This window comes from Lepidochelys kempii, chromosome 8, assembly GCF_965140265.1.
Source record: "Lepidochelys kempii isolate rLepKem1 chromosome 8, rLepKem1.hap2, whole genome shotgun sequence".
In the NCBI taxonomy this organism is placed as follows: Eukaryota; Metazoa; Chordata; order Testudines; family Cheloniidae; genus Lepidochelys; species Lepidochelys kempii.
The window spans coordinates 18275629-18766381 of record NC_133263.1 but is presented as its reverse complement, the minus strand read 5'-3'; the positions used below and the strand labels follow the sequence as shown (position 1 = coordinate 18766381).

General features: G+C 42.6%; 4 protein-coding genes and 1 long non-coding RNA gene across 17 annotated transcripts in view; 2 read left to right on the top strand and 3 right to left on the bottom strand.

Annotated features, from left to right (window-relative positions):
* Nucleotides 1-73030: 73030 nt before the first annotated feature.
* PPP2R2B (protein phosphatase 2 regulatory subunit Bbeta) lies at nt 73031-322565 on the top strand. Of its 4 annotated transcripts, XM_073355745.1 has the most exons (10): nt 73031-73137; nt 73260-73337; nt 257428-257525; nt 260137-260302; nt 263967-264079; nt 295150-295327; nt 303653-303817; nt 318463-318632; nt 319613-319704; nt 321088-322565. In XM_073355745.1, exons 1-10 carry the CDS (start codon nt 73128-73130, stop codon nt 321365-321367), a joined length of 1350 nt encoding a protein of 449 aa, XP_073211846.1. In that variant the 5' UTR covers nt 73031-73127; the 3' UTR covers nt 321368-322565. The 4 variants fall into 4 exon arrangements, with proteins under 4 accessions (XP_073211846.1, XP_073211847.1, XP_073211848.1 ...); XM_073355746.1 differs by lacking the exons at nt 73031-73137; nt 73260-73337 and adding an exon at nt 88383-88626; XM_073355747.1 differs by lacking the exons at nt 73031-73137; nt 73260-73337 and adding an exon at nt 160881-161797.
* A 52594-nt stretch (nt 322566-375159) lies between these two features.
* GPR151 (G protein-coupled receptor 151) lies at nt 375160-377717 on the top strand. Its single transcript, XM_073358157.1, has one exon. It carries the CDS (start codon nt 375451-375453, stop codon nt 376657-376659), a length of 1209 nt encoding a protein of 402 aa, XP_073214258.1. The 5' UTR covers nt 375160-375450; the 3' UTR covers nt 376660-377717.
* Nucleotides 377718-380537: 2820 nt separating this feature from the next.
* Nucleotides 380538-436675, bottom strand: TCERG1 (transcription elongation regulator 1). 10 transcript variants are annotated; one of them, XM_073355741.1, is made up of 23 exons: nt 436527-436615; nt 434886-434977; nt 434079-434304; nt 430405-430557; nt 429803-430094; nt 427435-427677; nt 422247-422309; nt 420884-421120; nt 418319-418434; nt 410195-410283; nt 405077-405237; nt 403255-403321; nt 401643-401778; nt 400299-400388; nt 398769-398887; nt 396424-396574; nt 391525-391689; nt 389868-390050; nt 388563-388742; nt 383376-383459; nt 382990-383090; nt 381929-382018; nt 380538-381733 (listed from the first exon to the last, which is right to left on the bottom strand). In XM_073355741.1, exons 3-23 carry the CDS (start codon nt 434301-434303, stop codon nt 381532-381534), a joined length of 3147 nt encoding a protein of 1048 aa, XP_073211842.1. In that variant the 5' UTR covers nt 434304; nt 434886-434977; nt 436527-436615; the 3' UTR covers nt 380538-381531. The 10 variants fall into 10 exon arrangements, with proteins under 10 accessions (XP_073211842.1, XP_073211835.1, XP_073211837.1 ...); XM_073355734.1 differs by lacking the exon at nt 434886-434977 and having other exon boundaries at nt 436527-436675; XM_073355736.1 differs by lacking the exon at nt 434886-434977 and having other exon boundaries at nt 420920-421120; nt 436527-436675.
* A 39781-nt stretch (nt 436676-476456) lies between these two features.
* Nucleotides 476457-486117, bottom strand: LOC140916497 (uncharacterized). Its single transcript, XR_012160529.1, has 3 exons — nt 486024-486117; nt 481199-481309; nt 476457-476538 (listed from the first exon to the last, which is right to left on the bottom strand). It is a non-coding gene; the product is annotated as an uncharacterized lncRNA (long non-coding RNA).
* Nucleotides 486118-488983: 2866 nt separating this feature from the next.
* The window catches only part of POU4F3 (POU class 4 homeobox 3), a 2974-nt gene continuing 1204 nt past the window's right edge, over nt 488984-490753 (bottom strand). Inside the window, exon 2 of the mRNA XM_073355733.1 lies at nt 488984-490753. This exon is cut by the window's right edge and continues 379 nt beyond it. Coding sequence (XP_073211834.1) covers nt 490239-490753 — 515 coding nt within the window. The 3' untranslated portion in view covers nt 488984-490238.

Below are 490753 nucleotides of genomic sequence, written 5' to 3'. Positions count from 1 at the left end.
TATGCAGTGCTTTCATCTCCAAGGGCTCCAATGATGAGTAGAATTCGGGTAGCAAATATAGTTCTGTACTCTCCTTTGATCATCCCAACCCCATTGCAAATGCTTCGTTGAAATCTACAGAGCTGTAGGGCTTCCCATAATGACTGCTGTGTGGAATCTGACGTGTACGTGCCAGCCAGGTAATAGCCTTGGAACTCCCGGAAATCCACAATTCCTAGAAGATAAACATTGTGTGTTTGGAAGAGGGACTTTTTTTTAAAGCCATCTTTCTTATTTAATTTTTTAAAAGAAGATAGAAAGTCCACATATGTCAGCTGGAAGCCTAAAAACGAAATCACAACAGGGTTAATATGCTGACATGCCACTCGAAGCAAAGATCATTTTGACTCTAAACCAGGGAATGACTCCTATCTTCAATGGCATTAAACACAATCTCTGCTCTTAGTTACAATGGTATAAATCCAGAGTAACTCCACTGACTTCAGCTGATTTATAACAGTGTAACTGAGAACAAAATTTGACTCTAGCCGAAAACAATGTAAGTGAACGGATTCCCCCATGTGTTCTGTATGATCTTCTTTGAAACTGTAGCTATCAGGAATAGTGAGATCTTTGATAGTGACAACAGTTCAGGGCAGATTGCTCTTGGCCCCCATGTTTATGCACAAGCGGAAGGAAGATGCCTTCTTTCCCACTTACATGCCCAATGCAAGGGCCAGCATTAACTGCAGTCCCTGTGTTCATAGAATCATAGAATATCAGGGTTGGAAGGGACCAACATGCAATGGCTGTCCCATCCTAGCATCATGTAATTCGACAACTCACAATCATGTTCAAACACGATTAAATCTTGTAATGCAGACAAGTACTGAGAAGCCTTGTTCATTCCTAATGTAAGCCAGCTGACAATACATACACATACACATACACACACACACACTACCTTCTTCTTTTCTCTTGCAAATCCACAGGGCTTTCCGAAAGCAGCTGACAGCTGTCAAAGAGCCTTTGGGAGCATTAAGCTGCACACAGCACTTAGCACCTATGGCCCACTTGCTTACAGACAACCTCAAGGAAACAAAAGTATACAAGGTTACAAGGTTTTCCCACCAGTCTACACTTTATCCTTAAAAGCACTATAGCCAGGTTTAGTCTTACCGTTTCCTCCGTGCTGCTATTGCTAAAGTCATGACTGCATTCCCACCCCGGTTACATGGGGAGTTTGTTTCTACAGAATACATTGCAGTCTCTTCAGTTTAACCAAGTGTTTTCAGTAATAAATGTGCCCTTAAAACATTACCATGCTCCATCTTTTCTCTTGCCCTATTATGCTAGCATATTGCAGAGTTCTCAGATGAACACTCTGAAACACTAGTGTCAGAAGAAACCTGCAGTGTTAGATACCTTGATTCACCTTTGATTTGTTTCACAAAGGGCTGGTTTGTAACCATATTGCTCACACTGATGAGTAGTTACTCAGATGAGTAATCCAGATGAGGTCAATCAGCTGGCTGGGTTTTCAAAAACTCCTATGGGAGTTAGGCACCAAACTCCCATGTTAAGGGTAGCACCTATCTCCCATCAATGCTTTTAAAAAACCCACTCAAATGGGCTACTCCAGTGAGTAGCACCTCATCAGTGTCAGTAAGGAGGGGAGAGTCACATTTTGGCCTCTAATGTTGTTTAACACATTTCTCTATATGATATATGTACAACCCAATCCTACTATCAGGTCTGTGCATATGTCTGAGGGCAGAGTTGGGCTCAAAAGATTTTAACATTTCCAGATACGAATCTGCTTTTCTAGGCTGATTTTTTGTTTCCTCCTTTGCTATACGTTTTTATTGTATCAGCAAAGAAGCAGTGCACTCTACAAAATTAACGCTATGAATCACAGAGTTGCCAGAAGCAGGAATGGCTATACCAGAAAGATACAACTGGAATCACTTTAGGATGCCAAAAACCAGGGCAGGAATAAGTTCAGTAACTCTTTGTCTGCAAGGCTGCAAGTTGGTAGGAGATGGACATTTGTTAGTTTGCTTAAGACAGCAGAACTCCTAGAGCCACCACTTATCAGGAGGTCTATCCAAGTACATTTTGCATTTGAAATATAATTAAATGTAACATGCACATACACAAACTTTGACTGAAATACATATGAAACATTTCTGTGTCCCAAGGAATATCTTTCCTGACAGATCATGTGCATCTGAGTTTTACCCAACGGAGGGTTGTCTTGTTGACTTGCCAGAAGTCCACCATCCATCACCCACAATTACAGAAGTTTGTCTAAAACAGCAGATCACAGATCTCTCATATTCAACACAGGATGTGACTTGCTGAGAGTAAAGGTCCTTAGTGGAAATTCTATTAAGACTTTGGTGTTCTAATTCTGGTCCCTCTTGTTTTCTACAGGTCTCTGCTGGTTTCTATTTTAAATGAAGGAGAAGTATGACCAGTAGTGCTGTTCCCAAACTTAGTTGGCTAACTACAGCCAGTTGGCCATTTTCAATTAGAATTTTCATTAGGAAACTAATTTCATTAGGAAACTACTGCAGCTGGATTGAACAGACCATGATGAAGCACTGCATTGTCTTGTAGCCTCCCCTTGGACCACAACTCTATGTCAAAAGATGAGGATGGCTGTACTGAAGAGAGCAATAGGAGGGACTGGCCTGATGATTGCACTTCGGATGCCAGTGTAACACACAAATTCTAGTTCACACTTGCTTACTCAACTCACCATCTTGAAGCTGCAAATGGGAATTGACTGTTCGACCACTGCAAAACTGTACAGAATCTAAACCCATAAAGGCCAGTCCAGAATGATGCTTTGGGAAGTTTAGATACCAGCCATTCCTATAAATAACCAAACTGTGATTCAATACAGTAAAAGAGGGAACTTTTCTTTTAGAAAATCCTGAACAGTGAAGACAATGTACTGCAAGATGACGTTCTCCCCCTCCCACCCCCTCATCCTCCCCTCAACAGTCATTTTGATGTTCAAAACAATATAATTTAGACAGTAGTTTACTGTTTTGGATAGCTGAGAAGCAAAGACTCGCTTAATACACAACAATTTTACTCTGTTTAGTTCATGTTTAATATCAAGACGGTATGGACAATAACATTAACATTTCACCTGATGATTTTATTTTGAAAATGGAGATGTTTTATGTTTGACTTAAGTTGTAAAAACAGAGATGTTACAGCCTTACAGTTAAACAGGAATCCTTTGGGATGAAAGGTGCTAAGTGTTTTACAACCTGTACGAATTTTAATTCGGCCCCCTCTAAGGACAGAACTACAGTATTCATTCTGCATCAGCAAAAACGACAGCAGCATTTTATAAAGGGTAGTGAAAAATATCTTCTCTATTTGAAAAGGCAGATGAATTTCGGTAGGTAGGTAAAATGGTGATAATGGACCCAATTTCCCTTTTCTAGTAAAAATGCCATGGGATTTGGCCCAAAATATTGATCTGGAACAAACGGTTTTGTTTTTGTTTTTTTTACAAAATCTAAGATTGTTCTTAAAAATTGTGAAGAAAAGAATTTGAAAGAAAAATAAAACAAACATTCTCCTGCAAGGCTTGCAATGGAAAATAGTACACTATTGCGCTAGTGCAGAGGTCAGCTACCTACGGCACGCGGGCCAAACACGGCACGGGAGCCGATGTTTAATGGCACGCTGCTGCCTGCCGGGTCCCAGCCTCTGGCCCCGCTCAGCCCGCTGCCGAACCCAGGCCAGCAGGACCCCAGCAGGCAGCAGTGTGCCATTAAAAATCCTGCCCGCCCCGGCCTGCTCTTCTCCGCGCCCCACCCCCCAGAGGCAGGGTGAAGAAGCTTGGTCCTGGCAGCTGCTGCTGCAGGGTGAGCAAGCTCTCCCCTCCCCCTGCCATGCTGGGTTCCTGCCCCTCCTCCTCTCCTTCCCTGCCACCGATCAGCTGATGGCCCTTGCAGGGGAGGGAGAGAAGCTGAGCTGCAGTGCACTCACTTGCTGCTCCGGGGAGGAGGTGGAGAAGAGGCGGGAACGGGGTCTTGGGGAAGGGGGGTGGAATCAGGGCATATCCCCTCCAGCCCCCTGCCGTGAGCTGCTCTGGGCAGAGAGCTGGGAGCAACCCCACGACCCTAGCCCACACCCCAGCCCTCTTCCCTGACCCCTACACCGCCCCACACACACCACAGCCCTGTGCCCTGACCCCTGCACCCCCTCACACACACCCAGCCCTGTGTCCTGACCCCTGCACCCACCACAATTCCAGCCTCCTGCCCCCTGCACCCCCCTACAACCTCAGTCATGACTCCAGTACCCCCCCACACATGCCCCCAGCTCTCTGCCCTGACTCCTGCATCCTCCTCACACACCCCCAGCCCCCCCACACCCCATGGCCTGACTCTTGCACCCCCTACATTCCCACGCCCACCCTGAGCACCAAACGGGAGCTCCTGCACCCCTCGCACCAAATGGGAGCTGCCCAGGTAAGCACTCCACACCCGAACCTCCTGCCCCAACCCTGAGCCCCCCTCCCTCATTCTAGCTCCTGGCCAGACCCTATACCCCAACCTGCTCCTTCACCCCCAGCCCTGTGCTCAGTGCACTCCCACCCTTAGCTCAGTGCAGAAAAGAGGAAGAGAATGGGCTAGAACTAGGGAGAAGGCAGGTACCCACTCTATGTGGGCAGGGCCAGGATCCCAGACCAGCAGTGGGCTGAGCTCGGCCGGCAGCCAGGACCCTGGCTGGCAGGAGCCGGCGGACGGAACCCCAAACCGGCAGTGGGCTGAGTGGCAGCAGGCTGAGCTGGCCCCGTTCAGCCCGCTGCTGGTCTGGGGTTCTGGCTGTCGGCCCCTTGCCAGCCAAGGTCCCGGCCGCAGGCCCTGCTCAGCCTGCTGCCGGCCTAGGTGAATGGAACCCCAGGCTGGCAGCGGGCTGAGCGGGCCAACGGCATAAGATCAGCAGTTTAATTTAATTTTAAATGAAGCTTCTTAAACATTCTGAAAATCTTGTTTACTTTACATACGACAATAGTTTAGTTATATAATATATAGACTTGTAGAGAGAGACCTTCTCAAAATGTTACAATGCATTACTGGCACACAAAACCTTAAATTAAAGTGAATAAATGAACACTCGGCACACCACTTCTGAAAGGCTGCCGACCCCTGTGCTAGTGTATGAGAACCAGAATGTGCAACTGATTAGAAAATTGCTTTGAATAAAGGTGAAACTGGCTAGCGTATTTTCATTGAGAGAACTGCAAAGGCAAACTTTTAAAGTAAACTGGATGCTTAAAATTCTCTCACATTTGCAATATTAGCAGTGGCCAGGGCTGCTCTGCCTCATTGGAAAGATGAACTGATCCTAATACCAGGATTCAGCACTGACCCTACTCAGAGACTCCCTAGTCTTCAGCTTTCAGACTCTGAACACAGTACCATCTGTAGCCCGGTGGCTGTTAAGCTGTGCTGCCATAATGTCACTTTGTGATCTTGCAGGATAAGGCATGAAAGAATTTATTTTCTAAATGGATTTATTCTGGAACACAGCAGAATTTGAAGAGAAGAGGACAGATTCACCCCAGATGGCAGCCCCCAATCCTGGAGGGTGAGATTTACCTCAGGAAAGACCAGGTAGTCCATACACCACTGCCTTCTGCAAGGTTTCTAACAACAAAAGCTTTAAGTTACAACCATGGTTCCACAGGAGCTGAGCAGAATGGTTACATCTGTTGGGTACCCTTAGCTGGGTCTCTCCAACCAGCCTCACTTACTCTCTAGACTGATTATAGACCCCATGGTGAAGCAGGAGTTGTGGGCAGTTTATACCACTGTATATCTCTGGTGGGTGCACTTTTCACCACCAGCGATCTGTAGGCTAGGTTACAACAACAAAATCTAGGAGTGAGTAGAGCTCATGGTGCTTTTAGGTGGCTTTTATTTAACCCAGAGTGTTGCTGTAATGACTGAGAGGAAGGACAGTCTGCTGGTTAGGGGACATGCATGTGACTTAGAGAACTTGGCTCAAGTCCTTGCTCCTCCAGAGACTTCCTGTGTGACCTTGGGCAAGTTACTTAGCAACTCTGCCTCAGTTCCCCATCTGTAAAATGGGGATAAACAGAACTGCCCTGTCACACAGCAATGTTGTGTGGATAAATACATTACAGACTGTAAGGTGCTCAGATACAATGACAATGTGGGCCATACAAATAACTAGGTTAGCTAACATATAGTAAGATTTAATTACATTTAACCTCCACTCTCCCTGAATTTTAAGTTATACTTGCTTTTAAAAAAGTATCCCAGACTCTGAAACCAGAGATTCTGCAGAATATCAACCTAGAATTATAAAAGATTCAGGCATAGAATCACACAAGAAAATGCAAAACCTCTCCAAATCTGCAGCTGTAGGCACACACTTCCCTTCCTCACACTGTAGATATAGTCCCAAAGCCTCTGGGGAACTGAGATTTGCAAAGATAAGTACATACATCGTACACATATCCTTCACTGACATTCTAGTATACCTTTTCCCCAGGACTTGTCAGCCACAGAAGATCTGTGTCCCTGTAACGCCTGCACAGGTCTCTTGCACGTAGCCAGGTTTGTCTCTTTGCTGTGTGGATATAGTAACAGCTGCCTTGCCAGTACTGCCACCCATTTTCAACTGGGCACGTGCCACCAAATATGGACCCTAAAAATCACAGCATACACGTGTGGGGCTGGTTTCATCCCTGGCATAGCTCCACTGGCCTAATGGAAGGATCATAATGGCGAAGGATGTTTAAGACTGTTCTTATACAATCCGTTCAGTATAAGGATCTTTTAGAGCTTTTAATACTTACAAAATACGAGGAAGATCACATCAGACAAGGCCTCAAGCCACAAAATCTGGTTTCAAACATCCCATAGGTTCTGGGTATCCGATCTCTGGTTTTGTAACTATAACTGGGACCATTTCCAAAATTTGGATTTGGTCAGGAGTTCAGATATCTAAACACCTCTGAAGTTATGGGGTTTTGGTTTGAGTCCCAGCTCTAGGCTATGTTTATGGACTTACTCATTGGCCAACAGAAATATTTTAAATTATAATCAGATGACTTAAACAAGTTTCTCAAAAGTGGCAAATTTCACTTTTCTTTCCAGCGCACAGTGAATAAAAATCAAAAACATGGGGATTTTCCTATTTGTTTAAAACTATAAAGTTTCTTTTAAAATGGATTAGAGCTGAGACCTAGTTTGCAGAGCTCCTGCACACAGCAAGGTCAGAAGGTCTAATCTGAAGGTCTGATCTAAACCTCCTGAAGGCTGGGATGGCATGAGTTATATATTGTGTCAGTCTAATAACTTTAATGGAGTTCCTCACCCCACTTACACTGGTGTGAATCTAGAGCACCACCATTGCGTTTAGAGGTGCTGCGGATGGTGATGACATAATACATGAATAAAGAGACAAGAATGTGCACAAATAGGTCCTGTGTATAGTCACAGTTTTCCTCTTCTCTCCTATGGATGTTAAAGAGGCTCACCTTTTCCACAGGGGATAGGACTATTCTCCTTACTGCAAAACACAGTGTCACCACACAGCCCTGTGTATGGATTGCAGGCCATACCCTGCTCGCATGGTGGACACTTAAATTCACACAGAAGCCCAAATCTTCCAGAGATGCAATCTGTGAAAAGGGAACAAGCGAAGGACAATAGAGATGAACAGCTGCCAAAGTAAAAATTTAATTACAATTGTGGAAAAAATACCATGTTCCTAAAGTAAAGGTAAAACTTTTGGGGTCTGCACATACAAGCAGGCACACACCCACACTCATTAACCATTAGCAGAAATTAAGAGTGTGCCTTCTGGGACCTTGGCTGGTGATTACAGCTTCTAATGCAAACCAACACAAGCAAGATGTCCGGTAAGGTTGGAAAAGAAAGCCATCCCCATGACAAATTACCATGAAAATATTAGTTCCCACTCAGAGCTTTCCAAAATATCTGCCTTTAAGTGAAAAGGTAGCCCAGTGTACAAAAGTCTTGACCCAGGGCTTTGTCACAGCAACGACAAGGCTGCTTCTTGTTAGTGCTTGAAAAAAAAACAACAGATATAACTAGAGAGAGAGACAAATGCTCATAGAAAAAAAAAGGTTTAAGAGCATGGCACAGGGCTAGCAGTTTCAAATGCACAGCAGAAGGGGAAAGAAGTGATTAACACTTCTCAGTATTAGTTTATTCTGTACTAAAGCAGCGAAGGCATTCAAAACCTTGCTTTCTGGATCTTCCTCTGGTGTTTTGTACTAGCTCATTTTATTTTATGCTTTTGGGAGTAGGCAGCCTGATTGCTCATCTAGACAAGCAGCATCCTTCTACGTCTTTCACTTTTGTTAACAAAGATGAAGTAAGCCTTCAATTTTTCTGCTAGGCCTGACTCATCCTCTCTAAAATTCTGCAGCTATTTTACATTTGTCTTCTGTTTTCACATCAATTTCTTTTAAAAGAACAACAAACAAAAAAACCACTCCAACCTCCTCCCCACCTAGGATGGGGGGGGGGGAAGGGGGAGTTAAGCTCTAAAACACTTGACATACCTGACTTGATAAAGGATTTCACGCTACTGTTCCTGCTGTTATACAGTTCCATCCCACTTTGTAGAATGTAGTGCTCCCCCATTGCCACGATCCCAGTGCAGGTCTGGAGCATTGAGCAGGTATCTGTAGCTTTCTTTAAGGTGTTATATATACTTGCCGTTGATACGTAAGGGGAGTACAAAGCTCTCCCCTTGTGCATTGTAAAGAGGTTGACATCTGCAAAAATTAAAAAAAAAAAAAAAAGAAATAAAATGGATGATGGCATAAAATGAAATTCAGAAAATATGAATATGCAGGATAGGATGGGCCATGGCAGGAAAGATAAATTGCAAACCTAACCAAAAGTTTCCAGTTAGACTTGGCCCAAGTCATATTGTTAAAATCTCCACCAGGGGCCACAACGGAGTAGATGAATCTTAGCAAGTGAGTTCCTTAGCTCTGGATTTTCAGAGGTATTGTTTTAATTCAAGTCAATAGGAGATGCAAGTGTTCCATATTTCTGAAAAATCAGGTTCTTAAAGGGCTAAGTTGCTAGAGAAAGACTAAGTAAAATGATGACCCTAATTCACCATTTCACTTCTCCAGTTTAACACCAGATCACTCCACTGTGAATCAAATTGGCCTCCTCACTATGTGCACAATCTAGCCCTTAATATGAAATAAACTTGCAGGGCCCAGTATGTTTGTCCAATTTTACCACAGTGTAACTCCCCTGAGGTTTACTCCTACAGGTTTACTTCATACAGTCTTACAAATCCGGGTCAGCTTGTGCATGGAGTGAGGAGGCCAGTCTGAATGATTTCCAATGAGATATTCTGGCGCTCAACTGCAGTACAGTGAAATGGTGAATCAGGTTGATCTTTTTAGTTACAATGAACTCAGTGAAATTACACTGGCATAGAATCAGATCAACACACTGAGGAATCAGGTCCTATAGGTTTACTTCATACAATCTTAAATTTAAAGGCCAGACTGTGCAGAGAAAAGAGAGATAAGCAAGCACTCCACCTCCATGTCCTCCTCAAGGTCCGGACACAATTTCAATTTTTCCTGGAACTCCCCCTTGGGCAGAAGAGCTCTTCTCCCATTCTTACACTGACAACTGAACCCTAAATTAGGGCTCTAAGCCACAGATACGATAAATTTACCTCCCTCTCTTTTGCATATCCACTTTCTCAGAGAGGAACAATCTGCCGGGGAAAGGTATTGCTTGAAGGCAACCACACAGTCTTCTTTAGTGAGCGTATGCCTCCTGTTACGTTTCATGACCCTGCCAGGAGATGGAGAAAAAACAAGTTGCAAAACCAAATGAGGTCAACTACAACATCTCCAGATTTGAAGGTGTGCGTGGCATTTTTATTTAAGGAAATTGTAGCTAATAGCCATGGCACTGGTTTAGTACCCAGGGTGCTCTCTATTGAGGATCTGTATTCAGCCTCAGCCCTGACTAGGATGGGCTCAATGGCTTTCTCTTGCAGGTTCTCTCTAACTGCCATTGTCCTATTTAAAACAGAATCTGTCAAAATTTAGTCTCACCATGCTCTTTCAGACTGAGCAGATGTGCCATCGACCCACACATATCTGAAGTCTTCTTTTTTATAGGTCAAACCTATCCAGCTGTTGTCCCCTTTAAACTGTATCCAAACCTAGAATGAAAAAAACAATCCATTCAAACGTGTTATTAGGCCTCTTATCCATTTTGCTCTTCATTCAGCAACACGTAGGATGTTTTGTCCAGTTACCACATGGGACAGAGTGACTCAAACCATTTGGTTCTTGCTCATTTTTATTAAGTGTCTAGCTTTTTCCTTTTGTGTGGGTGAGCCCACTGAGCTCTCCCAGCACTACAGGTCCCATACTCCCCAGCCACCTTAGCTACAAAGCACTGGGGACATGACACCCTCCTAAGCTTGTCAATACAGTTGCTTGTGAGATCATTGCAGCTGGCATAACTCAGAGCCACCCATTAGAGCCACGTAGGGCCGTTTTTTCCTCAGATGCACTGAGTGTGGCTCAGACTATTGAGTCAGAAAGCACAATCATTCAGCAGGCAGCAGCTTATGATGGAAATACAGCACACAGTGCGTTCCCTATTGTATCTTCTGTCTAAAGCAAAAGAAAAAATCCTCCCGCAGTTACAAAATCCCCCAATTTGAAATCCGTCAAATGAGAAACTAGATAGGGTACCTTTTCGGCACTGTTTGTAATTTTAGCAAGATCTGTCTCCTTAAAGCCCTGACATGCACTTCTGGCCTCAGTCCAAGTTTTAGTTTTAGTATCTTCCACATAGTAACATGCCTTTAGAAAATAATGCCATCGAGGCCTCTGGGGGCACTGCCTGGAAACTGAACACCACAAATTGTTATGGTACCCGACTTTGCAAATAAAAGAGCAATGGGACTCAATAAATACAAGGATATGAATTTCCAAACTGTTGCTTTCTGTACCTTTGCTAGGACAGCACCGTGGATCCTGAGAGTGTAAACTGCAAGTAACGCTGGCAGTGCCTACACAATGTCCAGTAACACCACTGCAAGGAAAACCATTGGTGCATGGATGGCAAGTGGCTTGACAATCTGAGCCATAGTAACCTGGCTGGCAGCCTCAAAGGAAGTTTCAGAGTTAAATGACAGAGTGCAGGGAATATTCAATCCCTCATTCATTTTAAAATTTATTTCATTTTAAAAATACAATACAGGCTCATATCCAGTGACCAGGGCACCTACCCTATACATACATACCCATACATCAATAAAGGACTGCCCCAAAATACACCCACCTCAGCCCATTCTCACAATAACCTTAACAAAGGGAAAAGATAAGCTTTGCAAAGAGTAATTTTAGCTTTTGTGTTAAATGTGGCACTAATGTCTATTTACACCACATCTGTGTTTCTTTATTCACTGGGTCATATTTATTTTTACCGTTCAGTCTATGTTTCTATAGACATATAATATGAGGCCTGGTTCCCATTTATACAGGTGGAAGCCAGGAGTAACTCCTGTGAAGTCATGGAATTACTCCATGTTTACACCAGTGTATCAAAGAAAAACTAATCCTTCTTTCTCCATTTCCTGTGTTTCTAAGACCATGCTTCCGTCTTAGTTCTGAGGTCAGATTCTCAGCTGTTGATCTACCTCCTATGTATCACTGGAGCAGCACACCAGGGATGGAGGACTGCTCTGACAGCAGTGGGCTGGGGAATACTGAGGTGGAACACAGCCAGCATGACTTTATGCACCCACTCTTGACCCTCGGCACAGTGAGTGACCCAGAAATGTGGCAGAGTATGCTGCACTGAGGGTCATGGGCCTGGCCTTCTGGCACAATTTAAAAAGCTCTGAAATTGATCTAACTTGCGCAGGAAGTCAAAAAGGACCCCGGATGCCCCAGCACTGCAGGGCAAAAATATTGCAAGAGCCACGTGTAACCTCCTCCCTTCACATGGCTGGCAAAGTTCAAGAGTACCTGAAGATCTGACTCATGAAGTAAGAATGTGTCTTTAAAAAGTAAATCAGCTCTCCCGTTCTGGAGGAGAGTAGCTGTCACTCTGAAGGGCATTTTATATACAGGGCATTTTTGATGGACAACAACAGTAATGGGAGACCAAACACAAGAGATATCCTTTTAAAGAGAACACACACAGTTTAATTTGTATTTTAATTTATTGTTGTAAGGTAGTCTGATATAATAAAGTAAGAGGTACTAACGAAGTCTGGGTTATAACTAGAAATATATACACTAAATACTTACCAGTTTTAAGATATAATGCGTCAGCTTTATTAGAGCTTCTAAATACCTCTGTTCCACTAACTAAATGATACTGTTTCTGTGAACGGACTACTCCAGTACAGTGTGTTTTCTCATACAGGCATGCATTTTCAGCAGATTCAAGAGAAGAGTATACTTTTGGCAACAAATTTTGTCTTTGTGTTATGATGTGGCCTGCATAAAACTGAAACATGTCTTCAGCTAAAAGAGAAGGAAAAATATCTCAGAATGAAACGACAGACACTTATCCTCATCCAAACAACAGGAAGGACTTTCAAATATAGACACCCTACAGCTGTTTCCCAACACTCCCAGTTGTCTCCAGAAAATTATAAAGGATAGCTACCTATTACTGCCTTCATTTTCATAGACAATATCTGACTGCCTTCCCAAGGTGTTGTGAGGATAAATCCATAAGGATTACTTATGGATTTATTCTCACAACACCCTTGAAAGACAGTTATACCTCCCTATCTCAACTCTGTAGAAGGGGAACTGAGGCACAGAGCAAGTGACCTGACCAAGGGCATACAGGAAATCTGTTGCAGAGCCAAGAATTGAATTCATATCTCCCAAGATCCAGCCCAGTACTTCATAGAATACTTCATCCTCTAGCATAGAGCCCAGAAATCCATGCAATAATCCACTTGATATAGCAATCCTAGTAATCCACTCAAGGAAAAAGCAAAAGGTACTGTAGCGGGGTGGTCACCCACTCCTGCCCTGAAGGGCTTGATATCAGCCCTGGGAGAGGGCTGAAGCTGAGAGAGGGCTGCTGCTAGGAAAAGCAGCAAGCCTTGGTTGACTGGGGAAACAGCCACAGCTGCGGCCATGCCCCAAACAGGGCCCAGCTGGACTTTATAAGAGGGCAATGGGCCAGGAGGCCACAGTCTCACTCTAGATGTTGAGAGGGATGGGCCTGACTGTTAGGAGCTGAGCAGGGTACCTGAAGTGGAGCAGGGCTGGGGGAAGGCCAGAGGAGCTGGGGAGCTCCGGCCTGGGAAACACCCAGGCTGCAGGCCTTGTAGAAGGCCTAGGAAAAGGGTACTTGGGTTGCAGAGGACAGCCCAAGGGTAGGCAGAAGCAGCAGGTCCAGACCCTCCTTGTCGATGATGAGTGGCAATTATACTGCAGTCCTCCCCATGGAGTGGGGGCTAGATGGTGACTGGCAGTAGCCAAAGACTGAGGTGGGGATAGAGGGTGGGGGTTCTCCGGGGGCGGGGAGACCCAGATCTGTGAGGGTACTGCCAGGGGCAGTACCCTGTCGTGAAAGGGGCACCGGGGTCCTGGAGGTACTCTGGGCCCAGCGGCAAGCGGGACACTGGCCTGCAGGGGATGCTCCAGAGGCTGAAAACGCTAATTCCCTGGACAACCAGCAGGAGGTGCCGCAGGGGTGAGTCCCACCCTGCTATAGATACATGCACAGAAATGCAATGTCCAATTGCATGACTAAATTAGCATGGTTTGGGCAACTGCATGCACAAATCTGGTGACTGTGTATACACATGGGTGTTTAGACTCCTCACTGTGCACACAACTGGACTAATTATATATGAAAAATGGAAGTGTGCAATTGTGAATGTGTTGGGCCTGATTTTGATCTTACTTAGACCAGGGCAAATGGACAGTGACTGTGCTAAATTTAATGGAATTACACTAGAATGTGAAGACAATCAGGCCTGTTGTTGTTCATGGACTCAGCATCACCCTTTTCAAATAAATAGTCTATTACGCATTCAAGTGTTCCACACTGCTAATTAAGATTCTCTAAGTGAAGTATCCTTCACAGAATCACAGCTGTATGAGAGAAAGGATAAGAACATTTTCCAAAAATCTATGCAAACAAATGAAAAAAAAATAAAATCTGTGTTTACATGTGGAATAAGTTCATTAAAAATACTGAATCATTTGTAATAAAAACTACGAGTAGAAGAAGCAAAAGAAGAAATGAAAGAACAGAGAAATGCAAGGACTGAACAGAAAAGTTATCCTGTAACTTACCTTCATTTCTTTTACACACAAAATGATATTTTAAAAGGCAACTAGCTGCTTCTAAAGCTACTTTATTATGCTGAAGAAATACACAGTTTGCAGTTGCATTCCTATGTACGTTTAACCTGAAGTAAAAGCAAAATTCTAATTACACTTAATATATGTAAAATCCTCCAACATTACTGCAGTAACTTGGCTGCATAGCTGGATCAGAACAAACCCCACAAAGGTTAAGACTTCAAGAGCAAAGAGTAAGGCTTCCCATGTAGTAGATAAACAAAATTTGTACAACTGATGCTGTACGGTACAGCATCACAATGCAAAAAAGTTTATATATAGACACATAGTACTACACTGTTTGCCAGAAAAAGAGAAACAGAAAATACCACACATGCAATGTGACAAAGTTAAATTTCAGAGTTTGGGAAGGGGATGGGAAGAACATATCACCCCCCTGCACCCAACAGAAACAGAAGAGGAAAGTTAATGGGGCAAAGGGCACTGGCAATATTAACTTTCCTGGGAAGCCCCTATCTCTTAGGAAATCCATTTTGTCTTTTTCTAGATCTAGTACTAAAAGATATGGTGTTAGAAGGTCTTACCTAACAAGTTCTCAATGCCCAGTGTGCTCAAGACAGTGTAGACTTTAATGCACACTAAGCTGGGTGAGATGAAGTCCAGCATGTATTAAAGTCCACACCAGGCTTCTAGAACATGTTAGAATATGTTGGTTTATACCTTCTGACACCACACCTTTAAATCCTATTCTAGACAAAGGGGAATATTGCTAAAGGTATTTGGGCACTTAACTCCCATGGAAATCAAAAGTTAGACACCTAAATACCTTTACAATCTTTCCCAAAGTTTTAAAGCAGTGTCCCAGGTGCAGGGGACAGGTACCAAATGGACAGCCCTGCTCTCATGGGAACCAGTGCAGACCCAGAGGCACGAGGCCTCTGAACAGCTGATTCTGTCTCCTCCTTGGATTTTCGAGAGTTATGCTCCAAACCCTGGATTCTTCCACAAGCCAAATGTCATGGCTCCTAACTCTCACACTCAGCTAAAATTTGGGCCCATGATCACCTGCACCACTATCTTCATGCAGAGTACATCGAAGGAAGATGAAAGCACATAGCTATAGTTTATAAAAGCCATTACACTACACTGCAGACAAAATAGCATCAGGAACTTATTTAAATGCATATAACGTGTCCACACTATAATACTTTTAATTGTACGTACACAGGATGTGATCACTGAAGTATTTAAATTCCTAAAATAAGTGTTTATTAATCCAAATGTTCAAAAGAAAAACAACAAATACATTAACGTTTGGAGGGAATTGTCTATTTTTTTAAGGCCATGACATAAAAACTATTTAATTTAGCATGATATAAACAACTGAATGAGTCAATCATTCAAACCTGTTAATGACTACAAGTAACAGAGCAAGAAAGCGAATAACCTATGAACTCTACTCATTTTCATTCATAAAAAAATCAATTTAGGAAAGGCTACCAGTTCAGAGCTGTGTTTACTCTTGATCCATCTGCCCATTGCCACTCAGATGTTGATGTTTCCCATTTCATTCCTATCCATGCTGGCTGTTTTATCATCTTTTGTAGCCAGCCCTGTAAAGTAACAATACATACTGCACTAGAAACTGACAAATAAAATGTTGTGTATTTTACCAGCAGTTTATATCCTTCCCATAATTTAATATTGTCCGAATCACAGATAGTAAGTTGTTAACCCTGTCACCATATCACTTTCTGTTATGTACAGTTTTGGGTGCCACACCAAGAAGGATGTGGACAAATGGAGAAAGCAACAAAAACTATAAAAGGTTTATAAAACCTGACCTATGACGAAACGTTTAAGAAACTGGGCATGTTTAGTCTTGCAAAAAGAAGACTGAGGCACAATCTGTTAACAGTCTTCAAGTATGTTAAGGATTGTTATAAAGAGGATGGTGATCAGTCATTCTCCATTTTCACTGAGGTAGGACAAGAAATAATGGGCTTAATCTGCAACAACACAGATTTAGGTTAGATATTAGGAAAAATCTTTAACTATAAATGTAGTTAAACTCTGGAATAGGCTTCCCAAGGAAGTTGTGGAAACCTATCACTGGAGATTTTTAAGAACGAATTAAGACAAACATCTGTCAGGGATGGTGTATGTATACTTGGCCCTGTCTCAGTGGAGCTGGACCAAATGACCTCTCAAGGATTAAATTTTATGATTAAATTCCAGTTAGACCCCATTGTATTAACCACAAACACGTAAACAAAGTCAGGGAGAAGGAGACAAACCATTCATAGTCTTTATAACATCAAACCTTTTCAGCCAACAATTCCAGCTGCAACAGACTTGTTCTTTTAAAATGGCTGCAAAACAGCCTGGCTTCCATCCAACTCAGAGTTCTATTCCTTTCTATAAAGTAACAATGTCCATTCCAGTACCACCAGCCAAGCCCAAGAGGACATTTCAAGCTGTACTTGCCTGACATCATTGGAAAAAAAAGAGAAAAATACGTATAACAGCTTTCCTTTTCCAATTAAAAAGTTGTTTCCTGTGAAATTTAGCTTCTCATGCCCCCCTCACCACATAATTGTTTCTGTTCTACCAGCTTTTTTATATTTTGCAGCAGGAGCACTTTTAGAATGAAGAGGGGGACTGACAAATGTTGTACTTCTTCGGGGAACACTTTCAGTTAGTTTCCTCCATATGGCAGCTATTTCCATTTTTATGCACAAAAATATCCATTTGCTTGTGCAAATTGAGTAGGTGCACATGCAAATGCCACTTTAGTGAGTATGCAAATAGATTTGGCAACACACTTGGCCTTATTGGAGGCCTGCTGAAAATGTGGTATTCTCTGCTGCCCAAAGGCAAAATTCACTCCTGTGCAGAGCCAGCTCTAAGTCACTGCACCAGATAAGTCTCACTTATGCCTGAGTTTGAGAATAGGGGTGGGACTTTCATGGTGCAATCGCCTTGGGCTAGCCCTCTGCTCAGGGGGTGAATTTCACCCCAGAAGATGGCAACAATATTGTACACTTTATAAAGCAAAACAAAAAATCAACAAGGCCCCAGAACTTCACATCACACTACCGCTCCACTCTCTATACTCAGAGGTGCAGGCAAGGTACCTGGGAGATATATAGATATTTATATATATGAATTGAAATGAGCAACATTCTTATGAGCAGACAAGGTATGTGAATGTGAATCTCAGCACCTTAACTGTCCAACAAAAAAATATAGTGTCGCAGACACAGGGAAGAGCAAAGGAGGGAGCCTAGGAATTCACATATCCATGTCAGGTTTACCAGTCTTAAGAGCATCCCTTTGGTTTTGCATATTCAATTTTTAATGTTTTCCCCCAAGACATTAATGACACATTCTTGCAGTACATATGTAGCGCAGTATAAACATTTTATTCTGCAGACAGCACAAGTGGGAAGTGCCATCTCCCTTCTGTGTTTTGCAAATCTCTCTGCAGGAGAAAATGATATTCAGCACTGTGTAATCTCAGTAAAGTGAACAGGCTTGTAGAGGGAGTAAATCATACAAATTTAATTCTCTGTTATACTAATGTCAATCTGGACTAATTACAGTGACTTTAAAGTAGTTACTAGACATTTAGACTGGAGAAGGCAAGAACAGAATTTGGCCTTTTGTGTACTGATGGACCTTTGCTGTAGAATTAGAAAAAGCTACAGAACAGGGTAACATTATTTAGCTGCATGTGAGAATCATATGCCATAAAAATGAAAAATCAGTGCACATTTGTTGGATTCCACCAGAGTGTTCTGGGGGGAGGGTGTTTTTGTTATTTTTAAATACTTTTTCCTTGGCTGAAGGAATTCTCAACTTTCAATTCCCAATTTCAGACAGATCTGACTTTTTTAAAAAGGCTTTACCTAAATTACAGACACCTACATCCTCTGGCTCAGCACAAACTGTAGTGTCCTCACACTTTCCGGATATGCTAGTGCATGGCTTGTCCCAGTAGCAGTCTGGGCATTTCTTTTCACAAGATGGTCCGTAGTATCCAAAATCACAAGCTTAGAAAGAAATTAAAATCCTGAAAAACCTCCATAATGGTTACATGGACAGTAATTGCTGGAAACCATGCTGAATAATTGTTTCTCAGGTCTAACCTATGTGAAATGCTTAGAATTTCTAGCTAGGGGTCACGAATTTAAGACAAAATAGGATTTCAGAAATCTAAATTCACTTATTACAGAGCAGAATATCCACATAAGCTTTATAGTGAAAACCTCTATTGGAAGCTGTAATATTTTATTAGGGACAAAGTTTATTGATACTCTGTATCCATTCTAACATCTCCCAAAAAGGTACCTCTAAATAATGGACACTACCTGATTTTAAGTATGTTGCGCTTTGTGCAAATCCACTGATAACTAATTTAGAGTCATGTATTAGGAAAGAACTGTCTTGCCATAACACGTAGCCAATGCATCTGGACCTCTGCATTACACAGATTTGTCTGGCCAATGTGTGGTTAGTGTATTTAGCTGATGCTGCTGGAGTTGGCAAGATCATCACTGCATCCCAGATGCTTATGAACAAATCAAGATCTGGAAGGGGGGAAAAAAGGTTTTCATTGATTTAGCAAAACAATGCTATAGTACAAGACATTAACTCCTCATTAGTGATTAACATACGTTATATATACACATTAATCATCTTGCGGTACTCCACTAGTAATGACATTAGCCGTTTCATTAATAACTTAGAAGGTGACTGGAGTAAATGTAGAAATATACAAAGTAATACATTCGCGTATATACACACACACGCATATATTCAGCATAGTTTCCAGCAGTAAGTGTCCATGTAACCACTATGAAAGTTTTTCAGAGTTGGTGTTAAATTTCTTTTTTAGCTTGTGATTTTGAACACCAACCCTGAAAAACTTTCATAGTGGTTACATGGACACTTACTGCTGGAAACTATGCTGAATATATGCGTGTGTTTGTGTGTGTGTGTATACGCAAATGTATTACTTTGTATATTTCTACATTTACTCCAGTCACCTTCTAAGTTATTAATGAAACGGCTAATGTCATTACTAGTGGAGTACCGCAAGATGATTAATTCAACAGAAATGATGCAAAATTGATCTGAACAGTAATGAAAAAAAATCTTTTACTACAAATAGTCTGCTGACAATAAAACAAGGTACTTCTCTGCACTTCTTCATAGCCAGCATATATAAGTCAATGGCAGTTACTTGTCTGAAGCTCCACACAGTATTTTGAACATTTTTTCCATGTAACGTCAGGTGTCTCAAAATATCAGAGGACAATCTGTATGTATTCACCCATATTCACGCATATTCACATGTAACACGTCATCTCTCCCTCTGAGCCTATACTTTTAAAACTGTGTCCGGAAACTTTTGATGGCCTTTGACACCAAAACGAAAGTTCACTACTGGACAGTCTTGAATGAGTTTGAGTGAGAATTCTTTGAAATACTTTGTTGTAATGGGTGCTTTTTTCATTGCCCAATGCTGCTACAAAAGCCCTTTGGGAAATAAAATGCCTTCAATCTCATAGGGAAAACTAATCTTGATTATTCAAAATTTTACACCAGTAAGGGTGAAATTCACCCGGGTGCAGGTAGCCAGCCCAAGACGTAGGCACCATTTAACACCTACTGAAATCCTCCATGCTGGCCACCTGCAATGAGGTGAATATCCCACAGTAAGTGAATATAAATCAGATTCCAAACCTGGTTCTGCTGGCTTCTTGCACACCCATTCCTTGGCTCTCCTACAGCCTGCTGCAATGATATGTTCGCCAACTGACATTTCAACACATCTCAGCCAACTGCTTCTCTTTCTGAAACGTAGCCTGTTGTGGAAAATAAAAACAACTCAGGGGGACTGTTACTTTTGTGGCTAACGAGCATCTAACTTAAAAATGTCAGTAAATGGAACCACCCCGGGTGGGACAATGCCAATGATAGAAGGTATAGAAAAGGTGGAAACATGACTAAAAGCTAATGTGGTGATTTGTCTGCAAGTGCCTGCCAGGGATTAACGAAAAGCATGGCAATAAGAGGGGAATTCTTATTCGCAGCCAATGGAGTCACTACAATTTAAACCAGAACTGGATTTCAGAAAATTAAGTCTACTTTACTACAGAGCATGACATCCATGTAAGCGTCAATATGCTGAAAATCCAGTAAACTGAGAGGGTTGTGTTTTTTTAATTAAAAACTATAAAGAGGAAGAAACATTTTATAACGTAAGACAATGGAATAGCAACAAAGAAAGGTTAAAGAATTAACATCAATGGGTGTAATCAGAGAAATACTAGATAAAGACCTGAGTCAGCGTCTGCCCTTCATCAGTGTAAATCTGGAATTACTTCATTCAAGTTAGTTTATGCTGAAGTGAGAGAGAACTGAATTTGGTTTCCTAAGGGGACTGTAAAATATTCTACAAATACTATATTCTATACATAGTGTACAGGTATATTCTCTCTATATTTTATATATAAATAGTCTATAAAATAGCCCATGAATATTTTCCCACACAGAGTAGAATGACTAGATGGATCTTACCTGAATATCTGGACATTAACAACATGTCTAAGCTAATAAAATTGATTTTTTTTTGGATCTCATTATTGTTTTGATGTGGTTTCAGATCACAACCACACTATGATAGATGCACATAGATTGCTTGATATACAGACCATTCCAATACACTAGATGCATTATCTCCATGTGCCCAGGCCCAGGTGCCATCTTTGTCTATATCTTGCAACCCTGTCCATGTGGGTCCATTCAGAGATGATTTAATCCAACTCTGTATACAAAAGTTTTCAGAAACAAAAAGGAAAAAGTGTCTGTGGTTTTACTGTTTTTATCAAAATGAAACAGGACAATTATTAAAAGAGAAGAAAAACATATTATCTGAGTCCAAATCTGCTGATGTCTCATGCCAGAAAAAGTCCACTGAGATCAAGCCAATTCCTTGGATGCTTGATACAGCAAACACTTCTGATCCAAAAACCTTCCTGTGGTGCCTAGGGCTCCACATAAACGTCAATGGAACTTCCAGATGTTCAGCACGTGCCATAACACCTGAGCGGTGTCACCCTTCCCAAAGTTCTGCCAGCCTAGGCCAAAAACCCATTAAGAGAAGAAAAGCGGTGACATTAATAACTGTACCAGTTCTTCCTGGCTTTCAAACCAAACCAGTTCAGCGCCTCTGTATCGACTGCAGGTGGAATTGGCATCCTTCCACGGTTTCGTTTTAGCATGTGAGATATAGTAACAGTACCTGTTCCAGTAGCGCCACCCAGCCTCATCTGGACATTGCAGACTGACTGTGGCTTTAAAAAAAAAAAAAAAAGCCACAGCATTGATCTCTGTTATGTCAAAAACAACATGACCGTCTTTTACCCTTAAAATAGTCACATTCTTTGTGTTCATAAAACTGCTAACAATTCATTCTGACGGTAAATTCCTCTCTGCAAAGAAGGCTGGCATAAGGCCTATGCACAATTCTCCTACTTATCCCATATTACAGTGATGTGAGTTAGGTGATGTATAGGCCTTGCACTGGCGTTTTGCATGGTGAGGAGGATGTGTGTGTGTGTATGTGTGAGAATAATTCATCCTCCGCATGACTCCCTTTGAATTTAACAGAGGCTGCACAATGAGATCCCTGGGAACCACTTTGAAAATTTAGAAGTTAAGGCATGAGGGAAAATACATATGTTCCTCAGCCTCCTGAGATTGCATGATTTTTTTTAAAAAATTGGATGTGATACAGTAAATTTTCCTGGATCCTCATCAATAGGTCTATCAAGATACTTCTCTTTCAGCTCCCTGAAGAGGCTTTAATTAAGCTGTTTGCAGTGCATGGACAGAAAGTAGACCAGAGAGCCACATGAACAATTGGCAAAGAGTTTTGTGGCACCTTGTAGACTAACAGATGTATTGGAGCATAAGTTTTTGTAGGTGAATACCCACTTCGTCAGATGCATGCAGTGGAACATGAACAATTGGGTTACCTACATTTCTGTGCACAATTGTATTTATGTGCACAAACTGGATGAACAGACACATCTGTACAATTTAGCACCTACAATAAGGCCCTGATCCTGGAAAGTTTCTCATGTTCTTGTGTTTGCAGGATGAGTGCTCGAGTGTGCGATTTGTTACTGCATCGGCAAATTAGTCACCTTGTGTCCAGTGATGCAATCTGTAATCTCTATAATACACAGGAGAGACCCCATAGCAATTTCAAATGGAAGTTTGCCCTGATGTAGTTAGCCAAAATTTCCCTTCTTATTACTCTTAAACAGTGTGCCCTGTGCCAAATGTCAGCTCAGCTGCTTCCCGTCACTCCAAAAGTGGCAGCATCGCCATGAAGTTATACATATTCTGCAGCATTTATAAAACGCTAAGACTCCATGGTACTCCTCTCGGGTCAGTTGTACACTGATGTAATCCCAGTGGCTTCAATGCAGTTACCTGTATTTGAGAGGAGAATCAGGTCCTATCTTTCTGCCTGCAGCACCAAATACCATTGTATTTGGACTCCACCATATTGGTTAGTACTTTTCTCTTTGGAATGAAGAGGTGTTAAAGGGATGCAAATTATGATTGACTTGCTTCCTAAAGGAAAATCAGGCAGTTCCTCCCACAGCTCTGACCTACAAGTTTAAATAACCCTTATTATGTAGCCTATGCAGGTGCATTAATCTATAGTTATTTCTGTTTTTAATGTCCACACAGACATTTTGCTATAAGCAGTGCATTTTTAAGAAGTGCTGACCCAAAGTGAAAGCATTCTTCCATATGGTTCCTCTATATGATTTTCTTAGGCCTACAGCAATTACATATACACCAGTCAGCACATTAATCTTAGTCGTCACTCTGAACACTGTCTTTTTATGTTATATCCCTTTTTCTGTTCCTTTGTTTTTAAGAACATAAGCTTCTCAAGGCTGGGACTGTCTTTCTCTGCACACACACACTTCTGCAAGCTAAATAATAATAAATCTTCAGCCTTGTGAGTTTTTGGGTGAAGGCAGGAGCATGTATCACACACATATGCATTTATATGATCATTAAAAAAAAAGGCCCAGGAAATAAAGGAAAATCTTTCTAATTGTAAGAGTAGTTACACTCTGGAATAGACTTCCAAGGGAGGCTGTAGAAGCTCAATCACTGGAGATTGTTAGCATCGGTTGGACAAACACCTGTCAGAGATAATCTAGGTTTATTTGGTCCGGCCTCAGTGCAGGGGGGTGGACTTCGAGGTCCCTTCCAGCCCTACATTTCTATGAGTCTCTGATTAGCCACAATCAGAGTCGCGTAAGGGCTACTCAAACTTCCGCTAGGTAGCGAGAGTCCTTAAGGGACTGTCTGCCAGTTGGAGTTCCAGGCACACATCCTCCTCCTCCCTTGCACTGGGGACTGTAAGGGAGGGTGGCACAGAAGTTGGTTGTGTCAGCTGTACACCCGTTGAGGACTCCCCTCCCCGCCATGATGGGGGAAACGGGGCCATATTCTATACCCATAGCACCATTCTAGAAGGACAAAAGAAATGATGTAGGGAGAGAATCTGGGCCAACAAGTAAAACCACCCACTGGTACACTTGGCCTCATGTTGAACCCTTCTTGGTAGGTTTCAGAGTAACAGCCGTGTTAGTCTGTATTCGCAAAAAGAAAAGTACTTGTGGCACCTTAGAGACTAACCAATTTATTTGAGCATAAGCTTTCGTGAGCTGTAGCTCACGAAAGCTTATGCTGAAATAAACTGGTTAGTCTCTACGGTGCCACAAGTACTCCTTCTTGGTAGTTTCAGAGAAGCCACGAACTGAACTGGCATGAAGACTAGTGCTCTGCCTTACTGTTGCACAACAGAGAGGGAGGTTTGCACTGCTGCTCCACCTTTTCTGTGGCTTATCAGAAGATTTAAGGATCCAATATAATCAGTCCAGCATCTTTCCTAAACCAGACAGATTTCAAACTAGTATTGGTCTGCAGGAGCTCAAGAGCATGGAGAGGACACAAGCACCAAAGAGAAAGACAGTTTGCACTCTAGGGCTTTCATGGGCCACAGTCCTAGGCACCAGTCCACAAAAGAGGGACTGAGCACCCCATCTATCTAGTTTCAATGACTGACATGTGTAAAATGAAAGAGATGGGGCATCATTTCTTGTCAACATCCCTCCTAACCCTAGCCAGCTCATTTTTATGTGGATTAAAACCCAGGCAAAGTATAGAAAACTGGGTGTTCTGAAGTGTCCCCCTTTTAGTACTTACTTGCCACACAGCTTGCTACAGTGAATGGCAACAGACACGTGGTTTTCTCATCACAGAATCCAGTCAAACTGTTACAAGGCAGGATGCTAGTGCAGCGGGGGCAGGCTTTCCTGCAGCCAGATCCATACTGCCCAGAAACACAGCCTAGATAAGGGAAACACATAGCAAATTTCCAAGACTAACAGACAGATTACATCCAACTGTTTCCTTTCTTGTTCATTTTTTTTCCAATCTCCACTACCAAAATTGAGAACCAGATGAGAGAGTAGAATTGGGCTGGAGAAACAGCTATCAGCATTTGGGTTCAAATCAGATGTTATCTTGGAATAAATGCTTTAAAACGTAACAGATATGTGACTCAGCACAAGCTCATGTCATCCCTACAGTCTCCATCATCTGAGGCAAGAAAAGTAGTCAGCTATACAACATCTAAGAAAAAAACACTCTAACAAGAGACTTATACAAAGGCCAAAAGTATAGTTGTAACTTTTATAAATTAAAATTTCCGAATATGGTGTAGGCTCCTGTTACAAGTGGAATCTAGATTTCCAAGCTAATAAGCTATGTTGAAACCAAGAGTGCACAGAACCTATGAATCATAGGACTGGAGAAGATAAGGCAAATTATTAGTTCAAATATGGATTTAGGAGCCTAATCCAAGTTTGAGAACCACAATTCTTAAACAGTGCCTAATAAATGAACCAAAGAACCATAAATAGCAGGACGAGGAACAGATCATTTGAGTCATCAGGTAGGATTTTCTGCATTTCCAGAGACTGCCACCTATACCACTTCCATGAAATGTATTAACTAACCCATTCTTGAATAACTGCAGCGATGCTGCCTGGACTCTCTCCATTATCTAATAGCTTGTACTACCAAGAACCCCTGCCCTATGACAATCTCCTACTTAACAAGAGTCTGAATCTTTACTTTTGCTGACTCTTTATTCATACGATAAAAACAAAGGTAAAAACAAAAAAAGTTTATTTTTTAAATCTTATCTATATATTTTTTTTAAGTAATTACTAAAGAGAAAAGATGGATCCTTACTTGTTTTCAAGTAAACTATACATCTCTGGGGAGCTGACACCATTTCACTTCCTGAGACAAGAAAAAATTTGGATCCCCAACTACTTATTCCTGTACAATGAGCTTTCATCGTGCAATAGATTTTTGCTTCAGTTAGGGTACTGTACTGAGCCATTGTCACCAAAGAAAGCAGTATTCTTCCAGGATACTCAAGGAAAATATCAAGGTCTGCAAGCGAAAAGAAGGTTGTAAGGTTGACAGGAACACACAGCATGAATCACAGAGATGCTAAAGTCAGACTAGCTTGGCCCGCAGCTCCCTTATCCATGGCAATTACACTAGCTGAAGGACTAAAGTTTCTAGAGCAACTACGCCATGCTTCACAAAAGCATCCCTATTCAGGACAGCACTTATTCACTTGCAGGACTAAAGTACACAAGTGTTGTCCTGCACAGTGATGGAGTTAGGTACATGCTTAAGTGCTTTCCTGAATTGGGGCCTTAATGACTACTCATTAAGTATTTTAATAAGTACAAGCAGAAAGAGTGCAGGCTGCAATGAAGGATCCATTCAGCCCTGGTTTTTTCCTGGTTAATGCACCAATTTCTGATGCACACCATGTTGTACAGAATTATTTTAGACCCTTACTTTTTATGAACTGTTTTGTTGTCTGAACCCAGAAAGCTTCATCTGCAGGGAAAATTTGTTTCATTTAGACTAAAATATTTTTTGGGGGGATTGAACTTCTCTAGCAGCACAAATTTAAGTAGTAGTATTTTATACAGTCCATCTGGAGACACAGAAGGAATTTCACACAATAGCTTCATTTTATTCAATAGTTACCACGTATAAAGTCAAACAAACCACCACATGATTTATCAAAAGATACCATGGCATGTAATACAGTAATTCAATTTTGCTATTTGAGGTTTGTCAATAAGACACATCTCATGATCATCTTTTTGTATATCATGAATTAGTTTTGAAAGTATCTTGTTGATACATTTTTTCTAAATTGTTCTTCCACAGCAATTCCTAATTTAAATTACATTGTGGAGATTAGGGGCAGATTCTCAGCTGCTGTGAAATCAGCACAGTTCCATTTAAATCAATGAGATAAACCCATTTATACCACCTGAATACTTGGCACACAGAGTTAGCTAGCTCTGGAATCTGCATTCCCCAGGCACAGTACATATGCAGCAACATGCAATCAGATACATTGTGAAAAGCATCTTATAAGATCCTACATAATTAGCTGTAGACGCGACTACTGGTTCTTTAGATCACCACCTGCTTGTTTTTCACACCCCCAGAGCAGGTGTGTGGAGCAACTAGTAGCCATAAGTTCTCCTCCTTTCTTCATCTGAGCACACCCACTTTGACCCCTTTTAATGTCTGAAAGCCTGTTTACAAAAATAAGGAAGCATAGGTGATTACTAAAGCAATCATTAGCCCTGCTGCACAATCAGAAACACACAATATGCTCCCCAGTAAATTGTTCTTTTATTATGAAACAAGAAGTTATCAGAATATAAATACCCTCTCTCCTCTTTGTTATATTGGCTCTTTTCAAAACTACTGAAAAATGTAACTACTCCCAAAAAAAAATCCCAATAAACCCATTAATACCCATTTGCTACATACAACAGAAATAATGGCAACAATATGATCTTAAGTAGGTCAAGCATTCAACTGAGTCAATCTATCCAAAAGGAAAAGAAACACTCATGCTGAAATCACATCTCTCCACATTCAAATACAAAATGTTATTCTATCATTTCAATAATTCCTATGTTGATTTCAGGTGCTTTCAAGAGTGTGATTAAAATTTTTTGTATCTATGGAGTGCAAATGCATTTTCTGCTATTTTTGTATTTAATTCCAGAAGGTTTCTTATTGAAACTGCCAAATGCACACATGCAAATTCAGTGATTCGAAGGCCAGAGGAACCATTATGATCATCTTGTCTGACCTCCTGTAACACACAGGACATAGAACATCCACAAAATAATTCCTACAATATATCTTTTAGAAAACTTGATTTAAAAAATGCCGGTACCTAATACTTTGCATTAGTAGATTTAAAGTTCATTAATCTTTGACAAATAGAACAGAAACGTGAGAATAAGATGAGAGTTTCTTCACAATAATTAAAGAATTAAAGGAATTTAAGAAGAGTTAATCCTCAGAACACCTACAGAATCTAAAATGCATGGTTTGGGAAGCAAATCAAAGACCTGAGGATGTACACATGATATTTAAAACTTTGTCCACCTAAAGTGACTTGAAGACTTATCTCTAATGGATCTGGAAGACAGAAAATGCAGATAGGAAAGCTACACAACAAAGCCATCAAGAATACATTTGCAGCTTTAATATTTCTGCTAGTTTTGGGACTAATCTTAATTTCTGTCCCTTTTTCATGCTCCCACAGTAAAGGAACTGTTGGATGGTGGGGCCAACATCCTTCGAGATAAAGAGGCCTAAATTTCATGGGCAGTCTATCAGTGATCACTCGGAAGCCTGACTGTTTAGCAATATAAGACCGTGTCTCCAATGTGGATCTGCCCCAATGGCCAGCAATCAGTGTAACTGAGCACACACCTCCCCCTGGCATAGATCCGCAAAGCTGCTGTTTGCACTTGTGGAGGATATCCCTGCTTGAAATCAAGGTAAGCTGCAATAGTGTAAATCATGACTTCATAGCTCTTTACCAATGTTACGCTAGGAATCTGCAGTGAAGCAGCTACGCTACAGGCTGGGCACCGATGGCAACAGTTAGGACAAATCTCCAGCATAGAGAAGGATTAAGGGTGAGATTCACAAAGGGACTCAAGAGTCCATCCACCACTTTATTTGTACTGCTTCATAAAGTGGTTCCAACCAGGTGTTATATACCCCTTTGTTCGTGAAGATTATTTTTACACTAATCATTATAAAAGCAAATCTCGATGTCTTCCATTTTCCTGCTTAACAGAAATTTTTATGCCTGCCAAATCTACTAGACAACTGTCAGCTCTAGCATCTGCAGCTAATGCTAATGTACAGAGAACATGACAGCTACTATGGTTAAAATTAAAACAAGTCTCAAATACTTTGCTCCAGCAGGCTATAGCCGTGATTCCCGGGGGGAGTTAGCTGGGGAAGCACCTCAGACTATGGAAGATCAGTTGAGTACATGAAACAGCCAAGCATATAAAGTCAACCCATTCCCCAGCTCCTTGACTGCTAGGTTTTCATAATTAAGGTGGTAACTCCTTACCAGTTGACTGCAAGATTAGCACCATGTCCGCTAGTCCATTGCCAGGCACCAGACTGCTGCTTTGACAAACCAATCCAGGTGCCACCCTCCAGCATGGAAGCCACCCACATCTGAAACAGTAACAATTTTCTGCTGTTGCTAAAACTCCCACAAGGCTCTTCTCATCCAACTGTCTCTCAAATCCTGCCAGGAAGTCAGTGAAAAGCCCCATTTGATAAACAAAGGGGAAGAAGAGTTGGCTCTGCTGCCTTAGAACTACATTGAAATAAAGCATTCCCCAAAGAGAGGAGACCAACAGAGTAACCAGAGAGAAATTTAACTTTCAAGATTGAAAAGACAATACAAAATTAATTTAAGACCTTCAAACTACAGATTTTCTTTGGAATGAAAATAACTCCTTCCCTTTTCAAAAATACCTTTTCTTCTGCACTATCTATTTGGAGAAGACTAGCATGCTTATACAATGCACACTGGGCCAGAGCCTGCTCCCACAGCATAGTCTCTTTCTTTTCTAGGTAATAACAGTTTCCATTCCAATACCACCACGTGGGGTCTTGAGGGCACTTTAAACTGGTGAGTCCTGCAAACAAAGAAGTTTAAGGGCAAAGGGAATGTAGAAAGATGTATCAACCCGGGTAACATATCATCCAGGACAACAGACCACGAGCAGTGACACAGCTAGATGGGCCATTAGCTGAAAAAATGTGCGGTGAGGTTCCACAGGGGTATGTGCAGGTTTCTGAAGACAGGCGTACACACTTTTAAACGGGTGAATAGCAAAGCTTTGTCCATACAGTGCCTGAGGCCCTGATCCTTGACTGGAAATCCTAGGCACTACTATAAAATAAGCACCACCACAGAGTCTGCAAAAGATATTAAAAATACTTTACACCTCCATAAAGAAATTTGCTAACTATTTGAAACTGTATGGGTCACATTTTCAGTGAGTCTCTTTCCCTGTGTCTGCAAACTGCTTAAGTGCATTCATTCTGCACATGGAAATTAGCAGGCGGGCATGCAAGTTTTTCAGGTGCCCTTAAGGAGGTCCACCGAAAATATGGTTCCAAAAATTGAGACCATGTTTATTTTTAGAAACAAAATATCTCCTCTGCCTACCTGCCAAGACCCGTCTGCAGGGTTCTGCTTCCACTATAAAAGCAGAAGACATCAAAGCCATGACATGAAAAACAGTCTCCTGAACAGTTTGCCATAGACTTCAACAGAAGCAAGACAAGACCCACATTTGTTCTGAGTTTCAATGCTGTGGAAACGTTTGTTAGGTTTCTTTTTATAAAGAAAAAAAGTTCAAATTAAATAAAACCTCTGTACTTCAGCTTTTAATTTGCACAAGTTATAGCCTCAGAGAAGGGCTCTACCTTTCCAGAGACAAAATTTGTTATATAATGTAACTGCTGGTACACAAAGGGGAGGAGATGAGAATCAGCACAAGTAATACTGAATAATAATGAGAAAACAAATACACACATGTACACCTATACACACACACGTATGTGCATACACACAATCATTCAAAACAGCCAAATATCCCAAGTCTCCATCAAGGGCAAGCAACAGAAAAGGAACAAACTGTTGGGGTAAAGAAAATCCTGCAACAGGTATTGGCAATCTTTGGCCCGCAGCCCGCCAGGGTAAGACCCCTGGCGGGCTGGGCCGGTTTGTTTACCTACCGCGTCTGCAGGTTCCGCCGATCGCAGGTCCCACTGGCAGTGGCTCCAGACCAACAGGGGCTGCAGGAAGCAGCAGCCAGCACATCCCTCTGTTTAAGCATAACACCTCGGCTCGTGCTGCTTCCTGCTGCCCCCACTGGCCTGGAGCAGCGAACCGCAGCCAGTGGGATCTGCAATCGGCTGAACCTGCGGACGCAGCAGGTAAACAAACCGGCCCAGCCCACCAGGGGGCCTACACTGGCGGGCCATGGGCCAAAGGTTGCCGATCCCTGTCCTACAACCTAATGACTGAGAATTACTGTAAAGAAAAACAAGTTACCTTAGTTAAGACTTGATCCAACTCCCACTGGAATCAATGGGAATTTTCCATTTGACTTGGTAAGAGTTGGATCAGGCCCTTATTAAGGGACTGATTCTGTAGCTGATGTATGCCCTGAAGTTACAATGAGCCAAATCTGGGCTACAGAGAAAAGATGGTACAGTGGTTGGAGTGCCAGCCTGGGAGCTGGGAAACAGGTATGATTCTTTGCTCTACCTGTAACTTCAGTTCCCTAGGTATAAAACAGAGCATATAGCACATCTGCTAGGTGAGCTCTGAGCACGCTCACTGGATGAGGCCCTGCAGGCAAGTTAGGCAGAGGAATGTCTATCTTCCTCCAGTTCGTGCACTGTTCTGATGGAAAGGCATCTGGATGCCTAGTGGGGCTGCCATGCATAGAGGCAGAAACATAGGCACCTAGGAAACTTTTACTGCAAAAATGTAGACGTGGAGCTGAGCAGAGGTTTTGTGAACGCCCAATTGGGCCTGATTCTGGGATTTAGGTGCCTAAAGTGACTGTTAGGTGCTTAAATCCTTTTGTGAAGCTAGCCCAACTCAGTATATTCAAAGAATAATTCATTTTGGTTACATCTGCAGGTCACACTAAAACATTTAAGATCCAGGATGTCCTGGGACAGGTAATATAATTTTATGTATGCACTATACATATTAGACAGAAAAGGTGAATTAAAAAAAAACCCCAATTAATTAACGTTACTGTACCTGATTCACAAATTTCACCTTTAAATTTGTCCACACACATTAACTTTTCTGGGCATTTGCCAGTTACTGAATTGCATCTGAAGTTTCCAGGACACTGCAGACAAACTCCTGCACAGTTTTCTCCATAGTATCCCAAAGAACATTCTGTATGAAGAACAACCAACATACCGGACTTAAATGTAGAGGAGAAGTGATATAGCTAAGAAGCTATCTAAAATATTACTAATGAAAGACCTGATCCTGATTTCAACGAGACTGTTACTTCCTAAGGAATTCCAGGACCAGGCCCTTAAGCAGAAGTGTTATTTACTGAGATGCAATCAGGGTGGATAAAAATCAATGATTTAAAAACAAAAAAATCTGATTTTTTTTATAAACTGCTTTTTGAGGAAAAAACCTATCTAAAGATAGTTTTAATTAAGATCCATGATGAGATCTCTTTGACCTATAATGTAATAGGGATTATAAAGTCTATAGTAGGGGACAATATATTCATGTAATGTTTAAGAAAAGTTTTGTAAATGAGTTTCAATAGTTCATGGATTAGGGACCCAGGGGCTTCTGTATAGGTTATTTAGGTTAATCTTTCTATCTATCCAATGGGACTCAGTGCTCTATCTAGAAGATACCATCAGAGATGGTTAGTCTGCAGTTCTCAAACTGTTGATTTGTGTCTTCAGAGATAACGGGCTTGTTAACAGCAAAAATGTTTTAAAATAAATAAATATATAGAGGTGAGAAATAACAGACTTCAACCCTATTGTCCCTCTGCAAATTTGTGTACACAGAGTCAGTCAATCCCTTACCTCTCTCTAAAAATGCAAAGTTTCAAAAAGTTCAATGAATAGAAGATTGTTGCGGGTGGAATACATCTGGACAAGGAGAACAAGTCTGGAGATAAATGTGAGAAGGGAGGGACAGGCAGTAGAAACAAAAGTGTAACTGTTTGAGCTGTATATTCCAGAAGTCTTGAGGTCTTTCTGAGTGTAGCCTTTATTGATATGAGATCTACCATACCATTCTCTCAATAGAAGGGAAAACCTGTAATTGCAGCAGGCCATAAAATAGACCCAGTCTGGGAATATTCTAATGAAGTTCTTCTACGTGTGGGTAAGACAGGCATGCGTGCAAAATTCAAACAGTGTAACAAAGAAATGCAAGGCCTGGTTATCCGAATGAAACAATATCATGAGAAGCGTTCCTTCTCAGAAGGAAGCTGCGTTGAAGTTGATGAAAGGAACGTGTCTGAACATGCAGGATCCTCAGGTTGGTAAACTTTATTTCATACTTCTTTCTTAAGGAATGCCTGTCTTCCTTCTGGACTATTCTTGAATTCTCATGTTTGAGCAAAAAATATAGTTGTTACTCTATGATACTATCATTTTAGATGCAGTTGTGATAAAAAATAAATAGCTGAAATAGGCAGATCTTCCTTTTACAATTTCACCTTTAAAGTAGTACTGAGTGTCAATGAATGCAATGAGTAATACTAAATGAGCAGTATGGTAATAATAATTAAATAACTGCATTGACTTATTTTGTTTAGGAGAATCCACCCTTAACATACAGGATTCTGAAGACTAGACAATGATGGTGATCTTGAAGGTAGATATAGTTTCAGAGTTATCTGCCAATGATAGTGTTTCAGTCACTCATGTATGTCACATAGCCACATTATATCACCTGTAGCAAAAAAAAAAAAAAAAAATCTCCATCATCCAGAAACAACTATAGATAAGTTTGTGATAAGAACCAGCAGATTACAAAAAGAGGTAATGATGAAAAATTGTCCTGTTTATGCAACAAACTCTCCTTTCCGTATGATTGAGAACCCACACTTCATTAACATGGTTCAGTCATTAAGACCAGGATACAGTCTAAGAGAGATGTCGCAGGCAAATTGCTGGATAAAGTGTATGAAAGAGAAACTGAGCAGTGTGCAAAAAGTTTAGAGCAGAGGTGGGCAAACTACGGCACGCGGGCCACAACCGGCCTGTCCTGGGTTCTTGAGCTCCTGGCCGGGGAGGCTAGCTCCCGGCCCCTCCCCTGCTGTCCCCCCTCGCCCACAGCCTCAGCTCGCCACCCGCGCTCTGGCCCGCCGCTCCTGCCGGGCAGCGCAGCAGCATGGCTGGCTCCAGCCGGGTGGCAGGGCTGCGAGCTCCTGCTGCTATGAGAAGCATGGTAAGAGGGCGGGGAGCAGGGAGGTTGGATAAGGAGCAGGGATTCCCTGCTTCCTGTCTCCTGACCCCCTCCCGGCCCCCGGGGGTGTTGGATAGAAGCGGGGGGTCCTGGGAGGGGGAGGTCAGGGGACAAGGAGCGGGGGGAAGGGGGTTGGATGGGTCAGGGGTTCTGAAGGGGGGCAGTCAGGGGGTGGGAAGTGGGAAGGGGTGGATGGGGATGGGGCCAGGCTGTTTGGGGAGGCACAGCCCTCCCTACCCAGCCCTCCATACAGTTTTGCAATCCTGATGTGGCCCTTGGGCCAAAAAGTTTGCCCACCCCTGGTCTAGAGGGTAAAATTGTTAACCTGAGTCTTGATGGGTGGAGCAATGTCCACAATGATCCTGTTATATGTGCCTGTGTGACAACAGAAGAAGGGAATGTCTTCCTTACAGAAACAATTGATACATCAGGAAAGCCACACACAGCAGAATACTGACAAGAAGTAGTAGTAAAAGCTATAACAAATTGTGAAAAAAATGCAAATGTCTAGTCCGCAGCTTGGTTACAGACAATGCTGTAAATGTATCCAAGATGAGAAGACATTATTTAGAAGAGAGTCCCAAACTAACAACATACAGTTCCAGTGCTCATTTGATGCACCTTCTAGCCAAAGACTTCAGTGTTCCAGAAATAAAGGCTAATGTTGAAATTGCAAAATACTTCTGTAACCACCACCTTGCAACAGCTGCTCTGAAAAAAGTGGGAGGAACCAAGCTAAATCTCCCACAAGATGTGCGATGGAACTCAATAGTGGACTGTTTTGAGCACTGTCTGAAGAACTGGCCTAATCTGATGATAGTTTGTGAACAAAATCGTGAAAAAATAGATGGCCCTGTCACAGCCAAAGTTCTCACCACTGGGCTTAAGAGAAATGTCGAACACATGCTGAGACCCTGAAGCCTATTTCTGTAGCCTTGAACAAAATGCAGGAAATACCTGTTTTATTGCTGATGCTGTTGAAATTTGGAAGGAACTGAGTGAGATCTTAAAAAGAGAAATTATGCAATGACAGAGTTAAGTTACAAGCATTAAAAAAAAAAAAAAAAAAAAAAAAACAAATAGGACAAGCACTATCTCCAGCTAATTTTCTTGCAAATATTCTCAATAACTTGGTATCAGGGTCAAACCTTAACTGCTGAAGAAGAGGAGTTGGCTATGACATGGACATCCAGCAACCATACCTCCATAATGCCAGCTATAATAAACTCCAGAGCTAAGGGTGAGCCACTCAAGAAGTATATGTTTGATGTTTTAAAGAGAGTCACACCAGTGAACTTGTGGAAGTCACTTAAGCACTTGGATTCAGAGATTGCTGAAGTGATAATCTCACTTTTAACAGCAGTAGCTTCTTCTGCCAGTGTAGAAACAATATTTTCTTCCTTTGGACTAATTCATTCCAAAATTGAGATCATTTGGGACCTGAAAAAGCAGGAAAGCTTGTTTTTCTTTTCCAGATTATGAACAAACAGGAAGATGAAGGTGAAGATGACTGAGTTAGCTGCAGAAGCCAATATTTTAAGTTTCTCATGTTGACCTGGATGACATAGTAGATTTAATTTTTTTTAAAATTTCATTTAACTATTTTAGATAAACAATTTTAACAAAAACCTGATTTTTAAAAACTTGAACGTTTAAATAAATTCAAAAATTCATATGCTTGTTTTGTTAAAATATTCTATGTTTGCTGTTGAAGAAAAAAATCCAGAATACATAATGTTGTTGTTTTAGTTAAATAAAACAATTTAAATGTCTGTCTGGTGATGCTTTCCTCCTAATACAGCATGGCAAGAAAATCTTCCAAATATTAATGATTAACCCCTGTTGAATTTGAGATATTTATGAAGTCACTGGGAGGTGAACTATGCTTTAATTACCTTTGTTAAATGAAATAATCAATCATTCATTTTCTGATATAGCTGTAAAACTAATCTGAAAAGTTTTCAAAATAGACCACTTTAAAAATGTATAGTGTGCACCTTCTAAAAATGAAACCTACATCTATCGCTGAGTTGTGAATATATATTAAGGTTAAAACAACCAACAAGAATGCACTTTTATGTAGAAATCCGTCATTAAATAGAGTCTTCCTGACCAGTGATTTAAATCATGATTTAAATCAATCTGATTTAAATCAAATCCACCCTGGATAATACTGCCCTCTGCTCATTTACAATATCACCTGAAAGTGAGAACAAGCATTCGCATGACACTGTTGTAGCCAGCGTTGCAAGATATTTAGGTGCCAGATGCACTAAAGATTCATATGTCCCTTAATGGTTCAAACCACTGTTCCAGAAGACATGTATCCATGCTGATTACAGGTTCTGCTCAATAACCATCCAAGGCACTATGAACTGACGCATGTTCATTTTCATCATCTGAGTCAGATCCCACCAGCAGACAGGTTGATTTTCACTTTTGGTGGTTTGGGTTCTGTAGTTTCCACAATGGAGTGTTGCTCTTTTAAGACTTCAGAAAGCATGCTCCACACCTCGTCCCTCTCAGATTTAGGAAGGCCCTTCAGATTCTAAAACCTTGGGTCAAGTGATGTAGCTATCTTTAGAAATATCGCATTGGTACCTTCTTTGTGTTTTGTCAATTCTGCAGTGAAAGTGTTCTTCAAACAAGCAACATATGCGGGGTCATCATCCGAGACTGCTATAACATGAAATATATGGCAGAATGCAGGCAAAACAGAGTAGGAGACATACAATTCTTCACCAAGGAGTTCAGTCACAAGTTTAATTAATGCATTATTTTTTTTTAACGAGCATCAGCAGCATGGAAGTATGTCCTCTAGAATGGTAGCCAACGCATGAAGGGGCACATGAATGTTTAGCATAACTGGCACGTAAATACCTTGCAATGCCGGTTACAAAAGTGCCACGTGAACACCTGTTCTCACTTTCAGGTGACACTGTAAATAAGAAGCGAGCAGCATGATCTCCCATAAATATAAACAAATGTATCTGTCTTAGCGATTGTCTGAACAAGAAGTAAGACTGAGTGGACTTGAAGGCTCTAAAGTTTTACATTGTTTTGGTTTTGAGTGAAGTTATGTAACAAAAAAAATATACATTTGTAAGTTGCACTTACATGCTAAAGAGATTGTACTTCAGTACTTGTATGAGGTGAACTGAAAAATACTATTTCTTTTGTTTGCTATATTTACAGTGCAAATATTTGTAATAAAAATAATATAAAGTGAGCACTGTACACTTTGTATACTGTTGTAATTTAAAATATATATATTTCAAATGTAGAAAAGCATCCAAAATATTTAATATATTTCAATTGATATTCTATTATTTAACAGTGCAGTTAATAGGGCGATTAATCACGATTAATTTTTTTTAGTTAATCGCATGAGTTAACTGCGATTAAATTGACAGCCCTAGTTAAAACACATTTCAGGTTGCTCTAACATTAGCCAAGAGACCAGTCAAGCACAGAGCAGCCCCAGAATTCAGGGAGCTTACCGTTACCTTTGCACCCCTTTCAGCACCATAATCTGCAGTCAACACTCTTCTACCAGAGGAAGAAATCAGTACCAAAGACTTTGAAGTAAGTTTTCAGTTTCTGCAAATAATTTCTGCAAATTTGAATGTTTTTTCATCTCCTTGGGTTTTCAGAATTTTCCATAAAATTTTTTTAAGTACAAAAAGTCATTTTCGAAATTGGAAAACTTTCAAAAATTATTTCTGTTTTGAAAAAAGCCTGCTACATGAGTAATTGATCATGCTAAACTGGCAATGCAAAAAAAATAAATCAAAAGAACAAGAAACAGTCTAATTTTTAATGTTAAAAAGCTTTTGTTAAAAATGACTAGTTTAAAAAAAGGCACAAGTATTTTTGCCACAAAGAAAAAAATTCAGTTTTCCAAAACTGGGCAAATTTTGATGAAACATTTCAACTTGCTTTAACCACCATAGACTGGTGAGGCAATTATAGGTGAAAAGTTAATGCAATTTACCACATGGCAATCATTCTTCTGTACCTGCAGCAAATTTGTACTTGGAGTGTGACACATACCACGTTTTACATATGAAATAGCACTCGAGGGAGCACTAAAAGGAGCAAAGTGGATTTCATCAATTCCTGCCACTCTTCTGAAGTACTGTGAGACTTTTACTACTCCTGTGCAGTTCCTGTCATGTAAGCAGTCTATCTTAGCACTATGGAGGGAGTTGTACATCTTCTGTGATGAAAATGGTCTTGACAGGTACCGACTAAGAAACACATCAAAAATGTGTGGAGCTATAAAATACAAAAGAAAAAACAAATCCATGCAATGAAATGAACTATGTTTTTGGAAGCCATACAAGGTAAATTTTCAAAACTCCATTTAGTTTTGGATGTGTAGAATTACTGAAACCTGTAGTTTGTGTGTATACACATGTGTTACTAAAATTTGCATAGAAAAGCATGCACAGGACTATATGGACAAACTATACAGCAAAATTAGATGCCAGACTGAGGTGAACGTGCATATTTTATTGTGCAAATTGATCTTCACCTCAACTAAATTATGAATTTGGAAATTCAATATATCAAAAACGTAGAGAGTTTTGCTTCTCAGGAGAACCATTTTCAAGAGGACATGAGATTTCAAAGAATTTTTGAAAAATTAAATCCATTTTATATAAGTGGAATGAAATGAGAAAACTACAGATGGAGGTTTTCAAAATTTACCACAAGCATTTTATACAACCTTGTCAGTTTGTTTCAAGTTATGTCATTCTTCTCCTTCCATCAGCTGAGATAGGACTGCCATCACTAATACACAACATCATCACGGATTGCCTGCAACCAGCAGGTCTCCCCCTACACATCATCTCAAGACTACGTTCTTGGCATAAAGATAGCTGCACTTAACAGGATGTCAACGAAACAATGCACAGAAATAAAGATCTTAGACTGCTCTTGATATGTACATTCAGCTGCCACTGAAACCAGTGGGAGTTTCATTCACTGATCCAGAGCAGTATATTGCTCTAAGGTAACATGTCACAAAAGGTATGTGATCTGGAGTGTGAACCCTAGTGCAAGGAGAAGAATAAGGATTCTATTCCACCTAAAGAGGGAGCTCCATAAGGATACCTTAGATCATCACAGAATTATGCTTAGGGAAGAAAACTGGGGAGGGGAAGAACTGAGTTTTAATGATGAAAATATCCTTAAAAATCCCTGTGGAAAACCATAGCTGTGCTGCTGCTATCATAGTAGCAGTCCAGATTGCCAAACATCTGGGTGCAGCCTCAACTACTTCAAGGAGCTATGCCCATTTACACCAGATGAGGATCCAGACAAGGACTGTTGTTCTCCATGGACTTAGGCTACCCTGTTTCACAAGCCTTTTGCTCTCATTTCCCTACCCCACTCCATTGGTTTGTCTCTACTACTTCTCCCTGTCTGGCTAGCGTTGATACAAGAACCTTCTCCTCAGAAGTTCCTGCCATCTAGAACCTTGATGTATCTCTCCACCATATTGACTTTCAAATATTTCCTCGATAACTTAGTATTACTCTTGTAGCTAAATGCTTTTATTTTTTCCCAGCCTGCAGTCTTTAAACCCCATTTTCCATAATTTATACTATCTACTAATAATCTCTATGGTCACTTTAAACACTGAATAACTCCGGGCAGGTTTGCAGGACAGAGGCTTTATATAATTAATTTGTATTATATTCTATTCTCATACTTCAAGGCCCCCCCCTCCACCCCCGAAAGTTGAGGAAAAAAAATTAGAAAGTTTGGAAAAAGTTTCCTTAAACTCCCTCATTGCAACTTACATTCAGCTTTCTTACAAAGCCATCTGTACTTATTTTCACAGTTAAACTTTAAAATACTTCTGGGTGCTGGCTGGATACCTGCACATCTTCCAGATGGATGTCCATTCATGGATAACCTGAAATACAAAATACATGACCACTGAATGTTAAACTGGAAGTACTTGTATCCCTTTGTTCAAAATCTTCATAAATGATCTGGAGGATGGTGTGGATTGCACTCTCAGCAAATTTGCGGATGATACTAAACTGGGAGGAGTGATAGATACGGTGGCAGGTAGGGATAGGAAACAGAGGGACCTAGACAAATTGGAGGACTGGGCCAAAAGAAATCTGATGAGGTTCAACAAGGATAAGTGCAGGGTCCTGCAGTTAGGACGGAAGAATCCAATGCACCGCTACAGACTAGGGACCGAATGGCTAGGCAGCAGTTCTGAGGAAAAGGACCTAAGGGTGACAGTAGACGAGAAGCTGGATATGAGTCAACAGTGTGCCCTTGTTGCCAAGAAGGCCAATGGCATTTTGGGATGTATAAGTAGGGGCATAGCCAGCAGATCGAGGGACGTGATCGTTCCCCTCTATTCAACATTGGTGAGGCCTCATCTGGAGTACTGTGTCCAGTTTTGGGCCCCACACTACAAGAAGGATGTGGAAAAATTGGAGAGAGTCCAGCGAAGGGCAACAAAAATGATGAGGGGTCTGGAACACATGACTTATGAGAAGAGGCTGAGGGAAGTGGGATTGTTTAGTCTGCAGAAGAGAAGAATGAGGGGGGATTTGACAGCTGCTTTCAACTACCTGAGAGGTGGTTCCAAAGAGGATGGTTCTAGACTATTTTCAGTGGTAGAAGATGACAGAACAAGGAGTAATGGTCTCAAGTTGCAGTGGGGGAGGTTTAGGTTGGATATTAGGAAAAACTTTTTCATTAGGAGGGTGGTGAAACACTGGAATGCGTTACCTAGGGAGGTGGTAGAATCTCCTTCCTTAGAAGTTTTTAAGGTCAGGCTTGACAAAGCCCCGGCTGGGATGATTTAATTGGGGATTGGACTAGATGACCTCCTGAGGTCCCTTCCAACCCTGATATTCTATGATTCAAGGTTTATCTTTTTTAAAGCTTTAGCTGTGATACGACAGCCATTTAAACACATAGCATATATAACAATATTGCTCAACTTCCAAGTATTTTATAAATGTTAATTAATCCTCAAAACATCCTTGTGAGTCTTTCCATTGACTCAGGATCAGGTTCTAGGAGTGAAATTAACCCCTGTGCAGAGGGTGAACACAAGACATATATTACATAAGTACGACATGACATAAGTGGGACCTACATGATCCATGAGCAGGGCTTAAATTCAGCTGGAGCCATCGGGAGCAGAGCTCTGGTAAATATTTTCAAACCTACAGGAGCCCTGGCACCTCTCATGAGGCAGAAGCCCCGAGCTCCTCCCATCCCACCGTGGGGCTGAAGCCCCGATCCTTGGCACTCCACCCCCTACTCGTGGCGCTAAAGCCCCATGCCCCAGTGCCACTCTCCCAGGGGCTAAAGAACACTTTGCACTTATCTCAGATTCCTCTACAGAGGTAGGTAAGTATTATATTATCCAGTTTACATGGGGAAATTGAGGCAAAGAGAGATTCAGTAACTCGTGCCAATTCATAGTCAGTAAAGGCACCACAAATAGAGTCCAAATCATCTGATTCCCAGCCCCAAGCTTAATCCAATAGATCATACTGGCTGTTCAGGATGCAAAAAGAACATTTGAAAGAAATAAACCAGTTTCTACAACTCTGGGAAGAAGATCTGTGTTCCTTCCAAAACCCATCAGATTCCTACTCAAGCAAAAAGCCAGATGAGATCAGTCTGGTCTCTAAAGCATTAGGGTCAACAGGGCACTACATATTTATATTAACAGAATGAGCCACACATCTTTTTAAGCTTCCTCTATTTCTGCTTTCAGTGACATCCCCCATTCTTGCTCGTTGACAGACGTTTCAAGGGACCAAGTTGACAAATTTGGACTTAAGTAAATTGCATGCTCTGGCTATCACAGCATGCTTTGGTTCCATCCATGGCATATATTCTATTTCTGAGTCACAGAGAGTTCACAAACTCAGCGGTGTCTCATGCTAGTTTCTAGATCTGTTACAGCTTTTCAATACATTGATAACATGATTCCAGATTGATGCATTTTAGCACTGGTCGAAAATGAGGAAAAATTTGTTAAAAAAAAATCAGACTCTTTCATATTCATTTGAAAAATTTTCCCTAGCTCTTGTACATTTTTTCCAGGATGTACGACTGTTGCAACTTCAGCATCACTTGATACTGTACCTTCCTCAGTACAGCAATTGTGCTGAAATGTCTCAAAGTGACAAATTCTGTTTTGCTTTGAACTGATGTTATGGGCCAGATTCTCAGCTGGTGTAAGTCAGCATAGCTCTACTAACTTCAGTGGAGCTACATCAATTTACACCAGCTAAGATTCTGGTGCTTACAATGCCTGTTAGGGTCACACACTAACTTTACCAATCGAGTTCTTTAGCAGCTGACTTTTCATTTGACCAAATCCATATAGACTCTTGCTGCCTGCTATTCAATCCAGTCCAAAAGGTTTCTGATGGAATCACCGAGAACAACCAATTCTGTTAGTGACACAAGAAAATATGAACGAGTTATTTACAGGTGCTTTCCAACCCAATGACTGAATTACTAGATTTGATATTTTTAAGACCACATTTCATAAATACTATAGCATGTCAAACAATGGAAAATACTTGTGTGTAACATTTTTCTTTTTCATTGACATTTCCCCACCAATTCTAAGAAATACCATTTCTTCTGGGCTCTCAATCCATAGCAGATCTGCACTTCTGTATCTTCTACACTTCTCCCTTGCTTGAAGCCAGCTGGCAGGGGCCTCTGTGCTGAAGTAGTAACATTTGCCACTCCAATACGACCAACCAGAAAAACGAGGGCACCACAAACTTTTCATAGCTAATCAAATACAAAGGAGTAACAGTACCCAAGGGTCCAGATTACTGACATAACAAAAAAGGAGAATTAGTTAAGCATTGACAAAATGCAGGGGAAAGGGAAATAACTGCTAGGAGTGAACACATGCAATATTGCTTATGCCAAGAACAAGGGCAATCACTCACTTTTAAATTTTTGTACTGCATTAGGTAAACCCGCCACACATAAAGCACTTATGTTTAGGTACCTCTCTCACAGGCTGTAGGTGCACTCTGAACACTGCACAAATGGAAATCATCACAAGTTCCCGTGTAGGGATTGCACAGATCATCGTTGTGACACAAACCGCACACAGACGAACAATCCCTTCCAAAGTAACCCGTGGAGCAATCTAAGAACAAGATAGAAAACAGCACTGTCATTCATTTCAGGGACACATAGGCTGCCATGATACAAATTTATAGCGAGACTGTGGCTAGCTCTTACAGTCAGATAAGGAGTAAGGGGCATGGGTAGCCTATGTAAGGGCTCCCCAAACTGACTGACCCAGAGAACACAAGGGCTACTACCTGCTTGCTCCCTTTAGGAAGCTAGTTGTGGAAAGGAGGCAGGGGTGAGGAGCCTAAAGGGCTGGAGCTCTGCCTCCCTAGGGCCAGCCAGGAGCGCAGGTATGCTTCACCCCTCAAAGAATGCCTTATGGTGCTCACCGCAAGGCAGTGTAGCCATTGGGGCTTCAGCCAAATGCCACAATTTTGCCTTATACCAACAACCACCAACAATAAGACACAAAACAATATTGTTATGAGCTGGGCGAAACCTTTTTATGCATTTAGCCCTGGTCTACACTAGGACTTTAGGTCGAATTCAGCAGCGTTAAATCGATGTAAACCTGCACCCGTCCACACGATGAAGCCCTTTATTTCGACTCAAAGGGCTCTTAAAATCAATTTCTGTACTCCACCCCTGACAAGTGGATTAGCGTTTAAATCGGCCTTGCCGGGTCAAATTTGGGGTACTGTGGACACAATTCGATGGTATTGGCCTCCGGGAGCTATCCCAGAGTGCTCCATTGTGACCGCTCTGGACAGCACTCTCAACTCAGATGCACTGGCCAGGTAGACAGGAAAAGAACTGCGAACCTTTGAATCTCATTTCCTGTTTGGGCAGCGTGGCAAGCTGCAGTTGACCATGCAGAGCTCATCAGTAGAGGTGACCATGATGGAATCCCAGAATCGCAAAAAAGCTCCAGCATGGACTGAACGGGAGGTACGGGATCTGATCGCTGTATGGGGAGAGGAATCCGTGCTATCAGAACTCCATTCCAGTTTTCGAAATGCCAAAACCTTTGTCAAAATCTCCCGCATGAAGGACAGAGGCCATAACAGGGATCTGAAGCAGTGCCACGTGAAACTTAAGGAGCTGAGGCAAGCCTACCAGAAAACCAGAGGGGCGAATGGCCGCTCCGGGTCAGAGCCCCAAACATGCCGCTTCTATGATGAGCTGCATGCCATCTTAGGGGGTTCAGCCACCACTACCCCAGCCGTGTTGTTTGACTCCTTCAATGGAGATGGAGGCAACACAGAAGCAGGTTTTGGGGACGAAGAAGAAGAAGATGAGGTTGTAGATAGCTCACAGCAAGCAAGCGGAGAAACCGGTTTTCCCGACAGCCAGGAACTGTTTCTCACCCTGGACCTGGAGCCAGTACCCCCTGAACCCACCCAAGGATGCCTCGTGGACCCGGCAGGCGGAGAAGGGACCTCCGGTGAGTGTACCTTTTAAAATACTATACATAGTTTAAAAGCAAGCATGTGAAAGGATTAATTTGCCCTGGCATTCGTGGCTTTCCTGGATGTACTCCCAAAGCCTTTGCAAAAGGTTTCTGGGGAGGGCAGCCTTATTGCGTCCTTCATGGTAGGACACTTTACCACTCCAGGCCAGTAACACGTACTGTGCTTGTTTCCCGAGCCCAGAATCGGCGTTCCACCACATGAACCTGCCCCATTAGCACCATGATGCATGCACTGGCAGGGCCCATACTTTCAGAGAAATCTGTGTCCATGTCCTGATCACTCACGTGACCGCGCTGACGTCGCCTCCTCGCCCGGTATCGCTCTGCCAGGTTCTGGTGCTGCATATACTGCTGGATAATGCGTGTGGTGTTTAATGTGCTCCTAATTGCCAAAGTGAGCTAAGCGGCCTCCATGCTTGCCTTGGTATGGCGTCCGCACAGAAAAAAGGCACGGAACGATTGTCTGCCGTTGCTCTGACGGAGGGAGGGGCGACTGACGACATGGCTTACAGGGTTGGCTTCAGGGAGCTAAAATCAACAAAGGGGGTGGCTTTACATCAAGGAGTATTTCAGGCAAGACTTCACGGAGGGTTCCAATAAGAAATGGTGCACCTAAGTTATTGTTCCTATTGGAACAAGGAGGTTAGTCTGGCCTCTGATTGATACATGGCTAGATTTACCTCGCTGCACCTTCTCTGTGAGTGACTGCAGTGTGACCTAGAGGGATGAGTCCCCTAGACAGGGGAGGGGGGGAAGCAAATGAGTACAAAACAAATCTGGTCTATTTCTTGTTTTGATCCACTCCATCTATCTTTTACATCTTTGGCTGGCAGCAGACGGTGCAGAAGGACTGCATGCCATCCACATCTCATGGCTGCTCGGCAGAAGATGGTGCAATACGACTGCTAGCCATCCTCATCTCTTGCCTGCCCGGCAGAAGATGGTACAGTACGACTGCTAGCAATCCGTATCGTCTGCCTGCTCACCATAAGACGGTTCAATAGGACTGACTGCAGGACTAAAGAGAATGACCTGGTCAAGTCACTCCAAATTTAGTCTCTGTGCCCATGTCTGCCCAGGCACTCCTGGCCAGGAGCACCTCGGACATGACGACGACGGCTACCAGTCGTATTGCACCGTCTGCTGCCAGAAGGTAATGGGTTGCTGTTACTGTGTAGCAATGCAGTACCGCGTCTGCCAGCACCCAGGAGACATACGGTGACGGTTACCTGAGCGGGCTCCATGCTTGCCGTGGTATGGCGTCTGCACAGGTAACTCAGGAAAAAAAGGCGCGAAACAATTGTCTGCCCTTGCTTTCATGGAGGGAGGGAGGGTACAGGGGCCTGACGATATGTACCCAGAACCACCCGTGACAATGTTTTAGCCCCATCAGGCATTGGGATCTCAACCCAGAATTCCACTGGGCAGCGGAGACTGCGGGAACTGTGGGATAGCTACCCACAGTGCAACGCTCCGGAAGTCGACTCTAGCCTCGGTACTGTGGAAGCACTCCGCCGAGTTAATGCACTTAATGTACTTAGAGCATTTTCTGTGGGGACACACACACTCGAATATATAAAACCGATTTCTAAAAGAACGACTTCTATAAATTCAACCTAATTCCGTAGTGTAGACATACCCTTAGTTAAAACCTCACTCAAACAGATGTGTGAACACTCCCTTCGCTTAAGATAGCTGTATAAACAATTAAGGAGCCATACCTAAAACAAGGCCTAATAGAATCTGCCCAGAAACAAGCACCAAGCGGGTAGGTTCCACTGCGTATTGTGACCAGGTTTGTTGGATTTCAGGGGGGGGGAAAGAGTTAGAGAGCACACAGAAAGTGACAAGGGAGAGAGAGAGCCAGAGGCAAAAGCAAGAGAAAGCCAAGCGCTAGCCCCTGAGCACAGTCAGACCCTGGAAAAAGCTTGAAAGCGAACTTTTGGGACTGGAGCTGTAAGCTAGAAACTGCTACTCTTGTTCTTGGTTGCCCCTTCATTCAGAGCAGCAGCACTTTGTAAGTTCTTGGTAAATAAACAAGATTGCATCAAAGAAAATACCAGACTCCACCAACTTCTACTTCCAAATGGAACATCCCCAGGGCCATGAAATGTGACTAGCTGCTCAGGTCGAAAAGGGGCAACAATTTATTCAAATTATTTTAAAAATATGACTTTAAATTCCACAGTGCATAATCAATTCTGAGCAGATCATACTTGCCCCTGACAGAAACTTTGGTAACACGTGTGCAGCTTGTCAGGCCAATGGTCTCACTGAACTGGCCCAAAGGAAACTCACAAAAGTTTGGATGGTCATTCCCACAAAGTCTTCAGCTATATCATCATACAACACTGGAGAATGTGACATACTTTCAGGGGGAAAATACAAGATATTGGGAAGCAGCTATAACCACGGCACTGCTGTTATCCTAACAATCAATACGGAGATCACAGTGGCACCAGAAGCAGCTTCTCTCTGCCCTTCTACATGATGCAGGAGGAACAGAGAGTGAAAGCCTGACTCTAGTAAAGTCAATGGGAGTTGTTCAATTAACACCAATGAATCAGAATTTCACTCAGAGCATGTAAGTGGTCATGTGATGCAGTGGATTTGATCTATGGATTGTTCTAATAAGTCAACTTACCTGATTTTACATAGGCATAGGAATTGCTCTCCTCACTCTTCAACAATACGGTCCCCCTGGCAAGGGCATATGCATTATTCCATGTAGAAATTCCTGTGCATTTCTTCCTAAGCTCCAGGCAAGCTTCTTTAGCAGAATTCAAATCTGCATGTACTTGTGATGGAAGACTTGGTGGCGAGAGAAGTACCTTTCCTTTGTGTTCTTGATACCGCTCAGTATCTTGCAAGGGGGGAAAGAAGATGGGAAGAACAATAAAATGCAGGTCGCCAGCTGAAGTGGAATGTATGCAGATACCCACACCTGCCCTGGAGCCAATGGTCCAAAATGCTCAGAGATGTGCTCCGGCGAAAAACCCCTGCTTCATTTTTCCCCCCTAGCAGCAGCTGGCATGTGTACTACTCCTGAGTTAACATAAAAAGTGTCTTGCCGTTCCATCTAAACAAGGAAACATGATGAAGAGTGACAGACAGCAATGAACCCAGGTTCTGATCAGATCGATACTGCTGTGCTCTCTATAGGTTTACCATGCATACTGCCTTTGTTGAGCTCCCCAGCTCAAACTTATGCAACAGTGTGATTGGGCATCTGCCCCGCATTGGCCCTGACAGGGTTAAAACACAGTCTGGAAGGCTGCAAGGAAACACCAATTAGAGCTGTGGCTGCAGCCAATTAGGGTGGTGGCAGGACCAACCAATCAGGGCCCAGCTGGCCCATAGAAAAGGAAGCTGTAGGCCAGAGTAAGGAGTCTGCTGCAGGAAGCCTAAGGGAGGGGACTGGTGTCCTAGAGGCCTGTAGGATTAACACTCTGAACAGGGCTACTAGGGATTGCAGGCCCGAGGCCCTGAGAAGCGGGTGAAGGAGCCGAAGGGGCTGGGGCTGTGGGGAAGTAGCTGAGGGAATTGAGACAGACTGGTGGAGAAAGAAAGGAGGGGCAGCAGAAAGCTGTTGTTTACAGGGTCTCTGGGCTGGGACACATAGTAGTGGGCAGGTCTGGGTCCGCCACCCCCTGCCCAACACAGACACGCTGCTGAAGCAGCAGCCAGGTTGTGGACTGCCAAGCCGCTGCGAGGAGCTGCTAGACTGATGCAGAAGGAGTCCCCTGGAAAGGGGGAACCCGGACTGTGAGATGGCCAGAGGGCTGTGCCACGAAGGAGAGGCAGTGGGTCTTCAGGTGGAGACTAGGACAGGAGAGCCACCACCAACGGAGAGCACACCTGCTGACCAGAACTAATGCCCGAAACAGCCAGCCAGCAGGCAGGGGCAGTGAGTTGTATTGGCCCGTGGTGCCAAGGCTCCAGGAATATTCAGGGCCCGGCTCCACCAATGTTTGGAGCCAGGTGTCTCCCCTGTGCGCCTCCCCGGAGTGTCCCCCAGCCCCCGCGCGCCTCCCCTGAGCCCTGGAGCATCCCTGCCTCAAGCGGGCGGCTGCCCTGCTACTCCATGCTGCACTCCCTCGCCACTACCAGTGGCCGCTGCTGCCTACATCACAAGCAGCGCAGGTGGCAGGCTGAGGCAGCTGCTGCACCTGCTGGGGGAGGAGGTGCACACATGATTTGCAGCCATCCCCTTCCCTGGCACCCACCAGGAGGCGACACCGAGGGGGCTTCCAGGAAACTGAGTCTGGACCTCACCTGAGCAGCTGCTAGGACTCGGGTGGGTGAGTGTCCGAGTGTGTGATCCACGCAGCCACCACTCCTGCCCCATGCTGGGCAAGGGACAGCCCCATGAGGCTATGGAGAGAGGTAGCAGGGGAGGAGGCCACATGTGATGGCAGCCCCATCCCCTGGCACCCACCACAGGGGAGGTAAGGGGGCTTCCTGGACCTGAGAGGGGCCTGGCCCCTAGGAGCACGTGCAGTGACGGTGCCGGGTGAGTGTGCTGCCAGGGAGGAGAGGGGCTCCCCTCCCCCGGAGCTTCCTGTTGCCAGTGGAGATAGGGCTAGGGGGACTGAGGCGTTATCTTCTCTGGCTCCAGCCGCAGGGCAGCCTGCCTGCACCCCAAACTCGTCAACCCCACCCCTGCCCCACCCTAGAGCCTGCACCCTGAGCCAGAGCTCACCCCCCCTGCACCCCAACCCTCTGCTCCACCCTGAGCCCCCTCCTGCACTGTGAACCCTTCACCCGCAGCCCTCACCCCCCTGCCATAGCTGAGTCCCTCATCCGCCCCAACCAGAGCCCTCATCCGCCCCAACCCTCTGCCCTAGCCCTGAGCCTGCACCCCTAGCCAGAGCCCTCATTCCCCCCCCGCCAAACACACACACACACACCCCATTGTGCAATATAGGGAAACTGTTAAACACTTACTGTTTCCAGTCCATTTTTACATTATTTTAAAAAACATATATAGGCTTATGGGGGTGGGGGGCTGAGCGGAACTTGGACCCGTTCTGGGCACCACCAAAAATTATACAAAACTGCTGCCCCTGCTAGCAGGAGGTGCCAGTGTGATGAGACCCTGACAAACAGCATTACTTGAGGTTTCCCCCACTTGTTGAAATTCACCCCTGTGCTAATGCAAGACCCATGCACCACTTAAGTCCTCAAAATAGGGACTTAAGTAGCACATTAGGCCAGGTACTGGTCCTCTAGGAGTGAATTTTTTTCAATCTGAGCATTACCAGGGCCTGGTTTTACATGACACAATGTACAGTAATGCGCATTGTAGTGCAGGAATGAACAGTGAGGTGGCATGTAACAAAGCTTGTCTATTTGACTGGCAGGATTAAAAGAAGGCAATTGTGAAGTTGTCCAATTTAATTTTCCAGATAATTTAAGACAAAGCAAACTTCTCTTAACCTCCAAATATGGAAATAATTCTCCATTTTTGAGACCCTGTAGAAACAGGGAATGCTGTTGGATCATTTGAGTTGGACTATATTGTAAGTGGCTGTGTGAAAATGTCAGGTTTGCTCTAAAATGTGGGTCACACTGGCCTCCTTTATAAAATGCTCTGAGATCTACTGATGAAAAGGTACTATGTAAAAGCTAGATATTATTGTTGTATGCTCTGTCATGTCAGCAGTTTATAAAGCGATGACACAACAGAATTGTGAATCCTGCTGGCGTGCACTGAAGATTCCCTAGTGTGCTAATATAGTACAGTTTGAAACGGGACTTACATTAACGTATACTAGAGAACTTTGGTCCAGTAAGTGCATGACATGCTAGTGCATACTAAAATTTACACTTCTCTGGTGCAGACAAGTCCTAGACTCAACAGCAATGTGTATTTCCTGTTTAATACATTAAGAATATCAAATTAATTCCACTTGAAAAACTTGTCTGTTTTTAAAATCTTGATCACAGGAGGACTAGGGCACAGGTGCCGACTTTCAAAGGTGCCGGGAGGTGGGGGGGTGCTTAACCCCCAGCTCTGCTCCAGGCCCTGCCCCCACTCCACTCCTTCCCCCAAGGCCTCGGACCCACCTCTTCTCCTACCCACCTCTTCCCACCCAGTTCCGCCCTGAGCACACCATGTCCTTGCTCCTCCTCTCTCCCTCCAACCTCTTTCATGCCGCAAAACAGCTGTTCGCAGGAGGCCTTGGGGAGAGGGGGAGGTTCTGATGGGGGGAAAGGGCTGCTGGTGGGTGTTCGACACCCACCCTTTTTTCCCCATGGATGCTCCAGCCCCAGAGCACCCATGGAGTCGGTGCCTATGGACTAGGGCTAAGGACCAGTCTACACTTAAAAGCTAAAAGCCCAAGTGCAGATGCAGTTATACTGATATGAAAGGTGCCTTTTACTGAGGGCTTATCTTCACATACAGTGCTACAGTTGGATTGGTGCAGCTCCGCCGCCGTAGCGCTTTAGTGAAGACGCTATTACGCCAGCGAGAGAGCTTCTCCCATCGACATAGTTAATCCACCTCCCCAAAAGGTGGTATCAGCTCTCATCTCAACATAGTGCTGTCTACATGGGGGGTGGGGAGGTTAGGTCGGTATAACTACCTTGCTCAGGAGTGCAGATTTTTTTCCACAGTAGAGCAATGTAGTTTACTGATATAGGTCGATAGTTGTAGACCTGGCCTGACAGTGCCTACTTCAGATCCTGAGCTTGACTATGCTACACGAGTACAACTGCATCCTCACTAATGTGGGTATAGGGCGCTATACTGATTTAGGGCTTGTCTACACTTCAAATACTACAGCAGAACAGCAGCTGTGCCGTTCTAGCGCTTCAGTGTAGACGCTACCTATGCAAACAGGCGGGATCCTCCCACCAGCATAGGTAATTCCCCTCCCCAAGAGGGGGGAGCTAGGTTGATGTTCTGTCAACCCAGTGCTGTCTACACAGAAATTTAAATCAGTTTAACAATGTGGATTTTTCACATTCCTGACTGACCGTTAAAGCAACCTAATTTTCTAGTGTAGATCAGGCCTTAGTTAAAGCAGCAAAACCTCCTAGCATATGCAAACCCTGAGCACTAAGTACCTACTCTTACAAACCTTTGCTCATGAGAGCAGTTCCACTGACTTCAAAGGGACTACCTGTAAAAGCAAGGACTTCTCCCATGAGTAAGAGTTTGCAGGACTGAGGCCTCAAAGGGTACATCTGAAAAGGGAATCCTGATTTAGACACCAATGGTTTAAACAAGCAGTGTAAATTCTCACCTGCACTTTGTTTGCAGATCCAATGGGCCTTGGCACTACAGTCCAGAGCAATCAAGATGCCATTGGAAATCTTCACACAATATGCAGTGTTTGGCTGGGCTGGGCGTGACATCCAAAGCCTTTCCATTCAATTTTAACAGAATACAAAAAGGTCATTGTTAAAGAAAACATCTAGAGAAATTTACATTACAATGACTGTCTGTTTTTTTTTAAATAAATCTGCACTACAGTTGGTGGGTAAAGGCGGGGTGGAGGTTGAGGGACTATAAAAAAATTTCAGCAAAATTTCCCTTTTAAACTTTGATATTTGGCAAGTTTTGACCAGCTCTATTTGATGTAGGTTTTGGTTCCATTCTTTACATCTGGGCACTCTATTTTGTGTTCTGCTGTATAGCATTTGAGTCTTAAAATCAGCTTCTCCCCCTTAAACAGTAGATCTCATTGTATCCTGCTTCGTATCTGGAGAGAGATGGGGACCAATTTTGCAGAAATGTGCCTTAGAAATAAAATATGATCCACTGCAATATTGCTGTAAGGTAGAATCTTATGACTTAAATCTGTGCTGTGCTTCTGAAGAGTGCCAGACCAGGCAGATAAGGTCTACGGTGTTCTTAACTCACCTTTGCACCCTCCCAACCCTGGGCTGGTCCAGAGGATGAAGCACACACACCCCCTCCCCCCAGCATAATCTGACAGCCATAGGATCCTACTTAAGAAACAGCAGCCTCCTGCTTGTCTCACCCCTCTCGCCTCCACCACATCCCCTACACTAGGGCTTGTGAAGGGGTCCTTCAAAAGCAGTCTAATGGCTATTTTGTCAATTCCTGTACTAGATGAATCACCCCCTGGCCAGATCCAGGGATGATAGACTTTTTTTACACTACTTTAGCCTGTTCACCTGGTATAAAGAAACTGGAATGGGATTGATGATCTGAACCCATTTCTTTATATTCCTCTTTTTCTATTAAATTAGACTCCTTGCATTCCTATTCCCAGAAACTATGCAAAACAACTTTAGTCTATGCATTTGGACTAACGGATGCAAGTCCATATTTTCCATCGTGAACAGAATAATAAGACATATCCAAATGAATTTTTTTTTTTTGCACTTTACCTCACTGGAGTTATCTAATTATATAATCTGATTTTAATTTTCTGCTCGTGATTTTTAAATCTTCTAAATTTGAATATTATGAAAAACAATTTTAAAAAATGAGTGCACTCAACATGTTACAAAAACCATCTAGCAAACATAGTGGTGTTTCCAATTTATAAGATGAGCTGTAATGGCACTTTGGTAATAAATACTAATATCACTGTCTCGACAGTCATTTCTATGATGTTATACACTCAAATGAGCTTATACAATAATATGAATACTGCTCAAATCAGCTTCTTACCAGGGTGCTGTTATGTCTGCCAGTGTCCCTTCTGACCAGGCAAAATTATTCTGATTTTCCAAATTATTTAATCCAATCCAGAAATCGTTCAGAGGCAACCCTAAAATCCATTTCTGCGGAAATGATCAATTCTTTATAAACACATTTGTGTATAGTAATAATTAGCACTTGTATAACAGCTTTTCATTCAGGCATTTCAAACGCTAATTCTCATATCCACCCTGAGAAAAAGGTATTATCCCTATTTTACGGATGTGGAAACTGAGGCACAGAGAATTTAAGTGACTTGCTTGAGGTCACACAATGCATCAGTGGTTGAGTTGTAAAGAAAAACACGAAGTTCTGACTCTAAATACCTTTAGCCACTAGAAAGCACAGACTTACACACAGATTTGGCCAAATTCCACTCCTAGTTATACACCGGACAACCCAATTAACGTCAACAGGGTTGCTCAGTAGCACAGAGCAGACTCTGGCCCACCGACATACAATATGCATTAGACTCACTTAACACCAGAACTGAAAACAGTGCAGCTGGTAGTAAACATCATAAACCAGCAAACTATTCAATAGCTGTGTGCAATCTATACCTAGCCATATCAGATTTTTAAAGAGTTCTTGAACATCCAAATAAAAAAGGCATTTAATTTGCATGAAGAGGCAGAGATACGTACCTGGACAACAAAAGAGCGCGCAAGAGAGACTGCATAAACAGGCTTCCTTTTGTATCAAGTTCACAAGACAACATACTCCTTGTTTTATTAATTTCTTGTCCTTGTAAGGATCCGTGTTTTAAAAGAAGCATGTCCAAGAGTTACTGGAGAGCTTACAAACTCTACATCATTCCCTAGAAAGGTACTTGCAATTGAATCTATACTAGGGCATGAAGAACTTGTCAGTGTCTTTTAAATCACTAATTAACACGCCTGCATGAGGGAAAACAATGGCTCATTTATTTTGCCTTTTTTTTTTTTTAATCACGTAGTGTGACATTCTTTTCTCACTCATATTGCTTATGTCTAGGAATCAGGTTATACAGTATGCAAAGGAACCTGATTCTTCTCTGTCACTTTCACCTGTGAGAATCTGCACTTAACTCAATTAGGTCAATGGAGTTGCACTATTTTTGAAGCAGTGTAAGTGAAAGAGAATCGTTGTCAGATTTGGTCATGACAAGATTTGATAAACAATGCAATCTGAAAGTATGAAGATCATGGGAGATACTGCAAGATTATACAGTATACCTGTGGGACTCATTTCATTGAAGCAACCACAGTGCTTGCTTTAGAGACTCTGTGGTGTTATCAGAAACTTCCCTTATCTGATTTTAGAGGAAATATTCCCTCAGCTCCTTGGCGATATTTAATTTTTTCTCTCTTCTGCAGCAAACATGGCATTCCTTTGAATTTAATTCTCCTCCCCTGTGTATTCTAGCTCTGTGACTCAAAGTCAGACACAAATTTAGAGTGAGTCAGCAGGCCTGACAAAGGACTTCTGAGAGCAACGCGCCTGGCGTCACAAATTCCTAGGCAGGTTCAATCATTATGGAGGTGGGTGGAGGGAGACAGTGATAAGTGTCATGCCCTCACCAACTTGTGCTAGCCAAGCATGACTAGGTTTCAGTGGTAATGTTTCACGTGATGAACTATGGTTGTGCTGAAGATGGTGCAGTAGATTGAGAGGGGCTGTTGGTAGCAATGATTTTCTAGTGCTTCTTTAAACAGCATTTGTATTATTCGCTGGCCCTCAGCAAAATGCCCATCAACCTTACACACAACCGTAGTGTTAACTGACCTGTTGTCTGAATGCAATTAATAAGCACACGTTGATTCAATTTTTTATAAGGGCCTATGTGCCCTTCTGAAGACCATTCTCCTGCGTACAACTTTGAAGGGAAGGAGCATTGCCTAGAAGTTAGAGATCATATATGGAAGCCAGGAGTTCTGTATTCTATTCCTGAAGATCTCAGACTCTCTGCCATGCGACAGTCTGCCAAAAGTTTCAACACCACCACCCACAGTTAGGTACTTAACTCCGTATTTAGGCACCTAGATCAGTGACTTATCTTCCTGTGTACAGTGGGTGTTCAGCACTTTTGAAAATCAGGCCGTTTATTCAGATGCCTAACTTTAGGTTCATGCAATTACACTCTTTGGCATGGATCTCTCTGTACCTCATTTGGGAGTCTTCATTAATGGTTGTAAAATGCTTTGAGATCTTTACAGAGAAGGTGTCAAAGCAGCTAAGGGATTATGATTATTTTGAAAATGCAGTAAGTAATATGAAAATTTGCATCAAGTTTGTCTTGTATAGTGTTTATAGGCATAAAAACCTTGTGAAATATGGAATATTGTTTATTGTTATAATATTTAAAAAACTAAACAAATTATGGTGGCCAAGTCCAAGCACTCAAAAGTTAGGAAATGTCGGAAGTTCAGGATGCCTGTGGCTGCTCTACGACTTTTGGCACGCTAGCTTGAGCAGAGCTAGCACGTCTGTCTCCCAGCTGTCGTGCAGACACACCCCAAAGGTCTGAACTCAGCTCCCAACAGAGTTTACATGGGAAAACAACAGCTGACCAAAGCTACAGTAGTTCTCTCATGCCACAGTTCAGAACGTGTCACAGTATAGTTAGGAAAAGCACAAAACTGGAACAGCAGGGGCTGTAACTGGCAGAAATGTGTAAAGAAAAGCTTGTATATAGCTTATAAGAGCACCTGGCAACACATGCAAATGTAACTCTGAGGTTGGGGGGAAAAAGATAAAATTAATCAACAGTGTAGAAGACTAGAAATAAAAGTAGCATGAGTGGTCTTTGCAGTCACGCTTTTAAATGATACACATGGCACAAGCTTTACCTTTTCTGACGCATTAGTGATTTTTAATAGTTCTGTATCTCGATATCGTTTGCAGTATCTCAGTGCTTCAATCCAAGTCCCTGTGCGACTCCTCTCCATGCAATAACAATTCCCCTGCCAATAGTGCCAGCAGGGTGCTTGAGGACAATTCAATCTCAGCTTGACTTTAGGGAATTAAAAAACAAACCGTTATCTTGCTATATGCAAAACTTATCTAGACAGAAATGTGTTTATTTCAGACACAATGTTCAGCTGAACAAAGATTTTTCTGCTATACTTCCTATCAGAAGCTTTTTGAAAAAAAAAAGCTATATTTAGGGAAAACACAAAGATGCAGTTTAGTTCTTGGTAAATTATTAATATCCAAACTGCTCATGGGTTTTTCCTAATTAGTTGTAAAGTGCCTCTTCTCTACTATATATCTGGGACCACTGCAGATTTAAGGCCTGTTAATGAGGCTTTGTAACCTACACCTTCCTAAAAGTCTGACAGTTTAATGATTTATAAATGTACGAACACTGTGACTTGCAATACCACTGTTAAAACCAAATGCCACCAAACCATGTACAAACACCCCTAAATGATCTAGACTTCCTCCATCCCACTCGTTTTTATATTTATAGCTCAACTACTAATTTTGGCTGCAGTTTTATTTTCCACTATTTAAAATGCTTATTCCAAACCCACAGCAGGCACCATACCTCTCTGATGTGCCACCAATGGCAGGAACGCATGAACATTTCTATGTCCTCATTTTAAAGGGAAATTCTGAAGGTTTTTTCCCTTAAAATTAATAGCCTGTCACTGGCATTTTTCCTGTCTGAAAGCTCATAGCGTTCTTGTTGAAACCAATAATTGCTGAGGGGCTCAATTTAAACACAAAACTTAATGACGCAGCAGACTTACTGAGCACTTGACAAATCAAAGAGCATGTGTGAATACACACACTCATACATGTTGTACATTCCACTTACATAGCACACAGCAAGTTAGAATGTAGAAAATAAATTAAAGAATAAATAAAGCACTGTGGGCTGAATCCTTAGAGCAAATGTTATCAAATATGACAATTATCAAGCTGTGTTTAAAACCTAACTCTGACAGTGTCCCTATAATTACTACATGATTTTCTTATTCTTTTGTTGAACAAGGGAAAAACACTCACTAAAAGAAACCTCTGTCGTGATCATGCAACCATGGCATTTGTTCATTGGTTTGATAAGGCTGGAGAACTAAACATACTCTTTACATTTTTAAATTTTGTCTTAGTTGCAAATATGGAACAACTTGTACACACAGAAATAACTTCTCAAATCTACCTTTCCAAATTTTATAATTTATACTTCACAATGTCCCTGAAAAACCATACAAAATTAATTTAACAGATGCTGATTTAGACTACCTTGTAATAAACAGAAAAAATATAGTTCTTCCTATCCTTCAGGCAGATGTCTCAGTAAAACATGAGTCTTTTCCCTCCTGCAAACAGCTTCTAGGCAATCTGAATGATCAATTTTGTCTCTTTGACTGTTCACCCTGTACTGTAAATCTGAGAACTGATAGTATTAAACTAGCAATCTTATTTGCAAATATGAGTCATTTTACTGTTGCCATTTTTTTTCCTGATTAGTGAATTCAGCTGTGGTGAAATATGGACAAACATCCTTGAAGAAGACTCCTTCTCCATCCTCTCTCTTCCTCACGTCACATCTCCACTATGCCTATACTCTGACTTTCAGGACTACTCCAAGGGGTAAGAGTCTAGTTCAGTGATACTCGGACCTCTGTGGGCACATGGAGGAGTAGTATGCAGGTGAGTTTGCACTCCCATTGCCCAGTGTGTGCCCCTTCTGTAGACAAACGTAAGATTTCAGGGTGCCATTTGTGAACAGGATGCCTTTCATGAGTATTGGTTGGGTATCAGCATTTTGCTGAACTCCAAATACATACACAATGAGAAACTTGAGCCTTTGTTTCCTAAAAGATATCCAGCCTCAGTGATTAAAAAAAAAACCCAAACTTATTATTTAACATAAAATTCAAATGATTAAATTGAAGTAATTTGTTTTCAAAAGATTGTAAGTGCATTTTTGCTTTGACCTGAAATTTCTTAAAAAGCCTGATGGTTAGGATTCAGCAAATCATAGGGGATAATGACAATTTGAGATGTACCCACTTTTTGATTGTTTAGAAAGTCCCTCTTTGGAAAACAAGCCTATTAAAATGTAATTATGGTCAGATCAGATTGCTCCTAAAGTGCTAAGTTCAGAATGTGGTTGTGGCTCTAAGAGCCACTAGAGCTGATCAGAACATTTTTTGTCAAACTGTTTCATAGAGGTCAAAACAAATGTTGAAAGGTATCAATTTCAACTAAGTTTTCAATGGGAAGGTTTCTTTCTGAGGTTCAGGGTGTTCTCCACACACACACACACACACACACGAAAAAAAACAACCTGATCTTTTTCAATTCCAAGATAGGCGTTTTAACACAAGTCCATTTTGTGAAAACATTGTAAAGATTTTGTTTTCAGTCTAATGCAGAATGAAAATACATGTTGAAATGTTGAAAGTTGTTAAGAAACATTCTCCAGCCATCTTTAGTCATAACTAAAAGTCATTATCAGAGATGTCCAACAGGGACTTGATTGAAACCACCAGTTCTTTTTCCATAGGCACTGTACCAATCATCAAATGGAAAACAGGTAGCCCCTACCAAGCTGGGATGGCTGTAACTGTGAAGAGCTCTAGATCAGGGGTTCTCAAACTTTTTTACTAGTGACCCCTTTCACATAGCAAGCCTCTGAATGCGATCCCCCCTTATAACTTAAAAACACATTTTTATATATTTAACACCATTATAAATGCTAGAGGCAAAGCAGGGTTTGGGATGGAGGCTGACACCTCGTGACTCCCCCCCCCCCGTTAAATAGCCTTGTGATCCCTTGAGGGGTCCTGACCCCCAGTTTGAGAACCCCTGCTTTATATCCTATTACAAATCTCCAAGCCAAGCAGACCTAAATAAGGGCCTGGGCCATGAACAAGTGGGGACGGGAGTGCACGGGGCCTTCATCACCCTCATGGCAACTGCAAAAATCGGGGCATAATCCCCCTCATGCTAAATGCTAGGTCTGGAGACTTATGGATTTAGACACTCTAATCCCCTACCTTGCTCTCCTAGTTCGTTTGAAAATCCTAGTTTCATCAAAGGGGACAGAAAGGAAGGCTGGCCTCATGGAGGAGAAAACATGTGCTGTATTCTTTCAGAGGCAGTTGTCCTAGAGGCACTCCCCAGAGACATTTGCCCACAACAGACTCCACCTAGGATCTCTTTGTAGGTGCACCTACATACATGGGCAGTAAAGCTACTAGTTTTACTGCCAGTCTGATCTCATAACGTTAGTTCAACTGAATGGTTAGCAGACAAAATCACTGCTCTTTTTCTGCTAGTAAATATGTCATTGGAATAGATTAGGAGAAACAGCTCGGGTTTGGTTTTGTTCTCAACTGACATATGGTATTTTTCTAGTTTTAATTGTAAAATCACACTTAAAACATCATTCCTGTGGCTAACTCAGTGCTGCATAAGGAAAGAAATGGACCGGATCTGATTGTATATTGCTCCAACATAAAAGCTGTCTGCACTTAGCTTGATGGAAGTCCTACACTACAGTCGATAAAGCAAGATTTTTAAAGCACCTGTCCCTTAAAGTCAAGGGGAAGGATGGTCCTGTGGTTAAGGCACCAGCCTAGGACTCAACAGAGCCATTCTCTATTCCTCCATAAATGTTGTTTGTAACCTTGTATAAACTCATTTAGTCTCTGTTTCAATTCCCCATCTGTAAAATGGGTTTAATACTTCCTTTGTCTATTTAGACTGTAAACTGTTAGAGGCCAGGACTGTGTCTTACAATATGTTTGTACAGTACTTAGAATAATGGACCCCTAATATCAGCTAGGAGACTGTAGGAGCTACTGAAATACAAATAGTATCTTGGATGTTATGTCTGGTCTGTGATGCTTTAATTGATGCTTGGGGATGATAATACTTCCCTACCTCAAAGGGGGTTTAATTCATTAATAAAACTTGATAATGCGATTGTTCAATGCTCATCTCTCCCTGAAGTCAAAGGTAATTGAGGACACTCAGCACCTTCATAGGATTGGGCCCCTAGTAAATGTCATAGGAAGGGTATAACAGAAGAGCTTAGTTACTATTAGTGGAAATTAGGGAGCTATTGTCCCTCAAATACACATGCATAACATTTTCATTAATGACTCCTTTGGAGAAAACAGTCCCCTAAGTCTTCATCAAAATCCCTACTTGCAAAATAGTGTTGGTTTAAATCTGTTTTATAACAGACCTTGATCCATTCCTCCAAATTTCATGGCAACAAAAGTTTAAAGCCAAATTACTGCTATATGAACTACAAAAATATTATGTGCAAATGTCTGAATTCATCTTAAATATTTTGAATGCTCCTTGTAAGCAGAACTATTAATGTAAAACAGGAAAATCAATAGGAAAATTCTTTTCTCAGAAAACATGTACAGGGTTTCATGCTGCAACCCTTTTTCAATGTGATTTAAATGAAACTGGTTCCATTTTGGCATCAAGTTCTGTTATGATGGTATCAGAGGAGAAATCTACCTGCATGGTGTAGATGATGGTGTTTGTTTTATTTATAATTTTGAAATACGCATATATCTGGGAGAACATACAATGTACACACTAGCCAGACTATCACGGTATGCAGACTGGGAGTACAGTTTTGTTTTAAGAGAACAGAGACTCAGAATTACAATCCGCAGGAGTAACAGTACCTATAACCAACACTCTTCAGTTGCGTTCAGTTAAGTTAGGCAATACAGTCAACAGTCTCCATCCCAAAATCAGAGCCACTAATAGTTTAAAGTTCTCATTACCACAGTGACATAAGAACTAAACTAGAAACTTAGTCCTCAATTCAAGAACTTACCATACATACTATTCTTAAATACTTATACTGCAGTAGTCCTCAGAGGTCCAAATAAGGATCAAGGCCCCTTTACAGTAGGTATAGTTCAGACACATAGAAAGGTAGTCCATTTTTCAATAATGAAGAAAGCCAAATTTTGTTTACTTTTTAAGTTCCTTATGCAAAAATACAGCTGGCAACTCACCCCAATATTTTATTTGTACAATTCCTAGGTGGAGAGGAAGTCAAATAAAGGTTCTGAAGGTGCACATAAAAGTAAATGGGGTGTGGTATTATAAAAATAAGGCAAATAAATACATAAGAGGTGGTGGGTTGGGTACATTCCTTGTGTGAGGAATGAATGTTCATAACTAGAGATGCTATGGCTTAGTGATGGGAAGATGATTCCTCTGTCACCCCTGAAAAAATCATTTAGGTCCTGGAGCAGCTTATAGGTTCACAATCTTAGTATCTTTGAACATAATTTGCAAAATAGATACAGATTCTCTGAGACAGATACAGACTCTGTCTTTACAACTGTTACGAATTAATTTTTTTGTTGGCTAAAATCATCACAGTTTTTTCGTGCATTTTATAAAGTGAGTTTTTAAACACTTCCTCTTCTCCCCCTTCAAATCTTCTATCATATCAAATGTTTCTCTTCCTCTCCCCTAGACAAATATAAACTCTCTTGGATATTTATAGCTTGCTTAACATTATAGCTATTTACTATGGGGTGGGTATTCTTGGCTTGATGATGTTTGTTCCATTATTTTAGTAGTACTATTTATTATATTATGATACCGATTGTATTAAAATATGCTTATTTATTGTATACACTCTTAATGAAGCATTGTTACTTGGAAGATTTATTACTACTTTGCTTGTTATTTATGGCAGTGATTCCTGACTGCCATTTATTAGTTTTATTGGTGCATGTATTGTGATTTATCACGACTCCCATCTACTGCCAGCATCAGTTATTTTAAAATTTTAAGTACTTATAGTGCGCTCGCTGCCCTTCACTCTTTACCTGCAGCCCATGGCACACTCAGCTGGACCTGGAGCTGTGAGAGCAGCAGCATTCGCACCAGCCCTCCAGCCATGCCGCACGCGCCCACGCGCGAGCCCCGGCGTCCAACGTCGCACCTCCAGACAACTCGCAGACTGAGTCTGCGTGAATGCTCGGGGCGGCTCCTAAGACCGGAGAAGAGATAGCTGCGCATGCGCGCTATTCACGCCTTTAGTTTTTTTCCGTTCCGTCAGGGCGCCTATTCTCCCCAGGCAGCCATCTTGAGTTAGGAGCGCACCTCTCCCCCCCCACCCCGTACGGTTTCCTCAGAGTGCATGGCCGGGGTAATCAGCCTTGGGGCCACGTGGCAAAGTGGCGTATGCACGTGCCACATTGTAAGGTGCGCGCGCACGCGCCGTATTGGCGCCTGCAGCAAAATTTGCACAGAGCCCTATAAATCTATTAACCTGAATACTGGTCTGTGTGGTACAGTGTAAGCAAACTGCTAAGAGGCAGCCCCTCTCCGACCATACATAGCTAGATAGATTTCTTTATATAGCTCTGGCCCTGTACAGTCAAAGAAAGGATTAATAAATAGCAAAGTCACTTGCCCTGTAGTTCTTTACTTTCTAAAGGAATTCAGGCACTGTTTGTAATGGAAGGCATAGTGTTAATCTGTTTAGATGTTCCCTTCCCTCCGGTGCGTTATTTAGATAGACAAAGCACTCAAAGTGTGCTAGGCATTCTCCAAGTCCAGAGAAAGACATCTGCACAATGGGCATTGTAAATAGAGCTGTTGGAAAAATTTTCCATTGAAACTGGTTTGTGACAGAAAATTGAGTTTGTGACAAAAAGATTTTGCAAAAACTGTTTTCCACAGGAAATGTTGACAATTAATGGAAAAAAAACACATACATTAAAATGAAAAATATTCCATTTGGCCATGTCGCCACTGCCTTTTGGGAGCTGTAGTTTCGCTGCCTCAGGTCACCATTCTCCTTGATGGACCGGGATCCCTGGTCATACTACATCTGTAAATGTAGTCCAGCCTGGGAATCCAGCCTGTTGAGGAGAATGGGGACATGCGACACACAAACTACAACTTGCTTGAGCAACGTGCTGTCATTTCCAAATCAAAATTTTTCAGTTTTCAGTGGAAGGTTTCCAGTTGAACATTTTCAGGTTTTAATTTTTCACCCAAAAGTTGAAATTGTCCTTGGAAAAAAATTCTGACCAGCTCTAGTTATGAGAGTTAAGAAATGTTTGTAAAGTGATTTGAGGGCTCCAGATAATTAGTCAGTTTCATACTCAGTTTCATACCATGATTCATCACTGATCATGAGAGTTACACTACCACTTTCAACACCCTTAAGAGAAAGAAGGATAAGACAACTCTAAGATATGCAGAGAGCAACTGCCAGCGGAGATAAATTTAACTGCTTCTTTTTTGGCAAGAAAAGGGCATCCTCTTTGCTCATCTAGTAAAACCTCTTCCCCTGTTTTGAATCCGAGAAGCAATAATGTGCAGCACACCAAGGATGAAATTGGCTAATATTTTTGGTGAACATTTACCCTCACAAAATACATGTGTAATTGTGTGCCTCTGCATGCTCAGTTACTGCAAATGCACATGCAAATAGGTTAACTATGCAATACACAGGTCTAGTTCATGTGATCATGTCTACATTTAGTCATTGGCCCCAGTGGGAATAAGAGTCTCCAGCTTACCAAAAATTGATAGTTACTCCTTTAATTCAAGTGGAAGAGGCTTTCCTATGGAAACTCATACTAATAACCATGGTATCTGTACCTATGCAGTCAGAGATTAATTACCATTGTATATACAAATGTCCAGAACTGGCTATTTCCATTATCACTTACCTAGTTTGCACTTGCAATCATGACAATTGAACATTCAGATTAGGCACACAATTATGCACACATAGTAGCACAACTAAAAAAGTTCAAACTCCAGAAGTGGGGGTCCACTAGTTGGTTAAATCTGCGTTAGTGCCTGCGTCCTAGTTGGCAAAGAGATGCGCAAGCATTAAGATTGTTCAAGACTAAAACCCTGGCACATGTACGGTATAGAACAATCAACTGAAAATCCTCCAAGCCAGTGCTGAAATCTGCCTAATGCTGTAAGAAATGCATACATGCACAAAAGTCCTTATCGTACCACAAAAACTTGTCATCCTTGTACTATCCTCTATTGGATAAACTGAGACACCCAGCAGGGAGGAATTTGTGAGATTCTGAAGAGAAAGCAGAAATTCCTTTTTGGTTCTTACAAGAAAAGTTGCTCCCTAATAAGATGTTGATCTAATCTCACAACTGTGTTGTGAAATTTATTACAGATTTCAGAGTAATTAACTAGCATTTTATTAGCGCTGCATCTAGTTTGCCTGATAAACATTCACAAACATAAAGAACTCTGTAAAACCTGAATATTTGTGAATGAACATGAGCTCAATATTTTGCAAAAAGAAAAGGAGTACTTGTGGCACCTTAGAGACTAACCAATTTATTTGAGCATGAGCTTTCGTGAGCTACAGCTCACTTCATCGGATGCATGCCGTGGAAACTGCAGCAGATATTATATACACACAGAGAATATGAAAAAATACCTCCTCCCACCCCACTGTCCAGTTGGTAATAGCTTATCTAAAGTGATCATCAGGTGGGTCATTTCCAGCACAAATCCAGGTTTTCTCACCCTCCACCCCCCCACACAAATTCACTCTCCTGCTGGTGATAGCCCATCCAAAGTGACAACTCTTTACACAATGTGCATGATAATAAAGTTGGGCCATTTCCTGCACAAATCCAGGTTCTCTCACCCCCTCACCCCCTCCCAAAAACCACACACACAAACTCACTATCCTGCTGGTAATAGCTCATCCAAAGTGACCATTCTCCCTACAATGCGCATAATTAAGGTGGGCCATTTCCAGCACAAATCCAGGTTTTCTCACATCCCCCCCACCCCCATACACACACAAACTCACTCTCCTGCTGGTAATAGCTCATCCAAACTGACCACTCTCCAAGTTTAATTTATTCTTTTACGTAGAGACTGGCCAGTTTGACCAATGTATATGGCAGAGGGGCATAGGCCCACCATCACAGGGCCTAATAACATCAGCCACACTATCAGAGGCTCGTATACCTGCACATCCACCAATGTGATATATGCCATCATGTGCCAGCAATGCCCCTCTGCCATATACATTGGTCAAACTGGACAGTCTCTACGTAAAAGAATAAATGGACACAAATCAGATGTCAAGAATTATAACATTCATAAACCAGTCGGAGAACACTTCAATCTCTCTGGTCACGCAATCACAGACATGAAGGTCGCTATCTTAAAACAAAAAAACTTCAAATCCAGACTCCAGCGAGAAACTGCTGAATTGGAATTCATTTGCAAATTGGATACTATTAATTTAGGCTTAAATAGAGACTGGGAGTGGCTAAGTCATTATGCAAGGTAGCCTATTTCCTCTTGTTTTTTCCTACCCCCCCCCCCCCCAGATGTTCTGGTTTAACTTGGATTTAAACTTGGAGAGTGGTCAGTTTGGATGAGCTATTACCAGCAGGAGAGTGAGTTTGTGTGTGTATGGGGGTGGGGGGGATGTGAGAAAACCTGGATTTGTGCTGGAAATGGCCCACCTTAATTATGCACATTGTAGGGAGAATGGTCACTTTGGATGAGCTATTACCAGCAGGATAGTGAGTTTGTGTGTGTGGTTTTTGGGAGGGGGTGAGGGGGTGAGAGAACCTGGATTTGTGCAGGAAATGGCCCAACTTTATTATCATGCACATTGTGTAAAGAGTTGTCACTTTGGATGGGCTATCACCAGCAGGAGAGTGAATTTGTGTCGGGGGGTGGAGGGTGAGAAAACCTGGATTTGTGCTGGAAATGGCCCACCTGATGATCACTTTAGATAAGCTATTACCAACTGGACAGTGGGGTGGGAGGAGGTATTTTTTCATATTCTCTGTGTATATATAAAGTCTGCTACAGTTTCCACGGCATGTATCCGATGAAGTGAGCTGTAGCTCACGAAAGCTCATGCTCAAATAAATTGGTTAGTCTCTAAGGTGCCACAAGTACTCCTTTTCTTTTTGCGAATACAGACTAACACGGCTGTTACTCTGAAACCTCTCAATATTTTGATAACACTTTAACTCATTAGACTACTGTTTCAAACTTTCTCTATATATTTGCCTATGTTAGATTTTCTCTTCAGCTATTGTACAACTAGAAGGAGCAATACTGAACATTAAGTGTGATCCAAGTTGAAAAGCAACCTGTGCTACTATGCTATTCTACATCCAGGCTGCTATGAGCTCCTTATGGCCTTTTTCCCGTGATGAACCCTGTTTACATTTATGTTGAGCAGTCAGCATTAAGGTAGATAGGTAAACACCATAATTTTGAGTGAAGACAGTTCTACAGGGTCGGGGAGTCAGTACTATAAAGGTGGCACAAACCCTTCTGTAAGTCACTTCACATTTCTATGTGGACAGTATTTCAGAGAAATAATAAGGCTTACTTTTTATATAAAAATCCATTTGTCAACATCTCTCTGTTTTTCATGCCTAGAATCACTGGATTTTCATCCCCTTTGTCCATGCAGGTAAAGAGGGTGTTTTGGCTCATTGTATTCTATTCTAGCTTTCACCTCACCCTGATGCCTCCTTCGTCTGGAACTGTATCCCACTTTTCTTGCACAAAACAGCCTCTGTTTCATTCTTTAAAATGGCTTGGGCTAGATACCCAAGTTGCTTCTTTACTACCTTATAGGACATGTGACTTTTTGTATCTGCATATATATTGAGGGAAGAACAACTGTAATGAGATAACATTTAATTAGGGAAAAACGATGGAGATGAAAGTTAAGGAAAAATCAAATCTAAGATCATGTAAGAAACAAAAACTAATCCAAATTTTGTTTTTCTACAGTGGCATGAACATTTTTATGGCACTATTCAGTTTTAATTGGGGTATTGCAGTCTGTCACTATTTTTAATCCAATTGCCAAGATTTTCTACCAGTGCATCCCCCAATATACAAGATTTAATTAAACTGAAAATGTTAAAATTCTGAAGATGTGTACAGCTTTCCTCTTAGAAGTTGTGATCTGCATACATTCATCTTGAAGATATTTTGAGGATTGAGGTTGCAAAACATGTTGAATCTATTTGAGCCATGTGATGGAACTGTTACCTTGGCAATAATTTTTTCCCAACAAAATAGATCATTGTTTAAAAGAGCAAAATATTGGCTTTTGACATTGCGGTTCATCATCCTGTGTCTTCCACTTTTGGCTTATTTTGAAGGTCACCATAAATTGGTTCTCATTCAAATTTCGTCAAATTAAAGTGTTAGTTGGATGTTTTCTATAATATTTGTTACAACAATCTAGACTTAAGATGAAGAGCTTTATCTCTTAAAAACTACAACCTGGAAAAATTATACATTTCAGTTGTTTAAAAAGAGGATTTTCATTTACAACCTTTTCATACTGGAATGTTTCAAGGAGATAAAGACTTTTTTGTGACATTTGTAGGCAACTTGAATCTTCAGTATAAGTCAAGAGAAAAACTGAGTCCCTGTTTAAACTAAAACAGATGCCTTCAACTAAATAACACCTTATATGTCTAGACAATTATTTTCACTGGCCTGAATGACCTTCTTCCAGTAATTACAACAGAGAAGTAATGAGGCAAGTACCTCATCTACTTTCTGTTCCATCTCACCCCCTCTTCCAGTATACACAACCATAATCTTCTTTGCTAAGATATTTAATTAGGGTCAAATCCTGAAGTTGTTACTAATTTTTATTCAATCTTTACTAAGGCAAAAAATTCTGTTGTGAATTAATCCATTTAGGGATGAATTTTGCCCACTGGGAGTAATGGCTGATGAAGGAGTGACTAAAGAAGACAGGGTTTGGCCAAGTAATATTAAATGTATTAATTTTGGAGGATATAAAGTGCTGTACCAGGGTAAGAAGCTCTTCCAAACACAAGAATGACCTATTCCCTCACAGAAATGCAGCCAACTCCGGTATGAAATGTGGTAGCTTAACTACGACACCGGAGCACGACATAACACAGATCAAATTCTGCCCTCAGCATAAATGCATACCTCTCGCTGAAGCCAATGTGCATAGCACCTAAGTAATGCAGGGCAGAATTGGGCATGATATCCCTTTGAAACTGAAGAGGGTGCACAGGATTTAGGACATCAAAATGTAATTACCTGAGCTAAAATTTGGCCAAGAAATTACAGTTAACTTCTGCAAAAAAGCACCATGGGATCTCTCTCACAAATAGTCAGAGGCTGAATTTCGAATGGAAACCTACTGAAAAGGAAAAGGATAATCAAAATATTTTCATGTTAGTTACTTGCATTTGTTTGTTAACATATAAATTGGAAATATATTCCTAAGGAGTGTATAAAAGCAGCTGTGCTTGCAGGAGGTCTGTGAGCTGCATGCCAGTCCAGCCTGTTTTCATTTTTACCATAACAATTAGAATGTCATATGGCATCACTTTTCAGGGATGTTGATAAGGTTTGACAGGTCCACATTTTAACTAAAAACTCACTTTCTTTTTTTTTAAAAACTGACTTGATACTGGAAAAAAAATCACCAGTGTTTCCTAAACAAGGGCTGCAGATGGTGAAGGAATCCCAGCTCCCCAGCTGGGCAAGTTGTGAACAAGAAAATCTGTTTTTTTGTACATTCATAACATGTCACACTATCAATCTCCTCTCCTAAGTCCATTCCTGTGAGCAAGCAGGGGATTGAATAGACAAAAATGCTACTTTCAGAAGCCCTTTAGAAGTGGTTCGTCACCCATCGAAGGAGCAGGAATTTTGAGTCTTTTAGAAGGAACTGGTCAATTTCTTCAGTATGAATGGAAAATATTAAATAAAAAACACATAATTTTCTAGAGAAGGGCATAAATGTTGAGCCATGACATTGTCCATGACATTGTCCCTTTGTCTGTGTGATACATTAACATCATCCCATGAAACATTCAAATGTATGCAGTGATATTAGGACAGACCCTCTGTAGGCTTCAAACTACTTTTTAAAAAGTGGGCAAATTTAGAACTAATATAGCTCAGAATGTTGGCCAGCTATGAGTTATATCAAAATTAAGATTCTTTCTGACTAGGATAATCTCAAATATGATATCATCTCAGAATCTGGCCATTTAACTTTACATGTTCATAATTTTAGAACTACTCCACCATTTTTGTTCAAACTTGGCTTGTTCTGTAGATCTCATTGATACTTAAAATCAAGAAAGTTCTGAAAACTATATATGCTATATTATACCATACTGTATATAAGTATTTTAGGTGTTTAAAAATCCAGTTTATTTTATATTAATTTATAAATTATTGATCATGATATAAAGAAAAAACATGCTTAAGGCTTAAACACAGTGGGGCAGATTTAAGGGTAGACTTTACTTCTTCATTCCCTAATATTTGGATGCTCTATTTTTCAGTCTTAATGATGCATTAATGTTAATGCTTTGCATAGAATTGTAATAAATGGGATCTTGTTAGATAATTGATTACTGAGACATTAGGTGGGCAAGTCCAGTTTGCAAAAAGAAAAGGAATACTTGTGGCACCGTAGAGACTAACCAATTTATTTGAGCATAAGCTTTCGTGAGCTACAGCTCACTTCACTGAATGCATCCGATGAAGTGAGCTGTAGGTCACAAAAGCTTATGTTCAAATAAATTGGTTAGTCTCTAAGGTGCCACAAGTACTCCTTTTCTTTTTGCAAATACAGACTAACATGGCTGCTACTCTGAAACAAGTCCAGTTTGGTTTATTTAAGTCAGGCTGCCCAGACTAAAGACATGACAGTATGTTACATGTGGGCTGAGGTCTTTTATAGATCTTCTGCTTCCCCCCCCACCCCTGTTTATTTTATATTTACAGGACAGCTACGGCATAACTTATTCTTGTTTAACTAGTATTAAATGTCTACTTTGTGGTTAATTGTTTGGACAGTTACATTTAATACACTTCAAATTTTCAGTGTACAAAAGGTTACAAAAAATTTGTCTAAAGGAGACAATAACACTTCTTAATGAATTACTTACTTTTCCCTCTGCAGTTGGAACATTTTATACTTTTGTGAGATGGACTTAAAAACATAAAGAATGGCCATGATGGGTCACATCAATTGTCCATCTAGCCCAGTAATCTGTCTCTAACAGTGGCCAGTGCCAGAGGCTTCAGAGGGAATGAACAGAACAGCGCAATTTTGAGTGATCCACGTCCTGTGATCCAGTCCCAGCTTCTGGCATTTGGAGGTTTAGGGACACCCAGAGCATGGGGTTACGTCCCTGACCTTCTTGGCTAATACCCATTGATGGACCTATCCTCCATGAACACATCTAATTCTTTTTTTGAAACCAGTTATACTTTTGGCCTGTGCGTTGTGTGAAGAAGTACTTTCTTATATTTGTTTTAAACCTGCTGCCTATTAATTTCATTGGGTGACTCCTAGTTCTTGTGTCCTATGAAGGGGTAAATAACACTTCCTTATTCACTTTCTCCACACCATTCATGATTTTAGAGTCCTCTTTCATATTCCCCCGGACCTTAGTCATCTCTGTTCTAAGATGAACAGGCCCAGTTATTTTAATTTCTCCTCATATGGAATCTGTCTCATGTGTCTTATAATTTTAGTTGCCCTTCTCTGCACATTTTCCAATTTTTTGTAGTTTTGATTACAACCTTGTAACTTGCCATTTGAGTAGTCAGAGCAGATTACAAGTATATATGTTTAAGCATCTGCAAAAATAAGTGTGCAAAAATAGATTCTGACTTTCCGATATATTTTTACTTCACAAGAAATATAAAATTTGCTTGCTAATATTTTAATTTTTCTAAGCCTAACTTTGCTAAGCTTTATGGAAGTTTTAATTAACAGTTTATGCTAAAAGCTCTAGGCCTATTTGTTAACAGAATAAACACAAACCACAGTGTGATACAGAAAGACAGAGAGAAAAATAGGCATATGGATGTATAGCATGTGGATGAATGAAAGAAAACTAGTAGATCACATCTGAACTCCTTATTTCTCTGTGGAGGGATCTGAAACACAAGTTCTAAACTAAATTCTACGATTTGATTCTTTCTAGTTTGGATACAAAAGTAAAAAAGGTTATTTTCTGGGTTTGATTCAGATACAGCAGAAATCTCACAAAGACAGCTCTCTTCATAGGTGTCATAAATATAAAGGGAAGGGTAAACCCCTTTGAAATCCCTCCTGGCCAGGGGAAAGCTCCTCTCACCTGTAAAGGGTTAAGAAGCTAAAGGTAACCTCGCTGGCACCTGACCAAAATGACCAATGAGGAGACAAGATACTTTCAAAAGCTGGGAGGAAGGAGAGAAACAAAGGGTCTGTGTGTCTGTCTATATTCTGTCTTGGCCGGGGATAGACCAGGAATGGAGTCTTAGAATTTTTAGTAAGTAATCTAGCTAGGTACGTGTTAGGTTATGATTTCTTTAAATGGCTGAGAAAAGAACTGTGCTGAATAGAATAACTATTTCTGTCTGCGTATCTTTTTTGTAACTTAAGGTTTTGCCTAGAGGGGTTCTCTATGTTTTGAATCTAATTACCCTGTAAGGTATCCACCATCCTGATTACAGGGGGGATTTCTTTATTTCTATTTACTTCTATTTTTATTAAAAGTCTTCTTGTAAGAAAACTGAATGCTTTTTTATTGTTCTCAGATCCAAGGGTTTGGGTCGGTGGTCACCTATGCAAATTGGTGAGGCTTTTTATCCAACGTTTCCCAGGAAAGGGGGGGTGCAAGTGTTGGGAGGATTGTTCATTGTTCTTAAGATCCAAGGGTCTGGGTCTGTAGTCACCTAGGCAAATTGGTGAGGCTTTTTACCAAACCTTGTCCAGGAAGTGGGGTGCAAAGTTTTGGGAAGTATTTTTGGGGGAAAGACGTGTCCAAACAGCTCTTCCCCAGTAACCAGTATTAGTTTGGTGGTGGTAGCGGCCAATCCAAGGACAAAGGGTGGAATATTTTGTACCTTGGGGAAGTTTTGACCTAAGCTGGTAAAGATAAGCTTAGGAGGTTTTTCATGCAGGTCCCCACATCTGTACCCTAGAGTTCAGAGTGGGGGAGGAACCTTGACAATAGGATTTCAGCTTAAGAGTCAGCTAGTCTATATCATTAACCTATATTTATATCTTTATATATGTATATCGTTATCCTTTTCTAAAAAGGGAAGGAAGGGAGTGTGATTCTCATGGTTAAAGAAAGAGCTTTGGGAGTCAGGACCTCTGAGTTCTGAACTTTTTCTCTGATTTGCTGAGGGCAAAACACTTAACCTCTCTCTGTGTCACAGTGTACCCATATGTAAAATTGATATAATAATATTTCCCTTCCTCACAGGCTTGTTGTGAAGCCTCCTTAATTTGATATTTTAAAATGCTTTGATAGCCTCAGATAAAAAGTGGTATATTAGTATAAAATAAATCAAGTTGACTTTGGAGCTAAGGATTTTGTGTGCCAGAGTGAATGATATATTGCAATGGGGAACTTTTTGCTGTGCCCTCAAGGAGATGAGGAGCAGCAGCAGATGAAACATATTACCATGCTGGGATCAGTGTAGATTGCTACTGTTTACATGGAGATGCTTACAATATGAATGCCTGCTGTACCCTTTTATAACAACTATAATGTACTTCAGGCTTCCAGGCTAACATTAATCTAACAATTTTGTAATGATCTGAAACTAAAATGGTTTCATTCTGCAGAGATAACTGCAAATAAAGCAACTGACAACTATGCAGGCCACAAACTAGAAAAAATGGTGTTGTTTTGTTGTTTCTCTCTCTCTCTCTCTTTTTCAGTCTCTCTTTCACAAAGATGGAAATGATTGGGAGCATTAGTATTCTGACGAAGAGAGGCTGTGACAAAGAGCGTGACTGCAGGGCCTCCTGACTCCTCTATGATGCTGCCAATGATGTAGAGGGGACTGGCTCCAATTGCACCGTTTTCGAAATAGCCCTAAGATGGTACAGAGAGAACAGACAGAGAGGCAATTCACAAACACAGACATAATGTTTTTAGTTTCCCGGCATTAGGTTATCATTTTGCACGGAAGAATGATACCAGGTGAACACATATTTGTCCTCATGCAGTGGTTGTAGATATTGGTGAATGTTTGTTCATTTAAAGAAAGACCATATATGGACATGTGTGGTTACATCTTCTTTCTGCATGTGTTTCACTGTCAGGATTTGGAAACCTCATGCAGGATGTGCTGTGGTGCTTTAGTCAAGTAAAAGGAACTATTGACATAGGAGTCACAGAAGGTAGGTTTATTTTTCCTTTTGTTGCTTTGATCAAAGAGAACTTGTTTTTCATGTACAGCTTGCTTGATCAATGTTGGGTTTATTTGATCACATGTTGTTGAGTAAAATTGCAAGAGAGGAACTGAGCTGTGCTTCCTTTCTCTTCTGTTTTCTTCAGATAGTTATTCATTTTAAAAGGTAAGTCACCAAAATTAGTTAGCAATCAAACATTCATATTATGTAATTATTGCTTAAATGGATTGATAATTTAACAACCATTTGTAAAATTCATTTATAATAACTCTTCGTTCTTATTCACAATAGCATCTCAGGGAATTATGATGCAACCTCCCCCCAAAAAATGTAATATTGGAATCAGTTTGCTTTGATTTCTGGATGATATCATACTAATGTACTATTTACCCCCATATCTGGGGATAACATAAATTAGAGTGCCTACATTTTTACAGATATGCATTAGTGCAGGAGGGATTTCAAAAGCACCTCGGGGATTTAGGAGCACAAGTCACATTGACTTTCACACCCAATAGTGTTCAGTGGGAATTGTTCTGCTTAGGCACTTTTGAAATTCTCCCCCGACAAGCACAACCAGTGTCTCATTTCATATTTGGTCAAATACTGGACACATGGAAATGATATTCTGCCATAGCTGAATAGAACACAGGAACAAATAAATACAATTTTACTGATCTTAAAGTTGTGTGTGTTAAATTTATCCTGTTCTCTCCTTTGTTTATTCCATTCTTTTCTTTTAACTCTCATTTTCTCTCCATTGCCCACTTTCATTTTCTGTTTTATCTCCCATTTTGTTTTTATTGCCTCTTTTCTATCCATAATTTTGTTTCCTTCTTGACTTCACACATTTCCTTTTACATTCAATTTGTCCTTTGTGGAGGACTGAGATCGCCATCCCATCCCATTTCCTCATATTGCTCCCAAGTCACTAACACCCTTTCCCGCATTTTTATTACCTGATTCTCAAAAACATTTTTGTTTGCCTAGAAATTCTAGTGCACTTTTTTCTGGCATAGGCAGGCTAGGTATCAGACGATGAGACCCCCATCACTCTATCTTCAGAGGGCTTTTATGGAAGGAGATTCAAGTTTCTGATCTGGGTTACTGCATTGATCTTTAATGTTTAGAGACCTGGGTTTCCTTTATGTTTAAATTATCAGCGAACATGAGTTCACCCTTGTGATCATATCACAAAACCACTACATGACTGATGATTTAGACTGGAGTTTAGAATAACACATGTGGATGTTGCAGATCAGGACTTAGTTACACTGGCAGAAATGTGTGGTCTGTCTGAAACCAGTATTACTGCATACAGCTTTAGACAGTGAGGCTGGCATGAGTGGATTTCCTCCAGTGGAATCACTTTAGGCACTAAAATGATGCATGGAAAAGAATTTTCTGAAAGGGGTGCCACTGCTTTTCTATGGGCACCAAGGTACCAAATGCAGGAAATGAATTATTCTGTTGTCGTGTTTTTATTTATTTATTTATTTATTTATTTATTTATTTATTTATTTCTGGAAAGTGAGCGTTTCTTTAAAAGCAGAGAAACCTGGTTCTAGGTGTAAAGACAACTGATTCAGCCCGTGTCTTGGGTAGCCTCTGCTAACAGAGTTCCTACTTCCTACCCTGGTCCCCAGGAAAAGTGTCTTTACCTATGGTACCATTGCATATTCTTCCTTGAGTGATTGCCCCCATTGTTGAGCTGGCTTGGGAACACAGGGGTATAATCTGAGAGCAGAGTGGTGCATGAAACACAACAAATATTTAAAAACCTATGAAATGACTGCAAAAAAATTAAAATCAATTACAGTCAAGGTCACTGAATTCACGTGCTGCAATGTGGTTGCAAACCTCTTTGCATATGGTTTAAGCCTTTCTCATACAACCTAGATATGGAAAAATTATTTTACTTTGTCATATCTATCTGCCTGCCAGTTCAAGATAAATAAGAATGCTGGCTTTTTTTTCAGCTTGTGAGCCAATGAATGCTTTAAGACATTGGTTTTCAACCTTTGGGTGTTGACACCTCCCTCACACACACACAGCAAATAGGTCCAGGGTGTAGGAGAGGGCTCCTGAAACTTGTTTTCTATTGTAATATGGGGCCACAGCATGGAAAAGGTTGAGAGCCACTAGTTTAGAATATGTATGCAGTGTAATCAACAATGAAACAAGTGATCATACAAATCTCCAAAAATTGGTCAAGAAGTAAAGGTGGCCTTAAACAAAAGATCAAGCATGACTGGGTAGGAAGCCGTGCGAGGTAATTAAGAGGTAGAGTTAATTATTATTGGTGGTGGTTGGTGCTGTTTCATTTTGGATATATATTTACAATTATTCCACAGCATCCAGTACTTCAGTGAGGTAATACAAATTTATATCACAAAAGTGTTTAAATGCTTCCGTTTCAGCAGAGCTCCATCCTTTTAGTTTTAAAAACTTTATTCTATCATGTGCTGCAGTCTTTGGGGTATATTCTAATCTCTCACCCTCCTAGCTCTTGTTAATGTCAATCTTTTGTGTCTTATTTTCATGAAATATAATCTCATTGACTCTTGTGATGTATGCAGTTATGTGCCATTAACTGAAAGGAGATCTTGCCATTCTGTTTACTGAGTACCACACCTTTAAATGTAGAGGATTCTAACTACTGCAGGGCACGTGGGTTTCAGATCATACACAGAATGTTGTGGAGAGACCGTCTATGTGCGTGCTCTCTCTCTCACTCATTTAATAATTGTTCTTTCTTTTGTCTGTTGTTTTCCTTAACCTGAAATAAAAGTAACCTAGCGTGTAATACATGTTTTGATGGACTCAATAATATAATGGATCCTTTTCATCTCTAGCTAACATAACCTTCCAAGTAAATGAGATATTTTATACTTTAGAGGGGTCTGAAGTTATTTTTTTTCTAGTTGTAGAGACAAGCACATCAACAAGGGTAATATAAAGGTACCAGACAATTACATTTGATGTACCACATTGTATCAAACCAAATTTCATTCCGGAAAATATAAAACAAATTTTCAGGAGTCCTGCTTCAAATTGGTTTAATGGGGATTAGCAACTTGGTGGAGAATCCAGATATATGCAAAATAAAGAGGCAGGATTTCCCCCATTTCTCTTGAGGCATCAGGATCCACAGCATAGAGTCATCATGACTTAAAAGTATCAGCAAGATTAGAGGAACTTCTCCAGATTTGACTGTGGGTGATGCCACTGGGAAGAGCTATATGTGGTAGATGCTGTTGTCTTTAAAAGGCAGCATAATGAGATTTGGGGCTGCAGTGCAACTCCTATGATCTATGTATAACAGAATAGTGGGTCATAGGCTCTTAGTATGTAAATAATGTCTTATTTAATTATTCAAGTTTAAAACATACAGATAATAAGGAGTTTTCCAATGGAAAATTATATATAAATAGCAATATTTAAATTAAAATGACCACAGTACATTCAATTGATCTTTCTAGTGCCTGTAAGGAATACTTTATCATTGGGATGCTATTGGATTCAAGAAATCTGCCATTCCCATTGAGTTTGGGACTTTTATTACATGTGCTTGCATAGTCTGTGTTTGCCAGGTCATCCAAATGTGTAACTGATAGCTCAGAATCAAACATTTAAAATGGTGAGTAACTGTCTGCAGGTTCATTGCTTGGCTCTGAGCCTGGCCTGTTGTCTTATCATGTTGATTTCCTTTTTGTGTTACTTGCTGGTTAAGCACAATGCACCTCCAGATTTTTGCATGTGAACTGACATGTTATTTGTTAATGGAACATAAAAAACTGAGCACAAACAATTAAATAGATTCAAACCACCATAGGGTTACTGATATTTTTGTGTCCGAGGTTTAAAAGGTAGGATTGATCTCTTTCTTGGGAAACTTTTGAATCTATTTTATATTTTTAGTGAAAAGGACTTTTTTTTTCCAGTCATATACAGTGGAGACTATTTTAATCCATAAATTTGTTGTAAAAGGAGAAAGATTTTTGTAAATGTCAGTGCCATAGACAGAACTGCTGGGTTCCTTCTGCTTCAGCTCTGACTCTGATTTCCTGTGTGACCTTAGGCAGGCCACTTCACATTCCTTTGTAGACAATATTTCAGAGAAATAGTGAGGCTACCTTCTGCCCTCTTTTGAAGCTGTGATGGGAATCTTGGCCACAGAACTGATACATTTTCAGTGCACAAAAGTGGGGAGAGTAGGGGCTGGATGTGGAAGCTTATTTCTGTGCAAACTCTAGTGTACAGAGGCAAGTGGAAGCAAATTTGTCGTTTGTTACATGAGCATAGGGTCTGCTGTTGCATTACCCTTTCCATCTTCCCTCCCTATTGCATGTCAGCATCCACACAAGTTACTTCATCTACTCAACTGCCAATGTGGAACAATTGCTCTGCAGTGGCAGTGAGATGGGAGGTAAAAAGGGAAGATTCTGGGCATCTGTCCAGAACTTAGCCTGGCTACTTTGGTTTGAAATTGGGTTCTGGACTCTTATTTAATCCTTATAAATCCACTGTTATCAACCAGACTGATATACTGGTTTTGTTGGGGTTGTCTTGCCCAGAGGACGAACAGTAATTTTCATAATTTTGCAGCCCTTTCACTGGAGTAGCTAAGAGTTTTTGACACCACGAGGAAGTTAAAACCAAAACCTGATCATTGTTCTAACTAGTTAAGTGTTGAGCACCATTGACTTAATCAGCCCCCCTTTCAATTTACAGTTTGAGCAAGTTTGATTTAATATTATTAATTTTTAATACAAATGTCCTTGGTTTTATTTATTTTTTATTTCATTACCACTCCTCTTCCTACAAACCTTTTTCAAGATACAGTTTAAACTAATTTTCCCCCAGATAATGGCATAAATAATTTCTTAGACAGGACTTCCTTAACCCATTCCATTGATCAAGTAGAGTAGGTAATTTCAAAGCTGGCAAAGCTAAACAAAGTATTGATACTCTACTTCAATTTTGTCAGGAAAACTGAAGGTAATTTTCTGAGTTTAACTGTGAGGGGAGTGAATGTGAGAATGAATACCATCATCAGTACCATCCTTCTTTTCTGGATTTCCAACACCCTGTGTGAAATAGAATGCAGAACCCATTTCTTTGCATAGTTATGGTCTGCTTACTGCAAATTTGTTCTTTTATCAAAATTTACTCTGAGTGTGCACAGGAAGTCCAATATGTGGACATGACCATAGGACCCTTACTTCTTGGCTGAATCCAGAGATAATACTCAGCAAAATTCAGAACTCTAATATTCCTCCTTGCCTACAAGTCTGTATGTCCCACATGAGTGGGAGTTCTGCATACATAGGGATAAGAGAATATTACAGCTGAGATTTAAAATATAGCTCAGAATGCAGACAACTTTGACTTAATCTTCTGAGTAGGCGGTAAAGAGCATGAAACACAACATGTTTGGCACATTTATACCACCTGGTAGCTTTTATATTACCAGTAGTTCTAGTATTGACTTATAGCTTCAGAGGAGGACGTTTAATTTCCCACTTGCAGAGTACCACTTGCATAGTTACTAGAATTTGTGGCTGGAGGGGTTAAACAGCAAAATGAAACACATAAATTAAGTAGTGGGTAGATGCCTACTCCAGCCAGTTAACCATGCTTTAACATGTGCTTCCGGAAACCAATAACCACCCCTTTCCCCCCGCCCCTTGATATAAGCCATTGCTAAGGTTAATAGTGAGAAGAAAGACCATGTTTGGAAAAAGTGCCATTTATAGCTGTATGTGATTCTTCTTACACTTACACCAGTGTAACTCCACGGGCTTCAGTAGATGTACACCAGTGTAAGGGCATGGCTACACTTGCAGATGTAGAGCGCTTTGAGTTAAACCCGCCTTCGGAGAGCGCAGTAGGGAAAGCGCTACAGTCTGTCCACCCTGACAGGAACAACTGCACTGGCATGGCCACATTTGCGGCACTTGCAGCGGCATTGGGAGCGGTGCATTATGGGCAGCTATCCCACAAAGCACCTCTTCCCATTCTGGTGCTGTGGCTTGTGGGAAGAGGGTGACGGGGTGCGGGGCATTCTGGGTCTTGTCCTAACGCCCCGTGATGCATCAGTTCGCATCCCAGCAATCCCTGTGCTTCCATCCACATTTGACACCATCTGTCAACGTTTTTTGTACTGCGTGCTCTGTCTTCCCTTTCGGTCTGCAGGAATGGAGCCCGAACTGCTGAGGAGTATGCTGATGAGTCTCGCCAGCACATCACGTTTGGCAGTCGAGTTATTCCTTATGATCCAAAGTGACAGTGAGGGCTCCAACGATGATATCGACTCTAGTAACACATATGACATGAGTTTGCTTGTGGCATTCACGGACATGCTCACCACCGTGGAACGCTGCTTTTGGGCTCGGGAAACAAGTATTGAGTGGTGGGATCACATTGTCATGCAAGTCTGGGATGACGAGCAATGACTTCAGAACTTTTGGATGAGAAAAGCCACTTTCATGGGACTGTGTGAGGAGCTCGCCCCCACCCTGCGGCGCAAGGACACAAGATTGAGAGCTGCCCTGATGGTGGAGAAGCGGGTTGCTATTGCAATCTGGAAGCTGGCAACTCCAGACAGCTACCGATCAGTTGCTAACCAATTTGGAGTGGGGAAGTCAACCGTTGGAATCGTGTTGATGCAAGTTTTCAGGGCCATTAATAGCATCCTGCTCAGAAGAACCGTGACTCCGGGTAACGTGCATGACACTGTGGATGGCTTTGCACAAATGGGTTTCCCTAACTGCGAAGGGGCGATAGATGGCACACATATTCCAATTCTGGCACCAACCCACCTATCCTCTGAGTACGTTAATCAGAAGGGGTATTTCTGTATGGTTCTCCAGGCGCTTGTGGATCACTGTGGGCATTTCATTGACATTAACGCAGGCTGGCCTGGAAAGGTGCATGATGCACGCATCTTTCAGAACACTGGCCTGTTCAGGAAGCTGCAAGCCGGGACTTTTTTCCCAGACCAGAAGATCACCGTAGGGAAAGTCGAAATGCCCATTGTGATCCTTGCAGACCCTGCTTACCCTTTAATGCCCTGGCTCATGAAACCCTACATAGGGAGCCTTGACAGCAGCAAGGAGCGGTTCAACAGGCTGAGCTGGTGCAGAATGACTGTGGAGCGTGCTTTTGGCCATTTAAAGGGCCGCAGGTACTCTCTGCATGGGAAGCTGGACCTGGCCGATGACAGCATCCCCGCGGTTATATCCATATGCTGTACCCTGCATAGCATTTGTGAAGGGAAGGGTGAACGATTCACTCAGGCATGGAACTCAGAGGTTCAACACCTGGAGGCTGAATTTGAACAGCCAGAGAGCAGGGCTATTAAAGGGGCCCAGCGCGGAGCTGCAAGGATTAGGGAATGCCTTGAGGGAGCAATCTGAGGCTGAAAGCCACCAGTAATGTCTGGTGCCCTGCACAGGAGTGAAGTACAGTGGTTCTAATGTTAGTAGGAATCTGTGTTTGCTACACTGACTTGCAGTGCCTGTTTCTTTCCTGAGCTAAGGTGTCTTTTACTTTATGCAATAATAAAGAATGTTTTCAAAGCCAGAAAATTCATTTATTGAAAAGAAACACAACTGCTTGGGAAACAGAAAGGGCAAGGGGGTGGGGTGGGGAACGGTACAATCACAGATTCGTGTATGTCCTGTTATCATACTCAGCCTTCCTGTCTGGAGTGCTGTGCAATGAGTGCTGCACTTCAGGATGGCTATACTGCATGGTGATGGGGGTTGAGTGTGGTGGGTAAGGGTCGTAGTTTTCAGGGCTGGGTGGTGAAGCTACAGGTGTTGGAGGCAGCTGGTGGCAGTAAGAACCCCGATGTTGGGGAACGTGGGTTGGAGGTGACATGGGAACACAAGGGAAAGAGTTTTGGGACAAGGGCTGCAGGGGGGGTCGGGCACGGTAGTGCTCCGCCTGCATGGCTACAAGCGCCTGGATCGAGTCTGCTTGGCGCTCCATTATGCTTATCAGCCGATCCGTGCTTTGCTGCCAGACCACCATGCTTTTGTGCCGGTGCTCCTCATTCTGCTGGCAGATCCTCCTTTCACTGTCCCATCACTCCTGCATTTTCGATTTTCATTACTTGAATGCTGCATTACTTCATGCAACATGTCTTCCTTGCTTCTATGTGGCCTCTTTCTGATTCTTTGGAGTCTTTCGGCTGGTGATAACACGGATGGCTGAGATCTCAAGGTTGCATCTGTAAAGGCAAAATGCAATACTTAACAGAGGCAGCATTGTTCACACCAGACAGAGCATGATTCCCCTGTACTTATGGGTAAGCACAGTCTACACAATAGCATAATTTGCCCATCCCAAAGCGAGCACACATAACCCACGGGAGCCCCAAAATGGTGAGCAAGCACAGGGTCAAGCATGATTGATTGTTTCAGGGCTGTACTGTCCTCTGGGTTTCTGTACCTTGGGGAGAGCCAACAGCGGCAGGCGGCCCCTGTACTGAACACTGTCCCCACATTTTCCACAGGAGTTCGTCCTGGAAGATATCTCGCTACTGAGGGTGACCCGGGAAGCAAGGGAGGGTCTTCTACTGCAATGCGGATTCCGCCCTGGCCCATATGCAGCTTGCCTGTGTGCAGCAATGGTCCCCCCGTCCCTCACGGCACAGTGGTACGGACAAGTTAGCCTTACTGGGACAAGGAACACAGTGACTTTCCTGAGAAACCTGTGCAAGCACATTGCCCAAGTTCCACCTTTGAAGAGATCACTGAGGCCGATTACCACAATGTGAGAGAGCACATCATCGCCCTATTCTGCATCTAGGCATGCATGCAGCCCTAACCCTCCTCACCCGAAGAGCCTCCTTCTCAAAATAAAAGCCGCTTACTGGGAACCTTCTCTGGTGTTTGTCCTTCCCCAAGCACTGGCCACTGTGACTGGCTACCTTCCTCCTGGCTTGAGAACAGCTCCTGGCTGCATGCATCTAGGGATTCCAGGGTGTCTTCCTCCATCTCAGCACCCTCACTCCCGCTTTGCTGCTCCTCCTCCTCCTCCTGCGTTGTTGAACTGGGCTCTGAAGTGTTCATGGTGGTTCTTGGTGTGGAGGTGGGGTCAGCCCCAAGTATTGTGTCCAGCTCTTTGTAGAAACAGCAGGTCGCAGAGGCAGCACCGAAGCAGCCGTTTGCCTTGCGGGCTTTGCGGTCGGCATTCTGCTGCTCCTTCACTTTAATCCTGCACTGCAGTGCGTCCCAGTCATGGCCCCTTTCCATCATGTCCCTTGATATCTGCCCGAAGGTATCGTAATTCCTATGGCTGGAGTGCAGCTGGGACTGGACAGCTTCCTCCCCGCAAACACTGACGAGGTCCAGCACCTCGCCATTGCTCCATACTGGGGATCGCCTGACGCATGGAGGTATGGTCACCTGAAAAGATTCGCTGAGAGCATTCCAGGCATGGCTGAGCAAACAGGAAGGGGATTTTCAAAATTCCCAGAGAATTTAAAGGGCGGGTCTGACGGTTGGTCACCTGAGGCATGGAACAGTAAGGCAGGGCAGTAGAGGCAGTAGAGTTCAAAGTGATGACCAGAGTGGCTAGAACAGGCATTGTGGGACACTTCTGGAGGCCGATCAGAGCACACTAACAGACCAGGGCGTCCACACTGGCACCGCGGCGCTCCAGTGGGGGCGCACAAAACATTATTCCACTTGACGAGGTGGAGTACCAGGACAGACCAACCGCGGAGTCAGTGTGGTCTACATGACTTGCCAGTGTGGATGGGTAGTGAGCTAGTGTGCCCGGGGCTCCTTTAGTGCGCTGTAACTCGCAGGTGTAGCCAAGCCCTAAGTGAGAGCAGAATCAACCCTCCTGCATGTAAGTTAAGGCTTCTTGGAGAACTGGATCTAAGACTTCTAACCACAACCATTTATTCTAGCATTGATTCTGCAATATTTCTTAGACTAAGGTTCATTGGGGTGTGTGTGTGTGTATGACAGAGAGAGAGAGAGAAAGAGAAAGAATCTCCCTACTTACAGCTGTAAACACTATGTTCAGTACTATTTTTAGGCCTAGGCCCTAAAGCTGTACACAGACTGATAAGTCAAAGGGACTTCTTAGCTGTGGGAGATGGAGAGAAACAGTTCTAAAGCACCACAGTTTCACAGACGGCCCTAATAGGTGCACCTGCACAACTGCCCACACCCACTGGCATTTGGCAAAACCCACATTGGCATCTGCAAACAGGGAGTTAAATGTACAATTGCTTGTTTTACATGGAGAGATTTTTTTTGCAGGCTTAATTAGGTCCAGACTCTGCAAACACTTTGTAATGGAAAGTATACTGTTAGAGTCAATGGGACTATTTGTAAAAGGACTACACACCTGTAGTTCAAGTTCAGGCTTTTTGTACTTACTTTCCAGGCCCTTCATAGCTTTACTTCTCTGACTCAGTCAACCTTATCTCCTGTTGTGCTGTATGTACCGCCTTTTGCTCTGCCAGTTATGCCAACCTTGCTTGCCTGTTTATCTGCTTCTCTCCAAAATATTTCTGCCCTTTCTTTCAGATTGCTCCCATGCAGGGAACACACTTCCTGCGATAAGCTGCTAAACCATCACCCTCAGTCCAATCTCTTTTTAATTTTCACTTCTTCCATGAAAGAAATTAGCGAACTAAGAAATAAATATTCCTCAGATATAATTAATTAAAAAAATAAAAAGCCTTCCTTACTCCATCGTGCCATGATTAGTACTCCCCGAATAACCTGTAATCCTTCTGATGTGACCTCTACACTTCAACCCCATCCCCACCCGACTGTCTTGTTATTCCTTCACTATGTCATATCTAATATTCATTTGTAAACTAGTCAGGGCAGGGATCATGGTTTTTATCTGTTTTAGGAGGAGCCCAGTTTACACAGTTGGACATAGGTAATAAGTATATTTGCTAGTACAGCCATTGGGCCCCTTGTTAAAAAAAAAAGAGAATTTTTAAAACAGGATGCATTAAAATGATGCCCGCTGTGTTTAGGTTTTGAAGATTATATGGAATGTTTCACTTACCTATCGCTTTTAAGCAAGGTCTCTGTTAACTTGCTATCCAAAAAATAACATATAGTTTCCTAGGAGGTTGGATGGACACAGGGATTAATAATTGGATATAAAACCTTTCACCTTAAGGTTGTTCAAATCTTGACCTCCAGCACCTATTGAAATTAATGGAAAAACTCCCATTGACTTGACTGGTCCATTGTACGTAGTGAGCAAAGCTGGTGGCCGGTTGAAATAATTAGTGCAGGTATCAGTGGACAAAGTTCCATATCTTATTAATCATGGGCATAATCACCAACCTAGATGTCAGTGGGTGCGCCTATTCTGCAGTAAAAAACATGCAGCACTGAATCTCAGATTCTCTGTCAATTGATTCAGGCTTTTGGGGTTCGGGCTGCGGGACTAAAAATTGTAGTGTACACATATACGGACTCTGGCTGGAGCCTGGGCTCTGAGACACATCTACCTTGTGGGGTTTCAGAACATGGGCTCCAGCCTAAACCTGAAAGTCTACTCTGCAATTTTTAGCCCTGTATACTGAGCCCCATGAGCCTGAGTCAGTTGACCCAAGCCAGCTATGGCCTTGCCAAGACAAACTCAGGCAGGTTTGTGAGTGAATGTGAGGCAGCCTGCATTGGTCCTGTCCATACAATGCATTATGTGCAAGATCTCATCTGTGGGTTGACTTCAATTTCCAGTATTGCCTATCTGGCATTTTACATGAGAATTTAGATTCGTTTACAGAAATAACAGATGACTTATTATATGTGCATAAAGTTCATTATACAAGATTTCTTAGAGATGTTTGCATATTAGAGCCACGGAAACCTACACTGTTATAGTATCATACTGTATCAGACAAAGAGTATACTAATATACTGTATATTATATGTAGCATGCAGCCACTTATTTTAGTATTGTGATCTTGATCTTGTGAACTAAGTAAGATGATAGCTGCTTTGGGATGCAGTGCTGGTGAATCAATAAGTGGCACTCTTCCTTCTGAGTCAGTACTGAAACCAATGTCCATTGGTGTTAGATGGTGCTATGTTGCTGGAAGTGCCATCTTTCAGGTGACACATAAAACAAAGGTTTCAGAGTAACAGCCGTGTTAGTCTGTATTCGCAAAAAGAAAAGGAGTACTTGTGGCACCTTAGAGACTAACCAATTTATTAGAGCATAAGCTTTCGTGAGCTACAGCTCACTTCCTCAGATGCATATCGTGGAAACTGCAGCAGGCTTTATATATACACAGAGAATATGAAACAATACCTCCTCCCACCCCACTGTCCTGCTGGTAATAGCTTATCTAAAGTGATCATAATGGCCCACCTGATGATCACTTTAGATAAGCTATTACCAGCAGGACAGTGGGGTGGGAGGAGGTATTGTTTCATATTCTCTGTGTATATATAAAGCCTGCTGCAGTTTCCACGATATGCATCTGAGGAAGTGAGCTGTAGCTCACGAAAGCTTATGCTCTAATAAATTGGTTAGTCTCTAAGGTGCCACAAGTACTCCTTTTCTTTTTACATAAAACAAAGCCCTTCAGGCTACTTGGGCCAGATTCTCTTGCCTTCACCATCCCTTTTGCAACATCATGCGGACTCACACATATACACAGTGTGGGAGTATGCCACAAGTCGGTGGGGTTACAGTCAAAATAGGACACAATAGTGCTCTGACTCTTCACAGCTGTTGGACAGGTTTTTAAGGACCATTGCCAACTGACATAGTTTAGCTGAGGCCCTAGGCTGCTCTAATTTACACAGAGGACTGGGCTGGCATAAAAGTGGCCCCAAATCCAGGGAGCACAAATGACTCATTGGCAATTCACAACTACCTCCATACTTTGCTGTGCTCCATTAGGGAGGGTGGGCTCAAGAGAGAGCCTAGGCTTTAGTGATCACATGGAATTATTTATAAGAATGTAGCTAACTTTTCCCTGTCATTTCAATTGGATATGGCATTCATCACTTCCTGAAATAAACTGTTGTGTGGTGTTGTTGTTTGCTGTTAAAACAGCTGTTTTGTTTCACCCCAGCAGTGCTGCATTTTCAGAGTGGTGAGTGAAATGATCTTATTTTGCAGTTCATATAGGAATGTATAAAGTGCTCTGGGATGAAAAGTGCTCTATAAATGCAATATATTATTTGTATTCTTGAATCTTGTTTCTTGTGACATATTTGCTATAGAAAAATGGTTCTAAAATTGTGGCCTACGATGCACTTTCACATGATTCTGTCACAATGAAGTAGCATTTGTTAGTCTTCGCATTACTTGTAGACCAGTCCTGGAATTTTTTTGAGTTCTCAGAGATATTTTTTAACAAACTAAAATGGAAAGAAAAACATGTTTCTCCATGCACCTGCACAACTTCTTCATGTCTCTTGGTTGTCTTTGTATAAACACAACCATGATTAAATTTGCTGATGACAAGAAAACTGGAGATCCCTCCACACAGGTGGACAGGACCAAACTGCAAAGTGACCTGGAATGATCAGAGACAAGGAGGTCTGCAGGCAACAGAGGCAGATTTGGTCCTAATAAATGCATAGTCCTATACCCTGGGAGACGAAATAAATAGCAACAGTACAAAATAGGCAGGGTGGCAGGACATAAGAAGCTAACAGCATATGAACACAAATCTTTTTTCAGCTTGTCCCCTCAACACAGTTCTTACATTACTTTTTCATGTAACCAAGCAAGCTACTACAGTGAAGATGTGGACAGGGAATGCACATATCTGTGTGAATATCTCTGTCTTAAGAAGTGGTACACAAAGTGAACAAGTGTGAGAAGTACTGATCTAGGTACATTGGCTTGAATGCTGGAGGCCTCCAGGATCAGCTGGATGCTTAAGCATTTGAATTATAGCACTGATTGAAGAGCGTCAAGGGCACAGTAAAAGGTACTTTCATAATGTGGTTTAATTTTCATAATGTGGTTTCTAATAGCCCTTTTAATATCCCTTGGTTACTCCCATGTCCTAAATTGCTGTAAAATATTAACCAAATGCCTGACTGCTCTGAAAGCACCTAACAGTACTCTCATGTGTGGGGAAGACAGTGTGCTTAGTTTTAGATTGCTCTCACTCTTACTGAAGCATTTGTGACAGGTTTCAGAGTAACAGCCGTGTTAGTCTGTATTCGCAAAAAGAAAAGGAGGACTTGTGGCACCTTAGAGACTAACCAATTTATTAGAGCATAAGCTTTCGTGAGCTACAGCTCACTTCTTCAGATGCATATCGTTTTGTGACATTACATTCGCACTGAAAATTGCTTGGTGCTGAAATCACTGTTTTGTGTTTGTGTTTTGCAGAATGATAAAATAGAAGCTAAAATTAGTTAGTGTGATCCTCAAGTCACCAGTTATCACCAAACCTAGTTACATTCCCTTTCCCACCTCCCCCTCATATCCTTTTGGGCTGGTTGTCTGCTGTATGTACAGTTTGCAAAGCACTTTGGAATCCTTTGGAATGAAAGGCTACATATAAATGTAGGATGTTTTTATGCTGCAGCTACTCTTAAAAACTAAATGCCTTTTTTTATTCTACTATGGTTTAACCCCCACTCCCAGTTCTTTAATTAAACAAGGGCAAATACCATTTCAGTACATCCTCTTTTATTATTCTTGAAATCCACGTCTTCCCTGGGTGATTTCTTTTAACAGCAGCCTATCTCTCGGGTGACAAAGTTGTAAAGCCTTGGTTACATTAAGATCTTTACCCCGAATGAGATATGGTCACAGAGTCTCCCTGCTCCGAGACGCTGCTGGTTTTCTTTCTAAGACAAACAGACCCAAAGGAGAGTAGGATGTTGCAGGCACTGTCGTTCAGGGTGTGTGTTTACAGGCAGGACTGACTTAGTCAGCAAATCCTGCTCTGATGAGCTTCAGCCAATGAAGAGCCTATCCCCGTTTGCTTGGGGGCTTCAGAGTTCGAACAGCATGCATGCAGAAATGTGAGGCGGCTCTCTTCCTGCTGCTGATGGCAAAATGGGGTCCGGTGACAGCGATTACTTGGGTTTCCCAGCTCTGCAGACCCAGGAGGGGTCCTATAACGCACCTCCCACGCGGTCTGCCTTGAAAGCAGAAGGACTCCTCATGGATTGAGGAGGCTTGGTTTATTTTAATTTTTTTTATTTATTTTTTTGGAAGATGAAATGCTTTTCTCGTTACCTGCCTTACATCTTCAGACCTCCGAACACCATCCTCTCCTGCAGCTGCCACACAGAAGGTACAGCCCAGTGGACGGCTGGTGGGAGGAGGAGGGAAACGTGGGTAGGTGGAAAGAAAGTGGGCTGGGAACATGACTGCCCCCAAAGCTCTGCTGACATTGCCTTTTGCAGCTAATACATGACAGAGATTGCTGTCGAAAGCCTGTGTGTGCCAGACTTAGAGATCAGTTCAGCCTTCTGGAAAGCAAGGAAAAACTGTTATTAGCTAGCCATTTATCGAGATGAAGACTGAAAAGCAGTAAAATGCTTGGGAGGTGTTTTGAACACTTAGCAGGTTATTTCTGTAAATATGCATGATTTTGCTATTAAGTTTACACTAATCATGCAAACTAGTAGTCAGAACCGATTTTAAGAAAGACTCTCTCACTAGATACTGGTCTGGAAATTTTACAGGCTTCTCATTGTCTGTTTAACTCAGCTGTGCATTCCCAAGAAGGCAATTAAGAAAATAGATTTTAGGATTTTATTCGTTTGTGTATTTTTCACTGTTTCATTCCTTCACTTGAGCCTGTTTTCAGGTCTCAGCAGAAAAGCTCTGCAGCACTTGCTATTAAATCTTTAATGTTTGAACAAGGTTTGAACTTAATGCCCTGGATTTTAGTGGGACTGCTGCAAACTTTCCCCTTCCATAGGGAGTCATCTCTCCTGGTGATTTATAATCTTATGTGTGTGTGTGTGTGCCATGTGTGAACTACCAGGGCAATTTTGTGAATTACCTACAATAATTCCTAACACATGTGCAGGATTCAGAATTAACACTGATATTAATTCGCTGTTTGGAACTGAAATATTTTTCACACGTCCTATAAAAATTAAAGATTTGGAGGAAAAAATCTAAAGATGTTTGTCAGTGAATGTCTAATCAGCTAGAGTATTGCCCTGTAACTAGTGGCAAGTTGGTGAGAGAGAGAGAAGAGACTAAGGGCCAAATCATGCTCTTAGGCCATGTCTACACTACGAAAGTACTCCCGATTTTACAGAAGTCGATTTTTGGGAACAGATTGTATAAAGTTGAGTGCATGCGTCCACACTAAGCCCATTAGTTTGGCGGTGTGCGTCCACAGTACCATGGCAAGCATCGACATTCTGAGCGGTGCACTGTGGGTAGCTATCCCGCAGTCCCCACTGCCCATTGGAATTCTGGGCTGAGCTCCAAATGCCTGATGGGGCCAAAAATTTGTCACGGGTGGTTATGGGTAAATGTCGTCAGTCAACCCACCCTCCCTCCCTCTGTGAAAGCAACGGCAGACAATCATTTTGCGCCCTTTTCTCTGGATTGCCCGAGCAGACACCATAGCACGGCAAGCATGGAGCCCGTTCAGCTCACCGCAGCAGTTATTACCATTGTAAACACCTCGTGCATTATCGTGCAGTTTATGCAGAACCAGCATCTGAAAAACCAGGCGAGGAGGTGATGGCAGCGCGGTGATGAGGACATGAACACAGATTTCTCTCAAACTGCGGTCTGGCAATTTGGAGATCATGGTGTTACTGGGGCAGGCTCATGCTATAGAATGCCGATTCTTGGCCCGGGAAACAAGCACAGACTGGTGGGACCGCATAGTGTTGCAGGTTTGGGACGATTCCCCATGGCTCCAAAACTTTTGCATGCGTAAGGGCACTTTCATGGAACTTTGTGACTTGCTTTCCCCTGCCCTGAAGCGCAAGAATACCAAGATGAGAGCAGCCCTCACAGTTCACAAGTGAGTGGCAATAGCCCTGTGGAAGCTTGCAACCCCAGACAGCTACCAGTCACTTGGTAATCAGTTTGGTGTGAGCAAATCTACTGTGGGGGTTGCTGTGATGCAAGTAGCCAATGCAATCATTGAGCTGCTGCTATCAAGGTTAGTGACTCTGGGAAATGTGCAGGTCATCCTAGATGGCTTTGCTGCAATGGGATTCCCTAACTGTGGTGGGGCTATGGACGGAACGCATATCCCTATCTTGGGACCAGACCACCAGGACAGCCAGTACATAAACCGCAAAGGGTACTTTTCAATGGTGCTGCAAGCACTGGTGAATCATAAGGGACGTTTCACGAACATCAACGTGGCATGGCCGGGACAGGTTCATGACACTCACGTCTTCAGGAACTCTGGTCTGTTTAAATGGCTGCAGGAAGGATTTACTTCCCAGACCAGAAAATAACTGGTGGGGATGTTGAAATGCCTATAGTTATCCTTGGGGACCCAGCCTACCCCTTAATGCCCTGGCTCATGAAGCCGTACACAGGCACCCTGGACAGTAGTAAGTAGCTGTTCAACTATAGGCTGAGCAAGTGCAGAATGGTGGTAGAGTGTGCATTTGGATGTTTAAAGGGTCGCTGGCATAGTTTACTGACTCGCTCAGACCTCACCGAAACCAGTATTCCCATTGTTATTGCTCTTGCTGCGTGCTCCACAATCTCTGTGAGAGTAAGGGGGAGACATTTATGGTGGGGTGAGAGGTTGAGGCAAATCGCCTGGCTGCTGAATACATGCAGCCAGACACCAGGGTGGTTAGAAGAGCACAGCAGGAAGCACTGCGCATCAGAGAAACTTTGAAAACCAGTTTCATGACTGGCCAGGGTACTGTGTGACACTTCTGTTTTGTTTCTCCTTGATGAAAACCTGCCCATTTGGGTGCCTCTAAATTTCCTGTAACCCCTCGCCCTCCCCCTTCGATCACAGCTTGCTTGCAAAGGAAATAAAGTCAGTATCATTTAAAAAACATGTATTCTTTATTAATTGATTATAAAAATAGGGAGATAACTCACAAGGTAGCCCGAGTGGGGTGTGGAAGGAGGGTAGGAGGGAAGGAAAAGGCCACTTCAAAACTTGTTGAATGACAGCCTTCTGTTGCTTGGGCTGTCTACTGGATTGGAGTGGTTGGGTGCCTGGAGCCTCCCCTCCAGCCCCCGCGTTCTTGGGCGTCTGGGTGAGGAGGCTATGGAACTTGGGGAGGAGGGAGGGTGGTTAAACAGGGGCTGCAGTGGCAGTCTGTTATCCTGCTGCCATTCATGAACCTCCACCAGACGCCGGAGCATGTCTGTTTGATCCCACAGTCGCCCCAGCGTTTCCTCATGCCTCCTCTGATCTTCCTGCCACCACCTCTCCTCACGTTCATCGGCCGCTTTCCTGTACTCTGCTATTGTGTCCCTCCACACATTCTGCTGAGCTCTGTCAGTGCCGGACGACTGCATGAGCTCAGAGAACATTTCATCGCGGGTGCATTTTTTTCACCGCCTTATGTGAGATCGCCTTTGGGACGGAGGAAGGAGGCTTGAAACATTTCCAGCTGCTGTAGAAAAAAAAGGGAGTGAAGTCTTTTAAAAGGTACATTTTACAGAACAATGGCTATACGCTTTCACGGTGAACAACACTATTCACATTACATAGCACATGTGATTTTGGTACAAGGTCACATTTTGCATCTTATATTGAGTGCCTGCGGCTTTGGTGTTAAAGATCACACACGAAGTGCCGGGGTTGACTGCCAGCAAAATGCTGGCATACGCTGCCAGGCTTTGTCATGCAATGATACTGGGTTACTTGCTACTAGCAAGGCATGGTAAAGTGGAAATCTATCAACTTCATGAAAAAATTCATACAGATACAGACAGACATCATCTTCCTTTCCAAATGCAAACAGATGGACATCATACCAAAAGGACTGAAGGTAAAAAATCCATTACAATCTACATACCACACAGACTATGCTGACAGCTTGTGCCACACACTCTCAAAGAAACTGCGGAACCCCCTGATCAACATCCTCTACAGCAAACCAGGAACGATTAAGAATGAGCTCTCAAAACTGGATACTCTCATAAAAAACCAGCCTTCCACACAAACTTCCTCGTGGCTGGACTTTACAAAAACTAGACAAGCCATTTCCAAACACACTTTGCTTCTCTACAAAAGAAAAAGGACACTAAACTATCTAAACTACTACATGCCACAAGGGACCACAACAGTGATTGCCTTAACCCACCCAGCAATATTGTTAATCTATCCAGCTGTACTCTTAGCCCAGCAGAAGAATCTGTCCTATCTTGGGGCCTCTCCTTCTGCCCCTCCACCCCCACGAACATGATACAGTTCTGTGGTGACCTAGAATCCTATTTTCAACGTCTCCGACTCAAGGAATATTTCCAACACACTTCTGAAGAACATACTAACCCACAGAGACCTTCCTACCAACACTACAAAAAGAAGGATTCTAGGTGGACTCCTCCTGAAGGTCGAAACAACAGACTGGACTTCTACATAGAGTGCTTCCGCTGACGTGCATGGGCTGAAATTGTGGAAAAGCAGCATCACTTGCCCCATAACCTCAGCCGTGCAGAACACAATGCCATCCACAGCCTCAGAAACAACTCTGACATCATAATCCAAAAGGCTGACAAAGGAGGTGCTGTCATCATCATGAATAGGTCAGAATATGAACAAGAGGCTGCTAGCCAACTCTCCAACACCACTTTCTACAAGCCATTACCGTCTGATTCCACTGAGGGTTACCAAAAGAAACTACACCATTTGCTCAAGAAACTCCCTGAAAAAGCACAAGAACAAATCCGCACAGACACACCCCTGGAACCCCGACCAGGGGTATTCTATCTGCTACCCAAGATCCATAAACCTGGAAATCCTGGGTGCCCCAACATCTCAGGCATTGGCACCCTAACAGCAGGATTGTCTGGCTATGTAGACTCCCTCCTCAGGCCCAACGCTACCAGCACTCCTAGCTATCTTCGAGACACCACTGACTTCCTGAAGAAACTACAATCCATCGGTGATCTTCCTGAAAACACCATCCTAGCCACTATGGATGTAGAAGCCCTCTACACCAACATTCCACACAAAGATGGACTACAAGCCGTCAGGAACAGTATCCCCGATAATGTCACAGCAAACCTGGTGGCTGAACTTTGTGACTTTGTCCTCACCCATAACTATTTCACATTTTGGGACAATGTATACCTTCAAATCAGCAGCACTGCTATGAGTACCCGCATGGCCCCACAGTATGCCAACATTTTTATGGCTGACTTAGAACAACGCTTCCTCAGCTCTCATCCCCTAATGCCCCTACTCTATTTGCGCTACATTGATGACATCTTCATCATCTGGACCAATGGAAAAGAAGCCCTTGAGGAATTCCACCATGATTTCAACAATTTCCATCCCACCATCAACCTCAGCCTGGACCAGTCCACACAAGAGATCCAATTCCTGGACACTACAGTGCTAATAAGCGATGGTCACATAAACACCACCCTATACCGGAAACCTACTGACTGCTATACTTACCTACATTCCTCCAGCTTCCATCCAGACCACACCACACGATCCATTGTCTACAGCCAAGCTCTACAATACAACCGCATTTGCTCCAACCCCTGAGACAGAGACAAACACCTAAAAGATCTCTATCAAGCGTTCTTACAACTACAACACCCACGTGCTGAAGTGAAGAAACAGATTGACAGAGCCAGAAGAGCACCCAGAAGTTACCTACTACAGGACAGGCCCAACAAAGAAAATAACAGAACGCCACGAGCCATCACCTTCAGCCCCCAACTAAAACCTCTCCAATGCATCATCAAGGATCTACAACTTATCCTGAAGGATGACCCATCACTCTCACAGATCGTGGGAGACAGGCCAGTCCTTGTTTACAGACCGCCCCCCAATCTGAAGCAAATACTCACCAGCAACCACACACCACACAACAGAACCACCAACCCAGGAACCTATCCTCACAACAAAGCCCGTTGCCAACTGTGTCCACATATCTATTCAGGGGACACCATCATAGGGCCTAATCACATCAGCCACACTATCAGAGGCTCGTTTACCTGCACATCTACCAATGTGATATATGCCATCAGGTGCCAGCAATGCCCCTCTGCCATGTACATTGGTCAAACTGGACAGTCTCTACGTAAAAGAATAAATGGACACAAAGCAGACGTCAAGAATTATAACATTCAAAAACCAGTTGGAGAACACTTCAATCTCTTTGGTCACTCGATTACAGACCTAAAAGTGGCAATTCTTCAACAAAAAAACTTCAGAAACAGACTCCAACGAGAAACTGCTGAATTGGAATTAATTTGCAAACTGGATACAATTAACTTAGACTTGAATAAAGACTGGGAGTGGATGGGTCATTACACAAAGTAAAACTATTTCCCCCCCCTCCCCCCCCCTGCTGTTCCTCAGACATTCTTGTCAACTGCTGGAAATGGCCCACCTTGATCATCACTACAAAAAGTCCACCTCCCCCCCTTCTGCTGGTAATAGCTCACCTTACCTGATCACTCTCGTTACAGTCTGTATAGTAACACCCATTGTTTCATGTTCTCTGTGTATATAAATCTCCCCACTGTATTTTCCACTGAATGCATCCAATGAAGTGAGCTGTAGCTCACGAAAGCTTATGCTCAAATAAATTTGTTAGTCTCTAAGGTGCCACAAGTACTCCTTTTTATTTTTGTCCTACCATGGAGGATGGAATAAGGCTGCTCTCCCCAGAAACCTTCTGCAAAGGCTTTTAGAGTACCTCCAGGAGAGCTTCATGGAGACGTCTCTGGAGGATTTCCGCTCCATCCCCAGACACATTAACAGACTTTTCCAATAGCTGTACTGGCCATGAATGCATCCCAAGTCCTCAGGGCTACTTAATCATTAAAAAACGCTTGCTTTTATAACATGTATTATATTTTAAAAGGTACACTCACCAGAGGTCCCTTCTCTGGCTTGGTTGGGTTGGGAGGGTATTTCAGTCAGGGTGATAAAAAGATCCTAGATATCGGGGAGAACGGTGTGCTGTGTGCTCTCCTCAAGCTCCTCCTCCTGCTCCTTCTCCTCATCTTCCCCATCTGCAAAATCCTCAGGCATGGTGGAGAGTACCCCATCATTGGAGTCCATGGACAGGGGTGGGGTAGTGGTGGCCGCCCCCCCTAGAATTGCATGCAGCTCAGTGTAGAAGCGGCATGTCTGGAGCTCTGCCCTGGAGCATCCGTTTGATTCTTTGGTTTTCTGGTATGCTTGTCTGAGCTCCGTAAGTTTCATGTGGCACTGTGTTGCGTCCCTGTTGTAGCAACTGTCCCTCATGGCTTTGGAGATTTTCTGTTTTGGCATTTCGTCTTTTGGAACATAGTTCTGATAGCATGGATTCCTCTCCCCATACAGCAATCAGATCCAGTACCTCCCGTTTGGTCCATGCTGGAGCTCTTTTTCAATTCTGGGACTGCATGGTCACCTTGGCTGATGAGCTCACCTGGCCAAACAGGAAATGAGATTCAAAAGTTCCTGGGGCTTTTCCTGTATACCTGGCCAGTGCATCTGAGTTCAGAGTGCTGTCCAGAGCAGGTGACCATGGATGGAGAAGGGTTATGAGTGGCATCCAAATAAACATCTGAGTTAGTTCTTCAGTGAAGACATAGCTTGAGGGTGTACAAATTATTCATGTGTGTGCCATACTATTGGAAAATGTCTGCTTGAGTCTCCTGGTGTTATTCTTTCACTGAAGAAAACCATTGAGGGAAAATGACATCAAACTAGATCTGAGAATTCAGGAGCTTTGGTCAATCTTGTTTTGGAAGGATTCCCCTTGAGCACCAAGGTCAAGTTACAGCAGGGAAGTTTAATTTTTTGGATCTTACTTAATTACTGTGGGCAAAGGGGAAACCAGAGTGTGCACACCACAGGTAAACGCAAAAATGGAGTTTTAACTTGATATATTAAGCAATGTGGGCAAGAACTCCTGGGAAATTATGGAATGAAAGCAGAGCCATTGGAAGATTTCTTAATAAGACAAAACAACCTTCTTGGTGCCCATTCATCTATCTCAGTTTCCCTATCCATAAAATAGGAATAATGATCCGTTACCTTCCTTTGTAAAGTGCTGTGAGATATGCAAATGAAAAGAGCTAATTAGCATTATTAGTAGTTAGAGAATAACAGGGATCTAAATTGTAATATAAAATAATACTATAGACAAGGTGGGACCATGGCATCAGCCTTTCAGTCAGACCTGGGAGGAGCTGGCATAGATACTGAAACACACAAGCTTCCTTCTCAGATATTCAGCTGCCAAATGCTGCACAGAGGTCTTTCTCAGTGATCTGCTGGAGTACTCAATGCTAACGCCAATGTTACAGAATGCTTTATAGGCAGGATTTGGACACTCATCTAACCATAATAGCAAAACATCCAATGATGTAAATGTATCTGGTTCTCCAGCTCTTCCATGCTATGGACCACTTCATAAGAGAGAGATTCCCCACCACTGATCACTTAGTTCCTCATCCAATCTCCCATTCACTCATTGTCTGGTGTTCTAAACACTTTGTTCTGCACAGCACAGGGAAGGGATTTGTGGACCACTGGTGGTTCACAGGCAACAGTTAGTATAATTCCTTTGTATTTTAGTTTGCATGGCTGAGAGCAAATGGGGAAGTATGAGCAATTCTCCCACCAAAATATCTTTCAAGACTGACTAAAACACCTGCACATATGAACAGACTATTAAACTCTGCTCTCATCAAGGCTTTATCTTCTATTCTTACAAGAATCCCCACTGAAGCCAATGTATATACAGTTCCAAATAATTTAAAAGTTTGCTTTCTTTCATTATAATAGTTAGATAGAAGTATATGATACCAAAATAGGATGGGGGCCTATCAGTGTGGCCTAGTGGACAGAGCACTGCACTGTATCGGGGCTCAGTAGAGGTAGGTTCTGTTCTTGGCTCCACCACTGGCCTGCTGGGTGACCACAGACAAAACATTTCCCCTCGCTATGCCTCAGTTTCCCCATCTGTAAAATGGAAATAAGGAAACTGACTTCCTTTGGAAAGGACTTTGAGATCTACAAGGTATTATTATTTTATTTATTTGCATATTTTGTTTTTGCAAAGGGTTTACAACATGTTGAGAGAACTAAACTACTAGAGAACTTTCCATTAAAATGTGCCATTCCCAGTGCATGACAAGCCTTCATCCTCCCCTGCTAACCGGAGCTCAACATATTTCCGCTATAGCCTAGCATCAGATAGCTATTCTTTATTCCACTTCCTTCAATGATTCTGTGTTCCTTGTGTACCCAAATGTCACATGGGCATGATGATGAGATTTAGATGAGCAAAGAATGCAGAAAAGCGCAGAAAGAGGAACTTTTACACTGGGGAAAACTTGAAACTCAAGAATGGTGGTAACGAAAGAGATGAGTTAGCTAGTCGTTTCCTGTATTGCTTTTGAATGGTTTTCAGATAGTTGTTTGAGTAAGAGTTTATTTCCTCATGGCACAGTTTCTCCTTCTGTTTCATCCTGCTGTAAAGTCACAATCCTGCATTTGGGACATCTCTGTCATTGGCCATGGACAGTAATGGAATGTCATCAGTGCAGCATTTCGGTGGAGAGGTGAGATTATCGTATATGAATATTCACTGATTGATCAAATTGGAAGAGAAGATGGGTCCGAAGAAAAAGAACAAATGGAATATCTTAGATGGTAAATGTTGCAAGAAAAAAATGACACATCAGTGACCAATGGATGGAAGTGTTTGAAAGTTCCTCTTTAAGTGTTTCTTTTATAAGATTCTTTGAGGCGCTGAGTGCCTCTTTGACAACTCACTCAGTATCAGGCCAACAATTGGAATATTCAATATAGTGTCTCCTTTATAGATTAGTACTGTGTATAAAGTTTTGATCAGCAGATTCAGAGTCAGGACTCTTGGTTTCTATTCCTTATCTGCCAGCCAAGTGCTGTGATATTTACTCATCCACAAAAATTAGTTATAATTATAAATCCAACCTAACCTGCATGATATGAGAACTGTAATTAGAAAAGTGTGCAATAAATAACAATAAATGTTAAATTGAGTGAGGTTTGTAAAACACTTTGAGAGCCTCCAAAGGTCTTCCAGAACTGCAAGATGTTATTTCAGTGAGCAAATCTCCATCTCTAAAGCGATTTTACATCAAACACATTTGCTTTAATTTTTGTCACAAGAGTAAAGATTTGTACAAACATGAAAATTTATTTTTTATATTCTGGCAAGAGGAAGTGAATTCACCACTTAAACATGATAGGAAGACTAAAAACACCTTTAAAACATATATGTAGCACTGCCATTAAATGTAAGAAGAGATGTTCATTGCTGTCCAGAAATATCAGTCCCCCTTCACGTTCAGGCATGCTGTCCAAAACTTTGCACTTTTCAGTTTTTAAGAAGGCAGTTAACTAGTTAATCCTTAAGACCATAGCTCAGTAAAGCACTTATGTGTGTGCTTAACTTCATATGCGTAAGTCCATCCCTATTCAACAAAGCACATACTTAAGTCCCACTTATTTTAATGTTAAGCACATATTTACCGCAAGTGCTTGCTAAAATACTAGTGTTAGCTATTCTTATCCCTGTTTTGATCCTCGGTTAGACCTGTATAAAAAAACTGTTTGCAAATATTCATTCCAATGCAAAACAGCTGGTAGAGTCAACTACATTCATGTCCTGTTTTAGTCATTGAATTGTCCTAGAGTATTCACTATTAGTTATTTGCCATTCATTCTTTGTTGCGGGAGGGTTAGATGATACTGCGGGGATGGTACGTTGTTATAATAAATGTATTTTAAAATAGCATCAAGCTTGTCCAGAGCTCCTTTATTATTTTTATTAATTTTTGCACATATGTACAAATTGAATTAAATACAATTTTACCATAAACGAAACATATCTTTTGGTGTTCTAAAACAACTGGGTATGATTTTAACATTAGTAGTAACAGTGCTTGGCACTTCTATAGCGCTTTCTACACAAGGGTGCCAAAGGCATTACAAACCTAATAAATTAAGCTCAGTCACAAACCTTTGAATTGGAAAAAATTTTTATCCTTTTCTCCAGATGGGGAAACAAACACAGGGCCTGTCTAGCTGGACAGTGATGAGTGGCAAGCCAGGTGTAAAGCTGCAGTGCATTAGTGTGCTGTACACTAACTAAGAGAGAACATCAAAGTATGCTAGGGAAGTTGACACTGTGGCAGGAGATGGTTAGTTTGTAGCACGCTAGTACACTATAGCTTTGCACCCTGCATTGCTGAGCGCTAACTGTTCATCTAGACAAGGCCACAAAGAGACAAAGTGACTTCAAAGTCACATTGCAGGTATAGGCAGACTCAGGAACAGAACCCAGATTTCCAAACTCCCAGTTATATTCTACAACCACTAGACGTGCTTCTCCTCCATAATTTAGCTGAACAAAAAAAGTTTTGCTCAGTTTTTTTTCTGTGCCCAACTTTCTGATCCCAGTTTTAAAATGGAGGTACCTCAACAGGATATTTAAAGCCAGCAGTTGGAAAGTGGAATCGGCGCATCGTAGTTATGTTATATGCCTGAGATAATTTCAGCATCCAAATGTGGATTTTGATATGCTTGTATGGTACTCATATTTGAAAAATGGGCCCATGGCCTGAATAATATACTTAAGTAATGCTGGGGTACTCTCAAAAAGTTTGAAAATTGGTTTGAGTTCAGTTTGAATTTTGGTTGAATTTCTGTTTGTTTTGTTTTATCCCAACAAGTTTGGCCATTCTTATATATAATGCTGGGATCTTTGGCGTGTCTGTATGCCACATTGGGGGTGGATGTGAATATGCAAGCTATATAAGTACATTCAGTTTCATTTTATTCACAGGCATTTCCAGCTTATTTGTTCAATCTAGCCTGGAATATACTTGAACTGAGATGCTAAAAGTGAAAGATCATATACACTATCTGAATTGCTGCCCGGGCTTAGATATAATATTCTATTCTCTGCTGTACTGGAGCATCATGTAACATTATTTACAGAGGATATAGCAAAACCAATACATTGTAGTAGCCTCTTTGATTGTTAAAAGAACACGCTTAAGACTGATCATTTTAAAAGTTTAATTTAAAGAATCATTGCTACACTCAAGCAAAGTTTTAAAAGATGTATGTTTTTTCATTAAGCTGTCATCTATTTTTCTGTATTTTCTTTCTTATCACTGCTGATTACGATTAGAACTGATTGAATTTTTAGTTACAAGTAAGTTGTCTGATGAATGTACGCTTTTTTACTCTTTTGTAAACTGATTTTGAACAGTCTTGATATCTGTAGATGTGTTTGTTACTCACTCAATAGTTTGGACAAATAATTCTTAGTTATGGTTAAGGCTGTGAGTTTGTCATGGATGTCACAGAAGTCACGGAGTAAAGTGCAGCGTGAGCTATAATCACCAAGAGGGCAATCCCAGACTGAATCTGGAAATTAACTGGGAGTTGTCAGCTTTGAGGGTGATGTCTTTGTGCTTTTGTGTACATGTGAGAAGGCTCTTAGCATGTGCTTGATTCATGGTTGCTTGGACTTATAAGGCTACAGAAACAGCATCAACATTTAGCAATGGCAGATATTACAGATGGGCCTGACCCAAAAATCCTGAGCTCTAGGAATGGCTGGATCCAGATCTGAACTTTGCAGGCGATCCCTCTCTCTAATGAGTCAAATGAAAATCATGGATCCAAATACTTCAGAATGCTTGGAACATTTAGGGGCTATGCTGAACTCTGCACCTCAGGCCATCTCTAGTGGATATGTAGTTCAGGTAAAACACACAAAGCCAATGGAGACAGCAGAACTCCCACTAGAATAGGATGTATCTATAATTTTCCAGAGACCCCACCAGACTCCTGACCAGGAATTCATCAAAACAAAGGAAACATTGCCTGCCTTGGAGAATCCGTCCAGATTTCACATGAAGCTCAGTTCACGCTAGAACATGACCTTGGGATTTTAGTTAGTGCTATGAATATGCTCATGCAGAGTGGACATGATCCATAAAGTTCATTGCTTTTGTGCCTCACCAACAAATCTGAGTGTCTCTTGCTTTAAAGAACACCCCAGTAACCTGGCTTGATCTTGCAAACTCTTACTCACCTGAATGGATGGCCTTAACTCACACAAAGCATTTAAACAGAGTGACTGCATAGGGTAGCCTCCTAGTAAGCTACCTAGGTAGCACATAAGTAAGAATTTGCAGGAACAGGCCTATAATCTGTAGCCATTTGAACAAAATTATGAAGATGGGGGAGAAACAACCCAGTGTATTGTGGGTAAATTGCTGAATGCCCAGAAAAGCTGGCTGACAGCTCATCTGGCAGCAACAAACGTGTCCACTCACAGAAAGGCTTCCACATCTGGTGTACCCAAAGTCAAGACAATCATCTAGAAATATAATAAGCATATAATAGGCTTTTCTCTCTGCGACACAAACAGCAAGAAGAAGTGGCCAGTGGTAATGCAGCCTGTGGAACCTTGCCATACTTAATGTTAGCTGCTCTCACATGCAGATGTTAAGGGAGAAACAAATGTTTCAAACGTGACTCATGTATGAGAGAACAATAAGTGCCGTTGGGGTGCAAAGGAAAGTCCTGAATCACAGCTGCAGAAAGGAAAACAAAGCATTTACTATACAATTACCATAGTGTATTATCTGAGGCTAAATCTCATCAGATGACATCTCTGGCTTCTATATTATGCCATTATCATGGCTGCATCTGCTAGCTTCAGTGCTGTATGTTTGTCAACACTTTTATCAGAAATCCCTGCTCTTCTGGGGGCTGGGGTTTGTAAATATTGTAACTGGAGAGAAACTTGATGTGCAAAGGTCTGGATTCATTCAAGTTGCTCAGATACCATGCTGATGGGCACAACATTAGAACACAAATAGAACAGGGGGAAATGTGGATATATATTTTTCTATTCTGTAACAGTGAAATGAAAGGCAGCATTGGGGTAGTTCTTTTTCCATACTAGGACCATTCAGGAACCCTGCTCCCATCTAGCTGGGATCTAGCCAGGATCTCTGTCCCACTGAGCAATATAGCAAAGGAACCAACTAAGAACCCCTGGTCTACTGGTTGCAGAATGTAATTGTCATCAGAATTCATAGATTCTAATCCCAACTCTGGCACTAACTTGTTGTATGACTTTGGGAATGTCACTGAAACTCTCTAGGATAAATTCATCCCTGGAGTAACTCTATTGAATTCAATGGAGTTACTTCAGGGATGAATTTCTGTGTGCCTCAGGTAGTGAACAAGTGTGTTATGAGGTTTAATTTAATCCTTGAACAAATCATTGAGATGCCCATATGAAAGGAGCTATACAGCTGCAAATTATTAGTATTCTTTGTTGTTCATCTCCTGTCAAAATTTAAAGGAGAGTGTTCGGGATAATTATTGCATTTCAGTATTAAAAGGAAACCAGCAACCTGTAAAAGTGGAATTGTGAGTTGATAAAGATTATAATGAAAGATTATTGGAGCTACATAATCATATGATAATTATGTAGTATGGGCCAATATTGTGCTTGGCAGTGGACATGACACATAACAAGATCCTGGTGTTATTCCACTGATTCCAGCAGAGTTACAACATCATAGAAATGGAGTAACACAGTGGTGAATCAGGGCCATGATCTTTGCCTCAGATTTTAATGTGTAAACAGACAACACTAACCAGCTGTATTGGTAGAATCAGAGAAAGGTTTTATCTCAGCTCGGCCAAGTAATGACTCAAGTAGGGATGGGTACATGAAGAACATGCTACAAATATTTAAGGGTCTAATCACCAAGAAGGGAGATAAATTATTTAAATTAGTGGAAGAATCTCCCAAGGGAGGTGTGGAACCTTATCACTTGACACATTTACAGCTAGACTGTAAAAAGCACTAGAAAATGTGTAATAAAGGGCAGTCCAGAATTGGCAGAATGGACCAGCTGACATAATAGTAGAGCTGATAGAAAAATTTCCATTGGAACAGTTTTGTGACAGAAAATGGCTTTTTGAATAAATTGAAATGTTTTCATTTATATCAGTTTTTTCCCAGGGAAAATAATAATTTCCCAATCAACTCTACTCAGCAGGGCTTTGTCATTTTAATCTGTATGTTAATGTTCATTTGAAAGGATACTAAAGTAAAAGAAACACTCCCTTTGGAGGTACATGCTGGGCTACACCAATGTAAATCTGCTGTAATGTCACTAAAATGAATGGAGTTACTCCAGTCTTACAGTGTGGTTACTGAGATTGTACTCTGACCCCGGGACTCCTTTAAATATATGCACAGAATTCCTCATTAACACTATTGGTAAATATGCATGCACATCAAGAACATGTACATTGGCCAAACTGGACAGTCTCTACACAAAAGAATAAATGGACACAAATCTAACATCAGGAATTATCACATTCAAAAACCAGTAGGAGAACACGTACAATCTCCCTGGACACTCAATAATAGACTTAAAAGTGGCAATTCTTCAACAAAAAAAACCTTCAAAAACAGACTCCGAGAAACTTCAGAACTGGAATTAATTTGCAAACTGGACACCATCAAATTAGGCCTGAATAAATACTGGGAGTGGATGGGTCACTACAGAAACCAATTTCCCCATGCTGATACTCACACGTTCTTGTCAACTGTTTGAAATGGGTCACCTTGTATACATTGGCCTCATTAGCACTACAAAAGTGATTTTTCACCCCTTCTTGTCAACGGTTGAGAATAGCCCACTTCCACCTTAATTGAATTGGCTCTTTAGCACTGACCCCACACTTGGTAAGGCAACTCCCATCTTTTCATATACTGTGTATTTATACCTCCCTTCTGTATGTTCCACTCCAAGCATCTGATGAAGTGGGTTTTTTACCCACAAAAGCTTATGCCCAAATACATTTGTTAGTCTCTAAGGTGCCACAAGGACTCCCCATTGTTTTTATCAAGAACATAGTAGCTTACCTCCCTTTTCTTTATCCTAACTCTTTATTTACTTTGTTTATTATGATGAATCTGGTATTTTTGGTATATTTGTTGTAGTTGGAAAAATAATAACATATTTATATAAAAAACCCATAATAGTTGGCAGACAATCCTGTTAACTCATTTTGAGAAACTTTACTGAGAAACCCTAGCGTGGCTTCTTTGTTTGTTTTTCCACTGCTGCTGGTATCAAGCATTAGTTGCTCTAGTAATACTTACAACTTGAACGTCTTCCATCTTAACTTGCCAGCCGGACCTCAGCTGATAGTCATTTGTCTTTCTAAACAATCACTCCGGTGAATTGCTTTGATTGTGGAGCAGCCATTATTTAAATATTTATGGCCATATCACTGCAGAACTGAACAGAAAAAACTAAAAGACAGATTAATAAATTGATAAAAATCAATTCGGTAAATGTATCTGTTAGAAAATAAACATTTATTTTAAGCCACTTGAACAATCACAGGCATTGGTATGCTAGGACTTCTCCACATGAATGAAAGCCTTGAATACAAACAGGGAGGAGATTTTGTGTGCCCCATTTGAGGACCAGAGTGTACAAAACAGTAGCTTAGTGCCACAGCCTTTCATTCCTCTGATGCCTCATCAGTGGCAACAGGGAGAGAGAACACTTGTACCCACATCATCATCTTCTCTTCTAAGCGTAGGCAGGCTTGGAGTTATGCCATGGCTGCACGTGATGGAGTTTAAGAGAGAGCTTTGGTATTGCTCACAAAGGGAGGTCAGAATAAATAAAATAGATACAACCCGTAGTGTTGGCAGCTGAGTCCAATCAATGTGTGTGCCTGCTGCTCGTAGTTACCAATACTGGATCCGTTAGGAGCTCTGTGTTAGATGTAGCAAACCTTTATTTCTGCCTGCAGTTTAGATTTATACTGCAATGAATTAAAACAGAACTGTGTCTGTGTTCACACTTGAGAATTAAATGTCTGTGTCCAGATTATACACAGTACAATTAGATAGGGGGACAGGTTCTGATCTCTACTGCATTGGGGTAAATTGGGAGTAGCTCCACTTTGATTTACCCTGAGCCGGGTAATGGAGATCAGAATCAGGCCCATTAACTTTACTTGCAGTGGGAGTTGACCAAAAGCATAATACTGTTCATACACCAGGTGCCTTGCAGATCTTTTAGGCTCAAAATTCTGAAATACTTATACCTTACACACTTGTATTCATGCACTGGGGGTTGTGTGTATAATTCAAGCTTGTGCAAAAGTGTGTGCACACCTCTTGCAAATGTGGGACTTACCATAGGACAGTCCCCACCTACCCTGAGTATCCATCCATTTCAGTGCTTTGATAATAGTTGTTCTGAAGGAGGTCATACAAATCATATGTTTCAGTACATAGAAAGCATGGATTAATTTCACACTATTGCTCTCTTAATGAAGTTAATTACTTTAGCCCTTAGTTCACTTTTGTTTTATTGATGATGAATGTTCCTGTTGTCTTTTGCTCAGTTTATAAAATGCCCTATGATAAGTTAAGTAAAGGTACTGTGAAGTAAATAGTGCACCCAATGGGATGGATTTTTTAGTACAGAACTAAATATAATTTTAAATATAAAGATATACTAACTAATAAACCCCTTCCTGAGGTAGAGTAATTATGTCTTAATAACCCAGGTGGTAGATACACTCAGAAACTAAAAATTCACTCAAAGACCAAAAATTAACATACCTTACAAAGTAAGGGCCAGATTTGTTATTGGACTTGTTATTCCCATAAATGAACAGTTATTTGCACTGAGAGTCTATTGGCTCAGTAGGACTTCTCTTGTGAGTACAAGTCACCAGTTGTTTTTACCCGCAAAAGCTTATGCCCAAATAAATCTGTTAGTCTTTAAGGTGGCATTGGACTCCTCATTTTTGTGGATACAGACTAATACATCTACCCCCCTGATAACTCACCAGTTGGATTGCAGGAGTTCAAAATATTTGTGGCTTCCCTGTCCCTCTTGTACCTTTACTATTCCTGTGTCTTGCTGAACTTCTAAAATCACGTGTAACCCTTGCACTGGCATTTTCAGAAGCACCAGCTAAAAAGCTAGAGTGTGTACAACGCTGGGGATGCTTAAGCACTTCCTTTTTGAGGTGATTTAAAGCTTAGCTCAAAGGTGCCTTTAAGCTAGAAGTTTTAGCTTTTAGGGGTCTTTAAGATGAAAGCTTAGTGAGAGGCACCTTAAAACTAAGTTTTTCACCTTAAGGGCACCTCTAGGCTAAGCTTTTAGCTTTTGAAATGTTTTGAAGTGATGCATGTAAAAAATAAAAAAAGGACACTTCCCCCTATGTTCCATTCAGAACATTTCTGTATGGCTAAATCAAGCTCAGGCATGGCTTGTATTGTAGATCTCACTGGGATTTTAGGACTAAATAAGCCAGATATGAAGAAAACCAGCTGAGTAATTTTTAATGTTTAATTTATAATTTTTTGGCAGAATTTGTCACTTTATCAGGTAAATGCAAAGCACCCGAGTGACAGGGTACTTGAGCCTTGAGAAATGAAGGTTTACTTCAGTTCAGCTTCCCCAACACATTGCACAGCTACTTGGAGGGCAGACTATGAGAATGGCTGCACGGAATGCTTTGGGGAACACAGGGATCCACAGCCAAGATCACTGGACTGGATTCAACCCTAAGCTTCAGGAGTTTTCTGTTCATGCTTTTTTAGTTAAGTTAACTTAAGTTCATTGTTATAAACCATGAGCCCGGTTCTTGTTTACACCACTCTGCCAGTGTAAAAGGGTCTTAAATTTGGCATAAATATAACAACCTCCTACCCTAACACTTTGCTGACTGTAACTGTGTTCATTTTTCTGCTCAGTCATTCTAAAGGTTTACAGCCTGAATCTGATCTTGCAGACAGCAGTAGGAATCATGAGAAACTCCACTGTGTAGTCAGTGAAGTTACACTGGTGTAAAACCCATGTAAATGAAATCAGTATGTTATGCACAATATGTGTATGGTATGTAAGGTTGTATAAATAGGCAAGTATTATATATTGTTTGATTTGAAAAATAATGTATAATTCTATAAAGAGGGACCATTATTTCAAGGGACATGGAGTAAAGCACAGAGTTTAGGTTGAGCTCTCAATATTAATTATATTTCCTAACTTCCCTGCTTTATATCTCAACTCAATGTCACATTAATTCCATTTTTCCCTGGAACATATAAGAAACCTTCTGATCTAAATTCTCCCATTTATCAGAATTCGCACCAAATACAGGTACCTAACTTGGGGATCTGTTCTTCCCATAACATTAATGGAAGTTAATTGTGTGAAGAAACAGCCCTTTAGGTTGTTGCTAGGTGAAAAGTAGTGAATTTCTCATTCAAAATATTAGGGATGAGGTGAGATTGAAACAACGTATATAAAACCCCTAGCCCCCTCACATTGAATTTAGAGCCCATTTCTTTAAAAAATATTTTTATTATTATTCAGAGGTTGAACCATTTAACAAGCTTCAGCTCATCCAGTGGTGTTACCAGATATTCTTTGTGAATGACAGAGAAACAACACAAAACATAAAATGGAACACGCTAATATAAAGCAACAGGCACATGTCTAGACTGTTTTAATATAAAAAAGTATAAAGATCATCCAAACTGATGTTGATGTAGAGAAGGTATGATGAGCAGGTATACTGTGCATGAACTGGCAACATGCCCTGTTCTTTGACTGCCAGATTCAATTATTGGTATTTAGGCATATCGGTAGTGCAGATGGTTCAGTTTTCCCCATTAAGGATGATTGGTGCACCTGCATTTTTGTTGCGATAACTCAGATGCTAGAAATGTCTCTCCTTGGCTACACTCTCCCACTTTCGCTTTGTATTTATTTTTATTCCATTTATCTGTGTAAACCAGCATTTCTCATCTTCATATCCTCTTAGAGGGATTAATTTTGTTCTCTGTGGTTCCCACACAAGAAAGAAAGAAAAAAATAGAAAAAGTTCTCAATGTAATTAAACTTCCTTCACTATAATTGATGAAGTTTTACAATACCAAAGAATAGAATTTAAAACCCCTAGTAATGTAGGATACACAGTAAAAGAAAATAAATCAATTTCAGATATTGGTCTGGGGGAATACTTTCATCCCAGTGCATAGGTATTGGATATGAATGGGATATAGTCTGCTGTGGATCTAAAATCCTGTGTGTCAGGAAGAAAAAAATATTACATCACACTCAGATAGTACTTGCTATGTAAGGATCTCAAAGAGCTTCTCAGACAAATAATTAATCTTCACAATATCCATCTCTGGTAGGTAAGGAATAAATATAATTTACTTCATCCACCATTTGGTGTAATCCAGGCCTGGTCTACAGTAAAAAGTTAGGTCAACCCTACTACACCACTCAGGAGTGTGAAAAATCCACACCTTTTAGCAATGTAGTTAAGCTGACCTAAGCCCTGGTGTAGACAGAGCTAGGTTGATGTAAGAATTCTTCTGTTGACCTAGCTACCACCTCTCGAGGAGGTGAATTACCTATACCAATGGGAGAATCCTTTCCATTAGCATAGGTCGTGTCTACAGTGAAGCACTATAGTGGCACAGCTGTAGCGTTTCAAGTGTAGACAAGCTCTAATAAAGCGGGAAGTGAAGTGAAAAATATTGTCTCTAGTGGAAACTGCATGGCAAATTTAGATTGGTAGTAAGTAAGTATCCAAATTGGAATTTGGCCAGGAACATGCGAAAACATGCCTTTTTTCAGAAGTGTCACAGAATCAATCTTATGTGGCCACAGGTGGTGTTAACCTCAGTTTTACATCTGATCCAGAAAACAGAACCCCCCAAGAGTGCAGTTGCTGGGATTTTGGTTTATTACAGGCTCTAATGGATGAGTAGCTCCTGTTGAATCATCAGTACCGTTTTTTAGCAGCCATTGGGTATAAATCATGTCACTTGCTTTTGACCCAGAGAATATGATCAGTAAAGCACCATGTATCAGAGCGTAGCATATTATACCAGCAGAAGAGGAGCAATTTCAGGTGTCTTGCTTCTCAAACTGGTCTGGGAAGTGGTGTCACAAGGGTTTCAAATGACTCATCCTGTCTGGAGGTGTTTGTCTGAGTAGTCAGCCAGCCAAATATGTGATGAATTTGTTCTTTAAGAATTGGTGAACACTCTCTACTTCCAGTGACTTTAACAGGAGTTGGGGACACTCAGCATGTTGAGGGAAGTGCTCAGCATCTCACAAGACTGGACTCTCAGTGCATAGGGGGCAAGTTTTCAAAAGCCACCTGTATGATATGGGAGCTGTGTGATGTGCAACATTCATTGGGACTTGGGTGCCTATGTCAATTAGGTGCTTTTGACTGTATCGTTAAGAAGACAGCATGGAGTCTATCTCCTTATTAGTATGCTAGATTTTTCCCTTTAAGGAACAGAGAGTAAGAGATGAGAGAAAGAACTCACTGTGTGGTTCTCCTGCTTTATTATTTTAACATGTTACTTGTTCAAGCTATTGGTGTTTTTCACCAGGGTAGAGGCTGTACATTTGAAATCCAAGTTTTCTCCTCCGAGAGTGCAAAACTTTCCCATATAGCATGGTGTAATGCAGACTGTTATTCCGGAGCTGAACTGGGTAATAAAGAGCCCCCTCACCCAATCAGTACACACCATTTTCTTCCTGTATCACAGCGAGCAGTGGAGATTCCTCACACGTTACAGGGCACAGCCAGCCCAGACAACTGCAAGTTTACTGCCAAATTAATATGCCATAGAGGATGAAATATAGTAAATTATAGCAGGAGAAGGGGATCAGAGAATAGGCAGAGGGAAAAATAGTAGCCCATAATGAAGAGCAGGGTGAAAGCCCAAGAACCACCCTCAGGCTTTTTAATATTCAAAGTCAATGTATTTGGCAAGCTGGAGTCTCGTTGGCACATACCCTCAGCTGCACCCACGCATTCTAAGAACTTTGTCCACAGCAGTCCTATCTGAAGCCTATATAAACAAAGGCAGTACTGTAGTAGTACTATTTTAGGGTAATTTAACAAGGCCTGGTCTGTACAGTTTTTCTGTGGGTATAACTATTTTAGGTGTGGGATTTTTACCAAGCTAGTTACTCTGGTACAGCGTCTAGTGTGCATGAAGTTATACCTGTAGAAAGGTGCCTTGTGCCAGTGTAACTTATCCCTCTTCCTTCTGGGAATGAGCTATGCTGATATAAGTACTTTTATACTGATACATGTGGGGTTATACTGCTTTAACTATACAGGCATAATTACTAATTACTGCACTGATCTTCTGAGCGAAATCTGCCCTCATTTATACCCTGCAGCCCCTTGTGAGCGAGGGCACATTTTGGTCCTATATTCTCATAGCTATAGCAGATGCCATTTAAAAATAATCAGCATTTACCAACAGTTGTGTCTGAGCAATCAGAGTTATTTCATTTCTTCAGATCCTGCTTTCAGCTCCTCTTGGGCAAATGAATAGCAACTCTACTGACATCCATGGAGCTACAGTGGATTTAAATCAGTGTAGATCAGAATTTGCACAGGGCATAAGTAACTGTGTTCCATGGGTTACCATCCTGGTGAACTGTTTACAACTTTTGGGCCCAATTCTATGCTGTTGTAAACTGGCACAACTCTATTTGGCTTCAGTTTGGCTCATTGTGACCCACTGTCTAGGAAACAAGGGCAGCAGCTGAGCTGATGGCTAGTTATGGAGTTCACTAAGCCGTTACTTCTGGGGAAATGTTCCTGACTATGGGGTTGATTTGCTGAAGTGCAAGGGGAGAGTTGTTGGTTCTTTACTAACTTTTAATTAAAATATAATTGAAGGGGTTGCTCTAGATTATAACTGTTTGGCTAAGCAGTTCTGAGTGTTATATGCTACTTACATAAACTGCTCATTAAGGGTATTGTATGCACTTTTTCTAAGTCTTCATTTCCAGGCCTCACATTTGCACATTTCTTTCCTTTTTACTTTTGTTAAATAGATACCATTTGTTTGCGAGAGACAAGCTCATTTTTGTCTGGGCTGAATTTCTCTCTTACTCTCTCATATCTAGTGCCTTCAGCCCTGAGAATCATTGGTCACAATTATAACATGACAGGATCAGGGATGAGTGAGCTGGGAAGAAACAATCTACACAGGATGCTGTTCTTGGATGACACACTCATTTTCCCCACTTAGAGTCTATGTGGCCTGATTAAGGATTCCAGAAGAGAGCATGACTCTTCTGTGAAATCATTAAAGCGCTGATGTTTTATGAAGTCCTCTCATTCTATTGCAGTACAGGGAAACACACATGGGGATATTATTGGCTGTGTAAATTAAGAACCAGTGGCATATCATGCTACAAAAATAAAGCGGAAGAAGAGCCAGTCTTGAAGTTCAGATCAGCCTAGTTTTTCAGCTGTTGCTAAGAGAAGGGCTATGAATGTTCACAGAATGGGAAAACCCTCCTTTTAAAAATAAAGATTTGGATTGAGAATCAGCTCCAGAAAGCATCCTGATTTGAATGCCCGAAACTGCTGCAATTTTAGTTGCCGTATTATCAGAGACAGTTTCCATCTTGATTTACTTACATGATTGATAGCTGGAAGAAGAATATGACGTCAATGGAGCTGGTCCAATTCAAACTAGCTGAAATCTGGGGCCAGATTTTCATAGGTATTTAGGTACAGTCCATAATGTTCCAGACATAGGAAATGCTTAAAATATGAAACATCTGCACTGTCATTCAAATCTTATTATATTTTTTAAGACAAGGTCGTTGATTTGGTGTATAAATTTTAGTGCTAGAGAAAAGGGTCTGGAGATGTCATCTGATTACACACACAGCAAATTCAGCAGGGACAATGGGATGGTAAATTTTTCTCACACTGCCCTGCCAATGTGTCTCATTCCCATCTCTAACAACAAGAGGTTCATGTTCCACGTCCATCAATCCTTAATCTTTCTGCTGAGACTGTCAATACCATGCAGATTGGGGTGATGTGGACATCTGATCACTAGGAAATGAATGGAGACCACCAGCTCTTTTCACATAGGCAATTGAACAACCTTCAGATAGTAATGAAGGTCTTTGGTTCTATGCTCACCTGGGGAAGCTTGGAGCCAGGTAACTAAAGGTGAAAATGACCATGTCCAATTACCAATCCTTGAGCCATCTAGTCCCCTCCATCATCATCATCATCAATCATTTTATTCTTTTGGTTTTATACAACCATGTATTTGTGTTTCAAAGGGATAGTTCAGGAAGGTACGCAACAGAGTAAGCGTTGAAACATTCATATACACACAACAAACCTAAGATTATACAGATGAATAAAGTAAATAGGTAGACAGGATATACGTCAAGTTATATCCTTAATCATTGCTAGTTATCAGAGCTCTATGTGTTTGATCAATAAATACAGGAGGTGAAATCTTGACTCCATTAGACCCAGTGGGAGTTTTGCCACTGACTTCAATAAGGCTGGGATTTCACCTTTGGCATGAAGTCCTTGTGGATTTTACTTCACACTGCCATGTAAGACAGCTAGGTTCAGTTCCAAGGCCTAGTCACCTATTCCTAGGTCACTTGCTTAGGCCCTGAGAACCTTGCCTTGAAATGTAAGTGATATCTGTAAAGGAACAAAGCAGTAGCCTTACTGGGCTCAGAGGGGAGCTCTCCTTTGCTAAGAAAGTTTGCAGTGATGCAAAATCTTGAACAGGAAAAGAGAAGCTCTGGGGTCAGAAGGAAGTTATCCCTCTTCTAAGGACCGACAAAAGATGGCTGTATTGTCTCTTCTGACTCTCTAAAAATGATCAGTCCTTTATTATAGCTCCAGTCTGACCACTAATGCAGCACACGCCTTGGCATTTCTAAACTAGGAGAGTCTCTTTCAAAATTCTGTCTATGGTAGAATTATGTACTGACCTCGTTTACTTGTTCCTGCAGAAAACCAATATGGAGGCTGGTAAACAGAAGGAAATGGTTCATACTTTTTACTTTCAAGGTTGTTTGCCGTATTGTTGGAGCTGTGTTAGTCCAGGAAATTAGAGAGACAAGGGGTGTGTGTGTGTGTAAGGTAATATCTTTATTGGTCGCTGAATACCTTGCCCGAACCTGTAGAAGAGATTTGTGAAGCTCGAAAGCTTGTCTCTTTCACCAACAGAAACTGGTCAGGTCCAATAAAGGATATTTACTCATCCACCTTGTCTCTCTATTTCAAGGAACATTTATCTTGGCATTTCCTTGGCTGCATTTTCTAGGTCACCCACAAGGTGGTGGTGTCCAATTATGTTCAGTGACCATGCTAATTAAATAGTCTCTAAGGTATACCTGCACTACTACAAGTGGTCTAATTGTTCTTTGCTAATGGTAATAATTACAATGAGCCTTTCTCAAAATCATGATACATTTAAGGATTTTTGTGTTCTATGCGGGATGGGTCAATTTCTGCCTTGCTGTGTTTCTACTGATGCATTTGGAAATCTAGAGCAGTAGATTTCTAGCAATCTGGAGTGTTTTAGGAATAATTTGCTGTGTTTCAAATCAGTTAACCACACTTGCATGCATTTTCATCTTTAAAACATTAGCCTTTGGAGCAAATGATGAGCATTTCTTCCTCACTTGACATTGGCATCAATAACTTGGCTGGCCTGGCTGTGGTGATAAATGTCTCAACTGTCGCAAGAACTTGTGCAGTGTTGAATTCTGTTTAATGGCTGCATACTGTTAAAATGCCTGGTGCCTCTGAGGGAGCTGAAAGTGTAGAGAGAGGATTATCAAGCATACAATATGTGGCAGCTCATTTAATAATGCAAACAAATTAGGCTACCTTAAGCATGTGAGCTGGCCTGGAAAGGCTGCTGTAGTAAGCAACCCATCCTGCTGTGAAAATGTTTTCAGAAAATGCTCAGAACAGAAACATTACGATGACTTGTCAATATTGCTCTTTCAGGGAAAATAACAGCATTCATACATTTTGTATAAGGGAGACAGATCAAACAGATGATCAAAGTCATTTTATTGTGTATAAGCTCTCCTCCTGTGTTGTTCTAGCATCAGAAGCTCAGACACTCAAGAACAGGCTTGTTTGCCCACAGTTGTGACTGGGGCATATGCCGTACCAAGAAGACCTCTCTACAGGCCCTCTCCAGCTCTCATTAAAATAAGTGGGAATCTTTCCAACTACTTTAATGGAAGTTGGATTGAGTCCTTAATAAGGTTCCCAGGTGAAATGTCTGGCCTGATGATTAAGTTCCCAGGATTTCAAACAACTTTTATTGTGATTCTCCATTCTTTCCCCTTCTTCTCACTTCTGACTACAATCACCTTTTAGTAACAGACTGGTGGCCACCTACCTGCTCACCTCTCCACACTGCACACCGTGTCTGAGAAGACAGAGATCAGAGCCTCTTGTCCATAAGCCTGTGTCTTTATCACTTGAACGGAATGTTAATCTACTTCAGCAGCTGGCAGTATAGCGCTTAGGAGACACAGGGGAGCAGTTCTGATTCTAGCCAGCAGATGGCAGTGCTACACATACACACTAGCCACGCCATTAAAATACTTTACATATGCACAGCACCTGCGGATCTTAGGGCCTATTTGCAAACACTAATTACTTCATTTAGCTTCACAACATCCTTGTGATATATTATCACCTCCATTTTACAGACTGAGATATTGGGGCACAGAGAAGTATAATTGCTTGCCAAAAATCAAGCAATGCATTAGTGACTGTGAGGAAAAGATGCCTTATCTTCTAGTGCCACTAGAGGGCATTCCCTAACTGTAGTGGGACAATTGGAAGGTACATTTGATACTTGGATTTGCCTGGGTTGAAAATGAGCCAAAGAACTCCATCTGCACCCGTCTCTCCCAGTGGGGAATAGGTGAGCTAGAAAAGTTTCAGAGTGTGAATTTGGAGTGTGGATTTGGTTTGAAATTCTGAGTGCCCATCAAACTGCTTAACTCTGGGTATTTCTGTCTAAGCTCCCAGCTGAAAAAAGGATGAAAGCAACTTTGCTGATGCTATTTATTGGTCACTGTCAGAAGACAGGAAACTGGGCTATATGGACCATTGGTCTGACCCAGTATGCCATTCTTATGTTCTTATTCATAAGCAGACAGGAAATTAATGGAGTGAAAGCCAGATCTCTTGCTGAACTTTCTGCATGACTGTGCAACTATAACAAATAAGCCATTGTTGTGAACCTGAAAATCTCTGAGTGTCTCTTTGAGCTCAAGTGACCTCTCCTACCCCCACAGGGATAGCTCACAACAGCCACTGGCTGGAGTAACACCAGTGCAGGTATAGATAGCTTACAATACGCAGAGCTTTACCATGATGAAGTGGGAGTACTATCTAGAAAGGCATCCATCTGTAATGGCAAGGGTAAACGATCAGGGATAGTGAAAGACATGGGATTGAGTCTCCCTGAAAGAATGAAATGTCTGAGATGAGCTAAGAGAAGCTCATCTCTGGAGTATGGGAAAATTTTACCAAGGCAATTTATTTCACCTAAAGAAGACTTCACCAGCTGGTGCACATAATGGGAAAATTAGAACACTGAAGCAGATAGGGTGCTGAGGCAGAACTTGTTCACTCAAAGGTAGTGAACATGTGGAAGAATAAGTTGCCAGAAAAGGCATTGACGCTAACAGTAGAAACATGTTAATAGGCAGCTCGCTGGATTTCTGATGCTGGGGTATCCAAGTAATCAAAGTGTAACAGACGTGGGAGATGAAATGGCTTTTTTTCTGCTTCCTAAACTACATTATGTTCTTCTGATGCAGTCAGTTGTATCAAGGCAGCTTCTGTTCCCTAACATTTCATGGATTATTTCTTTTTTTAAAAATCATGGAGTCTGGTTCACCACTGTTTTATTTCTGGTTTATGCCAGTGTAGTTCCACTGAAATCTAAGAAGTTAACTTGGAAGTAAAAACTGGAGTCATGCAGTAGTAAAACAGACCCATTGTATGAATTTTGTGCTCATGAAAATGATGGACTAGTGACCAGATAGTGCATGTAGGCATGGTCCAGACTTAGGCCCTGAAGTTCACTTACACATGTGAGTAACTGTTACTCACTTATGTAGATGTTTGCCTAACTCCCCACATCTCTGACATGGCTGAGTCCTGACTAATAATACCCCAGTTGAGGCATAATAAGGAGTTGGATGGAAGGGGCCCAGGGCCCTCCTTGGCCCTTGATTGGAGCTGGGTGTCCTAATGGCAGAGCTCCTTCCCTGCTGGCATGACAGAGGGGTGATTGGGCTAAATTTGAGTGGCGTTGCGACCTTGTGCGACAGGTCACAATGCCACTCAAAGTTGAGGTGGCCAGGCAGGTAACCTGAGCCTCCTCCAGCAAAATTCGGGTTGCACTCCTTACCCCGTTTGTGGACCTCCACACACCTCTGCCCATTCACTTCAGTCCTGACCTGTAGCATGCTCTGCTGAACCAGTCATGGGTTCCCCTGCAGCTCTTGTCGATGCCCCTGAATCCTGATTGGCAGCACCCTCTCCTCTTCCAATCCTGAGCACAGGCTGCCACCCACAAAGTGATTTATTACGTAAGCAGTTACCCACCAGGGTCAAGAAGCAGCCTCTCGAATTCCTGTAACTTATGACTAGAGCTGCTGCTGGTGGTGGTGGTGAAACCAGAAATTTTAGTCCACATTTTCCCCCCTATTTTTTGTCAAAAATATTTTGTCCTAACCATTACTAGAACTGGCTGCAAAACAGAGTGCACCACCCCTTGTTTTTGTTGAAAAATGTTCACAGTAAAGTTTTGTTTCCCATCCACCTGTAGTTAGGGCCATAAATTCAGAGTTGCTCCACGGTCTCCAGATGCTACCCAGTGCTGAGATTTCCTGTGATTTTGTATGTGGATCCGGTGCTGATGACAAGAACGAGCTACCTGAACGCAGTGTTTCTAAGGCACAAGAGCTATTTCTTTTGATTTTAAATGAGTTCAGATGTAGAAGCCCAGTGTTCTTGCCTTACCTATATTTAGTTGCTACTTAAACCAGGCAAAAGTTACCCTCCTTTTCCACCCTCACCACCATAAAAAGGGCCCAAGTTAGATTACAAGGCTGCACAATAAATGTGGCACTGGAACAAGAGAGAGTAGCAACTGGCTGGGACTCGTGGTGGCCCACAGAACAGCCTGGTTTCCTCTTTCTTTGGCTTAAATGAAATTGAGGTATTTTAAGTAGATTTTGGGGATACCAGTGGGGGAGCATCCTGACTTACATCTCCCAGGACTTTGGTCACTCTTACCTACTTGATTTATTTGTAAGTGTGGAGCAAGGAAAATTATTCCCAATTGTTCAATGCCTCCCTTCCCCTTCCCCCCACCCCCTGACCAATTCTACCCAGCAGGATTTAAGGGAGGTACTTGTATCCTGTGATGGGCAGAATTGGGCCTCTGAATCTAAAATTCTAGAGCCAGGGAATGCATTTCGTGCCGTTTCTCTCTCAGACCAAATGAGCAAGTACCTGAGTCTTTTGACTTAAGCAAGTTCTTAAATTTAAGCACATGCTTAGCTGCTGTGCTGAATTGGAATGGTTTGCTGGATCTAGGCCTATATTTTCCTGTGGTTGGCTATACCAACTGGTAAATGTACAACAATGCACTCTACAGCAGCCTGTGGCTTCAGGCCTTTATGCGCGTTCCCTACTGAACCCATGTAGATTTTCACAAATAAATCACTGTGGCAATAAAGATTGAAGTAGTAGCCATAAGTGTAAATGCATTTGCTTTAGAAGACACTCACACAAAAGCTTGATAAGGCTTCATCTTTCACTTCCCCTCCTTATCTGATCTGTCCTTAAGTCTCCCCAGTTCAAGTAAGTACTACAAAATAAAAGCACTAAATTTTATTTAAAAGTTTTAATTTTGAGGATGACACAGGCCAGGTGTCATTACCATGCTGAAAAGTGTGTGCTTACTATGAAACTCTAATTCATACCACTTACTATTTGATAACCATCTAACAAATTGCTTTCCATGCTGCACTTTGAATGATTTTCTAATTTGAATTAAAAAAAAACTGCCATAGGCTAATCTTGCTATGTTTGGGGAGTAAATGCTTCATCAGCGTTGTAAAAGCCATATGGCAGGTTTATTCACAATGCGCAGTTCCATTCAAATGCAAGTTCATGGCATTTGGGAATACATTTTCTGGTATACAGCTTAACATTCTTTTTTTCCCCCTTCTTTTTTCTAGCATGTGATTTGACAGTGGTCAGCTGGTTGTATTTGTACATCGCCTATTGTTTGTATAGTGCATATTCAGAAATATTATTTATCACTTACATTAGTGATTCCCTACTGACTCCTGCATGCTGTTTCTTTCATCTTTGACGCCATGGAGATTTATCTTCAGTGGCGTTTGCTTTTTTGGTTACCCAGTGTATATCGCAATGTGGTATTAGAGCTGGGCCTGAGCTGCAGAGTTTGGATCCAGATTTGGATCTAAGCTTCTTCGGAGTGAGCGGGGTGATCCACATCTGGGTTCCGGTTTGATACAAAATTTGCCTGTACGTATGTACGTCATTAATAGATAAGATGCCATATAGTTCATATCCCGTACAAAGATGGGCCTGAGCCACGACATCTGGATCTGAATCGAGACACTGTCCTAGTGTAAACAACTTAATTACAATTAAAACAATTAACCACCATAGCTGACTTTTGGGTACAGGCTATTCTCTAATGTTTATGGGCTTGATCCTGTGGAGTGCTGAGTGCTCGTGAGGGGTGCTGAATAGCTTCAACTACTATTGACTTTAAAGGGAGTTGAGGATACCCAGCTCCTCTTGGAAGTGCTCAACGCCATGCGGGCTCGAGCCCTCTAGGCCGTATCATATCATGCTTTCACAATAGGATCTGTGCATGCATACATGAGGGCAGTAGAACTCAGCCCTCTTTTTACCCTTGATTAGCTGCATTGTAGCTGAAATCAATGACAATCTGTTTCTCCTGTGTACACTCCAGATGCTTCATGCACTAGTATAATACCACTTAGCACTGAACAGCTTCAGAAGGCTTTATAAACATTAATTAATTAATTAATTAATCAATCCTCACAGCAGCCCTGTGGAGTAGCTATACATCATTTGTTTAAGAGATGGAGAAACTGAGGCACAGAGAAATTAAGTAACTTGCCTAAGGCTATTTTATGAGCTGGAGTTGGAAATCAGGACTTCTTGGCTCAGTGCAGAGTACAGTGCACATCTATAAATCTAATGTATTCCCTTATTTATTTAACTGAGATTGTATTGTGGGATATTTTTAGTGATAAAAAGGGAGGGGTTGTTGTTCTCGTTAAACAAGCTAAAGCAATAAATAGTAACAATATAGAAAAGAGTTTGAGAGGCTGAGCACCTCCTTCCTCTCTATTTATTTATTTATTTTTCTATTTATGCTGCCTGGAGTTTGTAACAGAAGGATCTTAATTGAATCAGATTAACCTATTAGAACCAAATTCTGCCCTGGTTTATTTATTGAGATCAATAGTCTTATGCCACGGAAAGTAATGGGCTCACATGGGGGTTGCAAAGACTTTACACCACTGAAACGAATAATACTCCTGGGGGAATTCTGCACATGCACAGAATTAATGTCTCCCGCAGATTTCTTTGCTTCCCCGCAGAAAAATGACTTTCTGACAGGGAAGCAAAGGGAAGCTGCAAGAGCAGTCACACACCACTCCCTAGCTGCACAGATACATTGTTTCAGGCACCCGGAGCAGCCAGCAGAGAGGTAAATCACTGCAGGGCTGGGGACACCCGAGCCAGTGGGTCCTACCCTGAGCCGGGATCAGCTGCTAATCCCTGTGCTGGAGGCAGGAGAGGACGGGACTTCCTCTTCCCCTACAAGGAGTGGCTGGGGCTGTGTCAGACCACCCCCAGAAACCTCCCCCAGCTGCAGGAAGCTCAGCATCTCTGCTTCCTGTCCCCATCTCTCCTCAGCCGCTGTGGGAGAGGTCACTGTATGGGGAGCTGCTCCCCCATATACTCAACCCCCGTGCATCCAGACCTCTCATACCCGGACACCACCACCAAACCTCACCCCGTACACCCAGGACCCCCATAGCCCTCCATACCCAAACCCCACCCCATTGAACCTCAATCCCTGCATCTGGAGCCCCCCGCACCCCAGACTCCCTGCCTCAGGACTGCCACCACTGCACCCAGACCACCCCCCATGAGCTCCCTGCACTCAACCCCCCAATCCTGATAAGCCCAACCCCCATACCCCTGAGCCCCCAACTAGCTGCACCCAGATCCACTCCACCAAGCCCCACACCCCCAGCACCCAGACCTCCCTGCTGAGACTCCCACACCCAGACCCCTCCGCTGAGCCCCAACCACTTTCACCTGGAAGCCCCTGCAGAGTCTCTTTGCCCCTGCACCTGGAACTCCCCCCCCCCACGAGCCTCTGTGCATCCAGATCCCCTCACACCTAGCCCCCCCAACTGAGCTGCCTGCACCCAGATTGTCTCTCACCCCACACCTGGATCCCCCATATTCTGAGCCCCTCCACACTTGGATCCTGCCTGGATGAGCCTGCCCACCCACACCTGGTGCACCTGGCACAGAGGGGCAGGGTCCCAGAGTGTTTCTGGGACAGGCCCAGGCCTTGTGCTGTGTCAGGGTTGGGTGCAGCCTCACCACTGACTCCGTGTCTGGTGGCTGGGGAGGCTGCAGGGTGATCTCCCACCTTTGTGCAGCCAGTGACCTGTGCTCCCCACTGCCATGCTGGAGCCTCTGCTTTTATTTATTGACAAAACTTGCAGAATTTTAAAATATTGTGTGCACAGTTTTTAAGTTTTTGGCACAGAATGCCCTCAGGAATAATTGAATGGGCTTACAATGATCTGACATCACTGAAACCAGTGGACCTGCATGGGATGTAAATCAGAACAGCATTTGCTCATTAGTTATTTAGCATATTTCACCCCAAAATGCTTTGTAAAATCCGTACAGTACATGGGAGTTCTACTGGAGCGTAACTCTCCTGGCTGTGAAAGTCAGCAATCAAAAAAGTGGCACAGAGGTTTTGGGTTGTATTGGGGAAAATTTTAGCCTGGGATTCTGGAGTGAACTCCTTACCATACCCACAGTGCCATGGGACGTCTGACATCCATGCCGAGCAGACAGGATCTCCGTTTTTAAGGTCTCTGCTAAAAGACATTCATAGAAACCCCACAGAGCTCAGTAAGCCCCTGCTGGCACTCAAACATGAAGTCAGTGTTTCAGACCTAATTCTCAGGCCACTAACACACCTGCTTGGCAGAATTTTCTTTCATGTCCTGTTATAGTAGAGAGTTCAGCAATAGGCCAGCTTTCTTAATATCACTATGCAAGGTATAGGTAGTTCCAGGGAAAGGTTCTCATGGGACCCAGCCTTGTAGTCAAGGTTGCTGAGAGCTGAGTCTGAGAATGACTGGATGGTTCTCACTCCTCGCTTACTAATAGAGACAAAATGCACCCATAGGGGTGAAAAGAAAAGGAGTACTTGTGGCACCTTAGAGACTAACCAATTTATTTGAGCATGAGCTTTCGTGAGCTACAGCTCACTTCATCAGATGAAGTGAGCTGTAGCTCACGAAAGCTCATGCTCAAATAAATTGGTTAGTCTCTAAGGTGCCACAAGTACTCCTTTTCTTTTTGCGAATACAGACTAACACGGCTGTTCCTCTGAAACCTGCCATAGGGGTGAGACATGCTGCTGTCTTGAGGCCAGTACGAGTACTCTTCCTTGAAGTCAGTGGGCACTTGGGACTCTCGAGGTCTATCTGGAAAGATGCTGAGCACGTCCTGAACAGTACTGAATGTCCTCAACTCCTATTGACTTTGCTGGGAAATGAGGGTGCTCAGGCACTTACCTTGGATTTTCAGGGTGGGTGGCAGCTGCCTCTGTCTGACTGTACCCCCCTCCCACCACTGATCACTTCCTGAGACTGCATCAATATCAGCTTCAACAAGGAGTCCATGAAATGGGGTGCCATAAGGGAAACTGCTGTACAAAGAGGAATCAGGTCTTGTGGGTGAGGGGCTCTTGTGGGCTGACAATAATGTAATCGAAACCACCTTGCCTGATAAATCACAGCAATGGTTTGCTTTAGGACTAGAACACTCATGGAAATAGAGATGGGATTTTTTTTTTCATGTTTCTTTTTCTGTACCCTGCACACCTGGTTATTTGTAGTATTTTGGCATTGCAAATAAGCTACCAAGAAAAACCTAGACTTTTGCTTGTTTCTGTATGCCAGAGCAGTGATCAATAATTACATTTCAGCAGTCCAGAGACATTCAGGTACATTGCAAGCTGTGGAAAGAGTACAAACAGTACTAGAGGCCAGATGTTCAAAGGTATTTGGGAACCTCAAAATGGAGCTAGATGCCTACTGGGACATTCACAAGTTCTGACGCAGGCTAGAGAATTAGGTGCCTAACCTGCTTTGGTGCTTTTGAAAATTCCACGAGGTGCCTATTTGCACCTAAATACCTTTGAACATCTGGCTGTAGGTGCCAGCTGGGGCACTCACCTGACTATGCCTCTATAAAACATAAACAGTTTACAAAAATCCTGCGCCCTCTATTACAGAAAATTGCTTCCTATTGGAAATGTGCAGGGGTGCCCTACAAACAGGAACAATCAATGTGTTTGATGTGGAACTAAACCAAGGAGTTGTGGTAATCTTAGTTGCTGTTTCTAGCCTGAAATATGAATGAGATTTGTTCCAAGATAAAAACTGTTTGGTAAAAATAACTTTAACTTCAAAATGACTATTTATTTGATGAATCAATTACCATTGTCTGCATTTGATAAAATGAACCAACATGCACGCATACCTTCCTTCTCAGAGCTTTTTCTGTAGCAGATCCTCCCTTTCAGTCATTATTTCTCAGCATGTCTCCAAAAAGTTACCGTTCCTAAAATATTCCAAAAAAATCTTCCCGACATGCAATTTCCTTCACATTAACTCTGTGTAAGGGCCATCTGGTAAGGTGTGCTGAGTACCTGCAACTTCCATCAAAGTCAATGAGAATTATGAGTGCTTGTCACCTCTTAGGATTTGGCCGTACATACCCCAACTCCTAAAAGCACTTATGGCCTCAGGCATTCTGCAGGTATTCCTCAGGCTCGTCTGTCTGATAAGATGTCTAATGTAGAATATATAATGTATTCTGTGTCCATCATGAAAACATATAAATTAAGGATTAAAGGATCAGATTTTAAAATAATTTGGAGGAGCAAATATGTGTGGTGATTGCTTGCCTTATTTGCCTGTGTAGTTATTGCGACTGTGAGTGGGAATCTGATAACCTGCACATAAAAGTCACCATGATTATCCATTTGCCTGTGCAATTACCGGCTCTGCAAATTATGCATGTAATTGGGTGCCCTCTCTGCACCAAGCTGTTGGAGACTTGGGCCCTACATTTTCAGAAAATTGCATGTCTGTGTGCACAGTGGTGTACCTGAATTGCACACATATTTTAAGATCATAATAATGACCAGCCAATGGTCCATCTGTTCCAGTATCCTGTCTTCTCACAGTGACCAGTACCAGATGCTTCAAGGGAATGAACAGAACAGGGCAATTTTCAAGTGACCAATCTCCTGTAGTCCACTCCTGGCTTCTGGCAGTCAGAGGTTTACGGACACCGAGAGCATGGGGTTGTGTCCCTGACCGTCTTGGTTAACAGCCATTGGTGGACCTATCCTCCATGAACATATCTAATTCTTTTTTGAACCCACTTATATCTTTTGGCCTTCACAATATCCCCTGACAATGAGTTCCACAAGTTGACTGTGCGTTGTGTGAAGAAGAATTTCCTTGTGTTTGTTTTAAACCTGCTGCCTGTTAATTTCACTGGGTGACCCCTGATTATTGTGTTAAATGAAGGAGTAAATAACACTTACTTTCTCCACACCATTCATGATTTATAGGCCTCTGTCATATTCCCCCCTTCTTCTTCTGTTCTCTGAGCTTTCTCATGATTGCACATGCAAGCATAATTAAGCAACTGACCAGTTATATATCGAACTGATGGTGTGCTTCCCAGTTCTGCAGTTGCTCATGCATTCATGGCAATTGTGCATATAAGGTAAGCCTAAAAGCTTATCAACCAAATCTTGCCACAGCACTGACTAGTTAGCTCAGAAAAGGTAGGCAGAGATGGTAGAAGGTGCATCCCCTGCAACAGGAATCCTGCCAAGCAAGAACAGGATTCCAAAGAGCGGCCTGGGACAACCTGCTGAGTAGTGTGCTTTACTGCTCCTCTGAGCTAGAGTGATGTGCATGGCCCACCATCTGCTGTCTAATGTTTGCTGCTGTGAAGGCAACATATGTGCTAGCAGGAGGAGGTTGGGGGCAGGGGGCTAAATATGCCCCTTGTTGTGAAGACCCTGCCCCCTTGGGGGACATCATGTGTGAGTCAGAGTTTTAGCCAGACATCTCTCCTAGCGCTCTCCTGGGTATTATGAGAGATTCTGTCTGGCAGCTGAAATCCAAGGCAGGACTGCATGCCAGTATCTAGTCTAAGAGAGAAAGTACTATAGTTGGCTGTTTGGGTAACCCAATTTAAAAAAAAATCTATAGTGGGCACAAGCCATCTTTTTTTTTTTTTTTGCCTTTTGAGATTGTCTCCCATGTGTTGGAAGCTGAGGGTCACACAGGGGCCCAGTCAGTGAAATCACGGGTGGAGTTCACTCTCACTTTGGTGCATTCATTTGGCAGCAGTAGCACAAGACCAAATTCTGCTTTCTGTTAGTTTGGAGTAATTCCAGAATTAGTCCAGATTTACACGAGTGTGACTGAGGTCAAAATTTGTCCCTGTAGTGACTCAGTTCAAAACTACCACGTCATACACATTTCAGCTACTCTAATGAATTTCCCTTAAGATAACTTCTCCGCCTTTAAACAAAAATATTGCACAACTTTAGTCATAGAATCATAGAATATCAGGGTTGGAAGGGACCTCAGGAGGTCATCTAGTCCAACCCCCTGCTCAAAGCAGGACCAATCCCCACCTAAATCATCCCAGCCAGGGCTTTATCAAGCCTGACCTTAAAAACTTCTATGGAAGGAGATTCCACCACCTCCCTACGTAACGCATTCCAGTGTTTCACCACCCTCCTAGTGAAAAAGTTTTTCCTAATATCCAACCTAAACCTCCCCCAGTGCAACTTGAGACCATTACTCCTCGTTCTGTCATCTTCTACCACTGAGAACAGTCTAGATCCATCCTCTTTGGAACCCCCTTTCAGGTAGTTGAAAGCAGCGATCAAATCCCCCCTCATTCTTCTCTTCTGCAGACTAAATAATCCCAGTTCCCTCAGCCTCTCCTCATAAGTCATGTGTTCCAGTCCCCTAATAATTTTTGTTGCCCTCCGCTGGATGCTTTCCAATTTTTCCACATCCTTCTTGTAGTGTGGGGCCCAAAACTGGACACGGTACTCCAGATGAGGCCTCACCAATGTTGAATAGAGGGGAACGATCACGTCCCTCGATCTGCTGGCAATGCCCCTACTTATACATCCCAAAATGCCGTTGGCCTTCTTGGCAACGAGGGCACACTGCTGACTCATATCCAGCTTCTCGTCCACTGTCACCCCTAGGTCCTTTTCCGCAGAACTGCTGCCTAGCCATTCGGTCCCTAGTCTGTAGCGGTGCGTGGGATTCTTCCGTCCTAAGGGCAGGACTCTGCACTTTTCTGTGTTGAACCTCATCAGATTTCTTTTGTCCCAATCCTCTAATTTGTCTAGATTCCTCTGTATCCTATACCTACCCTCCAGTGTATCTGCCTATCCTCCCAGTTTAGTGTCATCTGCAAACTTGCTGAGGGTGCAATCCACACCATCCTCCAGATCATTAATGAAGATATTGAACAAAACCGGCCCAAGGACTGACTCCTGGGGCACTCCACTTGATACCGGCTGCCAACTAGACATGGAGCTATTGATCACTACCCGTTGAGCCTGACAATCTAGCCAGCTTTCTACCCACCTTATAGTCCATTCATCCAGCCCATACTTCTTTAACTTGCTGGCAAGAATACTGTGGGAGACCGTGTCAAAAACTTTGCTAAAGTCAAGGAACAACATGTCGACTGCTTTCCCCTCATCCACAGAGCCAGTTAGCTCATCATAGAAGGCAATTAGATTAGTCAGGCATGATTTGCCCTTGGTGAATCCATGCTGACTGTTCCTGATCACTTTCCTCTCCTCTCAGTGCTTCAGAATTGATTCCTTGAGGACCTGCTCCATGATTTTTCCAGGGACTGAGGTGAGGCTGACTGGCCTGTAGTTCCCAGGATCCTCCTTCTTCCCTTGTTTAAAGATGGGCACTACATTAGCCTTTTTTCCAGTTGTCCGGGACCTCCCCTGATCGCCATGAGTTTTCAAAGATAATGGCCAATGGCTCTGCAATCACATCCGCCAACTCCTTTAGCACTCTTGGATGCAGCACATCCGGCCCCATGGATTTGTGCTCGTCCAGCTTTTCTAAATAGTCCCAAACCACTTCTTTCTCCACAGAGGGCTGGTCACCTCCTCCCCATGCTGTGCTGCCCAGTGCAGTAGTCTGGGCGCTGACCTTGTTCGTGAAGACAGAAGCAAAAAAAGCATTGAGTACATTAGCTTTTTCCACATCCTCTGTCACTAGGTTGCTTCCCTCATTCAGTAAGGGGCCCACACTTTCCTTGACTTTCTTCTTGTTGCTAACATACCTGAAGAAACCCTTCTTGTTACTCTTAACAACTCTTGGAGCTGCAACTCCAGGTGCGATTTGGCCTTCCCGATTTCACTCCTGCATGCCCGAGCAATATTTTTATACTCCTCCCTGGTCATTTGTCCAATCTTTCACTTCTTGTGAGCTTCTTTTTGTGTTTAAGATCAGCAAGGATTTCACTGTTAAGCCAAGCTGGTCGCCTGCCATATTTACTATTCTTTCTACACATCGGGATGGTTTGTCCCTGTAACCTCAATAAGGATTCTTTAAAATACAGCCAGCTCTCCTGGACTCCTTTCCCCCTCATGTTATTCTCCCAGGGGATCCTGCCCATCAGTTCCCTGAGGTTGTCAAAGTCTGCTTTTCTGAAGTCCAGGGTCCATATTCTGCTGCTCTCCTTTCTTCCTTGTGTCAGGATCCTGAACTCGACCATCTCATGGTCACTGCCTCCCAGGTTCCCATCCACTTTTGCTTCCCCTACTAATTCTTCCCGGTTTGTGAGCAGCAGGTCAAGAAGAGCTCTGCCCCTAGTTGGTTCCTCCAGCACTTGCACCAGGAAATTGTCCCCTACATTTTCCAAAGAGTTCCTGGATTGTCTGTGCACCGCTGTATTGCTCTCCCAGCAGATATCAGTGTGATTGAAGTCTCCCATGAGAACCAGGGCCTGCGATCTAGTAACTTCCATTAGTTGCCAGAAGAAAGCCTCGTCCACCTCATCCCCCTGGTCTGGTGGTCTATAGCAGACTCCCACCACGACATCACCCTTGTTGTTCACACTTCTAAACCTAATCCAGAGACTCTCAGGTTTTTCTGCAGTTTCATACCGGAGCTCTGAGCAGTCATACTGCTCTCTTACATACAGTGCAACTCCCCCACCTTTCCTGCCCTGCCTGTCCTTCCTGAACAGATTATATCCATCCATGACAGTACTCCAGTCATGTGAGTTATCCCACCAAGTCTCTGTTATTCCAATCGCATCATAATTCCTTGACTGTGCCAGGACTTCCAGTTCTCCCTGCTTGTTTCCCAGGCTTCTTGCATTTGTGTATAGGCACTTGAGATAACTTGCTGTTTGTCCTGCTTTCTTAGTATGAGGCAGGAGTCCTCCCCTCTTGTGCTCTCCTGCTCGTACTTCCTCCCGGTATCCCACTTCCCCACTTACCTCAGGGCTTTGGTCTCCTTCCCCCGGTGAACTTAGTTTAAAGCCCTCCTCACTAGGTTAGCCAGCCTGCTTGCGAAGATGCTCTTCTCTCTGTTTGTTAAGTGGAGCCCATCTCTGCCTAGCACTCCTCCTTCTTGGAACACCATCCCATGGTCAAAGAATCCAAAGCCTTCTCTCCGACACCACCTGTGTAGCCATTCGTTGACTTCCACAATTCAATGATCCCTACCCCGGCCTTTTCCTTCTACGGGGAGATGGACGAGAACACCACTTGCGCCTCAAACTCCTTTATCCTTCTTCCCAGAGCCATGTATTCTGAAGTGATCTGCTCAAGGTCATTCTTGGCAGTATCATTGGTGCCCATTGGTGGAGAAGCAGGAAGGGGTAGCGATCCGAGTGCTTGATGAGTCTCGGCAGTCTCTCCGTCACATTGTGAATCCTAGCTCCTGGCAAGCAGCAGACTTCTTGGTTTTCCTGGTCAGGGTGACAGATAGATGACTCATTCCCCCTGAGGAGAGAGTCCCCGACCACCACCACCCGCCTCCTTCTCTTAGCAGCGGTGGTCGTGGAACCCCCATCCCTAGGACAGTGCATCTCATGCCTTTCAATCGGTGGAGTCTCCTTCTGTTCCCTTCCTTCAGATATATCATCTAGTCCACTCTCCACATTAGTACCTGTGGAGAGAACATAAAAACGGTTGCTTACCTGTATCTGCATTGCTGGTACATGGACGCTCCCCTTTCTTCTTCTGGAGGTCACATGCTGCCAAATTTGTTCACCGTTCTCCTGTTCCCGCTGCGCAGCCTGCTCTGAATCTTCAGAACATTGTGTCTGTAGAAGCATATCCTGACATCTGTCCAGAAAATCTTCAGTTTCTCTTATGCAACGCAGGGTTGATACTTGTTTCTCCAGACCTTGAACCTTCTCTTCCAATATGGAGACCAGCTTGCACTTTGCACAGACAAAGTCGCTTCTGTCCTGTGGAAGAAAGACAAACATGGCACATCCTGTGTAGGTAACAACAGCTGAACACTCCCCATCCATATTACCTTCGTTCTAAGAGCTTCCTCAGGAGTTGTAGTGACTACTCAGAGAAGCCGGCAAGATGTAAGCTTCTTTAGTGTACAACTAAGGCAGGAAATTATATATATGCTGACCAATGTTACAGTATATTGGCTGATAGCTCTGGAAATCAAAATCCTCTCTTTATGCACAGAGCAGGAAGTCGCAGTGCAATCTGACTTCACATTGCCTTAGTATTATGCCTCATATCATGAGCTCTAGGAACAACCTGTAGGGTATAAATAGAAGTTCAGTACATATGACCTATTCTGAATAGGCTCACAACATTGTGGATGAGTGCAAATCATTATGGTGGGGCTTTTTTGTGCTGTGAATACCTCTCCACTGGGAACTAAATTGGGATCCACAAAACTCAATTCACATGGGCTACTAAACAGCTATTAGATGCTAATAACTTTGTCTCTACCTGTGCTGGATTTTGAGTTAGTCACCTAGAGGTGAAATCCTTTATAGTCCATTACCAATACTCTGAGCATTCCCACTGCTTGTGGTCTTTATTGTTTGCTCTTCAATGCACAGATTAGTCTCTGTTTCTTTTGAAGATGAGGATGAAATTTCAGCTTTCTAAGAATGTTTTCAGTAACCAGTTAGAATTAAACTGAAATGAAGCAGCAACAAAGCAAATTCTGAGCTTTGAGGCCTTCAGATAAAAGGCACAATAGAAAGGTTATGTTGTTGTTGTTGTTGTTCATCTTAATCAATGTGACTTTGATTAATTCAATTGTTCAGAGACAATCCTGTATTTCCAGAGAGTTTCTTGATTTTTAAATAATTCCTTGTCCTGTACTCTTGACGAGCAGCAAATTCTCTCCTGAATTCTTTTTCCAACCAGTTAATGAAATGGGTCTATTTTCTTCTTCCCCCCATTCTGCCTGGGGACAGCATCACCATGGTTACCTGGATACCTGTTTTGTGGACTATGCGCTGTACCAATTTAGCTATTGAAACGTCTCGTTTTGTTGTCTATAAGTAGAAATCAGTCAATACCACAATGTCATTAAACTACTGGCTGTCCAAGTACTGTTTACACCATAAGATCAAAACAGCAATTTATTCTTATCAAGAGCTATGAAAACTGAAATGAGTTTGGGCTATTACTGGCCATTGATTAACTACTGTACACAGTGGCATTGTGATCAGAAATATAGCTTCCAGAAAGGAGGTACCAATGTGCTAAATTTTATGGATAATGCCAGTGGCAATATGTACCATATTAAAGACCTGCATGGGCAGCTGGTAATCTTCCCCATTCACTACTCCTCACTGTGCTTTGTGCTCCACAATGTAAACTTGATGTGCTATGCAATATGACTTTTACAGCAAAGCTCAATGTAAGAATTTGGCATAACATTTATAGGGATCAAACATTTTCCATGTTGTTAAATCAAATCAAGGATGAGAGGAAACAAGAAAACTCTGAATTTCATTAAACCTATAGTACTTCTCTTTTGTAAAGCATTTTTTGTTCTCTTCTCATAATGATTCAAAAACTATATAAAATAACACATTTCAGCCCAAAATTTCTTAGTGTAATGAATACTGACACTTTGCATTTACTTTCCAACTCACATCTGAGAATCTCAAAACATTTTACAAAGGTGGGTAAGTACCCAATTATTATTTATCCTGATTTTAAAGATGAGGTCTTTGAGGCACAGAGAGATCAGACGACTTGACCAAAGTCAGACAGTCAAGTCAGTGGCAGAGTCAGGAACACAATCTGTGTTGCTTGACTCTCATTTTTTATCAAGCTTTACATCTCCCCTGTAAAGCAGGTAAGATTTTTGTCCCCATTTTATGGATGGGCAAAATGAATCATGGGGAAGTTAAAGTCACACCACAAAACAGAGGTAAAGTGAGGCTAGAACCCAGGAGTTCTGACTCTCAATCCCCAGCTCTATCCACTAGTCACACTTCAGATAGCTTTCCTTAGAAAGTTGTGCTGTTCTCCCAGGCGTCTATATGAAGTATTTAGAAGTTCCTTCACCACTAGTTCCAGTGCTGACACATACATTGAAAATATTATACACATGAAAACCAAATGGTATTTTTAGCAAAATAAAGATCTACCTTCTCATCTTTCCAATCAAAGGCCTGTCTTCTTGCCAGCTTTTGAATATCAAAAGTACTACATAGAGTTCAGAGGTTCTGCATTGTTTGAGGAGCACTTTGAAGAATTTCTAAGCTGGTTATTATAGTTTGCTTTTTTTCCTCAGGCCTCTTATTAAATATAATTCTAACAACTGCTGAAGGGAAAATTAGGTCCCAAGTGTTCTGGCATCTTCTTAACACAGAAGGTCAACTACATTCCAGTGAGCCAGAAAGCGGCATGATCAAACATATGCCTTTCCATTTTCCTCATTCATTTCTGAGGGGGGCGTGTATGGAGGGAAGGGTTGTATGTCTCCATTTCCCATTCTTAGTGGATATGGTAGCATTCACATTCCTCTCTCCATGAAGCCAACAAATTCTTCCTACAAGTGTTGCTGCATCTTAATTGTTAAAGTTAAAATCGTAATTATTGCAACTATGGAAAAAAACATAATTCCTCTTAGTGTTTTTTACAGAAATCCTGTGCCTTTCAGCTGTGTGAGAAATTCTAAAAGGCTGCGGAAGAAACAATAAAGTTGTGCATTATGGGCCTGGGTTTACTTTAACAACTGTGCAGTTAAAATAAATCTGTGTTTCTTTAATTTGGATACATTTCTCATTTCTTTAGACTTCTGGTTTCTGGCAAGCAGACTTTGGCATCAAAGGGGTTTCTCCCATTTACCGTGTTTTTCTCTTTGCCCCATCAGAGCCAAGGGAGTCAAACTAGGACTTCCTTTGGAATCTGTTAGTGTCACTTAACTGACCATTGCACAGGAAGAGAAACTGGCTCTCTACTGGTCTGGGGGTATGTCTACGCTGCATTCGATGATGGGATTGCAGCTCGGGTAGACATATCCACCTAACTGTAATTTAGCTAGCGTGGTGGCACGGGCTGCTGTAAAAGTCTACCCTGGACTGTGTATTCGTATTCCCAGCCCACACTGGGGTCTGTGCTGCCACATCTTTACTGCTATTTTTATCCATGCTAACTAGATTAAAGCTATCGTGGGAATGGCTACACGAGCTGCAAACACACCAACTGCAGGGTAGACATACCCAGAGTCTCAGCTGCTAGACAGTAGGTTTATGTATTCCCATTCATATGGATGTATTGGTAGAATATAATAATCTTTATAAATAAAATATCTGATAATATTTAGCTGTTCCTCTTCAAAGCCCTGTGTAAACATTAACTTATCCTCGTGATAGCCCTGTGAGGTGGTAAGTATTACCACCTCCCTTTTACAGGTAGGAAGTTGAGGCACAGAAAGGTGAAAAGACTTCTCAGAGGTCACACTAGGGTGAGTGGGCAACAAAATGGCAGATGAAGTTCAAAGCTGATAAATACACAGTAATGCACATTGGAAAATATAATCCCAACTCTACATATTAAATGATGGGATCTAAATTAGCTGTTACCACTTCAGAAAGACATTTTGGCATCATCGTGGATAGTTCTCTGAAAACATCCACTCAATGTGCAGCAGCAGTCAAAGGCTAACAAAGTGTTAGGAACCATTTTGAAAGGGATAAATAACCAGAGAAAATATCATAATGACACTATAAGGTATGTCCACCCCTGGAATACTGTATGAAGTTCTGATCATGCCATCTTAGAAAAGATACATTAGAATTGGAAAGGGTGCAGAAAAGGGCAACAAAAATTATTTAGGGTATGAAACAGTGGAGACAGAAAAAGACTGGAACTTTTCAGCTTGGAAAAGAGACGATTAAAAGGGGATATGATAGAAGTCTATAAAATCATACATGGGGTGGAGAAAGTAAATAAGGAAGTGTTATTTACCCCTCACATAACACAAGAACCAGGGGGTCACCCAATGAAATTAATAGGCAGCAGGTTTAAAATAAACAAAAGGAAGTACTAGTTCACACAATGCACAGTCAACCCATAGAACTAATTTCCAGGGGATGCTGTGAAGGCCAAAACTATTACTGGGTACAAAAAAGAACTAGGTAAGTTTATGGAGGATAGATCCATCAATGGCTACTAGCCAAGATGATCAGGGATGGAATTTAATATTCTGGGTGTCCTAAACTTCTAATTGCCAGAAGCTGGGAGAGTACAACGGGATGGCTACTGTTGGAAGACAGAATATGGGTCTAGATGGACCATTGGTCTTACCCAGTGTGGCCGTTCTTATGGGGTTAAAATGTAAAAGTTTCCTGCTCCCAATCCTGTTCTGAGGCCTCCAGACTTCACATCTCTGTTTTTACAGTAAAAAAGAAAAGGAGTACTTGTGGCACCTTAGAGACTAACAAATTTATTTGAGCATAAGCTTTCGTGAGCATCCGATGAAGTAAGCTGTAGCTCACAAAAGCTTATGCTCAAATAAATTTGTTAGTCTCTAAAGTGCCACAAGTACTCCTTTTCTTTTTACGAATACAGACTAACGCGGCTGCTACTCTGAAACCTGTTTTTACAGTGTTATGTTACAGAAGTGACACTTCCCTTGCTTTCCTGGAATTTAAATCTTTATGGAGTTATGTTCTTCTTCCTTTATTATTTGCTAAGATTTATACATTTATGAAGTTATCTATTTTCAGAGAAACAGGTGCTTTTAGTCAGGTCTTGGATAGCTTAAAATAGATTTTTTTAAAAAATACTTCGTTTTATAGCATTTTTTGGAGATGGAACCAAAGCAAAACTCTGAATCCCAACACCCCTGAATCTTAGAGAAATGTGGTTCATAATTCAAACTGTGTTTGAGGCCAACTCTGATATTTATTTAGCACTTGTAAGTCTGTGCATGTGATCTGATATTGACTACAGGCCTCAGATAACTTGTCTTATAGCATTTGTTTTTAAATATCTAAGAAGACTATTACTGTTCTCCATGCAAGGTGGCACTCTGATCCAGAAAGTTTTCAGAAAAGTTTGATTCCTAACTCCCATCTCCCTCCCATCTGCACAGAAATTGAAGCTTGTTCTCACTTTTTTTTAAAAATACAGTCTAGTTGCAGCGTTTACACTGACACATCTGAGGCCTGATTCTGCATTTCTGTCAGACCCCTTACTCAGGTTATATGCTTAATGAAGTGAAGGAGTGAATAAGGAGTGCAGGATAAGGAACATATTCTATTCCTGCTATCTGGTAAAAAAAAAATGTCTTAACTACTCTAATTCTCATGATTAATTTATTAGTTGTTGAGCACTGCTACTGAGCTTGGCATTGCACAATACATAAAGGAAAACAAGATCATGCCCTGAGATGTGTACAGTCTCGGGTCCCAAACCAGCCTGGTGCTGAGTGCCTTCAGCAAGGTATTGAGTACCCTCTACTTCCATTGAAGAGATTCCTACAAGTATTCATCACCTTACAGGGCAGGTGCATCTCCTAGACAGACAGCAAAGTTCAGACACAAAACACACCTGGGATAAAAGTTTCAAAAGTGCCTAACTAGCATAGGATCCAAAATCCCATTTTCAAAAGGGATTTAGGCACCTGTCTGCATCTTTGCGCACCTTTTAAAAACTGGCCCTTTGGCACTTAGCAGCCTAAGTTGCTGAAATTCAGTGGGAGCCAGGCTCCTAAGTGCCTATGCCATTTTTGCCACTTTTGAAAATAGGACTGATGCTTCTAAGTCACATAGGCCCTCTTGAAAATGTTCCCCTGGTGAGTAGAGGAAGGTACACTCTGAAAATAGTGCAGCTTTTGCCTTTTTCTGGCAGATGATCACTGAGAGCCTTCACGGAAGGATTGTGTATAAATAGCGCTGGTCAGAAAATGTCAACAAAAGCAACATTTCAATGAAAAGCAGAAGCTAATTTATTCTAAAATGTCCACAAATTCTTCTTCTCCCCCTATTTTCCAACCAGCCTTAGTTTTCAGAAAGGAATTGAATAAAGAGCAGGTGGGCACCCTGTGCATGTGGGTCAGTCCTGCTGTAATGATCTCCACCTGAGGGGAAGCCTGGCAGAAGGCATGAAGTCAGGCATGGTAGAAGACTTGACAAGAGTCTTGAGCAGAGCAAAAGGAGAGAGAGGCAGAGAGTGGAAAGGAATGAAGGCAGGTGTGGAGCAGCACCCTGTAGTAGAGGGGCAGGAGTTCAAATCTAACATGGGAAGTGTTAGCCAGTGAAGGGATTTAGATAAGGGGATGTGACATGGTCTGACAGGTGCGAAGAGATGTTTTTTTATAGGTGGACTGGAGAAGAGTGAGACGATACATGGATGCCACCGATACATATTTTTCTTAGTGATCGCTTTAGTAGCTTTGCAGTTTCCCTTTGTCAGTGCTTTCTTTTCCTTACTGTGGCATGCGCGTGCGCACACTGACCCACCCACATAGGGTGGCTTTATTTCTCTTTAATCTGGTTTCTTAGTAACACGCCTGAAGTGGAAATTTCAGAACAAAACAAAATGACCATTAATAGCTTCAAAAGCAGATTTGATAAGAAGGTTTTCCTTTTATGTTCATCCAAATTCAGACTCTGAATTCTACGTTTCTCAACTGAAAAGAAAGAATGAGAAAAATTCAGAAGCAGATGGCCACAATAATAATGCACTAAGTCCTGATTAAAAAACATCAAGGTGTGCTTTTGACCTGCTGCCTCATATTAAAAGATTTTTATTCCATTGAAACAGACTAATTGACTTGACTGTTTAACTTAATAGCAGCTTAGGCTTCCATCCAGGGTCCAACATGTTAATCAGTGGAATAATTGGAAGAGAAAACAATTAATCCAATTGATAAAAAAGAGGATCATTCATATTCAGCATTCATTAGTGAATCTCATTCTTTGAAATACAGAAATGCTTCTAGTCAGAGAGAGCTAAGAGCAAGAGGCACATAAGGTTTTGGTGCTTGATGGAATGTTACTTCGTGTAAAAATAACAACAGACAGTCTCATCCCTGTGTAATGTTTCTTGTTTATATCATCACTGGCCTAGAAGCACTGAATGATAATCAGCCTTAACCATCATTCCGTTCAACTAAACAAGAGTGACTTCTGAAACCTGCCCATCAAGGTCACATAGACTTCAGAGAGATTTGCTGTAACAGGTGTGTTTTCCCAGAATGCTTTGTGCAGATCAGGCTATGGGAAAGGGTAGTAAAGGAATTTGTGGGGAAGAGGAATAGTTTTTTTTAAAATATATTTTTATAGGAGAGATACACAGAAACAAAGCAAAAAACCTAGATGTGAACAACCCCCAAACTCTGCGGGCTCTGGATGCAGATCTGAACTTGGCAGCTATTTTGCAACCCGAGACCTGGGAGCCAGCCATTGGTGTTTAATTGCTGTGTAGACATACCCTAATGGGCTATAGTGGGGTGAATCAAACTTGCTGTCTGAACACCCCCCAAACTCTGTAGAATTTGGATGAGAATCCAAACTTCTCTAACTCCCATCTCCTATTTGTATATATTTACAGAAAGCAAATACACACACTTTTTTGATCTCTCTCTCTCTCTCACACACACACACACACACAAGTCTAACGAATTGCCCATAGATGTGGCAGGTTACAGTCCTTTATGGGTTAGTCTGCAAATCAAATCTATACCATTGCCCTTTAATGCTGACTCTGCAATTTTGCAAGGGCAGTTGTCCTTGAGAGAGAAGACATTGCAGGGTGTCAGTGCACAACTTCAGTCTCCAAGTTGCCTGAACACAGGAGCCATAAACCTCACACAACATCACATTTTATGTGTATGAAATGAAGAAAGAATGTTTCTGATAGACTGCCATGGCTGTAATATTCCAGGGTTGGAGGAAAACATTCCTTTTTTCCCCTTTTAATTTTGATCTCTTAAGCTTGGGAGGGCGGGAATAAAGCATTGCGACCGCCTTACCATATTCTACCAGGAATCATTACCTGTTATGGTGCACAGATAGATCTAGAGTAAGCCTTTATTTAGCTGACTTATGATTGAGTCCCTTTTTCTTATCAGGAATGGTAAGGTTAACTAGAAAGGCCAAGAGGGAGGAAGTGTGGCTAGTGGTTGGATCAAGGTGATCAAGATTCATAGGTGCCTATGTTCTGAGTCTGTGTGTTCTTGGGTAAGTTACTTAACCCCTCTCCCTCTATCCATCTGTAATAACATTGATGTGCCTTACAGAGGTGTTGGATAGCTTCATTTATTAATATTTGTACATTATTTTAAGACTTTTAAACCCTCAGATTAAAGGTGCTATGAAAATGCAATTTTTTTATTTGTATGCACAGTTGCTCACTTGTACTGAGTGATCATAGTAATTGTACATACCAGTTAGACATGCAGTTGTACAGACATTCTGCATGCCCAATAGTGTTCTACAATTATTTGAAAAACAGCTCAAATGCTGCTTATCCAGAAACATACTCATTGATTAATTACTCTAAAGGTAAGCGTGTCTCCTCTTTTTAAATGTTCAGTAATCATTCAAAACATGACAAGAATAAAATCAATTTTGTTTATCAAATTGGATTAAACTAACTGGATTCCCATATGGACACAAGGAGTTGGATTTACTGTTGTTTTACATAATATCTGCTACACTGGTGTCTTTTGGTTGTAGTGGTGACATTTTAGAAATACAATATTATGCTTTGGCCATAAAGGATAAAAAAGAAAGATAAAATGTTAATGATCACATCACTATATTTAAATCTAGCCTCCTGAAGCTTGAGAGTCGCACTTTCCCCCACTGTTCTTCTTGCAATGCATACAGTACAGAAGAAGGGATTGAGAATGATAGATATAGGCGTGTGTGGCATAAGCATGTGCAGCCCATGTGGTAAAATGGGTTGTTGTTTGATTCATGATTTAGTTGGGGCTATTAGATTTTCTTCCCTAAGGCAATTTATAATTTGTTTAACAGAACGCAGCCATTTGTCTTGTTTGCTGACTGCTTAACAGATGGATTTGTGATTTTGGTAATTACTATATGAACGTTAATAAGACGTGATATCTTTTATTAATTAATACTTTTCAAGGTTTGTTTTTTCCAAATGGCATGAGCTAGATTTATATCTAAATATTAGTGACATACAAATATTGGTTTTATAGAATTCGTGTTTTGAAAAGTCATGTAAACTTTTGGCCTTCTCGGAGTAGCTTCTTTGTCCTCAGACTCTCTCTAGAAATTATAGCCCAGAACTGTAATGATACCATTTGTTTTTATATTTTGTACTTTAAACAAAGTTTGCTCTCTGTTCAGTTCAATAACCTCTAAAGGTGGGTCAATGCCATAAGAACCTTATTTTGCAAATTTCTCTTCTGTAAGAAATGTGCTTTAACCATCCTTGTAGCTCTTCGGCATTCACTTTCTGGGTGAAATTCACCCACGTGCAAAGATCCAGCTCAAGGCCTGTGCACCACTTACATCCCACTTAAGCCCTCATAAGATATTTATATTGCATCTTTCAGTCTGGAGGATTCCAACAAGACTTTACAAGCTTAAATGGATAAGAAAGCTGTATACTATACATAGGAATCACTTCATCGGCTCTTGAAATAAAGCCACTAGTGGGAATTAGTGCAGTTAAGGATGAGAATTTACAGTAGCGTTTCCAGTTCAATCTGTAAAGGCAAGAGTTCTGCCACGATAGCATGCTGGGAAAATGGTGTGGAGTTTCTGAGGCTTGGAACGCCACTGCAGAGGAAATACTATGGGCCTCATCCTCCCCCCAACGTAGAAGTGGGAATTAGTTCATAGACCTTCCACTGGCCCTCTGTATGGTGGTGAATTTCACTCCTTGTGAACATTTGAAAAGCAAGCCTGCCTGGTACCAGACTTCACAGACAGTAAACTACAAAGTATATGCAGGGGTGTGGATGGAAACCACTTGTCTCATTTGCCCAGAGGAGTATTCCACTGGAAGTGATTGCAAAGTCATCCAATCAGGGAACAGAAACAAATACCATACTTGCTTTGTCACAGTTGTGCAGTACAAGCCAAAAATTGAATTTTGAGTTTCAGGTGCTCACAAAGACCTCTTCATGATCAAGCCATAGAAAGAAAATAATATGAAAGTGAATTCAACAAATAAATCTGATGAAGTAACCATCAGCTCACTGCCATTTTATGAAGACAAGAGGCTACATTTGCTGACTATATTATGTATTGTGAACTATTTACTTGGCTCAAACCACACTATTTTTTTAATTTAAAAAAGTGAGACAGTTTAAGCAGATTATGCTCTCATAGGTTTATTAAAGCCAAGAGTAATGGAAATACAAATCCAGATTCTGCACTCCATTAAACTAGATTTACATGACTAGAGTACCAGTGTCATTACATCAGTGTAAAACTTGGATATTGGAGGGAGGAAAAATCACATAAATGTTTAGCACCAACATCTGTTCATTTGAAAATCTGCACTGGAAAGTACATTGTTCATGATTCACTATGTGCCATTCTCCTGTTTTAAGAGTTCCAGTTGTGGAGCAGAAACAATACCACATGACTCTGGGACCTCCCAGCCAACATGCATAATAAATGATGAATAGCTGAAGCAAAACACTACTTGACCTTCCTGAGTACTGAAAACCATTCACGTAAACTATTCAGCTAATACTTACAAGCAGTGGACATTTTTGAAGATAATCAGAATCTCTTCATGAACAATTTGCTAACCAAGAAAGGATCTTAACCTATAATGAATATTCCTTTTTATGAAATAGTTCACCCAGTGCCCAAACTTAACATACACTTTCTTTAGTGACTGAAAGCTTAGAAAACCAAACACAAAAATAGCCTGAAAAATTCTTTATGATAAAACTTAACTTTAAATTTTGGTGACAATATGTAGATGTTGGTGTGATGTGAATTTCACCCATAATTACATATATAGTAGAACCTCAGAGTTACGAACACCAGAGTTATGAATTGACCGGTCAACCACAAAGCTAATTTGGAACAGGAAGTACGCAATCAGGCAGCAGCAGAGACCAAAAAAATAAAAAAGCAAATATAGTATAGTACTGTGTTAAACATAAACTACTAAAAAAAAAAGAGAGAGAGTTTAAAAAAATATGACAAGGTAAGGAAACTGTTTCTGGACTTGTTTAATTTAAATTAAGATGGTTAAAAGCAGCATTTTTCTTCTGCATAGTAAAGTTTCAAAGCTGTATTAAGTCAATATTCAGTTGTAAACTTTTGCATGTTTTGTTTAGAGTTACAAATGCCCTTTCCTGAGATGTTCATAACTCTGGGGTTTTACTGTAGTACTCGAAACAGAAGCCTAAGGCTACTTTCCTTTCAAGTACATTCCTTTTCTTGTTTCTTTACTCATCCACCTTGTTTGGCAGTGAATTCACTCACATGTTAAACAATATGGTCATAATTCTTCGTGACAGTTCAGTCATTCTCATAATACTTAGAACACTGTAGCCTTTCTGTACCAAAGAGGCAGGCAGAACTATGATTAGTTGTGATTTTCAGTACAAAAATAGCTTAATGAATAACACATGCATTAAGATAAGCAAATGAAAGGTACGTGAGGCTATGCTGACTTTCCAGTGTTTGACTGTCAATGTCTGTCTTTAAATTATTGCAGTGCCAGACCACTTTGTATCTCTCTAGCAAAACAGCTATGGAAAACCCTTGCTAGCAGCAAGCAGAACTGTAGTGAACATTTACGGTTTAGTAATGCATCATTGAAAATGTACAAGGTCCTTTGAGTTTTGAAATAATTAGATAGCTAATAACTGCTTTAAAAAATGCAAGAGGCTCTCAAGGTTATCATGCTTTCAATAGTGTCCAACAGTTCGATGGTGTCTGATAATGCAACAGATCTTGTCTTATCCTAGAACTATATTACTCTGAAAATGTATGCCACTCTAAACAACCTAACTTGTGGGTTTGTATGTGCTACTGAAACTTCCCCATTCCTAAATAATCAAAATAAACATCTTACATTTGGCTGAGATGACAATAGCATGTGTTTGATAACAGCTGACAGAAAAATATGTTTAAAACTAATCAAGCTTTGGTGATCTCATACCAGATCTATGCCAATATAATCTCATTTATGTTCATGGATTTACTCTGGTTAACATTGTAAGTACAGGATCAGGACCTTTATCTCTATTATAAAATTTCACAGAGGATTGTGCTCCATCTTAACTTTGATGGACAGCAAGTGAAACTTTTGCCTAATACTGTGTGACTCTTCTGCCAGTTGGTTAACAGCAGCAAAAGGGCTGGGTTTAATATATCTAGGGTCTCTCCTGACAAATAACAGGGAGTACTCCTTTCAATGGTTGTTCTATCATTGCTACTGTATTTTTACCTTCTTTTAAGTGAGTACCCATGACAAGCCATTTTTGCTCCGTCTTTGCAAGTACCACCAGTGATTTGCTGTCATACATTGATATTTTAGGTGGTTGGTTTTTTTTGTTCTCTATTTTCTTATAGGCTGCTGCACACAGTGAATGGATCCTCAAAGTGTTCCAGTATTGCTCCCCTGCTCATTGTTTGTAGTAGTTAGAGAGAACTGGACTTGGTCCCTATCAACACAGACACATCAGGAACAGCTGCATTACTCACTAAACAGAGCCTTAGATTCCCCAATTTTCTGAAAAAAGAAAAGGAGGACTTGTGGCACCTTAGAGACTAACAAATTTATTTGAGCATAAGCTTTCATGAGCTACAACTCACTTCATCTCATGAAAGCTTATGCTCAAATAAATTTGCTAGTCTCTAAGGTGCCACGCGTACTCCTTTTCTTTTTGCGGATACAGACTAACGCGGCTGTTACTCTGAAACCAATTTTCTGAATCACTCTTATTTCAATGAGTGGATCCAGTGTAAATGTTGGGACATTCGCTACAAGATGAGTTTTCCCCCTGTGTGGTTAGGAAGGTTCATGACTTAAAATCATATAAACTGAATGAAGAAATGGAAAAAAAACACTAAGAAAAAAGTTCCAATGGTTTATAATAATTCATATTTATTGTATATACTAATGGAGTATGTTACTCAGTAACTTATGTTACTCAGTAACTCTGCTGCTTTCATAGTATATTGTAAATCATATTTTATATATAGGTCCATTTCACAGGATGAGTGTCAGGACCACTGCACTTCAGTCATTCGTAAGAGCTACCTCCCACTGGTTGTAATCATTTAAAGGCACGCCACCCCAAATCATATTTGCCTGAAAATGTTGTACTAGTTGTTATTACAAGGAATGCTTAAGATTATCATCACTGAATAAAGTTGGAGACTATTCCCTCTATTTTTTCAGGGTTTTGTTGTTGTTGACTTATTTTTACTTGGTGCAGTTGACAGCACTCTGTCACACACTGGAAATTTTAGTCAATCATTTAAAAAATCAAGTGACCTATCCCCAATTGTCCTTATCCTGAAAGCTATTTTTGAGATCCCGTCCTTCCAATGGTTGGGAAACCTTCTTAAACTAATCCTAATGTAGGTCAAGATTGCTCCCCAACCCGTTATGCAGAATCATTTTCTTAAGGGAATTAATCCTAGTCTTTGTGGTTTCAATTTCCTAAAGATGGCAAAACTGTATCAGAGTATTATCCTCACTCCTCCTTCCAGATGAGACTTGGACAAACAGAATAATTTAAATATAATAATCCTAGAGCAATGTTTGCAATGTAGTAAAATCTGCCATGCTCATATTGTGAAATGTGGGCAGTTTCGCTTTAATTTATAGCAGGATTTCATTACTTTTTGATGGAGTTATGCCTGTAGTCAGATTAAATGAAGAAAATGGAGTAGTTAAGGACCAAAATGGTTTAGCTGCACTTGTGTCTCACCTTAGCATAAATTCCCTTGCACAAAATCCATCTCAGGGCTTATAACAAAACCCAATGTATACAGCAGTGGGCTTAGCTAAAGTAAATGCTAGATGGGCATTTTAACTGATGATGTCACAGTACTAAATGTATCAGAGAGGAACAGATTATTCAGTACAAATAAACTATATGACAAATGTAGCTTTTTTCTATTCATGAAGCAATCTTGATTTCCATATTTGTTACTTGTTATTCATATTGCCAAAGAGCTAATGGATAAACACATATTAGCCTGTGGTTGTTTACAAAGTATTCACTTTATTTTTGGTGTGTGATTGGTCACCTGTGTTAGATGGTATTGCTTCTGCTTCCCCACTGGATGACCTGAAATATTTGAAATGGAAGAATAATGAATAACAAATAGCACATACTCTTATGCATGCACAAATACTCCTTTGTATGCATTCGCATGTGAACTGAACAGCTGTTCCCCATGCATGCATATGAACAAACACTATGCACAAATGTTTGTGAATAGATGCAGATAAAAGGGCACAAATATGGCTGAAACAAGCAATTATTTGGAATATAAATGGATGTTCATGAAGATACTTTTTACAGTACTTGACCAACTCTAATGTGTGTCTAAATACAAACTTTCTGTCTCTACATTAGGGCCTAATCCAATTTACACAGAAGTCAATGGGAGTTGGCTCAGACATTAGATTCCAGAAGCGCCATGGTTATTTTCTTCAACAGCTAAAAATAAATCAACTGGGAAATCCAAGAAACAAAAATGTTGCCTCTTTTCATCCTGTGCCCAGTTGATTTAGCTGTTCAGTCTTAGTTTTCCTATATTGGTTGTCTCATGGATGTTGTCCCTGTATCATCTTTCACCCTGTTTGTCCCACATATCATGTTTCTCTGCAATAGACTGTAAGTGCTTTGGGGCAAGGAGCCAGTATTTATGTGTTACAAAGTGCTATGTACATTTGCTATGCTATATAATTAGTACTACTAGTCTCTAGAAGACCCTATGCATTTGTGTTTCTTAACTGTACACTAATAGAAAGAGCATTCCAGACCTGGAGTCACAAACAGCAGTAATCAATTTTTGACATTCTACCATTTTGTACTGAGGGAGCTGAGCAAAAAAATTTAAAAAGCCAAAATGCATCATTAGAGGTAGTATTTACAATGACAGTGTTCAAGGAAAAAAACGTGTTCCTTAGTATAAGCTATGCTCAACTAGTTCAAATGCATTGACGTGGTAGCATCTGGTCTTGCTGTTTAGAAATGGGAAATCCTATTTACCGTATAAGTATTTAAGCTAATTACTGCTCTGATGTAAGGGGACGTGTGACAAGGAGTTCACATTATACCCTTTAAAGGGCATTAAAGTGTTTTATCCACAAGAAACATTCTGTGCTTCATTCTGTTGATTTGTGGGCACTCTGTTTTCTGCAACACACTGAGTAGATATAATATACACAAAACTAGAACCTTGTGGTTATATCTTCTATGCAATAATTTCTCTAACGTAAAAAATAACTCCTCATATGCTTTTGCTGGAGATGTTTTGTTTTATTTGCACTGACATCCCATATTTGTGGGATCTGTTATATTACAATAAATGGTTTACTGTAAAAAAAAACTAATTTGGACTTTAAAAGTTGAATCTATAATCAAACTACTGCATCTCCTAGTTACACAAGAACTTTATCATTTCTAGATATAAAAGGGTTGTATAAAGGATTATACTTCTGTTGCAACACCTACCAAAGAAATTAAAGAGGCAGGTGTGACGTTGCACTCTATATGTTTTATGGATATATGCTTATGAGTGTGAATATGATTGTAACTGGAATATGCTTTATGCAAAAGGTCTCTTGTAAGGTATCATAACAAAGGTTATAACCCACTGAATATATTCCTCCTATCTGTATGCATGTATCATTCTTGTATCTGAAGCCAGAAATATGAAGTGTAACTCTGAGGTCCTGTTGTAATTATGCAAAGTGTGGTGGTTTAGAATCTTGATGGCATTAATGGTGGTTTAGAATCTTGATGGCTCCCATTGACTAGGACAATTGGTTGTAAATGGTTTATTTACCTGCAAATCTTCCCTTATATGTGTGGGCCAACCCAGGAAGAATGGAGACTAGGGGTCTTACAGTGACATGTGACCATGTCACCTGATAATGAAATCCATCTTAAATCTGGTACTTTTCCATTTAGAAGGAGGGGTAGGGACCCAGAGAGATAAAAGATCCCTGCCTTGTTCCAAAGCTATAAAAGGGGGTGGAGCAGGACAAAGGGGGCTCCCAGTCATGGGAGAACCCCTGCTTACCACCTGAGATGTCTGCTGGAACTAACAAGGACTGTACCAGGGGAAAGGATTGGGCCCAGACTAGGAAGGAGTCTAGTCTGTGAAAGAAGCTTATTGGAACATCTCTGAGGGTGAGATATTACCTCTAATCAGTTTCTTAATGTATTAGGCTTAGACTTGCCTGTTTTTGCTTTATTTTACTTGGTGACTAACTTTGTTCTGTCTGTTATTACTTGAAACCACTTAAATCCTACTTTTTATACTTAATAAAATCAGTTTTGTTTATTAATAAACCCAGACTAAGTGATTAATACCTGGGGGAGCAAACAGCTGTGCATATCTCTCTATCAGTGTTATACAGGGCGGACAATTTATGAATTTACCCTGTATAAGCTTGATTTATTTGAGATTTATTTGAGGTTTGGATCACATTGGGAACTGGGTGTCTGGGTGCTGAAGATAGGTAACCCGCTGAGCTGTGTTCAGTTAAGTCTGCAGCTTTGGGGGCATAGATCAGACCGTGGTTCTGTGTTGCAGCAGGCTAGTGTGTCTGACTCAACAAGACAGGGTTCTGGAAGTCCCAAGTTGGCAGGGAAAACGGGCTCAGAGGTAATTTCAGCACATCAGGTTACCATCCCAAGGGTGTGACCGAACCTGTCAGAGCAGGACTCAGATTTTTTAGGGGATTTGTTCTCCTGCAGTCACAACACTAACCATAACATCATAATAATGGAACCTATTGGTATGTAGGATAGTGAGAATTTCAGGAGAGCAGCAAAAGAGCTTGTGAGCCAAATACTCCTCTCAATGGAGAATTGCTCTTGAGTTGCACAAATATAAGCAAGAATAAAATTAGGCTCGAGACTCTTCAGCTAATACAGTAAATTAGTTGGATCTGTGGTAGCTGCTGTCTAAGCTATGAGAGGATACTGAGTCTGATTTTGTTGTCACATAAAGTTTCTGTTGACTTCAGATGAGTTACTTCTGATTTATGCCACTGTAAGTGAGATCAGAATCAGGCTTGTTATTCACCGTCATTGTTTTGGTCACAGCTAAAATGCCAAAGGGGGTGAGGGAATGTAATGATGGGAAACAGCATGAACGTAAGTGGTCCAAGCATATTTGTTTATTGAGTGGCATCTTATCAAGTCAAATCAGAGGAAACACTAAATGGGCTTTATTGCCCTTCCTTTTAAACCCAGACCATGATGGAGAAGAGGATGGAATTCTGCTACACACCCACACAGCTTTCTTGCATTGACATGTGTGTACCCAGTATTAGAGTCATCTATACAGTCAAGTGACAGAACTTAAATGAGCAAAATCCATTCACCTTGGTGCTAGAAGAGTGTATTCATGTGTTACATGTACAAAGTTGCATGCACACAAATGGAGGCTGGTCAGGGGCTTTCGTGAAGATCAAGCTGTTTTTTATTATAGTTACTAGGTGCTATGGAAATATTAAGAATAATAATAAATAGTAGTAGCACTTAGCTCATATATTAATGGGTTTCATCTCTAGTACTCAAAGTTCCACATAAGAGAAATGAACACTCATTTCCATGTAGCGGTAAGAACATAATAAATGTACTACATGAGGTTAGGGATAAACATAATCTTGAAAAATAGATAAAGAAATATGAAAGTGAAAAATAATAAAAAGAGTTTATACATGTGATTCTAACAAACCAACAAAGCAGCTTTTAAGGTGGTGGCTACTGCATAAAACAATGCATCATGTAACAAAGCAAAGTTCCAGCTAAGAAAAAAAAATGTGGGCAAAATTAACACAGGAGGGGACAGCTAGCCTGAATAATAAATTATATGAAAGAAGCTATTTGTTCTCAGACTGTATTGGAGAATGTACGGTAGTGAATGAGCAGAAACTAAGAGAGGCATGCAGAAATGTCACAGAACGCTGGTCAGTCTAATTGAAAATAAACTCTCCAAGAATAAGGACCCACTGAGCCAGAATAGTGGTGAGTCCGTAGTGATGCTCATTATTGGTGTGCTGTTAATCATACGCAACTTGAACTGGTAACAGTAATAATATGCAGCAAGTGTGAACATGAAGTAGATCTATTTATCTTGTGACCTGTGGGAGGTAGAAGCCTGTACCTACTTTGCATTCAATGAACTGATTCTTTCCCTTTCTGTCTCAGGGTCCTGACCCTTATTCTCTTTCTGTGAAGAGGGAGTGCTGTTACTTACTGTTTTTATATGACTTGACTTCCTAAATTTTCCTCACCTTGGGCTTAATCCTGTGGTTTACATGATTAGGGTTCACATGATTGGGGCCCTTATACTTTAGGGTTTTGGCTTCCCACTTTTCCTCATTAGGTTCCCCATGGTCCAAACTGCTAAAGACAAGTCGTAGTTTCAAACAACGACATTAACAAAGTCATGGCCAGGGTTTCCAGTGTACTGTGTGAGAATCAGACACACAAGGGCACAGCTTCAAAGCAGCATAAAGGGAAGTCATGGTAGGCTCAGAAATCCTGTTAATAAATAATAGGATTTGTGTGCACACAAACCATTCCACCCGAACACATTTTACCTACTTTGCACCATCCACTGCTGAATCAGGAGGGAATGCTTATTATTGGCTAAGGCAAGAGATTGAGAGTGAGATTGAGATTGAGATCTTCTGATCCTATGGAAAATGAAAGGTATTAATGTAACTATTTGTCTTGGATCTGGATACCAGGTCTTTGGCTTTTCCAGACTAGAAGAGAAACCAGGAGCTACCGCCACTGCAGAAAGCAGCTGTTTGCTTGGTAGTGACTACTGCACTGACCCCATATATGTTTTTAGGTGCCATTTGAAGGTACTGACTTGGATTTATAAAATCCCAGTGGTTTGGTTCCAGTGATCCGAAAGGCTGCATCTCGCTTCATGTTCCCCTGTTGCCTCTGAAGTCTGCTGGTGTGCTCAGGCGAACAGTCACACCCTATAACCACTGGTTACTGATGGCCAAGCATTTTCCATGTAGGACCTTCAACTCCTGATTTATCCTCCCATCAGAGACTGTGTTTGTTAACCTTTATGGCAGGGCCTATCTCTGCTGTCTGTTTACTTTCAGGAATATCTTTTATCCTTTATTCTGGTGCAAGTAATGTATGTTTTCTTACATAATGCACATGCACCCTGAGATGCAACGTTGGCTGCATTTTAGAAATTAAAGGGCCAACAGATCTTTAATGACCACAAGTGTTCAGGAGCTCATCTGAAAGACAGAACCTTCAGCAACACATTCCCCCTAACATCATATTGGATACATCTGCACAGCACCGCAGAGGCGTAACGTATAGCTCAGGAAGACTTATGCGCACTAGCTCTGCTGGAGCAAACAACTAAAAATAGCAGTGTGGCCCTAATGGCACAGAAAGCAGCTTGGGTTGTCTACCCAAGTACTTAATCAGGGGATTATTGGGTAGGATTGTACTCAGGCAGCTAGTCCGAGCCGCTACCTGTGCCACTAAGGCCATACTACCATTTTTAGGCACTAGTTTGAGCAGAGCTAGCGCATGTCTGTCTACCCAAGCTGGGAATCGCACCTCCCAGCTACTGTGTAGATGAACCCACTGGGGCATTAACATACCCAATCCTTCTCTGTTGGAAGTCAGTGGCAAATCTATTGACTTTGACAGATGGAAGACTGGATTCTAGATTAATTCTGGTTCAGAGAGAAGAGTCACCTAGTGCCTCACAGATACCATCTTCTACAGCACCTACAGAGGTTTCCCAGAAAAAACACGGGCCTGGTCCAGAGATGCTTAGATTATGAGATTTGATGGCTATTACTGTCGAAATAAGCATTTTATTTTTTGTTCTCTAGTTAGCATATGTCTTTCAGCAGTTATTTAGCATAGGGGTCTTTATCCCTTAAATAATGGCCAGCCATCCAGCACCTGGATTGGCTGACAACAATTACATGTAGGATAATAGGAGTATAATTAGCCTATTTTTTGCTGCTTAATTAGGTTCTCAGATTTGAAGTACTCTGTCTCTTGGAATCTGCAAGCAGGGAGATTCTGAGCACAGTTATAAATGCATTGTGGAAGTTGACACAATACTAGAAATGGGATGAGAGCTTCAAGTGCTTTTCCTCCCAGTATGACATGACCTTCACCCAGACTGAAAATTAGGTCCCAACATTCATTCCAGTGGGACAGCTGAGTAAACTCCATGCCATGTTAGTACTTGTCTTCCCCAGCTGCGTGGCAATGGCCTCTCACTCAAGGCATGCTCTCGTGAGCCTAAGTTATGCAAACCTGGTTAAAATAAACTAGGGTGGTTAGCACTGGCATTGTGCCTTTCATTTGTGAAGTTTGCAGGCTCTCCCAGGGAGAAAGTCATCCCTGTTATAAAAACATACATACATTCAGCTAAATCTTCAGAACTACAGTAGCATTGGAAAAGTCAATATTGGTTTGAAATGATTGATCTACTTTATGAAATAATGATTGCTGCAATGTCATTAATTCTAATTAATTTACATATGCATTAAAGTCCACTATCACAAAAAACCTTATTTCTCTTTCAAGCATATGAAATTAAATATGTTTTCCTGTTGTGATTTCAAACATACATAGTTAATACCTCTCCCCAATACAACCTGATCACCACTGTATGTCAAGTTCATTACAGATCATGTGTAACACCATAGTGGCACCAAGTCCATTGGTTCAAAGAAATAGGTGAACTTGCTGGGATATCTAATATCTATTTGTTTCTGTGAACTGCAGCTCACAGTAGTGCCAGGAAAGCACCCAGCAGTTCAGTCTTCAAAGAGCTATCTATCACTCTTTCCTTCTGATGGAGCAGCACTGGAAAAGTACTAAGGACCAAGGGCCTGCTCCTGCTCTCATGGGAATTTTGCCATGACTTGAACTGGAGCAGAATAGGCCCCTAGAGAGTCTAAATTGATTTAACCTAAATCTTCCTGCCCACTTCCCATGCATGTTATATCAATTTACCACCCTGTAGATTTTCTCACTTGGATGCCTAGCCACTTATCAACACAACATACACCTCTTGCCCTTACACATCACCTCCAAATTTGGGCTTCAGACTCTGATTTCAATGAAAGGATTTCCATATATTTTCCACATGTGCGGATCTCCTACTTGGTAACATAATCGACTGGTATTTAATAGAAGTGGCTATATTGTAACTTAAACCAATATTTGCAAATACAATTCTGAAGATTCTCCAGTAAGTACAAGTATTAAAAAAATCTTGCTCTCTTTCAAATACCTCCCTTAAAACTCACTTCTGCTGGGATGCCTGCACAAAACAGCAGTTAACTCGGGTGGTCAGAATGCTGTGACAATTGCTTAGCACGTTGTTCATTATCATCTAATGCAGAAGTCCCCAAACTGTGGGGCATGCCCTCTTAGGAGGGCGCGGAGGAACCTTTGGGGGACCCTGGGCCAACTCCCACAGGGAGCAGGGAGGGAGTGCCACCCAGCTCCGCTCCTGGCCCTGTGCCTGGGGACCTGGCTGCCGGCCCCATGCCCAGGGCTCTGCACTTGGTGCCCTGGCTGCCGGCCTTGACCTGCAGCCTCAGCTCAGTCCCCGCCCCAGTCTTGGTCCCTTTATGCCTGTCTGCATTCCCCCTCCCCCCCGAACCTGTGGACCCTCTCCCAGCCCCAGCTTTGGGGGGCAAGGGAAGGGCAGAGTGTGCAGGAGGGGGAAGGGGGGCAAGAGGTGAAAAGTTTGGGGACCACTCATCTGATGACTGCCTTGTGCGTCTCTGGTCTGTTTATTGTACCCACCTGTTGTCTAGCATCTGCTACTTAGATTGTAAGCTCTTCTAGCAGGAACCAACTTTTGTGTTTCATACAGGACCTAGTACAGATGGGCTCTGATCCTTGGCTGTGACTCTGAGGCATTTCTGCAGTACTCCTACTAATGCAGTACTAATAATAATTAATAAAACTTCATACCTTTCCCCCTGTTACCTATTAGACCAAATCATCAACATATCTTAACAAGTTGATTTTCCCACCAAAGGTTAGAAGATGAGGCTGTGTAAATGATAGCCCTTCTCAGAATACCTAGTGTAGGGTGGGAACAAAGAGATTTGCTTAAAAGAAATGAAATAATCTAATAATAGATATTGAACTTCCAACTGCAAATGACTTAACCAGACTGCAAGGAGCTATCACATTTTCAGAGATTGCTTTAGTCAAATGGAGGAAATTAACATAAAGAATAGAATATTAGTATAGTGTTAAATGAAAAGTGTATATAGGCAGCAAGAGGAAAATTAATAAAAACCAAGTTTAGAATATTTTTTCTCACCTAGTGATACATTTAGAAGTTTAAAAAATGAGGCTAGCAATCTAACCTATACCAGTAATTATGAAAATGGATCTAGTGCTCACGGATGTGAAGGTAAAAATGAATTAGCTGGAAGAAGTTCTTCATCTGAGTTTTTATGATAAGAATAAAATTGGAGGTTTGATTGAATTATTATTAATATACTCTTTAGGTCCCCTAGAAACCAGTGCATAGGGCTCTTAGAGCTATTCTAATTGAAACAAAAAGTCAGTGAAGTGGAAAGTGCCCTGACTCTTCAAGATATGTCAAAGTATGTAACATGGTAGACATGTGGGGGCTTGGAGAACAGTGACAACTACAAGATGACCTTCAGTGAATTTAATCTGCAAATGGGTTCCTGTGTAGGACAGCTAATGCTTTTAGTTATTGTAAAGGCTTGTTCCTAGCTTTTAGAGAGCTGAGAATAAATGAATTCACCAGAGCAGCACTATGAACGTTGCATAACAAACAGGTGGATTGTGGAAGTATTTAAATTATGTGCTGAGAAAATTTGCAGGATTTATGATTGTACAAATATAAGTAATGCACAATGGGGAGAACAATACGTCCATTCAATAAAGGAAAAAAGGTGTGGACACTCATTGAAATTAGAATAATTGGGAGACAGAGAGAAGGCTGCTGAAGAGAAAATGAGGGTTTGTTGTTGATTTGTGTTTATTTAGCAATATTCTCAACAATTCCAGGGGTTTGTTAAACATTTGGCTAAACATTTGCTTTCAATTGCAACTTGTGATTTTAGGTCTGAGTGTGAGAGAAAAAATTGTAAATCATAAAATTTGAAGGGGAAAACAGCTGGATTTTTTTTAAGAACATGGGGTGCACAGTCTAGTCTCCCCATTTTACAGATGGGAAAGCTGAGGTACAGAAAGGTGCATTGTCTTGCCCAAAGTCAACAGAAGACCAGATCCAGGATTTGAACTAAGGTCTCCTAACTCCTAATCCAGTACTGTATCCTCTAGGCCACACTACCTTCTCATATAGTTTGAGTTATAAGTGACACAAGTAAAAAGATTTTGCTTTTAATATGTGATTTATGTGTTATACCCTTTAGAGTTTTGCAGGCCAGCATTTTACAGCAGTATTCCAGTCATATATTTGTGTACTTTGGTACTAAAAATGGGGCCAGGTTCTACTCTCAGTAGCACTGAGGTAAATCTGGAGTAACTATGGATTTAGCCTAGTGTAACTATGAGCAGAATCTAGCCTGAAATATGCTGAAGTCGCCTAATTTAAAACTAACTGTCTGAGCATACGCAGCAACTTGTTTTCAGCAACAATTTGACAAGGATTTTTGGTAGGTGAACTTTCTGCATATGGCTCTGTGAGGCATTACACCTCCAATGGAATGTTTATGGCTTGTCAGGTCACTAATCCCTATGTCAATGAATGCCCTATGACATGACAAGCTGATCAATCTCTGAAATTATATGTGCATAACTGAGCTCCTGAGTTGGCCTGGGCACAATTTTACACTGTTTTTATCAACCATTCCACTACATTGTGACAAAAATCCACCGAGAGAACCATGGAATGAAGAATCTAAGAATTCACCTTTCCCTGACGAGGTCATGACATTACACAGAGGGAGCTATTGCGCTAGCTTGCCAATCGTGTTCATCTTAAAGGGATCCACACACCCGTTCAAAAGGCATGATACAATGGCTTTGAATAGACTGTCCTGTCAATGAGCCCTGTATGCAGGAGTCCTTTAGCCCTCATTAACAGATACTATCTTTTGCACTTCCACTGAAACAAGCATCTTCAAAGAAACCAGTGCAATCTCAGCTGAATAATGAAGAATATAGAATCTTGCACACTTCCAATGAGATTTTAATTATGATACTATAATCAGGAAAGGCAATCAAACTGCAGCAAACCCGTGTGTTACAATGATATCCAATGTCTTTCTCCATTCACTGCACATTCATGGTGCCTCTTTGATCACAGTAATAATAATGCTCACCATTCACATAGCACTTTATTAGCCAGATAGATTCTCTCCTGCATCAAAGCCATGCTTGGAGTTGGCAAGAGGGGTGAGCATCACGCCTCTCTGATCCTCAGGGGTGGCCCCGACCATTTAGCATTGCTGTTGGCACCTGTAAATTGCACCACTGGTGTAAAGTGCACATCAGTGGAGGATTGGAATAATGGAGCAGAGCTCTGCTGTGTCCCCTCTCAACTCCTGACACACCTGAATGTCCGGAGGAGGGATGGGATCAGAGGGACAGACCCAGAGCCGACGCATGTGCCCAGCAAAGAGTGCCCCCCTGAATTTGTGGTACTGGGAACTTGTGGCCAGATTATATCCCCTTTATGCTACTTGAGTGGCACAAAGGGGCAGTATCTCAATGGAGAATCTGGCTTTATATGTTCAGAATCCGTTATAACAATTAATTAATCCTCACTACATCTGGGGGTGGTGAGTGGGAAAGTGTTATTGTCTCAATTTTACAGACAAAGATTAAGTGTCCTGTCTAAGAGACGGGATTAGAATTTGGGGCCTCCTGACTTCCATCTTGATGCTCATTCCTTCAAACTGATTCCCAAGACACAGATCCCTTGCATGATGAAAATGTCTTGTACATCGAAGTAATAATAATAATTTGCACTTCTCCTGTTTTCAATTATTTAAGTGGGGATTGGAGGAATTGGGAGAATTTTCCTGCTTCTGATGGGTTTCTTCCCTGTCTGTAGTTACTACTAAATCAGTGCTAGGGTTTACTTTTTCCCTGGATCATAAAGAATATTCTGAAGAATTGTTTTGCCTTTGGACTGCACCAGATGGCATGTACAGTACATGACATGTACTTCCAAACATATGTTCAGAAGAGAATAATCCAAAATTCCCTGATAAGAACACCGTAAATAACTCATTTTCAACTCTGGTGGCATTCCATGGAAGATCTCAGAGCATTTTACACACATTAATGCTCACAGCAAGAAACCAGTGAGGGTTGGAACTATTAATATCCTCATTTTACTTGAAAGGAAACTGAGGCACCAAGAAGTTAAGTGACTTGCTTATTTGAGTACATACTCAATGGCAGAACTGGGAAAAGAATCCAGTAGTCGTCAGTCTCCTACTCTAGCCACTAGATCACTTATAATTCATCTCCTGTCTATATTACTTATTTATTTAGTTGTGTTGTGGTAGTGACTAGGAGCCCTAATCATGGACCAGGACCCTATTGTGCTAGGTGTTGGACTAATAATAATATAATACATTAAATAATAATGTATCACATCCAATCCATTGTGCTGGACACTGTATGAAAAATATAAATATGAATAAAAAGTCCCTGTCCCAAAGGGTTTACAATCTAACCACAAGAATCTAACCACTTTAACACTAATATAGCATTGTGCTGGAAGAGATAATGGGTCTGATTCTGCACTTTCACCATTTTTACACTGGCCAAACTCCATTTGCTTCAGTGCAGGTTACATGTAATTTACAGCCCTGTAAGTGAGAGGAGACTCCAGTCCCCCTGGGGCTCAGCATTAAAGACAAATACCAGACTCTAATTTACTATTGATACTGGCACCAAAATGATTACAGTCAGGTCTCCTTAGGCATGTAAATGGTGGCCTGAAAAACTATAACACAACTGTTGATCCATTACATGCATCCTTTGTGCCCACTTCAATAATAGGGCACAGTACTTGCAATGATGAAAATGTCCTGTCCTCCATAGCAGGACATTAAAACTATTAAAACTTCAGGTCATTGTCTTCTTCGCCACTTTCCCTCATGACTGTATGCCTGGCCGTTGTGCAAATTGGTCTTTCCTAAGGTCTGCTGATATCTGGTCCATGGATTGAGTCTTTGGCCTGCTCTTGGGTCATCTTCCATCCATGATAACTGCAAGGGCCATCCTACCGATATAGCTGCCCGATCTCTGCTGGACATATCCATACCAACGTAGTCTAACCTCCCTCAACTTTTCTTCTGTTGGGGCAACTCATATTAGGTCCCTCATAACCTCATTTTGCTGCCTAACCATCTGACCATCTCAACATCTTCATTTCCATAGTGGAGAGCACATGGATGTCTTTTCTTGGGGCTGGCCAAGTCTCTGTTCCATACATTAGAATGGTGTCAAATTACATTTTATACACTCTATTCAAACTTCAGGTATATGAAAATATATATCAATATTCTTCTCCTCTTTTGATGGCAGTAACAAGGTCCAGATGCCCAGCTATGGAAGTTATTTTTCCGTCACTGGGACTGTCATTTGACTTGCACAGAAGCAGGGTGAACTTAACTGACCAGTTGTCCATTTAGTAACCACTAAAGTAAGTTCATGTTGCATTTTATTGCCATTATATCTGCTATTTATTCTGGGATATATTATGATTTTTAAGCAATAGCCTTCAATAGGAGTCAGGGTATTTGTGTGTGTGGGGGGGAGAGGTCAGGCAGCAAAAGGGAACCCTCAGGATCATTTTGGCTCATTCAGCAAAATTGTCTGGGTGGGGAGCAGATGCTGGGATAAGAGCAGCACCCCCTTTAAAAGGTTGCAGTATGTGCTAACCCTACCCGTACTGCTCCACTTGTCTCTTCAGAAGGCAGGAGCGGTCATGTCCCTTCCTCATATCCTCTTTGTGGTGTCTAGCATTGGTGTCAGTGCAAAATATCTCATGGCAGGAATACAAGGACACAGCCTGTGGATGCACAAATGGAAGGGAAACTTCTGCATTCTCTCTTCCTTCCCCAAAAATGCCCTCACAGGCCTAGTCAAAATCTAGGTAAAATTCTGACTGGTGCTTGCCATGGGCACCTCCCAGAAAACCCATACCAAGGGGAGCTAGGCGATTGTCTGTCCTGATCTTGGCTCCCCAGCAATTTCTGTCAAAGGGAGGCTTAAGGCTTTGGATAAAGCCTCAAACCTTCAGAGGCTCTGCTCTATGTGATCTCTTGTGAACTGTACTCATAAGCAACCCTGCAATAGCACACCTCTGTGCATAGTCCATCTTTCATGAGAAACGCTGTGACAACAAGCCACATTATACATATGGGACAGAGAAAAAAACATTCTGAACATTACTATTCATTATTTGTACTGTGGAAGTGTCTAGGCACTGTGCAAATTCAGAACAAAATAGACAGTATCTGCCACAAGGACCTTACAATAAGGGGAGAGGTTCCATTTTCAAGTTTCCAAGGGATTATGGCTACCATAGTGATTTTAACAAGAATGTCCTTGTAAAGTCCCATCTAATTAGAAGATAGTGGCTGGACATGAACTTTAATATAAAACCGCACGTGTAGGTATTAAACGTATCAAAATACTGTACCTATTTGATTGTCAAACTGAATTCGGTGCTGGCAACCTCAAGTATCCAAAAATCATGAGTCAGCCCCCCCCCCCCCCAATCTTGAGACTGGCTTAAAAATCATGAGCTTTAAATATAATAATAATAATAGACTAGAGATTGTTTTTATTTACCTTCTGGATTGTGAAGCTTTAGGATGCAATTGAGTCAAATTCTCAGGCTCTTCTCTGCAACCAGGAGGGTTAGAAGCTTTCATTTTCTAAATGAAAGCTGAGATTTGCATATATTTACATGACTCTGGAAACTAAGGCATTAAGAAATACACCAACGATCATGGGACTCATGATAAAATCTTGAGAATAGGTAGCTGGATCTATGCAGAGAACAGAAAAGCCACTTTGTGAAGTATTTGGAGGGGTTTGAAATCTGGTTTTGTTTTTAATTGGAATGAAACTCAAAATTTTTCAAATTCTCTGTAAAGGAAAAGTCTGAATTTTTTTTTTATTTCCGATTCATTGAAGTGTTCTGTTTTGACAAAATCCTATTGAGATGTTGTGTTTCAATTTGACTCTTAGTTTATAGTACAAAATAAAAAAATTGAATCAAAAAGTAATTTCAAATTGAAAAATCAAAATGTTTCATTCCAAAAATGTTGAAATGGGATGTTTTGACACTCTTGGAATATTTTCTCCCTGTCCCACTCCTCACTCCATATTTTCTTCAAAATAAAATGTTGGTTAAATCATGATTTTGCAAAGAATTTAGATTTTGATAGAACTGCATTTTTAGACAGTAAATGGTTCGGTCAAAGTTTTTCTGACCAGCTCCATTGGCAACTGTGAACTCTGGGTACAAAAATCTTTTACTACACTGCCTTTTATAACCCAGTGTACCTACAACTCTTACAGAACAACACTCCCATCCCCTTTAATTGAAATCACTGGAGCTTTGAACAGGCACATGGGTCTTCCCACATGGATGTGATTGCAGGATGGGAGGTTTCCTGTGTATGTAAGCTGACTTATGTTAACACCGGCCCTTATTGCTCTTTTCCTCATTTGCCCTCTCTCACTGCTGTTGTCCTACTGTTTGTTTTACCCACAGTTGAATTTTGTCTTAAACTAGCTCTTTCAGGCAGAGTCTGTCATTCTACGTTGTCTTTGTATGGCACTATGAGGGGGTGGACTAGGCCCAGAGTCCCCCTGCTGGAGGCTTCAGGGTCCTGGCACACTAGTCCCAGGAAAGGAGCAATGGAGAGGTCCTCCAAACAGGCTAGAGTGGCTGCAGGGGAAGCAGCCAATCAGAGAGGCTGCAGGGAGCGGCTAATCAGGGCCCAGGAGGGCCCTATTAAAAGGAGCTGCAGCACCAGGGACAGGCAGTTTCTTGCTGGAGTGAGAGGAGTACAAGTGGTGCTCCTGGTTGGCCAAAGGGAACGGTAGCACAATGGACAGCTCAGTGCTAATAGGGACTGGGGGAACGAGGAAGAGTTCCTGGCTGGGTCTGAACTTAGAAGGGCCCTGAGCAAAGGTGGTGGTGAAGGCTGGGGCTGTGAGGAAGTGGCCCTAGAACTGAAGGAAGTTGTCCTAGAGGGACACAGCAGCATGTGGCTGCTATTCTTAGGGTCCCTGGGCTGGGATCTGGAGTAGTGGGTGGGCCTGGGTCCCTCCATAGGCTACTGGGAAAGTGGGCCTACAATTGGACAGCAATAACCCCCTAGAAGGGGATCTGAACTGTCAAGAGGCCCAGCTGGAGAGGGGAAAAAACATAGGCTCCATGGAAGAAGCCCTGGGGGTTTGGCCTGAAATCAAGGCCAGAACTGTTTAAAGACCACAGACACACTCTGACCAGAAGAGGGTGCCCATGAGAGGTGGGTGCCATGCTGTTACTGGATCTAGCAAAATGTTCCCCTTTATGTGAATTATCATTTCTGGAATGGCAATGAATAGCTTTAAGTAGCGTACAGTGTCTTAAGTAGGCCCTCTGCAATGGGTGAAATTCACCCAAATATCATAAATGGTGAAAGGTAGGTTTGAATTCTCATGTTATCCCAAAGTGTCATTAGTAACAGAGAAGGAATTATCTTTTTCTAAAAAGATTTTATTAACTTGATTTACGCATTTGGGGACAAATCATGTTAAGAAGTGTGCATTTGATCCTATACTCATTGACAAAATGACAAAGTTCCCAATGAATTAAATAGTGCAGGTTTAGACCCCCTATGTTTTCAAACAAAAATTGCTTGTCTTTATTATTGACAGCTTAGATTATTCAAACTTTAATTAGATGTATTTATATTATTAGCACCTAGGAGCCCCATAGATGAAGGCTGCATTGTGCTAGGTGCTGTACAAACAGAGCAAAAAAGACTAAGATTTTGGGGCAAGGATTGTCTAAGTAAAATTTTAAATCTCTAGAATGTAAAATACTCTTCACATCTTATGATGTTCTTGTATTTCACTCATCTTGGACAGGGATTGTTGACCAATCATTTTTGCTTTCTGGTTCTCATGCACTGACTAGTACCATACTGAAATATTTAAGGGGTAATCTGGTACTCCTATCACAGGCAAAACTTCAGGTGGAGTCATTAACAGTTTTACCTACGTAAGTACTGCAGGATCAGACCCTTAGGCTGCAAAAATGCAGAGGAATCTTTATGTTCAAACACAAAAAAGGCTTCTGTTGGACTAGAAATATAGATATAACTTCATGGTATTTCTATTAATTATTAGCATTATGGCAGAGCCTGGAGGCCTCAACCAAGATTGGGCCCCATTGTGCTAAGTAATTTACAAATGCATGGTAACAGGTAGTCCCTGCCCTCAAGAACTTCCAATCTCAATACATTAAAAAAAGGGAAGGCTGGGAAGGAAAGCAGAGGCCCAGAGAGAAGTGACTTGCTCAAGGTCACACAGCAGCAGAGCTGGAAACACACTTTTATAACCCAATTCTTAGGTTTTTTAAAACCCTTTGCTAATGAAATGCAACATTTGGGCCTAAATTGCAGCATCCTTTTAATTCTGCCTTATGCTTGCGCTCTTGCGATACCCACAAGGTTCCCCTGGTCCAGGCGAGCCTTAGGCTACCATGGTGATAAGCATTATCGCACCCATTTTACATATGAGTAAAGCTGCAGGCATTGAGAGGTATTTAGGCACCTAGCTGCCATTGAAATCAGTGGGAGTTAGGCCCCTAAACACTTTTGAAGAGCTGGTCCTAGGAGTCTGATCCTGCATAACCCTTACTGCCATTGAAGTCAGTGAAAGATAGGGTTGGTGTTTTCTCCTACCCCAGCCCTACCTGAGGTGCCCAAGGTCACACATCTCTGAGGCAATGCCTGCGATAGATCTCCTAGCCCTCTGCTCCATCAGCCCTGGCCTAAAACAGTAAACGCCCATGCACCGAAAGCTGGCGCCTTTACACCGCATTGGAGCCCAGGCCGGTGCAAACGTGCCTGCGACCCCAACCCAACCCCGCTGCTTCACCGGCTGAGCACTGTGAGGGCAACAGGATCCGTTTCGCAGCCTTCCTCCTCGGCCCTTCCTAGCGGGCTGATCAAAGGGTGCCCCGGCTGCTGCAGCGCGTCCTGCCTGGGGTAGAGGGCGGAGAGCAGCGACCCCCTGGGAGGCGCCAGGTCAGCCACTCCCCGGGCGCCTCGGTGCCTCTGCTCCACTGCAGCAGAAAGGTGCGCGGCGGCGGCGGCGGCTGCCGGCGGGGGAGAGTCCCCAGGCTGCCGACGCGGTTGGACGGAGCCGAGCTGTATGGGAGGAGCTTGGGCTTTAATGCACCATAAGGCTCCAGCACCCAACAGCCGCCGCCGCACGAGCTTCCCTTCAGCCGCCTCCTGCAGCGGCCCCTCGCCTTGAGCCCGCGGCTGCGAGCGGGGCGAACCCCGCAAGGCTTGCCGACCCAGCCGTCAGCCTTGCCCCCGCTAGGGAAACACCCAGCAGGGCCGCAGCTCTGCAAGGTCCGTTCCCCCCCCCCCCCCAAAAAAAAACCAACCCCGGAGCCGCGAGCTTTGCAGAAGCGGACACCATTTTGTGGCTAGCGGCTTCCTGACTGGGCGAGCCGGGGACTGCTGCATGCGGAAGGGAGCTCGCCCGGCGCCAGGGGAACCTGTTGGGCACCGCCAGAGCCCAGCTGCGGCACTTCGCACGGGAACGGGGGCTTGCGGCGGCTCCCCTGCAATTCGCCCGGCTGCTCCTGCAGCCGCAGTCCCTGAGAGAAGGAGGGAATTTGGACCTGGTGCTGCAACGGCATCCGCCCCCCCTGGGTGGTGTAGGAGCCCGGGGTTTGCACCGTCCCTGGGCGGAGAAGGAGGTCTGGACCTTTGCTGCAGCAGCAGGAGGAGGAGGAGGTGAAAGCTCGCTGGGGTGGTTTTCCTGCCCCTCCTCCCCCCTCAAAGGGTAGGACCATGCTGTGCTCAATGCAACTCCCCTCCTCTCCTCTCCGCTGAGCCTGGCCGTGGTGGGGCGATGATGGATACTTGCCCGCTTGTTCTCACTTCTCACGAAAGTAAGCCTGCTGTAAATGGAGGAGGACATTGATACCCGCAAGATAAACAGCAGTTTCCTGCGCGATCACAGCTATGCCACAGAAGGTAAGTGCACGCTGCGGAGCCCACCGCGCGGAGAGCCGCGTTCCGCTGGGGACGGGCAGGGGAGATGCCTTGGTGGGGCTCAACTTAGACCCAGGGCAGATCCGGCCGCGGATCGGCCTCCGCATCTGAAAAGCGCGGCCCCGGGGGAAAGGCAAGGGTGTAGCAGAGCTGGTCGCCATGGCACGAAGAGGGCGAGAGGGTGTCGCTGGAATGGCAGCGGGTTGCCACCGGGGAAGTGAGGAGGGGCTTGGGCATGGAGCAGCAGGTGGATCCGGACAGCACCTCCCTTAGGAAAAGGCCAGAGGGGCTCTGTGGGGGTGCGGGCAGGGCCGATGCTGTGCTCTCCCCTCTGAGTCACACCCAGGGTGAGCTTCGCTGGGATTCGGCTCTGCTCACATCTTTCTGTGTCAGCCTCGCCTACCCACTCCCAGATGTCACCAGCCTTCCTTTTTTGCGTTCATGATGCCATGTTGCAAAACGAAATTTAACTCCTGCTTGCCACAGGGCAGGGCCTGCCCGTTCATTCCTCTTCAGCATTTTGTTACGCAGCCAGAGGAAGGTAAAAAGCCCCACGCAACCGAAGGCCCCCAAAAACTGCTGATGCGTGATGAATAAATCGTGTCAAAAGGAAGGGCTGAGAGCAGCCAGCCAGGTTCCGACACACGCGTTCAGAATGCAATGGGTGTCCATTTAGTTATTTATTCTGCAGCAGTGGTTTCTGCTGAATCAACAGTGAGCGGAAGTGGAGGGGGTTTAAAGCGTTCAACATCTGGGATTTGCCTTGAAGGGAAACAGAAGGAAGAGGTGCCTTCTTTATTCGGTGTCCTTCAGTTAACCCATTAAAGAGGCTAGGCAGGGCTGTGTCTTGTAGATTTTCACTATTAAGGATGCAGTTCTGCCTCCCACTGAAACCAATGGGAGGTTTGGGTGTGGAAGGAATGCAGGACTGGACCCCAGCTTTGCAGATGAATAATGATAGAAACATCTCTGCAATACTGGGATGAATCTAGTTCAAATCTGTGGTATTTCTCCAGGTTGATGCTGGTATCGCTGAGATTAAAATCCTGCCCACTGCTCCTGCAGTTGTGTGAGAATGAACTAATTACATATTTGTAGCAAACTGCCTTACTGGTATCATTGCTGTCTTATTAATAGTTTTTTACCCCTTTTCACCTTCAGAGTATTCAGAAAACAGTAGTAGTCTCAACACATGCATGCAAGGCAAATAAGGACTAGCATCCTTATTTTTACAGATGGGGAAACTGAGGCAAAGAGAAAATGATTTGCACACTGCTGTAAAAGAAGTCACTGCCACAGCTGGGTTAGATCTCAGAACTTCCTGTCTCCTGACATGTTATACAGATCCCTAGACCAACCCTCTCATTGAGGAAACAATATCTGTTTAGTTTTAAATTTGTATTAATTTGCCCTTTCACTTATTTCCTGTCTGTCTTTTGGGAGGTAACATGGCCTGAAGGAGTGAGTGTGGAATTGCAGGTCAGATGATTCTGAGCTCTAATCCTTACTGCCATTGGATGACTTTGGCAAGTCACTGCAGCCTTGTGCCTCAGTTTTCCCATCTGTCAAATGGGGATAATGCATAACTCTATTTTGCAGGGGTGTTGTGGAAGTTAATTAACACCTTGCTTGTTTAAAAGTGGTATTTAAATACAAAGTATTTTTAATTACGGCTGTGATAAATGGAAAGATTTGTGGAATATCAAATAGATGTTGAATTACAATTTGAGAACATGGTACGTTATATTCTGACAATATCACTGGCATCTTCAGAGTGAGTGTGTGGATTTTTTTTTTTTAATTTTAAATTCTGGGAAATACAGTATATAATGTGAATGAAAATATTTTATTGGGGCTATAATTGTTTCCACAAAAATTAGATGTTCCTCTTGAGACTTATTTCCTGTAAGATTTCCACATGAAGAAGTATAATCTGAGTAGCGTGTTACAAAAAGGTGAATTGGCTTTTGGAATTCTGCCAAAAACACTACATACAGTACCTTATCTCCTGCTAAGCATTTCAGGTTTGGCCACTGGTACATTTGAATGTGGCTTTCCTATTCTGGTATGGTGGGGGTGGGAGATCACATGGCCTTGTAAAGTTAGAGTAACAGAATGCAGGATGAAAAGGAGTACTTGTGGCACCTTAGAGACTAACCAATTTATTTGAGCATAAGCTTTTGTGAGCTACAGCTCACTTCATCGGATGCATACTGTGGAAAATACAGAATATGTCACATTTCACACTGCATTCTGCCACAAAGAGGCAGCCTCCACCAATGGGTAATGCCTAGGAAGGATGGATAGGAGAAGGACCTGCTTGCCTCTTAGTATTTCTGATTCCTGAAAACCTGCAATCTCAAAACTCTCTTGCTTGTCCAGACAAAATGCAGCTATTGTTCAAAAAGAAAAATGAATCCAGTGAAACCTTACAGGGAACCCCTTAAATAAAAAATCCCTTCAACCAGGAGTCCAGATTAGGCTCTTTACTGCTTCATTCTCCTGAAATGTGACACTGAGAGGACGTACACAGAGAAAATCAAATGTATGAAAGGAGAAGGAGATTTTTTTTTAAATTTGGATGTGCCATTAGATGGGAAAATAAATTGTTCAAAAGCCTGGGACACCTAGTGATCCACCGATTAAAACACTGATCCTATATGTACAAGGTAGCACTGCTTGTGGGCAGTTGAAATGTACTGGTCAGTTTCCTGCCTTGTGGGCAGCTGAAATGTACCTGGTCAGTCAAAGGGGTGCAGCACCCAGTGCAGCCTGGACAGGGATGGCAGAGGCCAAAACATCCAGAAAGGTAATTTGGTGAGGATTTGTGGGAGGCATGCTGACAGCCCTTTCTTGATGTGAGGGGCGGTGCAAACATCACCCTCTAGGGGCAGCTGCTACAGCTGACCCATTAAGTGCCATTTGACTTCCACATTGTTACCTGCTTGGAAATCAGGATGAGTGGAAAGATGACTGGCTGAGTTGAACCTGCAGTGATTTAAACTAATGCTAAGAAGTCTGAGTATTTCAAACCTGATGCTTAAACTTTAAAGCTATTCCTTCCATCTGTTGCATGGCAAATTCCCCCAAGTTGTGCCACAGAATTCCAGGAAGAAGAACAGCTTAATGCAACAAACTAGAGAACCATTGTGCCTCCTCTCCCTAAAAATGAAATAGAAAAACCTTAATTATACCCCTGTTCATCTAATAGGGTAACATACCAGGTCAGAATAAAATGTCTGTTGCTGGACTTTAAGAAGTAGATGAACATATTTCATAGCTGAATATCAGCTGGTAGTTTCTTTTGCACCTATCATGCTTTGATGGACTTCTGATTCCTCTTGAAATATTTCTATTAGAAAGAGGCTCAGTGTGCTGTGAAATGCTATAGCTGGTTCGTGCGTGGTGTAAGTAGAAAAAAATCACTGGAAGTTGTGTTGTCCTCTCTTCTTTCCCCCCCCCCGCCCCGGCGAGAAAAGTTGCATATGTCTAAAAAGATTTGATTGATAACATTTCTTCTAATAAAAATGCTTACAATGCCTCTGCAGTATGTGAAGACTTGCTTTTGAAATGAGGTTGCCCACAGGGTGCTTAACTGAAGAGGTAAACGTGGTTATGTAATTTGGGTTAGTGAAGTGTTGTTGCTACTTAATCGCTTTTGATATTTTTATGCAAATGCAGGATAAGTGTGGTATTTCAAATGCATTCACTTGAATGCCTTATCTTTGAGCAATGCTCAGACCTACCAGTAATGGAGGGGAAAAATCAGTGCTATTAAAACTCAGCTTTACAGTTGCCAAGAATTATCAAGCTATTGAATATAATAAACAGAATCTGTGTAAAATTACTGGCAAGTGTTATCATGAAATTCACCAGAGTTATAAGACAATGATGAAAAAAGACTAATCCAACCTTTACAAAAAACATTACAAAAAATTTCATGGTGGAGGAATTACCATTCCATTCTAGGTCACTTTATGGCCCAGAAATGATATAAAATTTTCAGAATGGGAAATATTCCATAAAATGCCTCAGACATACTTTTTTGCTTTTTCAGTGCATAAATCAACCTTTATGTGAACAGCAATTTTAAAATTTAAAAATGCAGAGTCTTTGTTTGAAAATAGATAAAAGGTCTTAATTTGTCCTGAGTGAAAAGGAACCTGTTTTTGGAGGTTCCACAGAGGTTCCATTTTTTGAGCAAAATGTTTGATTTAAAAGCCCCTCCCCTCCCCCCCCCCATTGGACCACTTTCCTTAGCTTGAACCAAAAGGTGAATCCGTTATATGTTTTAGTCTTCAGATTTCAATGTGATTATTTTGCATAGCCCTGCTATTTACCCAACACTTCTCTGAAACCCTCTAGGTGGCTTTCAGGACAGAAAAGTACTGATTTAAAAAAATGTGAATAATATCAATATGGTTCTTTTGTGCTTCTAACATTGAATAAAAAGTGCTGGGTTCATGATGAGTTGCTTGTACTCTGCAATTTCCAGTGCAAAGGGAACTGCAGCTATTACCACTTGTATCTAGTAAAATAACACTTCAGTAAAAGGGACATCATTTTTTAAGCTGAGTCTTGCAAGCTGTCTGTGTCTGATGATTCCCATTGATGTCAGCATGCATTCTAAGAGCGGAGAAATTTCAGGATTGGGCTTTTTAGCGGCAGCTGCTACATTTGGCTGACTTTGCCACTAAAGCTTACAGAAATCTCCATTCCTTCTAGTTTTGTAGGATACATCAAACTTAATTCTATGAGACTCGACAGGTGCCCTTGCCATTCCAGACATCTGTTAACCACCTCCAATGAAGAGGGCTAAGCAGGTGTTTCCTTCAAATTGCAAATGTCAGATATAGTGCAGTAGAATCTGTTTTGTATTATAATGTTTAAAATTGTAAATACTCCGCAGTCAGGACATGCAAAAGCTAAAATCCCCGTAATATTCTTAACTTGCCTGCATTGCACGTATGGGATCCAAGTTTGCCATGTTTGTGACTTGTCTGAGAATTGTAGCAATGTGAGATGTGGAATAATCACTCAGCAGTGCTCCACCCACATTTCCAATGATCTTTCACTTGTGATAATGCAGAGCTGTGCAGAGAGCTACTGGGGAGTTGTCCAAGAGTCCCGGACTGGCACTTTTACTATCAAGAAGCTTATGGATGTGGGTTAAGGCTAATTGAAACCTGGATCCACAAAGAGTTTACCCATTCAAATCATTTAGGTTCCACCTGAAAAGCTTTCTCTCACCACTCTCAGCAGCCTTCTTCAGACTTCCCATCCCAAGTTCCTCTTCTTCCAGAACCTTCTTAGTCATTCACAGCCCCCTTCTTCCTCTGCAGCCTTACTTCTTTGAGCCCCACCTTTTCCTCCTCAGCCCCATGTACTACTCCCACACTTACTGAATGAGGTTCCTTCCTCTTTTGCCCAGGGGCCAGCGAAGAGATCTCAGTAGTAAAAACCTAGCTGCAAAATTGGGTCACCCATGTCAGTCATGTGCAGGCTGACTGTTATGCTTCCTTGCCCACAAACTCCCATTTCCTCAGCCCACCTGGACTATGAGACTTGTGCTGCAATGGCCTTGACATGGGCAGGGGAAAGAGTCCCCTCGGGTGTCTTGTTTTGGAAGTACTAGCAGCCCTTGCAGTGACTGGATTCTCCCCTGAGGCTGCTGGGAATGGGCATGTAATGTAGCTATTGTGATTTTGGGGTCAGGAGGGAGCCAGGTTGTCTGAGAAGCCTGCAATGAGGAGAGAATCATTGGAGGGAAAACTGTTGGGGTGGGTGGGGATACCTGAAGAAGGAAATGAGAACAGAGCAGCAGAGGGCTTAATTACATATGCTCAATCAATTTAGTGGAATGGTTTCTTGTAAGAGCAAGTTCTAAGGTTTCGGATCTGTGACTGAAGGGTTAAATGACATGACTAATCCCATCCTATTGGCAATCTTGCTTGGATTAGTGCTGTTCATTACTTGTATGAAAGACTTGGTAAGGACGGCTAGTGGGCCAGAGACATCGGACACAAGACTAACTTTTGCAGTTTGGGGGCCAAATTCTAAAATCCTCCTCCCCCTGACTTCAGTGAGAGATCTGTCCGAAGTTAAGATAAAAAGGGCCTGAGGCTATGACCCTTTTGGTTTTGAAACCGACGTGGACTGAATATTGGAAATTATGCTAGCAATCAGGAAGACAGCTGCACATCTGCGTGTGTGAGAACTCAAGATCCTATCCGCATCTGAATGCCAGGAAATCCCATCTCTGTTTTTTTTTTTTTAATTAGTATTATTTTATTATTTTTAACATCTGGAAATCGTTCCCCCCCCCCCCCTCCCTTTGCTTGCTCCCCAGGTTTTGCATCTCAAATCAAACTCTTTCAGTTCCTGCCAACATGATAGCACCTGCAGTGGTCACCTGGTCATGAGGTGGGTCAAAGGGTACTCCAGTGGCATCTCGACTCCTCACAGAAGTAATTTAGGCTCAGATCCTCAAAGATACTTAGGCTTCCATACTTCATTGCAATCAGTGGAAGTCCCTTTGAGGATCTGGGCCTTAGAGACTAGCTCTTTTCCAGGGAAGGGAACCACACAGTGAGTCTATCAATGAGTAAATAAGGACTTTACTGAAACAATCACTAGGTGGCTCCCTAACAGGAAGCTAGTCTTCATATCTTAAATAGTGTGTACTGAGCCTTTTCAAAGTGTAGGATCCTCCCAGGCATTAATTCTATATGCCCTAGAAATCAAGCAAAAATGCAAGTGTGCTTCATTTGTAGTCTTCACACACACAAACTGATTGGAATAGAAAAAGCCAGATGAAATCTTTCCCCTCGTTTTCTCTCCCTCCTTCCACAATTCTCGCACTACTTGGCATATTGACTGATGTATGGAACATTTTTTGGTGGATGGAACTGGAATCATGTCCTGGTTCCCCTTGCATTTACACTGGTGCAAATCAGGAGTAACTCCATTTGACTTCAGTGGAGGTACAGTGATGTGAGAGGAGACTCAGGCCTCTGGGTATCGAAGATTCCAGGGGAAAATTCCAAAGGGGAAAATACTCTTGGGCTAACTAACCCATCCCCATGGCTAGTGAATGGTTGTTCCTGACATCCACTTTTCCATTGCTTTTCTGAATGCCCCAGTGCTTGGGCTCCCTTTGCAAGATTGTTCCATGATTGAATAGATTTTACGGTTAAGAAATCCGCCTACATTTTCCTTTTCTTAATTGTTTCATGTAGTTGTAGCCCTCTTTTCCAACTCTAAATTATCTTTGCCCTCTTTTCTGTCTACATTATTACCATGGACCAGTCATATCTGCACTGTGTTCTGGTTTTGAAGAAGTAGCTTTTAGAACATGTAATCCCCCCACTCCACCCCGCAAAATGAAGACTAACCCAACCTTTACAAAAAACATGTACTTAGAAGCCATTTCACCAGTATCTTGACAAGGCCGTAAGATATCTTGGAGTTGTCAGATGCATAAATCACCTGTCATGTATTGCAAAGGGCAGGTTTAGTTTCTTCTGCGGGGGGGGAGGGGAATCCACAAGCTTTCATTGCAATTAAAGAAAAAAATTTCTGTTGCTAATTTCCTCATATAGCTGGATCCCAGATCATTGCCCATATGCTTGCCCCCGCCTTCCTCCAATTGCCCAGCAACCACATTGGTCTTTGATTCATTTGTGTTGTGTTGTATCTAATGCTGCTGGCAGGCATTCCAGGACATTCTGCAGAGTGCAAATTAATGCATTTTCCCTACACTGACAGAATTTTTAAAAAGATTAGTCTGCTTACTGGGCTGGTTTTTGCTATGCTGGGAACCTAAAAGCTTTTTACTTTCAGTGTCAACTTGATAAGAGCTCTCTCTGGCCATGACAGCAACTTAAAAAAATCTACAGTCACCTTCTTGAAATAGCAGCTTCCCCACCCCCACTTTTTCTCCTGCACTGCATTAAAGGTGAGCATTGTCCAATATCTGTTCACATGGAATGATCCATATTATTGTTTGATGGGGCAAGTAATTAACCTAGGAACCTCATTAAAGTTGTTATAACCTATAGATATTTTTGAATATGAAACTTAACTCTTTCCTCTACCTGCATTGAGGGTTTGTTTGTTTTTTATTTATTTATTTATTTATTTTAAAGCTACTCTTTTTCTCCCCTGACCTTCTCCACTCCTACTGGGTCTGAGGGAGTCCCGATTTGGACTCTTTGTCTAATCCACACTGAAAATGAAACCCTTAGAATTCAGCCATTTGTGGTGTATTGCGTCAAAGCTGACTGGGAGTTACTTTAATCTGTGGATTAATAACAGAATAGACCTACTTGGGGACACCATAAGACATGGATTACTGGCATGGTTGGGGGCAGTTAATCATGCGAATCAGAACACATTGTGACCTATCCCAGGGAGCCACTCTGGTCACAGTGATAGAGCATCTGCTGCACTCATCTTCCCCTTGTGCAGAGGAAGGGGGTAGGTTAGATTCTTTTCCCACACACACCCTGTGCAGACTAGGACAGCTACAGTCCATGGGACTGAGCGATAGCCCAGGGACTTTCCCTCTGTGCCTCCAAGGAGCTTTGCACCACTCTTAGCAAGAGCCAGTAGCTAAATATCACAGTCTAGCCCTATAGATCCAATCCAGCCCCCCATTACAATCAATGAAAAGACTCTGTATCCCGGACCATTTTGTCACTGAATTTTTGTATCGCGGTAGGGTAATATAAGTAAGAATAATATAAAATCAAGGGAAACGGTATTTTGCCCTTCTGTCAGAGGATCTCAAAGCACTTTACAAATGCTCATGAATTAGGTCTTAGACTACGTTTGTTGGAGAGGGCATTGATACTGTTTTACAGATAATGATCCAAGACACAAGTGAAATGTCTGTGAAAGTGCTGGGAGTATGATATCAGATCATCTGACTCCCATCCATTTGCTTTGGACACAAGACCATCCTTTTCTACTGAACCAGCATCTTGACACTTTTCTTTCGTGTACTCACTCCTGTCATTCTAAATCCATTGGAGTGTAAAAAGAAAGCCAGATCCCCAGATAATGCCTTTTGTATAGCAATCTTTATATGGGAAAAAGTTTTTTATGACCATATCCTTGAGATCCAATCAGGTTTATACTGGGAACACCAGCTGGCATCTTCATTACAGGGGTACCCTGTTATGTGGCCTGTTGGTAGTTAGGAGACTGAAAGATAATGCAAGGAGTTAGACCATTTGGGATAATCACTTGGTCCTACTTCCCTCCATGAGTGGTGGGTGTGATTACACATGGAAGGTTAAATTCTTTTTGAGTTTTATACCAGTGTAGACCCTGGTAGAGAGCTCTGATAGAAGAATTTCTGAGCATCCAGGTTGCAGTGATGGAAAGCAGCAATCACAGTCTCACTTAAAGGGAGAAGCGGGTCTGTAAGGGGCCAGCACAACCCCAAAAATGCCTGAAAAGGGGACTCTGCCAACACTGCCAGTGGATGGTGGATGAAACTTAATTGAATGTGTTTATGCAGGAGGTTAGGCGAAATGATCACAAACTGTCTCTTGGGCTTGAAAATCTGGGAATTAAAGTGGCTCTGCATCTCTCCCAACGGGACCCTGATAGAGCTCTGCAGAGTGACATGGAAGATGTCTTTAGAAACTAAAAAGTCTAGCCTGTTGGCAGCACTGCCAGTGTGCCAGAATGTGCCAGTCACGCCATTCGCCTGAATGAATCCTGTGTGTTCTGAGTGCTAGCGGAGGTGAGACAGGGCCGGGCACACAGAGAAGAGGTGAGGTTTCGGTTGGTGTGACAGGATGCTGATTAGGTTGTTTAAAAATAAAAACTTTTTTTTTTCTTTTAATTTTTTCCTCCTGGTCTTGGTTGCGTGACTGAAGTGAAAGCGCTTATACCAGCATGCTGAGCAGGTCCAAAACTCCCAGCTATGTTCAGGGCTTAGGCACTGCATGAGCACCACCACCACTACGTATGTGGGCCAGTGCAGAACCACAGAGCTGGTCTGAGGCTTACAGCTACGTGTATGGCTGCTGCAAGAGTTTGAGATGTAGAAGGTAGCCGAGTCTGTCTGTAACTGATGACGTGAGGGATTTAAGTGCCTTGCGACTTCTTCTGGGTTTTAGTGATATCTGTGGCTACATCTACAATACATATCGTACACCCCACCATGAAAAGCAAGCCACATCCATGCCGCAATGTGTAGCCACATGTCAGGGAGAGGCAGCTGGGAAAGGCTCCAGCGCATCCCTGCTGCATCTACTAGTGGGGTTCCTGTATATCCTCTGGTATAACCTGTGAGAGAGTGCCCCACTGGAACTGTCATAATCACTCCTGCAAGGAGTGAATCCTTCTTGCAGCGCAACAAGGGTAAATTTAGCCCTTTAGGAGCCAAATCCATTCTGCCTCTGAATTCAAGGATTTTATTCCAGCGATAGATTTGGTGGGCCAAATCTATTTGGGTCAACATTAAAGCTGTGTGGAGTGAAGTAATTTTGCTCCCCATGGGTTCATATGAACATTGTCTTTGAGTTTGGGATGTCTGGGCTCATGTTGACTTTAGTGGGAGACGTTTGTGATCAGTACATCCTGACAAAGCCCTTGCTGGGATGGTGTAGTTGGTGTTGGTCCTGCTTTGAGCAGGGGGTTGGACTAGATGACCTCCTGAGGTCTCTTCCAACCCTCATCTTCTATGATTCTAAGTTCAAGTGACTTTCAGGATCTCAAAGCAAAACACAGTAGTAAATGCTGAGTGTTGATTGAAATATATATATTTTTTGTCTTAGAACCATAGATTTTTATTTGTATCTAAAACCAATGATCAGCTGAAATCTACTGGAAAATGGGCACCAGCTCACTCAAGTTTCATCACGAATATTAGAAAATCGTTCTGTGAATCTGGGCTGAATTCCAAGTCACTAACAGAACCCCAAAAGCCAGAGAAATTCATGAGATTTGTGGTGTTTCCTTATGATTGTTTCACACATTCAGAATCAATGTCATCGTCTCTAAAAGATATTATAGGCCCATTAGGGTCAATATCTCCATTTGAAATAGTTGTTCATGTGGGTTTTTGCTCATCGTATTGTGAGCTTGAGTTCTGGAGAGGAAACATTTTGAAGAAGCTGTAATTCTTGTGATTGAAAGGGTTTGTTTTCTTGGAGCAGCTGTAGTCATGCAACCCTGCAAGGAATGGGAAGGCCAGCGCAGATGCGCAGTGAAAAGTATCCTGTTGACTTGATTTTAAATAGTTCTTGAAATCTAGAAACAAATTACTAGAGATCTTGCACAGTACAAGTGCAGAAATAACAAATGGAAGTGTGCAGTGGGGGGAGATGGCAGGTCAGAAGGGAGGGAAGCTGTTGTCATCCAAGGATCTTCAAACACATTATTATTCTTGTTTGTTACAAGGACCAACCAAGATTGGTGCCTGGTTGTGCTAGGTGCTGTACAAACACAGCGTAGTAGACAGTCCTTGTTCTGAAGAGCTTACAATCTAAATAGAACAAGGCTGTTTACTCTGCTTGTGTCGATGTGATGATGGCAAATGTTATGTTAGTTCTATAACTTTTATACAGGCTTTATCTATATTATAAATTTTATAAAATATATCTATCTCTTATACATTATTAGTATTTATATATGTATACAGGCATTATATACTTCCCCCTTTTCCCTGTTGAGGAGGTGTCTGCCTGCTAACTGAAGTGTAAGTGCTAAAGGGCAGCTCATGTTTTTTTAAAATGTGTTTTAATGTTCGTTTGGTGCTGCTGGAAAGATCTTGGCCTGATCATTCTGGAGATGGAGTCTTCTCTTTATCCCCAGAGCAACTCTTTGACTCCCCTGCATAACATGCAATTAGCACTGTCATTGGAATGAAAGCATTACTAGCTGCGAGCATTCAAAACTGATGTCCGGCCCCCAAAATAATAAGACTGACTGACTAAAATCTCATTGATTTTTTTTTTAAGTGTTTTGGGTTTTCTTTATATGCCCTCGAGTTTTCGAGCCTTTAGGGTTCCCAGGCTTTTCACTGCTACTGCAAAGACTAGAAATTGACTTTGTTTTGGGGGGCAGATTTACAAAGGTATTTAGGTAACTAACGATCTAGATAGGCACCTAATGGATTTTACAAACGTACCTAAGCAGGTAAAGCACCTAACTCCCATTGGAAGTTGTGGGATTAGGGGCATGTCTGTTTCTTTAGCCACGTAACTACCTTTTGTAAATCAAACCTGTTTCTATAATGAAACCTGAGATTTTCATGGAATCATGAGTCAGGAAGGTGGGGCTTTAAGAAAAGCAGCAGTTATTGCAAGACATGCAATAAAATCATGAGCTCAACACCTGAAACAGACCCATGACCTTCCTGGCTATTGTCCTATTGTATTAAGCTATGTTGCAAAGAATTCATATTCAGCCTTTTAATTTGTTTTGAACCTGTTTCTCCACTTACTGATCTGCAGTAAGTGTGCTGTTTGATATGCTGCGGACACTACTTTACTAATGCTGTGCTAAAGCAGATGTTTTGGGTAGAAAACTAACCAAGAATGAAACACCAATATCAACATCTCCCAGGTTTTACCGTATTTGACTTGATTTCCCCCTCACCCTGCTGCACAGTCATAAAACACAAGTATTACCTACGTCCTCTAAATAGGCGAACAAATTACTGTGACTTTCCTATGTTTGAATTAGTCCCAATCTGTATTCTGTGAATAACAATAACGTTAATGGAGAGATAAAGACTTATCTCCCTTGAGTCTATTTTGTCATCAGAATAACAACTTGAAATGTTAAAAGCGCATAGATTTATATATGCCCAGCCTGTTCAGCAAAAAAAATAAAAATAAAAAAAATCAAGTACCATAGGGAACATTATATTTTATCGCTGCTGTATTATCTCTAAGATGGGTGGGTGTTAACCCCATGATGGCATCTTCAAATGGAATTTTAAATAATCTTGTGGACTTGTGTGAATGTTCCCAGTGTGCTGTGATCTTGCAACTCATTTTAATGGAGGGATATGGAAGTGAGACCTGTTTGTCCAGTAGACCAACAGTAACAAAAAAAACCAGAAGATAGAGGTATGATGCCTGGCGTTTTGTGCAAACTAAAAAACATGGTCAGGAAAAGTGTGGGAATCTTAAAAAGGTAATTGTTTTATCTGTGTCCTCGGAGAATCCAGTCGTGTATGTGGCTTATAATTATGGATTTTTGCTGTCGGTGCTGAGGTTTTTGAAGGACATTTTAGAGGTGGAGGAAGATATGTTACTAGTTTCTTTCAAACGTCGTCTTGATGTTTTCATAGTTAATATAAAGAACTCCTGCACTTTGTTTATATATAAGCAATGTGTCAGTGGACCCTATCGGAGTCCAGCTAGCTGCATAAATTTATTACAACTAATATTTAATGAATGACACAAGCAAGAGTGGTTTCAGTCTCGTCACTTTGAACAAAATTCTGCGATCAGATCACAGTGGATCTTGATTGTGATATTCTGACCTTTCTACACAACTTATTTCTTAAAAATAAAGTAATGAAACACAACGGTAGCATAGCTCTTGACCTGCATTTACTATCAGAAGACCCAATTCTGCAAGGCTGTGAATGACCTCAACCTCAGCTGTATTATATGTTTAGTACTACGTGAACCATTAGAGTTAATGGGAACTTGTGACACTTTGCACCTTGCATAATTGGACTCTAGTATTGTATCATGCCTTTGATTTTTTTTAAAGTAGAACTATGCATTGAAATCAGATAAAACCTGCCTCAGAAGTGATGGCATGATGTAACTCTTGGTAACAGTGCACTAAACTTTAGACAATCTCTGTATAACTTCCTCTCAATTTGGATGTGTCATTCCACAGTTTGAGGTGAGTAACAGGAAATTAAATGTCAAAGCTGCCACCCTGAAGTGAATAGCGCAGTTTTCATAGCTCTCCTTATGAGGCATGACTTAGTTTTCACCTTGTCTTTGTTTTGCAAGAGCTTTGTTAATGATGTATTCTGGTTCATTCTCTCTTTCCCACCCCTTGTATCTAACAAATATCTACTATTTGGTCAAATTTATCTACTGGGTACTAACAATGTTTCAGTAGCAAACAACTGAAGAGTAGCATATCAATAGACCTGATAAATTGTTCTGACTGGAGGTCTAGATAAATACTACTGAGAAAAAGGGAGAAAGGTCAGAGCACAAAAGAGATGGTCCTCATACCTTGCTTTGTTTATGCAGAATAATGATGAATCTGGCTGAACACAGTGCTCAGAATAATAGGCTCCAGATGCAGTTCCAATGTCTTGAGGAAGCAATAACTTGTTAACACCTGGCACCTAACCATTAAACTCACTCAAACACAGTGCAGAACACTAACTGCTTGTACTTGGGTTTTTGATGACATAGCTGGTGAATAAACCTCTTTTCAAGAAGAGAGAGTGCACATCGCTAAGCCTGCCATTTCAGTACCTGAGCATAGAGAAGTCTACACCCAGCCACCATGCTGTGACACTGAATACCCTGCAGATGGATGACTTCAGGTTTTTGGGCTGTCTGTCCAGTATCTTTCCCAAGCATTAAGCTGATTTAAAATGAACAGGGAAAACCTTTTGAACTCTGCTTTTTATGTACTTTGGGACCCTAACTCAGCAGCTGTGTTGTAGGACTCTACAATCATACACCTTGACCTTAAAATCAGATGCATGTTGGGGTCTATAGTTGCTATCTGAATATAAGTAACAATTCTCTCATTTGAGATTTAGTCGCTAGCTCAGGTGTTAATGTTGCATTTGCATTAGAAGTGTCTGAGATGCTTATTTTGATGGTGCTCTGAGAGACCCAACCCCTCCTTTACCGCATTTCCACATCTTTGCTGGTTCTCCACCTGCTTTCCAGGATCATAGGGAATGCACTGAGACACGGTTCTGTGCCAAAGCTCTAGTTTGGCAATTTTAAGAACTGTACATTACTGTTGAGAAACAACCAGGCATTCAGATGCTACTTGAATCTTCCTCATGTGCCCCTGACTCCCTGGTGCCTGGGCTGGAGGATTTCTCTCTCCCATTTAATCATTTCCTCTTAAAAGAAGTGCTCAAATATATCCTTTAAATGCAGTTCCTTGTGCTGCAGCCTTCATGAGCTATTTGAATATTGTGATGCAAGCTTTGTGCTGGGAACCACTTTGAAGTAAAAGACGCTTAGAACAGCTGGGCATTTTGTATAAGGCAAACGAGCTTTAAGGTGGGTAACCCTAGAGAATCCATGTGATGTTGCTTCAAAGGATGTGGGTAGTGCTGTAGGGAAGTATTACTGTGCTTTAAGGTCAATTCTGAGTTCAGTGGGGTTGTCAGGGAAGGCCTAGATCAGTGCAGAATTTTGGCCTACAGATTTTCTGTAGCCATTTTGGCAGAAATGAAAGAAAACAAACTAAAAAATAGTATGAATAGTAACAGTAAAAAGGGGGGAAATCTGACATGAAGTTTCATATCAGATTTCTGAGCTACCAGGCAAGAGAGCTTCTGTTTGATTCTCAGCCTTGGCCTCTCTCAAGTTATCGCGTTGGCAGGTACTGGGTGTGTTAGAACACAGCGTGCTTGATGCTAGCAGTGGTGAGTATATCGTAGGAATGGGGAGACTGCCTCTCATGATGTCGTGCTGGATTATCAAGAATTTACGTTTATTCAATGAAATAAAAAGGACCATCTGTGGATCTGGAAGGCTACTAATCTAAATCTGATAACAAGAAATACTCTTATATACAATGTAATATTACCCTGTGGAACTCATTGCCACATGGTGTCAGTGAGGTTTAGAGGAGTTCAAAAAGGTTTGGATGTTAGGATTAGAATAAAAGGAAAAATGGATCAGATTTTGCCTCTCCATATATCAGGGCAAATCCCTAACTGTCTGGAGGTAGGAAGAAACTTCTACGGTGGGCAGGTTATTCCATAATTGCCAATTTCAGGATTCTTGCCCCTTCCTTTGAGAACCATCTAGTGGAACTAGCCACTGTCGGAGACACAAGATACTGGACTAGGTGGACCATTGGTCTGATCTAGTCTGCCAAGACCGATGTCAGTAGATAATTGGGATCCTATCTTGTCCTCTGAGTGGAAGGCTGAAGCTGAGATGTGTCTGCAGTGGGTAGTGGAAATGACAAGGGGATAGAATAAGAGGGGGGATTCTAAAAGACCTCCCTGTAAATACCTAAATAAATTTGGCCTATCATGCAGCTGGCTGACCCTTAATTATAACAGCAGGAGTGGCATGGCTTTATAACCTGTTCCCTACTGTAAACTTCTGGCTAGCAGGAATGGTGTGCCAGATGTCTGCTTCTGATTGCTTCTGGTCCTGAAGAACAGTTCAGGGGTAACTCTCGCAGCTGGAGAATGCAAATAATTGCAGTTATCTAGGGTTCTTTTTTTTATTTTTTTGGCAGCAGCCAGAGGCCCACTGAATGGACCCACTTAAATCTTTGTGACCATCTCCAAAGCAATTATCTGTCCAAAAGTCCATTGTGAGACTCTTCTGATAAGATTCCACTGAGCGGGAATATGTTCTCCTCTGACGAATGAATTTGCCGCTGCTTTGGGGAAGGTATCTTTGCTTTCGGCATCGGGTGTAATCCACCCAGCCGTGGGCATTTCTCAATTCATGCAGCCGAGAAAAGATTATTTTAGCCTGTTATGCAGAAATCAGGCTCGGCATCCAACTGCTAGAAGAGGGTGACTGTGATGTGGTTTGAGGCTATGGAAGTGGGGCAAATCTCTTTGGATTGGTGTTTGTCAGCCTGTTTGTTGTTGTGTACCTAGTACACATGTCCAGATGGGCGTAGTTCCGTTAAATTTGTTAAATACTGCACCCACCACAGTGTTGTTGTGGTGAGTTATATAACACACACAACAAATACGTTTACCATTCTATGTAGCTGCCAATGGTTGCAGTTTGGCTGGGACTGTTGTGTGCTTTGGGAATAGGCCCTGGTCAGCATCATGGAGGCATGGGGTTGGAGGAGGAAAGTGAGAATTTGTTTGTAGGAAGTGTGGTGGGGGTTGCAATGCTGTTATACAGCATCTTTCCAGCTGCTCAGGCAGCTGTGATCACCTGTCTCTTCTCTCCCCACCCCCCAAGGCAGTTTCTGCTCCTACTGAAGTTCATGCAGTGCAGGCCCTGGTACTGGGCTAGGGAATGCATGCTCTGTGTGGATGAGGAAGGGATTAGGCCTGGAGGTTACTATGCAGGACAGTATGAACCAAGTCAACAGACCTAGAATCCTCCTCCTCCAGTTGCATCAGATGAGATGCTTTTAGAGTGGTAGCCATGATAGTCTGTATCAGCAAAAACAAAAACAACGAGGAGTCCTTGTGGCACCTTAGAGACCAACAAATTTATTTGGCCATAAGCTTTCATGGGTTAAAACCTACTTCATCAGACACATGGAGTGGAAAATACAGTAGGAAGACCTCTATAACAATACATGAGAAGATGGGAGTTGCTTTACCAAGTGGGGGGCGGGTCAAGACAATTCAATTAAAGTGGGCTATTATCAACAGGACAAAAAATCACTTTTTTTGTAGTGGTAATCAGGGTGGCTCATTTCAAACAGTTGACAAGAAGGTGTGAGTAACAGTAGGGGGAAATTTTTTAGTTCTTGTAGTGACTCATCCACTCCCAGTCTTTATTCAGGCCTTATTTGATGGTGTCCAGTTTGCAAATTAATTCCAGTTCTGCAGTTTCTCGCTGGAGTCTGTTTTTGAAGGTGGTGGTTGTTGTTGTTTAGGAATTGCTACTTTTTAAGTCAGTTGTTGAGTGTCCAGGGAGGTTGAAGTGTTCTCGGACTGGTTTTTGAATGTTGTTATTCTTGACGTTTGATTTGTGTCCATTTATTCTTTTGCGAAGAGAGTGGTCAGTTTGGCCAATGTATGTGGCAGAGGGGCATTGCTGGCACATGAGATGAGATGTGCGACACTTGGCAGAGCCATATGATGAGGTGGGGAGAGAGCTAGGAGGAAGTATGGGTAGGGTGGCTGGGACTCTGCAAATGATTGTGCCTTGGGCCCTTTTCACCAACTTTCCTTGCACACCTTCTGGCCTCAGAGGCAGGGCCCACAATTTTTTGGCTCTGAATTCCATTCAGAGTGAGGTGCAACTGTGCATTAGTCTCCAATTAATTGATAGGCTGTCTAGTTGTCATACGATTTCCCTCAGGGCCTGGCATAGCCTTTAACGCCATACAGGTGTGTATAGAACCGGGTTGCAGAACATGAGGGTTGGCAAACATCTCCAAAACAGAAGGCTTTCGAAGCTCGGACCATAAGAGAGAATGCAGGAGATGCAAAAGCTGAAAATTGCCCCTGCCTTATAAATACATAGACTTTATTTTGCTCATGCATAGCATACATTGGTGACAATAAGGAGTAACTCAATGGAAACTTGTGTAAAAATTGGTATCCCTAATGCCACCAGATACTGTCCCCTTGGGCATCCACTGCCTTCTGCTACCCCAAACCCCTCTGTCCCTGCAGACCCATGTTTTTTGAGCTTGGCAGCTCTGTCAAAGATACCACCACCACTTCAGGAACTGGGCACCTTGACAGTGCAGAGTCACTACCTACAGCTTAAATAGCCGTCTGCTCCATGTGCAGAACTCCCAGGGGAAGCTCAGTGTGAAGCGCTGCTGCAGAAGCAGGTCATTAGGTATAAAAGAGAGAATGCTGAATACATTGCAGGAAAATGTAGCAAATTGCCTTCCCCAGTATATGCCTTTCCCAACTGACTGTCCCAGAGCAGCTAGCCACTGAAATGGGTCATGCATTTTTAACGAATTGCGCTTCTATTGTCTCGATTTTTTTTGTGGCCATCCTGTGTGGGAAATAAAAGGCCTGATTCTTCTCTCACTTGCACCAGATTTACACTAGAATAACTCCACTGAATGCAGTGGACTTGGTTCTGAGATATATCACTGTAACTAAGAGCAAAAATGGGCCTATTGAGTACGTAGCAGAGGGGGGAAAAATTGTATTCTGCATCAATTGTATTCAGTTCAATTAAGTAAGACTTTGTTTTCCATGCTCACTTTTGAACAGGAGTCATATGAAAAACACATGTACATTTGTACAATTACTGCAGTTTCATTTAGATCATCTTTTGTATACATAAATACGCAGTTTGCACAAGCAGCTGCCATAATTCTGCATGCAAATGTAGTGCTTACTGGCTCAAAGGAAAGTTGCTAACAGCAGAAGAGACTGTGTGAGCAAATCTTCATTCCCCTTGTTCCAGCTGCTGAATGGCATGCATGCTATTGCCAGTCACAAGCATTCCAAAATCATGAGATTTACAAAATAATAAATGTGGGCTTCCTTTTATTTGCTTTCTGGAGTTGGAGCATTTAGGCCTCATGTTTGGTGCACCATGAGTTCCTTTCCTTATGAAAGCTGAGATTCTCAGGTAATTTTAATTCCAACAGCTGAGTCTTTATGGAAAAATAGCAAACATTGCAAGCCTTCCAGTGAAGTGGAGAGAGTTGGCAACACTACATCCAGGCAACATCCTACCTGCTGTGGTTTTATGACCTTTCTTGAGCTACACCTAGTGGTGTTGCATTTCTCTGGTAGATTTTACATGAGACATTTTGTCTCCATTGTGTCTTACCTGCATTGTTAGAAAGGTCCTGTGCTGGCAGGAGAGGTGGAAAGCAAAGTACCCCTCACCTTTATACCACCCACACCCCTCTGCTGGGGTGGCAGGGTCTGAGACGCCCCTTCTACTGAGCCAGATCCAACCTGTGTGAAGACCGGATGCAGCAGGCTGAAGAGGGATTCCTCAGCCAGTCTGAAGACCAGTGGTGACCGGCCCCCTGCTTATCACCCTGATAGAAAGCTTTTATATGTGAACTCCTCACCCACTCCAGCAGAAGGCCTTGTGTGGGTACTTGGGCAAACCAGAAGAGGGCTCTGTATGTGGGGAAACCTCCACTGTTACCTACATCCCAGTAGATCCCTCTAGAATGGGGACAGCAGAGTCCCCGCCTCACAAGAGACTCTACTCTGTGGGTGTGGGTTGTCAGGCCTCTGCCTGAGAAGAAGCAGCAATAACTGCTGGGATTCTCTCTCCTCTTACTTAATATCCCCCACCCCCTGAGCCACCCAAAGAGAAGTAACAATGTGTACCCCCAGTGGCTTACCTGAGCCCCTGGAAAGGATCTGTGGGGGTGTCATATAGCAGGCAATCTGCTCCCCATGCTTTCCTGTGGTCACTTGCTATGATCCCAGAACCAGGGGTCTAGGCCTGGACCTGCTGTGTTTAGAGATCAACCCAGCCCGCACTGTAGATGGTCTCATTATTTTTCATTCACCAGATCAGATACTCTTTAGGCTGCTTGGGTGTGTGCATTCCTGGTGTGGTGGCAGGGGGGAGAAGAAACCATCTCAGCATGTCATTCCAGCAGTCGGTGAGATGTCAAAACTTCATGACACATGCATACTCTGAAGTTAGACGCTGGTTTGTCACAACCCATGCAAAGTACAGCTGGAAAATGAACCCTCATTAATGTCAGCTGAGCTTGAGTTTCCTTGCAAACTGGCCATTTTGGTTATGGATCCTGTTTCATAGTGCTGCTTGACAACTTGATGTAATACTTTCATTAAAAGCACTACCAGATACAGCAACTTAATATTAATAACGTGTTTCTGGCTACTAGCTGGTCATTAAGACTTTCTTAAAAGTGAAAGTAATGTAGAAACATCCCTTTAGTAGTCATTGGGCATAAAAATAAAATCTAAAATCTGCAATTAGAACTGAGAACTATTTATATTTGCTTAAGATTCTATTCATTAAGCCGTGCAGAGAGAACCCAGCAGTTGCAGCTTCTTATGTCAGTTGAAGACAGTGGTTTCACTTGAAGGTTTCAAAGAGGGTCAGAATGTAGCATTTCATGTTTGTGATGGAGTTTCTAGCAAGCAGGAGATGCTTTTCGGCTCAGATTCCACACAGGTGTTCAAGGTGAAGTAATGAGGCAGTGATGAGACCGAAGGCCGAATCAGACACTGCAGAAGGAACCACTGTGTGGAAAATAGCTACCTGCTATTCAGAAGGGAGAGAGACCTTTGGACAAGACACTGACTGAGTCTAATGGTGTTGTGTTTTGTTTTTGTTTTTGTTTTTTTTTCTTTGTGTGTGGCTTTTTAAATTTTTTAAGTAACTTTTATTGTTGTAATTTGGATACATTAAGGCTCTGATAGTTAGTTTTTTTTCAGCAGTGCCACTGTTTCTCTTTTGCATTTCATTTAGCTTGGCTTCTCTGCTTGTGCCAGCCAGTTTCATTGGTTGATTCTTAAACATGAGCACAGTGCAACAAGGCTGGATTCTGATCTGAGCCCTGGTCTCCACTACGAGTTTAGGTCGAATTTGCAGCGTAAGGTCGATTTAACCCTGCACCCATCCACATGACCAAGCCTGTTTTGTCGACTTAAAGGGCTCTTAAAATCTATTTCTGTACTACTCCCCGGCAAGGGCAGTAGCGCTAAAATCGATCTCGCTGGGTCAAATTTGGGGTAGTGTGGACGTAATTCGATGGTATTGCCCTCCGGGAGCTATCCTAGAGTGCTCCATTATGACCGCTCTGGACAGCACTCTCAACTCAGATGCACTGGCCAGGTAGACATGAAAAGCCCCGGGAACTTTTGAATTTCATTTTCTGTTTGGCCAGCATGGCGAGCTGATCAGCACACGTGACCATACGGAGCTCATCAGCACAGGTGACCATGGAGTCCCAGAATTGCAAAAGAGCTTCAGCATGGACCGAACGGGAGGTACTGGATCTGATTGCTGTATGGGGAGAAGAATCCGTGCAGGCAGAATTCTGTTCCAAAAGATGAAAATGCTAATATATTTGCCAAAATCTCCAAGGGTATCATGGATAGAGGCTACAACAGGGACACACAGCAGTGCCGCATGACAGTTTAAGGAGCTGAGGCAAGCCTACCAAAAAACAAAGGATGCAAACGGTCACTCCGGGTCAGACCCCCCATACATGCCATTTCTATGATGAGCTGCATGCAATTCTAGGGAGCGTCTCTACCACTATCCCACCACTGTCCATGGACACCTGCAAGGGGGGAGTCTCACGCAACAGGGATGAGGATTTTGTGGAGGAGGAGGTTGAGGATAGCACACAGCAGGCAAGCAGAGAATCCCTTCTCCCTGGCAGCCAGGAACTGTTCATCACCCTAGAGCCAATACCCTCCCAAGACGGGCTCCCGGACCATGAAGCCGGAGAAGGCACCTCTGGTGAGTGTACTTTTGTAAATATAATACAGAGTTTAAAAGCAAGCGTGTTTAATGATTGAGTTGCCCTGAAGACTTGGGATGCATTCACAGCCAGTATAGCTACTGGAAAAGTCTGTTTATGTGTCTGGGGATGGAGCAGAAATCCTCCAGGGACATCTCCATGAAGCTTTCCTGGAGGTACTCTAAAAGCCTTTGCAGAAGGTTTCTGGGGAGGTCTGCCTTATTCCGTCCCCCATGGTAGGACACTTTTACCAAGCCAGTAGCAAGTAGTCTGGAATCCTTGCAGAACCAAGTATTGCAGCGAATGGGCCTGGGCTTTGGTGGCATTCAAGCAACATCTGTTCTTTATTTCTTTGTGTTAGCCTCAGGAGAGTGATAATTCATGGTCACCTGGTTCAAATACATGAAATTTGTTTAAGGGGACATTCAGAGGTGTCCGTTCCTGTTGGACTGTTTGCCTTTGGCTGAAAAGAAATCATCCCCGCAGTTAGCCATGTGGTGAGGGGAGGCCGGTTCATGCTGAGCTCTTTGCGTTTGGCTGGCAGGGATCTTCTCTGATGCTAGCCATGTGAGGGGGAGGGTGGTGAAGCGATCATCCCAGAGAATTGGGGGGTGGGTGGGTTGTGCTGCACATTCACCCTAAAACCGCAGACTCTCCTTTTAAATGGCCAACCCAACGGGCTTTGCTTGGTATGGGAAAGGAGGGCGCTGCTGTTATGAAGGTTGAAGAAGCTGAAACCCTTTGCCTTACCATGGCTGCCTGCAAGCCGAATTCTGTTTCCCGGTTGAGCGTGTGTGATGTCTCACACCAAACCGGCAAGCACTCAATATAAGAGGCAAACTGCAACCTTGTACCAAAAGCACATGTGCTATGTAATGTGAATTGCTTGATTCAGTGTGAAATAGTCTTCCCTTTGTTCTCTAAAATCTCTCTTTTTAAATACTACTCTCCCTTTTTTATCTCCTGCAGCTGCAAATGTTTCTACGCTCCCCCTATCATCTCTGTCCCAGAGGCTAGCGCAGATTAGAAGGCGAAAAAAATGCACTCATGATGAAATGTTCTCAGAGCTCATGCAGTCCTGCCGCACTGAAAGAGCTCAGCAGAATGCGTGGAGGCAAACAATGGCAGAGTCCAGGAAAGCGTTAAATGAATGCAATGAGCGGAGGCAGGAGCACGCTGAGAGGAGGCAGGATGCAATGCTGAGTGTAATGGGGGAGCAAACTGACATGCTCAAATGTTTAGTGGAGCTGCAGGAAAGGCAGTAGGAGCACAGACCACTGCTGCAGCCCCTGTATAACCACCTGCCCTCCTCCCCAAGTTCCATATCCTCCTCACCCAGATGCTCAAGAACGCGGGGTGGGGGGAAGGGAGGCTACAGGAACCCAGCCACTCCACTCCAGAGGATTGCCCAAGCAACAGAACGCTGGCATTCAATAAGTTTTTTGAACTGTAGTGTAGTCTTGTCCTTCCCTCCTCCCCCTCATCCACCACCCCGCCTGGTGCTGCCCTCCTCACCCACCCCTCCCAGGCTACCTTGCGAGTTTTTCCCCTATTTGTGTGATGAATTAATAAAGAATGCATGATTTTGAAACAATGACTTCATCGTTTCTGAAAGCGGTGATCGAAGGGGTAGATCAGCTGGCTTACAGGGAAGTAGAGTCAACCAAGGGGGCGGGTTTTCATCAAGGAGAAACAAACAGAACTGTCATACCTTAGCCTGGCCAGTCATGAAACTGGTTTTCAAAGCTTATTGGATGCGCAGGGCGCCCAGCTGTCCTCTTCTAATAGCCCTGGTATCTGGCTGCATGTAATTGGCTGCCAGGCGATTTGCCTCAACCTTCCACCCTGCCATAAACGTCCAAATGCACATTCTACCACCATTCTGCACTTGCTCAGCCTATAGTTGAACTGCTTCTTACTACTGTCCAGGGTGCCTGTGTATGGCTTCAAGAGCCATGGCATTAAGGGGTAGGCTGGGTACTCAAGGATAACTATAGGCATTTCAACATCCCCAACGGTAATTTTCTGGTCTGGGAAGTAAGTTCCTTCCTGCAGCTGTTCAAACAGACCAGAGCTCCTGAAGATGCGAGCGTCATGCACCTTTCCTGGCCATCCCACGTTGACTTTGGTGAAACTTCCCTTCTGGTCCACCAGTGCTTGCAACACCATTGAAAAGTACCCCTCGCTGTTTTACATATTGGCTGACAAGGTAGTCTGGTCCCAAGATAGGGATATGGGTTCTATCACCCCACCACAGTTAGGGAATCCCATTGCAGCAAAGCCATCCACTATGACCTGCACATTTCCCAGAGTCAGTACCCTTGATATCAGCAGATCTTTGATTGTGTTGGCTACTTGCAGCACAGCAGCCCGCACAGTAGATTTGCCCACTCCAAATTGATTTCTGTCTGATCGGTAGCTCTCTGGCGTTGCAAGCTTCCACAGGGCTATCGCCACTCGCTTGTGAACTGTGAGGGCTGCTCTCATCTTGGTATTCTTGCGCTTCAGGGCAGGGGAGAGCAAGTCACAAAGTTCCATGGAAGTGCCCTTATGCATGTGAAAGTTTTGCAGCCACGGGGAATCGTCCCAAACCTGCAACACTGTGTGGTCCCACCGGTCTGTGCTTGTTTCCCGGGCCCAGAATCGGTGTTCTACAGCATGAACCTGCCCCATTACCACCATGGTGTCCAAATTGCCAGGGCCTGTGCTTTGAGAGACGTCTGTGTCCATGTCCTCATCACTATCGTGATCGGGCTGTCGTCGCCTCCTCGCCTGCTTTTTCAGCTTCTGCACATACTGCAGGATAATGGGTGAGGTGTTTGCAATGCTCACAACAGCAGTGGTGAGTTGAGAGGGCTCCATGCTTGCCGTGGTGTGGGGTGAGCAGGAGAGCAGAGTTGCAGCGGAAGCGGTGGATGACGACGGTTAGTGCCATGCACATTTCCTGAGGAAGAACACAAGTACCCGGAAGCACAGACAACGTGGAGAAATTCGCTATGAAGACAAAAGCAGCAGAGTTGCAGCGGAAGTGGTGGATGACGACGGTTAGCAGTCCTACTGCACCGTCTACTGACAGCAGTATGGCGTCTGCACGGGAAAAAAGGCACAATTGTCTGCCATTGCTTTCACAGAGGGAGGGGTGACTGACTATGTGTACCCAAAACCACACGCAACAATGTTTTTGCCCCATCAGGCATTGGGAGCTTACCCCAGTATTCCAATGGGCAGTGGAGGCTGTGGGAACTGTGGGATAGCTACCTGCAGTGCAACGCTCCAAAAGTCAACGCTAGCCACAGTATTGTGGACGCACTCCGCCGACTTAATGCGCTTAGTGTGGACATACACAATCGACTGTATAAAATCAATTTCTAAAAATTGCTTTCTTTAAGATCGACCTAATTTCGTAGTGTAGACATACCTTCAGTTAATTGATGTAAATCCAGAGCAAGTCCAATGAAATCAGTGCAGTTACTTTGAGTGAACATTGGTGTTAGGAGAGAAGAATTTGGTCCATCATGTTAGGACTTCTGACTGCATGTAAGAACTTCTGATTAGTATGTTTGGTGAGTAAATAAATGTGATTGTTTAAATTTTGTTGTTGTCTGTTCATAGACTTTATTGTCAAAAGGGACCATCATGATTATGTGATCCAGTGGTTTTCAACCTTTTTCATTTGTGAACTTCTAAAAATTTTGAGGGAGGTGCAGACCCCTTTGGAAATCTTAGAAATAGTCTGCAGACCCCCAGGGGTCTGTGGACCACCGGTTGAAAACTGCTGATCTAGTCTGACCACCTGCATGTTGCAGGCCACAGAACCTCACTCATCAACTCCTGTAAAAGACCCCTAATATCTGGCTGTGTGATTGGGAGGGGTCGTTGAATGAAACCTCATTTTTGGCTGTAAGTTGCCCTAATACATTATCTCAGTCTGGTTGGCTCCTCCTCCCTTGTGCCCCTCACATGGAAGTAAGTGTGTACCAGCAGCTATTAATAGCTGAATCCTGCAACAGTCTGCTGTCACAGATGGGACTCTGAGCTTCTGAAGCCTAAAACTCATTACAAATAAAGCAATACGTGCTATGGTACTTAATGCAATTAGGCTTCCTATAAATAAGATAGATTCTCAGGGCTATGTACTGCCCTTGTTGTCTACGTGAGGAATGGCTATTGGTGTCATTAAGCCTTGTGCTTGCAGATCCAGATCAGTCTTAATTTGTATCCATTTAGATGATGATGCATGTAACAATTTCCCAGTATATCTGTCTGCGTAAAAATAGGATGTGATAAATAAAGCACCATGGTGCTTTGTTCCCAGCACTGTTTTCCCTTTAAATATGGAGTCCAATTCAAGGTTTTTGTCCTGATATTCAAACCTTTCATTAGTCTCAGCTGAGTCACCTGAGGAAATGCCTCTCTGATAATTTCCTGCAACAGCTGCATTCCACTGGACCAAAGAAACTGTCAGTCTAGGTCTTGTCTGCATTGGATAACATGTGAGCTGGTCAAGGGTTAGATTTCACCTTGACTGACTACTACCTGTTAAAATACAACTTGCTTTGTCTACAGATGGATTTTAGAGCATGGTAGTTAAGCATGTTAGCTAACTGGAAGACAGAAAGTTCACACCTGTTGTGTGGAACTCACTCCCACAAGTGATAAGAATGACCATAGATCTTGGAGCTTAAAACCGAATGCAAACCCCATAACTTTGACTCAGTAGCATGTGCGCACTCTCTCTCTCTCTCTCACTCAGCTACACCCACTTAAATTTACTTGTTAAAATAAGCAAAGCATTCTCCTCCTATCTACTTACAATTTTGCTTTTACCAGTGGGAAAGTGAGAGTGGGAATTTAGTGCTGGTCTACACAGGGACATTCGGGAAAGTAAATCACTCTTTTAGTTAATTCAGATTAAAAGTGGATTAATTAAACTGCATTAAAACCCTGTGTGGATGTTCTTATTCAGTATTAAAGTGTCCTTAATTTAATTTAGCTTAAATTATTTCCAGAGTGAATTGGTTTATTTTTTGCATTTGACAGCACTCTGTGTATCATCTGTTTTACTATTCCCAAATAGTTTGTCCGGGTCTCTCTCTCAATATCAGAGGGGAGAAGATATATTTAAAAAACTATTGTAAAATCAGATATATTGACAGGCTTCCTTGCAGGTGGGGGCCAGACATAGGACCTGAAACTACTTTCGATGTGTGTGGGGGTGTCTCTGTGTGTAAATAGACTCATTTTTAAGAGTACTGTCCATTTAAGTTGAATCTTACAAAGATGAGAGGTTGTGTTTCAGCACCATGGACAGCTCAGTGTGATCACTGGCCCACATACAGAACATGGCAGGCATCCATTTGATAGTGTCAGGACTGAAAATCCCCCCCACACACACACACACCCCAACCCCTTCCCCAGGTGGTGACTTGACCTTGTAATGTTTGCTCAGTGAGGAACATAGTGAGTTAAAAATAGCAGTGAAATTGCTTTAAATGCTTATTTAGAGGTTTCATCATTGCTGTTAATGTGGCATTCAAAACTCTGGATGTCTGTATTATTTTCCATCCAACTGTAGCTTTGGTAGCTTTTGTTAATTATCTTACTCAAATTGCATTGTTGCCTTTAGCTTTCAGAATTGTGTAAATCTATTACTGGTGTTATAAAACCATGACATTACTCTCTAGATTGTTCAGACATCAGTTGCTTGAATTTCACATCTCCCTGGGCCACCCTGGAGGATATGTATATTCCTTCCCTCTCTGCAGATTCTCTGCCACCCTCACTGTTTCTATATTCTGTTGATCCTAGCTCTGGAGAAAAGGGCTGAGTCAGTTAATGCTGCTGCTTATTTGGTTAGCCAAAGGGATTTGCTAACGAGGAACACAAAGGAAACTCTCTCCTACGAGACTAAATATATTTTATGAACTCCTGTCTCCATTGAAGTCAATGGCAAAACTCCTGTTGATTTTTTTCAATGAGGCTAGGATTTTGCCTATTGTCTCCACAGCATTTTCAGACCATACCCACTTGGAAGCAAAGGATTTATCTAAGGTAATGAACCACATAACTCTACAGCGAGGTTTTGGATCCAAATGCTTTCTGGTTTTTATTGCCAGTCTCCATCAATTGTAAGGGCAAACTTGGATTCTTGAGGACTTAATTTTGAGACCCTCTGAGATAAAAATAGGGTACAAACTATTGATGTCCTGGGTTTTAGATAAAGATTTTGTGTGGTGGGTGGAGAGTGCTTTGATATAGCAAATCCAAAACCCGCTTTGCATTGCATTCACTGTGGCAGCACATGAAAAGGATTGGCAGTCCAGATGCTTGCAAAATAAAAACTTGTTTACAGTTTCATGTCATCACAGCTGGATTTTGCGCAAGCTAAAGTCAGCTCCATTCCTACTCCAGGTAAAATCCAAAAGGGAAGTGACCTGTCTGCTCTCCTTCAGGTTTGTGCAACAGGATGCCCTTTCCCTTGGCAGGCAAATGAATATCGCCTGTTTTTCATGTGAGCACATCTCAAAACACAGTTTCACAGGTAGGAAGTCACTGAGCAGAAGAGGCCCAGAGCAGGAATAACAGGTGCTGTAGTTCAGGCTTAAGGTGCATTAGAGGTGTTTTGTGATTGTCCAGGACATAGTCAAAATGCAGTGCAGAGTAGCATGAGAATCCATTACTCCTAGTTGCATGCTATGTTGGAGTTCAGTATTAAGTGCCCTTGGGCAATTCACTTAACCTTTTTGTGCCTCGGTATCCTGATCTGTAAATTGGAGGTAACCCTTCACAGGAGCATTGCAAGGCTTAATTAATCAATGTTTCTGAAATGTTTGAATCGGGGAAGGATCTTGGAGATGTAAGTTCCTATATACACTAAGAAGAGCTTTGATATCCATTTCTGGATAACTACACAGTTTTGTATTTCAGTCATTGTGTGCTGGAGTAAGAAGACAACCTAGATTCTGAACAAGGCTCTGCCACTATCCAACTGAGCGACCGTGGGAAAGTTACTTTATCTCTCTGTGCCCATTTGCAAAACCATATTTCCCTACTTCACGTGGGTGTTCTGGTGCTGAGGTTCCTGAATGGAAAGGTCTTGAGATGTCTGATTATAATGGATGCTGTTTCATTTTGAAAAGGAGCTTTGTCAAGGTTCCTCCCCCACTCTGAACTCTAGGGTACAGATGTGGGGACCTGCATGAAAAACCTCCTAAGCTTATCTTTACCAGCTTAGGTCAAAACTTCCCCAAGGTACAAAATATTCCACCTGTCTTCCTTGGATTGGCCGCTACCACCACCAAACTAATACTGGTTACTGGGGAAGAGCTGTTTGGACGCGTCTTTCCCCCCAAAATACTTCCCAAAACCTTGCACCCCACTTCCTGGACAAGGTTTGGTAAAAAGCCTCACCAATTTGCCTAGGTGACTACAGACCCAGACCCTTGGATCTTAAGAACAATGAACAATCCTCCCAACACTTGCACCTCCCCTTTCCTGGGAAATGTTGGATAAAAAGCCTCACCAATTTGCCTAGGTGACCACAGACCCAAACCCTTGGATCTGAGAACAATGAAAAAGCATTCAGTTTCTTACAAGAAGACTTTTAATAAAAATAGAAATAAAGAAATCCCCCCTGTAAAATCAGGATGGTAGATATCTTACAGGGTAATTAGATTCAAAAACATAGAGAACCCCTCTAGGCAAAACCTTAAGTTACAAAAAAGATACACAGACAGAAATAGTTATTCTATTCAGCACAATTCTTTTCTCAGCCATTTAAAGAAATCATCATCTAACACATACCTAGCTAGATTACTTACTAAAAGTTCTAAGACTCCATTCCTGGTCTATCCCCGGCAGAAATCAGCATATAGACAGACCCACAGACCCTTTGTTTCTCTCCCTCCTCCCAGCTTTTGAAAGTATCTTGTCTCCTCATTGGTCATTTTGGTCAGGTGCCAGCGAGGTTACCTTTAGCTTCTTAACCCTTTACAGGTGAGAGGAGCTTTCCCCTGGCCAGGAGGGATTTCAAAGGGGTTTACCCTTCCCTTTATATTTATGACAAGCTTTCACCTACTAGACCCAAGAGCCTTAATTTCAAAAGTGTGTGATTCATTGCAAATGTGCTTAAAACACAACTGACGTTTCAAAGCCAATTAAAAGAACTAAGATTGATTTACAATTACAGCAGCTATCCATTGAAACAAATACGCAATAAATTTGGGGTTAACTGTGCTAATCCAAACTCAAGAATTGAAAGGTATGCTGAAATTTACACTCGGGCTTGCCTACACATGGAATTACACAGGAGTAGCTATTCAAGGTGAGTTAGGATGCACAGGAAGTCTTATTACATAATTATTACAATAGCTATTGAACTTTAAATTCACGCCCTACTTTAATCCAAAACCACTTCAAGTATAGAAACTTGTTTTCTCAGATGCCAAAAACCCCAGCTGTCCCCTTCTTAACTGCCAAAATATCCAGCTTCTCCCCTGATGATGCCATTATATGCTGTCAGTACAAAAATCTGCTGGATATTGGAAATATGGGCAGAATGTAGAATCATAGAATATCAGGGTTGGAAAGGACCTCAGGAGGTCATCTAGTCCCAACCCCCTGCTCAAAGCAGGACCAATCCCCAACTAAATCATCCCAGCCAGGGCTTAAAAACCTTCAAAGGAAGGAGATTCCACCACCTCCCTAGGTAACGCATTCCAGTGTTTCACCACCCTCCTAGTGAAAAAGTTTTTCCTAATATCCAACCTAAACCTTCCACACTGCAACTTGAGACCATTACTCCTCGTTCTGTCATCTGCTACCACTGAGAACAGTCTAGATCCATCCTCTTTGGAACCCCCTTTCAGGTAGTTGAAAGCAGCGATCAAATCCCCCCTCATTCTTCTCTTCTGCAGACTAAACAGTCCCAGTTCCCTCAGCCTCTCCTCATAACTCATGTGTTCCAGTCCCCTAATCATTTTTGTTGCCCTTTGCTGGACTCTCTCCAATTTATCCACATCCTTCTTGAAGTGTGGGGCCCAAAACTGGACACAGTACTCCAGATGAGGCCTCACCAATGTCAAATAGAGGGGAATGATCACATCCCTCGATCTGCTGGCATTGCCCCTACTTACACAGCCCAAAGTGCCGTTAGCCTTTTTGGCAACAAGGGCACACTGTTGATTCATATCCAGCTTCTCGTCCACTGTAACCCCTAGGTCCTTCTCTGCAGAACTGCTGTTTAGCCGTTCGCTCCCTTGTCTATAGCGGTGTATGGGATTCTTCCATCCTAAGTGCAGGACTGTGCACTTTTCTGTGTTGAACCTCATCAGATTTCTTTTGGCCCAATCCTCTAATTTATCTAGGTCCCTCTGTATCCTATCTCTACTCTCAAGCATATCTACCTCTCCTCCCAGTTTAGTGTCATCTGCACACTTGCTGAGGGTGCAGTCCATGCCATCCTCCAGGTCATTAATGAAGATATTGAACAAAACCAGCCCCAGGACCGACCCTTGGGGCACTCTGCTTGATATCAGCTGCAAACTAGACATGGAGCTATTGATCACTACCCTGTTCCTGATCGCTTTCCTCTCCTCTCAGTGCTTCAGAATTGATTCCTTGAGGACTTGCTCCATGATTTTTCCAGGGACTGAGGTGAGGTCAACTGGCCTGTAGTTCTTTGAATCCTCCTCCTTCCATTTTTTGAAGATGGGCAATACATTAGCCTTTTTTCAGTCATCTAGGACCTCCCCTGATCACCCTGAGTTTTCAAAGATAATGGCCAATGGCTCTGCAATCACATCCACCAACTCCTTTAGCACTCTCTGATGCAGCGCATCCTGCCCCATGGACTTGTGCTCGTCCAGCTTTTCTAAATAGTCCCAAACCACTTCTTTCTCCACAGAGGGCTGGTCACCTCCTCCCCATGCTGTGCTGCCCAGTGCAGTAGTCTGGGAGTTGACCTTGTTCGTGAAGACAGAAGCAAAAAAAAGCATTGAGTACATTAGCTTTTTCCACATCCTGTCGCTAGGTTGCTTCCCTCACTCAGTAAGGGGCCCACACTTTCCTTGACTTTCTTCTTGTTGCTAACATACCTGAAGAAACCCTTCTTGTTACTCTTAACAACTCTTGGAGCTGCAACTCCAGGTGTGATTTTTGCCTTCCTGATTTCACTCCTGCATGCCCGAGCAATATTTTTATACTCCTCCCTTGTCATTTGTCCAATCTTTCACTTCTTGTGAGCTTCCTTTTGTGTTTAAGATCAGCAAGGATTTCACTGTTAAGCCAAGCTGGTCGCCTGCCATATTTACTATTCTTTCTACACATCGGGATGGTTTGTCCCTGTAACCTCAATAAGGAGTCTTTAAAATACAGCCCACTCTCCTGGACTCCTCTCCCCCTCATGTTGTTCTCCCAGGGGATCCTGCCCATCAGTTCCCTGAGGTTGTCAAAGTCTGCTTTTCTGAAGTCCAGGGTCCGTATTTTGCTGCTCTCCTTTCTTCCTTGTGTCAGGATCCTGAACTTGACCATCTCATGGTCACTGCCTCCCAGGTTCCCATCCACTTTTGCTTCCCCTACTAATTCTTCCCGGTTTGTGAGCAGCAGGTCAAGAGCTCTGCTCCTGTTTGGTTTCTCCAGCACTTGCACCAGGAAATTGTCCCCTACCCTTTCCAAAAACTTCTTGGATTGTCTGTGCACCGCTGTACTACTCTCCCAGCAGATATCAGGGTGATTGAAGTCTCCCATGGAACCAGGGCCTGCGATCTAGTAACTTCCATTACTTGCCAGAAGACTGTTGTCTCCGGTGTCAAGTGGAGTGCCCCAGGGGTCGGTCCTGGGGCCGGTTTTGTTCAATATCTTCATAAATGATCTGGAGGATGGTGTGGATGGCATTCTCAGCAAATTTGCGGATGATACTAAACTGGGAGGAGTGGTAGATACGCTAGAGGGCAGGGATAGGATACAGAGGGACCTAGACAAATTGGAGGATTGGGCCAAAAGAAATCTGATGAGGTTCAATAAGGATAAGTGCAGGGTCCTGCACTTAGGACGGAAGAACCCAATGCACAGCTACAGACTAGGGACCGAATGGCTAGGCAGCAGTTCTGTGGAAAAGGACCTAGGGGTGACAGTGGATGAGAAGCTGGATATGAGTCAGCAGTGTGCCCTTGTTGCCAAGAAGGCCAATGGCATTTTGGGATGTATAAGTAGGGGCATAGCGAGCAGATCGAGGGACGTGATCGTTCCCCTCTATTCGACATTGGTGAGGCCTCATCTGGAGTACTGTGTCCAGTTTTGGGCCCCACACTTCAAGAAGGATGTGGAAAAATTGGAGAGAGTCCAGCGAAGGGCAACAAAAATGATTAGGGGACTGGAACACATGACTTATGAGGAGAGGCTGCGGGAACTGGGATTGTTTAGTCTGCAGAAGAGAAGAATGAGGGGGGATTTGATAGCTGCTTTCAACTACCTGAGAGGTAGTTCCAGAGAGGATGGTTCTAGACTATTCTCAGTGGTGGAAGAGGACAGGACAAGGAGTAATGGTCTCAAGTTGCAGTGGGGGAGGTTTAGGTTGGATATTAGGAAAAACTTTTTCACTAGGAGGGTGGTGAAACACTGGAATGCGTTACCTAGGGAGGTGGTGGAATCTCCTTCCTTAGAAGTTTTTAAGGTCAGGCTTGACAAAGCCCTGGCTGGGATGATTTAATTGGGGATGGGTCCTGCTTTTGAGCAGGGGCTTGGACTAGATGACCTCCTGAGGTCCCTTCCAACCCTGATATTCTATGATTCTATGACGAAAGCCTCGCTAAGTCCACCTCATCCCCCTGGTCTGGTGGTCTATAGCAGACTCCCACCACGACATCACCCTTGTTGTTCACAATTCTAAACTTAATCCAGAGACTCTCAGGTTTTTCTGTAGTTTCATATTGGAGCTCTGAGCAGTCATACTGCTCTTTTACATACAATGCAACTCCCCCACCTTTTCTGCCCTTCCTGTCCTTTCTGAACAGTTTCTGAACAGTACTCCAGTCATGTGAATTATCCCACCAAATCTCTGTTGTTCCAATCACATCATAATTCCTTGACTGCCAGGACTTCCAGTTCTCCCTGCTTGTTTCCCAGGCTTCTTGCATTTGTGTATAGGCACTTGAGATAACTTGCTGTTTGTCCTGCTTTCTTAGTATGAGGCAGGAGCCCTCCCCTCTTGCACTCTCCTGCTCGTGCTTCCTCCCGGTATCCCGCTTCCCCACTTACCTCAGGGCTTTGGTCTCCTTCCCCCGGTGAACCTAGTTTAAAGCCCTCCTCACTAGGTTAGCCAGCCTGCTTGCAAAGATGCTCTTCTCTCTGTTTGTTAGGTGGAGCCCGTCTCTGCCTAGCACTCCTCCTTCTTGGAACACCATCCCATGGTCAAAGAATCCAAAGCCTTCTCTCCGACACCACCTGCGTAGCCATTCATTGACTTTTACAATTCGACGATCCCTACCCCGGCCTTTTCCTTTTACGGGGAGATGGACGAGAACACCACTTGCACCTCAAACTCCTTTATCCTTCTTCCCAGAGCCACGTATTCTGAAGTGTTCTGCTCAAGGTCATTCTTGGCAGTATCACTGGTGCCCATGTGGAGAAGTAGGAAGGGGTAGCAATCCAAGGGCTTGATGAGTCTCGGCAGTTTCTCCGTCACATCGTGAATCCTAACTCCTGGCAAGCAGCAGACTTCTCGGTTTTCCCGGTCAGGGCAGCAGATAGATGACTCAGTCCCCTTGAGGAGGGAGTCCCTGACCACCATCAACCGCCTCCTTCTCTTGGGAGCAGTGGTTGTGGAACCCCCATTCCTAGGACAATGCATTTCATGCCTTCCAATCAGCGGAATCTCCTTCTGCTCCCTTCCCTCAGATGTATCATCTAGTCCACTCTCCGCATTAGTACCTGTGGAGAAAACATGAAAACAGTTGTTTACCTGTATCTGCATTGCTGGTACATGGATGCTCCCCTTTCTTCTTCTGGAGGTCACATGCTGGCAAATTTCTTCACCATTCTTCTGTCCCCGCTGCGCAGCCTGCTCTGAATCTTCAGAATGTTGTGTCCGTAGATTCATATCCTGACGTCTGTCCAGAAAATCTTCAGTTTCTCTTATGCAACGCAGGGTCGATACTTGTTTCTCCAGACCTTGAACCTTCTCTCCAATATGGAGACCAGCTTGCACTTTGTACAGACAAAGTTGCTTCTGTCCTGTGGAAGAAAGACAAACATGGCACAACCTGTGCAGGTAACAACAACTGAATGCTCCCCATCCATATTACCTTCCTTCTACGAGCTTCCTCAGGTGCTGTGGTAACTACTCAGAGAAGCCTGCAAGATGAAAGCCTCAGTGGCAAACTAGGCAAACTCCCAGGCAACATCCTCTGTTCACCCCTCCGCTATTCACTGCTCAGCTGACTGGCTTTTTATAACAGTCAGGCCTACTCAAATGAAAAGGCTCTGTGACCAGAATGAACACTGATTGAATTATTCCTATTCATTCACCTTTAATTTAATAAAAGCCTCCATTCAAGTGGAGCTGCTGCAGAACTTCCAGTCTCCTGTACCAGAGTGTTGCTGAATTCAGGGATCTTGCTGGAGACTCTTGGACCAGTTTGTGATGGAGTACATGTGACCTGGGGCATGGTGGTCCTTAGACTGCATCTTATGTCTTCTGTTTTTTCTTTTGCAATTCCAACCATTGTTCTTGGCTTTTAGGGGTAAACCGTGTCCCTCCTTCATAGCATAAGATGGCCTCATACACTGTGGAACTGATTTGGTTCCACTGCACTGGGGAAGAGACAGTGAAAGGGTCCCGCCACACAGCTTAACCTCACACATAGGAATTTTGGAGGCCGTGAGCACCTAAGTGTAGGGCCTGTGCCTGTGGATCTGCCAGTTGTGGCTGCAGAACAGCCAGGGAAAGATTCCTTCAACATCCTGCCCCCATCTGCCAACCAAAGTGACTAACCTGGGCTTCCTCCCAGGCTCTAAAGTCCTAAATCCTAAGAGAGATCCAGGAAAACTTTTCTAAAAAATTCTGCTGTCAACAGCTGAGTCTCTTTGGACCTTAGATAGTGCTGAATGTGTTTACACTCTGCTCCATTGTGTCTCCTTTCTGGTGCAGATTCTAATGGGTGTGTGTGTGTGTGTGTGTGTAAGGGATTACAATCCAGAAATGAAAATGAGCAGTTTGACTAGCAAGCAGGGTTTGGATTAGGAGAAGGAGGTGCACGTGGCATCGGCTCGTCGAGTATAAATTTCCAGACCTAGCTAACCAGCTTCAGAGTTAACTTTAACTTTACAGCACTTAGGGAGATGAAAGCATTGTCAGTCTGCAAATATATCAGTATCATGCCAAGAGGAAGAGAGTCAGGAGTGCAGAGCACAGAAGAGAAGCAGCAGATGGGAGCTAGGATTGTGTGGGCAGATGAGCTGCGAGAAAGTGTGATCACACTTAGGTAGCAGAGCAAACCACACAGTGAAATCATCAGAGCCTTGATTTTTTTTGTTCTGTTCTGGCTCCTACCGTGAAGGAGAACAAAGACCTGCAGTACCAGGCATGCTCCTTCATGGAATAAAGAAAAGAGAAATGGACACATGGAGTCCAGTGGTGCTGGTGGAGAAACAAGATGGTGGGCAGCCAGGTCTCTGGGATGGAGATACATTGTGCTGTTGCAACCAAGCCAAGTCATGTCCTTCTCCTTGCAGGACCTGGGAAAGATCCCAGAGTGCTTGCTCCATGTTGGAAGCCTTGATACAGGTCCCTGTGAGTGGAGCTTTATCTAAAACAACCCAGGTTAATTCCTCATTTCCCACCCACAGGCCCTTTCTCCTACCCTCCCTGAAATCCTTTCCAGTGATTTATCATGTGGGCTCCTCTATCAACCAGCAGCGAAAGGGAATATGTTTCCCACACTGGGGCTGTTACAGCCTCCCCCTGCATCTCCTAGTGTCTTATCTTTTGCAGCCCCAGGTTCTTCATTCCATCCTCTCTAGGGGTTTTATATCCTGTTCTGTACCCTTCAAATATGTATTAGTCCACCCAGTTTCCTTTCCTCCCCTCATCTCCAATTCCTTTCCTCTTGTGTGCCCCCCAGGCCTTTTTCTGCAAACATTTCAAAGTCCCATCTTTCTTTTGCTTGCATTTTCCTGTCCCCTTTCTCACTTTTGTCCTTCAAATCTCTCTTCTCCTTTAATCGTGATTCCTGTTCCCCTCATCTTATCTTCTATATTCAGCCCTTCTTCTCCAACTAACTCTGTCTCCTTCTGGCTTCCCATTTCCTCATGGGTTGGGCGCATTCAGCAGTGGAATTTCTAATAACCAGAGAAGCAACAGAACAGAAATGAGGGGAAATGGCAGAGGGGTGGGGTGGGGTGGCTCGTTTGTTTTTGTTTTGTTTTGAAGTGGAAAAAGAGAGTTAGCCAAGAACTGTATTATTGCTGTTAGAGAGAGAAACTGCCAGTTACTGCCCTCACATCTGGTGCATTCCTACTCACCAAGGACCCACGTAGCCTAGAAACCTGTTATACTTTTGAAACATAAGAGCTTTATTCCAAAAAGGCACTGCTTGATTCTTTGGTTACAGAGAGCACTGATTTCGTGGGGAGAGTCTATTGTTAAAGCAGCAAGATTGGTGCTTACAAATCCTTGCCACAAAAGAGTACAAGGAGAGACAGAAATGTGCTCGGGTACCATTTGAATCCTAGTGGTTTAAAAACCATGAAAGAGGAACCAAAAGGCTCCATTGTTTCTCTGGAGCTCAATTCTGTGTGCCCAATACCAGTGGGAGCTCCAGGAGACATTATACATGAGGTACTCAGAGGATCTTTGGGACCATGGTCTCTGAGCCACTCTTGAAGGGGTACCCTGTTCATTCTTTTCTGTGTCTGGCCAGCTCTGTTGGTTTGTGTGACTGGCACAGGCCTGCCCCTTCAAATTCATTTTGGAGTGGGTAATGGCGGCAGCAGCAGCAGCATTATGCCCAGCACAATTCAAGTGTAAGGACTAGGCTGGGTCCAGCCCCTATATGGACAGACTTTTGGACTGCATAGACTTTCCCCAGATGCAGCATTTGCAACTTTAGCACTGACAGCTGAATTGCAGGCACCAATCACATAAGAGATTCAAATATTCAAATATTCAGATTTGCATTCCCAATTCACTGTGGGGGTATATTTGCACCAGCGAATGAGATACTGAGCCTCCGTTCCCAATCTGATGAGGTTCAATAAAGATAAGTGCAGGGTCCTGCACTTAGGACGGAAGAACCCAATGCACAGCTACAGACTAGGGACCGAATGGCTAGGCAGCAGTTCTGTGGAAAAGGACCTAGGGGTGACAGTGGACGAGAAGCTGGATATGAGTCAGCAGTGTGCCCTTGTTGCCAAGAAGGCCAATGGCATTTTGGGATGTATAAGTAGGGGCATAGTGAGCAGATCGAGGGACGTGATCGTCCCCCTCTATTCGACATTGGTGAGGCCTCATCTGGAGTACTGTGTCCAGTTTTGGGCCCCACACTACAAGAAGGATGTGGATAAATTGGAGAGAGTCCAGCGAAGGGCAACAAAAATGATTAGGGGACTGGAACACATGAGTTATGTGGAGAGGCTGAGGGAACTGGGATTGTTTAGTCTGCAGAAGAGAAGAATGAGGGGGGATTTGATAGCTGCTTTCAACTACCTAAGAGGTAGTTCCAGAGAGGATGGTTCTAGACTATTCTCGGTGGTGGAAGAGGACAGGACAAGGAGTAATGGTCTCAAGTTGCAGTGGGGGAGGTTTAGGTTGGATATTAGGAAAAACTTTTTCACTAGGAGGGTGGTGAAACACTGGAATGCGTTACCTAGGGAGGTGGTGGAATCTCCTTCCTTAGATGTTTTTAAGGTCAGGCTTGACAAAGCCCTGGCTGGGATGATTTAATTGGGGATGGGTCCTGCTTTTGAGCAGGGGGTTGGACTAGATGACCTCCTGAGGTCCCTTCCAACCCTGATATTCTATGAAAATTTACCCTAAAAAGTGCAAATTTTCTTAGTTCTTACATATCTCTTCACTTCTTAGTATATGCATGCCTAATATATTCATGGTAGTAAAGGGTGTTCACTGAGGGTGGAACAGATCTGTATAAGCTCCTTATTATGTAGCTATTAACCTTCCACCCCGTTACTTTAAATACTGAAATATGTGATGAGCTACCACCACTTGAATCCTGTGCCACACCTGGAAGATTAGGTCAGGTAAGAGATTCTTGCTAATTTAACTTCAGAATTAACTCCACCATCTGCAACATGTCCCTCACCTGCAATCCATCACGCCCGGTCATGGGAATTAATCTCCCCCCCCGCCCCTACTTTTGTATAGTTAATCGCTATGGATCAAATTCATCCCTGGTTTGGCTTCATCAACCTTCAATGGAATTATATCAGGGATAAACTGGGCCTGGAGTTTTGTTTGTATGGTATTCAGATGTGGTCTTGAGTTTCTTTTTCAGGGCTTAACACAAAAAAAGAGACACAGCGAGAGGCAAATTACTGATCACTTCTCTTCTAATGAAACAAGGAAAAAGTTCTAATAGGGAGTGCAGTTTTGATGTGCATCAAGTTCCTTTCAGTTTGCTTCCCGTGGCACGCTATTATTCTTTTATTTTTAATCTAGTTTAGCTATAATCTAACTCCTAACATCAGAAATTGCTCCAGGTACAAAGATTCCTGTGGTTGCATTACTATTCCTAGCCCTACTTTGTCCCTGGAATACAAAACGCATAGTTGTGGGCCAGATTTTCTCCTCTGATATGCTGGTGCAAATCTGAAGTAACTCCACTGAAGTCATTTACTCTGGATTTACTACAGTGTAACAAGAGTAGAATCTAGCACACTCTCCCTTCATGGAGAATTATGTTGCTTCATCCCAAGCAGCTTAACTCAGGGGATTGGTAATGGGCTACAGAGGCTTTCATCTCTAGGATTTTCATTTCAGATCTATTCCAGGACAGCAGTAACTGAATGTCATTGCATTCAGGTGGCTCTCTGGCATCTGATGTGAAAGAGCTGGTAATCTTGGTACAATTCTGATGGATGGGTGTCTATGTCCCAGAACCATCACTGAATGGCATCGTATTGTCAACAGAAGGTCAAAGGTTTGCAAATGAGCCATGAAGGCTGAACTACCTACTCCTCCTAGATGTGCTCCCTCATGGTCAGATCCTTAGTACTTTGTGAGGCCAAGTGGTGGAGCCTTGAACTATTGTCTGTTCTATAGGTAGAACATGCAAGGCTGTCCATATGGAACATTCGAGAGGCATCAGACTCTATTTTTAAATAAAATGTATATTAGGATTTTTTTAAAAAGAAAGGTTACTAAGCTTTAAGGGCACTTACTAAACACCTTGGACTCAAGATCAGTGTTTCTGCTATGTGTGTGGTATCCTGAGAACCACTAATTTGCTCCTCTGATCACGTCATATTTCTCCAGTTACTGATTGAACTAGCATCCCAGCCAGCAGCAGCAAGGATATTCGGCGACCATCTCAACAACTAGTCTTCATTAATAATTTACTATTTAGTCCTCACATCAGACTTATTTTAAGCAGTATTTGTCAATGTATCTGTGTCTGAGTGACTGAGGTATGACCTCAGTCCACCAAATCTCTTCGTTCAATAAAGGCATAAACAAAACCTGGCCAAGGTTAACATGTCACTTGTAGAATTTTATCCCAGCTCTGTGATTAAAACAAAAGGGAGTGTGTGGAGTAAAGCTTTGCCATTTGTTTACCTGTTTCATGTTGCCTACTTTTAAGGTAGAAGGGGTTTAAACTATCTGTTTCTCTAGGCTTAGAGCCAAACCTGAAAGTTCTTAGCACTTAATATTCTTAGCTTTATATTTTTCAAAAAGTTACATGGACATTAACAAATAATTCTCACAACTCTCCCTGAGGTGGGGTGAAAAAACGTGAAGGGGCACTGGAAGTGTTATGTAGTGGTTGGTTAGAGCAAGGAACTGGGAGTCAGGACTCCTGGGTCCTATTCCCAACTCTGACACCAACAGGATGTGTCAAATTAGTCAGGTTCCTTGAGCAAATATTTTCCAAAAGGGTACCTAAAGTTAGGCACTTTAAACCCCTACATAAGAACCAAAGTAACGGCTGGCCAATTTGGAGCAATTGGCAACTCAGCAATTCCCACTGAAGTGAGAGTTTTACACCAGAGTAAAGATTTACCCCAGTAACAGATCAGAAACTGACCCAGTTTCATAGAAATCTGTCCCAGGCTATATCTGCAGCTGATGACTTTTGGGTATATCTAGACTAGGATAAAAGGTAGAGATTTTTTTTTAAAACATGTTTTAAATCCCCACCTTGTATTATCATAGACTAAACATTGCCTTATTTTTTTATTTTATTTGTGTGATAGTGTTGGATCTGATTCTGACTCATTTCAGTGACCCTAAATAGGAAGGAAGTTCATTGGCTTACTTGTGTAAGTGGACTTACTTGTGACTTGCATTGGTATAGCTGGGAGAAGAATCTGGCCCTTGAAAAAATTCACTGTCCAGTAGGAGAGATTAGGACTAAAGGAGCAGAACACTGAAGTAAGTATCTCTCTCTCTCTCTCTCTCTGCATTCAGTGAACAGATCTTTGTAAGGGTTACTGCCACCAGCCCCATACAATTTGTAACCTTGCTGTAAATCTGTAGAGTGCTTATGTGCTGTAGTTTGGAGACTGAGTATTCATCACCATAAATATAGACAGCACCTGTGTTCCTCTCTTAAGAGAGAGTACAGCAGCTGTCTTTTCTGCTTCATGGTTTTTACATTTGCTAGGTAATGATAAAACTAGTCTGAGAAACCTGCAGATGTTCACTTAAATGGATATAAATGTTCAATGCGAACCCGTATATGGAAGCTGGCTTGGTTCAAAGTCCTACTGTATAATTTAAAACTGAATTGCTGTGTCCTCATGGCACCCTGTGCTTTTAATTCCAGCTGCATCTTTTTACTTTATTTTAAAATCTCTGTGTAACTGAACCTTCCCATTCATTTTCATCTGCTACTGATAGTGTGGCAAATCATTGAAATCCAGGCAGTGAAATCCAGTGGACTAGATCTTGCAAAAAATAAATGCTGTTTTCTGCATATGCAACCTTCAGTCCTTCAAATGAAGGTTCCCCCCCCCCCCACTTACCAGCATGGTGATGAACAATATTTATTGATTCAAATTAATATTTAAAAGGGCCCTTCCATAACTCTAAGATATGCAAAATTGAAAATATTACTCAAGCCCTGGGAGTGTGTCTCTCTCTTCGGTCTGTGAGCTGGTCTCCAGATGAGGTGCAAGTGATACCTGGGACCATGGAAAAATGGCTTAGGTTTAGGATATGATCCTTGCTAGTTCCAGTCCTTCATCAAGTACTGGCTATTGCTCACTGCTTATTGGCTAACTTATAGGCTAAAAACAAACCTGAAACAGTTTTACTGCCTCAAAAAGGCAAAAATAAATATGATTCTCAGTAATGTTTTAAAAGCTCAACCCCAAGGTAAGTTTGTTTTAAAACTTTACATGATTTTTTTGTGTCCAGCTATTTGGGTGAGAATCATGACCGTTTTAAGTGATGATAAATATACCCAGCAAAGATTAGCCAGAACCTTTTTGGGGGGAGAGCAGGGAGGTGTTTGGGGAATAAAGAGTGTTATGTACCGTTGTGCACACTACAAATATAACTCCATTAACTTGAGTTTCTAATGCAAGTTAAGGTAATCGAATATGATCAGATCCATTAGACAGTGGAATACTCTCTCAAGGGAAGTGGCAGAAGTCTTGTCACTTGATATTTATAGTTAATCTGGACGCAACTCTTGAGAAGGTACTACAACGAAAAATCCTGTATTGACACAGGGCTTGATAGGCCTTTTACTCCTGTGAGGTTAACATTACTTCATGGGGTTAAATATATAGTGTTCACATTAGCACTTGCTGGTCTTAGATGCCAGTCCTCCTTGGCTTTAGGACAATTTTTTGGCTCTTCTTTCAGCAGTATCTTTCTGGCTACCAGCGCTAAGACTGTGTGGACTGTTGCCTAAACCATACAACAAAGAAATTTGTCATTTAATGCTGGTACCTTTTTAAAAACAGACTTGCCTTAAAAACTGGGCTTGGTTACCTTCACTATAAGCACCTTAGAAACAACTCAGTGGATTGGTAGAGTTTTAACATTACTGTATATCAGTCCTATTTCTCTTTAGGAAGCTGCAAGATTTACTTTACAATTGTTTGGTGTTTCCTCTTCTGCTTTACTGAATTTCAGCTGGTATGAAAATGAAGTTCTACTCAAAGATGTGGCAAACTAGACTGGAAATCTGTCTGTTTGGGAATCGAATGTCTTCTGGCAAGAGTATCGCAATTAGAAAACAAGAAGCCTACAAAATGTTGTTTTTTAATCCTGTATTTTAAAACAAAGATTCAGGTTCCAGCTGTCTTTTTAATCAGCTTTTTCCTCCCTCCACATCACCTGCTGAATGTTGCTTGAGTCAGCATGTTGTAATTGCTCTGTGGAGAAAATAGCCTCTCTGGCTTAGATCTAGATTCTTCCTGGTATAACTTAAAACCCCAATGGCTTCTGATACAAAAGCAATTTTTCCACTCTTTGGATTTCCATGTATTAGAAAACTCAAACACTTCTGAGCACTGTTTGTGCCCGGTTGTATTGGATGAGAAAATTTGGCTAATCACATCCTGTAATTAAATTCTTCATTAGCAATAAAGTTAATCTTCTCAATGCACTTAAAACCTGACCCACAGCTTGAACTGACAGAATTGCGGTTGTTCATAGACCTCTTTTTCTAGGCCTAAAGGTTTCATTCCAAAACCAGAAGCAATTAGTAGAACCAAAAATTCTTTCCTGAGTGAAGGATCCATTAATAATAATACATTGTACTGATACAGCAACTTTCTTCTGAAGATTTCATAGATTTTAAGCCTAGATGGGACCATTATGATCTTGTCGTCTGCCCCCGTGCATATCACAGGGCAAATGATGTCCACCATTAATCTCTGCATCAAGTCCATAACTTCTGTTTGAACGATAGATATTTTTTAGTAAGACATCCACTCTTGATTTGATTTAAAAACTGTGAGTGATGGAGAATTCATGACCCCCTAGGCAAGTTGTTGCAATGGTTAATTACCTTCACTGTCAGAAGTTTGTGCCTTATTTTTGGGTGTGAATTTGTCTAGCTTCTGTTTCCTACCACTGGAACTTGTTATCCCTTTTTCTGCAAAAGGAAAGAACCATCTACTGCCAGATATCTCTTCCCCAAGTAGGTACTTGTAGACCGTGATCAAATCCCCTCTTAGCCTTCTCTTGGATAAATTTAAATAGGTTGAGCTTCTTAAGTGTCTCAGTGTAAAGCGTGTGTTCCAGACCTCAAATCATTCTTGTAGCTTTTTTTCTCAACCCTTTCCAATTTTGACATGCAAACACAAGAGGTACTAGACACAGGATTCCAGTAACTGTCTCACTAATGCCAGATACAGAGGTAATACCACCTCACTAATCCTACTTGATACTTTCCTGCTAATACATCTCAGGATTGAGTTTGCCCTCTTAGCTAAATGGTTGCACTAGGAGCTCCTGTTCAGTTGGTTATCTACTAGTCAACCCTCAAATTCTTTTCAGTGTCCCTGCATTCCAGGACCCAGCCTCCCATCTTATAAATGTGACCTCCATTCTTTGTTCCTGGGTGTATGACCTTATGTGTGGTGGTGTTAAAACACATGCTGTTCAAACGAGCCTGCCTTACCAATCAACCCAGGTTGGCCTGTGTAACTGATCTGTCCCCATAGTTTTTTAAATAACTGGGTCTCTAAACACCTGAGTGGGGCATGTAAATACTCCAAATCTTCATCCCCATTCTAATCACTAGACTATATTTCCTTTTCTTGAAGATTTGAAAATCAGGCAGTTCTTATTTGGTGACTCTTGTTCCTGAAGAGAAAGAGACACTTCACATGTGAACTGCTGTGTGCGATCATTTCCCACCCGTCATATGAAGGTTCAAATCCCTACGTGCCCCATCTGCATTTTTATTTCGTTAGCCAGTTCTTGTGACAACTTTGTCATTATCAGCTTCTAATTCTGCTTAGAGAAATAATTATTTCAACTAATAGGCTAGTGTTCATTATGCCCTAGAATGTGCTTCAAAGAATCTCTCTCGTTGGTTTTTAGATTCCAGATTTTTACTACAGTTCATTTTTAAGCTGTTGGAGTCTGAGAGGGAAAGCCCAGCTCATCCTAAAGATCTGTTATTTCTTAAATCTGTCACCCCTTCAGTGAAAAACTAAACACAAACAATAGCTACTGTTGGTGGCACCCACGAAAATCAGTGTGCATACTCCCCTGGTGACTGCACTACAACAGAGGGGCATCCGTCCAGGATGCTGAGACTCAAAGCAAAGAAGTGCAATTTAGTATGATTTTTATTAATGAAATGTTCAATCAGGAATCTTCCTGATTTTGAGCCTGGTCCTGCATGATGCTGATGAAATTAAGACCTTAGCACCTCCAGCATTGTTCCCTCTCAGAGCTGTGCAAAATCCAGATGCTATAAACAGGGGTTCTCAACATTTTTTTTTGGAGGCCCCCCCTAACATGCTATAAAAATTCCAGGGCCCAGCGGGGGTGTCTCTGAGCTTTGGTTGTGGGGGTGTTGGAGCTTCAACCCTGAGGGTAGGGGGCTCCAGCTTCTGGGGGGGTTCAGGGCTTCTGTCCTGCAGGGCAACAGGGCTTGGGGCTTCTGCCCCATGGGACGGGGGGGGCCTCGGGGCTCACAGACCCCCTAAAATGGCTCATGGACCCCTGGTTGAGAACCACTGCTGTAGAACACTGAGGGTGTTTAGGATGGTGACTGAAGAGAAAGTAATTTACAGGTCCACTGTACTGTGTCCTTGCCCTTGGAATTGCCCCTTCATCTGTCTGGTGGATAATCCTGTTTGTTGGACCATTCTGTGTTGGCTCTGAAGTAGGCCTGAGCTGTATCCCAAAATATAATATTGACTAGCCACTAAGTCTGTGACCTTCAGTCTGGCAAACCTGAAAAATGGATCATAATGCTAAATTTTAATTAAATGCCTAATTAAAATTTGTCACTCTCCCTTATAATAGTAAATTTAATGATCTGTTTAAATATTAATAACTCTTTATCTAACCCCCCCACACACTCATTTGTATGGGGGGTAACTCATGCTAGATAGTATTAGCTGGAGCCATTGCAATTTGTCCCTCCCTTCCCTCCGGAAGTGATACTCGTTTTGGAATGATCTTGTTGCAAGTCTAGATAACTTTGCAGTGGAATGAATCTTTTAGGTTTGTCAGTGAGCAAGACTATCAAGTTCCTGCTATAGAAGCAGGAGTCAGATTAGGCAAATAGCCGGTGGTACTAGACAAAGCAGCACTGCTCAGAAGGCCTCCTCAATTTTGAAGATTGAAGCTACTCAAATCCTCGGTCAGCTGATCCTCTGGCACAGATTAGAACAGATTTCCTCAGGCTGAAAATGCTTTGGAGCAGGGATAGTCCTTCACGAGTGTTTGGAGTAGACTTGATCAAACATTTTTGCAAAATACTTTTTGTTTTGGCTGAAATTTGTTTTTTGACAAAAAAAATTTTGTTTTGTTGTTGGGGGGGAACCCCATTTTTTTTTTCATTCCTACTAGAAAAGATGACGGGGGGGTGGGGTGGGAAGTGTTTCTCCACCTCCAAAATGGAACAGCGGGGAGTGGCCTCATGCATCTTGAAAGGGGGCTGACTCATTCATTCATTTGTATCACTTGAACATTAACTTTTTCACTATTTGTGGGACTGACATTGCAAGCTGCTGAGAGCTTCCCAGGAGTTGCTGAGCATCGACAACTCTCTAGCAGTTCAGAGACTTGGACCTCATTTTAGAAAATGCTCTAGGATTGTGGGTGGAGCTTGGGACCATGGACAGTGTGTGAGACATGTACTTCCACATCTTTCCACCTGTGGCCCTTGTTTAAGTGATCCCTGTTTGAAAGTTGAGAGTGGTAATCCATATGCATAACCCTTGGCCTTCTCCTGATGCTGGTGCAGATGTGTTTTGTGGCTTTGCTTTTAGCTGCACAAACATCTTGTTAATATTATCAATGATGACTAAAGTGGAATTTATCTGCAGCAAGAAGCCAAGTTTGACACATGCCAGTTCCCAGAATGCTCTTTGGCCTCAGTTATTTCATTGTGATGCTGATATCTGAGCTTTGGGAGCGGAGTCAAAAGTTTGGGAGCTGGCCCCAAGTTTTGTGGAGCCCTGTGCCAACTAGGGCATGTAAGGATTCTTATAAAGTGCATGTTGGGATGGGGGAGGGAGGACCGTGTGGGATGTAAGGCTTGGCAGATAAATGTAGTGCTGATTAGCAAGATTGAGACAGGTTTATCTTCTGGGTTCTGGGCTCTTGTTATCCCTTCTTCCTCTGGGATAGGAGAAAAGTCCAAGTAAAATTAAGGGCATGATTCTGATGCTCTGATGTTATACTGGGTTGGCTCCACTGGCTTTAATAGAGTTAATCCCAGTTCACACTCATAAACACTGAATAGGAATGAGACCCTACGATATCTAAACAATTCCTCAGTCGGTGCTATTCTATTCCAATATAATAAAATTGCTGTAGGTTTTCAGCACAATAAAAAATCCCAGATAGTCTCGCAGTTCCTCTGCTATGTTAAATATATGAATGGCGCCTAGGAGTAGGATGAAGGTCCATGTATTTAGCTTTTGATTTAATTTCTCAGAAGGGCACTGCTCAAATGGCCCAGTGGCAAAACTACTTGCTTAGAATTCCTTTCTACAGTCTGTTTTGCAAGTGAAAATTTGGGGAGATTTCCCTCAACTCTTGCTTGTCATGGTTTCATAAACATATTAATAAATGAATTGACCAAACCCTAGCATTCAGCTTCCTCTTGGTAACTAACTTGAACCATATGTTTAGGTCCCAAGGCTTCTTTGGATTTTAAGAGGAGGTTCAAAAAATGCCTATTTGCATCACCTTGGGATATGAAAATTCCAAGCACAAATAGTTTTGCATAATTTATAGTTCTTGCTGTAGTTTTGCTCATACAATAAGTTCAACTTCAAAGTACCTTATCTCCACTTCTAATTATTTATGTGCAGCAAAAAAATTAAGTACCCTCTAAGCATTGCCTTGTTCCAGTCTGATCAGTAGTTGTTTCCAATTCTTGCCTGTTCATGAAATTTCTCACACACTTGTAAAGGGGCACTGTTGGGATAAAGATCTTCTCTTAAATACTCCTCCACCATTTTCCTCCCCTGGACTTTAGATTGGTAAAACTGAAACCCCGTAAAGAAGTGCCTTTTTTTTTTTTTTTTTGGCTTTTTCTCAAACCTGGCTATGCTGGATGTTTACCTTCAGCGATTCAGCTTGGACAATGAAGATTGACTTGTCAATTTCACTTGTATTTATAGTGAGTTTCACTTGCCAGTTCTTTTTCACTGGCACAACGCAGCGATGCTGGGGCTGCGAACAGTGCCAGGGAATGTTTGGACAGCAGGATAGCAGTAATATGTGGTATTAATTATTTATATGGAAAACAACATTGAAAGGACACTCTCTACCCCTGTAGACTCTGGGGCAGCACGGTCAGCCCTTGGCCTGATTTTAAACAGGAGACCATCTGGCACTCTGCACTCCGGGACCCCTTTGGTATCCACAGCTCATTAGCAATGGGACCTAAAGGGGAGACCACACAGTGTTCAATCTCTTCTGGGTGCCGGTCATCTATCATTGTTGTCTAGCAATTTAGGAGTGGCAGGCTCAGAAGTGCACTATATCAAACTGTTGTTAGGACAAGTCAGACCAAGACAGGAATGCAAAGTGGAGGTGGGTAATGCAATGAAAGGAAATACCAGGGGAGGGGTGAGGTTTCCCCTGAACATGGAAAAGGAATCTTCCTGTTGTCTTAAAACACACAAATATATGTGCATTTCATGGGTAAAGTGGAAAGGGCCCCACATCCTGAGACAATGAGAGGTATCACAGGCATGAGCAACCATGGCTTCCATTGACATTTTAACCTTCAGGAGCCTGGCCAGTCCTAAAGATGTGTTAGACCCTCAAGACTAGCCAGTTTCTTGGAGTAAGAAAGAACCACTGTGCACAGTGTGGTAGGAAGAAGGAGACCACTAGGAGAATGAACCTAGTCAAAATACTTTGGTGAAATCAGGCCTAATACACCCTCCTCCCTTGGTCTGGAATTCCCCTACTGCCTTTGGCTTAAATAGAAGCCTCCTCTACCTGGCCCCACCTCTACCTGGCCCTGCCTACTCCTGCCTCATGTGGGGCACGCAGCCCAGGAGTAATTGCCTGGGGTGAGTATTAAGACAGGATGGAACATTTTTGAAATTTTGCAATTTTAGTGATTTCTCCTTCTCCCCTTCCCCAATATAAAAATCATGAATTTCACTGGGGAGTTGGCGGTAAGAATAGGATGACATTTTTGTGAAAATATTGATCAATTTTCCGATCAGTGTCACTTACTAGCCTAGAGCCTGGAAATGATTCTGTTGTAAAGGGGTATCTGGTTGTGGAGTGGGAGCAGGCAGGGAGCATGAGATTCCTTGCCATCCACAGGGCAGCATGGTATGTGTTCTCTTTCAGCATTTGCAGGAGGAGGCTGTGGGAAGGTGTGAGAATGATATGGGGTTAGGAGAGGGAAGCAGGACAGCGAGAGGAGGGGAAAGAGAGGAGCTGAGGTTACCCCTTTCCTGTCCCTTCACTTTTGTATTCTAAAGCTGTATTTATGCCAGCACACTTTGTAGCTGTAACTTGCCACTAGTGGTGGCAAGGGTGGAAGATACACTGCACACAGGGCTCGGGCATTTTTACCACTGTGTATTTGCCTAAGCTAGTAAGGTTATGTCTAAGCCACTAAGGTTATGTTTACGCCAGAGCTGGAGGTATAATTCCCAGCTTGGGTAGATACACCTTCCAGCTCGATCAGCGCTAGTGAGGGTAACTTCCAACTTGGGCAGACATACCTGTGCTAGTTCTGATCAAGCTAGTGTGCTAAAAATAGCCACAGCTGCATGGGCGGCAGTGCGGGGTAGCTGCCCTGAGTATGTACCTAGGATTTCAGATGGAATGGGATTCAGGGTGGCTAGCCTGTATCTCTGCCTGTGGAGCTGAAGCTACACTGCTGTTTTTAATGCATTAGCTCGATCAGAGCTAGCCTGGGTATGTCTGCCTTAACTGGATAATACATATGCTAAGGGTTAGATGCTGCTGATTTATACTAGCACATCCACCAGAGGAGCTGCACTGGGGAAGCATTGCCACTTTGCTCTACTCTAGAAAATTTCAGTGTAATGTAAGTGTTAACCAGCAAATGGCATGTTGAGAACTATTGTTTATCTTTACAGATAGAAAACTCCCCACCTTGCATGACCCACAACTACAGTGCTACTCATGCCCTAAAGCTGAAACCTTATTTACTTCTGAAATCTGACTTAATTGTTTTAATAACTGAGATTTCCTCTTATCATGATCCTAGTTCTTCTGCTGGTCAATTCCACCCCAGCTAATGAACTATCTTGTAGAGCATCGGGAAACTGCTCTCATAATCTCCATTCCTCCAATTGTTTTTTGGATGCTAATGATGAGAACCAGGGAGACATCAACCATTACTATGTACAGGGTCTGAATAAATCAGCATGTATGGATCATTGAGCATCTTTGTTGTAAAACAAATGGCCTGTGGTCAGTTAATCATACAAAAAAAATCTCTTGGGCCCCACAGCAATATTCATAAGTCCCAAATCCTATTGCAGTTTCATAAATAGAACATCTGTTAAAATATGGAGAAATTACAGCTGCAAATGATCGTTTACAAATGTAGCTGTTGCAGATTGTTAGGGATGCAGAGAGTTATTGCTCTGGTTTTGCAAAAGCCTCCTCTCTCTGGTTCACATCTTTTTTGTTTTACCTTCCAAATCTCCTTTTGTTCCTTTCTCTCTCGTTGTTCTTGACAAGTTGCTCTGATCCTGTGCTGGCTGTAATGCAGCTAAGAGAAGCGCAAGACTAGTGGTGGTAAGTTGGCATCCTCTACTCTTCCCTGCACCCCCCAATGCCCTAGAAGACATCTACTATTCAGCACATTCGGTCTTAAGCAGCCTGAGGCATAGGACCCTAATCGGTTTCACGCTTTCCTTATTGCCCTTGGATGCTAATACACCGTGAATGCATTTGGCTACTTGTCCAAGTTGAAATTTTGTTTGTTGATGTTGGCATCACCTTCAGGTACAATTAACCTCCCCAAGTAAAGTCTTAGCTGATAAACAGGCCTGTGTGTCATTGCTATGTAACCAAGAGCCAGCAGGAACCCATGGCCTGGACTGATGGTATGCTTTGGTGTTTTCCTTTTTCATTTAAATGCAATGATCTTTGGGGCAGGTGAACTTTTCTTTGTTTCTCCTGCATTGAAATGAGAACTGCAGGCACTTTGATAAATGCGCTGGAAGATTATCTACTCTCTCGGTAACTCTGGGAAAGTGTGCCCTTTATCATCTGCTTAAGTGCTGGCTCTGCAACTTCCTAATGCAAATACTTCTGAGTGAACAGTAGCAGACATGCCTATGCTACCGTTAGGAAAAACAGGGCTGGAAGGGGAAACTATTTCTTTGTCCCCTTTTTAACCACGGAAGCTAAGCGGCCTCCCAAAGACTCTACTAGGTTGTACTAGCTACCTCTGTAATTATACAGAAAAGCTTAATGTAAAACACTGCATGGGAGGTATAGTTGACACATCTTCATATTGATCTATAGCCTAGAGGGGACTGATTAATAGCAGCCAGTGCTGGGTTCCATGAGCCCTCTATCTGCTGAATGAAATAAGCCCTGCCCTTTAGGGAGATCCCCTATCCCGGTGCACAGCCCAAGTAGACAGGTTGGATGAGGAGGTGCTGGGAGGTGAAGGCAGGAGAGGAAGAAGCCCTCATCGGGCCACAGAGCAGCAGCAGCCCAGTGGCTGATGCTCCCACTCTGTGCCATGGAGTCAGTACAGGACTCTACCAACCAGTCCCTAACAGATCCCTTGCTCCCTCTGTGCTGGGTTACAAGGGAGCCAGTGTGTGCTGTAGTCTGCAGAAAGTGCAGCTCCCCTGAACAAGCCTCCACAAACCTTTTACACCCCTTTCCTGCTCCCCCCAGAGTTCTACTACTCTTTCCACATACACAGGACCCTCTAAGGACTTGAAGATGAGAAGCAGGATTTGCTCTTTGGGGCAAAAATATCTTGGCAGATGCATGGTGCAGGGACAAAATTCTGGCAGATGCCTGGAAAAAGGCACAACGCCCCCACTGAAAACAAAGCAAGGACAGACTAATCAGTGATACCCTGATCTTTCTTTCACTTGTGTGACAAATTGGGAGGTGAGGGATGAGCTACAGGTGAAGGGATGGAATGAGAGAGAGCCAGCAGAGTGTAAAAAAAATTGGGGTGAATTAGGCAGTGAAAGGGCCAGTTTGCATATCGAGGTGGCATAAAGGGATCAGACGGTGAAAGCCAATTAACAGCTCAAAGGCAGAGAAACTGAGCCCTTAAGAAAGAGGGTTGATTAAGTGGAGAAGACTAAAAATGCATGTTAATAAAATGGCTAGGGGGCTGCAATGAATTTGGCCCTGGGCCAGTGTGTGGGCAAGGAGAATAGCGAGAAGGGGGCTCCGGACATGGAGGCTGTTCAATCACCTTCCACTGTTCTCTTTCCTTGTATGTTTTATGCTCTTCCGCATTCGTGGTAGAGTCCCTGGCACCACTAACCATGGGGTTAGTGCTCTCTGCAGACCTAAGGGTCACCGATGGAGTTGGACTCCTCAGACAGTACCTTTTTAGAACTAGAATTGCTTCTGTTTTGTGGTTGCCAGCTAAACTGTCAAGACTGAAACTCGCAGTAACCCCCTGGGCTGCTTTAAAATGAAGAGCTTGATCCTGTTGTCACTGCTTTTACATCAGTGGAGTTCCACTGACTTCGGGGGAGTTACTGTTGAGTTACACCAGTATGAAGAGAGAATCCAGCCCAACAATGCACTCAGGTCCAATTCCTTTCTTCTTGTGCCAGCCTGAGTAATCCAGCGGGGCATCTTCATTGATAGAGAGCTCCTCTCCACAGGAGAAGAAATGCAGGTGAAGCGCTCTGCAGCCACTGCTCTCGTTTGGGGAAGAAGGATGGAAGATCCACACAACACATCCATCTGGGGCAGTGCAGCCACTGTGTCACCTTTGACTTAGTCACTGCACATGCTCCCTTCTGCAGAAGATCTTCCAGGGTTTTATCTCCTCCGTGCCCACACAGCAGAGGCTAATGCTGACACTGGGCCTGATGTCAAGAGGTGCTGAGCACTTGCCCTTCCATTGACTTCAGCTGGAGTTATGGCTACTCAATGCTTCTGAAAACTGGGCCCAGTGTGCTGCTGCTTGCACCCTCTCACTTCCTTGCTCACCATTGCGTGGGCCAAGCCCTGGCTGTTTACCCATCCTAGTGAACCACTCTGTGTCTTGACTAAAGCATTTGGGGTACACTTAGGGCCTGATTCCAGTTGAGGCTGAGCAGTGAATGCCTCCAAAAATGAGTCCCTTAAATAAATACCAAGAGCATAGCGTGATTATACGGTGAGAATGAATCTCTCTATAACAGATACTTCCTTGTAATACATTGTTTAGTACTCACTACCTATTGAGCATGCAGTAACCATTCAAATACCATTAAATGGGTTTTGGAGAATCTTAACAATTTGGTGACTGCAGAATGTTCTGTGTATGTCCCCTGCTCTGCTGCTCGTTGTGCCAGACCTTGACGTTCCCTTGACTAGCACAACAAGTGTGGAAGAGGCCAACAGCAAAAGTGTTAACTTGCATCTTTGCCAAGATGATGCAAACTGAGTTCCAGGTATGGGGCCTACGGTGTCAAACAGATTTCCTCTCTGCCAGTAATTACGGCAGAAATGCTCTCTGTGACTGGCAGGCCAAAGAACAACACATTAATTAATAGCTGTAATTATGCCATGGGAGTAATCTGGGGTATTTGGGGCATTCAGAAGTTAGCTCAGATGTTCATTGCTGAGTGCTGCATTTTGAAGCACAGCTATACAGTGTTATAGTTCAGTATATCCCATCATCTTAGCTCCTGGGATACAGGAGGAACGTTCTGGTTTTCCTTGTCTCCTTGTGTGGGTGTGGTGAGCTGCTCAGAGTTAAGATGGTCTATAGTTTGCCATCTGTAATGATTTTATCCATTGAATTTAAAAAGAAACCATGGTTATCAAAAAGCTGGGAGAAACCATCTGACAAGCCGAGATGGTATGAGTCACAAAATGTGGATCCAGATCTGAAGGTCCTCAAAGTTCAGATATGTTTGATTTCCTTATTTGAATTTGGGACATGATACAGACCTCCCTAAGTTGGAAAGTTCAGTTGCAGATCTGGACTCAAATTCAGTGACAATTTTTGTTGTTGTCAAACCCCTGTTTTATGACCAAAAAAATCCAAACAACCCAGCAAAAAAAGATCAACCAGCTCTATCCCCAATTACGGTCTTGGAAATAATTGCAAGTGCTAAGAAGGCAGTATGCACTGGGCTGGAACACAGGAGTCTTGGGGTCTATTACCAGCTCTGCCCTGTTGATCCCTGTTGCTTTTCCACCATGATTAAAATGTCTAAATGGGGCCACCCCAATTTACAGTTCATGTTTCAAGAAAGTGGCTCTTATGTCATGCCAACCCTCAGCACGTTCACTTGTTAAATTATGCATATACTAATGAAGTGTGAAAATCTGCCAAATAACAACTCTCTGTAATCGCTTAATGTCCCCAGAGCATTGTGGCTTTATTATTATTATTATTTTATGATTTGAAGCCCATTCTGAGTCACATTTCTTCAGAGTATTCTTCCAACAACTGGAGCTAATTAGCATTTTCATTTTTACCCCTTCTGAGGACGTCTGGGCGAGTGCTCAAACCCCACAGCGTCATTTGCATTTTCTGTCTTGAACTAAGCAATCCCTAGTTTTCCATTATAGTGTGGAATGGTTTCCCATTGCAATTGCTAGAATCCACTTCATTGCCCTCTGCTTGAGCCTGGGGGTGTTGGGAGGGAAAGCCTCAAATGTTAGGCATTCCAAGGTCACTTTTGCTGTGCTAGAAATCTCTTTGGAATTTCAGCCTCTATACTGGTACTTCTCTCTCCTACCTCCTGGTTGGGTTGGCCTCCTGGACAAAGGTACTATTCTTGAATCCAGCTATCTGACTCCAGTCGAGGAATTTTTGACTAGGAGAGAAAGACATTTTGTTAATTCAACAGCTCTTCCATCATTGCCTCACTGGGAGTCTGCATATAATTATGATGTGTTTTGAGTTGGCCCAGCAGATCAAGATCATCACTTCAACACGTAATGCTGTATTGATGCCTCTACATGTTCGACATTTATTTTCACCTCACTGCCAGAAACTGAGTGCGCTCGTCTTCCTGTCTGACCTAAATTGCTGGGAAGGGCTCCATACTGTTAAACAGCTGCATCATTCTACCCTGAGGTGGCTGCATTTGAGTGTACTGTGATTCTGATCTACAATACATATGTATACACATAGGGCCAAGTTCACCAGTGACATAGGCAGGCACAGCTCCAGTGACATCAGTGGAATTGTGTCGACTCCTGTACGTGTTGAATGTAGTCCTAGGGAATCTAACGTTGCAGAGGTGTTTGGTGACTCCATTGTTAAGGTTGTCTTGAGGTTTCCACTTAAAATCCCTCTTTTACACCTTTCTATATGATTTTTTTTTAGTCCCCCAAACTTAACACACTGGCCCAGATCCTTTCTTGAATCCAGTCTGTGTTGGATGTGGGAAGAACCTTCAGGAACTAATTATGGCTCCTCAGTGCTGGGATTAGATGTATAATGGCTCCAGTCCCTGCTGAGTTCAGCACAGACTAGTATGCTGCAGCCATACTTCCTATGCTGGAGGCTGAAGATGGGTTAGGAGTAAGTGGAAGAGAGAGAGAGGAACACGAGCATTTCCCTGCCTTCTCCACCTGATGGGCCTGTTCGGGTTTGCTGAGTAGGGAGTTCTTGTGCTCTTAGCCATATGAGGAAGGCTGGATCAGGTCCCCAGCAGCTCCCAGATGTGCCACGCCATTGTACCAGGCTGCAGCTCCAGGCTACTGCCTGTTTGCGGGGCTGGATAGCGTGTGAGGACAGAGCCAGGGACCTATTAGGCTGTATGTGTTTTGTGTAATTATACTCTCATGCACACCTCCTGCTGATGTAATTGAGTTGACTTCACTGTAGTTACCAATGTGAGGGGAGAATGAGGCCCTGTGTCCATTACATAAAGCATGAAGCACACCTAGGACAATGTATAACCACGTGTCCTAACCTTTTGCTTTCATCTTTGTCTAGGGGGGAATGGTGGGTTTTTGCGTTTCTGAAAGCAACACTGTCCGTTGAGCCCAGGCATTCTGTCTCTTATTTAAAAAAAAAACAAAAAAAAAAACCCAAAACCATCGTGCCTGGAAGCCTGACTGCAGATTAACCACATGACAGCACCTGAGGCAACTGCAGAGTTCCAGCACAACAGCCTGAGGCTTCTGTTGTGGTTGGAGGGGTTGGGTAGCCAGCTGGAAACCAGGCTTTCCATCTAGGTCTTCACTTGCCAGCCAAAGCTGAGCAGAGAGTGATACTTTGCCACCATAACGCATCTGGTGTATGGTCATTTACTGGGAGTAGGATTTGAGGTTTGGGCGGGGAATGGCGCACCCTGTTGGATCAGGGGCCTTTGTATAGGTTTGGTTTTCTGAAAGGAAAACAACATGGAAATGATCTTGAATACAACTTGCTGAGTCCCTTCAACTCTAGTTTCTGGCACAGTCAGTGGAAGGTGCTCAGCACAGTGCTGGGTCAGACCCTTACTGAATAATGTGGGGTGGCTGGATAAATGAGGGCCAGATTTTGAACAGAGGCTACCTGTGTGCACTCTGTGATGATGGACAATATAAGAACATGAATGTGCACAGCATATTCAACGCTGACTTCTGAGCCATGACTAGATCAGTGTACCTCCAGCTGGGCGAAGCAAGTTACTAGCATTTTGGGGACATGTCACGGTATGCAAATAATATATCCTGTGGCACTTATAATTAATATGAGATTTACAGGGGGATATCTGTTAACTCAGCAGAAAAGACTAAGGGGTAGTGGACACAATTAAGGCATTGGGCCAACAAAAGTGCACAATCAAAGGCCCAAATGTTCAATAGTGACATCTAAAATTGCACCTGTAATTTCATGCATGCAAATTTTGATGCACACACTTTTGCATGTGCAGAAACTTTAGTATGAGCTAGAAATTGTGACCCCACAAATCAGGTAATTGGATTTGAACACACTGTATCCATAGGTGCTGGAATTAGGGGCACTGGGGATGCTGCCCCATCCCTTGGCTTGAAGTGGTTTCCATCATATCACACGGTTTACAGTTTTTTGGTTCAATATCTCTCAGCACCCCCACTATACAGCCCCCCTGACTGTATCTGATTCTGTTCTCTCTTTCATTGAGTTTATGCTTGTGTAACTGCAATGACTTGAGTGGAGTTACTTCTGATTTATGCTAGTCTGAGATCAGAATCAGGCCCATATTGTGCAAATACAATGATTAATACACAAGACCTTACAGAATGGCTTGCATGGGGAAAATATTTTGGATGCAATTTTAAAGGCTAAGTTGCTGTCACTTGGAAAAAATACTTTTCAGTTGCTCTAGACATTCCCAGTTCTCTTCTGACAATAATTCAACATTTTCCCTCATGCCTTTTGAGTGCCTGCCTGCTTAGTTGCCTTGTGTTAAATAGCAGTGCATGGAGCACATCTCTTTGCCCCTGGAAGGTCTTCTCATTCTTGGAGGTTTACCCAGTATCCTTCATCATTTGACTTCACAGCAGCCTCTGGTGGTTTCATTCCTCCAGCTGGGGTCAGATAGTGACAGGAGATCACATGCTCGGTCACACGCAGTCCAGATGTGTCTCATCCCTTTATCTCTTCTCTTACTCATATGAAAGGTAGAACAGAACAAATCACCACTCTGCTCTTTGAAGAAAACCTGTTATTTTGTTAGGAAATTGATAGCAAAAAAGAAAAGGAGGTGAGGAGAAATAGTTGGTGCTCAAAGAATAATAAAGTAGAAATGGGAGTTAAAAATCCCAGGGTAAAACAGATTCTGGGGTTTTAGGTGCTCCGCCTCTCAGGCACAAGGGGCACTGACAAAATTTGAACTTTCATTGTTGTGCCCACAACTGAATTGTGGGTGCAAACCTGATCACTTGTACCTCTTTGTGGCTGTAGACCCAAGAGTCAGAAGTGATCAAACTTGCACCCACAAATTTTGTGTGCGTAAATTGTACCTGCAAACAGGAGACCAGGACTGAGCCTGCTGAAAATATGTCCAATAGTGAGTGTTCCAAAAGTATTGTAACAAAACCCCTGCAGTTCCGCTCTGGCAGTGGACCAATAAAAACTGCCTGTGAGATACAGGAAATGGTTTGTGCAGTCCATGATGTGGCATTTACTTCTGGCAAGAAGACTTTGTACTGAATAGTAGAGTAACAAGGTGGATATTAACCGTGCCACTGGCACCTGTGTTCTTGACTCAGGCCTTGAAACCAGTTACCTTGAACCCTACATTTTTCAGTAGGATTTAATTAAATAGACATATTAGACCAAATGCGTAAACCTCTAGGACTCAGTCCTGAGCCCTGCTATGGCTGGCTAGCTTAAGCAGCCGGTTAATGATTCTCCTACTGTCGAAACTCCCCAATGTGATGATACTGATGTAGCCAGGTCTAAACCTCTTTCCTGCACCTGATGTAGCAGATGTGCCAGGCGTGGAATGAGTGGCCAGATCATTCAATGGTCTGGCAGGCAGGCAGTCTCTTGATTTCCTCCAGGAACAGAGAGCTGGAAGTGGTTCCTTGGCCGCTCCTCCACCTCTGCTGCACCCAGCAGAGAGAATTAAGCTCCAGTGTTCACAACTTGTTTGAAGTCACTCACACCAAGTCTGACTCCGGCTCACTCTGTCATTTAAACATAGACTTTGGCTTTGTTTCGGAGAGCTGGGCTGACCTGAAGTGAAATTTGAAAAGAGGCTGTTGTGAGCTGCAAAAAGAACTGTATGGTACATTTTAAAAGTCTCAAACACTGGGTGAAATCCTGGCTCCGTTGAAGTGAATGAGAGGTTTGCCATTGATTTTGGTGAAGGGCCACTGATTTGATGGAGCCAGGATTTCATCCTTTGTCGTTATCGTTCATTTTACTCTTGTTTACTGGCTAAAGTAGGAGTCTGGGCTTCAAGATACCTAGGCTACATGCCCATCCCACCACACACCTCATGAGTGATATTCGGCGAGACATTTTAGGCCAAAGGTTTCCACCTAAGGTGTCTATAGCTAAGTTCCTTCATGAAATCATGCTCTCTGTGCCACCGTATTACTAATTGATCATATAGGAAAAATGTAGTACTTACCTAACACAGGTGTTGTGATGCGTAAATAATAATTTCAAAGCATAGAAATCCTTTCCGGAAAGGTGCTATAGAAAGGCAGTGTATTATTATCGTGGCTTTGAGGTGGAAGTCTTATTGGAGGGTGAATAATTACATGTCTCTTCAGTGTTGACCATGTGAGCTTAAGTTGGCAACATTTCAAGTCAATAACGTTTCCTTGGTATATTAGAGCTAATTTTCACACTCCTCCCACCCCCAACATGTCCTGTTGCTATTCTACGTTAAAGATCTTTATGCACTTGGTAACCAACTTTATGATAGATTGATGTTGTTCATTGCTAACAATAGCACTGACAAATGCTTTATTGAAACAAAACACAGAGAATAGAAAAATCTTTATCTACCTTCTTCTGTAGCATGACCTTAACCCAGGGGGAATCACATTTTATATTCTGTGCACAGTGCATGGCAAAAAACAAAATGAAACAAAAACCCCTTCTTTATGCAAAGTACATACTGTTTCCAATGGAAGCACCGGGAATGACTCCATTTAAATCCAGCTAATTATGACTTGCAACCACTGCCATAAATTAAAGCTTGGTATGAGCCTATGACTAGTCACGGTCTGTAATGTTTATGAGCCATAAGGTCACTGTGGAAAACAGCAAGGAACATACTTATAATAGGCTGTTGGCCTCCATGGAAATTATTAATTAAATTTTATCTTCTTTTCTGCACGCTTCAATGCTACCACTATGAATCTTTAGACCTGAGGAAACCATCTTGCAGTAATAATTGTGTGCTTATCACAGGCTGAGCAGTCATTTAATGTGCTCCTTTGTGTGTCAGATATCATAGTGCAATGATGCAACATGTCAAGTTTTCTGAAAATGCCAATAGCATGCCTCACTGTGCATCAGGCCCAGGTTTCAGATCTTACGATAAGAAGACAACCAAGAATCAATAGAATGTGCAGTAATACATTTTCTCATAATTAGCTTTAGAATAAGCTCCTACTGAGAGTATCGGAGGTGCAGTCTACTGTACGTATTATTCAGGAAGGAGCAGAAACCTCTCTCGTAGAATCAACAGAGGAGAAGGAATTGGTGTCTCACTGCTCTAGTCCGAAAGAGAACTAGATGGATTTTTCTCACCTTCTAAATTCTTCTCCAGTTTAGCTGAGTTAAAGTGAGGTTACAGCCACTTATTTTTAAAAATAAGTCTTTATTTTTAAAGATCTGAGATCGTCTCGCTTTTTACTGGGTTCTTAATCAAACAAAACTCCCCATTAGTGTCAGGAGAAGTGCTGGATTGAGTGAGGACTTGGCTCACTGTGAGGTTCAACATTTATTTACATGTAGTGACTTCCATATCACGTGACTGCTTGCTTGATTTCCAAGTCAGGAGAAGGTTTTTCCTTCCTGCCAGTGATGCAAGCACCAGTTCAGTTCTTTCTGCCTCTGCACAATCGCAGGGAATCCTTATTCAAATCTATATCATCACATTTGTTGATGATGCATGAGGCAGAATGTGGTGCATAAGGTTTTACTCTAGTTGATTTCGTACCTTGAAGTGTTCATAGTACTATAAGGTTTTCTTTGGTCTTTTAAGTCAGCAGATATAACTCAGACAATATAACAATCCCGCCCTTCTCCCACTTGTACTGGAAATTCCATTCAGAGGAAGTACCGTAACATTCTTGCTAAACACAAAGGATTAAATCCCGGCCCTGTTTAAGTCAACAAACCAGGATTTCACCCAAAAGATTGAGCCACTCCTCAATTTAGCACACTGTAAGTAATGAGGTAAAAGCTGGGACACAGATGCAGAATGCCTCTAAAGGGTCAGGCTTATGTGTAACTGCTTTTAATAATTCATGGCCAGACTGTGTCTTTCCCTAAAGTGGGTTCAGCTCCTAAGTGGCACGATTGAGCCCTCAATAAAAATACTTATTTTTGGTCTAGCCAAGAACTCTATAGATTGCTGAGCTTTGCCTTGGATTGCGTAGCCAGAAAACATTTCTCTGCTCTACTCTAAAATCCTTGGTGACCAGTTATGTCTGATGTTTGAGATTCTTATGGTCTACTGTATAGTTTTGCCCAGTTCTCAAGCAGTCATATTGGGGCCTTGCTCTTCTGCAAGGCATTTGCCACTTCTGACTCTCTGATTATGGGGAGCAAAAGGAGGCGCCTTTTGCTGTCGGTAGAATTAAACACATTTGTCTGTACGTCAATCATTATGTCAGTGACAAATCCTCATCAGCTTTGATGCACACCCACGACTGGAGGTGCAATGGTGTTGTATCAATATAGATGGAATATATGGGCCCAAAGAGTCAAAGATGTTAACAAGGCCCTGTAACTATTCAACATTAAACAGTTTTGAAGAAGGTTCAGGGTTTGGCATACAGAGACCTCAGCCTGTTTAGTGCCATGGCAAACAAACCATTACGCATCTTTTTAACCTCTTATTAAAGATCCAGAAAAAGAAGGAAAAACAGTTACATTTGAAATGTCAGAGTAACAGCCGTGTTAGTCTGTATTTGCAAAAAGAAAAGGAGTACTTGTGGCACCTTAGAGACTAACCAATTTATTTGAGCATAAGCTTTTGTGAGCTACAGCTCACTTCACTGGATGCATACTGCGGAAAGTATAGAAGATCTTTTTATACATACACACACAGCATGAAAAAATGGGTGTTTAAAAACACAAAGCATGAAAAAACACCCATTTTCATGCTTTGTGTGTATAAAAAGATCTTCTATACTTTCCACAGTATGCATCCGATGAAGTGAGCTGTAGCTCACGAAAACTTATGCTCAAATACATTGGTTAGTCTCTAAGGTGCCACAAATACTCCTTTTCTTTTTATTTGAAATGTGAAATATTAAGTAAGGCTTTCACTTTAACAACATCCCTTGTCCCCTTTTCCTTTGGCTGTAAAGAATTTTTAGAGGGAAAACCCCCTGTCTGAGCCTTTTGGGGGCATAAAGGTGTCTGTCAATAACTGGCCTTTTTGGAGAACAAAGGAATTTAACTGAGATGGGCTGGACCTGTGATAGCTGTTGGTGAAGTCCGATCCCATTTCCTAGAAGACAAAACGAGACCAACACACATGAGGGAAGAACATCAAAAACAGACAATGCAGCTTCTGTCTCTGGTGTTGACTTTTCCCTTAGTGAGATAGTGAGTGAAAACACAGGCACAGCCTACAGTATTTTCAGTTGTTCTGGGACCCGGCAAACTTGTACGAGCATAGGGCTGTTGTGTGCATTACATTCAGCTACCTTTTTGGTCACAGGTTTACAGCAGTGTTGCAAAATATACAGTCTTGGCCTGCTAAGCCAGACTTTTATTAAAACAGAAGGCAAAAGAGGGAGATAAGGTGAGGAAGGAAAAAAACATAAGGGGGGTGGCAGTGTCAAAGTCTCACATCCCTAGCGGTGGCTGGGCTGGTGGAGGTGGGGATGTCATCACGGTCTCTCTCTAGCTCAGTCTGGTCAGGACCTATGTCCGGATTAGACAAAGAAGGTCCAGTGTCCCAGGAGACTGTGGGGTCGGCAGGCATGATGATATAGCTCGCTCCTTCCCCATTTCTTGTCTTTCAGTCAGCCAGAGTCATGGTACCCAGCTTTTCCCCTCCAAGTCCCTTTCTGAGGATCCCAAAAGGGAGTGATGGGCAGAATAGCCTATTCCTTCATTATTTTGTCAGTCAGCTAGGTCTAATTCATGACAGACCAATTTTGGTTCATTAATTTCCTGTTGCACACTTTTCTTGCCTACCAGCATGACTTTAACACAGGCCTTGAGTTGTATTAGTAGGCCTTTTCGTTTGGACTGAGTAAGTCTTTGTGTCAACCTTTCGTATCTTCTCCCATCAACATTCATTGTTATAGGTTATTGTGACATTTTATGAACTTTCCATATGCTTTGTATAGTTGAGCTCACAATAAGGGTAAATGTGTAGGCCCCCTAATTGCAACAATGGCAACAGCACTGACTTGGTAAGTTGCACCCAGATGTATTGTAACTTATCAGATAGTAACTCTGGTCTTGTCCGTGGAGTTGCTGGACTGCTGCATGATATGGCAATTTATAGAGCAACCCAGTGGAACACGGAAATTATCTGATGACACCTAATATAACTGGTTCAGCAAGGGTTTGTCAGAATAGTTTATTATGTTAACCAGACTGACAATCCAGAAATATGCACTGACTCGTGCTGGTTTATGCATATGAGTAGAGCTGTTGGAAAATATTGTCATCTGGAACTACACAATTGACACTGTATTATTGCACAGGGTGGTCATGTGGAATACCACAGCAACAGAAAAGCTAGGACTCTGCTCCTCCTGCTCCAAAAGCACAGTCCCATGTGACTTAAGCTACAGGAGAATCTCTTGTTAGCTTTTACAGTACAGGGCATGTGACACACAACCAAGCAGTTCCCATTCCATTCTGTAAAAGGGAGTAGTGGCATTAGCTAGTTCATTCCAAAGTCTTCTGTTAGAAGTCATGTTGCTATTCCACACCAAAGACAATTGGTACAATAAATGCACACACTGACTGGCAACACATCTGCCCCTCTCATCTCCCATAATGTGTTGGTAGTCTCAAGCCTGAGCAGTCTCTCTTGATGTAAGTGACATTGCAAGCTCTTCATGGCTTCATTAGCCTCTGTTGCTGTATTGCCAGCGGAGCTGTCACAATGACTTCGTCGTCAATCATTGTGCGTTTTCTGTGATTACTATTGGCTCCAGCAGGCCTCTGCCCCAGCACTTCAGAATTGTTTCCTAGGGGGGGTGGTTCAATATTTTCATAGCAAAACTTCACTGGGCTGATGGTAGGGCCATGCTCTTTAATATGGAGACCTCTCTGACAGAGCTGGAAGGGACCTTGAAGGGTCATGGAGTCCAGTCCCCTGCCTTCACAGCAGGACTAAGTACCGTCCCTTATTTTTGCCCCAGATCCCCAGATGGCCTCCTCAAGGATTGAACTCACAACCCTGGGTTTAGCAGGCCAATGCTCAAACCACTGAGCTATCCATTAAATTGATGCCATTGTCTTGCACCTGTTCCCTGACCCAGTTCCACTTACCAACTTTGTCTCATTAAGAGAACAACATCCTCTGTATCTCACCGAAGAGTTGCTCAGTGAGCAGAATAATAAGGGGAAGATAAAGGAATTTTCCAGTGTTGCAAATACTCCTCTTGCAACTCAGTAAAACTCTGGGTTCAGACTGATGGCCTAGATGCCTGGCTTTCCTTTTGAAAACTATAACCATCAAAACTAAATATGCATTTAACTGTATTCAGCATCTGCGACAAATTAAGGGGTGGATCCTGCAAACCCTTAATCACACAAGCAGGTCTTACTCATCTATGCCATTCCATTGGAGCCACCTACTGTCATGAACAAGGGCTACTTACATGAGTAAGGGCTTGCAGGATTGGGTCCTAATCTGCTGAGAGCTAAACACAAATAGTGGCGTACACAGTCGTTACCCATAATCCCTTCTGTTTTTCCAAGTCACTATCATCAGCTTGATAATACTGTTTAATCCCTTACACTGATTTAAAATTCCATCAGAGGACAGTAATGTGTTTCTGTTCTGGGTTTTTTTACTATGGTAAAAGCATTACTGGATTAACTTTATCTTTGCTATTACAGAGGTCTTTAGGAGTTTGCACAGTCTATTAAAAAAATAAATATAAAACAAACCCAGCTATATCAGTAAGCTCCTTTCAGAGGAGAGTGTTCCCTGACCCTGGCTGACTTTAGATACTTGCATAAGACCAATGGGTACCCCAGTGAAGAGCTAAAATCTTTCTCTTGTCTCTAAACAATAGCTCTGGGCCAGAAGCTTTTGGACAATGGGCTGCTGCAAATGAAACCGCTAACTGAGTCTGGATTAGCCCAGCATAATGCCTGTGTTAGGTCTGGATAAGCATTTGTCCGCTATACCTGAGGTTTTATATTAATGCTGTCCTGATTCACATCAATCTCTCAGAAATGGGAGATAACATGTTTGTTAGTCGACTAAGGTAAAAAGTAGATACAGCCTTGACTGGATTTTATCTGGTGGGATTGCCCTCTGCAAAGTTCTGTTGACTTCAGTAGGACTTGAGGTGTTCGGTACATCATGATGATGATGATACCTAGTTCTTATTTAATGCTTTTTACTCAGCAGATCTCTTTAGAAGTTGCTCAGCTCATTGGTAGATTAATCCCAACTCTACCACTGATCAAAAGTATTTATTTGGTCCTGGCTCTGCAGTATTCAGTTCTCGGTCACTTACTTTTGCTTGCAGATAGCAGGTTACTCTAACTATTCCTATCCTTGGTGAGCCATACGTATCTGCATCACAAATCCTAGCACAAGTCAAAGTGATTAACAGACCTTACTCAGCAGTTTCAGCAATGGAATAGTAGGGGTGCTGCATATTGGGTGCTTTGACACAGATACACATGCAAGTGCCTGCCTGCATTTAGCCTTTAGTTTCTGCAGCTAAGGGTATGTCTGCACTGCAGTTATAAAAACCTTCCCTGGCCTGTGCCAGCTGACTCAGGGTTGTGGGGCTCAGGTTTAGGGGCTGTTTAATTGCAGTGCAGATGTTCAGACTCCGGTTGGAGCCCGGGATCGAGGACCTTGCCAGATAGAGGGTCCCAGAGCTCTGGCTGCAGCCCAAGCCTGAACATCTACACCACAGTTGAACAGCCCCTTAGCCTGACAGTCAAATTGCAGAGTAGATGTACCCTAGGTACTTATGTGGCCCCCATTACCATCGTATCTGAGCACCTCACATTGTGGAGTGCACTCGTAAGTCACCTGTGATACAGGAAAGTACAGCAATCCCTTTTACAAATGGGGAACAGAGGCACACAAGAAGCCTGTGTTAGAGCAGGGACTTGAACCCAGGTCCCAGGCTAGTGCCAGAGCCACTGGGGCAGCCTCCTAACCACTGGGCCATTCTATATATATAGTTTCTGCTTTTGGGATGGATTGAAGTCCAGCATAGCGGGGACTCCCCACCTGTGTTGCAGGGGAGGGTTTTCTACACAGCAGTTCTTACTAATGCTGTGTTGCTATTTTGCCACTTTTCCCCTTCTCTCAGGAGCCTTCCTTTTCACCTGTTAGCACCATTGCATATGGCAGCATCTGTTGATAGCTGCCAGCTTTGCTACCTTTTCTAGAGCAATCACTTGGAGTTAGACCAAGTAAGTAATTGATAATGTACGTGGTGTTGCACATAATATGGTGTGGATTTTTTTTCTTTTGTTCACTTTGAAAATGCCTGTTTTTTGGCAGCCTTGAACATAAGAAAATCAGAACTAGTCTATTCAAGTCAGAATTCATTTCCAGGGACAAAAGTTCTTTGTTGGGAGCTGACTCTGTTTGTAAAGTGCAAAAAAGATGACTCAGAAGATAACTGATTTTTTTGTTGTTGTTCTGCAAAAATCTCTGATCAGATGGAGCCTTCCAGTTCAGTTACAATTGCTTTAAATCTCTGTGGTGTTTAAAAGTTGAAAGGAGCTGGCACTTCAGGTCAGACCTGGTACTTAGAAGATAAACTTGGAAGGAAGTTCCTATCTGATGCAGAGCATCTATCTCTGGACCAAATTGAAAGAGAAGGCCTACAATTGTATCCTGTGGATTTTTAATTTAGGGAAAAATATCTGCTAAGCAAGATCTAAGTCCTGCACCTCTGTGGGTCAAGAAACCAAAATGAAACTGGCATTAAAATGAAGCCTGGAATAAGTTGCATTCTCTAAGAAACTTAAACTGTCACCTGTTCAAGAGGATGCATTGTGTTTTACTAGTAGAGGAAAATACCTTATCAGCTTCCAGGTTTTCAGGTCACTTAATCATAGCCTTTGAGATGTACCCAATCTCTATGCTGGTGCAAAGAGCGATGAATACGTATCAAATAAGTGTTTAACTCGCTCTTTCAATCTTCTTCTTAATTGATGGAGCCTAGTCTATTGGATTAAGTCTTCTCCCAGAAATATGAGTAGTGGGAGCTTGAGATTTGAGATGTAAGAATAGCTGTTCAACTTCCTCTTCCTCCCCCTTCTTCATTTGATGTTATCTGCCAACTAATCCGGCTTGAGTGAAACCTTGATGCACTACTATCTTATTCACACTGTCTCCTTTACAACACAATACATAGGGAAAAGACTGCCAAGGTCTGAAGGTATACGTGCACAAGAAATAAATCAGATAGTAACCTTGGTTAGTCCATAATATCAAACAAGACGAGAGAAAAGGAGATTAGTTTTAAAAAGGAATGAAGTCTTCCTATGTGAATCATTTTTCTGGATCATCTTCAGAAAGAGAGAGACTGATCCACTTCCTGCCTGCCTAAAAAAAAATCTGGGGGGAGGGGAAAGAAGGAGAATATCAAAGAGTAAAATTTTACAGGAAGTGCCTGATGATGTCATTCGTGATTTATCTCTAGTGCTCGAACTGAACTCTGATGAGCTAAAAGTGAAATTAGTCATGGGCAGGTTTCAAGTTTCCCTCTTTTGAGAGGGAAGCAACTATTTGGCACACAGATATAGCCAACAGAAGATACAAGTCCTTTGAAAATCATCCCCCAACACCATGAAGAAAATAATCCATCCTAGCAGACTAAAGGCAGCCAGATATTCCCTAAAGGGCTTGATCCAACTCTCAGTGAAGTCAATGGGAAATTGACTTTAGTAGGAGCTGGATTGGGCTCTAAAGGCCTAATGTATAAGAAAAAGCTGTGAGGAACAAACTCCAAACCATTTCTTAGAGTGGAAACACCTGGGTAGAGGAAAAGCCAGAGCACTGATTCAGATCAAGCCAGTTGGCAAAGCTCTTTCCACCCCCCTTTCTTATGTGGGGGCGGGGGATTAGATGCTAAAATCAAATCCTAATCGCCACATCTCATTCCTTAAGAGGACCAGTAATCTGTTAAACAGAATTGTTCGTACTTTGACAGAAAATCTTTGGACTGAGTGGGAAAGATAATATTTTACTAAAAAAAATACAGCCAGCATTTCTGTTTCATTCCATATAGCTATTCTGAAATAGCAGCAGGGAGCTGAGGAAAAAGCCTGTGTTCTTATACAAATGACTGCTCTTTAGCCATTTAATATAATAGCATCACCCTCTGTATTTTTTCCTTGATGTTAGAAGTTTAGAATACATAAGACATTTTTCAGTGCACTCAAATTAACTTTTGATGTGGTTCGTGTGCTAATAAGACTTCACCAGAGACGACAAGGTTAAACTGATACTTTGATTCGTGTATTGTGGCAAACAAACAAGGACAGGATTATCTCTGCCTAATGGTTTTGTCCAGATTCTTTTGTGCTAATACTGCCTGAGGAAGCTCTGCGTGTGTGTACACTGCAATAAAACACCACAGTTGCCTTGGGCCAGCTGACACGTGCTTGGGCTGCAGGGCCATAAAATTGCAGTGTAGATGTCTGGGCTCACACTGGAGCCCAGGCTCTGGAACCCTACAAGGGGGAAGGGTCCCAGAGCCTGGGCTCCAGCGTGAGCCCAGATGTCTACGCTGCAGTTTTATAGCCCTGCAGCCCAAGCCCTGGAAGCCAGAGCCAGCTGACTTGGGCAGCCGCGGGTGTTTTATTGCAATGTAGACATATCCTCTGTGCTTAGCTTCAAAGATGGAGCCCCCAACACCAGAAATAGAGCTTCCAGCAAAGCTTTTTTAATTCTTTGTCAGAATCAACTTAATTAAATCCCCTTTGATCGAGAGTTGTTTTGTTTTGTTTTTCAATTTGATTTAATGAACATCTGCATCTAAATTTGGAAGCTTGTTATATCCCAAGGTCTATTCCAAGGTTTCCCACAAAAACATGAGACTTCATCCACCCGCTTCTGCTAAATCCTGTCTGACCTCTTCAGTGTATGTGAAGCTCTGAAAAAGGAAAGGGGTAAGAAACAGTCTGCTCCAGATGTAATCTATGGTATTGCAATATGCTAAACAGAAAGCAAATGAGCTCTGTTTGGATTTGCAGGCTTGACAGACTTAGGCTCAAGGGGTCCTAAAGCAGATACTGGGTACCTTGAGCAGAACACCTTACTCAGGTCACATGACATGTAGGTCACAATGAAGCCTATTTACTAAGGAAATATAGAGAAATCTGTTTGAAGTGACTTTTAAGCAAATATTTCTTAATAGGCAGCCTTCTAATAAAGGTGGAGCAGATCTGTAGTCCTTATATTTGGGGAAACTTTGGGATGGTCTCATGAGATAGCAGAGTGCCTAATAAGGGTGAACTCTGAAGACCGAATCCAAAACCCACTGGGAGTATTTCCATTCTTTTCAATGGGTTTAGGTTCAAGCCCTTATGCAGGTTCCACTGTACTGGCTCATGTTGCTGAGTGTATCTATCAGCACAGAGTCTTGAGGTAAATTGGCATGTGGTATGTCAGCAGGAAAACATGGGGAGCTGCTGAGCTCTGTGAACTGTTCCATAGGCATTTGCTCTGTTAACCCTATAAAGCTCCAATTCCTTGCTTAGTTACCTGATGGTAGAGCAAAATGGACGTCACCAGAGGCAACAAGGTACCACTTGCCTGTGTATTTATTTATACCTTTCTAGTTCTGTGCTTCAGCAGTATATTTTTCTTTATAATGATGCTGGTGAACAGCATAGCTGGGATACTAGCTGTAGATATCTTTAAGCATGGAGATATTAGGTCTATCATGTTGTTAAAGATGGATTCCTGTTATCATACCCTAGCAGATCCTAACAGTAATGTGACCCATGACTTCTCCCTTTGAGATAGAGACTGAATGGAGATTTATCGCTCAGTGAAGTAAACTTGATCATTTCCTCTCTGGGCAACTGCGGAGGAGGGATATAAACTGTGCATTAGGTTTTTATCTATATCAGGACACCAGCAGTGCAGGGAGGTTTGTGCTTGAAATTCCTGATCAGTTTTGGAAGAAATGCGTGTCGGGGTGCTCTCAAGATTTGTAAAATAAATATTATTGTACCCACTGCTATTTACTACTTTCTAGTAAGAGGCACAAAGCTTTCTTCAGGTATAGGAGAAGAAACTCTCAAGGTTAAAGCTGAGGATTTAGTGGTCTGAAAGCTGTATGGTTTTTACTGAACAGTTAACAGTATCTAGGCATGTTCTTAACTCTTTTTGCTGTGTATTTAAGTTATTCTGCAACATATTTGATTACAATGAGACTTCCACTGTTAACTTTTTTGGTATCATTGCAAAAAAAAAAAAAATCCTGAATATTACACATGTGCCTAAAAGGAAAAACAATTTTGGATTCAAGTGATGTATTCCTTTTTATAGTTGTAATCCCCTAGCTAATATTCTGGGTGCTGTACAAAGTAATTAAAAACAAGTCAAGATAGTAGGTCAAAAGATCATATAATGAGTCTGTTAAATTAAGAAAAATAATCGGGGGGAAATTTCCTGGAAAATCAGACCTCTCGGGGCCTGATCCAGCATGGTGCTGAGTGCTATCAACTTCCATTGAAATAAATGGTAGACATGCTAGAAATCCTGTAGTTCTATTATGACTGTTAAAATGGAATGGGTAAAATGTACTGTCTGGGTAGGGGACAGTCCTGTACTGGGGCCTGATTCAGCTCTCACTGAAGCGAGTGAGAATTTTTCCATTGACTTTGATGGGAGCTTGATTGGGCCTTGAGTGCAGAAAGAATGGAGTTGACAGTCCAATGCAGGTCTCTTATGTAACCCCTTAAAGAAGCAGGATGCACCTTCTCTGCAGCTGATGGCTCTAGGTAAGGTCTGTCTGACCTGAGACACTGTCACTGTCCATGGAATATTGGCAGCCAGGCACGTGCCATGGAAAGAAAGGGTTAATCCACATTCACTGAAATTGCTGCTATGGAAGATGCAGGGTGTAAGTACATAACTAAGTATGGATTATGTGTTAACTGTAAAGCATCATCAATGATCATGGCACTTTACTAAGGAAATAAGGTCCCTGCCTCAAAGAGGTTACAGTCTGCCATGTGCTCCGTTCTGCAAGGTGTTGATCACCCTCAATTCCTGTTGAAGCTGATGGCAGCTGAGGGTTCTCAGTACCTTGTCATCAGATGGATGATAACAATTGGTGGGAGAAAGTGTGGGAAATAGGAGAGTAATGATGCAACAAGAGGACAGGGAGAAATGTCCTGGGGAGAGCATTCATGTATGGTGTGTTGCTCTCTTTTACATTGTCTTGTTTTGTAGGGCTTTTAGTTGTTCAAAGCACTACATAAAAATCTGTACCTGTTAACAGGTGCCACTGTGCTACAGCTGTTTGATCCCAAAATAAAATAAATCCCTTTTTGGTGTCTTCCTCCTTAATATGGCTCCAGATGTTGGATAAACCATCCTTGGCTGATTAGATTCAAATCTACACAACAGACTGCAAGGACTGTCTGTACGTAGCTTTAGAACATGTTTACTTACCCCTAAACATATATTTGTGTTATTAAGCATATCCTCTCAAATATTAGCATTATTTTGAGGTTGTGGTTTCTGTGTATTGGTTTTTTAAAAGTAGATTGTCATATTGGCTCAGCTGGTGTCGGTGTAAAAAAGTGTTTATTTGACAAAAGATAAATTCCACACTTCCCTTTCCATTTATCTGCATGTGTAATGACACCGCCCACACTTTATCACTAATTCATTGGATTCTGTTCTCCTGTGCTGCCCTTCCGCTCATCCCTTGCACATACTTGGCGCTGTGGAACACAAATGCTCTCTTTTTATATGCCTTCACAAACTGTTACCATTGGGACATGTCTCTTGGACCATGCTATTTAAACTGAGTGTCCCAATTAGAGTGTGTTTTTATTTTTTCCACCTTTTTCATTCATTCCAGAGCTATATAAATAGTGCCTCATCCAGTTACACTCTCAGTTGCATAGCTTTGTTCGTTATGGTCCACCAAGGTGTGTTACCAAGATAGAGCTTCTTGGTGACATTTTTCATGTATGTCAGAAGGCTGGAATCTCCCGCTTGTTACCCATGGCTGCAACCTCATGCATTGTGCAAAAAAGCAGGCTTGTAAAGTATGCCAGCACTGGTAGTTCAAGGATGAGACCTTACATTACATGTCATCCCCGGAGGACAGAGTAAATAGAAGTCGCCCAGCCACTGTGAATTCCAAAGCTGATGAGAAGGTGAAAGATAACTGATATCAAAGTGATGTAGAATCTCAGCCTGGAGGCATTAAGATCTGTAATAGTTCCTGTTACATTCATTCAAATATTTAAGTATTTTTGAAACTCAACAGTTAGCAGCTATCTTGAGCATTTATTAATCATTGCACATGTTACAGAAATAGTTCATAGTAGTTTAAAAACTTGAAAATATTCAGCTAACCTGTTCTGGGACTTCATGACAGGAGGAGCCCTGTTATTTCAAAGACCTGGAAAAGTTGCATGAAACACAGATAGGCAGTGTTTGTGTAAAAACTTCACCTTCTTAGCAAGTCAGCATTCTGGAAGAAAATGTTAAGTGGGTTTTGCTGACTCTGTGTTGCATGTGGCTCATTAATCCACTCAAATATAAGAGAGTGTCAAGGTTCCTTCCCCACTTTGAACTCTAGGGTACAGATGTGGGGACTTGCATGAAAGACCCGCTAAGCTTATTTTTACCAGCTTAGGTTAAAACTTCCCCAAGGTACAAACTTTTACCGTTTGTCCTTGGACCTTCTGCTGCCACCACCAAAGTGTTGCACAAAGAACAGGGAAAGAGCCCACTTGGAAACGTCTTTCCCCCCAAGCCCTACACCCCCTTGATAAAAATCATCTCCAGTTTGTATAGGTGAACACAGACCCAAACCCTTGGATCTTAAGAACAATGAAAAAGCAATTAGGTTCTTAACAGAAGAATTTTAATATAAGAAAAAGTAAAAGAATTACCTCTGTAATCAGGATGGTAAATACCTTACAGGGTAATTAGATTCAGAACCTAGAGATTTCCTCTAGGCAAAACCTTAAGTTACAAAAAGACACAAAAACAGGAATCTACATCTCATTCAGCACAACTTATTTACCAGTCATTTAAACAAAACAGACATCTAATGCATATCTAGTTAGATTACTTACTAAGTTCTAAGACTCCATTCCTTTTCTGTTCCCGGCAAAAGCATCACACACACAGATTCTTTGTCCCGTTTCCCCCACCCCCCGCTCCAGATTTTAAAGTATCTTGTCTCCTCATTGGTCATTTTGGTCAGGTGCCAGCAAGGTTATCTTAGCTTCTTAACCCTTTACAGGTAAAAGGACTTTGTCTCTGGCCAGGAGGGACTTTATAGCACTGTATGCAGAAAGGTGGTTACCCTTCCCTTTATATTTATGACAGGGTGGGTGGAAGGAGCTTTCAGAGAGAGGAGCCCTAGGTTCTAAACAGAACAGCCCTCGAGGAGGAAACTGAGAAAAGATAGAAAATGGGCCATGACTTAGGCAAGTAACTAACTGTGCCTTAGTTTACCCAGGTGTAAAATGGGGATAATGACATCGGTCTGCACAACTGGCATATTGTGAGGGTCAGCGTTTTTGTTAAGTATTTTGAGATCATTAATGGAGGGGTCTCTAACTGACAAGTGCTGTTATTGAATGTTTGTTATCAATGTCTTAGAACACTCTACTCAGAGGAAAATCTCTGTAAAAGTTTATTTCTGTAATGTCTGCATTTATCCTAGAAGCTTATGCCATATGCATTGAATTGGCAGAATGAAATATCGTGGAAAAAGAAAATGACATCAGTGCAAGATGATAAATTTCAATCATAAGCTGAAAACAGCTGCTGTGTATGAGAGGCAAGCTTGCTCCTTCCAAATTTAACTCACTGAGCTGACATTTAGTTACTTCTAATTTAAAATTTTTAGAAAATCAGTAGGTTTTGCCTGATAAGCTAACAGATGGCTTCGGCAAGATGACCAAAAAGCAGCATCCGTGGCAAACTGTAAGCTCTGGTTCAGTATAGATTCCGATGGCTATAGACTGACCCTTTTTGCTGCAGTGCTGATTTAACAGCAGTTATACATAGTTTTTAGCAAGGCAGTATGTAAGGACACCTATGTAAAATATTACGGTCAGAGTCAGCTGGGTGTCATGGTCGGCACAGTTTTACTATAAGCTATAAGAGCCTTCTCTTCAGAGATGACCTCCGGTTTTTGAAGACACTGTTTGTTGCACCAGCAAATAATTTTACCAGCTGTTCATCATCACAGGTGCAAGTAATAGAAGCTAAACATCTAACTACTTTTGTGTACCTGCCAGTCAAATAGACCTCTAATTCCCAGGATTTGCACTTGCAGTTAACTGGAGGCACAATTATTGGCTGGTGCAAAATGGTGACCATTGTGATGGCGGCTGGGATGGGGTCCAGCATGGGTGGGGAAAAATGAGGTAACTGAACTATAGTTTTAAATAGAATAATGCAGTAGTATTCTATCCAGTGATCTCAAAATAAACAGTAATGAGTTGTCTCACAAAGTACCTGCTTGATTTGGTACCTCTGTCATCCCCTTAAGGTCTATGGATGAAAAGCACTAAGTGTTTTTATGATGTTACATATAGGTAAATTTACCTGAGACCCAGAAGTCACATGACTTTCCCTCTGACGCTCCGTGAATCACTGGTATAGCCAGGAATATACTCAGAGTCCTGATTCTCAGTCCCCTTCTTTAAACACCAGACCACACCAAGTCACTACAGAAATCAGAGGCAAATTTTCTCTTCCTGTTGCATGGTGACAGGAGATTAATGTCTTAACATTGTCAGTAGGAGTTACATATATAAATCCTGTGCATCCAAATGGGACTTTGTCAAGCATTGCTTCCACTCCCTTGGGGAGAACACAAACTTCACGGTACACCCTTCAGTCCTTGTGAGGATTCCAGATCATTAATGTTCCTTTTATTAGTTGGTAAGATTTAAGCAGCCAGCTCACCAGCTTCAGTGGGAACGGAAGGCTCTCAGAATCTCTTTGAAAATCAGATACCTTCTCTAAGAACCTAACACTATTTACCTACATTTGAAAATATAGATCTTGTGAGTTGCTCACATTAGCAGAGATGGGCATAGAATCCAGGTGCTCTAAATCCTGGTCCTCTGTTTTAGTGGATAGACTATACTTCCTCCTGTTCTCTCTAAATATGATACGTTTTTGAAACACATTTGTGGGGCAGTGGTTAAGCCGAGTACTGAATAAATGTTGTGGCACCTTCCAGAAGTTCTAATTCACTACAAACACTTTTTTAAAAAGAGAAAATCTTATTTTTCTATGAATATTCAAAGAATCCATATTAAACCATATTTAATAAATGTTCTTTCCTGTGCTCTTCAAAATCCTGTGGCAAATGGCTGCCAATTTAAATATGCAACCCATGTTTTAATGACACATGAAAAGGATTTTTGAAATGATTGCAGTATGATTGAATTTCTGGTCAGTCATCCACAAGGCATATTGCAGCTAAATCCTGGATATGTTCCATACAGAAAACATGCAAGTCTTTTTTTTTTTACCAGCTGCTTCAGCTGCAGCCTTTCTGTCTGTCTCCAGCACCCACTTCACACTCTGCTTTTACAGGTGAAAATTTAAAACCTATAGATCCAGGAATTTAAATAAAAATCAGACCTGCTGGGTAATACAATATCTTGTTGATATTCTATAGCAGCCTTGCACTTATATTGGAGCATGGATTAGATGAGGCCTCTGATCATGCCAATGGGTTTGTGACCCTCCTAAGTGCAGAACCAAAAGGAATCAATACACTGCCTGTCCAGGTTACCAGAGGCAGAGAAGACACAGTGTATCAATGGATACAGAGGAACTACTATCACTTTTCATCACTTGCCAAGCACATTTCCTCTAATTTCCCTAATCAATAGAAACCTATGAAGTGTAATGAAGGACTGTGTGCATAAGTGCAAGAGAGATGTAACAACAGAAAGAGAAATGTACAGAAGGAAAATGATACAGAAAATGATGGCTCTCAGTAATTGTACGATTCATGACAGGTTTCATTTGCTCAAATTGACTGCGTTATGCAGACATATTTCATAATTACACTAAGAATACTTACAGTGAGTCTGTCTCAGCACAATTAGGATTATTAAAGAAGCATCTTCTAATCCTTTCTGTTATGCATACAGCTGGGCCCATGTTTGTCTTTTGTAAATTGGCTATGGAGCTTCCCGCACTACTTGCTTTTATTTTAAAACTTTGTTCAGGGGATTTCAGTGATGATGCAAAGGGACCGATTAATAGGCCTGGGAAATGACATCTGCTGTTTACCTACAGATTGGGTAGGACACAGGGACTAGCAGCACTGGCTTTTTCATCCTTCCTACTGCACCAGTGTACCTAATTCTTGCACAGAGAGAGACCACCTCTTAGGGTTTTATTCAGTCCTTGCTCTCTTCGCTGTGGCTACCAACAGGGGAGCCAGTTGGGCTGTTATCAGATAGATGCTTCTCCACTAGGAACTGGATTAAGACTCATCGATTTGTATCACATAGACTACCAAGCAGCCATCAGTTAGTACTGACCTTCTCTCATCAGTTAGTACTGACCTGGGGCAGGATTCAAACAGATCACTGTACTTTTTCATGGTAGAGAGGAGGTGTGACTTATTTGCAATGGATATAAAGGGGATTCTTTAATGAGGCTGCTGGACACAAGCAGACTCTGTGGTTCTCTCTGGCTTCCACAGTGGTTGACACACCCTGAGCTTCTTAAAGTCACCACACAGGGTCTCTCTTAAGAGTGAAGGGCATGGCCAAGGAGTTCAAGGAATTGAATGCTCACTCCACTACGGTGGCCTAATGGGGGGGAGACCTCTGTAATCTTCCCCATTATAACATCTCTACATCTTAGCACCAACTTGAGACCAGTCTGTCACTGGCTGCATAGCAGTAGGACAGGAACATTCAGAGGATGAAAATTATGAGTGCATTTTCAACTTTGCACAAGGAGTAAAATTATCCTCACCTTGCGAGGACTTGAAGGTGGGGCGGGGAAAAACTAAATATGGTAGATTGGGTTGTCTGTGGAGCCACTGAGAAGCCTGTTCAAATTACTTTAACCTAGAAGGAAAACCCTCATTGGCTGTCCTTTCCTCTGAGGGTAATATAATGCTCTTAAGCTGAGCTGTTCTATTTCTCCCTTCTTACTTCTTCTCTTGGAAATCTCTCTTTAGAGATATCAAACTTCCAGTGTTTGCTACTGCCATTTTATCCCATGAAAAATGTGTGCTGCCTTCCACCACCCCAACATCAGAGATGCTTCAAAGTCAGCGTTAATACTAGGGTTTAATGTCACAACAGATGTTTTGTTGTCCTGGCATGAATGATATATGCCACTCACTTGATGTGGCTCTGATTGCAGATCTTATACAAAGTGAGATAATTTGAGACACCATAAAGCAGCTGTTAATTTTCCTTTCAAAGTGAGAAGGATTATTCACAGTGGCAGAGGGATTCTCTGGGTCCCATACTAATTGTCTTGATTAACATGCTGTTCAGTTATTACAGGTGTAACGTATAATAGCTCTATAAGGTTTTCATAGCTTGGCCAATTAAAAATTGTCATTAATCCAAGAGCTAACGAGTTGTGCATCTTAATGCTGAAAGACAAGATGAGTTTTCCATTGCAAGTTTAAATCCAAGATCCATGTGGGGTGATAACAGTTCTGAATTCATATTGTACAGAGAATTTCCACCCATCGCTGTGCAGCTTGCCTCTTAGTAATTATAGGGTTCAGTGATTCATTTACAAGGGAGAGCAGGGAAGGGGAGTCTAATTGAAAATGAATTCTGTAGCTTCGACCCGTGCCCTGTTAACCTCCTTGATCTGTTTAGCACAGACCAGGTACATTTAATGAAGGGACACGTGTATGGCCTGGAGAGACACACCCCATGAATCCTGATGATGGCAGTTGGTTTAAAAGGCTCGAATGCTGGTGTGCAGGGGCAAGTGGCTCAGCAGGATAATGGACGAGCGGTGGTGATGTACAAATATTATCCTAGCTAAAGGGCATTGGGGAGGAAAGAGACCAGACCAGGGGCTTTTTCCCCCTACAGTTCAGTTCAGTGTGGCTGGTTATTTTCCAGGGAAAACTCCTTTTTCTCCCTCAGCCTGAAATGCCCTTCCTCTTCCTGTGGCCAAGAGAAAGCACTCTCCTCCTGCAGATTCCTTTGCAAACCCCCCTCTTTCCATCTCCCTTTCCATTGCTGATTTCCACTCCAGGCTGTTTTCTCATCCCTTCTTGCCCTCAGTTTGTGATGTTAAAAACACTAAAATATCTCTTGGCCAGATCTTGAACTCCTTATTCCCAGGGGTGAGTAATGACATGGACAAGCAATGCCACTGACTTCAGTGGGAAGGCATGTGAGTTACTGCTCCCCACTAAGCAGTTTGCAAGAACAGCATGGAGCACACTGTTTTGTTCTACCCCATCTCCCCTTTCTCCGGTTCCTTCCTTTGCCAAGGTTTAGGTTTTAGTTTGGTCTGATCTAATGAGGTAGAGTAGAACTATGTGTAAGTGGTGCAGCCGCACCCAGTATGAGCCCAAGGAAGAAGTAGCGACTCTGAGAGTCACAATTCCTCCCCTTCTCTCCCTTAACTCCTCAGGGCATGAGCCCTGAAAAAAGTGCAACTTCCTTCTCCCTTCGTGCTGGCTCGCTTTGGCCTGCAGGCACGCTGGAGGTGGAGCTTGATATACCCGGCCCACCCTAGTCATTTGCTGAGAGGGGAGGGGGAATACCAGCTGCTCCTACCTTCCCCCGCCAACCTGCGATGAAGGGTGGCAGGGATCCCAAACATGGCCATGGAGATGGGGGGGCGGATCTTCTTCCCCTGCACCGCCATGTGGTAAAGAGGCACAATCTGATCTTTTGAATGCAAGTTCTCCAGGGCAGGGAAGATGTGGATTTTAAAAAGAAAATCTCTCTAAAGCACTATACAACGTAAATTGTGCCGTGCTTAAGGGTGACTACTTCCTTGAAATGATTCTCTTCTGAATTCTCAATTCAAACAGTTACAGCAAACTAAATCTTTCCCGGACAGTAGGCAGACCTATATTCCTATGCTTTGATTAAGGTGTTTTGAAATGCACAGCAACATGGGGCAAAGCTGCAGAGCTGGGCTACAGGAGCCAGAAGATGGAAACTCTTTAACCAAGATCTGTAGCATTAAAGCATTCTTTGCTGTACCATGGGCAGAGAGTTTTGTATCTGCCAATATTGGTAGCAGTTAGATCGAGGAGGTTTGTTTCGTTTTGGGATATCAGCCTTTGCATGTCGTGTGATGTGGCAACATCATGACAAGAAATGGACGCAAACCATGAAATTTGGCTTCAGATAGGAACTTTCACAAAGCACAACGGAGTAAAGAAATTCAGATCCCGGATTTTTGTTCAGCCCATTATTGACATCATAGCCATGAAACAGGGATGTGTGCCCAGATTTTCTGACTAATTTGTAGGTGTTCACTTTTGGGGTTTTGTGGGAGATAGCACGTTGAGGCTGTGATGCTATGTGACATGTGGCATCACTGATGCAATTAAAACACTTCCAAGCTTGCTATTTTGAATCGGGAGACCAGGCAGGCCTGGGGTGTCTGCACAAGGAAATCCTCCAATAGAACAGCAATATGGTTCTCTGTGTGGTTGCGCAATAATGTTTCAAGGCATTTTGCTGATGAAATCAGATTCTTACTGAGCTTAATGCAGTGGAATTGATTTCTGTTTGCTAACCTATCATTCCCCTCAGTGGGGAAAAATCAATGTAGATCAATCACGTATGATTTTGCATGCCATTAGATCCCAGTTTAACCTCTGTAGTCTGCCCTCACCCCCCACTGTGGACCACACAGTTTGGAAGAAGATTGATTGCGTCAGATCATCTGTGCATGACCCTCTGAGCCACTCTGTGCTCTGTCTGATGAAATGTAGGGAATTAGTTTCTCACCCACCCCTTTTTTGTGGGTGGGGGGAGGCAATTTTATCCATCCCGGTTCTGGTTAACATTTCATCATGGGTCTAAATCAAACTGTGGGGGAATAATCTGTGATTCAGATCTTTTAGAAGACCTCTTATTTCTGTGTACACAGGACCTGTTGTGTTACTCACGGTGCATAGAGCCATATAATCCTGCTGAAATCACTACTGAAATGAATGGGTGGACTAAGGTGCTGTTCACAATGAGTAATGGAGCCTCAATATGGTACACAGATCTGAGAGACGAGTTTTATGTCCGGAGGATTAGCTCCCCCAAAGTCAGCGTTAACATCCCAATAGCTCCGGGGGCTGAAGAATTGTGTTTTATTTCATTGCAAGCATTTCAAAGATGACCTTCACCATAGTGTCTGGGCACCTTTTGTGTAATTTAGGAGTTCCCTGATCGTTCACATCGTGACCATAGCTCCTCCACTATTGCCTTTCTTTCTCAGTACTGCATTCTTAAATGAGATCCACTCCAAGAGCCACTGGGTTGGCTCCGCTGCTCATTTAGAAAAGAACCCACACAGAGAAATGAGTTGTGCCTGCCAGGTGGCACCCTGATTGGCTGAAGTATAAGGAGCGTGCCTTTGCACTTGTGAGTGATTGTGGAGGCAAAACTGCACCTGCAAAATTGAGACCAGCTTGAGAGTTCTTTTAAAGATTAAGCCTGAGAGTATTTTAACCTTGGCATTGGTATTTCCATGGTCTTGCTACAAAAGTGTGACCATCCCTACTTACGCCTTTTACTTACGGCCTGTATTCCATATTGCTGATGATGCATGCATTTCAGATGTCATTTAAAAAGACAGAAATGAAAAGAACTCCTTTTGAGCAATAAAGTTCAAAATCTAACAATTTCCTGAACTAGCTAAGACCTTTAGGCTATTGCTGAGCTTTTGAGCCAGTAAGCCTCCAAAACTGTTTTATATTGACATTTATACTATGTTAGTCAAAGTACGAACTTGAAGGTTTGATTGTTTAAATCCTTTCGCACTCAAAGCTTCGACAGACTCAGTGGGCCCTGAGATGGTGATTATCAAAAAGAGAGATGCCGAGGATCTGTTAATTGGCTAGATCTATGTCAAGTGTCCAGCAGCCCCGTTAGTAGATGCAACCAGACCGTAAGTCGTTCCCCTCCCCCTTATCCCTTTAATTTTTCTATTACCTTCCCGTGTTCATTTCATCCACTTTAACAGCATAAAATCTCTTTGATTCAGACCATTTTCTCCAGTTAATGGAATCCTGCAGCATCCCTTCTTCTTTCTTTATTACAGCCCCACAGCAGGCTGAGGGCATTGGGGACTATTGTACAATAACTCAGTCCCATTCCTGGTCAATGTGTAGCATCCCCATTCCATTGAACAAATCCATCCATGTCCTCTCTCTGTTTGAGGGACTTATGGAGGGGGGAGGCATGTTTGCAGTGAATTATTATCCCACACTTATCAGCATTAAACTGGATTTGACAACTCCTAGCTTGGGATTTGAATGATCTAAATCCTTCATTTGGCAGCCTGGTTTGCTATTATTTATGGTGCTTCCCAATTTATTATCATCTGCAGACTTGTAGTGCCATCAGCTGAGTGATTTATACAAATAACAGAAAGATGGGGGGCTCCCAGTGCTGAACTCCAGTCCTGAGTTCCTTTCATGGTTCTGCTGTTCTGCATGAGTCTATCTCGTAGGCATTAACCCCATTGTCCCCCTCCCTCTGTGAAATACTTTCTCAAATGCTTCCCACATCAGAACCATACCCAGTAAGATCGAAGGAGGAAAAAGTGCATTAAAGGGCCAGACACACATCCATCCACAGAGTCTTTGCTTGGTTAAAAGGTCCGGGCTGGTTAAATAACAAACAACAACAACCCAACAGGCCTTACGGAATGAGGGGGAGAACTGGCCAAATTAAATTCCATGTATATATCATAGGCCTTGGTCTGAGGATGCTGGCTCATGGGACCAGATGGAATTTGTTGGCCCCAAAGCTCTGGTTGTACTGCCAGAACAAGTATTATCCCCCAGATTCTCACTCCTTCCAGGAAACAGTCGACAAATGGGTACACCTAGTAGCGCTTACATTTCATGGGCCAAATCCACGGCTAGTGTAAATCAATGCAGTCAAAAGGGCTACATCAATTTACACCAAAGTGTGAATTTGGCCCATGAAATTTACGTGCCAGTAAGAGTATTCATTTGTTGCCTGTTTCTTAGAAGGAGTGAGAGTCTGAGGGGGATTATACCTAAAGAAATGCTGTGATTTTGTGCCTTAAATGTAGTCTGGGCAAGGTCTATAAGGATGGTGGTTGGAAACCAGAAGTTAACACAGCCCAGTATATAGGGTGATGCCATCCAAAGTTTCAACACAGAGTAAAGCAGCATAAGGGACAAGTGATGCCAGTGGCTTCCTTCCCCCATCACCTGAGTAATGGGTGACTCAGCATCAGGGTTGCAGAGAGTAAGTATGACTCAGAGATGAACAGTCTGCACTGGGTGTTCATTGAAATGGTAACTGGTTAAAGGCTTTTGGGGTGATACTGTGCATACCAGCTCAGAGGATGTTGTCTTTGGGCCATGTTTGATGGGAAATGGCTAATTTTGCAGTCGTAACACTGACTCAGCTGCGGGTCTCGGAGATGAAAGTTGCTGTTACCTGTCCCCTACTGCAACAATTCCAGTTTGATTATAATATGGGTGCACAGTAGAGTATCTGTCATCTGCAGATCTCAAAGAACTTTGGAAATATTAATTAATTCAGCTTCACAAAACATAACAGATATTATAATTCTCTGTTTTACAGATGGAGGAAACTGATGCACCTAGGGGGCTGAGTGACGTTCCCAAAGTCATGCAATAAGTCAGTGCCAGAGTAAACCAGAAAATGTTTCACAGTCCTAATCATTAGATCAATATTAATAAATGCAAAGTAATGCATGTTGGAAAACATAATCCCAACTATGCATATAAAATGATTGGGTCTGAATTATCTGTTACCATTCAAGAAAGATCTTGGAGTCACTGTGGATAGTTCCTCTGAAAACATCCACTCAATGTGCAGCAGCAGTCAAAAAAGTGAACAGAATGTTGGGAATGATTAAAAAAGGGTTAGATAATAAGACAGAAAATATCATATTGCCTCTATATAAATCCATGGTAGCCCACATCTTGAACACCGTGTGTGGATGTGGTCTCCCTATCTCAAGAAAGATCTATTGGAATTGGAAAAGGTTCAGAAAAGGGCAACAAAAATTATTAGGGGTATGGAACGGCTTCTATATGAAGAAAGATTAATAAGACTGGGACTTTTCAGCTTGCAAAAAAGACGACTAAGGGGTGATATTTTAGCGGTCTATAAAATCATGACTGGTGTGGAAAAAGCAAATAAGGAAGTGTTATTTACTCCTCATAACACAAGAACTAGTGGTCACCAAATGAAATTAATAGGCAGCAGGTTTAAAACAAACAAAAGGAAGTATTTTTTCACACAATAACAGTCAACCTGTGGAACTCCTTGCCAGAGGGTGTTGTGAAGGCCAAGACTACAACAAAGGGTTAAAAAAAGAACGAGATAAGTTCATGAAGGATAGGTCCTTCAATGGCTATTAGCCAGGATGGGCAGGGGTTGTGCCCCAACCTCTGTTTTCCAGAAGCTGGGAATGAGTGACAGGGGATGGATCACTTGATGATTACCTGTTCTGTTCATTCCTTCTGGGGCACCTGGCATTGGTCACTGTCAGAAGACTGGATACTAGGCTGGATGGGCCTTTGGTCTGACCCAGTATGGCTGTTCTTATGTTCTTATCATGCTCCCTCTCTTTTAACATGACAGTGTTGTATTGATCAGACCTATCAGGTAGTTACAATGGGACTGCCCTTGAAAAACTACAAGGCCCAACCACCATCTCTCTTAATATCAGTCGAAGGTTAGGGCATTGTGAAACAGGCATTATTGCTGATTTGAGTATGCAGTGCAATACTATTAACAAGCAGTAATTCCAGTTTCTGTACTTGTCAATCCTCCTTCCTTCCTGGCAGTTCATCCTAATTTTGCCTCCTAACCCAGTTTGCCACCAGCATGTCTTTGCAATAGTGTGTAATTTTTTTTCAATGAGCTGATTAACAAAATCTGATCATTGCATTATCTAATAAAGATGAAGGCTGGTGAATGAGCCAGCTACTATAATACATGTAAGCTCAATTGGAAAGGATGCTCTCATCAGCGATCTTTTCCCCCCCAATGTAAACTGTGAATCCATTTTTATTTGAGCTCTCGGCATAATGAACTTTACTGTTAGTTGTGCAGAATGTTCCTTTATTTTTCTTTTTATGTGGGCAAATCCACATATAGATGTGCAACTCTTACCAACCTCAGTGGAATTTGCGCACACCTATCTGTGGACATACATTAGTCTGTACTATTTCTCCCTAAGGCTCCTAGTGAAATCCAGTGGGAGTTTTGACATTAGCTTAAATGAAAACAGGATCAGGTCCTTAAATTGTGGCTTCACAATACCTGGCATATAGATAAAGTGACCAGTTCTATTCCATTGTATTCTGCATAGGCTTTTATATCACACTCCTCACCATAGTATCTGTGTGCCCTCCAGTAGTGCATTAAGAGACGTGGCTACACATCAGTCACTTGTTGTTTGTTCTCTCATCTTCTCCCCAGAGGAGAAGCAAGTGGAATGGAGTGTCTTGTTTTGGGGGGATTTTTTAAGTACATTAAATATACCTGTTGCTGGGTGTTTATATTAATCAAGGCAAGGACAAAGAAATGTGCCTTGCCCTTGGTGCAAAAAGTGGTCAGGCTTCTGAGAGCCCTTAGTTCCTGGGGGAGCTCAGTCCACCATGTCAGACCAAGCTCAGAGAAGGTTCTGTCTCCCCCAGAGCTGAGCTTCACTCTTATTGTGAAGAGTTGTGTTATGCAGAAGAGTTAAGTTGTTGACCACGGCCTTCATCCTGGAGCTATAGACAGTCTTTTAGGTATCCTGGGTCCAGGCCACAGAATGCTTTGAAGATAAGGATGAGACCTTGATCTTGATTTGAAATTCGACGGGAAGGTAACGTAGAGGGTGCAGGAAAGGTAGCCTCTTCGTAGCCTCTGTTGCTCAGGAGACATGCTGCAGCAGTCACATCTTCTGTTGGGTGATTAATCCATATTGTCCTTAATATCTGCTGTGAACTAATATGATGCAGGGATTTGCAGTGATCAGCACAGAGTTTAGAAGCAGCTCTACATTGCAGACAAAAGGGTATATGGGCAGTCTCAGAGGCCCTGATCATGGCTGGGGGCAAGGTCTGCCTGAACCGCAAACATGAGTGTCTCACCCTTCCAGTAGCCTCAGAAATGCTTAGCTTGATTGTCCTCTCTGGCGACTAGGATCAGAGAGGAAGGAGACTCTCCTCCCAATTCTTTCTTCCAGCAGTGAGACCGGAGGAGGAGACACACAGAAGGCCCGTGCAGAGCCCATCTGGAAAAGAACTAGCACGTGAGAATACATTCCTCTGGGTTTTGGTACCAGATCCTGAGTTATTCCAGGGTCAGAACCATAATTACCCTAGCAATCAAATGAAACCAATTCAGTGCTGCCATCTTGGAGTTCATGGGCCTGATTTAATGTGCTGATAAGCACTCTCTGGTTCCATTGAGTTCAATGGGAACTGGAGATGCTTGTCCTCTTATTGGATCAGGCCTTCTGAGAGGTGTTGAGCACGCTCAGCTCCCACTGATGGGAGTTAATTCACCAGCTCCTAGTTACAGCAATTGGATGCAGGACCGGGCTCCACGTTGGGACAGTAACAGCACACAAGCCAGCCTGCATCTCAAGAACAGCCTCGTCTTGCTCCCATTTCAAACCACTGGAAGTTTTGCCATTCGTTTCATGGAGAGCAGCATCTGGCCCTAAGCAAGGATTCTGGGTATGCTATGCAGAAGAGAATTAATGCTATGGCATTTGTGGTCCACACTTTCCTCCAGCGAAACAGAGGTTCCTTCCTAGTCTCCATTACGCTATGGAAGACATGGCCAAACTGCTCCATTTCAAACTGGGCTGCTCTGAGAATTCAAATCTTCCCATTAGCCTCCATCTTCCTGGGGGTTTTCTTTAATAACTGGTTTTATATATATATATATATATATATATATATATATATAAAGCAGCAATACAATTTTATCAGAAAAATGGTAGATATATGTATGTGTGTATATATAAAAATTTCCCATTTTTCTGATAAAATTGTATTGCTGCTGAGGAAATCAAATCCAATCTTCAATATATTTAGCATGAAAGCAATAACGAACATTAATGCACTTCAGAAAGGAGAGAACTGCAGGCTGGTATAGCCTGCTGCTTGGAGAAGGAAGGATCACCATGGAAACTGTTTTCTTCAAATTCCATGCACTCCAGGCTCCGAACATGTAGGAAGCAAGGAAAAGAAGAGGAAGGAAAAAAACCCCTTATATGCCTTCTGTTGTCACAAAACTGCTGTAAGAATCTTAGGAGGAACAGCTATGAATTATTGATCACATGAATATGAATATATATGAATTCAAATTAACAATTACACTGTGCTGGCTTTTCAATGAAGTTTGGGGTGTAATAGCAGGCAGGCAGTTGAATCGGAGAGGATTGCTTAAGAGCATCACAAGTTCACCAGGAAACATCTTTAAAAAACAGCTAACATGCTATACTGTGCTTGTTAAAGGAGTGGAAGATATTTTCATACCGAACACTATAATGATTTTTCACTTGGAAATACCTAGGACAGAGCCTGATCTAAACCCTGCTGAAGTCCATGGATAAACTCCTGTTGATTTCAGTGGGTTCTGTATCAGGCCATGATAGATTTGACTATCTAAGGTGTGCCTGTCATCTTTACATCGAAGTGAAAGCAACTAGTCACACAGAATGGAAGCTGCTGCCACCTTCTTCCCAGTTTACTATGAAGAATGCCACAGATGTTTAATTATATAGAATGAAATGCATATTGAGCCAAAAACCTTGGCTGATATAACTCTATTGAAATCAGTGGAGTTACACCAAGTATGAATTTGGACAGTTATAAAAGAGGGATTATGATTTTTTTATTCATTATTGGGGTTTTTAGGTGATAAAGCTGTGTTGTGAGCCGTGGACCATTATTTAAATATGCGTGAAATCCAAGCAGCAGGTGTGTAAGTAAACGGATAAACCAAGAAAAGTCCAGCAGATTCTATGGCCAAGAACTCCCTCTGCTACGCTCCCACAGAATAAAGCAACAAAGTGGCCAGGGTGATTTCTTATGCCCCAGGAGCTGAGTATGGATTTTTCATAGATTCTGGCCCCAGATGTTTTAAATAGTTCTGCTGACAGGGTAATCCATTAGGTAGCTGGATGCTGTCTGAAAAATTTCTTGCTGCAGCATTGGAAGTTTTTAATTCATTAAAAACTAAATGGCTTAAATGTAATCAGCAGCAGTTGATGGAGAAAATTTAAATGGTGAAAAACAAATACAGTTCCAAGTGGGTCATTTTAGAAGGGAAAAACATCTAGATGCAAGGGCCTGGTTAACTTGTTCCTGTGGTCACCTCTAAAATTTCTCCAGTTGCCTTCATATAGCTAATGTTCCCATGCTATTCACAGCATTTTCCTCAGCTAACCCCTATACTAAGGGTAGGGAATGCCATGAATACCATAGTTGTCAGTTGATGATCAGTGGAAAAACTAGGAAGTATTGAGGAACATCCGCTGTATGTGTTAGTTATTGCCCTAGAGACCTGGGTTCGGACATCTTATCTTTATTACTGTGGACATATTTGATCACTCACTGTATGATTAGGGCACTATTATGTATGTTACTGTGTTCCAGACTAATACTTAGCTAGAACTTTCCCAGGCAAAAAGTTCATGACTTTTTTTATGGTGCTTGCTTTGAGTATGGATCTAATTTACACTTTATTCAGTTTTTTTTTCATCTGGAACACTCCTAGGGAAATGCAAGGCTTGACTTTCTGCCCATATTTTAATGCATTAGAGTTGCTAACTTCCGTGAGAAGCACATAAATTAGGAAAAGAGTAAAAACACTGGACAGGATGGTTCGCAGTAAAATATGTTTAGAAATTGACATGTTTATAACTATGACATTTTATTTAAACTGAAGACTTTAAATATGTTCCAAAGATGAAATCACCATAAAGGAAAAGGGCTATTCTAATCTGAGATGGGCCCACACCACAGATCCAAGTGTGGTTCAAGCACAAGCTTCCCCAAAGTTTGTGTGTTCATGTTTCAGTTGTGAAGTCTAGAACTGGCTCTGGATGTCATCAGATACGAGAGATTAGGGAAATATAGCTGTTTCACTTTGCAGGGGCTCATACAGACATTTTCCCCATGTTCTGTCCGCACAGCTTGGCATGTATCCGAAACCAAATTTTACTTCAATATGCAGGTTTCAATAAACCCCAAATTTTGAAGTGCAACTTGGTCAAAATCACTGAGTTTATCCTATTTTCTTGTTAAAGGGGGGAAATTACAAACTCCTACCAGCTCTTGACACAAAAGCATAGCGGTGTCGTTAGCAGTTTGAGCTGAGATTTGTAATTCAAGTAGGAATTAAGGGCTTGATCCATGGAACATTGAGATCAATGGATATTGGACCAGACTCCCAATCCCTTTGTTTGGTATTGCAAAAGAGGGCCCAGGTTCTATAATAAGGTCCTCAGACTTCTTAGCAAACCTGGACTGGGTTGTGAATTTGTAAAAAATCTGAAACCAGGTGAGATTTTCATGGCCTAAGGCTTTCATTGCAAACATTTAGCAGATCACTAGTAATCATCTGCATCATACGTTGGGATCCCAATTTAATTTCCTTGGTCTTTTTGATCAGTAATTAGAACCTTTCTGTAAATAACTTAACCGCTCTGGAAATGAACCAGATCAGCTGGATGTTTTGTGAACTTTGGGCTTTTGCTTGTTTTGTTTCCATGCAGCTGCCTCTGGGAGAGCCTAGCCATTGTCCCCCTTATGTAAGCAACTTTTATGGCACTGTCCAGTCCTAGCCAATCAATTAAACAAATGCAAGGCTAAACAATGGAGTTATTTGGTGGGTCATAGAGAGCTACATTTTGCTCAGTGTTATTTCTCTAATAGCAGTTTTCTTTGAATGACAAAAACTTTCAGTGTGTCTCTACTGTGGGGGCAGCTTCTCAGCAGCTTGAGCCAGTGCTGGAAATACACATGAAAGAGTGAGCCATGTACACAGTACTTCGTCTATGGCTGAAGTCTGTGGATAAAGTAGAATAGTCTACAGCTCAACCCCTGCCCTGCATGATTAAGGTCTCTAGCCCTGCATGCATAAGGGTGAGAGACTGCAAGGAGATTATGGAGCAGGGTCCTTGTCCTCATCTGAATGCAAAGCCTGCATAAGGCCAACCAAAAGAGGGTAGAAAAGAGGAAAAGATTTAGCCCTTTTATATCATTATTGATTATTTTATTAATCCATCACCATTTATTCTGATGCATTCCTGCCCTCTGATTCCACTCCCACAGCTCTTTCAGATCCCCTATCAGTGCCAAGGGGCAGGGTTGAGTGACAGGGAATTTCCTGTACATTGTTACATATCCTGAAAACTACCAGTATCCATAAAAGTCATTATACAAGAATGTAAACCCAAGGCCAGAAAAAAAAATTCCCTCTAAATCAGCTCCACAGTGCATAACGTGTTCAAGTAACCTGGACATTCCTGGCACTGTTGCATCTATCTCACCACTCCCAGGTTCCTTATAAATCTTTGACAGGTCTAGGCAAGGCATTTTTTTTTTAACCTTGACTCGCCTGTTTCTATCCATCAAAACTAAGTAATGATGAGAGAATCACTCAGGAGGTTCAGGGAGGTCATGCTGCTCGTGTGTAAGTAATTTTGTTGGGTATTTTATTGTTAGTCAAGATGCTGTGCTGGAAAGGGGAGCTATACACTGTGTAGGGAAGTGTTAGGGCACCATACAGAAGGAATTTGGTCACTTCCAATCTGGGTTGAATATGAGCTGGTGATCTAAAGTCAAAGGCTGTGTACTTTATTATCCGTTCCCTGGGCCATCCAGTCCCCCTGTAGCATCAACATTAAATACAGTAATAGATTATAAACCTGTGTTTTAGGGACTTTTGCTGGAACTGTACAAGGTTAGAAAGGAGGATGGTCTTGCAGTTAGGCTACAGGACTCAGCTGGGGAGATATATATTCAAATCCTGATTTTTTCCCCCTGCCCCCCCGGCTTCCTGTGTGACCAGGAGCAAGTCACTTGGGGTTTGTCTATACACACAATTTGTATCACTTTATTCTGGTATAGTTAAAGTGATATAATCCCTATAGTGTGGACAGTTATACTGGGATAAGATGCCATACAGTTTATTCTCATAGGGGATGGGAATAAGCTATTACCAGTATAACTGCATCCACACTAGGTGTTCTACTGGTATAACTATTTTGGTTTTAAAAAAAAAACACCTTACCTCTAATTGTGGTAGTTAAGGACCAAATCTCTGTGTCTTGCTTCCATATCTGTAAAATGCGGATAAGAATTGGCCTGTAGCTCATTTATCTAAGATACTTAAGGTATGAATAATACATATTTGAAGCGAATCAAGATCCATTCACAAATGTCTCCCTTACTAAAAAAGGATGAAACTTGTAGTAAATGTTGATTGGACCAAATAGTCCAGCCAGGTCCAATCATGTTATTTTGGCTTTCCACTGGTGTAAATGAGAGTAGAGTTTGGCCCTTCTGTATTGAGGTTCATCCCTTTTGTGAAAGTTGGTAGCAGATGGTTAAAATCTTAATGACAGATTTTACTACCCACAACTCCAGGCTGAAGCAGAAGGGCTCCATATAATGGAATAGAAATGCTTCACCTTACTGCTTTCCAATTCAGTGCTGGCCAGGCCACTGATAGATTTCTGTGTGTTCGGAGGGATGCGGTGTTGTCTACCATAATCCTCTTGGGTTTATTTGCTGCAGTGCTGGCTCTGTGTGCAATGAAATATTATCCCTAAATCTATTCATGGCAACCCAATGTTATAAATGAATTAAGACAAACTTTAGAAAGCACTCACATGTCATTGCAATTATGCTTAATGCTGGAAAGACGGGGCAATATGGGGAAGATGTGTGAATATTAATAGAAGCAGCATGGAGTTCATTACTCACCTGCCTGCTGCCATCTGGATTGTCACAGCTCAGCAGACATGGTGGGCTCTTCGCACATTATCAGGGAGTGATTGGATCCTAAAGTGAATGGAGGGATCCCTATGAAAACATAAAACAGTGGACACAATGAATAAATTGTAGATGGCCGTGTGTCCCCAGCACTGTGAAGGGGCAACGAACTCCCATCAGGCACATTCCTGGGTGATGGATAGGAAACCGTAGGACAGCTGTGAATATCCAGTAAGTAGTCATGGCATCTCTCAGCAGGGCATGGTGGGGTAACTGGTGGCACAGCTATCTCTGTAAAATGCCACATAGGCCCGATTATGAGGACATTAAGGTGAATAAAGACCACCTTAAAATAAGACTTGCTGGGGCTGGTAGGATTTGGTAGCCTTGATAAGCAGATCACCTAGAAGGGAAACTCCAATTACAAACCAGTGGTGTCAAGCCTGGACAGCCAACCTGTAAAGCTTGTCCAATAAGATATGCCCTTTTGAAGTTATGTCCATGTGAAGTGTACCTCAGAGAGCAGGGTCATTCCTCACAAGCTACGTGCAACAGCCTTACCCGACTGTTGTAACTGGGCAAGGGCTCCGAAAGTTAAAGATATTGGTAGTTTGGTCTTTGCAATGATCGTGGACTGAAGATGACCAAGGGGAAGGCCAAAGACTCGATATATGGACCGGATATCAGTGGACCTTAGAGAGACCAGTATGCATGACAGCTAGGTGTACATTCATGTGTTTTGGAAGAAGTCTATAAAAGCCGCTGACCCTGAATAGGGAAGTGTCAAGAAAGAAGGTCTTGTGTCCCCAGCCTTCTTCCACACTGGAAGGCTTTTTTCCTGTTTGTTACTCATGGACCATAATCTGCCCTACATTAATAGTCAAAAGCAAAGGAGAGATGAACAGAAAGGTGGGCAGAAGACTATAACACAGTCTGAGCAGTAAGGACTATAAATGGTGGTTAGTCCACCAGGATGAGCGAGTGCACATCGCATGGAATACATGAGTGAGATACCAAATTTGGCCTTTGTACAGAGGCCGGTGGTAGTGGGTCAGTGTAGTGAAGCTAGAGCCTGAGACTAACCCTACCTGTGGCTGTTCTCTTACATCAGCTGCTGGAATCCCTTCCTCATTCTAGCCAGATTGTGGAGATCTAAGTTATACTTATGTTTTGTAATGACAGGTTTGTGGTTAAAGCACTGGAGTCGCTAGAGCTACAGGTGAATCTTCAGGCCCCAGAGTTAATCTGAATGTTGTTGCTTTTTTAAGAACATGTTGGTTGGGGTGGGGGAACATCCTGGAGTCACCATTTCAATTTAGTCTGGTAGAAACTTAATGCATGACTGAGGTGGACTTTGATGCTCTTCGGGGAGGAGAAGAATCATCTTGTCAGCCATCTAAGAGTCCCATTGGAAATGGTTTCCCAGTTTGAGTTAAGCCACCAGGCACCAGCCAGATCCTGGTAGAGGAATAAGGGGGAAATATCCAAACAAACTGGATTCTAGTGAAATGGGGTAAATAGCACTAAACTTGTTTAAAATGGGCCAGATTTCACCTGGTGTACATTGAAGCCATTGTGGTGTGTCAGGCCATAAATCGGAAGCAGTTTGGTCCAGAGACTGGCAAAGAACAGAGGCAGTTTATGTGGGTGTAGTGGCACCAGTCTGGGGACAAGATTAGGAAAAGAACTGATGCAACTAACATCTCTGACTTGAGATCAGGGGTGCAATATTTAAGCTGATTGAGCAATTTAGGACAATTAGAACCTGGAAGGGGGAAAACTTGCCTGTCTGAGATACCACTTAGAAAGCTACCTTTCTGGGTTTGCCAGAACTCTTAAGGATTTTTTTTTTTTTTGCTGGATGGCATCTTGATTCACATTGTAGAAGACATAGACAATAATCAGCATTCACGGTGGCTTCTGAAGTTCGCAGTTGTGTGTGTGAGAGAAAGAGATCCATGTATATTAGTACTTTCCTAGTATATATTTTGATTGTGTTTTATATGTTTGGGTCCAATTCAGTGCTGACCTATTTATTTAGATGTTTTTCACCTGGCTCAGCCTCTCGGTGCACTACAGTAAAACACAGATTTTGATCCAGTAAAGTATATGCTAAAAAACAATCCAGTGAGAGAAGCTTGTGTGGTATCTACAACCCATCTAGCATCCCTATTCAGGGCAGCACCTAATCACCTGCTTATCTTTAAACATTCATACAATGTATGTGTGTATGTACCCAATGTGTGTGCACATACATACATACATACATATAAGGGGTGTAGGTATACATTCTTATGAAAAGTGTATTGTTTAGACACACACACACATGCACGCACAGAGAGAGAGAGAGATTAGATAAATACGGTATGAAAAGAGAAATTAAAGTTCAATAAAACTGACTTGCACACAAAGGATCTGGATACCAAAAGCTGAAACAAAGTACCTTTCATTTTACAAGATGTCCTTTAGTCAACTGCTAGGTTTGAGACCGTATTCCTTCTCCCCCCTGCACTGTTTTGCCTTTGCTGAATGCTGCACTCAAAGACAATCCATGAAGACCAGTAGGGGAATAATCACAGTAGAATTAACCTCTGACATTCTTCTAAAAATAGTCCTAATAAATCCAATCATTGGTGGTTCTCCTGCCTGCTTTGCCTCAGGGGTAAACACATTGAGTAAAGCCTTTAAAGCATGGCTTTACCAGATTGTGACCCCCTATATAAGTTACTGGTTCCCATCTGTTTCCTTGTTTCTCACACATTAGGACAGTTTGCCTCAGTGTAATTTTGACCATGTCCCTGTTCATACACAACTTTTCTTCCGATTATTGCATCGGACTGCACCACTTTGGGGAGACTAGATAGCAATGGAGTGGAGGGAGTGTTTCCTTTACTTAATCTGAAGTACAAAACGGCTTCTGCAGTGGGCAGGGCAAACAGCACATATCTAAGGCTATTTTGCCCCGTGGCTTTGAATGGGGGAGAATGCAGTGGTGCCTGCAAGGTCCCCCATCCTCTGACTCTGCAGAGATGGAAACTAGCAGAGCTCCCCTAAGGTAAGAGGGAAGTGGAGGGAACACAGAAAAGAAAATATGGATCTGAATGAGGACACATTCACTTTAACCTCCACAGGATGTTTTGGGGGCTTTTTATTGAACACAAATAGTAGAAATGGGTCGTAATTTCAAAATCTGGATATAAATCTAGACCCAAATGTCTCCCAGAGTTTGGGTATGGTATTGCTTTGGTATAACACCACTATGAAGACCTAAAACAGTCACAAAATTTACTTCCAGACATGAATCCAATTCTTAGTGTCCCAAAACTCCATGTATTTGTGCCCATTCCTAGTAAACTGTGTTACAACATTCCACAAGCATATTTATATGCAAGAAGAAATATAAGGACTCTGGAAACTTCTCTGGGGAGACAAAGCACTGATGATACATTTTTCCTTAACTGCACAGAGAATGGTGTCTTATAGATGCCCATGAAAAGCCAGTCTGCAGTTACTTAAATTGCCTTTGTCTTCTTTTTTTCAGCTGACATTATCTCTACAGTAGAATTCAACCACACAGGAGAATTACTAGCGACAGGGGACAAGGGGGGTCGGGTTGTAATATTTCAACGTGAGCAGGAGGTAAGTGCTAGTGAATGCAAAATGCCTATTTTATCCTTTTAAAAGAAGCTTCCTGCTGCTTCCTAATCCTCACGTGTCACTCTTCCCCCCAGTTCTCTTCTGGCAACTAAAAACTGCAAATAGGCCATTAACCAAAATGGGACCATATGCGTATCAGAAAGCACCTTCAAAATGTTGCATTTTCTGCATCGTTTTACTTTCATTGCTCTTGTTGGGTACCTAATGCAAATTGGATCAAGCTGCCACGTTAGAAACTCCAGTGGTCCTAATTGTGTCATTTTGCCAAACCAAATAATGCTCTTTGAACTTTGCTCCTTTCATCCAAACTTGGCACCTTCTCATGTTCGCAGCCTTGTTTTGATTTGTACCAATTTGCATTAGCATGTTAGAATTCTGTAAACCTAATTAGCCGCCTTCTGATCTCAGTTTCACCCTTTTTTTACACTGATAAAAGGCCCCAGACGTCAGTGGAATTACACCTGATTTACACTGGTATCAGTGAGATCACAGCACAGCCTAGCAGTTGGTATAAGAGCCCCTACAATTTTAAGCCAGAATTGCCATTTCCCTTGTTGTTCTCTGCTCACACCACCAAGAACATGCACAGGGCCTTGTACTCCCCTTCAATGCAAGATGTGGAGGGAGCAGAGAAGAGTCAAAGAGGGCAGAAAAGTCTTTGTGGGCCAAGCACGAACTTCGTGACACCGCCCTCTTCCTGAGAGTTCTCTGTCAACCCTGCTTGGTTGAAGCTGTGTGGCTCAGAGAAAGGAGTGATGTCAGGTTGGTTAGGGAAGAGGATCATCTGCTTTTTGTGGTGTGATCCTCTGTCTCGCAATATTCCCCCTAGAAATGAATGCTCTTGAAGCACTATTTGCTTCTGCTCTGGGCTTCTCACAATGGGTGGGTGCAGGCAGGGCAAGCTAGTAGCAGTGCAGAAAAGCCCAAAGAATAGTGCAGTGGGGCAGCCCACGCAAGCTGTGAGTTTTTGGCTCAATTTGCCATCACTGCTCACAAGAGTCCCTTCGCTATAGAACAAGATTTGGGGTATGTGCCAAGAGCTGTGGGGGGAAGCTTGCACAGTATCTGGCTGTACTGTAGTGGGCTCTCGGCCTTGCTGGTGTGGGTCTGTCACTTCCAGGAGCACCAAAAATTCTCAGAGAACAGAATATTTCAAATTAAAAAAAAAAAAAATTCTGCTGTAGCATAGATGGATAAGAATCATCCAGGTGACCCTGGACATACACTTTACCTCAGAAAAGGCTTCCTGAAGAGCTTCTTGGTAGCTATGTATCATTTGTGGTTCATTTCTGCAGGACCCATATTTGCACAAGGCATTGAGTATGCAATTAAAGATCTCTGCATATGCTGTGGGTCCAAGAAGCACAGAATGTGTTTGGCAAATGAAAACTGTCACAGGCCCTTACAATCTGGAATATTTTTTCCCCTCCATTTCCAAAGCTGTCTGATGCTAATTGGTCTGGCACATCTTGTGCATACTTCACAGTCAGATCTGGATGGTAGCAAAGCCCCCTTTTGTCAATGTGTTCTGTTAAGGTGGAGTGGGATCTCAGAGGTCTGGCCATGATAAACTTTATAATCCAAAGACATTTTAAAGCCTATTTTAAGGTCTTACTCTCAAAGCTGTTTCTATGTATACAGTATACGCTGGGAGGGGCTGTTTAGTTTAGATAATATATACACACACCATCATCATCATTCCCAACAGTATTTTATTTCCTATTCTCTTTGTATTATTCTACTCCATTTCTTGAACTTTAAACTTCATTATGTGCCGCAGGGTAAATTCCATTGAATTCCTGCTTTACAGAGATATGCCATTCCTGGAAGGATGTTATAGGGCCTGGGTACATCATTTGAACGCAGAAAGTCAATCCATACAATAAAGTGTGTGCATTTCTATTCTATTCAGGTTCTTATATAGTGCTCATCACTGTAATATCTGAGAGTGTTTGGGAGCATTTAACTCCCTCGGCCTCACTCAGGGCTCCAAGGTGCTGAGCACCCCATGGATGTTCATGGGACTTGAAGGTAAACAACTCCTGCCAGGCTTGCCCAGAACCTTGCAGGACTGAGCCCTTTGCCATTTTATGCAGCGTTCATTCTTGCACAGATTGTTTCCTTTCCTTGGTTATTTTGTTTCTGCTGGATAGTCATAGATCTTTGGGGCAAATCCTGCTCACCTTATGCCAGTACAGAGCCCCACTGGCTTCTATGGGGTTGCTCTTGTGAGTGAGTCAAACTTGACTTGGCCCTGTATCTGAGCCATTATCTCTCCTCACCAATTTGCCTTGGAGAGAAATGATAGGGAGGATTTCATTCATTCTAGAAACAAAGCAAAACAAAGGCATCATTTCCTGCTCATATCATCAGCATGCAGAGAAACTGACACAAGAGGAGAATACATTGTGCCGGGAAGATCTCTTGTGTCGGCTTTGATATCTAAACTGTAATGTGTCACTGTAATCAGACATTTCCCATCTCTTAACAATCCACAGAGAACAAAAGAATCAATAGAAATTTTGTGCGCGCGCGCGCTCTCTCTCTCTCTCTCAAAATTCTTTTTATCCTTTTTTTTTCCTCACTCCTGCAGAGTAGAAATCAGCCCCATCGTAGGGGAGAATACAATGTTTACAGCACGTTCCAGAGCCATGAACCCGAGTTCGATTACCTGAAGAGTTTAGAGATCGAGGAGAAGATCAATAAAATACGATGGCTCCCGCAGCAAAATGCAGCCTACTTCCTTCTCTCCACCAATGGTATGTGACAATAATAATATATAATGCTTTGCCTTTCATCCATGGATTCCATGGAGCTTTGCCAGCATGGAAAAAATAAATCTTCACAATCCCCCCGCAGGACAGGTAAATATTATTTTCCCCATTTTAGAGCCGGGGGGAACTGAAGCATGGAGAGTTTGACTTGCCTGAAGTCACACACTGAAGCAATGGCGGAGATGGAAATAGAACCCAGTTTTCCTGGCTTCCAGCCCTCTTCTTTGACCAACAGACCACTAAGGTCTTAGGTTTATTTAGGTCTTGATCTTGGGAAGTGTACCCTTTGAAAGTAATGGAGAATTAAGGGTGCTGAGCTCCTCAGAGGAGCAGGCCCATGCTGCCCCTCATCCCAAAGAATCTCTCCCAGGAGAGAGAAATACACGTGAGGAGATAACAGAGAAGGCTGAGGTAAGTAACCCGGGTTCACCTCATAGTTCTTTGTTGTATTCTTGTCAAACACTGAACTAACATTTAATGGGGCATACCCTAGTACACCTCAGCCTTCCCTTTGTATCTGTGGTTTTGGTCCAGGGGCCTATCCTATTAGAACTCCTTTCTGCCTTCCATTGAGGCATGTAACTCCCATTACCTTTGGAACAGACTCTTTCATCCATAACTTCAGTATTAGGGAAACCTTGCCCTGAGGAAAACCATCTTCACATTTTTTGTAGTAGTTTCAAAAAAAAAAAACCAAGGAGGAATGATTTTGCAGCCTTTACTCATGCTGAGTAGGACTTACACGGAGGAGACGTCCTATTGAAATACCATTCTTCTGGGATCCTGGAGAGAACAACAGAGAAGTGGAGTTATTTAAAACAGTTATTGGGGTCTGTACTTGTACCATATCCTCCTGATTTCAGCTGGAGTTGCTGGGTCTCAGCGCCTCTCAAGATCAGGCCTGTGATGTCCACATAATCCACACATGTAAAGAAAAAGGAGGAGGAGGAGAAGCAAGAATTAGGAAGGACAGGAATATTCAGGTTGGGAATTCAATACATTCAGTGGGCTGCACTCTGGTCTAACATACACTAATGTCTGACCAGTGAGGTGACTCTGGATTTTAACTAGCATGACTGAGATTAGCATTTAAAGCCCAACCTCGGTGAGAAAATTCTTCAGCCTACTGGGCAGAAGAGCTTAAAAATCCTTGAAGTCATTTTTCTGCCTCTGGTCCCTTTTTCTCTTGGTTTGCTCACCCTTGGGAGTTTGACTGTGAGGGAGCACAAGCACAGGGAATTGGTATCTGTGACTGGTGGCACCGCAGACAATAGTCAGAAAATGTGTCCATTGTTGTTGTTTTGCCAGAAGAAACCTTATTTAAAAAAATCAAGAATGATTCTGTTATAAAACATGACTTTAAATAGGGATAACAGGAGCCCAGCTAGAATTTGCTGTCAATGCATGTTTCATGTGTATTTCCCTCACACAGGGTTCTGCAGTCAGTTCACACTTGTTCATTTGACGCTAAACAGGGAGTTTTCTTCCCTCTATTTATTATGTTCATTAAGTTTTTGGATCCTGGAATCTTTTTCTAAGAAAAACTGCAGCTGATTTGTTTCAATTTGCAGCTGTGTTCAGCTGAGCAGCTTCGTGTTATGCTCAGATAAATATCAGGAGGATCCAGTGATACTACTTGGGATGAATGGGACCTTAAGATGGATGTGACTTAATTACTTCAGGGGAAAAGGAGGGGTCTAATTATCTCCCATAGCCAACTTACTTTGTATTGTGGAATTTACTCTATTGATCATTGTAATAAAATTCAAAGACTTATTAAACTCATTTGGGCGGGGGGGGGGGGGGAGAGAATCATTGAAATGCAATGAAGATTAATTATAGAGCATAATGTTCTGTTAATTGAGTTTTTAAATAGTTTTTTGATTAACAGGGATATTATCTTTCCATTTGGGATGGTGTTTCAGAGGCTTGCAAGATATCAAAATGAGTCTTTAAAAAAAACTCCCATGTTATTCTGTATCTTTTTGTTCTTGTTGCTAAACTAACATTATAGAGGGGAAACCCCCTGAAGTTAAATGGGTTAATAAAAACAAAATTAATGGCAGTCTAATGGAATTGCTGTGTAAAGGAGAAAATTAAGATGAATGATAAGATTGTGTTTTAAAGCTGGTGGAAGTGATGATAAACTGCTGATAGAATCTCTGCCAGGCAAGGGAAAAGAAAACACCATTATTCAGAATAAAGACCACATGTTCCTGGGGCTCTTTCACCTAAAAGCCTTCATGGCACAGGATAAACGGGATGTCAATAGTTGAAAAAGCCAAGGAAAGATGGCAGTATGGGCATGCAAATTGGATGTGCAGTCAATAATAAAATGCCAGTTTCTGTTCAAGGTGGTGGAAGGAGGAGTTGAAACTGACTTTTGAGTAAATTACAGACATGATTTTACTTTATTCCGGGGACGTTCTTTTTACTATGTTCACAGTGTGAACTTTAAATCACGGTATATTTCACTGTTTTACATCCTAGATTTCTTTGCCTGAGCTAGTCTCCACCCAGGGACAAAAACAAAACTCATGGAATTTGAAATCTGTTGTATGCAGGGTATTTTAAAGTTCATGCACAAATGACCACTGTTCTCTAAACACTGGTGTATAGCTGCACAAGCACTGCTTATGGTTAATGATTCCACTGGCTGTTGGAAATATTCAAAGACATGATGGATAGAGCACTCATGAATATTATTCTCTTTATTTGTAAGAGGACAATTGGACTTGATGCAGGAATTGAATGAAATATAGTGAAAGAGGTCAGAGTAGATGATTGTAATTGTCCCTTCTGACCTTAAAATCTGGGAATTGCCATGTATCATGGCAGTTTGCAGTAATAAGATTGAATAAAAGGAGTAATAAAATGGGCAGTAGGGACACAATATGGAGATATGGTGTATCATCAGCATTTAATGTGTTTTCAGTGATTTGTTTAAGCATTTGGACCAAGTTAATTTGGAAATCATACTTGAAAGGAGTCAGTTTCCCCTGGATAACTGCCATGCAACCTGGCAAATTGTAGGAGGAAAAATCATACAGTAGCGTGTTCTCTTGATTAACTTTGGTGGTAGGTATACAGATACGCAGCAATGGGAGAAAGACGCTATATGGATTTGGTCTGTAGGTGGGGAGTTCTAAATTAAACTTCTCACAGACTTCTGCCTTTTCAGAGCAATGTAAAAAGCTCTCTCCTCTTGTAGCCAATGCCCATGTTAGAGTTTCTAGTGACACACTGTGGCATGTACTAGATAAATCCTAAACTCTGTATACTGAATCATGTGACCTATGGTCATAATCTCTGCAGCTGAGCCCTGGGAAATCACTTCTCAAATAATTCGTCCACTAATATGCTTGTTTTAATCAAACCATCTTCTTAAGTTTGTCGACAGTTGCCTTTCAGCAATAGGAAGGCCAAATATTCCTGGAAAAAAGTGTTGATGGTAAACAGTTTCTTTCTTTAGAGCTGATTCTTTCCATGTCCCTAGATCTCAGTCAAATAAGACAAGGAACAGGAAACGGTAACCTTTTTTACATTTTAAACCGATTTTTGTGACATTAGCATTTTCATCAGGTATTCGTTTTAGGATTCCTGTTTACTCAGGCATAACTATATCTTCTTCTCTCTTTTGCTCTTCCAGATAAAACTGTGAAGCTATGGAAAGTTAGTGAACGAGATAAAAGACCAGAGGGCTATAATCTTAAAGATGAAGATGGCCGCTTCCGAGACCCCTCCATGATTACAATGCTACGGGTGAGTTAATTGAGATATCTAAGGGTCAAGGAATCTTTCTGTGTGTGAACTTGAGTAGAAAATTGTCAGTGTGGTTATTTATGGTGGCATGCATAATGCCCTCATGTCTTCAGTGGGGTCCCTGCCTCCAGGAGCTTGTGGTTTAAAGACAGAGAGGGGGGAAGAGGTACAACACAATAGGAAAAGTAGCCAAGGTGTTGGTGGGCCATGTCTTGGTGAAGATGCATTTGTTATTACAATAACATTGATGATGCTTTTGTTGATACTTGAGCCAGGAATGCTTGCGATGCCGAGTTGGCCGCTTTTGCATGCGTGACAAGAAGGGCCAATAGAGCTCTGGGACTGCAAGGCAGAGTAAGGGCCATGGAGCTGGAGCAGGCTGTGAAACCTTGACTAGAGCTCTGGCAGCGGCTTCAGGGTGAAATGCAGAATGCAGGCTCCCTTTTCTTCCCCCTCCTGTGGGTTCTGGGTTCAGAGCAGCCCAGCCCTCTCTCATTGCAGAGGTTCCCTAAGAGTCTGCTGCAGTAATGAGCTGAATAGTTCAGAGCCCCCCCACCCCCCCGCCCAGAATATAGCCCGCACTTGCCCTGACACCTCACAGAAATCCTTTGTCACCATCTGGTATTCATGGTGGCTGCTGTGAATCTAAAAACCTGCAGTTTCTCAGGAGAGTTATTAATTCTGAATGAACAAATGAAGATAAATAGGAAATGCTTTTGCTTCCTTTAAATGTGAAGACGAACACAGAGACATCTCTGATATGCCTTTAATGAATTCAGCTTAGTGTCAGATGATAGGACACGATGTCACATGGGTCATTAAGGGGTAAATCCTGCAGTTTACATACAGGCTGAATAACAGAACTCTACTGGAGAGAGCTATAGGTCTGAATGGAAAGAATCCTGTCCCTTCTGGCCATGCTGGAGTACCACACCTCATCCTGCCCCTGCCTCATGTATGCAAACTCTTCACCTCTTGTGCTGCTGAACATATCTGGCACACGCTTGTATTCCTGCCTGGCGATGAAGGAGTTAAAGCATTTCTTTCTTTTCCTTAGTGTTTGACTTGGGTTGTTGGAATGTAAGTACATTCTGTAATTGAGTTTTTCCTCCCAATGTAAGAAGATTAAAACCAGCCTCCCAAATCAAATGTAAACACCTAAGGCTACATTTTTCATTTACTACAAGGGAGATGCACATACAAAATCCATTAAGCCAGTTTTCTTCATAGTCACTGGAACGCCACTCGCCTTTCTGAGTGCTGCACCAAGCTGTGGTCTTATGTGGTTTTCTGGAGCTGACACCTAACGTCCAGGAGCCTTGCATCAGAGAGTGCTATGGGGGAGCCCCCTATAAGACCAGGCAGGAGTGATGCTGTGAGGGTCGTAACACTGACTGGTGTTTGGAAGCTGTAGCCCTTAGTAGTAAATTTCACCTGGTCCATCTTTGTGTTGGTAAATGTTGCCTTCCTCATGGGGGAAGCAGTATTGTCAGGAGATATCAGTCTCTGATCTTTAATGTGCATACTAAGAGCTAGATTGTGTCTTCTAGGTACAGCGCTATGGGAGGTGCTGAGGGAGCCTCTCGGCTAATTCAGTCAGGATTCTTCTCAGGACTCCTGTGGCGTGCACTCTGAAGCTGCAGCTCAGGTGTTTGTTACATGGGTACAAGTCGCATTCTCCCCTGTGCCTGGCCATGTCTGCTGGCTGAAGCAATGGGGTCACAAGGCCAGGGGCCCAGTCCTTACTTCACCCTGCCAGGTCATTTCTGTGGAGGCTAGCACTGCAGGCAGCATAAGTATGGAGCGGTGGTTCTGCAACCTCCCCAGACTGTGACTGATCCCTGACCCAGAGTGTTGGAAGAAGAAGGGGAGAAGCTCCTTGTATCTGCTCCCCACAGGGCCAGTTAGACTGAAGCAGGCTTTCTGTTTAAACATGGAGCGAGACCACATTTGCCTCAGCTTGTCATTGGCGATTGAAAAGAAAAATACCAGATCTAACCTGCAGGCCTAAAAACTCCACCTGAACAGTCCATCTGATGTGCTGTTAATCACACCAGACCAGTCTGTAATTTATTCACGCTGTCAGAATTTGCATTGCAAGTAGTTTTGGTTATTTGTTTGTTTTTTAATATTATTTGTTGCTGTGATTACCTCTGGCTCACTTTTATAGCTCCCGGTTTCCTCAAAGATCAGGCCAATGAAAACGTTTAATAACCCCAGACAGCTAATTAATCCTTGGTGACAAATGAATGGCTTCTATTTTGAGTTGCTCCTACTTGCTGGTAGGCACGTTTTGCTTGTTTTTTCCTAGAGCAAGGAAACATTTTATTTCCTATCTATACTGTTGTTGTGTTTAAGGTAGCATGTCCAACCGCTATGCTGTTACTTAGGAAGCCCACTAGAATCATTTCTCCAAGATTTGAATGTCCGACTCTATAGCTTCCCGACCCATCTAGATGCAGAGCTGGGGAGACTGCTTTTGTTTTAAAGCAATATTATGGGGTATTATTCTAGTTATTGCTTTCTTCTGTGTGTTAATGCCTCAGAAAAGCCATGGACTTAGTGTGGGAAAGGCAGGGTCACAGCGCAAAGGCATGGAGCTAGTGTCTTTATTTCATCTAGATCTGCAAAAGAGAGATCTTTGTGGAGCTTTTCCATATGGCAGATTTGTCTGCTTGTGCCTCAGCTGCACTCATTCAGCTCCTCTTCCCCAATCTCTCAATGCCCAGAGGTGACAGTCCACCCTGAGTGCTTTCTAAGCCACTGCAACTAATTGAGAGGCTTAATAAGCTACGAAGGGAGCAAACACACGCTGTACTTTTCTGCAACAGATAGCTTGTTCACTGCATTCCATTTGCCTGTAATTTGTATTTTACTGCAACTGGGATTATTATTATTTAAAAATAGGCTAACTCATTTTGCCTAATGTCACACCAGCTGGATGCTGTGGGGCTGAAAGCTGGACTCACACCTTCCTGGCTTTGCCTTCTGTTTGGGAGAGGCTGTGAAAAGAGGAGCAGAGAGAAAAATCCAATGGGAAAAATGGAGAGAGGAGAGAGAGAATGAAAACTGAAGAAAGGAGAGAGGAATTCTATTAGCCCCATGGACCCAGTTTAGTTTTTTTAGAGGTACATAGCCCCATTTCCTGTTTGCTAGAAAAAAACATTTGTTTTTTAAAATAACACAACAGCGATTTAATTTACAGAGGCAAAGAAAGTTTTGTGAATTTATTTGAACTGGTTTTGCAAACCAAAAATACTTCGCAAGATTACCATTCTCATGAGCTCCGCATACGTTCATGTACATTCACATATGAACTTAGTGCCAATATGTGGCTCAGATTCATTGTTCAGTTCCCACTGTTCTTGGCAGAAGCTTGCTTCTTGGAAAAATCAACGTACAGTTTATGAAACTGCTGTTAAGTTGCATTTGATTCAGAGGTTAGGTCAAGGTGAATTTAGTGTTTGATCTTGAGGTACAGCACCCCCTTTTCTATTACAGGGGAAGCAAAAATCTGTCTCTTTTCTGACCCCAGGTTCATAGAGACACAATTCAAAGGACTCTCCCAGGACAGTGGAATCTCTGCCTGCTGCTTTCAGACCAATTTCTCACATCCACTGACACAGTGCAATGTCCTCCTGTTGAGCTGCCATCAGCCATTGTGTTATGTACTTCAGGACTGCTGACCTCTCCTAGGAAGAACAAACACCCAATGCTCCCTTAGCCAACTCATAGTTGAGAGTCTTATTTGCAATTTGTTGATGCTGCTGAGGATTAGAGGCAATTATTTTACCCATCACCGCACTCTTAGTATGTTTGTTACAGATGCTGGGGTATTGAAAACACCGTCAACCCTCTTCTATAATACATGGTCACAGTGGTGCACAAACAGCCCACGTTATTAGGGTTAACTTTGTTGAGCTGTTTTCATAGTAATTCCTCAAGCTTCTCTCCCCACCCCCCCGGGCTCTCTGAGGTGCAGATCCTGACATGTGATTGACTATGGCCAAGTGAATACTGGCATGGGATCAGTATAATGGTGCCTCAGTGGGATATTTATATGATATGGATATGAAAATTAAAAATGCTTACCTTCACTATTGATTATTTTCTTTATCTGATTGTATTTGACTGAATCCTGGGGTTCTCATGTGTGATCATGTGGCCTTGAGTAGCTCCAAAGTTCAACTTAAATTCTGTTTTTAAAAGCATTTAACCTTTTATGTCTGCCTGTCTTTCGCTCAGTCTTTGCCTCTGGCTTCAGTGGGAGCTGAAGCGACAAAGTTACATAGACTCCCATTGACATCAGTGGGCTTTGGGTAAGGCCCGATGTCAGCACACTACATGAGATTTAGCCATGAGACTCGTATTAATGTGTCACATTAATTTGTATTTGACCCTTAGAGTGAACTAAATCGCATCTTATTCTGTGCAGAACAGACAAGCCAGTCTTTTCCCTGCCTTTAGACTGGAGAGCCATTACAGGCTCCCTCCTTGCAGTATGTGCTGGTCATAGTCCTCATCAGCATTAGAATTGCTCATGAAAACATTTTTTGAAATGAGCAATGTCCTACCTTTTCCAATGAATAGGAAACACAGCAGCAGTTGCTGGAGTTATGGGCATTCCCCAGATACCGTGGCAAGCCCCAGTTTCCTCTGTTTTGACCTTTCTATTTTCATAACCTTCCTTTAACTGCCATTAAATTATCTGGAGGTTTGAGATCTGTAAAGGTCAGAGACTAGGGGTAGGAAGGGAGGAATACGGTGCTGGGATTTTTCATGGTTTTGAAGTCACTATTTTATCGCTGTCAAAAATGAAACCCTCCCTGACCCAAGTGAATTTTCTCTGGATAGTAAATTTTATGTCATATGGTTTTCTTTTAGTTATTGTGAACCATTCACACCACGTGTCAGACAGAAGAAAGCAGGAGCTGTCAATGATTTCTCTTAATACTCTCTGATGGTCCTCCTAGAGCAGTGGTTCTCAAAGTCGGTCCGCCGCTTGTTCAGGGAAAGCCCCTGGCACCCTGGACCGGCTGTTTACCTGCCGCGTCCGCAGGTTCAGCCAATCGCAGCTCCCACTGGCCGCGGTTTTCCATTCCAGGCCAATGGGGGCTGCAGGAAGTGGTGCAGGCCAAGGAACGTGCTGGCCACCCTTCCTGCAGCCCCCATTGGCCTGGAACAGCGAACCGCGGCCAGTGGGAGCCACAATCGGCCGAACCTGCTGATGCAGCAGGTAAACAAACTGGTCCAGCATGCCAGGGGCTTTCCCTGAACAAGCGGCGGACCGGCTTTGAGAACCACTGTCCTAGAGCGCTTGGAATTTCATTTGGCATGAACTAAGCTGTAGCATGCAAAGTTTCCTTGTGTTTCCATTTCCTACTGTGTGCCACATTTGGATGTATTTAGGCACAGACCAGCTACCGTAGAGTCTAATAACATCCTATCATTAAAGCCAGGTACTTCCAATGCAACAGTGAAACCCTGTCCTGAGGAACGGAGGTGTTGCCATATGTGAAGAGGCCAGTGGTCCATTCACTCTACTATATGCCTTGGTCGTTTTCTTGTGAGAACGTTAAAACCCAAACCAATAATGCATCTGGCCAAGAACTATACAACTGGGGGAAAACCACTTCTGACTCCAGGTGGTGGTCATTTTATGCCATCACATGGGATTATTCATAACCCTTATTTTGATCCTGGTTACTATAACTGCAAATGCTAGTCTTATTTATATATTGGCCTCCATTTCCTGATTCCTGCTAAGCTATTTGGCTCAAAAATATCCTGCATCAATGAGTTCCATAAGTTAATTCTAGTAGTTCTAAAGTTGTATTTCAGCTTTTTGATATGTATTGCTTTTTAGCTCCATTGGCTCACCCAGCACTGCCTTCCATCACATGTGGCTGTCATAGGAGCCGAGTATGTACAAAAGTACCATCATGCAGTGCTGATTTCTGAGACTCTTGCTGTTGAAAATAAACACCCCCACATGCGCACAGACACTCAAGATTTTCAAGCGGCCTGTTTATGCCATGCCTCACTGAGGAGTGGAGATTGGCCAATAGTGAGTGAATGTTGCCAGGGCAACATGAAATTGTATTGTTTTTCCTGTAGTCAAGTCATGATGAAATTAATTTTATTTTGTCTTGTACCTGACCCCTCCCACCTTTTCCCAAATCTCAGTCTTCATTTTTTTTCCCCATGAGTTTTCTACTTGGTACCTTTTTTTTTCTGTAGCAAGCTGGAGGTTTTGGCTGCTTTAGAAGCAGGCTTTTCAGTAAGTTGCTATGATTTCTTGATCTCTGTATCCGGAAACCCCATGAGAACATATAGTTAGTACTTTACAGCACTTTGAAGAAGTAAAGCAAAATGTAAGTGCTAAGTATTATGGTTATTATAATGTCATCATTCCCTAAGGGTAGAAGATTGGGGAGTCGTCAACCAAACTCCACTTTGAGTCTGATATGCTGATAATTACATAGACAGATATTTACATTGATTTAACTGTTTCCTTGCGGTCTAATAATAATCAGTTATGTGAGTCAACAATGTGGAATGCTGGCACTTCATAGTATACTGCTGGATCCCACTGCAGCAGAGACCAGCAACAAAAAGGTTTTAAAAAGATCTTGCTTCAACTATATCTTACCCATTCCTCCTAAAGATTTCAGTTTATTTGGGGGTGTTGCTCTCTGAGGAATTATTGTTGTTTATATGGGCTTTCCAACCCATATAATGCACCAGAAAGAATGAAACTCCACTCAGACTGTAAAGGGCCTTTTTTGTTTTTATAAGGAGCCCTGCTTATTTAGCTATACACCCTGGTTTAATAGGTGTAGAGCTCTTTGGCCACTGAGGCTTTGTCTACACTACACAGCTTTTAGTAATACGTCCGTGTCGCTAAAAGTCGGGCAGCGTAAATGCTGTTTGTCAGCACTTTTGCCGACAAAATACTTCCATCCCCCATGACCAGGGTTTGCGTTATCCACAGGAGAGGGCTCCTGCTGACAATGAGCCATTTACACTGCCACTTGCTGCAGCAAAACTTGTGGGGTGTGGTGGCTTTTTTAAGCACCTGTGAACAACAAAAGTTTTGTTGTTCAATTGGCAGTGTAGACAAAGCCGAGTGGGGATCTGATTTTGCATCATCGAAGAACTCTCCAAAGTGGCCCTATATATACATTTGTACCAATGCTATGAGATGTTTGCAAAAAAAAATTAACACAAATAATATCCAGGCCTTAAATCTCTCTTTAAATTGGGCATGTGTGCGCTTTGATCTTCTCACACTGCAAATCAACTGAAACTTCTGTATAAGAATTTTCACACTTTTAACTGTCCTTTGTGCTAGAAAGGAGAAGGTTGCAAATATCTCCCGGGATGCTGTGCTCAGTGAGACACTTTCTGTCTCCTTTGATGAACAAAACTGGGGGGAAAATTATCTGGGGCAGAAACAGCTCCTAGGCTTCATTTTGTGGTACAGATGATCTGATGTTCAGGAAAAACTGAAAAGGCAGCAGGCTGCGTTTTTTATGCTGCCTTAATATTTCATTTTTTGGTTTAAAATGCTGCAGTTAGTGTCTTGCTAGTTAACCCTTAGATTGCTGGCATTTTTCAGTGTGCCAGTCAGATACGTGTTTAGGAGGATCGTGTGTTTGTATACAAAATGTGTGTGCATTCCACAAAAAGGCTAGTTAATTGTTGTTTTGAAGTTAGGGAATCACAGCAGCCCCCACAGCAGCCCACTCCAAATTGATTCCCGACTGACTGGTAGCTGTCTGGCATTGCAAGCTTCCACAGGGCTATTGCCACTCACTTTTTCAACTGCAAGGGCTGCTCTCATCTTGGTATTCTTGTGCCTCAGGGCTGGGGAAAGCAAGTCACAAAGTTCCAATGAAAGTGCCCTTATGCATGCGAAAGTTTTGCAGCCACGGGGAATCGTCCCAGACCTGCAACACTGTGCCATCCCATCAGTCTGTGCTCGTTTCCCGAGCCCAGAATCGGCATTTCACCGCATGAGCCTGCCCCATTAGCGCCATGATGCCCACATTGCCAGGGCCTGTGCTTTGAGAGAAATCTGTGTCCATGTCCTCATCACTCTTGTCCCCATGCTGACGTCGCCTACTCGCCCGATTTCGTTTTCCCAGGTTCTGGTGCTTAAGTTTCACGTGGCACTGCTTCGGGTCCCTGTTATGGCGTCTGTCCTTCATGCCCTGGGAGATTTTGACAAAGGTTTTGGTATTTTGAAAACTGGAACGTAGCTATGATAGCACGGATTCCTCTCTCCATACAGCGATCAGATCCCGTTCCTCCCGTTCGGTCCATGCTGGAGCTCTTTTGTGATTCTGGGACTCCATCATGGTCACCTCTGCTGATGAGCTCTCCATGGTCACCTGCAGCTTGCCACGCTGGCCAAACAGGAAATTGAAATTGAAAAGGTCGCGGGCCTTTTCCTGTCTACCTGGCCAGTGCATCTGAGTTGAGAGCGCTGTCCAGAGCGGTCACAATGGAACACTCTGGGATAACTCCCGGAGGCCAATACAGTCTAATTGTGTCCACAGTACCCCAAATTCGACTCAGCAAGGCCGATTTCAGCGCTAATCCCCTTTGTCGGGGGTGGAGTAAGGAAATCTATTTTAAGAGCCCTTTAAGTTGAAAAAAAAAAGGGCTTCGTCGTGTGGACGGGTGCAGGGTTAAATCAATTTAACGCTGCTAAATTCGACCTCAACTCCTAGTGTAGATCAGGGCTAAGCGTACAACATGAGAAATCTGAAAGCAAGAGGACACTTGGTACACAAAAAGAGGGAGGCTGGTTTAAGCATAGTGAACCATACAAAAAAGGGCATACATCTGCGAATGGAAGAGGCAGACAAAAGAAGAGAGTATTGAGCAGAGTGCATGACCCACGAGGTAGCATATGGTGTATATGAGGAAATGAAACATGAAACTGTACTGCATCAGCAGGAACTAGGTATCTTTTAGTTTTTACAACAGCAGGGTCTACGCGGGGCAGTTAGAGCATTCTGCAATTCACACCACAAAGACCAGTCTACGGCGCTGTGTAGACAAACCCTAGCGCTAACATAGAGGCTCTGGTACCATCTTCCTTGGCCTGCTCCGCGCAAGAGGATTTGTAATGATTATGCAAAGTTTTGTGCTGATAGTTTAACTGCAGACAGCTGGGTGAAAAAGGGATATTTTTCATAAACATTTTCATAAAAACTTCAATTTCCATTTGTTCTCAAAAAATTTTCTAATTTCAATACGTTCTGTAGCTGGTGGAAAAATAGGATGAATTTATTATTAATATTCTTCTGAAAAAATCAATTCTATTTCCCATTGAAAAATCAAAGTTAGAAAAATTTTGACCAGCTCTAAGTTGGTGTGGGCTTTGATGGGGCTGAAAGCTCTACAATTGTGATCTATCCACCTCTTTAAATTTGCAGGATACAGTTCAGTTTCCCTTCACTTTGGGGTTGTAGGACATTCCCTTGCTGTCCACTTGCACAGAGATAATGCTGAGTGTTCCATGATGGCTTCATTCAGCAAACTCTTCCATTCTTCCATTGACCAAACCATTAAAAGCCTTTCCCCCATAATAGCGAAGCTATGTTTATCTTTGTTCAACTGTAGCCCAGAACTCCAATCTTATTACCTTACTTATAGTATTGTGACCTGTGCTCTGATTTGACAGAAATTCCAATCAAGTCTTGCGAGTGGATGTCTAATAATCTAAGTGAGTGCTGGACCCCAATTAGAAGTTCAGAAGAAGTGCAAGTGACTCTTGCATCTCTAAAGAAGGAATCCAGTCATTTCAAGGAAAGATGAATGCCATAGATAACACAAGGTCACTTCCCCTTCAGTGGGACAGCCGTGCAAAGAAAGCTGCTCTACCACAAGTTATTGAGCTTAGTGCAGGAGTTTCTGCGTGACTTCCAGGGCCAGTGTTTTGCAGGAGGCCAGACTAGTGGAGCACAATGCTCTCTTCTGGTCTAACCGTCTGAATCTCGGCATGGATTTTAAATGAAATGAGGGGTGGCAATAGGAGCAGATGAACAATCGTCTGTTTGGCAGAATATCTGCTGGCCTGCCAGATGAATGGCTTTGTAACCAGTGAAACGTGATCTCAGGTCGCTTTTATCCAAGATTTTACTTTTTGGATATGGAGACAGAAAATTGTTTGTATTGGTTTGTACCACCTCATCCAATCCTGGATGAGAACTGTCTTCTAAATCATAGCACATCAATAAAGGCCTAAGGGAGGAAAAAAGCATAAAGTAACCCTGAAGATGTGAGAGAGGTGTGTATTAGGAAATAGATCCTGAAGGAAGGAAGCAATGGAGTCATGGTATGATATTGCTGTTACACTGTCTGGAGTGGCTCACAAGTGATGATAATCTCAGGGCAGACTGTTAAGAAGCCAGGGCACAGACTCCACACTGGGTGTGAATTCTATACTTAGAATTCACCAACCAACAAGTGTAAACTCCTCAGGCACTATACAGCCTTAACAAGGAGTCACAGATAGTCCTCTGGATAGTCCAACCTGGCAAGCTTGACTCTGTGATACATGGTCACTTTACACCAATGATCACAAAATATTCAAATTACTCCCAGTACCAAAGGAACAATCACTTACCACAGGTCAATTTGAAACTTGTACCTCACACCAAAGACAATGCTGGTAGCCAATCCTGTAACATACTGTTTATTATCTAATAAATAACTCTCATTTCTTTTTCCAAGGTTAAAATAAGGTAAACCTGCACAGAAATGAGATAGAATCTTAAATTCAAAAGGTGATAGAAATTTCTATAATCAGCAAGCTTTTATGTCCTTTGGAGCTAACCCAAGCCAAGCCACTTCGGGGTCTCTTACTTGTGTTTAGAAATCTTTGCCCCTCAGACTCTAGAAAGCATAAAGAGACCCTAATTCCTTCTGGTCAGAAATTTTCATCCTCACATCCCTAGAGTCCAAGATGATGGGATGAGCACTGTTGCACGTAGATTCTTCACGGGTTGGTGTGGGGAGCAATCAACAAAGTCTGTATTCCATAATGGCCCATTTGGATTCAGTAGCCCATCCTGATGGGCAGGAGATAACACCTTCTGCAGGAATCCAGCATTTTGCAGTAGGTGAAGCTTTTTTCCTGTTAGGTGAGTTACATGGCTTCAGAACAAACATTAATACAGTTATAGAGCCAACTCATAAGTACTACCTTGTAGAATGGGGTACAAATATAATACATTCAGCTTTGTACAAGCATTCCATAAAGTCTAAACGCAAAATACATTCTTATAACACTAATATCCTTTTTAACTATACTAACCCACTGGTAAGCCAGACTGGTTTCCAGCTGTGCATTTATCAGTGTTCAGTGTGGCCTGGGGCCTTGGCATGAGCTGGCACCTGGTCTGCCGGCTCACAATTGCCTATTTGAAACTTGGCTGTGGAGTGGAGCCTGCTAGTAACAAGAAGATGGGGTGGGTTGTCTTCGTAATTCACTAAGCTTTCGCTAGCCAGAAGGAAGATACTCCTGAACATTTACATCTTAGCTGCCACAATGGTGCCCTGTGGAAATAAGGGATCATCCTGATGGATACTAGATATTTTTAATTTAATGACATAAAAGGAGTCCTATCAGCTCAACAAGCGTAGCCATCAGTCTCACTTCAGCGTGTGCTGCATGTAGGGGCTGGCCCTGACTGAACACCTGGAATATCAAGACATTCTGTCTCTTAGTGTCATTTATTAAATTGTTTGGAGGGTCATGGAAGCTGACAGCTTGCCATTACACAAAGGGAAAGATAAGCTTCTGATTAGTTTCTGAGCCTTGAAGAAACCTACAGCACATGTCAAAAAGACTTGAAACGTATAAATCACTATCTCAGTTTTCTATATGATACCAAAAAAATAAGACATCTCTGAGGTTGGCTATCAGTTTGGAACCTTATTAAAAAGTCTTCAGTTCCCCTTTTAAACAGGATTTTGTCCAAGATTGAGGCAGGGGGGACTAGAGCCAGCTTTCCTGAGGGAAGACCGAGATGAGTGTCCATTGGTATAATTTTTGCGTCATTTGTTTCCCTGCCATTTACTAACCATCCAAGCTGTATGTGAACAGCTAATCTAAGAGTAGTAACAGCAAAGGCATCAGTGCATCAAACAAAAGGACGTGCTGGTTGCAGCATTCCTTCTGAGGGGTATTCTTTTATTACACCTATTAAATGTCCTTACAAATGATGGGCCATGGTTGGTTCTTATTTTCTCTGGACCAGATCTCTCATTCCAAGGTTCTGCCTTAAAAAAAGCAGGCAGCATGGTGCTACTGAAAGAATTATTAGGATGATTCTTATTTTATGATATCCCTACTCACAATGTTATTCTCCAGAGCAGGACGGCTCTCTAGCAAACCAGCTGTCCACGTGGCTGTACAAAGAGTGTATGGAACCTTTTGGTTTCATTCTGCTTGATGCTGGAGTTTGGTTTTCCTATTCTAGAAGGAATGTGATCTCCTTTCCTACATTTAAAATATGCCAGAAAGCATCCCTTTTGCCAGTGAAATCCTCTGGGGCCCGTGGAAGAAATGAAAAGTATGTTCGATTTAAAACAATTAAAATATAGGTCTAGCTAATCTAGAGAGACGTGTGAGATGGGTGAACAAGAAATAGATTTAAAATAAAACGGGACTATTGGCTTTTCTGTCACAGTGAGATGGATATACCCCTGCCAGCAGGGAAGTGACTTGCACATTTCTGTTCCACTTGCATCTTCACTTGAAGAAAAGCCTCTTTTCAGTTTATTGTATCTTTTTTGTTAGAGCATTCCTGCACAGCCAGAGCCATGTTTTCTCATTCTCTCCCTACCAGAGCACATCAGCCTCTCATCCTCTGTCTATGGATGTATACTGCCTTCTTCACTCAGATCCCCTCATCCAGGCCACCATGATTCTGTCTGAGGATTAGATGGGATTCCCTTAGGAGAATCTTGGGTGTTGCACTCACCTGAGCCTAGGGATCACTATTGCTCATGATACTGCCTCCAGTGCTTCTGCAAGCGCTCTCCACCCATGGTGGCCTAGGGAGGTCCAAAGATGCAATTCCATTTATTTAGTGGAGTTACACCAGGAGTGAATTTATCCCTGAGAATCCCACCTGGGCATTCCATACGGCATTGCAACCTCCATTGTGTGAGCAACTGTTCAAACTTTTTTCCTCACGTGTCTGTCACATGTGGTTGTAACTGCTCCCTGCCCTACACAAATTCTTTCCTCTTCCCTCAGTCTCACTGTGCCCAAGGCTTAAACCGGCTCATTTTGCATGTTCTACACCTTGGATCCCGTTGGACTTACATCCTTGTAAGCAGCCTACACAGATTTTTGTACCTCTGCTTTTGAACTTGGCTCAATATGTTTTAACAGCTGGCTGGTTGGGGATATTAATTTGATAAGGAGCCTGTTGCTGGAGGTCTCTGTAGTCTACTCCAGGATAATAATGAGTGAATATCATTTCTATCTGAAGGCGGTTAGTGATGTGTGGCATGTGATCTGAGTTGGGTGGTCTTGGTGCAGTCCCTAATGGCCAAGTTTCTGCAACTCAAAACTCCATCACAGCCTGCATGCTTGCTAGCAATCTCAGAAGAGAGAACAGGGTCTGAATGTGGGTGGAACTACCCCTGCATTCTTTGAGAGGGGATCCCTCCACTTTGAGTTATGGTTTGGAGAACACAAGAACTGCATTTATCTGTTCTTTGAACTCAGTTTTCCACAGAAGAGGTAATCTCCAGGGCTCTCAACCCAGCATTTTTTCAGGAGCACTAAAATAAACCCCACTAAAAAAAAATGTATGAAAGTTGCGCTCCCATATCCATCCACAATGATGGGAAAATAGACCCTTTACGATTAGTTAATCTCAAAGTTGCTACATGGCTGTAGTCAGCACATGCATTTACTCTCCTGGCATTTTGTTGTTATGAAGCCATCTCTATCATTTCATTCTTTTAACCTCAGCAAAATCTATTGTAAAATCTTCTATATAATAACACTTCCTTCTTGCAAAAGCATGCAAATTTCTTAGCTTCTGGGGACAGTTTCATGGAGAATTTGTACTTTATTCCTCACACCATGCACAGCTCTGTATGCAACTTCAAGCATCTGCAGTTTAATGTGGAGAGAGGAAAAAATGATGCTGTGGATAAAAATTGTTATGCTGCTAGCACGTCTCTGGTGTCAGAGTATTTATTCCACAGCACAGAGATTTGTATTTCTTTTTACATTCTCAAAAACATTATCATTTAAATGACAAACAGGGTAATTTGAACCGTTTGGCTTTTTAAAAGTAATGAAGTGCTATAAAATGCATGTGGCAGAACTAATCAATTTCAAATGATCAGATCATTGTCAAACCACTGCAACAAAAATAATTGGAAAAAAAAGATTTCTCCATTTGCGCTACTTACCTACATTGCTCTAAAACAGTTCAGTGTGCAGTATTTGCATGCTCAGCTGAGCTCAAAGTGCAATCTTTGGTGGTCTCATTTCTTTAGGCCTAGTAGGACGGTATCAGACTCGCACTGACACATACAGTCTCAAGGAGGACAGTCCATTACTCTGCTTTTAATCCACTGCCAACCATTTGGATTGTGCTTTTGTCCTATGGAGTATACTCTTTAGGGTTTACTTACTTTTTGTTGCTCATTAAATACTGTTAGTTTATAAAGACAAAAAGCCAGGGCCAGATCTTCTGGCGTGGCACAGCCACTTTGCAAAGAGATGTGGCTGGAGGAACGGAGGCATGGCGGCATTCCCCAATGTCACTGATTCTCAGCTGCTTGTTTGTTTAGCTGTTACCTCAGGAATAAAGAGGAGTGTTATTTACAATTGAAGCCACAAGGGTGGGATTCAGGTATCAGCAGGTAGAAGATGTAATTACCCAGTTTGAGAATTTGACCAGGACACCAAAATCCATACTTGTAGTTTGAGAGTTGAGTGGTTCTGGTTGTTTGTGTGTTTTTAGCAGCTGAATTAATTTTGTAAAATAAAGATTGTAATAGCTTCCTTCCAGTCTTAATCTGTTTATTGAACCAAGAGTAGACCATGGAAGCAGCATGTAGGGGTTAGTTAGAACTCTGGCCGTTTGATTCCTCAGGTTGCTGAAAAGAAAAAAGGAGGTTATTTTGCCTCTTTGCTTGCCCCTTTTTTCCCCTCCCCCCTCGTTTGCCCAGGTCATGAGCTGGATTCTTTCTTCTCCAGTGCAGACTCATCCATCCATCCATCTTAATATTTGTAAATTCGGCTTGAAGCACTGATGACCAGAATTGACCTTCCAGAATTTTTTCCTATTCATCTCTTTTTTCCACAGCACTTATACTGTCGGTATCTACGTCTTGGCATACTGTAAAAACAGTGTGCCAGGGAGAATTATCAATGAAATTAGATTGCTGTGAATTCATGTTTGATAACACAACTGTGCCTTTGCATAATTCTCCCTGATTATCAGAAGGGAGAAACGCTATAAATCTGGTGGATGGGTTTAAAATGACATTGGCTTTTCTGAGATGGGAAAATATATGAACGAGATCATTTGAAAGAATCATGCCCTTAGGGGAATGAAATTCTAAGCAGTCCATAAAGCTGAGATTGAGAATTCCTGATCTTTATTCTCAAATAATAAAAATGCTCTGTTTTCTAGCCCAGGTAGCTGTAAACTTCTCACATTTCATAACTTAAAGAAACATACAGTAAAAATAATCTATAATAATTAAAGAAGAACTCTGAACTAAAAAAAAATTATACTACTGTGCACAGTAAATGAGAAATTCTGAATGGTTTGAAATCTTTTGTTTTGTTTTAATAATACTTGCTATGAATGTAACCTCTATTAGGTAGTGTATAGTTTGCAAACTAATCCTGATCGCCATGAGTGTGATTTTTATTCATAAGTATTTCCTGAGTAGTTGTGACAAATTTCGGCCTGTGAGTTGTTTGTCTTTATTGTGTGATTGGTCCCTTAAGTCACATGGTACTGCTGCTGTTCTCTGATTGGATGACTGACTTTTTTTTAAACCAGGGAAAAACTAATATGGCACTTTTTGGTAGGAATTTTGGAATGAATGAATGTTCCCACACTAAGATTCATGAAGTTTTTGGCATTTGCAGACAGTTTCACAAATACCTGGCAGTTGCCAAAAATCACATGACCCCATGAAGAAAAGGAGTACTTGTGGCACCTTAGAGACTAACCAATTTATTTGAGCATGAACTTTCGTGAGCTACAGCTCACTTCATCGGATGCATCCGATGAAGTGAGCTGTAGCTCACGAAAGCTCATGCTCAAATAAATTGGTTAGTCGCTAAGGTGCCACAAGTACTCCTTTTCTTTTTGCGAATACAGACTAACACGGCTGATACTCTATGACCCCATGAATGACAGCAAACCAAACTTGATGCTTTTATTCATGAATCAGGATGTTTTTTACTTTCTGGCCATCTCCAGGTAAGGCTGTGAGAACTTCAGGCCTACGTGATGCAGTGTTGCCTGAGACAAAACAGGAGACGTGGGAAAATAGGTAGTGTCCAAATGGAACAGACCATTGAGCAGGAGAATTCTTTAGGCACAGGGGGGAATGCATTAAGCAGAAAAAGTGTATGTCGGGTGATATTGATTAAGAGCAGTGTTTATGGGCCAAATCCTGCTAACTGTCTTCAGGGAGGCTGCTTGTGTAAATAACATGAGGGGGTTTTTACCCCATATGTGGGATGAAGGCAGATACTGAGCAGTAGACATATCCAGTGGATGTAAATAAGACTTTGATAGTGCATAAAGTCAAAGCAGCAGCAGCAGCAACAACAAAGGGAAAGGAAACATGAGGGTCAAAGAACAGCGAACCAAAGGGGAAGAAACCTTTGAAAACACGTGAGGGGGAACAGCTCTTAGTGAAAGCTTCTCTTCAAGGCATGTCAGGGGCTCTGCTGGCATTTGAGAGGCACTGGAACACTGTAGGGGGTGAGGGAAGGGAAGTGTAGTGCCCAAGCAGTAATTGCTTAAGGCATTCTGCTTGGGGAAGACAGATGGTAACTATGACACAGTTTAATGTGGAGTAGCTTGAGCTCCCGCAGTGCTGGAGAGAGGAAGGGAGGCACAAGGGAGCGGTGCCAGGAGTGTGCCCTAACTGCCCATTCCCCTTCTCCGTTTGGCATATTGGGCACCTTTAACTGCACTAGCCTGCCTGCTCCCTTATGCTCAGAGGCCCTGATCCTTCCTTCATGGAAATCAATGGCAATGCTCCCATTGGCTTCCATAACGCAGGATTACTCCTAGAGAACACAAACACCAGCATGATGCTGGCTGCCTCCCGCGGGTGTGTGCCGTGTGGAAAGGGCTCTCTCTCCCAACCATTGTGCACCTGCTCGAGAGCACCAGCGGGCTGGCGTGGAAGTTTAGAGCTAAAGAAAATAACCCTAGGGTATGAAGGATGCTCAGTGGTAAAGGTCCTGTCCAGAGCATGGCTGGCACTCTAACTGCATTAAACCTCACTCATTAGAAACATTCGCTCAGCTGGAGCCATCAGGATAGTGGTGCTGGTGATACCTTGCCCAAAGGGCATGGGGATAGTAGCTTCATTCTGTGTGAGACACATTTTTCCAAGCACGGTTCCAGTGCAGTTCCCTGTTGGGGTTTATATTTCTGTGAAGGTGTAACACCGCAATGGCATAAAGAAAATAATCCTTTCCACTCTGTTCAGAGAGCACTCCAGAGAACACAGACTAAAAGCAAGAGTGGGAGGTTTTGGAGCCTGCATAGGGCATGCGAGCAGTGTGCCAATCTGCCTACCTAGCCTTTCTACCGCACACCCGTCCTCCTCTCCCCCACCTATGGCATATTATACTGTTGCTGCGATGGAGCATTAGGCTGTATCGCAGGAGGTTGGAACTTAGCAAACAATGAAATATTGCTTTATTTTTTCTTCCCAGCCGGTTCTGATTCCATTAACTGTGGGTGTGCTCTGAATACCTGCCTGCATGTTGGTGCTGGAGCAATTCGGTGTGCCAGGAGTCTTCTCTATAGTGAAATGGTAATTGAAAGGCTCAGCAGGACTCCTGCTGGCAGGTGTGTCAAGAAGCGCTAAGCACATTCATTAAAGCAAACATATTCCCTCTTCTGCTCGGCAGCATCGGCTTTACCATCTTTATTGTGTGTACTGCTACTGTGGCTACCGTCTGATAGCGAGTAAAGAGCATATCAAAAGATTCACATCTATCATCCAGGCTCAGGTGGCCACTTTGAAATGAGAACAAGTTCTATTAAAATTTTATCTAAATCTGAATTTCTTCCAGCCCCGATCCTTAAGCGGAAGAATAATGTATCTTCAGAGCATGAATTAAAGTTAATCCACCTAGCACCCAGGTGAGGCAGGTAGGAATCATCATCCCCATTTTATAGATGGGGGAACTGAGGCAGAGAGCTGCAGTGACTTACCCAACAGTACAGAGTGAGTCAGTGGCAGAGCCAGGAATGGACATTTAGATTTCCTGGCTCCTTTATTTTAAACATAATATGAAAGATTAAATGTTAGAAAATTGTTACCTTATGTCTGAGTATTTGATAGCATGTTGTAAATTGAGAGGCAGGCGCTGATATCCTGGTTTCACCCTCTTTCTCCTATTTCTTTTTGTTTGTTTGTTTTGACCCATTTTGTATGATGGCAGAGGGATTTTCCTCTTCTATTTAATGATGAGATCCCACCTGTGCACCATTGGAAGACAATGTGACATCAAAAATGTTCTTTGCTCACTGCCTTGTTCTGGTCTGCTCACTGCATGGCACCCATTCTGGCCTTTGGTTTGCCAGCTCTTCAGAGAAGAGATTTTTGTCCTTTTGTGCATTCTCAGGTTGCTGTGTACAGTTTTGCTCTCCATACTCCGCTCCTGATCCTGCCAGGGGCTGAGCAGCCTCCACTCCAGCATCTAGCTCCTAAGAGCACTGGGCCCTCGGTCCTCACTCTCATCAATTTCTTGCTAAAGCACCACACCTCAAAGGAATGGGCCCAGTAAGGCCACCTTCAGTTGATGGAGTTTGCAGTGGCCTGTATGAATGAGTTTCACAGTAGCTGTCCCCTTAGCAGAATTCCTAAGCCTGCTGAACATCTCACTCCTCCCTAAGCATGACCCATATCCTCCTGGGGCAGCCTAGTATAGTTTAATTCAGTGCAGGATCTCTGCTCCCTGACAAACCTAAGAATATTTGATGTGTTAGGACGTCTCTGTCCTTGCATTTGATTACATGAAAAAATCCCAAGTAATAAATGACACAAGAAATAGCATTAGTGTAAATGTAATGTTTAGAGGGGATGGAAATGTCTCGGGAAAACAGATGAAACCCGCAGAATTATAAGCAACATGGACTGGTAATTAGATAGCAAGTTTATCTTCACACGGAAAGGTATCTTTTCTCACTTCACAAGAAAGGCTCAATAAGACAAAGTCAGAGAGAGCGTGAAATTGTAAGTCTGCCATGAAAATAGTCTTTTGATGTGTATTCTGTCTGCAAAATATGAATCCCCAGGCTGCGTTGGCCCACTATTTCTGCTGCTGACCACACAGAACATGCCTTTTGGAATTACAAAATAAAAATCAAGGACCAAATGCACACAGGTGCGCTGTTGATAGAGTATGGTCAGCACCTCTCAGGGTTTGGCCCCAAAGAACTAGTGCTGCTATCTGACTCCCATTTGACTGGATGATATTTTCTTTGCTGTAAATAACAGGTTAGGTTTAGCGTGCATTACAAAAGGGACTGTAGTTTTGCTAATTTCACGGGGCCAGATTCTGCCCTAATTTGCAGGCTAGGTTCCTGTTGTAGTAATGGGCTAAATTCTGCTTGTGATAACACAGGTGTAAACCCACTAAAGTTTTTCCTTTGGAAAAGGGCCCATTTTTCTTTCAGAATGGCTGCAAAGAAACCAAGAATGCTCTAACACTTTTCCTTTTTAACATTTTCGGTTAAAAGTTGTTTGGGTGAAATACAAAGTTTAACTGCTTAATTCCCTCCAGCCTCCGCAGAGTTAACTTTTTTTTTTTTTACTCTCTTTTCTCTTTGTAATTATGCCTGGGGGTGCCGTATCCAATTGCATATCCAAGTTAATCCAATGTAATTATTAAACAAAATAATGGTTTGATATCTAAGACTTATTTTCAGTATCATAGGTTACTTCACAGGTGAGTGCGATTATACAAACAAAGTCGACTGCAGTAGGTGTCGCTAAGAAGTGAACATTACAGTTATTACTCAGTGGTGTCTGAGATGCTGCATTATTTCCTTACACTTAAAACAGGTAATAATTGCATTACTTCAGCTCAGATAAGGAGGTTTGGTAGCCATTGGCCAAATAGCTACCTAAATGAAGTTGCTACATTGTGTATTGATTTTTTTTTTAAATGGCTACCATGGTGTACCAGATACTGCTCACAGTTATTGGTGTAAACCCAGAGTTACCCCCATTGCATTACAAGGATTTCCAGGAAGTTACTCTAGATTGACGCTTGTGTCACTAAGAACGGAACCTCACCTTCTGCCAACGTAAATAAATAACCCGAATATTTAGAAGTCTGTCACTTTTAAAATCAGAGAGACAAAATAGGTGAGTAAATAGCTTCTATGAGACCAACTTTGGTTGGTGAGAGAGAGAAGTTTTCGAGCCACACAGAGCTTGTTTTCATGTCTGGGAAAGGTTTTAAAATCACCCATCTACCAATGTGATCAGCATACCCCATAATTTATACCAGTTCAGCAAACTTCACCAAGGAGCAGTGACATTTTTCATGAAGATTTGTGAATTTAGTAAAAAGCAGAAGTCACATGTTCCAGTGCATGAGTGTTATATTACCGCCGCACTTAGAAATCCCAAACAAAATTGGGACCCCATTTTGCTATGCATCATACAAACGCATAGTAAGCTTATATTGTAAACGTACAATCAATGGATAGGAAGGGAAACAGAGGCACAGAGAGGTGAAGTGACTTGCTCAAGGTCACACAGCAGGACAATGACAGAGCTGGGACTAGAATGCAGGTCTCCTGACTCCCAGTTTGTTATACCAATAAAATAAAAACCAGCAGGATCTTATTAAAGGGAAAAAGGCAAAATGGCAAAATACCACATTTATTGTGAATACAGAAAGAATCATAGTAAGCAGTTAGTTATAGCTATAACATTCCATTCAATCTCATATTTATTCTCACATTCATTCATACAAACACCCACACACACAGGTTCTGCAAGGTTGTTATCATAGTTACCAGCCGTAGAGTTGCTCATGCCAAGTCACTGGCTAGGTGGCCTGGACATGAGGAGGGAGCAGGGCCTTGTCAGATGCTCATCTGATGCTCCTGGAAGTTGCTTTGCAGAATCAGACCCCAAAGTTCTCACTTTTTAGAGTCTATTTTTATAGGAATTTCTTCCTATGCCAGTCTATGGGAATTGCTTCATCATGCTGTTGCTGAATCAATCAGCAGATAGCACATTCCTGACGGCTCCAAGATGTTATCTTGTTCTTTGGTTCTCCCATCCTTGAGGCTGATGGGTGGATTCCAGTCTGCCCTCCGGGGGGGTCGTCTGGTTATTTCCACTAGACGCCTTCTTCAGCCGATGGACACTGGATTCTTAGGCTGGCACCTCCCTGATCATTCAGTTATTATCCACACCAAGCATCCATCCACATACATCCTCTATCTCTATTTTAATCACAATTGTTTAACAACAGAAACAGCACCCAGAGACTCCCCACCCTTTTGTTGTATTGAGTATTGCTTTGAGTCTCTCTCTCTTGTGAATTGCTTTGAGAATAGACTCTGTCTTAGAATGTACTAACACAATTAGCAGCTTGCAAGTTTCACACATAGAGGGAGAGAAACAGTACCAAAAACCAAGAGACCTCTTAATTAGTAATACCCTGGAATTTAAACTCTGGGGAATCAAACTCATTTGTGATTTTAATACAGAACTTCTTTAATATGATCCAACAAGTTCAGTGTCGTAAGTACTAGACCACCCTGTCTTCTCTTGAAACTACAGCCTAAAGCAAATTAGAAACTGTCTCACATTCATGACTGTTTCCAGAGAGGCACTGGCTTCTTTGTCAGTAAGGGCTGTCTTTCATTCCATAGAAAATAGCAAAAGAATGGAAGTGAAACATCAAACCATTTCACTTCTCACAAATGTGGCGGATATGCTCCTTTATATCAAATATATATATTATGTGTAATGATGGTGCAATTTCCTTTGTGATTTCTCTAGTAGTGTGATTTATTCCTTTGTGCACATATTTTTCTACAATAAGGCCCAAGTTTTTGTTTACTTAAAATACATGGGATGGGCCATGCAATTCATTGTTTGTGACTTAGGCCACCAGATTGCTTGCACATGAGCCAGCCAGTTTTTTGGTCTCCTGCAGTTTTGTAAATTTGCCACAATGACTGGAAGGCCTTTTGCAAACCACTGAATTTTTCAAACACCCACTATAGCGTTAAAATGGATTGGCCAGAGGCAAGCCACCAGCCCACCATTGCCATTTTGGATTTGCTCCCATAAGGGAACTAGTGCTCCTCCCCATTGTTTTAAAGTCTCTAAATAATTGATTTCCATTTCAGAGGCAGATCTGAGCCCATGAGCATCACTGTGTTCACAGAGGACTTTCCAATTTAAGAAAAGCGTTGGCCAGTACCAAATGCATTTAAGGAACAAGGCAAACTACCTGTCTAATGGGTATTGAAATTACTTTATGGGGAATCATAGAACTGGAAGGCACCTCAAGAGGTCATCTAGTCCACTCCCCTGCACTCATGGCAGAACTGAGTATTATCTAGACCAGGGTCCCCAACACGGCGCCCACGGGCGCAATGGTGCCCGCCAAGACAGTTGTGTGCGCCCGCAGGACACTGCGCCACCGAGCGTGGCCACCGGAGAACCGCCCGCTGAAATGCCGCGAGAAGGGTTGCAGTTTCTCAGTGGCATTTCGGCAGCGACACTTCTTTTCGCTGCCGCATTTCGGCGGCAGGGTCTCTGACGCCCGCCGGTCTTCTGGGAATAGAAATGTGCTATTCCCACAGAAAGGTTGGGGACCACTGATCTAGACCATCCCTGACAGGTGTTTGTCTAACCTGCTCTTAAAAATCTCCAGTGACAGAGATTCCACAAACTCCCTAGGCAATTTATTTCAGCGCTTAACCACTCGGACAGTTCAGAATTTTTTCCTAATGTCCAACCTGAATCACCCTTGCTGCAATTTAAGCCCATGGCTTCTTGTCCTAACCTCAGAGATTAACGAGAACAGTTTTCCTCCCTCCTCTTTGTAGCAACCTTTTATGTACTTGAAAACTGTTATCATGTCCCCTCTCAGTCTTCTCTTTTCCAGACTAAACAAATCCAGTTTTTTCAATCTTCCCTCTTAGGTCATGTTTTCTAGATCTTTAGTCATTTTTGTTGCTCTTCTCTGGACTTTCTCCAATTTGTCCACATCTTTCCTGAAATGTGGCACCCAGAACTGGACACAATACTCCAGTTGAGGCCTAATCAGGGCAGAGCAGAAGAATTACTTTTCGTGTCTTGCTTACAACACTCCTGCTAAAACAACTCAGCATGATGTTTGCTTTTTTTGCAACAGTGTTACACTGTTGACTCATATTTAGCTTGTGATCCACAATGACCCCCAGATCCCTTTCCACAATACTCCTTCCTAGGTAGTCATTTCCCATTTTGTATGTGTGCAATTGATCCTTTCCAAGTGGAGTACTTTGCATTTGTCCTTATTGAATTTAATCCTATTTATTTCAGACCATTTCTCCAGTTTATCTAGATCATTTTGAATCTTAATCCTATCCTCCAAAGCACTTGCAACCCCTCCCAGCTTGGTATCATCCACAAATTTTATAAGTGTACTCTCTATGCCATTATCTAAATAATTGATGAAGATATTGAACAGAACCGGACCCAAAACTGATCCCTGTGCGACCCCAGTTGATATGCCCTTCTAGCATGACTGTGAACCACTGATAACTATTCTCTGGGAACAGTTTTCCAACCAGTTTTGCACCCACCTTAGAGAAGCTCCATGTAGGTTGCATTTCCTTAGTTTGTTTATGAGAAGGTCATGCGAGACCGTACCAAAAGCTTTACTAAAGTCAAGATATATACCATGTCTACCGCTTCCCCCCCCATCCAAAAGGATTGTTACCTTTTCAAAGAAAGCGATCAGGTTGGCTAGACACGATTCTACTCCTGGTTCTGACACTGACTCAGTGGGCTCTTCTCTTGGCTATGATACTGACTTTCTGTTTGACTTGGCACAAGTCACTTAAATGCTCTTTGCCTCAGTTTCCCCAGCTGTAAAATGGGAACAATACAGTACCTCCCTGAGAGGTATTGGGCCTTCTGGTATCATCCACAAATTTTATATCTGAAGGTTTGAGCTACTGTTTTGGTCTCTTTAGAAGAGAGGATTCACCACAAGAGTACCTCCTCATAGCTTGAGTGCTGTATTAGCTCAGTCTTCTCTAGTTTCCCCTGCTGACCCTCGCTCCAGCCCTGTGGTCCTCTACCTCTTTTCACAACTCAGCCCTCCAGCCATGTCACGTTTAAGTCCATTTCTTCTAGGGTCACAGAGTTGTTTTAACCAGGCCAACAAAAATACAAGAACAGCTGAAACTTCAGCCCCAGTCAGGCTAACCTGGCCAATCTCTCTCCCTCACAGGTCAGCCTCCACTATAGTGAGTTGGCCTCACACCTGTCCTCAAGCTCCTGTGCCTCACTCCACCCCACAGTCTAGGTCTGGCACAGTTCTTTACCTTCCCAGGGTTTCAGGCAGGCTGTCATCCCTCAGCAGCTCCGGATCATCCCTCAGGCTTCAGGTTCACCTCAGGAGCAGACCTGCCCTTCCAGTGTTCTTAGCCTTCCATCGGGCCCCCCTCACAGAGAGAGAGGGCACTCACTACATCCTCCCCAGTGGAGAGGTCTCCCCCTCTCCACTGAGCTGCTCTCTCTCCTCTTTTTGAGTCCATCCCCTTCACTTGGCCCACACCCTTCCCAGGTGCAGTCAGTGAGGTTATTAACTCTTTCAGGGTCCCAGAGCTCTTTTTGTGCCGGTGCAGAGTTCACACCCTTATTCATTTTAACCCCAAAATTCCCTGTGTTCCACATAATTTGGATATCTGCTCAGTTGTATGGTTAAGATAAAGAATTCTGAGAGAGATGTTTACCCCGGAAAAAGAAATCCTGCAGCATTTTAAGTTTCTTCCGTGGATAAATGTTTGGTCTCTCCCCTTCTGGGCCTTTGTCACAGTATTGCCAACCACACCTGTTGTCTGATCATGTGTTTGACTTAAGAATTCTGAGCTATTTCATGCCAACATGTAGGCATTTTGGTTTTTGAGCTTTCATGTATTCATGTGACTCCTAAAACTGGAGATTTTAAGATGATGATTACCAATTATTGACTCAAACTTTGGCAACACTGCAGAGGAGGGAGGGTGAGAGATACAATGTTACTCATGGAAGCAATTCCAGTCCAGCTATGTCCATCCTCACAAAATATAGGAAAAACTATGCCTTTCTCCAAGAGTGGAGTAGAATGTTGTGCACATCATTATACCACCCACACAAAACAGCAGAAACCTGATGAGAGCGAAGGAAGGAACTAACAAAACAATGACAATTACACTGATTGGATTAACTCCGCTGTGATCTTTTTGATAGTAGACTGAATCTGGAAGAAAGAAATGCAATTCTGATGTGTGAGAAGGAGCCACGGCAGGCTGGCTCCCATGCTTTTTGAACCACATCTGCCACTGAACCATGGCGAAAATGAATTTTACAGCTCAAGAGAGGATTAGTGCTTCATTAACTCAGGAAAGGAGAAGCCTTCTCTAGACAAGGAGAAAAAGACTGAATGTGGTGCGGGTATCAAACGAGTCTGATCAGCTCTGTGTGCTGCGGGGGAGGGGGGGTCCTTTCTTTAAAATCTAAAAGAAAAATTAAGATATATATATTTTTAAATGAAAAAGGACTGGCATTCTCCCTCCCAAAAACAGAGAGTAATTTAATTTGTTACTGGTTTATTTTATGTGACAGCCTTTGTATGTACTTGATTTGGTTTGTTACACTGAATTACCCTTTAATAATGGTTGTATATATAATACCAGATATTGCCCTCCAGGTTAGTTCAGTAATTGAATAAGAAGTGCATTTAGGAGTTTTCTATATTGTTCAAGATTGTTAAGACAATACTAGTAGGAGTTAGGCTCTGCTTAAACCACCCAACAGAAAGGCTGTATGCTTAAAAAAACCAAAAGTTTTAATTGCTACCAAGTGACCAGTCATTTTATTAGCCAGTTTCATTTAACACTTGCTAAGTGCTGCAATTCTGAGCAAATTCATTGCCTCATGCATTAGTTTCTGGTAACTCTGATGCTCTTTTTCAATGTCTGATTCAGCATAGCAGACCTTTGTAGAATGTAGAGTAGTTTGCAATGCTGTTAAGTTAGACCATCATTTCTCTCCATTTGTTGTATGTTAAGCAGAATTGTAATGAGGAGCTCTGTTAGACTGTAGAGTAGTCTCCCAAGGGGACTGTTGGAAGCTGTATTGCTTGAGACCTTTAAAACCTTGACTAGACAGTGTATTAGAAAATATATAGCCGAGAACAAACCTGTATCAGCCCTGGGGTGGATGAGACAGAAGATCTTTTCCATCTGTGATTCTTTGATTAGTGGTTTACTATTATTTTTTCTAGGACTTCCCCAAATCAAATGACTTCAATTCTGCACCTGCTTCCTCGCTAAAGCGAACAGCCCACTTTTACTTTTGAAAAATCCAGGAATCCTTTTTCTTTGCTTTACCTCCATTGATAACAAAGGGCATAAAGAAATATTTGAACACAAATGATGATGGAAAGAGAAAATTTACCATTTAATTGTGCAAAATGTCTTCAGCTGCAAATTCCAAGTAGCTAGGGGTTGGAGTGCTTAAGGACAGTGTATTAAGAAGAAAATGTGGATTTGATTCTAAATTGAAAGTACACTCCAACAGCCATGCCCTGTGATATTCTTAGCTGAAGTGCTTGAATCAGCTCTGTTGCTATGAAGAAGTAGTATGGCCATCACCTCCCTCTGCTGCTTCTGGCACCCAAGGAACACCACTTCCTTTGTTTGCGTGCTGCATTGCAGAGGAGAGTGTAGGGAGGAGAGGTAGCTCCATTCTCAGGTTGTGAGAACCCCAAGGAGAGCAGAATAGCACTTCAGCTGTGTCTGCGCCTAAAGAAGTGGTATGCAAAGGATGACTCCCTTCCCCAATATTTACCTAGAGTAGCCCAGGAGAGGTTAAAAGGAGAGGTTGAGAACCAACAACCAGTTACAATTCCCTGATTCTCTGCCCCATCCCAGAGTATAATACCCTGGGGGCCACTGTAACTTGTACCATCTGGCAACAGTCCCATATGGCCCATATTCCATTTGCGGATAGCAGGAGTGCAATAAACTCCAGCCACTTCCCTCCCACAGCTGACATACTACCTGTGCCAGTAGCTGTTGGGAGGGAAGCTATGCAGCCTCATTGTCCACTGGGAACTCCCCTATGCCAGCGAAAGCCCTGGCTCAGTGAGTCCAAAAACTATGGGTGAGATTTTCAATGGCAGAAGCAACTAAGCATCCTGAAATATGCACGTGAACCATCTTTGTCTCCAGAAACTAGACATGGCCAGGGAGACAGTGTTTGGATCCAGCTCCAGATTAGGACTAGGCTGGGAAGTAGATCTGAGACTGAATCAGGGTTAGGTTCAGTTTCAGATCGTTCAGCTCACTAATCTTGCCAGCTGTTCTCCATCAACATCCTGAATGGGGTTTAGCTCTTTCTGCAAAACCTTATGGGTGGGCTCGAGTTCAGAGAGCCAAATCTGAACTGATCCTGCACCAGTTTTGGAAGGGGTTCAGATTCAAGGTTCCAGTGCTGGCTCACCTCAAGCAGAAGCCTACAGTTGCACCTACAAACCAAGTAACTGTGCGTTTGAATGGCATGTGCATGGGCAGTTAGACCTTTGCATGTTCAGATGCAGATCCTTGTAGTTGTAACAGCTGAAAAAACTGCCTTCATCCTGTCTGTCAGATCTTGTATCCCTTACACAAAATGTAATAGTTACCATGGTCCACCAAGACCTTGACAACAGCCTGTTGAAGGTCTTACACTACACAGTTAGGTCGACGTGAGGCAATTTACGTCAACCTAATTATGTCAGTGTCTACACTACAGCCTTGCTCCTGCAGATGTAAATGCCCTACCACGCTGACATAATAGCTTCACCTCCACAAGTGTCTGTGTAGATACTCTGTTACTTGCATCAGTTGTTAGAGCCCTTGTCAATTTCATGGCTCCAGCAAAGACATGAAATTGACAAGAAAGCCTGGCAGCTAGAGCCCAGCTGCGCCCCTGGAGAGCTGTGCAGTTGCACTCCTGGCTGGGAGCCAGGGCAAGGAGCCCAGGCGGCTGGACCCTGCTCCTGGCTGAGAGCTGGGGTGAGGAGCCTAGGCAACAGGATTCCACTCCTGGCTGGGAACCAGGGCAGCTGGACCCCACTCACGGCTGGGAGCCGGGGCAAGGAGCCCAGATAGCTGGAACCTGCTCCCCGGTGTTGAGACGCCCCAGGCCCTTTCCCCCCACTCCCAGCAGGAAACAGGGAGGCGAGAAGCCCTGGGCTGCTGTTCCTCCTCCCCCGCACTCTCACTGGGGAATTGGGAGCTGAGGGGTGGGGGGGCAGCCAGGCTCCCAGTAGAGAGCTACCATCAGAGCTGAGAGAACAGGCTCTCAGCTCCCCACGCTGCCCCTCTTAGGCCGGTGGAAGCGTTCCTGGTGAGGACCTGCATCCCGACCCAAGGAGGGTAGTGTGGACATGCACCACCACAGTAAGTACTGCGATGGCTGTAAGTCGACCTCATATAGGTAGACTTAAGTTTTTAGTGTAGACATACCCTGAGTAAAAACTGAGTAGAGTCCCAAGAATTTGGCTCTGTACTAGAAAACTGAGACGTTTATTGGCTGAGGATACTGTTAACTTCACTCTCAGGGTGCAAGAAAACTGATTTATTTGAAAAAAGCTGCCATATAAAACAGACCTATACCTACCAGCGCTGGTATCGCAGTGATTACTGCAGGCTTTGAGGATAGGAACCCATGCGTGGCTTGAGAGGGTTGGCATGACAGTCAAGATGTGGCTGTACTGCATATCAGTGTTGTGTTGAGTGAAATTCTTATGCCAAACCCTTTTATTTATTTATTTACTTCTTTGTTTCCAGAGAGGCCTGGTGTAACAGCTGAACTCTGTACCTTTGCAAACATCATGTTTCTGACAGTCTGAATGACAGCCTGCTTCCTGCAGTCTCTGGGCAAAATGCTAGACTATGTCCCCAGATGGCTGAGCAAAGTCCTTCAACAGCAAATGATGCATCATTGAATATGTCAGGCTGAATTAGAAAGCAGGCTCATCACATTAAGCTCAGGCTCTGAGCTGGCAGTTCCTATGTTCTAGTGTCACTTGATCCTGGCTGTCATACCCCTATCCCCACCTCAGCAGCCATGGGAAATCTCTTTGGGCAGCATACAGATAATACACACAGTAATGAAGTAGCTTGAGGGAATGGGTTATTGGCAAAAGGAAGCATAGACTGACACCTTTCTATTGTATTAAGTTGCCTTAAGAGTGTTATGTCTAAATATATTACTTATGTCCTCCTTTGCGTACACAGTTTTTGACTGTATCTATTCATCCACTGATGGCTTACGAGGGTTATGGTTAATAAATATACAAGTAAAAGTAGATCAGTTAGTTTTTTCCCCATCTGCTCCAATGTTCTTTTCTATTTTTCTCTCTCCTCCCATCTCCCAATTCCATTGTTTTACCATAAAGTGGGGAAAGGGGCAGGAATCTGTGCTGACATGGGTTTCCTTTAAAAAAAAGTATTATTTTAATAACAAAGAATAAAGGAATTGCTGATTGGGGGAAGGGAAGGTTTAGTCAACCAATAGAAAAGAATCACTGTAGATATTTTCATTTTTTGCTTTTCTGTGTATTTGCATTTTGCAATAAGAATAAGCGCCTGGCTTTAGCAGCAATCTAGCTGTAGTTTGGAAGGAAGTATTAATATTGGGAGGTCTGAGCCTGTAAATACATCTGTACAGATGGGCCCCTGTGCCAGCACAGAAATGCAGTGCAGGAGTCCATCCATGTGGATTCAGCCTTAATTATGTTGTTCAGAGTGCTACATTTAGATACAATTTTCTTAAAAAAAAAAAAAACCACCCCAACAATTTAGCAGTTATGCTAGACTTTAGGTGTTCAAAACATTCATTAATCATCACAACAACCCTGTGAATTAGTAAGTATTAATATCTCCATTTTTCAAATGGGGAAACTGAGGCAGAAGGTTAAATGACAAAGGCCAAAGAGGGAATCATTGCCAGAGTGGGGATTAGAAGTTGAGTACCTGCCTTTCAGTGCTGTGCTCAAACCTAACCAGAACAATACCTTATATAAGGTATTTCTACATCTGTTTTTCCTACTGTTCAGTCTTTCTAGTGCATATATTAATGTATAAAATTGTGAGGGATGAGGGGCTTAAATGAATTTGTGTTAGTGAAAAGGGCAGGATTAAATCCCTGGGGACTAAAGATAACACAAGAGTGCCAGTTAGTGCCAGCTGAAATGGTGGTTTATGTGATGCACACAATTGTCCACTAAGAACTGGGCTGAGACCACCAACGTGTTTCATACAAAACACCAACCAACCACCAGATGGGAATTATCAGACAGCCCTGATCTAGATCAGATTAAATTCTAGAGGCAAAAACTAATTCATGTCACTGAACAATCCGGTCTCCCCATAAATGTATGGTGCCCTGGATTAACTCAGCTGTAGGTGAGATTGTTTGAATATTAGCCGAATGTACTGATCTGGAAGTTGCAATGAGATCGCTTTTAATGATTAAACTATTTTGTTCTTCTAATGCCTTGCTTTTGTTCCTTCTCTTGCCAGGTCCCTGTACTAAGGCCCATGGATCTAATGGTGGAGGCCACTCCCCGAAGAGTATTTGCCAATGCGCACACATATCACATCAACTCCATATCTGTAAACAGTGACTATGAAACCTACATGTCAGCTGATGACCTGAGGATAAACTTATGGAACTTTGAAATAACCAATCAAAGTTTTAGTATCCTTTGATTCATAAATCCGGCTGGAGTTATTGTCCAATCAGGAGATGGTCTTATAGAACCCAGACTTGAGAAGAATGAGCTCATCTGAACCTTGAGTTTACATCTTTTGGAGGGTTTCTTTTTCATTGTCTATAAATCCTTCTTATATTTGAATTAGGTTTTCTCTTCTTTAACCATTAGACAAATATCTTGTTATTTGTGCATGATTGTGTATACACAGTCAGTCAGATGCTGAGGTCCTTATGCAGGTTTTGTTCATTCCTTATTCAGGCAAAATTCCCAATGAAGCCCATGGAAGTTTTGCCTAAGGAAGGTCTGAATAAGAACTGAGCGAGGTCTTCAGAATTTAGCCCATTCTGATTTGCTTTACAACAGGATGTTAATAATAATAATTATTATTTTAATTCTGTTTTTATTATTGCAGATTATCCCATTCAGTTACCCTATGTCAGTAGGTTTTTTCATACAGAGATTAAAGTGTAAAGCAGGAACACAACAAACTATTAATGAACACCTAAATGGAATACACCGTATCCTGCAATGTGTACCACGAATATTGCTAGACTTGTATTCTGAGACTCCTCCACGGAGAGAGAATTCCAAAGGCAGCCTTGCTTCTGTGGGAGTGCTATCCATGTATAAACTGAGTGACGATCTCAGGGCTTGGCCCTATAGAATATGTACATCTAAGGTTTGTCTGTATTGCACACTAGCATAGGGTCAGTCTGGTTCTCTGGCTTAGACGTGACATGAAAGCAGCAGCTGTCTTTTTTCTGAAGTGAATTTGGTACTGGTGAAAAGGGTGAACCTACTTGACCTCTGTAGGGGACCCTGAAAGTACAATGGCATTTCCCTTATGGGGAGAGGGAAGGGGCCACAGAGATACAGAGGACAATTACAGGGGAGAAAGTAAACAAAGGGGTAAGGCTAGGAGTGGGGGGACAAAAATACTGAACACTGAGCAGAGAGCCCCAGAGTAAAAAGGGGTGGCCTATCTAATAACTAGGATGATGGTGTGGAGCTCTTCAAAGCAATGAAAGGCCCTCCCATCAGGTGAGGTAGGAGCCACAACCCAGGCATCATCAGATCAAAAGGGAAAACAAATGAAAAGCAAGGAGCGGGGTCCAGGTCACAGGGTCAAAGCAAGGGATCCACAGGAGGACACCTGAACCACGCCCACTGCTCAGAGAGTGTTGACAACTTTTTCTACCAGCAGGAAAGCAGTCGTGCTGGCTTCTCTCACTCGGTGCCCTGTGCTAGTATGCATCAGTTCTAGTGGTAAGAGAAGGTAATGCAGCTTCTTTATTGTTCCATCCATCTGGTCCCACATGTGTGGTGGGTGCAGAGTTTACTCAGGTCAGGTCTACACTACAAACTTATGTTAGTATAACTGTCGCTCCGAGGTGTGAAAAATGCACACCCCTGAGTGAAACAGTTATACTGACCTAACATCTGGTGTAGATAGTGCTGTGGGGATGGGAGGGCTTCTCCTGTCAACTTAGCCACTGCCTCTTGCAGAGGTGGATTAACTACGCTGATGAGAGAAGCTCACCCGGGGGTGCAGTACCATCTTCAGTGAAGCACTACAGCTGTGCCGCTGCAGCTTTTAAGTGTAGCCCTGCCCTAAGTGTCTGGAGGCCATTGTTGGTCTTCAGTGTCTGTAAAGTGCTCTGAGATCTTCAGATAAAAGGTGTTACCTAAATACCAACTATTATTGGTGCTGTGTTAGTTACAGTTTGTGTGTGTCAGTCTGGACAGTATGTAAATGTAAGTGCCAAGACCTCCTTTTTCTTTTTATTTCTGTTGTTCTTGCTGGGGATGCAAAATGTTTCCATAGCAGCTAGAATGCTGGCACTGAGAAGGTCTCAATCTCTCCTCTCCAATTTTAAACCACCACACTTTTTTGTCTGATTCCAAGAGCCATAAGTTTGAACACAGCTCAGCTGGGCATCATTACAAGCTGCTGCTTTCCAGTTTGGGTGACATGTTGAATTTTGCCTGCAGGGTGTAAGTGGGGGAGGGGAGTTTCCTGAGGTGATTTAGAAGACCGATGCCTTGGGGAAAATAAGGAGAGGAAATATTAATAGTGTAGTTTTCATTATAAACTGTAGTGTGTGACAGGTTGCCAGTTGCAGATACACAAATGAGACCGTGCCAGTCACCCCTATAGCAGTCACATCAGAAATAATAACAACAGGGATGGTGATAATCACTGATACTTATGTAGTGCTTTCCACTGAGAAATCCCCAAAGCACACAGCAAACTTTACCAGCTGGGGATCATTTTGGCAATCACTGAAATTCAGCCACTCTAGGGTGGAAAGTGCTTGTGTTTGACCTGTGTGCAGCAACTGTATATTATGGTTTAGAACAGAAAGTGCCATATTCAGTTGAAACTACAGAGAATTCAGATGGACAGAATGTAGTTGTCCCAGCCAAATTTAGCCAAGATACCAATGCTGATACTCTACTGTTCCTAAAGTGCCATGAGAATTTTAATTGATACAACTCACCAGGACCTCAGTGGTACATCTTATTCAGACAAGGTATCTCCAGCAGCAAATTGCTCCTTAGTACCATGCTTGGGCATTGGTACAGTCCTGACCAAGAGAAAAGAGTGCCCCTTGATGTATCCCCACTAATAATCCTTGTAGCCATCTGAGTTCTCCTTGGCATTCTGCTCAGCTTAGTAAGTCTGACCGGATCACAGTCTATAGGGTTATGGCTCCATCATAGAAGCAGCAGTTCAGACCAGCAAGGGGAAGGTTAGTCCTTTGGATAATGGACTGTTGTCATATCCAGAGATCATTGCTTCTGTTTACAGCTGGAGATCCAAATAAATTTGGATAATGCAGGTGATTGATTGGCAGTCTGGATGCCTTGCTCTCTTCTCTACCATTATACCATCTTTCTTGTTGCAGTTGATGTGTTTATTCTCTTAACTATCCACAGGTCTCTGATCCATCCAGAAAAAGTTCCCTGGGAAATTTACTGGCAGGACTGTAGCAGGAGACTTGTTGTTCTGTGCTGAATTCCAGTGCATTCTGCCAGGGGGATTGCATTCACTGATCTGTGCTGAACTGGTATTTCATAAATGAAGCAGTCCTTCTGAGATGTCAGTGAGTCATTAGTACCACATGGCAGCATATGACACATCCCCTGAAAGCAGCTTCCTAGAATTCTTCCTGATCAGTGCTTTGGATGCCACACATCCTTATTTCTGAAGTCAGCTCCAGGGGTAGTGCTTAGTCATGGAGCGGACACATCTAGAAGGGCAGAGAAAAGCAGTTACAATGATTCTTTGTTTAGGAAAAAAGTAGAAATTTCTGCAGGTGGGTTTTTTCATTTTATTGTTTGGTTTTGGTGATGCTCAGATATCTGAGCATGCCTGTCGTTTTCCCTTCCCATTCTTAAACCCTAATTGAAAGCTGGTAAGATAGTCTTAAGGATCCCACATTTATTAATTCCACAATGGTTTTTTTCCCTGGTGAATGTTCCATCCTCTAGTTTCATATGGTCTTTAGCGCACAGATCTGTGTTATCTTTTGAAACATATCTTTGAAGGGCACTGGTAGTCAAGAAAGTGGCTCCGTAAAAATGACGCTCTATATATCCTGGGCATGCCTGATACTTGAGCTCTGGAAATGAATAGAATTTTCCTTGAATATCCTTCCTCCCTCTTGGGCCTTTAGGGCAGGCAGGTGGGTTCTTTCATGGCTTCTCAAGCCATTGAGCACATCTCCATTGGACCTAGTAAGTGATACTCATGGCCACCTCTCCAAGCCCAAAGCACATCATTACAAGGCCTCCTTGAGAGGCACTGGCCAAAGCAAAAGACTCCCCAGAAACTTAGGTCTTCCACACTGAGGATAGCCTGCTTAGCTGTGGTCATCCACACTGAGGAAGAAATGGAGATAAAGCCATTGCCTTTGGAACGAGACTTCTATTACCATCTGGGAAAATTATGCAGAGGTTTCAAGAGAGACGAGAATACTGCATCAAAACATTGCATAAAAATTCCCACTGTGCAGAGGAACTAGTGTGGTGGGAATAATCTTACAGGTTATAGTAAGAGTCACGTGGTGAGATGAGACAAACCAGCAGCACTTTAGGATTGGGTGAATAAAGATTTTTTTGGGGTTTTACTTCTCAGGAAAGAAAAAGATGATAATTTAGTAAATTGTAAGGTTGGTGGGTAAATTATTATTTTCCCCTGGGTAAAAACCTCAATAAAATCAAAATTTTAGTTTTCATTAAAAATATTTCAGGCTTTCACTGGAAAACAAAAAAATTTCCAGATTTCAGTTTTTCTACCTCCCTCTCCCCCCAAATTTAGATGAAAACAGATTTTTCACTACAATTTCCATTTAATCAAACAGCCATTATTGTGAGAAAAGAATGTCAATGGGTGACTAGTAGATTATGGAGTGCTATTGATGTCTCCTTGTTACCTCAGTTCGAAATCATGCGTTACTGTCATGGAATCTGCTCAATCTTGGAACTGGCTTTTTAACTGCTTTTCTTTTTATCTTGTATATAACACATGGGGTTGGCTTTTTACTTATCTAAAGTTAGCCCCCTAGAGCGGCAGTTCTCAACCTTCCTGGGATCAGGACCCATTTGTAAACTTTAATGGCCTGTTACAACCTAGAGACACCCCCAGATGCAATGCCTCTCCTGCAGGAGACTGTCATGTACACCAGGTTGGAATGCCCTGAGGAAGGAGCTCAACCCAACCAGACCCTCCACCCCAAACCCTGTGATGCATTCTGGCAACCCAATATTGGGTTTTCCATTTGATCTGGAGCAATCTGAGATCTTTGGGTGTGCTAGTCCTCTTATTCCATTACAGTACTCTGCAAAGTTTAATTTGCCAGCGGATTTCCAGGGCCAAACTCTTCTCTCCGTTACTAACACAACCCCATTGACTTCAGTTGGGCCCTCCGCATTTTAAATTGGTTTTTAGCATTGCTGGCCTCTTAATAACAATTGGTTTTGGAGCTGCTCCAACAACTGCCAGTCTCAAAACTCAGTTGCTGTATATTCTTAAAAAAACAGAGAAATTGTTTAGTTAGTTTAAAAAAGCAGACTTAGTGATGCACCATGTACTGTTCCACGAAGTACAGTGCAGTTTAATAAGGCCTAAAAATCCCTGGAGATAACAGCATGCACAGGATTAACATGCTAGCTTTTCACCACTAGAGACCTAAGCTCAAATCCTACTTAAATCATAAGTGAAAATGAGGTTTTTGGGGTTTTTTTTTGGGGGGGGGGGCGTCTCATTCCAGTTCTGATTTTGTGCACATCACAAAGCCATTGTGCAATTTGACATGATTCGAAGGCACTGCTTAGCAGGGACCAGGGCTGTAATAGCAAGGGTTGTTGGAGATCAGAACTGAAGGATGTTGGCAAAGCTGCAAAAGGGTTCAGAAATATGATACCATGTATTTCTAGATCAGTTTTCATCTTGGACTATCGTGGTGCTTCACAAACGTTAAGAAATTTAACCTCACTGAAGCCAATGAGGACACTAAGTATTACAGTCCCCTTGTGCAATCCAGGGTATAGGGCACTGGCTGGTGTTATAGTTCCGGTTCTGTCACTGAACTGCAGCATGACCATATGCAAATCAGTTTGCCGGTCTCTGCCTCAGCTGCCCCATCTGTACAGTGGAAATACTAATATTTGCCTTCATATAAAGCACTTTGTACATGAAAAGTAGTTGACAAAGAGCAAAATATTCTGATTTCACAGGGGAGGAGACTGAGACACAGAGAGAGAAGGTGACATCCCTATTCTACTGAAACGCAAATAATAGTAACATAGAAAATCTGTAGCTGAGCTGAGATCCCTCTTGGTTCCTAGTTTGTACTTTAACCTCAAGACCATTCTTTATTCCAAAAGTGTCTAACAGCAGAACATTTACAGATTAGTACTGAAGTGCATTGGCAGAGCTGAGGTTGGATGGCAGAGTACCTGACTGATATATACCTGGTTATAGCCAGTGCTATTGGCCCTTCCTGTCTCGGAGCACTACATTCACCCATTTTTTTCCCCAAAGGGAAAAATGTCCTCTCTTTAAACCCTCCCACCCACCGTGCTGCACTGAGGAAAGGGCTTTTCTTGCAGTCAGGTTTTGAAGCTATCCCCACAGGCCTGTGCAGTTCACATCTGATTTTTCCCCCTCTCTCTGGAAATTACTGTTAACAGCAGGACCTTAATTTGCTTTCCATGGGGTGATGAAAGTAATGGTGCAATCCCCCTCTTTCCCCCCCCCCACCCCGCACAGTCAGTAAATTGTCCCATGCTGGGTATTTTGATTGGACTGTGAAATCTAAAGCCGCTTGCCACCAGTGACCACTAAGTCAGTGTCAGGCCCGGATTGATAGAGACAATCATCAAAGGCTCATCTGTACCACTAGGAGGCTCTTTGTGATTGACGTGGTTCCTTTCTGACTCCCTCCATCTGGTGTGTCTGACTACAGATATTTCAAGCTCAACTTGAATGTCAGGATGATTTAATTTTAGTCCAGGATTTTACTGAGTCTAAACTTGCAGAACCTTCTTAAAATGAAAAATCTTCCTGTAAGAGCAATCGTTTTCTGTTCATCATGTTTTGTTTTTCTTGCATTGTTACATCACATGGAGTTGTTTTCTTTTTCCAGCAACTGTAATAAGAGCTGTTTATTCTGCCCCTTGACAAATTTGCCAGAGTCGAGTCTTGCAGTTTTTTTGAACAAAGAGGGCACTACAGCGTGTGTTACAAGCAGCTACAGTCTCTAGATAAATAGATAAAGTAACAAAAGACAAATTTCTCTTTAGTTCATTAGTTTCTTTCAGTCTGCATGTTCACATTGACCTCATTCAAATAGTGAGAAGTGAAAAGCAATGTCCGTCAAAGCCAGATTCACACTAAAGATAGCAAATATAGGCTGAGCTTTTTAAAGGAGTATAAGGGAGTGAGATGCCTAACTTGCATTGAATGCAAAGGGATTTGTGCATCTAACTCCTTAAGGCTGTTTGAAAATCCAGCCTTAGTTCTTGATCTGTTTTATTCCCAGTAGCAGCATGTATGTCTTGAGAGCAGTGCTTTTGGGAAGCAGTATCTCACTGCATTCTGAATATGTGTAAGAGGAGTGGGAATGTATGGACTGGTATTCTTGATCCCTTATTATTATGTAATTTATACTCAACATCAAGGGTACGTAGTGCTAAAATGTTCTGGGCAAATATTGTCCTGGCCCTAAACAGCTTAAATTCTAAGGCCATGAGCAGGTACAATATGTGGTATAATACAGCACAGAACAAACACATGCTAAAAGAAAATATTTGCCAAGTGGTAAAGAAATAAGGAAGTTATTGTAGTGATCAAAGCAGCCAAGATACTACTTGCCTGGCTGAATCTGCTTAGAGAGAGGGAGTATATTTTACTGGTTAGATCAATGCTGCGAACTAGTGGCTCTCAACCTTTCTAGATTACTGTACCCCTTTCAGGACTCTGATTTTTCTTGAGTTCCCCCCAAGTTTCACCTTGTCTAAAAACTACTTGCTTACAAAATTAGACATAAAAATACAAAAGTGTCACAGCACACTATTACTGAAAAATTGCTTATTTTCTCATTTTTACCATATAATTATAAAATATATCAATTGGAATGCAAATATTGTACTTACATTTCAATGTATAGTATATAGTGCAGTATAAACAAGTCATTGTCTATATGGAATTTTTTCTTGTTACTGACTTCACTAGTGCTTTTTATGTAGCCTGTTGTAAAAAGGCAAATATCTAGATGAGTTGATGTACCCCCTGGAAAACCTCTGTGAACCCCCGGGGTATGCATACTCCTGGTTGAGAACCACTGCTGTAGACAGATTACTGTAGACCTGTCACTCACTGTGAGGCCTTATGCAAGTCACTTCACTTCTCTGAACCTCAGTTTTCCCATCTGTAAAATGGATAATGATGCCATTGTGATCCTCAGATGATGAAGTGTATATTAGCATAGCGCCCAAGAGCTGCTTATTTACATATAATCTAACATGGAACCACAGCCATTCAGAAATATAGAAAAAGAGAACAGAAAATCCCTTCTAGAGCTAGCATACAAGGCTTTGCTGAGAGTTCCTGGTGCAGAACTTTATCACTCAGGATTAAAACAGCAGAGATTTGAACCCTGTCTTCATACTCGCTGTCAAAAACAAAGTGCCCCAGTTAAACGATGCATAATAAAGAAAGCCAGAATTATTAATAACCACAGGGCTGCATGTTAACAGCACTGGCTCCTGCTGTTTGTTTTTCCTTGACTTGCCTGTTTCAGATATCGTAGATATAAAGCCAGCCAACATGGAGGAGCTAACGGAGGTGATCACTGCGGCAGAATTCCATCCACACCACTGCAACACCTTTGTGTACAGTAGCAGCAAAGGGACAATAAGGCTATGTGACATGCGGGCATCTGCCCTTTGTGACCGACACTCCAAATGTGAGTACTTCCAGCACTTCACCAGAATTGTGACATAAGGGTGTTTTGTGATGGAGGGGGGGAGAGAGTAAATAAAGGAAGGAGAACTCTGATTGTAGGATCTCATTTCTACCAGACCTAGGGCTCAGTGGCACCAGGTCACTAAATGCTAGCTAAAAAAGCCCCCAAAAACCCAATTAAAGAAATAAAAAATGCGGTTAAATTCGAATGGGATGGTTTGCTTAAAATTAGGCTCAAAATTCAGTCTGACGTCCAACCTTCAAACTCCCCAAAGTTCTGGAGTGTTTGCATCTGAGGGGTCTGTTTCAGCTTGCTATAAAACTAGGTGCCATTTGAAAATTCAGATTCCAGTCTGCGTGTTCACACACGGGCTTCAGGTCATATCGCTTCCCACTGTGGTATTTCTCAAAACTGCTTTTCATAGGATAAAGTCAAGAATGATCATTTCATTGGGTCTTTCTGGCCTTCGTAGAGATGTGGTGAGGTCATTTACTCGTCCCTTCCCTTCCCTCAGTACTGATGTCTTGGTTTTTGCTGTGGTTGATATGAAATGAATGTCTAAACCAGAGGGAACAAAATCCACATCTTTCTCCAGGCCTGCACTATCTTGCTCCAGCATCATGCATATCTTTAGCAGCTCTGCAAGCAAGAAGGCCCCCTCGCTGGAACCCAGTGCTGCAGACTTTGGGAGTAGTGAGGGAACAGATGGTAGGATGTAAAAAATTATTTGTGCTGCTTTGACAGTACAGCATCAGATTTATTGCATTGAGACCCCCTAGGGTGCAATGTTTATCAATCCCATATATCTGGGAACATAGAAATTGCTATACTGGTTCAGGTGAGAGCTGGACAAAAAAAATTTGACCAAATCTTTTTCCAGCACAAAATGCAGATTTGGCAACATTGAAACATTTTGTTAATTCATATCAGTTTCACTGAATTTTTCTTTTTGGGAAAAGTACCAAAAAAAATCAAAATGTTTCCATTTTTTTTTTCAGTTTGAAATTACTTTTGTTTCTAAAATATTTTGTTTCTAAAAATTCAGTGGCATTTAAAAATGGTCAGAATCCAAACAAAACATTTTGATTTTATCAAAACAAAATGTTCGTCCAACCCAAAATGAATTTTTTTAGACTTTTTGAAATTGCCAATTAACCAAAAATCTGTTACTCATCCTCCTCTAGTTCAGACCTCTTGTCCAATGAGGCCAGTGTGCTGTCACAGAAGAAGGTGCAAAACAACAACAAGAAAAACAAACCCTGGAGTGGACAATTTGGAATAAGCAGATCACATGGGAAATTTGTTCCTAACCCCCCACAAGTTAATGGTTGGTTATGCCCTGGAACGTGAGAGTTTATACAAACAAACAAACGGAAGTATTTCTTCACACAACACACAGTGAACCTGTTGAACTCTTTGTCAGAGGATGTTTTGAAGGCCAAGACTATAACAGGGTTCAAAAAAGAACTAGATACATTCATGGAGGATAGGTGCATCAATGACTTAGCCAGGATGGGCAGGGATGGTGTCCCTAGCCTCTGTTTGCTGGGAATGAGTGACAGGGAATGGATGACTTGATGATTTCCTGTTCCATTCATTCCTCTGAAGCACCTGGCACTGGCCACTGTCAGAAGACTGGATACTGGTCTAGATGGACCTTTGGTCTGACCCAGTATGGCCATTCTTATGTTCTTATATCACATCTTTTTCTCTAATTTCAGATTTAACCTCAGCAGAGCTCGTGGAATTATTAATTGCTGATAATGTATCCAGCTAATTGATGCTGGTTCTCTGTTCATTGTTTATTTACAAATAAGTTGTGACTGTGATGTGCAAGAGGTCCGACTAGGTGGTCATGATGGTCCCTTCTGGCCTTAAAGTCTATGAAACGGTTAGGAGTTTGTTCGTAATTCAGTATTGTTCAATGAATAGTTTGTGTGAGTGAATCATTTTTTTACAAATGAATCAGTATACACATTGTTATTATTTGTATTGTGGTAGTGTCTTAGGGGACAGGGCCCTACTGTACAAACATATAACAAATACAGTCCCTGCCTAAAGGAGTTTACAAGCTACATTTAAGAGAAGAGTTAGCACAATAAATTCAGGGCCGGTTATTCGTGCTTTATGATTGGTCACCTGAGTCCCATGATGTTGTTTTTCTTCCTGGATTAGATGCCCTATATTTTATTCTCTGCAAACATTTATAATCTATCGATATTGCTATTGTGCAAACAATAGGAGCTTTTCAAAATGGCCAGGGGAGTATTTCTGGTGGAAGGACACTCAAAATATATATCTGGCTAGTATTCACTTCCCACCAATAATTCCACAATTAAAAACTTGATGACTGGGATGTTTGTGGATATGGAAATATAAGGGGTCATGAACGCTAGCGAAGCAGATGAGTGTGTTTTATCCACAAGAATTTTTGAAAATACAGTTTTGCCGTTTTCACACCGCTCCAAACATATATTATAGACCCATATGATATGCTATAGGCCCATAACGCTGATACATTGTGGCATCTCTTTTATTAATGAGTTTAGAGATATTTCAAAGGATGAGCATCTTCTCCTAGCAATCCCAAAAGGACAAGCCTGGAAGTTGTAAGTGCATGTATCTTCTTTCAGTAGATTTAATATGCAAGGATATTTGTGCCTTCTATTGCTCAAGTCATAATATCTGCCAATATCCTACCCAGTTGCTGGTGATTAGAATTCATCACCTTTTAGAGCACCGTGGATTTACATATTTTTGAATTCACAGATCCCAAAAGCTATTCTAACACCTGTGGGTGCAACACTTTTAAAGGGTTATTTGAATCTAAAAACAAGTGTGTTGTTGTTGGAAGACAATGTAAAGCAGGTTAATATTGTACTGTAATTCTTAGTGACCTGAGAAGCTCACATGTCCTTTCATAGACTAATAAGCAACAATAAAACTGTTATTGGAGACAGGCCATAAGTTTGGAATTCAAACCTCTTTGAAAATCTAGATCTGAATCAGCTGACTCTGTAGTTTTGGTTCTGAGGGGACCTATTTTCCAGTTCCATATCTTACAAGCATCTCAGGAGATTTCTAGCATTCAAGATGTGAGAATATTGCAAGAACAAATCGCACAAACATGGTGCCATTGAGTCCTAACCCTAATAAACTAGATCCAGACAGTACTTTCTCCGCATATTTCAGGATCTAACCTCACTGAGGTGATGAGAAATGAAGTGCAAACTAATGCTTTTGATCTTCATAGAGCATGATTATAGCTGCATATCTACAACATATTGTTAGGTTATAAAAAAAGTAGATTGGGAGGAAAACTGTATATTTCTATATGGAGGGCTTAAGTTTTTGAACAGCAGTTTCCCTAAATTCCACTGTTTCTTTGCACTGTCCCACTATCCTGTGGCATCAGCTCCCACCTGAGATTCCTAATACAATTAAGAAGCAAACAAAATTCAGTTTCTTGACTTTTCAGCAGTAGAAACCCTCATTTGGTATCTCCCTTTGTTCAGTTGCTGAAATGTCCTTTTAGTCCTCAGCGCGTATACAAGCCAACTGCGAAAACCAGTTCAATTTGACCTCTCCCTTGACATTTCATATTGATTTTCCTCTCTCCTTCAGAAGCATTGGCCTTCAATCAATTGCAGCTCAGCAGATGTGAGAGTCAGAATTGAGACAGTTCATCAAAGTTCAAAATGAAAAAGCAACACTGGCTTTTGGAGATGAATTCTCTAAAGGAGATATTTAATAACTGCCCGTGTGTAATCAAAATTCAGACCATATCAGTCTACATCCAGTCATATCTATTAACCTTTTTATAAGTATTTGGGTGCAACACACTGCCTAGGGTCAGCTTTAACATATGTGTTTCTATTTTTACAGCATATTTGCTCTTTGTAGTCAAAGCTCTGTTAAGCTACCACCTCTTTCCATGCAAGGTAGCTTGTAGTTGCCTTTGTGCATGAAGGAGAGAATACTACCTTACATTTATATAAAGCCTACTATCTGGATATTTCAGTATTAATTAAGACTCACAATACCACTGTGAGGTAGGTAAGTATGTGGATAAACTAATGCATAGAGAGGTCAAATAACTTGCCCAAGGTTACCCAGGAAGCTAGTAGAAATAGAATCCAAGATCCTTGTTGTCCTGATCTAAGACAAGAAGTGTAATTTGTGCTTCTGGTTACATTTTCTTCCCAGTTGAAAGAAAGCACCTGCCCTACATTAATCAATAATTGATCTTAAGATTTCACAGACCTGCACCAGGAGGATCTTTTGTTTGACTTTTATAAGCATCCAAGTTAATAAAGATCTGGTAAAAGCCTTCACCAAGAGTCCCTGATCATTTACTACATTTCTCATGGGGTCCAAACTAAAACCAGACCTCCAAACATCTATAAAGATTTGGAATTGGAAGCTGGAAATGATCTTTGCAGCTGACCCCATCTCTGTCCACTAATGTCCCAGTTCCAAACTCTGCTGAACCTTGGGAAGTTTGGAAGTGTATCTCTATCCTGTTCTGGACTCTGGACTTTGACCTTAAGTTACAAAAAAGATACACAGACAGAAATAGTTATTCTATTCAGCACAATTCTTTTCTCAGCCATTTAAAGAAATCATCATCTAACACATACCTAGCTAGATTACTTACTAAAAGTTCTAAGACTCCATTCCTGGTCTATCCCCGGCAAAGACCCAGCATACAGACAGACCCAGACCCTTTGTTTCTCTCCCTCCTCCCAGCTTTTGAAAGTATCTTGTCTCCTCATTGGTCATTTTGGTCAGGTGCCAGCGAGGTTACCTTTAGCTTCTTAACCCTTTACAGGTGAGAGGAGCTTTCCCCTGGCCAGGAGGGATTTCAAAGGGGTTTACCCTTCCCTTTATATTTATGACAGGGCCATGCCTAGATTATCCTTGACCTCCACTCCATCCTCAGTGTTTCGCGATCCCACTTCTTCTCTTTTGTTTTCGTCTTATTTATATGGCTATAGAACCTTTTACTATTGGTTTTAATTCCCTTTGCAAGGTCCAACTCTTCCTGACTTTTAGCCTGTCTCACTTTATCCCTACATGTTCTGACCTCAATAAGGTAGCTTTCCTTGCTGATCCCTCCCATCTTCCACTCCCTGTATACTTTCTGCTTTTTCTTAATCACCTCTCTGAGATGCTTGCTCATCCAGCTTGGTCTACAACTCCTGCCTATGAATTTTTTTCCCCTTTCTTGGGATGCAGGCTTTCGATAGCTTCTGCAGCTTTGATTTAAAGTAATCCCAGGCCTCCTCTGCCTTTAGATCCATAAATTCTTCAGTCCAATCCACTTCCCTAAGTAATTTCCTTAATTTTTGAAAGTCAGCCCTTTTGAAATCAAAAACCCTAGTTGCAGATTTATTTTTGTTAATCCTTCCATTCAGTTTGAACTGAATTAGCTCATGGTCACTTGAACCAAGATTGTCCCCTGCAACCATTTCTTCTGAGGTCCTCACTACTCACCAAAACCAAATCTAAAATGGCATCCCCTCTAGTCGGTTCAGCAACTACTTGATGAAGGAATCCATCAGCTATCGCATCTAGGAAAATCTGAGCCCTATTATTATTACTAGCACTCGTCCTCCAGTCTATATCTGGGAAGTTAAAGTCTCCCATGGTCACGCGATTTACTTCATTAAAAACATTAAACAGGGCTCCATATGCAAATTAGATCCCGGCGGTCTATAGCACACCCCAAGCACTATCCCAGGGGAGACTCAAGTAGTTTTCTTCCCCAATGTAATTTTTGCCCAGACGGACTCTGTCTTATCTATTCCATCGCTTCTTATTTCTTTACATTCTACCTCATCATTGATATACAATGCTACTCTACCACTTTACCTTTATTTCGGTCTTTCCTAAACAGCACAGACCCTTCAATACCTGTAGTCCAGTCATGACGACTATTCCACCAGGTCTCTGTTATACCTATAATATCTGGTTTCACTTCCTGCACCAGTAGCTCTAGTTCCTCCATTTTGTTACCTAAGCTCCTCGCATTAGTGTACAAACATCTTAATTTTTGCTGTTTGGCCTCGCACACATTCTGTACCCTATTAGGCACGGTCATTCTGCAGCCAGTGTAACTTATTAGACTGGTATCCACACTTCCCTTCCTCCTTGTATACATTTTCCTACCCACGGCTGTACCTTTCTTACTTCGTTTTTTTTCCCTCTCAATGCTAAAATCCGACATGGAGATTACCTGGACATCTCCCCCAAATTCCTAGTTTAAAGCTCTCTTAATCAGTTATGCCAACCTCCATCCTAGAAGTCTATTTCCTTCCCTACTCAGATGAAGTCCATCCCGAGAGAACTGTCCTCTGTCCATGAATGCCTCCCAGTGGCCATACATCCCAACGCTCTCCTTATAGCACCACTGCCTAAGCCATCTGTTGATAGTCATAATCTTGTCACACCTTTGTTGCCCTTCTCTAGGAACAGGCAGAATCCCTCTAAAGATCACCTGAGCCTCGATTTCCTTAAGCGTCACCACTAGCATAGTTTCCCTTCATACGTTCCAGTGAAAATCTATCAGTATCATTTGTTCCCACATGAAGGATAATTAGGGGATTCTTTCCCGCTCCCTTTTCAACCTCAGGATCCTTTTTCAACCTCAGGTCTACATCCCATATCTTAGCAGGTGGAAGACAGCACACCCTTCTATTCTCTCAATCGGCTCTGGTTACAGGCCTGTCTATTTTTCTCAGTAAAGAGTCCCCGATCACATAGACCTGCCTTTTCCTGGTGCTATTCTCCAGTCTATCCACTGTTCCCTCTGGCTGCAAGTTCTTTCCATTCCTATTCTCCCTTGTAATCCTCTTCAACCCATCCTGTATCCTCCTGGGGCTCATATTTGGTGTAGTCTCCATTGACTCTTCCCCTTTTCTTATAGGACTAGCTGCTCTTCTCTTCTTCCTTGCCCTTTCACCTTCAGTGACTACCTGCTGAGCCCCTTCTTCATTTTCCAACTCTGCAAACCTGTTCTTGAGCTCTATTTGTCCTTCACTAGCCCGTCTTTTCTGCTGCCTGGTTCTTTTAGTCACATTCTTCCACTGACCACTTTCGTCACCCAGTCTCCCCTCAGAATTCCCCAGTCCTGCTTCCATCTGCAAGTCTGAGCTTTTCCCTTCAGATACCTCATGTCTTTGCTCCATAATCTGCTCAAACCCCTTTCTAAACTCAACCAGACTTTCCACCTACATCACCAAACCTTGGATCTTTTCCTCTATCAGCTCTATCAGACAGCACTTCATGCAGACAAAACTCTTACCAGGCACCCCCTCCAGGATCATGTACATACAGCAGCTTCCACATCCAGTCATCCTCATTGTGTTTTCACATCCTCATTGTGTGCCCCCACCCCCACTCCATCCCTTCCATGGGGCCCCGCCCCTGCCCTACCTCTTCCCACCCCCTTCCCTGCCCCCATTCCCAGGAGGGGTTTGGGGTGCGGCAGGGGGCTCAGCACAGGGGGTTGGGGTGCAGGAGGCATGTGGCAGGTGGCTTAGGACAGGGGGTTTGGCTGCAGGAGGGGTTTGGGGGGGGGGGTCCAGCCCGGCACGAACTGGGGCCAGGGCAGGCTGCTTGCCTGCCTGCTGTGTCCCCGCACCACTCCGGGAAGCGGCCGGAATCTGGGGAAGGAGGGCACAGGGGTCTGTGCGTTGCCCGGGCCGCTCCTCCAGGTACCTCCCCCCTCAGCTCCCATTGGCCGGAAATGGGGAACCACGGCCAATGGGAGCTTCGGGGTAGGTACCTGGAGGAGCGGCCAGGGCAACGCACAGAACCCTGTGCCCACCGTCCCCCAGGGCCCGGCCGCTTCCTGGAGCGGCGTGGGAGGCAGGCAGGCAGGCAGGGAGCCTGCCCTGCCTCGGGTGCGAGCCGGGCCAGAGCCGCTCTAGGTAAACGCTGGGGGATGCGGGGGGACTGCGGGGAGCTGGCGGGCCGCAGGAAATAGCCCCGCAGACCGCGTGTTTGAGACCCCTGCTCTATATGAATGTTTAGCTGTTGAAATACCTCTGATGGTGGAGTTAAAATATCCTCGGCATAGCAAGTGCACCATGGAATGAATGCGTTAACTCTGATCGGACCTCTCATATCACCTGGTGGGACGCATGGTGACTTGTAAGCACTTGCCCTACAGTACCAGGAACTCAAAGGAATCAAAGTCTGCTTTGTATTCTTTGTATGAGGCTCTCTGTTGGGGGTTTGTCCCACGTTTTTCACGGTGTGTGTCAGCTCTTATGTTTCCAGCATTAGTGCTCTTAAAGCCTTCACAGACTGAACCTGTCCTCTCTTCATGACTCCTTTTCTCCCAGGAGAGGTCCTACCCATTCTTCATGCTTTATTTGCTACAATCAGCAGCATCTCATCCATGCACTCCCACAGGGGCTAATACAGAGGTAGACTAATTAAACTTATCAGCAACCCAGACTGATAAAATGAACTGTTCCTTTACTCTAAGGGCTTGGCTACATTTGCGAGTTAGAGCGCATTAAAGCAGCTGCAGGCGCCCTAGCTCACTACCCGCCCACACTGGCAAGGCACATAGAGCACTCTGACTCCATGGGTAGAGCGCTCCTGGCACTCCACTTTGGCGAGAAGATTAACGCTTGTTGCACCTTGGCTGAAACGCCCGGGCGTCAGTGTGAACAAGGTGTTGCTTTACTGTTCTCTGATCAGCCTCTGGAAATGTCCCATAATCCCCTTAAGTAAAGTGACCACTCTTCTCATTGTTTTGGACTCACTGTAGAAATACGGATATGCCCTTTGAAAGCTCCGTTTCTGACAGCCGGCATGCTTATCTGCACCGAGACAGAGCAACTGTTACTGTGGAATGTTGTGTGTGAGAGAGAGAGGCGGGGGGAGAGAGGAGGTCTGCTGCTGTCTGAACTTACAAGACAGCATGCTGACATGCTCTCAGCCCCCGAAAAAACCCACTCTCTCTCCCCCCACGTACACACAACACACTCCCCTGTCACACTCCACTCCACCTCACCCCATTTGAAAAGTATGTTGCAGCCACTTGAATGCTGGGATAGCTACCACAATGCACTGCTCTCTGTGGCCGTTGCAAGAGCTGCTAATGTGGCTATGCCAGTGCACTTGTAGCTGTCAGTGTGAACAGATTGCAGCGCTTTCCCTACTGCGCGCTATGAAAGCTGGTTTAACTCATAGCGCTCTACATCTGCATGTGTAGCCATGCCCTAAGAACTCCTTACCTAGGGAAGTTTTACCATTAGCAAGATGAAAGATCCTTGGGCTTGGGAGAGAAGCTCTGCAGAGTCTGTACTGCCAAGGAGTCAGAGGGAGGTTAGAGCACAGGCCCACCAGTACCATATGGATCACCAGAGAGCTACTGGGGGCACTAGGACAGAATTTCTATGTGAATGAGTGGTAGGGCACCCATGAGCCCCTCAAGGGAAAAATGCAAAGGAAACTCTGAGTAGCCCATGTAGGAGACTGTATGGCCATATAAGACAAAGTCCTGGCTGGGATGATTTAGTTGGTGTTAGACTATATGACCTCCTGAGGTCTCTTCCAACCCTAATCTTCTTTGATTAACCAGACTTCATTGAGCCATTATGTGCTTTGTCTGCATTTTCTTTCCAGTCAGACTCTCCTTGACTGGTCTGTGCATGGTGGATAACTCATACACCTTATGCAGTGCTGATGGTGTTACAAAAGCTGGACTGTGGCATCCTAATGAATCTGAAACACTCTGAAAGCTGGATGCCAAGTAGAAAAGGCGCAGTGAGCACAATGGGGAAGAGGCTTGTATAGCCTAAGCCTTCTAGGAGGTGTATTAAGGGATTGGGAATTGTATGGAGATTTGTTAATCTCTCTCCTAGGTCCCTATAGAGAGACAACTGATATTTTTCCCCATATAGAGACATGATTGACAATTTCCACCATAATGGGACAAAACTGACAATTTTCCTGCAGAGCAAAGCAGGTGACAATTTTCCTTTGGAGAGACACAAGGCAACAGGTTTCCCGTGGAGAGGCAGCAACTCCCATAGAGAGCTGCATCTAACAATTTTTCCATAGAGAGAGACTCACCCAATCATTTTCCCCAAGGAGGGAATCATCCAACAGTATTTCCCATTTAGACCAGGCTTCACCTGGGCAGTGTCATAGATGCAGATCAAACAAGAGTTGAGCTGATCACTGACCAGGCCTTAAAAAGCCCTCTCCAGCTGGCTGTTATGAAGTGCAATATTGAACCACTGTCATTCTAGTGTATTTCTAAAAATGTGTTAAGGCATTTGCATTTGAAAATCCCACTAGGCACCTACCTGAATTTTTAGGTGCCTAAATACCTTTAAAATCTGGCCCTGAGAGCCGTCCTTTTCCTTGAATTTTAAATGAATTGAAGTCCCTTTGCTGTTTCATAATTATACTATGGAGAAGAAACAGTTTTGACTGGACTTTCTGTGCCATCATGATTGGCTGTTTGGGTCAACTGTCCCCCTCCTCTTCCACCTCAGTCTTTTCACCTCAGATTCACTCCACACCTATACCTCTTGCCTTCTTCTCCTTGCCCTGTGGCCTTCACATGCCCTACTAACTAACCCCCCCCCCCTTCCCCAAACAATCATGGAAGAAACATGCAGTTTGCTGCCATCACAGTGTTCACTGTGTCTGTGTGTTCCAGTCCCTCCCCCCTCCCCGCGTCTGCCCAGTCTATTTAAAAGAAACAGCCTCTTGCACCATCTTGGCTTCTTTTCACAGCATAGGAAATGGTTAGCATTTCCTGATGTTGCCTCTCCTTTGTCTTTACTTGCTGTGATGAAATCTTTTACCTGAATGGAAATCAGTTGTCTCCAATGGGACTCCTTGTTACAGCTGCACTGAGGGTTGACATTGCGCCAAATATGCTGGGACAGGCTTGAATCAGTAGTTGCCGATGAAATCGCCAAGGAAGCCAATTGTTGTGGCAACATGGAATCTGAAACTGTGAGCCCGTGCTGAGTGGTGAGGCCTCCTGTGGTCTCTGGTAACAATGCGATTCATAGACTTCTACGTTTCCAGTTTTCCAGTCAGCATTGGTAATTTATTGTGATGAAAGTTTAAATGGAGTAAAGAGCATAACCAAGTCCTCTGTTGGTGTTGATCTTATTTACTGATGAGTAAACCTCAGTCCAAGTAGTGGGTTTGAAGGTGCCTTGCAAAAGGATCTTACTGGAGATGGGCTGAATTTCAGCAAAGATCCAGAGTTCAGGGGTGTTTTGGCTCCAGAATTTTCATTCGGGTCCATCTCTAAATCTTTTCCTGCTTCTTGCAGTTCTGGTTTTCCAGCCTATCTGAGAAGTGACAGGGTCCCAACGTTGCAGACATAAGGACCTGTTTTACATAAAAGAATTTGACCCGTACTTGAATCAAGACATTCGGGAATTATGGCCTTCTTTTTTAGCCATGACTGGACACTTCCTTTGCCCTACATGCACATTTCCTCGTTCTTCAGCATGGATGTGCCCCCATGGTGGAAAGCAATGGAGACATCTGTGAAAGTAATGTTCCCCCTTGCTTTTGAAGCCCCCATTTCCTGGGACCCTCATCAGGGCATTCAGGAGAAATAGACGCCTGGTCACTTCCTTGGGCTGCTCTGAAGAGCACTTTTCCCCCTGGTAGTGGCTTTTCTTATGACTTCAGACCTCTGGAATGAGGACCCCGCCCCCCACAAAGGCAAGGTTGGCACAGCATATACAATGGTTGTTGAAGACTGAGGTTAAAAAGATGAGCAGTAAAAAAGGCAAATATAGAAACAACAATAACAACCTGTACAAAAAGAGCATGGGGAAAAGCAATGGAGTAGATTTTGATGTTCAGCCAAGGGGGGATCTGACTCCCAAGAACAATAGCCTGTGGAATATTCAGTTCCTGGTGAAATGTATCAAAAATTTGCCTTGTTATTTTTTAACACCACCATTGTCTTGTTCTTGCTGGTATTTTCCATTCATTCACAGTATTCTTCAGATACTCCAGGGCTTTTTTGTTGTTTGTAGTTTTTGACATTTCCCAGTTCTACAGCATCAGCAATAATTCCTCCTGCTCGTGTGATATAGACTTAACACTTCCAGCCTTGACACAAGCTCATACACGTACATACACACTGAATGGAAATGATGCAGCCATTAAAGAAAGCCTCATGAAGTCAGCCCACTGGGTGTGAGCAAACCCGTAATTATTACACTGAAGACATGACATGGAATTTAGATGCTCTCTGCAGACCAGCTCAGATCTTTTATTTTCTGTTGTTGTTGGGGTGTTGGTTTTTCATTTATTTATTTTTTAAAACCTGCAGGTCAGCAGAATTCCTGCTGGCAATTAAAGGAGCCCAACCTGGATCCTGCTGTGAGCTACGTCATTTCTGATTTGTAGAGAGATCATTTATTCTGGCACTTGAGGCGATTTTTTTCCCCCATCCTACTCCAGAATTCAGGAGTTCACAGCCCAGCACTTAGATAGGGGATAATAACATTGAACAAATGTTTGCACTCAGTATGGTCTTCTGAAAGTCAGTCTCTGGCAGCACTTCTTGTGGTACATGAAACAGCCAGGCTGACAGCCAGGTTAAGCCACTTATTTTCTAGACAGAAGGTGGGTCTGAATATTAGCCCAACTTTCAATGGAACAGCAGTGGAGGGGTTTTTATAAAAAGAATTTCAGTTCTAGTGAAAGGGACTGGATGGAGACTGGAGTCCTCTCTCCAACCACAGCACAAGGGTAGCCTGTGCAGCAGCAATACAAACTTCCACGATGCCACCCTGCCTCAACTCTAACTCGTAGTGACCATCTACAGAGATGGATCAGACCTGATAGATGGCCCACTCAGTCCTCAGCCTCTGTTGATGCCACCAACAAGGGTCCATATGTGACGAGGACCACCAGTTCAGGTGGTTTTGAGAGAGACACGTCCTGCTGATGGCATTCAGAAATATGATTTTATAAATGGGCCCCAAATTGCTGAACTTCATTGGTCTCCTTTGTAAGCTGCTCAAATTGTGATGTATTCAGGGAGTTACAAGATTGTATGCTTGCAGTAGCTATGAAATTGTACATTGACTTCAAGTTGCTCATCACTTTGATTTTCAGGGTGCAGGAATGAACTGTAAGGCTTTATGGTTTTGGGCTAGTGTTACATTGTTGATATATTGATTTCCTATGGTCCTCCTTGCTCATTGCTCTTATTAAAGGTGAGGTAGCTTCAACTATGCAGGGTAAAATCCTTCAAATATGGGCATTTTGTCTACTTTATGTCAAATCCAGACCCAGTATAAATGGGGATGCAAGTCCACTGACTCCAATCGAGTTGCATCTGCTTATAGCAGAGTCAATTTTGGCCCTACAACTCGTGTTCTCCACCTTTTGGATTCATTCCAGCTGTGCAGTCAAAGTGACGCCTCATTTTGTAGTGCTGCATTTTAATTTAGGAAATTAATATTTTATAGTGCATGATTTATAATGACTCTCTGAATAGCACTGTAGGGTGCCTTGCACATGAATGATGAAATGCAACTAAAGATTGTACTGTATAGTTTAAAACTGTCAGACAAAATTAAATGGTGAGAAAGCATGACAGTCTCACTGGTCATTGCATTTTGGTGCTAGACCTTTGTGCTGAAAATGTCTCACTCTAAGATCTCAGAACACCAATGCCAGGTTTTCCTTATCATTATGTAAAGAGGTGGAACTCAAGGGAAAAAAATGAAGTTTCACCCCAAAAAAGAGCTTAATATGCAAGATTTTTGTGTCGCACTGACACTTGCATCAATGTGAGTTTAGGGCCCCCGGCACCATGAAGGATCAGGCTCAAATGCTGAAGGGTTCTTAGGAAAAAGTAGGAACAAAACTGAGTTTGGCTCAAATTTCCCTTCTTTCTCTTGATTATTTTAATGTTGCACATTCAGATACAGATATCAGAAGAAACTTACCCTGTGGGCTGGTTCATGAAATAAATGTCTGTTATGGGATTTCTTGCACCTTTCTGTGAAGCACCAGGTGCTGGCCACTGTCAGATTGCTGGGTTAGATGAACCTCGGGTCTGATGTAGAATGGCAATTCCTACGTTCCTATCCTTTTGTTACGGTCCTTTCTATACAGGTACAGTCACTGATTTGCCACTAAATACTGTCCAAGCAGACACATTAGAACATTCCAACTGACCATGCTAGCCCAGGCCCTGATTCAGGAAAGCACTTAATTTGCATAATTCATAGATATTTAGGTCAGAAGGGACCATTATGATCATCTAGTCTGACCTCCTGCACAACACAGGCCACAGAATTTCACCCACCACTCCTGCAAAAAACTTCTCACCTCTGTCTGAGCTATTGAAGTCCTCAAATCGTGGTTTAAAGACTTCAAGGAGCAGAGAATCCTCCAGCAAGTGACCCGTGCCCCATGCTACAGAGGAAGGCGAAAAACCTCCAGGGCCTCTTCCAATCTGCCCTGGAGGAAAATTCCTTCCCGACCTCAAATAAGTTAATCACATGCTTTCCTGATTTGGGGCCCCAGTGTGCCATTGTTGCATGACCAGTCTTCCTCTAAGATCATATGGATTCAACTTACAGCATGTTTTATGTTGCTGTTTTTCTTTTGTTCTGCAGTTTTTGAAGAGCCTGAAGACCCAAGTAACAGATCATTTTTTTCTGAGATCATCTCCTCAATTTCTGATGTTAAATTCAGTCACAGTGGAAGGTATATCATGACCAGGGACTATCTCACCGTCAAAGTATGGGACCTGAACATGGAGAACAGGCCTATTGAGACATACCAGGTATTTCATCTTCAAGGCTGATGGGACAAGAGACATTTAAAACTAAATAGGAACAGTTGTAGGGATTCGGAATAAATGGGAAAGCACCAGATTTCACCTTTCATTGATGGGTGCACAAGTTCGTGATAGAAAGGGTTAGGGTAAACATAAGAAGTATAAGAACTTGCCCCTGCTCCCACAGAAGTTTTGCCTGTGATTTCAATGGGAGCATATCTATAAAATATGAGCTTGAGTGACTTGATAAATTATAACCTTTTTGATTTTTTTCCTTTTATGATTTGGATAGATTGGTGAAACTAGTTTGGTGAAGGTGAGGAATTGATTTTCAGGTATATTTTGGACAGGTGTTGGGCAAAGTGCCCCACGAGACCTTCCTTAATCCAGACCCGCAGCACCCGATACCATTCCAATGCTGGGTCCCTTAACACAGATCTGTCACTGTACTTCAGCCCACTGGAGACTTGAGCCATCTTTGAAATGGTAACATTCATTTTTCATAGGCTAGACTGTAAAATGATTGAAAGTGCATATACAACTGAACACACTTAAACACTCTGTCCAACTCCATTTAGAGAACACAGGTTTCAGAGTAGCAGCCATGTTAGTCTGTATCTGCAAAAAGAAAAGGAGTACTTGTGGCACCTTAGAGACTAACAAATTTATTTGAGCATAAGCTTTTGTGAGTTACAGCTCACTTCATTGGCTGCATTCAGAGAACACAGTGAACCAGTCAATATATCCATCAATGCCTTTGTTTGAGGATGTATTAGTAAGTACTACAGCGGGAACAAACCTCACATTTGTAAGGCGCTGGGCTATATAGGTGAAATGCAGAAGTAACAAGCAGTGAGTAGATGTTGAAGGTACAATGCTGACAAACTGGCTATGCTTTTTGATGAGTTTTGGACTTCATGCTTTGTGGAAGTTCTGATAGAGCCTGGTCTTGTTTTCATTCCGCTGCCTTGTGTCTTTGCTGTTAGGTACACGATTACCTCCGAAGCAAGCTGTGCTCGCTCTATGAGAATGACTGCATCTTCGATAAATTTGAATGTGTGTGGAATGGGTCTGACAGGTGAGACGCATCATCATGAATTATAAGAAGGGATTTTTCTCTGACGGTTTCCCAAACCACCCATTGTATTATTCATTCTGCGCTCAAAATGTGCTGTCAGTTTGGGAGGATATGCTTTATTTTTCTTACACAGCAGAGAAGTTGAATTCCTATGTTAAGTGCAAAATGTAATGCAACCTTAACCACAACCAGCATGTACATCATACTATTGGCTCTTCTCTCCCTTCTGCTCTATAGTTCTTTCACTGACCTCTTTGTGGGTGACATGAATGTTTGGTGCACAGTTTGGAGTTCTTTTCATAAATATATGGATAGAAACAGAGATTGGCCTAACCCAGAACCGCATGTTAAACTCCTCAAAATTTCAGGCATTATTGGAAGTGGGGAGGTGCTATCAGATGCAAATCCTTGTAATCTGAATCTATGCCTGAAGTTTTGGTACCACATCATCCAAACCTTCTGGTTCTGGTTTCGATGTGGCTGAAATCTCAGGAGACCAGTTGTTCATGTGGAGATTTTGGCTGAAGAAGATGACGATACAGTTTGGTCCAAAATTGCAGAAATTCTCACATTAGTCACACCATTCAAGGTGGCAGAAATCACGTACGATTACCTGAAATCTTGTACGATTTCTGCATTTGTGCACCAAATTCTTGTGCAAATTCAGCACCCTCAAAACATAAACCCAGCCTTAATTGAGCCTTGAACCCAAATCCCATATCTAAGTTGGTTCCAAATAATGCCTCCTTGCCCCATCAGTAGTTTAAAAGGTTGGGGGTTTTTGCCTTTAATGATGGGTGAAATTCAGAGTACAGGTCAGAAAAAACTCATGTTGAATTATGAGATTCTTATTCAGTCTGTACTTTGGAAAAACTCATGGATTTCCATGGGAATTTTCTTTGAATAAGTACAGAGAAAAGACTTGATGAGATGTGTGGGCTTATTCAAATATATCCAAAGATCTCTGGTCTGATAAAGGGAATGGAGTTCTCCAGAACTTGCTGATTCTGGCTGGTTGGAAGTCCTGCGAGAATAGCCTTTATCAATAGAGTTCTCAGTCATCCAAGCCCAATAAATATAGAGGCATGGGGAAAAAACCAAGAACTCAAAGGAAAGTTACCAAAGTCATTCCTAGCCCTTGGGGAAGGAGGAAGGTTGCCATCTTGAGGTCAGTCTATCACAAACCACTATGGCTAATTCAGGAGTGACATTGTCTCTCACCATGCCCTTATTGTCCAGAAGGATAGTGAATCTGATCTGATGCCTCAAGATTGGGGAAGGGAGAGTAAGACATAGAAGCTTGAGAGGCCCTAAACTCTAGCTGCTGTGCCATCCTTGTATGGCATAATTAACTCTCATCTGTTCTTTCCACTTGCTTCACAGTGTCATAATGACCGGTTCCTACAACAATTTTTTCAGAATGTTTGACCGCAACACCAAGCGTGACGTAACCCTGGAGGCCTCTAGGGAAAACAGCAAACCCCGGGCCATACTCAAGCCCCGCAAAGTGTGCGTTGGGGGCAAACGGAGGAAAGACGAAATTAGCGTGGACAGTCTGGACTTCAGCAAAAAGATCTTGCATACAGCTTGGCATCCTTCAGAAAATATCATTGCAGTGGCCGCAACAAATAATCTGTATATATTCCAGGACAAGGTTAACTAGGAGGACAAGTTATTCTTTAGGAATCTCATGTACAGAATATTAGTAAACACAAGTTTTAAAATGTTTCTTTTCTTTTCCCTCCTCCCTGTTCATTTGTTTAATTATTCCTCTGCAGATAATGTGTAGAGGCATGCAAACAGATTCCAATATCCCCTGCCTCCCACTCACCTTAAAGCAACGGGTTGGCAAACCCAGTAGATACTGGTATCATGGTTTTGTTTATTTTTTTTTTTTAAGAGTTGAGAGCTAACAGATGTAATGATCCCTTCAATAGCTGGCTTGGATTTCTGATACTTTTATTACATCCAGTACTCTTTGGTGGTTCCTAGTGTTGTTTGGTTCTAGACATCTGCTGGTTTAAATTGAGGTTAATACTGTAGTATGGTATTTAAAAATTCAACTAAGGTCAGAAAAGAAGGGGGGGGGGGTGTATGTGTTGTTTCTAATTAAGTAATCCCAGGGTTCTTTTAGTATCATTTGAGATATTCCACTTGCAGAATGATGTTGCCCTTGCCAATGTTTTTTTAAATTTATCTTTTTTTTTCTCCCTCATTTCTTCCCTCCCCCTTCTCCCCTCCCTGCCCTGCCATGGAGACAGCGAAACCAAACATAAAATGGAAAGATCAAATTTGCAATGGACAGGTTTAAAGTTGGGGGGGAGGAGGAGGTAGGAGGGAAAGATCAACTGTACACTCTAATCAAGGATGCTACCTTCCTTCTTTGCATCCCACAGAAACTCTTAAGGATTTGGCTCTGTAGATACTGTGGTGCCTTTTTTTGGTATATGACATACCTTTATAATTAATGCTTCCAAAATGCAACTATTGCAAACCAAAATGAATCTGGGCTTTTTGTCTGCATTTCCTGTGTTTTGCTTTGGTCATTTTTAATAGTTCTGTTTTAATCTCTTGCATGTCATGACTGAATCTCGCTCTTAATTTTTTTTATTATTATTTATTTATTTATATTTGAATGACAAATTCTAAGTTGCTCATTTACGACATTGTGGGGAAAAAAATACAACCACCACCACATACTGCTGTCTGCACCTAACTGCTTTGAAGAGAGGGTGTCCATGGTTCTGTGGTATAATGGTAAAAATAAGAGCTCTTCCTCTTTGCATGGCAAGGCTGCCCCTAAGAATTACTTAGGTCCCTTCTTTATCTGAGCAATTGTACAATATAAAACTGAAATTTTATTCAGTGTGCTGTGCATTCTTGTGGCTTGTGAACAATGTGCAAAAGAGACAACAGCTGTGTTTGTTGCAATGAAATTTACTAGAATTTTTAAAGGCAAAGCATACCCTTTAAAAGACTCTTTTGTAAGGCATGAGTTGGATTTCCAGCATGTCCTTCAAGACTTACCAAGTCCTATACCTTACAAGAAAGACTGCCACTTACTCAATGGACATAAATACCATAAGGAAATTTCACAAACTGCACAGCTACTGGGGACCTTCACTTAATATCTCTGGGGCAGGAGGAAGTCACTGTTGAAGTACTTGGAACCAAGCTTCTAATTATTATTTCACTACTTAATAGCCTGTCAGCTGTTCATGAGACTTCTCAGGACAGGAACAGATAAGTTTGCCTTGGTTAAAGGAATGATTACAAGGGAAAAAAATTATGCTGGCTTACAAATTTATTACAAAAAATGGCTTTCTGGAGTAACCTGTTTTTTAAAATGAAATGATTAAAAAAATAGCAAAAGTAAACATCTTTTTAAAAAAAAAATCCTGTAAAGAGAGCCTGCACTCTGGCATCAGAAGTAAAATTGTCTCAAATGTGTTTTGGTGTGGTTTCACTGATTGGTGTGGTTTCTAAATGCTGCATGAGCTTAAACTTTTAATGCCAGGATTGTTCCTGGGGAGACTCAAAATCAGCTGTCTGCCAGTCTCTGATCATGCTGTTGGAAGTGCTGCTAGGCATGACAGAAGGACCTAATAAATCCTCCTGTCTTAGTGACTGTGTGGGTAATTCGGGTGGCAGGGTGGCTCGGAGAGTGGTAGTGGGAAATAGAGCCTTTCACCTCCAGTTTGCTGGTTGGACTCTATCCCAGGTCGATATTACAGGCTTAATCCTGCCAGTGACACAAGGGGTTGAGCTACTGCGTGGATGTGATCCACAACAGTACTGAGCAGTGTGGTGACCCAGTTGGTGTGGATCTCCAGTTGCATCCAGTGCAAATAGCTAAGCTAATGTGGCAGCCATATAGCAGAGGTGGCCCATATACACTGAGCTCAGAGAGAGCAGAAGGGATGTGATGATGGATGGAGTCAAGGCATGGCACCACAACCTCAATGGAAGTGCATTTATGGAAACAATGCCTCTCCCCCCACTACCACCAAATTCCCTTACGCCTACTGGCTGCAAGAAGAGGGGTAGGCAGGGCAGCTGCACCACAAGTACAGTGGTGCTAAATACAGCAGCCCTGCTTAGATTGCTCCCTCTAGGATCCAGGGAATCCTAAACCAAGATGGCATATCAGTGGGGAAAGCCATCCCTTACAGCCTAATCACACCTGTAGACTTCAGGACCAGCCAGGGAACGAGGTGAACACGGAAAAACAAGCTATCCTCAAGAAGATTTGACAGAACAACTTGATCATATCAAGCTCCCTATGAGTCTGCTTCTGCCTTGGCATTCTTGTTAACTGTTAGTAAGCACCCAAGAGAGGCATATTGCTGAAAGACAGAGAGTTTATTGACTGCCAGCATGTGGCTCCAACTGAGGCTCCTAAAACTCCTCGAAACATGTACAACCACACTTTCAAAAGGGTCTGGTAATTACTGGGGCCTGATTCACCGATGTGCTGTAGTACCCATTGAAATCAATGGTAGTTGCTCATATGGAGTGAGAGAAGAATTGGACCCAAGTATTTTATATTGTCCCTATTCTCTCTCTCTCTCTCTCTCGCGCACACACACACACACACACACACACGCGCACACACACACACACACACACACACACACACACACACACACACACACACACACACACACACACACACACACACACCCTCTGTGATGAAATTCCACAGCCACAACGGTCATGCCATAGGACTTATCAAGGTTTCTGCCTATGAAGGAAAAGTAACTATGCTCATGGCTCTCTGTGAGGATCAGTACAGCCCCAACCTAACTGGTGAATGGCAATTTTTGGAGAAGCCCTAAAGTACAAGTCAGTGGAGACTGGCAACTTCAGAAAAGGCACAGGTGAAAGTGACGAGTGAGCACATGCTCTGAACCTATTTACAGTAGCATGCAACCAGGCAATGTCTGTCATGCCCACCATGAGCAGCCCGTACCACTACAATTATAAATACAATGGGTGCACGGTGAAACGTACAGCTTTCTGGCTTGTTTTCCTGCACTACCTGTTAACAGCTGAATTTGCCTCTCCTGTTCTGTTCTCTCATACAGCAAACATTTCCCGAGTTATATGGGCATTTCTCTGGGCATAGTTTTTGTTTATGGCCATTTACAGAAACCAGGATCAATGCACAAAACTATTGGCCTGACCCTGAGATGTGCTGAGTACCAGCAACTCTACAATGGGAGATACTGATACTTGGCCTGCAGAAAGCCCTAAAACAACCAGTGAAGGATTTGCACCCTGCATTATTTTATTTAGCCCTTGATGCTCCAGTGTGAAGAGCCACATGTGCTTGCTGTAACCAGAGAAGAGGTGGCAGGATGTTCTAGAGATGTATTAAAGGATGGTAACCAAGCTTTTATAGCAGTGTTGGTTAACACAGCGTGTGAGACACTCGCCTGATGCACTGTGGTCTGTTTGAAACTATTGGAATACCACAAAGCATGCACAAGGGATGACAGCTTACAATCAATATTGTGCTCGCTGATGCAGGAAGCAACATCATCGCATCCTACCGGTTACCCCTACAGCTCAGCCTCACCACTAAATATCTCTAATAACAAGGCTATGTGAAGTGACAAGGTCTATTATTCTTAACCTTGCAGCCTACCCTCTCTGAACAACAGAGATGCCAAAATTTTATATTGGATTTTATTAGTGGGAGATGATTCAGACCCCATCATAATCCCATCTCTGGAGTTAGACAAGTACTTAATACAGCGAGATAAGAAGGAAAACAATTGGCATTCCCCTTTATTCAGGGCTTAGTATAGCATGAGCCATTGCAGCTTGGTTGACGGGAGGTGAAATGCATTTTTATGGTATTTATAATAGTGTTTTAAGGGATGAAACTTGGATTTTATTGTATTGAAGACACTCATTCTAATAAATAAACCTAGTTCTCCCAGTGGGGGTTTATTATTTTGTTCTCAACTTCTTCAGTGTAATCAATGTAATATTTCATGGAGGCTGTCTCTAATATTAGAGGCTCAGCACAGGCTTTGATTGTAAAAAATATATTGATTCTACAATACAAATTTGCCACAGCCTGTGACTATAGGGATCTGTGACCTCTAATGTGATTCAATGATGATCATGTGTTTTACTTCAGAGTCAGGCCTGTTTCTAGGGACAAATGCACAATAATGTTTAGAAGATTTTAAGAAAACAACAGACCACTATGTTTGTGTCATAAGGAGACAACATTTTTTAGTGGTTAGAGCAATAGAACTGGGAGTCCTGAGACCTGGGTTCTACTCCTAAGAACATAAGAATGGCCACACTGGGTCAGACCAAAGGTCCATCTAGCCCAGTATCCTGTCTACCGACAGTGGCCAATGCCTGGTGCCCTAGAGGGAGTGAACCTAATAGGTAAGGATCAAGTGGTCTTTCCCTGCCATCCATCTCCACCCTCTGACAAACAGAGGCTAGGGACACCATTCCTTACCCATCCTGGCTAATAACCATTAATGGACTTAACCTCCATGAATTTATCCAGTTCTCTTTTAAACCCTGTTATAGTCCTAGCCTTCACAACCTCCTCAGGCAAAGAGTTCCACAGGTTGACTGTGTGCTGAGTGAAGAAGAACTTTCTTTTATTTGTTTTAAACCTCTACCTATTAATTTCATTTTGTGGCCCCTAGTTTTTATGGGAACAAGTAAATAACATTTCCTTATTCACTTCCTCCACACCACTCATGATTTTATATACCTCTATCATATCCCCCCTTGTCTCCTCTTTTCCAAGGTGAAAAGTCCTAGCCTCTTTAATCTCTCCTCATATGGGACCTGTTCCAAACCCCTAATCATTTTAGTTGCCCTTTTCTGAACCTTTTCTAATGCCAGTGTATCTTTTTTAGATAAGGGGACCACATCTATATGCAGTATTCAAGATGTGGGCGTACCAGGGATTTATATAAGGGCAATAAGAGATTCTCTGTCTTATTCTCTATCCTTTTTTAATGATTCCTAACATCCCATTTGCTTTTTTTGACTGCTGCTGCACACTGCATGGATGTCTGCAGAGAACTATCCACGATGACTCCCAAGATCTTTCTCCTGATTAGCTGTAGCTAAATTAGCCCCCATCATATTGTATGTATAGTTGGGGTTATTTTTTCCAATGTGCATTACTGTACATTTATGCACATTAAATTTCATTTGTCCTTTTGTTGCCCAACCACTTAGTTTTGTGAGATCATTTTGAAGTTCTTCACAGTCTGCTTTGGTCTTAACTATCTTGAGCAGTTTAGTATCATCTGCAAACTTTGCCACCACACTGTTAATTTATGAATAAGTTGAATAGGATTGGTCCTAGGACTGACCCTTGGGGAAAACCACTAGTTACCCCTCTCCATTCTGAAAATTTACCATTTATTCCTACCCTTTGTTCCCTGTCTTTTAACCAGTTCTCAATCCATGAAAGAATCTTCCGTCTTATCCCATGACAACTTAATTTACATAAGAGCCTTTGGTGAGGGACCTTGTCAAAGGCTTTCTGGAAATCTAAGTACACTATGTTCACTGGATCCCCCTTGTCCACATGTTTGTTGACCTCCTCAAAGAACTCTAATAGATTAGTAAGATACAATCTCCCTTTACAGAAACCACGTTGACTTTTGTGCAACAATTTGTTTTTCTATGTGTCTAACAATTTTATTCTTTACTATTGTCTCAACTAATTTGTCCGACACTGATGTTAGACTTACCGGTCTGTAATTCCCAGGATCATCTCTAGATCCCTTCTTAAATATTGGCTATATTAAACATTAGCTATCTTCCAGTCATTGGGTACTACTGATCAAGCCCATGAGTTACTGTGTGAACCTGCACATTACACTTCTATGTGCTTCAGTTCCCCTTCTGTAAAATAGGGGATTAAAAAGAGTTGCCCACGTTTTTAAAAATCATTTTAGATCCTCACAATGAAAGTCTGTGAATAAGTTCAAAGTATTACTATTGCTATAAATATATTCCTGTTTTATTTATAAGGGATTTTATATGCAATACAAACACAGTGTGTCTCCTCCTGCATGTTACTCTGATGGAACACTACAACAAAAGTTAAAGAAATACAAACCAATAATATTGTAAAGGGAGTCTGAAGCTTTAGTGATGAAATACTCCACCTAAATGATTGTTTTGATGTCAGCTTTGGCAGCACTTGTGGACCTCATCCTGCCAATAAAACTACTGAAATCAACATTCAGATGATCATAATGGTGATAAGGGGAAGGCTTGTAGTGTATTACCCTGCCCTGTAAAGACTGCTGATGATTGAAGGAGGTTCAGGTTTCCCGTCTCTCTGTTGCTAATGCACTACAACTTGATTGACTCTACATGATTAATGTGACAAGACATGCTAAGTATCTGGGTGCCTCACTAATGGAGTCAGATACAGTCACCAAGAACAATTCCAGAATTCGTGATCCTTCACATGGCATTGGATTCTTCAGTTCTCAAGAAATGGGCAATTTTAAGTTCTCTGTGGTATTTTAATACATTTAGAAATCAAAATGAAATTTGATTGGGTGATTTTAACACTATACAAGTGCAAGTCAAATATTACAGAAATGGACATGGTTTTACCATGAAGGTTCTACAGTATTGTTTTATATACTTCATGACCTGCAGTGCCATCTTCTTGAGGCTCATCTTAAAAATCAAATGAAAACTTCACCTACTGCAGAATGTATTGTTAGCCACGTTGAGCACATTACACCTGGGCTCTATAGTCTGTGTGATTCAGGATGTGGGTGTTGATTAAAAGTGAGCCCAAACTAAGGTGGGCTCACTGCATTGGAATAATCAGTCCAACTGGAACAGTAGAGCACACACACCAGAGGTCATACTGTCACCCGGGGTATAATTCGCAACTCATGCGGACATACCCACCGTTGCTTTAATCGAGCTAGCTCACTGACAATAGCAGTGAGGAATTGGCAGCACAGGCTACCAATGTGAGTATGGGAGCAAGTAGGCTTGTACATCTGGCGCCCATGCTGCTATGTCCTCACTGCTATTTTTAGTCACGCTACCTAGATTAACAGGGTGCATCAACATGAGCTACAATCGCACCCACATTTGCAGTGTAGGCATAGCCTTGGACAACAGGAGCTGGAGCTAGATCTAGGCTATGGAACTAGATCCTGTGAATAGTAAGTATGACCACTTGCCTACTTATTTTGAGAACTAAATATAAAAATCATTTCTTCTATGAAGATTTTTCCCTTAATAAATTCCCCCCCACCCACGTAACCTCATTATGTAATCAAGTTATTTCTGCACAGTCAGGGTAGGAAGAGAGATTATTGTTATTTCCAATGTTCAATACTTGGAGACAGTCGGATATAAAAATTTTATTAAAGCTAATGTTAAAAATATATATATAATACATAGGTTGAGAAAAGAGTGTCTGTAAACTACAGTGATGAAGACCTTAGATTAGATTGGAGCAGGACACATGCATGATCAGGAAATAGTACAGGCTTAATTGAAGAAGTGTGCCAAAGCAATCACAAGACAGAGCCCTAGCCTAGGACTGAGGATACCTGGGATGAAATCCTGGCTCTGCTACTGGCTGAGCATGGGCAAATCACTGCACCACTCTCAGTCTCAGTTTCCCTATCTGTAAAATGGAGCTAATGATACTGACCTCCTTTGTGAAGTGCTTTGGAATCTACAGATGGAAAAAGCACTATGCAAAAGCTATGTGCTGTTATTGCAGAAACTGTGCCCATTTAATTCTGAAAAGCTGATCTGATCTGTAAACGGATAATCAATTATTCCCTATTTTCCGGCCCTGAAAGCAAAAAGTCATCTGTTCTGAATTCACTGATGTGAAGGCTCTATACACTTGTACACTAGAAATGGATACAACAGAACAAGCATGGGAAAGGAAGACAGCTGTACTGCATATGCCTGTGTCTTTCAACAGTTTTTTTCCCTCTAGTTGTCAGAGAAATAAACTTGGTACTGCAAAAAAGTGGAAGGAGGAAAGGAGGTGTGACATCACTAGACTGCTGTTCACAGTGAATCACATGCATGAAAAGTTCACCCTCATAGAATCATAGAATATCAGGGTTGGAAGGGACCCTAGAAGGTCATCTAGTCCAACCCCCTGCTCGAAGCAGGACCAATTCCCAGTTAAATCATCCCAGCCAGGGCTTTGTCAAGCCTGACCTTAAAAACCTCTAAGGAAGGAGATTCTACCACCTCCCTAGGTAACGCATTCCAGTGTTTCACCACCCTCTTAGTGAAAAAGTTTTTCCTAATATCCAATCTAAACCTCCCCCACTGTTCATGAGGACAATTTTCATTATGTGATAAAGCATTACAACAAACTTCTGAGTCCTGGACAGTCCATCTGCTAATACTCTGCTGGTCTAGATGAAGGATTTAAACAGGGTCATGTAATTAGAGAATACACAGGGCATGACTTATACAGTCAATTAAATGTTATTCAAAACAGGCACATCTACCTTCCTCTTGACTGAATGATCTTAATATACTAAAATGTACATGAACTCCAGAATCCAGACACCAGATTTCCACAAGTCAAAGGCTTCAGATGGCTCTTCAGTATATAAACCATTTCCAAGAAGGGCAATTTGCTTGTGGAACATGTGATGTAGTGAATGGTGTCCTCCAACAAGAGGCCCTTTTTGTAGCTTCAGCTAGACAGAGGACTGAGCAAGGCCCTGAACAGTCTCATTTTTCCTTTGTCTCTGTAAGACTCAAACCATGCAGACAATGCATTAGACTCATTCGTTGGAAGCAGAATTTAGGCTTAACTTGCCTTTCCTTTGTTGTTCTTTACATCTTTATTTCTCATAAACCATACCCAGGCAACCTTAACTCTGTCCCTCTTTGGGATGCCACCATATGGCTACATGACATCTATGTGTGCAACAATACTTGGGGAATTCGGTGTTGCATTACCTCTGGCAGGAGCTCTGTTGGACACACACAAAATAACAGTATTTCTTATGGAAAGATACGGTGCTCTAGCTTTGCAGGTTCTTTGTGCCATCCCTCCAAGGGAAGAGAAGGTTGTCTGGATTGTTGCACAGAAAGCATTACCTTGGCTGTGCATGTCCTGATTTTCTAATTTGGGTGTTGGGGGACTTGCTGTAAGTTATTTTAAGGGACATACGGGGGAACTCTTAACTGCATAGCTCCTGTTTTACTAACATTTGAGGTTAGAGGTTTGAAGTCTCAAGTTCCAGAAGGGTACTGTGGGAAGGCACTGTTGTACATCAGCAACCTTCACATCATCTTAACAAAAATTCTTTTTTTTTTGTTTTTACAAGCCAATCTGCTCTTAAATACACCAGGCTAAACCTGCAGGTGCTGACTCAGTTTTCACTTAGTCCTTATTGTGACAAAATTCTCATTGATGTTAATGGGGCAAATTCTGCCCTGACTTTCATGTTGTTTGAAGTCAAGGGGGTTGCTTAGATCATAAATTAGGACAGGCTTTGGCCTATTGAGATTTCTAACTGAGTTAGGACAGAGTAAATGGTTCAAAAGGTGGTCCAGCATTAATTTCTTTTGGATCACAATTCTAGTATTTATAGGCCTGATTCTCCACTGCTTTGCACTTCATGTTACAATTTACACGTGTGCAAAGTGAATGCAAAACACCCCACTTCTGCTCATTGCACGGAGCCTGATCCAACACCCTGAAATCAGTGGGAAGACTTCCAGGGTACATCTGCACTCCAATAAAAAAATCCTTAGTACTGAGTCTCAGAGCCCACAACAGGCTGATGGGGCTCAGGCTGCAGGGTAAAAATTGCAGTGTAGACATCTGGGCTTAGGCTGGAGCCTGAGATCTGAGCCGCCACATCCTTTGCAGCCCAAATGCAAATGTCTACACTGCAATTTTTAGCCCAAGCCCTGCAAGCCCAAGTCAGCTGACCCAGGCCAGCCACATCTATGCCGCAGGTCTTTTATTGAAGTATAGATGTTCGGTTTGCCAACTTTCTAATTACAGAAAACCGAACATCATGGCCCCGCCACCCTGCCTCCACCCCTGTCTCTCCCCTGCCCTTGCTCACTCCATCCCTCCTCCCTCTGTCACTTGCTTTACCCCACCCTCACTCATTTTCGCTGGGGTAGGGGTGCGGGAGGGGGTGAGGGTGAGGGCTCTGGCTGGGGTTGCAGGCTCTGGGGTGGGGCCGGGGATGAGGAGTTTGGGGTGCCAGGCTGGGGGATGGGGCCAAGGGGTTCGGAGTGTAGGAGTGGGCTCCAGGCTGGGGCAGGGTGTTGCGTGTTGGAGGGGGTACAGGCTGTGGGCTGGCGGGGGGGGGTGGGCTCCAGGGTAGGGCCAGAAAGGAGGGGTTCAGTGTGTGGGAGGGGGTTTGGGTGCGGGAGCGACTCAGGGCTGGGGCAGGCAGTTGGGGCACAGAAGGGGGTTTGGGGTAGCACTGATGTCAGGCAGCTTCCAGGAAGCAGCAACATGTTCCTCCAGCTCCTAGGCAGAGGCATGGCCAGAGAGCTCCACACGCTGCCCCCACCCACAGGTGCCGCCTCCTCAGCTCCCATTGGCTGTAGCTGAACAGGCAGCACTCAGGGCAGTGCCTGCAGGTGGGGCCAGCATGCGGAGCCTCCCTGGCTGCCCCTTGTCTAGGAGCCAGACATGCCAACCGGACTTTTAACAGCCTGGTCAGCTGTGCTGACCAGAACCACCAGGGTCCTTTTTTGACTAGGTGTTCTGGTCGAAAACCGAACACCTGGCAACCCTATTAGATGAACCCCTATTGACTTCATGGGGGGGGGTTGCACTAGGCCTTTAATGTCAACATGAAATACAATGCAGTGGAGAAGCAGGCCTTATATTGGCATGTATGATGCAGTGCATATTTCTGGGCTGGGCCTCTGAGGGCCTGAACTCTCATAAGGCCAAATTCATAAATATATCAAGCACCTTTTTCAGGATTTAGCCCTATGGGACTTCAGGAAGCATTAGGGTTGAAACCCTTCCAGGTTTTACCCTGACAGTCTGGTTTTTAGCTTCTGCATCCAGGTGCCAGTTAAGGTTGCCAGGTTCCCAGTTTTCAACTGGAAAGGCTGTTTGAAAAGGGGACCTGGCAACCCTAAATGGCACCTGAACCAAAAGTCCGCTTTCTGTGGGGCTGGAGGAAGGTGCCAGCCCCTGCTCATCCAGGGCTGCCGCCTTTCTGCAGGCAGACTCCTTGACACAATCCATCAAGCGACGAGGAGAGGGATGGGGGAGAGGAGCGAGCGATGGGGGTACCTTGAGGGGAAGAAGCGGAGAAGTAGGCGGGGCCTTGGGGGTCTGGTTATCAGCATTTTAAAAGTGGCAACCCTAGCAAACATCTCCTGGTCTACTCTTTAATGTGGGGAGTATAGATGTAGCTTCATTATGCTTTAGATCAAAAAACAGTATTCACGTAAAACACAACTGTAAAATAAGATTAAAACCTTAGCCCCATCCTCGGCCAGTCCAGGTAGGAGAACAACCAGAAGAACCAGCTTTTTCATTAAACAATGAATGAATCAAAAAGAATCTCTCCTTCATGTTCACTCCCTCTGTTTGTGCAAGGACAATATTTGCTATGGCATATTGAACAGGGTTTGTAGACGGAAGCCAAACCAAAGCACATGCCTGAAAGGAGAAATTTCCTGATTTGATACAACAGAAAATGCTAGGAGGCTGATATTCAGGGCCCAGTCATACACGGCACTGAGCTAGCTCAGCAGTGCCTAAAGCTGCCAGTGGTAGCTCATATGATTTGTATCTGATATAGACATATCGCAAAGGGTATGCTGGGCATATACTACTCAAGGGCTTTATAGTATACATTCAAAGAAAGTGTCTTTTCCTCCTCAACGGAACGCTGGTTCATTATTGCTGGAAAAATCATCAGGCTACAAGAATAGGACCTAGCTAGTGCAGGCTATTAATGAAGTGCCAGCCCACAAAGATGACTGAAGAGAACAGAGCGAAATTGTCCATCTGACTTGTCTCTTTTGCTTGCTACTTGCAGTCCCCCCCACTCTAGTTTCCAGGAGCCTGATTTGATCTGATTTCAATAGATGAAAGTATTGGTAGTGCCAAAAAACTCTTATGAGGCTTTGATAGTGCCTGGAGAGAGGCTTATACCATAACCAACCTGTGGCCCTCTAGAATTTGCTGCTTGACACCATGACTATCTGGAACTTCACAATGACCATTGGAACGTGACCTGGAGGGGGATCTCTAGAGACCCAGGAAATTCTTTATAATTTTATTTGTCATGAATTTCATGTTATTTCATTCTATCCATCTGGGGAGCAGGGGAAGGGGTCAGGTCCTGCCTCTGTGGAGTGGGAGGGCCTGAGAGGGGTGGATTGCAGAGTGAGTCTGCCTTCCACTCACCTCCTAGTGGCAGCTCCTGTCCTGATGAGCTGGGCCTGGCTCCCTACTCTGCAAATTGTGACCTGGCGCATGGGCTGTCATGATGGAGAGGCTGCTGGGCCAAATTTGAGTGAGTAGTATTGCAACCATGTGCACCTAGGGTTTCCAGTTATCCAGAATGTCCCTGCGGACCCTAGGCAGAGGGCTGTTCAGGGAAGCTCTGTGTGCTGCCCCAGCACCAGCTCTGCAGCTCCCATTGGCCAGGAACCACAGCCAATAGGAGCTGGGGGGCGGGGGCAGTGCTTGCAGGAGCGGGCAGTGCACAGAGCCCTCTGACCCCTCCACCTAGGGTCCGCAGGGACATGCTGGCCTCTTCTGGGAGCTGTGTGGAGTTGGGGCAGGCAGGGAGCTTGCCTTAGCTCCACTGCACCGCCAACCGGGAGCTGCCTGAGGTAAGTGCTGCCCGGCTGGAGCCTGTGCCCTGATCCCCCTGTGCCTGCATCCCAACACCCTGACCCAGCTCTGAGCCTGCTCCCACACTTCAAACCCCTCATTTATGGCCCCATCCTACAGTCTGCACCCCCAGCCAGAGCTCTCACCTCCCTCCCGCACCCCAAACCCCTGCCCCAGCCCACTGAAAGTGAGCAATGGGGGGGAGGGGAGATAGAATGAGTGGGGGTCAAGGCCTCTGAGAAGGGTCAAAGGGTGTTTGGTTTTGTGCAATTAGAAAGTTGACAACCCTATGTGAACCAGGTCACAATTCTTGCAGCAGGAGCCCTGCTGTGGGATGAGATTTTTTTTTATTTCATTTTATGTTTTTTTATATTTCATACTTGGAAAAAATGGAGCTCTAGATCTCCATTAGCTGCTAACAGTTTAAAACTCATAAACCTAGCTGGGCAGATCTGATTCCATCCAAAAAAAGGTGCGTTCACTTCATATTATGCAAGCAAGTATCACTGCAATGACTTTTCAAAGAAAGCAAATTTGTCGCAGCATGCGTGCATATTAGTGGGAAATTAATTTTAAAGTAGCACGTGATTATTTGTGCTGGAAGTTCTTATGCATTCCTCCAATCAAGGAAGAGAAAGAATAGCACGTGGATTATGTGAGAAATCACAACTGACCAACAAAGCAATAGTCAAACAGTCACAGGTCATTGATTGCAATCAAGCAATGAATTAAAATAAATGTACAAATATAATAAAATTCTTGAATACTTTTGGATATTGAATACATTCCAGGAAATCGCGAAAAGGAGACGATGATCCCTTGTTTTATTGTCAATTATCTACTCAGAGCTACACACTAGCCAGTTCACTATAATATATACAGATAGCCTCCCTTCTTAAATAGTCATGCTGTGTAAGAGATTAGCACACTGTCAAGAAAATACATTGAGTTAATGCCAGTACAGCGCAACTACAGTAACGTCCATCACCGGAAAGCAGTCCAATAAAGGTCACTAACCTAATACATCAATGGAAAAAAGTCATTTCTAAGGCATTGTTCAGATGAACATGAGGAAAAGCAGCATGAAATGGTACTGCCAATGCCAAATTAATGTCCATTTTCTGTTACAAAATAATAATAGAGGCTGAGTGCTCTACCATAAGAATATTTGCTTTGCGGATAGATGAAAGCTATTTACGCACAAGGCACAGTCACAAAACTAATGGTTCAACTGTTATTAGGGTCATCTGAAACGTTGTTTGCCCACGGCAGTGGCAGGTAATGGTTGAGAAATGTCTCATGAAAACCATGAAATGTACAAATTGCATTGATTTAAACAAGTTGGACAGCAATCGAGCTAGTCAGCTAACATCTGGTGTAGGTTGGTGATAGTGAGGAAGCCTTAGGGCAAAGATCTTTTTCATTCAGGTACTAACCAATCAATCAAGACTACTTATTTTAAGTAATTTCTTCCCATTCTTTCTGAACCACCGCCCCGCCACCAACATGACAGGCTGTTTTCTTAATATTGTCAAAAGACAGACGTCATCATTCTTCTTTGGGGTTTGCATTTGAGCAGATCCTGGAGTTTCTACACCTGCATTAGAATGGAGAGCCATTCAATTAGACTGGAAAGCCACTCACTTTGCACATGCAGCACAACAAAACTTATTTGCTGAACTCCTACATTATCTATATGGCAACACTTCTGATGCTTCAAGCGTCATGTGCACATAAAGTATCTGTCTAGAGAGTCTGATGGCTAGTTTCCTGATCTTAATTCACTTGTCGTATTTTTGAACCTGCAAATAAACAATTACATTTTCCTCAGCCTGACTGCTTCTGTCCAGACATTTATTTGTTTCTTTGCATTTGTTTCCATGAAATGCATTCCCAGTCTTGACTGCAGTTGTTATTCTGGTAGCTACAGACATCACAGCTGGATAACACTGAGGGCAGGTCTACACTACAGCCGGGATCGACACTGAGATCGATCCACCAGTGGTCAATTTAGCGGGTCTAGTAAAGCCCCACCAAATTGACAGCACATCACTCTTCAGTTGACCCCTGTACTTGATCCCTGACCAAACGGGAGAATTTCTCCTGTCGATCCCCCCACGGTGTAGACCCCGTGATAACTTGACCTAAGGTATGTCAACTCCAGCTACGTTATTCATGTAGCTGGAGTTGGGTAGTGTAGGTCGCCTTACTGCAGTAGTGTAGACGTAGCCTGACTCTTAGCATTGAGCAGCTGATCTGAAAGCACTAACATGAGCAAGGGAACTAGAAGAAGCGTAAATACATTCTAAACCACAGCCATCAGAATGACTGAATCCTACACTACAATAAATGAAGAATCTTTGCCTGCCTAGCTTATGGAGATCTAGAGATACTTGGTTGGAAGTCACTCATCTGCTAAACTGAATCAATTGAAGACTCAATCTGTATCCATCTTATCATCAGACTAACAAATCAATAGGACATGCTTCACATGACACAGGTTACCCCTTGCAACTTTCTCCAAATTTACAATAAAATTATTTCGTTCCAAATTCCAAGGGCCATAGTTTTTGAAAAATGCACGCTCTGGAGCAGGCACAAAAATGTGTATTCAACTGTGCACCATTTGCACAGGCAAATGGCCAATTATTCCTCTTAAGCCATGCCAGGCGGTCATTTGCATTTACAATTACTGCTATTTTGAGTAAAGCGTTCTAAACATCTGCCCTAAACTATATGCCTTCCTGAAAAAATCCAGGCTGCATCATTTCTCCAGAGCTGGAGCATATACATGATATCAGGGGTTCACAGACTTTTGTGCTGGTGACCCCTTTCATATAGCAAGCCTCTAAATGCGACTCCCCCTTATACATTGTGGAAGTATAACATTGTATAAGTATAGCATTGTATAAGGGGACATGCTGGATATATTGTATATGAGCGAGCATGCCAAAACATGTTACAAAGTATCTGAGGGAGCACATGTAGGGACAGTTAGCTTTTGAATGGAGAAGCAATTAAGATAGAGCCAGCACGTCTAAGAAGCAGGCATCAGAATGGAAGGTGTGAACTTTAACTGGAAGCTGTTAAAGGAGATTGTTAAAGGAGGCAGGTAATTGAAGATATGTGACTGGTCTCAGGGATCTCGAAGGGTGGTGACTAAAATCTTTTTTCTTCTTTTGTCTGTAACTTCTCTGTAACTTGTTCTCCAAAAACTGTATAAATTAAGAGACACAAGCCCCACTCGGGGGGCTCACTTCTAAATGTATTAGCAGAGCAGCTTTGCTAATAAAACAGAGTGGTCTGATAAATTGTGAGTCTGAGTCAAACTTTGACAATTTGGAGGTTCCACCGAGATGGCAAGCGGCTTCACTGAGGCTGTGTGATCCCTGACTACCTTGCAGGACGATCGTGGCAGCCGGCGCCTGGACGCTTAGTCCAAGCGATCCTCCACAAGACAGAAAGGTACACAGCAGCAGCGCAGTCTACGCCATTGAACTTGTTGGTTCCCACTCTGTTCGGGTAGGGGTCCTTGGATCCAGCTTCTGGAATCAGACGTCTCAGGTAATTATTATTTTTGTGCTTTAACCGGTTTGAGGACTGTCTTGTCTTTGTGTCTATCCGTCTTCCCCGTGGTGTGTGTGTGAATCTGGGAGCCATCTCTGTCCGGAGACTGGCTGACCAAGGGATCCCCATCCCCACGGTCTGAATAAGTGGAATCTGCACAGCTGCAGCCACACCACGCCTTGGGTATAACCCCTGGTGTGAAAGCAAGGGCAGTTGAGGCAGTAGCCTGTGGGCTCCTTTCTGTGTGTTGCACTGGGTACCGCTCTGCTGAGCCCGAATTTCCTTCTTGTGTGACTGCTGTGTGAAGTCCTCCTGGATGGGTAATCAGAAGTCTAAGGTAGAACAGTTCCCTAAGGGAACTCCAGCTTATTTTATGTATTTTAGGAGGGGTCCGGACTCTTGTAGGTTTCTTGAAAAATGGTCCAAATTAGCTCTAGAGAACCCCAAATTACAGTGGCCACTGTTAGGTTCTTGGGACAAGGATCGAGTGGACGCTTTAAAAAGCAAACTCGTCCTCCCAAAAACCAAATTGGAGAGAGGAGAAGTAGACTGCTTCATGCAGTGGTGGGAAGAGGCAAATCGTAGATGGACTGAGTCAAAACTCACCTCTCTTAAAAATTCTATCAAAAAACTAACAGTTCAATTGGATGCAGTCTCTCCCACCACTAGTCTGAGCGCTCCCCTTTGCCCAGTCCTGTGCAATGATCCGGATCAAACCCAACCCCCACCATACTCCTGCGCAAATAAGAAATCAGAAAAGAAAAACTCTTCAGTGACTACAGATAATGAAAGTGAAGAAGATACCCTCATTGGCCTCGCAGCTCTGCAAAATGTTATGAAGAAGAAATCCAAAGCAGATTGCAAAGATTCTCTTGACATCTCTTCTTGGAAAAGAGAACCTGATGGGAGGTTAATGAGAGACTCTGATCAAACTGTTGTGGCACCCTTACGAGTCCTTAAGATGGGAGAAAGTGAGTCCATATGGGATTATAAGCCCTGGACTTGTACGGAACTTTTATCTATAGTTAAAAGTTTTCCCAAACCACAGGAAAACTCTGTCAAATTTGCTGAGGAGTTTCTGTTAATCTGTGAAACCTATGAACCCTCTGAGACAGATCTCCTCCAACTGTGTAAACTGTTAGCTCCTGCCAGTTATTATGAAAAATGGTTGGCTGCCGCAGACTGGCCAGCTGAGGCACGCCACTCAACCATAAAAAGTACTGGCCCAGATTTGGCATACAGAGACCGGTGTATGGCTCTTTGGAAGCGCATGCATCAAGCCATTCCCAAAGTGTGGTCTCCTAAAACAAACTGGACAGCAATACATTGCTGTAAGCAAGGGCAAGGAGAAAGCCCAGGTGACTATAGGTCCCGGCTAACTGATATTTTCCTACAACATTCAGGAATACAAGAGCCCGATGTAAATGGGCAGGGGGCCTTGGCACATGCATTTGTTGATGGTCTTCTCCCTGCCACAGGCAGCATGTTAAAACGAATAACATGTGGGATGGGAGACTGAAACCATGGACAAATTGCTGGCAGTAGCAGATCATTGCCACCGCACTTTAAAAGGAAAGGAGGAACAGTCCTCCCAAAAGTTAATGGCTCTGCAGATACAGCATTATTCAGGACTAAGCAGACCACACCGGGGACAGGGTTGCGGAAGGGGGCGGGGGGCTGGATTAACTGGGGTTTGTAACTACTGTAAACAGCCTGGACACTGCAAAAAAAGAGTGTCCAAGATGACCTAATAATTGTATGGGAAATCAAGCGAACCCCCCGCTGGTTCCTCCAGCTGATCCCCAACCCTCTTTTTCACCCCAACAATGACGGGATGCTGGGGAACCTCACAAAGTTTTAGCTCCCTTATTACCTCTGTCCCCTACTGGAGAATGTGTCCTGACTGTAAATGATCTCTCTCTCCCTTTCCTTGTTGATACTGGAGCTTCTCTTTCTACAATCTGCACCACTGACTTGCCTGAGGTTCCCTGATCTGGAAAATCTGTGTCTGCTGTTGGCATTACAGGGATCCCTACCTCTTTTCCCCTCTCAAAATCTTTGTCTGTTCAGGTCGGTCCCCTCTCTGAGGAGCATGCATTCCTCCTCTCTGATTCCACCCCTGCAAACCTTCTGGGACGGGGCTTGCTATGCAAACTTGGCTGTTCTATTTACTGCTCCCCAGATGGTGTCTATCTGCAAATCCCTCAGTCTTCCTTATAAAGAAAAGGAGTACTTGTGGCACCTTAGAGACTAACCAATTTATTTGAGCATGAGCTTTCATGAGCTACAGCTCACTTCATCAGAAGTGAAGTGAGCTGTAGCTCACGAAAGCTCATGCTCAAATAAATTGGTTAGTCTCTAAGGTGCCACAAGTACTCCTTTTCTTTTTGCGAATACAGACTAACACGGCTTTTACTCTGAAACCAGTCTTCCTTATGTGATTCTGTAGCCTCCCTGCTGTCTGAAACTTCCCTCTCCACTCCTGTCCCTTGCTGTCCCTTAACTCCATCCCTAGAGCACCTAATCTCTCAGGTTCCTTCCTCCCTATGGCCATGTCACCCATCTGAAGTGGGCCGATTAAATACTGACCCAGTTCAGATTACTGTAGACAATTCCAAACCTCTGCCTCACCTGTCTCAGTATCCTTTGAATCCTGAGGCAGAGGCTGGGATTGCTCCAGTTATATCTGCATTAAAAGAACAAGAAATTATTGTCCCTTGTTCCAGCCCCTGTAACACCCCTATCCTCCCAGTTCAAAAGGCTGATGGCAAATCGTGGCGATTTGTTCAAGACCTTCAAGCTATTAACCATATTGTCATACCTTCTTTTCCAGTGGTTCCTAACCCTGCTACAATACTAGCATCTATTCCTCCAAATGCAACCCACTTTACTGTTGTAGATTTGTGCTCCGCTTTCTTCTCTGTCCCTGGTCACTCTGAATCCCAGTATCTCTTTGCCTTCTCCTACAAGGGTCAGCAATATACATGGACTACCCTTCCCTAGGGGTATACAGAGAGTCCATCCTATTTTTCTCAAGCCCTAGCCAGGGATCTCGCTGATCTGGTTTTCCCATCAGGATCCACACTGATCCAATATGTGGACGACTTACTCCTGTGCTCCCCCGCTCTGTCTGCCTCAGAAACTGATTCACTAACACTTCTCACAGCTTTAGCAAACAAGGGTCATAAGGCTTCTCGCACAAAATTGCAGCTCTGCCAAACCTCTGTCACATACCTAGGCTTCCTTCTCTCCCAGAGCTCCCGTACACTCTATCCAGCCCGGGTACAAGCCATCCTTAGCTTTCCCCAGCCTTGCTCTCCAAGCCAGGTCAGAAAATTCTTAGGCATGACAGGGTTCTGTAGGCAATGGATTCCCCAATATGCTTCTCTGGCTAAACCACTCCAAGAACTCACTCGATCCTCTGTACCTAACCCCATGCCATGGCCACTTGAAGCAAATGCTGCTTTCATCTCCCTTAAGCAGAATTTAGCCTCTGCCCCTGCCTTAGGGTTACCTAACTATGACAAGCCTTTTACCCTTTTCTGTCACGAACAATCTGCTTGTGCCCTCGGGGTTCTTACTCAGGAGCACGGTGACAGAAATCGCCCGGTGGCTTATTTTTCTACAACCTTGGACCCTGTAGCCCAGGGTTTACCCCCTTGCCTACGCGCTGTAGCTGCTGCAGCGCGCCTGGTCGAGATGTCTGAGTCCCTTGTCCTCCGCTCTCCTCTCACTCTCATGATTCCCCATTCTGTGGAAACTCTCCTTCTGCAATGCAACACTGCTCCACCTCTCCTCTGCTCGCCTCACTAGGTATGAACTTTTGCTACTTTCAGCCTCACATATCACTATTAAGCGCTGCTCCCGGTTAAACCCTGCTACCCTCTTTCCTTTACCTAGTGATGGTGAACCCCATGACTGCCTTGCAACTGTCTCCGCTATCACTGTCCCGCGCCCCGACCTTTCAGATGTACCTCTCCCTAACTCTGACCTGGTATTATTCACTGATGGGTCCTGTTATAGAAATGACCAAGGCCACCTTCTTGCAGGGTACGCTGTGGTCTCTCTCTCTGAGACCACAGAAGCTGCGCCCTTACCCTCTGTGACCTCTGCCCAGGTGACTGAACTGATTGCTCTAACCCGTGCCTGCTTTCTAGCCGAGGGGCTCTCTGCCACTATTTTTACTGATGCTCGGTATGCCTTTGGGGTTGTGCATGACTTTGGCACCCTCTGGCAGGCTCGAGGTTTTCTTACCTCTACTGGTACCCCTATCAAGAATGGCCCCTACATTGCCACCCTCCTGTATGCAGTTTTACTACCGTCTGCCTTGGCAATTGTTAAGTGTACTGGCCACTCAGCGGCAGACACCGAGGTGGCAAAAGGTAATGCACTTGCTGATGCTACTGCAAAACATGCCGCCACTATAAAACCTTCACCAGAAGCGTTTCTTGGTCCCCTCTCTGTCTCTGTAATGCCACCATCCCTGTCTCATCTCGCTCAGCTCCAGGATTCTGCCCCAGAAACAGAGAAAGACTCCTGGAGTGCTTTGGGTTGCTCTTTGCATTCTGAGTCCCTTTGGCGATCGCCCACCGGTACCTTTGTAGCCCCCCTCTCACTCTACCCATCTCTAGCCGCCCTGCTACATGGTGTTTCACATGTCGGCAAGGAGGGGATGGTCTCTGCTATGAGTAAGGCGGGGTGGTGGGCTCCCCATTTCAGCTCCTTTGCAACCCGCCACTGTGCCGCTTGTGTTACTTGTCAAAGCCACAATGTAGGCAAATCTGTAAAAGTAACACAAGAGTTCCGGGGTTTGCCTCAAGCACCTTTCCTACACTGGCAACTTGATTTTGTACAAATGCCAAAGTGTCAGAAATATGAATTCATTTTAGTTATAATATGTCTGTTTTTGGGTTGGATTGAAGCCTTTCCCTGTCGCAAAGCTGATTCATTGTCCGTTGCAAAATGTCTGTTAAACCACATTATCCCAACCAAGGGAATTCCTGCCACTTTGTCTAGTAACCGGGGAACACATTTTACTGGAAAAATTGTTCAACATCTAAACCAGGTATTACATGTCACCCACCTGTTGCACTGCCCTTACCATCCACAGAGTGCAGGGGCAGTTGAAAGGCAAAATGGTGTGCTTAAAAATAAGCTGGCAAAAATCTGTAGTTCCACAGGGTTAAACTGGCCAGCTACTTTACCACTGGCCCTTATGGAAATTCGGTCACCCCCATCCCAGAGACACAAATTGAGTCCATTTGAAATCATCATGGGACGCCCTATGCGAACAATGGCTACTATTACCCCAGCCCCAGACCTAAACCTAACTCACAGCACGCTCCTCCAGTACTGCAAAGGGTTAATGCAAGCTGTGAGCTCCTTCCATTCACAGGTGCAAGCAGCTTGGCCAACGGAACCCACCTCTGCTGCCTGTCACACTCTTGAGCCTGGTGATTCAAAATCTTTTGAAACTGGCCCATAGGTTCTTAGGTTAGCCCCTAAATTTGCACCGTCAGATTTGCATACATACTTTAGTGCAAAATCCCATTATTCAAGAGCAAACACTACCTGATCAGAGAGCTGGGGCAGGGAGGCTGTGCAAGGCTCCCATTGTGTGTAAATCTATAGTCCGCCTCCTACAGCGTGTGCTACACAAAAGCAGGTAACAATCCCTAACATGAGATTGGAGTAAGGGCTTCATGTTCAAGTTCTGGCATATTCTGTCACACACAATACATTCAACTAACAGAACACACATAACTGCCAATGGGCTGGCAGGGACACACCATAGGGCCACTGCCTGACTGCAAAGTATAAGGTCCTCAGAGTTGGTGCTGATGGTACCACCTCTTGGAGAAATAAACTGTGATGCTAGCAACTGTTACCTTGCTCACTACAGACCCCTTGAAAGATGAGGTGGCATTACCACACATATTCAAGGGGTCCCTGTGCTTGCTTTTAAGCCTCAGTCACGGTGGAGTCTCCATAAAATACAACACAGGGGTGGGGGAGCCTTAAAGCGTGTCTAATGACAGAGAATACATTGCACAGTGCATGGAGGAACGTGTATTTATTTAACAAGGGCAGGATCTTCTGGGAGCTCTTACTGGGTGACTGGCCAGGCTCAGAATTAATGATAATGAATGAACTCCAGAAAATTGAATGTGCGCTAATTGTAAATAGTCCCCAGGAGCACACATCATTTCAAACAGCCAGTCAGTAGTAGCCTAAGGACGTGTCTGAATCGGAGACATCTTCAAAGCACCTCACCCAGCCTGCTGTGGCATCCCCTGGCCCTCATTAGATGCTTCCCCTCTTTGATCCATATAAAGCTACAAAATTTTATTTTTGCTTATTACACTAATTAATGTTCTAATTTCAGACAGCCACTATTTGTGGGGCAGAAATATGGTGTTTTAATAAATCTTGGGGGGGGGGTTGTAAAAAAAAAATTTACCTTGCTGTCCCCATAACAAATATCATAAGCTATGAACATGTGTGTGCACACGTTTTTGGAAGGGCTGGGTAGGAACTGGTTTTCCTGTCCCAGGAACATTTTCAAGGGTTCAAAAATTTTCCCATCTTGGCTCAGGCTTAAAAGTCAAAAAGTGTGAAAATTTTGTGAACCAAAAGACAATTCAGGAAACTTGAAACATTTTTGTTTTGATAATTTCAAAATGTTTATGTCACCTTCAGCCATTTATTTTTAATGCTAATTAGCTTAAGTTTTTAAACAAAAAATTGTTTTCAAAATGGAAAAATGGAATTTTTCATTTTGAACATGTCAAACACTCAGATTCTGACAATTTTTAAACTTTTTAAAAAAACTATTTCAAGTCAAGAAATTGATATCAACCCTTTACCACAAAAAGTTTTGGTTTCAGCAAAGTTGGCATTTTTCAGCCAAAAGACAATGTTGAAAAATTCTCAAGCAGCTCTAGTTTTCTATACAACACATTGTTACAGCTAATGTTTAAAGGATAACGTGGCTAGGTAATAACTGGTATTTTAAAACCTGTAGGCATGTGTACCACACAAACATACATGCATACCTCTAAACTGATATACTTAAAGGTTAAATTATGGCATTAATTTATTCTGGGATGTTGTGCCAGGTGAAAGTAACAGAAACAAGAAAAATGCAAAAGCTGTCCTCAAGCCAACAAAAGTGCACAGAGGTCGTTTGGATTGGATTTTTTTTAAAAAGCTATTTTAGCACGTCTAATCTATCCATCGCTCCAATCTACACTATTGGAATCTCACTGCTATGGCTGAGCGCTGTATGCCCGTCACAAAAAGATTAATATGTTCATAGCTTTTCTAAGGCCTGAACATTCCTCCACACCCCACTAGACGGGGCTTGCCCCACAGTTTGGGGACCACTAAAAAGGCTAAAAAGAATGCAAAAAATGAATACTGTAGGATTCAAGAGCGTAGTTCCTTCTCCATCCTCCACCATGCAGTACAGCATTTTACAAGTACATTATCGTTGAGGATGTTACCTTCCTTTTAAGTGCCATGTATACCACTGATGGAGACAGACTACTGGACTAACTGGACCAATGCTGATTGAGCCAGGATGGCAAACCCCATATTGTGATATTTTTAATTCACAATTGTTGTGGTCTAGTTAAGTTTTTGTGTAGTGCAGTAAGTTATTTAAACTCTAAGGGATGCTTTTCTGAAGATGGAGGTAAATCATTTTTCATGTAGATGCAAACAGGCAGCATATGCCAGCTAACTTCTACATCTAAAGATGCAGACTTGGACATTGTTTTTCTTTTTTCTCCTTGAAAACTTTTTGGCTCTCATAGTACAACTGCCAGGTCAACCAATGAACATCAGTGGGCCCTAAAATGCTGTGCCCTGCCCTGTTCACACAAATACTAGCCTCTAGTCAACCATTTAAGGTGGAATTTTCAGAAGCACTCAGTATTAGTCTACCTCTCCTCCTAACTCCTTCAGAGGGAGGAGAAAAATACAATGGAAGTGTGGATTCTTAAAGGAGCATGGAGGACTGGCTGAAGGTGGAGAAAATAAGGTTCAGAGAGGATGCACAAAAGGCAGCATCCCTTCAATCAAAGCTCAGTGGTACAACTGTGTAAAAGTAGACTGATATTGTAAATTCAATTCTGATGCTCTCTGCAGTTGCTTCTGGGGATGCCGTTTGCTTTGCATGAATGCTGTCTTCAGTTCCAGAGCTCCAGTCTGCCAATGATTCCAAGATTAGAACATAATCCAGTGTGAAAGCCCACAGCCTCTGCTGCACTTGACACACTCCCCAGAAGCCAAAGTGGTCTATCACTCAGCACAGCAGCCACAAGCACTGTTGGTTTGGTTTTTTTTCATTAATGGGCTTTGGCTTTCTCACCCCTCTTTAATACATGTCACTGCAGTAATATTCCTTGCAGAGTGATAAGTAACGTAACATATGATTGTTATTAAGCTCTATATCGTTATCAGGCTAGCAGTCTATCAATTTTAATGACCCTCCCGACTCTCCCCAAACCCCATTCTCAGAAAGGATTAAGAAAATGGGTTGAGGAATATGAGGATCTTCCAGACCCTAGGGGAACAAACGAGCCTCATCAGAATGCAATGTTATCTGACTCATTTCCCATGGAGTTTAGACTTGTTAGGACTCCTGAGGGAATCAGATGTCAGGCTGCAGTGCTACACACAATAATCTACGCATTTTCCCCCTACACCTTTATTTCTTGGTCTTCTTCTTGTCCTACCAGAAAAATGACAGTTTGGTGGGCCTTAGTTTGCCACTGTTTAGCTTGGGCAGGGATAGTTCGGTTTTATTGACAGACCTCTTTGATGTTCTTTTTTAAAGTCCTCTGAAACTGTTCACTATTGGAAAGATGGTTTAAAATATTATTTGACTTTGGGAAAGGAGGATTCAGGCTCCTTTATCTTTGGTTTACATTCAAGTGCTTGGGGTAGGTGCCATTTTGACACTCCCAGACACTGAACAGGAACAACACTGGCAGCTGCTTTGCAAACTGCCCACATTCTGACCAGCAGAAATCCTATCTAGGAGTGAAAAGTAGTTCAGCCTTGTACTCTCTGCAGCTGTCAATTAGTGCAGTCATTTCTGCAAGGAGCACAAAACTGAAAACTGGACTGAGACCTGTACAAAACTGGATTAGGCCCTTTCTGTTGATCAAGCCATTATTTCATGTAGGTCACCAAGGAACCATCAGATAGCACCAGATCTCACTAAGCCAGCCCTAAATTGCGCATTTCTCTTTATATAGATAAAAATGACAAAGAATCCTAGTAATAGTTATAATATTATCTAGTTACAATTCAGTTCTCCCTAAAAAGAAAGTTGAAAGCCATCTTCCCCCATCTAACCAAGCTGATATTTTACCTATCCCAAATTCCATGCAGGTGAGTTTGGAAAACAAAAAAAATGTTATCCACCTTTTTTGTAACTGTTGTTCTTCAAGATGTGTGGCTCATGTCCATTCCATTGTAGGTGTGTGCGAGCCCATGTTTGCAGTCATCAGAGATTTTTGCCTTAGCGGTAACTGTAGGGCCAGTTATGGCACCCCCTTGAGTGCCATGCTGATGCGTCGGTATATCAGGCGCCACTGGCCCTATGCCTTCTCAGTTCCTTCTTGCCAGCAACTCCGACAGAGGGGCAAAAGGGCGGCTAATTGAATGGTCATGAGCAACACATCTCGAAGAACAACAGTTACAAAAAAGGTGGGTAATGTTTTTTTCTTCTTCGAGTGCTTGCTCATATCAATTCCTTTCTCGGTGACTCACAAGCAGTATCAGTGGAGGAGGGCTTGGAGTTCATGGTCTTACAGCTTGCAGCATTGCTATGCCAAAGCCAGCGTCGTCCTGAGCTTCCTGGTTAGCACCTAATGAGATGTGTGGACAGATGACTAGGTAGCAGCCCTACAGATCTCTTGGATTGGTACCTGGGCCAGAAAGGCCACTGGTGACACTTGTGCCCTAGTTGAGTGTGCCGTCACGATCGCCGGTGGAGGCACTTTCATTCACCAGGTCATAGCAGTAGCGGATTCAGGCCACGATCCAGGATGAAATCCTGTGCAGACATTGGATGACCTTTCATTCTGTCTGCCATCACAACGAACAATTGCACTGACTTACGGAATGACTTTGTTCTATCTATGTAGTAGGCCAGCACCCTCCTGACATCCAGGGTATGTAGCCTGCACTCCACAGCTGATCCATGAGGCTTTGGAAAGAAGACAGGTAAGTGTAGGTCCTGGCCAGTATGAAACTGAGAAATGACCTTGGACAGAAACACTGGGTGAAGTCGCAGCTGGACCTTATCCTTGTAGAAGTCTGTATAGGGTGGATCTGAAGTAAGCACCCTAATCTCTAAGACCCCGAGGGCCAACGTTATCGCAACCAGGAGTGAGAACTTCCAGGAGAAAAGCAGGAGAGAGCAGGAAGCCAGAGGCTTAAAGGGAGACCCCATGAGCCTTGACAGCATGAGATTCAGGTCTCAGGGAGGGATTGGATCCCGGATGTGTGGGTAGAGACACTCCAGATTTTTCAAAAATTGTGCCATCATGGCCCTTCTTGCCCAGTGCCGGGGACCCGTGCTTCTTTGTTTTTCTTTTGGACACCGGCAACAACGAACAGTGCCAGGTGGAGCCCAGTGCCAGAGGTGTGCTGTGCTCCGAGGCTGAGGTATTAGGTGAGTCTTGGCAGGGCAGCTTGGAAGCCAGAGGAAGGGCAGCCTCCATGAGGAGAGCCCGCAAACGAATATCCTGCTCTTTCTGAGTCCTGGGCTGAACATTTTTACAAATATGACACTTGTCCTTCACATGTGATTCCCCCAAGCACTTGAGGCAGCTGCTGTGGGGGTCACTTACAGGCATAGGCCTGTTAAAGTCCACGCAGAGCTTAAACTCCAGAGGCCGGGGTATGCCCCCCGGGGCAACGTCCCTGCTGGGACTCTAACTTCTAACTACACTTAACAACTACTTAACACTAATGACTATAAACAGACTATTTACAAGGCCATAAGGCTTGAAGTCAGAAGAGGTGAAACCACTAGCTCTTGCTATGCAAAGAAAAGAGCTCCAACTAACCACCACTGGCGGTAAGAAGGAACTGACAGGGCATTGGGCTGGTGGTGCTGGACTTACTGACGCATGAGTGCAGCACTCAAGGGGGTGGCACAGCTGGCCCCACAGACACCGCTAAGGCAAAAATCTCCAACAACCGCGCACATGGGTGCGCACACACCAGAGGTGAAAGTAAGCCAGTACACCCTGGTACAGCGTACCGGTAAGAGATGGTGCACCGTACTGGGACCTGTTTTCCCAGACGGCAATTTAAAGCCCTGGGGTAGCGGCGCCGGGGCTCTGGCTTGGGGCTCCAGCTGCTGCTACCCCCCTGCCGGGGCCCTTTAAATCCGCGCCTGAGCCCTGCTGCCGAACCCCTGGGATAGTGGCGGCAGAGCTCCGGAGAGGATTTAAAGGGCCGAGGTGGTAGCGGCTGCTGGAGCCCCAAGCCAGAGGCAGCGAGGCTCTGGCGGGGATTTAAAGAGCCCCAGAGCTCCAGCCACCACTACCACCCCAGGCCTTTAAATCCCCGCCGGAGCCCTGCTGCTGAAGCCCTGGGGTAGCGGCAGCGGGGCTCTGGAGGGGTTTAAAGGGCTGGGGCGGTAGTGGCAGCTGGAGCCCCAAGCCCTTTAAATCCCCGACGGAGCCCAGCCGCCGCTACCCCAGGGCTTGGGCAGCAGGGCTCAGGCGGGGATTTAAAGGGCTCAGGGTTCCAGCAGCTGCTACCACAGCAGAGCCCCAGGCCCTTTAAAGCTCTGCCAGAACGGCGGCAGCCGGGAGTCCCCAGGGCTCCACAGTGATTTAAAGGGCCCAGGGCTCCACTGCGGTAGCAGCAGCTGGAGCCCTGGGCCCTTTAAATCGCCTCCAAGCCCCAGGGTTTCCAGCCGCCTCTGCAGCTGGTAGCTCAGGGGTGATTTAAAGGGTCCCGGGCTCCCAGACGCCACTACCGCAGCTGGAGCCCTGGCCCTTTAAATCAAGATTTAAAGGACCCAGGGATTTAAGGCCCTTAAGGCCTCTTCCGATTAAGGCCACGCCTCTTCCAGTTGAGGCCACACCCCCTGCTCAGGACTCCAGGGTACCGGTAAGTCCTCCAACTTACTTTCACCCCTGGCACACACCTAGAATGGAACTGACATGAGCAAGCACTTGAAGAAATGAATGGCATCAGCCAACCTGTTTTCATACACTTCTTTTCCCTGCAATCATCACCTGAGAGGTTTCAGAGTAGCAGCCGTGTTAGTCTGTATTCGCAAAAAGAAAAGGAGTACTTGTGGCACCTTAGAGGCTAACAAATTTATTTGAGCATAAGCTTTCGTGAGCTACAGCTCACTTCATCGAATGCATCACCTGAGAGCAGTTCTTCACTCTTTACACTTAGTGATTTAAGTGTGAGCTGGTCTCCTGTCCCCTCCCTGCACCCCCACCTTGTTTTTGCCTGCTGTAGCCCATTTGCATATGCTGCTTCATTTGTTGATAAAGGTTTCTAATTTGTTTTCTGGATGTTAGCATTTTACTGCTGTTCCCTGCCATGGTACTTGATGAAGTTCTATACTGTTTGTCTTTTAATTAGGGTACTGTATTTGGAGAAAACAAACAACTTGGCTTTAATTAAAAATCACTCATGCACCTCAATCAGCTGAAATTCTGTAAAAATGTGACTACCAAACAGATCTGGGGCACGTGTGATAATGGAGAGGAGGCAAAAGGACTGGAGCCTTGTGCAGAAGAGCTCTGTTGTCAGACATGCCAGATTGATGGTCTTTGTTATCTACTGAACAGATGCACCAAAGAGCAAGCTTCCTCCACTGCCCACCTCTCTTCAGTGAATGACAAAGTAGGTTAGTCTCACTCATCCCAATAAGCCTTGGCTGCTGTCAACAGTTTTGGCAGAGGAGTGACAGTTGTTTAAACCCCTAGGGCTGGATTCTGGGCAATGTCATCATCGTGCACCTAAGCCATTCTGCATTCTCTGGCTCTGGGAGAGGCCAAACTGGCTACTAATGCAAGTTAGAGCAACCACAGTTCTGCTCTAACTAATCCTAGCTGGAACAATCCTCTAGGGACTGTTCCATTGGTTCAAGCATAGGATTCATAATCAGATCTGCACGCTACTTCCTGTTAGCTGTTGACTTGCTGAGTGGCCTTAGGGAAGCCACACTTTGTGCCTCAGTGTCCCCGCATGTAGAATGGAACTAATCATACCCACCTCCTGGGGTGGGAGGGATGGTCATAAGGTATAATTTAGCAATGCTTGTGACTCATGTTGAGATCCATGGAAGTGAGGAGTATTATGATGGTGGTCGCTTTGCAGATATGGACACATTCCACCTAGGATATGGACTGAACCACTAACTCATTTTCACATAGCTCACTGAACAGATGCCAGATGGTATCATACAAAGAGCTTTCAAAGAAATGGCTTTAGATACCAATAGAAGAGCCATATCTAAGGTCACCCTGATGTTAATTCAGCAGTTGAAGTCTTCTTATTAAAGACAATGCATCTGTGTATTAAAAGTAATGCGGTGGGTAAATGTTAGCACAATGTAACTGCGCATGAAATGCAGCCTGGGGTGGCAGTTGATACTATTCATATTCTGTATATTGTTTTTAATACACCTACAAAAAGACCAGAATACAAAACATCAGTGAGCATGAGATTCAATGGAAAGGGTGCTAAAACTTGAAAAGCTTTCAATGTTCGTCAATCAGATCCCAACAATGCCATTTATTCTTGCTCCATGGAGTAAGGCTGTTGCAGTGCCCAGGCGGTAGGAGAGTTTTGGAATGAGACCTGCTCTCTGAGCCATACTATACCTGTACCCCTACCATACCACCCACCAGAGCAATGTGATTTCATCTGCTGTCAACAGTAGATGAAATCACATTGCTCTGGTGGGTGGTACAAGCTAAGTAGGGTGGCGCTTCATCAGCATTTGTGTAAATATGGTAAAGGCACTCGAGGCTGAATGGGGATACAGGATTTAGGTTCACGTGTAAATGCACTGTCATTGTTCTGTGGAGGGGAGGGGGACAGTGGAGGGACAGAGGTGGGCAGCCTGAGAGAGAGAGAGAGAGTCTGAGAGTAAATGGAGAGAAACAGGAGGAGGGGAGAGGACAGCCAGAGGTAAACCAGGACTGAGAGAAACCCAGAGATAGTGGCAAGGCTGAGATTGGGCAGGACAGACAGACATGCAGAATTGGGTATCGTTAATTTAAAGCTGGCTGGTCAAGTCAGTCCCCGTTTGATGGCATGTTCCTGAGGATCCGTTTCTGTATGTTCCTGATCATCTCCTGTCATTGATTCATGTTGTCCCAGAGAACTGGAACAGGAAAAGCAAAGGTCTTTCAGATCCAGTGGGTCTGGCCCAATGTGCACCCCCACAAGCAAGCACCACTGGAGTCAAATCCATCTCTTCAGTACATCACGAGAGACGCTGGAGGTAAAAAGACTGACTTGGGTGTTAGATAGCACCAAATGAGAGATCTGGCGAAAGCAGAACCTTGAACTAAAAATAATAATCATCACCACCACCACCTATAAGATAATAGCCTGTGCACACAAACAGAGAGAGACATTTTTATTTAGAGGGTTATATTTACTTCATAGTAAGTTATAGTGTATATTCAAATAGTTAATTTTTATTACATACATACTTCATATATTTAATGATATTGTAGGTAGGTGGAATCCAGTTCTGCTCTGGTTTAAATAAAATGCTCTGGGTTTTTTTTGACAACCAGTTGTATTATCTTGTCTACCATTAAACAACCTTTTAGCACGGTGTAACACACACACACAAAAGGTGCCACAGAAAGTAGTGGTGGTGATTGAACAGGCAATGCATTGCCTGATCCAGTGTCCTGGCATGATGCTAGGAGATGTATTGCTGGTAAAGGTGCCATCTTTCAGATGAGATGTAGAACCAATATCCACTGATCTTTGATCAGTAGAGACCCTCTCAATTCTTTCCCCATGGGTAGGGATATCAGCCTGTAACTGAGGCAAAGTTCTACCTGGGATAATTATATGTTGCCTTCCTAAATGCCATGTTACGGTTGGCACCACCCACTGCAGCAAGATGAACAGCCGGAAGACCCCACACTACAAGTTCAGAGTTCAAGATTCCAGAAGAGGCAGACCAGAAAACTTCATGTTCTGGAACATCATCCACAGCAGCATGGGCTGTAGCAGAAAACTGGGCAAACAGAAGGCGAGTTGCCTATTCTAATGGACTAGAAAGGGGGAGAGCCAATGAAGGGAAGAAAGATAGGGTAACAAATCAATTCTTTCCCTAGGCAGCAGCACCCTAGTGCGAGCTTTCCCTAGACTTAAAATGAATAGCCAGATGTTTAGCCCTGGTTAAGTCCCCTTTGCACCACTCCAGCATGACAAGGGGGACTTATTAGAGAATATAGTGAGACTTGGAAAGGGGTGAAACTGGAGCACCATCTGCTTCAGCGACTGGAAGTCAGTGAAATGGTCCCTAGGTGACTGTTCCAGCCAACATAAATTAGAGCAGCCCTGTAGGTTCTCTAACTTACAGTTGAGGCCAATTTGATCCCTAGCTTTCTCCAGGCTCAGGGTAAGTGGAGAGATGACTTAGAGTCACCTTTACCTCCCAAACTCACCCCCATCTAGAAGAAGTGTGAGCTGGCCCAGCCCAGGATCCAGTCCTAGGTGTCTAGCCAGTTTGAGTTGGTAGCAAAGCTGTTGGAACTCTATGCGAAGAGCCTCTCAGTCAGCTTCATTCTGGGCTCTATTGAAAATTTGCCATTAGCATAGTTGTCCATTAATCTGGCTTATCAAAACTTGCTCAAGCTTTACATACTTCTAGTTTGATCAATAGCTGCCTGCCACCTCACATTTCTCACAGCAGGCAGGAACTGGGGACAGATGGATGAGTCCAACACCATTAAACAAATGCAAATAGTTAAAAGAGGACACGCAGCTAGAGGAGCGTAGAGGGGACTAGTCTGCTGATCACATGGGGGGCTGGGGTAGGAGGGGAAAATTCCAAGATTGTTGGATGCTTTAGTTTCAAAAAGGTTGAGTATTTTAATTTAAAATAATTTAAGGAATTTATTTCAAAATGTATAAAATGTTTCCATGACATAGTCCTTGGGGACATTTGGAAAATAATACACAGAACTAATTGATGAATGTTAGCAATAGACTCATCCCACAATTACGTGCATTCCCCCCAATCACCTGCCCCAAGTCTTTGTGCCCTGATAGTCAATAAACTTGGGCTCATTTGATCTGTGGAGCAAGCAGATTCCAGAGCCACCATGAACTCTCCAAATGCCCTACCCCCAGGCACAGATGTTCAACTGTAGACCACAGCTGGTCTTAACTGTAAAAAGAAAAGGAGTACTTGTGGCACCTTAGAGACTAACCAATTTATTTGAGCATGAGCTTTCGTGAGCTACAGCTCACTTCATCGGATGCATGCCGTGGAAACTGCAGCAGACTTTATTTATACACAGAGAATATGAAAAAATACCTCCTCCCACCCCACTGTCCTGCTGGTAATAGCTTATCTAAAGTGATCATCAGGTTGGGCCATTTCCAGCACAAATCCAGGTTTTCTCACCCTCCACCCCCCCACACAAATTCACTCTCCTGCTGGTGATAGCCCATCCAAAGTGACAACTCTTTACACAATGTGCATGATAATAAAGTTGGGCCATTTCCTGCACAAATCCAGGTTCTCTCACCCCCTCACCCCCCTCCCAAAATCCACACACACAAACTCACTATCCTGCTTGTAATAGCTCATCCAAAGTGACCATTCTCCCTACAATGGGCATAATTAAGGTGGGTCATTTCCAGCACAAATCCAGGTTTTCTCACATCCCCCCCAGCCCCATACACACACAAACTCACTCTCCTGCTGGTAAAAGCTCATCCAAACTGACCACTCTCCAAGTTTAAATCCAAGTTAAACCAGAACATCTGGGGGGGGAGGGTAGGAAAAAACAAGAGGAAATAGGCTACCTTGCTATTACCTTGCTATTAATAGGCTATTACCAGCAGGACAGTGGGGTGGGAGGAGGTATTTTTTCATATTCTCTGTGTATAAATAAAGTCTGCTGCAGTTTCCACGGCATGCCTCCGATGAAGTGAGCTGTAGCTCACGAAAGCTCATGCTCAAATAAATTGGTTAGTCTCTAAGGTGCCACAACTACTCCTTTTCTTTTTGCGAATACAGACTAACACGGCTGTTACTCTGAAACCGGTCTTAACTGTGGTGCTGAAGTGTGCTCTCTTAGGTAGCTAGCATGCAAAACATACAGGCAGGGGTGAAAGTAAGCTAGAGGACTTACCTGTACACTGGAGTCCTGAGCAGCGGGTGTGGCCTCAACCGGAAGAGGCCTTAAGGGCCTTAAATCCCCCAGCCCTTTAAATCAAGACTTAAAGGGCCTGGGGCTTCAGCTGCGGTAGTGGTAGCTGGGAGCCTGGGGCCCTTTAAAGCATCGCTGAGCTACCAGCTGCACAGGCAGCTGGGAGCCCCGGGGCTCGGGAGTGATTTAAAGGGCCCAGGTCTCCAGCTGCCGCTACCGCAGCGGAGCCCCGGGCCCTTTAAATCACTGAGGAGCCTTGGGGGCTCCTGACTGCCACCGCTACCCCAGGGCTTGGGCAGCAGGGCTCAGGCAGGGATTTAAAAGCCCAGGGCAGTAGCGGCGACTGGAGCTCTGGAGCCCTTTAAATCCCCACCAGAGTCCCGCCGCCACTACCCCAGGGCTTTGGCAGCAGGGCTCACGTGGAAATTTAAAGGGCTTGGGGCTCCGGCAGCCACTACCACCCGGCCCTTTAAATCCCCTCTGGAGCCCCACCACCGCTACCCTAGGGCTTCGGTAGCAGGGCTCCGGCGGGGATTTAAAGGGCTGGGGTGGTAGCGGCGGCTGGAGCTCCGGGGCCCTTTAAATCCCCGCCGCAGCCCTGCCGCCACTACCCCAGGGCTTTAAATTGCCATCTGGGAAAGCCAGTCCCGGTACAGCGCACCGGCTCTTACCGTATGCTGTACCGGGGCATACCAGCTTACTTTCACCTCTGCATATAGGGCTTAACAGATTCATACATTTGAATCTAAAGTAGTGTGAAACTGTATTGTAGTATTTGGAAAGAGTATAAGATCTTTCATTAAAGATTGAAATGTAGTGTATTTGCTCAAGGTTGCAGAGTTAAGGTTGCATGGGAAGGAAGAGAAAGATGAAATTAAACTACTCAATAGTTTAATGATGGTAAACAATATTACTCTTCAGTTTTTACAGAATAAAGAAAATTACTATTATGGTTAAAATAGTAAAAGTTACAAAGTATAGATCAGCAAGATATACTTCAAGGTTTCATATCAGATTATTTGATTAAACTGATTAGTGAACTGGGAAAAATGTCTCATAGACGAAGCTACACTGTATAAACATCTGAAAATTAACACCACAAACTAAGTGAAATTTTGAACCATAGATAAGTGGAATTCAGGATTTCCTACCTATGATCAAATCCTATCTGGTAACCTTGAAAAATGAACTTGCTTTTCAAAATGTATTTCTCTTATTTTCTAAACAGTTTTTAATTTAAATTCTAATCAATTGAACCATTTTGACAGCTTCAACAGTAAATAATACTCATGATTCAAGGAACATGCTGTCAGGGTTAGCTCCATTCAGGGAGAATTTAGATTATACAACATCTATTTGGAACACAGGATATGTCATTCAAGGAAATACTGTCTCGAAAGATATGGCAAAAGAATCTTCCTCCAAGTATGATTAGATGGACCAGTTGAGTGACAGAAAGATTATATTTTGTGCATACACCACATTGCTATATTACTCTCTTGCAAATCCATACACCAGACAGAAGAAGGGAAAGCATGGACAAAAATAGTCAAGATTTTTCTGCCTAATATTTCCTTATTCTGACATGATGAAATAGTTAGGAAGATAATTGGCACAGAATCACTATCAGGGAAGAGATGAAATCTTCAGTGTTACATAAACCACTTATCTAACCACATCTTTGACTGGCATCTCTACCCTAGCGAAGCTTATATAGAGTCATGAGCAGGATCAGTGCCATCCTCCAATACAACTGGTCCTTCTCAACCTGAAGCTGATACCTGTAGAAACACAGGTCCCTCTGACATCAGTCTGAGACATTGGTTCTACATTAACTCAGGGCCCAGCTTTGCCTGCTCATGTAGCAGCTTAGTCCATAAGCAGTCTGAGTGGGGGGAAAGAGGGGACCGAATGGGAGCCTCAGAGAGAAAAACTCCAAACCCAAAACACCATAATGCTCCTCTGATAGGGGGCTCAGAGGGATGTACAGCAGAATGGTTAGCACATGAGGCTTCCAGCCCCTTGCCTCTCTGTCAGGGTGGTAGATGAACCTGTTCCTGGTATTAAGCCAGGAATCTTCAACTTTCCAACCACATGTGGGCCTCAGCCCTTATCGGGGTGTGATAGATGAACCCAGTGCAGAGGGAAGGGCTGGGTCTAAGTCCCGGACTCCATGGGCAGCAACACCAGCAAGGTCCTTCCTGCAACAAGTCTAAGTTTACATCCCTGGGCTTCTTCCTACCAACAACTCTCTTCAGTTTGTCAGTGCAGTCAACTCCAGTACAGTCAGCCAGTCACTCAACAAACAACAGAGTCCAAAGGGGCAGGACCTGCCGGTTTTCAAAGGGGTGGTAGTTGGAGAAGGCTCTGTCCAAGGCCCTTGCCTGCAGTGATCCCCTCTCAAGCTCAACCTTCTGACTAGCATCCTGAAGAAGTTTCCTCTTTCCTGCATTCCGTCCACCAGCCTTTGCCCGGCCTTCTGAGCTCCCTTTTAGTCCACTGCTCCAGTTGGAGCATGTTTGGCAAGCCTAGAGGGGTGGGGCTACCTGGGCCCAGGATTACCTATTAACCCCTTTGGGCCCAGCGTGGGGTTTGTATACGCCATCACATCCCTCACCCCAGGCAGAGCGGGATCATGATATTACCACCACTGAATTTTATTCCTCCTGCTTGTGGACACTATAGAACAGAATTACAATGCACGTGAAACATGGCATATCCTATGTAATTAGTTTATCCACAAAATAAGCAGATAAATAAATTGTAATGAACATCTGGTTTCAAGAAAAAAGATACATTAAAATTAATAATAATATTTTTCATTTAATGAACAAGTTAACCATATTTTAAAAACAGCAGCATAAAAAAATGCATGACTTCCTGCAGGATGTGCTAAGCTAAGCAAAAGGAATTCATTTAGTGGCAGACCAGGGCTACCTAGTGGCGTCATGAAGAGCAGGCATTTTTGCCAAAAGCTTTGATTATTGCATCCAGAAAAGGAGGTAAATTCTTTGTTACTTCATTTTGATCTCTCAGCACTAAGAGAGACCAGATCTAAAGAAGAGAGAAAGCTGTTGTTTTACTCTTGGTTTGTACTTGTGAAGGTGTAGTATTGCCAGTCCCAGAGACTGTAGCCCACTGTTCATCATAGGTAGTAACAATGTAAATTTCCACCAATACGCCTCAGCTCTTGTAACAGAAGGCACTGGGGTTATTGGGGCACCTAACGATGCAGATAGATGCTTAGTGGGATTTTCAAAAGCAACTAAACAAAGTCACCTAACACCCATTGAAATTAATGGATGTGTAGGTGCTTTTCTAAATCCCATTAGCCACCTATCTGCATCTTTAGGCACCTAGATACCTTTGAAAATCTGGCATTTATTCATCTATATACCTGGGCTAATTCCAGCTTTGCCTGTGCACAACCGTAATTTCTGTAAATTGGGCTCAGAAAGGGGACTATTCTAGAAGCCAGGAATCACTAGAATGTGCACCAGAACTCCAGGCATACCCAGTCCCCAACATGTCCTTATGCAAAGGGCAGGAGAGGGGAAGAGCAGATTTTGCTATGAGGGCTCTATGTGGATTTCCTACACCAAGACAATCTCCAATCAGCCACTTAAACCAGTTTTGTATTGCTGAGAAGCACTAAGCACGAAGAACAGGGATCAAGCTTTGGCTTAGTGTGACAAATTCCCAGGTGATGAGTAAAGCATGGATGTAAATTAGACATTAGTAAGTGGGTGTGAGTCCAGCAGTGTCAAGGTGCTGGGGTATGCTTAGCTCCACTGCTGCAAATACTGTAGTGGCTTTGCTCTTCAGCACTGGTGCAGCTACGTTGATGGCTATAACTAAGGCAATTCCCCATTGTAAATAACTCCTAAATCCACTAGTTGGCAGTAGTAGCTGACTTCCATTTATGTGAACCAGCCACTAGAGGAAGACAAACATCCATTCTCTTCTACTGTGGGTCACATTCTTATTCCTTTGGATTTACTGTCACTTACCTCTGAAATTAGACCAATGAGTTAGATTCTGGGGGGTGAAGCAACGGTTCAGTCAAAGGCAGCCAGTTAACAGGCACTTACACACCTCCTCAGATATTAGGATCTGCTGGTCAGAGCACTAAAGGTATCCCCTTACCTTTTCAGAGATTGCTATAAAAGACAGCTAGTGTCCATCAGAACAGATACTGGAGACCAGAAGTTAGTACCATGTTAGTACTTTAAACAGAGGAATACCACTCTGGTTCCCAACATACAAGCCACCCGGTTTCATCAGTGGGTACTGAACACTGAAATGAACTGTGCTGTTTCTCTAGTAGCACATCATTTTAGAGGTACTTGAAGCTGCCTAAACTCCCTACCAGCAATGTAACTTTCCGATGGCTTTTAACAAATTAAATGATTTGCCCATAAACCAGTGTACTTCCATATGTAACCTTTCTGTTTGTCCAATAATAATCAGATCACAATTGGATCATTGGAGACATGCAGGAACTGAGGAAGAAATTTCTTTTAGCATAAGCCAAATGGAAGATTATTAATTAAGAGTTTTAAAGAGATGGCAATGAAAAAATGCCTATGACACAAAAAGGGGTGATGATGATGATACATTAACTAAGGCATGGAGAATGCTAAGAGCATGTAAATCAACTAGATTATGATTGATATACTGCAGGTAAAATATATCCAGTACGCATATTAAGTAAGGGCAGCATTCTGAAAATCAGCCAAGAGACTATACTGTGTGCACTAAATTAAGATTTCTCCTAATGCACGTCAAGACTTGATGGGGGGAGAGAGAAAGAGAGAGAGGGAGAGATTGATTCAGGAATTTGGAGTATTTGATGGGAGAAAGAATAAAGACTGAAATTGAGAGTTTGATTGGATTTGAGGTTTTTGGTTTTTTGTAAGTGAACCACAACAGGTTTCAAGCAACATGATTAAGGGGGAATTAAGGAAGGAATAAACGTAAGTTTGGGGATTTAATAAACTTTTCAGACAGTGAGCAGTTAATCATTAGAAACTAACTATGTGTAAATATAGATATAGTGATAGATTCTCACCTCACTGACCCTGCTATAAATCTGGAGTAACTCCCATGAAGTCAATGAAGTTACCCGGGTACAAAAACCAGTGTAAATGTGATCAGAATCAGGCTTATAAATCACCCACACTATGCCCCTCTGCCATGTACATTGGTCAAACTGGACAGTCTCTACGTAAAAGAATAAATGGACACAAATCAGATGTCAAGAATTATAACATTCATAAACCAGTCGGAGAACACTTCAATCTCTCTGGTCACGCAATCACAGACATGAAGGTCGCTATCTTAAAACAAAAAAACTTCAAATCCAGACTCCAGCGAGAAACTGCTGAATTGGAATTCATTTGCAAATTGGATACTATTAATTTAGGCTTAAATAGAGACTGGGAGTGGCTAAGTCATTATGCAAGGTAGCCTGTTTCCTCTTGTTTTTTCCTACCCCCCCCCCCCCAGATGTTCTGGTTTAACTTGGATTTAAACTTGAAGAGTGGTCAGTTTGGATGAGCTATTACCAGCAGGAGAGTGAGTTTGTGTGTGTATGGGGGTGGGGGGATGTGAGAAAACCTGGATTTGTGCAGGAAATAGCCCAACTTGATTGTCATGCACATTGTGTAAAGAGTTGTCACTTTGGATGGGCTATCACCAGCAGGAGAGTGAATTTGTGTGGGGGGGTGGAGGGTGAGAAAACCTGGATTTGTGCTGGAAATGGCCCACCTGATGATCACTTTAGATAAGCTATTACCAGCAGGACAGTGGGGTGGGAGGAGGTATTGTTTCATATTCTCTGTGTATATATAAAGTCTGCTGCAGTTTCCACGATATGCATCTGATGAAGTGAGCTGTAGCTCACAAAAGCTTATGCTCTAATAAATTGGTTAGTCTCTAAGGTGCCACAGGTACTCCTTTTCTTTTTGCGAATACAGACTAACACGGCTGTTACTCTGAAACCACACTATTGAGTAACTGCAGCTAAAGCATGGCCTGATGCTGCATTTCACAGGAATGAGCACAATACTTTGAGCCTTTAATCCAAAGCCTCAGCTCCTAGTCACTTTATTCCTCAGTTAAAGGGGGTTTCAGTAAAGTCTTTTACTTCATGTTCTATTATTATAGAGCACTGTAGCATGTGAGCACTGCAGACAGACAGGCTACACTGCAGGGTCACATTTAGGAAAGGTTTTTGGTGTCAATCAATATGGTAATAAAACCAAATGTGCAGCCCCCCGCTGAGCAGACCGTTCATGAAGAATGAACATGCGTATTGTTATCCAGATAGGGTGAAATTGACTCTCCCCACCCCCACACCCTGAGGCAGAGCAATCTGGTTTTAAGCAGGTGAAGGGCAGGAAGATTAGATCCAAGCTGAGGCCAAGCTGCAGGACAGTAGCATTGTTATTCTGTGGCTATTTCTCCAGCCCATGTGCTGGAATAGCAGGAATAGCAGCAATAGCCCCTTTGCTCCACTTGTACTAGGTATTGGGGCCACCGGACACATGTAGTCACAGAGTCTGTGGCCCACCTCCATCGCTGCACTCAATGCTGGCCTATGAGTGAGCCTTGATTCCCCTCTCTGCAGCCAATCCACATGTGACTCCTCCCAAGCACTCCCACCACCAAAGTATTTCAAACCTAACCTGAAGGAATCATCTCAAGGAATGAGGAGGTCAGTTTCCACATCTGGTCTTTGGTCTCTTGATGAGCGTACCAGAAAAGAGGTCATCAGTGATGGTAGTTTGTGTGGTATGGAGAACTTTCCACTAAGAACTGGAAGGAGATCCACCAAACTGAGGCCACCCAGTAGGTATCAGATGGTAACAATTTTCAGTTATCACTGACTTCAAACTCGTAACCTAGAGGTGAAAGTCTCTCCAGCCCACTACCAATCTTGCCTGCCATCTAATCAATCTTCCACATAAACAGTATTTCTTTCTTCCCTGTGTTGTGCCTAATTGTGTTCCTTTACTCCCATGTTTCAGAGTAACAGCCGTGTTAGTCTGTATTCGCAAAAAGAAAAGGAGTACTTGTGGCACCTTAGAGACTAACCAATTTATTTGAGCATGAGCTTTCGTGAGCTACAGCTCACTTCATCGGATGCATACCGTGGAAACTGCAGCAGATATTATATACACACAGAGATCATGAAACAATACCTCCTCCCACCCCACTGTCCTGCTGGTAATAGCTTATCTAAAGTGATCATCAAGTTGGGCCATTTCCAGCACAAATCCAGGTTTTCTCACCCTCCACCCCCCTACACACAAACTCACTCTCCTGCTGGTAATAGCCCATCCAAAGTGACAACTCTCTTCACAATGATGATCACTTGATGATCACTTTAGATAAGCTATTACCAGCAGGACAGTGGGGTGGGAGGAGGTATTGTTTCATGATCTCTGTGTGTATATAATATCTGCTGCAGTTTCCACGGTATGCATCCGATGAAGTGAGCTGTAGCTCACGAAAGCTCATGCTCAAATAAATTGGTTAGTCTCTAAGGTGCCACAAGTACTCCTTTTCTTTTTACTCCCATGGTTATGCAGGAGCTGAGCTCTGAGAATAGGCTCCCTCTGCTGGTGATATGGTTAACCAGAACCAAAATACAGTAAAATATTCCCAGTTTGAAAGGGGGGAGGAAACCACCACTATATTTTGTGATTTGTCTCCCCTGAAGTTACACAAATATATTATCCTTCCCATACTATCCAATAGCAACAATTTAAATCATATCAATAAGTCCGTTGTAGAGTTATATATCTATTACTATTAATAAACATTTTATTGAGGTAGCGCTACCGAGATAAGGGACCTAAAGTATGAGACAGTCCCTGCCCTGAGATGCTAAAGGCACAGAGAGGGAAAGTGACTTACTCAGTCATGTAGCAAGTCATTGGCACAGCTAGGACTAGTCCCCAAATCTCCTCAGTGTGAGGCCAGTGCCGTCTCCATTGGCCCACACTGTGTGTAATCTAGTAGCTCCCCTCTCATACCCTGAGAACTTTTTTGTGCACAATATTAAACAGCTCAGCCATACAGAAGAGTCAGTCAGGAAGGGTGGCTGCTGCAGGCTCTTCTTTTCACTTCTTAATAATTGTGGTTCAAACTCTGTGAGTGTGAATGTGGTGCCTCTGAAAGATGGTGGGCCGACAGCCCTGGGGATGGAAGCCCTGAACCTGCAAGGTGCTGAGCCCCACCTAGAACGGCCAAAAGCCCCTTTGGTAGGACTCAGTTCCTTGCAGGATCAAGCCCCACCACTGTGCCTGCTTAGGCCACCTTATATGTGACTGGGTAGCTTATTCTCCAGGGGTGAAATCATGGCCATTCCATTGAAGTCAATGGGTGACTTCCAAGGGCCAAGATTTTACCCCAGGCTCATTCAGCCCTTGATCTCTGTGATGAAGTGGGGATTTTCCCTTGTTATGTTGTGAGTCTTACTGTTGAGCCTAAGTGAGTTTTACTGTTTTGCATGAATACTGTGTATGCCTCAGTTTCTCTGTGTGCTGCACCAATACCTGGGTGGTGGGAATAGGGGTGTGTGACTTTGGCTAAGACCTCTGGGGCAGGTGAGGCTGCTCCAGCTGCCTGCACTTATGATATGGCCGGTGCCCTTCATAACCTGAAACCCAGGAGGGGGATGCAACCAAGTGACAACCAGGAGACTCATTGCCCAGGAAGAGAGACAAAGAGGAGGAGAAGGAGCAACGGGGGTGTCTGAGGTCGGGTCACTGGAAGCTGGAAGTCTGCTTGGAGGGACTGGAAGATGAGGAGTCCAGAGCTTCTGGACCAGGACTCCCCAAGATGGACTTGGCTGAAAGTCACTGATTTTTGTGCTATTCTGTTCTAAGCTGTGTTTCTGTCTAAATAAACCTGTTTTACTGGCTGGCTGAGAGTCATGTCTTACTGCACAATTGGGTGCAGGGCCCTCTGGCTTCCCCAGGAACCCCGCCCAGACAGACTCGCTGTGGGAAGCACATGGTGTGGAAAGGGGATGCTGAATGCTCCATGGTCAGATCCAGGAAAGTCGAAGCTGTGTAAGCTTCTTGCCCTGGCGACCGTATGCTCAGAGAGAGGAGGCATACTCCCCCAGAGTCCTGACTGGCTTCATATGGAGTAGTTCCAGAGCATTGCCCGCCTGGTGACTCCGTGACAACCTCTTTGTTGGAGCTCCCAGCAATGTGGCCAATTAGTGACAATTGCACTATTGGTATTTACAATGTGGCTAACCAAGCGCTGTGTTTTAAAAAAGTGAGTGAGAAAGAAACATTTAAAATCTGCAGAGCTCCCCCCCTCACTTAATTAGAACCATTATTGTAGGTCAAACCAGAGGCTTAAACTACTTTACAGTTTCTTTTTAAGCACCGAAATTCGATTACAGACATTTCACTTCTACTTCCTTCCATCTCCTCTTTCTTTGTGGAGGATAAAACATAACATCAATGAAGTGGGATACTTTGATCACCGAGCATTGTGGTAAATTCTATACATTCTAAAATAACTGGTAGCAGCCACTGCAAAAGCATGCAAAATACCAGCCTAGTTATCTCCAAGTGCACAGCTGGACAAAATGATTACAAGGCCACTTGTTTCATGTAGCTACACTATAGATTACACTGAACAGGGCATGCCTGGTTAACATAAATGCAATTAAAACACAGAGTTAAGAGCCTGAAGAGGGAAATCAGGAAAGGGGTATTGATGTTTTAACCAAAATTAGCCTGGAAAATCTGTTTCCATGCAGTCCCCATTTATACTGAATAACTTTTCTGCTTACTTGATAGTCTTTACAATTATTAATTTAACAGATACATTAATCGGACCAGAACCTCAGGAAAGGGTTGTAAACCATAATCAATTTCAGATGGGGTTAATTTGTGTGGCAACGGAACTGCACTGATTTATACCCACTGAGGATATAGCCCTTTATGTTCAAACCACTGAAGAATGATAAGTAAGTGCATCATTGTAATAGGTACTGAGTGGGTGATTTACAGAAAATATTTTATGTTGGGATTTGCAGATTATAAATTAACCATTTCCATTTCACCTTCCCTGTGCTATAAGACAAGAGTTGGCTAGCATGTAGCAAGGCTGGTGACAGCTATGGCAGATACCTGTGAAAGAATGTAAGACTACATAATAATAACTTAATTATATTAGGGATGTGCTGAGTATATTTTGTACCATTACCGTATCCAAATACAGTCCCGTGTTTTATCTTCAATATGGCTGCCAAACTGTGCTCAATTTGGGGCAGTGGGGCCAAGGGTTATACCACAAGGCTGCTCTAAGTTATACCCAGATGCCATGGGGTTGCTCTAGCAGCCACGGATCACCTGAGTGCCCAGTGTTCTTTCCCTGACACCATCATGTCCCCTACAGCAGGAGCTGTGAGACATCATGAGGTATGAGCTGGCCCCACTGGCCCTATTTCACCCAAGGTTTCCTCTATGCTGGGAGAATCCCAGGATGTCAGTTAGGCCACTTTCCAGTCCTTTTGGCATTTGAAAAGAATGGCACAAAAGAGCTGAACTCAGGTGACCATGGAAGGATCTGGCCCTCAGGTTTCAATTATGCCTTGAAACATTTGTTTGTCTCATGGAAGTTTTTCAGCTGAGAGAAAAAATTATTTGCGACTTTTAAGTGAGAATGAAAGAACACGCTGGGTGAACATGCTGCCCTCTGCTGACAGCTGTGGCAGAAATGGCCCCATACTTATCGTAAGCAGCAGCTCAGTGCTCTCCAGACCAGAAAGGGTATGTCTACACTGCCATGAAACACTTGTGACTGGCCTGTGTCAGCTGACTTCGGCTGGCAGGGCTCAGGCTACGGGGCAGTACAGACATTCAGGCTTGGGCTGGAGAGCAGGTTCTGGGATATCCCACCCCCCACGGGATACTAGAGCTCAGGCTCCAGCCTGAGCCCAAAGGTATAAGCCAAAACTAAACATCCCCATAGCTGGAGCCCTGAAAGCCCAAGTCAGCTGACACAGGCCAGTCATGGGTGCTTAACTGCAGTGTAGACATGCCCTATGAGTCCACCAAAAGTATTCCACAATCTCAAGGGCCAACTTTCTTTGTCTTCTTGACACTCATGTTTTCTCACACTGCACCATGAACAAAGCGCTAGAGCAGCCATATTTTAGGAAGGCACAAGGAAGTCTGGGATATGGGTGGTTGGACTGAGGCCTGCATAATGCAGTGAAAATGCTGGAACCTCAGGTTGGGACCCAGGGTTCAACAATTCCTAACATGGGGTAACAAATGAGTGTAGATGCTCAAGCCGTAGATTAACAAAGCGAGGTTCTGCTAACTCAAGTTCTACTAACCCTAGGCTTACATTGCAGTGTCAGCCTACCCTTAGATTCCATTAGAACCCTTCATTTGTATCTACTGATTTATACTGGACTGTGTTGCTTTCTCCTGAGGGACCAAAAGCCCCAAAAACCATTAGCTCCATAACTCCTGCTGTTTTCCAACTGGAGTCTTCCTGTTTGTGAAGACAATTTGCCTCATTTCTTTCTCTTGACTAGATGCTGGATGCTTGATTTGTACCCCTTATCAAGCGCTCAGACATACAGGCCCATATCCACAAAAGTATTTAGGCTCCTAACATCCACTGAATTCAGAGGAAATTTGGAGCCTAAATACCTTTGTGGATCTAGGCCTAAATACCTAAAAGGTCTAAATACCTTTGTGGATCTAGCTACTAAGGTTAGCATCTGAAGCCAAACAACCGGTACAAATTGAGCTAAAACAGCAGAGCAGCTCACCAGGTAGCAGACAAAAGCGGAGGCCTGCTGTAATTGAGTTCCGTCCCTGTTCTTTGGGTTAGGATGAGTGTGGGTTTAAACTGGAATTTCATTCCCCCTCTTTTCCTTTTTTGTCTGGCTTCCTTCAATAATCCATAAGGAGCAAGAGCGTAGTAATATTCTTGTGTCCAGCTTTTCCAAATGATCCTATTATTCTCCTAATGTAATAAATTCTGTCAGGATTTCAGGCATGTGATATTACAAGCAATTCTGTGTATTGGTCTCAGAGCTTCTCTTTTCTGATTGACTCATTTATACATATTTTTGTACTGCACCTTGGACCATGAGTAACAAAGCACCTCTGCCAAAGAGAGCAGACTTTGGTCTCATTGCCCCTACCTTCTCCACAGAAACTGCCACTGATGATGAGATTATGGAATGGAATGGAGAATGGAAGCTCCTCTCGTTGCTACTTTTCAGTCTCCTTTTTATCCTTTGATCCACGAAGATGCTGCACCATCTAGTGGAAACATTTAATAACAGAAGAGCACTCAGTTTGGATGATTTCAACTCAATGGATCACCTGAGGTTTGTAAACACAAAGTTATGGTTCTCTTAGAATTCTCAACCTTTTATATGGAGCTGGCAAACAGCGGCTAGTTCAGTTCTCTGGCAATTCCGGGGGGAAACACATTTTGGGTCAAACCAAAAACAATATTTTTAAAAGTTTTAGCTAATTAAGAAGTCGGGAAATTTTTGTTTTGTTTCAAGTCTGACCATTTTAAATGTTTCTTATTGTCTTTTAAATAAAATGTAAGGAAAATTTGAAATGATCTTTCAGTTCAAGGTGACTTTTCAAAACATTTCATTTTGAAAATATTGAAACAAAATGTGTTGATATTTTTGGATTTATTTATTTGTCTTTTTCTGCCCAAAACTATTTGTTGACATCGAAGCAAATTTGTGAAATATTTCAGTGTCCATTCTTTACTGGAAAAAAGTTACATGCAACAAATGTCACCCAGCTCTACTTTATAACCTGGGGAACTTGGCTCAATTACTATGGCCTGCAATTAAAGTTACATAATAGCAATAGAAAAAGGTTGCTCACAGCTGAATAGTAAAAAAGGAAGAAGGAAGATAGAGAAGGGAACAGTAAATGGTCAAGCAATCCAAAAATATCAGAGCTAAGGTGGGGGGTGGAGAGACTGAAAATTGGCAACATGAATATAAGGCTTTTATAAAAACTGGAAAAGGATCCACAGTGCAAACTGCAAACAGATTCTGCAACAGAATACTGGATGGTTTCATAGATTTCAGGGCCAGTGGGATCATTATGATCAACTACTGCATAACACAGGTCTGTCTATCTACTTCTATGGCCCCTATGTCATAGTATGTGAACTTCTCACAAGCATTCATGAATATATCCTCACAGCACCCTTGCAAGGTGAGGAAATATTATCCCCATTTTACAGCTGTGGAACTGAGGCATAAACAGATGAAGCGATTTGCCTGCAGTCACACAGTGAATCTGTGGGGGACCTGGGAGCTGAAACAAGATCACCTGAGTCCCAGTCCAATGCTTTAACCACAAGACCATCCTTGATATGAAAAGAGAGAACCACTAAGGCTTGGACTGGTGGACAATCATCAGTGTCAAAGTTGAAAATGAGTGGAGAGTTCAAGTCTAAAATGTAGGTCTTGTAAAAATATATTTATATAATGGTGTAAGTGCCCGCCCCCAACCTAGCTTAATATATAACTCCACTGGAAATTATGCCTCCAAAAAGCACAGCTCTCTATATCTGATGCACAGTTATTCTTTTGTTTTGAGATGCTAACATTACTAGACACAGCCTGCAAAGCTGGTATTTTTGTCAGTCATCCTGCACAAGGAAAAGCATCGAGATTTCAGATGTTCTCTTTACACAGAGACCATTTTATGTTCACAATGCTGCTTCTTCCTCAGCTCCTCAGATGTTTTGAAATAGATTCATGGTAATGTAGATGTTAAAACCTGACAGATGGCTCATGCAAGCTTTGAATTAACAGATACCCTTGCGTGACAGTGTTTCGTAATTATTTGGTTGTTCATCTTATAAGCTCTGAAGCTGTGGGAAGTGGAAGGGGAGCTGGTGATCCAGGTCATCTGCGTAGGACATGATGAAATTGTATCTTTCCTCTGGCATAGTCAAGGACCAGGGGTCCAATTCAAAGCCTATTGAAATCAGTAGAAATTTTTCTATTGATTCAATGACTTGGGATCAGGCTCGAGATAAGTCAGAGTGAATGAACCGGGGTAAAAAATTCTGTGAATATGTATTTGAACTTAAAAGTGGGTTTCATTTCAATTGTATTTGTTACCCTTTTGTGATCACTTTCTGTAAACGTTTAAACTCTTGAGCTTTTCCAGCTCTGATACTTGGAAATTTTAGCTTTCATTTCCTCAAAACCAAGCTTAAAATTGTAGATTCAGCTATAAAATCTGTGATTTGTGTAGATTACTCATTAAGTCCATGTGATATTTTTCTGCTTCCTAATTGGCTGATGTTTCTAACTAACCAAAACAATATAAATTGTGAATTACAAACGATAATGGAAGAGACATGCTGTCTTTGCAACTAATCCTGCAAGAAGCTCTGTGTGTGTGGACCCATCCTCTCATGCAAACTCCTTTGTCTCAATCATTAATCAATAGGACCCCAAAGTTCTGCCCATGCTGATCCAGTTGCAGGATCGGGGCTGTGGTTAGTAAAGTTAGTTTTTAATTATATAAATTGCATAAATTGGTAGCATCAATTACACTGTGAATTACGAATTGTGTTCTCAGTTATGACATTGACAATACTTAATGGAAACAATATACAGGGAAAAAACTGTTTGTTGAAGGAATTTGCACACTGCTCATCAACAAATTGCACAGAAGAAAAAAGGACAAAATTGTTGAACAAATGATTGAGAATCATTTACTCGGCTCTGAAGATGACACTTGTCATTCTATAAAATCTTTTCTGTTTCTTTCGGATGCTGGATGGATTTGTGAATCAACTTTTTGCATCTAAAATAATGTATATCAATTAGAAGCCTTACCATCTGCTAGCTATTTGATTCTTGGGAGTCTCAGGTCTGGCTGACATTTAAAAGTTTTTTGCTGGGATAATTGTGTCAGTCCTAATTCCAGGAGTGGCTCCCCCATTCAGCTTGCTGGCTTCTGTGAGTCCTTTGCTTAGTCACCTAACTCTCTCATAGAATGCAGGGGGAGTTTGGGCACCTAACTAAGGGCTGTGAATTCCATTGCCTGGCAAGGTGCCTAAGAGTTAGGTATTGCAATGCTAAGCACTGCAGCACCTAAGTCCCTTTGTGGATCTAGCCCTAATTGGCTTGCCTAAGATCACGCAGTACATCAGTAGCAGAGCTGAGACCACAACCCAGGGACCTGTGCTCTATCTGCCAGACCACACTGCCTTCAAAGTTCGTATTGCCTTCATCACAGGAGATCAATCATCAACTCTAGCAAGGACATCCAGGAATGAGTAGCAGCTATTGCTGCCTAGGCTTTGTAGCAAGAACTTTATTTTACAAATAATAATTCATTGCAATAAGAATAATTTCCATTGTCACCTAAAGAAGTGGCTCATCTGTAATTTCAGCTGGAGAGCAGAAACTGAATAATAAACAGACAATTCACTTTAGCTTTTGTCTGGATCACAAACAAAAAGAATCCATCTCTTGGTGTTACCAGGAAAGGCTGAGGGGTGACTATGAACATACCTCAGCAACATTAAGGCAACAACTTCCAAACCTATTCATTTAATGGGGACAGCATAGATCAAAGTTTTATTTTCTGTACCTTTATTTTCCTATTTAATAATGAAGTTTAATTCAGAGCCAAATTGAAACGACTCCAAAACTGCAACCACAACAATAACAAAAACCAGCAACTGGGGTTTCCGCCATTTGGAATATTTATTTCCCTGAGCTCTTTGTTTTGTTTTGTGAAACCCACCCTTTAAAATTCAGAAACAGCTAAGTGACAAACTGATAGACCAGAATAAAAAACAGTTTGTTATAATAAGAGCAATAATACTTTGTATTTATAACACAAGTGCCTTTCATCGAAGGATTTCAAAGTGCTTCAAAAAAATCCGCATTTTTGTTGTAGCTGTGTCTGTCCCAAGATATCAGAGAGACAAGGTGCGTGAGGTAATATCTTTTATTGGACAAGCCTCTCTCTCTCACCAACAGAAGTTGATCCCAAAAAAGATATCGCCTCCTCTACCTTGTCTTTCAAAAAAATCTGGTATGTATGTATTATCCCTCTTTTAAGTTGGGAAAACTGAAGCATAAAAAACTTAAGAGACTTCTGCTAGATCACAGCGTTAGACAGTGTAAGCTTTTTTTTTTTAAATCTGGGATCTGATAGGAGACTAACTTCAAGCATATTTCATGATTTTTCATTGTTGTGATCTTCATCCTCCCATGTGCCCTTCACCACTGTTTATTGTCATCCCTTTCTCTATAAAGTCTAGTATCAATTGTAAACTCATCAGAGTAGGGCCCTTCGTAAAGTGCTCTGAGATCTGCTCGTGAAAAGTGCTCTATAAGAGCTATGTATCTTTATTATTTCATTTGTACCACGTACATCTCACTGTTAGACAATGTTCTATCAGACTTCGTGCCTTTGATAAAGCACTCCCAATGGGTAGAAAAAATGTAGCACAAGTAAAGCAAATGCAAACTTACACTCACCACTGGCAGAAAATTTGCCAGTTACTTGGCTCTGTGGGAAAGTTAGCTAGGGCTTGAGACAGCTGAAAACAATTTAGAAGAAATAAAATTAAGATCTGCAACAATTCAAAAGCCAGTGAAGATACAGTAATGATGCAATTAAGAAAAATAAGATTTTTTAATGTTTGCATGTAAGCCTTTCATTTGAGGATTCTGATGTGATTTACAGGCATTAATTAAGATTTACAACCAGCTTCTGATGTAGGCAAGTATCTTACCCAAGCAGGAATATCATTAGAGCTGAGAATGCAGTTCAGTTTGCTAGATACAATACATAAAACCTTAAATAGTCTAATACATGGCTGTGTTGCAATTTGCCTCTTACTGATGCCCTGTTGGTACAGCTGGGATGCTGTCAGTGTTTAGCGCTGAACAACTCATGGGGACTTGCTAAAACATGTAAAAGCATCATGACTATGAAATTTACTCCTACTCATGGCCCATCAGAGCTCAGGTTAGGCAACCTAGGGGAATAATGAGGGGCATACCTTTGCAGGCAGATTTTCTCCTGTTTACTGGTGCTGCAGTCAGGAGAACTACAATGGCAGTTGAAGAGTGGAGGCAGTTGTCTCTGCCCACTGATGACAGTGCATGTATGTTTATTACTTTACATTTTTTACAGTGCCAATGTCCACAGCCCTGGAAAAGTAACTGGGTAGCAAGCCTAATGTGTTACATAAAATCAGGTGCACTGTCAATGTGCTAATAAAATGGATGGCTTCAACTGCTCGATCAATGCCATAGGTTAGGGGAGCCATTTCTCAGTACCTTAAATGATTGTCTCTAACTAGAGCACACAGTGAAGAGGCTAATATCAATTTAGAGTTAAGTTACCCAGAAGCTGATTCAAGAGGTAGCAATGGTTGAGGCACTAAATAATAGCAACCAAACTAGCACCTTGACACTAATCTTTTGAAAGGCTGATTTTTAAAGAGGAATCTTGGAAGAGTGAGGATGATGCCAGTCATAAGGACCCTACATTCAAAAGTAAGGACATTAAGATCTTTACACTCAGCCTGGAGGCTATTTAAGCAACCTTAATAGAGTCACATGAACAAGAGGTTACCACCCAGTCCTTCAGTAAACAAAATTCCTAGTGAAGCCAATGGAAATAAGCATAAACTATGACGTTTAAAAGGTAAGATGGAAATGGCGCGGGGAGGTGGAATCTGAAGAGCAAAGAGCGAAGCACTTAAATAAGATATTATCTAAGTATAGCAGTAACAGGAAGCCTGTGAGAGATCCAGCAGGTCTGTTGGACTAGTAAGGAGTAAAGGAAATAATTAAGGAGGATAGGGCCATTGTACTGAAACTATATTACCTCAGCTGTATCTGATGTAAACATTATTTTATAATCATATTGGGCTGCAGTCTGTGCCACTGAACTCAATAGGAGCATGCTGGGGCCCAAACAGCTGCTCAGTTACTTGTGAGAGGGACTAATCTGATCAATAGTCTAAAACAGGGGTGGGCAAACTTTTTGGCCCGAGGGCCACATCTGGGTTTGGAAATTGTATGGTGGGCCATGAATGCTCATGAAATTGGGGGTTGGGTGTGGGGGGGGTGAGGGCTCTGCCTGGGGCTGAGCATAAGGGGTTGGGGGTGCAGTCCTCTGGGACTGAGAGGTTCGGAGGGAAGGAGGGGGATGGCGGCTGGGGCAGGGGGTTGGGGTGCAGGAGGGGAGCAGGCTCTGGGCAGTGCTTACCTCAAGCAGCTCCCAGAAGCAGCGGCATGTCCCCCCTCCAGCTTCTACACAGAGGCATGGCCAGGGTGCTCTGCGAGCTGCCCTGTTCGCAGGCGCCACCCCTGTAGCTCCCATGGGTCATGGTTCCCGGCCAACGGGAGCTGCGGGGGCAGCATGCGGAGCCCCTTGGCTGCCCCTATGCGTAGGAGGCAGGGGAGGGTCATGCCACTGCTTCTGGGAGTGCGGAGCGGGGCAAGCCCTGGACCCCACTCCCCAGCTGGAGCCCAAGGGCTGGATTAAAGCATGTGGAAGGCCGGATGCGGCCCCAGGCCGTAATTTACCCACCCTGGTCTAAAAGGTAAAAGGAGTTGTAAATTATAATGGACTAATCAATCAGCATCTAACAAGGACAAGCAGGGGAGTGTCAACAGCATCCTTGTTTTGGGGATTGGTGAATGTGCTTTAGGTGTCTAGATTGTATGACAGGTAATAATGTCTAGATAGTATTTATTGACTTAGACCAATACATGGAAATGATACGGGATTGGTTTGCTAAAGCAGTGAGACACTTCCCTGTGGAAGTATAGCCGCTTTCTTGTCATGTTTCATAGCAATGTACCTTAGAAAGCGTCCTTCCTGGAGCTGTACAGCTGATGCCAAATTCAAGCCAGTTCGCTCCATATTTCACGGCTGGAGATTACTGGGAGGACGGAGCTGGAACGGAGCAGTGTAAACACGGAGCGCTTGGTACACCCGCGGAGCAACCTACTCCTTTGTCAGCACCTCTCTCTCCCCCCTCTCCCGCTCGGCCCTGCGCAGGCGGGCCCCAGCTCGGCTAAAGCTTGCCCCGGCTGCCCCCACCCTGGAGCACTTCAACGAGCGCGACGTCGCCTCCCGGCGGCACCACTGAGGACCCAGTTTCCCGATGCGCGACATGTGCCTCGCGCGGCTTTTATTGACGAATTGCTATTCGTCCGTTAACGCTCAGCCTGCGGGGGGTGGGGGGGGGCTTAGCCGGCCTGCGGGCGAGGGGCCGCTGCAAGGCGACAACGCTCCGCTAATTTCTAGCCCGTCCCTCCGCGGCTGGAGTGAGCTTTGCCTTGGCCCAGCCCCGCGGCCGGCCTGTGCGAGCTCCGCCAGCCGGGGCTTGCGCTCAAACGCCCTCCGGAGCCACGTTCGTGAGGGGACTGGGGACGGGCTGCCAGGCTGAGCGGCGGGCTGCCTCCCCGCCCGCTCTGCTAGCCAGGGGGCACAGCCAGCGGCCCTCCCGCCCAGGGGCTCCATGGCAGCCCCGTTCCCGCCTTCCCGGGGGGCAGGGAGGCGGCGCTTCAGGGGCGCCGCGGGGCTGCCCGGCGGGGCTCCAGGCGTGCTACTGAGGCGCGGCCAATGCGCTCCCGCCGGGGCGTGTCAGTCCCAGCCGCGGCCGGTATATAGCGCGCTGGGCCAGGCGCGCCAGCTTCGGCTTCCCACACGCGCTGCGCTCGCGCGCCTGCCAGGTCACGCCAGGCGGGGGCGATCGGGTGAGAGACGGCGGGGCAGGCAGCAGGGGAGCGAGCCCGCTTGGCGCCCGGCTGGTCCCCAGCGTGGCTGGGCGTGACTCCCGCGGGAGACGGTCCCGGCACCCGGCTGCAGCACCATGAACAGCTCCCTGGCTCCGCAGGTGCATTTCGCGGGGGGCTGTCAGCCCCACGACTCGCGGGAGTGGAAGGCGGTGATCCCCGCTTTGCTGGGCGTCATCTGCCCGGCGGGCTTGGCGGGGAACGCGTGTGTCATCGGCATCCTGCTCTACAGCGCCAGGCGAGGGAAACCCTCCCTGATCCACTCCCTGATCCTCAACCTCAGCCTGGCGGATCTGCTTCTCCTGCTCTTCGCGGCGCCCCTGCGGGCAGCCGCTTACTCCCGCAGCGCCTGGACCCTGGGCTGGTTCGTCTGCAAAACCTCCGACGGGTTCCTCCACACGTGCATGGCCGCCAAGAGCCTGACGACCGCCGTGGTGGCCAAGGCTTGCTTCATGTACGCTAGCAACCCGGCCAAGCAAGTGAGTATTGAGCCCGGCACGATCTGTGCGGTGCTGCTGGCCACGTGGCTGGTGGCCCTGGTGAGCTCCCTGCCGCTCTGGCTCTTCAGCACCCTTCGGGAGCTCGCGGCGGGCTCGCCCGCGTGCGTCGTGGCCGTGCCAGCCCCCGCCCGGGAGTTCATGGCTGCCTTTGTCAAGCTCTACCCCCTGCTCGTGTTCTGCGCGCCCCTGCTCTGCGCCTTCCTTTATTTCTGGCGCGCTTATGGCAGGTGCCAGCGCAGGGGGACCAAGACCCAGAACCTGAGGAACCAGATCAGATCCAGGCGCCTTACAATCATGCTGCTGAGCGTCACTGTCATCTTGGCCGTGATGTGGCTGCCGGAATGGATATCCTGGCTGTGGGTTTGGCACCTAAAGCCAGCAGGCCCTGCTCCCCCCGAAGGCTTCCTAGCTCTGACCCAAGCCCTTATGTTCACCATCTCTTCGGCCAACCCGCTCATCTTCCTGGTGATGTCTGAGGAATTCAGAGAGGGCTTTAAGGGCTTGTGGAAAAGGCTGACCCTGAAAAAGCCTCTCCCTGCCACAGACAACCAGGAAATCCCAGCTGCTAACTCTGAGATTCTCCCCGATTCGGTCCCTTCTCCAGAGCCAGAGATTGCTGAGCAAGAGAAAGAACTCCCAGCTGCCCCTCAGGCCTTAGAAAGCCTGGAAAAGGAGATGCCCGTCTTTCCAGACGTAGAGCAATTCTGGCATGACCGAGAAGCAGCCCCCGATGCTCAAGACAATGACCCTATTCCTTGGGAGCACGAAGAGAAAGAGACAATATAGGCTGTGATCAATAAAGTGGTTGGAGATTAGAAAGCTAGGGAAGTTTTAACCAGAGGAAGGGTCTTGTCAGTATAGTTTTGTTACTTATTAGTGTGCTTAAGTGGATACTGAAGAAATGCAAAGTGTTACACTGATGAAATTCTTACCATTTCCTGTGCTCATTAAATGTTTTTCCTAATCTGTAACAATATTCATATTTGCAGTATTATTGTAGCCCTGTTGGTCTCAGGATATTGCAGACTTGAAGAAGAGCTATGTGAACTGCAAAGCTTGTCTTTCACCAACAGAAGTTGGTTCTGTAAAAGGTATCACCTCACCCACAATATTGTGTGTGTGTGTGCATGTGCGTATATATATGTATATCAGGGCAATGCATTTATAGTTCAAATCCCTACTCTAAGATTTTGGTGAAGTGTCTTCTCTGAAATATTTATGATGATTTGCACTTCAGTAGCCAAAATGGAGTTGTTGTTTTTTTTAAAGGTGTTTGAGACACGCAGAATTCAGAGAGCAGAAATAAGGAGAACTGACACAAAACTCACAAAAAGTGGTTCTTCTTAACAAGCCAGGACAAACCGGTGAGCTAAATTTCAGCATCTGTCTAAACGTCAGAAAGCTAAAATAGTAGTATTTACAAACTATATACAGTGCAGATTATGTATCTTTTTGAATTTTCTGGTTTAAGTGCTGCAATGACTTCTGTGGAATTCAATATAGTTGCACAGAATGACAATGCAGAATTTGAATGCTGAAGTTGAAATATTTTCAGAAATATTTTTTGAGACAACTTAAAACATGCACTGAGGTCTGATAAAGTAGGTGAGGTTTGCCAACAGGCCAGAGTTGCCTTTCAGAACCAAAACAATAATCCCTTCTTTCTGAATGTGCATTACAGAGATGAAGGTATATTTAGGCATCTTGTTTTAAGCTAGATATGATTTCTCCCTCAATGAAAATGTTTCATGCCCATTTTGTAAAGCACTTATAAAGCATAACAGTTGTCAATGTCAGTTTGTTTTCAACTGTGAATAAATAAAAAGTGAAGTTGGTTTGCCTTACTTAGATCCAAAAATCATTATCTTCAGCCCCCTGAAATTCAAAGGAGACATTTCTTCTAGTTAAGTAGCAGTGAATGGACTGTTTTATAAAGCTATGCTGATATGGTCATTGAGATATTCTATTAATTTCTCTTGAATTTGACTAGCATTGTATCTTAACAGGGTGATTGGTTCCTATGTGAACACTACAAAATGGAGAGTTGAGAGAATTTCTCACTAGAGCTAAATGCTGCCCTCAGTGAATTTAGCCATTGGTCCTACCTTGTGAATTACCCCAAGTATTCGGAAATAGGAGCTATTCTACTCATTGATGCAGCCTCATACTTTCTCAGCACTAGACAATACCCATTATGTATCACAGACAAGAGCAAACCCTAACATGACTGTGTGGTTGTATAGCTTAAAGAGAAAGATAAGGAGTAACTTCACTATTTAGAGTCTATAAATACACATGGGGAACAAATATTAAGTTTTCACTCTAGTCGACAAAGGTATAACACAATCCAATGGCTGGAAATTGAGCTAGACAAATTCAGATTAGAAATAAGGTGTAAAACTTTCAACTGTGAGAATAATTAAATATTGGTACAATTTAACCAAGGGTCATGGTGGATTTTTCCATCACTGACCATTTTTAAAATTGAGACTGGATGCTTCTCTACAAGATCTGATCTGGGAATTATTTTGGGGAGGTTCTGTGGTCTGTGCTATACAGGTCAGACTAGATAATCTTGTTTGGCCTTAGAATCTATGAATTATGAGACAGATGTGTTAATGTCAGGCAGAGTTTGAGCTCCACCCTTTTTTTTCCCTGGATTACCTTTCCAAACTGAGTTTCTGAGTCTCAAGACTGCAGCAATGGCTGGCTGTGTTTCATCTGTACATGGGTAAGAGGTCACAATTGTTCCAATCCACTAGTTATCCTAGCTGCATCCCTCCAGTTTAGACTACTTTACCACCACCACACTTGAAGTCCACTCAAATTTCAGCTAGTGCACAATCTGGCGGGCCTGCTTTCTTACCAGCTTCACACATGGAATATAAGACACCATTATATCTAAGCATGCATAAGCTCTCAGTTGGATTGAGTGCAATTCAGGGTACTGATCGATAAAGCCTGTCATGATCTGGATACTTGGCATCTCAGGGTATATCTACACAGCAAAGAAAAATCCACAGCTGGCCCATGCCTGCTGATTCAGGCTTGGGCTGCAGGGCTATTTCGTTGCTGAGTAGAAATCTGTGCTTGGGCTGGAACTCGGGCTCTGGAAGCCTGGGGTTGGAATAGTCCAAGAGCCTGGTCTCCAGCCTGGTTCCAGATGTCTACACAGCAATGAAATAGCCCTGCAGCCCAAGTCAGCAGGCATGGACCAACAATGGGTTTTTCTTTGCTGTGTAGACATATCCTGAGAGGCCACCTCATGCTTCATTTTGGCAGTTGAGATCTGACATTCACATACCACTAAATTCTACATCTGTATGAGATAGACTAGAAGCAGGTCATTCTTAGTCAGAGGGCCCTTTACAGGAACAGGCACTGTCCCTACCCAGTCCAATAGAGCTAGAGATGTCAATCATCAGGACATGATGCATTGCTCATTTAGTGAGATGTCAGAGGAGATGGGAAGGCCCAGATGGTTTTGTCCAGACATGCCGGTTTACACACCCAATACAGAGATTTTATTTTGTAAGTATAGTGGGGGGGTGGGGTGCACTACTAGCCCTGTGCTTAAGGTTGTATCTTGATGTCAAATTTTAGAAGATCTTTTACCTATAACCCACTATAGCTTTCAGAGTAACAGCCGCGTTAGTCTGTATTCGCAAAAAGAAAAGGAGGACTTGTGGCACCTTAGAGGCTAACCAATTTATTTGAGCATGAGCTTTCGTGAGCCTCTAAGGTGCCACAAGTACTCCTTTTCTTTCCACTATAGCTTGTGTCTCTCTCTTCAGGAGGAGCTGAGGAATGTGTCACTTCTTTATGCTTTTGATTTTTAGGTTTTATTGCTAGTGCATTTATAGAAAAACTGATTAAATGTTTGCTTCTTAAACACATTTTTACAGTGTTAATTTGGGCAACATTTTCTTAATCTGTCTTGTGATCTAAATTCCAAGAACCCAAGAGAATCCAGATCATGTCAGCTTGTGTGTGATAAAAGTGCTTAACATGGTAGGGCCTATTAGTACTACTGTAAAATACATGTTAATAAACAATATGGAAGAGGAGAATTTTTGCCTTTACCTAAACTTCATGGGTTATACAACTTTGTTAAAACTACAGAAAGCAATTTCATATTCTAGTGAACAAGACCCTCCCAGCTGGCAAGGAGTTAGCCACTTGATTTTTTTGGGACCTGGAGCACCAGCAGGCTCAAATAACAGCAGTCCAACAAAAATGCATGACAAAATGATTTCTCTCATTCCAAAAATCTTTTTTGTGGAGAAAAGAAGATCCAAATGGGAGAGAGCTGTGTCCTGTCAGAAAAATGGAAACTCTCCCCCACCCCCACCACACAGATTATGTACCAAAGGAATTCTTGCTCTTTCAACATCTCAAGTACAATGAACACTAAAGTGACCGAGGGACTAAGCAAACATGCACAAATTGAGATTTTTGCTGTCTTGCAAATTTTGTATTGTATTTGCACTTGAATACGATGTTCTAGTATCAAAATTACACTTGTCTACATGATTTATCACTAACTCTCATTTTGTCTCTTTAGGCAAATGATCTGTTTCAGGATGGCTAATGTTAGTTTGGATTTTTTGTTGTTAAGTTTAAATCTCAAAGATGTCTTCTTTATTAAGCATGTTCAATCCATATATAAAAAGGGTTGGTTTATTGTAGTTCAAATACATAAACTAAACAATCCCAACATTTCAAAATTAAACTTTAGAAACACAAGTTTAACATTCATAACAGGAGTATAGTTTACAAGAATTACCCAGAAGGGAAATCCACAGTCTAATCCAGAAATCAGTAAAGATCACTTTATGGTAAATAAAAATATGTTTATACAACCGTCCTGTTCTGGGAACCATTGTTATTTACTGTGTTTCCAATTTTGAGCAAAAAATTATCAGACAAATCTTCACTTGGACAAAAGAAACCTGATTTTGCCTGTACTTCAGAGTCCGGGGGGGTGGGAGACACGGACGGGGGGAGGAAATAAAGCAGACCCGTGAACAAATTCAGAATGGTGTTTAATTTGGTCTCTGTGGGCCTAATTCTTCACTCACATCACTGTCACTCTATAGACTTTAATAGACTTAATTCTGATTTACAAGGGTGAAAGCAAATAGAGAATCAGGCCATTTGTTTTCAGATTTAAGAGAATATTTTTACTGTAGCCTTCAGCACTCAATAGTTTAACTTGAGACAGTGTTTCATCTGTTAAAACAGCTGAACTTGGGTAACCATTAGGAGGAAGTTTGTGGTACTTTGTAGTTTAGTTCAAACCACAAATATCAATCATCCTTAAGACTTGCATATATAACACTGCTGAAAAGAATGCCTCCAAATATCACGGACATCCACACCTCATATACAGATAGTCCACTGTTCTGATATCTAAAATTACTAGACACAGCCTGCATGGTTGGGATTTTTGTCAGTCATGCCACACAAAGAAAAGCATAAATATCTTAAGTGTTCTCTTTGCACAGAGACCATTTTATGTTCACAAATGCTGCTGCTTCCTCTGCTCCTCAGATGGTTTTCAATATTCGTTCACGGTAATGTAGATGTAAAAACCGGACAGATGGCTCATGCAAGCTTTTGAATTAACAGACACCCCACTGTGAGAGTATTTCATAATTATTTTGTTGTTCGTCTTGTAGGCTCTGAAGCTGTGGGAGGTGGAGGGGGACCTCGGCGGTCCAGGTCATCTACATAGGATACTATGAGCTTGCGCCTCTCCTCTGGCACACAGTCAAGTACCAGATAACGCTTGTCATTCTGTAAAATCTTTTCTACATCTTTCAGGTGCTGGTCGGATTCTTGGATCAACTTTTTGGATCTGAAATGAAGTGTAACAGTTACCATCTGGGCAGCGGTCTGGGAGCCTGCATAAAATGCACTGGGAATCTTAGTCCAGTTATTGGTGGTAGATGTCCAAATTACAAAAACTACCCGCACCATTAGAACCTCTCTTGACAGTGTCAGCAGATAGGTCAAGCGCTGAAAGGGCATAGAGACTGAGCTATCCTCTCACCTATACAGATGCCCCATCAGGTCAGGGGTGAGGCACATTGGCAGGAATGCGTGTGTAAAAAATCTTGCACTGCCACTGCCTGTGCTGTATCTGTTCTGTGGATAAACAGAAGACTTCAGTCTTAATGGCCGCCAGAACCATTTATCAGCATTAAATGAACCACAAAAATGTAAAAATAAGAAAAAAATAATCACAATTGAAATTAAGCACTCAAGAAGAAGCAAACTATTAAAACATGGATGTTAAACTCCCAGTTGCAGCCCAGTTTGATTGATGCATCAATCTGGCTACCGCATCAATTTCAGACTGCAATTCAGCCCACTGGGAACAGCAGCAACTGAAACAGAGCTCCAATACTTTACACACAGCACTGGCTGCAAAGGGAAACAACTTATTAGGATCTAAGAAACCTAGTCAGCAGCCTTCTACCTCAAGCTCTTTTGCTTCTGGGATGGGAATCTACCTAGGACTGGGATGGGAATCTACCTAGGACCATAACATTCTGCAGTAGGCTCAAGACCAGACTGACTTCAACAGTTAGCTTGTTTGTAAAGCTAATACCCAAAGCCCACTGAAGTCAATGGGAGATTTGTTTTTATTTTAATGGGGGTAGGGTTTCACCCTTTGTCTTTTCTCCAAACTTCCCCTAGCATCACTGGAAGTTTCACTGGGTATTAAGCAAAGACATTTCTAGGCCTGAACCAAGGACCCTAATTAAACGGTAATTTGGCTTCACTACAGAATGAGCTGAATCACTTGACAATGTATTCAAAATACCCAAAACAATGCTCTCAAGCAAAACAAAAATCCAAAAAGCCCCTGCTATAGAATAGTTGCCAACACTTGATAATAATCAGTTCAGAATCCAACATACAGTGATGGACCTCTCACTACTATGCAACTTCATAGGCAGCCTAGTAATCTACAATTTTTGCACTAAAGCTCCTCAGACACTGGCCTATAAATGTTAGATGGGAGGAGAAAGTGAAATTCCATTCATCAACACTCTTAAGGTACAGTAAAGAAAAGTCTTTGCTCTTCTAAAACACTATGATACACACCTGTACGTTATAAATTTGGTCTCTTTCAATAGCGTTCTGAAGTCAGCTTTGGCAGTAATGTATTTGTCTCTGATGTACTCTTCAAACTCCCTTTGTTTTTTCTGCATGAAGAAAAAGAAGAGTAATACCATAGAAAAGGTGACGGCAGATTATAAAGTACTTTATATTAACTTACAGTGTGTAAGAAATAATTTTATTGTAATTAGTTTAAAGATCACTACAGAAAAGTGTTTTTTAATTAAGATTTTTAAAAAAGCAAATATCTGATTAACACAGTGATATAGTTATATTCACATGAAAGGGAATCCATTTCAACAAGCATTCACTCTCTTTTGCTTTGGATATTGTGGGAAGGCTAGCAGCAATGAAGCAAGACTATTTCTTACCCTGTCACTGGAAGAGAACTTAATGCATCTGGGATCTTCTTTAATGATTTTTTTCACTTCTTTCCACGTTGATGTTAAAGTAATCTTTCAAAAGAGGCAAAAACAGTTCAATATTGCAAATTATATTTAGAGTCTAAGCATGCAAGTACATATCACTTTCCTGAGAGCCCTGAAATCCTCATGCATAAGGGGGAAAACTAAGGACATAGTAACAATTTTTAAATGTTTCATTTTGTTGACTTCTCTTATCCCTTTAGTATTACTTTCATATTGTTTTGTGGCATATATTTTCCTTTTTGAACTCTTGTTTTCTGTAAACTGGTGGATTTTAAGAGAAAAGTCCTCACAAAATTATGAAAGTTTCTTGTAGTTTAAATTCTAACAGTTCTTCCTAATGCATATTTGGATAATTTCAACAACATGTTTGTATGCGTAAAAACAGCTATGTATAGAAGCCCCAGCTCAAAGTCAGATATTCATCGTTTTAATTTATTTTAGTGTGCCATATAAAAAGTGATTAGAATATTAGATACTCCTCTAACCAATATTTAATAAGATTGCCTCCTAAGACTTCAAGAAAGTTATGATGAAGCCAGAACGAGATAAAAGGGAGGCAGGAAGACACAAAGTAACAAATTAAGAAAGGAGAGAGAGGTTTAAATAGCATTGGTATACAAGTGAAAGTTAAGAATGAATTTTACAGTTAAGATAAAAGAGACAAAGTGAAGGACAGAATCCCGGAGGCTTGCCCACTGCGATTCATTAAAACAAGTTATTGAATAGGTAGGAGCAAAGACAGAAGATTAAAATGCCCAAGACACCAAGGGACTGTGTCATAATAGAAGGTATCAAATAATGCAACACTGAAGAGATGTGGAAAAGCCAAAGGAAAATGAATGACAATTACTGATTACAAAGACCGACACCAGGTTCAAGAGCGTGAAAAGACTGAATGTGAAAATGGACCACAACACTCAAGGTGGTTACTGTGGTATAACTGGTTAGGTGAGAAAAAGATTGTTCTTTCCAGCATTCCCTTTCTTAGGGAAGTGAGGAAAGTTGGTGTGGGAGAAAAAGCCTGGGGAAGAATTATTATTGAGAACTTTAACTACAGAAGGTAAAGCTAGGGGATGCAAGTCAGAGTCATTGAGTTTAAGGCCACAAAGGACCACTACATCATCTGGTCTGACCTCCAATACATTGTGACTGACTGTGCACAAGGACCCCGCAATAGCAGAGAAATAATTAAATGAGATATTATCCAGATAATCCTGGCAAGGATCCCAAATCCACACGCTGCAGAAGAAAGCAAAACCCCCTCAAGGTCACCGCTAGTGTGACCTGGGGGGAAATTCCTTCCCAACCCCACACATGACAATCAGTTAGACTTCCAGAACTCACAGCAGTTACTAGATCGCAGGCCTTGGTTCTCATGGGAGGCTTCAATCACGCTGATATCTGCTGGGAGAGCAATACAGCGGTGCACAGACAATCCAAGAAGTTTTTGGAAAGGGTAGGGGACAATTTCCTGGTGCAAGTGCTGGAGGAACCAACTAGGGGCAGAGCTCTTCTTGACCTGCTGCTCACAAATCGGGAAGAATTAGTAGGGGAAGCTAAAGTGGATGGGAACTTGGGAGGCAGTGACCACGAGATGGTTGAGTTCAGGATCCTGACACAGGGAAGAAAGGAGAGCAGCAGAATATGGACCCTGGACTTCAGAAAAGCAGACTGACTCCCTCAGGGAACTGATGGGCAGGATCCCCTGGGAGAACAACATGAGGGGGAAAGGAGTCCAGGAGAGCGGGCTGTATTTTAAAGAATCTTTATTGAGGTTACAGGGACAAACCATCCCGATGTGTAGAAAGAATAGTAAATATGGCAGGCGACCAGCTTGGCTTAACAGTGAAATCCTTGCTGATCTTGAACACAAAAAAGATGCTTACAAGAAGTGGAAGATTGGACAAATGACTAGGGAAGAGTATAAAAATATTGCTCGGGGATGCAGGAGTGAAATCAGGAAGGCCAAATCACACCTGGAGTTGTAGCTAGCAAGAGATGTTAAGAGTAACAAGAAGGGTTTCTTCAGGTATGTTAGCAACAAGAAGAAAGTCAAGGAAAGTGTGGGCCCCTTACTGAATGAGGGAGGCAACCTAGCGACAGAGGATGTGGAAAAAGCTAATGTACTCAATGCTTTTTTTGCCTCTGTCTTCACGAACAAGGTCAGCTCCCAGACTACTGCACTGGGCAGCACAGCATGGGGAGGAGGTGACCAGCCCTCTGTGGAGAAAGAAGTGGTTTGGGACTATTTAGAAAAGCTGGACGAGCACAAGTCCATGGAGCTGGATGCGCTGCATCAGAGAGTGCTAAAGGAGTTGGCGGATGTGATTACAGTGCCATTGGCCATTATCTTTGAAAACTCATGGCGATCTGGGGAAGTCCCGGACGACTAGAAAAAGGCTAATGTAGTGCCCATCTTTAAAAAAGGGAAGAAGGAGGATCCTGGGAACTAGAGGCCAGTCAGCCACACCTCAGTCCCTGGAAAAATCATGGAGCAGGTCCTCAAAGAATCAATTCTGAAGCACTTAGAGGAAAGTGATCAGGAACAGTCAGCATGGATTCACCAAGGGCAAGTCATGCCTGACTAATCTAATTGCCTTCTATGACGAGATACCTGGCTCTGTGGCTGAGGGGAAAGCGGTGGATGTGTTGTTCCTTGACTTTAGCAAAGCTTTTGACACCGTCTCCCACAGTATTCTTGCCAGCAAGTTAAAGAAGTATGGGCTGGATGAATGGACTATAAGGTGGATAGAAAGTTGGCTAGATTGTCGGGTTCAACGGGAAGTGATCAATGGCTCCATGTCTAGTTGGCAGCCGGTCTGAAGTGGAGTGCCCCAAGGGTCGGTCCTTGGGCTGGTTTTGTTCAATATCTTCATAAATGATCTGGAGGATGGTGTGGACTGCACCCTCAGCAAGTTTGCAGATGACACTAAACTGGGAGGAGAGGTAGATATGCTTGAGGGTAGGTATAGGATACAGAGGGATCTAGACAAATTAGAGGATTGGGCCAAAAGAAATCCGATGAGGTTCAACAAGGACAAGTGCAGAGTCCTGCACTTAGGATGGAAGAACCCCATGTACCACTACAGACTAGGGACCGAATGGCTCGGCAGCAGTTCTGCAGAAAAGGACCAAGGGTTACAGTGGACGAGAAGCTGGATATGAGTCAACAGTGTACCGTTGTTGCCAAGAAGGTCAATGGCATTTTGGGATGTATATGTAGGGGCATTGCCAGCAGATCGAGGGACGTGATCGTTCCCCTCTATTCGACGTTGGTGAGGCCTCATCTGGAGTACTGTGTCCAGTTTTGGGCCCCACATTACAAGAAGGATGTGGAAAAATTGGAAAACGTCCAGCGGAGGGCAACAAAAATGATTAGGGGACTGGAACACATGACTTATGAGGAGAGGCTGAGGGAACTGGGATTGTTTAGTCTGCGGAAGAGAAGAATGAGGTGAGATTTGATAGCTGCTTTCAACTACCTGAAAGGGGGTTCCAAAGAGGATGGATCTAGACTGTTCTCGGTGGTAGCTGATGACAGAACGAGGAGTAATGGTCTCAAGTTGCAGTGGGGGAGGTTTAGGTTGGATATTAGGAAAAACTTTTTCACTAGGAGGGTGGTGAAACACTGGAATGCGTTACCTAGGGAGGTGGTGGACTATCCTTCCTTAGATATTTTTAAGGTCAGGCTTGACAAAGCCCTGGCTGGGATGATTTAGTTGGGGATTGGTCCTGCTTTGTGCAGGGGGTTGAACTAGATGACCTCCTGAGGTCCCTTCCAACCCTGATATTCTATGATTCAGAGGTGGGCAAACTACGGCCCGCAGGCCACGTCCAGCCCATGGGACTGTCCTGCCTAGCTCCTGAGCTCCCGGCCAGGGAGGCAAGCCCCCGACCCCTCCCCGACAGCCACACCGCCATGCGAGCAGCACAGCTTGCACCTGCCTACCTCCCAGGCTTTCCAATAAGCCTGTCCTGCTGCTCTGAGCAGCATGGTAAGGGGGCAGGGGGAGGGGAAGCATTGAATAAGGGCAGGAGGTCCTGGGGGGGCAGTCAGGAGACAGGGAGCGGGGAGGGGTGGTGGGTTGGACAGCAGGTGGGCAGTTAGAGGCGGGGGGCCCCAGGAGGGGGCAGTCAGGGGACAAGGAGCAGGGGGTGTTGGATGGGTCAGGGGTTCTGAGGTGGGCAGTCAGGGAGTGGGAAGTGGAAGGGGGTGGAGGCCAGGCTGTTTGCAGAGGCACCGCCTTCCCTATCCAGCCCTCCATACTGTTTTGCAACCTCGATGTGGCCCTCGGGCCAAAAAGTTTACCCACCCCTGAGTTAGACCCTGAGCATGTGAACAAGAACCAGCCAGCCAAGCACCTGAGAGACAATGTTTGGTGCCACCTCAGAGCTCTGGCCCACCCTGTCCAATATTCCATCTTCAGTTGTGATCATCCTTGAGGCTTCAGAGAAAGGAGATTAAAAAACCCCTCCCAGAATACACTGGGGGACAAAAAAATCCCTTCCAGACCCTTGCCAGTGGCCAGCTGAAACCCTGAAACATGAGCTTTGGGAACATACCAATGTACCATCACAACCAATCCTGTTATACAATTGCACTCATAAATTTGTCGAGCTCTCTCTCAAAACTAATTAAGTAGTTTGTCCCTACCACTCCTATTGGGAAGCTGTTCCAGAACCTCACCCTTTGGATTGTCAGAAACCTTTTAATTTCCAGCCTGAATTTGTTCACGGCCACTTTATATCCATTTGTTCCTGTGTCAACATTGTCCTTTAGCTGAAACAGCTCTTCATTCTCCTTGGTATTTATCCCCCTAATGTATTTACAGAGAACAATCATATCCACCCTCAGCCTTCTTTTTGTAAGGCTAAATAAGCCAAGCTCTGCCAATTTCCTAAAATAGGCCCTCCATTCCCCTGATCATCCTAGTAGCTCTTCTCTGCACCTGTTCTATTTTAAATTAATCTTTCTTGAACATGGGTGACCAAATAAGGTCTGACCAGTGCCTTGTATAATAGCATTAATACTTCACTATCTTCACTTTTCTTCCACCTCATAAGTGGTCATTTCCATTTCTAGACACTCATTTTCATCAACTGTACCGCCTTCAGGCACAAGTCTCTTACCGCTGAAGTTTCATCCAAAAGTTGCCTAAAATGCTCCCTCTTCTTTTTGGTAAGTGCTTCAATGTGTTCATTAAAAAGCTTCTCTTTCTCTTCTCTTTCTAGCAGGGAGCCAGATTCCCACCGATGATCTTTTCGGAGCGTCCTCCTAGTATCGGACCATGACACATCTGAAGATCTCACCTGACACAAAAATTTACATTTTACAAAAACCACTTTTCTTTTACAAAAACGTTCTCTCTCTGTTTCATTATCAGACAATTCTTCAAACACTTAGCTTATACTTCATCATCAACTTTTATCTGAATTAAAACTGTATTTGGTAAGGGGGGTAAGAGACAATGACAGCTTTCATGCAGTTAACCACTGTCAAATGCCAACCTCATGCTGCAGAGAGTCTCACTGTGCACCAGTTCAGATGGAGATAGATACACCCTACTTGGACTGCTCTGCCATTCTCTACAGAAAAATCAGGATCCTCCCCTATGAATAATATACTGTATTAACCAAGAAGAGCAGCCTCTGAAATACATCATAATCAATTCCTAGTGGCTACTGGGCACTTTATTTAGTCCAAGGTTTACTCTCTGGAACCAGAAACAACCTCCAAGGAGCTCCTACTAAATCTATATTACCTGCATTATGTCCCTAGCAAAGAAACTGGGTCAAAAGAAACTGGATTTATATACTGCACCTTCCCCCAAAAAGACAACAGGACTGGAATCTGTGTTCAACCACCACCCACCTTCAGGTATGCCACATCTTAGATCAGCAGGCAAGAGGTTCCCCTTTCATACCACGAGATTCTCATCTCACCAAGTCTGCCCTCTTAGGAAGTGGTATTTCAAGGGTTGGATCAGCTAGTGCAATAAAGTACTCTCTAACTGAGAAGTGGAAAGAGCTGGGTCAGATGCTATGCTGGGGACATAAGTAGGGCAGACAAAACGAGGTGAGGAAAATGCTCTTGAATCAATAAATCTTTATTTCCAACATGTGCATTAGAGTTTCTAGTACAAAGTATTTACAATTTTAATTGTCTTTTTTGGTAATATTGTAATAATGCACTTGTTGGATGAAACCTCAGACACCAGCTGTGAGGCTGAAGCAAGCATATTTTTCCCAGCAAGACAAAAATCCTGAAAAAATAAATGCATCATAGAAACAGAAGCTTAATCACTACCAGTGCTAATGTGCTGCTGTGTAGTCAGGGAACTTATTTCTATATTAGTGTAACAAGTAGATGAACTGTTCTGGCAAAGATAAAGTCCTACAGTAATCAAATCAGAGACAGAACTGTGCAAGCCTCACCATATCAGACAGAAGCGCTTTGAAATTCTGGATAGCCTCTTCTCGTTTGTGTTGTTCACGTTCTCTATCGATTTCCTTGGTCTGCTCAGAACGAGCTTTCTGAACCTCCCTTTCTCGTTCACGCAAACTTGCCTCAATGCGAGCCTGCCTTTCCAATTCCTTTTCCTTTTCAGAGTCTAAATTCTGAATCAGAAGCAAGAGCATATTTTCCCATTAACAACATATAAAGAGGCAGCATCTTAATGGAAACAGTTAATGGAAACAAGAGGATGAGTATCATTAAACAAACTGTCATTTATGAAATAGGTAAAATGAAATATACCACTTCTGAACTACCTAGGTTTGTCTCCACTTAGCAACAGAAGGAATTCTTGCAAAAATGCCCTAACACTGGCTTACAGGCAATGTTAGCAATGTTGAGAGCCACAGTGTATACAGGGTGCTGGCTGGCAACACTAAAAGCTAATCTTGCTAAAGATTTTATTTTGTGAACTTAAAGTGGAGGAAAAGCTCAACAGCGGTATTAAAAATCCTGTGCTTTAAAATGTCAAAGACCATTCAACCATTTGTATGTGGCTATTGTAACATCCTTAAAGAGACATGCCTCAACCCATCCCATGGAGGAGAAATCAAACCTCAAAATGATTGTCTGAATGATGAAGCTATTCAGTTCAAGTACAACAGATAAATCTTGTGTCCATCCCACCTCTTTGGGACAGATGTTCCCCTCCTCCGCTCATGCACATGAAAGCAAAGGAGTGAGCTGAACTGCATGCTGCTTTTGAGTCCCCCAAAATCTCATCTTGTAAAAATAAATATTCAAAACTAATACAACTGAAAGAAGGAGAGGGGAAAGTGATGTTGTCTGATGGACCGTGCACTAGACTGCTCTGTGACCTTGGACAAGTCACTTCACCTTTTTGCTCTCTATGTAAAATGGAGATAATCCTTTCTTTATAAAGTGCTTTGAGATCTATGAATTAAAATCTCTATATAATAAATAAGTGCTATTAAGTGACCATTGCCAGTTTGGATCTTCACTGGATGGGAGTTGGGGAAGGAAACAGGTCAGAGAGCAGCCACTCTATAAAGCATGCTCCCCGATGTTGCTGTGGAAATTAATGCTAGTTAAACTATTTTTAACTTCTCATTCATAACATTAGCTCCTTGAAGAGGCAGGTAGGAACATGAAACAGAAATGGAAGAACTAATGGAGGCACTGCATATGAGTCAACTGGAGTTCACTTGAAAGGAAACCACATGAAAGAAGGAAACCTCTGCTAGTCTGGCTGGGAATATGTGGCTATGAAAAGGAGCTATTGCAGGCTCTACCCCTATCTCTGCCTGATGAATTCTCTCAAGTACCTTTTCCACTCCCCAGGTTTGTGCACACTGGCAGAATTAGCATGGACAGCGCTCATGCACTGTAAACCTGTGTCAAGGGATGATCTGGGAGATTGTGATTAACAGCTAAAGTATATGACTAAGTATCTAGCTATACCTACAACTAATAGGAACTAGGAAATGTCTGGCTGCATTCCACGTGTATCACTACAAAAGTGATAGCATTACTAATCTCTGAAACTGCTTAAATATATTAACAACAGTGTAGACAACAGTGAAAGTATTATCCAGCACTTAACTATTACACACATACCTTAGCTATTTTTTCAATGTACTGTTTAAAAAGGTCTTCCCTCTGTGAAGAGCTATCCACTGCTTTGTAACGGGGGTCAGTCTCTACTTTGTCCTTCACTTTGCTCCAGCGAGACTGACTGTCTAAGTGGTGATTAGACAGTAGTTCAAAGAAGTCCATTTTAATCTATTTTTACATAGAAGATATAGGAAGAAAAACAATTCATGAATAACGGGATTCCTGAATGTTTGGAAAAATAGAAAAAGAGGCAGACTTACCTCAACGAAGCAAACTATATGAATTTTACATACTAGAACATCAAAATCACTAAAAGTATATTGAATTTTAGGGTTCATTATCTCTAAAATCCACTTTGGGTATACTTTTTGTGAAATATATTAAAACAGAAACACTAGGAAGACTATCAAAATCTAAGATTAGCTGTATACCTTAAAGAAATATTCATCCACACACTTAGTTTTCTTGCTCTACTCTAATTTAAGCTTTCTTGTTGAACTTTTAAAATACAATCCCTCCAACTTCTATACTGCACAAACCAGTATTTCAGGGCATCCATGACACAGTAGCTAGTTAGATTTTAAGCAGAGCCCTAATTAGGGAGCGCAAATACCCATGGGTTCATGCCTCAAGTTTACAGTGGATGGAGGTATATACAGTATCTGCGATTAAACAGTAAACAGTACAGCGATCTCCTGTTTAAGATCAATAGTGGGATTTTAGTTACATTTCATTAAACCTTTTTTAACTGAACAAAGATGTACAGAACTTAAGCAAATAATGATTAAGTCTATAGTCTTAAGAAGACGGATATATTCAAAAGTGTGCCCATATGCTGTAATTCAGCAGTTACATTTAAAATATATTATTTAAGTATAAACAAATATTTGTAGCTACTTTTAAAAAATGGAAATGGCATGTTACAAATAATAAAACCCTCAACACTGAACATAGCTACAACATTAAGGCGGACTAATAGATCTAGTCCTACACTAACTTTAGACCTCAGGACAGAAGAGCCAAATTAGTGATACAACATCACATCAGCAGTTGCAAGGGCAGCTACAGTACAGTTGGTAAGGGTTTTTAACCCTGGGGTGGATGTTCCTCCATGTCCCTTTTGGGATCTTAGGATTTTTTCTTTAATTCCCACTATTTCAAACCCTCAAGGCCCTGGCATTTAAGCCACCATCTTTCTGAATCAAGAGAACAAGCCTTCCCTTGAGAGGCCAGTTGACATCACTTGTTGAAGGGCTAGAGCCCACTGAATGGCTCAAAGCACTCTCTACCCAGGGTTAAGCATGCTGCCTTCACAGCACTACCAAGCCCCGGTGGCATAGGAATAAAACCATAACTAGTTCCTTTGCTGCAGTAGAATACTATTACCTAGCTTGGGCTGGCTTGGCTATATATTTTGCACTCCCCCAAAAGTCTCAGCTCCCACATACAGAAGTTAACAATGGAAGTTGAAGACTAATGTAAGGCTATCGAAGTGTGTGCCTTATCAGCTAACTGAAATCTTCCAGCTCTCTTAAAGTGACATATATATATATAGTTATTACCACATATTAAAGTAAAATGAAGATCAGAGCCAATATTCTGCAGGCTTCCCCACTGATGAACTTGGCTCTTGACAGTGTTTTTATTGCTTAGGTTTGTAAGAATCTTTATGGACTTCTCCTGTGCTATCTCAAGACAGGAGACAAGTACAGTAGAGATTAGGAAACAACTCCTTAGTGTTACAGTGGAGAAGTTTGTAACTCTTCACCTACAGTACTGTAAATCAACCTTAGGGTGCTGAACAAGATACAAAGCAAAACCTTTTACTTATTTTATAAAATGCTGTATGTTGTTCCAGAATTGATCTTAAATAAAACATGCAAGCAGTATCAAGATACGAAGCTTTCTAAGCCATGAGCATTAGGAACTTACATTTAAAATGTAAAACAAGGAGTTCTCAGATGTTACTACAGAAATCTATAAAAGTAAGGGTATCTTATTGGTCAAAGTGTAAACAGGAGCACTCTTTTGTAATATATACCTACAGAGACAGCATTTCTGCTTCCTTTATATACTGGTCACTGGCTATTCATTAATCCATTCTGAGAGCCTGGTGAGAATCCACAATATGCAGTGGTTCCTCTTACAAGGAGAAAGGGGACTAAAACACTGCACAAGCAAAGCACAACTGCAAACAGTAATACAATGGCACGAGCTCCAGCTCAAGAATCAACACAACATTTTTCCCTGTTACTACAGAAACAGTTAGCTGTCTTCCCTCCTCTCCTTCTTTAAAGCCAGCATGATCTCACAACCTAGTACTTTTTCTTCAGTCAAGAAGGAACAGACATTGTCTTAGCTGACTGTTCCTTTACTACGGGTCTGTTTAGTAGTAAATGGGAACCTGTAGCCAGTAGCTTTCTTCCCTCAGAAAACGCAATGCCGTTTTTAACAGTTCTAACACAGAGGCCAGTATAACACTGTTTCGGCACCCAAAAACGTCCTTGGTTACATGCACATGGCACAAGGCAGTGCACTAAGACAAGCCACCTCAAGTCAATAGGTGGGGCAGGATATTAACAAGCCATTAATTAAAACAATAACCTGAGAAAATTTTGTCATCTTGCTATGTAAGGGCTTAAGATGTTGCCAACTTAAGTGTCCTGAACTGAGAAAGAACAGAGTACATGCCTAAACTAGAGCAGAATGGCAGGTAGATGGCTATTAATATAGGATAATAATGGTCAGATGGAACAAAGTTAATGCACTAACCTTATAATCTTGGCAAAGTGAGTATACATATGGCTGAGACTTCAGCTTACACTGAGTTTGTTGGCCTTTTATGCTAGTTTTCTTGCAATATCTATTTTGAGGAAAGGCCAGAGGAAGACAGGAAGTGTTCTGGGTCAGTGTGATGAGAACTTGCAGAAAAGCTTCCATGTTACCAACCCATATTACACTTGATTCCTTCATTTCTTCACCTTGAAAATTCACACACTGAGCCAAACTTCACTCACCTTACTCACTTGAATAGTACCTATGGAGTTCCACTTACTCATATGAGTAAAGGTGGGCAGGATTTGACACATTACAGTAATAAAAAGGACTGTATGACCACATGAAAGAGAGGCTCCCATGGCACTGTTTAGTACAATAAATCTCAACTGAAATCAAAACTGTATTTCAAACCCTTACTTTAAAGATTTCTGTGAAGAGCTTACCTTCTTTATACAAAATCTTTGGATTTTTAATATTGGCTGAGAAAGCTTCACTTTACAATTTAGCGGCCTTATTTTATTTTATTTTACTTTTTTTTTTTTTTTTAAAGAAAACAAAAATAAGGCTGAAAATACTGCAGGTGTATTTAGAATTTTTTTTCAGTCAACACATTCTGGGCACAACTCTCATCACTTCACAAGGAAAAACTAAAAAAATGTAAAGTACCGGAACTGCGGGAGGCTAAAGTCACCACACAGAGATACCAATTCTTTCCTCACTAGGGAATCCCATAATACTTTGCGTGTCAGTGATTGACAGCTGTCAGACTGAACTGATTGACAGGCCGCACAGCACATAACTGTAAAGTCTATCCACTTGTTATAAAACAGAATACATAAAATGGTTACAAAAGGCTTTTGGAGAAAGAACATTAGTTTCAAGTACAAAGAGAAATACAGTCTTTCTTCTTTTAACTTGTCTAATTTAGAACAATCATGCAATATTAAAACTAAAAGCATTTACATCTCTTTACACTTTCAGCTAAACTATTACTATGATGCAAAAACAGTGTTTTTAAATTCCACATTTGTGGTTCAAATACAGTATGTAAAAGTTTAGGTATAGTTTTCAATTAGATTTCATTAGTTTTCTCTGAAAGCATAATCATTTATTGAAAATATCAGCAATAGAATAAATGTAATTTAAAAACCAATAATGCATTAAATTAGAGGAATCAAATTCTTTACTTTGGAAATATTTATCCAAAATTGCCATTTCAATTATTAAGGTATTCCAATTCTTGTATGCCACAGCATTTTCTCTTCTACAAGTGTCATGCTACTCTCTCACCACTGCTTCCTAATAAGTGGACTTTACACTAGCTCTGTTTTACAAGATAAATGTTGGAGATTTTAAATGTCAAAAATGATTAGGCTTCAGAGGTTATTCTTCTCCATTCACACAACACACAGGGACATTTAGGAAAGAGGCTGCATATTCTGATGGTAACACTATTGATGCCACCTCCATAGCAGTCTGTTTTCCCAGTGGTGAGCACTTGCTCCTGAGTATTGACATCGCAGCCAAATGACATTTGGAATTCATTAATCTTTAATAGTCAACCTTTAATTCTGATAAGCAGTAATTTATATTTAAGGTATGTTTACTGAAAGATTAGAAAGTCACTCAAGTGCTACCTTTTAGGTAGAAAAAGGAGACAAAGCAGCTTTTTGAAATTTAAATGGAATAGTCTACAAAGAATTCTGAAATCTTATAGCCACCACTGAGAGAAGAGGAAGGTAGTGGCCAGTTCTGGATTTTCTACCCAAAGAAGACAAGCATCCTTTTCATCCTCCAGGATGTCACCTTTTTTTTAAAAAAAAGACAAATATCATTCCAGTTAAAAAAGCATGATGTGATTTGTGGGGGTTTTTTTTGTTTTTTTTTTAATATAATAAACGATCAGTATATTTACATTTACTAAAAGTTGATATACCTGCAAAATTAATAAGATTAATTTAAAAGGCCTTTAAAAAAAGCAGTAGTCAAATATTTGTATTTTTAAAAGCTGTAAGGCTGGGGAACAAAAATCTCAGCGAAAAAACACTGGAAACCAAGTACTGGCTTTCTTCCATCCCATTCAAGCTCCCACCACTCACACCACTGGAACTAAAACCACCTTACCTTCTCACCTCTGGTCTTCGAATCTTCTTTTTCCTTCTTTCTTGCCGCTGTGATAAACTCGTTAAACAAGGCCTCTCGATCTTTCATCTTTTCAATTGCCTTGAATCTCGAGTCTTTAGCATGCTTGGCTGCAAATTCACTAAAAGTAGCTCTGTAACAAAATGGCAAGTGAATTGATTTGTTCGAGCTATCTTTGCTGTGAAGTAGGTTCAGCAGAAAACACCATTTCTTCTGCTAGCTCACGTGCCAAAATACAATTAAAAAAAAAACCCTCTATTCTCACTATGCAAATAATTGATCAGTAAACTACAGAAAGGAGTTGGGTTAAGCAGACACAAAGAAGAATATTGTTCAAGACTTGCACTTATATTATCTGTGCAGGTGTGCAGGTTTAGGAAAAAAGATTACAATGCAACCAAAGAAAATAAATTTACTTAATACAATTGTCTAAAAAAACCTTAATTTTTTGTGGATTAACACTGTAGTCAGCCTGTCCAGATATTTCACGGCTGTGCGATCTAAAATTGACATGCACTCACTTGCAGCCAAACTGTGCTAAGACTGGGAAATTCAACATCTGGTGTTAGTCAATGTAGAACACTGGATAAATTAATTTTCCTGCAATGAACATTATATAGTTTAACCTTATGACACAAAAAGTTGGGATATTTTTAACACTATGAGCAGGTGCAGTAGTGCAAGGCTTTCCACCCATTATCTCTATAGCATTTTCTTTACAGTTCTCTCACCTCCAGGGCCAGATTCCAATCTCAGATGTGCAGTAAATATAGTACTGCCACTTACCTCGAAAAAAAACACTACTGTGCTTTTTCCAAGATCTGATGCAAATCTGGCCCCAAGAATACGTGAGACACTTATAATCATACGAATGTGCTCATCACAGCATGGAAATAATTAGACTTGGAAAATCCCGCCTACCGTTGCTGTAGGGTAAATTAAAACAAGAAGAAAATTTGATAGCTTGTTCAAAAAGATTAGAAAGTGAATGTACAGCTATACTGAAGAACACGAGCTGTATAAAAAGAGTGGAATACAAACTTGAGCATGTTAGACTGGGATAGATGATTTTTTTTAAGTAGTTGACACCCATGGAAGTACAGCAATGCCTTAGACAAACAACTGCCACTAGAAGATGAAGGATAGGGTAAAACAAAACATGAACTCCCTCATCTGGACATTATATTCTTCTCTCCCATTTTTATTTTTTTTCTGTGCGAAAACAGTGTTTGTCTTGGTATACATAAACACTCGCAGAGATAACAGTTTTAGTTTTTCTTGGGTTGCAAAGTACTAAAGTCAATCATTCTGAAGGAATATTTAGCACATCCATTAATGTATTTTAAATACTCAAAATCCCACAGCTGCCAAAAAATGTAATTTTACTGACAACTTCCCTTATTGGGTGTCTAAAAACACTGCTGATTGATGATTGCTTTTACAGATGTGAAGTCAATTACGCTGGTTAACCTAAAAAGACTGCATATGCCAGCTTCCAGCACATTTCAATGTATGTCACTGAATCCATGAAGTTGAAGTGAATCAAATGAACCGTTGTTTTAACATAAAAGAATTCCTGTCTGATCTAGGTTAAAAGTGACACTGAAATACATCTAATGTAAAATATAACGCTTATAAGCTATTAAGTGACATAAGGATGGTTATGAGCTGTTTGAGCGAGAACTATGAACGTGGGCAATTCAGGTACCTTGGCACCATAATCTAGAATATCTAGTATCCATGCTAAAAACACCAAAACACTTATTGCAATAGATACCCCGGGATGGCATAGATTCATTGTGATTTTTATACTGCAAAATTAATATTGTCTGTAATACTGTGTACACTATCTACACATCCACAAATACACGATATACACTTATTCATTGAAGGTAAAAAAAACCAACTAAACAAACCCAAATACGTATACTGTGATGTTCTTCTACAAGGAAAACTTCTCACAGGCCAGTACGATCCACAAAGGCTACAAGAGCTACATGAGAACACTCAGAAAAAAAAATGAGCCCGTTCTCACCACCCAGCCATGTGCTGGGGATTTTTTCACATTCTGAACCAGTGAATTAGACTATATAAAACATCACAAACCCCAAAATTCCAGCACTCTGTTGGTTAGGAAGCCTATAATCATGCAGAGGAAAATAATACATTTCAACAGGCCCAACGTTTTTCTAGAGTTCATTTCCCCCTTCTTTTACAGTTTTGAAAGAGTAAGGAGCAAAAGGGGGGTTAAATTGCCCTACTGAAAAATAAAATGTATTTTGACCTGGTAAAAGCTTTCACATGTGAATGTGAAATACGCCACCTACCTTGGATTAAACTTTGCTTCTTCCATCATTTTCTTGAAATCCTCCTTGGCCTGCATTATTTTGTTTTTTTTTTCCTTGCGCTCTTCTTCTGCTCTGGTCTTCACATACTGGTCAAATACCTAGAGAAATACCAATCAGACATAAGATGTACAAATTTGGAGCCATATTATCATCCCCTATGAAGGGAAGTAGGGAAAGGGCGAAGGGAAAGAAAACTTCATGTGTTTTAACTTGCAGAGTTTCCCCAAATAGTCTGTGGAAGGGTATGCCTGCTTTGGCCCAGCAAACTGGCAGATCTGACCTCATATTAGTAGAGAAATCTCACACTCACGGATGGTCTCTGTATGACCCCTCAGGGCCCGGGCCCAATATTTATTTCTCCAATTGCAGGACAATTCCAAAGGAAGCCATTTTACCATATCTCTCCAAGCTCTGCTAGTAGATGTACCCTGGCAGTACTCAAATACCCAAAATAACCAATACCATTTCCCTTTCATTCATTCATTCTTTATATATATAAGTAGTCAGGATTAGGCAAGATGCCCATGCTAATATAAAATGTATCAGTTGTTAGGGGGAAAGGAGAAGTTCTGTTCTCTTGTAAAGAGGTATCGAACAAGAATGGATTAATAATTCCTTCCAAAATAATGGGGGGAGAGTGTGTGTGTGTGTGTATTACACACACACACACACACCATTATTTTGGAAGGAATTACTAATCCATTCTTGTTCGATACCTCTTTACAAGAGAACAGAACTTCTCCTTTCCCCCTAACGACTGATACATTTTATATTAGCATGGGCATCCTGCCTAATCCTGACTACTTACACTAAGGGATTAATTACCATTATAATAGAGACCATCCATTTATGCAACACTCACATATTTGCATAGCAACAGTAATGTAGAGATTGGAATTGCTTCTATAATACACTCAGAATCCATTCCCAATGCATGTATGGGAAGTGGTGTAATACATTAGTATTTGTCATCATATGAACATTTCCCCCCCATAACTTGTTTGTTAACCTGAGACTTATTTGGAGGATTTAAATATACTAATATAAAAATAAAAAGTTGAAACATTTCTGGGTAGTATGTTAAGAAAAGGGACTTATTCCTCTCCTAGGCTTTTCAAGTTTTTTCACTTTTCTTCCTTCATCTGGGGAAAGGATTCCTGGACTGAGCCTGCCTTATAATAAAGCATGTGCTTGAATTTTTCATTGCTCAGATTTTTAATGTGTTTGTTACTCATTTTATTAATATTTTGGTGTGACAATGAAGAGGCTCTCTGCTGCACCTCTTTTTTGGCAGCCACCTAACCATATATAATTTTCATTGCATCAGGAAATAAATCTTAGCATCAGAGAAAGTACCAGCTTCTGCTCTTTGTTGAAAATAAAGCATTTAAAAAAAAAAAAAAAGACATTTGCAACACAGGTCCCCGAAGGGGAGGTTTTAAAGAACTATACTTTCAAAGATTATTTTTAATGATGTGTGTCTTGAAGTTAATTAACCTTTCCTATTACCTGTTTCCTTTCTTTAGGATTGAGAAGCAAGTACCGAGGATCGAAAACTATCTTGTGCAGCTCCTTCTCCCAGGTTGAAAAGGCAGAAACCTTTAAAAAGTAAAAAATAGACAGGATTTTGCCTGGTAATTAAGTTCCCCTAAAGATACAAAGGTTGTGCGTTTTGCTTGAAATCTACAGGACACCTGTTAAAAAGAAGACATAACCGAAATCCATCCTGAAGTTTTCATCACTAATAGATGATAAGCGGTGGGAGGTTAGCATGGCAAATTTCCACACTAATTGGCTCTGAAAACTTCTACATAATTACACAGAAGTAACACACATCTAATTACTCATTAAAATAACCACTACTGCGTGGCATTTAAAAATCGCTACATCAGAAGAGAACCTTCAAGCTTTGCATTTTGATTTCCCATGACTGCTCTGTTCCTTTGCTAAACATTCTGAGTTTTTAAATTAAAAGTTACTCATACACAAATGGATCTTTGTATTGAAAAAAATGCTATCTGTAAGCTGATCTCAACGGAGCTTTTTTGTAATAACCCACAAAATGCCACTGCTGTGGATCAAACCAAAAGATGTACAGGCATCACTTCAAATTTGGAACCTCTTCTCTTTTCCTAGAATGATAGCAATGTTTATATGCAAGTCAATGCATCTATAAAAGTCAACTGGGATTGAACAAGCCTCAAACTTAGTTTAATTAAAAAATAAATGGCTAGTTTTCCACATTAGCAGAATAGTCTAAGGAAAGATGAGGCGAAACTTTTTCTCCTTTCAACTTGTGATTATGGGAAGATTTTAAAAGAACAAACAGGAACGAGGTGCTCAACTCCCACTGATTTTCAATGGGTACTGGGTGCCTAATATGACTTTTGTGGCTCTGAAAAGCCTCCACCTCCCTACCTATGTTTTGACCTGTCAATATACGACATACTTTTTTTAAATAGAAAAAAAGTCTTTGGGGCAGGGATTTATCCCCTTCTCTTTGCTGTACATCAGCAGCACACTGTTGAAACTTGAAAACTAACATCGGAAAATTAAATATAAAACAAAAACTTGCTAATTCACACTGATTGTGGCTCAAAGAATTGGGAGGTATGAAAGGAAAAGATAATTCATCACAGAATATTTGGTTCACTTATTTTGACAACTTAGCTCAGTTTTAATTATTTAGGATAACTGATGATTTTAGTAATCACAGCCCCTAATCATATTCAATCTTTCCTCAGAAGTGGAATGAGATTGCTTTTGTGTGTATGAGAATTATTAGGCTTGCAAATTAGCAAAGTAAGAATTAACAAGGTTCTACTTTATTGCCAAAAGGATAGTTCCTCTGACCCCTCTCTCTAGCAGCATATCCTTGAACTGTTTCATTCGCGCCTCCAGAGGGACAATGGCCCTCTCACGTGCAGCTTTAATTTCAGCTTCCATGGCAGCCTCCTTGTCTGAATCAATGTCTTTGTTGTCATCTTTCCTGTAAAAATGAAACATCCTCTTAAAAGTGATGTTAACACTGCAGTTAAGAAATCTAACTGCATCACAAATAGAACAGAAATTTTAGATCATTCCAGCAATACAGGCTTGTACAAACCACTGCAAGAGGTTTGTCAAAGACTGAAACATCAGAGTGAATAAACACAAACAAGGCATTCCGATTTTAAGTACTATAAAGCGAATCACAAAAGAAAATGTAACATCACTAGAAAGAAAAGTAGTTTTATGGTTAAAAGTTTAATCCATCTTTTGTTCTATACTCTATTTATATTCTATCTCTGTCAAAAACACCAGGCTCTGTTTACTGAGTTAAAAAGGACATGATTGAGCAAGATTATAACATTTATAATGTACATCAAATTGAGTTTAAGGAGGGAACTGCCAAAAAAATAACCCCACCAAATAATGCACGTTGTTAAGACATTTTTCAAAAATACACTGCTCCTCTAGGGATATTTAGTGAGACATTCTTAGTTCCCAGAAGCATTATTCTAAATTCTCGCAGTCATAACCAGGGACTACCTCATGATTACATCAAACAACATAAAATACCAAGATGGAAGTATTCAGAGTAACAGCCGTGTTAGTCTGTATTCGCAAAAAGAAAAGGAGTACTTGTGGCACCTTAGAGACTAACCAATTTATTTGAGCATAAGCTTTCGTGAGCTACAGCTCACTTCATCGGATGCATACTGTGGAAACTGCAGAAGACATTATATACACAGAGACCATGAAACAATACCTCCTCCCACCCCACTCTCCTGCTGGTAATAGCTTATCCAAAGTGATCACTCTCCTTACAATGTGTATGATAACCAAGTTGGGCCATTTCCAGCACAAATCCAGGTTTTTTCACCCCCCCACCCCCCGCCCTTTTTCAAAAACCACACACACAAACTCACTTCTACTTGTAACAAGGCATATAGCTCTAGGAACAATAAAATTTGCCCTGGTTTTCTGTAAATCAAAGAGAGCAAAAACAATCACTCATGATGTTATAGCACAGTCAAAACAGCCTTTTTATAGAAAAACTCCAGCTCAAAAATCCATACTACTATCTTTTTTGGGCAACAAAAACTTGTGCAAACAGAGTGAACACAAACTGGGCAAATGAGTGGCATATGCTAATGCCACGGAACTGTATAATGTAAAGACAGCTCAAAATGCTCCTGAGGGAGATCTGGCTATCACAGATAGCTTCTATCACAAACACACATTTATTATTTATGACTTCCACAGAAGATGGAATTCTCTCTCAACACGAATTCTATCCAGCTCTAAAACCCTCAAACTTAGTAACATTAGCAAGAAAGGTAGCAGAAATCTAAAGTAATCCTGTTCCGTTACACCCACGCAATCCCATTGCCTTCAACAGGGTTGCATTAGTGCTGCTGAGACCAGGATGGAGCCTTCTAGATCTAGACTAAGTCCATTTAAGAGTTTAAGATTAACTTACTTCCGCTTCTTTGTTTTAATAGGCTCATCATCATTTGTTTCCTCTGCTGATTCATGATCTTCTTTAACTGTAAGGTAAATTTCATTAACAGTCTTCTAGATGAAGTAAAGAAAAGTTCACAACTTATGCCTGAAGCTTCTTGCATACTATATAAAGCTGCCTGATCACAATTTTAACTCTCTATTTTGAAAGAAATTAGATGCTATTCTTCATTCAGTTTTAGAGAAATATCATCAGAGATCGGTAATTTTTGTCATTATGGCATTATGCTTAACTCTCCATCTTTAATTATCCCTATAAATCAGATTGTTACAGCAAGCGCCAACACCCTGGTTTTGTAATATTAGCCACAAAACAATTCTCTTCCATATTCTATTTTCCATTCATTCAACAGAAGGGATTAGTTCTTATGAAATCTGCTAACTAATTACATTTAAAATCCCTTTCCCATAACAAGATTTAAGAACTCTATTTTCATTGGTGTTTTATACACTTTTTGCCAAAGCTTGGTCTAGCATGCAGAAAATACAACAGAACCATAAATATACAAACTCAAAATGCTGAACTCATTCATTTCAGTGAAATTAAGTAATCGAACTATCATCCCCAAACCCAGCAAGAAGCCCAGGGAACTGTATAGGTGACCCACTTTCCTCCCCCCGTGGATCTGACTGTAGGACTGGGGCGCACTTTAGTATAAGTTGGAAGAAAACACATCATCAGCTGTTATCAAACAGTGGGCCACCACTCCACTTCATTAGGATCACCAGGGAAGAAAGCTGCAAGCGGGAACTCCTCAAGGGGTGCTGGAGCCCTGAGTCCCAAGCCCCAGGCCTGGCTGAAGCCCTGAGCCCTGTGCCCTGAGTGGGGCTGAAGGTAGAGGGTCACAATTCTTTCTAGAGGGAGGGTGGGAGGGGGTCACGATTTTTTTCTTTTAAATCCAAATGGCTAGCCAGCAAAAAGTTTGAGAAACACTGCACTACATGATTTGTGGTCAGTTTTATATTTTAAAGGAATTAAACATCTAACTCACATTTCCAAAAAAAACTGAGGCTAAAACTTGCCTTTGTAAATGCTTCATAGAGCCCATTTATATCTTCTAATTTCAAAGTAATATTTTGCACTACTGTTTTTAGAATTAAATCATCACCCTTATACCTCTCCTTCCAAGAACAACCTTCCCCCCTAAATGTGCAAGTCTATCATTCTTGGATGATATATTAGAAAATATGCCCAAAATAGTCTTACTTCAGTAGTTTCCTAATGAAAACAATGCTGCCTAACCTCCAGAAATAACCAATTTCTGATCTCTGCAGAATTTTATTTCAGTCAACCTTAATTTAATCCCTTCTTTCAATGCTCCAGTATTTTACTGTCTTATCTTTGTGATTAGATCTTTGTCTACTTTTTGTTGGCCTGAAAATCTATTCGTTTCCTATAATTTTTTTAACCATTTCTACCTTTCTTCTCAATAAAGACTGTTTATTCCTTTAGTCTGTTTTCATACATATTTTCTTTTAACAGACATAACATTTCTCCTGTCATTAACATCCCCTTTATTCTCTTGGGCTTTCTTTCTAAGCATTTTATATATCTGCAATTTACTATCTCAATCAGCTTCTTAATTTAGTTGTCTCTGATTTCATAATTACACCTCATTTTTCAAAGTCGGCTTACAGTTCTATCACTTATTTTTTATGCTCGTTTTGAAAATAAGCACAAAATGGAGCTTGTGTGAAAGGTTGTTCATCGTCTCTCTATTAATCCTATGAAGGTGGGTGATGGGGAAAATGGGGACTAATAATGATGATTTTCCTCTTACTTTGTTTCTTTCCTTCTTCCATTCCTTTTTTGTGAGGAGGTTCCTGAATAATTTTGTCCACATCAGCTCTTCCAATTAAGTCCTCTGGCCGGTCCCACATAGAGAGACGAGTGGTTGGGTTGTAGAAAAAAACCCGCTCATCACCAGTCCATACCACACACCTAAGAATTTTGAAACAGAGAATGCACATGCACCAAGTTCAGTTTTAGCTATATTCATTTTATATGCCTGCTTTATAACACCCATGAGAACTGAAAATATGAAGTCACCCAGAAAAAAGACAATGCTTTCTAATGTTGCCCTGCAAAGAATTTAGATTTCTAATCTATTCCAGCTATTCACTATCCACTTTACAGAAACAGAGGAAAACAAACTGATGCTAAATGAATGATACTGCACTTCAACAGGGTTAAAAACCCACACACACTCACCAATCACCAGTAGAGAACTTTCTCTGGCAAGTGGCCTAAAACTTTCAGTTTCTGCAGAATGTAAGTTTTCATTAAAAAATGCAGCTTTATAATGTTGCAAAGCTAACCTTCCAAATGAGAAGCAACACAGTACCATCCTACTCACTCAGCAATAGAGCTGATATTCTGCATTTGATACTACTGCTTTCTCAACCAGCAAAGAGTAAAACTGAAAATATTAAAGTGTCACTGCTACTGATCAAAACCCTGAGGGGGAAGTAAAACTGACTGGAGCCTAGTCAATTTTCATTCTGCAGCTGCTGCTTCATAAAACTGTATGCAGCATTAGAGAAGCATGAGGAAATAGCCACAGGGGAAGACATTAAAAAAAACCCACACACCAACAGATTGGAAGAGTTGAGTTCTGTGGGAGAGAAGGGGAGCCACTTCTGAATGCATCTGTCCTCTAACAAATCTGCATTTGTTGTTTCCACCAAATGTGTAAAAGTCTAACCTGAACTACATCTCCATATAGGAAATAATGTGCCTTGTATTATTTTGGTCTAGCTCCCATTCATGTGATTGATTTTCTGTTCTGGTGAGCTTGCCTGCTACTACGCTACAGGATACCAGAATGTAGGTCATAGTCAGGTCAAGGTTATATTTAACACATAACTGCAAGATGTATCTATTTTCCCTGAAGAGAACTGAAGGACTGGTTTTCCCTGGTAGTTTACATAATAGGCCTCAAAGCTCAAAAATCGAATTTTACCAACATGTTTACCAAAAGACAGAGAAAATCCAATACCACTCTAGAAAAGTATTAGGTCTAGAAGTCTGAATCAGATATTAGTACTAAGGAACCTTCTATCTCCTCTACCTTGATAAAGTCACCAGATGGGAAAATTCAATCCTTACACTGCTGTCTGAAATTTACAGACCATGCTCTGAAGTGAAAACTGCTGCTTTACTATGTTAGTGGTTACAGAGGTAGCCTTAGATAGAGACTTGACTTTAATTGTTCTAAGACCCAGGTATTAAAGAGACATCAATGGTTAAACCAGACTTGCAAAGAAATGACATTATTAGGCTCCTTTATTTAGGCACAAAGAATGGTTACTTATCTCATAGTAACTGTGGATCCTCAAGAGGTTATCAGAGGTTCTCAAACCATGGTCTGTGGACCATCAGTGGTCCGCAAGCACCATTCAGGTGGTCCGCTGATAGTTCCCTCTAAGGTGCACGCCTGGGTGGCCGCACACAAGAGAATGAAGGGCCACCCACCTAATTAGTGGAGCCGTGCAGGCGTGACTCCACTAATTAGGTGCCTGGACCCTGGAGAAGATGCACATGTAAAGAGAGGTGGTGATCTTGGGGGGAACAGAGGGTAGGTGGGAGGGGACAGTGGGGTGAGAAGATGGGGTGGAGGGAATCTGGGACATGCAGGGCTGCATCGGCCAGAGAAAGAGGTGAATTTACCCGGCTCCGGGGCTGTGGCTGCTGGGGAGAGACAGCCCTCCTTCCCAGCCTAAGCTCTGTGGCTGCTGTCGCGGGGGAGACTGCTGCCCCCCCGTCTTTCCCAGCCGCAGCTCAGGGGCTGCAACATTAGGGGAGAGAGGGCACATCCATTGCATTAGAAAGGTAAGACTACTGATATTGAAATATGAGTGGTATGCTTTTATTTGTAGAACAAAAAAGCGTTAATTAAGGGGTTTTTTTATATAGCGCTTTTATCCAAAGCATTTTACAGTAGTTAGCTAATGGTACAAACAGCATTTGGAAAGATCATTAAGTGGTCCGCCGAGACCCTCAGCAATTTTTAAGTGGTCCGTGGAAAAAAAAAGTTCAAGAACCACTGATCTAGATGGATTCCACTCTAGGTGCATGTACACCTCATGCTCATGAGATCAGATTATTTTGCCAGCAGCGTCCTTTAAGGCCACATCCGTGCTCTAGATGGGGACACATCCCCATACCTGAGAACATAAATGGTGGCGCAGGCCCAACCAACCCTAAGTTCCTTTGCCAATACAGAATACCAGAGGAGTAGTACTCTGTAGTAGCAGGGTCAGGAGGGTGGATCATGGAATCCATGTGGACAAAAGTCTCAAAGAATCACAGTTCCACTCTTGGTGACTAACCAGCAGTTGCCTGTTTGCTTGGAGCTAGGTACTAGAAGTCGTACTTAAAGAATGACTGTAAGACAACTCCACTAAAATGGGGATAATTTTTGGAACCATCTACCAAAGAATAGTATCTTGTAAATGTGTGGACTGAGTTCCACATGGCTTCCCTATACATTTCAGAAATAGGTACATTCTTCAGACAGGCAGCAAAGGTTGCCTGAGCTCTAGTGAAATGAACTCTCATGTGGCTAGAGGAATCTCACTTGGCTAGCTTGTAAGAAATTCTTAACTGCTGGAGACCCGTTTTGATAATCTCTTTGAGTATACTGCCTGGCCCTTAAACCTATCAGCAAAGTCCCAAACAATCTAGGTGTGTTCCTAAATGTTTCTGTTCTGTTAAGCTAATATGACAATGCCCTTACTACATCAAGAATATGAAGTATTGCATCCCCTGGGGTTGATGAGGCTTGGGAAAGAAGACCGGGAGAAGAATACATTGGTTCATATGGAACTCTGAAGCAACTCTGGCTAGGAATTTGGAATGAGGTCTGAGAGTAAACCTGTCCTTATGAAACACTATATAAGGGGGACCTTCCATGGGGGTCTGAATCTTCTCTCCCTTTGAGTTAGTGTAAGGTCTTCTAAAAAAGAAGGTTTCACTGATAGGTATAGGGAGCAGGTTGCTATTGGCTCACAGGGGGGGATCCATCAACACTTAATATTACACTTAGGTATCCCAAACTGCGTGAAAACGATGAATAAGGCCCTTTAGAAATCTAGCCACTCGAGGGTGCAAAAATACAGTGCAGCCATAGATAGGAGGGTGATGAGCAGATATTGCTACTAGATGAACACTTTATGGAACTACCTGAAAAATCAAGATGGTTTCGAAGTTAGTAAATAGTCCAATTTTGCTGAAATGGGTGTTGCTGAAAGAGATAGAACTGATGCTGAAATGTTCACAAAGGAAACCTCTTCCATTTAGCTTTTAAGTCAATATTGTTGAGAATTTCCTGCTTTGGAGCAGAATGTTCTGAACTTCAGCCGATTTGCTCCTTTCAGTGGATGTCACTGGATGTGGCCCGCAGGCCATAGTTTGCCCACCTCTGATCTAACCCCTCAAAATGGGGACAGAGGATGTTGTCTTGTGGGAATAAGGCTGCGTACTCCAGGACGCCTGTACTCCAGTACGGGCATAACCAATAAGCATATGGCTACTACACTGGTGGACACAGGCGAATAATGAGGGCCTGTTCCCTGTGGGCATACCTACACCGCAATTAGATACCAGCAGCTGACCCGAGCCAGCTGATTTGGACTCACAGGGCTTGGGCTAAGGATCTATTTATTGGCAGTGTAGACATCCAGTCAGGCTGCAGCCCAAGCTCTGGGACCCTCCCACCTCAGCGTACACATATCCTCTAAGACCCATGCCCTTCTCCTGCTCAAAAAGTAGTCTCTGAAGGAATAGCTGCTGGTAGCTCTGAGCCTACTCTCTATGAAAAAAGTTAGTAAAAAATACAAAAACAATTGTTTTTGTAGCTAACAGTCAAACTAAAAGTTAACTATGTAACAACTATACTAACTCACCACTAACTGTCTACAACAAAGTCGTACAAAAGCATGACTTCTGTAGGGGTTCTCTTGCTGCCGCAGGCAATAAGAAAGAACTGAGACATGCTTGGGCCTACTCTTCTCTCTAACTCCTTGGACAGCTGGGGGTAGGTGTGCCCTCAAAAGATGCTGATGGGCAAAAGAATCTGATCTCCCATGCACTGGGTATATGTGCACCAAAAATGGAATCCTGTGGACAACCACTTGAAAAAGAAAATGTTAAAAAAAGAAAAAAATCCACCAAGCAGAGGTACAGAGGTTTTCCCACCAGATTTTCTAGTCTGTATTGTGTATATCCACCATATATTTTAATCATATCAGGAAGCCCCTTTGGAATACTGTGTATACATTTCTTGTAAATGGCAGACAGCTCCTTCCAATGGTCCCCATGATTTTCTTTCTTACAGTAGGTTCTCTGATCTATTATTTCACAGCATGATTACTTTCATATTAGCACACTGAGCAGCAACAATTCCAAACTTAAGGGCTCCAATGTGGTTGACAGATATACATCCAAATGTCAAATGATATTCCCAAACTTCCTATTAACATTAAGATCTACAGACCTTTGTCCTTCACAGTCCTATTTTTGCTCCCAGAGACTAGGCTTCATTACCCTCAATTTAGAGATCTTGCAATAATACTGTTAATATTACTTTGAAGTTTGAAGTATATTTCATTTAGGATTTCAAACAACTTTACAAATCTTGAGCTCCATTCCCCTTGTAAGGCAGGTACAGCGTTGGAACCATTTAACAGACAGGTAAGAGGCAAAGCAAATTATGTAATTGGCTCTAGGAAACACAGAGAGTCAGTGAAAGAGCCAGGAAAGAATTCAGGAGTCCTGACTCCCAGCCTCCTGTTCCAACAACGGAGCAACACTCCTCATCAACAACACATTTCCTGCAACATACTACAGAGAAAGGAATTGGAATACCAAAGGTGTAGATTGGGAGTTCACTACATACCATGGGGTTCCAGGAATAGGAGTAGTTGCAACTGGTTTTGCTTTCTGAGCTGCTTTTTCTTCTTCAGTCATTTCTTCCTCTTTTGGTTCCTAGAAGGGAAAAAATAAAGGTTGTAAGAGTCTGCCATGTTCTCTGTTCAGCTATTTCATTTATATCCAATTGACAGTAATGTGGAATCAAATTTATTTATTTAAAATAATGTTAATCAACAGCCTCAATTATATTCACAGAGTTTAAGGCAGGAAGAATCTATTAGATCACCTAGTCTGACCACCTATATATCAAACGCCACTAATTTTGACCCAGTTCCCCAATTATTGAGCCCAATAACTTGTTTTTGACTAACACAACTTTTGTTTGGCTAAAACATGTCTTACAGAAAGACATCCAGTCTTGATCTGAAGACTTCAAGAGATGGAGAATCCACCACTTCCCGTGGTAGTTTGTTCCAATGGTTAATCACCCTTACTGTTAAAAATTTGTGCCTAATTTCGAATGTCAGTTTGTCTGGCTGCAGCTTCCAGCCACCAGTTCTTTATATGCTAGATTAAAGAGCACTTTAGTACCTGGTACTTTCTTCCCGTGAAGGTACTTAAATACTAACCAAGTCACCTTAATCTTCTTTTCAATAAGCTAAAAAGGATTGTCCTCTAAACCCTCTCACTGTAAGTTATTTTCTCCAGCCCTCGAATCATTTTTGTGGCTCTTCTGCACCCTCTCCAGTTTTTCAACGTCCTTTTTAAGATGTGGACACCAAAATCATACATAGTAAACCTCTATCATTCTCAATAATGCTATATGTTGATATAAATATCATCTCCCTACTCATTCTCACTTCTCCCCTTGTCTATACAGCCAAGGATTACATTAGCCCTTTTTGCCATAGCATCACACTGGGAGCTAGCTACATTGAGTTGTTGTACACTATGACCCCTAAATCTTTTCAGTCACCCCTTTACAGGATAGTCCACCATTCTGTAGATATGGCCTGTGTCCTTGTTCCTAGATGTATAAGTTTGTATTTGGCTGTATTAAAACACATTTTGTTTGGATTTCCTGGTGACCTGGCCCTTTCTGATTGGTCCATATGATCATTATCTACCATTCTGCCAATCTGTGTCATCTGCAAATTTTAGCAGCAGCGATTTTATATTTGCTTCCAGATCACTGATTAAAATGCTAAGTAGTGTCAGGCAAAGTACCATGCCCTTTGGAACTTCATTTGCGTCACCACAACTGATTGATGATTCCTCACTGATGCCTTCTTTTTGAGACCTGTCAGCTAGTTCCTAATCCATTTAACATGTTCCATGGATATACTGTACTAATTAGTTTAATCAGAATGTGATGCAGTACTAAAGACACAACGTGGATGAAGCAATATCTTTTATTGGACTAACTTCTGTTTGAGCATGAAAGCTTCTCTCTTTCACCAACAGAGCTCCTCAGATCCCTCTAATGTCCTGGGACCAAAACAGCTACCACAAGGCCACACTAAGTCAAACATCTTACAAAATAAGTACACTACTTCTTTGAAGTTTATCAACCAAACTTGTAATACCTCAGAAAATGAAATCAGCCTTGTTTGACAAGACCTACATTCCATAATACTAGGTTTATTGGCATTAATTATATTACTGTCCTTTAATTCTTTATTGTGTTCCCTATCAGTTTTTCCACTATTTTGCTTGGGACTGATGTCAGGCTCACTGATCTGTTTCCCAGGTCATCCCACTTGCCCTTTTGGAATAATGGCACAACAGTAGTACTCTTTTAGAATAGTCTATAATTTCCACAGTATTTCAAGATTTATTAATAATTAACATAAGCAGTTGAGAGATCTCCCCAGCCAACTCTTTTAGAAGTCTTTGAAGTAATTTATCCAGGCCTACTGATTTAAGAATGCTTATCCCTAAGAGAAGTCATCTAACATCCTCTTCAATTACTAATGGGCTGGAAAGTACCTCACCCTCACTTGATATGACTACATCTTGTGTGATAAACTCAAGACAGACAGCTGCGGGGGGGGCGGGGGACAGGGGGGGGGGAAACAGTCCCAGAAGGTTAAAATGCCCTTCTCCCTATCAACTGAGGAGTGGTAACTACAGGTCAATCAGGTTCAGCTGAGAAGGGGTTACCAGTGAATCAATTTGGATCAGCTGAGAGGGAGTTACCTGAGGTCAATTAGGATCAGCTGATTCCAACTAACGGCTGCCTGAGACCTTTTTAATCCCTCCACTATTGGGAGAAGAGGGGAGGATGAGAGAGAGGAGGAGTCAAGCTGCCAGGAGCAGCAGGACAGCAAGCCTCACCAGGAGGGGAGGCTGCATTCCCTCCCATAAGGGAAGAAAAACAAGCCCAAAAGACTGGCTGAGAGAAGGAACAGACTGCCCCTCTGCATCTTAGAAGGACTGTTTTACCCAAGCCCATCTCACCAAGGCTAAAAACAGCTGAGGCTGGTGAGATCGAGAAGGTACCTTGCCACACGTTGTGTCAGGGGCAGGACATGTGAGCGAGACTTTGTGGCGCACCATCTCAAGGCAAGGTATATCACCCCAAGAAGAAGAAAAAAAAAAAATGGAGGAGTTAGTGAAGGCATTGGTGCAGGCCACCGCAGCCCAACAAGAGGCTACCAGGGTTCAGATGCCTACCCAGCAGGAGTCAGTGTGAATACAGCAGGAGACTAATCAATTACTGATGAGCCAGGCAGCCCAGGATCGAGCCACCCTGCACGAGGTTGTAAACCAGCTAAAGGCCCTGACCACTCGGATGCACGGCCCCCATAGGACCTGACCCCTGCAGGCAAGCAACTACTTACAGAAGATGACAATGTATGACAACGTAGATGCATATCTCCTCGCGTTCGAGAGAACGGCCCTGTGGGAGGCCTGGCCCCAAGACCGGTGGGGAAGTATCTTTGCTTCTTTTCTGTGTGGGGAGGCCCAGAAGGCGTATTTTGACATGACAACAGAAGCAGCTACAGATTACCCCCAGCTGAAGGCGGAGATCCTGGCAAGGCCTGGCACGATGACAGCCATAAGGGCCCAGCGGTTTCACGAGTGGAAATACTGGGACAGCAAAGCGCCGAGGTCCCAGCTGTTTGACCTGATCCACCTAGCCTGGAAGTGGCTGCGCCCTGAGACCCATGGCCCAGAGAAAATTGGGGAAATCATAGTTTTGGACAGGTACATGAGAGGGCTACCACCAGACATAAGAAGAGGGGTCAGTCAAAATGATCCCTCCTCATATGACAAGCTAGTTGTTCTTGTAGACAGAAACCTAGCAGCCCAAGAACCTTCTCAGACCACCGGGGAAGGAAGGCGTCAGAATAGGAGGCAAGTCTCTGCACTGAGGGTCCAGGTTGCCGTGGCCCTGGGAAGAACTATGCAGGGGAGGAAGAGGCTGAAGAACAGCCAGAGATTGTGGAGAGACTTGGGAACTGGGGGAGGAAGACTCGGGGGAGGGGGGGATAAGGCCCCAAACAGCCTGAAAAATAGAGGGCTGCCCCAAGCAGGGTACAGATGTTAGGCATGTGGGGAAATAGGGCATATAGCTGCCCAATGCCCTAACCTAGAAGAGCCCATGCAATGCGACCTGGGAGATACAGGAGGACCATACAACCTAATAAATCTAGTAGGGGTTGCAATGGTCCCTCATCGGTATACTAGACCAGTTAAAATGAATGGCATAGAGTCCACTGCGTTAGTGGACTTGGGAAGTGCGGTCACGCTGGTCTCGGGAAAGCTGGTCGGGCAAGACCAACTATCTCGGGCCAAGTGCACAGGAATATCCTGTGTACATGGGGATGTCAATTACAACTCGACCATCCCGGTAAAAATAGAAGTCCGCGGAAACCCCACTAAGGTGAAGGTGGGAGTAGTCCCGAAACTCCCCTACCCAGTCCTCATAGGACAAGACTTCCCAGGGTTTGGCAGCCTACTCCCCAGAGAGGAGTCAAAAGACGGTGATAACCCTGAGAGCAATGTGATGACCCTGATAGTTAGCACCCCCCGGCCTTCCGTGAATTTGCCCAGGATTTGTTCTTTCCTCCTGGGAAGCCGAGGAAGACATGGCGAGAAAGGAGGGAAGATAAGGAGGGAAATGAGAATCTTGGCCCAGAACCAGAAGTCTACACTTGTAGGGGAAAGAGTTGGCCCAACTGATAAGGGAACTATGCAGGCTTTTGACGAACCCACAGCCGGACTCAGTTCCCCGAGGACTCCCCCCGAGAGGGAGATGGAAATATTTCCCCGAGTTTGGGCAAACTGGACCTTCACTGGAGAATTTTGGGCAGGATCAGGCCAATGATCCAATATATAACAATATTCGCAAAGTAGTAGTTGAGGTGAATGGGGTCCCTGTGGAAGGGAGAGCCAAGGGCCCAGGGCCATATTATATGATAAAAGAGGAATCTGCTATACAGAGTCGCCCAGGTCCAAGAGCAAGTCGTGGAACAGCTCTTAGTACCTGAGACGCATCAGAGGGGCATGATGGATCTAGCCCACAGCCATCTGTTCAGGGGGGGCATTTAGGGGTAGATAAAACCCTCAATCTAATTCTGCAGAGGTCTTTTTGGCCTGGAATTTATGCGGTGATCCGATGATATTGTGCCTCTTGTCCTGAATGCCAATTACATGGCCCCCAACCACACTTAAGGGCCCCTTTGGAACCTCTGCCGATTATTGAAATCCCATTTGAGTGAATAGCTATGGACCTAGTAGGGCCACTGGAGAAATCAGCCTGGGGCCATTAGCACACACTAGTTGTGGTAGTTTATGCCACTCAATACCCCAAGGCCATACCCCTACGGAACACTATGTCCAGGACCATAGCTAAGGAGTTAATCTAAATTTTTGCTAGAGTGGGGCTACCCAAAGAGATCCTGATGGATCAAGGAATCCATTTTGTGTCTAAATTAATGAAGGATTTATGTGCAATGCTCCACAGACAGATCATAAGGACGTCAGTCTATCATCCGCAGACCGATGGCCTCGAACGCTTTAACAGAACATTAAAGAACATGATCGAAAGGTTGTGAACCGGGACAGGAAGAACTGGGATGCCCTGCTGCAATACCTAAAGTTTACTATAAGGGAGGTTCCTCAGACTTCAACTGGGTTTTCCCCATTTGAGCTGTTATATGGTCACCACCCCAGTGGCATGCTGGACAATGCCAAAGAGGGTTGGGAAGAACAGCCAAACCCAGAGAGAAACATCACTGAGCATGCGTTGCAGATGAAAGGCTGGATAGCCCAAGTGCCCCCATAGTGCGGGAACACATGGAGACGGCACAAGGGGCCCAACGGATATACTACAATAGCAAAGTGATGATCTGAAAATTCCAGGTGGGAGATCGGATAATGGCGCTCATACCCACAGCGGACAGTAAGCTCCTGGCCAGGTGGCAGGGGCCATACGAGATAAAAGAAGCCATTGGAGAAGTCAACTACAAGGTCCAACAGCCTGGTCGCCAGAAGCTGGAACAGATCTATCACAAACTTGTTGAAACCTTGGCAAGACAGAGAAGCTCATGTGGTCATTGTAGGGTCACCAACCCCCAAAAGCAACCAGCCCAGCCAACTGGAAATATCCCCGGAACTGACCCCGACCAACGAACTGAAGTGATCAACACGATCAAATGCAACCATGACACATTCTCGGAAAAGCCAGGCAGGACTACTGAGGTTCACCATCACATCCTCACAGAACCTGGAATGAAGATGAATGACAAGCCATACCGGATTCCGGAGGCAAAAAGAGAAAAGATCAAGATAGATGTCAGGAAAATGCTGAAGAGTCTCATAGCGAATGGTCAAGTCCAATTGTCCTAGTACCTAAGTCTAATGGCAGTATGAGGTTCTACAATGACTTCCAGAAACTGAATGAAGGGTCCTAATTTGATGTGTACCCTATACCCAGATAGATGAGCTTACTGACCGATTGGGAAAAGCACGATTTTTGTCCACCCTTGACCTGACCAAGGGTTATTGGCAAATCCCCCTGGCCAAGGCCGACAAAGAGAAGACTGCCTTTTCAACACCAGAAGGACTGTATCAGTACACAGTCCTCCCTTTTGGTTTACATGGGGCTCCTGCAAGTTTCCAACGACTTATGGACAAACTGTTGCGTCCACATGGCAACTATGGGGCCGCCTATCTTGATGACCTCGTTATACATAGCCCAGACTGGAAGACGCACTAGGAGAAGGTGGAAGCAGTCCTGGACAGCCTGAGGAAGGCGGGCCGACTGAAAATCCCTCCAAATGCGTGACTGGGCTAGCAGAAGCCAAGTACCTCACATATATGTGGGAGGTGGGGGGGGGCGGGGAGGGGGCGGCATGGTGAAGCCCCAACTCAACAAGTTAGAGGCTACACAGAATTGGCTCCGACCAATCCGGAAGAAACAGGTCAGAGCATTCCTGGGACTAGTTCAATACTATAGGCGGTTCATCCCCCACTTTACCACCAGGGCATGCCCGTTAACAGACCTAACAAAAGCCTGTGGCCCAGACATAGTAAGATGGACCAGCATGGCCGAGGAGGCTTTTGCAGATTTGCAGACCGCCCTCTGCACCATCCCAGTACTGGTAGCTCCAGACTGGGAGAAAGAGTTTCTTGCAAACTGATGCCTCTGAGGTTGGGTTGGGAGTGATTCCTTCACAAATGGTTGGAGAAGACCACCACCCAGTCCTGTTCCTTGGTAGGAAACTCCTGCCCAGGGAAGGTAAATATGCTGAAGTAGAGAAGGAATGCCTGGCGGTAAAGTGGGCCATAGAAAACCTTTGCTATTACCTACTCAGACGGAGGTTTACCCTCATCACGGACCATGCCCCTCTGAAGTGGATTCACCAAAACAAAGAAAGAAACACAAGAGTAACAAGTTTCAGAGTAGTAGCCATGTTAGTCTGTATCAGCAAAAAGAATGAGGAGTACTTGTGGCACCTTAGAGACTAACAAATTTATTTGAACAAGGTGATTCTTAGTGCTACAACCCTTCCACTTCAGAATATAACATAGGTCCGGAAATCAAGCATGGCAACACAGATGGCTTGTCGAGGGTGCACTGTTTGCCGACGCAAGTAGCCCAACCCTGCAGTGGTGAGTGGGGTAGGGGGCATATGTGATAAACTCAGGATAGACAGCTGCAAGGGGGGGTAGAAAACAGTTCAAGAAGGTTAAAATGCCCTCTTCCCTATCAACTGAGGAGGGGTAACTACAGGTCAATCAGGTTCAGCTGAGAAGGGGCTACCAGTGAATCAATTTGGATCAGCTGAGAGGGAGTTACCTGAGGTCAATTAGGATCAGCTGATTCCCACTAAGGGCTGCCTGAGACCTTCTTAAACCCTCCCCTGTTGGGAGAAGAGGGGATGATGAAAGAGAGGAGGAGTCAAGCTGCCAGGAGCAGCAGGACAGCAAGCCTCACCAGGAGGGGAGGCTGCATTCCCTCTCATAACAGAAGAAAAACAAGCCCAAAAGACTGACTGAGAGAAGGAACGGACTGCCCCTGTGCATCTTAGGACTGTTTTACCCAAGCCTGTCTCACCAAGGCTAAAAACAGCTGAGGCTAGTGAGACCAAGAAGATACCTTGCTACACTTGCTTCTTTCCAAATAAAGAACAGAAATATTTATTGAACAACTCTGCCTTTCCTGCATCATTAACAATTTTACCATCTCCATCTGGTAATGGGCCTATACCATTGCTAGAATTTCTTTTGCGCCTAATATGTTTAAAAAACCTTCCTTCTTAATATCTTCTTCTTAGTTTTCAATTAGTCTTCTCAAATGTACTAATTTTTTGATTATTATGCTACAGAATTTAGTTTCTATTTAAATCAAGGCCCAGATTCAGGAAAGCCCTTAAGCCACATGCTTAACATTGGCTTCAATGGAATTTAAATATACTTAAACAATTGCCTGAATTGGGATATTTCCCTGACTCATCTCTCTATATTTTTTTCTTTTTAATTAGAAAATATCACTAAGTGTCATGAGAAAAGAATACTGTTTTCAAATCACCCCCAATAATCTAAGAACTCAAATTAGTAACCATAATCTCTTATCAATATGTCTGCATCCACATATGTACACAGAAAGATTATTTTATTTGGTTGCAAGGTCTTTTACCTCCTTTATCAGCAATTTTATAGGTTCTTCTTTGGGTTCCTCTTCTTCTGTCTCCATTGGCAAAGGCTCCTCTGTAGGTTCTTTAATAGGCTCTTTAATCTTCTCTTCTACTTTTTCTATCAGAAAAGGATTATTTTTTTTTTTAAAAAAGTTTGCCTACGGTAACCTACAATTCTTACTGAACTCATCAGATTCAGTTTATCAATGTGGTTTTTCAAGTTGAACTATTTTTTATTTTATTTTTTGCCATTCTCTCTTCATCAGACTTTAAATTAAATGTCATCCTCAAAGGGCCAGATTCTCTCCTGTGCCAGGATCTACTCAACATGGGGGAAAGGCAGTTAGGGCTCCTGATCTCAAGGTATCCCAGCCCCAATGTAAGTTAGTCTTTCCTAACTTATGGCCGTTGGTGTGTGAACTGCTGTAGTGGACCCTACTCTCCCCATCTCTCCCCCCCAGGCAGAAGTTCTGCTGGGAGAACTATCAACTTGGCAGCTGAAGCCAAATTCTGGTTGCTCTCTGTTTTTTAGATGTTGTGAAGGAACTGGAATGGGGCAGAGAATCTGACCCAAAAAACAGGCATCCTGGCCATTCACTGTAGAAAAAAATTTAAATGGAATCCCTCTTACTAACACCTTGCTACCCATATAAGGGTCCTAATAGGACTCAAGTGACACAGTCAACTTTAATTTTTGAAATTGGCTCATTTTTAAAAATTAAAGTTTCTGACAGAATACTCTGTAAGGAGTATGGCCTGATTTGAGTGTTTGTTTTTGTTTTTGTTTTTTTTAAATTCTGGACTTTTCAGCAAACAGGAACCTCACAGACAATACAGGGGAAACTGACAAAATACAAAGTAACGCCAAATGCACAAAGTAAACAACCTGAAAGAGAGTATTTGCCGCCCCCCCCCCGCCAACTTTTATAGCAACTGTAAGTGTTGCATGTAAATACAGTAGCAAGAGATGTGATTTTTCAGTGTGTGTCCCTGTGACAAGAGCTCCAAATTCAGTCCAGTTTCCTGAAGTGCTCATGCACATTCCTTGTTTAGCAGGATAAATTATAACTCAGATTCTACATATTTCTTATAGCAGGTTCCATGCAAGGATTTCACAATTGTAATTAAAACTGCCCTTTAGCAGCCTGTCTGTTCCTATACTTAGTCCCAATGCCAGCAGGAAATGTTAGAAGTCAAAAATCCGACAAGGAGGTTACATCAATAGAAACAAGTCACTTGGGAAGAATAGTCAGGGATGTTAACCATCAAATATTATAATAAAGTGATGGCTTGAAATTGCACTAAATTTTAATAAAAGAATATTGTGTGTGATAGGAAGAGGTATTTCTCTAACTCCAACACAGAGACTACTTCTCCACCTAAAATCCAATCAATGAATATTGGGGAGGGGGAAGAGGGAAGTTATTTGAATGCTTTGACTTGCACTGCTGGCTGCTCTGGTGGGTCTTATATGATGCAGAAGGGTTGCTATTAGCAGCACACCATCCTGACATAGACTTCCTTTGCAGACTGTTGCCTTTTTAGCAAACTGCTTGTTGTTTATATACTGTTACAGCGCCCTTATTTTCTGGATTAGTTTTTTGTTCGTTTTTGATACTATGTCTGGTGACAATAGGTCTCAGAAAGGAATCCCCTGCAAGATCAGCTGCTATCACCTTCCCTTCCATGACAAATTTGGTTAGGGAGACCATGGGTTTGGGAAGGGAGATGACAAGTCTGCAACTTCTTTGGATGCATTAGGAGCTACAAAATAAACTAGGGTGAGCTAGATACTCTTGCTCCAAAAAAACTGCAGTTTGTTGAACTTCTCTAGAATAAACTACATATTTATCAAGATTCAAGAGATATTAAAAACTGAGAATGAAAGTCTTAAAATGTATTTGGAACTTTAAAGAACATTACAGAAGAGGATGAAATACTAGAGAGCAATTTTAAGCAGACACATATTTGGATACTGGGCATTCTGCATGGGTTCCAGAACCACTAGAAAATGTTTTATACATTAAATTTGTATGGAATACTCAAGTGAATGATGCAGTCTAGTTTCTGGAATGGACATCTTGCCTAAAAAAGACTGTACAATGCAACTGCAGAGAGACAGCCTTCTAAGCATTCTTCTGCACCTATTTCTTTTCTTTAAAATATATTTTATATATTATGAGGATCTAGAAAACGCTTCTTTATTCAGGGAACTTAATTCAGATGTTCTCTGTCTTATGGCCCTCTCAATTCAGGAGAAGTAAGCTGAATTAGTGAAAACTGAGTTGTCAATTAGATCATGGGCAACAGTCTTAACTAGCATGGTTTAGAGTTATTTTAAGCAGGGGTGTGTGTGTTTATATATCTAATGTTCCATGGTTTAGCAGCAATGAACACCTATTAACATAACAGAAGACAAATATGCTTTAACTCTAAGAGCTATACCCAACCCAAAGTTACCACTAGCAACACAATTTGGAAATCATAATTAAGGGAGAAGAGGATTAAAGTAATTCTCATTCACATTTTGCAACAATGTTTATAATAAGTCGTAAAAGTGATCATACCTAGTTGTGGCTGGACTCTAAAATCGAATGCTGTACCTTTCTCTTTCAGTTCTTGGGGTCTTTCCCATGTTGATTCCAAAGTCCTATTGTTATAATAGTAAGTCTTCCCATCTGCTGTTTTGTACTCTGTCCATTCAGAGACTGCTGTTGCTCCAGCCAAAGTAGCAGGTGAAGCGGCAATAGCAACCTGAGGATGGATCATAGGTACAATAGGAGGGGCCATTCCTGGCAAGACACCTACATAAAGGAGCAATAAAAAACAAAACAAAAGAGCGAGTGACAATGAAGTATCATTTTGTGACACAAAAGCACCAAAATACTGTTTTAGGATAATCAACTAAGCATATAGTTTAATGTAAACTACTACAAAATAAGTCTGTTTTTTCAAAAATTGGAAGCTGATGTTACTAATTGTACTACCATGTTTCTAAATCACAAGTGTCCATACTCAACTGGGCAAATTTTGGTACAATTATTTAAAATGCAATAATAGCATTTTAGGCATTCAATATCAGTGTTTCAAGAGCAAAATCCCTGCTATTTCAGTTCAAGGTAAAGTCTGATGACATAATGCTTTTAAAAGAGTAATATTGAACTATGCTGTGATGGTTTTGTGGAGTACTGGAGACAGACTACCAAAACCATTTTGCTCATGTCCTAAGGCAAAATGGTAAGCAAGTACCTAGAGATGAAGAGCCAGTACATAATATTACTATACCATTTCCCTGATATACCAGGTTTTTTGGAAAGTGAAATCAAATTTGTTTTCAAGTAAGAAAATAGGACCAACACAATATGGTCATAATTTAGAGCAGTTTAATAATAAAGTACAAGTTATAATGCCTTTACCCTGGGACAAAAAAAAACAAATCAGTACATTATTGAAGAAACAAGCAACTGTTTTTTATATAAAAACACATCTGTTCCTGAAAATGGCTTATTTTTAAATAATGCACAACCTTAAAATGAAGATTTATACGAAGACACTCATACACCACATACATACTAACATGCAAGCAGTCATGTCCCTGTACAAACGGAAGTAGAAAAAACAAAATATCCCCACACATAAGAAATAAAACTAAGTAGTATAGGCATGAGGAGGTTCACATTTATCTCAGAAATCAATGATTAAAATAATGTGCATTTGTGTAGCTTTTTCGTACTAAATAGGCTAACACTAACAACTCATTAGGAAAGTTATTTGCTGGCCAATATGTTTTCATTTAGACCTTTTTTGAAAATAAAAATGTACAGATCCATTAATTGGGGGAAAGCAAATAAATAAATAAAAGATAAACAGTAACATTCACTACCATGCCAACTTACAGACAAAATGAACTAAGATGGTTTTAAAAATTACCGGTCTTGGTGGTAGCGACTGTCTTTACATACGGGCAGCTGACTATTTGCATCATTGCTACACCTGTAAAATGGATAAGCAAGCATGTTGGAAAGCTGCCATTGTACGTCGGCTCTTACTGGAAGTCTGAATACTACAAATTTTCCTGCTACAATTTAGAATGTCATTTTCCAATAGAAAAGACACATCCCAGGCAGGAACATGTAAATTCTTTTTTGTTTCAACAGATTATGAAAAGTGGTGCCAGATCAACTATAAAACTAGTTCTAAATTACAGCAACGCTTACTGTTTTACGTTGAACCACAGTTTTAACATATATTAGAACTTTATAAAAACATTTGAGCGAGGATTCAGGGGTTTAAATTCAGTGTGGGGTAGAGTCTCACCCCTCTGTATGGGACAATGTTGCAGGAGATTGTGCTGAGGGTAGTTTTGCTCGTAGCATTTGCCCAGAAGAGGCCAATAGAAGCAGCTGCAGAAACTCTTGCAGTCCCTGGCAGTTTCATCCTGCTCCTACTCCAGCTGGAAAGAAGGCACGAGCAACAGTGGAGGTACAGTTTTAATCAATTAAGACAAAGGTGGGAGTGGTAGTGGCAGGGAAAGCACAATTTCAATCAGAAAGGAAAGAGGAGGTGATGGCGATTAGGAAAAGGCATTGAAGCTGAAAGAGAAGAGGCAAAAAGAAAATTGTGAAGGGGTGAAGAAATATACACAAACAAAGAAACTGTACTGGTGGGTCAGCGGTAGGAAGTATTAGCTCTGTCACAGTCTATGAAGCAGCATGGGGTAGGAATGCAGTGTAGGCAGAACATTTAGCCTTTGGGAGAGGTAGTACCATGAACTGCTTTTAGCTCATTAAAGAAATGACACTGAAAGGTATGGAAGCTGTGGCATCTAATCCCGTTCAGTGAGATGAAAAATCACTAGGAGAGATGAGAGAATAAAAGGGAGGAAAAAAAGATTCCAGAAGACCGTTCATTTTAGGGGGAAGGGGTCATGACTGTATAGTATTTCTGAGTATCAATCCAGTACTTTCAGACTGGTAACTGAAAAACTCAGAAATATACCCCCAGACCCTAAAATGCTTCAATTCCCACCATATGAAAGTAGTAAGAGGTGAGAATTCCCACAACACAAAATGAAATTAAACCCCTGTGTTTATAACCAAAATAAATGTTAATTTTCTTTATCAAAAATCTAATATAGAAAATACACTTCCAATTTATATAAAAAAAACTTTTAGAAAAGACAAAATGTCAGTGCTCTTTAGTTTTGAGCTCTTTTATTAAAATTTCTAATAGCATTTATGTAGTATATATGAATTAGGATACCGAAGCATTGAATCAAATGGTACTGAATGAAGTTTGTCTAGTTTTGTTTTGTTTTTTATGCTACAGCCTTTAAATGCATGTAAAGATTTGTTTTGTTAAGGAAGTTACAGTATGTCCTAAAACTAAATCAGGATAAATAATGTCATCTGTCTGACCACGGAAATTGGTTCTACTGAAGAACAGACAGACTTCTTAGCAACTACAGGGGAAAAAAAAAAAAAGCGGTTTCCTCTGACAAATTTCACATTTTTAAATGTACAGCTAGCTTTTCACATATGAATTAAGAGTAAGCAGACCAACTTTAAAATTTAGTATCATAAGATATTAACACAACGGAAGAGTTAATTTAGTGTCATTTCACAATATGCTGCAGAACTTTAAATGTCAAGATCACTTGTCAATTGCACTGCTCAGCTTTTTTCTTAATATGAAGTGATCTCTTTGGATGGCTTCATGCTCATCACTGCCTAACACAAAAGAGCTACAAACTTATGCTCAATATGTCTTTTTAAATTCTGTTAATATTTTAACAGGATCTTTTTAGCTTGTTTCTTAAAAATTCATCTCTTCAGGCATTTTGTAGTTATGGTGGGAATATTCCAAGACTTTCTAGGAACATCACAAAAAAAGCACAACCAAGTTAAATCAATTTTATCTAAATTAAAAAACAAAAACAAAACATAGGTTTTGTTCCCTAATCAAAGAGAATGTGTATTTAGAACAATCAAAGAAAACATATTCAAAACTGCATGGAGTCCTCCCAGTTCAATCCAATGTGTTATTTCCCAATGAAAAGGGAAAATAGGTCACGTATAAGTCTTCCAGAACTTCAGAAACTATATTCATGTTCTGAGAGAATTTGAAGAAAATGTTTCATCAAATAACCAAGGTGTTTTGTTTGCTTTTCACACTTCTCTCTTCTTTTCCAGTGTAGTGTTCAGTGTGGGAGTTTCTGCACTGGAAACTTACAAAAAATACAAGTGTCCTTTGTTCATGGGCAGTTTATTGGATATTGAAATTGTTTCCTTATTGTACTGATCATTCAAATTTTGCCTGCCAGTTTACACTTAAGAATAGCTGAATATGCATTTTACATGAAGAATATTGGATCCTTCATCTTACACTGATCATTTGCTGGCAGAGGCAGGAACTGAAGTTAAGAGTAGTCAAACTTTCTTCATCCTGACTTAAGATGCCTATTTTAAAACTTAATAATTAGTTATTCTTTTCCCTTAACTCCCCAAAATATGTAAGAATCTACTCCTGATGGCATTCTGCACCAAAAAATTTAAAATTCTGTGCCAAAAAAATAAAAATGCTGCACACAATTTTAAAATTCTGCAAATTTTATTTGTCAAATAAATGTGAAGGCTCCAGCATGGCACTGGGCAACACAGGCCACTGGTTGCACAGAGGTGGGAAATCACTGTACAGCTACCCACCAGGACAAAGACTCAGTGGTGAGGCTGCACCTAACCCCGACAGAGCGCAAGGACCGGGCCTATTCCAGAAACACCCCAGGGCCCTGCTCCTCCATTCCAGATGTACCAGGTGTGGGAAGGCAGGCTCAGCAAGGCAGGATCCAAGTGTGGAGAGGCTTAGTGTGGGAGGATCCAGGTGTGGGTTGGGGGGGGGAATATGGGGTGGGGTCCAGATGCTGGTGGAATGGGGCTCAGTGGGGTGGGGATCCAGGTACAGCTGGTTGGGGCTCGGTGGGGTGAGGATTCAGGTGCGGGTGGCTTGTTGGGATGGTCCAGCTGCAGGAGAGTGGGGTTCATCAAGGGGGGTTTGGAGTTCGGGGGTGAGGCTGAGCAGGAGGGTCTGGGTATGAGGAGGTCTGGATACATGGAGGTTGGGCGGATGGGAGAGCAGCTCCCTGTACAGGGATCCCTCCCCCTGCAGCTGAGGAGTGATGGGTGAATGAGCTGGGGGAGTGGGGGTTGCAGAGATTCCTGCAGCTGGGAGAGAAATCTGGCTGTGGGTCTGACCCGGCCCCAGATGCCATGCAGTGAAAGAGGAAGTCCCGTCCTCCCCAACCCAACTGGGACAAGCAGGAGCCACCAGCCGGTCTTCCCCAGTCCTGCCCCCTGCCTCAATGATTTCTCTCTGCCAGCTGCCCTGGACACCCAAAACATACTGCTGGAGAGGGCCCCATGACTGATGTTGTGGCTTCCCTTTGCTTCCCCGTCAGAAAGTCAGTTTTCTGCAGGGAAGCAAAGAAATCTGAGATGGACATAAATTCTGCACATGTGCAGTTGCGTACAGAATCAGACCTCTAAATTACTTACCTAACATTCAATATCAACCAGAGTACTGTCCTCAACCTGCTATAATTTTGTCTTGTTTAAGTTGATGACTTCCCTATAATTTCCTTTTTAAAGCAATATTGTGCTGTTGTATCACTCCTATAAAGTTGATTTTTTTTTCTAATCATGACTCTGGAAAAGATAGGTCGGTTGTGGTGGATGATCAGTTGAACATTAGCTCCCAGTGTAAGGCTGTGGCCAAAAGTGCTAATGTGATCCTGGGATGCATAAACAGGGGAATCTTGAGTAGGAGTAGAGAGGTTATTTTACCTCTTCATCTGGCACTGAGTGACTGTTGCTGGAATACTGTGAACAGTTCTAGTGCCCACAAGTCAAGAACGTTGAAAAATTGGAAAGGGTTTAGAGAAGAGCTATGAGAATGATTAAAGGATTAGAAAACACGCCCTGCAGTGATAGACTCAAGGAGCTCAATCTATGCTTAACAAAGAGAAAATTAAGGAGTAACTTAATTACAGTCTATACGTATGTACATGGGGAACAAATATTAAATAATGGGCTCCTCAATCGGATAGATAAGTATAACACAATCCAATGGTTGGAAGTTGAAGATAGAGAAATTCAGACTGGAAATAAGGTGTAATTTTTTAACCGTATCAGTAATTAACCATGGCAACAATTTGCCATGGGTTGTGGATTCTCCAACATGGCCAATTCTGAAGTCACGATTGGATGTTTTTCTAGAAGATATACTCTTGGAATTATTTTGGGAAAGTTCTATCGTATGTGTTATAGAGTAGTCAGACTCACTAGATCACAATGGTCCCTTCTGGACTTAGAATCTATGAACATGGACTAAGCTTCAACATGAGCCCTTGCAACTCAAGCCTTTTTGTTCCTTTTCCAACACTATTCCTGGTGGCTGCAAGAGATCAGGCTTGGGAACACTTGAGATCAGTGTTGAATTGTAATACTTTCTGCTCTTGAATATGTATGCAGAATAGTTGTAGATGTGAGGGTCCCCGGATATTAGAGAGACTCTACAATATGTAATTCACTTTTAGTCCCCTCTAGTTTTATTCCATTTGTGCATAAGATTAAAGCTCTAAATCCAAGTAACAAAGTGACTGCAATGATCACATACCAACCATGAATTCTGCTATATGAAAAAAAGTAGTGCTAGGGCATACTGGCAATAAACTATTTTTACAGTTGATTAACAGTCTCAGAGTCACTTAAAGAATTAATCCAGCTCTTCATTACTTTGTATGGGACTGGAGTATAGACACGATCCCTTTAAAATAATCCATTTATAAAATGCACTTTTCAGTGCATTCTAATTTATTTGTATTATCAAAGCAAGGATTTTACATGTTTAAATAACTTTGTAATAATTGTATCAGAAAATTAAATATTTAAAATGTGTTTCAAGTGACTATTACTTAAAGTCTGTCCACTAAACCTGAATTATTTCAGAAAATGTTCTAAATGGAGAGGATTTAGGCAATTAAATACACAGTAGACACATGAGTGCAAACAAATTGACAACATGGACACATAGTTGATAAGACAACTACAGTGTACCAATTTACCTGGAAGTGGAATAGGCATGCCAGGAAGGGGGACACGAAATGGAGGTACCATTACGGGTGGAAAAGCAGGAATTGTTGCTGTTGGCTGAGGTACTGCATGAGGAACTGCAGGAGGCAACGTCTGTGGGACTTGCTGGGGTACAGTCTGCACAGGTGTAGCAGAAGGAGCAGAGGTTGAAACACTAACTGAAGATGTAGCAACTGAAACACCTGAACTTGTGGTCTGGTCTTGTGTTGTTGGTGCTGATAAAAAGAAAGAAGGAAAAAAAAAACGTGTAGTTTTCTTAAATGGTACAACATGTGAACTGTAAATATATGAGCACTCACAAATATTTCCTTACACATACTATAAAGTATTTCATCCCTTACCGAAGCACATATAAGAAAAGGATGCTCGCTGGAAATAAAAATCCCTCCCTCCACCCTGTGACATTATATCATTCCAGGAAAAAAAAAAAAAATCAATTTATATTTCTTATTTCCCTCACCCCCTTGTTTGTATAATATAACTAACAAATCTCTAGAGCAGTGGCAAAAGTTTCCTTGCTTTGGTTACCAGAGAATTAGTCTAACTTGTTTGGGTGAAAAGTGAAATATGAACCTCTGTTCAGATTGAGACAACTAGGAGTAGAAAGTTGTACAAAACCTTGAATGAAGGAACTAATGCACAAAGAATATTGTTGTTTAAACAATATAATGGCAGCAGTTTTGCATGTGCATGTACATGACAACAGTGTGGTATTCTTAGATTGTGGCCATGCAACTGTGATTCAAACATGTATAATCAAAGAAAAGTTTAGGAAAATGCTTTGTCATGGAATGGAAGAATTCTAGTGGCCTTCAGTGCCTCCTAGTGGGTAAATGAATATAAAACATTCAGTTCAACATTTCTTGCAGGATGATTCGAGTTAGCCTTCGACAGGATGCTAATGTTGCATATCAATGTGTGGGGTAAAAGAAGGAAAAGTGGCAGCCAATGCGTTTCAAGAATTAAACTTATACTAGGCATCATTTTGATTTTTTACCCTGGAAAGCAATGTTATAAATTTACGAGACGATACAGTGTAATGATGGAGAAATATCACTTTTCTTGTACTAAGTGATTATGTTGTAGATATTAAATTTGTCATAAAAACTGAAAAACATATTGCAAGGAAATTATTTTCTCCTTTATTTAATAAAGTGATTAACTCACTTTTTCAATGATATAAAGATACTTAATATTTAGTATATATTTAACACTATCTGCAGTTCTCAAAGGGTAAGAGAGTTATTCGTGTTTTAAAGATAGGGAAACTGAGGCATACAGAGATTAAATGATTTGCTCAAGGTCACACAATAAACCAATGGCACAGTCAGAATTAGAACCCAGCTCTTCTGACCCCCAATACTTTACAGACTGATTCTGAATGCTGAGAAAATTGATCTTTTAAAACACAAGCTTTAGCACCTGGCCACAGGCATCAACATTAACAGAACTTCCTTAAGAAAAAAGGCAAAATTCATTAGTGCTTGGTGAAAGAAAATTACATTTTTGGCAGCCAACAGTCAAGTCAACGTCTACAATACTCTATTAAGTTACATAAAAAGGGTCTCACTATAAACATATGCCTCAAAAGCAGAGAAAACTACAGTGAGTAAACTATGGATCTCAAAGATCTGATATGGAATGGAATCTAAACATCTGTGATTCTTGTCCATTGTTACATATTTAACAAATGTCTACACAGACTATAAAATAATGCCCTACACACTACACTTAAATATATCAAGAGAATAGGCTAGGTAGCTACTTTCTAGCTTTGCAGGTCTAGTAAAAAATGACATATGAGTCAACTGTAAGATTATTTGCTATGGCTACAATCTAAATATATACATTCCACAAGGTCAATCCCCTGTGAAGAGCAATAGTTTTCAAACTACATGGATCATTCATCAATAAAGCTCAGAACCTCTCGTGGTCTGTGTTGTTACTCAAAACACAAAGTAACTGCAGCACTGGGATGTTCTGCAGAATGAAAAAGCAGAAGTTCTGCTCTATAACAATCAACTCTGCTTGTTCCAGAGGCAGCACTGACATGTCCACCTCCTCAGCCAGAAGGGCAGGTTGGATCCTGGAGACAGGTAAGATGGGAAACCTTGGTGGAACAACCCCTTCCTCCTTTTCTTAACAAAGCATTTCCAAGTATATCAATAACTATTAAGCATCTATTTGGTTATTTGAGAACATATGGGTAGCAGTAGCAGAAAAAACAAATACCTGGCAAAGAGGAGCCCCATGTCACATTAAGTCTTTAATACAGTATTTCCTCCAAGGTAGCATTTGTTTCCCACTCTCACAAAGCCTAAGAAACCCACAGTAACTCACTGGAAATGGTCTGTGAAATTGAAGTGGCTGTGGTTGTAGTAGAGGTCATGGAGGACTGCGTACTTGACGAGGTTGATGGAGACACTGAAGATGCAGGACTGCTGGTTGTTGGTGTGGAGGCACCTTGGGCCTGCGCTTGAGCCTGGGCCTGCGCTTGAGCCTGGGCCTGCGCTTGAGCCTGGGCCTGCGCTTGAGCAGCCAGCATTGGTGTCAGTTCTGATTGCTGAATAACCTTTACCCCATCTGGCTTGGTCCATGCAGACTCACGCGTTCGTGCATTATAGAAATAGACCTATGGAGTAGAAAAGTCATTGTCAAACAATAGTATGTTTTCACAATGAATGGCCTAGTCCCCCATCCTCAAATTAGGAGGGAAAAAGTTAATATCTATACGAATATGTATTAATAAAAGGAAATTGCTCTGTTTTGCCTACCTATTTAGCATGACAAAAACAAAGACTCTTACTATACACAATCTGCAGCCTCAATGGCCAAGATCAACACAACACCACCACCAATGCAAACAAGATCAGATGTTGTAACATGGTAGCAGTCACTCACTATTCCTGATAGCTCCTTGCTATATTTGGTTCCAGTCTTACCTTGCCATCTGGAGTCTTGTTTTCTACCCATATCTCTTCAGTGGGTGGCATAGTTGGAGTTCCAGGGGCAGTGACAGGTGGCATCCCTGGAGGAAACATCATACCAGGAGGCGGTGGCATGCTACCCATGGGAGGAGGCATGAATGGTGGCCTCTGTGTAAAATCATATAACAGTAACAATGTCACAGGTCTGCCATATACAGTTTGTGTTCATATTCTGTATCACTTGACTGCACAGCCTCAGCAAGCAAAGACTTAACAACAGTCTTCCATGCTGTTCTAATACAGTCCACTGAAACAACATTACAATCTCTGGCCTGTTCTACACTTAAAATTTAGATTGACATAGCATACTCAGGGAGTATGAAAAATCCTCAGCCTTGTGGAAGAATGCTTCCATCCACCTAGCTTCGTTGCTTACGGAAGTGGAATGCCTCCAGTGACAGAAAATCAGGGGAGCCATGGCCTCAATTAGTATTATCAAGGCAAGGGCCACACCTCATGACAAGTCAACCCATAGCACAGAGAACAGCTTTAACAAGTACTTCAAGCCTTGAGGTATTAACTAAATGCAAAGCAGCAAAGAAGCGGCCATATAAAGAGAAGAGGCCTGGAGTAGCATAAATGATCCCCCCCTCATTGAAGAGAAATAAAAAACAGATGATCCAGCAGAGGATTAGTTCAACTTAAGTAGTTATTACTAAATGTCCAAAGGTAGCAAAAAAATCTTAATTTTAAAATGCTTAATACTAATTTGATACATCCCAATATCATTCTAAATTCTTATTTCATGCATGTCCCCCATAGTACATGAACTTTTAACATAGTGATACTCAGATCTCAGTGGTTCAGGAGCCAAACTAGAGATCAACATTACCCAAAAGAGCCACAGTAGTATGAATTCATTGCTTCATTTAGTATACTACTATATATTCATATTTAAACAGTAAAGTAGGGGAAATATTTAGTTTATATATTATTCTCCCAGAAAAATTACCAGGTATTATTATTTTTAATCAACTACAATTGGTTAACATGATAAAAGCATCCTGATTGGTTAATAATTGAATCACAGTGCTTTAATATCATGTGCTGCAAATAGCTGCAGGAGACACATTAAAGAGCCACTCATGGCTTGCGAGCCTTAGTCTGAATATCACTGTTTTAGCATAATAGCAAAGCAACAATTCTCCTGTTAGTAAGATTGAGCATTTCTTCTGTTTAAAGGTTGACTATTCTAAGTATTCTAAAAAAACATATGTATATTCTGATTCTTTCGAAATTTGCTGTGCTAGACAGTGTAAGCAGTTCAAATTTGGGGTCATTTGAGCCAGGGGCTCCCCAAAATACAGACCCCCTAAAACACAGCATTTTACAAAATCATCGGGTTTGTCCACTTTTTTGGGGCAAACCTGTGCTCAAACTAAGGCTCTGATCCATCCCAAACTGACCTTAGTCACTCAGGATTTATTTTAGCATGTGCTTCCTCTCCCCCTCCTGGCCCTTTCAGGAAGCAATACTGACAAAGTTACTGAGGACAATGTTTGTAACTCCAGGTTGGCACAAGCATCATGGATGCATTTAAACATATATACGCAGCGAGACCAGGGGCTCTGTAAAAACAGGTCTGCTGGCAGCCTGCTATGAGAGTGAATAGGTGGCTCAAGATGACTTGCTGTCATCACTGGACCTTAGCTGCACCCAGGCACTGAGAGCTTAAGGCCTACCCTACGCAGTTTTCAGGAAATGCATTTTGTGCTGCAGGGCTCTTTTGGACATTTCACCCTGAGGTCCAAATTTCTGGTTTAAAAGTGATATTTTAAAAATGCTATGAAATCTACATGTAAACTCCGCTTTTACTTTAAAGTAATAGCAAGAATTTAAAAATAACACAGTGAAGATGAAAGACAGTAAATGGTTAGGATAACGTAATCATGACTCAGTCTTCACCCTTTCCTGAACAATAAAACTTAATGCGATCAATGTTCGGTGGCATCTGGTCAAGGGTTCTCAATACACCGCTCCACTAGCATGATCAGATCATAACTTCTTCTGATTCTTATAACTTTTTTGGTGGAGAGCGAAGGGAATATGGGGGGGGGGGGGAATGATGATCAGAGCAGTGCCATGGAGGGTTGGGAGGGAGTGGGATGAGGGCTCTGCCCCTCAGGGTTGTGCTCTGGCACAGCTACTGAGGGGCCAGAACACCCCTAGATAACAACCCTTATTTGTGTAAGAGATCAAACACTATGTTTTTGAAAACCCAGTTGGATGACTTAAAGCTTTGATAAAAAACTGGGTTTCCAAAAAAAGTATTCTTTCTACAATTCTCAATAAACAAGGGATCATCCTCTGAAGTCTTTGCTCTCTGGCATCTCAGAAGCACGGACACAACATTACCATAAAGAGTGGGCAGCTGGGCACCTTCCCCTCCAGTGACATGCTTGGAGGGAAAAGAAGTGGAGTCATCTGTGCACAATCCTCCTCCCTCCCTTACAAATACACCTACAATTCCTTCCCATGACTCCTCCACCAGCCTGAGAATCCAGAACTCCCCATCTTCCCCATGCTACCTCCAGCAGTGGGAAAGGGTGCCAGGCTCACCTTCCTAAACACCAGAAAATACACAGTTAAGGTATATACCATCACCACAACATAATCTTAATTCCATTCTCTCTGAGCAATACCGCAACACACCCATAACACACATACAAGCACTCTGTCATTGGAGATGCTGCAGAACACTCAGGGAACTGCACCTACGAGCACTGTAGGACAAAGTACACCTCTTTGCTAAGACAAAACTCTGGTTTAAGCCAGGCATAGCAAACAGGAGCTACCTACACAGCCTGTGCCCACTCCACAGCAACCAACCCAAATTTGCTAAATATTACAATCCCCTCACTAGACTGATGACAATCCACATGACAAGACCACTGTGCACCACTACTGACACACCTCAACAGAACCAGCGTTGAAATTAGGCCCACTTGATCCCTCAAGGTACATATGCACCTCTTTTCATATCACAGTAACTACTCTTCCAAACTGCTCCAACTAATTGATCCACCATTCAATACAACCATATCTAACACAAGGAATGCAGCTGGAGTGCATGTAGATAAACATTGGAATTAAAAACTGTTGATCACAACACAATGGGACATTCTCCTTTTTACTCTTCATATCTTATTATAGCACCACCCTTACTAAACCATTCCAAGTGGCTAAGGCCAGCTCCAAGGAGCAGTTACACTGTGGGGGTAGCATGTACCTTAACTTTAATGGTTTTCCGAGGTTTAAATTTGTGTTAGCTCTACTCTTCATTACCTTGTTTTCAAAAGATAGAGTGTAGTTAAACTTGATGATTTGGAAGGACACAATGCACTACCAGAGAATTTTAACTCTGCACTACTGGAGTTTTTTGTCAATGAACTCATCTTAACTGTGCACATGATTGCATTATGTTTGCCTTTAGGAACCACGTGAAGGACCCTCTATTAGATATTTTTGAACAACATGCAGTGTGATAAAACTAACTGGGCTCTGATCTTTTTTTTTTTTTTTTACATTTACTTTTTTCTTTTCCTGCTGTAATTGCTTCTGAATGCTGCTGACTTCTTACCACATCCATCCACATCAAAAACAGAAAACCAAACCCATACACTCTTTACCTGTAGATGTGGAGGCCCCATTGGTGGAGGAATCCCTCCCGGAGGTGGCATTGGAGGCATATTAGGATCAAATGGAGGTCGGCCAAAGGGGGGACGAGGTGGTGGAGGTGGACCTCTCATCATGCCGAAAGGTGGAGGTGGACGCATGAGAGGTGGTGGACCCCTCATGACAGCATTTGGTGGGGGTGCTGGGCCACGAAATCTCAGTGCTTGCTGCTGAGCCATTCTGTGTGTAAAGCCAAAAGAAAACTATTTGTGTTTGCTGATTAGTTGCAGGATAGATTAATTTGTGTTACAAAAAGTGAAACTAGTAAAAGCAGAAGGACATGACAAATTCTGTCAAGTTTCAATAGATAAAATTAAAAGTACAAGTACTTTAATAGGTTCCCCCCCCGCCCCACAATTTAAATTCATTAGAAGTTTGAATATGATTTTTTTCACTCATGAAAATGAGTGACCTTTAGATTGAACCATCTTAGTACGGACAGGCACTGTGCAAGCTTCCCTCACACAGCTCTGCCAAAGCACTTCAAACGTGACCTGAATCACCATGTCTATCTATAGTCACATCTTAGGCCTCTCGAGCAATGGCTGCCGATTGTGCCAAGGTTTTTAGCTATTCCATAATGTAAATGGGTGTCCACCAGGGACTTGGATGAGACCATCTGCATCCTTTTCACTTATGACCTAACGAAGGATTTGAACTCTGATCTGCAATGATGAAAGGCTAATATACTAAACCCAATGTGCCACCCAGCCCACTACACAGGCAGCTTAATAAGTGTATATATAGAAAAAAACGTTCACCTTTGCAACCAACAAACGCTCTTCTGATGCTCTCAGGAAAACAATTTTGCCCACCATTTAGTGCCAGTGCAATACCAATGTTGGCATGATGACTCAAAATTGAAAAAAACAAAGGTTATAAGGTGGTGAACGGCAAAACACATGCAACTCAGCACTCAGATTATACAGACTTCTACTTCTGCTGATTTAAGTTTCATAAAGCACCTAAAGTTTTAGAAACCAGGTGCTGTTTTACATAGGTTTTAAAAAAGGAAATTATAGGGGCAGCCCACTATGTGGTACACAACTGACCATTGCTACCAACCCTGAGATGCCCAAGAGCAAAACAAAATTAATGTGCTTTGAATGATGCCCCAAAGATCACCAACCTCTAACAGTGATGGAGCACCAAAGGGAGCAAATTCTAAATTTAGGGGCACTCTTTACTGAGAAGACTCTTCTGTCAGGCCTGGAAAACATGATCCTAGGAATTGACAATAACAGCATCCCAGCTAATCTTAATAGTCATGAGAGAAACAAGGCAAATGACAGTCAGAGAGCAAGGTCCCAAACAGGACAGGGTTTTATCAGCAACACCATGAATCGTACTGTTAAGACAGAACTATAGTTTTTAGAACACCTATCACCATAACACCAGGTTATGTGCTCCCAGGAGCCATTATGTTTCCCTAGCCCCTGTTTGTGAGCAGCTGGGAATGGGGACAGGGGATGAATCACTTCATGATGACCTGTTCTGTTCATTCCCTCTGAAGCACCTGGCACTGGCCATTGTCTAAAGACAGGATACTGGGCTAGATGGACCTTTGGTCTGACCCAGTATGGCAGGTTCTTATGTTCCAATTAAATAAGCCCAATAAAGCTATTTTACCACTCATGCTGGCATTAGTTCCTGCCTGTTGCACCAGGCACCAGAGACCGTTACTTTTATTTCAGGTGCAACACCCCAATCAGGATGAGAGTCCCAGCCTGTTGGATGTTGTGCACACACACACACACCCAAAAGACATCAATCCTACCCCAAAAATACTGAACGCTTTCGTTCTAGCTTTATAGCTTTTATGCAATTACTAACACGGGGGCAACACTGCAGTTTGGGAAGCATGGAAAGAGAGCACGAGCCAGAGAAAAATCAAACATGACAGGCACGGCTGCATTTGCCCCTTGAGGCCCTGGATACCGTGCGTCACGCCAGGGAACACAGAGCTCGTGGTGTGCTTAGCCTACAGGCAGCGCCTGCCTCCCAAGGCAGCATGCTGCAGGCAGCTCACACGAGTCGCCGGGCCCGGTTCCGCGGGGAGCACAGAGGGGGAAGCAGAGAGAGGGTGGGAGGGGAGGATCCGCCGGGGGAAGGGGGAGATACAGAGAGATGGCGGGGCCCGGGGGAAGGTCTGCTGCGGTAGAGGCGGGAGGAGCTGCCGGACCCAGGGATCATGGGCAGATTGCCCAGCGGGCCATGGGGGAGAAGCGGAAGACCCTGCGAAACCACCGGGAGTGAAGGGTGGGCGCGTGGGACCACAAGGCCCTGGGGGAGGAGCCTGCAGCCGCAGGGGCCGGTGGGGGAGGCCCGACGGCCAGGCCGCAACGCGGGGCGTGTGAAATCCCGCTCTTCCCTCTCCCTGAATCCCCGCCGGCCTGCGCTACCTGATCTCATTATTGTACCGCTCCGCCGCCGCCGCCGCCGCCCCCGCGTCGGCCTCGCCGCCGCCAGCCCCAGCGCCGCCACCGCCTCCTCTGTCCGCCATCACCGCCTCACCAGCCCCGCCGAAGCCGCCACCTCCACCGCCAGGCCGCGCCCCACGTCATTGGCTGACGGGACCGTCGCTCACTAGACGCACGGGCGGGACCTAACCAGGATTGGCCATCGCGCCCGCCGACTTTGAACGAGGGAAGTAAAGCAAGCTGTGATTGGCTGCGAGAAGCCGTCCTGCTCCCCTTAGTGGCCCAGGCGACCCGTATCACGTGATCCGTGACCCACAGGAAGACTGGAACTGACCTCACATAAGATGCCAGCCAGTCAGGAAAACGGAAAGAAAGATACAACCAATTCAAAGAGAGGACAAGTAGGATATTAACCAATCAAAGATCAGGATGAGCGATGTGCCGGCCAATCAAAAAACAAAATGAGGTACCATGCAACCAATGATAGAAAGGAATAATCTCCCACTCCAACCAATCGGAGACCCTCTGGCAGGAGCGAGCGTGCCAACGAAGCAGGAAACAAAATTCAGATATTCTAGCGAATCAGGGAACAGAGTTAGGACCTTGCCAGCCAATCAGCGAGCGGTATTAGCATTATTGTCTGATTTACAGGCTAAATGCATAAGTTACTGGCAGGGACACGTCGCACAGGCGGCGGGGACAGAGGCGGGCTGGGTGGCTGCACGTGCTGCAGGGGGGGCTGCCTCCCGGGTGCCTTGGCACCCTGGACTCCTAGAGTCGGGCCGGCTGCCCGGGCAGTTCCAGGGGCTGGGGCTGGCCAATGAAGAAAACCATTGACGGGCTGGCCGCTGCCCCACGGCCTGCCCTAGATGCCGGCGCTTGGCAGCAGGCGTCATTCTGCCCCAAGGGGGCCGCTGACTGGGAGAAGCTGGCTCTGCTGAGCTAAGCAAAGCTCTCATGTACTTAGTGAGTGGCCCTGGCTCCTATGGCAACCACCTCCCTTTCTGAGGATGGCAGAAGGACAGAGATAGTTTTAGTTGATTTCTTATGACTAGATTTCCTGTAGCTGACACACAATGCTTCTGCTGCAACGCCCCTGAGAAGCGAGGGGGAGGCTAACTAACAGCCCCCCCTCCCACTTTTAAAACCCCACATATGCTTGGGATCATAACCAGATTGGCACTTTCATTCTCCACTTCCTACATTGCCATGTCCAGGAGGTGCTGGAACTAGCGGTACTGGGGGTGCAGTAGCACCCCCTGGCTTGACGTGGTTTCCATCATATACAGGGTTTACAGTTTTGTTCGATAGCTTTCAGCACCCCACTGTAAGAACTTTTCCAATGCCACTGGCCATTTCACGTTTAATTTCATTTGCACACTCTTTGGAGCCAGCTACCTTTTGGCAAGCACAGTTTGGAGTGCTTGAAAAATAAAATCAAGATAAAATCACCTGCCCAGCAACAATAAATACAAAATACAGAAATCAATTTTGTGTATGTGTGAAAGAGACGGAATATATAGGAGAGTGTCCAGCACAGTGAATCTGAGAGAGTATTTGCACAGTAAATTTCAAACTAAGGCTAAACATTGTTCCTGTAAAATTACATATATGTATGACAGATGGGTAACTGTACAAACTGTCCCTAGTCTCTGTGAGAGGGTGGAGATGGATGGCAGGAGAGAGATCACTTGATCATTACCAGTTAGGTTCACTTCCTCTGGGGTACCTGGCATTGGCCACTGTCAGTAGACCAGATACTGGGCTGGATGGACCTTTGGTTTGATCCAGTATGGCCATTCTTATGTTCTTATACAAGTGGAGTAACTGCAAGTTACTTCTGTATCCAAAAACAGTTTTGTGGTGGCACCTGACCCATGATATCCACGTTTAAAAAATTGCCCCATAGGGCTAAATTCTCATCTCAATTCACTAAGTATAGCTAGCAAGTAAAAAATTATAAATATATTGAAATGCAGGATTATCTATCCAAGTGAATGAGAAAGTACCACTTCTTCTTTTAAACAAAGTCTTTATTAATTAAGGCCCTCAATTCAGAAGCATGTGTATCCCCTATGTTTGGTTTAGATCTTAATTATCTGTGTCCCTTTGGGTTAGCTGAGGTATCCCAAAATTATTTCTATAGTTTTCTGATAGTATAATAAGTGTGTGGGGGAAACCAGCATATGTTATGCACATAAGAAATACCCTGTATACAGCTTTGGGTATTAGAACTTACTGCTGAGAAAGGAAATGTTTCCCAAAATAGTGGGATTATCTCCCTGCAAGTGCTATGGGATCTTTAATGTGCGCATCCCAGACACAGGCAGAAGAGAACTGTAGTTACCTGTGCCTTGCCTTTACCAGTTACATCCCCAGCCCTTTCTCCTAAGAGTGTAGCTAACAATTTGAAATTTATACATGAACGGGAGGTATTGCCTTCAGCTACACACAGTCAGATCAGTAAAATGCTAGCTAGAACTAGCTAGTTAATAATAGGTCTTACTAAGAACAAAATAATCCTGACAGCTGACTATGTTTCCTACGGGAAATTAAAAATTAGTTGTTATTACAAATACCACCCACAACCACCCTGTGATGGGTTGGACCCCTTAGAATGCCACCTGATGTGCTGAGATACACTGAGCACACCTGTCATGCCAGCCTGGGACCCTTTTTACCTGTCTTGCTTTAGAATGAAACAGATACTGAGATCAGTTCTGGGATGGCTCAGTTTACGGGACTTGCCCCAGCACTCAGGTATCCACTTCCCTTGGAGTGGAGACCCAAAGGTATATTATGAAATCCGCCTCCTCCCTCAAGATGGAGGAAGGTAAGCACAACTTCTTGCCACCCCCCCCCCACCCACACACACCCCAGTTAGAAATTACAGAAACTGGGTTTAATAAGAAACAAAACAAATTTTATTAACTATAAAAGGCAGATTTAAGTGGTTAAAGGGTACAGAACAAACAGAACAAAGCAGATTACTAAACAAATAAAACCAAACACACAAACAAGCTTGTTTCACCAAAGAAGTTGGTTACAAATAGTAATTTCTCACCCTAGATATTGTTCACATCCCTGAGTGAGAAAGTTGCAGCGCTGTAAAGTGCAGGTGTAGACAACCCTAAGCCCTTTCACAGTCCATTGTCTCTGCTAATGGCCCATTAGCCCTATCTGGCTTTTTCCACTGTTGCACCTGAAGGGCTGGTTGGGGGTGACACCCAAAGTGATACATTTAAAGTACAGATACATAGTTAATATTCCTAACTTAGATACAGAAATGATAGTCATACAAATCGGATAATCACATTCAGTAAAAACCTATCCAATGATAGGTTTCAGAGTAACAGCCGTGTTAGTCTGTATTCGCAAAAAGAAAAGGAGCCACAAGTACTCCTTTTCTATCCAATGATATCTCACATGAAGCCACCTTGTATAAAGTATATCTCAGTTATGTCATATTCATATCATAAGCATATTTTCATAACGATATGGAGTGAAATGTCACAACATCCATGCTGCATTTGCATTGGGCATGAGCTCACATTTGCATACATAGCAAGTGACTGTGCTAAAAGGATCCAACTCTTGGCTCTGTAAATGACTAGAGATCCCATAACTGGAGTATGAGAAGATTGACATGGAACCAAGCTCTCTTCCTAATGTCTACTATATTTTGCTGCAAAAGCTGATTTATAAGAAACACATTTCTCCCATCTTCCCTCAGACCAAAATTCCACTACCCCATTGCTCCTTCTTCTCCAGGCAACTAGCTCCCTGCAGTTTTTGGAACAGAGAGTCCAAAACCCCATTACTATTTCCCAATGATTTTCAGAATAGCCTTCAAGGAGATTTTTAGATTAGGTTTTTCTAATGTTTAATTAGAGCTGACCTGAGCTTCAAAGGTGGGGCTTATTGTTTGTATCACCATAGCAACTGGGAGCCCCAGTCAAGGATCCCATCATGCTAGGTGCTGTACAAACACTGACCAATCAGGTGGTCCCTGTTCCAAAGAGCCTACATTCAAACTACTCCAAAATTCTAGGATGTGGGGATTAATGCAGACCCATTTCCTGTTTACCAGCTGAGTTTTGATAGGGGAAAAGTTTGTATTTTCCTTTCCATACTGCACCACACTTCCTGTTTGCTTTCTTTGCCATCAGAAACAAGCTCTAATGGGAACCACCATTGGAAGGTGCTCTAAAGAAAGAATGTGATGGAGGGGGCAGATTCCTTGGGGAAGGGAGAACTCTGAGACTAGACTCCTTCAATTCTGGCCTATCTGATTTTCTTTTTCATGCGGATTACAGAAGTCAACAAAGATGTCTTGTTACAGGGATGTACAAGGTTCCATGCAACCCCCCACCCCCACCCCACTGTTCCTCAGACGTTCTTGTCAACTGCTGGAAATGGCCCTACAAAAGATGCCCCTTCCCCTCCCCTCCCCTCCCCCCACTACTCTCTTGCTGGTAATAGCTCACCTTACCTGATCACTCTTGTTACAGTGTGTATGGTAACATGCACTGTTTCAAGTTCTCTGTGTATATAAATCTCCCCACTGTATTTTCCACTGAATGCATCCGATGAAGTGAGCCGTAGCTCATGAAAGCTTATGCTCAAATAAATTTGTTAGTCTCTAAGGTGCCACAAGTACTCCTTTTCTTTTTGTGGATACAGATTAACACGACTGCTACTCTGAAACTCTTTTTTGTAATTCTCCTTTCAGTCACTAGGAGATCCCCTTGAACAGCTGTGTGAAAAGCTATCAAGTTTCACTACATTCAGATGCAGCAAAACTTCACAGATTCCTGGTTATGGTTAATTTTATTTATTTATTATATGCATGTTAGGAATAATAAATATGTTCTTAAAAATAGGTTCACTTATGTGGCACCCTTCATCTGTAGTTCCCAAAGAGCTTTTCAATTAATTAAGCCTCACAATTCCCATGTGAGGTGCATGGCATGATGCCCATTAATATTAAGACCTTCCATTAGAGATATTTTCCAGCCTGTCCCTACATTATTACCATACCCCCAGGCAGACAGCACGGCATCACATGAGGTTCAGACGGTTTTCTGGACAACCACAGATGCTAGAAAACTAATTACAAATATGAAAGTACAAGGTATGTGTGTATTGACTGACAAACATGCCCTAGGTCAGGTGTTATCATGTTCTTATGACACATACCCTCTTAAAATTCCCATAGAACAAAAATCAGTATACTAAAGAGGTGCCTGATCCCAAATCCAGCTCACCGAAACAGCTCTGAACTTTGAGTTGGTTTAAAATCTACACTACAATCTGGATGAGATCATTATGGACTAAATCACATGCAAAGTCTGGTTCTGACTGACGTACAGTATTATCGTTGGTTTTGTTGGTAGCTGGATGTTGGTATTGCCATGGTAGGCAATAATTAATGGACTTTACTCAACTATGGATTAAACTGACAACTTCTCAAAGGAAAACATTTAATAACAAAGATGCAACAATGTAGCTTTGAAAATTCCATCCTGGGGCAGAGGCTCTTATGTCACCAGACTCTTTCAATGGAACAACAGCCTTATTGAGTGAGATCTAGTGGTAAAGCAGGGAACAGGACTAGTGCTGCGCAAACCGTGCAAGGGAATGCTGGACCAAACCCTGCAGGTGCTCTTGAGCAGACCTCCTTGAAATCCGCCTTCCTCAGTGTTTTCTCTTTTCTACTCCAGCACACTTTGTCTTTGAGATGAGCCTCTCCTATTCTGTGCCATCCTCTTGGGGCCCAATAACCATTTCTACCATATGCTGAGTCTTCAGGGGGTGCTATATGGCTGCTTCTTTGTAGGGGAAGAAAGGATCATATGGTCTGAGTTACTGCTTCTCCAATCCATTCTTAAGGGGGCAATCTATGCCTTCATTATAGTATGGCACTGGAACAAGGTAACAGTTGCACCTGCTGTCTCCTTTCCACTCTGCTGCAGTGATAGCAGGCACACCCTATAAGCTCTATTGCATGGTAGGGCTAGGTCAGGGGTGGGCAAACTACGGCTCGCAGGCCGGATCCGGCCCCTCAGGGCTTTGGATCCAGCCTGTGGGATTACCTCCCGTGGTGCCACAGGCCCTGCGCCGCCCTCAGAAGCAGCTGGCACCACGTCCCTGGGGCCCTGGGGGGGGGGGTAGGGAGGCAGAGGGCTCTGTGCATTGCCCTTGCCTCCAGGCACCGCCCCCTACAGCTCCCATTGGCCGGGAATGGGGAACCGTGGCCAATGGGAGCTTCGGGGGAAGTACCTGGAGGTGTGGCAAGGGCAACACGTGCAGCCCTATGCCCTCCCCTCCCCCAGGGGCTGTGCAGGGACATGGTTCCAGCCACTTCCTGGAGTGGCATGGCATGGGGCCAGGGCCGGCAGGCAGGGAGGCTGTCCTGGCCTCGGTGCGCGCCGCTGCCACCCCGGAGCCACTTTAGGTAAGCGGCGCTGGGCCGGAGCCTGAACCCCTCCTGCACCCCACCCCCCAACTCTCTGCCTGCACCTTGCACCCCTCCTGCACCCCAGACCCCTGCCCTGAACTCCCTCCCGCCGTCCGCACCCCTCTTGCACCCCTGCCCAGAGCCCCCTCATACACCCCACAGCCCTCCTCTGACCCAATCGCTTGCCCTGAGCCCTTTCCTGCACACCACACCCCCTCCTACACCCCATACTCCCTCCCTCCCGCACCCCAACCCACTGCCCCAGCCCTACATACAATTTCCCGACCCAGATGTGGCCCTCGGCCCAAAAAGTTTGCCCACCCCTGAGCTAGGTATTCAAGAAATTCTCTTTGTGGTTGGTAGGGATTATGGGATATCTATACCACTGGCTCAGTTGGGCCAATTGCTAGGAATTTGGAGTAAAAGTATTTTTCTCTTTGGCTATTAGGTGGGTTATTCCATTGCCCCTCGATTCCCTTAAGACCCTGTATGAATTATAGGGCAGTGGCCCAAACAGCTCCACCTTGGAAATCATGATGGAGTGGAGAACAGCTAGCTGGCACCCTTGAACTCCCAGTTGAAACCTGAGACGGTTAACTAAACACAGAATGATGGTGCCCGAGATAAAATGGAATTGGGGCGAAAGGGGACAGAGGTGGAGGTGCCTGTGAGAATGGCAGTGGCTGGCAGCCTGGTCTGGATTCTTTCCCAAACCAGGGCTGCTATTGGTGAAAAAACACAGAAACTCACCTTGATTTTGAGTGGGCAATGGCTTCTGAGTCTTTCATGCTGTCCTAGCAAAACTTCTGGGTTCTGTTCCCCGCTGTGCCGTTGACTGATGGTATAACTTTGTAAAACTATTCTCAACTGTCTCTGCATCAGTTTCTTCATCTGTGGAATGGGAGAGGAAATTAGAGTGAGAGAATCATTTTTCTGTTTGCTAATTGTCTAAAAAGAGATCCCAATTTTCTAGAATGTGTGTGCATCACTCAGAATTATTTGTTGCTTAGTATTTGCAAAGAATCATCCTTCTAGAAAGAGGTTCAATGAGAGTATTTGATACTTGATATTTGAGCTGTTTTGATCGGACATAGATCACATGGTTTACTTTCTTTTTTCTGATTGAAACCAATTCTGGAACAAATATTCATGATTACACATTTCCTTTTCATAAATATTCCTCCAAATTTGCTCAAACTTTGCTTGTTTGTGAACATTTGCAGGCGATTGCACTATTTGCCCAGCCATAGTAGCAATACTGAATTAATTTCCCAGTGGGATTGTGTGAGGCTTAATTAGTGTTTGTAAAGCACTTTGAGATCCTCTATTGAAATATGTGATACAAGGGCAAAGTATTATTTATTGTATTATCTGGAGTTCCTTCTATTATTTTTATTATATGATGCCTTGACTATTTACTCCTGATTAATGGTGTGTTTTACTTCATTCAAATAAGCTGTGTATGTGACTGTCAGCATAAAGGCAGCTCACAGTGTTTCTAAAAGCAAGCTATTATGGTTGCCTTACCGCAATGGCATGAATGTAAGATGATAACGGTCTGACAGTGTAAATTCAGAAAACTGCTAGCTGGGGAAAATATATATATATCTCCGACCCTTTGATGTTGCTAATGAATGGGCTCTTTTTAACTTACTCTTCTAGCTGATAATTGTGCTGTAGCTCCTGGGCAAAAGTATCAGTAATATGGGTATGTATACTGGCCATTGGCATCAAATATTCATAGAGTCACAGATGGGAATCTACAAAGAGTTTGCACAGAAATGGAGTATATTCCACACGTTCTGTGGTGAGCCTGTCAGAGCATCAAGAAGAACTTTTGATTTGCTTCTACAGCTACATGTTGTTGTTGTTCTTCTTCTTTTAAAGAAAATATAAAAAGAAAGAAAAATGCTTTCGCCAGCTGGCATTTCAAGTAGAAGTGGGTCAAACAACTCCAAAAAGTTATGTGGCCTCAGAAAGCAGGTGATAGCTGTCCTTCACTATACATCAGAGTGTAGCTAATTTCAGAGTGGATGCACAACGCTGGAGGAAGGATGACAGGAAGCCTTCCCTGCTACCCCCAAACTTTATGTCTCCTAGGCAGGGTCTGCAGCCTTTGCATTCTCCTGAATGCTGCTCTAGCAGTGTTATCCACTCTGACCTGCAGAGACGGCGGAATCCATGATGCATCTCCATTGTTGCCATGGTGCGGTGGGAGACATTGCACTCTTAACTTAGGGGGATGGTTCCTGTGTTCTGGGTTTCCACCTAAAGAAAAGGCAGTAATATTTGTTGGAAGCTGCCATTCTGCAGTCAAGTCTATGAACCTGGGAGTTCTGCTGATCTGTAGCCTCACACAGCACCATGTGGTGGCAGAAATACAGCATTGCAGCTTCTCATGGACTTGAGTGGGGAAAGTCTGCAATACTGGTTGGTTGTTGACATGGTTTGTTTGTTCTGTCTCGTTTGTCTTTCCAAGGGCAACTGATGTAGATTGCTCCTCACTTCTTGATGGCCAGAAGATGCTTTAGTGGTAGATTATTTTAATGGCTAAAGCCAAACACACCAAACTATGGGGGTAAAACAGCATGGAAAGGTGAAGGAGCCATTTCAGAGGAAGCCAAAGTGAGGTGGAGCAAAAGGCCTAGAAAGCAAGTCTTCAGACCCTATTAAAGTATTTCAGATCAGGGCTCCTTATCCAGATTGGGACTTTGGAATTATTACTTGAATGCCATATGATCTTATAAGGTGATTCAATCTCCATGTTAAGGGGGTTTAAATAAAAAGATACTGGTTTTGATGCATGATGGACTCTGACCTCATCCTCTGGGGACCATGGGAGAGGAAAAATGCTCCAACTTATCTCTTTGAAGATGTGGGGGGAAGGAGCATTTTCTATTTTAAATCTTTATCTATGCTGTGGGGTAGGCAACTGGAAGAAACAACCATGGGGCAGCACTGGCAGGGCATGTTGGTGGAGTCATCTGGAGAGAGGAAGAGGCGGGGGGGAGGGGACAACAGGAAATAAAAGGAGTTTACAAAGATGTGTTCCTAACCTCATCTTGAACCTTCTGCTTGTGTAAGTTTATTGTTTGCCAGTCCTGTCTACTTGGAATGTAATTGCAGGACTGTCTTTCTCTGTGTTTGTACAATGCCTAGCATATTGCAGTGCAATATGCATAATAAACGAAAAGAACAATTCCAGACTGATTTTTGTTCACTGAACTAAGCAAATTTACAGCCCTCCATTTCCATGCTACAGTCACAGTGTGACAAGCTTCAGTGGTTGTAGACTCAGTTCAGAGAGGGAAAGAAGGATGTGTATCAGCCATGTGTGCATTATCTATTGTTCTCTCATAAAGTGACTTGACTGAGGTCACACAGGAAGTCAGTGGCAGGGTTGGGATAAGAACCCCAGAGTCCTGATGGCTTGCCTTACCCACTTACCTATTGTAGTGCAGTAGCCTATGGTTTTGGCAGTGCAGTTCAAATGTTATCCTTCTCCCAGTTTCAATGTCTGCTCTGGAAGGAAGTGGATTTGTTGCCCTTTGCAAGGCACAGGCATTCTGAGCAAGTTGTGCAAAGAGCAGGTGCCTCGTGGGACACGGACATCAGGATTGCCTGAGGATGCAAAGGGCCCAGTTGGCTTTCTGTCTGGCACCAGGTCAGTGGATTGTACCTTGTGACTGAAGCAGTGTGTTTTGGGAATTGGTGCATTGCATGCTGCCTTCTGCAGCAACTAGAGGCAGGCTGAGCCTGAGGCATACCATGTTGACTTGGCAGATTTCCTCTTTTAGCCTCATGTTGGCTTGTCAACCTCATCATCCAAAAACAGTTACACAAACAATTTATTAGCATGGTGTCTGGGCCAACTGCTGTCACATTATTAAAGGTTCTCTCAGATTCTTCATTTCACAGTAAATCACATTTTTCTGGAGCACGTCTGGTTGATAGAATAAAATTTTGGACATTTGAAATACTATCAAGTTAAAACCTTATGAGTTCAGAGGCAAATCTTTCTTTCTTTCTTATAAAGAAGACATTTAAATCAGTTGAACCAGCTTCACGACAGACAAGAGCAAAGCTCCTTAATATTCCCAGAATTTGGGAACTCTTCTACCAAACTTTTCACCAAAAAGCGATTCCCCCCACCACCCCCAGCAGACAGTAGATACTATGAATTATGTTAAAAAGTGTGTGACAAATCTAATTTGGATGGATTTGTCAGATCTGGTATATTCCATCCGTATTAATCTGATACCAAGTACAGATCCAGATTTTGGAGACACCCACCCCCGCATCTTCTATCTCTAGTAAAGAAAGGTGAGGAATCTCAAGGCATTGAAGAGGACTCCATAATGCTGGGGGGGAGTGGGGAAAAGAAGACTTCTCCACATAAATGAATTATGTGTAGAAATCTTCCCTCTCCCTTCCTTGCTCCCACCTATGACAGAACTCACTTCTGACCGCCAGCCTTTCACCCTACATTCCCTCTTGGTGCCATTCACCCCCTTGCTCACTACCCTCCAACCACTTTGGATTCCTGAGAGTCTGGAAAGTAGTTGTGGAAATCAGGGAGGGATTCTGGCCAGTGGTTGGCAGCTGCAGGAGCTACCATAAGCCATACCTAAAAAGCCACTACCTGATGACAGGCAGCCCTTGTAAGTGTCTAGCTCAGGTTTAAACTTTGTACAGCAGTCAGATTTGTACCAATGTGAATCCAGAAACATTCCCAGATTTGTGCGCCAAGCAATTACAAATCATCACATTCCTACAGGTTAATTTGAGGATATGGACAAGAACAGAACTTCTCAACTGGCCTGTCACTGCAGCAGGGGGCCCCCACTGTGTCATCCCTCATAGACTGAGAAACCAAAAAAACCAAAAAAAGGTAAATGCCAGTCACAGAGACCCAGTGAGAACAGGGGGTGGAATTAGCAACTTGCTCTCTTTTACTGTTGCAGTCTCTCCTTGTCTCTGCTGTGCCTGCCTCTAACCCTCTTACCTGCAGCTTGCCAGCCTTCCCCTCCTTCCTTCACCTACAGCTGTGGAGTGGGGAAATTGCCCTTCCAATGTCTTGTGTAAGCTAGGAGATAAGATGCTTTTTTTCCACTCGAGTGAATTCTAATAAGCTAACTGCTAGCTTGACTGGATTGAAAACCTCAGTTATCCCCAATGTAGACACAGTTAAACTCCTCTCGGCTGGCCTGCTAAAATCACACTAACGGTGTGAAACAGAGTGTTAAGTGAAGTCTTCTATCCAGTGGAGCTAGCTCAGTGGAATTAACTTGATTGCAAAACATACATTTTTCCGAGTCTAGACAAGGCCCAAAGGGCTGTGCTGCCAGCGCAGCTTCCATGACAGACCACTGTGTCTACAAGGAGGGCAGAGATGCCCCTCCCACAAACAAAGGACCTACCATGCTGCCAACACTAGACCCCATCCCAGCATCCCTCCTCCCCGTCCTCACCCACACATCTGTCAGCCAGGTGCCCAGCTATAGCACCATAAGCCCTCAAACACAACTGACAGTCTCTGCACAGAAGAGACCCAGTTCTAAAATGCAGGACTTTTACTGCCAGTCAGGATCCTATTGCAGAGGCGGCACATGTGCCCCCACACACACCTCCAAGTTGTTTCTTGGTTTGTACTGAGTATGCTCACATGGACTGAGAGTGCTCAGTAACATCTGCTGAAGATGCTGCCTTCATTTTGCGCCTGGCCCATCAGCAGGTACAGGTCGTCTCTGGGCAGAGACAGCCCTGGCCTGCACATGCCTGTGCTACGCTCATGCTTAGGCCATGTCTCTACTTACAAAATTAAGTCAACCTAACTAATGTCAGCATACAACCGCTGCTGTAATTACATCACTTGTGCATGTCTACACTTTGCTCCTTCTGTCGACAGTGCACATCCTCACCAGGAATGCTTGTGTCGATTGTACTGTCAGTGTGGAACATTGTGGGATGGTTCCTGAAAGCCAGTAACAGCCAACATTAGCAATGCACTGTCTACACTGACAGTGTGTTGACCTAATTACGTCGATCCTAACTCTGTGTTGCTCATGGAGGTGGAGTTATTAAGTCAGCATAGCGGACTTCACTCCACTTCCATAGTTAGGTCGATGGAAGCTGCCTTGCAACAACCTAAGTCTGTAGTGTAGACCAGGCATCCCCAGCACACCAGTCACCTCCAAAAATTCACCAGATTTAACTCAGAAAATGTAGAGCTGGATAAACCAGTCAGATTCAATAAGAGCCAGCCTGATCTTTCATCTGTACTGAACCATTTGGAGAGTGGAAAAAAATTGACTGAAGCTTTTGATTTTAAAGGGACTTTCTTTCTTTTTCTGCTACTCTGCTATTCCAGTCTCTGCCTGGATCTGGAAGCAGATATGCTAACTTACTTAGAAAAAAAGCTGTTATCACAGAGCCTGATTCTCATTGCCCTACAACCTTTAATATCATTTTACACCCACTTTGCATTCAAGTCAATTACTACACAAGCGTGTAGGCAATGCAGAATCAGGCCGGTGATGTTTCTTGAACTTAAAGAAACAGGAAGTCCTGGTCATGAAAGAGAGGAAGAGAGAATATGAATGTGACATTTTAAGACCCAGTCCAGCAGACTCCAAAGAGTAAGATTATTTAAATAAAGCTTTGGAGTGTATATTACAGTTTTTGGCTCTGAAACCTATCTCAATATGTACCCCAGATATTGTGAAGTTCTCCCACTGCTAAATTAAGACGTAGAAAAAATAATGTAGCTACTTCCTTAGGAATTAGTGGAATTTAGGACTGGCCGAGATCAAGTGTAGAATCAGTTAAAGTTGCCTTGCAAAAGAAAAAAACAAGTATGTTTTGTGCTCCCTTTTTGCTTCTCTATGGAAGTTTTTTTTCTTTCAAAACCAAAACAGCTGTTTCCTACTTTTTAAAAAAATTAGAAATTCAGGCCTTCAGGACCCTAGTTTCCCTAGAAAACTCTATAGATGACTGGAGAACTGGTAGGATTATGATATCAGAGATACCATACAAGTGAAATGTGATTATCTGTTGAAGGAAACCATTTTTTCAGACTGTTTAAAACTATGTTTAATTTAACACACATACAATTAAAATACCCGAGAAGCAGTGGGGAGAAAAGCTGTCTTTGTTAAAGATTCAACACTCTCACCTCTTCAGTTAAAGACTCAGAAAGCTCTGAATCCATATCTGAGGCCTCAAATGATCTCTCCTTGCAGGGGTGGACTTGCTGATCTAATAAGCTTTTCCATCTCTAACTGCTTTGATTCTATGATCTTATTTTTACCAGGCTCTCTCTTCCCCTGGAAAAAAAAAGCAGCCGTTCTTAAATAATAAAAATAATCAGAATTACTGAGGGAGCTTTTGATGGAACTCTGATAAAAAGACTCTTAGATATTTTAACTTTGATTTTCCTGTTCACTTTATCTAATTTTTATTCATGCATTTTGCTGAAAACCACTAGTGCTACAAAAGTTTTGACAGTTCAGAGGGCGCCTGCTGGTCTTCTGAGATGAGTGAGTGATCCATTCTGTCCCCCCCAGTCTCTCCCATTCAAAAGCAGTCCCCAGATCCCCAGCACTGTCTCCTTTCAAGGCAGCCATGTTTACAGAGGGTGACGGGCGGGTGGTGATAGGTCTCCAGAAAGGAGAGGATTCAGAAGTGTTTCCTTTGTCCCTCCAAGGAGCAGCAGGAGTTCAAACTACTCCTTTCTGACTGTGTCCTAGCAGCAAGATGAAATATATCTGTCTCCTGAACTCCAAAGGAAGAGGAGATGAAAAAGGACACGAGTCCCTGCCCCTAATTGTCTTCAATCACAACTGCCTGTTCCACCTCTGAAGTGCTCAGCACTATCTGATGGCAGGAGATTAAAACAATTTTTGGACATGACCGTTTAAATCCTCCCCAAACAGTGGGGATGTCTGTCTTCCTATAGGATCTTTCATCCCCTTATTCATCTACTTGTTTCAGGATTGTCTCAATAATTTATTAATTACAGACTGGCAGATAGTGGCATCTGCAAGGCCTGGTTTCTTTTATATTTTATGTTCAAGGAAGAACTGGCCCTTTTCCAGGAGGAGGTCCTTTCACCATTTCCAAACAACTCTTTCACATGGCTTATCTCCCTGCAGGGACCGTTTGCTCAGGGGCTGCCTCCTTTTTGATACAGGATTAAAGTCTTGCAGCGTAATGTTTTGTGTTGTGACCACAGCCAAACACACATAATTCATAGTGAATAATTTCTCTGTCAAATTTTGCCTTTTTTTTCTGTTGTCCATGTGCAGTTTACAATTGTCTTCAATATATTTGCTCTGCAATTTTATTTGCTGAGTAATATCAGCCAATAATTCTTGGTCTGTAGATCATTCAAGAGCCGTTCATTGTGAGTATTCTAAATTCAGACCATTTTAATCAGTATTGTTTAAGCTCCCTGATTGGAGGAATGTGACTTTTGGAAAACCGTGCAATTTAAGGAGTTCAAAATTCACTTTCTGAAGATATTGTCCGCATTCATATATATGTATTAATATAAAACTTGCATTTTCCACGAACACTCTGCCAGTTAACTAGTTTGCGAGACTCATGGCATGAAAACACAAAACGGGAACAAACACAGACAGCAAACTGACTCTAATGCAAACAAAGAGTCACAGAGGTGGGGGCTTGAGTCATTCCCACAAATCTGGATGTGAAGTTAAGTAACATTTCAGAGGGGTAGCATTGTTTAAGTAACGTGTCAGCTGCAAATGTATTCTGAGCACTCTTTTACTGCTTGTACGTGGGTATCTAAATTCAGATGAAGATCACATCTAGGTTCAAAATATTTGGAGACTTGAATCCAAATATCAGACTCTTTCCAAATGGGGCTCACTCTAGGCTCTCCTCCAATATCCCCCTGCCTTCTCACAGCCCCCCAGCCTGCTCATTGCCTTTGAATGTTTTCTTAGGAGCATGTTCAGTACCCTGAAACACTCCCTCTTAGCACTGAGGTTCGTTGTTTTTAGGGCTCAATGTCACCTCTTCTTTGGATCTCCTGAGGGTGATGGATGATTGGTCTCCCATCTTGAGAATGTGGTGGGGCCACCTGGCCAGGCTTCTGTCCCTAACCCCAAAGAAGATATTCTGGGGTAAGATGGGATGGAGGGTGCTGGTCCCCACTGTTCTGCAGGAATGAGAATAGGAAACTGCCCTACTTTTGTGCTGCCTCTGCTGCCAGCTGTTCTATATCATGGACCAGATTCCATAGACACCCTTGTACCACTGTCAGAAAAAACCTTGGGGCCACTATCTGCGTGATTCTGGAAATGTATTCTTTGGGTTGCACATCTCTATTGCCCCGTAGAATGTGGAAACCCTACCAAAAACGGGACTACTCCTTGGAAAATGGGACAGATGCCAATTCTGCCTCCAGGCGAGTGAAACTAAATGGGGGGGCATAGGAAAACAAGTCTTCAAAGAATGAAAATTTAAACGAACATTTACATTTATTTAAGTGAACGGATCTTCTTAGGAAAAAACACAAAGCAAAACCCTGAAAGGTTTCCTCATCAGATAGGGCACAATCTGGTATCTTTTGGGCCAATCTGCTGTCTACAGAGAATCCTCCATAACTTTACAAAAATCTTCTTCCCCTCCTCCCTGCTCATTCTAACTCCTTGGGAGCAGGAAACAGCTACTTCCTTATTTTTTTCTTTTTTCCATCAGACAAAACATTCCCATAGATCTATTATTGCATTGTTGCTCCTCAGTGGTACACTCTACACAGGGCTGCTGATGCTGTTTTTATTTTACTAGAGAAGCATTTGTTTTGGGGGTTAAAAAAAAATCAAGAGAAATGACACAGACTTTGCAGGCAGACAATTGATAAGATAGATAAAATTTGAATTTTTTTGACATTGTCTCTTGAATCTAGTCAGGTTCTTAAAGCTATCTGGATCAGAATCACTTGGACCTCCCCTTCTATTTGTAATCTTGTAGCATTAGTTGTTATTTGCCACATTGGTTTACTTCCTGGTTAAAGAAGAAAGCCTCTTTAGGCTCCTTTGCCATTGATTGTCTTGTACTGGACTCCATGCACAACCCTAGAGGGGCAAAGGCCTTCTGTATAGTTGCTAATCACAAACCTTTCCCCAGTACTGTGTGGTTCACATTAGCTGCAGTTAGAAGTTCATTTAAAGAGGTTCAGAGACATTAACATCTTGTCTTTTTTGTTTTTTTAAATTTTTTCAGATTTAAAGTTGAAGTTTGATGTTCAATTAAAAATTTTGCCCTGGGCTGGCTGCAGGGTCTTTAGGCTATAGCAGTGGCAGCATCTGCCATGGGAGACCCACAGGTCTTATTTCGGACTGTGGCAATGTTCAGCTGGCATCTGAACACAAGGGCTGAGGGAGGGAGCTTCTGGCTTAGGAAGAGTAAATGAAGTATTTACTTTTCTAACTCTGCACTCTGGCATTTTGTTGACTTCTGTGTAAATGAGTGCCTTCATTTTGGGGGTTTTTTGAAGGGAGGAGGGGGATAAAAGACCACTCCAAGGTACTGTGGTCTGCAGATGACAGTGGGTTAAGTTAAACCAAACCTTAATGTTAACATTAAATTAACACAAGTTTGTTCACAGATCTGGGAGGTGCCAACACCTGGCTGGTGTGTGCAAATATAGGTGCTTATATATGCAAACAGCTGCACCTGCAGATGCCTATAGGAGCAGAGGAGGAAATGTGCGCGCGCGCGCACACACACGCAAAATTTGACCATCACAGTTTGCAACCAAGACTTTTTATTTACTCTAAACTTCATTAGCTGAAATTTGAGGGTGGTGGGGGGAGAGGAATTTGGGTCATCTGTGCACCACGGTCAGTTTTTGTCTTGGAATTACCTCCTAATAAAATGTGTCTTTTCTTTTTGTGTATTAGACTGCATTACATGCCAATCTTTGCCATGCTGAGGTGATTCGTCGGTGTTCTCAGAGACGTTCCCAGTGGAACATTCACTACACACTTGCTATAAATGGTAAGATAAGCAGAGGAGGGCCTTGGATTGTAGTTCTGAACTGGATCCATTCTTAAGTGTTTGGGGAATAGATTTTTTTGTATTTTATTTGCATAGGACAATAATTAGTTTAATGCTGAACAGTCTGACTCTAGCTAATTGCATTTTATGATGATAATTATAGTATCAAAATGGAGGAAAAACTCTATGGTGACTGAACAAATCCCTATGCAATCCTATACAGGGATTAGTATGGATAGAGCCCTTGGGGCCAGGAATTGCTGAGTAATAGTCTCTCTAACACTGTACGATCTGGGCAACCCACTTAACCATCCTTACTTCCTATTCCCCATCTCTAAAATGGAATAACCACACTTGTCTACCTCAGAGTCTCGTGAGGACTGATACTTAATATCCTTTGAAAATAAAGCATCCTACATCTTTTTCTCCTCTGCTGCACCAAAAACCAGGCATATGGGCTCAAGTGCAATAATTGCAGGAAAGTTGTTTGGGGATCATCACATTTTTGACATTTCGCTCCCACTAGATTTTTATTAAAGATCTTTAAAAACAATGTCAAAGTCAAGATTTGCATTTTGTATTTGGAAATTGTTAGTGTAGTATAGAAATGATAAATGAGTCCCTGTCCTCATTTCCTGATTGGGACTACGTCGTGGGAGCAGTTTAGCCATGACAGGTGAGGCAGCTGCTGCTTCCAGGTAGGTTGCAGGGAGACAGCCTAATACAAGACAAGGTAAAATTCCCCTCTTGTATTAGTGCCTTTAATCTGCTGGTGTTGGTGCTAGGTTGGAGTGTGCTCTCCCCTTCACCTGCCGTTTTCCCACACATGAGATTCTGAGACCAGTGGTTTGGTTTGACCCATTATAGAGCTAGGGACCAGTCACAGAATCTGATCTGGGTTCCAGGTACTGCCCCTATCAACATTTGAGGGTACTTGCATCAGGGTCTTACATAGTTTGGTGATCAGCATAAGTGTGTGTGGCATTTTGACGCAGGTCCATCTCGTTCTGATGTGGCATGCACCTTAATGGATGTTGAGATGACATTATGGGGAAATCTTTCTGTTAAACCATCATAATAATATTTAGCAGAGCTATAGTGAGGGTTAATGAATTAGTGTTTGTAAAGCACTACACTATTAGACATATCTGAAGAAAATACCATCTGCACATTACTTAGAAGAAACTTTTCATAATTGTCATTTTTCTCCCCCAAAGACACCTCACCCTATTGAAGAGGTTCCCTGACATTGCAGCCAGCACATGAAGGGCCTGAGCCATCCTGTTTCAACTCCGGTTGTGAACTCCCTAACAGGTTTGGGATAGGGTCCTTTGATGGAGCGTGCATACCCCGCACTAGACAGGAAAGAGTTAATCCCACATGATGGGTGGTGGAAGTCCTGCCCCTTAGACCAGAAGGGGCATGCTCCAAATGCTGCACTAGTATAGAGCAGAGAAGCCCAGCTCATTCTTGGTTGACTGCTGGGGAGCAAGGACACTTGGTGGAGGCTCCAGCACAGGAGCCGCTTCAGCCCCCGATTGCAGGAACCAGAGAGCCTGAGGCCCAGATTGGAGACCAGCTGCCCAAAGCCAGTTGATGGGAGTCGGAGTCCCAACCAGCTACCCGTACGAAGGAGCTCGGAAATCCTGACGACGAATAGACCCCGGCTTCAGGACTCACGGTAGGAAGTGGCCCAGGGGGATGCAGTGAGTGGTACCACTCACCCGAAGACAGTAAGCATGTTGCGATAGGATCCCTGCTGACTGGATAGTGACCACACTCACCACTGACAGGACCCTGGACCAGGATGTGGTGGAGAGGGAGGGGCTGGGTCCCCCTACCAACCCTCCTGCCACCCACCCCGGGTGGCTGCCCACTTCTTTGGCTCTGGTCATTGGGCCTCACAGTCCTGACCCCAAGAGTAGCTGTGCTGAATCTGACCACTGTGCCTTATCGTGGTGAGATCTGAAACAGTTGGGTAGACAGTGACTGTGTCAGCGCCCCGATCACCCGCTGCAACAGACGCTGGGGCATGAATACACGGCTACAGGTCCATTTCTTAAATGCACCAAGACAATTTGGGACTGGTTCTCTGAAAGAAATTCCATGATTTCTGAGCTCACTATATGCCACTTCCACTGCACATAGAGTTTGTTTGCTCTACTCATAAATATATACTTTGTATTTCTATACGCTGGGGTCCATAATTCTCTCCGTGAATGCACCTAACCCGCTGAATCCTGTCAGGAGATGTGCGCACCCATCATGCTGAGACTCTGCCCCAGTATGTGGAATACATGTTGGCTAAGCTCTGGTCTGACAGACATCTTCACGCTATTCCTCCTCACCAGTGGATATAAATGTCATAACAGAGATCAGCCGTCATGTAGTATTCATACTTTTCTTTTGTCCTTCTATTGTTCTGCAGGACTGAGACTGCTTTAAATGACAGTTGTGGCAAATTGCAAGTGCTGGGAGTGTAGGTGGGAAACAAATGGTTCTGAATATTGTTAAACTTTTAATAACATGAGTCCTCATACTATCAATTCAGTTGTCACACAATAGGGTGTATTGAAGGAGCACTCTCAGGGCCGGAAGCTCCAAGGTCTGGTCTACCTTATATTCCTATAATTATATGACAAAAATCCAGACTGTTCTTTGTATGCATGTACTTTAGATGCTTCAATGCTCTTTTATAAAATCCCAGCAATCCAGCCATATAAATTTCCCTGCAATAACAAAACAGTTTGTTCTTAGTCTATAAACTTAGCTGTCTCCTTTAAGGCCACCTCTCTCAGAGTTGGCAAAGTACAGCTACCTGGGTCCCCTTTTTTCAGCATCTCTTCCTCTCTGCTTCCAGGATTCACTCGTTCTCTCTCACACACACACCTTCTCTTCCACTGAGAGCTACTTGTTTCTCCTTTCCGTCAGGGGAGCATGTTCCTTTATGTATCTCTTTTTCTCTCTGCTTTTTAGGTCTCAAGCTCCTGCCAGCTCTCTCCTATTTCTCGTTCTGTCCTGCTTTTCCTCTTTACTCAGGGCCTTTTCTCTGACTGAAATAAAAGGGGGAGCTCTCCTCACCTCACTGACCAAGGATGTGTGGGTAGTCTCCCTCTGTTTAGCTGAGGAGAGGGTGGTGTGCCCTTTACTTTACTTCTAGATATGGATCACTCCCATTGAAATCAGTGGGCTTTACTCCTAGCCTGCAGAAGGGTAGAATCAGGACACCCTTTTCATCTTTCCACTGTCTCCTCTTTGGCTCCACCTCAGAACTGGACCACAAACCACCTGATGTGCCACTTAATGTCATAGATCACATATACAAAAAAAAGTACCAGCCTTCATTTAGAACTTTTCAGTTCATTGTACAATGCCAGCATGAACCACCTGGTGGGAAAGTATTTTCTTGGCTTGCCATGCTGCAGTAATGAAACAGTCCCTTGTTTTGAAAGTGATGCCTGCTGAATGAAATCCATAGCTAAATACCTACAAACACTGAGGCCAGACCCTGTACCACAATGGGCTATTAAATATCTAGCCCTCTTATTTTATTCATCTGAGTGCAAAAAGGCCAATATGCTCATCCAAGGATCCACTTACTGATTAAATTGGTTGAGATGTCCTGAACACAAGAAGAGCAGAGACACCCAGATAAGTGCACAAGTTCCCCAACGCATTTCTATGTGACTTGGCAGACACGTGGGCATTGAGCTTTCATGGAGCAGCTCCCCGGGAAAGGAGTAGGTATATCATATGGTGTCGGTGTCCTCTCCATTGGCTCCCATATATTGTACCTCCCTGCTCAACACTCAAAGCCAAACCCTACTTGCTTTACATACATAAGTGGTCCCACTCAAGTTAATGGGAATTGCACACATGAATAAGGCAAACAGGATTTGTCCCCAAGTCATTTTTTGCAGGGCCAATCCAGTGTAAATACCGAAGAGGGAGAGCAAAAAGAGGGGGTATAATTATGAGCCAACTATTAGCTACAATTATGAGGGTATGAAGGTGTCAACTATGAGTAGGAGATGAAATTAAGCAAAGGAAACTTTAGGTTGAGTATCAGGAAAAGCTTCCTAACAGCGTGATCTATGAGCCTCACAAATCATCTCCCAGAAGAAGTGGAGTTCTGCCCAAGTACATCATGATCTTCTTCTACCTAGAGGAAGAAGCAGCATTAGGGATTTGATCCTGCAGAGCGCAGGTGTGGCATATTCATGAGTTAACACAAAAAGTGGTAAGCAAGGACAGGGCAAGCAGGGGACCTGATCCTGCCCCATTGTGAGTGGAGCTGTAAGGCCACCCAGCTACTGCTGCGTGATAGCAGGACTAGAGCCAAAGAGGCGAGCGTGCAGCTAAGCACTTCACTGAATGCTGGGATCTCACTTAAACCCATATCTGCTCAGACACACCTACCCCTTATCCTGAAACTGGTGGAAGGAAGGGAGCAGATGTACAAGGAGCTTGACACGCCTTCTCAGCGTAGAGGACTGTGCCTAGGGTTGAACTTGCTTGCAGCCGTATGATGCCTCCACTCAACCTTGCAGACCCTGTTGTGCACTGCACCAGAACTAGCAACTGGATCAAAGCCCTGGTGGGAGCAGGATGCTCACAGATGACAGATAGGTGACAGTTGGCTAATCATTAATAGAGACGGATGGGGTGTGGGTTGGATATAGGCAAAGGAAACATGTGGGCAATCAATAAACTAATAATACATTAATACAAGATACCAGAAGCCTTTCCAGTATGATTCTACAATATTATTATTATACAGCAGCTCCTTTACAAGACTTATGGTATGCAGACCATTCCAGGCCTTCCTTTAAAACCTCCTGAAAAATTACAAGTGCCTTTAAATAGCATCAAACACCCAGTAACACTGATAATACTCTGCTTCTGAGACCAAACGCCTTAGCTAAAGCAAGCACTATTTAGCTATTGTCACTGAATTCTGTGGGAGTTTTGGAAAACTTCCACCTACTTGAAAAACGGTCACAATCTGACATTAATAGAACAAGACCATTAAAAAGCTTTATGGTATTCTGTTCCCCTAGTTCTGGTCCCTCTTTCCCTTTGTTGCTGCTGGCATTTTATGAATTATTGATGTGTCTAGGTGCTTCTGCTCTCCCATTTCCTCTGTAGTGCCGTTCCTTATGCCTGCATCACATCCTTCCTCTGAGCAAAGGACCGCACAGCATAGTACCCAGATCAGTATAATTAGCACCTTTCACAGAGCTGCCATGTCAGGATTGCTTCCATTCACTGACACAGCTCTTGCAGCCTGCATCACTTTGTTACAAAGTTAGTTTTGTGTGCATGTGTGTACATATTGCTGCAAAGCCAGCACAACTTACTTTCCCAAGACAGGATTCCAGCCTTCTGCAAAATTCAGTTCGGTCTTCCCCCAATGCTTACCTTAGGGATGGGTGAACCTGGTGAGATTTGTGGCTTCGTTTTCCTAGCAAATTTGGAGATGTGCAAAACTGAGTTTGTGAACCTTTCATTACCATGATCATTTAAAGCCACGTTTGTTTTTCATGGATATTTCTTTCCCTACATTTCTCTAGTTAGAGGGACGCTTCTGCAATGTGTTAGAAGTATAAGCAGCCCCCAAAACCTTGGCTGACACAAGTGGTTGCCCTGTATATCTAGTACAGAAACTATATTTAGTTTTTCATTAGTATGTATCGGCTCCTGTTTCACACTGTGTGTATTTGGTCTTCATTCCCTCACCCGGTTTTAATCCTCAATTGTCACAGAATTATTTCTCTCCCTTTCCCTCTCTGCTGCATTTCTTACAGTTCCTCCTAAGTACAATGCAAAACCCAAGGATGTTTGAATTCAGGTTGAACTTTTGAACCCACCATGTTTGAGTGGGTTTGCAATTTGGTAAAATAAGATTGTAAATCCCTAATTTAAATTATTCAGAGTCAATATTCACATTACACTGGCATCCAGAGGCCCCAGTCAAGACCAGTCCCAGTTGTGCTTCATGCTGTACAAATACAGAAGTCAACATGACTCCCTGCCACCAAAGAGCTTACCATCCAAAACCACAATCTTTCCATGAGCATTGGTGGGCAGAACCTTACATCCTTGGAGACTCCCAATTAAGTCAGTGGGGCTGTGCAGGATTCCACCTCCATGGATCTCATTGCAAGACTGGGCCACTAAGATGATGGGTGGAGGAGAGGGCAATACCAAAAATATGGACACTTGTAGTAGACACAGATCCATTCCGTTTACTTTTGTAATGACATAAATAAATTGATTCAGTGATCAGGACACTTGGATTCTATTCCCTGTTCTGCCACAGACTTGCTGTGTGGTGCTGGGCAAAACACTGCACCTCTGGGTGTTTCTGTTTTATCCTCCTACCCTTTATCTGTTTAGACTGCAAGCTCTTCAAGGCAGGGACTGCCTCTTATTGTGCATTTGCACAGAGTATAGTCCAGTTGGGCCCTGGTCTCAGCTGGTACTGTAGTACTGGGAACTGTGCCTTTAAGCCTCCCAGACAGAGAGTATGGGCAGGGTGCTGTGAAGCTCTTGTTATGCACAACAGTTGGAACTGGATGTCAAATAAAGCAGATCTTGGACAATCCCCTTAAGCACTGAGTCATCTCTAGTACCACAAAAGCCAAAATAAAATTAATAATAACCTTTCCCCAACTATTGGGGGCTAAGTTGGCTGGCCTTGTAGCCATCCGAACAAGGTGATCTTGAGAAGGGATGTGAAGGAAGAGAGGGTGGTAGCCTTAAACATCACTTTAGGGAGGGAGACCAAGGCATCAGAGGGAGACATGATGATGTCACAGTTCAGAGCAGCTGCACCTGTATCTCCCCTCCGTGGCCCAGCAAGGGCACCCACTCTCAGGCTTCCAGCTCTCTAGCAATTGTCTCTCTTGGGTGGAGACTCACGTCTCTCTCTATTCCGATGGGGTGTTTTCAGGCTGAATAGTTCCCTTCCATCACTGTGTTATTTCCCAGCAAAGGACAGGCTGCCTAAGCAGGTCTGCTTTGCTTATCTCCTCAGAGATGGTGCACTGTGTAATTGTGCCAGTTATAAGGAACGTCACAGCTCTTTTTAAGCAAGCACATTTTATACTTAAGGCAAAAGCACTACAGAGAAAACATATTAAAAACAATAAAAAGAACCTACATGCAGGGTAATAAGCTTTTCAGAGATCACACCAACTCTGCCATAGGCTCTAGCAGGAGCAGACCTTCAAAACCCAACATGGGGTTGCCATGTGGTTTCAAGATCACCGCACTCTTTGCTCAGACCAAGAACCACTCATGACTCTGTCAATCATTCATTTATCCAGTTTGGTTCTTTCGTTCTGTATATAAGGAATCAGCCAACACAGTGGGTCTCTGCTGTAAGTGCAGCTTCAAATGGATGGATTCAAGGTGGACATTTGCATTTTCCTCACTCTCCAAATACTGGCTAGAAAATCCACTTCACACATATTTGTCCCCAATACTCCTTTGAAGTTCCTAATATCGTCTAGAGATTGCATTCACTGTGTCCTTCCTCCAAAAGAAGTTCCATACAATCCCACAATAGTACATAAACATTTGCATTTTCAGTACGATGAACTCTCAAAATATGTAAAATTAGTTGAATAAGGTTTAACTTCATTCCACAGGGTGTGTCCAGGACATTGTGGGACTGTCACAGATAGACCAGTGGTTAGGACACTAGCTTTTTTTTTTTTTTTTTTACCAGAGAGACCTGCGTTCAATTCCCCACTTGCTTAGAAAAGGCAGAGAATGAAAGTGCTGGACTGGTTCTGGTCCAACAATGCTTTTATGTAAACTTGGAAGGATAATGTCGGTTGCACCGTACACGCACAAACTGATGAAAAAATATTTCCATCGATAGCAAGTGAAATTTACAGATAAGCACAGTATGAAAAATGCTGCTTGAGAATGTATTAATTTGATTTAAGGATATTTACTTCATATATTGACGTGATACTGATAATTTGTGTTTTTAACCGTTATAAAGCTTTAACTGTTTGGATCTCACCATCTACTGTCATTAAATAATTATTGTCTGAGTCCCACATACCATAATCTCCCACAACTGTGAACATTTAAATAGATAAATATCGAAAACAAATGCTTAATAATAAACACTGATATTAGCCATTTAAATTATAAAAAATAATTAATTCTGTCAACCCTGCTTTTGTGCCAGTGCAGCTCCACTGACTTCAGTGGTGCTGCTCTGGATATTCACCAATATAACTGAGAACAAGAATCAGGCCTGCTGCCCGAAGGGAAAATGCCCAGCACTAAAATGGTGACTTAAAGACACTGGCTTTGAATTCCCCTTCTGATATCAGTGTGCGTTGGGCCCATATGGGCATGGGGGTATTTTTATTGTTAATATTTAATTCAGTTTTTTGTTTTATAGACTTACATTCCATCAAGTAGTCGGAGGGGGGAAAATCTTCCATGGAAGGTTGTAAAATATGTATTTGTTGGAGGACCAGGGGGACCAGACTAAAACAGCTGCATGAAGCCTGAGCTCTGAGGGGATGGCAGAGTTATTTGCCTCCACTGACCCCCAAAACATACTAAACTCCCGCCTCAACAAACAAACAAACAGGGTTGCAGAAGATGGATTCTCCAAAAAGAGCTGGACATTTTAAATGAATAGCTCTCTAAGAGGAGTGTTTCTGGCTCTTAACATGGAGAGACCTCTCAGACTCATAATGGACACATGGCAGCCAAATCAGGTAGAAACTCCAGGGTTGAAGAAAATCAAATGGCTACCAAGGTGGACATCTGGGAGTTGATCTCTGAGTTTAAGACCCTGAAACCTGATCTAAAGACCAAGTTTCTGGCAGTAAAGAAGGAAGTTACTGACTTGGAAGAGCGAGTCTGTGTTAGGGTTAGTCTAAGGAGAAGCAAGAGAGATGAAGATAGACCTGCGGAGCTCCATGGCACAGGGAGAAAGAGGGAAAGACAGAGATGCAACCTAAATTGGATGATACAGGGGGAAAAGCAAGAAGGAACAACATCAGTGTTTTCAGGCAGTCCCTTAATTCTGAAGAAGGAAAACCAATCTGGTACGTAAAAACTTTAATTGCAGAGCTGTTAAATCTGAGCTGTCTGGAAGAGGTGAAAGTAGAGAAAGTACATTTGATGGAGCTCCCACCTCCCATCTGGCCCTAATAATAGTAGACCCAGAGATCTAATTGTGAAATTTCATCATTATCAGCAGAAAGATTTAATTATGAAAAAAGCCAGAGAGCATTCAGAGCTCACATCAAAGGCAACAGGCTACAATTTTTCCATGACCTCACTGACCTAGCCTTAAAAAAAGAAAAGATATGAGGGAAATTACAGCAGCACTCAGGAGGGGAGATATCCTTTACAGATGGGGATCCCTATTTAAATTCTCATTCAGTTCCAAAATAAGTATAATGCATTAAGAGACTTTAAACAAGACAAAACATATACTCCGGTTGCTTGGGACACAACTCCCAACCTCAGCCATACAAGAGGATACTCCAGAGGTAGAAACCAAGGATAAAATGCTGGAAAAATCCTGGCAATGGTGATTCCCAAGAAAAGGAGGATAGGATAGGAAAAGAAAAGACAAAAATCTCTTGAACATAGTGACAATAGCAGAAGTGAAGCTGAACCAAAGGACTCGGATACCTGAGAAGTAACATAAAGATTATCCAGAAGGGACTTCCTGGGAGTCATCAAGAATGAAAAGTTATGCGGTAACTACCTTCATGTTAGAAAAAAGAAAACTGTGTGAGGTTTGTTTTAATTGGGATGATTATGACTTTGTGATAGCTGTGTTCTGTATTTCCAAAATTAGGGAAAATAAAGGACAAATAAGGGGGGATTGGGCAGGAGTGGTCCCAGAGATGGAGGAGATTGGAGAAAACAGAGTGGGGATGGGGAGGAGCCTTTATGGGGTCAGTCTAAATTCCCTTCATGTAACTCAAAGGATCAGATGGTAATTTCTCCCTAAGGCGAGGATTAAGGCCCCATAGGTGGAAAATGTCTCTCCTTTGGACTGCAAGAGAAGCAGTTCAAGAGTTCATGAGGCATGTATGGGGATTTAGATTTCAGCAAAGCACAATCATTTGGGGACTTATTTATGATATTTTGGTATTTTATTTTTGGATTTAAACTAAGGGGAAGGCAGGAGAGGGGAGGAAACTGGGAAGCAGTGAGGAAATTATTACAAGAAATAGATATGGAAGTTTGCAAATAGAAACCAAACCATATTCAGGCACACAACTGTGAATACACCGTAATTAGAAACAAGAAAGACATTGGCCACACAAGGGTTCATGCAATCACACAGCTAAGGAATCACAATAATTTCAAGTTTTTCAATAAGCTAAGTAATTATTCTCAATGGCTCTTTCTCTTAAAGAAATGTCTTTAAAGTTCAATCTTTCAGACTGTTGAAGAGAACTGAACCCATAAGGAAAGATATTACACATTTTATTCACACCCTCATCAGTTATATATTGAAACAGATGTAATGTTAATCTTTAAATCCCAGGCCTAGATTAACCAATGTGCACACTGAGCATTTGTATAGGGATCCCATCTGAGGGAGGCCTCTGACCATCAGATTTGGATATGTGGCATTATGACAGAGGTTCAGTGTCCCTCAGTTTTGGCCCAACCACCTCTCTGTCATGACAGGGGACAGCCAAATGTGTGTGAGTGGCATTCTGACCTGGTGCACAGGGGTCAGAGCACCATTCAGGCTTGGCCTGGCCACTTCTTTGTCATGACAGGGGAGAGGTGGGGGAGACAGCTGGGTCAAATTTGAAGGAAGCTGGGGCCCCCTGATTTCCATCGTGCACAGGGCCATCAAATTCTTTAATCCAGCACTGCTAAATTCTTAATGAAACAGACAAAGTCTGCAGAAACTGGCACCATTACATGGTCAGATCATGCACCATTGGAAGTAATATTTGTTAACCTAAGACCACTATTTTTGGAAATGACCTGCTTCCTTCTGGAAGACAAAGATTGGGTTGCAGCAATTAAAGAGGACATTATTCAATATTTTCAAATAAATGATAAAGATTAAAAAGTCATCTTCTCTGGGAGGCAGGTAAAGTAATTTTTAGGAGGCAGTTGAAAATCAGAGCCCCTCGACTGAAAAAAAGAGAGCTCAAGAAAAAATAAAACTAGAACAAGAGATTAAAAGATTATAAGACATTCATAAAAACACAAGCTTAAAAAAAGTATATCAACCATTAATTAATATAAGGGGGAAATTTAATATGTTGATAACAGATGCCACTGAAAAAGACCTTTGGAATACAGGGCATATAGCTTATCACTTCTATTTCCTTTTCGATAAAACATTAGCTTGAAAGCTTAAAAGGATTCAAAAGCAACATATTATTCCAACAATTAAAAACAATCAGCTACTTATTGTAAAAATCTCTATACCTCAGATACTCCACGTTCTGAAATTATTCAAAAATACCTGGAAGTTGCAGGCTTGTCAAAAATAAACAAAATTGATAAAGGTTAAAAAAATAATAGAAGAAGAAAATCTTAGAGGCAATAGCAAACATGAAAAGTGGTAAAACTCCAGGACCTGATGGCTTTCCATCTGCATTTTACAAGGTATTTAAGGAAGTATTAATGAGTCCCTTGAGAACTACCTTTCAATGCTATTCTGTTAGGGGAAAAACTTCCACAACCTACAAACAAAGTTGGAAAAGACATTACTTGTGCAGTTCTTATAGGCCCATATCACTGCTGGATCATGACAAAGATTTTAGCAAAAATACTAGCTAGCTGATTGTGCTCTGAGTATATATAAATCCAGATCAAAATAGATTCATTAAGGAGAGAAAAGTGTCAGACAATATTCAGAGCGTACCTGGAATCATCCACAATGCCAGATCAGAAAAAAAAAATATTTTATCATCACTTGATGCAGAGAAAGCTTTTGATGAAACAAAGTTCCACTCAATTCTAAGTTCTATCCCATATGCACATTGGGCCCCCCGTCCTTAAACAGATAAGTGTTCTCTACATTAGCCCAAAAGTAGCTCTGCAAGTTAATGGAGTTAAATCTCCCCTACTGGAATTATGCAGAAGGACTAGGCAGGGATGTCCATTGTTGCCTTTACTTTTTGCATTGGCCCTGGAGCCTTTTGTACACAGGATACAGAACAATGACTATCACAGGAATAAAACTTGCAGGAACACAAAAGAAAATAGCTATATATGCAGATGATATATTATTTTTATCTAAACCAAATATTTCTCTAAAATTAGTATCTAAAGAAATCCATGTCTTTAGAGGAAAGCCTCTGGATTTAAAGTCAATAATACCAAATCTGAAATGCTAGCTATAAATTTGCCAAACTCGTAGAAGTCATTCATCCAGAAAACATTTGGGTACGAATAGGCAACAAATCCTGTAAGGTACATGGAAATTCAAATCTCAAACCTAGGAGAGCTCTATAATTTAAATTTCAAACCACTACTTCTGCAAATGAAAAAGATCTACATTGGTGGGGGAAGTGTACAATTGTTTGGTTGGGAAGAATAGCCACAGTCAAAATGAAAATTTTGCCAAAGATATCTATCTTGTTTCAAAATCTCTCTGTAATCACCCCAGATAAAACCATGGCAGGAATACAGAGGAAGATGTTAGAATTTACATGGAATAAAAAAAACCCAAGAGTGAATGCACATACTTTGTACAGATCCATTAAACGGGGTGTATTAGCTGTTCCACATATTCTATAGTATTATCAAGCCAGCTAGATCAAAAGACTAGTGAACTGGGGTGCTCTAACCCAGCCAAACACTGGGTCTTTAAATCAACAAGAAATTGTGGCAATGTAAAGATTGCCAGGCTACCATGAATTCATAAAAGCATCATGCCCTCTAGAAATGTATACACATCCTTTAGCATAGGCTACTCGATGGGTCTGGGTATGTTCTTTCTCCTTCCCAATGACACCCATTGTAAATAATCCATATCTTAACCCAAATCACAAACCAGAGAGCTTCTAAAGATTGGGAAAGCCATGGAATACAAATGGTTGTATTCATTTGTATAACCCAGCTATTCAGTAAAGAAACTTTTTTAACATATTTAGAGATCAAAACTAACTTCAGCTGGCCCACTCTCCCATGATATCAATGCTTTTAAGTTAGGGAATTACATTTCTTAACTCTCTAGAAAAGTTTATTCTTCTACAGACAGCTAACTTTAATAGAAGTGGTGTTTGGTCAATTAGGAAACAAAAAAATTATAACTAAGTTATAGCAATCTTTACAGACAACTTTCTAACCATAAAAAAAGTCCATATGTGATACTCTGGGGAAAGGATCTGGACAGACAAATTTCCTCCAGAGGAATGGATCTGATCTGCAAAAGATCAGCAATCTCAGTCTGTATCACAATAAGAAAAACCCTCCTATGGCTTCCTAGCAAAAATGGTCACACAAAAAAAAATGAAGAATTAATCTTTCATCTGCTAATAGCTGCAAGACTACTGATAGCCTCTCACTGGAAAAATAAAAATAGTCCAACTTTAAAGGAATGGTTCAAAAAATATAGGAGGTTGTTGTTATGGAAAATGTAAAGCACCAATTACAAACCCAGCAAAATAGACTGAGAACAAATAGTTACTTAGATATTTAGTTACCATTTATTCAATATTCAGACAAAGTACATTTGCCTGCAAAAATAACCACCATATCTGTCCAATTTGGGGGGAATATTAACATTTGATAGACGTGCCTGGTCTGTTAAATCAGAGATTTCACTCAATTTAATAAAATCACTACAAACAATGCCATGAGTGTTGTAATAATACTCACCTGCAGTATGGTTACAGCCTGTTAACAGAGAAAGCTGGTGACTGTGTTACTGTATAATGTCTCTTTAAACAAAAGCTTACTGTTGTAGTGATTGTTTTGTTTCTGATATTTACACGGCAAGGATTTGTAAACCTGTTAAAATGTCCTAAATAAATAGTAAAAGAAAAAAAGTGAACTTTTCTCCTTAAGAGATCAGAAATGCGGTCTCTAAAATTTAATTGCGTTTTAAAAGGCATATCATTTACCCAAGAGTACGGCAGCTCCTGCTCTCTTTTCCCTGATATAGATGCATAACAGGCAGTTTGGGGGATTATTTTTAGTTGGTTTAGGGCTGGTGAGAGGTGGCAGACTGGTGGCTCTGGAGACCAAAGACATCTACTTGCCTACAGAATAGTTAAAGGAGAAACAGCAGCAGTGCCAGCTTCCTCCACACCCCACACTACCCTGCAGACACTGTACATCAGAGGTGAACATTTACAATTGCCCAGTAACACAGGGTGGGAGTGGCTGTCCAACACCATAACCCACATGCCTGAACTAAGGGTAAACAATCATACAGGTCAGGAGTTAAAGGTAATAGGAGAATGTAGGCAGAATCAGACAGGATAAGTTGCCAGGTAAGGCCTGTGATGCAGAGAATCAAGAAGCAATGAGCCTGAATCCAAATCTCAGCTCTGAACACTCCTGTACTGATGGGAAGTTTATGGGCAGGTCTGAATTTTGCAGGATGGAGATTGTTATTTAGACTCTGACTATATATTAAAGTTTTATATTGCTGCCTATCCCCGTAGTATCTGAATGTCTTCCCGGTAAAAGCAATAGCATAATCCCAAGTGGACTTCGTGGTGTATGCTCGTGCCTTCTTTTATGTCTTGCACAGAACTGAGTGCACTGTCGGCACTGAACAAAGATAATTAATCATCATCTCTAGTTTTAAGAGACAGAAAGAGAAGTCAGATGGAGACAGGGAGGGGGCTAAAGACGCAGTTATGTGATAAAACAATGAGTGGAGATGGGCTTTTTTTTTTTTTTTTAGATCAGTGGTCTTGATCTGTCTAACATTTATTTGCATCTCCAGACTTTGCAGTGAAGCTGGAATAAACTCACCTTTCTGCATCAGTTTCAGGTCTGCCTTTGAGAGACAGGGAATGGCACTGACATGCAATGTCAGCAATCCAGGTCCTCCATTAATTCCTGGGGCAATGATGCTTATGGCCCATTTTATCAGGAACCAAGGTGGGTGGTAATGTGTTTTCCATGTTAATGCATGTGCACGTGGCATCAAACCCATCTGCCACGTGGATCCAGCTGGAAGTATGGGACTCACTTACATGCCTGATTTGCATGGGGAAGCAGGGAAGAAATGCACATCCTCTCTGCCATAAAGAGTTAGCGCACCTTATTCCATTTACCAGATGGCCGTTTAATGCAGGGCCCCTTTGAGACTGATTTGCCACTATCTTGAACCTTCTGCTCTTGTTCACACCTGTGCAAAGTGGATTTCAAATGCTACCAAATCAGTATTCCCCACCACACCTGTAATACACCCCCTTTGCACAGGTGTGAATGACCATGGATAGTGAAAGGCTATGGTCAAACAGTGCTGTAGGTAAGATTGAATCTGGGACTCTTCCCACCAAAGCAATAAAGATATGGGGATATTCGTGTACCTCTCTCTAAAGGTGCCCTCTATTTTTTTACTTTCACAGCTGATCTCCCCTTATGCTGGCCCTGGGTTAGAGCTGTCCTTTAAAGCTTTAGGAGCTTAGATGCTGAAAGGTGAGCTTTTTGGGGAAAACTTTTTTTCTTTTTGTGTCGCCCCATGGCCAATATAGATAGACCCCCACCTTCTTCCTGTGTATCCCGTAAACACATCTTCCTGGTGCCTAATGTAGAAAATGCGTCTGACAAAGATGCCACCTCTCTTACATCCAGCAGAGACTCCAGACATCACCTCCCTTGTACCCCATATAGTATCAGCCTCCCTTTGCACTAGGGGAAGGAGAAGCTTGGCTATTTGTCTGTCTGTTTCTACTTTTCTAATGGCTCCATCACCCTAGTCTCTAAGCAATAGATAAAACTAGGAAAGAAAACTCAACCAGAGAAGAACAGCAGATAAAATGAAATAAGACAGTCCCCCTGAGCACCCATTAGGTGCGGGGGAGGAAAATCATGAAACATGGAAGCAGAGCTGTTTCTTGCCCTACCCTTTGCCTGGCTGCAATGGCCTAATTGTTTACAGCGCTGACCCTGCTATATTTTTATCCTTTGCCTGTGATACTTCAGTATGTATCCAAGCAAGCAAGCAAACACAAAGAGCAGAAGAAAGTTCCTAGCACGGCTCTTACATTTGGGCTGGTCTCTGGATGCTGACTGCCAGCCCCTCTCAGTGTGACAGAGGAGAAACAAGTCATCCAGACCACCAGGGACCACATTTGCTGTTGCCTCGTCATTAGCCATCACTCTCACTTTTGAAGCTTGCCAAACAATGACAAATGCCTGACACTGGGGGAATTCAAGTGAGGACATCTCTTGTGCTTGTGTTAACATTGGTTCCACCCCCTACCCCCATGAAGGAGAGGCAGGGGAAGGAATAAGGAGGAGGGCTGGGCCATGGTAATAAAGGGGGAAAGGGGGGAGATCAAACAGGAAGAGACTGGTCAGTGAGAAGAAGAGAGTCCTGATGAACAGCCACCCATTCCAGTGCCTGCCTGGATTCCCAGCACACACCAGTCCATTGCAAAAGGGACTGTGCTGACATCCCAAATAGACTCTTCTATTTTCAGGGTTTTAGGACTCGGGTGTAAACATTCAGTCTACGATGTTTCTTGCTAAATCTGGCCTCAAGCATGTGTGTAGCTCATTTGCATTTTGTATGGTTCACCAATCTATTGCTCATGAAAGCTTGAGAGCCCTGGTGACAGAGATACTATAATTTAACCATAGACCAGATACAGCACAGGAAAAAAACAGCACAAACTTCTCCCATCAACAGCCCTCAGTCCTAACCAGAAATGGGAAAAGAACAGTTTCCACAGCTCATTTGGTCCTTGGCTTCTCTGCCCCTCCAGTGTATCCCATATACCCTCCCTTTGCTTTAGGGGAAGGACAGACTAGAAACTGGACTGAGACCTCCCCCAGTGATCTGAAGCTAAGCTTGTGGGCACTATAGAAATGCTTAAGACGGAAAGACTGCAGACTCCTGTCATACTGGCAACTGAACAGCCTTCAAATCATAGCAGCTTTCAGCCCCAACTGAACTTGAACTCCTGCCCAAGTGCTATACAGATCCATACCCCAACACCAGTTCCCTAAGGCTAAGCCATAACCATCTAGCTGGTTGTATAATGTGGATAAAAACCAACCAAGCAACAAACAACTTATAATTTTTTCAGCTGCTTTTATATGTTCCTACTGTATTACTTAAAAAGAGGGTTGTTGGGTTTTTATTTTATTTGGGGGGGGGGGATTGCAGGCACTTATTCCATGATGCGGTAATGTTTATGGACTAATCTGTTTTGGCGTTTGGGAAAAAACAAACCTATTTTGAAACAGCTGAGATATCAAACTTTAAATATCATCTTTTGCTTCTGACCCTGTACATCTTTTTTTCCCTTGTTCTCAGAGCTACTGAAGGAATATTTAACACATCAATCTTCAACAGAAGAACACAGCAATTACATCTGGAGAAGGCCTGGTAGGCTGAAATCCTGGCCCCTTTGAAGTCGAAGGCAAAACTCCACTGACTCCAGTGTAACCTGGATTTTACCCATAGTCTGATTTTTCCCCCAATCCCTCAGCCAATGCAGGACAACTTTTGACAGTTTATTTAAATTATTATACTGTGACATTATCCAGGGGAACTGGAGATGAGATACAGTCTTTTGTCCAGATTGTCCGGTCAAATTCAGCCAAGTTTATATGAAATGAGTTTAGTTGTCCTTATGCAGTTCCCTTAGGATGGGCATCGATCTCACAAAAATCCACCACCATAAAATGGTAGTTATAACAATGCCTTGGTCATCTCAGCAAAGAGGCCAAATACTGACTATGGCACAGACACTGAACTATCCTCTTATCCCTAGGCTTAGTTCCTATAATTCAGGGTTGAGGCACATGGGCTAGAGTGTAGGGGAAACCAACACTGCTACTGCTGAGGCCGCACCTCTTCTGTGGATAGACAATATCAGTCTCCAGGTCCAACAATCTGATACTTTTCCTGGGCACAGCAAACATTTCTGAAAAAATATATTATGAAATAGGAAATGCAAGATGCTTCACAGAATAAGAGAATCTTAAGAGCCAATTCTTGAACCTGGGTGAAAAAGGAGCATCTGCAAAAATTCATATACATCTATTCCAGCAACAATGTATATATGCAAAGAGCTGTGCAAATCCTCAGCTTGGACCTGCAGAGGTCAGTTTGCACAATCACATGACTGAAGTTTTTTGCAGGTATGGAGGGTGCAATGCACATTTTTCCAGTATACCCATTGCATTGAAGGGCAGTGGATGCATGTGCATTTTTGCAGGTGTGCCAGGCTTGAAATTTTGTCCCTAAGAGAAAGAACATTGAGCGTCAAATTTAGACTTACTGTAAATGCATGCGACTCCATGGATTTCAGTGCCTAATTTTCACACACTTTTACTTAGATTATACATGCAAATGGGATATTTATGAATGCAAATGGCCAGTGCGACAAGTAAATCAGCATTTATGTTTGCAAATACCCAATTTGTGTGTGCAGTCACAGTAATTGTAGAAGTACATTTGAAAATCAAGCCCTGAGCCTATATCACAATCAAAGGAGAATGCTCTTTACATGGAGCAATGGGGTATCTATCCTGTGTTCAAGAGAGATATAAGCCAGGTGACATCCCAAAAGTATGTCAGGAATTCGTCATTCTGAATCCCATCATGAGTGCCTGGGCACAATGGGATTTTCACTTGGAAGTTTCTTTGCTGTGCATCCAGTAGTTGCTTAGGTCTTTCACTCTAAAGTATTTCTTGGCTAGTTCTAGTGGGTTTGATTTCTAAGCACAACATTTTTTAAATGTAGTTTCTGTTGTGTGAATTATACAGTGAATGCAGGCGAGCTCTGTGTACCATTGTCCCACAGGTAACTCGAAAAGAAAATTTCAAATGCCAGAGATGAAAGGGATGTTCTTCTGTCTCCCATAAATACTGCAGTTTCTACTTGTGGCTCTGTGCATTTGAAAGGCAGGAACATCTACAATCCGCTTTCTTATCTTTTCTTTTTAGAACATGTAATGCAGGGAAGCCCAAATATATTAGTGTCTTATCACTTTTCACTTGCCTTTTGTGTTTTCATGTGGATCATAGCTTCAGGTGATTCCCAGGGAACAGATGTTTTATTGAAAGCCTGACCCTGAGCATGTGCTGCTGGTACCAGCTTTTTTCTCTCATCTTCCCTCAGCCCCATGATTTACTCCCCCTGCTCTTCAGAAGTGACATCAAAAAGCAATGGTGAGGGCAGCTAAAACCAACTGCAGTAAAATGATGGGAAGCTGTAAGGAAGTGGTTTTATGTGAGGGTCTCAAAAGGTAGTTTCAGCCTGGGCCATGCTCAGCTTCTAGCACCTCACCAAGACACAGGACTGTCCTGTCCTGCCTCCTGTCCATCCAGTACGGTACACATTTTGGCAGTGGGGCTAGTGTGCACGAGGCATCTATGGACTTTCAAATCAAGATCAACAGGTGCACTTATAACATGTGTATGTTCCTGCTGTGCTGCAAAGCACCACTTTTTTGCATGCAAATTGGGCAATTAGGCATGCAAACAAGCACTTAGACAAAGATCCATTGCATATGTGCAAATCCTCATTTGCACAGACAAATGCAGAGTTGTACCAGCACAACAGATGCTCCTACTGTGATCTACTCTGCAGATTTGAACCAGAGGGTATGTCTACACTGCAATTAGACACCCATGGCTGGGCCAGGCAGGCTGACTTTGTCCCCTAGGGTCAAATTAATATCTGGGGCAACAAGAGAGTTATACCAGAGATTGATTTGTCCTGAGATGTTCAGAATAGGACAGTTATTTTTCATGTGTGCATCAGACTTTTCAGCACCTATCTGAACAGAACTTCTCAACCTGCTGAGTTCTAGTCTCTACTCTTCAGTACTCAATCTACATCTTTACTCTGACCAGGTTCTTCCACAGTGTAAGTCAGTCTTTTCCCCCTCCTCCAGAAAAACTGCTATAGCTTTACTAAAAAGAAAAGGAGTACTTGTGGCACCTTAGAGACTAACAAATTTATTTGAGCATAAGCTTTCGTGAGCTACAGCTACAGCTCACTTCATCTGATGCATTCAATAGCTTTACTATTACTTCTCAGAATCTCTCATGTCACAGCTGGACAGCATCTGACTCCAGTATCACCAGTGAAATCAAATGGATACATGTCTTGAGCACTGTAATATCATATACAATATCAATTTAGACCTCACACTGAAATGGCTCTAAATCCTTAATTTTTCACCCTTGTCTATGCATACAAGGCCCAGTTCTTAAATCTGGCCCACCATGCTTGGCAAAGGATCCAATGTGGCTGCACAACACCTTTTCTGTTCCCAGAATTTAGGGGCTGCCAGAGCATTTGAACTATTCTAACTTCTGTTGAAATTACAAAACACTATACTTTTAAATAGATGCTGAATTATTTAGTGCCTTTGCACTGTCCAAATGCTGTGTTCTTTTGGTAGATGATGACTTGGTTTACCTCCCAGCTCTTTTGTTATGACAGTCAGTAAATGGAGAGATATTGCACTCCTCAACAATTTATAAATAATAACCTGCATTAAGGATCATGCTCAACCACTGAGTTTGGGTTACAAATCAGGCAGTGACAGAGGTGAAGACATTTAGCTTACCTCCTGGAGGAAATGCCTGGCTCTGGATTTCTCTCAGGTGCTTAGACTGGAAGGCTTCATGGCCATTTGCTTCTTTAACACTTGGAACACAACAACCGTTTCCAAACATGGATCCACGAACTATTGGATCAGCTCTCGGTTTTCCAATGGGCACCTCAAGATAATAAACTAATAGTAATATTTATCATTTAGAGAGTGTCTACATAGAGAAGCTATTGTGAAATAAGCCAGGCTGTGAAAGAGTGCAATAGCTATTCCACAATAACTCTCCATGTGGACACTTTTATTCCACACTAACAGCCACACTTTATGTGGCTTAGGTTAGTCCACTCTTAGTGCAAAACGAGAGTGTCCACAGGGGGCGCTAGTGTGGAAAAGCTATTCCAGGCTATCTTCCTGCATAGACTAGCCCTTAGAAGGCACATATTTAAGGCAGCATGGATGGTTTAAAGAAGGGGTCCCAGAGCTGGAGTTCAAGCCCTTAGAAGTCTGGAGTTCTAATCCTGGTTCTACCACTGTGCAGCCTTGGACCAGTCACATCAACCCTCTGTGTCAGTTTCCCCATCTGTATGAGGGGGCTTTAGCATTTTCCTACTTCCCAGTGGTGTTATAGGGACACATTCATTAATGCTGGTCCAATATTTCAAATCCGCAAAGAGCTCTATAGTTTGTTAATTATTGGTATCATTGTTATTCTTACATTTGCCTCCTGGAAACACTCTACAAACTTTAATTAATTAACCCTCAACACCTGGCAGAGAAGGGAGGTAAGTATTCAGATGAGAGAGAATTCAAAGTATTCGTTTGTTGTAAACTTTGACAGTGCACTGAAGCTAACATTTTCCAACCTGGGCCTTAAAGCTGGCCTGCTAAATCCATATGCATTAAATATAAGTGGTCTGATTATGAGCTCTGCTGAGCACCCGCACATCCAGTTCATGTCAATGGGGAAAGACCGGTACTCAGTACCTTTGAAAATCAGGCCACTTTTATTTTGAAGTGTAACTATAGACTTAGAAGGATTCACTTTAGTCACCCAGGTTGGAAAATTTTAGACTATGTCAATAAAATTTTTTAATAGTCAGTCTAGATTATGTAGCATTATTGCTGCTTTAAAATGCTCCATTCATTTAAAAAATAATCAAATCTTTTCATCTCCTTTGGCATATTGCTTTTTCCCCCCTATAAAATAGAAAAGAATTTTATAAGCACTCTCACACAATACATAGTTCTAAATTTGCTTTACAGAACAAAACCCAAATCTTTGCTTTGCTGAAGGAACAAATTTGTATCTAACACTGTCCAGGTGAAGTAACCCAGCTACTGCTGTGAAAGGAGAAATCCACTTCCTTGCTTTCCAATGTAGTTAGCTGGAAATAGCCAGTGAAGGTGCATGACTGAAATAAATTCCTTTCACTTTATACCAGTGTAGTAGAATATTTCCTTTTTGACTCAGTGCATTTCTGTATGGCTCTCATTGTATCTCTGTGCTGTTTGCTCTGAATGCCCAAATGAAGCCTATGGCAAAATGTACTCAGTATCCCCAGACTGATTAAGTTGAAACAACAGGTGGCATGAAAAGAAAGTCCCATTTTCCCTTGTGTAGCTAACTGTTAAGTTGGTTTTATTAGGGATGAGCTTACGTTATTACATTCCCATGCCTTGCAATGCTCCATTTTAGGGTCTGCCAGGCTTTCCAGCATAAATCTTCATTTTTCAGGCTTAGCAGCTCATCACACCAGGACGGTTGCCCTAGAAAAGAGGGATGATAGTTGTTATTATTTGAGAGACGTCCAGTGAGCGGTAAATTCTCTGCCCCAAGCCCTGCCTGAGTAACTGTCCTGAGCACTGGTGACTTCCTTTGGCACAGGGAGGCAGAAATCCTCTTCCCAAGGCTTTGGAGCAGCAATGGCTCCAGTCTATGTTGCTAATCTCACCCCAGGCTGGAGTAGTCTCCACAGTGCTCCTGCTCCATGGGAAAAGTATCTGTCTGTATACTTGTATGGCCCTCATCACTGCAGCAGCTAAGGAAATAGCTGGGGGATTCACAGGCTCTGCCCCTCCCCCTTCCTTTGCATACTCTCATGTTGCACACAGACAAGGAGTGCGTGCAGATCTGAGCTCCAGTCCCTTGTGTGGGCTCCCAAAATCTTGCCTCCTCCTGATGTGCACTCGAACTTCACTGGATCTGTACTTTCTGCACATGTACCTCCAGTGCACTCACAAAATGCCGACCTGTAATTCAGACTTAGTAAAGACCAATATGTGGTGAATATGACTATGAATATGTGGTGGTTTGCTACATTACATGCAGGATTTGCAAGGGCAATGGATGCGCTCTGCCTGGTATTTTGGGACCCTGGTTTGAAAATTTGGCCCATCGAGTGTTTCAGTTACACGAGATTAAAATGTACATTTTTGCAGGCGAGAGCAAAGGCCGGAGGAAAGGGAAAAGAGAATATTTTCAAAACAAGATGAAACACTGGATATACGCAGTATGCAAAAAAAATGGAGATGAGTGGGGCTATGGGACTGTCTTAAATTTCAGGTGATGCCATACCCCTCATTCTACATTCAGGTCACCATAGCACCATACCGCCAGACTCAGATTCCCTTATTCAGCCAGACCAGTCCAATGAAAACAGTTTCAGTATGAAGGGGTTGGGATGGGAGTTTTATGACTTTCCCCCAGAAAAGTCAGCTCAGATTCATCATCTAATTTTCAAGTAAGTAATTTATACCCAGCGATTCCTCTAAGGATACACATTGAGTAAACATCACAGCCCTGATTAGAACTAGAACCATTAATGGTCCCAAACCTTTACTATCGACATTAATTCACTACTCCTAACCCATACTCAGGTTGGCATAAGGCTAAGGAAAAGACTTGTAATTTCCTGTTAACCACTAGGAACTCAGTGCTGTTGTATTTTAAGACCAACACCAGAACCTTTTTATTTCTATGCTTGGTCTTAAAACCATTCTTTTAATCTGAAACTGAGCTGTTTGGGCCAACTGCTGTGTATATTATGATCCCATTCACTGAGACCAATGGTAAATCTAGTTGGTTGAATATTGGATTAGAAATTGGCACCATTAAATTGGTACCTGTGGTCTACTAATCCTAGCTGTCATTAACTGGCTGTGTGACCTTGGGAAACCACTGACCTATTTGCACCTCAGTTTCTCTGTCCTTTATATGGGAATAATGATTCTTGCTTTCACATTTACAGGCCAAAAATAATGTATTCTAGGGCTGACACAAAAGTTTCAACAGAAAATTTTCACTGACAGAAAATTAGATTTTCAACTAAATAAAAATTTTCAAGGAAAATATCTGATTTCCTACAAATGGAAAAATGAAAGATTTTTCATCAGAAAACTGAACATTTTTTCCTTCAAAATCTGCTGAAAACTGAAGAAAACCCATTTAAAACCCATTTAAAGTTTCCAGATTTCTTTTTTAATTAAAAATATAAATTTTCCGTGGGAAAAGAAACTTGAATCAGCTTTAAGATATGCACTATTATTATTCATTTATTAACTGAAATCTTGAATTAATTAGAGCTTAGTTTTGCCCAATGGGTTTGGCCAAGCATGCCAACATACATAGTCACCACCACATCCCAGGGCTGGTCAGTTCCCTCAGACAGTTGCTGAATCTATAGATATCAAAACGTCCTCCCCGACTGCTTCAAATGAGCTGTAGGTGGAGGAACGCAGCTAAGCTTGGTAACACTCTAGAGCTTCTTCTGGGCCAAATGCTGGCCTCACTGATGTCACTGTTCATGCAAACCTGGAAATCAGGCTAGAAACTTCATGAAAATCAGCCCAATCATGATATTTCCAGCTGGGCCAGAAACAGAATATGGGCTAGGCTATATACAGTTTTTGTACCAATATAACTATTATGGTTAGGGATGTGATTTTTTTTTATTGAAATACACAACCCCTAGTGAGGATGCAGTTATACCAATACAGAAGTGCCTTATTCCAGTATAGCTTATTCCTCTTCCTATAGAGGAATAAGTTATACCAGCATAAGTATATTTATATTGGTTTAACTACATCCATCCTCAGGGGATTGTACCCCTTTAACTGTACTGGTAAAGGGGTACACCTTGTGCGTGCATACAAGGCCTATCCCTTCTTGTATGTGTTCACTTTCAGTCAGGGATGAAACCAGGAAGCACAGAAGCACCCAGGGAAAATGAAAACAAAAGAAAGTTAACTGGATATTTTCAATCATCAGAAGAGTTGAGTTAGTGTTTCAGAGGCAAATTTAGGCTATTTTTGCTTTTCAAACCATTACTCCATCTCTCATTGGGTCTGCAGAACTGCCTGGCATAAAGTATAAATGTCACACAGGCTGGGAAGGTGTTCAGCACTTTCTGCTGCACACCAGCTTCCCTCGGGTATATCCCTGACAGGTGTAACACAGAGAGGCAGCCATCCCCCAAGCTCACAGCTCCTGCATTATGCATCTCTGTGTTGCTAGGTTTGGTCTTATAGGTTTTTTTTTTCTCCCCCTTCTCATCTCCCTATGATATCAAATGTGCTTCTATTGATTTCCTCCCTGCATTTGTTTTTGTTATTCATTATTAATGGGATCATTTTTCCATCCTTCGTGCATGAAGGCAAATTTTGTGTAAAAATCAATTGAGTGAGCGCCGCCAATGGCTTGTTTGGTTTTCTTTGCTTTCATCTCCTGTGTGCAGTCCCCGGGAGACGGAGAGCAGGATATTAGGGAACAAGCACAGAATGGAAAAAAAAATCAATTGTTAGTGGTTCAGAAACCATGTAAGGGACCTGTCTTGCCAAATCTCTTTCAGTGCAGCATGCACTTTATTGAGCTTTCCCCCTCCCAGCCCAGGTTGGATTGTTCCTTCTCTACTCCCTTGCCCACTGCAATCATTAAAGGGGAACTCCTTTTCCCATAATGATCACAGCCAGAAATGGGGGTGGAGTTTTCTTTTAAAGGAATCAATTATTACAGGATGATTCCACAGAACCACTGAACATGGGTAATACCTGACCCAGCCCAACCCCTCCAGCGTATGAAAGACTAAACATATTGGAGCCCAATATTACAAAGTACTGAGCGCCTCAAGATTCATTGAGACTAATGGGAGTTAAGGACATGTTACATCTCATCTGAGCTAGTCATAACTTTAAAGGATCTAGCCCCTAAGGAGCAGCTTCTGGGTGTTGTAATACTAATACTGCCTTGCAAGGAACTAAAGGGTCACTTCTCCTGTCCTTCTAAATGCCTAGCTCCAAGTGATGTCAACGTGAGTTTCCTCAGCATAGACAAAGAATATCAGACATCTGCATTTGCTGCCACAGCCTGAACTCAGATCACATCTGAGATAGTGTCCTGGAAGACATCACCAACTACAGACTCTCTTCCTTCCCTAAAAATCCACCCAGCTACTGTTGAGCGCAAGAGAAACCCTATATGCCAGTCACAGTATAGATCTCATACAACATGGTACCCTGTTAAAAACCCTGGGTGAAATTCCTGGCTCCACTGAAGTCAATGGAAGCTTTGCCATGGACTTCCCCCCTGGAATTTCAATGGAATTACACCAGAGGTAAATTTGGCCCAGAGAGCCACAGTGGGGATGGGGGAAAGGAGGAGGGTGCTAGAAGCCCAGTGTAGACTAGATTTAAATTAAAAAGCCCAGTGTAGACTAGACTTAAATTAAAAAGATCAGGCTCCAGGAAGGTGTGAATGCCTTTTTGCTATATTGCTGTAGTAACTTGTGGTGGAGTACATTGTCATACAAGTGTTATCTCCTCACGATACAGAAGATAATATAATTTCACGGTCATGGTGTAACAACATCACATTACCAATACTAAAGTGTAGCAGATCTGACTCGTTGCAGAGGTTCTCAAGTCTGAAAGTTGCCCTTGGCTCCTGTTCATAAGGGGCTTTTGACAATTGCATCATGGAGTCCCAGTTTGGTCTTAGCTTTCATTACATGGCTACAAGGTGTGAAAAATTCAGTGTCATATCATCTCTACATAATTCTCATTTGGTCTCCAAGGTTTAAAGAAATATAATCATCTCCTACTGCAAGTCCAAGTCTATTTAATGTAATACTTGATCTTAAAACAGGATTATAGGAGGTTACATTTATTTAAAAAAAAATACCTAGGAACAACAACCTCTTAACACCAGAAACCTGGAAGCCCCAAGGGACAAGAGTAGTTTGACTCACAGGCTCAGTTCAGCCCTGGGAAACATTAATGAACAAACCTAAGGTCCTGATCCTGCAAGGACTTCTGCACGTGAATAACTTTTTGTACTGCGACCCATGGGACTATTCACTCACTCTGTGTGCCTAAGACTTTGCAGCATCAGAGGGTAACATTTTATTTACTTTAGTTGTAGTTTGCCAGTTACCTTTTCTGCATCATTCTTGATTGTAATCTTGTTGCTCTGCCCAGATGGGCTAGCTCTTTAGAATTTGTAGTTTTGACATGTTTACTTTGCTGGTTCTTGAAAGTTCTTTCTCTGTAGGAAAACAAAAATTTAAATAGGAAAAATATGTATAAAATAGCAGATAATGACAGCCCATTGATAGTTCAAACTACTGAGAGCAGATCAGGGTCTGGCCTTTTGTCTATATAGACCTGGGGTGAAATCTTGGCCCCTTTGAAATTAATGGGAGTTTTGCCATTGACTTCAATGGGAATAACATTTCACCTCTGGATTCAACCCTGATTCAGTCACAGAGATGAAAAGGAGTTAGGTGGGTCTCATGCTAAACTTCCCTTAAACACATTGCAGGTTACAAGGATACAGTATTATACACAATTCACAGGAAGCTCAGAACTGAACTAGCTTGTGTTGATGGTGAGAAAGACTGAAGTTCATTTCACCAAGTGTACCTGGAATATTAGGACAGTGACGGTTCAGGATTGAGGCGGACTACAAAAATATGTTTCCCATTCCAGAAGTGAATAAGAATGGGTGTTGCAGGACAGAACTGCAACATATTAGTCAGAGCACTGAAGGAAATATTCCCATGACACCTGCCAGCAATGTGCCTCCGCTAGCCAATACTATTGGTCCCTCACTTTAAATAGGCCCTAAATCAATTCACAAATGATATCAAATAATCAGCACCAACAGTTAGAAGATCAGTTCAGTATAAAACTTACTTCTCCTCTGGATTTAATGAAGGAATTTGGAGCTTTGCAATGTCTCAAACAGATGAGTCTTGTATATTTCACATCTTTGGTACAGAGAACAAACAGCAGCCCCGCTGCTCATCCATTCAACCATGTTTAAAGAACAATTAAAGTGAATATAGTAAGGTTCTAAGACAGACCATCATCTCACCATCTGGAGAAGTGATTGTCCACCACCGAGACTTTTATCTCACAGGTGAGCCTGTTCATGGAGAATGTTAAGCAAGTTCGCAGATAGAGTAAAACTGAAGTTTTAGTTAGATTCCCCTTTTTAATATCTTGTGCTGACATGTCTGGGACTGGAGTGGGTGCATAGGGAGGACACAACACAGCAGGGATGAAATAAAAAAAATTAGTCAGCTCTCTGCATTTGGTGTACCAAGCTGTGTTCCAAGTAATCTTGCTCTCCACACTTCCATAGACAGCTTTGATGATAAAAAAGCAAAGGGTTTGTAATGTGACTCATTTTAAAGAAAAAATGTAAAATAAAAAAGAGGCACAAGTCCTACATCCTAAATAAATCCTGTTTAGATTACACAGGTAGGCCTGATCCTGCCATTATACTTCAATGAAATTAGTACCAGGCCTTTATAACTAATGATTTATTAGGCAATAGGATGGTTTATAGGCTTGGTAGTAACCCTTTCACCTTTAGTTTGCTAGTTTGAATCCAACCTAAATCAGTAGTGGCTGAAAGGAATAATCATCAGATAATTGTTTGGCATTCTACGTAAAATAAATTTGAGGGCTCAGCCTAGTTCCTAGCATTAGTGTTCACATCACACACATGCACCATAGACACAACTGTCACTGCTTAAAAAAGAGGCACTGAACTGCCTTCACCCTGAGAGGTAGCCCATCAAGGTTCAGATTGAGGGAGACAATGATGGTGAAGTTTCTACCAGTCTTATATTTGTTCTGCAAAAATAGGACTTCAGTTCCCAGGATTGTCAGCCTGTATCCTTTCTCCAGCACTAGAGCCCAAAAAATAAAAAAATCCCATGAAATGACATATTAATCCCTGCCGTGCCATTGGAATTATATTCCCAATATCATAGAAACAGATCTTTAAATCCAGCACCAGCAATCTACAGGGTTATGTAAGCAATTTCTCACCACAGCTGAAAAAAAAATCACATTGCTCCTCTGATTTGACTTCAATTTTGTTGGAGTGGCAAGCCTGGATCATTATTTTTATATAGGTAAGTATTTAAATGTTTTTGAACAAACAGGACCTTAAATAATTTGCAATCAGAGATAATAGATACCATGATTCACGTGTGATGCATTGCAAGAAGGCAGCAGAGTTGTATCAGGGAGGAATTTGGCCCAATACGTCCACATCACAAAAAACATGATATGACCTGGCACAATTCAACAGTTAATAATAAAATAATGATGACTGTCTATTCTCAGAAGCCCAAGGGCCAAATTTAGACCTGGCATGAGCAGGTACAGATTTAACTTTAAAAGAGCTGTATTTGCTTATACCAGGTCTGAAAATGACCCCAATAGTGCAATAGAAAAAGTGCTGTGGGTCACACTCAAAGTGCATTAACAGATCAATGTGGAAGAACTATACACAGAACCTTTGTACATTGGGCCTGAGTTTCCTTTCAGCTACAGCTGGTTTACACATCTGAGTGTGACCCACAGCACTTTTTCTATTGCACTTTTGGGGTCATTTTCAGACCTGGTACACATCTGTAATACTATTGGCTTCAGTGGAGTTACTTGATGGTGTGTATGCATGTGTGTGGGATCAGAATCCAGCCCAATACACTTGACTCTAACTAGTGCTATCAGTCTCTTGTATCCATCAATGCAAAAGCCACCCCTAAGGTATTGGTATGTGGTAGTTTTATATTCATGTGGTGCTACATTTTGTTTACATCAAGAGAAAACTATTCACCTTTTCTCCCTCTTTCCTAAGGAACAAACACAGGCCCTGATCCTATTCCCACTGATGTCAAAGAGCATTTTGCCACTGGCTTCAGTGAAATCACCACAACCCATATATTGTTGTCTATTTGTAATCAGAGCTCTAAGGGACTTATACAAAATTGCCACAAAATTGGACTGGTCCAGGAAAAAAAAAAGCCTGCAAACCCAGCCTATTTTTCCACCCTTTACCATAATGAGAATGAAAATAAAAATATTTTACTCTCCCATTTAAAAAGTTCCTTTCCTTAGGTGAATGTAATCACAAAATATTCTTCATCTGGTAACTCAGCTTTAGTTGGGCTTTAGCAAGGCACACCCTAGAACTAGAGCTGCCTGGAAAACAATTCCATTTTGGGACAATTTTTGATGTTTCAGAATTTGTCTTTGTTCCTTACTGGAATGAAGACCAAACCTTTTGACCATTTTCATGAAATGGAATTGTGGCAGAAACATCCATTTTTCTGATGGAAAAAATATCAGGTTTTATATTCAAGTCTCTTTCTCGCTCTCTCTCTCTCTCTCTATTGTGACCAGAGAGTTCATCCTGGATTTCAGAAACCTTCCCATCAAAAACTTTGTCAACGTTTCAACTTCAATGAAACAGAAAATTTTGACAAAAAGTGTTGTTGAAAATGTTCTATATCTTATTTAGAACTAAAGGGGGGGGTTAGGATGGATTTCAAAAGGAATTTAAGAACCATGGATGTCAGAATCTAGCATAAGGGGAAAAATCCTGGACCTACTGAGTTTTGCCATTGACTTCAATGAGGCTAAGAAATTACACCTGCATTGGTAGCTTTCAGGTGATACATTTCTGTTAGGATCATATACATTGCCTACTTGGTAAGGTAGGTCTGACTAACCTAGCAGCTTCAGAGCCTGATGCTCACACACACCGATATTTTCCTTTGGATAAGAGAAAGCTACATTTGCTATAATCTTCTAAACAAAGATCCAGAGAGAGCTGAGAGACTTGGAAAAGTCCATGCTAAGAGGACAGAGTGTACCGCTTTCATATTGGCTGTAACAACCCTGGCTTCATTTTTCTGCCCCTCATGCTAATAATTGTATTTTTTATTCATTCAATTACAAGGAAATGGGCACAAGACATTTATATTAGCAAGCTTAACGCTCAGCTAATGGAGGAGCCTAATGACTAATTGATCAGCTCCCAAGCACCATTACAGCGCAAAATGGCTTAGAGGAATTGATGCAATTAGTTTGGGTTTGGTAGCGATTGAGTGCATATAAAAGTAAGCCCTGATTGAAGAGGGGTGGATACTGACTAGCTCTACTTAGGAGGTGAGCAGCCAGGAAGAACCTCAAGCACCATCGGGCTACACTAACCAGCCCCTTTGTTGTAGGGGAGTGAGGGTGCGCTGCACAATGGGGATGTGGGGGCTAGTCGCCCAGGCCCGTAGCCAGAACCCTTCCCAAGGCCAGTTCGCCACGAATTGGGGGGGAGGGGGTAATTACAGGTTGCGGGTCTGTTCCAGGCAGTGGGAAATGAAGGAGGAATATGCGCTGGGGGGAGGGGGTATAACGGGAGGGGAACGTGGCCTACAGGCCCCTTCTTATGAACAGCTCCGGAGCCTGGGAACCCAGGTCAGCTGCTTCCTCTTCTTCCCCCCGAGGAAACAAGGGGCTTTGCTCAGCTCCCACTGAAGTCCACGTCCACGCGAGTTTCGTGTCGATTTGACGGGGAGCAGGATCGGCCCGAACTGCTCCCCTGCCTGTTGTTTGCACGGACCCGCTTCTTCTTTAAGCCTGGCTTAAAACCCTACTCGGCCATCGTCCATTCGCCTCAGGCGGGCGCGCGCGCGCGGGGGTAACGTTACGCCCGGCCCAAGGTTCGAAAGGCCCCGGCCTCCCCGCCGGGTTCCCGCTCTCGTCTGCCGGCGCCTGGCGGCAGCGCGAGCGCCCTACAGGCGAGGGAGCAGGCTTGGGCGTTGGGTGCACGCTATTGTAACCAAACGTCCGGGCATTTGCAAACACACACACACACCCCTCCCCCCCCCCCAATTCGACGTTCGTTCCTTTGGAGGTGAGGGTGAAAGAGCTCTCCACCCCCTCCCCCCAGCTCTGCCAACCTCCTTCTCAGCGGCTGGTTATCCCTCAGACGGAAAGATTTGCAAAGCCGCTAAAAACGCGGGGTTTGCCTCTAACTCCAGCACGAGCCAGTGGAAGGCTCCCAGCCTCTCCCGGGTTGGTCTCCGCGGACGGGGCAGCCCCCTTCTGGGCTTCCTGTGCCGTTAGGGGGCTCCCGAGCGGGGAGGAGAAGCAGAAGCGCCAGCGTCTTTGCCTGGCGGCTGCTCGGGCCGGACTAGAGCGTTTTCTCGCCTTCCTGTGCAGAGAAGTCGTTGGGCCGCAGGAGCGCCAGCTCCCAGGGCCAGCTCAGGGAAAGAAAGTGTAACTTGAGTCATTGTTAATGAGCAGGGGGGCGCCTGGTTTGGGGAGAGCGAGCGACGTGGCCACAGAGTGGGGCAAAGGCCCTGCCGCTCGCAGTACCCAGCAGTGGGCTCTTTGAGACTGGGGGGAGGGGGTTTCCCCTAAAGCTCGCTAGCGTCCAGCTATCCCCAGCCAAGCCTGGCCCTCTGAATTTCGCTCCGAAGGGAGAGACATAGGTGACAGATTTACCAGGTCTCAGAACCAAATAAATCTAGGCACCCACACTTCAGCTGTCTGTAAATAAACTACCGTAAGCACACACGCACAGAGATCACGCACGTATCCTACCCCCAGAGAGATTATTCATTCTCCCACAGATTACGCACTTCTTTCCTTTGGCCACTGCTGTCAAGCAAAAGGGTCTGGGTTCTTCAAAGTGTTATAGTTTAACTTTCCACCAGCAGCATCTCCTTGTGAACTCTGCCTTTGCTTTTGCTGGCAACAGAGCACAGTGACTTTCTTGCCCAAATATCCTAGTCCGAGTTGAGAGAGATTGCAACCAAAAACAAGCTCACTGCAAATCTACGCTCTGCTCGTTCTGGTGTTAGAGACAAGCGGGCGGTTTGCTACCATTCCTCTGTTAGGAGACCATAGAAGATCTAGCCTTCTCTGCCCCCAGGTCCTTCAGGGCAACATTAGTACATTTGCTCCAAAAGGATTAAATCTTGCTTCAGACAGTTTGTGACTAAGAGCAGGGAGCCATTAGCAGCACTTTCCAAACCAGGCAGCTGATAAAATAATAAAATACAACAGCCATCTTATAAATAAAAGATACGGTGCTAAAAGAGGGTTGTTTTTTTGTTTTTTTTTTTTAAGAAGGCATCTCTTCTGAAAGTGGGATCCAGGGAAAAACTTGGAGAAAGTTCCCTACATCAAACAAAAGCATTTAGCAGCCGCAATGATCTGTCCAGTTCTGAAATCCAGAACGCCTTGCTGCTAAAGCCCGAAGGAAGGAAACAGCATTTTGAGGGTTTAAGACATGTTCTCAGTTCAGAGTTGTATCGGGAGGAATAAAAATCATATAAGCCAGGAAAAGAGGAAAATAAGAAGCTGGTGCATTATTCAATCACCTTTTAAATTGAATTGGTGTTTTCGTTTTTCTAGCATCTGGTTGCTGTATTTGTCAGATATTTATTGGATCAAAATATTTGACCTGGCATAGAAATACCGGCTACCTTGATTCCAGAACAACGCTTCTGGCTAATTTATTAGAGCCCATATTTTAACCCCACATTTAGGAAATAATTTCTCTATCTGAAACTCCAAAAATAACTTAAACAACCACCACCAACTACAGCTTCTTGTTTTTGTTGATCTTGATATCTTGGCTGTAAAACAAACAAACCCACAAATAAATATAATAGGTGACGTTAATAGGATTTTAAGGATTGAGAAAAATATTAAAAATATATCTTACCTGGACTTAACAAACCCAGCCATGCCCTTATAGAGTATCTGCTGAAATCCTAGTGGACAGTAGTGAAAGGAGGCAGCCTGAATTGCTTTTGCCCTTTTTATACTACGATAGCCAATTAATATTGCATCACCCTTATTTTAAATTTTCAAAACCCACAATATAATGTAATGGCATAAGGACATTTATTATTAAAGGACATTTGATTGGGGGAAAATCATTGGGACTGATTAGTAAGAAATAGAACTAGGAAACTCTGAGAGGTTTAGCATTCTAGTTTCTTAAAAGCCCTAAAATTGAAACGATGGATTTGTAAGGTGCTTTCCCAAAGGTGGGGAGGAGGGGTGAAAGAGAGAGATTCCCTCATCTAAGGTTTGATGTTTGACACTCATTGAAATGCTACCGTGAAATATTCAGAAGATACTTTGGCTTCGATCATTAATTTTTAATCGTTAAGGTGCTTCTGGGATTCATAAATAAAAAGCCCCCTTTTTTCTTTTAAACAGCATTAGAAATGAAGCTTTCAGAGAGTTGGTTGAGCGATTTTTTAAAATTAAATTTTAGAGAATGAAATTCTTCCTGTAACTGTCTGGATGAGAAGAATGAATCCCCGTCGCTTCCAAAACTTAACTAAACTTGGGGCATTTGTTTTGCAAAGGGGAATTGGTTTTATTCCTAATTTGAATTACACGTAGCCTAGGAACTAGTGAATAAACATAACGAGATCCACGCACAGTAGGAATCTATCGGAATCTGGTAATTTACATTTTATAGATGGAAATAATACATTTTCTGGCATAGAGAAATTATGACCGCCTTGGGAAAAAATATGGAGATAAATCAATACATGGAAAAGTCAACAAACAAGGAGGGGAAACTTTATAGCTTGTAGAAACAGTCATAATAATACAAGAAAAAGATAACAGGTTAACTGGGAAGGATGATTCATTACGATTTAAAAATCCCTTTTCATTGTCCAGTGGAAAAGCACTGTCTAAAGTTTATTATTACTGCACATTTTATAATATTCTGTTCCGCTTCATCCGACCTGCTTTCATCTCTGAAAAGAAAATTCTCCATTCGGGTTGAAAAATAAAGCATTTATTTCAGAAGTTTATCCAAGGGAAAACAACGTTTCAGCATTTATCCCGAGGAATGAATGAATGAACGAACGAACGAATAACCACACACAAGCACATAAACTATGAGATAATAACTAAAATATGAAACATATGGGGGTGGGAGGGAGAAAGCTCATTGCAAATATTGAACCACGAATGTGTTACAAGAACCCTTACCAACTTTGTTGATTACAAAACTCAGATACAGGGTTTAATTAAAACGGAAAAAAATTCCTTGGATTAAAAAAAAAATGAAAAAAAACCCCCCCACCATCATCGAGTGGAGACATTATTGAAGTGATTGCAGACAAGTCCATGAAGTTACAGAGCTACTGTTAATTCCGCCAAGTCTCTATGATGATACAGTCCCAGTGCTGTGGCTGCAAACCCAAGTGAGTGCACTGTACAAGTCTGTGGTGGGAATCTATGGAGCTGAGACGTAAAACTGTGTTCAGACCAAAGCAAGAATACCACTTCTTTCCCCAATTTAATCTCTTGTCAAAAAAAGTCAACTAAATAAGAGAACTTGTTTTAAAGGTGAATTAAAAAATCTAGGCAATACACCTGGAATCTAATTGGAGATAGTTGTGTGTAGTTGTGTGTGTGTGTTAGTGTCAGGGGGAAAGAAAAATTCACACTAAGAGCAGCCAGAGTATTTCGCTGAGTAAAAATAGGTTGATTTGCTTTTCTTCACCAAAGTTTAGAAGTATAAAACAATTGTTCATGTATCTCAGGTTAAGATTGGTCCCTCTACCAGGCGTTCCGGTCCTAGAAGGCGATGAGATATAGACTCACACAAAAAAGCATAGGTAGAATTTGACCTCCGGGTATAATCATGACATTCTGAAAATAGTCTTTTTATTTTTAAATATAATTCACAAATCTTAATAAATATGTATCCTCTGGTTTCACCTCAGGGGCATTTCCCCTCTCCATCCCCTTCCCCTTAAATCTATCTTTTTGTTTTTATTGCAACTGTGTTAGAAAGAAGACAATTCTCCCACCTCTCCAGTACCTCTCAGCTTCCAACTCTTCCAAAAGTGACACGCGGTTTACATTCTAGTGCACAACAGACACAACAAAAGTGAATCTCAGCCGAGGAGCAACCAGGAGAAACTTGGTTTGTTTTTGTTTTCAAGAAGACAGGACAAGAAAAGGGGGAGGGGGAAAATAATCAGCGTGATGGGGAAGTTAATGGCTTTGTTGGTCGGTCGGTTTGAGTGAGAGACCTCACGGAGATCCCTGCTCTTTATTTGAATAAAATATATAAAAGTCCAGGCTTAGAAGAACCAGCAGCCCACCCCGTCCAGCCCCTGGCCGAGTCAATGCACGGCGGAGTACTTCATGCGTTTCTGTTTCTGTCTCTGGTTGCAGAACCAAACCCGCACCACGTTCTTTTTCAGGTCCAGTTTCTCCGCTATGGCTGCGATCTTCTCCGAAGAGGGTCTGGGCTGGATGGCAAAATAGGCTTCCAAGGAGCGCTTCTCCGGGGCGGCGATGGAGGTCCGCTTGCGCTTCCTCTCGCTGCCACTGAACAGGTCCGGCTTGGTGTTCTTCTCCCTGTAGGCAGCCTCAGCCTCCTCCAGCCAGGCTTGGAGTACGGGTTTCAGGGCGATCATGTTGTTGTGGGACAGGGTGAGAGACTCGAACCGGCAGATGGTGCTTTGGCTGAGCGAGCCCACGCCGGGGATCTTGAGGTTGGCCAGAGCCGCCCCTACATCTGCCTGGGTCACCCCCAGCTTGATCCGCCTCTGCTTGAACCTCTCAGCGAAAGCCTCCAGCTCCCTGGGATCCGACTCCACGTCGCTGATGCAGGACATGCCGTTGTGAGCCGAGA

Excerpts from the sequence above, each read along its gene's own strand:
- TCERG1 (XM_073355734.1), bottom strand. The coding sequence starts at position 436,627 with ATGGCGGACAGAGGAGGCGGTGGCGGCGCTGGGGCTGGCGGCGGCGAG. Across the intron at positions 405,238-410,194 it reads CCTATTCCTGGAACCCCATG|GTGTGTGGTATGGACTGGTG; the intron begins GTATGTAGTGAA and ends CAAAATTCTTAG. Across the intron at positions 398,888-400,298 it reads ATCCTAAAGAAAGGAAACAG|GTATTTGACCAGTATGTGAA; the intron begins GTAATAGGAAAG and ends GTATTTCTCTAG.
- GPR151 (XM_073358157.1), top strand. The coding sequence starts at position 375,451 with ATGAACAGCTCCCTGGCTCCGCAGGTGCATTTCGCGGGGGGCTGTCAG.
- PPP2R2B (XM_073355745.1), top strand. Across the intron at positions 264,080-295,149 it reads CCATGATTACAATGCTACGG|GTCCCTGTACTAAGGCCCAT; the intron begins GTGAGTTAATTG and ends TTCTCTTGCCAG. Across the intron at positions 319,705-321,087 it reads GTGTGGAATGGGTCTGACAG|TGTCATAATGACCGGTTCCT; the intron begins GTGAGACGCATC and ends CTTGCTTCACAG.